Source organism: Bacillus rossius, chromosome 1 (assembly GCF_032445375.1).
Source record: "Bacillus rossius redtenbacheri isolate Brsri chromosome 1, Brsri_v3, whole genome shotgun sequence".
NCBI lineage: Eukaryota > Metazoa > Arthropoda > Insecta > Phasmatodea > Bacillidae > Bacillus > Bacillus rossius.
The window spans coordinates 345954617-346434161 of NC_086330.1; the positions used below are offsets into that span (position 1 = coordinate 345954617).

Consider the following 479545-nt stretch of genomic DNA (forward strand, 5'->3'; position numbering starts at 1 on the left):
CATCCAAAATACTATTCCTTTGACCATTTCCCCCATGTTGAAATAATGGAGATTGGCGAATATACCCTGTGACAAAAGGTTATTTCGAGTGCAAATATTAAGGTACCTATAGTGGACTTCAGTTAGTATTTATTTCAGTTTAGTATCTCTTCAGAGGCAAATCTAAAGGACTGGAATTCCATATTTTGATCACAACTTCCTCTGAATGAAATTACATTTTCTGAATAAAAAAAAAAACAAATCTTAACACTCCGTGAGCTTATGGATCTGTCACTGCGTCTCGTCGAGAGATCGAGGTCAATGCTGTAGACGGACGAAAGTTATCACTTCAGTGATGTCGGATGAGGAATTGGCCATCGTGGTCTTCACATGTGTTCAAAACTGTAGTCACAATGCCACGACTAACACGACAATACAAATCCAGTACGACAGAGTTTAATGGCGTATGGTCACAATACCGCAACACATTAACAGGACCAACTCTAATTATGGCTGTCGGCAAGTCTTTCCAAACCAAATGCGTGCATAAAATGTAGTATTAAATGCGTTAAAAACCGCGAAGGCCCCTTTATTTCCTGTTTACAGATGAAGTGCATAAAAATATAACATTAAGTTGTCTATTACACACAGTGAGATTAAGTTTGTTTTTGGATGCAAGGAAGCAAGCTAAAGATATGTTGGAGAAAAGAAACTAATTCCACTGTTAGCTGTGCTCAAAATAAAAAAAATAAAATGAACAGTTAAAGGCACACTACAAATGTGTGTACACAATGTATAACAAAAAAAAATCAGCACAAAGATTGACCAAGTGGTAAATATTTTTGAAGTTTTAGTTCTGTAAGGTGTTCGTCGTGCGGCACGACACGGCGAAATTAGAAATAGAATATACTTTTTGCGGGCCGTCGGGGCGCGTATTTTGTCGGGTCGACGTCACCGTGACCCTTGTCTTTGATTGGTTAATGAGCATGTCGGGCCTGTTGCGTCGTGTTCGCCGTGGCATTGCGACTCCAGCTATACACACCATCCCATCATTTGCCTGGAGCAAATTTTGGGGAACCATGGTAAAAAGAATTCAAGATGACTAGACCTTGGATCTGAAACCTGGAATCCTTCATTGTGTTAACCACTGCATCACTTCAATTGGTTCTAGTAGGTTAGCAAGACTCAATGAATGGCGTGACATCGCTGTTTCTTAATCCTCTGCAACCACAGTGTGTTCGCTGATGAAGTAACACTGTTAAACAGCTTTGTATGTGTTTCAAGAGTACTTCAAGAGAATATCTTTCACGCCTGATATGCTGACAAACTCGTTTAACTGTCAGTGCTCAGGAGAACAATGCGGTGGCTGACGGAAATCTTCACTGGTGCGACGGGTGATTGGAAACAATAACAGATACTAGGAAAATCCGCTCGTCAGGGGCGGTGGGTGCGAACAATTCATGCTCGAACGGTTTTTAATGAACAAATCGTGGTGGGGGGTGGGGGGTAGAAGGATTAATGTTCCGCGAAAATTCCTATCCGCTGAAGGTTCGTTCAGCGAGCTACATAAGTGCAAGTGGCTAAGTCCCTCACTCACGAGTCAAGCCCGGGAGTGGGAGGTCAGGCGAAGGCTGCTGAAAATGAAGCTCTCGGCGCTGCTGGTGCTTATCTGCACACTCCAGGCAAGGTCGTCAGTGGTTTAAATAGTGATAGCTTCGCTTCAGCCCAGCTCCGTCACTGGTTGTAAATATTCCAGGCCTATAGTTGACTGCCAGGCTCTTCTTCTCGTGTGGTTGGTCTACAGATATTTGGCTGTAGATGAAGTTGAACTCTCAGTGATCCGTTGCGTCCTTCCGTCAACACGCCGAGCGAACCATTATGATTCGCATGTCCGTCATTACATTTTCCTTCTTGGATGCTGGTATATAACAATCAAGGCTACATGTTTGAGGAAATTTAGGTATCTTGTATAGGTTTCCCAGTCCGACTATCATGTGTCTCAGGCATAGGCGTGCGCACGGTAGGTGCCACAGGTGCCTTGGCACCACCATTAGGGTTACCGTTATTTTGTTTTTTAGAAGCAGAAATAATACATACTTACAAAAATCCGTATTATTTCCAAAAAAAAAAAATATGTTTTCCAATCGTGTCGAGTTACAGATATGTGCTCATAACACTATCAATTATCAATCGAACCAACTATACACACGGAAACAAGCCAGATGCAATTACTTGTGTTGTACACGCGGGCCGCGGCTACGAAACTTCTGAAATGTAAATACTTCTCCTAGTTCTCCTCGAATTACATAGAATGTGCGCTCGGTGTCCACTGTTCACTCCACTCGGCAGGCGCACGGAATATGTAATAGCCGCCGTCCGCCAGGGTTTATTTAAAAAAAGAGAGAGAGTTTAGTTAGTTAAAAGGATAGGCTTACTCGATGACTTATATGCAGTCGCCGACAAAACATTTTTGTTGCATTCCAAAAGTTAAAACTTTTGGTCACTCTCATTTGTGTATTTTATTATTTTAATATTTTACATATTTAAGGTATATTACAAAAACTCCCTTGATTTGTTTATTTTAAAACTTAACATTTGAGAATGTTTTTTCTAGCATTTATTTGGCGTCTTCAGAAAACATGTAAGTACGGTTTTTCAAAGCCACCAGCATGAATTCCGTGCAAACAATTTGTGCAATTTACTTATGGCTCAAAAAAGCTTAAAACTGTAAATAGTTTAGTAGTTTTCCTGGTGATTATAACGTTCAAAGCCATAATTTGTCATAAAAAATGTTAAAAATTTTACATCTGTGTATTTAATGTTTTTGTTCGGAAAAACCTTAAATAGCACCATTTTGCGCTTTCAAATCCAAATTTTTCCGGGGGAGGACCCCCGGACCCCCCGCTTTAGGCTCGGGGTCCGTGAATGACAGGGCTGTTATGTAATCTGGCACCACCACTACTGAAGTCCTGCGCACGCTTATGGTCTCAGGTAACTTTGGTTTCAAATGTCAAACTTAAAACGTGTTTATTGGCAGGTTAAAAAAAACTATACGGAAGCATGTAAACAAATAAAATAAAATAAAAACTTTTAAAATGAAGGTAATGACTTTCAGACATTGTTGAGGTTATTATTTCACCCGTCCGTCGAAAGTTTTAGCAAGGTTTTGACGGACGAATGGATGAAATTTTCCCGGCCATCAGATTGGCTGCAGGTTACGTGATCGACGGACGGATGAGTCGGATGATTAAGATTCCAGCTTAACATGCAAAGCTCTATAAGACATATGGGAACGGAAGAATTCCGTGTGACACAAGTCTTGGAGAAAAACTGTTAAAATTTAATTGCATTATTACATGTCTACGATTTGTTATGTAATAATAACTCTTAGATATTAAAATATAGTTAACTACCATGACAAAGGGTATATCCAGTTAAAAATGGTAAGGGGACATTTTACCGGAATTCATTGTCGATAATGGATAATGAGGGTCTGTGATGCCATACGCATAAAAAAAAAAAGAAAACAACTTACTAAAAAAAAATTGTTTAGTAATTTGTTGCGATTAGTTACAAACTACACAGATCCTTCAGAAATGTGAAGTAGCTTGGCTTCTGGGTTGTAGCCGTGTCCACTGCTATAACCCAGAAGCCAAGCTACTTCAGACAATGGCCGTAAAAGCCTGCGCACATTCTTCAGGACTGTGTTTCTTACAAAGTGATCGAATATCAAGAACAAACCTGTTAATCTTTGTTTCCGAATTTTTGTATTGTTTCTGTGTTGTTTCTTTTTTGACGTGATATCGTCTTATAAATCGATGAACGCCGGCTGCACGCACGAAAAAGCATGACTCATTTGTCACGTTCCGCCTGAGCCGAGCGTGCAAGCGAGAGCGCGGAACAAGCGATAGAGAGGCACGATCGGCCTAAGCGTTCGGCTTGTGACGCATCTCTCTCTCTTCCACTCCATCGGCCGATGCGTCCGAGTAGAAGAGAGAGAGCGGCAGCACACAACCTACACGTGAACTTTTTTGTCAACTGTTTATAAAGTGAAGTGTGGTTTCCATTGTTTATTACAACAACAATTGTGGCAAAAAGGTAATTCTTGCCTTTTAAGAATTTGATTAGCGATATAATCTCATATATTTGTTCTTTGATTATTAAAAAAAAGTAGCATCGGTTGGCGAGTGCAGTAATCATAGGTTATGTTACAATTTTGACTAAAAAACTATTATCTCATATAAGCGTTCGTATAAGAAATCAATTTAGTATTCAATGAAAAAAATGGTTATTTTCAATCCACTCCTTTGTATTATACAAAATAATGATAATTCAGTGATAATAATTCAATTCAATTCATAAAAGTATGCAATTTTTCATCAATGTTTTCTTATGACGTTACCACGTAGGCTTAAAATTATCGTCTGTAAACCGACTTTACAGACAACCCCCTTTTTACTTTGGAAAAGTATGCGGCAAAGGGTGAGAGACGTCGGGAAAAAATACAACCTCTATCATAACCGCTAATGTTACAAAATAATACCATTTACGATATGTTCACCATTTGATATTTGGTAAAGTAATGTAATGTAAAAAAAAATTTTTGTCTGTAAAGTCGGTTTACGGACGATAGTTTAACGTGACAACGTCTAATAAATCGATGAACGCCGGCTACACGCAAGAAAAAGTGTCCCGTTACGCACATTGTCCCGTTTCACTGTGTCCCGTTACGCTCATTTTATATTGCTAACCTGAACCTCCTAGCATTGCGACCGAGTCCGTGGCGTGATTCTGCTTTCATGCATTTCAATGTAACATTTTCATTACACTTAGCTAACCCGTTCCTCCTAGCGTTGCTGCAGAGTCCGTGGCGCAAATATATTATTTTTGACTGCATCTTGGTGTTGGGTAAGCCATTTTCCTTCACATCATCCTTGAAACACTCCCATTCGTTTCCTACTTTTCCTATCATCGTCCTATCCTTAACAGAATGACACAGATTGGAAGAAATTAAATAGCAAACACGTATAAAAGTTATAGTTAAAATTATCTCTTCGTTAAAGTAATATACATATTTGAATTAGTGAGTGCAAATAAAAGTAAATTTATAAATTAAATTGTAGATTTCATTTCACTCCTTTGTCTCCATACAAAATAGTGATAATTCAATAAAAATGATTTAATTTTATTCATAAAAGTATGCAATCATTTCCTCAATGTTTTGTTATGACGACACGTTAAACTATCGTCCGTAAACCGACTTTACAGACAACCAATTTTTTCGTGCGTGCAGCCGGCGTTCATCGATTTATTAGACGTCACGTCAAAAAAAAAAAAAACTAAGCCTGTCGGGTAATAAGGCCTACGATCGATAAAAATGTAGTAGGAATGTCTGAATGCCTGCTCGCTCCTGGCATACACTCATTAGGCGCAGACAAGTTGTTACCTGCACCTGGGCCCTCGTGACCCCGCTCCCAGTCACCAGTGGCGCGCCAGTTTGTGCGGAAGAAGGTTGTGCAGCTAGTGTAACAAATATCCGTCAGAAACAATCGTAAGTAATTTTGGTACAGTAACATTAAAATATGTAAATGTATGCTCTATATTTTCTTCAGTTCATGCTCTTTACGAACCAAGTTGTTTGAATAAGGTTTTGATGCTGTTAGGATTTGTAAACGGTCTGTTTTTAAATAAGGAGGTAGGCGGGTATTAAGGCCTATCAAAATAATCGATAGGCCTTATTACCCTCCGGATAGGCTTTGTCCTCTGTTTGCATTTACGATGATGTTGATATTCTTTTGTCAATATACTATGGCATTACACTAGCATCTGCAATATCAATGTAACCTAATGACTATAGTAAAAGTACTCCATGGCTAGAGATCATGGGTTCAAGTCGAGTAGGGGCAAACAAATTTTTAACTTATTTACTTTTGTTTCTCAGTTGTGATGAGAACTTCTATTTAAAATAAAATGTACTAAAATGACTCTTTATCTATGATTTGATTAGGATTAGCATTTCTTAAAACAATATTTTTTCTTAAAATAATATTTATTCCAATGAATGGTTACTTTATACGTTTTCACATTTTTTGCCCTTCAACATACTGTACTGTCCTACTGAATGTTAACTGAATAATTTTCATTGCTTTTGTTATTATATAAGGATGTTAATTAAACATTACTATTTGGTGATCAAATTTTAAAGTGCAATGGAGCATGCTTAAATTGTCACGTAATAAACAATAAAACCTAATTATATGTGAAACTTTTTGAGAAGCAAGAAAGGCCGTTAAAAAGTTATGTTTTATTTATAATAAATGGTAGTAACACATGCTAACAATATAAATGCACTCTAAAACCTTTTTAAAATCTTTTTAATCATTGTGTATTTACAACATTTGGGAGGCAGCATTATGCTGTGCTTATTTAAAAGGGGACATGTGTGCAATTATTGGAATTTGCTTTATGCGCAGAGACATCGACCACGATGCCGCCCAAAAGAGCAGTATGGTCAGAAGACAATCTTGCGGCTGCAGTTCGTGCCCTGCAAAGGAGATCTCTAAGTACGTATGCGGTCGCAGGGAAGTACAAGATCCCTAGAAGAACGATTAGAAATCATCTCAAGAGTGGAAGTATGAAGAAATCTCTGGGACGAAAATCTATCTTGACCGAAAATCAAGAAGCTGATCTGGTAAGTATAATTATCAGATATGCAGACATAGGCCTGCCTGTGACACCACCGACCCTGCGTCATCTGGTCTACAGATAGATATATTGATCTTTTGAACACCACTGGGATGCCGCTGTCATTACAAGTGGCTTCAAGGCAGCTGGCCTGTTTCCTTTGGATTCTGCAGCAATCCCGGAAACAGCTTTTGCTCTATCCATCTTGATAGAAGATCCTGTGCGACTGGCACTGGATGCCACCGACAACGAACCGATGCTGCCTTCCAACTCACAGAGATCGTTAACATCAGGAACAGACCAGAAGACTTCAGATACCCATAACACAATACCACGTAGAAGATGTTTCCTTTCATCAGCATCTACCTCTGCAGCACAAGTTCAGCTCAATGAAACATCAGTCAAGCTGACTGGAAGATTATCGCACCGCGTGATGGTTCTGATACTGATGATGATGAAGATGATGACGATGTACCCCTCTCACAACTGCAAGAACAAAATAATAGTTTTAATGAACTCATGCCAACACCTATCAAGACAATGGAGAAAACACAGGTAATACGGAAAAAATCCATAAATTACAGAGGAACACCAGTCACAAAAGAGCTTTTTGAGAGAAATAATACAAAAGACAAATCTGTAAAATCGGACACTAGCAAGAATGATGTTTCTTTAATGAAAACAGGATGGTATTGTCATCAATGTGGGAATGATAGGGTGGCTGATATGCGCCCGTGCCTCAGTTGCGGCAAGTGGTATCATGAAGAGTGCGTAGGATTAACAGCAGAAGATTATGATGCCTTCGAGTGTGCAAATTGCTGTTAGGTGGGACAAAATTATCGTGTTTATGTTGAATTTCGTTTTGAATTACTATAGGACTCATTTTTGACATATTTGCACCAAATAAAGTTACTGCTGTGTATGTATTTACATGGTATAGCTGTAGGCTTTATTACCCTACCATAGTATAATAAGGCCTATTTGCATTGTGTTTGCAAATGTGCTAATTTTATTTCGTTTCATGGAGAATTCACAATGTTACAGTTTACATTTCTTACTAAAATAATGTAGAGCTTATTGCCACTTAAACATACTGATTATCTGCTACATGTTTTATTTTATAGTTATTCCCCCTTAGGTAGGCCTTATTACCCGCAAGTACCTTATTTGTCCAACAGAAACTGTGTCCAACAAATTTGCAGCCAGTATCTCTCGAGTAAGGGTAGGACGAGCCTGGTGGTTATACCGAGAAAATGACCGAGTCTCTAGTTATGACTCAAAACCTTTGGGTATGAGCTATCACATACAGCTACGGCACATCGCTCAAAAGACAAGAACCCTGGTCGCTGAAACCAGAGTCAATATGGAGGTTAAATAATTTTCAAGCACGCTTAAACCAAATTATAATAGAATTAGTTATATATTACCTACTCGAACAGCTCAGGCTCAGGAAGAAATGTGATGATTTAGATAGAAACATTTTAAATGTTATAATTACAAGAACATGCTAAAAGCACAAATGCCACATTTATAAAGTTAAACTAGTTTATAGAGTGATCTGACATGTTCAATATAGTGCCACACTGTCAAATTGCTGAATCTTAATTACGAACTATTTAAAATTTACCATCTTTAGATGTGCATTTAATGTAAAATATGTGTAGATGGTTTATTGGATCTAATATTTGTTTTAACACGTGTATACTTATGCATACCTACTTATATTTTTCAGATTGTGTTTGCTACTGAAGACAAGATCTCTCCCGGTAAGTTTAACTAAAAGTAACTGATACGTGACTATGCATTTCTGAAACTTTATTATATTAATGCCAGGCTACCATAGTTATATAACTGAATACAAGCTTGCAAAAGCGTGATTGTGGAATGGGTTTGATAAACGTAAACGTCAAAATTTTCTGTACATTTAAAATTTTTTCTGTTTGTCGTATCCATACAGGCCAAAATATGGGCAGTGTAAAACATACAAGCACCCCATCCAGAGATGACTTGTGACGGATAAAACCAGCGTGCAAAACTCTTGGGCCGCGCGGAGCCCCTCTGAGAATCCTACAGATTTACGCCCCTGTCAAAAGAAGTTCTATACATGTTGGAATAGTTGACTTTAAGAGCTAAGTCATAAAAAAAATCGAAGTGATGTTAACACAATTGTCTAAGGACTCATCAATAATCCACCACAAACGTAATGTAAAAAGCGCAACATTGTTTCCATTGAAACCTACGACATTTGTGTCACCATTTCTAACAGTTTTTCTAAGCAACGTATGAACACATGTTACGACGTGAAAATGATACACTTTAGGTTTTAAAAAAAAAATTAAGGAGGGATTAACTCTTAATGTACCATGTACCATGTATTGTCCAAATGACGTTAATTTCTGTGGAACAGCGGGAAAAACTCAAGTTCCAGGGAACCATGATTTGAAAGCCCGCTTGCAACCACGTGGCATTTTTTTTCCACTAAAAGTCCAAAAACATATTACTAACTTCCACATTCAACTAGCAGCTCCAGGAAGGGCAGTAAAACGTAACATCAAGTCTCCCTGCACACTGGCCACTAGCGTGCCAGTAGAAACGCGCCACACTGCGGGTGACATGAAACCAAACACAACCACTCACTCTGAGTGGCGAAGTGACGCCAGCAGTGACGGGGGTCGCGCACATTTTCAACCAAGCCACTTCCCGCAGTTACCTGTTTCTTCGAGTGACGGCGGGATCAAATTTCCACCCCGAAATGTTTACTTCAGAAGCGCAAGAGGGAACCGCAATCTGGGACGTACCTGCACAGGAATATTCAAGAGACTTAAAAAAAAGTTTTCGTTAGAAATCCTTATGTTATTGTCCAACAAAGGATCGGATAAATCCGATATCTTCTGTTTTTACGGAATTTATTTCATTGTAACAACAACACAAACTAGCCAGATGCTTTCTCCAAAACTTTTTTTTTTTTACTGGCGATTGGGAATGTGCGTTCACAGTGGCTCGAGACAATTCTTGCGCGTTTTCCCAAGGTGCCACGCGCCCTCACTGTGGCGTGTTCTGAGTGGTCCAGGAGCCGAAATTAGACAGATAGCTTGGAATTTTTAGAAATGTATGGTCTCAAATACTTTTATTTGATAGTTCCAAACAAATCTTTATGAAAAGAAAGTTAAACATGTGAATGAGGTTGACATATATACTCTACAAAATAACATTAAAAAATATATATTTTTGTCTCGGGAGGATCTATCTCCCCCTGCGCCACACACTGTAGCCGCGCTTGCAGTAACAACCAGACGTTGGTTATAAAATTTTGAGAGTTGGAAGGAATAGGTATTTGTTATTTAGAGATTTTGTACGTGTGTCGGAGTTGCAGATCGGGACAGGAAGACACCATCAGCAGCGGTGAAGAGAGAGGTGTCGGCAGGAGGGGTGGACGCGAATACGTCCACCGGCATGGAAAACCCAAGGGATGCCCGAGAGACCAAGCGGCACGACGTCGTGGCTAGGAATATGCGCGAGTCCCGGCAGGCGCATTATGACGATTACGAAGACGATTACGAAGATGATTACGAAGAAGATTACGAAGACGATTACGAAGAATGGAGACGACAGCAGCCTGTTATGCGACCAAAGGAAGAGGAAGAAAGCAGCGATGACGACCACGTGATGAGGCGGCGGCCCGGTATGCGACCAAAGGAAGAGGAAGAAGGCAGCGATGACGACCACGTGATGAGGCGGCGGCCCGGTATGCGACCAAAGGAAGAGGAAGAAGGCAGCGATGACGACCACGTGATGAGGCGGCGGCCCGGTATGCGACCAAAGGAAGAGGAAGAAGGCAGCGATGACGACCACGTGATGAGGCGGCGGCCCGGTATGCGACCAAAGAAAGAGGAAGAAGGCAGCGATGACGACCACGTGATGAGGCGGCGGCCCGGTATGCGACCAAAGAAAGAGGAAGAAGGCAGCGATGACGACCACGTGATGAGGCGGCGGCCCGGTATGCGACCAAAGGAAGAGGAAGAAGGCAGCGATGACGACCACGTGATGAGGCGGCGGCCCGGTATGGGACCAAAGAAAGAGGAAGAAGGCAGCGATGACGACCACGTGATGAGGCGGCGGCCCGGTATGGGACCAAAGAAAGAGGAAGAAGGCAGCGATGACGACCACGTGATGAGGCGGCGGCCCGGTATGGGACCAAAGAAAGAGGAAGAAGGCAGCGATGACGACCACGTGATGAGGCGGCGGCCCGGTATGCGACCAAAGAAAGAGGAAGAAGGCAGCGATGACGACCACGTGATGAGGCGGCGGCCCGGTATGGGACCAAAGGAAGAGGAAGAAGGCAGCGATGACGACCACGTGATGAGGCGGCGGCCCGGTATGGGACCAAAGAAAGAGGAAGAAGGCAGCGATGACGACCACGTGATGAGGCGGCGGCCCGGTATGGGACCAAAGAAAGAGGAAGAAGGCAGCGATGACGACCACGTGATGAGGCGGCGGCCCGGTATGGGACCAAAGAAAGAGGAAGAAGGCAGCGATGATGACCACGTGATGAGGCGGCGGCCCGGTATGGGACCAAAGGAAGAGGAAGAAGGCAGCGATGACGACCACGTGATGAGGCGGCGGCCCGGTATGGGACCAAAGAAAGAGGAAGAAGGCAGCGATGACGACCACGTGATGAGGCGGCGGCCCGGTATGGGACCAAAGAAAGAGGAAGAAGGCAGCGATGACGACCACGTGATGAGGCGGCGGCCCGGTATGGGACCAAAGAAAGAGGAAGAAGGCAGCGATGACGACCACGTGATGAGGCGGCGGCCCGGTATGCGACCAAAGAAAGAGGAAGAAGGCAGCGATGACGACCACGTGATGAGGCGGCGGCCCGGTATGGGACCAAAGAAAGAGGAAGAAGGCAGCGATGACGACCACGTGATGAGGCGGCGGCCCGGTATGGGACCAAAGAAAGAGGAAGAAGGCAGCGATGACGACCACGTGATGAGGCGGCGGCCCGGTATGGGACCAAAGGAAGAGGAAGAAGGCAGCGATGACGACCACGTGATGAGGCGGCGGCCCGGTATGCGACGAGAATAAGAGGAGGATGAATACAGCAACGAGTACGAGGCGATGCGACGGCAACTGCGGCGACAGCCCTGGTTGCTCGAGCGGCTGGCGCGGCTGATGCAGTCGCGGAGACTGCGGTTCTGGCTGGGGCTGACAGCCTGCCACGACTAGGGCTGCCAGTCCGCTGAGGACACCAGGCTGTCCTGAGAGCCCCTAGTCCGTGGACCCACAGGGCGCAATGATGGCTTCCACCAGCTACCGCGGCCAATGAAGGCAGGGCCGGATTTAGGGGAGGGCAACCGGGGTGAAAACCCCGGGGCCTCCACAAACGGAGGGCCCCCACAATAGAGATTTCGGAAAAAAAATCTTTCAAATTTCGACAAGTAAACACTAGTAAACATATTTTCCTTTGATATTCTTTTTTCGCTGTTTTACCTTTACCTACAGTACTTTGTACATACATTATTATATTATTGTTAAATATTAACAGAAATATTCATTAACACTAACATTTAATTTCATATAATTCTTGTCTCCGATTATATTTATGCATGTTTTTTTAAATACTAAGAGAATCTACTTGATTTCACAATAAATTATTTATTGGAAAACTCGATTGAAAAAAATTGTTCATTTTATTTGGAAAATAAATTGGGGCCAGGGGGCCTCCGCTCCTCTGTTGCCCCGAGGCCTCCAGACCTCTAAATCCAGCCCTGAATGAAGGAAAGCTTATGGTAAGGGGTAAACCTATTATCTCTAAGAAAACTGACTCTTAACATACTTGTATACTTTTGTTAGTATAATAATTTAGTATATCCAAACTCATTTATATATATATATATATATATATATATATATATATATATTCATGTAGAGAATGAACTGGTGGCCATCATGTATTACATCATGGCGGACATTTGTAATGGCAGTATGGCCTGATATTTTGATGAACTTGACTTCTGACATTTATCTCTGTTCTTTAAATGTTTACAATTATGTGACTATAACGTTTCTGACCATTTAGTGTGTATATATATATACATATTTAATATAAATTTTTTAATTTTTGTTAAATTGTATGATTAATTGAATGTAATATGTCTTAAAAAGAGTGGTTTATAAATCATTTGGAATTTAAAATAACCGATTTCAATAAGGTGGTCTCAAAAAATTTATATAATTCAATATGGCATATCAATATGTCAGCCGTGATTTTATCATCTATGATGGTGGTCGTCTCTTATTCTCTTGCCATAGCTCGTTTCCGAACCTACTAAAATTTACTACTCATGCATTAGCATGAAAAAAAGTAACTTCTTACAGTGTTCCTGATTATTTAATGGTTATTAATCTATAATTTTATGGGCAAGCGGAATTTAAATATTATTCTTAATAATTGCTAGGTAAGAGTAACCATAGACTCATTGAAAATATCTTAACCCATGTCTAGATAAGTAACTTACAATAATATTTTAAATCAAAACACATTATTTTAACCTGAATGTAACTTTTCTGATTCACACCAAATAATTTTTTTTTTCCCAAAAAATAAATGAATAAATATAATAAATTTATTTATGTAAAGCAGAAAGTGAATTTTAAGTATTTTGTATGTTTTGTGTGTGTTAATTTTTTTTACTGTGTTAATTTTTATACGATTAGTTTTGGATCGTGACGAACATATTATCTCCTTTGATCTTTCAATTCCTGTATATTGAAAAAATTACTGTCTCAATTAAAATTTAAAAAAACAACACAAAATCACTGAAAGTTTGGAATTATAATATATTTATTATTTTTTTTTTGCAGCATCGAAATTACCCATTCATATTTTGGCAAGTATCTGAAAGAAATTTCTTCGCTGTATTATCGACTTCATCATAAATTGTGTCATAATTTTTTGTATCTGATATAGCTCAAATCTAAAAGACTGCATCTAAATATTGAATAATTATTTAAAAAAACAGGCTTGAAGGTTTACTAAGGAGGTTTATTCTATTTTGTCATTAAAAAAATAGAATACTTATGTTCATAAATTCACACAATAATTTATAACATTAATTGCACATAGTCTAAAAAAATAAATTAAAATAAATTTTTACTTCATTCCACAAGGATCAACAATCGCTCATCTGCTCATAGGTTATCATGAACCCAGATTCTTTGCCAACTGCTGAATCGTCTGCATGGAACCAGACAAAGAATGGTCCAGGAACTCTACCTGGAAAAAAAAATAAAACGGACTCTATAAAGACATACTGAACATATGCATTTCCAGAAGCAGTATGATGTGAGCACATTCTCTATTTGTGTTTAAAGTTTTTATAAACTGACATTCATTAAACTTCAGCCTTCCCGTCCGTTAGGGCCTAACGGACGGCGGCTATTATTCCGTGCGCCTGCCGAGTGGAGTGAACAGTGGCCACCGAGCGCGCATTCTATGTAATTCGAGGAGAACTAGGAGAGAAGTATTTACATTTCAGAAGTTTCGTAGCCGCGGCCCGCGTGTACAACACAAGTAATTGCACCTGGCTTGTTTCCGTGTGTATAGTTGGTTCGATTGATAATTGATATACTGATAGTGTTATGAGCACATATCTGTAACTCGACACGATTGGAAAACATATTTTTTTTTGGAAATAATACGGATTTTTGTAAGTATGTATTATTTCTGTTTGTAAAAATCAAAATAACGTTAACCCTAATGGTGGTGCCAAGGCACCTGTGGCACCTACCGTGCGCACGCCTATGCCTTCATATATTCAGATATAGCGTATTCGTAGTGTCTATCACGCTTCCACGAAGCACGACCAAAGTTCTATACTTGGGATCATTATTTGGTATTCTTGTGCCGCTTGTGAACACTGCCCTGTGATTTCTGCATGGCAACTGTCGAATGTCGACGTTATTTCGTTTACGCATAATCGATTGCGTGCCAGTGCTGAACTCTACAGGAAGGCTGCCGCATGTGATACAAATCATTATTTTTTAAATTTTATATCCAGTCAAAATGACACACTTTTGGAGAAATTAGTACTATGGAACATTTAAGTATCATATCTATACTTCTATACTAATATTATAAAGCTGAAGAGTTTGTTTGTTTGTTTGAACGCGCTAATATCAGGAACCACTGGTCCGATTTGAAAAATTCTTTCAGTGTTGGATAGTGCATTTATCGAGGAAGGCTATATGCTATATTATATTATCAATAACATTGGGGGTCCTTACTAAAAGTCCAATTTAGAATCAAATACGTTTGAGGGGGTTAGATACAACATGCAGTACACGTACGAAGTGTGTGTTAATGCCGCAGGCGCTATTGCCTATTAACATCGTTGCCGCGCACTAGATGCCTTATCATTCTTAATTTTCCCATACAAGTAAAAAACACCCCTGTGATATTAACAACGAAGCAATCAGTACCCTCATAAGAGTTCAATTAGTATTTAAATACTTTTTATCACTTTAAATCGCAAACCTAAACTATTGTTTTTTTTTCCTCTCTCTGTGTTTAATTTGTCTCCATGGCAACGGGCATCGCGCGGCAGTGGCGTACCCACAAGGAGGGGCATGTATAATGAGCTGCGCAAGAGTGATCCGCCTGTAGACTGCTGTAGCGAAGTACGGGTACATCAGTTGTACGTTGCGTGCACGAGTCGGGAAACCATCGGTGCTATTCATTTTCTCTCCGGTACATTATACAGCATTGTAAATGGGAGATGTGGCTTAATTTTTTTTCCATTAGTATAGCCGTACGAAGCCGGGTCGGGCAGCTAGTTTGTTTAATAATGTGCTATATTTTTGTAATGAACAGACTTCATAACGAAACAGTATCACCGAAATGTCCTGTTTTAAAATATAAATTTTCCTGAAAATAAAACCATAAAATCTTGTCTAGTTGTTCTAGACCAGTGACGGCAGACCGGCGGCAGTGGTATGGACAGCGACATCTCTCCCTAAGACCCGCTTGAAGAATCTCACAGTATGTCACTGTCATTAACTGCAGCTTACTGTCGAGTACAAGTCGTCTTTGTTTGCATGCATATTTAACAAGTTGTTATCAGTCACTGTCTGAAGCTTAAAATATTCTCACATAAATACTTTAAAAAATAACACTATTTATATTTTTATAATCTGTTATATACATTTTTTTTCATGGAATTATTATATTTGAAAGTTTCGTTTATTCACTACATGACACATACTGCATTTTATGGTTTTCCTACAGAATAATTTGACATTAAAGACTCTGTTGTATGAAATTTTATATCAATTCATATCTGTCGAGAACTCGGATAAGCTGAGTGATTTAGAAAGGATTTAAAATACAAAATTTAACACAGATTAACATAACGTTTTCAATTCTATTTATTATGAGAAAATAAAAAGCAAGCACCTAATACATAGATATTTTTGTAATTTTTATAAACTTAGATTATAAAATTTGCAGGAAAGGTAGAATTAATTAATACTTACAAATTTGATAAACTCTGATTCTCTAACTAATATTATTTGTTTTATTATTATATCTGTAGATTGACAGCTGAAGATAGATATCAATAATTGTAAACACGTGAGAATAAAATCAAAAATAATACAAAAAAAGCGAGGTTACGTAGTACATTGATCAACGAAAATGTGCACAACATGGAGTAAAATAAAATTTGAATTGAAACGTAGCGTTGTCAGACAGTAAAACAGTTGTCTGTAAAAAACTGATTTAAGGCGCCATCTGTTTGAGACTTATGAAACTTACGATTAATAACACTAATCAACATTGATAATCAGTTTATTATTAATTATAAATTATTAAGACCATTAATCGAAATAAAAACTATCCTATCTCTCAAGTTGGAAAAAATTACACATAAATGCCAATTTTCATCGAAATCGGTTAACTTAGTGACTGGAAACAAACATCAGGACACTGGATTTATATATATATATATATATATATATATATATATATATATATATATATATATATATATATATATATATATATATATATATATATATATATATATATATAAAAAAGAGTGAGTAATCGAAAAGAGTGACCGTACTCGACCATCAACGTCCCTGAATGCCGATCCTGCTTCGCCAGCGAGAGACCTTCACAATACCTTGGCCCTCCGAGGTGTCTCAGGACAACTAAACATGATCACACAATCTGAGAAAAATTATAGTATGCACTTAATTAAAAGAAAAAAAAGACCGCTTACTTATATAACAATAATCATGTGCAATGTGGGGATTGTTTTACCGTTTTTTTTATTTATTTTACTCGGATTTGACGTCTCGCCAACGAGATCATAGACTCGGCCCTAGAGCAAGGAACCAACCCAACCTAAATCAAGATGGCCGGGGCGTGATACGAACACGGGTTTCATTGTTGCAATCCTGTTATCTTACCACTGCGCCACCCTCTCCGTGGGGGAGACGGATGGCAACGGAAGTTGCAGGAAGTACAACCCAACAAACCGGAAGAGGAAGGGGGGTACCTGAAAGAAAGACTGCGCTCAGACTGGATGCCCAGTGAGCCAGTAAATCCGCCGGATGTGCTGGGAAAACACACTGTCTCAATAGCAGACCGGATGCTTATCTGTGCTCTCAACAAACGGGCCCTGACTGTCATCGACCCCTCCCCCCAACCCCCTCACCCACCGGATGTGATTATTAGTTACATTTAAATGTCTTTGATCCCGCAAGTATTGGTTTGGCATATTATTTAATTCGGTACCGAGCAAGTCGCTTGCGTTCAGATTTTTTTTTCTGGTTGATTTCGGCCTTTGTGCTTAGCCGCCATGTCGCATTACTTAACTGCCAGCGCCTTTTAGTTCGCTCAGGGTTTATTGTTACCTTCATTTTTCATTTCAGTACAGATGATTCCAAATATTAACATGCTTGTTCTTATCGCCACCCTGATTTGAACCCTACTGGGTATGCTAGAGTTGTAGATGTACATTTATTAAATTATCCATACATTCCTCAATATTCCAGTTTCAACTATCTACCTGATTTACATCAAGGCCTTCATAACTCTGGCTTTATGCAAGAATATACCCTTTCGCGCTAGTTCTTAAGTACTAATTAAACTAAATTTTTCAGTTTATCTTCATTCAGTAGGGTTTTATTCCCTCGGTTAAATTTGCTTCTCCCTACATACTCTTAAATTTTTTTACCTGAAATTAACGAAGAATGCTAATAAAACAAATTATCGAGGTATCTTCGTAAATTTACGGGGACCAAGTAACTTATTGTCATCATGAATCTACAAAAAATAATCTCGGTATTCATATAAATATTCGAAACTTGCTAATACTACTGCAGTAGTCCAAACGAGATTTGAACACGTGTTTATTATGCTGTTTGTACTGGAAAAAAAAAAAAAAGAACTCTACATAAGAAATACGGCGCAGTTTTGACTAAGATTCAACTGTCTGAAATAACAAAGAACTCTCGATTTATTTAGGATGATTTCTTCATTGAAAAGTCCGGAAATTTACTGTAATTTCTAACAGAGCACTCGCGTCATTTCAGTACAGTTGAGTTTTTGGTTTCCTGGTGGGTTACGCTTCACGGTTGATATTCCTCTTTATAAGTATAATGCAAAAAAAAAATTAGATAATCCGGAATGGCCTGTTCCCAAATATATCGTTTTAAAAACCTTTCACTGTGTTAGTGTTTGTGGGTGTTGTGGCCCGCTGAGATTCACGCGGAGGGCGAAGGGAACGTCACTCACTCGTGACGACGTGGTTGGCCAGGAAGTCGCCGCACATCTTGCTGACGCGGTCGGCGCTCCCCTCCACGCGGCCGTCGGGCACGAACAGGAAGTCGTGCGACTCTCCGGGCGACTGCTGCCTGCGCTCCCTGCCGCCGGGGGCGGCGTCTGGACCTGCTAGAACTGTCAGGAGCTGGCATGTTGTGGCGTGGGCGCGGGACGCCTGCGATTCACGCCGAGTATTCGACATGCCCGAACATTGCCGAATACCTTCTGCCTTCGGGTGACTCCGGAATTCTTTTGTTTAGCCATGTAGCTAACCTATCCTAACCAATCATCCTAATTTTAAAGAATATCAAATGGACCTAACCTGTCATAACCCACTGTCCACACAACCAAACCCAACTGACCATTTTCATTCTCTATATCACAGATTTGTAATACATAAACCCAGTGGCGTAGCGTGCCATCTCGGCGCCTGGGGCGGGAGACCCATTTTGCCGCCCCCATTCTATAGGTGCTTAATTAAAATTAAATTTCACATGCAATGAGGTACCTTTTATTGAAGTTAAAATAGGATGAGAGGTTTTACAAGCGGATTCTACGGGCCTTATGAGCAGCGAAGTCAGAAATAATTTTGTCAAAATCAATATTAGCAGCCAATTCTTGTTCAATCGACAATATAGCCAAGTTTGATAGTCTAGCGGAGCTCATAGTAGATCTGAGGTAATTTTTTATTAGCTTCAACTTCGAAAAACTTCTCTCACAACTTGCAACACTAATCGCCAAAGTCAAATATATACGAATCAAGATGACTATATTTGGAACCGAAATTCCGAAATTCAGTTTTTGAATGAACTGGAGGAGCTCCAGTGGTCCTTTACCACTTATATCTTCCTCTGATTCAGAACAGGCAACAACAACAAACTGCTGAAGACGCTTCCGCTCCATCTGAAACTCGTCCTTGTCGATGTCTTCTAATACATGGGAAAGATCACACTCGAACTTGCTGTCCAAAAGTTTCGCTGGCATCAAAAATCCGAACTTGTCCGATATTTCTTGAATTTGCTGGAATCGAGTCGTCATTTCTTGAATGATCTTGTCGAATGATGCGATAATCTCTCGACGGATTTCCTGTTCGTGAGACAAAGCTGCATCTTCAGAAGATTCATCGCCATGCAAGCGTTTTTTCCTGCGAATTCTCCTCGTTTTGAGTTCGATTCCGAGTTTTTCGCAGAGAGTCTTAGCAAAGTCAATTGCTTCTTGCACGAAACGGTCTCTACTTTCCACTAAGAGGGTTTTAAAAGCGCAGAGTTTCTGAGCACACTCATCCACACTTAGTCCTCGTTGCTGCAGGTAAATCTGTGCGTCATCTACTTCAGGTAGCACTGCAGCCCAAAAGCCAAGAAAAGTTAGGAAGTTAAATGACTGCATGGCTGTGAGGAGAAGACTGGCTCCCGATCTTGTTTCGGAAGTTTGAGATGAATCTGTTAATTGTTCCAGTACATCAAGAACTACCTCAAACTTATTTTTAAGCATCTTGACAGCTACATGTCTAGCGCTCCAGCGCGTTTCAGTGACTCGTTTTACTGCTTGACCTGTGACGGCAACCAAAGCGTGCCATCGAACAGTTGATGCGGAAAAGAAGGCAAACAGCTTCTCCAGAGTTCCAAAAAACGTCACGGAATCCACTGATTCAGAAGCAGCGTGTACCCCAGCCAAGTTTAGGGAGTGGTTTGTGCATGCAACGAATATAGCTTTCGGATTCAGTGCTTTAATCCGGGCTTGAACTCCATTGTGGATCCCTGACATTGTGGCAGCATTGTCATAAGCCTGTCCTCTCAGATTCTGTATGTACAGTCCGTATGATGTTATCTTCGCGATTATATCGTTTCTGAGATCTTCTGCATTTTTTCCTTTTGGTTCGAAGAAGTCAATGAAAGATTCTACCACGGCGACTTTTTCTCCTTCGATATGTACGTTTCGCAGAACTTGGCTCATTTGGTCATTGTGGGAGATGTCTGGTGTACTGTCGAAGATTACGCAATAAAATTTAGCTTCTTGAATACGACGGATGATGGTGGATCGAACTGGCTGTCCCAGTAAGTTTATAAATTCATTCTGGGTTTCTGGGTATAGATACGGAACTGAGACTCTTGCTCCCAGCTTTATCTTTGTCAGGTGTTCCATTAGAAGAGGGTCGTATTTAGCTACGAGGTGCACTAACTCCAGAAAGTTCCCGCGATTGCCACTATCATCTCCTCGAATGTCTTCTCGATGTCCTCTGAAGGCCAGATTCTGTTTGGCTAAGAACTGGATAATATTCAGCAACCTATACAGTACATCCCTCCACTTCTTCTCCTCACTTTCGAAAACTTCTTGTTGTTTCTGATCGATGGTTGCTTTACAGTTCAGGCGAACTTCCAACTCCTTCCATTTCAAGAAGCTCTGTTCATGGCCCAGGCTATTTTCATGGTCTCCTATTCTTGAATTTAGCTTCCACCATTTGTTGAATCCTTCTTCAGATGCGAAGTTAGAGCCGGAATTGCCAAACAGCTTGCAAGAAAAACAATGCAAGGATTGCTTCAAAGGCGAGTACACCATCCATGTTCGGAGAATCTTTTCGCCGTTAGATAATGGTTTGTAGAACCACTCTTTGGTTAGTTTTCGGGTACCGCCTTTCGTTGAAGTCCCTGAGCGAACAAAATCGGCAAATTTGGAATCGATGTGCTGTACTGAGTCAGATCCGCGACGTACTAGAAGTGTTCTTACTTCATCGGTCATAGGAGAAGGCCAGCAACCTACATCGTCGAGATTCACATCTTTGATTTCGGCAGGAGCAGAAGGCACGATTTCAATTATGTCTTCTTTGGCAACATTCACTTTTTCTGCAGGCTTATGACTAGATGCTTGAGGTACTTTTGATGAGTCGACTTCGTCTTGACCCTGCTCTGTGGTGGGACCAGAACTACTTCCAACTGCGACGGCAGGTACGTCTTCTTCTTGTACCTGTAAAATAAGTTATGTATTCCCATGAATATTGGCCGGAGGACACGTTCGAATTTCAAATAAGTATTTTATCTATCACAAAACAAAAGTGGTTTTGGTGACGGCGCGGTTTGCCGGGTTTATAGGAAAATTTACAAACAAAATTGATTTTGTATGGCAGCTACCTTTTTTAGAGTTTCCTGGTAAAAACTGACTGAGTAAGCCATGTTATAGATGTTATTAAAAGATAAAATGACGAGAAATTTGAGAAAAATCGTTGGCGCCATTTTTGAGCTAAATGAAAAATTATGTTTTCTTTGTATGACAGGTACCACAAATAATCAAGTTATCCAAAAACAAAAAAAAAATATTCCTAGACTACTACTAGATTTACAAAACATCCCCTATTGAAGTTTTAAATTCAAGTAGCAGGACAAAATTCAGTCGTAAACTTAAAAAGATGTACCTTAACTCAATGTAATTTATGTTAATATACTCCATACTTTTTAAACAATAATCAATGTTCAAACAGCTATTAGAGCAATTTTAAGTGTATTATAAAATAAGATTGAATGAACGAGTGTGACTCCGTACTCGCAGACAAACCTAGGTGAATAGGTTTTGCGAGACTAATGTAAGAAATATTGTAACTTTTGTAAACAATAAATAATAATAATAAATAACTGGAGTAATTCTAGGTCATGCATGATTCTAGATGGAGGAATCATATACCTACTTACACTGGAATCACTTCCGCTGCTGCAGGATGCCACCGAAGACGTTAACGTGGCTTTCGAACCAGAACTGGAACTAAAATATTTCAGTAATGCACCTTGAGACTTCTTCGCATCTGCTTCTTTCTTAGCCTTTTTTTTAAGGAATTCCGCACCGCTTTCTTTGACTCTTTTCATTTTCAAAAACTAGTTCAAAGATTGGGTAAAGTTCTAAATGTTTAGTTTTAGAAGATTCAACAGTATTTAAAAGATCGAAAGACAATCAAAACGACTTTCGTTCCGTATCCGAAACACTCGCGAAACAAACATACGAGTAAAGCGTGATTGCGTAACGGTACTTCACGATGCACTAAAACAAACAAAGATCAGTACTGTAGCATGTGTGCTACAGCTGCTACCTTTGATAATGTTTATGTTGGCAGAAATGGTTAACGTATTTTATTAATCTTTCAGATGCCCTGGTAATACGAGTTATTTTGGATTTAAGTTTGTTATATGTTGTTTTAAAAAAGAAATTTGTAATTCTTGTTTAGTCTTATTATTTTTAAGTTTAAGATTTTAAGTTATTAAATTGGTCTGGAAAGTTCGAGGACACTACCGAATATGTTGGTAATCGCTGCGCTAGACGGCGCGCGAGCAGAACAGCTGATTGTGTGACGTCAGGTGAGACGGGCGAGCGGAGTCGCCTGGTAGGCCCAGGCGGGCGCGCACGTGAAGTAAAACGCGGGTTGGCCATGGTGATGGTTCCACATCGAAGTAACTGTATACGAGTGTTCCTTTTTGAATATGAACGGGGTTCATTTATATAATTTAGAATGCTTTGATACGATGAACGCGAGTGGTTGGTGAGGCGTGTGTGAATATCGCGACGATTTTCCAAGGATGAATTATGTGCGCCGAAATAAACTCCAAGACGGTATGGCGAAGGATTCGTCATATCCGTACAATTACCTGCAGCTACGGTAACGTATAATGGCAAGGGTTTGCCATTAAAAACACTCGTGAGCAAACGAGTGTAATTGGTGACCGGACATCACGACGTCAAAAAGCAAGTAAGTGCCAGCCGTGCCACTGCCCCGTTGACCCCTTTGACCCCTGGTGCGAAACTATAATTTGTGGATTTTGGAGATTTAAATTAACGGACTAATAAAACTGAAACTGGGATTTTACGTTCAGCGTGTTTCACCCAATCCCTGCCAGACCTAGAAGAAAAAAGGCGTCGACCGTTAGAAAATGACAACTGAGAAGGGCTTGTAAACCCATAATTTGTAATTTGCTAAATTTTTGGTATATTTATTTGCATGTTAAGGTGTGTCAATTTTTTGCTAGATTTCGCCTATGTTAATTGGTATTTACAGCGGTGATACGCCCGGTGCGTATCTATATTTGTATTTGTATTTGTATTAATATATTGTTATATATTTTTAATGCCTTTTTGGTAATTATATTTAATTTTCGGAGCTCCGAAGTATATGATCAAATTATAATTTTTTGGGGGAATGTTAAAGTTTTTTTAGTATTATTATATAGCTATTTTTTATAAGTAGTAATAGGGTATGTATTTTATGACGGATGCGCCGATTTGTGATGAAACGATTTTATGATATATATATTTATTAAATGTTGTCATATAAATTTTGCGTTTTTTTAACTTGCTGCCTCCTCTCACTGTTCGAACCTTATTAGTATTTTTTAAGCCTGCTATTAGTTTGGGTTTTAATATTTTTTTGGGTTTACCTGCGCTCGCGGTACGGGGAAATATAGGAGTTTTACTGTGTCCCGGTTTGCGGAAGTTGTTTGGTTTGCCCTGTGTTAAGGTCAAACTTTACAGTACAATGCGTAGTACTAAATTCAATGAGTGCGAAAGAGAGGCATCGACACGGGCCGACGCGTGAAACAAAAGATTTTGTATGAGTAATTAACATAATAAGGAGTACCGCTCAACTCGGCTCGCGCGCGCCGGGCGGCGCGGCGTGATGCGGTGTTGCCGTTCGTATGTAAACAAACAAACGTTATAAAGAGCTCTGTCAGTGATTTCGCAGTTTTTCTTTTAAATAAATATTAAAAAATAGTTGGTGCGCAAAATTTTAGATAATAATGGGACATTATAGTGTGTCTGACACATGTAATGAATGAATCATAGATCAGATCTCAACCCGCTTCACCGGCGACCCGCCCCCGCGGGCTGCCGCCCGGGGCGGGCCGCCCCCTCCGCCCCACCCACGCTACGCCACTGCATAAACCTAACCTAATCATTTGTTAAAATGGTGAATTATTAGATTACAATGTCAGAAAAACCTTGTCAAAAAGCAGTTATTATTATTATTATTATTATTATTATTATTATTATTATTATCATCTTCCCTTTTATAAAAATTACTCACCTTAATAATTACAAATTTATTATTTCAGAACAAACATAAATGGTGTTTTATTTATTTTTTCATTCATACATAACTTTCCAGTATATGTAACACTCACATTGTCTAGATTTTCTAATTTTTAGCATTGGAGAAGTTAGCATTGACATTAAAACAGACGTTTTTTCACCTAAAAAAAAAAAAAAAGAATTCCGAAGACACCCGAAGGCAAGTATTCGATAATGTTCGGGCATGTCGAATACTCGGCGTGAATAGTAGGCTTCCCGCGTGGGTGCGGCCACTTCCTACCCGACCATCCAACGTGGCGCATCTAAGATGACGCCCGTGATTCTACCATACACGAAGGTGGCCGGCTCTTGCTGCTATTGCCGTAGCCTGTTTCCGAACCGACTCAATATTACTACTCGTGCATCAGCATGACATAAAAATTCAAAACTTCCTCAATTATGTTATGATCATTACACTATATTTTTTATGGGAAAGTGTACTTTTAATTTAAACCTTAATAACTGTAAAAAGTTACAGCAGATTAATTGAAAATACCTATATCCGTATGTAGATAATTATTAACTTCGAATACAATAAATTGTAGAACATTGCCACACTCTTTTAATGTGCATGTAATGTTTATTATTCCAACCAAATAAGTGTTTTTTTTTTCTTTTTACAGAAATGCATTTCAAAATAGTTCATGATGAAGAAACATCATAAATTTATCTCTGTAAAGCAGAAAGTGAATACAAAGTATTTTGCTCGTAAAATGTGCTTAAATTTTTTACTGTGTTAAATTTTATAATATAAATTTTGGAGCGTGACGTACATATTATATCCTTTTCCCTTTCAGTTCCTGTGTATTCGAATAATTATGTGTAAAACAAATTCACTGAAATTTTATAATTATAATATGCTTAGTTTTTTGTGCAGCATTGAAATTAACCATTGGCGAAATGATACTTGACAACTCATGGTGATTTAGAATTTACCGTCTTTAAACAGTATTTCGCTGGTTATACTGACAAATAAACAGCTATAAGGACAAGAAAACAATTCCTTATAGTAGGTTTTTAAGGTATCATTTACTAAGCTTCACGACCACCATACACATACAGAAAGTTCTAAACTGTTTTTTTTATAACCGCCCTGTGTGTTGTAGGAAGAGTTGTATGGTACCAACAACCCACAAATTATCTACAGTCATGGTTTTTTTTCTTCTCAATAAACTTGCAGAATAACTGTTAGATACAAGTGTCTTAGAATTCGCAGTTGTTAAGGTTATTAAATATCTTATGACGTTGCAGGCCTACATATTAGTTTCAAACATGTGATGGCTTCAAATTTCGTAACTAGTTACATGCATTGCGTCAAAAATATTACACCTTTAAATTCAATAATTTAAAAAAAAAAAGCGGGCGTTTGTTGGACTGCAAATTGTAAAGAAACGCTCGTGTCTGTTTGCAACCGCTGGCGTTTGAACAGCTCTGATGGCAACTCGTAAAGTTAATGCTGGACCCGTGCGCAGTAGACAGTAACCTGTCCACACCATCATTAGTCTATGTAAGGAGCAGACGTGTCGGTACCTGAGGCCTCTGCCGTCGTAGAAGCGCCGGAGTCTGTGGTGGTTGGCGGGTCGGTGGTTGCTGGAGTCGTGCTGCTCGGCGCGGCTGTGCTCTCAGCGACTGTGGAGTCGGTGCTGGCCGCAGCCGCCGGCGCGACTGTGCCGCCTGCAGTTGCAGCGCTGGTCGCCGTGCCACCTTCGTTGTCCTCAGGAACTGCTGTTGTTACTGCTGGTGCCGATGTCGGCGTTGTTGTAGGTGCCGATGTCGGCGTTGTTGTAGGTTCTGATGTTGGTGTAGATGTCGGTGTAGATGTCGGTGTAGATGTCGGTGTAGATGTTGGTTTTGTAGTCGGCGCTGATGTCGGTGTAGATGTCGGTGTAGATGTCGGTGTAGATGTCGGTGTAGATGTCGGTGTAGATGTCGTTGTAGATGTCGGTGTTGTTGTCGGTGTTGTTGTCGGTGTTCTTGTCGGTGTAGATGATGGTGTAGATGCTGGTGTAGATGTTGGTGTAGATGTTGGTGTAGATGCTGGTGTAGATGTTGGTGTTGTAGCCGGCGCTGATGTCGGTGTTGTTGTCGGTTCTGATGTTGGTGTTGTAGTCGGTGCTGATGGCGTTGTTGTTATTGGTTCTGATGTCGGTGGTGTTGTCGATGTTGTGGTTGTGGTGGTTGCGTCTGTGTTGGTTTGCCCTGAAATGGAAAACATAAGAAAGTGTTATACATTCAGATGTACTTCTAAATACGTTATAAGAAAACGACAGGCTAAACAATGTCAATTGAATGTGGATGCGAAACGAGTTGAGGGTACTGCGCCAATCGCCAAGACATAAGTCACTACGAGTGTAGTTGTGTAGACAAAACAATTGGTGAAATCCAAGCCAAAGTATGCGAAATTAATGATATTCTTAGGTAAGTAATTTTTTTATTAAATTTACATGTTTTGTGGTGACAGAGCCTGAAAAAAGGGTAATTTTTAAAACTTATAAAATATTATTTCAAATAAATAACAAAAATTTAATGTATTCAAATGTGGAATTATAAAGAGCATTTAGATTTTATAACCTCAACAACGTACCAGCAGCGTCCGGCATGACACACTTTTCAGACTCCAATGGTAGCCTCAAAAATGTTCCACTGCGCAGGTTGGGCACTCGGTCTATATCCATACTTAGTCTACGGTGTATATCTCATGCTCGTGTTGGTTATTTCATTTTCTTGTCATTACTGTTATTGCAGGGCTATTCTTGCAAAATTAACACGATAGCGCTCTTGTACCTATATTGTGTTTCGACTTAAATTTTTTCCACGCCTATTTACTACAATTATCTAATAACAGAATAAAAAACCATGCAGACGTATCACAATTAAAATCATTTGCTCAGTGGCGTACGCGGAGGAGTCGGGAAAAGAGGGTTATATACCCCTCCCCCGAAATCCTAAAAAATTAAAACAAATATCATTCCCACACACAAACACAACAATTAGAAAGCAAACAGTAGGCAAAGTGATTCTGTCTAACCCGTAAATGAAATTCGTAGTACGTTCTTGCACTTGCTTGAACTTTGACAGCCAAGTCATAACTAGGGACCGGGGAAATCCGCGATTTTGATGACCTCTAGGATAGACTCCACAGTCTCGGATAAATACCTTCTCTCATTTGCTGTGATATGTCAACAAGAACGTTTGTGATTTGATTCTTCTTTTGTTAAAGGTTCTTCACTGCCTAAAGAGTTCTCCAGATTAAAATGTGGCCAAGTCACTGAAGCAGCATGAAGGTAGACGTATCGCGAAATGAGTCCGCGAATATTTCCGGTGTCCAGTAATAACCTTCACTAAATATCTGACGGGCAAATTTGTGAGCCAACAACACAAGCAAGGAAGATAAAGAGTGGCAACTCAGTGCTATAACTAACGCTATTATTTTCCTTTGGAAAACCGAGAACTGTGAGGCTAACAACCTAACAACTTGACAACCTGAAAGTAATTTCGAAAGTAATTGTTGCAAACCTTGACTTTTTTTTTTTTTTTTTTTTTTTTGGTCGTTCGTCGCTGGGAACATTTAACCATATTACATGTAATACGGAACAGCCAAAATCACTATGTTAAAAATGCTTTATATTTTGTTTCAAATATTTAAAAAAAAAAAAAAACGCAATACCGCAAAGTTTGAGTGCTGAAATACATAACCTCTGATTCTATCGCAAAAAATAATAATAATAATAATAATAACGAGCACAGCAAAGTTAATACCACACAAGATTTCGTTTTGGAGCCATGCTTGTGTCATTGCTACCAAAATAACTTAACCATTCTGAAGTGTAATATTTTGCAATACATTCTAAAGTAAGAATGTTCGTAAACATTCTTTTTGCATCCATGTTACTATGTCCATATTTCTTTATATTGTTGTCGGGGCCGACGGACGTGCCTGTGCGCGGGTCGCAGCCCTGGTCGCCGTAGGGCCGCGCCGGGTCGGCCGCGCGCAGCTGGAAGGCGCCCGGCGCGGAGTAGCGCACCCCGCAAGCCCGCGGCGCGCGGCGCACGCAGGTTGCGTAGCTGAGGCCGCCCGCCCGCCCGCCGCGCCCCAGGCTCTCGAAGGCGCCCCGCTCGCCCTGGTGGTACTGCAGGCAGCCCGGCGGCGCTGCGGGCACGCGCGGGCTGCGGTAACCCTCGAGTCCTCAAGTCCTCGAATACCAGCAAGTACCCAGTCTTACAAGGACCCGCTACTCCACGAGTAAATACTACAGGGAACCTCAAGTCCTCGAATACCAGCAAGTACCCAGTCTTACAAGGACCCGCTACTCCACGAGTAAATACTACAGGGAACCTCAAGTCCTCGAATACCAGCAAGTACCCAGTCTTACAAGGGCCCGCTACTCCACGAGTAAATAAATACTAGAGGGAACCTCAAGTCCTCGAATACCAGCAAGTACCCAGTCTTACAAGGGCCCGCTACTCCACGAGTAAATAAATACTAGAGGGAACCTCAAGTCCTCGAATACCAGCAAGTACCCAGTCTTACAAGGATCCAGGTATTACACGATTAAATATAAGAGGGAACAAAGCAGAGCTTTTTCATTAAAAATATTACAAGTGTTTAATTTATACTATTTACAACTAATAAAACATCTAATTAAAGGTAAACTAACCTAGTTTTTTCTTACAAATGTTCTATGTGTGCGCCTTTAGTTATTCGGCACACCTCCAACCCAGGGGCGCAACAACAAGGGGGGAAGGGTATTTTACTCCCCCCCCCCCCTTCTGAAACCTTGAATTGGGGGCAAACGGGGGCAAAGAAAGTGCTGTGTAATCAATTTTTAGATAATAAAACTGCTTAAATAGCACCATTTTCCACCTTGAAATACAAATTTTCCCGGGGGAGGACCCCCGGACCCCCCGCTTCAATAGGGGGGATCTATGATTCTTTATAAAAAGGTATATTGCCCCCCCCCCCCCTTTGGAAATTTAGTTGTTGCACCCCTGCTCAAACCTAAAGTACTATTCAACACAGTTCTGTCTCTCGGCTCTGACAAGTCATCAGAGAGCGGCGGAACGTAAACACGCTCTTTTATAAAACCTTCAAAGAAAAAAAATATGAATCGCATGGCGTTATGTCGGGTTAACGTGGAGGCCGGCGGAAAAAGAGATCGTTGTCATCGCGACCATCGGCGGATGTTTTTGCCACATGGAGGGGGATCACAATTAATTTTTTTTTTTTAACGAAACGCACGTTGAACTTGAATTATGTAGAGATACATTCTTGGCAAATTGCAGAACACAAAATGCTTTACGCACGGGAGTCGCAATTTTGAGTAGGTGGTGCTGCAAGCGAGGAAACAACAAAGCAGTACTCGCGCATGCGTTTGTCTAAAACATTTTCAGTTACTCTTTAATTGTGACCATGAACCAAAACTCTACAACGCTTACAGTTGATATTATTTAAATTTATAACTGGAATCTAATTTAGCATGAAAAAAATTATGGTTCAGTTATTGAATATTTGATACCATGGTAAAAAAAATTATGCATGAATTAAATATAAAAGTATGCGTCAATTTTGATAAGAAATACTCAGTATTACCTCGAAAAAAAAAGTATATAATATATGAAAAATAGCAATAGCTTTGTGTTGTAAAAAGTTGCAATATAGTTCTTGTAGTATACCAACTATTTTTGACAACTGGTGTCCAAAGGAATATTTTGTGAAAGTACAGAATTTTTTTTTTTCCCTGTGTATAACATAAATGAGAACGTACGTCGAAGTTAGACAGCCTCGAACATTATTATCCTGCAATATTCATACTTGTATCCTTGATTGTTGTTATTGTTACGCGTGACGCGTGACTTGGCGAGTTGTTGCACGTCTCTCATCTCACCCACGGCCTGAGGATCTCTGCTGCAGTCGATGTGAGTAACTCGTATGTTCCACCGGTAGGCGGCAGCACCAGACGTCGACATCACCAGCTGGACGGATTGCGCTCCGAGACTGGTATCCACTGGTATGTACACTGAAATTTATTGAGAAAAAAAAAAGCACAGTAGACTGAGTGGCGTCAACGGTTTTTACGTTTTTTTTAAATCTTAAACAATTTAACAGTCATGTTTAACATTCGATCATGGGGGTTATGAATGGTCAAGAGGTATCATGCTGTGACGTCATTGAAGTCACTTTTTAACCTTGCCATAGCCATACTGTATACGCCCAAAACATTGTGTAAATAGTGCTTGATAATGTATGATGATGGTTAGTAAGTATGAATTGTAATATCCATCGTTAATAACAGTAATTTTCATTTAAAAAACAAAACTTTTTTAAAACTGTTTCCACTCTAGCCAATGTGTTGGGTTTCTAACCAATATGACGCAATAGTGAGCTAAAGGCAAAAAAAAAATGCTTTACACAGTTACCATGTAATCATGCAGACGTAGCTACCTCCTACATTCAACTGTGTTACAATTATTTTCCATAGAAATCATCTGCGTTCATTCCCAAACTATGATCCAAATTTAATTATTTCCTGGACGCGAATATCGCACAGGTTTTCCCAACGCTCTCTCCGTCTGTCGGTATTCCCGTGACCTTCACTCTGTCTCTTCTCCAGCTTCTTCTTCATCTTCTTTCTATTCTTCTTCATCTTTAGTGTGTGTCTACGGCCACAATTGCAGCCGCGGCTTCAGACAACCCCGCGAACAGCCACGACGCACGCGACATTTTTACAGTAATAAAACCGACTAAGGACGCTGTGAGACGCAAACTATGCTCCAACCACTCTTCGTTATTAACGGGAACACAAATAACTGAGAAACACACAACTTAGAACAGTTATAATTTATAATTAGCGTTAAAATCCACAAAACTTAGAACTACCATAAGTTAGAACGATCATAATTTAGAAACATAACGCCGAAAGAAACTACTTAGAACTGTCATAACCTAGAAAAACATAACTTAGAAACACACACCGCCGAATAACGCAACTTAGAAACATCATAACTTAGAACTATCATAACTTAGAAACAACACAACTGTCATAACTTACAAACACGTTAATTATAAACGTATGACGACGAACCACAAAGCTTAAAATCGTCATGACCTAGAAACACGCAACAGTTTAGAACAGGCATAACTTAGAAAATTTTATATTGCGTGTTTGTAAATCGTGTTTTTTTAAAGTTATGACGGCAAAACCCGCCGCTGAAATTCGCTGTCTCGGAGCAGCAATGTTGACTCTTATTGCATCAATTGATTAGCAGACCGAAATTTTAAACTGTATAATTGTAACGGCTCAGGGAAAAAAAAACACTTGAAATATTTTATTGAAATACTGGCCATCTTGTTAAAACTGTGAAGTTTTCCTTTGGCTCTGTAAAATCTGGTTGTTGGCATCCGCCACAGACGGCAGCACCGTGGTTGCTCCCAAGGGCAGGTCCGGACGTGCGCTCCGGAGGCGGGCAGTGCTAGCACTCACCGTGCTGCCCCGTGTTGTTGCCGCACAGGGCCGTGAAGCCGAGGCGGCCGGCCGGGTTGGGCCGCACGCCGAAGCTGCCGTCCTCGCAGCCGGAGCCGGGGCGACCGGGCAGCAACAACTCGTCCAGGTCTATCCTGCAACAGCGCACGGCGCGGCTCCACTTGCGTCACTTGCGTCACTTGCGTCACTTGCGTCACTTGCGTCACTTGCGTCACGACGAGCGGCGGCCATCGCGTTCTGCGGGGTCGTCCTTTCACGGCACGTCCGCGACAGAACGTCCTCCCATTTGCAGAGTTTTGGTCCAAGGTCACAATCAAATCGCAACTCAAAAAAAAGTTTTAAGATAAGAGCAGGTGCGAGTGCCGCTTGGTCGTTTCATCGCTTGCAACGCCACACCTTCGCAAAACGGACGACTCCTGAGCGTAAAGCGTTCTGTTTTCTGCAATTTGCTAAGTTTGAATCTGTAAATCTTCAGTTCTACGTGCGTTTCGTTCGAAGTTTAACTGTCTTTAAGTCTCTGACCGCTGGCCTCCCACGTTCACCTGACATAGCGCCATGCGATTATTTTTTTTTTGCTTCGAGTCTTTATAAAAGATCGTGTCTACGTTCCGCCGTTACTTAATGATTTTCCGGAGTTGAGAGACAGATCCATCACTCCGTACGTGTATTAAAGGCGACTTTGGGTTTGACTTTAGGTTGGATGTGTGCCGTATAACTAAAGGTGCACATATTAAACATTTGTAAGAAAAACTAGGTTAGTTTAATTTAGACTATTTACATCAACTTGAAGGTAAACTATTATAATATACCATTGAAACTGGGACATTCTTTTATGGACATCCTTTACTTTGGAGAAAGAACCTTACCGGAGGGCCTCGGGGTTGGAATAGCCCCCGGAGAAAAGGCTGAGCTTACCGGGACCACACAGTACATTTGAAAACTAATTTCTTTGAAATAATGTTTTTAATCCAACCAAAAACTAAAATTTGGATGATGGCTTTAATAATTTATCTTAAGAAATATTTATAATTTCCTGTAAAATTATATTCATGTTATGTTCTCTCCAATTCCGTTCAAATTGCATTGTAAGGAGCAATGAAATCTTTGATTTTTTTTTAAAATACAAAATCAAAATCGCCAGCACATTGAAATACGAGTCAATAATTTTTTTTAATTTATCATTTTCCATTTATGTACAATTTTTTTTTACAGAAAACAAGGAAAATGAAAAGGCCTGGCGAGGAAACCTCTAAAGCCGCTCCGGCTGTCACAACATGAATTAAAGTGTTCAGGTGGTGAGCAATCATGTATGGATCCAAATTAAACTTTTAGACCATCCATCGTTCGTGTTAATATCTGGCTCCAGGTTGGACCTCCACAAAAGTGTTTGCATACAACAAGTCAACGGCATTATGTTGATTCGCTGCTGATACGTTCCACCTTCCCTCCGTGTGGCACATGATCTTGCGTGACAGCAACGCCAACAAACTAAATAACCAGGGCTGGTGCAAGGTAAATTGGCGCCCTAGGCGAAAAACCTTAATACCCCCCCGTCACCGGACACCCCAAAAAAAATTTTCCTTGCCTGAAAATACATCACGTAAGCCTAAGATTTTGTCAACAATCAAATGTAAGCAGGCTTTTTTTTTTCTTTTTTTACTTTTTTACTTATTACAAATCATAAACAGGTCACCGTGGACTTTAAATAATTACTTATATCAATATAAACATTCCAAACTGTTACAAAAATCCATTTTCATCTAGTTTAAATAATCGTTAAACATATTATATCAGCTGTTATGTGTCGTGCTGCGCCGCCTGCAGCTACTTGGCGCCCTAGGCGGTTGCTTAGTTCGCCTATATGGACGCGCCGGCCCTGTAAATAACGTCATCCACCATGGTGGCGGTTACACGAGAGGTCAAGGTCAAATTGTTTACCCCTGTCTCCTGTGTCCCCGGCGGTACCAAATCTAATTAGCTGCTCACAGCTTTGGGCAACTTGCAGGCTAGCAGTGCAATGAATGAGAAACTGGGACAGCAGACATTGAGGAACTGCGTGGTGGTTCTCCCATGATGGCACGTGTTACGAACCCACCAGAGCACCGGACAGAAACTCGGGAGAGCCGAACACTCGGGAGGACGTCTCGACACGAGCTTTCATTGCTCACCTCAGCTGGCACGTGCTTCTCTTCTGCACGTGCGCCGTGAACACGCACGTGGAAGGCGCCGTGTCTTCCCTCGGGTGCGCCGGGTTCACGAAGTTCGCCGTCTGCGCCGACGAGCTTTCATTGCAGGTCCTCCTCGCTGGGGAACAAGACACCATCCACTACCGCCTCGACCTGCTATAGCCTTCAGATATTGTAAACATTGACGTGCGCATTTGTTTACAAATGATAGTTCAACGTTTAGTCAAAGATATTAAATTAAAAGTGTTAATTTTACCCAGAGCATATTAAAATACATTAGTATCAAACGTTAACTACACTAACAAAGGGAAAATGTATTTTAAAACCGTAAAAACTCACTCTTTCAGCGCAGTCATCGTAAAATGATAATATCCCTTCATTTGTAGTTCTCGGTATAAAATCAAGACATAGTTGGGATAAACTTGTCCGAGGGAACTCGTCCTTCCTTCACCCTGCCGGCATGCAAGTGTAAAAGACGTTGCCGTTCACCTGTGGGTTTTCCCAGGTCACTCCTGAAAATTCAGCGTATTAAATTCGCGATATGCAACTTTGGTTACTGGTTACCACACATTACGTCTAGGGTTCCACTATAAGTACAGCTAAATGTCTTAAATCCGGAATTATATATATATATATATATATATATATATATATATATATATTCGGCACCAGGGGCGCAAATCTGTCGGATTCACTGGGAGACATAAGGGCAGCCAGCGGAAATTAGATTGTTGTGGGGGGGGGGGGGGGAGGCGCGCGTGAGTTTTGCGCGTGGGTTTTAACCGAAACAAGGTCATCTCTGTATGTTATACACTGCCCATGTTTGCGGCTATATGTATTCATGCAACAAACAGTAAACTTTAAAATGTACAGAAAGTATTCCATAACCTTGTTTTGACATTTACGTTTAAACCGCGTTTCGTAGTCACAATTTTGCAACAGCAAGCGGACCCCCACAGTGAGAGACTTGATCTCTCCCCCCCCCCCCCCCCCCATGGACTCAGTATATTCTGTTATTCGACTCGCTCTCAGAAATTTTCGGGTGTATTCCAGCTGCCGAACTTGGCCAACTGGTCGCGGTACTGCGCTACCGGCGTTTTTCAGTTCACTCAGCGTTTATGGTTGTATAGTCCGTTACTCCGTTTTCATTTCAGGAAGTTTTTCCTGATCCTCAGGGAGTTACATCTCACATTTCATAGGTAAATTTCCGACACGATTTCTCGAAGACCAACGCTCATCTGCGCTCTTTTCTTTCTATAAAATATTTTAATACTACTATTTTAATACTATTGAATAGTGTATATATAGATTAAGAAAGCGAACATCGCGTCCAAGTGGCCAACCCATTTCAGGGTAGACTGTATTTTTTTCTACTCTGACCAACTCTTCATCAGCCCATCCCGTCTCCTGCACTCTCCTACATTTAAGGGGGATTATACCTGCCATCTTGAATTTTTCAATCTATTGACTATAATTTTGAACTATTTAGCTTAATTTTTGTCTTCTATATCTTGTTGCAACCAAATGTTTAAGTGCCGTGAGGAAATAAATTGTTATTTCACGCGGCTGACTAAAATTGTCATAATGATTACACCAGTTCACAAGTGTTGACTTCAACAAGTAGCCAAAGATAAGTCCTATTCCATATCAAAGGAAAAAATATAGCATGGAAGCTTTAGTGCAAGCGGTATCAAAATATTAGAAATTGCAAAATGGAGAGGCCTGCATGCAAATTTGCACCCCAGAATGACTGTGCCCAGGGTTTTCCCTGTGTTTGTGCAGGATTTACCTGGACCCAACTTAACTAGTTATAGTCTAAAGTTAAGAATGAGGGTAGTTAGCCAAGGCATCAATCGCTACCATGTCTAGCACACAATGCACGCCATCCTTCCCGGCATGACTAGGCGCAATTAGTTACCTCCCTAACTTGGACCCCTTTCAAATAAACTTAGTTTTAGTTAGGCAAGGAAAAAATACATATAGTTAAATTTAAATAGACGTTTCATGATCCGGCAAGATTGGTTAACGCTGTAATCACAATGCCACGACACGACAGGCGCGATTCGCTCAGCAGCCAATGAAATACAAGGTCACAGTGACGTCAACACTACGAAATACGCGCCCCGATGGCCCGAAAAGGTCGTGCCGCACGACAAAAAGCAAAACGGAAACCTTACGCAACTAAACTTAAAAAAAAAATTCACTTGCTTGGAAAATCATTATGCTTACAAACGAAGCTTCGTTTTACCTGTGTGTGTGTGTGTGTGTGTGTGCACTTTCATATTTGTAGTATGGGTCCAACTGTCTATCGTGTTTATGGCCAACATTCAGTCAAGCACAGATAAAAGCAGACTTTTTTTTGTCCCTTATTAACATATCTGTGGCTTGATTCCTTCTGTCTGAAATAAACTTAAGCTAAGGTTGTGTCAGAGACGACTAAATGTTATAACTGTCAAATAGAAATATAAAAAAAAAATTCTACAGGACCTACACTTTTTTTAAAGCATTTTAGGGACGCATTCCATTTATGCCGACAGCAATATTCAAGTTGGTTGTCGTAATGTTGTCGTGGTACTGTGACCCCGCGCTAATAGCTATTAGCTGTGCGGTGCTGCAGCGATGCACGACGTCCACGTGGAGTCGCGGCGTTGTGGCTCGAGCTCGGCAGGGCACGCAGCAGACTCACCGACGCAGCAGACGCTGAGGCTGTTGGGGCAGAGCCCCCCGGGGCGGCCCCCCAGCCGCAGGCAGTTGGCGAGCGGGTAGCAGGAGCCGGACAGACCGCCGCGCGCAGAGCAGGGCCCGCTCTCGTACTGCAGCAGCAGGATCAGCCGCGGGTCTGAGACACACCCGCCCAGCAGCCAATCAGCTGCGAGGTCGTCGTCACTCCGACAACGACAAACCACGCGCCCCGACGGCCCGCAAAGGAATATACACTATTTCTAGTTTCGTCGTGTCGTGCCGCACGACAAAAATTAAACCGGAAACCTTACAGAACTAAACTTAAAAAAAAAATACTAACTTCCTTGGTGAATCTTTATGCTTAAAAACGAAACTTCGGTTTAAGTGCAAAGTTACACTTTCATATTTGTGGTATGCGTTCAACTGTTTATCGTGTTTATGGTCAACGTTCATTCAGTCAAGCGCAGCTAACAGCAGAATTATTTTTTTCTGGTACCTTATTAACATACATGTCGCTTGATTCCTTGTGTCTGAACGCGAAGACGGGTCTCCAGGAACATTGCACTATCGCGTCTGCTGCTCCCACAATGCACCGAAACGTAATGAACGTTAACCAATGAGATTGCGTTTCAAGCTTACGAAATATTATTTAATTTTAAAAATAATTATGCTTCGAAACTTTAGCACGGGCAAAATATACGTAAATAATAAAAAAGCAATCTACTTGAAACAATTTTTAAGGTATTTAGAACGTACAAATACATGCAGCCAATTACTCGGCTTATGCTGGATGCACGGAGCAACGTAAACGGAAGAGCTCAGCATTGCCGAGCTGATCCGTACGGGTCCGTCTCCGTCTGCGTGCCATTGTAGAGACTCTGTTCAGTGAGATCAGTCTCCGTTTACTTGAACCGTCTCCGTTTAGGTGAACCGTCTCCGTTTCCGTGTCATTGTAGAACGGGCCTTAGCGCTGTCCTTGTTTCGGATTCAACTGTTGTCACATGCACGCCGCATAGCGCGAAAGTTTGTTTGATGTATAGTGAAAATTGTATTTTTTTAGGGTAAAATTTGGAATGAGCTTTGTGGAAATGTATTTTCCTGATTTATTTCATCAAGAGCATCAACTGATAATTTTAATTGTTTTTTATTTCTAAGGAAATGTAATTGAAAGACGCCATCTCGGTTTCAACAGTTTTTGTTAACGTTTTTTTTATAATTTAATTTCCAGCATTGCACAGATTTTCATTGAATGCCTTGTTATTAACAGTGACTGTTACAAATAGTTTCTTCTGTAAAATAATAATTGATTTTAAGCATTCAATTAGTTTTTTTGGTCAGAATGACTGCACCTGTAATTTTATACTGTCTGTGGACGCAATTTTATGGTCAAAGAAAAATCAAGAATTAGTATCATTTAAAAATATATTAATATTGATTATTATTAACGATGGTATACTAAATAAGACTTTTAATTTTACCAAGCTGGGTAGTATCAATTTGGCAACAGTGTTCGCCATTTACTATATACTGCAATCTAAGCGTGAAACAGACTATACACACTGCATAGACACACACTTTACAGTAAATCAACGGACATTTTAACGAAGATTTCACCTCAAAAAAACAAACAGTTTTTCGTAATTTCAGATAGCTGTATCTTTGTATAAACTAAGCCGTATTTCAACTTTCGAGCTCTGTTTTTTCGGTATAAACAGGGTAAACACGCACGTAGAAGAAATGAGTGTGTTTTTGCAGTCGTCTTCACCGAAGTTTTTTAATGTTCTGGTTATTTACTAACATTATTCTTACGGATTTATGTTCGAAGTAAATGAACTTAATACGCGTGAATATACAGAGATCCCTGGATAATTTGTAACCAGCATTATTCGTAAATTTAAGTTGAACATTCCTGTCACTGAAGTTGCACATTATTCGTGCACACCAACACAGACAAACATACACACAAATAAACAGTCTTCGCAGAAAGTTCTATCACTAATACCAACAGGTGTTACCGCCTCTCACAAGGCTTACTTATTCTTAACATCATTTCGAACAAGACTTGTAATTCAGGTAAGTGTAGGACCGATTACCAATATTTCAAGAGTAATATTAGAAACATTAGAAACATGATGAATACAGTAAAAACATGTTTATGAAGTTAATCCAATTATGTACAGAATGTCCGCAAAATAATGTACCAGTCATTAATTTTAATAGTATCAACTGTAAGCGTTGTAGAGTTACACAAGGTTACAATTAAAGAGATTGGTCGTAATGGTCGAGACGACAGATATTTTTTTTCGCTGGCCTTCATTTTCACCTGACTTAACACCATGCAATTTTTTTTCCTTTAGGGCTTTATAAAAGATCGTGTCTACGTTCCGCCGCTACCTAATGACTTGCCAGAGTTGAGACACAGAATTGAAGAGGCTTTTTAACCCAAGTGTGGGAAAAATTGGACTTTGGGTTGGATGTGTGACTGTATAACCAAGGGGAACATATTGAACATTTGTAAGAAAAACTAGGTTTTTTTTACCTTCAATGTTTTTTTATTATTTGTTGTAAATAGTCTAAATTAAACTGTTATAATATACCATTTATAATGAGACATTCTTTTATGGACAAACTATATATCAGACGGTATTGCTTACAGTTAACCATCTATAACGTGTACCAAGCTAAAAAAAAAAAAAAAAAAAGTTCAGAAATGTTTCCGTCCACTTCCAATCACTTTGCCACATGTTTATGGGCCACACGAGTAGCTTTACGGGGCTGCAACGGCTGTCAGAGGTACTGTAGGCTAGTGTGTTTTTGCGTACTTTAGTAATCTATGTATGACCTTCATCCGTCCCCATGTTCAGTAACCTGTACATTGCAAGGCATTTACAACTTGTTGAGTTGCTCCCTCAATATTGGAAATGCAGCCCACTTTTACAGGAAATATTTCTCTCCAAATTATTTAAACAATAAGCCCTGTGCGCGGCGGTCACTCTTTGTGAATTACTCTGTATCATATGTTCTATGAAGTTTAATTGCGATGGGAACGATTGTTTAAAATTATTTCTATGGGCATACGCCACTACTGGTCGTTTCTTGTGGTTTCTCTATGAAATACAGTGAAAACCAGCAATGGTGTATGTCCATAAAATGTTTTCAATAATCCTGTATTATAATGTTATTTTTTACAGTGACAAAAGCTTCGTAACAACGCGTGTTGGACCTGTCATATCACCCTACACTGATAAAAATAATCACCGTATATTTACGAATAATACAGGTTACAAATTATCCAGGGATCTTTGTAGATGTTTTTATATCTTCGCTAATTTACAAATACTTAGTTTACTTACTTTGAATATGAATACAAGAGTAACCTTGGTAAATTAATCGAACATTCAATAACTGGTTTAGTCTACAGCAAAAAAAAAAATCTTTCTTATTCCACGAAACTGAAGAATGAATCCAGTTTCTATGAAGAATAGGTAATTTGAAATTACGAAGTACTCTTCGTTTGTTGGAGGTGTAGGTATTCTTCGTAGAAAAGTCCTTAAGTTTACTGTAATTTAGAAAAGTGTACGTGGGGGGAGGGGACTTCAGGAAACTAAAGAGCCTCCACAACCTGTTCCCCTACCCCCAAAGTCCAGTTTCATATATTCTATTACTTGTCAGGCTACCAAAAAGTCAATACTTTACATGTTTTTCTTTAATTTGCAAAGAAATATATATTTTTTGCTACTAAACGAGTGTTTGCTCGCTTCAACTACAATAATTCTGGTCGCAAAACACACAAAGTCCACACCCGCGTCTAAAATTTCGCTGCCGGAGCAGCTACGTCGACTATCGAATCATTCCTTGTACATACCGAAATTTTATACTATACAATGAAACGGCTCCTATAAAAGCAACAAAGACTTGTAAAAATACTACTCTGGCTTTGGACCTGATTTAAAAAAAAATGAATTTAAAAAAATTCAGTCCATCTTGTTAAAAAAATTCACTAAACAGTTAGTACTATAAAGTTTTGTGAACTCTGGTTCGCGCCATACGTCGTAGATTAAAGAACAGTGATTGCACATTTCCGTTCTATGTGACTTCCGTTCCACTCACGAAATTACCGTGTACCGATATTTAAGATGTTAACGCATCAAATTATTTTATTTTTGCAATAAAAATTAGTTCGAAGCCCAGATAAACATTTAATTTTTCACTTCCGCGCAAGATTACCCAGTTGCACGATCGACCGCTTGTAGATGCACGCAGTGGCGTAGCCAGGATTTGTGTATGGGGGGTGTTAAGAAGCATGCCCCCTCCCCCCCCCCCTATTAAAGCGGGTGGTCCGGTGGTCCTCCCCCGGGAAAATTTGGATTTTAAGGTGTAAAATAGTGCTATTTTAGCAGTTTCCGGTACTTAAATTTAAATATTGTAATGGTAAACATTTTATTCATTTTTAATATGAAATTTGTTTAAGTGATGAATAAGAAAACTAATTAAAGATTTGGCGCTAAGGGGGGGGGGGTTAAAACCCCTAACCCCCCCCCCCCCCCCCCCTGGCTACGCCCCTGGATGCACGGCGCTGCACTCACCGAGCGCCTGCGGGAACAGCTGGTTGTATTCGGTCGCTCCGCGCACGCTCGCCACAGCCAGGACTGCCGTCACCAGGCACTGCAGCGCGCAGCCCATCGCCGCCTCTGCGGCGGACACAGACAACCCGGTCAAACGAGCCTCAGTGGCGGTCCAACCGCACCCCCGCATAGAACTTAAAAAAAAAAAAAATAACTCGAGACATAGCAACAAAAAAAAAATTGGTTGTCTGTAAAGTCGGTTTACGGACGATAGTTTAACGTGACAACGTCATAACAAAACATTGATGAAATGATTGCATTCTTTTATGAATGAAATTGAATCATTTTAATTGAATTATCACTATTTTGTATGGATACAAAGAAGGAGTGAAATTAAATCTACAATTTAATTGATAAATTCACTTTTGTTTGCACTCATTAATTCAAATATGTTTATTACTTTAACGAAGATATTATTTTAACTATAACTTTTATACATGTTTGCTATTTAACTTCTTCCAATCTGTGTTATTCTGTTAAGGATAGGACGATGATAGGAAAAGTAGGAGACGAATGGGAGTGTTTCAAGTTTAATGTGCCTCGAAAAAGTCAAATCGATAGTTGTTCCAATCGAGTGGAAGAGAGATAGATGCGGCGCAAGCTTACAATGAGCGTAACGGGACACAGCGTAACGGGACACAGCGTAACGGGACAATGTGCGTTACGGGACAATTTTTCGTGCGTGCATCCGGTGTTCATCGATTTATTAGACGTTGTCACGTCTAAACTATTACCAAATGTTGTAATGGCTACAATATGGGAAACTGGTAAGAAAGACGGAAGAACAAGTGATGTCAGAGAACCGGGCGGTGTGGAGTGCACCTACGTTTGTAAGTACGTGAAACTATATGCAGTAGTGTCATCTAGCGATGTGGAGTGTAAAATAGCTTGAAAGCATTGCAATTATATGTAGCGCTCTTCGCCAATACTGATAGGCCAGTGTTTTACCAATTGTCCTGTTACGATATTTGTAACTAAGCTACTTTTGTAAATGTGGGTGTTGATTTAGTTTTGTAATAATGGATTATTTTATATTTTTTAAGTACTGCAGCCTTACTGTCTAGTTTTTAAATTCTAGTACTCTAAAAAATCAGATATTAACAATAAGATTTGATAATGATTTATCAAGGCGTCAGAAATGATTTAAAATAGCCTTTTAATGCCTATGATTATTATTATTAATTTCGACGGCCAATTTGACCGAGGTATTCCATGCCCCCAAAACGTTTCTGTCACCCCATCTCCTTCAAATAAAAATCTAAGCTGTGTCCGCTACTGCGCTAGTATTCATAAACGTGATAGTCTAAGTAATATTATGTTCTCACTACAATATATGTGACAAATACTTAGCGCGGTATACCCATCCTTGGCTGATTATTATAGGCAAAGTGTGTTCTATTAACAAACGCGGTATAATGTACGTGCTAGCTAGATAAATATGGATGATTTTAAAGTTTTTCTACTTCTATGGATTCCATTTTTTTTTTTTCATTTTTTCAGTACGCTGTGAAAAGTCGTAAAAATATTGTTATTTTAATAATAAATTGCGTCAAGATGTCACAAAGTGTCATTTTGTCCTGCGTTTCCACAGCTAAGAAATGGCCAAGAGGCCAGGGTATCTCCCCCCCTCCCCCGGACAACCATTCACCTTCCACCTCGAAATATTTGATTATATCTAAATATAACTGTTAAGACATGATTTTTTTTGTACCGCTTCAGACTACGTCTAATTTTACAATGTGAACAAATATATTATACACTGGATAAAATCGACTTAAAAATTTTGGGGCTTTCAGAACTCTTTGAGCCAGTCTACGCGAATCAACTTTCCTGTGTGTAAGCAAAAACATTAAGTATGGCCCAGCGAAAAAAAAAAAAAAAAATATATATATATATATTGCAGATTCGCAGACAGTCTATTACAGTATATAGTAAGCGTACCTACGGATTGTTCGTGACAACAAAATAAATCATTTTCACTGAAAATTGAAGTTACCACGCCTTAAGGAGATTTTGTCTATTCTATGAAAGAGGTACTCTTGATAAATTGATGCGAGGCATTAAGCTGTCATTCCACACAAACTATTTCATTAAATAAAACGAAGTGCTTTGCTTTCCAAAGAACTATGGCTAGCCAACCTTTACCGGCATTTTTCAGATAAATGATGGAATAATATTCAACTGTCAAGACAAAAACAGTTGATAATGTTGTTAATGGTAATTTTAATGTCAAAAATTTAAATTAATAGTTACAAAATAAAAAATGATAAAACATAGAAAAATACCAGATGACAAATATTAAGCTCAATATCTCCCACGATGCAGGGACAAGAGATTGTCTATACGTTTTTTTGTATATATAACACAAATATTCATGTAAATTTACATATATTTATAAACTTGTACATTTACATGAAAACAACTGTATCACTACAAAATAGGTTTCGCAGTAGTAGTGGAGTTCGGATCTTTACCCGGGTATTTTTCTTTGCCTTGCCCCAGTACCTCCAATAGATTATTTGTGAACCGTTCCCTAATAGATTTCCAGTATTAACAGTAACAAAGTCCAATAGTTGAATATTTGATTATCTTTTCGAAGGTTTAAAAAATGCAATCATGAATGAATTATTAGTTGAAATATAAAATTATGCGCCAATTTCCGTTAGAAATACCCAGTATTATCTCGAAAAAAATGTATTTCCTATATATATATATATATATATATATATATATATATATATGATCAAAATTAACCGTAGCCATGTGTTGCACGAAGTTAAAATATATTTATTGTAGCGCATGACAAACTATTTCTTGGCAACTGGCTCCCAAAGGGATGTTTTGCCAAAGTACAGAGAGTTGTTTGCCGTGTGCCCGGACCGTGCGATGCCAAACCAGACATTACACAAGGACATACTTCAGATTAAAAATTCAACATCGATAACCTCTTAAGTTTACTAGGTCAATTTTTTTTACCTTCGTACCTATCCTGTCTCAATTCCCGAAGATAGTGTACTTTTTAACATGGCATTGTGAAACTAAAATTGCAATATGTAGGCCTATTGATTATGGAAACTTAAGTTTCTGTGACAAACACTTAAAGAGTGTAATGTTCGAACACATCAGTAAAGACAGGCGATCAGCTCTGTGCGCCGGTGTCCTGGCCGCCTAGGACCATCCGCTCGGCTGCAGTGGACTGTCTTTAGTCCGGCCCGTTCGGTCTTAGAGCCCGTCTACAATAGTCCGAACCTGTGCGTGGTCCGTGTCCTTATCCGAATGTGAGTGACGTCACATTGTCTCACCGAAAACTGCCCTGTCCACAATTGCGATGTCCGATGTCCGAATGTATTGATTTCTAAAGTTGCTACCAGAGTGCAGTAAATGTGCCAAACCAAATGTTTGTGTTTATGTTTTGATGCTTTGTAGTTTGAGATCGAACTTTTGAAAGTTGTGGGAGTTCAATTTTATATATTTACTCAGTAAGGCAAAGTGGCAAATGTAAATGCTAAAAAATGAACTCATATCACAGCAATCGAACAGCACTAATTTAAATGTCGTCTTGCTCTTCTTGAATTACAACACCTTCCATTTCCTTCAATAACAAAAACAAACACCACGTTTTCAAACGGGTACCGGAAATTCAAATATCGTGTGTGTTCTGTTCCTTTTCTGTGTCCGAAGTACACAGGTTGGGACAAAAAGTTCTAAATTTACGAATGTCTTCGGACCAGGTAGGTTCGGACCTTCACCCACTTGACGCATGACGTCAGAGGGTCACGTGGACCAATCAGCGACGAGTGTCCTTCGGACACAGTTTAGGACATTTCTATTGTAGACGGGCCTTTACGGGGTCACTGCATTTCCCAGATCGCCGAGCGTCAGTGCAGTTCTAACGAAAACGCCGCGCGTACAAAACGTGTAATGTAACTCGCTGGAGATCAGGGAGTGAAAAAACCGACAGTAACGATAAACTCTCGAGCTAACTTGAAAGTGAACGTGTAAACACTTAACCTCGGTAACGATCAATTGCGCGTGTTCTCATGTTGCAAATGCACTTACAACACGAAACTTGAACACGTAATTTAACGTATAATTCTTTTAAGTAATGCCGAGTGTGATAGATATATTGAAACAAGTTGTGTTTTCAACTATATTTCCGGACGCGAATCACACGAAGTCTCATCTGATCAGCAGATAATGAAACGGCTCCAATAAAAGCGAAACAAGAAAAACACAAAAAAAAATTAACTAAACGCCGACTTTGTTCCTGATTTTTCGACAAGAATAGTTGTTATAATACTACTCATCTGGTTAAAATTCATTAAACAGTTAATACTTTAAAATGTCCTTTGGCTTTGTTAACTTCGGGTTCGCGCCATCTGCCGTAGGTGGCAGCACCGTGGTTACACATTTCCGTCCCATCCACGAGATGACTCCCACCGAGCACACGAGGGAAACCCCGGCGACCTGTCACTGTACCTGGTCTGGTGTCGGGCGGCAGCGGCGAGGCAATCCCGGGAGACGGACGCTGCTGCGACGCCCCCGGTATATAAGCGCGCCCGCCCCCAGCGGGCGAGGCTGGAGTTACGGTACCCCCGCGGCAGGGAGAGGGTGGCGAGCAGCAGCAAACACTCCGCCTGGAGAAGGGTGGGGGGAGAGGAAGCATTGTGAGAGGGAGCCGGCAGCTTCCGGCCCGGCGCTCCACCATTCACGGCGCATCGCCCCCCGCGCCGCACAAAAGGGCGGGTGGAGGGGATGTCCATTCAGGCGGCACCCGGAGGTCAGCAGCCCAGCGGGTTTACCGGCACCCGGGGCCCGCGTAACGTCTGCTGGGTTGAGCTGCCGCCAGTCCTCGCAGACACTTGTGGGATTCCCAGGGGGGACCAGCGAGATGACGTTCATCATTCCCATTGCCCTTCAGAGAGGCCATTTTTTAATCCCCCCCTCTTATATACGCCCATGCTCGCACGGTGCCTGTCCTGCACCGGGGGGAACAGGGAGAGCCTGGATTCGTCAGGAAATTTTGAATTTATGATAGAAAAAAAAATCCGGGCAATATGTTACGTCAGGGAATTTTAATGCAATTATTATATAAATGGCTATCCTGTATCGCTAAACTACTAGGTAACTGTTACATTTTTGTTCCAATGTAGAATTTGTATTTTTTTTTTGGGGGGGGGGGGGGGGGGGGGGACAATGAGGCTGAATTCCTTCTGGAGTGGTGCCTTTGAGTGTTGTGCAAGAAACATCAATTCGCGCATAGGTTCTTGGATATTTGTTTCCGAGTTAAAAGTTCTTGTCACGACATTGGAGAATCCGTGCTAAGTGGTGAGTTGTTACCATGGGAGCGTTTGGAAGTGGAGAAAAAAAACACTGGTTGTTAATGGGGAAAATTTTCTAATTTTTGACAGTGAAAAATTATGAAAGAGCAAGAAACAAAGTTAGGTTATTCAGTTTGTCTTGCATCGGAAAAAACAGGTATAACCTGGTATCGTCAGGGAATTTTGAATTTCTCTAAATCAAATCTGGGAATGATAATGTCAGGAATTTTCAATGTAATGGTTATACAAATGATAATCCTGTATCGCTAAACTAGTTACTATTCAGTCTTTGTCCCAATGCTGGTGAAGAAAGTATTGTATTTTTGTTTGCAAACCATAAGACAACTCCTGTGGAGTCGCGATGGCTGAGGCGTGCTGCCCTAGCGACGAGGCTGGTGGCACGACATTCGGAGTAAAAAAAAATATATATATTATACCATCAAGTGAGTGTATAGGCACAACACGTGCGGAGTTGCGATGATGCGTCAATACGCACCGATGTGAAGCACGCTATCTCGCAGCGCTGACCGGTAGACATCACCACAGAGCACACGCGACTTTGCGACGCAACACGCACGTCAGTTATAGGCTCCCTCAGTCATCAAACGATTTTAAGAATCATCTTTTATGGCAGATCCAGAAGCTCATGAACATTATGGGAATTGGGAAAGTTTTATTTTTAATTTTTTAATTTTTTTTTGCTTCATATTCACAAATCTTTCCCACTCTTTTCGATCCGTCTCTGGTATAGTCTTTGTTATGTAAATCGTCTCAAATTTGACAGTCGTCAAAAGTAGAACCAGTGTTGCCCATTTCCCACAAGTAGCTTTCAGAACATTGCAATATGTTTTGTTTACCAACGCTGGAATCCGCGCGAAGTTGTCAACAAAAAATAATTGTTGACAGAACAACAGAGGTAGGAGACGTAGATCATCGATACTACAGTTGAGAACTGTCGAATTTGAAAGGAGTTATACCCAAACAAGGTCTTGGTTTATACCCAATTGGTTTGTGGTCCGCAATAATCTTGGAGGTCTCTAGCCCGTCATGTTGGTTTCGGGTTTCTGCCAACCCCAGATTTTCTTGAAGAAATATTTCGGAAATAAGACTGTAGAATTAAAGTGGTATGCAACGCTCGTATACATGAACAAAGAAAATTTATTTATAGTGAGTTGACTTGAAGCAATACGTAAGTAAAAAAAAAATTGTTTGATATCTCACTGTGTCAGTAAGTCCATTCAAATATTATTCAGGTCTTCAGCACCTGAATTCATGTCATCGTTTTACCTCACGTCAAATCCTATTAGATATTTAACATCGTAAAACAATATAATTTTCAGCTTAAGGCGATTGGTGCATGGACAAAACTAATTTAACTGTACATATTTATTTTTGATGCTTCTTTTTAAGACATAATATACCTAGGATATTTTAATAAACTTTTTTTTACTGAGTTATGTCATTTTAAATGCATTTATTTTTATTCCAAGCCAGAATTATTTAGAAAACATATAATTATGTTAAACTTAAGTATAGTTCAAGAAACGAGTGTACGAATAGGTTTCTGCACATATAAAAGTAAGAAGAAAAAATTTTCATCGTCAAAATTACAGTTTAATATTGACAATTTCCATTGATCACTGCTGGACTACTTCAGGAGCGATTTAAAGAATAAATTTAAATGAAAATGAAAACATAATTGGCAGAACACTATTGAGTTATGTATATATATTCATATCCTTTTGTTTTTGATACGATCCGACTCAAAACATGCCCTCTGGAGTGACAGTTCTAGTGCTGCGTGTAAAACTCTCGCCGCCGGGAAGAATGTCCCCGCGACGTGGCGCTGAGGGCGGCGCTTGTCGCAACCAGGTAGTCCGGCGGAGCTCCAGCCGGCGGGCCGCAGCCTGCGGGTGGGGAGGGGGAAGAATGGGGTGTAGAGGGATGACGAGAGAGGAGACCGAAGAAACGAAGGGTCTGTCAAGGTCGCGCTCATGGAGCTAATATACAGTAATACATCTGGAGAGGACAAGGGAAGACCAGCAGAGGATGCGAGGTGAAGCCGGGTATCGGCTTCCTACGCTGGAAGAAAATGAAAAAGAGCCAAACTCGCCTCGCGCGGCCGAAGAATCCTCCAAACTAAACTCGCAACAGCTCCGAAACTATCAAAACAATCAAACTGAAAATTTTACTGGAGTATCTATAAACATTTTTCCCCACATCGCTTTAATATTTTTTTCGAAACATGAATGCTTTTATTTTTAAAAATTAAATACTTATTTACTGCCAAACATTTTGTGATTACGCAGAGTAAATTACAACATCGAGGAAAAATTTTTGTTTGCAATTGTAAGTGGGGAACACTAGCGTATGAAATAAGGAAGAAGCCTCAAATTTTATTTACATACCCCTTTTGACGCATTCAACCCCATACTTTTATTTTTACAGAGAGTTGAAGTGGGAATAATGTTTCAGTGGGTAACACTACTGACATATGTCTTCGGAACGCACTTCTTTTTGTTATTATACATCTCAAAATTTATAATTTCATACACAACGTTTATAAAAACGAATTCTTACTTACCTCATTTAATCTATTACAAACCTCTTGTAATATACGTGTATTAGTAGAAGAACCAACGTAACATGCAAACCTTAGGTAAACACTGGTAGAAAATTGTTTGGAATAACTGTAATGCTATGTATATACTGACAATGTAAGAAACTTCCAATTTTATTAATTGTTTGCATAAGAATTAATAATTTTAAAAAAATCATAGAATAGGCCTTTATAGACTGAAAACCTTTCACGTAGTTTCAAGTCGCGTACATAAAAGTTTTTTTATATATGTAATTACCAAATATTGTTGAATATATTTAACATTTTTATACATGTTACAACACACATATAATAACAAACCTATATAGTATATAAAAAGACAAACGCCAAATTTTAGCATTTTGTATTTCTTTTCTCTGTGTGAATAAAATAACAGTTCTTAACGTAGTTGCTAATACTGTACTATATTTCTAAAAAAATATTACGAAAACCCCTGACATCGTCACCATAACAATGATAAATTTGCAAAATAATTAAGGCACATCTTTTAATGCTACGAAGCACACTCTTAAGAGAAATGTTTTAAACTTATGTTGGGATGTAACTAATATCTTAAAAGCATTGTGAAACCGTTACTTTGAGGGAAACCTTAATATACCGAACACCATACCATCCTTTAATCGAGTACGATTTTCGCTTCTTAAGACCCATTTGTCTTCAAAATGCACTGTACTGTGTAAGTAATAAATCAGTCTTAAAATCAGTTAATTATTTTATCTTCCTATTTCGTATTCTAATTGAGATAAATATCAGATAAGCATGTGTTACTTGTATCACGACATCAAGGTATTATTTATCAGTAATTAATATTTAATTTAATTTTTTTGTTAACTAATGTGCATAGGGCAGTGCACTAGACATCACTACCTGTGTGTAGTGTTGCGTTACACTTTTTAACGCATTAGAGTTTACATAAAATGATAAATTCAAACTTTCGTTTAAAAGTATAAATATCAGCGATCAATTTAATTAATGTCCAGTATAACTCTGTCAGTAAAACATTCGGAAATATGTATAGGACCTGTTAACCTAAATATTTGTTAACAGTTAAACTGAACTAAGATGTGTTATAGTGGTTTTTTCTCTGTCCGTATATTAGAGGTATGGAACATCAATAAATATAGTTTAAAAAACTAAAGAAACATGCTTTTAAAGATTATCAAACTAAAAAGTTAAAAATAATTTTAAAATTTAATTTATGACAATCTTATATAAGCAATACTAGTATAAATGAGAAAAAAAGCTTGAGGCGCTTTGTGCCATATTTTTTGTATATTAAGCGCCCCATGCTTTTTTCTCATTTATACTAGTATTGCTTATATACTATTGTCATAAATTAAATTTTAAAATTATTTTTAACTTTTTAGTTTGATAATCTTTAAAAGCATGTTTCTTTAATTTTTTAAACTATATTTATTTTTAACTTTTTAGTTTGATATTCTTTAAAAGCATGTTTTTTTAGTTTTTTAAACTCTATTTATGTATAATTATCATAGGGAAATGAGTTACCGACACTACCTATTACCATCTGAGATAACTATTTGGAGTTGCAACATCACAAAGAAATGGTAAAGTCTCTCCGAATCATTTACAGTTAGATGTATGGATATAATCTTAGAATTTACCAGGAAAAAAAACTTTTTTTTCCGGCGTGGCCGGGAGTAGAACCCACGATCGCTGAATCCGAAAGCTGACTTCTCAGAAGTCGCGCGCCTTAGACCGCTCGGCTAACGAACGTGAAGAAATTGGTGGGACATTTTACAGTGATGAGCCACTCACTCTTAGTCGAAAGAGTTACAGACGGACAGACAAACAAACATACAGGTGAAGCTAATATAAAGCATGTAATAAAATACGCATCTGTCGCCCATTTACTTTAAATACAGAATTATAAACTACATATTGTGAAAACACTCTGCAGCAGTTTTTGCTGAACGGAAAAACACGAATGAGAAGACAGACGAAATGTGTTTGGTAAGTGATTTTTCGTCAAATGAAATGGAACAGGACAGTGCTTATCAGAATGAAATTACAGAACTACTTTTGTGCAAGGAAATGTATTTTACAAATACATTTCAAGAGAAATCACCTTTAAATGAAATAGATCTTGCTGACATGGAAGAAATAGACTTAGATTTAGAGGCCAGGCCCCTTTCAAGTGACGAAATTTCTCTTGAAGGGCTGAAATATGTTTCTGGCTATATAGCTCACCGTTTCAGAAATAAATATCCTGACCTTAGCACTACGGATTTCAATTCGGAGGACGATAGCTGGATACATGTACAATCAAAGGGTAACTTAAAATGTCCCACTAATGAATTTTTGGAATTAATAAAGATCGCTGAAATGTGTTTTGATAATATTCATGGCAACAATTTGTGCAAAAAAGAGCGGATTTTTGAATCACTGACTAAAATTATTTGCGGAACTACTGAAAATAAATATCCAGAAGAAGTTATATACTGTTTTGTCAGGACAAGAACGTATATGCGTATCAAGTATTTGAACATGAAATATTTTAACGAACAAGACCAAAAACGCAAAGAAAGAAATAAGATGAGGAAAACTACCCTCTAAGATTTTTCAGTGTGATAGTGTCCACTTTCCTTCACCATAATATGTATGTTCATAATTTATTTACGATGTTTTTAATTACTATATTTAAGAAAAGCATTTATTGTGAATATCGCAGCAATTATGTAGGGCTTAAGGTATTTATTGTATTCCAAATATTGAGTATGTCATTTTTATTGCCTTTATTAAAAATAATATATATTAACAATGTAACAAAATTGCGATATTTTTGTATTGCTATTGCAATTCCGTTTCTTGTAAACATTATTGTAGACTTTTTCATATTGAAATTTAATTTGCTATAGGGTTGTTTGTATTTTAATTTTACAGTTATAAGATTTTTTATATGTTGTTTACTGTTTACAAACATTTGAAAAATATTTCCTTAACCATATTTCCATTTCCATGGCAATAGTCTTGTTAGCTTTTCGGGTAACTCTTCTACATGGATGATAAGATGGTGCGACATCTAAAACATATCACACCACCTTTACATAACTATAAAACTAAGAGATGTTTTCTTTACATAATATTAAAGCACAATGTTTCCTTGTGGCATAGGTGATTTAGAATTTCCATTTATCTAGAAAAATGGGCTTTCAGAATGTTTTTTAACACACAGTGTTTGGGAAGGTTTTTGAAGAAAAAAATTGACTACGCGTTTTATTTTTTTGCAGCTGAATTCGGGCACTTGCATGAAATATAATTAATCCGTAGGAAGCGCAATGGTTTAAAGTATTGATGTTGAAGATTTGAAAAGATTTATTGAAATAGTGTGAGAGAATGAGCGAGTTGAGTGAGAAGAGTGCGGGAGTGGCCACATGATGTCTGCGCAGTTGCGGACAAAAAATAATCCATTCCGCCTCCCCATGGCGAAGGATGAGTGAAAGAGAAACCTGATAAACCTTCCCCTCCTCCGGGCACGATAGAACCTTATCGGCTGTGTGTTAGAGGGAGAGCGAGATACAACCTTCGAGGTTTTGTTAGTTCCCGCTAGATGGCAGGCCGCAGAGCGACCACCAGCGACACCCTTCCCGTATAAAGGCCATCTCGCCACTGACGAGCTGGAACTAAGCTCCTGACCTCCCTACATAGTAACGGTCACCCACATAGGCATCTAGACTCTTTAGTGGTCATATGATACAAAATTAATTGTTTTCGGGCCTGTGACCGTTTTTTACCGTGCACCAATCGCCTTAATTCCGATATTGCTAGGTCCTGCTCAGGGGCGCAACCACAGGGGGAGGGGCAAGGGTATTTTGCCCCCCCCCCCCCTCTGAAACCTTGAAGTGGGGGCAAACGGGGGCAAAGAAAGTGCTGTGTAATCAATTTTTAGATAATAAAACTGATTAAATAGTGCCATTTTCCACCTTGAAATACAAATTTTCCCGGGGGAGGACCCCCGGACCCCCCGCTTTAATAGGAGGGATCGATGATGCTTTATAAATAGGTATATTGCCCCCCCTTTGGAAATTTAGTTGTTGCGCCCCTGGTCCTGCTTGTATGGAAATACACGCGTGTTGATACTATTGCTTAATAAACGGGATCTTTGATAATGTGGGTTGCCACCCTATTTTCCCGGCGATCGTGTAGATCCAAACTACAGTTTTATAAACGACATGTGAGTGTTCTCTGATGGGACGCCATTAGAGAGTTATCATCTTCAAGACTGCTGTGCATGAAGTTAAGGTTGGATGGTACGTCATCACGTCAACGCATGAGAAGCTTGTTTAGCTGTGATGTATATTGCATAACGCTACGCTGTGTTGTTGCAAAATAGTTGTCGTTTACAGCGTAGCGATGCGGCTGCTGGAAGTTCTGACTGCCTGTAGGCAACTACACGTCAACCACTTTAACATTTTTTAAATATATTTGTAATGGTGGGTTTATGAGTGTTACATGAAAGAATATAATTTTTTATTCTGTGAACTGGTGATGAAAAATATTTCCTTAGAGTACCGTGTATTCTTTCCGGACGACATACCTGCCACGCGAATAGACTCGTAAACTCTAATTTCCAATGACACTAAGCATGTATCTCCATGTAGACAAGCAATGTTCCATTCGTAATAATTTAAAGATTGTGTTTTACTTGCTCGTTGGCATTAATAAATTTCATTTTTATTTTTATTTTGGACAACTTTATACGGGTATTTTACTATACAAGCATTGCATAATACTATTTTATTTTTATTTTTGTGCTATACAATTTTACAAATGATCAGCTTATCGTAACGAGTCAAGAAAATAATCATTATTTCAAACTTTGAGCCTGACTTTAGCGAGGTGGTCACTAGTAGAATTAATCGATCCAGTAAATAGTTTTTAAAATACCTAGGTTAAAATAACTTAATAAAAAACTAATTTATTATCAGCATTTATATTTATGTCAATAATTTTACTTCTGCATTATTATTAAAATTTGATATTGCTTGGATTCTTGAATCTCCTTGAGGCTAAATTAGTTTTTATAAACTCTTAATAAAATGAACTGAAATTAATCAAACTTGATTATATCAAAATTATTGCTCCATATATGCAGTCAACAACCGACCAGAAATATGCGCGAAATTTATCATACAGAACGCTGATACATACACAATATTTCTGACGTGTCAAAGTTTATCTGTTTCCGTAATAAATAAATAAATAGTTATCCGTTATTCCTTGCTGGACGTCTAAGTCAGTAACAATTACTGAAAATACACAATACTTGACAGATATGCCTATATAGTACCATTTTCGAAATACGAGGGCCATTCTAGAAAAAAAGAACGTTTCAATCTGAGGAGCAGCGCAGTTTTCTCATTTCGTCTCCCCTCCTGTTACGTCATGGGCCTGCTTATTCCTTCGCGCTAGTCGGACGCTTACAGCGAGCTGTAACGGTCGTGTACTGTTTGTAGTGTGACTTTGAAATGCGTGACAAAATTTAATATCCCGCGAAGTGTGAGGTTCGTAGTGCGTTAAGCTTTTTGAAAGAGAAAATAAAGTCAGCCTAATCGGAATTTACAGACAATAGTAGATATGTAATGTGATGAATGAAGCTTCAGTTCGAAAATGGCGCATTTTGTTTAATGGTGGGTAGGCGAACGAATATTCATGATGAAGAACGTTCGGGCCGACCTCATTAACTGTTGGAGGTACTGGGACAACACAAAGCATGAATGCCCTGGTAAGAATCCGAACCCAGTATTATTGCGAACACTATTTTGCAGAGATGCAGTTATTTTCATGCATATGTACAAATTCACAAACATCAGTAAATTTACGTGAATATTTCTGTCCCATTTACAAAAAAAAATCATAATTTACTGTGCACCATGACCATGGCGCTGGGAGTAAGTGGTCCATACCGCAAAGACCCCAGGCGTACCAGCAATGACGATCACAGACCAGGTATTTCTTGTTCCTCTTGTTATTACTGGTGGGTGTGGAAATACGCCCAACAGGTCGCGTGTCCAGCGCAAGAAAATGGACGAGAAATAAATCAGAAGACGGACAAATCAGTGGTACCAGATACTTTACGAATGCAGTTGCCATCGACACTCGCAAAGGACGATCGGGTACTTCCCGAGCAAAAAAACTATATAAAACTATAGGGTAGGCCAGGTGTGGAAATCTGGAGGATTCACAAGGAGGGGGGAGGGCCATTAAGAGTTTTGCGCGTGGGTTTTAACAGAAACAAGTCATCTCTTGTTAGGGTGCTTGTATGTTGTGTACTGCCCTAATTTAGACCAATATTTTTTCAAGCACAAGCGGGCCGGTGGGCCCTCACAAAGAGAGGGGCTTTTTAATTCCAGGGGGCTAGGTTCCCCTGCCACCCCCCCCCCCCCCTTCGGATCAACGCCTGTGAGGTAGGTTGTGTCGGGACACAGCTGCAAGTTTTCAACGCGATAACATCGTGAAACGGAAAGTTCAAAAACTACAGGCCATGTGTGACGTCAGCATTATTAATTCCCCCCCCCCCCCCCCCCCCGGCAAAGTCCGGCACCGCTGAGGAGCACTTTTCTTTGCAACGTCGCAAGCGGCTCTTTCTTATAATCGTCGTTTCTTGAAAACCGACTGCATAAATTCGCCATATGCCTCAACGCAGAAATATGATAGCACTGTTCTTCGTAATTTCGTCTCATAGTAGTTATATCGTAACTCTTTAAAACTTTCTGAAACGTGGTTTAAAGATTTCACTATTTTCTGCACAAAATTAATCTTATTTGATTAAAACTGGTTAACGCGCGTGTCCAGTGCCCGCACTCAAAGTGGATGATTCACCAAGAATAGAACGTTTGAGAAACTTGCCCATCACTCGTAGGGACTTGTAAATTTACAAAAAAAAAAAAAAAAAAAAAAAACTGTTTATAATGGGCTCTCAGTGTTCGTCATTTCGTGAATAGAACGGAAGTAAAGGAATTGAAATGTCCAACCACGGTGGTGCCATCTGTGGCGGATGGCGCGAACCATGGTTCACAAAGCCAAATGGGAACTTCATAGTGTTAACTGTTTAATTAATTTTAACAATATGGACAGTAATTTAATAAAATTTCCTGTCGAAAATCAGGTACAAAGCCGGTGTTTAGTATTCTTTGAAGTGTTTTTCGTTTTCATTGGAGCTATTTCATTATATAGTTTAAAATTTCGGTCTGTTGATCAAATGATTCAACAGTCGACGTAACTGCTCCGACAGCGAATTCTAGCGGCGGGTGCGGAAACTACGCGTGATTAGCGTCAAGAAATGTGGTGAAAAAACACAATTTGAGTTAGATTTCGTGTCCGATATTCGTGTTATAAGTGTATTTTGCAACACGAGAACACATGAATTTGCTCGATACCGAGGTTACATGTTACACGAGTAATGAAAGACTCGCTCACTTGTTTTATTTAAAAATGTATGTTCGGTCTTTAAGGTGCAGACGCCCGGGAAAAAAAATAAAAGGAGATCACTATTTCGCTGAAAGCACCGCGTGTTTGTCTCGGTGAGAAGTCGAGGTCGAGGTCGAGGTCGCGCGACGCGAACATCGCCTTCGGTCGTCGACCCGGGAGCCGCTGGAGTCGCGACGGAGCGACAGACGCGATACCAAGGACGCGTTGCGACAGAAAAAATAACCTGCGTTGTTGTGAACGGGCGGTTAGTTAACCACGTGACACTCATACCTACACAAACAACTATTCAGGGAAAAAATTTCCTTTCTTAATTTTTTTTTTTTTTTAAATAGTTGCCAAGAAATAATTTGTAACACTGCAAGAAAGATATTATAACTTTGTACAACACATAGTTATTTTTGGATATGTGAGATACTAAATACTAAATACTAAGTATTTATTACGAAAATAGACAATTGATGTTTTCATTCAAATATCATTTTTAAACGATGGAAAATACAATTCAATATTCAATAATTGGACTTCATTTTGTTGTATCATGTGCGCAGTTAATAATAATTATTAAAGCTATTCAGGGAACGATTTAAAATTTACAAATAACTTTAACTATTGAAGTTACTGGGACAACACAAAGTAATAATGATCGGTAAGAATACGAACACATTATTACTGCAAACAGGGCAGGAACTAGAGTCTCTGGCACCCGGGGCATGAATGGATTCATGCGCCCCCCCCCCCCCCTCTTTTTTGTATATACCACACCAATAAAGCGGGGGGTCCGAGGGCCCTCCTACGGAAAAATGGTGCTATTTAAGCAATTTCGGTACCTACATGTAACAGTTTCTGTGCTACTGTAACTTCCATGCATGAACCCACTAGTAGGAATTACAATGCAAGCGATTTCGGCGCCCCCATAGCTTTGCGCCCGGGGCGTATGCCCCGCTTGCCCCCCCCCCCCCCCCCCTAGTTGCGGCCCTGACTGCAAACACTAAATTTGTTGTTTTCATGTAATGTACAAATGTACAAATATCTGTAAATTTACATTTACAAGAAAATACTGCGTATATATAAATTTTTACTTGCAATTACTTCTACATTACAATACAGCATGTCCCAGAACACTACGTCAAAACGGGAAATGTTAATAGGCTTATTAAATAAAGTTCTGAATAAAATATATTATGTATGTTTTGAGTTTATAAGTTTAACCGTGTGAAACGTAAAAATTAAATAGTGATCTGGAATGAGACATAAACCTTTAAGGCCCTGTACGCCAACAAATATTTGTCTCCAATATATTGGAGAATATAGTTGGAGGGGTAGTATTGGACGGAAAATAGCTTCCAATTTTCTCCATCAAATAAATTTGGATGGATAACCTCAAATATGTTTTAAATCATGTCACACTATCAAAGTTAATTTTTTTTTGTTTGAGCTATCTCAAACTTTTCAATTGTAATCTAAACTTAAAATAATATAATGCATCAGAGTGCTGTATGGAATGCTTGAACTTGTTATGCTATTTGTGCATTTTCAAAATTTTTCGAAATAATAATCGTTACATAATGAAATAAATGATGAAAGATTTTTTTAAGTTATAGTAACATAATTCCAGTTTCATATATAACATGTTTTTGCACTCGGCATTCATATACCTAGACATTAATTAAGTTATATCAGTTTTATAACTTCTTCAATAGCCCATGTGGCCATGTGTTCTTCACCATTTCAAAGAACCGTTGTGACGGAAACGGATATAATTTCAATATTCTATCGGCACGATTCTGATTGGCTGATCGCATCCAGCATCCAACGTATTCTAGGACCCATCCTATAGGTAAAATATTTGAAGGAAACTCAAGTCATCCAACTTGTCAAACAAACATGGCTGCGCAAGTCATGTTTTCGGAGACGTCATAACCCATCCAACTTCATTTATACGGCATATTGGAAGGTGTTGGAGGCGAAAATTTGACGGTGTGACAGGGCATTGGGAGGAATATTTAATTTGCGTTGCGCCCGATGCGGTAAAGATATCCCATATTATCTTTGAAAGATTTGTGCAATGGGAGTGCATGACTTTATGTAAGCTCTTGGACATACGCCATTGCTAAGCAAAGTATGGCCTATGTCCAAAAGCTTACGTCAAGTCAAAGATGTCCCAGCCCCACGCCCGGTCCTGGCGTCCTGCGCTTGGGAGCCGATGTGTTGGAAAGACTCAATGGCAGTTGAATTTACTCGCTTCAGTTTTTTGATAGTTTCTAAACAAAACTTTCTTTAACCGAGAAATCCCAGTCTCGTTCCTTCGTTAGGGAAAATTAAAGTAGGCACCTGCGCTCGTACTTTTGAAGTTGATTTCGAAGTAAAATTACCTATTGTAGTCATTACCATTGTGCATCTTCCGAAATTTTATTTACATAGTTTTAAGTTTTATCGTATAAAGTCCCAAATATTTGTCCTGTAAAAAAGTTTATGTAAATATAACTTTTTTATGGACACGACAACTCCCGTAATTTTACATAAATCACTTCCAATCTGATACGTAAAATATAGAAATGGAAAATCTAGGTCAAGGTCATTGATATGCACAAGTACCAAAAAGTATAAATGGGGAAAGTAAGTTTTTTTAAACTCCCTTAATTTGACAAATACCGCATCCGTTTGAAGTTATCGTATCTTGTTAGAGTAATACCAAAACCATTTTTCTAAAACAATTTTTATACGACTAACCATAACTGCAAGGTTTTTTTTGTACGACAAATTATTACTGCAGGGGGTGAAATATAGGTTTTGAAACTCAAAAATAATCCATAACTTCATTCTAACTTCGTTCTAAGTTAATTTAAAACTTGTTATCACAGTATTATACAACAATGTCATCAAAAACTATTTCTGATACAATGAATTTTTAATGCAATGGATGGAAAAGGGGGGGGGGGGGGGTAAAGAACAAAATATTCATAACTCCTGTTAACAAAATATTTTGGCTGAAACTCTTTCTGATAATTGTAAGACTTATCGCAAGAGGCGGATAAATTTTATTTAATTCATAGACTATGAAAAAACTTTGGTATGTTACCTACATCAGAGTTTTCACTAGCAGCACAGTACAGAAACTAACCCGAGCTAGGCCAAATTCAAGTTCATGGTCTTGGCAATCTTAACTAGAAAGTATACAAACATTCTGTATGTATAGAACAGAAAATATTCGAAACTTTTTTCGTGCATGATATATCAGCAAATATTTTATAAATAAATTTGGAATTAGGAAAACAGGTAGAAATTATTTTAAGTTTTCGAATTTTCCAGATGTTTGTATAATGCTCCATAAATTTTCATTAAGTTCTAAAAGAAATATATAATTTACGTTTCCTACCTTTTAAAAAACGTCGGTAGTACAATAAAATTAGCTACGAAAAGTAATAGGTACGTTTTCATGGAATGTGTTAATAAAAACAACTTAACACTGCCACAAGCGATCGCTTTCATTTAAGTTATTCCATAAGTGCTTGTGATGGGTCGAATCCCAATTTTCTCGAATACAAATCTAGAATTCGAATAACAACCTACAATTTGAATCGAGGATTGAATGGTCAAAAGTATAAACAATCCATACATATAGTAACTTTATTTGCATGATTGCCTTCTAGAAGTACCATAGGTGAACGATAATATGACTCCGGGTTGTCAGTTTTGAAATATTAAATTTACTACATTTTCTCCGATACATTTCGTCGAATCTTATTTCCTCGAATATCAAATGGTAGGTCAATGCGCAGTTACTGTGGGGAATTTGTTTTCCCCCAACCCGTAGGTTAGTTCCAGATGCTCAGAGTTAGGGAAGCCTAAGGCCCGGTGCACACGTGCGGACATTGTCCGCGCGGTGCCGCTGCGGCGCCGGAGATGCGTTCTCGGAAGGCTTCACTGATAGGAAGTAATGCACACACAGCTGCGGCGCCGCAGCGGCACCGCACGTCCATTGCACGTCCACTGTGCTTACATTTTTGTCCGTAGATCCCACAGGACCGCTGCGGCGCCGCACGTCCAACTACGTTCCTTAGTACATTGGTGTCAATCGAGCAGTGCACACGTGCGGTATGTTGCCGCAAAGTGAGATGGCAGCATCACGTGAATTTGAAGACATATTAGATGTTGAACTCTTCATCGCAGAAGTTAAAAGTTATCCAGAGATATGGAACGTAGCCGTTGAAGAATTACCAAGACCGTAATAAAAAAATAAAGAAGTGCGTGGATCAACATGTGCCGTAAATTTTGCGAATCGTTTGACGAAAAGTATGACAAGAAAAAAAAACTTGTTGCAAATCTGCCTCTCCGGAGTCTTGAGTCGGTGAACGGATGCACCCAATGTTTCCTAGTTGTATCCAATAAACATTTGTATACTAGGTACACAAAGAATATCCGTTTACGTTTGTACACATTCATCTCGTTAGTCGGCATCGTTCAGACTGTGCGGTATTTGTCCGTACAGTGTGAATGTGTTTCTGCGGCAACGTTGCGGCGCCGCAGCGGCGCCGCGCGGACAATGTCCGCACGTGTGCACCGGACCTAAGATGTCCAAGTTCTGTCCCTGCCCGATTACACCCGAACAATTCACCTTCGGCCAACCTCGGGTTTATTTATATATATTTATATTTCTCAGTTTATTTTAATGTAGCTATACTAACCTAACTAACCGTCCATAGTGTTTTAAAGTGTTTTAATGTAGCTAACCTAACCGACCACTTTTAATATTTGAATTCATTTTTCCTGCGCAAAACTAAAACAAATCCCGAAGTTGGCCGAAGGTGAATTGTTCGGGTGTAAGGGGGAATGGCAGAACTTGATGTGCATCTTAGGTCTCCCTTCAGAGTTAGGCCCGTTCTACAACGACACGCATACGGAGACGGGCCCGTAACGGATCAGCTCGGCAATGCTGATGAGCTCTTCCGATTACGTTGTTCCGTGCGACCAACAGAAGCCGAGTGTTTGGTTGCGGTGGTAGCCGTGTTTTTTTTAATGTTATAAATACGTTAAAAATTGTTTCAAGTTCAGTAATATCTTGTGTTCTATTATTACTTTGTTGATTACTTTTCTTATATACTAGCTGCAGTACCCGGCGTAGCTCGGGCTGAACACAGGGTGATATGTTGTCTGCGTGTTGAAGCAAAATGGATAGCGCAATAAGACAGTGTAGTGGACATAGAAAAATGACACACAATTGCTGTTTGTATATCTATGAACTATGATTTTCTGTTTACCCATGGCGATCGGATGAACGGTTAGAAGTTGATACGCTGCAGCACCATCTAGCGGCGAAGTTACAAAAAATGGATTCTCCATTAAAATTTCTTTTAGATGTAGCAACTTTAATGGCGATCGGTTAAACGGTGTCGTCATACACACCATGTGTGTGTGTGTGTAAATTCTGCCCGTGCTATAGTCTCGAAGCACTTATTATATATATATACATACATATATATATAAATTAATATCTCGTAACCTTGAGTTGCATTCTCATTGGTGCAATTTGTTACGTTTCCCTGCACTGTGTAAGCAGCAGACGCGATAGTGAAATGTATGTTCCGGGAGATCCGTTTCCGTTTCCGAGCCATTGATCTTCCGCTCGGGTAGCTGTCATCCCGGGCTGTCCGTCGCCGGACAGACTTCGGTCGTGATGACGCGGTTGGGTGGAGGGGGTGTTTGAGAGAGGGGGGGGGAGAGCGTTCTTGACCGTGGCGGTTATTCCATTCAAGTTGAGTGACTCCTGGAGAAGAGGCATGGGTCCCCCCGCTCCGCACACACACAGAACGCACACGCACACACAGTTTGTTTGGGCCAACGACCCTCTCGGACGATTGTCTCGCGACTACGAGCCAGGTGCTTGGACGGAGCAAACACTCGAGCCGAGGGCGAGTCCGTACAGTCCCTGGCCCGAGCTTGTAGACCTGGAGCAGTACCGGTCGGTATCGTAAACCTTATAGAATGTGTGTGCTCAACCTTCGCCACGTTAAAATAACTGAAGTCAAAATGAGAACGACCTCACACCTAAATTTCCCGTCTGGATACAAAAAAAAAAAAACACTGAAATCGAATGGAACGGAAATGTGTAACCACGGTGCTGCCATCTGTGGCGTATGTCGCGAACAAAATTTCACAAAGTTAAAACGAAACTTTATATTATTAACTATTTAATGAATTTTAACAAGATGGACGTTATTTAAATTAAATTCCTTTTAAAAAAAATCAGGTCCAAAGCTGGGGTTTAGTTGTTTTTTTTCAAGTCTTTTTTGCTTTTATCGGAGCCGTTTCATTATACAGTATAACATTTCGCTCTGAAAATTGAATAATTCTATAGTTGTCGAAGCTTCTCCGGCAACGAATTCTAGCGGCGGGGGCGGAAACTACGTTAGATTCGCGTCCAGAAATGAAGTTGAAAACACAATTTGCGTACATTTATTACTATGCACATGTTCTTTTTAAGGTTACTTTCACGCTATCAAACAAACTTCTAGCACAACCCTTTATGCAACTGAGGAGTTTGCTTTGCTAACCAGTTACTGACCAGAGTGGCCTCAACTTTAGAACAGACACCCACTCCATGGACTAGAACCTATCACCGAGAAAGGTTGCGCAATTGTAAAACTACTGTCTTATATCTCTAAATTTCCTCGCATTGTGTCAATTGTAAGAGTCCGTTTATTGACGATGTCAGGGTTTCACGGTGTTGGAGTTGTGCCGACCACCGTAGCGCAGTCTGATGCCCCATTCCATTTTCATCATCTGTCATCAGAGCCACGATTATTTCCCGGAATCATTAGGTAGCGTTACGTTGGCGATTGGACTACAGTTTCTTTTGAATCGTCTTTGACGACCCTCAGCCAGTTACAAACAAGGAAATGAAGTGGTTACGCTATATACCCAAGAGCATTCTAAAAAGGCTATTATATATATATATATATATATATATATATATATATATATATATATGCACACACACATGCAGGGACGCACATCTGAATGATTCGCATGGTGGGGGGGGGGAAACTGCGTAAATTCGCAAGGCGGGGGGGGGGGGGGGGGGGGACTGCGGATAGTCGCTAGGGAGCCGTGAGGTCCGAGAGTTGTGTGGGTTATAATAACTGGATACGGCTCGCCGCGGCGCTTTTATGTTGTATACTGCCCAAATGTTGGTCTGTATGCATGCAATGAGCAGGAATCTTTAAATATACAGACATTTTCATCAAAACATAGTTTTAACGTGTACGTTTATCAGGATTTTGCAAGCTCAAATGGGCCCCCTCAGTGAGGGGCTGCTTAATTCCTTTGGGGAGGGGGGGGGGGTTGCAGCCCGCCCTATGTCCATGTCAGGTTGAGTCCAGTCTAAATTGAAATGAATCCATGAAATTTTTGTAGCTTTACTTGTCATCTCCAATGAACCCGGTGTATAAGAAGCGTAAAGCCCTAATATTATTATTTTTAAATATTTGTTTCCCGAATTTTTTCAGCAAAATCATTGTATCAGAATAACTATATGATTATGCTGCTTCTTTATCTCCGGTATTGCACCACACAGAAAAATTCAACTGTTTAACAAAGCTCAAACGAAATACTAAATACGTAAAGTTAAAAAAAAAAGTAAATACGTCATCTCTTTCCACTAGCACTATCTGCTGAAGCGCGCTGCACAACAGTGCCTTAGAATTTCCAATTAGAGTTTCTGCCTCTCTCCCCTCCCCCAACCCACAAATTCCTATTGTACCGGAAAACTGATATTTGTATCGTTTGTTATTTGGCTGATGGATCGCACATTAACGGGTCGCACGTTCATTCCAAGTTTGTTATTGGCTTAAAATCCTCCAGGGCGTGTCAAATAACCCGTCAACCAATGATAGAGATCCTTTAAATGTTTGTGAACATCGAGCCCCCAAATCCTGAGTTACAATTTTCTATATTTTGTAAGACGCCTTCTTCTGCTAGAGGCCACCATCATGGATTACATAATTCCACCAATTTTTTTCTTCTGGATGTCGCCATTTTGGATGACGTAATTTTCGCCATCTTTGTTTCTGTTGTTTGTTCTTCGCTCTGTTTCATATACGTGAAGTCGATGTTCCATTACCTACCAGTTTGTATGACACTTACAGACATATTAAATTTAATTTTTTATGCAAAATACATTGGAAGCGAGGTGATTTAAGTCGTGACAGGTCGGCCCTTGGGCATGGAAAACATACGCCTTTGAATACACATCCATTGAGACATATAAATACCAGACGAATAATTAAATAAGTTACTTGTAATTTTTTTAACATGAAGGAATAATAGCCTCCGTCTGTTTTCATTGCTTGCCACAAGGAGCGCTAGTGTTTCGTATTGCACACAAATTCTGCTAGTGTGTGCTGCCGTAATTTATTATTTAATTTACACTCGCTAAAGTGCAATAGTTTTAATCACCATGCCGTCGTACCATCCGCAGTCTTGTCGTGCAATTTCGTCGCTATATTGAAAATATGTAATTAACATAGAAATACTGGAAAAATACCCCCCCCCCCCCAAATAAAAATCACCTATTAATATAATGATAGATTGGTTGATGAGAAAAAAATAATTTTAACCAAAAAAATACTTATTTAATGTCCTTGAAGCAACTTACATTCTCCATCTACCAGCCGTCATAAGTCGTTGATGCCATATTGACCATCATAAATTGAAAATACGTAATCAAAAAATCAAAAAATCGGAGAAAATTCTAAAAATCATTAAAAAATTCATTTTTATTGTAATGATTAATTTAATTTATTACAGTCCTAGGTTAGATCCTTTTCAGTACTTAAAGTAATTAAGCATAAAAATAATAATTTCCATTTTTTCCCCCATTACCTTTCGTATTGTTACGAAGACCAGATCGCGATGCCGGGCTCGGAGCTGGCGTCGCGCGCCGGGTCACGTGCAGTCCACTGACGTAAGGCATGCCACGCGCGCCTGGCCGGATTACATGAGTATTAGCTATCCCCCTACCCCCTCCGCAACCCACGCATCGTCCTTCCTCGGCGCTGAGTGGTCTTGGGAATCCCGCGGGCCGCTGCGTGGAGTGGCGTGAATGAGCGACGCCTTTCTCGATGTTTCAAGCGTCGGTCGGGTCGGCCCAGGATGACGTGACTCGTCACTGCCGCTCTCGTCGGTTCGAGAAGGGCGCCTCAAATATTTGACAAGCGACGCCGGTCTTCGCGGCCAGTTTCACGACGAGTGCCGCCTGAGTGCCGAGCGAGTCCCGCGACTGTTCCGGAGTGCGACATCGGCGAAGAGAGTGAGAGACAAACACCCTTCCCCCTCCAGAGTGGCGTGACGCGGAATTCGACTGGATCGGTAAGTGCGGTGACTGAGTGGCGCGAGACTGTGTGTGTGTGGACAGGCGCGTGGTAAGGGGCGAACCACTGGTGAGCCTAGCGCCAGCGAGGAGTGCGAACTATTTAACTTGGCAGACATTGAGTGACTTGAGAATAAACATTTTTAAGTGCCAGTGATTTGTGATCGGACATTTTAAAGTAAAATTATTAATTAATGTAAATATTATTGATCATTGAAATTGTAGTAAAACTAAATTGGGCTATCCTTTACGAACCCAGTTATCCCCACACTAGTTCGCAACAGTATGATTAATTCATTTTCATCACTATGAACGAACATGGGCTCTATACAAGACAACCGATGTTACTCGATATCAGTATGCCTAAAATGGAGGCCATATTCAACGCAAATTATGATAACTAGACTGTCAAGTATAAGTATATAGGCTAAACGTCTACGAACCACGAGGCCTTCTTTTTCGATACATGACATAACTTTCAATCAGGTTATGTACAATGTCAGGCGCATAGGCCAAGCATACCCTAACCCCGAAGCCTTACTTGTCATACCTTTCAAACAAGCCAGACCTATTCCAAGTAAACAAGACAATTCTAAAGATCTGATGTTCAAGGAAAAAGATTCAAAAGAAAAATACTGTAGGGAATGTAAAAAAATAAAAAAAAAATCAATACTGACAGCACTGAAGTGGTAATACCGTTCGCAAATATATATTTAATGCTTTTAGTGTGTAATAAAGTAAATAAAATACATAATGCTTTTAATTGTTAAATAAGCATTTAAAAGGTTTAATATCTTCGAAATTATTTAATGTTTGACCCTTCAGGTTTGGATTCGGATTTAAAGGAGTGGATTCGAGGTAGGCCTACGTTTCGTGATTCGAGGAATGTTTTTTTGGTATTTGACCCGTCACGCACTACACAGACGACATTCCAGCAGAGAAGAAGAAGGGGCGCCTGTTTTCGCCCGAGCCAACAGAGCTGCGGTGGGCCTTGCAAACACACGGCGGCGGTGCGCGGGCAGCGAGGCGGATCCCCGAGTGCGCAGGCGGGCCGGGGCTTATTTAAGTGGCCGCTCCGGCGGCGGCTGCCCCCAGCCCGAGCCTGCGCGCGTCCGGGGACAACTTGCAGCCGGCTCTCAAGGAGGTACGTGCGAGTCGCCTGCGCTCGCCAGTCAACACACTTCACGGCCATTGCCTGAAGTAACCTGGCTTCTGGGTTGCAGCCGTGTCCTTGGCGAATAACTCACCGACGTTTCGGTCGACATTGCAGTCGCCATCATCAGGTAGCAGTTACCTACTCAAATACCTACTCAGTAGGTAACTGCTCCCTGATGATGGCGACTGTAATGTCGACAGAAACGTTACCTACTGATAACTGCTCCCTGATGATGGCGACTGCAATGACGACCGAAACGTCTGCGAATTATTCGCCAAGGACACGGCTACAACCCAGAAGCCAAGCTACTTCATTTCATACTTCGACACTGTCACTTCTTTTTTTTTCTTTCTTTTAATGGAACTTACAGATACCTGTACATTTACATAACTGGGTTCGGATTCTTACCCAGGCATTCATGCTTTGTGTTGTCCCAGTACCTCTAATTAGTTGAAGCATGTCCTGAATGGCTTTCTAGTATTAACTCACGCACATTAATAGGTACAATAAAAAATCAAATAAAGTCATACTGTTGAAAATTCGATTGTCTTGACCATTGAAAAATAAATGCTTGAATGAAACATAAACTAAAAATATAAAACTATGCGCCAATTGTCGTAAGAAATTCTGAGTACTATCCCGAAAAAAAAAAAAAAGTATTTCGTGTAAGCAAAAATAACCATAGCCATGTGTTGTACAAAGTCACAATGCATTTCTTTAAGTGTTATACAAACTACTTCTTGGCAACTGGTTTCCAAAGGAATTTTTTTATTCTTTGTAGACAATAATTAAGATACTTTAAGACATGTTATTAAGAAAAAAGTTAATTGGAGCGTCTGTAAGTGATTTTATAATTATTACATACTATTTTTTCTTTGTGAAAATACGATACATAAAATATGAAGTAAAATAAGTTCTGTCTTAGCAGAATGATTTAAATAAATAAACTGATGCTATTAACCTGAAATTTAAACAAGTTTTAGATAGTAACCACAATATTAATTTCGTCTCTGTTGTATTGTGATATCTCAAACAGTATCAAGTATATTTTAATAATATCTATAGAAAATTGCTTTTAGTTAAACTTTTCAACGTAGAATTATAACTTCAGAACAGCACTCCTTTAGACGCCAAAGTCTCCTTTAGACGCACACAATAGTCACGGGTGGCAATCGCTTCACTTCTGCAAACTAAAATAAATGAAAGTACTAAGTTAAATATTGGTAATATTTTACCGTACTACAAAATTTTATGACGTATTAATTCTGCTCTGAATACATTCCATTGTATTCATTTAAACTACTTTTAATGAGAAAATTTTATTGAGAAGATTCAATTAATTCAATCCTTTTAAAAAATATTATTTTATTATTTTAGATAGTAATAAATGACAAAAAATAATTATTATATAATAGCTAATTCCCGGCATGCGTTGTAATGTCTATTTGTAATTATTTTTGTAATGTTTTTAAGTTAATACAAACATACAGAGTATCTCTCTCTAGCTATCTCTCTCTTTATGTCTCTGTAACTCTATATATATATATATATATATATATATATATATATATATATAAACATATCTCTCTTTATATTCATATCTCCATATCTCTCAATCTCCCTATATATATTTCTATATCTCACTATAGCCTTTTATTGGTATTATCTAAATCTCACCTGAACAGTGGCCTTCGTCGTGTTTTAAACATGGAGGTAAGAAGATAGGGAGTTACTGTATACAATCTTTGTCATTTTAACACTTGAAGTCGAAATGAGAACGACCTCTAACACCATTTTTCCTTATATTCCTCATAATGACGTTTAACCCTAATTTCTTGCTGATGTTTTGGTATTATGTTTCTTTAGCAATATTAACTACCTTTTGGAATTATTTCTTTTTCAAGCTATTAAACAAATTTATAGCATATTATTAGCATTTAACAGCTACGATTTGTTTTGCTACCCAATAATGCTAACCAGTTGACTTCAACTTCAGAACAGACAAACACTCCATAGACTCAAAGGTCAAGCGTGCAAAATTTCATAGAGATCGGATGAACGATGAGTTATCGATGCAATGGCGAAATTGTATCAAGAAGAATTAAATTCTGCTTTAAGGATTGGTTTTATCAGAATCTCATCTAGACAGTACGGTAATTACCGTTACAACGATTTCCGGTCCAATACGGTCAAATGTTGCGTTCCCGCCAATAATAAGATATGCGTTATTTTATTTTGTTTCCAGTGCAAGATGTTGCCCCTGAAATTCTTTTCCCGTATAAACTATAATGTATTTTAAAAGTTGAAAACTATTATTTATTTGGGTATTACCGGTTACTTATTTAATTAACAGAAATACGAAGTTGGCGATGTGTAAAGTTTATTTCAAAGACGTTTTCAATCTTACAGTCTTTATCTGCAGCGCATTAATATTTGGTTAAGTTGATTACTGCATAGAGTGCGCTCGCATAGTTCAATATCGATATCGATAGCTGCCGATTGCATGCAACGCGCACGCTCTGCCTTCTGCCGAGTGAACTACATTTAATAGCCCGCATTCTTTCGTGGTTAGTCTGTACTAAGACAATGGAACTGCGAAATTTCACCAACAATAATTAAATATGCTTTAAGGTTTTTTTATCTCAATTTCGCCTAGACAGCAACCGTCCCCTTGTTTCGAAGGTCAAATGTGCAAAGTTTCAACTCAATCGGATGAACGATGCGTGAGCGAATATAAGACGAACACACAAATATTATTTTTTTATATATACTACTTTTAATCAAGTACACAATTTTTTTTCTTAACTAGGCTGTTGATACTATCTTGTATAATTAACATGCCAAAATATTTAAATCCGTAGTCAGTTAATTATCCTTGTATACTATCTCAATAAATAGAGAATTTATTGAAATATACTTTCTTTCGCCATTTTTTAATCATTACCAGAAATTAAAATTCTTATCTTCATAAACTTAAAACCAATTATTGCCATACTCTTTAATGCAATGATTTTGGAATGTATTTCAACTGGTTATTTTATGTTTTTTTTATAAGAATAACACTTGTCATCTCTGAAACGGAGATATTTTAAAACTTTGAGACAATATTCTATTTATTTTTATATTGTGTAAGACGTCCATTTTATTAACACTTTTATTTGCCACTTATTTATTGAACCAGCTAAATGTCCCTTCATTTCATAATTCTGAAACTATGTAGAAAGATTATAAAGTGGTGGTGTTTCAAATTTTTGACTGTAAAAATATACATAAACAAAAATTAATATTATATTAAACCGAATCTAACAGAAACGTCTCTGAATAACTAATCGTTTAAAGTGGCACAATTTGTTTATGTAATGTCTCTTGTATATAACACAGATTTGTTGAAAGGAAGTAAGTTCAGCGACGTTGAATAAAAAGTCCAAATTGATTCATCACGATGCATGGTAGCAAATGTGTTTCTTCCCTCGTGTTTTTTTCTCTCAATACAACCAACCACTATTAACGTGTTTTTTTTCCCACAGATGGGTAACTTGCGGCTTATCCTGGCCTTAAACATCGCAATTTGTCAGCAAATGAGTCTAGCTGAGAGTGATTTGGAGGATGAAGAAGTTGTACAAAGTGCTCCCAGTCCAAGAGGTGAGTTTGAAACGTCTGTTATTTAGTTCTCCATTTTGCAGTTATTAAATGCGTCTTTTTTTTTAAACTTCTTAAGAGTAGGCCTGCTTATGTTAGAAAAAAATATTCCAGTAATAAATATTGTACATTTATTTTAAATCAACTCAGTGGTTGCCTTAAAATAATTTACGTCATCACACACCAATAAAATCTGAACACATTTTTTAGTGAGACATTTTCTACTAAAGTTCTGCATCTCGTTTGGCGCTCTAGACGCGAGATCTGAGTAGGCACCAGTTCAATAGGAATTTTTTTGTAAAATAGTTTTGACAACGGAATATTTTGCCTGACTCTCTACATCTTGTCACAAATCTCGACGAATGAAAATAAACAAATTGTTAGGATTAAGACTGCAACCGTGAAACTCAGCTATTACCGTGTTCACCAGCATACAAATATTTGATTGCAACGATTCTGAGGTCTTGAGAGCCAAACGGAATTTTATTAACATTATTATACTCAATTATCTATATACAAAATGAGTCGGAGTTCGATCACCTTACTTAAGTTGCAGGTTTTTCAAGAAAAATTTTAATTATATAAACACCTACATACACAAATTATGGTCTGAAATTATTCTCAGGGCTGTTAAACTGCTTTGGAAATGGAATCATGATATGTGTGTGTTAAATAAGGCAGAGAAAAATAATTCCGCTTTAGCTTTGCGAAGAATTAAAAAGAAACGTAATCAACAGTTGAAGTCACTCTACAAATGTGGAAGTGTATACAAACGTTAACGAAATTTAGTTTTTCAGCATAAAGTTTTACCATGTAGGTAAATAGTTATAAAGTTTAGATTTGTAAGTTTTCCATTTTGTTTTTAAGTCGTGTGGCACGACACGACGAAATTAGAAATATAAACTATTTCTTGCGGGCCTTCGGGGCGCGTATTCCGTCGTGTTGACGTCACGGCGACCTTGAACCTCATTGGCTGCTGAGCGTGTCGGGCCTGTCGTGGCCATCGAACCAAATTAATGCCATGAAAAATGTAATAACCCATAGTACATGGAGTGTGTCGCTGGGCCAGGGACGAACTAAGGAAAAGAAAAGGGGGGGGGGGGGGTATACGGGGCTTGTGCTGGAGCGTCGCATTTCGGGAATGGGTTGGGGGGGGGGGGGGGTGCGCTAAACTTTAGTGCTAGAACACAAAAAAAAAAAAATTTTGAGGGCAGATGAACTGATTATTTGTACTGAAAGGTACGCACATGTATAAAGTCAAATATTTAAAAACCGGTATTATTTTTCGCGTACCATCCAACTTGCGATGCATTTAAAATGTAAATGACTGCAAATAAATGCATTCATTTACCATCCGAGTAAGATCATAAATATTTGTGATAGTGGGTTTAACACGTGGTGGCGGAATGGGGAGTGGTCAGGGGAAAGGTTTTGGTATTTGGTGGTGCCACGATGAGTTCCCGGGCCTTGCCCGGGAGGGAGGGAGGGAGGTAAATAGTCCAGTTACGTCCCTGCGCCGGGCCTAATCTTCCTGAGGGTCGTCAACACCGGAGCACGCCCCGCCGTCGCCAGAGCTCACACAACAAAGCTGGGTGGCCGCGCCCTCATTCCTGGCACGTAGCAGTCGTTCCCGTTGCGTGTAAACACTCACGCCGCACCGCGTAAAGACTTGCGTCCTCACCCAGATACTCGTAGCCCGTATAACTCGAGGCTGGGCCCACAGGAGTGCATGACAGGCCACGCGCACGATTGCTCACACGAACTTCATGCAGCACACTTTACGTGACCAACCAAGAAAGCGCGTGACTCGGAAGTCGCACTGTTGAAAAATTTTCCCACCTTAAATTGACGAAGAACACCGGTTACAAATCATCCATATATAGATCTTTCGTAAATTTTGCTGTACCTGATTGATTTCACTTACTTTGATCGTGGAATCCACAATCAATATCTCGGGTACACTAACAAAACATGCAACAAAAAAAAAAAACACTCTTCTTTCTTTCACGCGCGTGTTCACCTTGTTTAAAAACGACACACACGCGCAACTCTGAAGTCAGAGTACCGGTGAGTTTGTGCGAAGGCCGCCCAGTCATCTGAAATCACGAAGAACTCTTTTGCGTATTTCAGTTGAAGTTGAAACGTCGGTGAACCGACGGTGATGTCTAGCGGTGGTGGTGGTGTTGGTGTTGCAGCAGTGGCAGCCCTGTCGCGGTACTACCACACGAGGTGCGCGGGCTCCGCGGCGGACTCGCGGGCCACGGAGGGCGTGTGCCTGGGACTGCTGGAGTGCCGCGCCGAGGGCGGCGCCAGCATCGGCAGCTGCGGTCTGCTCGGCGTCTGCTGCGCAGGTCCGCTCTCGCACCGGGACACTTCACAGCTGCTCTTAGGATAGTCGCGGTGTAGCGAAGGTGTCCAGAAAGACTTTTCTGGAAAAAGGGGGGGGGGGGTACTATCGAACAATTTAAGAATGCAGTTGCAAGATATGTCATTAAATGAGTTGGAGATTAGCCTTGGTATTTTTAGAAATTTGAGCTCCCAAATAAGTACACGATTTTAACAGTTTGTACAACTTTTGACAAAATAAAAGTTTAACACATATGTTCAAGTAACATCAAAATATATTCCAAAATAAAATATATATATATATTTTTTTTTTTGCTCAGGAGGAGCTATAGTCCTTAACACCATCCTCCATTTTCTGGAGTGGCGTTTGGAATGTAGGCTATGTTTCTCTGCATCATACAGGACGTTGTATGGCCCCACAGCTTCTCTAGGTTCCTGTGGCGTACTGGGCACACAGAAACATGCACCTGAAGCTCTCAAATCTATCCACTCGGAATGCACACACGCTGCACACTCCCGGCCTTCAAGCGGCAGAGTGCGCGCAGGGAACTGTGCACAGCGGCTGCGTCTGCGGCGCGCAGACCACTCCAGGCACGAGCCCGCGCTGTGCCTCGACGTGCGACTCGCCACCTTGTCTTCTGCGCCTCCGACACGCCTAACCACGCAACACGTCCCGCTGTGCCGCTCGCCTCAGGCCTGTTATACAGTGGCACGGAAACTGTGACGGATCTCCAGGAACATCCCACTATCGCGTCTGCTGCTTCCACAGTGCACGGAAACGTAACAAATGGCAAACTATGAGATTGCATTGTAAGGTAACGAAATATTAATTTATTTAATGTATAGTTATATATGCTTCGAAACCACAGCACGTGCAGGATTTACGTAAAGTATAAAAAATAAAAAGTAATAATATAATGCTAGATTTTCTTGTACTTGAAATAAACATGGTTTCCACCGCAGCCAAGTATTCGGCTTCTATTAATCTCATGGAGCAACGTAAACGGAAGAGCTTAGTATTTCGGAGATAATCCGTGTGGGTGGGTTCTTCTCTGTCTGCGTGCTGTTGTAGAAACCCGCTTCGTGAGATGCGTCTCTATTTTACTTGATCCGTTTCCGTTTCCATGTCATTGTAGAACTGGCCCTAGAGAACGGCTGAACTTCTCAGTAACATTGCAGACACAGTGCTTGATCGTGGCTGACGATGGGTGATGAGTATGAATTAGAATTTCCATCGTTAAACATAGTCACGTCAATTAAATTCTGTCCTTTAAAACCGTTCCCATTATGCAAATACTGCTTCGAACCCAATAAAATTCTGCTTTACGCAGTATCCATCCTGCATGGCCATTCCCTACTACCCCCCCCCCCCCCCCCCCTTCCAGGAATACGGCTCACAACCCAGTAGCACATGAAAACGGTTTGCTGTTTGTTACAGTCGAACGGAGCTGTTTCTCTTCCTCAGCCTTGAAGGTTTCGTATTTTGTCGGACCTTCTGACACGATGACAACGTCTTGCAGTTTCAACGTTCAAGTAAAAAACCCAGCAGTCTGTCAAGTAAGGTAATTACAAGATGCAGTGCAATGGTGAGCGGTGAAACAGCGGATCAAGTGTATATCCATAAAATAATGTCCCAGTTATAAATTTTTATAGTATCAACTGTAAGCGGTGTAATGTGTTGGTTCAAAGTCACAATTAAAGAGTAACTGAAACAGTTTTAGATAACCGTATGAGCGAGTACTGCTTTGTTGTTTTCTCGCTTGCAGCGCCACCTACGCAAAATGGCGACTCCTGAGCGTAAAGCGTTTTGTATTCTGCAATTTTCTTAGAATGTATATGTAATTTCAGTTCAACGTGCGTTAATTTTATTATTTGTGATTCCCCGTGTTTTAAAAACATCCGCCGATGGTATAGGCGATTCGAGACGACAGTTTTATGTCGCTAAACTTCACGTTCACCTGACATAAAGCCAAGCCTTTTTTTTTGCCTTTGGGGCTTTATAAACGATCGTGTCTACGTTCCGCCACTACCTAATTAATGATTTGCCAGAGTTGAGAAACAGAATTAAAGATGCTATTGCTCCATCACTCCGGACGTGTTAACCAAAGTGTGGTAAGGATTTGACTTTAGGTTGTAATTGTGCCGTATAATTAAAGGTGCACATATTGCACATTTGTAAGAAAAACTGCGTTAGTGTACCTTCAACTTGATGTATGATTTGTTGTAAATAGTTTAATTTAAACTGTTATAATATACCATTGAAACTGTGACGGATGTGACCGTGTATGGTCACGAGACGTTAATTTACGATCCTACACACAAACATTTAAGGACATGAAGAAGCTTACCTTTCATGTTGACGTGTAGGAATAAACTGACATCTTGTGACGCCACGACTCAATAGATTGTTACGGCTGTGTGCGGCAAAAGACAGTGAACTTTTAAAAAAAATATAGAAAAAGTGGAGATTTCATTCCTACACAACATCGAATATCAGGAGCATGGTTGTGAATAGTAGCATAACCGTATCCCATGTCCTCGGGGGTCGAGATCGCTGGCACGTCTCGCTCATTAGCTGTGGCTCGTTGGTTCGGACCCAACGACCCGTCTGACTCCGGCTCATGCGCCGAGTGGCACGGAACCCACGCAAGTCTCTCTGCTCAAATAACGTGCCTCAACAAGGCAAGCGAGTCTTTCAGCACTTGCCAGTGGTGCGTAAACATTTTACCTCGGGAACGAGCAAATTCGTGTGTTCTCGTGTTGTTCACGTTGAAAATAAAGACTTTTACTACGACACTCGGACACGAAATTTGAAGTAGAATTCTTTAAAAATAATACCGAGCGCGATAAATGTACTGCTCAATAAACTATTCGCTCTTCAAATACATACCAAAATTTCTGGAAGCAAATCACACACATACATACACACACACTTACTTTCTGCACCCGCCGCTATAATTCGCTGCCTGAATCGTAAACGTTGCTTGCCACAATCACCCGCAGATGGGAAACACGAAACAACCGGAAATTATAAACTACTGGAAACTGTTCCGATGAAAACTATAGAGACTTGAAAATAATCCTAAACCACGGCTTTGGACCTGATATTCGACAAGGAAGTATGTATATTAAAATACTGCCCATCGTGTTCAAAATTCACCAAACAGTCAATACTATAACATTTCCACACACGTTAGAAGTTATATTTCTATGGCATTACTAAAATATTAACCTGAAACATTTTAAAACACATAATATAACTGATTCAATATCTATTATTATATTAAAAATTTTTTAAAAATTCCAGTGACGAAATTTGAACCACGCCACTTACTGTTACCAACCGCGCGCGCTACAGATGTGCTAAAAAGCTTTTTGGGAACTGCGCTGGTTGCCTATCCATCAGGGATGCTGCTAGTTCGCCACCAGGAGTCTCCAGACTGGCTACGGGTGTGGAGCTGCTGGTCACTATGGACCGCACAATGACGACAGCACAGACAAACACATTCAAACTTTAATTATCAGATTGCACAAGAATTCCGAAGAAGGAATTTAGTCCTGAAAAATTAACAGCACAGACGAACGAAGTGGACTAAGAACGATGAGACAGTTTCAAGAAGAACGAGGTAAATAATGCAGACAGACAATAAACCTGGGCAACTCAGCAAACATATGAATACTACGTTTAAAATAAACAACGACGACAACACCGACGAACAAAGTTCCCCAGTGCATGAATCATCTGAGGTGGATTAGACCCTGCCATCTTGGATTTTTTTTCCATATTTTTGCTATAATGATCATTTTTTAACTATTTATTCTAATTTTCGGCATTTAAAGGCATAGATCATGTATCCCAGACTTTCTGCATCTTGTTGCAAACACATGTCTACTAACAGGTTCTAGTCTGTAAGCTCCTCGAGGAAGTAACTTATTATTTCACGTGGGTGACTACAACTATCGTGATAGTCACACCAGTTCACAATTAGTGTTGACTTCAACAAGTAGCCAAAGCTCAAGTCCTATGCCATGTCAGGCCGAAGCATTGAGCACGGAAGCTCTACTGCAAGCCGCGTCATCGTGTTTGAAACTGCAAGATGGCGAGGTGCAGTCTAGAGGTGGGTTGTTACAGCAATTTTCGGTATCTGTTCCAACCTGATACTGATACAGCATTGTACCATGTTACAAGTCTCTGATACTTCTGTATCAGACGGTCCCAGGAGGCAACAAAGCTCCGCGTACGCAGACCGTGCGACCGGAAGGAGAATCTGATACATTATTTATCACGCCTGATAATTCTCTATCTCTGATACTCTCATGCCCGCCTGATACAACCAGTATCAATCAGTTCAACATTCACTGCAGTTCGTCCTGGCCGTGTATCACCATGTTGCGGGCTGTCATGCTTTGTAGTTAGTATCTTTATAGTGAAATAAGGAATGGATAAGTGCACGAAAAAGACTTCATTTGTGTGGAATTTTTTCACGGAAAATAATGAGTTTGCTAATTGTAATTTGTGTAAACAAAAACTGAGTTATAAATCATCGACTAATCTGAAGAAACATTTGAAACGTAAACATTGATATAGTATGCTCACTAATGTACCTATCTGTTTTTTTATTTTTTATTTTTGATAAAATCGTGAATTTTTAATGTATAAAAACACTAGTTACTAATTGTTTTCGAAAAAAGAAAGTCCATATGTTGATTACATCTGTTATTAGTGTCAACTGAGAATTTATTTGCATTTTCATAGCTGTTAGGTGCACAAATACAAATATTATATCTTGTATTAATGTACTTTTTAATATTAAAATTTCATTAGTTTTATTATTGAACGAGACGGTGCACGCACTGCGCACTGAGCATACTTTGAAGTAGGAGAATAAACAAAACGACTTGTAACCAGGGCTGCCACTCTGATATTCATGAAAAACCTAGATAACCTACAAAAAAACCCAGACACATGGGTAAAAAACCCAGATGCGTCTAAAATGCTATCGTTGAAAATGTTTGCGTACTAATTCAAAAATATAAACATAACTGGTTTTAATATAAAACAATTAATTACCTTACAAGACTGAAAACGGTTAAATACAACCAATACAAGAAAATTACACTGCAGCAAAATGGCTGTATAAGTAATTCTTGGACCAGCACATATAAAAAAACCTACAAATATATACATGACAAAACAAACACCATCACTGCATTCTTTAAACCGGTAATTGTTTTTATAAAACTGCATCATGTACGTTAGTCTTTATTCAGAGTCTGATTCTACAAGATTGGTTTGAAGGTTAATTGTTGCATTGGTTTTGTGTTCTGCAAGCCTCTTTGAAGAATGTGTCTAATTTAATATTCGACTTAGCTTCTTGAAAACTAGTTTTGTGTTTATATGTATTTTTGTGTGTGAAACACATAGACTTGTTTGCATTTATCAAACAGATATTGCAACAGATACAGTAGCTAGCTACTACCTTTATTATTGTTTTAGGTATAAAAATAATTAAAATTATAAAAAACCTAGAATTGTTGGAATTCATTATTTAAAAACCCAGAAACCCAAACACCATTGGAAAAACCCAGATCTGGGTGGAAAAATCCATGAGTGGCAGCCCTGCTTGTAACAATATCGCTTTGCGCCTCTCCTTCAAGGCTTCAACACCTTCCCCTGCGCTTCCTCCCCTACATTCTTTCCCTTCTTTATCCCTTATTCGTCGTTCCTGCTCCCTCCCCTTTCACAAGCTCCGCCCAAGTGACCGTCATCTGCGATCGGGTACTGAGCTCATTGGCCGTGGTGTTGTTCCAGGTGAATTCTGAACTGATACTTTTCAAGTGTACTCGTTTGCCGTTCCTGATACAGGCGCGTATCAGTGACAAAGTATCAGGTTGATACTTTTCGACCCACCTCTAGTGCAGTCCCCCTGTAAAGAACCATGTTCCGCCCGAGTGTAACGTCGGTCTTCCTCCCGGGCAGGCTGGACTTCGAGAACTTCAACCTGGCCCAGCCCACGGGCGCCTCCACGGACGGCCAGCAGTACTGGTTCGGCTGCGACACGGACCGCTTCTCCGTCGCGAGCCCCTACTCCGGCAACCTGGGCTTCAAGCACCTGTGCGGGCGGAACCACGGCCAACACAGTGAGCTCCTACACCTCACAGCTCACATCTCGCACACGTGTTTAGTTCTTAAGCAGTGATGGGGTCGAATACACAATTCTCTCGGATACGAATCTCAAATTCGAATCCAAAATATACCCTTCGAATCCGAATCTAGGTGTCAAGGGTCAAAAATAAAATAATATACAAAAAAAATTGGTTGTCTGTAAAGTCGGTTTACGGACGATAGTTTAACGTGACAACGTCATAACAAAACATTGGTGAATTGATTTCATACTTTTATGAATAAAATTGAATCATTTTTATTGTATTATCACTATTTTGTATGGATAAAAAGAAGGAGTGAAATGAAATCTACAATTTAATTGATAAATTTACTTTTATTTGCACTCATTAATTCAAATATGTTTATTACTTTAACGAACAGATTATTTTAACTATAACGGGAGTGTTTCAAGTTTAATGTGCCTCGAAAAAGTCAAATCGATGGTTGTTCCAATCGAGTGGAAGAGAGATAGATGCGCCGCAAGCGTACAACTAGCGTAGCGGGACACAGCGTAACAGGAAAATGTGCGTTACGGAACACTTTTTCGTGCGTGCAGCCGGCGTTCATCGATTTATTAGACGTTGTCACGTCAGAAAATTTAAAATACTAATTATGGTGCGAAAACTTTTAACCCTCTAAATGTTTGTTTCACAAACTTAGTTTCCAGACACATTATGTAATTTTATTTACATATTATATTGCATGTTAAAAGTACCATATCTTGGAGAATAACGACTTTAGGATAACGACCAAAGGAGCAAGTCAGACAAATGTTAATTTATTATTTTGTGTTACTGTCCAAGCGAACACGTAATTGGGTTTTATCGTTCAAGTCAATTATTGAAGTGTGAAGTTTCACTTCTGAAGCACGTGGTGGCCATGTACATATATATATTTTTTTCACTCGCTAATAATTTGTTAATATAGTTCATTTCGCACTGAAGTATTTTGAAGGAGTTTTAATATTTTTGTTAGTGGTTTTTATCTATGTTAGCTCGAATGAATATTGATTGCTTTAATATTTATCTATACTTCATTAACCTTTGTGTGGTTAGGTGAATGAAGAGATGGTTGTGTGCCTTAACTTCCCCAAATAAAAGTAAATTCAAGTAAATAAATATATAATCATGTGGGGACCATAAAAAGCCGGATTATAGAAGGACTAAGAAGGGATGGAAACATAGCATAATGCTCCCTATAGAATTACAACAACTATTTTCATATTGATATTCACGAGGAAAGAACGTGTGAATATTAATGACTGGCATTTGTCCGATCTTTTTCTGTCAACGGTCCGGTTTGTTTGACCCATTTCCTAAATCAAAGTCTTGAAAAGTAGTTTAGCTTACGCAGGTAATGTAATTTTTGATTTCTTTTTCCAGAAAAGTAAGGTTTTGCACGTCTAGGCGATTGCAACTAAAAATAAAAGTTGGCTAGGTTAGGTCAGCTACATAAATAATACGAAAAAAAAAAAGTTTCAAACAATTCAAATTCTTGCAATTAGTTCTTTTATTTTTTTTTGAGGGAGTGAGTTTTTGCTTATCTACGTGAAGAGACCTAAAACGAAAGGTCGGTAACACAAGGTTAGCGACATTTAAAAGAATCCGAAATCATGAAAGTGCATGAAATCTCACAAAATGTTTTTTTTTTTTTTAAATTTTTATAATAAAACCGCAAAGTTGCACGAGCAAGCGGCGAAATCTGGATGATTCCCGGGACCGATCGGAAGGTCTTCGAAAGTCGTAGTTGCAGCACTGCTGCTTAGTAATAACAATGATACCTGTGCCATCGCAGTGCCCCTGCCGTGTCACGACTGCAAGACAGCTTGACGCGCGTGCTGGGTGTGTTGCCTACCACCCAGGCTCTCAAACACCGCCTTCATGTTCGCAAGCAGTTTTTGACGTGAGACCGTCTTTTAAAACCAGACAGAAAACGATCGGATTCCGTGACGGACATTTGTACCGCAAATAAAACGGACGTGTCAGCTTGGCTTAACAATATCTTAACTTAAGCCTCGGAGACGCGATTGCGGCGTTGTCTGAGCATGTACAGTCAGCTCGCTAACATTGGCGCACTCGGGTCTTTCCGGCCAGTGTAACTCATGATGCAGACGTGTCAGTGCGGTGACAATAAATGTTTTTTGTAATAAACTTGAAGTGAGCAAAACACTTAAGTATAAATCAGTATGTTAGCATCAGCCCCCACAAGAGCCAGCCGAAAATATAAATTACGCATTTAGTTGGGAAGAGGAGGTTCCGAACAACAAAAAACAACAACAAACAAAGGTACTAAAATATCTAGCGCTGAGCGAGCGAGACATTTTTGGGAACGTTGCAATGTTGAAGGCGCCCGGCGCCTCTAACACGCTGTGCCCGAATCAATGACATTGCGAGCGAAGCCGATGAATACCAACCAACACAACTTGAATCGATACGGTGCAGGACCATTGGCCGCTCAGTGTCTGTCATACGTTAAACTAAAATTAGGTATGCAGTCGATGTTCCGCTTTCATTTTAATTCAATACGCCAGCAGTGACGCTCTGCCGTAGATGTTTCACGTACAGCGCCCAGGATACAACCACAGTGTTGATCAATAAACTCGTGCTCTGGGTGTTTTCAGCGACGAAGATTTAATGTGATTAAACCGTTTTCAAGAAGATTGATGGAGACAAAACTTTCCACTTAAATAGTAATAGAAACCCCGTTTTTTAATCAATAATTTTCAGCTGACTTACACACGTTTGAAACAAATGGTAAATTCGGAATGCTACACTTGCATTGATGTGTACTCTCTCAATCTCACACTCCCATCCATTATTCCTCTATCTGCATTTAACAACTTTTTCCAGGATCTATGCTCGGCCACAGTGCGTGTGAATACTTTCCGTATTCATTTTTCTTAAGGGAATAACTAACAAGGTTTGTCCATCGCATTAACACTATTGATTTTTATGACGTGCATGGAAGCATTCGTATTTTTCTTTGGATAGCATAAAGTCTTTCACGCCTTTCATCAACTGACACAGACACAGTTTTTGAATTTTTCTTGCATATTCACCACAAAAACGCTTTCTTTAGACAACAAACTGTTTGTACCGGCAAATATGTATTTTCTAATTTGAATCACTACAAAGTTATGTTGCTACGAATTTTTTTTTGTGTTTAAAAATCAAATTTAAGGTAATAGGAAATATCAGAACAAATTTTATGTTTCAACCCAATAATGTTATCGTAAAATTGTTAACTGGCAATAATTTTAAAATACTATTATTATTTTTCAATAAATTTCTTTCTTTCTTGTAAAGAAGGTGTTATTGAAGTGTGCTCCGTTATGTTGTAACATTTTTAAGGCTCGGGTCTCACACGCAGAACTGTTATTTAATGTTATTGTCATTGCTATTAATGAAGGGATTTTACTGTGAATTTATTTAGATTGCTGTTTTGCATTAGTTGCCGAGTGACTAACTTTATCAACAGGTACTTACTGAACGTCACACAGTTGACCATACTTGCAATGCTGACTTTATACCACATTTAGGGAGAGCTGTGTTGATAGTGGCCAGGGAAAGGGAACAGAGGAACAGGGAAAGGGAACAGAGGGGTCGCTGCGCAGTGTACGTGCCCGCCAACAGCACGCCGGCCATGGACTACCTGGTGCTGCGCGTGCAGCTGGGCAGCGAGCGGTCGCGCGTGTCGTGGCGCATCAAGGTGACGCAGCTGGAGTGCGAGCAGCCCGCCCCTCCCCCGTGGGCGCTGCCCTCGCCCGTGCTCTCCGCGCTCAACCGGCAGCTGCAGAGCCTGCGCTCCGAGACCAGGGCCGACCTGGACGTGCTCGGTGAGTCCTTCACTGTAGCATTCCGAGCACTTGCATTGCTACAGAGTCGGTCACCACGGCATTCCGAGCACTCGCATCGCTACAGAGTCGGTCACCACGGCATTCCGAGCACTCGCATTGCTACAGAGTCGGTCACCACGGCGTTCCGAGCACTTGCATTGCTACAGAGTCGGTCACCACGGCGTTCCGAGCACTCGCATCGCTACAGAGACGGTCACCACGGCATTCCGAGCACTCGCATTGCTACAGAGTCGGTCACCACGGCATTCCGAGCACTCGCATCGCTACAGAGTCGGTCACCACGGCATTCCGAGCACTTGCATCGCTACAGAGTCGGTCACCACGGCATTCCGAGCACTCGCATTGCTACAGAGTCGGTCACCACGGCGTTCCGAGCACTCGCATCGCTACAGAGTCGGTCACCACGGCATTCCGAGCACTTGCATCGCTACAGAGACGGTCACCACGGCATTCCGAGCACTTGCATTGCTACAGAGTCGGTCACCACGACATTCCGAGCACTCGCATTGCTACAGAGTCGGTCACCACGGCATTCCGAGCACTTGCATTGCTACAGAGTCGGTCACCACGACATTCCGAGCACTCGCATTGCTACAGAGTCGGTCACCACGGCATTCCGAGCACTCGCATTGCTACAGAGTCGGTCACCACGGCATTCCGAGCACTCGCATTGCTACAGAGTCGGTCACCACGACATTCCGAGCACTCGCATTGCTACAGAGTCGGTCACCACGGCATTCCGAGCACTCGGATTGCTACAGAGTCGGTCACCACGGCATTCCGAGCACTTGCATTGCTACAGAGTCGGTCACCACGGCATTCCGAGCACTTGCATTGCTACAGAGTCGGTCACCACGACATTCCGAGCACTCGCATTGCTACAGAGTCGGTCACCACGGCATTCCGAGCACTCGCATTGCTACAGAGTCGGTCACCACGGCATTCCGAGCACTTGCATTGCTACAGAGTCGGTCACCACGGCATTCCGAGCACTTGCATTGCTACAGAGTCGGTCACCACGACATTCCGAGCACTCGCATTGCTACAGAGTCGGTCATCACGGCATTCCGAGCACTCGCATTGCTACAGAGTCGGTCACCACGGCATTCCGAGCACTTGCATTGCTACAGAGTCGGTCACCACGGCATTCCGAGCACTTGCATTGCTACAGAGTCGGTCACCACGACATTCCGAGCACTCGCATTGCTACAGAGTCGGTCACCACGGCATTCCGAGCACTTGCATTGCTACAGAGTCGGTCACCACGGCATTCCGAGCACTCGCATTGCTACAGAGTCGGTCACCACGGCATTCCGAGCACTCGCATTGCTACAGAGTCGGTCACCACGGCATTCCGAGCACTCGCATTGCTACAGAGTCGGTCACCACGGCATTCCGAGCACTTGCATTGCTACAGAGTCGGTCACCACGACATTCCGAGCACTCGCATTGCTACAGAGTCGGTCACCACGGCATTCCGAGCACTCGCATTGCTACAGAGTCGGTCACCATGGCATTCCGAGCACTCGCATTGCACCTGAGTCGGTCACTGTAGCATTCCGAGCACTCACGTTTCTAAAGAGTCTGTCACTACAGCTTTTCTAGCACTTACGTTTCTAAACAGTCTGTCACTATAGCATTCCGAGCACTTTCATAGCTCCAAAGTCGGTAACAGTAGCTTTTCGAGCACTCGCATTGCTACAGAGTCGGCAGTAATAGCTTTCCGATCACTTACATTGTCCCATAGTCGGTAACCAATAGCATTCCGAGTACACACATTGCTACACAGTCGGTAGTCATGACATTCCATGCACTCAACTCACTTCATAGTCAGTATTAATAGCATTCGGAGAACTCTCAATGTTCCAGAAGCGATCATCAGGGGATTCCGAGCACTCACGTTTACTTTAGAGTCGGTCATCGTAATTCTCCGACCACCACAATGCTCGAAAAACTTTAATCATTATGATCTGACACTTCTCAAAATTTCGAAAGTCGGTCGTTATAACGCTGACGGCTCACAATGTTCTACAGTAGGTCTTCATAATTCCCTTGCCGCTCACAATGCTATAATGTCAGTCATTATATTGATCTGAACGCTTTCTAAGCTTGATCATCATACTTCTGTCACTGACACTTCACTTCCTCTTTAATCAACCATTTACGGTTTCATATGTTTTCACCAAAAAAATTAGTGTATCCGTGTTTTACCTTGTGGATGTTGAACAATTTTGTCTCAGTCACTCATCACATAACATTTGTTTACGTGTTTTTTTATTCCCTTGTTCTGAATTTCCCGATATGGCTCTAACTCTCCCCAGCAAGGGAATGTTTTCTCCGTTCAACAATGTTTTGCCACCTCTTTCCACTAACTGTTTTGGACTCCAAATCTTGTGAATGTCAGCAAGGATTTATAAGTCATCACAAATATATTCTGATATGCGGTGCTATGTAAGGTGGCTCATAGTAGGCATGGCCACAGAGTATGATAATGTTTAAACAAAATATATTATTGTTACACATCGTAAGATTATAACATATTAGTCTGGTGAAAGACTATATTTTGTTTAGTTTGTTGACATATCAATGGACCCTATGCCAGTCGCACGAGTAAAATGTTGGTTAAGAGACCCTATTCGTGATAGAAACTGACCATGAATTGTGCGTGTTTCTAGCGCCACCAGGGTGTCTCCAGTATTACACAAACAGTACTGGAACATTTGAAAGTTTTAACTATGATGGGACTGCTGGAAGATATCTGCCAGAACTGAACTACGCCATCTGTTTCAAGAGATATCCAGACACTTGTCAGATAAGGTTAAATTTTATTTTATTATTTTACTCGTAATATTCTTCATGATGCCTAGCAACAAAATGTGATTGGAAGTTATAATTACTTTTAAATACAATTTTTTTATTTGCAGATAATACGATGAAATAAAATGCTTGAATAGAATATTTGCTTAATTTAAAAGTTGTATATCAGTGTAGTAAAGCTTTGATCAATGTTGAATAAGAACTCACTTATTTTTTTTAAACCATTATGTAGTTACTTTTACCTTGTTTAAAAGTGTAAAAGTTTTGTGTACAAAATTAATGCACCTATTTGCATAATACTAATAAAAAAAATTGCGTGAATGATCAATCAAGTAAAACCTGGAAAATCTGGAAAACTTGCTGACTGGTTACTACCTTATAATAGTCTCCAAGTAAGTAGCAAGAGGTCAAATCACTTCCCTCCACCAAGACGATACAGCGATAGATTTTCCACAAGTGGGGAATGTGGTGTATGCTGCCGTGAACCAATTGTTTTTTCGGAACTTCTGCTTCCCCCACCTATAAATTTTGTCATTACTCTATTCTGATCTCATAGCCTCTCGTGGTCTCTAATGACACCGATGTCGAAAAATTAAGCATTTAATAATTTATTCCAAATTAGTACCCAAAAGGCTTTCACTGCCATTTTCCGAGGTTCCTCGGCTTGTTGGTTTTTGCCGCTTTAAAAAACAAGTTTCGGTCGACGCTGCAGTCGCCTTCATCAGGGTCAGCTGGGTATTGTTACCCCGATGATGGCGACTGCAATGCTGACATGTCTAAAATCCCATAATCTAAGAAACCTTTGTTTATCTTTAATTAATAATTGGATTTTATTGCACAATGAACGGTGGAAAAAACCTTATGCATAATATGCTATTTCTGGTTGATTATTTTAAAACAGAACTGTTATTTTTTTGTATGTTTATTCATTAATATGTTTGAAATATTCTAGTGTTTAATTATTGAAGATTAAATGGAAAAAAAATTATTTAAGCTACTTAGTGTCAGTTACGTTCAACAAATTATTTTTATCCAGAAAATAATATACCAAATTTCAAAACCTAAACTACATACATACATACATATCTATATCAACCATTATCGTTGAAGACTTATTTGAACCACATGGATAATAATAAATAGTATCTAATAAATATCGGTAGGATGACAAACATAAATGTATAATTTTAATTTCAGACAAAAAGTGGTTTTAACTGTAAATTGTATTAGACTGGAAAGTTGTAAAATATTCAACGTCTGCTTTTTGCAGTTACTCGTTTGAAGACTTCCAAGTGGGCGCAGTCACCGGCAACGCCAACTACACCAACCAAGACTGTGAGGACGCAACCACTTACAAGGATTACTTATACATACCTTCGGTTTCTGATTCGGACCAAGGCATCAAGTTCTGTGGGAACCAGACGAGTCTGCCAATCCAAGTCTGTAAGTGTCGACTTAAATAAAGTAACTGAAATGTCAGATCTCACTGAACAAAAATAATTGTATAATATAACAGGTTTTCAGTGTTATTCCATATGATGTACAGGCTTTACTTTGTTTTAATTATACGAAGAACTGAAATAGGAATTTTAATGAAAATCCAAAAATTATACATAAAATAAGTTACTTTTACAACTTTACTACATATTTTTAGAACGAGATTTATTATATAATCATTAAGTCCATAAACGTATACATTTGTGTAGTATGAATGCTTAGAAAAATACCATTTCGTTAATATCGCTTCCACTTATATTATTTATTTTAGTCTTACTATATAAGTATTTAAATCGACTACACTTAAAGAAAAGTAGTGAATATTTTCAGGGTATTTTTGAAGTGTTTAAGTAATTTTCTTTCACTTAGAAATGCTGGGTTGGGAATTGGTAAACTAAATTTTTCATTAGTAAACAAGTTTATTCAATGAAAGATGATTGAAAATAAGTATTGTCAAAATAACATTGTTTTTTTTTCTTTTTTCTTAATTTTTTCCAGCCAAGTCCCCTGGACCACTTCAGGTGCATTTCCACAGTAACGTGTGGAGACTCAAGATATTTCAACAATATGGTTTCAAGATCCATTACACCACCCAGAGTTGTTGACTGCCTTCTACTGCGAAAAACTATATTTTTCAAGTGACCTTAGAAAAATTTAATGAACAACTACGAGTCCATAAGAATGTTTACAGCAAGCGCTAATGTGTTTCCCTACAAACTGTATACATATTTTACATTAAGAACTTATTTCAGTGCAGTTAGTGGAATAAATATTGGAGTTTGTAGTAATTAATATGATATTTCGTGTAAATATTTACAAACTTAATTTTATTTTGTGTGTTTTAAAAAGATAATTAATTTACAAAAATGCATATACTTATATAAGTTTATGTATCCTTTGTGTAGTACTACACAGATATACACAAGCAAATAAGTGCACACGAACAGTTAAAACTTACAACAACAGACGCTGCCGTAAATATTTCCTTGCTAGGCTTGGTTCACAATTAATAAAAAAAAAGCAAGTGCACAGACGCCTGTGCGTACAACTATGCGCAAAACCTGTACGAAATTGGATAAAAATTTAATTCTTATGGATTAATTTTAGCCAATGAAACATTTATATGTATCTGACATCTGTTGTAGTGTTATTTAATAAATATTTTAACTATTTGGTACATAGTTAGTTCTATATCAGTAGGTAATAGCCTCACAGCAACCAGCAAACACTGTTTTTTTATGTATGACTTTGTTTGAATAATATAAGGTTTTAAGTTATACTTTTTCAGTAAATAGTATACATTTCGAAACATTTGAAATGCCCATTTTTAAAACAGTGATTGAAAGAGCACTGTACTATATCTTGGTGAATATTTACCATTGTGATAAATTTACATAAACAGATCCCAACTCCCACAAAATTTAATGCAGTTTTTTGGACATACGCCATTGCAGTTTTGCACTGTTCTTCATAGAAAAATATAAAATATAAATAAAAAATAAAAAATAGGAATTTTTCTATGACAAACAGTGCAAAACTGCAATGGTGTATGTCCGAAAACCTGCATTAAATCAATATTCCCCATTGCATGAATGATTAAAGAACGTCCCACAAGATTTTATCCCGCTCTTCTTTAATTGGCCTTTGCACCCGTCTACAATAGTGCGAACCCTTGGGCTGTCTGTGTCCTGATCCGAATGTGAATGACGTCACGCTGTCGCAAAGAAAACTGTCCTGTCTACAATCCCGATGTCCGATGTCCGAATCTACTACAGATTTATTTATTTTTAACTGTAACCCGACTACGGGAAAAACACCAAAAGGTAAGAAACAAGTTAGGTGTTGATTTCTATTATAGTCTTATTAAGCCAGATCAATCTTTCATAATTAAAATCTTCTATGAGTTTGATATAATAACATTATAATTTAATTTACCATTCTTGTATAACAAACTAAAATGCTTGCTTGTGTATCAAATTAAAATGCTTGCTTTTTGTAGTTGACAACGCACGAATACGGCGTTATTAATGTGGAAGTGACAGGATTTTAATAGAAATAAATAAATAGGAATATCTAACATATCAAATTACTTGTTTTACTCAATAAGACGATGATATCAAACAGCACCTATCTTGTTTTTTACCTTTTAGTGTTTTTTTCCGTAGTCGGGTTACAGTTGTTTAAACTTTTTTTCATTGTTTACTGTATTAATGCATTGTAAATGAGTACGCTGCTACGTTTCAAATTTCTGTTAACTTGTGAACGTTCTGGGAGTTTAATAATATTTATTTATCCTGTAAGTCAAAGGTAAATGCTAATAAATGAAATACCAAGCACACAGGAAATTTTAATTCGTGTTTAGGCCTTTGAAAAACTGCTTGTAGTAAACGTGCAGCACTGATAAATACTGTCTCGGTTTTCTTGACTTCCTACCACACCGTCCGTTATTTTCTGTATACTTCTTCTATGCTGCCAAAGGACACAAACTGGTACAAAATGTTCAAGTATTTGGACCTGGGATATCCGGACCATCGCCCACGCTACCCATGACGTCAGAGGGTCACGTGTCAGTCGGATATGTACAAGTTGACGCATTGCAATTATAGACGGGCCTTCTCGTATTTGTTGCAACTGGACTGTAAATGAGAGTTTGAGGCATGTCACTGAGCTTATATCCTGGAGGGACATTCGGTGAAAATTCGTGTATTGTGCTGTTTGGTTTTCCAATAAGGAAGCTGTGGCCAATGATGTTCGCCGTTATTCTAATCACATTTACCGACATCACGTTTACGGGCTGTGTCGACTCGTGAACTTCATTCGACTCGTAGGTTTTCGGTTCAAAACCAAGCATCGGGGCCAGGGAGTGGTCGCCACTGAAGTCGATTTGTGCATTGCTTTGCAAAACACACTGTAGGGGTGTTTGGATTACCTTTCAACGAAAACTATACGTTTGAAGGTAAGTGTTGTTTAATATACATTTCAATGTCTAAGACTTCGTAAGAACCTAAAGGCAAAATAATCTGTCACGTCTTCTCTTCATTCTTCAAAATGTATCTGAATATTTGGTTGATTGCATCCACGTTCGGGATCGAATTGTATGCGGTAAAATCTACGAGAGCAAGCTGCCATAACCCATCGCTTACGTCGATTGGATGAAAGTGTGTTGACCACAGTTCCGATGTGTTTCCACTTAGTATTAGCGTGATAGAGATATGCAGGCAGGCAGGCAGGCAGGCAGACAGACAGACATGCAGCCAGCCAGCCAGCTAGATGATCGAAATGGGTGCCGACAAAATCTCAATTCTGATCATAGTTTCACAGCATTTAGATAGTTACTCGTTCATGTTTGCTGTGTGTGGCGTCTTGCTGCCTGAAGCAAAGCTGAAAACTGTTCAGTAAGTCAGGCAACAGAGCGTCTCCAGAATATGTAAAATACAGGTTTTTCGCGAACAACGGGGCATAAATTTACTTGGTGGCGGGGAATGACAAAGCAAGCAAATTTTTTATGTGTAACATTTTAGCTCTCAGTATGTGGCATTTGGTAGGAGTGATATCGTGAATGGAACGGATTTCGCATGGAACGGAAATGCGAAACCAAAATACAGCCATCTGTGGGTGATGGCGCGAACCAAAGGTCACAAAACCAAAGGTAAACGTTATAATATTAACTGTTCAATTTATTTTAACAAGATGAGCAGTATTTTAATACAATTCGTTGTCAAAACTCAGGTCGAAAGTCGAGGTGTAGTACTTTTTCAAGTCTTCTTTCACTTATATTGGAGCCGTTTCATTGAATAGTTTAAAATTTCACTATGCAAATAGAATTATACAATAGTCTACGTAGCTGCTCCGGCAGCGAGTTCTAGCGGCGGGTGCGGAAACTAAGTGTGATTCAGGTCTATAAATGTAGTTGAAAACACAATTTGCTTATATTTATCACGCTCAGTATTATTTTAAGGAATTTGCGGTAAATTTCGTGTCCGACTTTCGTATTTAAAGTGTATTTGTAACATGAGAACACATGAATTTTCTCGTTATCGAGGTTAGATGTTGCACATTTATGGTGAGTACTGGAAAACTTGCTCGATTTTGTTTAGGGCCAAATGTCCGGAAAAGAAACACTGCAAAGTTACAGGCGTGAACAGTAGAGCGCAATTTTGAATTTACCGCCCATAATGCGCCACTCCATTGGCTAATAGGACGCGTGATCGCTCCGGGCCGAAGCAGGCGGCGAGGGGAGCACAGACATTCAGAGTTAAAAATGCGCACCAGCAACCAACAGCACAGAGGATGGTTGGTTTTGGTACGTTTACATGTTTGGCTTTGGGCGATTAGCGCAGTGTTAGTGGTTCGGCATAACCGATTTAACCTTCGCAGAGGTGTCCGATGTGCGCATGGTGTACCAGGAGGCGAGAGACGTTGCAGCAAATTACCAGTGCCTGTGTATATGAAACCACCGGATTGTGTACAGTGCAGTGACGATAAAGTTCTTAAGTTGAACAAAGCCTTATATGGGCTTAGGCAAAGTCCTAAAGCATGGAATGACTATGTTAATAGTTAATTGATCAACCTGGGTTTTATGCGATCAAAAATTGATCCTTGTTTGTACCATAGGGGTACTTTTAATATCTTAGTGTGGGTTGATGATTTTCTGTTAGTATCAAATTCTGGTGCAGATCTCGAAGACACTAAGTTTGCTCTTAAGTCTAAGATGAGAATGAGAGATTTGAGTTCGAATGAAAAGTTGCATTTTTTGGGCATGGACATCCTCAAAGGTGAGGATGGAAGCTTAATTCTCAGTCAAAGTGATTTGATTAGGAGAGTTCTTGAAAAATTTAATATGATAGAATGTAAACCTAGTAAAGTTCCAATTCAGCCAAAACTTAACTTGTCATGTGATGGAGAGTGTAAGATTAAGGTGCCTTATAAATAGCTGTTAGGCAGCCTAATAAGTATGTATCTTACAGTCTGCACAAGGCCTGATTTATGTTTCAGTGTATCATACTTTGGTAGATTCCAAAAATGTTACTCTTACAACCATTGGAGACATCTGAAACATGTTTTGAAGTATCTTAAATATACAGTTAACATAGGTTTGAAGTTAGCAAAGTCATATTGTAACACATTAACTATATCCTCATATGTTGATGCTGATAGGAAAAGTATTTCAGGTTTTGTAACAAAACTGAATAACAATGTTATCTGCTGGGGTTCAAAAAAACAAGGTGTGGTAGCACTTAGTAGCAGTGAGTCAGAGTACTATGCCATTGGTAGATGTTTAACAGAAGACATTTTTGTACACAACTTACTGAAAGAAGTAGTAGATGTGGCTGATGTAATTAATGTTCATGAGGATAATCAATCAACCATTAAGATTGCTAAGTCATTAGAGACCAAAAGGTCTAAGCACTTTGATGTACAGTATCATTTTGTCAAAGATCTGGTAGGGCAAGGAAAGGTGAAATTAATCTATGTAGAGGCTGCTGAACAGATAGCAGATATCATGACCAAGGGACTGCCTGCTTGTAAATTTGAATATTTTGTTGAGAAGTTAAATCTTGTTAGAATGTTATGTGGAATTGGGAGGGAGTGTTGATGACAATTCCGATTTAATTATTTATATGTATCGTTGTCCTTCTAGTATAGGTACGTAATATAAGTGATTCTGGTTTTGGTATTATTCTGTTAGTGGAAGAGGATGTTATGTGTTAATGTTGGCAGCATTGTTTTTTTTTTTTTTTTTTTTTAGCGACTTCCGTTGTTGTTGTGTAGGCGGCTGACACACTTCATTTTATAATAAAATGTAGACTGTGAAGTCAATCCAATAAAATCATATATATAGTAACAGAAGTGAACGCGTATTACTGTGTTAACTCTAATAAAATATCCATCAAATTTTCATTTCCACATGCAAAATATTAGCTTGGTAGTTCATGTGGAGTGCAGTGGTGCAATTCTGACAACCTGATGTGCAGACCAGGAGGACAATAATTTTTAAACTGAATACATCTCAATCATGTTTTGTATCCCTACCATAATTAATTTTGAAGAAAGAAAGCAAGCCAATATGAAATGTAATAATAGAAATAAAACTATTTTATTTTCCTTTATTTGTAATTTGGGTGAAAATTCATACATATGATATTTTGCTAAAAAAAAAAAAAAAAAAAATAGAGTTAATTGCAACAATAAATTATAAAATATTACATGGTTGAGATTCGACTCTGGGATTTCGAAGCTGGCTGGTGATTTTCTCTACCCACCAGCCACCATTCTCCTTCCCCCCCCCCCCCCCCCCTCCGCCGTCCTTTTGATTTCCTTGTTATTTTATTCAGACACCCCAACCACCATAAGCCGGCATTCATCCAACTGCGCTACACAGGTTGACTCATTCACCGACATACACTTGACATAAATATTAGGTAGTAAAGATTTGGTTACTAATGCTGAAAGAACCGAAAACAATTTTAGTTTATTGATTTGTTTTCGTGACTGTTAAAATTTATAAATTGTATTTTAGCAGAAATGTTTTGCTGAAACAAAGATGATTTGGTGGCACACTGATATTTTTGGTACATCCTCCAATGTTCGCGAAGCAACTATATAAAAACAGAAAAGTAAAAATTGAAACTTAATATTGTAAGTCATATAGGTGACATCGTACGGCCGAAGGCCACCCCAAAGCCTGACCTGCACCCGCCAGTACTCGGCTCCGCTAATGGAAAGCACCCCTAGCCATGGCCCACCTGAGTCAAGTGAGCGGACCGCAGCCCAAGGTAGAAAATAGCGAACCATTTTAATTACACATGCAACGCACTCCCCGTGCCTACGAAATTCCCCACACAATAATAAATTAATCAGAAACAAACAAAAGCCCCTAACTAATAGAGTGCGACGTAGGAGTGCCCGGGTCACTCACGTGTAGCTTTCTACTAAAACAGCTGTGAGTGCAACCCTTGCGGCCTTCAGCCTAAATTCAGTAGTGAAATGTGTGACGTAACGCAAACCGTCCCAAATTAGCATTATCATTCGCCACTGGAGTAGTTATCAAGAAACAGGCAGTCTCCAGCTTGACTCTAATATTCAAACTTATTTTAGACAAACTTATTAAATGTCAATTCTAAAACACAAAGCGGCAGTAGAGTTTTACTCACGGGCCGGGGCGGACGCGTGATCCTGCGGGGAGACTTCAACTTTTGTGCTACTGATTTCTTCATACTGGTAAATATTATAATTCATTAAAACCTCTTTTTCCTCTCCCCGCGTGCTCCTGTGCCCTTTTCCAGTGCAGGGCTTAACCCGGCCGCGTTAATTTTTGCTCGTCGCGCAACAACGGTTCGCGACGCAGTCACCTTACGGTCCGGGCCGACTCCCGCGAACAGAACTTTATATAATTCGTCGAACAGACGCCTGCCGACTACAAACTTAAAGACTTGTCTCTTAATATTACCTTCGTGGGCCCGCGACTCACACAGGTGAGCCCGGGCACGAAGCTAGTTCCAGATTATCACGGGAGTGGCCGTTAACCCACTCAAACTCTTCGACGACCCCCAAGCCCATGTAGGGATCTTATTTGCAAGTGCCGCAACGTAACACGTAATTAATTATTCAGTGCGAGTGTGTGTAGTGTCAGCATATTTGTCAAGTGTAATTGTATAACTTGTGCCCATCCACACTTTGTGAGATGCGGGATTAAAAACCAGCACCTAAATAACGTCTTCTTTATTTCATAGACACCCCCTGAACAGTTAGGAAACAGTCCTCTACACTGTTTAGGGCCAGTGCATATTAAAAGCAGGGACTCCCTTCCACCATCAACAGCCGCCGATCCTAGTGGAACACGCAGGGGCAAAAACCCACGACCACCTCGGTTAATACTCAAATTAACCTGGCGCCCGCCGGAGATTTCATTAAGAGCCACTAAAACCACTAGGACCGCCCCGAGTCTCGATCACGAGACCGCGGGTGACGGCAAAATTATGTACCTATATTGGTAACATATACTAACAAGATTTTTACTACAGCTTAGAAACTATATAGGTAATTAGTGCATATTAGAATGATATATTTTGCTGGTTCTTGTAGCAAAAAATAAAAAAAACTGCCACCTTAAGAACATTGTAAGTATAGGTACTGCATATCTCACAAACTTTAAATTTTATATAATTGACGCCGACCGCCAATGCTCCTCTGTCGCATAGACCGCTATGCCTCATCAACGTCTCGCAAAAGCGTGTGCACCGAACGCGCCCGTGCGCGCAGCAAAGTGTATTTCTTGCGACGAGGCGAACGCCATGCAACGAGTGCTATGCCGGCGGAAGGATCCGGCCGGGTGTGGCATATCCTTCCGCCGCACTACAACAAATTATTTTAATTATGTTTTCCACAGGTTTTTATTAAACATTATTTTACATAATTTAATAATTCAGTCTTTGCAAAATCATGTTTCACTGTGCGATTTGTCCCGAACCTGGCCGGTTCAGTTTCCCGTGAAATTCACACGTTTCCGCGGGAGGGCTGGCGGGGGAGGGGGGTCGCGCGCGGTGACACCGTCAGTGTCCTTCGAGAGCTCACCCAGGCCGGCAGCCTGCGCGCAACGCGGAACCTTCAACCTTTGCATTCACCGACATGTAGTTTTTCAATAGTGTAATTTCTTTTCAACCTTTTACGTACAGTTCCGCGGTCGGCCTAAATTTACCATGAGGTACTTAACTTAATTCAATCAGTGCTCCAAGATGAGTGTTCTACGTCATACGTAAGTACTGTGGGGAGATTATGTGGATTTACGTCGGCGCTTCACGCCCAACCTAGCCTACCGGCTACTTAGTTTTGGCCCGCACGGGGCAGCCAGCAGGCGACGCGTGCCACCAAACATAATAACGATTCAGTCCCTGGGACACATCTAGACACCACGTAGAGTCGCCGGAGACACGGGCCTACGTGTCGCTAGCCCAGTTTATTAAGTGTAATGTATTAGTGAAACAGTTGTCCACTCAAGTGTTATCTGTCATGTCAGGGCTTATGTATCACCGTCGTACGGCATTGCGCCGCCAAACATAATAACGATTCAGTCCCTGGGACACATCTAGACACCACGTAGAGTCGCTGGAGACACGGGCCTGCGTGCTGCTAGCCCAGTTTATTTAGAGTTAGGTAATAGTGTAGTGTATTGTGCGTCAAGATATCGTGTGCCATATCAGAGTGTATTTTTTGTAACTTTAGCATCACATGTACGAGTCCGCCCCTCACGCGCATAAAAATCGTGAGCCGCCACTGAGGAAGTGAGCTGCGCGTGTGACTAGTCGCGTCGGGCAAACAGTTACGGCCAGAACGGGCAGCACCATGTATTGGGCTGTGCTGTATTAAATTCACCAACTATCTTCAGAAGCTTTGTGTTATTATTCAGGCGTCCCGAGTGGCCATAACAGCTCGGGGGCATAGGCGTGCGCACGGTAGGTGCCACAGGTGCCTTGGCACCACCATTAGGGTTAACGTTATTTTGTTTTTTACAAGCAGAAATAATACATACTTACAAAAATCCGAATTCTTTCCAAAAAAAATATGTTTTCCAATCGTGTCGAGTTAGCTCATAACGCTATCAGTATATCAATTATCAATCGAACCAACTATACACACGGAAACAAGCCAGTTGCAATTACTTGTGTTGTACACGCGGGCCGCGGCTACGAAACTTCTGAAATGTAAATACTTCTCATAGTTCTCCTCGAATTACATAGAATGCGCGCTCGGTGTCCACTGTTCACTCCACTCGGCAGGCGCACGGAATAATAGCCGCCGTCCGCCAGGGTTTATTTAAAAAAAGAGTGAGAGTTTAGTTAGTTAAAAGGATAGGCTTTACTCGATGACTTATATGCAGTCGCCGACAAAACATTTTTGTTGTATTCCAAAAGTTAAAACTTTTGCCCACTCTTATTTGTGTATTTTTATTATTTTAATATTTTACATATTTAAGGTATGTTACAAAAACTCCCTTGATTTGTTGATTTTAAAACTTAACATTTGAAAATGTTTTTTTCTAGCATTTATTTGGCGTCTTCAGAAAACATGTAAGTACGGTTTTTCAAAGCCACCAGCATGAATTCCGTGCAAACAATTTGTGCAATTTACTTTATGGCTCAACAAAGCTTAAAACTGTAAATAGTTTAGTAGTTTTCCTGATGATTATAACGTTCAAAGCCATAATTTGTCATAAAAAATGTTAAAATTTTTACATCTGTGTATTTATTTAATGTTTTTGTTCGGAAACACCTTAAATAGCACCATTTTGCGCTTTCAAATCCAAATTTTCCGGACCCCCCGCTTTAGGCTCGGGGTCCGTGAATGACAGGGCTGTTGTGTAATCTGGCACCACCAATACTGAAGTTCTGCGCACGCCTATGCTCGGGGGGCCCTACTGCGTTGACCCCTACCTCTAGCCACAAGGCCGAACCTTCCCTGAGATCACGAACCTGAACCAAAATCACGTCTAAATAGTCAGAGGTAGCGGGGACGGCGTCATAATATAATATTTTTGTATTTAAAGTGATTCTTCCTTAGGTACAAATTAATTTGTTAACAATATTAGGCTATAATTAGTACCTACCAGAATTATATTTACGCTGGTTCTTGTAGCAAAAGAATAACCAACAACTTTCAAACCATTTATAAATTCATTATATTTGTCCTCTCCTTCAATAAAACCAGAAATAGTACTCCCATCTCCATTTTTTCTACAATTTTGCAGGTTTCTTTCAAGAAATTGATCAAATTTGTACAAGCGTGACTCCATATTTCTTTAAATATTTACTTATACAGTTCCCACTGAAACATTTATTTATAAATTCTCGCTATATTTATTCTTGTTATCACTACGCCTTCGGAAAATCTCGGATACGATCGGAGAAAATCGTCAACAAATACATGCAATACCAGGGGCGCTTGCGTCCCTGGTCACTAAATCCAGTACTGAACAACTGGAAAAGCGGACCACGAGTCCAAGTGCCCAACCCCCGCATGGTAGACTCTTTTCTACTCTGTCCAACACTTCATCCAGACCATCCTCTGTCTCCTGTAAATTCCTACACGTAATGCATGCCAATTTGCATCCCGCATGAATGTGCCCAGGGTTTTCCCTGTGTGTATGCAGGTTTTACCTGGGCCCAACCTATCTCTAGTTATAGTCTAGATTTAAGAGTGAGGGGAGTTAGTCATGGCGCCAATCGCTGCCATGGCTGGCCAATCCCCTCCTAGCACATGATGCATGCGACCCTCTCCTTGCATGGCTAATCCCAGCATGACTAGGCGTATAGGCTTCGGCCTGAGACTCACCTAGGTCCCTCCCTAACCCAGACCCCTCCAAAATACACTTAGTTTTAGTTAGGTTAGGAAAAAAAATAAATAATTAACAGCTTAAATAGCATCTTGGAGCGTGACGTCACATCTGGGTGCACGATGTTTGTAAATAGTAGGTTACCCATCGCAGCCATACTTGTTTCATAGCTACCAAAATCATTCAACGTTGCAAGAATTATTCCAAATTATGCTTTGCCATTTTACTCAATGTGCCACTCCGTTAACACATTTTATAAATTATGAACTACGAATGTCAGTATATTTTTTTATATACGTTTAAGAAATGTAGTTTTCTTATAATTAAAACTTAAATTTTGAAGTTGGCATCTTTTAACCACACATTTTTTTCGGTGGTCGTACTCCTCCAATTAAGTTGCGCCCGCCCGTATCTAAGCGCTCGCCCGTATCATTGAATATGTATTCAATGCCCGTATCTAAGCGCTCGCATTTCAACAAAAGGCACTGCCTCTCGATAGAGTGAGACAGAATTACCCGCACGACCTTGAAAAAAGCGACCCTACAGCGCTCTGGCGTGGAAGATGGTAACGACGAGTACCTACCCTCTTTGGAAAGAAGAGCTGTCTAGCGGCGGAGCTAACAACTACCACAGTTTTGGATCCGAAAATTGGAATAATAAATCCTATGCCCTCGCGACTTCTATAAGTTATAGACTTCTATATAGTATGGCCCACTACCTTAACATCATGATTTCAGAATGGACAAAATTATCAACATCTCGCTCTACCTAATATTATGAATTACATGGCACCTCATTTAATGTCATATCCCGCAACTCCCATTCATCACATCGCAATCGGGCTGTACTCTCTTTTCGTCTTCGCACAGACCATAATAGTTCACCAGCTCATCTTTACAAACTGGGGATTAATGACACAGCTGAATGTGCTTGTGGAGAACCTTATGGTGACAAAAAACATATACTACTCGAATGTTCTCTGTATGTAGGCAGACAACAGATGTTACAAGAATTGATGAAATTAGGATTGTCGTTCCCTTTGTCGTACCCTTCGATGTTTTACGAACATACACAAGAAGTATGCAAGATATTAGTAGATTTCATTATACATAATAATATTCTAATACAACCCATGTTTAGTGAATATTCCGTGGTGGCCGGTTACTAATCCCATCCTAATACTCCTCTCGTCCATGGCCTTCAAATCCTGTGGTGAATAGGCATACATACCGTTATCCTTCATAGATACCTTTTTAATATAGTAGTAACGCGGCTTTGAATCATGGCTGCTGGGAAACGTCGTAGGCCAACAAAGAAGAGAGAAAAAATTGAACAACTCTGTTGTTTATTTTTCGAATACAGAATAACAGAATACAGTTAGGTTATAACCGTAGTTGGGTTATAAATACAGTTGAAAAGTGTGATAGAGATTGGTGTTACATGAAAATATGTAATGCTGGGACTTTTCAGAGAGAAGAAAATTATTATTATTTTTTATATTTTTTAGTTAAATGGTGTTGGTCTAAGGTACCAACTACCAATAGTACCTGCATTTTTATAAATGTCAATGCATTTTAAAGCCGGGTTCCAGATATTCAGTAGGCCTGGAATTGATAATCTTTTTGCAAAACATAAGCATGATTTATACAGATCCATTTCAACTAAAACCAAAAGTGGTGCAGTCATTAAAAAATTAAATAAACAGAACAAAAGCTTATTTGGCGAGCTTCTTGAAACTAGATCAGAGAGAAGAAAAAGGATTACGAGAAGTGCAACTGATGTTGGTGGCAATATAAAATTAAGCAATCATGATAGGTCATCTGAAATACATTGGCTTGATAGACTCAACTCACATACGAGTAGAAATCAGTCAGATTTTAAATCAAAACTTTCATTAAATCCTGAGAATAAAATTTTTAAACAAGAAATTTCAGCAGATGTAGCCACTAATAATGGTGATAAATATTTGGGTGGCAAGATTCCTGGTGAGACAAATACTGAAATTTTAGGCAACGCAGAAGATTCTCTTGTTAGTGAACAAAATATTTGTAGGCCTCAAGAACTTATTTTTCAGCTTCCTGAAATAATTGTTCGTAACATACCTTTTTTTCCTCTTCAAAATGATAAGAAACAGGTACAAGAACCATCAGAAAAACAGCTTTTCGGTGATATTTTAACTGTATCGCATAGTGAAGTAGATAAAGAAAGCCTTGTGTATCCTTCTGTAAGCAAGGTTTTAAATGCTACTATGTCAGAAAGCTCTAGAATTGCTCTTATGCGATGGAGACAAAAAATGATTGCAGAGCTAGGGCAAGATGAATTTTTGAAATACTATAGAGGTAGGCATGATGTATACTAATTTGTATATAAACATGAGTAGTTGCATATTTCTGATAGGTAGCTAGTTGTTAACTTTATGGGCTTCTATGAAAATAAGAATATATAATTTTATAAAATGTTTGTTTTGAGTGATGCTGATTTTAGTTAACTAGTTATCCAGCGAAATTGCATTTCATTAATTAAACTACTTTTTTCCCCTTGCCCCTTTCTGATTTGATTGGCATCTGTGTAAATTTACTTACAGTAGCATGAACATGACAATCCAGGAAGAGCCCACCCGTCTACCTGCAGCACATGGTGTTTTGTTAATTATTTAGAATATGTGATAAAACCCTGCCGGTAATTATACGTCACGGCTTTTTAGGACGTCTAGAAAAATAGGAAAACATGGTTTTCTTACACTACACACATCCCTAAATTTATCTTGAAGGGATGGTTTCTTAATTCGTACTAGTTTGTGAAAAATAATAGTTTATAGCTTCCTTTATTATACCAGCATCGGACGTCGCGGCTTTGTGAAACGAAAAGTAAATAAAAACTGAAAATATGTTTTCAAGTACTAGAGACGTCCCTAAATTTACCCTGAAACAATGGTCTCTTATTCTTACTGGTTCGCGAAAAATAACAGTTTAAAACTAATATTACAATACCTGTGTTTTTTACTGCTACCGCCAGTCATAGTTTATGCGTGATTGTGTATCTCTTTGTTTAGCACAACTGTAGCCAACTTTGGAGAATTAATCATTTGCTAATACTTCCGTTTCATATATTGAAGTTTATCCCTGGATCCTGAAAGCTTGTTCCTGTTGGCTTGATCCTGTGGTTCCCTGGAAAGACTGCAAAATTCAATTTGTCATATAGGTATTTTAGTGTACAGCACGTATTCCTTGCAGAAATGTAAGCTGTAAACTGTTATCTTTTAACAAACCAGTTGGAATTCAGAAACCTTCTTTTCAGGGTTAATTCAGGAACATCTCTAGTATATGGAAAACATATATTCTTATTTATGGTGGGTAAACAATGTATGGCGGCAGCAGCATCCCGTCTGAGTACATTTAGGGACGTGTTTAGTGTGTAAAAATCATGTTATACATTTTTTTTTTATTCCTTCTAAAAAGCCACCATTCTGCCAGTGTATGTGCTTGCTCTGCTAGCTCTGCTCATGCTTCAGGAAGCAGAGTGACTTAGATTTACTGGTACCTATAACAGGAATTTCAAAATATAATTTTGCGAGATAATCAAGAATCACCAGTTTCTGATATTTTCATTTTAAGCCTTGTAGCTCCACTTTTACCTCTTGATGTCCTGAGGGCCTTCCTTTTTAAAAAAAAAAAAAAAAAAAATGTTAGGCTCTAACACCTTATCAAGGTCAGAGTAACACAAATCATTATGAGGTTATTTTATTAACATTAGGACCCATTAATAAAAACTTGTTGTTTTCTGATTGTTTCAAGACAGTTTGAACAAACTTGTGGGTATTAAGTATAGGTTTGTGGTAAACAATGACTTTGTTCGTGTGGACTGTACCTTTTGTAAAGTTTGCTTTCAAAGGTGCAGTGGATGTAGTTAGAAAGAGAAAATTTTGTGGGTGTAGAAAGTACTAAATTTAAATATTATCACCCAAACACTTGAGTGTCAATAAAAGGAATAATTTTAATATAACTCTGTGAAGTTACTTAATTTTTAATTTACGTAATCTGAATTGTTTTTTCTTTTATTACATACAATGTTTTTAATGTTTAACGTTTGTTTTTAAATTGACAATAAATAAAAAATAATTTTTTTTTTCTTTAGTTTGTAACATTTTCCACTTTGTTTTACAAATTTTTATTTTTCGGCCTATTTAAGTAATAATTATCTTTTAGTATCATAAATATAACATAATTATTACTGAAGTACATATTTTTTGTATGCTGTATTATGAAGATCTCATATTTAAATTCCTAATTCCCGCCCACCTAAAACCTTTTGGATCCTCCCCTCGAATAATTATATAAGGTGCAGCACCCACATGCAGAAATTGTAGTTACACCCACCAGTAGAGCAATTCAGTTGCAGTAACTTGAGAAATACTACCAGTAACAAGAACATAAAGTTACTGTTTGGATCCAGAAGTTTTAGGGGGTACAGCTCGCTTGAACAAAGTCCATGTGTTATGAGGAACAACTTTTATTTATATTTACTTGTAGACATGCTGTGTTACATTGGTAGATATGATATTGAGTAATGCTGAGGGAATTTATATAACGGCTGCCTCCTGCTTACCTCTTTGAAGGAATTAGTAATGAGTGTAGAGTTAAATGGCTTTAAGAACATGTTTTCCAATAATCACTAGATTCTGAGAAAATTAGTAGTGGGAAGAGCTGTGAAGGCCAGGGAAATTGTTGGGTAAAAACTTGCACATGCACTCTTCATACAGTTCAGATAATGAAATTAATCTGAAAATCTGAAGAAAAAAGGGGGTTGTCTGTAAAGTCGGTTTACGGACAATAATTTTACGTGATAACGTCATAAGAAAACATTGATGAAAAATTGCATACTTTTTAATTTTCAAAAATTATTTAGTTTTTGCAAATTTAATTTAAATAATTTGTTTAAATATTATCACGAACAATTAGTTATATAAATAAACTTAAATCAAATCAATGTCAATAAATTGTTAATTTGAAATGACGAAATTGGACAAATAAATCAAATTTTTTAAATTGCTGCTTTTAAAAAGCCCGCCTTAACCTGTTTGATATTAATTATAGAAGATTTTCGCACGGTGGTTGGCCGGTTCTTGCACGCTCGGCTCAGGCGGAACGTGACAATGAGTCATGCTTTTTCGTGCGTGCAGCCGGCGTTCATTGACTTATAAGACGTTATCACGTCAAAAATAAATAAATAAATAAATACAGAAACAAAGTGTATACTAGCTGTGGGGCTTTGGCAGATCCATGCTACTTGCTGCAGTTTATCAATTTTGTTTAGTAACAAGTAGAACAAACGGGACAAACAAGAAATTAAGTAGATGATGATACTAAGGAAATCTGTTTCTCCCCTTGGAAGAGTGAGCAGTGGCAGCGTCTCACGCGTTGTGTGTGTGTGTGTGTGTGTGTGTAAGCAGACCTGCTCGCGAAGGGCAGTCTCTTCCATGCGACCGTCCAGAGGTTCCTGGCCCGGCCGCCCGAAGAGGAGCTCCGGCCAGACCCAGACGTCGAAGGCTGCTGGCACAGCCTGGCCGGTGTGATGCCGAACATCAGCAGGGTTTACGCGCTGGAGAGCCACGTGGTGCACTCTCGGCTCAAGTACCGCGGCGTCATCGACTGTGTGGCCAAGTACCAGTTAGTGCACACATCTCAGTTTGTGTAGTTCCCAGGCTTCTGCTGCCCCTTTTCGGTAGGCTGTGATAGTCTGGGCTTAATTCGCCTCTGGATGTAGCTCAATCCCGACCTTTCAACATGCATTACTGTCACCATCTTCAGGTAGCTTGCAGTAAACTGTTGCCAAGGCTCAGTCGAGTGACATACAGACGTGACCAAGGTCCAGAGGATTACAGCCTACAGTTAAGTTAATATTATTGCTTTCCTATATATTTTTTATGTGAACAAGTTTGCACAAAGATATTGGACAAGTCATGTTGTACAAAATTACAATGATGAAATGACTTTAAACTAAACAAATAGCCTATATATTCTTGCAGTCTATTTTCTGAAACTACCACCAGATTCCTTTTCAAAACCATCGGATTATAAATCCTTTGGAATAAATGGGATTGGTCTATAAATAATGAGAATCAATCCAACACAACATATTTATTTGTGTAAAATTTCTGCAATTGACTAGGTTTGCAATGCTTGGAAAATAGATAACTTATTTTATCATCTCATGTAGATTAAATGTCAGAATGTATTATGCCTTATTTTAGGATATATGGAGTTAATATTTGGAAAACTTTCTGTTGCACTATGTTGTGGAGATACAACCACTAATTTTTAGACTGTAAAACTCTGCAACAGATGTTCACTCTCATTGTAGGGACAAGCCTGTCCTGATTGAGTGGAAGAAGTCGGACACGCAAAAGGCTGAAATCAGGAAGACGTATGATGCACCGATGCAGTTAGTGGCCTACCTGGGTGCCATGAACTATGATGAGCGGTACACTTTTAAGGTACGTGGTCACATTCATCCAGATTGTGTCATCATATAATTATTAAAATCAGTATTGAAAGTATTATCTTTGATTCTCCAAAAGTAATTTAAGTGTAATTAAATTTATTGAGCAATTTCAATACATAGTGAGTGGCTTGAAGAATTTAGTGATATATAGGATATAAAGTGTTCAGAATTAAAAAATAATAATAATAATAATAAAACATTTATGTAGAAAAGAAATTCAAAATTCCAGCCAAAATTTTTAATCATCAGCTGTGCAGTGCCGTGTATTTAAATATATGTGTGTCACTTCAAAATGCTTCATAACATTTGCAGCTATTTCTGTTGGTAGACCACAATTTTTTTTTTTTTTTTTTTTTTTAAATCTCAAAGCTGATTTTATTAGATGAAAGTAACTGCGGATGAATAGCATACCTTTTAGGTGGTGTTTGTTATTTATGACAAAAAAAAAATTAAATATTAAAATTTTTGGAAATTATTAATTTTTGTAAAATTTCCATTATATCAAATCCTGTTGCAAATTCAAAACAAAAGAATTTTTAAAACTTTTTTTCCATCAATAAAAAAAATTATTCCCAAAATTTAAATACACACAGTTTAGGATACTTCACACATTAGCACAGACAATTGGCTCATCGCTCGGCACCAGAAATATTTCTTGGGGTGACAGCCGAGGCTGGTGGTAGTGGTCAAGAAATTTCAAAATATTTCAACGAAAACACATTATTTGGTTGCTTGGCTCGGACCATGGATGTTAAATTGTCTCTTAATGCATTCTGAAAAATATTTTGTGAAGGACCACAGAACGATGACTTGACGAGATAAGGCAACTCCTTATGGCCATGCAGGGAAGAGGGAGCCACATGTCCTCACCGACCAATCACAAAACACCTCCACGAAAGCAACCACTGTCTCTAGTAAAGTGATAAACACTGCAGGTTCAGCTTTACCATCACAAGTATATAAATAGAAAGCACCAGAACATCTCTGTAACTGATAACTGTTATTCTGCTGGCACCAGAGCATCACACATCTGTCCTTCCTTTACCAAAATACTGCCTAATGTTCTAGAAATGTTACAAACACTATGAAATACACATGTAAAAAATATAGTTATAAAAATATTTAAAGTACATACATAAAATACTGAAAACCACATTTACAAAAAGTAACGTAGTCAAACTATTGAACCAATAAAACATAGTTAAATGGCTTTTCTGAATAAAAACAATAAAATATCAGGAACTATCATAAAAAATATTTACTTCAATAAGATACATATACACAACTAGGTCACCATGACCTTGAAAACTATATAATCAGCTACTATACTGCATAACTGGAAAACATATCACAAGAATGCGTTGCAAAGCTGGGGCGGGCAGGGATATGCAATGCTGCAACTTGAAAAATATTCCATTGTATGTAAAGTTCTATCTATGATCATTAATTTTCTCGAAACTGTTAAAGATTGTATTTAAATAAGAGAGTTTGAAATTAATTTTGGTAATTTATTCTTATCCTGTGAAAATATGTTCTACGATGTACAAGAAATAATTAAAAAAAAGAATCGTTTTGTGCCTTAGTGAAAGAATATTCTAGTGATCCATTATCTCCCAAGTACTGAAATATAGAACGATGACCCGGTGGATCATATGGCTACCCCAGGCCCATGCAACACATCAGGGGCCTAAATTTCTAGTTGAAAACATCAGGAAATTGAAGGAAAAAAAGTTGAAATAATTAAATGTTGCACGGCCCCCACCCCACCAGAGGTAACATTGTCTGCCTCTATTCGCTCATAAACTTTTCTTGGAGAGTAGCCACCACAGCACATCCTATTGGTGCAGTACTTGAACGATGACTTGTCACTGTGATGCAACTGCCTATAGCCATGCAGTGAAGAGGCAGTTTCTTGACCTCTTTGACCAATCATAGCACAGTTCTTACGTACAAGGACACAATACCATATACTCTCACAACTGAGCGTTTCTGTAAAAAACAAATATACAGATAACAAAGTTTTTTTTTATTGGTGGCACCATAACCTGATAAATTTACAGCTTCCCATGGGAGCTAACACCTGCCTTTTTTTTCCATTGTAAGGATGTATACAGAAAGCACCAGAACATTTCGTTAACTGATTAATTGTCTGGAAAATTTGCACTGCCGTGTCGCGCACCAGTCTTTCACTACAAATAATTGTCCGTGTTTATAAACGTAATCAATCGCTAAATAAACATAAAAATTACTATATTATCACATTATTTATACAAAATAGATGAGAACCACTTTTAAGCACAATACAACATATGAGTCATTCCATATCAAATCAACCAATGAAAAATTAATTTAGAAACTTCATGTTTCAGATTTATATGATTTTTTGTATTTTGATAATAAGAACTTAATACATTATAAATCCATTTTTTTTAAATTTATATCTTGAGTAGTTTTTTTGTATTAAATTTTTGAAAAATGCCAAACTAGCCAATTTTAGCAATGTTTTGGATCACTCAAATACTTGTAGGTTTCCAACCAATGGTGCTAGAAGGCTGTTAGACAGCTCATTTTAAATGTAATTGAATGGGCTTCGATTTGATATGTAACTTTACCAACTTCAGAAAAAAAAATATTTTTAATTGTTTTCAAAAATAGATGTTTAAGTGTGTGTATTAAGTTTATAAAAAGGACAGTTTATTTCTTAGAAAATCAACTTTATTTACTCTGTTATAATGCTTAGATCTATGAAGTGCTTTGTTCTCAAATGTGTTTTTAAAAAACTTTGTACTAACCTTTACTGATTTTTATAATATCAGAGCACAGTGAGCATTTTGCAGAGTTGTCTTTGTCCATTATTGTAAAATAATGCCGCACATTTTTCTCATTGTCCTCACCCCTGTTTTTCTCAGTTTGACTTGATTTTGAAAGTGACATTTTTTAGAACTTGACTAGTATTTGCAATTAAATACAAATAAACGTAATTACAATACGTCAGTCACTCACAAAGAAAAAAATTCACATCATAAAAAAAATTAAATAAGGATTGTTAATTAATTTCTAAATATAATTACTTAAATTATTCTAGTAATCATAAATGCAACCTTAATATAATTAATCTATCAATTGGACTATAACAACTATTATTTACTCTCCGTGCATTTATTTAACGAATAAAAAACATGAATCATAATCGTCACTCAGCTTAATTATTTACTTTAATCATTCTCGTACTCGTAAATACAACATAACCATACTTCATCTTATCAATTGACCAATAAAGTAGAGATGGACGAGTTGAGGTTTTTTGGCGTAGAGTCGAGTTTAGCAATTCATATTTCGAGTCGAGTCGAGTTCGAGTCACAAAATTTTTGAAGAGGTCGAGTCAGTTCGAGTTTCATAATTTTATAATTTTTTGCGTCGAATATGATAAATAAAATATTACAACACCCATTGATATAAAAATTGTGTATCCAAGATGCATCTGCATTATTTAAATATTTTAAATGATTAATTAGCAAATCATTATGTTATTTAAATATTTTAAATGATTAATTCAAATCATTATGTTATTTAAATATAAAAAACTAAGCTTTATTTCAACATGATTTCACAGTATCTTTAATGTAGCTATCCTAACCATATCAACCGTCCACAATGTTTTAAAGTATTTATAATGTAGCTAACCTAACCTAATTTACCATAGTTATCATATGTTGTCCAAAATAAACATTCACGGACACACTGCAAACGAAAAATATGGCGGCGTACAAATAAATACCGTTGCCTTGTTTATGGTATTTCCTTTTATCAACACCGCCATATTTATTTACAATAAACAAAAAAAAAAACGAAGATGTACGATCGGGAGTTTGGCTCTTTCGTCTGTGGAAAGAAGGCTTCCCGAGTTACGTAACTTTTTTTTTTCCGATCCACCGGCAGATCCCCACATGAACAAACAGCTCAATGGATATAGGCCTTGTCACATTGTCACATTCTCAATGTAAATACACTTTCCGCGGCAAGATTATTCGCCCGGAACTTGTTACAACTACAAGAATATCAATATGTTTTTAAATAAATATTTCATGCATTTGATTTGGTGATCAGTAACTGATTGCCAAATAAAATGCATGAGCATTGTTATTATTATATTTTATTCAAACAAAAAGAAAGTATTTTATCCTAAACGTTATTGTAACGCAGCGCTGCGTAGCAGAGCACAGCTAAATTTAGTTCCAAATTGCAAGTCTGGCTGGCCTAACACGCAGCCATTTTCATGCATCACGGTTTGGTGTTATTGACTAAATATTACAATATAATAATTATTTTATGTTTTTATTTTTAGGTTACGGAAATCTCTTGTTTATACGAGTTATTATAAACGGGGCACGATAAACGTGATGATTATTAATATATGTGCGTTTTGCAACAAATTTTTCTTCAGTGAAAATCCATTGACGTATTTTGTAAACAAATGCGGTACCGTATTTGAAGTAAACGCAGGATGAAAAACAAAATGAAAACAGTGCACGCTGTTTTCCAAGCATTTTTTTTAATATAAAATGGTCATGTGACATAATTTTGTCCCATAAACTGTCGCCACTATCGACAAAATCACGTTACGACGTCACGTTCATAAATGAAGGTAGTGGTAGGCCTAGGTTTGGTTGCACTTGTACCTATTATAGCGCCGTAGCACGGTAGCGGGCAAGGTTAGGTTTGCACGGGATTTGTTTTGTTTAAAGGTCATTATCATTTCTTGCTGTATTAATGACTTGGCGAAAACGTCAAGACAACCTATAATAAAGTGCTGTAATGTCACGATGCTGGTACTTAACTCGAAACGTGTTTCGAGTCTTGAACTTGATAAAATATTTGACTCGGTTTTCGAGTCGAGTCAATCTGACCCAACTCGGCTCGGCTCGACTCGATAAACCAAGACTCGACCCATCTCTAATAAAGAGGTCTATTTACTTACATTCATTCAATGAAGCAGCAACAAAATACACTATGTTGACCCAAGTGACTCACTCGGAGTCAAATGACATCTGACGGCCGCCAAACATAGTTCGCATGGCACATGCGCGAGGGTATGGGGTGAAATGGAGTGGGGCAGGCCGTAGGTGGGTATTTTTTTACCGGATCCGGTTTTCCGAATTGCAATCGCCACTCATAACTTAAAAATTTTATTTCAATTTTAGGTTTGATTCCTAAAGTAAAATGGTTCATGCAAGAAATATTTTACAATACACAGATAAGAATGTGCTTATCTTGCTTAATGAAAACTAAACCTAAGAAGTTGAGGAATGGGGCAAGTTTATTTTCTCTCCTCACTTTTTATATCTTTATTTATTTCTTTATTTTTTCTATTTTTCTCCCTCTTTTTGCTAGCCAGTACCATGACTGGTAGGGAGGCCAATGTGACGGGCACAGTCGCCCTGTTGCAGGTGAAAGGAGGGCTGGTGGTGGTGGCTTACAGCGACGGCTCGCCGGCCCACGTGTTCCCGCTGAGCGCCGTGGACTGCAGCATGTACTGGCGGCTGTGGCTCGCCCGGGTCCAGCAGTATTGGCAGCTGCCCGTCGAAACTCGCTCCAGCTCGACCCAGATCTGACTGCTTCCGTGCACACTGTGTGTACTTTGTTTTAATGATGGCGGTGTTGAATAATGTTGTATGTTTTAATACACGGTGAAAACAAAACAATTAGTTAAATATATATTTTACAAGTTATGTTTCTATTCTTATTAGTTTTACCCATTTTTATTTTGGGCCTTTTTGGACAAGTATTTACTGAGCTGTAACCACCCACCTTACTGTACATTACAAATTACGTTGTGTATGGTACTGGCACATTTTTTTGCAGGAAATTCACATGAAATATACATTTCCCCTCCTTTTCAAATCCAAAACTGTAATTATTGTTTTTTTTAATGTAGTTTTCGTATTTTAATTCTTTATCTTTTTCAGAAAGGCTGTTATTACACCTGGCCACACCTTTATATGGCAGATCATTTTGTAATTTCCTAGAGTAGGTACTCTTATGAAAAAAAATTCAGAAAAGGTTATATTTGAGTACTTACTACTTGTCCTGAAAAACCCCATTAATTGTTTTTAAAGTTGCTAACCTAACTTACCTGATCATTTAAATTAATTAACAGTATCTTAATGTAGAAAACCAATTTAATCAACTGTTTAAATGATTTTATAATATTTTTAATGTAGTTAACCAAAATATAACTAACCCTTCACACAATTTAGCAGTATTATAAATGTAGGAAACCAGTTTTTTAAACAATTTAACAGTATTTTTAATTTAGCGTACCGTCAGTTGGGGTAACATTGGCCCTTTGAGGGTAACTTTGGCCCAAGACAAAAAAAATGTTAAACCATGTTACAACTCTTCAAAATATTTATTAGATGTGATGATACATATGTATATGTATCATCACATCTAATAAATATTTTGAAGAGTTGTAACATGGTTTAACATTATTTTTGTCTTGGGCCAAAGTTACCCTCAAAGGGCCAATGTTACCCCAACTGACGGTACCTAGTCCGACCAACTGCTCAAAATGGTAAACTACTTGAAATATTGTAAATAACACTGTTTTAACAGACTCAGAAAATAGTACGAGAGGAGCTTAAGTACAATGAAACTCTCTTTGAAAATCCCACTAATGAAGTAGGTAAATCCCACCTCCCCCCTCTTAATAAGTTAAAATTTTTAAGTACCTTGAGAAACTTCTTAACAGGATTTACTGTACCATTTTCAGATATATATATATCTTTTTTTTAGAAAATTACCATTCATTTGGTTAAAATTGTGTGTATTGTGACTGATGGATGTTTGTGTATTGGACATAAAGAGGATTGTGCCACAGGATGATGCCTCTGAAGACTAACCTTTACGAGACAGGCTCAGTGGTGATCTGCAGCACAAGTGATTGGTCTTTGATGCAGATGCAATTTAGAGATGAGTTGCAGTAGTTGGTGTGAGTACAACAAAGGCATTTGTGCCAGCACATCAAGGTGTGTGAATACACTTAAACCTCAATAATATAAACATGAAGGGAACATAATTTTGTCACTTTGCAGTAGTAAGATTTGTGTTAACCAAACTATTACAAAGTCCCAGTTTCAATGGTGTATTTATTTATAACAGTTTACAACAAATAGTACATCAAATTGAAAGTAAACTAACCTAGTTTTTCATACAAGTGCACCTTTAGTATTGTACGGCACACATCGAACCTAATGTTCAATTCTTCCAACATTTTGGTTAACAAGTCTGGAGTAATGGAAGCAATAGTCTCTTCAGTTCTGTGTCTCAACTCTGGCTAATCATTAGGTAGCAGTGGAACATAGTCACAATCTTTTATAAAGCCCCAAAGGAAAAAAATCAAATGTCATTATGTCAGGTGAACATGGAGGGCAGCGATAAAGAACTCTGTCGTTTCAACCACAACGACCAATCCAACAGTCAAGGACCTCAACATTCTACAACTGTTGTAAAAATAGATTCCAAAGGGTAGGGGCTCCAGTCTGTTTCCAAATAAACTTTACATGTTTACTCTCTACTAATTGGGGAAAGAGCCATTCTTTCATGTTGCAAGCGAGGAAAAAGCAAAGCAGTAGTCATGCATGCACTTATCTAAAACTGTTTGAGTTTCTCTTTAATTGTGACCTTGAACCAAAAGAATACAATACTTACAGTAACTTTTATTAAATTTTATAACTGGGACATTATGTTATGGTAAAACTGTATAATCACAATGTTTATACTATTTCTAACTCTAGTTCAAATAAAGTTAAAATTTGCACCAAATGTTATTTTATTATTTAAAATTGAACTATCATTAAATAACTTTATGCTAAAACAATACATTTATTTTAATTGCTAATACACATTTTCTAAACACAGTATGCTTATTAACTAGAACTAATGCTAAACTTCTGTGAATACAATTTATATTTAAAGTAATCAGTTGTTAATACACATTTTAATTTAAGGTTTTGACCTCTATGTAGTCTAAATTTTGAATAAAATTCCATAATAATCTACCATGCTGGAAATTTGGAAAAAAAATATTCTCATGGTAAAGTAGATTAGTTTATCCTCCATAAATTTTAAGAATTTATAAATTATAAAAATCAATAATTTTTACTTTTATATTTATTTATATATTTTCGAGTTTACTTTTTGAGATAAATTATGCTTCTGTGTTTTGGTCAATTTTTTAAATATGTAAACTGTTAAAAAAATTATGAAAAATTAAAATTCTTTACAGATGAAGGCAATGCCTTTCAAACCTTTTGTAGGTTATGATTTCATTCGTCCGTCGAAAGTTGAAGGTTGGCAGGTTTTGACGGATGGATAAGTTATGAGGATCTCTCCTTATTGATAACCCAGTCTTCATATCCTATAAGGATTTCCAGGCTGGGGCCCCCATGGGCACGGATACGGATACGCCGTATACGCATAATTGAAAGGAGTTAGAGATGCGGCTATGCCCAGAGATTGAGGCTACCCATCCCAGCATAGGCACCACCACAGTCCCCCTACCTCACTCAGCTAACCAGACAAGTGGCTGCACCCCTAAGCTCAAAAGGTGCAGCATTGCTGGTGCCTACCCAATTCTCCCACATCACACTGGGACTCCTCAATCACCCAGTGAACCCGTGGTCCGGTGGAGGTCTACCCAACCTCTCCCAACTTTCCAGGCTGGTACCGGAGCTGTGTCGTCGCTCACCACGTCGACTCCGCATCGGGCTTGAGGGGCCCTTGGAGCCTGCTCCAAGCGATAGGAACCACCACTACCAAGTACGAGTCCTTCCCAGCAAGAATCCTGGGCCTTAGAGGAAACCTCAGCGGGGAACCATTCAAACATGGTGGATTATCCCCGTAATACTACCAACTTTTGGTCTACTCGGCAGACTGTTCGCCGGTAGCTAGACCAGACCGTCACGCTTCAGAGTGCAGCCACGGGGTGTCCTCGTCGCCTTGGAGTACCCTCCGACCCGCCGTACCTTGGCCCGACGGGTTTACAGCCGATTAAGGCCCGGATGCGACCACACTCGTCCGGCGACGACCGCCGTCTGCCCCAGCTATAAAATGGCAACTACAGTGCCCAGGCTGGAGGGACCTGGGTGTTGCCTTATACCTCCACCGACTGCTGGGCCAAGGGGGCACCTTGTCAAGCAGTTCACAGCCCTTTTTTAGGCCCGGTCGCCCGACACCATAACCACCATCCCCAGTCCTTCCTTTACCATGGGGCCTGATACATTCACTATGGGGCCCTTTGGGGACCGATGCACCGAGGTTCGGCAGTCGAACCCCCCAGAACGGATGGACAGATGGAATTTTTCAGAGCTATCTGTTTTGGTACAGGTCACGTAGTTAAGTACGTACACAGGGAGGGGGTGATGAGATGATATCCCCCCAACCTAAAAATGAAATGTTATTACCATCAAAAAATGGAAAGAATTAGAAAGCAAACAGCAGGATGAGTGGTTATATCCCCTAACCCTCTCCCAAATTAAATTCTGCATATGCTCTTGCACGTGATTGACGGACGGATGGGAGACGGACGCGATGGATCATTGTCAGGGACAGGGGGCTGTCACTAGATAGGGCCTACGATGTTTTTATTGTACACTAAGGATACTGTTTATACCAACATCAGAATGTCATTCACATTCAGAGTTGACATAAATAATTTTTAGTAATGTGACTTGTGAACGATCTGTGATTTTACTTTCGAAATATAATTATTTTTGACTCAAAAAAAAATTACTGTCGAGGAAACATTTAAATTTTTTTTTAAATAAAGGTGCGAATCAACACAACAAGAGGTTCTTTTTCTTTTTAAATCACGCTTGTTAAAAAAAAAGTGTTTTGCATATGCCTATCTAATACGTATATTAAAAATATTAAATAGGATTCATAACTATTAAATAACGTGTAGCACCTAAATGTCAATGAATCGGGAGACCTCGGTAAATGTTTATTATATTATATACCAACTTTTATGTTAATTTTTGTGTAACCATGTGTGTGTGAATGTATAAATTGATAATTCAAGGCACTAGTTAATGGTCCATTCCTGTTTGCGTATTTGTGTTGATTGTGGCTACAACTTCAAATTTCAATTTGTGCGTATTGCATTAAATGGGTATTTATGTGAATTAATATTAGGATTTTACAAGCTAATGATGGTTATGTATTGTGAAACAACTAGGTTAACCTAACATTGTTTTATACCACCAACACCACCTTCCGTGTCTAATAAAATCTTATAACAATCCTAAATTTTTATGGCATTGAATATCAAGACACTAAAATACAAATTAGACAATATTTTATTAAAATTTTAAATGTATTAAGAAGCCCTAGATCCTGATATAGTTCGGGACAAAAATAAATTTCTTTGGTTTTTATGCTGTGTGGTTGGAAGTGTGAGAATCATTAGCAACCGTTTTCAGAGAATAAAAATAAGGAATTATGTTTAACCTGGGAGTGAAATCTCTGTTAACTTCTATACTCCTTGGTCAGGGACGTAAATAAATTATTATCCACCCGAAGCAAGAAATCATCTTGCACCCCCACCCCCCCCCCATCACCCTAAACAAACTCTTTTTTTTTTTTTTCAAATCAACCAAGCGGTAACCTTCCCTGACAACACATTGTAACGTCACCACGTATTAAAACCACTTAACCAACTAAAACTATTCCTTATTCAACTGATGGAAAATAAATAGATTTATTTCATCACAAGGTGGATAGTAGCGACACAAAAAAATATATACCTTTCTTTTATATTTGATGATATAAATATATATCTAAATACAAATGATTAAGTTCATCTGCCCTATATATATATATATATATATATATATATATATATATATATATATATATATATATATATATATATATATATATATATATATATATATATAACTTGTTCAAATGGAAAATCGAAACTTCTATGTAGACTATTAAAAAAAAAATATGAAAAAATAAAATTCTTTAAAGATAACCATTTGTAGCTTATGATTCCATGATTTGTTCAAACAGAGGCGTAGCCGGGGGGGGGGGGGGAGGTTAGGGGTTCAAACCCCCCCCCCCCCCCACCCTTAGCACCAAATATTTAATTAATTTCTTATTCATCACTCAAACAAATTTCATATTAAAATTAATAAAATTTTTACCATTACAATATTTAAATTTAAGTACCGAAAACTGTTAAAATAGCACTATTTTACACCTTAAAATCAAAATTTTCCGGACCCCCCGCTTTAATACGGGGGGGGGGGGGGGGCGCATGCTTCTTAACACCCCCCCATACACAAATCCTGGCTACTCCACTGTGTTCAAACACTAAGGATATTCAAGTACACATCCATAGTAAAAACGACTGGCAGTTGAGCGTCCTCCGGAAATGCGACACCCGGGGCGACCCTCCCTGACCGTTGACCGCTGACCACCGAGTCACGTGCACGACGTGCACGAGACGCCCAGGTGCGTGTCGCGACCCCGCCTGCCGCGCGCCGCACGCGGGCCGCCGCTGGCCCTTGTACCTCCCCGGGCGAGGGAGGGGGGGGGGGGGCACGCCGATCACGTCCGCCGGACGCCCAAGGACACCGGCAGAGACCGAGACGTCACTTACACGTCGGCGGACAGTTCCCCCTCCCTTCCCTGGAGTTACGAAAAAACATGCGAGATCTCGGTGAAGGCAATGTGTTATCTCGGGTGAGGCAAGGTGAATTGCTAAACAACCATAGAGCATCGGTGTCGAACACTTGACATTAATTTATATATCAGTTTTCTGTAATAGTGATTCTTAAAGCAAAGTTTGCAATGTTAAAAAAAAAAAAAAAAAACTATCAACCCTTTCGAAACCAGGTATCGTAGCTCGTAAATTATATTCCTACACGCTGAAAATAATTATTTTTAAGCTGTGCAGGGTCGTATTTGGTTATTTTTTTTCTAGCTTCGTTCTTTTGTCCTCGTTTGTTCCTCGTTTCGGGAAGGCATTTGTTTATAACTCGCATCCAGCATTCAATTTTATGTTTTCGAAAATGGCTGTATTAAAATATTCAAGTAATATAGCTGCAAAAAACCGCATAAAGTATTCAAGTGCGCAATATTATAATTATCTGCCCATAAATATATATTTACACACACATTGTGTAACAGTGAGACCATTTTTTATATTTTTATGCTTGTTCATAACAAATGTGATAATTTTATACTCTTAAACTTAATATCTATGTTTCTTTTGCGTATTTAGGAATAAAAAAAACGTTATTTGGGTAGTATGAAAACAATTAGGTATGTACTCTCTCTAAGACGAAGAATGTCTTTAAATCAAATGGTTTGATACATTCTTTCGAAGTTTAAGTCGTCATTAACTCTGACTTTCGCTTAATGAAAATGCTATTTTAAGCAGATGTAATTTTTTTTTTTTCCCTGCATCCCAGCTTAGTTGTATGATGCGCCTCCCAATGTCCAACAATTTTGCTCAGAGATTAGAACTTCCGGCTAATGAGTCAAAGTTTCAGAGTCTCGGTGTTGTCTTGCCAGTTTCAGGACTGCAGGAAGAAACGGTCCTGTGCAGAATCGCCCTGCAATCACAGCGGCGTTCCCTGAGGTAGCGTGCTTTGGACACGGGTATGAAAAGAATCGGTGGCGGATGCAGGAATTTATTTTCTGTGGGATTTGGATAAAAAAAAATAATAATTTTCTTATTCAGAAAAATTTAGCTTACGACAAAAAGGGATTTGGACAGTTACATTATCCTTCTGAACAAGCATCACTGCCTTTGTGCAGGGCCCGTGCAAGGTAAATTGGCGCCCTAGGCGAAAAACCGTAATGCCTGCCCCCTCCCCCCCCCCCCCCCCCCCGGGCCGGACACCCGAAAAAAAAATTTCCTTGCCTCAAAATACATCACGTAAGCCTAAGATTTTGTCAACAATCAAATGTAAGCAGGCTTGTGTTTTTTTTTTTTTTACTTTTTTACTTATTACAAATCATAAATAGGTCACCGTGGACTTTAAATAATTACTTATATCAATATAAACATTCCGAACTGTTACAAAAATCAATTTTCATCTAGTTTCAATAATCGTTAAACATATTATATCAGCTGTGATGTGTCGTGCGGCGCCGCCCCCAGCTACTTGGTGCCCTAGGCGGTTGCCTAGTTCGCCTATATGGACTCGCCGGCCCTGCCTTTGTGATTTGTGCTTCCAGGTGTAACAGCTCACCTTGCATCACCGGAAATAACAACCTGCCTTCTCCGATATCTCGCATATTTTTCTACAACTTCTGGAGGGCATATATCCCACCTTTCTCCTTCTCTTGTGTTCGCCACTGAAAGAATCGTTATCATTTTCCGCAATAACAAAAAGGACAATATGGTGACAGTATATTGTACGGAGAGTCTCTTTCCTCTCAACGCTTTTTTTATGTGTAAAATCTTAGCTCTCTGAATACGGACGGACGCGAAGAATCATTGTCAGGGTCGTAACTAGACTAGTTTCCGCGTGTTTGGTGGGAGTAATCTCGTGAATGGAGCGGAAATGTGTAACCTCGGTGCTGTTATCTGTGGCGGATGGCGGGAACCAAAGTTTATAAAGCCACTGGGAAAATTTAGAGTATTGACTGTTTAGTGAATTCTAATAAGATGGGCAATATTTTAATAAAATTTCTTGTAGAAATCGGGTCCAACCCTGGGGTTCAATATTTTTTCAAGTTTTTTTCGCTCTTATCGGAGCCGTTTCATTATATGGTTTGAAATTCCGGTACATATTAAATTGGAACGATTATTTAGTCGACGTAGTTGCTCCGGCAGCGAATTCTGACGGTAGGTGCGGAATCTACGCGTGATTCGCGTCCAGAAATGTAGTTGAAAATGCAATTTGCGTCTATTTATCATGTTCGGCATTATTTAAAGAATTATACGTTAAATTTCGTGCGTCCGAGTTTCGTATCATAAGTGCATTTGAAGCTTGAATTGTCTCGTTACCTAGGTTAGATGTTACACATCTGTGGCGAGTACTGAAAGACTCGCTCACATTTGTTTGCACCCTGCATTTCTGAAAACGTTCTGAAGTTCCTGTTCGCCAGCATCTTAGTCGTCTGTGCCCACGGCAGAGAACGTTTGCCTGTTGAAGCGAAACTGTCTCCCTTGTTGCAAGCTCCAGGCGCCCGCGCGCTACGAACAGACATCTCACCTAGATTGTCTATACTTGTCGATTACAAGGCATAATTGTCACATTAAGGATCGTTCTACAGTGACAAGGAAACTGAGACGGATCTCCCGGAACACTCCACTATCACGTCTGCTGCTTCCGCAGTGCACGAAAACATAACTAATTGCAACCAATGAGATTGAATTTCAAAGGTTACGAAATGCTAATTTCATTTTTTAAAAATTAAGCTTCAAGATTGTAATACGATTAGGATTTACATTCTTAATAAAAAAATTAATCACGAAGTATTTTTATGGTATTATATATTCTTGTACTTGAAACCATTTCTAACGTTTTTAGAAAATAAAACAGGGCTACCACCGCAGCCAATTATTCTGCTTCTACTGGACGCACGAAGCAATCGTAAACGTACGAGCTCAGCATTGCTGAGATAACTCGTACGGGTCCGTATCCGCATGCGTGCCATTGTAAACATTCCGTTTCGTGAGATCCGTCCCCCGCATGAATTATGAACATGATAATATTTCATCACATCTTCCCAAAGCGTGTTCTACGCCAGGTGTACCTACCTTCGACGCGTAGCCTAATAACAAATTATAGGCAATGATTAATAACGAATATATGGATTATGTATAAATACATCTTTATCAAACGCTATTATCAGTGGGCCTATAAATTATGAGTTTAATTTTGGTGGCAAATTTATCAAATGGAACTAACATTCTGAAACATATAAAACCGTTGTTCGCTCGGTGAGTATAGAGTTCACTAAAGACGGTATCTAGGTTGGTTACTAAAAATGTTACTCGCTTATCAAACTATAATGACATAATGAAACGTTACTTCTGCTATTATCCCCAAGAAAAAAATGACTTTTTTAACTGACTTTGCTAACTCCACACTAAGCACCTTGAAACGTGTGCAAATGTATCGTGATCTTGGCTCTTGAGTGAATCACGCCGTCGTCGCCGAGTGGCACTGCGGAGAAAGGTTGTCGCTCGCCCCAAGAGTTGATCCTGCCGGCAGCCCTCTCTGGTCGCTCCGCCACCGTCGACTCCGGGCCTGCTGGTCTCCTTGGACTCCTACGTCCTCCACAGCGTGGGACTACCAGTCTCAGCTCGGACTCCCTCCTCCTTCACCCCTGATGCTGGGCGCCAACCCGGTCTGGTGCTCGTCTTGGTCCTCTCGTTCCTGATGCCGACTCGCTTGTCTCACGTGATTACTCACAATCATCCGTCACCCGTCTGCCATAAGTCCGTCCGTCAACAAGCCGAACTATTCACAACCATCCTCACGTCCGTCATAACGTTTTTTTTTTTTTATATTTGGATGCTGCCAACTTAAGGCTAAGATCCATAGTTTCGCAGCCACCAGGGAAATTTATTTCTCCCATGAATATCATTGTAGGTAAACAAACGTAACGGACATAGTTTTGTAAATGAAGTATTCTGTACAATTATATGTCACGTAAATGTTTACGTAACGTACAGAATTTAAATAATTGGAGTTTAAAACTTGTTATTTAACCGACGCGTGTAGCTTGTGAAATGACCGAATGTTGAGTGAGTTCAGCATTGCGCTGGCTAAATATCAGACATAGTTTTCCGCGATGAGTTTAGAGTTGGCCGCTAGACGTCCCAACTATCGCAGAGGAGTTCTGGAGGGAATAACATAGCTTTGAAACGGTCAATTACAAATCTGGTGTCGGTGATAGTCGTTGTATTTTGAAGATGGAAAGAAGCTAATCGACGAAAAATCTTCCATTTCCTTGGAACTATATTGAACACTGAAACATTTATTTCCTAATATTTCAGAGATATTATTTGACGGAACTCTGTAGATCTTTAATTAACATTTTTTTTTTAGAAAATGTCTTGTCAAGGTTTGCCAGTTTGCGTAGTAGCTAAGTATGCTAACCACTTATAAATGATCAAACAAACTCTAAAATATTTATTTAAATATAATTTCGAATTAACGTGTGTACTTTTTGTCTAAGTCAATTTTTGTTTTGTTTCGAATATCAAGCTTAAAACGTGCGCACAAGCAGTTAAAAACATAACGTCGAAGCAGCTAAACAAATAAACAAACTAAAAAAAACTTTTAAAATATAGACAATCCCTTTCAGACTTGAGGTTATAATTTCACCCGTCCGTCGAAATTTAAAGCTTGGCGAGGTTTTGACGGACGGACGAATGGATGGAATTTTTCGAGCCATCTGATTGGCTGCAGGCAACGTGTGTATGAGACGTTAGAATCATTCCATTTGCAGAAAGAAAATTTTAACTTTTAATGAAATGGTTCCGATAAAAGCGAAAATGACTTGAAAAAATATTAAACCCGTTATTTTGGACCTGATTTTCGAAAAGGATTTTTGTTAAACTAACGTCAATCTTGTTAAAATTCGTTAATCAGTTAATACTATGATAAAAATTCTCTTGGGCTTTATGAACTTTGGTTCGCACCACGGATGGCAGCACCGTGGTTACTCATTTCCGTTCCACTCCCGAAATTGCTCCTGCCAAACGCCATATACCGGGGGCTAAGATGTTACATGTTACACGTCAAAATCTCAAAACTCAACCCCCGGGAATTTTGCCGCACCCCCTCCCGCTTCCGATAATCCGGCCCAGGGCCGCAACTAGAGTCTCTGGCACCCGGGGCATGAATGGATTCATGCCCCCCCCCCCCTCTTTTTTTGCACATACCACACCAATAAAGCGGGGGTCCGGGGGCCCTCCCACGGAAAAAATTGTGCTATTTAAGCATTTTCCATACCTACATGTAACAGTTTCTGTGCTACTGTAACTTCCATGCATGAATCCACTAAGTATGTCCATAAAGTAGTCCGTATAATCACTAGACTTGTTCATTAAATTGTCGTCATAAATGTATTTTAAAGATTCAAATTCAACTTGCAAGACCTTTTTGCTGCAAAGATTTTGATGATATCATCATAGCAAATAGAGGATGCTCTCTTGTGTTCTATGGAAATAATGCTCAAATTCGACAGCCTGTCTTGCCTCATACTATTTATTAAATATTTTTTTTTTACAATTTTCAATTTGCTGAAACTTCTTTCGCCTGAAGAAACTGTTACACGAAGAGTAAGAAATATCTTAAGGGCTGTGGTCAGGTTTGGATATCCTTCTTCAATTCTGTATTCGTGAATGAGCTTCAAGAGGGTCGCTGCATATGCTGTTTTCATAGTGTCATCAACTGCCAAGGCGTGATGTTTAAAACTTTCCATTTCTTGAACTATTTCTTCTCCATTGATGTCATCTTTGTATGTTTCAGACGACCAATTGGCTGCAGTCTTCAAATCTTTGTCTTCCATTTTGTATATGTTATTCCCATTTAAAAAGCTTAACTTGTCATTAATTGCTCGAAGAGCCTGAAACGATTAGACATTCCTGGCGTGCAAGTTAAAAAAAAAACTTTTTACCAGTTACCAGTTGTAGTAGGAATTACAATGCAAGCGATTTCGGCGCCCCCACAGCTTTGCGCCCGGGGCGCATGCCCCGCTTGCCCCCCCCCTCCCCCCCACCTAGTTGCGGCCCTGATCCGGCCACCTTCCTTTTCCTGTTACCGTTCTGAACTGGTCACGTGGGGGGTGGTGCTACGTGGCTCCCCTCGCTGGAGGCCGGAGCGGGCGGCAGCAGGCGGAGGCGCGACGGTCGTGCGTCGGGCCTGGTTGTCAGCCGGGCCGCCAGGTGGCAGTGTCGTGCCCCCGGGAGGGTGGAGAGGGGGGACCCGAGGAGTTGGCAGCCCTAACGCCGGGGCGACGAGCCGCAGTGTTCCGTGTCGCGCCGCGCCGCGCAGGGAGGGCTCAGGCGGAGGGGAACAGCTCGTGGGTTCGGAGACGGTGCCGTGTGCTGTAGTGGTGTGCGTGCGTCTGTGTACCTGGGTTATTTTTTTAAATTATTTCCCCCCTTCAGCGAGATGGGCGCGCTTCCGAGGAACCCCTGATACCAGGTGTATTGGGAGGACTGGACTGGACTGGTGAGTATTGGTGTTTTTTTTTTATTAAGGCGGGATTACAATAGCCCGTCGCCTCCGTTCGCCAACACCGCGCACCTAGCCAAATGATTCAAATGATTTATACCATCCTTGTTTTCTCTCGGAAATTTATATAGATGACTAGCTATTTCCCTGCATGCGTTGCAATGTCTCAATCAATTTTTCTTTGTAATTTGTTTGAAGTAGGTACACATATACAAAGCGAATCTAGCTCTAATTATCAATCTCTTTATGTATATTACTGTATATACATATGTACCTATATCTATATCTACCTCTATATTTTTCTATATCCTCTATACACATATATATATATGTTACTATAGCAATGATAATATTAAAAATCTATGTTTTGCCTACCTATATTTTTATCTATCTTTTTACCTGCCACAGGTATAACGTAGGTTTATAAAAAAAACGCGCGTATTCAAATGCACGTTGTGACTTGATGTAAGCTTTTGGATATTCGCCATTGCTAAGCACATGTATGTCTGTAGAAGAAAAATACAAAAAACACAAATGTCAAAAACACAAATTAAGCAAAAAAATTGCTGTTGTCAAAATGTGTTGTGTTGTGTTAAATTTCCAATTCAATAGGTGAAGAACTTTCATAAATTTAAGATTTTGAACGAACTAGTATTTACATTTTTATTCATATAGAAGTTTCCGATTTATTATGTGTTTTTTTTACGTATTGCATTAGCATTTCCTCGTAAAAATTCAGAGTAGTAATTAAATTGTTTGGACATGATTTTTAAGAACCGAAATGTTATTATACAAAACATCTGAATGACCTATACAAACACCGCATGCCTGTATTATGGTAACAATTGTTTTTTTGCCGCGGTAAAAATCATAGATATTATCAATCCGTACGTCCTTCAAAGGTTAGAGCTTGCCAAGCTTTTGACAGACGGACGGATATAATTTTTTGAACCATCCGATTGGCTGCAGGTCACGTGATCGACGGACGAAGACAGCGGACTATTGCAATCCCGCCTTGACATGTTTACATTGTGTCTTTAGCTTGTAAAACTCGCTGTAGGCTCGTACCAAGAACCAGAGCAACTTTTTTTTGTGACATGAACGTGATTTATTTATCTGTCACCCTTCATAAATTATTATAATAATTAAAATAAAGTTCCCCTCAAAAGTTTTGAAATAATTACATGTCAGAAAAATGCCCTCATTCATGAATCACAGTCCATTACACAGCCACGTAATAGTTTCCATTCTTTTAGGGGAAAATTGCGAAAGAAGCAACGCTTTTTGTCAGGTATTTAAATCGTTTAGTGTTAAGAAATTAACGATATTCGATTAAGGTGGGGTCATAATCTTTGTTTAAAGTTTAATATAGAAAAACTAATTATATATATCTTCAGTTTGACAATAAAAGAAAAGAAAAAATGCAATTGCACAGGTTTATTATTTTAACTGCTGGTAAGAAGTGCTCAGTTAAGCTAGGTACTGAAACACCCGGATTCCTTCCACGAACTATTCAGATGAGTATAAGGATTTATTTTTTGTTCCAGCGACAGTTGTTCCGTTTGAATTTATATTAAAAAATACCAACTGATGATTGTGCGTTCCAATTTGCCGTTAGGTATCGCGCGCTTTTTTTTTCTAATCTCAGATGACGTACGTAACATTGAAACGCCAAGATGAGAATGAATGATAACACATCGCATTGAACTAGCAGAGAAGAAGAGCTGCATTCTTGGGCCGTGGCGGAAAATAAACTGTGAGGGGGGGGGGGGGAGAAACTAAACCGGTATTTGGCAATTCAAATCCACCATCAAGAGATAAGTAACTTACGTTATTTAAGTGTTTTTTTTTTTATTCCGCCTTTACCAATGGCTCCTAGCGAGGTTTTTATAAATATTAGGGGGGGGGGGGGGGACGGATTTCAGGAGCCAATTAATGATGTTGCAGAGTTGTAGACGGTCGGTCTACCGTGAACTTGGGACGATTCGCAGAAGGCGAAGCGACCATCCGCTGGCATAAATCTGTCTCGCGAAACACACCGGTCCTTTAGAACAAGTTCTGAGTTGGAACACATTGCGTAGTAGGGTGCCCGTACCCAGGAAGGGAAAAAGAAAAAAAAAAAAGAGCGTGGACAGGGGAATGCGACCCCCTTTCCGCCCCCTCTCCTTCCTTCCCACTCTTTTTTTTTTTTTCACACCCGCCCAATTTACATTCTTAGCATCGACGGCGTAAAGCTGTTGGATTTGTGTGCGGTAGCCGAGCAAAGTTTTTATCACCCGTGTGAGTTTTCCGCGAACGGCCTTCCTTCCCCCCTCCCTCCTCCCTCCTCCCCGGCGCCTTTTACTTCTCTCTCCCCTAGTGCCTGCACCGAGTCTCTTCCGCCCCTCCCTCCTCGACTTCCTTTTGTGAGCGGTGAGACCGCTTCGAGGTACGCCGTGCAGAATTTTCAATCGGCGGCGCATCCAGAATGCCGGAGGGTAAGGGGACCGATCTGCAGCTGCCACTTGAACAAAAAAATGGGTGCGTGTACTTAGGTACGCGCGTGAGAAGTTATACTTCTTTGGCATCATTAAAAAATAGTTTTTAATTGCATGCAAAAATAGTGCGTGGAGTCCCTCCGCGCGGAAGAAGTGAAACTTCGTAATGTGGAAGTGAAAATAGGAAGGGGTAGAAATTTATTTTTAGTGAAATCATATTGTATCAAATCAAACTAAAAATAAAGGAAATAAATTTGTAACGATTCATAGATTGATTTTCAGAGAGAGAGAGAGAGAGAGAGAGAGAGAGATAGAGAGAGAGAGAGAGAGAGAGACCTATTGAATGTCTATAAAACTAACTTTTTTATGAGAGCATATTTTCGTGAAATAAATCATGAAATCATTCAACGATAAAAGCTGTTTATTTAATTAAGCGGACGGGTTCGCCCCAAGGAGAAAATTGACGCGGCGAGACCTCGTGGACATAGAGAAATGACACACACTCACTATTTATGTGTCTATGAAACATTATTTTTTTTTCTGCAATTTAAATTGTAATATACAAAAAGGGCATTGAAAATTGAAACAAATATGGCGACACTGCAAACTGTCAGGATCATTATTTTTTTCTTACTCTCTACTTACTTCCTTACAATAGCATTCACTCTCGCTCTCTCTCTCTTTCTAATCCCCCTCCCCAGGAGCGTTAAACGTTTAACGCAACCTTGTTGGAAGTCGCATTAGAAGTATAACTTCAATAAACAAATGTGAGCTAGTCTTTCAGTACTCGCCAGAGATGTGTGAACATCTAACCTCGGTAACGAAAATATTCGTGTGTTCTCACGTTGCAGATGCACTTATAAATTACGAAACTCGGGACACGAAATTTAACGTAGAATTCCTTTAAAATAATGCCGATCGTGATAGGTACACGCTAATTGTGTTTTCAAACTAAAATTCCGACGCGAAGCGCACGCTTTAATTCGCTGCCGGAGCAGCTACGTCGACTACGACAAGCAGCTACGTCGAATCATTTCATTTGCAGACCGAAATTTTAAACTATGTACTGAAACGGCTCCAATAAAAGGGGAAGAAAAAAAACCTTGAAAAAAAATTGACCCCCGGCTTTAGAACTGATTTTCGACAAACTATTTTTATTAAAATACTGTCCATCTTGTTAAAATTCATCACACAGTTAAAACTTTAAAGTTTCTTTTTGGTTTTGTGAACTTTGGATCGCGCCATCCACCACATATGGCAATACATTTCCGTCCCATGCGACTTCCGTTCCATGCGACTTCCGTTCCATTCACGAAATGACTCCTATCAGATACCGTATACCGAGAGCTAAGATGTTACACGTGGAAAAATAACAGGGGAAGTGTTACCTACATTTACACTTAACTGCCCCGCCTGGTCAGGAGTGTAATTGTGTTAGTGAGGCGGTGTAAGTACGAAGCTCGCTGGTGCTTCTAACGCGTATTCACCTCTAAGCGCAAGGTTGTGTTTTAGTGCGCATTCTTATCGTCGTACATACATACATACATACGACAATTATTATATCTGAGTGTTAACCATAACATTGTGTGGTGGTGAAAAAGGTTTGTGGAGATAAAGGTGCAATTCAAGTCCCTTTAAGTGCTTTCAAGAATCTGTACCGGGTACTTCATGCCAAAAAAAAAATTATTCTGAAAACAGGTCTTGTAGCCAGTTTCACTCTCTTAAAAAATTCGTTTAAAAACTAAATACGGAAACAGAATAACTCATTCGCCCTCAGCGTATCCTTAAACGCTTTTCGTAAAGAGACACAGCTCGAATATCTTGAGCAGTTTTAAAATCGCGTGTTTTCTTCTGAAGCTCAAAGCACCGTATGTCCGCCTAGGTAGGCGGGACCCCCAATGTGGTGATGATGCTGATGAATGGAGACCTACGAATTCTTCGTGATTATTTCGCAACAGACTAGGACTGTACATGATCATACATTTTAATCAACTTTGCAAATGGTTCGAGGCCTCAACGACTTCGATCAAGATCGTATCCAACAAAAAAAAAAAGTTTAACAAAATTTGATGGGGGGGGGGGGGGGGGGGGGGCTTTTTCGAAATTAAATTTCTTTCATGGGAGAGGAGGATGTATGGTGTCATACAATTATAAAGAAAAACATTAATTATTAAAAAATATATAATGAACAACAGTTTGAAAGATTAGTTACGTACAAATGTTCTAACTAAAGTTCCTTACTACTTTTCTTTTTTTCACTTCGGAAACCCTTGACTTCAGGACAGTATCAAACCAAGGAGCGTACGCAAAATTTCATTTGTGGTTGCGGAGGGTGGTATAGAATCACTTTCCCCTCGATTTTCTTTCAAATTTTTTGCTTGTGTTGGTGATAATATATATTTTTGAATTTCTGGGTGGGGGGGGGGGGAGAGAGGATATTTTACCCCAATCCCCTTCCCCGGCATACTCCCATGAACAAAATTATAAAAATAAAACGTGTAACCTAGTCAAAAAAGATGCGGCACCAGCCAATCTATAATTGACACCGTACGCACAATGTTCCTACTGGAACGTGTAATCACTAAATATAAACATCTGAGCAAAAATAATAACATCAATATTAAATTAAAGCTAAAATATTCCTTAATTTTGGTTACTTACACACAAAAAACTTGGCAACATACAATACTACAGCAAAATGTAATTAAAAGTGCAGTTAATTCACAAAATTAAAAACAAATTTATAATTCTCAAAAAAAAAAAAAGGCCTTTAATTTTTTATTGTTGTAATCCACTGGGTTTGAAATAAGGAATTGGTGTGTGCACTCCCAACAACTCATCTCACCCTTCTCCCCTCCCCTCCCCCCGCAAAATAAAATAAAATTGAAACATTTACAAGTACAAAAATAAAAAAAGTAAATTAAATGAATATAACAAAAACAGTGCGGGCCTCCAATAATGAATTTAAGGTTAACGTCACGTTGGCATGGAGATAAGTAGAGACGGATGATAATAGCGAAACGATTATATTGAGCGGTGACAGAATTTACTGGTGGAGGAAACAGGAGTAGGCCTTGAAAAAAAAATCACCAGTTCTACGGGGCGTCCACCACTTTTCCCACTTGCGAAAAATCTAGGTATTGTGACCCTAATTTGTACAGCATAAAAGATTTTCACCTTAAATTTACGTAAAAAGTTGGTTACAAATTATCCCGGGATCTTCGTAAATTTACCTTTCGTCATGCAACTACAGAGTTGTTAAACTGTACGTTTCCTGTTTATGCTGTTTACAAATTAAAAAAAAAAAAAATCATTATGTGCATCTATATACCTTGTGTGAAAGAATTACAACCAGCTTCTCTTCAGTGGTATGTCCAAACGTTAGTGAAAAATTAGTAGGTTTAATAATTGTTTTCAAGTATTTTTCGCTTTTTTTTTTAACCATTTGATTATTTAGTTAAAATTTTCAGTCTGCAAATGGAATGATTCGATTGTCGACGTAGCTGCTGCAGCAGCGAATTCTAGCGGCAGGTGCGCAAACTACGTGTGATTATCGTTTAAAAATGTAGTTAAAAAAAATTCAGTATACTTATCACGCTCAGCATTTTAAATTTTCGTATTATAAGTGTACTTGCAACACAAGAACTCATATATTTGCTCGTTACCAGTGATATCACTGGCTGGGAAAGCAGGTTATGATGTAGTACGAAAGGAGTATGGAAATTCTGAATCACTAGCTTCATGTTAAGAAATGATAAAACACTTAGAAGAACATTGCACAAAACATAAAAAAACTTTGGAATATTTATATTATATAGTTTTAAGATTTCTGAACTTCTGATGAGTTTCTGCGTAATTTTTGATACTAAACGACTATATAAATATGTATTTAAAAAATTTTCATGAATATTTTTTAAAGCCATTTTATAGTTGCTTGGAATATATATTTTTGCATTACATAAACTAGTATTTATATATTAAATTTAAATATCTTCGATTCTGATTTGTGTGCGAATTCTAGGTGACAAGCTGAAATGTTGCAATTTCTAGGTTTAATCATAGCCATGTGTCTGGTATTTCAAGTAGGTGCATAACCAATATCACCACGTATAAAATTTTACGTTGAACAAATTAACAGTCGGAAACGATTCCATACCGATATGGACTTCCAAAAATGCAGACAATACCTACGAATACAAATATTAAATTTAAATAACATGGCTGATTTATAGCCCGTTTTTATTGGCTGTAATAAACGACCACTAATCCAAACATTAACTGGATATTACTTAACAATGTGCTCGTCGGCGTAAAGGTCAAAGTTTTTTAATCGTAAACCCGCCTTAACTTGCCGTTGCGAATCCAGAAGTCGTATCCAAGGAGCTTGTATACAGTTAAGGAAAGAAGTGTGTTTATTTCCAACCTCCTTGGTCGCAGCACACTACTTGTCCGCGGCGCTCCAGAAGTTACTGTTCCTCGGCCGGCAGTTCCGCTTCAGCTCACACCGGTTTGTTTTACTGCTGCTATTCTTGCCCGCCTTCTTTCCCCGCTATCGTGATCACTGAAGCTGGTATCACACGATACCTGTTGCTGTGCGGATTCTGCTGTGGACTTCCTCTCCGATTGCCGCTTTCCATGGCTCAAAATAATGTAAAACAAATTCCTGGAATTACGCCATTGTAGTTTTGCACTGTTTGTCATCGGAAAAATATCATAAACGCAAAATGAGAAATAAAAATGAGAACAATTGTAAATCAGTTGAAGTCAAAGAATTTTTTTTTTAAGCCGATTGTGTTTTTGCTGTTATAAACTTGTTCACGACTACATATATTGCGCTGTCTGATATTTAAGTTTGAATATGTTCGTCTGTGCTGTCGTCTTTGTGTTGTCCGTAACACCTCTTTAGATTCATTGTTGGGTTTATCTGTTTCAATTGATTGTCTAGATATATGCGTTATCTTACACAGAAAACTCGATTTTGGAAGGCGGCATGATTATTTGTCCTTACGAACACCATCTACTTAAGTAATAAAACAAATGGTTATGTGGCCACCACGCGTGAGTAAAGTAAAACTTCACAGATACAGAGATGGATCATACGTAAGCATACACAAATATTTGAAACGCGTGTTCAAGTGCGCAAGTATACAAGCGTACATTCCATTGTATAAAATGTGTGCTTGTGTTGGAATGCGGAAGTATGTGAGTGAGCAAGTATGCGATCTCGCAATTACTCCGTTCCTGGGGAAAAAAACACACACACACGTAAAGCCTATTCCTAAAACTCGGAAACCTGCCTCTAAATCTGACTACCGTCCCATGTATATACTCCCTGCCCTCTCTAAGGCACCTGGAAACATAGTTATAGGCCAGTTAAGACACTATCTAGTATCTAGATGTAAATAAACTCCGTAAGGGCTCCGTCTTCCCGGGCACACATTCAGTGCTCAGAGCTTCAGGAAAAACAACGCGATTCCAAAACTACTTACGATATCCGAGTCGGGAATGTTTACGAAAAAAAAAAAAAACATTTAAGAATTCGCTGAGAGACCAAAAAACTTTTGATTTTGGTTTTTATGCTGTATTTTTAGAAGAGTTAAAAATGGCTAAAAGGCGTGTTTTCAGAATAATGTTTAGGCATAAAACAACCGGTATAGATTCTTGAAAGCACTTAAGGGACTTGCATTACACATTTACCTTCATTTCTATGCCATATCATGTTACGGTCCGCGCTCAAATTTCACAGTTGTCCTATGGACGACGAGAAGACTGCGCGCCAGTTCAGAGCCTTGCTCTTAGAGGCGATTGCGCGTTCGAAGCACCAGAGAACGTCGCGCTTATCATTCCAGCGTCACTAACGCACATACACCCAGATTAGACGGACCCCTTAATGTAACCAGTCGGGTCACACAACAGGCACTGCGCTTGTAAGTATAAATTATGATATTAGATTTGCTGCTGATGCAAAAAAGTTACTGTTCTTACACTTTTAGATTTTACTAAAGCTTTTGACAATATATGTACCACGCTGTTATGTTGGCTAAACTCGGTTGGAATTTTTAGTTTGCAAAGAATGCTGTTAATTGATTTAAGTCGTACCTAGCTTCCCGAAGTCAAAGTGTAATCGCTGGTAACTCAGTATCACGATCTCGTGATTCCAAGTACCGATAGCGTTCGCCAGTCACCGGTAAAATGGCGTCAGTGATTACATCGTCGACTGTGGAGGAGCAACGACCACCCTCCGACTTCCATCTGAAGAAGTTCCTCCCGTGAAGCAGTTCCTCGGCGGTGAGAAGTGAGAGTCTGAAGACGAACTCAAACGGGCCGCGCGAATCTGCTAGGAGACCGGGGTTTATACAAACTGATCCATCGTTGGGACAAATGCCTCAACACGCATGGAAGCTACTTATGCGGGAGAGTAATAAACGGGTAATAATTTCATTTCTGTTTCACATTTTGATCAATTAGTTTGTTTTATTTATTTTTTTTTAACTTGATGTGCGTTACTTAGTGACACGCCGGCAAATTAAAATTATATTTCTTGTAGTCTTCCAATTTCGTGGACCGCCGCCGTGTCCACGAAACCTGGGACCAGTGTGAGTGAGCGGGAAGGATAATTCGCGAAGAATGGCCGACATCTGTCTCGGTCCAGGGTCGGTTCGGTGACCTGGCGAGCACGCGCCGCGTGGTCGGGGAATATATTAAATATTCTAAAAAAGAAAAAAAAGAAAAAAGAGGAACGACCAAGGGAGGAGGAGGAGGGGGGAAGGACGCGGACGACGCGGGAGTGTGTGCAGGATGCCTTTTATCGTCAAAACACTTCGGATCGGACCCGACAAGGTCACCGCCGGGACGCTCTCGGGAGGGGACCGGTTCCCGTCGAGACACCCCTTCCCCTCCTTTTCCCCTTCGCAAGATATCCCCCCCCCCAACACCACCACCACCACCACCCGGGACGCTCTTGCAATTCCTCTTTCCAACAACGTCGCGCCGGTCGTTGTTTATCGCGGACTCCGTGGAAGGCTCGTGTACCTCGATTTATCTCCTACCAGATTCGCGCGAGATCCCCTCTCCCCCCCTCCCCCTCCCTGCTCCACAACCCTCGCACTTCTCCGACCAAACGCTCTCTTATTTATGGGGCGAGGCCAGCGCGTGGTTTCGCGGGACCCAGCACGCGCCGCGGTGACCGTTAGCGAGTAAGTCGTCGCGCCCCGACCTCTTCATCTCCTCCCTCCCATTTCCCCCCCTCATTATACCTCGCCGACAGCCTCTTTCGATCCTAAATCCTCCCACTCCCGAACGCCTCCGTCGCTGCGATGCGAGATACCAAATGTTGTTGTTTTTTTTTTTTTTTTTTTTTTTTTTTTTTTTTTTTTTTTTTTACGGTTTAATATCTTAGCTCTCGGTATGCGGTATCTGGCAGATGTGCGGGAACGGAAACGCGTAACCGCGGCGCTGCCATCTGTGGCGGATGGTGCGAACCAAAGTCCACTATGCAGAAAATAGAACGTTATAATTTACTGTAGTTAGTTAGTATTTTACTGTTCAGTGAATTTTAACAAGATAAGCAATATTTTAATAAAATTTCCTTGTCAAAAATTCGGGTCCGAAAACAGGGGTTTACTGTTTCTTTCGTGTCTTTTCCGTTGTTATTGGAGCTGTTCCATTATACAGTTTAAATTTTTTGCCTGTTAATCAAATGATTGAATTAGTCGACGTAGCTGCGATTGCTAGTGGCGGATGCGATTCGCGTCAAGAAATTCAGTTGAAAATACAATTTTCGTATATTTATCACGTTTGGCTTTATTTTAATGAAATTTGCATTAAATTTTGTGTGTGTGTTCGTATCTATAAGTGTATTTGCAACGTGAGAACACATAATTTGCTCGTTACCGATGTTACAAGTTACACATCACTGGCGAGTTCTTAATGACTCGCTCACATTTTTTTTTGATTATGAAATGTATCTGCGCAGGGTGTATGTACGCTGATGGAGAGGGGCCTTCCCCCTCCTTTTGAAATGTGAAGAAAAACATAACGTAACTAAATACATAAACCAATTTCTGAATAATTTATTGACAATAAGCAGTCAAAGCAAGATGATTGGCGATGACGGTTAAGATTATCAGTTCAATGATACTTAAAGTTTTGTTTAGTCAAAGTAAGATTTAAAAAAAAATACTTCAAAGGATTTCAAACATTGGGTCATGACTTTCTAAACTTACTTCAACGTTTTCATATTTAGATAGGCCTATGCCATTGAAAAATCCATTTAAGAAAGAACTGTATTTTTTTTAATGTTAAGTGTTGTAGGCCAATGTGTTTTTTAATCTAGTAAATTACAAAAATTCCACAATTTGAACTCTTAATTTTTTTAAATTTTTAACTGATTGGACAGTTTTTTTTTTAACTGACTTGAAAACTTTAAAACCGTAAATTTAACGCTCTTTCAAATGGTTTATTTATATTTATTGTAGCCTCAGTATGTACTAATTATAAGCATTTGTATGCGGTAAGATATGACGAATGGCAGGAAAAAACACCAAATGCGAGATATCTCCTGAATGAAGACTATTTTTGAAAAATAGTTTACAAGGAAAAATTTTTGTTGCCTTTGAACTGCACAGTTTATTCTTGATTTAAAATCGTTATCGTCGAGAGGTTTAAGTCGGAAATGACACCGTTTCGTTTCGCAAACGAGACAGCCGACAACCGTCCTAATTAAGAAACGCGATCGCTCTTGTAGCTGCTGTCGGGCCGAGTTACAGCTGCCGTCTCGGTGTTCTCCCCTCGTTGACGACCTGCTCCCGGCCGCCTTAATTAATTCCTCTTAATTAACTCGTCGCTCCCGACTAGTTGGTCGCCACTCGCGGCAGGTGGAACCTGCTGAAGAACGAGCCGTGAAATGACTTCTCTGGCGGAGTGAAGGCTGCTTACCTTCAGCTCGTTGCTTTGCTCCGCCGAAGTACAGAGTGTCCATAAAATAACGTCACAGTTTCAATGACACATTATAACAGTTTCATTTGACTATTTGCAACAAATCACTGGGGACCGGAAAAATTCGCGGATTCAATGACCTGCAGGATGAACTCCACAGTTCTACGTACACTCTATCAAATGTCACCCACTCATTGGCTGCTGTCTTGTGAGACTTCCCAACGCAGCAGCTTGTGATTTGATACAGCTTTGTTTGGGTGTTTCTCATTGGCCCAGAGTTATCCAAGTGAGTTGTGAGCCAATAGCAGAGGCAGCACTGAGGTATAACTATTTGTATTTTAGCCTATCGTGAAATGAATTCGCGAATTTTTCCGGTCTCTACAAATCACACATTAAATAAAAGGTAAACTAACTTAGTTTTTTCTTACAAATGCTGAATCTGTGAAACTCTAGTTATACGCAACACATCCAACCTAAAGTTCAATTTTCCCACACTTTAGTTAACAAGTCCGGAGTAATGGAAGCGATAGCCTCTTCAATACTGTGTCTCATTTCTGGCAAATCATTAGGTAGTGGTTGAAAGTAGACACTATCTTTTATAAAGCCACAAAGGAAAGAAATCGCATAGTGTTACGCCAGGTGAACGAGGAGGCCAGAGAAAAAAAGAGCTCTGTCGTCTCGAGCATTACGACCAATCCAACGGTCAGGGACTTCGACGTTCACCCACTCTGGTTCAAAGAGATTCAATAGAGAGGGACTTTATACTATTACCGAAAAATGTAAGAAATCCCGAGATGAGATTTGAATTACGTTCCTTGGGGTTAACAAGCGCGCGCTCTACCACTGTGCTACCGAGCCCGTTGACACGTAGAAAGGAGAATATGTGTTATAATCATCGTAATGCCCGTTTTCGTAGGTATTTTAAGCCTTGAGATTACTTTTGTTAATTTTTTTTTTTAGTTTACCAAATATATTCCAGGGTATTTTTAATATCAAAGTTTCATTTCACACACAAAATACGTTTGGTATGAACCCTGATGTTTACGAAAAAGTGACTAGGGTTTATTTTGCTACACGTGGATCCGCCATCTTTGTGTCACATTTGCGTTCATCGACTTCCGTTCCATTTTTACGAAATCACTCCTACCGAAACCCGTATACCAAGAGATAAGATGTGACATAATAATAATAATAATAATAATAATAATAATAATAATAATAATAATAATAATAATATGTGCGTGACCGCCATTCGCGTTAGAAGTGAAAATTCACACATCTCTCATCCACTTAAGCGATAAAACTAAACAGTAAAGTACGAAATTTAAGGTTCACGCTGTATGTCCTCGATTGTTACAAACACGAAGACAAAAAAAAATCTTAAAACTATTAAAGTTGTTTGACTTTATAATTTATTCCTTATTCTCTCGCCCTCTTTCCACTATTGAGCGTCCCAATCCCGAGCGTTGCACTTTTTTTCCGCTCTGATGAGTCATAGCCTGGGCTTATACAAGAAGTTTCAATTAAGAATACTATTTGCATCACATTTTTTGGCACCGTTAGCTGTCAAATGCCTATTTTTCAGGTAGTCATTGATACTACAGCTACTTCGTGACATAAGCTAATTATTTATTAGTTCAGATAAATAATATAAATGTTATTTACGTGTCCTGATTTCATGACTTTATAGGCGTGTCTTGTGTAAGACGTGATGTTACCACATACAAACACACTGCAGGTACGCACGTTCATAATTTCCGACTGGGTAATCGTTTAAAAATGTGTTTTATTTCATCTGAAAACAGACTGCGAAGCACGCTGTGTTAACTGCCCGCATGTCCGCTCGACGCGATGAAGCAAGCTTACCTCTCCAAACTTTTTTTTTTTTTTTTGTAAATTGAACAGAAATATTTATATAAAATTACAGATATTTGTAAATTTGTATATTTGCACGAAAACAACTGTATCACTTCAAAATAGTGTTCGCAGTAATAGTGGGGTTCGGATTCTTGCCAGGGAATTTATGCTTTTTGTTGTCCAAGTTAACTACGATAGTTAAAGTTACTTGTAAACCGTTCCCTGAATAGCTTTTCAGTATTAACTCCGCACATTAATAAGCATTATGAAAAAACAAAATAAAGGCAATTTAATTGAGTATTCTATTAATTCTTCCATGGGTTAAAATATTATGCGTCTATGAAACATCAGTTAAAATATAAAATACCCAGTATTATCTCGAAAAAACGTATTTCATATATGCAAAAATAACCATAGTCATTCACTGTATAAAGTTACAAGATCTGAACTTGTATTATTACAAAGAATTTCTTGGAAACTAGTTTCCAGAAGAATATTTTTCCTAAAATAAGAGAATATATATATATATATATATATATATATATATATATATTTCTGTGTGGACGCAGAAGTCTTGCCGTGACACGTTTTAAAAGAGCCATGCCCACTATACACCACTCCGGGCTCTCTTATCACCACCGTTGAGTGCTCTAGCTCCGGCGCAGCCATTAACCGTGCATTAAGCAGTCCGCACTTCGTGAGCACGGGTGAATCGAGAGCTCGCGAAACACGATAAAGTCTTTGGAATGCGTTTTTTTCCTTTTCGCAAACCTCGCCCACCCAAGCGCCTGGCGCCACCCTTAGCGACTCCGATATAAACGTGCCATTAACGTTGGCTATGGTTTTTACTGATAAATCGTAATATAAAATTACATCCCGGCTCTCTGACAATGATCACACTCCACTTTTTCATCTGTAAACATCTCAGCTCTCGGTATACGGCATTTGGTAGGAGTAAGTTCGTGAATGAAACGGAAGTCGCATGGATCGGAAATGTGTAACCACGGTGCTGCCATCTGTGACGGATGGCGCGAACCAAAGTTCACACAAACAAACGAAAACGTCAAAGTATTAACTGTTTAGTGAATTTTAACAAGTTGGGCAGTATTTTAATAAATTTCCTTGACGAAAATCAGGTCCAAAGCCGGGGTTTAGTTTTTTATCAAGACTTTTTATCTTTCATCGGAGTCGTTTCATTATATAGTTTAAAATTTCACTCTGCAAATATAATGATTCAATAGCAATAGATAGCGGTGGGTGCGGGAATCTACATGTGATATCACGTCCAAAAATGTAGATGAAAACACAATTTGCTTGTATTTATCACGCTCAGCATTATTTTTAATAATTCTACGTTAAATTTCGAGTCCGAGTTACGTGTGCGTGGCGTAAACGGGTTCCTAAGGCTAGCCCAATTAATTTTTATGCTGTTTTATTTGCTACTAATATTGACATTACTAATTAAATCACCACACTTAATGTCTGTTCATTAATCGCTAAGTATCTGCCCAGTTCATAGTTCGCACTCCTCACTGGAGCTAGGCTCGACAGTGGTTCGCGCCTGTACACACACACAGTCTCTAGCGCCACTCAGTCACACCCGCACGGTCCCGCCCATCCGCGTCTCGCTGTTCGCCGAACACGCACTTCACTCCACTCGCCTTTTGGAACTCCCGCGGAAGCCGGCGTCGCCGCTTTTATACACTTTGGCTGTCTTTCTGGAATTGACTAGTGGTTGTGAAGTGTGGCGTCATCGCCGCCCGACCCGACGCTCGAAGCATCCAGAACATCGGCGCTTATTTACGCCACTCCACGCGACGGCCTCTGTAAGCCCGCGGTATTCCCAGGCCGCTAAGGGATAGATGTCAGCTCCGAGGAAGGGGTTGGTGAGACGGGGCCTTTTGTATTACTCACAAGGTATACTTCCAAGACTTTAGCTGTATCACTAACAAAGTGTCTGTTGACATCTTCCGCGCTCTACAGGCGAATTAATTCACTACCACGGAATCTGTTTTCTCGGTACAAAACAATTTGTTGCAGCCAGATGCGGAGTAAAGGTGACGAGATGGTGGAATAGTGGTGGCCTTAAGAAAAATGGGGGTAAGGGGAAATTGGATAGAAAATTTCTTTTATTTCGGTGCATTGTAATTTCTTTTAACGGAACCGAAATATTCATGTAGAATTACAGATATTTGTGAATTTGTACATTTACATGAAAACAACTGTATTACTATAAAAGAGATGCTCGCAGTAATACTGGGTTCGGGTTCTCCCAGGCATTTATGCTTTGTGTTGTCCCAGTACCTCCAACAGTTAAAGTATTTGTAAACCGTTCCCTGAATATCGTTCCAGTATTAACTGAGCACATAATAAGCATAATAAAATAAAATAGACAAATGCTTGAATATCCGATTATCTTTTCCATGTTTTAAAAAATTATGCTGTAATGAAACATTAATTAAAATATAAAATTATGTGCCAGTTTTTGTAAGAAATACTTAGTATTATTTCGGAAAAAAAGTATTTCAGATGTGTTGTACAATTCTCGCCAATTGATTTTCAAAGGAATCTTTTGTAAAAGTACTTTTTTTTAATTTTCTATGTGAATGCGGGATGTTATTTTTGGTAATGGACTCAACTGCCATTGTGGTTCGCTGTCTCGGATCCGGCAAATATTGCGGCAGCGGTGGCAAGAACAATTTTTTTCTTGGACATAACCACACAGAACGAAATTTTATGGGGTTAAGTCTGACACTTGCACGACCCAGCCATCTCCCAATGAGATGTGTGTTCAGGTGTTCCCTTACAGCCAAGTGGAAGTGGAAGATGGAGTCGTTTGAATCTTCTCCCAGTTGAGGAAAAAGCCGCAAGGTAAGCATGTCGAGGTAGGAATGACTTGTGACAAGTTTTTTTTTTTCAACGTAAAAGCAGGGCTCGTAAATCTTCTCCGTCGACATGGCACAGAATACGTTCACTTTTGGGGAATCTCTCTCATGCTCGATGGTAACATGGGGTTTTTCCGTTTCCAAAAAAAAAAAAACGCCATTCACTTTGTCATTCATGTGGAATGTGGCCCCGTCACTGAAAATTAAACTAATGGGTAGGTTTTTGTCGTTCTCGATCCTCACTAGCACCTCGTAGCAGATTGTCTGGAGTCTGTACGGTTTCATGCGCCAACGTTTGCTCAAGATTTGTGATACCGTTGTTTGGGGCATCTGCAGTTCACGACTCGCTCGCCTAGTTGATTTCCGTGGGCTACAGAAAAAAACAAAAAAAAAAAAAGGATGGACGAAGACAGTCCACATCTTCATCGGGCACAAGAGGGCATTCACAAATGCATCCTTTCTCTTGAAACGTGTTGTACCAGGCGTAAATGGATGACCGGCTTGGTAGTTTCGCGTTAAAATATCTGTGAAATTCACATTGCACAACAGTTACTGACTGAAGCACGCATTAACACTTCTGCTGTGCGGTAGGAGCCATTATAAGCAATAGTTGCTTATAGCGGATGCAAACTCAACAAATTAATCCCCAACAATAAAAAAAATTACAACTTTTAAGTACATGTTGTCTATTGGCTGAAAGAAGTTTCAGGTAAATCATCCACACCGTTTATTTTTTTTATTTTTTTTTAATGGGTACCGATCATTTGTGCTCGTCCTATATGATGTAATTAGCCCAACAAATTAAAATGATGTAGGTAACACATCTCCAAGTTATAAGAAAGTTATTAGTAATAAAGTAACTTTCAACTTTTAAAGTTGTATACCACATATTTAGATAAATGGAAAAATTAAGACTTTGATCAGTCAATAAAACAAAATAGAGATGTCATTACATTTATCAAATCAGGAATATTTACTTGTTAAGTTCAGTTAATAAGTACCTGACAAAGAAGACAAATTGAGTTTAAAATCGTTATTTTGTATAATTATTACGTGTTTGTAATATACGTTGACATTGTACTTTACAAGATACCTTTGACTAATACTACAACACACGTACACTGAATAATTATACATAATTATCATTGGTTACTATTGATGTTAGGATTTAACAATATTGATAAGTTTACGTCTTTGTTTCAGGTTTGAAATAGAATCAGTATTAAATTAAAACTTACACGTTATTATTCTTCATATTCATAAGTGTATCCGTAGAATATGCTGATCTGTTATAATTACCTCAGCTAAATACTCAGTGGCTTTGCAAAGCTAATATTTCAATAAAATTATTATCAGTTTACTTTGGTATCTAAACCATTCAACAGAATGAATTTCGTGGACGAAATTAACATTAAATAATAGGCCTTAAAATTCTGTCAAGTCTATCAGTTTGATTAGGCACATATAAGTAAAGATGGTACTGTCTGAATTCCGTGGTGCATGGCCCACCTTAGTCCGTAGTTTACCGATAAATATGATAATGGTAGTCTTCTAGTGCCAGGACTCATTTCGCGATGAGGTATTCACAGCTTCCGGCATGGGTGATGAACTTTTTTCTAGTCGTGTCGTTTCGAAATGCGTGCTGCAGGAACGAGGGTTCGACCTGATCATGCTGTCCCGAAGTCGGTTCTGCTGACATCTCCGTTGGTAGAATCATATCCTTCCTTTGTGGATGATACTGACGTGGATTCTTCTCGGTAAATCTCGTGGAGTAACTTCGTGGAATGGCTAAGCACTGCTGTTTGTGTAGTTAATATATTTCGTTTTATATCTCGGAAATTGGTTGCTACCTCTTCATATATCTATGCAGAAACTTCGACGATTTGTTAATATAAGTAATCTTCCAGTCTTTTACATATATTGATTAATCTTCCGACGAGAATGAAGTACGTAATTAAATATTATTTATTTCAGATTATGAATGCTTCATTATTAATGTAATCACAATAAACTTATATTTTTAATGACAGAAAACAAATTTAAACTTCATTATAGTTTTTAACGTCAAAAAATATTCTTTTTCTCTTTCTGTTTTTGTTTAAAACAAAACTCCGTGCTTAGAGCAAGTAATGTCAGCAAAGCAACTATTGAAAAATTTGGTTGTCTGTAAAGTCGGTTTACGGACGATAGTTTAACGTGTCGTCATAACAAAACATTGATGAAATGATAGCATACTTTTATGAATAAAATTGAATCATTTTTATTGAATTATCACTATTTTGTATGGATACAAAGGAGGAGTGAAATGAAATCTACAATTTAATTGATAAATTTACTTTTATTTGCACTCATTAATTCAAATATGTTTATTACTTTAACGAAGAGATTATTTTAACTATAACTTTTATACATGTTTGCTATTTAACTTCTTCCAATCTGTGTTATTCTGTTAAGGATAGGACGATGATAGGAAAAGTAGGAAACGAATGGGAGTGTTTCAAGTTTAATGTGCCTCAAAAAAGTCAAATCGATGGCTGTTCCAATCGAGTGGAAGAGAGAGAGATGCAGCGCAAGCGTACAATGAGCGTAACGGGACAATGTGCGTTACGGGACACTTTTTCGTGCGTGCAGCCGGCGTTTATCGATTTATTAGACGTTGTCACGTCAATAATAAAATTGCATAGAGAACAAAAGTCTAAATTGACATGTGACTTAGTCAAATTAAGACAGTAAATTTAACATGCAAGTTGAAATATAATAATTCTATGAGTCTGCAGTATGTACCTCTATAATTAAGAACTCCAAAAGTTTTGCCATGTGATAAGAAGCAGACAGAAATGAGCAGGTTTATTATGCACACATGTATGCAAACACATGTAGAAGTGTTCGTGACGTTTTCAAGGAAAATTATTAGGTAAACGTTAGATTCTAACGCACGTGAGCTATTAAGTGGAAGCAGAGCAAAATTTAGAGTGTAGGTGGTAGTAGTAGCGGTAGTTACGCCAACACAATCACAACAAATTTAAAAGAAGGTTCTTTTCAAGAAGAAAAAGATAAAGGTCCTTAAGCCTTGATATCAAACTTGGACAAGGCATGCTTCATCGGATGTTTGGAATACGATATGGTCCAAACTCCAAAACTATATATGCGAATCACGAACCTCAGAATATAATAAAAAACATAGGTAAGACACCATCGGACGTAAAATGTTGAAATATAAAAATTTAAATAAAAATGGATACAGTTGCTTTTGTTTAATACGAGATAACTTAGAACACAAAAAGATATATATATATATGTTTGAGTGTTCTCAGTGTTCTGTTTCATGTAAAACGAAGAATTTAAGGAGTACCGTAGTTATTTTGCTCCAGTCTTGTTTTCTGTAAAATTTTTATCTTCATTTTTTTTCTGATTTTTTCCATGACAAACAGTACAAAACTGCAATGGCGTATGTCCAAAAAAAAACTGCATTAAATCAAAATTCCCCATTGCATGAATTAATTCGTCGTTAGACTGACGAAGTGGCGTAAGCGCCAAATGTGCAAAAATTGAGATATTAAGCCTGGGTGTCTGCTATGTGTTGATCTATGACCTGACGAAGTGGCGTATCTCCATCTCCTTTCTATTACTGTGGGGGGCATTCTGGTTTTTAGCGTAAGCGCCATATTTCCACGATTCTTGGACACACCAAGGGGCGTAAGTGCCAGCAACTGTATTTACGCCTCTTTGTCAGTCCTCATTTGTCACTATTCTTGGACACACCAAGTGGCGTAAGTTTTTATGGAACTAATTGTTTACAGTTGCAAAGAGAATATATTGCTAGGTACGTTTAGAAAGGTAAAGTTAAGAGAAAAAGGACACTCAACAGAGAATCACGAAGGTCTGCCACACTACACTACACTCTTCCAAAAGGCAATGACTCAGTTAATGTGTGTAAAACAATGTTTTTGAATACATTGGGTATTTCAGAACGGACAGTGAGGACTTGTTTGGAGAAGATAAATGCCCAAGGCATGGTAATGTCTGAAAAACGCGGTGAACGACAAGAATCATTAAAAATAAGGGATGACATTTTGAGGACCTCTGTTAAACACCACATTGAGAAGTTCCCAAGGGTTGATCACACTATTGCAGACAGTCGTCTACCCGCGAGTACCTACATCCAGATCCCACCTTACAGAAAATGTATTACTTATACTGCAAGGAAATACCTCATGACCAACCCAAAGCTAGTCTGAAAACATACACACGAGTTTTCGGATCTATGAATTTGTCATTCCATCACCCTAAAAAGACCAATGTAGCATGTGTTCTTCATACAGACAAGCAGATGAAGAAAGAAAGAGAGCACTGAAAGAAACATTCGATAAACACATTGCACAAAAAGAAGCGGTCCGTCAGAAGAAAACCACAGCCAAGGAACTAGCGAAACAACATCCAAATAAAGTAGCTGCAGCAGTCTTTTATCTGCAACAGGTAATCTATTTACCTATTTCCAAGGAGAGTGCCATTTTTTACAAGCGTCGTCTTTCAAACTACAACTTTACCATTTATAACATTGGAAATTAGCACTGCCTCTGCTTCCTGTGGCACGAGGAGATCAGCAGAAGGGGGTACTGCGAAATAGCCACATGTCTTGCTATATTCCTTCAAATTCTTGATCGAGAAGGAAAAGAGGAAGTTCATCTCTTCTCCGATGGAGCTGCTGGGCAGAACAAAAACAGTATAGTCATTACAATGCTCCTGTATGTCTTAAGGCACTCCACTAGCTTGCATTCGATCACCCTCAACTTCTTCGAGGTATACCATGGACAGAGCGAAGGAGATTCTGCGAACAGTGCAATTTCAACTGCTCTGTCTCACTCCGGTGATGTTTTCATGCCTTGCCAGCCACCACCAATAATAACTCTTGCACGCCGAGCTTCTCCATATGAAGTTCGAGAAATGCAATCTAACGAGTTTTTTAGATTATAAAAAATTCTCTGAAGTCATTAGAATCAAGACTATAAAGTTCTTTGACTCTTAATAACCAGTCAAATGGAAAGAAATCCGTGAAGTGTTTGTGACAAAAGATGATGTGAACTGCATATACATCAAAAATGTCACACTGATGCTACCTACGAGAGGCTGTCTCTCAAACGTCAAGCTTTGGACTGCATGAAACATGGTGTTTCCAAACTCAATTCTAGTCCTCCACCTTTGGCCTACGAAAAATACAAGGACTTGGTCACACTTTGTGTTGGCCCCAACCCAGTGATTCGTAATCCTGTTTGTCAGCAGTTCTACAAAGCATTATCACACCTTGGACAGCACCCAAATATTGCAAAAAAAAAAAAAAAAAAAAATATTTTTTTTTTTTTCCAGTTCGGTGCTGCAAAAGTGGTGACAAAAACTAGTGCTACAATTATGTGTTAATATTACATTTCACATATAGTGTACACATTGCTAAACTATGTTGATTTGTATTCTTCTGCATAAAAATCGTTAATTCAAAGAAAATACATATTGAAGTAACTGCCAATATGGATACAATACCTTAACCTTCAGGACCGTCGAACTGGTGTATCTCAATTTAGGCCAATTTACAAAAAAAATGGTGGCAGCCATAAAACTTTTAATCATATTTTCGGAAGGAGCACCAATTATACTATTTTAATGAGTCATTACTTTGCGCACAGCTCTATAAAATATTGCTCCAGTTCAGTGAGTTTGGTGCCAATTTTATTTAAAGTGCTCTCCTGAAAAATTGTCCTTACGGCGCTTACGTCACTACGTCAGTCCAACGACGAATTTACAAACGTATTTTTGGTCGTGTTATTCAGAAAAACACAGTTTGTGTATTTTTTCACGTTCCTTGTATAAAATTACCTCTGCATCGTGTATTTTACACCAAATGTAAGTGAATATTCTTAAATCTCAAAACCTGTCTAAAATTACACAATTGCCATGTAAATCTTCAATTTTTCTAGTAGTTTTCCACCAACAACATCCTTGTAAAAGTACACCAACATGAAGTAAAATAAATTTTGTATTGTGATAATATTTCAGCAATGTAATGTGTGTAATTTTACATGATTTGTGTGCATTTTTAAACACTACTAGATGTGTAAATTTACTCACTTGTATCCCTGTGTGCCTATAATGCAATATTCTTTGTGTGAAATTCCCACTGTGTCGTTAAATTTTCCACCAAATGTAGGTGGGTATTCTAATAATTCGACAATGGACTGTAACGCCTATACGCGCAAAACTCTGGACTAACGCGCAGTCTTCTTGTCGTGCATAAGACACGTGAGAATCTGAGTGGTTGACAGTAAGCAAATATTGTAATTGGAGCATAAATAATTGGTATTTAAGTGCAAATGTTTGTAAAGTTACAAAAATATATACTGTATCTGTTGAATTTTAAAGTCTACATAGTTTATGTTCAGATTCTTGACTTCCTCTGTCATTGAAACTCTGTTTTTTTTTTTCAAATTGTTCCCGGAAATTTTAATGAAGATATTTTCTTTTTATAAACCTGTTTTATACTGTATCATGTAAATAGTTTAAGCATGAAAAAACTGGGATTGTTGGGGCGTGCCATTTTCTGTGTTGTTGTATGTTCATTATAACCATGTAACCAGTGAAGATAATAAATAATGTACCTACTTACTTAATACGTGTTAAAATATAAATTTTGAACACTGACAGTGTTGGTGTAAGTTTACATATACGGTGTATTAAAACGCAAAAACGGAAGCTAATTTTACACAGAAAATGTGTCAATATATGTCTAGTTTTATATTAATATGCTGAAAAATCAACGACGTAAATCTAATCTTACAAACAGGGTGGTGTAAATTTACAATACGTCAGTGTTATATTACACTGAGTGTCAAAATACACAGACGCATGTTATTCAACATTTGAGAAGATTCGTGCTGCCACTAATAATCGTGAAAAATTCCACACTTTTTTTACAGTGCACTTCCTTTCTTAGTTTATAACTGACTAGCGGTCGTCAAGGTCATGTCAAGAGCTCTGTAGCTCTGTTATTTGGAGAGTAATGGAGTGTGTCGTTCCTCTTGGTCTGCTTCAAGTTTACTTTGCTACCAAATAAAGCCGCGAAGAAATCGTAGCTAAGCAATTATTTATTGGTTCTTCTTGGAAATTGGCCCTAGTTAAGGGGCCCGCCTACCTGGTCACACAGACGGTGTGCAGAGCTTCAGGAAAAACAACGCGATTTCAAAACTACTCAAGATATCCGAGTGGGGTATGTCTACGAAAAGCATTTAAGAGTTCGCTGAGGCCCGAAAAGTACTTTTAATTTTGGATCATGTTTTTAAACCGTATTTCTAGAAGAGTTAAAATGGCTAAAACGCATGTTTTGAGAGTAATTTTTAGGCGTAAAACAACCAGTATAGATTATTAAAAGCACTTAAGGGACTTGCATTGCACCTTTATCTTCATTTATCGGCCATATAATGTTGCGGTCACCGTTCAAATTTCACAGTTATCCTGTGACGACGAGAAGACTGCGCGCCAGTTCAGAGACTTGCGCTTAGAGCCGATACCGCGCTAGAAATACCATCGAGCGTCGCACTTATCATCCCGCCTCACTAACACACATACACCCCTGACAAGGCGGGCCCCTTAAGGTAGATATTTAAAAATGTACATTGATACTATCATTTATGTTGTATAGTCATCCCCAAAAATTAATTAAATAATCTAAGCCAATTAATTCACTGGATTAATTATTTGTAGCAGCCAGTCACTTTTATATTCGGGTGTTACACTAAATTATATACAATGCCAAATTTTGGATATCAAAGTTTAGAAAGTTGCTATAGTTAAAAAAAAATGTAAGCTAGTATTTTAGTATTCGACAGATAGGCTATGTGTACCATCTAACCTTGGTTACGAAATTACGAGCAATTTAACGTGTCTCATGTTGCAAATACACTTATGATACTCGCACACGAGATTTATTGACGTAGAATTCTTTGGAGAAAAAAAAAGGCCGAGATAAGTAGCTACACGGAAATTGTGTTTTCATCTACATCTCTTGACGCGAATTACACGTGGTTTCCGCACCCGCCGCTAGAATTCGTTGCCAGAGCAGCTACGTCGACTATTGAATCATTTGATTACCAGACCGAAATTTTAAACTATTTAATAAAACCGCTCCGATAAAAGCGAAACTGTTTTTACATAAAAACAACAACTAAACCCTAGCTTTGGACCCAATTTTCGACAAAGAATTTTATTAAAATACTGCCCACCTAGTTAAAAAAAAAATCGTTAAACAATTCAAACTATAAAGTTTCGCCTTGTCTTTGTGAACTTTGGTACGCGCCATCCGTCACAGGTGGCAGCACCGTGGTGCTGTCTCTCCTTGACTGTCGTCGCAATCACGAAATGACTCCTACCAAATGCCGTACATGTTTTTTCGGAGGCCCGAAGGCCAACGCACCCTCCTTCCGCCCCTCCCAAATGTGCGCCCTTTAAGGGTAGATTGGGAGTCTGCTTGCAGATCTGTATAGTCCAGGGCCCCTTCCTACTGAAGCTACCAGATCCAGAAAACATGTCCCCTCCACCACTACAGCACCCGCTGGGCTAGAAGAGTGGCTTCACAGGAACCTGGAGGCTGAAATCCCCAGGTGGAGCTACATCCGGGTAAGGGTTCAAGTCAGCTGCTTGCACAGCCCAGTATATCTAATTGCCATGCGATATATATATATATTTTTTTGCCGTACACGGAGAGTTGAGATGTTCCACACCAAACATGATGGAAAGCAAGATGGTGGGGTTTTATTCGGGCGCCCGTCTCATCCGCGATACCCGCCACCTGAGCTCCTCGAATGCACTTCGTCACGCTGTTTGATCGGCCGCCCCGGATGCTGGGTGGAGCAGAGCCGTGGGAAAGAGACGTTCTCCTTGGTTGGAACCGCTCGGTCCAGCGAGATGGCTGATTCACGGACGTCTTTGAAGTTTTGGAGGGGCGGAGTGGAGAGTTTCCAGTGCGCCAATTCCGGCCTGAGACGCACTTGGTGTGTTCCCTAACCCAGACCCCTCCCAAAAAGCTTTTGTCTGCTCCGTTTTGGTATCTCAGATTGGCTTAAGAATTCCATATTATTATAGACCAAATGACACTTTCAATATGATAAGTAAACAGAATAGCGTATTAAATGTGTTAAAAAGCTATAATACTTACTGTCACAAAGTAGAGCCTTCCACTGTAAAAAAATTAAACAAAAATATATATGTATTTAATTTGTTTTCGTCGTTATAATTTAAACATATTTGTATACTCGTCATAATTTTGAGAAAACAGTAAAAACTTAAACATAAAGATTTTTTATAATTGTTATAAATATTTTAGTTTGTTTTTTATAATAACATTTTATTAATAATTTGTATTCTTGTCATAATGTCGATTTAGTTGTAAAAAGTAAAAAAAAAATGCTATGTACTTTTTTCACATTTATGTGTTTGTCCGTGTGTTTTGTCACGTGTATTATCACTGTATGTTGATTTTTAATTATGTTTGTTTTAACAGTATTTGTTTGTGTAATTGTGTGTTTTGTATGTTGCTGTATATTTTATATGTTTGATATTTGTGTCGTATGTATTGCATAAACAGTTTTATGGTGCCAACAACCCATCGGATAACTGTCCCTATATTAACATTACGTGGATTGTATGTACCGAAATTTGGTTTCTACGATCATTTCGGTTTCAGTGTAGGCTGAACTACTGTGCGATTACAGATATCTGAGGTTTAGAGCATGGGAGGGAATACCTTTGCGTGAACATTGCTTGTTAAAATTTAATTTTAATGCAAAAATCGTATTTAACTGGGAGACATTGTATTAATCAGCGAAATACCGAGTTTTTATTTATTTTATTTTTTTTTTTTTTAACGGTAAGACGATCTGCAGTTTGCAATGTGAATTCACCAATTCCTAATCTTCTAAAATATTTTCGTCAATTTTGAATAAGAATACATTCGCCATTTTCAGCTCATACAAATAATAAAAAAAAAATTACTGAAGAAAATAATAATAATTGTACCTGAATCTGTCAATTATTCCCACATTATAAAAAAAAGAGACAAAAAAGGTTTGTGAATGTATTATTTTTAGGCATTGTCATGCTAAAGATTTGAATAAATATGTTTAAATATTGCAAATAATACTGATACATACAAGACGGCGTATACCTCGTTTATCGCTCATTCAGCTTTAACTTTAGTCCTGCAATACTTTTATCGCTGGAAAGATGTATACTATTCGTGGACTGTTTTATGTACACCCAAACAACTGTTTTATTTTTTTTTCCTTCCCCACCCCGCATGTTGAAGCTGAGCTGTGGCTTCCACACTTGTATGGAACACTATTTTTTATTTTCTTTCATCCCGCCGTAAATCCACGTGCTGAAGGTCCCGCGAACAAGCGACGTAGGCTATAAGCCGCCGAATACTCCCGGAGTACAAGACGCCTGCGATTGGGATTTGCATCCGAATGGCCGTGTGTGGGAAGGGTGTTGAGGTACGGCGACACGGAGCCCCCCCCCCCCCCCCCCCCACTCTCCCTCTACCCGCCACCAACAATTGGCCCGGAGTATGCGCTTGTCGTGACGGGAAACGAACGGCCTCCACGCGCGCTGGGTTTTGTATTTGTGTTAGTAGTGAGGAGATATGATAAGTGCGACGCTTGCTGTAGCTTCTATAGCGTGTCTCATCCTTAAGTGCATTTTGCTCTTTCTCTTCTTTCTTTCCAATGCACGATTTCCACCATTATTAGCCCTTTTCTTGTTTCGGTGCACACTGTTGCCAGAACTACACCATTGCACATTATAGAAACTTTTTTTTTTAATACGTCTGAAAAATTATATTTTGTAAAGTTTAATTCGGAATGACAATTTTCTTAAATACAGTTTCCTGTTGTGTTTAGTCAATATCGTCGCCTTATAAAATTCATTATATATTCATTATTTATCTTTAAGTTATGGTAATTGTTTTGAATTGTTTTTTTTTCAAAAATATATTTGTTATATATTTTTAAATCAAAAGTGTTCGCTCTTTTGAGCATAGCACATAATTTCATGGAATGCATCCTTATTAATTGTGACTGACAGCTACAGAAAGTTTCTTCTGTAAAAATATAATTGGTGTTTATCATTGAAATATTTTTTTGTCAGATTGGATTACAACACTATTAACAACGTTAATTCATAGTCTTAAAAACAGTAAAATTAAAAAATATATATATTTAATATTATTATTAAATTTAGTACACAAAATAAAATTTTTAATATTTACAAGCCGGGTTATATAAATCTGGCAACAGTGGTCGTCATTTATTGAGCGCGCAGACGGAGACGGACCCGTACGGATCAGCTCCGCAATGCTGAGCTCTTCCGTTTACGTTACTCCGTGCGAACAATAGAAGCCGAGTAATTGGCTAGGTGGTAGCCATGTTTGTTTATGTTACAAAAATTGTTTCAAAAACAAGCATATCTAGTGTTAGGTGTTGACATTGTGGTTTATTCTCATTATAAATGTAAATTCTGCCCGGTTATGATCCCTTAGCATAATATACTTTTCAATTAATTAATATTTCGTAATCTTGAAATGCAATCTCATTGGTTGCCAGTTTTAAGTTTTCGTGCATTGTGGAAGCAGCAGAGACGCGATAGTGAAATTTTTCGTAAATCCGTCTCCGTTTCCGGGCCATTGTAGAACGGGCCTTAAGAACGATTCTCTGAACTGGCGTGCGGTCTTATCGTCGTGCAAATGACAACTACTAGTCTGAAAGTGACCATTACATTTTATGGCATATAAATGAAGACAGTGGCGTAATGCAAGTCCCTAATCTGTACAAGGAGTTTCCTACCAAAAACGTATTCTGAACACAACAGTTTGTAGGCTTTTTTCACCCTTCAAAATACACTATTTTGAAACGAAATATGGCCGCAGAACTATCATTTCAACCTCAACCAATTCTTAAATGCTTTTCGTGAACAGACTCTACTCAGATATCGTGAGCAGTTTTCAAATAGCCTTGTGTTTTCTGAAGCTCTACACACCGTTCGTGTTCTCTGGGTAGGCATGGTCTCTTGGCCTTGATACGATATTGAAAACTTGAGACAAGATACAGTGCGTTTAGTTACATGATTAATAAGATAGAGAACATTAGAAAACTTACGGATCAACAGAGTCATTAAAGTTTAACATACAACGGTAAATTTGAAGCAGAGATAATGCAACCAGACATGGGCGTCGATTAGGTACTCAACTTTCTTACGCCATCATTGTTGTAAGCAGACTAAGCGTCGAATACTCAACTTTCTTACGCTATCATTGTTGTGGGTTCTCTAAATGATTCATGCAATGGGGAATTTTTATTTGATACAATTTCTTAAACATACGCCATTGCAATTTTGCACTGTTTGTCATGGGGATTTTTTTTTTTCATAAATGCAATCTAAGAAATACAAACCAAAACATAAACCCACAGAAAAAAAAGCATAAAACAGCTGATGTCAAACAGATAAACCCAACTATGTACCTAAACAGGTATTATGGATAAAAAAAGATTACAGCACAAACATATTAAAACCTAAATATCCGATAGCAGAAGAATTCCGTGGAATGAAATTATTCAAGAAGAAAATAATAACAGCACAAACGAACACAGTGGGCTAACAACGACGAGACAATTTCAACAATAACAATAATTGCAGACAGGCAACAAAAACTTGACAACGCCGCAAATATACGCAGCAAATATACGAACACAACGATGAAGATAAACAGATATTTTAGACAACACAACAACAACACTGACGAACACAGTACGTGTCCAATGACAAAACAGTTGCGACGTTTCGGGAACTGGCATTTGTTCCCGTCATCAGGCATTTTTTCCAGTTTCCTAATTGAATTATGTATACCGGGTTCATACCGGGCATCGATAATTTCTTTAATTTATTCATCCATTGCATAATTCAATTATGATTATAAATGAACTGGGCAGTTATGCCGGTTAGCGCACGTAATCACTCTCTTCCGTTTAGGAATACATTTTCCCGGGCTCTGCTGAGAATTGTATATGTAAACAAGATGATGACAAGAGTTTTGGATTCGTGGAATTATTTATTTTCAGGAGTGTAGGTACTGAACTATATTTAATTATTTTAAAAGAAACCATTCACAAATAACTAATATCTTGAAAATAAGAGAAGTAATACAAAGGCTATATACGAACGGTATGATTTGAATTATTGAAATTATAAATAGGTCGTTTATCTTCTCAAAACTACGAATCACCATCTAATAATTTTTAACCATTCTTATGTTAAATATTTAGTCAATATTATAAAAAAATGTGAGCTAGTCTTTAAATACTCGCAAGATCAAACCACGGTAATGAGCAAATTCATATGTTCTCATGTTGCAAATACGCTTATAATACGAAACTTGGACATGAAATTAAACACATTATTCTTTAAAATAATTTGTAGCATGATAAATATACACGCAAATTGTGTTTTCAGCTGTATTTCTGGACGCGAACCACACGTAGTTTCCGCACCCGCCGCTGGAATTCGCTGTCGGAGCAGCTACGTTGACTATCGAATCATTCGACTTGCTGGCAGAAATTTTAAATTATTTAATGAAACGGCACCGTAATAAGCGGAAAAAATTTGAAAAAAAAAAAAAAACTAAATCCCGGATGTTGAAATAATTTTAGACAAGGTATTTTATTGAAATTAGTTAAACCGTTAATAATATAAAGTTTTCTTTGTGAACTTTGGTTCGCGCCATCCGCCACAGATGGCAGCGCCTTGGTTCTTACACATTTCCGTTCCACGCGACTTCGGTCGCATTCATGACAAATACTCCTACCAAATATCGTATACCGAGAGATAAGTTGTTACGCATCAAAAATAAAAATATTAAAAAAAATTATCACAACTTACATGTTTATATTTGCGTGAATGAAAGAGAAATGAGAATGGATGCGAAGCAACTTAAAAATCGTGATTGTGAATGTGTGAGTGTGTTTTAATGTCTCTTGAATACATTCAGATACCGTATTGCATAATCGTGGGCCACAGCCTCAGACACCTTGGACTAGGGATCGTATCTTCCGCCGTGGTTTGAGTTACGTCGGTTGCCGACTCTGGTGCGTGCCCTGGACGGCAGGCGGCGCTGGTCAACTCCTTTCTTTCGGCCACAGAGCCGAAACTGCCTGGTGCTAATTGCTGCTCCTCCTGTGCGCTGTTTTCTCTTCGTCGCGCACAACAAAGGAGTTTCTGTGTGCAGCCATGGAGGTACTAGCCTACGGAGTGGGTGTCTGTTCTAAAGTTGAAGTCACTCTTGTCAACAATTGGTTACCAAAGCTTACCCTAGCTGCATAAAGGTTAACTCGCTAGGAAGATTTGTAAAAAAAAGATTTCATCATGAATGAACATTATTAAACAATATTTTAATTATACCACAGCGAGGAATTATCGTTCTGGTAACAAAAAATATAGTTCTGCTTTCCAGATGGAAAAGGGAAGTGGGCTTCAGCTATTAACACGGCAAAAACTGCACACATCCACTCCCCTAACTCCTTGCCCCATGCGTGAAGCAGACTTGTAAACAGGTTTACCTGTTTCTGGCTGTTCTTCAAACAGGTTCAGGAAGCTTCATGGTAAATGAGTCCCGAAAACATCCTTGCAAATGTGACGCCGATTTCGTTACGTGCGAAACGAGAGTTTTTTTGGACTGGGAAATTGATGTGTAGTGCTGCAGGGGATCTCCCGGTTAGTGTATATGTAAGGGCAGGCATTTTATTCGCGAAAAAAATCTGAACGCCTATTAGACTGGAACAAGGTAAACCCGCGTCAGCGGTTTCGTCTTTCATATAAACTTGAAATGTGTGCTTCATGTGTTAAAATACATTTATATATACATGACTTGTTTATAACGAAATAAAACAACTGACTTAAGTGCAAAGTATTAAAAATAAATAATGAAAAACCAAAATATAAAATGTTCATTTTTCTTTTCTCAAGCAATATGTGTAAACGTTGGAGTTGTATGAGTCTACTATTCCTAGAGATTTAAGTGTGACATTCAGTTTTCTTTAAATTGAATTACAAAGAAAACTTAACTCAAAAAATTATTTAATGGATGTACTGGTTAAAATTCAACTGGGAGAGATTGTAAAAAAAAGTGAACTCGCATTAGAGAGGACCTACGTTCGAATCCCATCTTCGGCCAAGCCATCCTGATCAATGTTTTCGTAGTTTCCCTAATTTACTCCAGGAAAAATCTTGGATGGTAGTTCCCCATCATAGGCCGTGGCCCATTCCTTCCTCAATTTTCCGTGCGTTGTGTTAGACCCCTTTCCAGGCGAGGCGACTAGTCGATTCCACCAGATGGACGGACGGGTGTGGAGGAGTGTGGTGATGCATCGAATGATTGTGACTCCACAAGCAGACAACTCGTCCGCTCTGGCGGGGTGGCCGATAGTAGGAGGCGCCTGTGCCGATCATGTTTCATCCCCTTCAGTAGACTCGGCCCATGATACACTACTTGGCAATTCGTCCTTCACACCTCACTGTTATAAATTACAGTAAATTTACGAAATTTTTTTCGAAGAATTTAACTTAAATAGACGAAGATTTCTTCGTAATTTCAAATATCTGAATTTTTAGCAGAAACCACGGCGTATCAAGACTTCCGAATTGTACGTTAAGTTATAAATACCTAAAGATGGACAAAATAAGAGTTTTATTAGTGTAGACTTAACCAGTTTTGGAATGTTTTGTTATTATACCAAGAATATTTTTTTTTATTCACGTCGAAAGTAATTATACTCAGCGTCCGTAAATTAACATGGATAATTTTCAACCAGTGTTCTTCGTAAATTGAAGATGAAAATTTTAACAGTACAGTCGTCCAGTTGAATCCACCGAGGTCATAACGGAGAGAGTTCCACCTATCGGTTTCAATGTGCAGCATCTTCGAAGGATGATCGTGACATTGGGAAATAATTTATGAATTTATCCTCGTGGCTAAGTAGCTGTGGTGGACATAGTAGTGAGAAAGTGTCCGCTTCCCGATTCGGCATCAATGGATGAGTCCATAGTTATCGTATAATGGTTTCCTCCTTTTTGCTTCTCTTCTCGCAGGAGAGCAAGCACAAGACGTACTCCTGCTTCCTCGGGTTATAACATCGCACTTGCCTCCCGTTGTAAAGAGAAGTTGATTCCACAAAATGCCTGGTGTGAAACCAGCCCAAAAAGAGTCTTCACATGGCAGTCAACTAGTTGCGAGTCTATCAGGAAACTTAGTTGAATCAATCAAACCACCTCGTCTGAAAGGGGCCTTAGTCGCATATGTCCATCCATCTCCGATGACCTCGCAGTCGATGAGATGAAAGTCCCGAATAAGGTATTCAAGGCCATTTGGTACTTTAACCATGTTGGCGAAAACTGCCCTTAGAGATCCAAAGTATTTAAGGATATTTTCCATTCCTTCTTAATATACCTGGCCAAGTTATAGCCCTCGAACGAGTGCATTTTTGACAGATTTGCATGATGAATTAATCGGTCATTCCACACAACTCATTCATTAACATAAAGTACTTTGTTTTCTAATTAGTTGGGCTAGACAACTATTCAAAATTGTGTTTTTTTTTTTCTTTGAGCAATGATGAAAGGATAATCAACTGCAAAACAAACAAAAATAACTTTGTTAAAGTTACCAGTTAGACGTTGTTTGGGGCAGTCACCTCTTGTCTCGAGTGAGAGAGAGTGGGACGGAGGTGGCGTAGCCAGACGTGTCACAAGGAAGCAAGCAAAAGCACTCTGAGACAGCTGCTCTGTTACAACATTTCCTACTCCTTGCGAAATCTCCCGTGTAACTTTTCCGACAGACGCAGGAATACCGCAACTCTTAACGTGACCCCTATCTCGTACGGGCGACTTCTTGTGATTGTTTTTTTTTTTTTTTTTTGGCTCTAGAACTCCATTCGGCGCGTTCAAAAACGTATGTGAGAAACTAACAGGGGGTTAAGAAAGAACATAGTGCAAATATATCCTCCCCCTAAATTCACCGTCACCCAAGAAAAATCTGCTGTTTCCTAAATTATTTTTGATGTGTAAACATCTTATCTCTCGGTATACGGCATTTGTAGGAATTATTTCGTGACTGGAACGGAAGTCGCAAGGAACGGAAATATATAACCATGGTGCTGCCATCTGTGGCGGATGGCGCGAACCAAAGTTCACAAAACCAAAGGGAAACTATATAGTATTATGTTACAAATGAATTAAAAAATATGAAGAGTATTTTAATAAAATTCCTTGTCTAAAATCAGGTCCAAAGCTGGGGTTTAGTATTTTTTCAAATCTGTTTCGCTTTTATCGGTGCCATTTAGTTACATAGTTTAAAATTTCGGTTTGCAAATCGAATGATTCGATAGTCAACGTGGCTGCTCCAGCAGCGAATTCTAGTGGCGGATGCGAAAACTATGTAATAAATATTTTCACGAATCCAAACCCTTGTCTTCATCTGGTTTGCATATAATTCTCAGCGGCGCCCGGGAAAATGTATTCCTAAACGTAAGAGAGAGATTACTCGCACTAACCGGCATAACTGCCCGGTTCAGATATAATCTCTCTTTGCATTTAAATATCGAGTCGAAGTACGTGCTGAAACTCCCATGTTTAATCAGAATAAATAACCGACGTTTTGAGATTAAATCCTTTAAACTCCGTCGTAGAAACCGGCTTTAACTATTGGAATTCGACCGTTATTAGTTCACTGATTGTTTATAAGATTAAGACATAAATATTCGTGAAAAAATTAGACCCACCACACGGGAACAGTTTTTTTAATTGGTATTGTGGCTTCCCCCTTCCCCTTTGGTAAATATGAATTTACATCTACCCGTATGAAATTTTGTGTGAGTTTTGCTCGGACTGTGAAGTAGTTGTATTTTTGTATAATCTGGAGAACCAAATACAGAGATTTATAAATATATATATGACATCAGCAATAAACATGCATTTATGCAAAAAAAAATCCGTTACTCTGCAGCCAATATTTTTTTTTAACCTTAAGAGAGAGAGAGAGAGAGAGAGGTTGGAAAAAAAATGATTATCGCCAAACTGAACTGGATCCATCGAGTTTTCTGTAAAAGCAATAAAGATGGAAATTTTCAGCCCACTGAGGCGGGTTGTTTACGCGCGGAGGAAAAAAAAAACTGGCTAAGAAAATGTTGTTGGAGGGGGGGGGGAGGAAATGGCCCGATGGCGAACCTCGTCGTGTCTCCGTCGCCGAGTGCAGGTCGTCCTCCCCCCCCCCCCCTACACCCCGCCGCCTGGGCACGAAGCATCGCCCGCCGTCGCTCCCACAAGCAGTGGCCCTGAGCCAATTTACTTTTGCGGGCGTCCCAGATATTTTGGAGAGAGATGGCCTTATCGGGAGACTTGGGGAAGGCATGGGGATAACCTTCCCCTGGAAGTAGCTTGGCTTCTGGGTTGTAGGTAACTAACTGCTCCCTGATGATGGCGACTCCAATGTCGACCGAAACGTCGGTGAATTATTCGCCAAAGGACGCGGCTACAACCCAGAAGCCAAGCTTCTTCATACAATGGCCGTGAAAGCCGGCGGGCATTATTAACTTACCCTGGAAAACAATATTTGAAGTATATACCATTTAAAACAACATTTTTTTTAAAACCCAAATCAAACTCAAATGAATTGGATTTTTTATCGTAATGGATTTATAGATGTTCCTGTAAATAAGGGGTAATCACTGAATGAATCATGAAAAAAAGAAAATTAGTATATAGAATGCTTAACAGCTAATATTCAGAACTGAAACATAATTTTTAACTTTTATAAATGTTTAACTTATTTGTATTAAGAAATTATGATATTCTTTCCTAGCTGGTTTTATAATTGCTAATGATCGAATTCCGGTGAAGTCGCGTTATTACACGAAAGAGAGTAAAAAATTTTCAAAATTCTATACAGTAATAAATCATTTGAAATACAAAAAAAATATATTGACCAGGACTTGAATTGCATTCTAATAATAATAATAATAATAATAATAATATAATATTCAGTTTTTTTCTAATTATGTCCGTATTTACCACAGAAAACCAGACACACGAATAAAAATGAAAATGAAAAAGGGCCAGCTAGTCGCGGTGCCATGGGCTATCGCCCGCCTCAACCGGCGCTGAAGCCACCCCAGCCTGCAAGTCGATGGATGTGCACACCTGGTACCACGCCATTGTCCCGGCGACGTCGAAGACGGTTTCGAAAAACACCCACAATAAACTATCTTGGGTTCCCTAGGGTTAGCCTCGTCCAAGTTACGAGATCGTACAGACGTTTCGCCCTGCGTTGCAGCAGGCACCGTCAAGGTTGAGAAGTAAAACGAGAGCTAGAAACAAATATTGCTGAAGACAACGTAGGAAACTCAGACCCTTCAAACATGTGCGAAGCACCAGACGCTCTACTGCAGCGCTCCTAGCGACGTGAGCCGTTAAGCATGAGCGCGAAATTCAAATTTGTGTATGTTTTAATGGGTGGCTTAGGCCATGGAGGTGAGTAGTAATAGTATCTACATGACTTAGACGCGGATTTTCTCTAAATCCTGATAAATAAAACTGTTCTTGTACTGAAACTAATGTTATTATGATTTAAAAATGTATTCATGCTTCAATTTTTTTAAATAAATAGCAGTTAAAGTAAAATAAAATATAAAAATCTCGTACTAACGATATTGTTTACAACGCTAGGTACAGCTCACGCCGCTAGGATCGCTGAATATCACTTGTCTCGCGGATTTTCGACGACTTTCCTGTATTAACCTACTCCAATATTCGTTAGAAGGTGACGTTTCTTTTTTTTTCCTAACCGAACTAATAACTAAGTGTATTTGGGAGGGGTCTGGGTAGGGAAGACTCTATGTGCGTCTCAGGCCGAAGCCTATACGCTCTAAGAATGCAGGTTATGAACCATGCAGGAGAGGAAGCATGCATCATGTGCTAGGAGGGGATTGGCCAGCCATGGCAACGTTTTAGCCATGACTAACTCCCCTCACTGACTAGTCTAGGTTAAAAACTAGATAAGTTGGGCCCAGGTAAAACCTGCATAGACACAGGGAAAACCCTGGGCACTTACATGCGGGATGCAAAATTTCATGCATTAATTACATGCGGGTTGGCTACGGGTATAGAAGGATGGCTCAGGAAGAAGAGTTGGAAGAGTAGAAATATCTACTAAGCAAGGGCGGGCACTTGGACATTTTTGTCCGCATTGGGGTTTTTGGGCATAACTGGTTGTTAGGGAGCGACTATATACTGCCAGGGGTCTTCAGGCCACTTCCTATTGCCTCAGGTGTCAGCCAATCAGGGATGAGTTTTCCTGCCATTGGCTTCTGTATCGGCCAATCATGATGGGCCTCTACTCATTGTCTTTGTTGAAGAAGACGCCCATCATTATTGATTGATACAGAATCCAAAGACAGAAAAAATTATCCAGACTGCCCTCTGTCTCTTGTATTCTCCTACACTTAAATGCATGCAAATTTGCTCCCCGCATGTCTGTGTCCAGAGTTCTTCTCTGTGCCTCTGTAGGTTTTACCTGGACCCAACTTAGCATGGCGTTAATCTAGTTTTAAGAGAGAAGAGTTAGTCATGTCAATAATCACTGTCATGGCTGGCCAATCCCCGCACATAGCACACGATGCATGCGACCTTCTCCCAGCATGGCCAATCCCAGCATGACTAGGCGTATAACCTGCCTTCGGCCTGAGACGCACCTAGGTCCCTCCCTAGCTTGGACACTTAGTTTTTATTTAGTTAGGAATAAAATGTCTAGTTCTTAATTGATTTCTCAAACCTGATGATGTCTGCTGCGTGCAGTCCGAATCGTGGGAGTACAATATACAGCTTAGATGCGGGTCGACCTCGAAAACCAATATACGAGGTCGTATCAATAAGAAACGCACATGTAATTTTTTTAAATAGGAAAATAATTACTAAAAAACTAAAAAGGTATCCATAGAGTGCTACTGACTGGACGCAATGCAATATCTCGTGATTCCAAGTACCGATAGCGTTCGCCAGTCATCGGTAAAATGTCGTCAGTGATTACATCGTCGACTGTGGAAGAAAATGCACGACCACCCTCCGACTTCCATCTGAAGAAGTTCCTCCCGTGAAGCAGTTCCTCGGCGGTGAGAAGTGAGAGTCTGAGGACGAGCTCAAACGGGCCGCCCGAATGTGGTTCTTCTCGAGCTGACAGAGTGCTAGGAGACCGGGGTTTCCAAACTGATCCATCGTTGGGACACATGCCTCAACGTGTACGGAAGTTATGTGGAAAAGTAATAAATGGGTAATCCTTTCATTTCTGTTTCATATTGTTAATTTTTTTTTACTTTTTTACATTATGTGCGTTACTTATTGATACGCCCTCATATAGTTTATTAGACAATGGCTGAGAAAGCCAGTAATCTTCTTGAAGGTTCGCAAGATGTTTTCGACGATACCAAAGGTCACGACGATTCAGAACATAATTTTGACGGTACCAGGATCGATATTGACGATACACCAAAGAGTGCTACAACGATACCAGATATAATCTTAACGATGCCAAAAATGGTTCCAACGGTGTCTCATCCGATCTCGACGATTTCAAAGCGGGTGTGACCGCGCATTCACTATTGCATGTATATACTGCTGAAGCAGCTGATGATCAGAACATTGTGCGCAGAACACCCGAAACACTGGGTAAGATGTAGGGTATGTGGAAACAGTTTTAAAGAATTGTATTTTGTGGAATTGGCTGTGTTTAAGGGTGATTAAACCTAGCAATCTTTGAATTTTCCACATTTTTTGACTTTACAACGTCTAATAAATCGATGAACGCCGGCTGCACGCACGGAAAAGTGTCCCGTAACGCACATTGTCCCACTACGATGTGTCCCGTTACGCTCATTGTACGCTTGCGCCGCATCTATCTCTCTTCCACTCGATTGTAACAACCATCGATTTGACTTTTTCGAGGCACATTAAACTTGAAACACTCCCATTCGTTTCCTACTTTTCCTATCATCGTCCTATCCTTAACAGAATAACACAGATTGGAAGAAGTTAAATAGCAAACATGTATAAAATTTATAGTTAAAATAATCTCTTCGTTAAAGTAATAAACATATTTGAATTAATGAGTGCAAATAAAAGTAAATTTATCAATCAAATTGTAGATTTCATTTCACTCCTTCTTTGTATCCATAAAAAATTGTGGATAATTAAATAAAAATTATTCAATTTTATTCATAAAAGTACCTATGCAATAATTTCATCAATGTTTTGTTATGACGTTGTCACGTTAAACTATCGTCCGTAAACCGACTTTACAGACAACCAATTTTTTTTTTTCTCTTTCGGACTTTAAATTGTACTCGAAGAAAACTCAAAAGTTTCAATATTGGAAATGCAGAGGGAGGCCACGCGCGTATCTCCGCGTATTTCGCTGCCCGTGCGGATGTCACTCCTTTGACGACGAGGTTCAGATCGTGCCCAAGAGCAACGCCTTACCAGTTCCTCGAGCGGGGCTTCTGCGCGGGGAGAGGTTGCGACCGCATCGGGGGCTGACGTCAGACGGCGCGGCTGCCAGGAAGCGCCGGCATCTGAACATTTGGTCCGTAATTAAAGCAGGCCCGCGAACTTCTTGGCAGGGTTTCAGGAGCCAGTCGTGCGTCGCATCACCCAGTTCGTCGACTTAACCTCCGACTGGACTCGTTGGTCGAGCCAGACGGAGGGGACATATATATCAGGGGTGCCCACAAGGGGGGGGTAACGACGCAGACTGCGTCATTAAAATTTCAGGGGGGGGGGGTGGTTAAAAGACGAGAAAAATGTATAAGTATATTATTTACATAATTATAGCTTATAATGTGAAAATACGTTTCTGGTGCTTTGATAATTGAAAGGGATCTTGTAAATCAAATTGACAACATCGCACTTTCCTCAACAAAAGCAGTTTGGCATCTGTCGGTTCAGGATGGAAATATTACCTGATATGACCAAAATTATTATTAGAAAATCAGTTTTAATTAACGCAAAATGTGATAAAATATAATACTAAAAAAGTATAATATTATAAAATAATTGAGTAAATCATTGAGAAAATGGCATAAAAAATTTCGGCAAGGGGGGGGGGGTCTATCATTAGGTTAAGGGGGGGGGGGGTGAGTCATTGGGTTTGAGGGGGGGTGGGCACCTCTGTATATATACACACACACGCACACACACACGCACACAGTGGGAGGTGTTTGATTCCGGCATGTTGTGGACCACGGTCATTCTGCTGGATTGGTGAAATTTTCCCGGATCATCGAACGTCATTATCGTTTCAGTGGGGAGTACCAGGTGTGAAATCATGAAAATGTGAAACGTAACCCGCTTGAAAACAGGAAACGTTGCGCTGAAATGAAAACAGATGGTAGCCATAAACGACGAGCGAATATATTTAAAAAAAAAAAAAAAAAACCGGCAGCGTAGCAAATCGACCCGGCTGCCAACATCAACAGCCAGAAAAAAATTTTTTGTGAGTCTTTCAGTAGGCTACTCGCCAGAGATGTGTAACATGTAACCTCGGTAACGAGCAAATTCGTGTGTTCTCGTGTTGCAAATGCACTTATAATACGAAACATGGACACGATATTTAACTTATAATTCTTTTATATAATGCCGAGCCTGATAAATACAATCAAATTTTTGTTTTCAACTACATTTCTGAACGCGAATAACACGTAGTTTCCGCACCCACCGCTATAATTCGCTGCCGGGGCAGCTACGTTAACTATTGAATCATTATATTTGCAGAGCAAAATATTAAACAATATAATGAAACGGCTCTGATAAAAGAGAAAAATAATTTTAAAAAAATACTGAACCACAGTTTTAGTTCCTATTTCCGACAAGGAATTTTATTTAAAAACTGTCCATCTCATTAAAATTCATTAAACAGCCCATACTATAGTTTCCCTTTTTCTTTGTGAAATTTGGTTCGCGCCATCCGCCATTGATAGCAGCACCGTCTTTCACATTTCCGTTCCATGCCTTCCGTCGAATTCACGAAATTCCCACCAAATGCCACATACCGAGAGCTAAGATGATAATGGAATGTCTTAAGTGAACGAGTGTCGCCTGCAGAGAAGCTAAGGCATTTGCCAAGGATACTGGCCAACTGACTCATCAAGCACAATATCTTCTGCACTGGCGAATGCTTACTTTTTACTGATACCTTCGGCTAGAATCGCTCGGGTCGAACGAACTACAGATGCTGCGTGAACTCAGCACCTATAATTATTACACAGAGCATCTGTGATTGTTACACATTTCGCCTGTAACTACGACTCATTGGTCCTGTAATCATTACGCAAGCATCTGTGATTATTACACATTGCACATGTAATCATTACACAAAGCACATATGATTATTACACATAGCATCTGTGATTATTACACATTGCACATGTAATCATCACACATAGCACCTGCAATTATTACACATTGCACCTGTAAAAATTACACAACACCTGTAATTACTACACATTGCACCTGTAGATACACATAGCACTTGTAATTATTACACATAACACCTGTAATTACTACACATAGCACCTGCAATTATTACAGACAAGTTAGTGGCAGAACCTTTACAACAATTTATAAGTTTCAGCTTACAGTGGATGCGCTATGCCTGAAGCAGGGGCACTGGAGCTACCTGGCCATCGCTTAGCACGGACTTACAGAGGCACGATAAGAGTTAATAGCGTCTGGATGTTACAACTGGTTTCTCCTGTGAAGTAATTGGCGTTTAATATTAAAATAATTTTGGGGGATGACTTCAACTGTAAATAATAATGACATTAAATCTCTTAATGTGGTAGACAATATATTAGCATCGTCGACTTTAAAGAGTAATTGCCTACGTGCGATACACTACAGAAGTCAAACAAGCAAAGCACACGTAGGGAAGTAAATGAGCACAGGAACACGAACGCAGGAGAACAGAGAGCACCACAAAGCCCATATCCTATAAGTCTTAAGTTATCCTTGACGGAACTGGTATCGTAATGGTTTCCGAGATTTGGCCTTAACGAAGGCAATGTCTTGCAATATTACATGATTAATTAACTAAGTGTTGTGACTTAAAAAAAATATATATATACATGTTGAAACCAAGTAGGCTTCCTTTGCACTCCCATCTCTCCCTTTAACAATTCGATGATTTGATTTGATTCTCCTCGTTAGAGAGGGAACGCTTGAAACGCGGTCTGCTCGCTTGAGCGGCTCCGGAGGACCTGGGGGGGGGGGGGGAGAAGGGGGGTGTGGAATGGCGGGGAGAGTCCAGTGCTAAGTGCCCTGCTTCCAGACCGTGAAACCGCCGCCGCCTCTGCCCCCGAAGGACGAGGCGGGCGCGCTGTAGCGTGTCCGAGCTCTTGTTCGCTCGCCGCTGACTCCTCGTGGCTTCTGAGTCGACTGGTTTCCGACCGCCCACCTGGGCCCACCTATCTGGATTAAGTCCAGAGTCGAGGTGGCCGCCTGGCTTGTGTCCTCGAACGTCGTGCAGAGCTCCAGGTGTCCCAACACGCCGTTAACGAACCGCTCGAGATTTATTAGAAGTGTCTGATTGCGAACAGCAATTAAGAGCCACTCATTGCACTTGTCAATACAAGTTTTTTGTTCCGTGGTTTAACCTATAACTTGTGATAGTGAAAAGGGCTAAAACGAGTGTTTTCACGAACGTTTTGAGGCATGTAAATTTTAAGTACTGTAAGTGATACATGGAAGTGTATATTCCACAGTTAAATTATGTCACCGCTTAAAGTCCCATAAAGGCGTTAAAGCCCTGAAGACTGCACGCCAGTTCTGTGCTTGGCGTGTAGAGGCGAAGAGGCGTGTAATACGTGAGCCAGTGTCGCCCTTAACGCTGGCCAATCCGCATACGGAAGCACACGTATTCTGCATGGTTGATACAACGGAGTTAGGAATTGTTAGGAGTCGGCATGTTGTGATTCAGTTGAAGTAACTTGGTTTACCTCACCATCGACACATTGCAACACACGTGACATTGCGGGAATAGTGCTTGACCACGCCTTAGGGGTCATCCATTAATCACGTGATGTTTTTTTTTAGCAAATTTTTAACCCCCCCCCCCCTCCCCCTAGTGATTTGTGGTGAGGTTTCAGACTAAACCCCCCCCCCCCCCCCATAAATCACGTGTATTTTTTTGGAAGAAAATATTTTTAAAAATTTCAGAATATTATCTTTGGATATAGGTATAATCTAATTTAATTCTGGAAAATTAAGCACAGTGATAACAATGTCCAGACACACATTAAGGTTGCAGGTTTATTCTCACTGGCATAAAAATAATAAAGGAAAGGCTTATATGTGATTTACGCATGTATTCGGCGCCAAAATCACAGTCTTACTGGCGACTGGCAAGCCGAGCCGGGTGGTTCATGTTGCGGCGGGCGGGGATATTGTTGCCTGGCTACGGCGAGTCAAGGTCACGCGTAGCTTTTCGGTTTAGTAGAAATCGGGCGAAAAAATAAATACACGTGATACCTCTCTACACCCCCCCTCCCCCCTGTGATATTTCGTGATTTATCCCGACACCCCCCCCCCCCCCCCCCTTTTCGAGCCTCACGTGATTAATGGACGATCCCTTATGTAGTGTTTACTGTACAGAATTGGCCTGAGTACGACCGACCAACTACAAATGCAGGTTCAGCTCGACAAAATAAGTTGAAAACATATATACGACTTATGGTCTTAAGTGCTCTGCAATACTGGCATACGTCTTTGAAGGTGGAGTTGAGAAATATGTATATTTTTATTGTAAACAGTTTTAAAGGACTTTACTTCGTGGAAGTGACTGTGATTCGTGACTGCACACGTTTGCAGCCAGGAACCAGTTTCCACCGCGGCGTCGGGTGATAGTAGCGTAGACTTATGAACACCAGTCATGTATGTCCCACAATTTTAGAACTCGCAGTACGTTTACAGACTTTTCAACGAAGAATTCATCTTAAATAAATAAAGGATCCGAAAGGATAGCATAATCAATTAACTCGAATTTGATTTATTAACGAATATTTACATATTTTTCTAAATAACAAAAATTTTAATGACTGTCCAGAAATTGGAAGTCCACTATGTACTCTCCCCAGTGAAGCTCGGCTCGACAGTAGCTCTCTCTACTGCTCGTCTCTACCACGAACCTCTGTCCCAGCACACTGTCTCGCACCACTCACTCGTCCGCAGCGCAGCTATACCGTCCACGAATTATCTATCTTCGCACAGGAAGCCCGTCACTCGTCGTACGCTATCGCACGCCAAGGGGTCACTCACCCCCTTCACTTCACTCTGCAGCTCGAAGAGCGGTCTCCTTCTTTATACCTCTCAAGCCCCGCCCTTGGTAAGTCGACTTACAACTCGAAGCTGCGAGAGCTAAAGCGTCCTAGTTACGCCACTCCACGCGAAGGAGGTCTTGGTAAATGCCTAACTCTAGAAACAGAGATGCGCCTGGACTCTAGGGCAAGGAACTGATGAAGAGAGGAGGTTGTCAGAAGGCGGCCACTAATGGAAGGTCCTTGTAGTTACTTGTAAGGTGAGGTACGAGTGCGACCTGCGCCGCACCCGCTCAAGGAAGGGGGAGGGGAGGAGGGGGTCTCTCCCAGGAATTCAATGACTGACCGGATCTCATCTCGAGCGTATAGCCTACAGTTCGCAGGGATGAATGCCACGATTACAACCCGAATAGTTCCGAAATTTACCGAAGCAAAACTTTAAGTTAGGTAAGCTTCGGTCAGTGTAATAAATAATAGTTCTTTATTTATTTTCCGGGAGTGTAGGTTAGGTTAGGTTATCTTAACTAAAATGAAAGGTAGGTTAGGTTAGCGTCATTTAAAATACTCTATGACCGTAAAATATATCAATTCTTGCTATATGGTGTTTTTTTCCACAAGCAATTGGCAAACTTCGGGGAACTTCGGAGAACTTCGAAATTGTTCGGGCATGGCTCTTAAAGCGCCACACATACGTATTTAGCGACGTAACAAAGCTATTTAAGACATTAAATAAAAGAGAAAATTATTGGTTTGAAAATTTCAGCAAGTATCTTTTGTTACGTAACTTGATACCGGTCGCCACGCGAACGGTTCTGATGTTTAGGTCAATGTCATTATTCGGGGAACCTGTTCGATAGCACAGAGGTGGCTCGTGCAGGTGGCGTCCGGGTTACTGCATTGGCGAACCTTAAAATGGTTAATTACACGTGAAGTCAAGCGAAAGTTAATTATTCGGGCGTGTATTTGTGAATCGTTATTTCTCTCAGTGACCCTCTGGTTTTAGTTTATTGCTTGTGTTGTTGGAGATAAATCAATATTGGATTGTTTGACTACTGGTGATGTAAACTCACTGTAAACTAGTTTGTGCATTTATATTTATGTGACAAAAACAAATTACTCATATTTCATTCCAGTGAGTTCTTTCTTGCTGTGAATGATAGACTTGATCCACCTATCCGGCCATTAAATAGAAACCCGTGGCATTTGTCGAACCAATCACGCTGAAATAGCGCGACAGACTTCACGCGACAGTAAATAGTCGCAATGCCAGGGCGAACACGACACGACAGGCCCGACACGCTCAGCAGCCAATGAAATGCAAGGTCACCGTGAAGTCAACACTACGAAATACGCGCCCCGTAAGCCCGCAAGAAGTAGTTTCTATTTCTAATTTCGTGTGACTCGCCGCACGACGGAAATCAAAAACTCAACTTCAAAAATGTTTCCTACTTTTACGTTTCAGCACACTTTCACTTTTTTTTAGAGTGACTTCAACTGTTTATTTCGGTTCTATTTAATTATTCGCATAGCTAACAATTATTTTTCTGTACCTTACTAACAAATCTCTATATTGCTTCCTGATGGTATCTAAAATAAACTTAATCTCACTTAGTTCCTGAGACGGTTAAATGTTATATTGTTATGCACTCCAACTAACATGAAATAACAGATTTCTATAGGGCTGTTTTTAGCGCATTCTATACCTACTGTATTTTATGGACGCATTTGGCATGAGAAGATTTTTTGACAGCCTAATTAGAGTTCGTCGTGTTAATGTTGTCGTGTTGTTGTGATCCTACGCTCTTAACGCTGTCGTGCTGGAACAATGTACGACCTAAAATAGGATTTGTCGTATCGTATTCGTCGAGCCATTGACTCCAAATTGACTGTGTACATTCTTTTTTAACCGCGTGACAAATAATAACTTACAACAAGCTATACAATTTCCATTACATCGCAAACCTGACGTGTTTGAAAAAAAAATAGTATTGAAATGTTATATATTGTTACGAATGATTAAAACATAAATAATTCGTCGTGGGAAAACTACTGGGTTCGTAAATGAATAGCCCAATTAAAAATTTTACTACACAGTTTTATTGATTGCCAATATCTACATCACTAACAAATAATCTTCTAAAATTGCCTAATAATCAATTACACTTAAAAATGTGTTATTCCCTAGTCACTCAGTTTTTACACACTGCACACCTCGCTGGGCCGCACCCTGGCGCAACTCTCGCCGCAGCACCCCTCGTGGACCTCCGTCGCGGGACTTCGTCGCCGCACTCCGCCGCCGTCGCTCTTCCTTTCGCCGAGGTTCCGCTCGACGCCTCGCTCGGAACTTTGCTCGGGACTCTCGCCGCACCCGCGGCACTATCGCCTCGAAACTCCGCCACACCTGCGGCACTATCGCCCGGATCAACTCCCAATTGAACTCTGAGGCCGGCGTCCTGGTCTTATATAGGCCCAGGCGCCACTTCTAGAAGTCGCGACCGCGGCTGGGGCCAGTCGCGTCATTCCGCGCCGACCCGACGCCAGAAATCTCGAGACACGCGTCGGAGGCTCTCGTGGCGACACGCGTAAATCCCCAGCTGCAAGGTGTCAGATAAAATGTCAAAGGCACAGCGTCGCTAGGGGAGTGGGGGGAAGGAAGGGGGAAGCGACGACCCTTGCAATCTACCAGGCGCGCGCGGCACGTCTCACGTTGCGGTGGCCACGTGACATCAGTGGCCGTGCGGGGCCGCCAGCCAGATCCGAACCTGCACGCGCCGCGGCCCTGCTCACGTTCGTAACAGTATATTCCGAGAAGTAATTTTACATGACCGTGTTTAAAAGATATCCACAATGAATTTAGTAAATGAACACCTTAAAAATACACGAATGATATTTTTACTACCACGAAATCAGTTTTAAAAACATTTGAAATTTAAATTCTCACTCTCATCTTCAGTAAAATCGCGTTCGCAACATGATGGAAATAAAATAACTTTCTAATCGGGAAGTCTGTTGCCTTTGCCAGTTTTGTTGCGCTGATGTCACACATGTGTCGATAAACAGTAAACAGTAAAAAGCACAGGGCTGTAAATATCATTTGAAGTATTATTATTTGATTATGGTTACAGTCAAATCATTTATTGGTCAAATAAATATATCATTCGCGTAGAGAACATTGCGTCGCGCTATTGTGATATTCGATCACGGAACCCAGGCGGCGAGAATACGTAGCGAAGACCGGAGTGTAGAGTTCGCGACACACAGCGATTCAGGTGTAGCGTAATTTAAGGCCCTGTCATTCATTTGTAATTGTAACCCTTAATTAAGAGCGCGCTCTGGACTGTAATATTTTTACAGACTTTATATTTCACTGCCCAATGCCTTGGTGAAGTATTTTTTGGATCTAGTGATTTAGGTTTGCAAAGTTACGTTTCGAACAGCCAACTGTAATTGTATTACGAAATGGTGACGTGTACCCTAAAGTCTTTGTGTATACTGGAAAATTCTAAGAATTTAAAATAACCCTTGTAAACTTTTAAATTAAGTAAAAGTGTTTAATACGTCAGAGTTACGCAATGCATACGAAACGTAGATGCACACACGTAAAATATTATTTCACTGAAATAATTGGGGGTGGTAACATGCCAAAAAAATGTGGAAATTGCAGGTGTTTAGCGCCAATTATTTCAATGACATTTTGCTACAGCTACAAAATTCGCGGGCCTTGTAGAACTTCGTTAGATTAAAAATTATCTGGACGCTCAGTGTTCTGTCTTAAATACTTTATCCATTAGAAAAAATAACAATATTTTTCACCTCCAACTTCAAAGATGTATGTATACCAGCCTTGGAAATCATTTAGACAATTAGTCGTATAAATGTTTTCAACTTATTTTGTCGTGATACATCAGCAGCCGAAATTTTTCGATCGAATTCAGACTCATTCTGTATAGTAAAAAAAAAAAAAAAAATCTTTCGATTGTTAACACAAGTCGGAAAACAACAAAAAAATTGAAATTTGACCGGTGTTTTCGTTACGTTTTTTGTGTCTTGTGTAGTTTACAAACGGGTATGTGAAGGGGAGGGGGGGGGGAAAGCTGTTGTTGGACGTTTCGCGTATTGCGTTCCTTCTTGCATTATTGCGTTTCCTGCGTAGTTTCTGAACCCCGGCCTAAATAGACTAACCCAACGTTAGACGCGGACCGGTTGCTGGAAGCTTCTGGCGGGAAGGCGTTAGGGAGCGGGGGGGGGGGGGGGGAGGGGAAACCGGATACCTGCGAAGCCTGTCCTTGAGCAGGGGGAGGGATGGTCGCGCACTTCCTGTGCGCAACTGCCGCTACACAACGAGAACACCCGAGCGAACCACGGCGAGGACAGCGTGGTTCCTCTGCCGTAACGGGCTCCACGGGGCTCGACCACTGACCCGCGCCTGGGGGGGACACTGCACAGAGGGGAAGCCTAAGATGCACATGAAGTTCTGCCATTCCCGATCACACCCGAACAATTCACCTTCGGCCAACCTCGGGTTTATTTACATACATATTTATATTTCTCTGTTTATTTTGATGTAGCTATACTAACCTAACTAACCGTCCATAGTGTTTCAAAGTGTTTTGATGTAGCTAACCTAACCGACCACTTTTAAAATTTGAATTCAATTTTCCTGCGCAAAAATAAAACAAATCCCGAAGTTGGCCGAAGGTGAATTATTCGGGTGTAATCGGGAGTGGCAGAACTTTATGTGCATCTTAGGTCTCCCTGCGCAGAGTGTTTCCCTTGAGAGAACTCCGGTAGTCCAGTATGATACTTGTGTCCGAGCACGGTGAACCCGAGTTCTGACTGTATTTAACTAGTCTATAATAATACATACCTACATGTAATTATCTATATTATAATAATATATTAATTTATGAATCATCTCCCTTTTTCTTATGGTATCTATATATTAATACTACTATTATACTCGCCCACCAAATTATTCAAAATTTAAATCACAGCCTACAAAATAAATTAAAATTCACAACAATTTTCAAATCAATTTTTTTTTATTAATTACATAACAGCAAAAATAAGAATAAATTTTTTTTATTCAAAAACTAGCTAGTAGATAAATTGATCAGTAATCAATATCCAGTGCCAGTGATTAATTAAAATTAGTAGGTATACAAATTGATTTTTATTGCCAATTTGGATAACTTAAAAAATTTTTACAGAGTGAACAATTGGAGTAAGGTTGGTCAGTAAGCATAATCGACTCACAACCAGCCCTGTGTCACTCGCCGTGAAGGAAGCCACCGCGCCTCTGGAGTTCTCGTCGTCTTCCCGCGATACGCTTCAGAGGGAACATCTACTAACGGGCGCAAAAAATAACGCGCAAGGGTTTGCGATAACTGTTGTTACTTGCGCGACTTTTAACAGTACAGTAAAACCTCGTTTATCCGGCACCTCGTTTATACGGATCAGAATTGTAGACATCGTATTTAATGTTAACATAAAAATGACAATTGTATTCTACATCCACGCAAACAAAGATGGTTAGCACGCGATAACGTACCTGACCGTTCTTCGTTCAAACGCCATACATGTTTGAAACTGAAGAAAATGGACGTATTGTTTCTTGAGAAATTATGTTTTTTTTTTTTTTTTTTAATATTTTGAATATAGTGGATTTATATTATGTAATTTTGTTACAAAACAGAGTGCACTAAAAATTCAATTTTGGCAGATAAATATGCAAACGGTATACACTACAATTTTTTTTTTTCATTTTGTCGAAGTTCAGCCACCCATAAAGTCTACAATTTAACCGTGTTAAAAGTAAAAAAAAAAATAGAATTATGATTTGTAACGGCTTATACACCCTTAATACTAGTTGTAAGAAAAAAGGGGGTTGTCTGTAAAGTCGGTTTACGGACGATAATTTTACGTGATAACGTCATAAGAAAACATTTGATTAAAAATTGCATACTTTTTAATTTTCAAATAGTTTTTACAGTTTTTGCAAATTTAATTTAATTAATATGTTTAAATATAATCACGAACAATTAGTTAAAAAGCCCGGCTTAACCTGTTTTATATTATAGAAGATTTTCTCGCACGGTGGTTGGCCGGTTCTTGCACACTCGGCTCAGGCGGAACGTGACAATGAGTCATGCTTTTTCGTGCGTGCAGCCGGCGTTCATCGATTTATAAGACGTTATCACGTCAAAAAAAAAACGATTTGGTATTATAATGAGAAACGGTGATGAGGTGTCGTTTTGGATCGGAAAACATTGAACACGCCCACTCTGTAACTTCTTACCTCCGTGCGCTCGAAGGCTTTAATTCTGCTGAGTTGGATCGTGTTTCGTGTGAAATGCGTTGAGCAGTTTAGTTCGAGGTCTGCTCGCGGCGCGCGCTGCTGGCGTGATCGGTGAAGCGTGAACAAGGAGAGGCAGGGGAATATAAAAAAGGACAAGGTGGAAGGATGGGGGTAGGTGAGGAGGTTCGCTTCCATAAACCTGATCTCCGACGTGAGATAACAGCTTCCTGTGGGCTCTAGGAAGGTTGCTCAAACATCCGACCGGAATAATCAGTGTTGAGCGGTGCTTAGCTCACGGTCAGTTCATTCATGCTCGCTCTAGAGCGACTGCACACTGCAGTACGCCCTGCTAAATAACTTTAGATCTAGTATGCTGAAATCGCAATAGCGCAACGGACGTGACGCGACAGTAATATATCACGTAATTGTGAACATGCTGTATTTTTTTTCCCCCGAGCGACAAACAAAAATAAAAGATCACATAATTTTTTTTTTCTGGTTGTTACATACACACCATATATATGTCAGTCACCAGTGTTTACAATTTATTTTTAATCGATATGTTTGAGAGAAATATGTTTGATCCAATTTAACGTTCATTAAAAAAAACACAGTTACGTTTGGTTGTATAGAGTAAGAGATGTGTCTATAGAGTTCCAATAAATAAATTATAATATTTTTTATATAAAATAATACTAGGAATTTACTACCGTATTTTAGTTATTTTTATTACATTTTATATACTGAAATATTACGCTTGAGGACATGCCGTGGAAAAAAAAACTATAGAAATCTTTAATGAACAATGTCAGTGATGGTGTACGACAGTTTGTATGAAGTATATATTTAAGTAGTCCTGCTCAGTGCTACATTCTTTAAAATCGCTTCACGGGAACCTAGACGACCGGGTTATTTTGAGAAGATGGGGGGGGGGGTAACAAGGTGAGGGGGGGCAGGTATTTGCAGCAGGTGGTCACGTGAGTCGTCAGCGGGCCGGAATAGCTGCTGCACATCCGCTTCCTGCCTCCCTTGCAGCTGTGTAACCTTCACCCCCCCCACCCCTACCCCTCCCCCGTGGTAACGTTCCCCCACCCCTCTTTTTAAACTGTTTCACTTTTCCCACGCCTCGAGCGCCGCGCCGTTCTAATCGATTCACGGTCCATTACGCATTCCTGAATTCAATCATCGGGGAAAGAAGATACTCCCTGCCCGACGTAACCGAGCGTAATTTTGCCCCGAACACAAGCACGCAACACGGCAATTAGGCCCCGCCATCTTGGATTTTCGAATATTAAGCCGCAGCTTGAAGTGCAGCATTGAAGCATTGCATTTTATCGTATTGACTAGCTAAATGCTTGGCATACGTTGACATGCCTCAAACAATTTTTTTTTTAATTTGTTTGAAGTATGTACACATTATCTCTTCCTCTAATTCTCTATCTCTGTCTATCTCTCCATGTATATCTCTATACCTCTCTATCTATATATCTATATCTCCCTCTATATATCTCTCCTCTACATATCTTATACCTCTATATGTCGCTCTATAGCAATGAATACCTATATTTTAAAAAACAACATCTATTTTTCTATCTGTATTTTTATCTATCCTTTTACCTGTCAAAGGTGCGAAAAAGGTATATAAAAACACGCGCGTATTCGAATGCAACGTTGTGTCAAAATTTCCAAGCGATCGGTGAAACATTCTGAGATTGAGGAATTTGAACGAACATTTACAATTTTATTTATTTATATATATATATATATATATACACATATATATATATATATATATATATACACATATATATATGAGTCGAGTCCAAATTTAGATCTCAAGAGTCAGGAAAAAATAATGTAAGGGAATAAAAACATAGATATTATAGTATCTAAGAAACATTTAAAACACTAGGTTATTGTTTTTAAAATAAATATGTATATTATATGTGTAGGATATAAATAATTTCTGATTGTGTCAAAAATTTTCTCTGAAGTGATACACCACTATACCCAGAGCATTGTAGCTGGTGGTAAATACAAATATTATCATTGATAGGAAAGGCGCTAGTGTCAGAATTTCTGCATTTCCCTTCCTCAAATATTTTTCTTAGATTCATTTTTTGTTTCCTCGGCCATCTTATCTTTCGAATAATAAAATTTTTGATGGTATGTGAGTAGTTGAGATTTGATTGGCTAATCCATGATTTAATGGCTCGACCTAGTTTAGGACACTTACTGATGCCAACATCGTAAACTGGAGTAATGATTATGGCAGTTACGGCCAGAGGTCTATCACTATAGGGCCTACGGTGCGCTTATTGTACATAAACGATTCCGTATCTACCAACATCAGAGTATCATTCAGATTCATAGCCACAAGTGTCATTATTTGTTAATAATTTAACATGTAAACAAACTATACAGTGTTACACACTACATGTAATTTATTTCACTCCTACGACGTTTTAGTGTCAAGGAAACAGTTATATAATTTTTGTTTTAGAATAATTTGAAAACCAACAAATGTTACACCATTAGATTGGTGTACTTGTTTATTTAAATCACGTTCGTTAGAGATAGATGGGTTCTGCATGTATCTGTTTGATACCTTTAAAATTATAACTAGATTTCATAATGATTAAATAATGTGTAGCGCCTCAAATTTGAAGGTATCCGGGAGACCTCGGTAACAGTTTGTGTTCAAATACAAATATTTATGTTTGAATTTTGTGTGCTCATGAGTTTGAATGTAACAGTTGATTCTTTAAAGACTGTACATACGTAGTTGAAGTATTTATAGCCACCACTTTAAAATAAGCCAAATATCTGTGTGGTCTAGATGGGCTCTTATGTAAATAAATATCGCGTTTTTGGAGCCAGAGTAGTATTGCGAAACAAATAGGTTGGCCAGACATTCTTATTTTATAACACTAGCTAATAACCCAAGGCTTCGCTCGCAAAATTTCTGAGTATTGCTAAAAATCTCACCATTTCAACAAGTTATGTGATGAATTCCAAACACTTTTACTAAGTAAATAGACGAAAAAAATTGTCATATGCATAAAATATTTATTCCATAACATAACTCTTTAAGAATGACATTTTTGGAGTCGTTATGCGTAAGCCCTTTTTTTAGTATATATTAAATATTTGATTTTAAAACTTCGCAAAATATTAAATTGTGTTAGGTAGTTTTTGAATGCTAATTATCGGTACCCTTATCTTTTCTTAAGCTCGATTAGTTTCAGAGATATCATTAATTATCATAAAACCATATTTACCCCTTTTTCATCCCCTTAGGAGTGGAATTCTGTATTCAGACATAGCCTAGTTTCTAAGTTAGCCAAAGAGCTTTCCATTTAAAAAAAAAAAAAAAAAGCTATTCTGTGGTAGTAGTTTTCGATTGATGCTCGAACAAACAGACAAACAGACAAAAATTAAATTTAAAAAAACCGAGTATTTGGACTCATCGTGTGTGAAGCCCTTTAATACCGTGTTACGAGCTGCTTTGGGACTTGAAGTGGTGAATCTATTATTATTATTATTATACATTCGGGAAAAAAAAGTATGATTTATAATCTTAACATTATTTATGTTGTAACATTCCTAAAGTCTACAACAGTTCTTCATACAGTATATTTACACTAACTAGTTTAATTTTTTGCAGCAAGTATAACACATTAGCCATGTGAAAGGCGAAGGGTTCACTGAAGTTTCGGTCCACTTTGCAGTCGCCATCTTCAGGGTAAAATAGTCTCCAACGAAGGTTCTCGGAAGCTATTTGGCCTTTAAGTACGCTCGCAAGACTGTTTCAAACTGATGTTGACGTCTGCAAAGTCGACCGTGCCTTCGACGCTAATCCACCTCAGAATATGGCCGTGAAATCCGGCGATCCTTATCAGTGTTACGAAACGTAAGCAGGGCCGCGGCGCGCGCGAGTTCGGAGCTGGCTGGCGGCCCCGCACGGCCACTGACGTCACGTGGCCGCCGCTCACGTGACATGTGATACGCGCGCCTGGTGGATTACAAGGGTCGCCGCTTCCCCTCCCTCCTCCTCCCCCACCCACCGCTTCCCACGCGACGCTCTGCTTCGGCGCCGTTAACCTGACACCTGGCAGCTGGGGGAATTCCGCCTGGCCCCAGCCGCGCTCGTGAATTCTAGAAGTGGTGCCTGGGCCTATATAAGCCAGGATGCCGGCCTCGTAGTTCAGTTGGGAGTTGGTCCGGGCGATAGTGCCGCGGGTGCGGCGGAGTTCCTGGGCAAGAGAGTTTCTCGGCGATATCTGGGTGGCGAGAGTGCCGCGGGTGCGGTGAGAGTCCCGAGCGAAGTCCCGAGCGAAGCGTCGAGCAGATCCGAGCGAAGCGTCGAGCAGATCCTCGGCGAAGGGAAGTGCGACGGCGGCGGCGGCGGAGTGCGGCGACGGAGTCCCGCGACGGAGGTGTACGAGGGGTGCTGCGGCGAGAGTTGCGCCAGAGGTGCGGCCCAGCGAGGTGTGCGGTGTGTAAAAACCGAGTGACTGGGGAGTAAACATTTTTAAGTGTAACTGATTATTAGGCATTTTTAGAAGATTATTTGTTAGTGATGTAAATAGTGGCAATCAATAAAACTGTAGTTAAATCTTTAAGTGGGCTATCCATTTACGAACCCAGTAGTTTTCTCACGACGATTATTGTTTTAATAATCGTAATATTAGTATAAACAGTAATCAGAACTGGTGGACACCGCAGCCCATTCACAGTTAAAAAAAATAGCGACAGTTGAAGGATAAATTAACTATGCCAACCGTCTTCAAAAAAAATTGTTAATGCGAACACAGATACCTGAATATTTTAAAACATCTATATTGCGCGAGCTGTTCTATTTCCACCACGTCCGGCGCTCAGTGTTTAATGTATTGCAAGAACTGCTCTTGTACAGCCCAGTGTTATGGAACTTACGAAACATCATGTATAATATAAATAATAGTTCACATAAGAACCATTTGAAAAACGTCCATGTTAGCCATTTTAACACTCACAAAAATACACTTAATACTGGAGTAAAGAATCTAAAACTCATATTCGTGTGTGATAAGTCATGCTGATATACTAACCTCGGTAACGAGCAAATTCATGCGCTCTCATGTTGCAAACACACTTATATTACGAAACTCGGATGCTTAATTTGACGTATAATTCTTAAAAATAATGCCGAGCGTGATAAATATACGCAAATTGTGTTTTCAACTACATTTCTGGACGCGAATCACACGTCGTTTCTGCACGCGCTGCTTAAAAAATATTTTTAAATATAATGTAATAGTTAATCAGAAATGAAAATTATTAATAATGATGTATTTATCAATAATTAATAAACTTTATATGGCGTGTTCTTGACCGGGACTACCTGTTGACAAATGATGTTCTAACCGCGCGCTCTCCGCCCTCTATCTCGAAAACTATTCAACGTATAAAAAAAAATGTTCGAAACAAAAGTGGTAGGGAATTTAATCTTCTACAATATTGATAGTAAATAAAAATTGCGAAAAACCCATAGAAAACGAGATATTTGCAAACAATGTGACCTTTGACCTTAGATGTTAATAGTCGCATACACCCTACCATATGTAGGTTTTGAAACAATTTTTGGGAACTTAAAATACAAGTTTATAGCTGGGTATCTCAAATTCTATACTAAGATGACTGGACTAAATGGGTTCATGAAGTAAATTCAAAAAGAAAATAATCTGGAGAATTTCATCATTTGATTAGGCAGGCGCGTGAGGTCGAAGAGAAAAATCTAAATTACAGGGAAAGCATTTTATCATAAGAACGATTGACTATTTTCTTCAGGTCAGTAAACAATGATTTCATGACAGTATAATTATCTAACGATTAATCGTCAAAGAAATAAAAATAAATTTAAGAATTATGGGAATTAATACAAATAATTATTATTTCCTTAATAAACTCCTATGAAATCCAACCCAGGCATTAACTCGCATATCTTTCTTTCTACGAGGTGTGTCCGGAAAGTATGGGTCATCGTTGTCTGTAAAGTCGGTTTGCGGACGATAATTTTACGTGATAACGTCATAAGAAAACATTGATGAAAAATTGCATACTTTGTAATTTTATAATTTTAAAATATTATTTACATTTTTTGCAAATTTAATTTAAATAATTTGTTTAAATATAATCCCGAACAATTAGTTAAAAAGCCCGCCTTAACCTGTTTGATATTGTAGAAGAATTTCTCGCACTGTGGTTGGCCGGTTCTTGCACGCTCTGCTCAGGCGGAACGTGACAATGAGTCATGCTTTTTCGTGCGTGCTGCCTGCGTTCATCGATTTATAAGACGTTATCACGTCAAAATAAACTCATGAAAAAAAAGTTTTATTATTGAAAGTTTTAGTTTACTACATATCTACATCACATTTTCACATAGTCGCCATTCAATTCCAAGCACTTTTCGCAACGCTCTATCAGTTTCTCTGCATAGAAGTTCGCCTCCTGGGAACGGAACGGACTCCTCGGCCATATGCAACATGGACTTAGAATACGCAATGCGTGTAACCTTAAGTACAGGCGCTTAGTAAACATCTCCGGAAAATGTTTAAGCTATCTCCGTACTCGAGTCGAAAAATAATGGCTACCATTTTTTTTGGAAGGGGGGGGGGGAAGACGAAAAGGGCTTCATTTTGATTGAGTTAGTAAAACTTGAGCCAACAATATCAGCAAAATGTACAAAATTACGATTGTCAACTGGTTTGATTTCCAGGCGGCAAACGTCTATGCATAGGGGTTAAATAAACTGATAGGGAGTTGCGAAAAGTGCTTGGAACTGAATGGCGACTATGTGAAAATGTGATGTAGGTTTGTAGTAAACTAAAACTGCTAATAAAACCTTTTTTTTTTCATGAGTTTTTTTTAAAATGACCAAACGGATACACCTCGTATATTCTTCTATTGATTTATTCCATAAACATGGATATTTTCGTACTTGTTAAATGAACTTTTTCATCGACATAATATTAATTTAAAGCAAACACAGAAGTACAGTACAATTCCGCGCGAAAGCTGATGTTTTTTTGTTTACCTGTGCATGCGCGAGGTCAGCGACGTTTCATAAAAACCGGCCGAGAACCAAACTGGCGACGTCGCCAACATAGCGAACATAGCGAACATAGCGAACATAGCGAACACAGCTTTGTGCGGCCAGTGACACCTGAGATGCAGCTGGCTGTATTTTACTCGCGTAGCGAACATCGCGAACATAGCGAGCACAGCTTTGTGCGGCCAGTGACACCTGAGATGCAGCTGGCTGTATTTTACTCGCGTAGCGAACATCGCGAACATAGCGAGCACAGCTTTGTGCGGCCAGTGACACCTGAGATGCAGCTGGCTGTATTTTACTCGCGTAGCGAACATCGCGAACATAGCGAACACAGCTTTGTGCGGCCAGTGACACCTGAGATGCAGCTGGCTGTATTTTACTCGCGTAGCGAACATCGCGAACATAGCGAGCACAGCTTTGTGCGGCCAGTGACACCTGAGATGCAGCTGGCTGTATTTTACTCGCGTAGCGAACATCGCGAACATAGCGAGCACAGCTTTGTGCGGCCAGTGACACCTGAGATGCAGCTGGCTGTATTTTACTCGCGTAGCGAACATCGCGAACATAGCGAGCACAGCTTTGTGCGGCCAGTGACACCTGAGATGCAGCTGGCTGTATTTTACTCGCGTAGCGAACATCGCGAACATAGCGAACACAGCTTTGTGCGGCCAGTGACACCTGAGATGCAGCTGGCTGTATTTTACTCGCGTAGCGAACATCGCGAACATAGCGAACACAGCTTTGTGCGGCCAGTGACACCTGAGATGCAGCTGGCTGTATTTTACTCGCGTAGCGAACATCGCGAACATAGCGAGCACAGCTTTGTGCGGCCAGTGACACCTGAGATGCAGCTGGCTGTATTTTACTCGCGTAGCGAACATCGCGAACATAGCGAGCACAGCTTTGTGCGGCCAGTGACACCTGAGATGCAGCTGGCTGTATTTTACTCGCGTAGCGAACATCGCGAACATAGCGAACACAGCTTTGTGCGGCCAGTGACACCTGAGATGCAGCTGGCTGTATTTTACTCGCGTAGCGAACATCGCGAACATAGCGAACACAGCTTTGTGCGGCCAGTGACACCTGAGATGCAGCTGGCTGTATTTTACTCGCGTAGCGAACATCGCAAACATAGCGAGCACAGCTTTGTGCGGCCAGTGACACCTGAGATGCAGCTGGCTGTATTTTACTCGCGTAGCGAACATCGCGAACATAGCGAGCACAGCTTTGTGCGGCCAGTGACACCTGAGATGCAGCTGGCTGTATTTTACTCGCGTAGCGAACATCGCGAACATAGCGAACACAGCTTTGTGCGGCCAGTGACACCTGAGATGCAGCTGGCTGTATTTTACTCGCGTAGCGAACATCGCGAACATAGCGAGCACAGCTTTGTGCGGCCAGTGACACCTGAGATGCAGCTGGCTGTATTTTACTCGCGTAGCGAACATCGCGAACATAGCGAGCACAGCTTTGTGCGGCCAGTGACACCTGAGATGCAGCTGGCTGTATTTTACTCGCGTAGCGAACATCGCGAACATAGCGAACACAGCTTTGTGCGGCCAGTGACACCTGAGATGCAGCTGGCTGTATTTTACTCGCGTAGCGAACATCGCGAACATAGCGAACACAGCTTTGTGCGGCCAGTGACACCTGAGATGCAGCTGGCTGTATTTTACTCGCGTAGCGAACATCGCGAACATAGCGAGCACAGCTTTGTGCGGCCAGTGACACCTGAGATGCAGCTGGCTGTATTTTACTCGCGTAGCGAACATCGCGAACATAGCGAGCACAGCTTTGTGCGGCCAGTGACACCTGAGATGCAGCTGGCTGTATTTTACTCGCGTAGCGAACATCGCGAACATAGCGAGCACAGCTTTGTGCGGCCAGTGACACCTGAGATGCAGCTGGCTGTATTTTACTCGCGTAGCGAACATCGCGAACATAGCGAGCACAGCTTTGTGCGGCCAGTGACACCTGAGATGCAGCTGGCTGTATTTTACTCGCGTAGCGAACATCGCGAACATAGCGAGCATAGTTCCATGTGTGGCCGTAACTTTAAGAGTTTTATAAAGTAGAGGATAAAAATGTATCCTCATCCGGCCCCATTCTGTTTACACCCTTGCTCAGTATTCGTAAATTTACAAAGAGCGCTGGATAATTTGTTACCGGTCCTTTTTACAGACTAACGGTGAACAATTTTTTTTTTTTTTAGTAGTGTAAGATGTATACTGATCGACCATGAATATTTCCGAGGGGCGAAGGAGTTTTAACAGCCTGCTCCGCGGCAAAACCAGTCCGCACTCGTCCGGATGGGCGACAAAAACACACCAGCGTTTTATGTGCGGCTGTGCCAAGCTTTACGTTCTTTTTTATGGTTTCCTTGAACTGAATGGATTCCTTAAAGTTTGCGACATTGTATACGTGTGTCAGGAAACGTGGCGTCTTCAAAACCGCGACAGCCAAGATCTTACGCTGATATCTGAGGGTTTTTATGATCGTACAGTTTTAGCGCCGTCATTTACGGCGCATGGTAATTGGCGATGGCTATATAAACGTAACATGTGTGTGAGGATTGCTCGGGAAAATTCCAGTCGTCATTGATCGCCCAGCCTCGTACTTCATTTGTTTCGAAGATTTCATACGCGAAGCTTTCAGTTTCTTGTTTGAAAGAAACTTTTCAATCTATCATTTTTATATCGAATCATTTCAAATCAATAAAATCGAAGCGCCTGTCTGTGATTTTCAAATCATAACACTCTAAATATTTTTTTTGTATAAAATCGTTACCGAAACCAAAGTTAACGTTAAAAATAATTTTCTCTGTCCATTCGAAATTATTTAATTCATTAATTGCTGATAACCTTGCCTTGAAATTTCAACAACTTTTATATTGTAACCTAATGATTAATCCAGTGTTTATTTTATTGTGATACCTAAAATTTTTCTGAAGATATGGTGATAATTATATACTAAGATTAATATTGATATATAAGTTTGATAGATAAGTCTCATGTAATAACTTGATTTTATGTGGATTTTCTTAAGTTGTTTTTAAAATTAGTTAATTTGTCGCTAACTCGGGATTCATTTGGTGAATGATGAGATGTGCATAGCAAGTTTTGGATTTAGTGATTCCAGTTAATTATTGTGTGCGCTTACTCTGAACGTAAACCGAAAATATACTTAATAGGGAAGCTGTAGTGTAACTTTAACTTTAATATGCATATTACTAAACAATAACTGTTCGCATGCCTGTCTAAATAACGTGTGTGAATTATTCTGCCCAGAGAATGAATTCGCAGGACAGCTAGTTAAAAATAAATTATTTTAATTTTGAATAATTTCAATTAGTATATATATATATATATATATATATATATATATATATATATATATATATCTTACCCTCTCATTGTTTTTTTTTAAGTTGCGTTTAATTTTTGCTGAACTATCACGTCTGATTAAATTAACCTGCATAAAGTCCACAAAAATTCCGAACATGTCTGCTCACGCAGTATCGATCCAAGATCATTGTCCCCGAGTGTCGGTTCATATCGCAGTTCCCAATAATTCCTTCAGCTTTCAAAACACAATGGTGCAACAGAAAAATGTGGTCGAACCACGATCAAACCGGTTTCTGACCGTAGATCACGCTCGAACTCTAATGGTGCAACCGGCCATTAGCTGCGATAAAAAAAAAATGGAGTCCATGTCACAGCACTTCGCGGGACGGTGCGCTCAGAGCCTGCCGAACCCTCCAGACATACATCAAGGCGCCCGGACTCCGCAGGTTAGAGAGAAGCCCGCCAATTGGAGGGGGGAGGGTGTCCATGTAGTGATAGTGGTAGGGGGAGGGACGGGTGCTACCTGTGTCGCGCCCACTCCAGGAGGTGTTGGGGTCAGGCTGGCGCTCCTGGCCGGCCGGCCGGCCTCATTCCTAGCAGCCTCGTAACAGTATCAATTCCAGAATTACCATCCAGTAACTCAAAACACAATAATACTAGGTACGTGTTCCGCGTAATTTATCTCACAGTGAAATACTTTGGCAACTCAAGCAGAATTTTGAAATTATAATAAAGTGAAATAAATGTACATATCCAAGAGAAATTATGATTGCAGTATGTCATAAAGTATAGCCAGAAACATTGACTATCAATGTTTTCAATTTGTTTATATATTTTTGACAGGCGCATGAAATTATAAATATGTAGAATATATATATTTTTTTTTTGTTTCACGGAAATTGTCATTTAGTAACTACTTTTTATAAAAAAAAGGTAGCTGATAAATGAGTTCAGGGTAAAAAGAAGACACTTTCGAGCACGACTTCAACTCTGGCGAACAGGCGGCAAGACGGAAACTGCTTCGACAGTTCCGATTCTCATTCATTTCAATTTAGCCTGGTTCCCGATGGTTCACAGTGACATATTTGCCAGCCCCGCAGAACTAAACTCATTTTCTTTCACCGCGATAAAAAAAAAACTTGACTTCTTCGCGCCGCACGTTGCGGGCTACGTGGTTCGCTGCTCGCATCTGGCAGTCGCACCACTAGGCCCGCGACTGTGCGGCCAGTGGCAAGGCCACATTAACGTGTCGGTGATTTTTTTACGTAACATATTCTCCACATTTTAAATTAATTTTGTATTTTTATTGCAAACTTTAAATTTTTTAAGGTAGTTAAAACCCTAGGTAGGTTACTTTACAGTTTATTGTAAATTGCAGCATTTATAATTTAGTTTAGGATGTTATTTTTACTAAATTTAAGTTTTAAGCCTGTTATTAAATAAATTAGTGTTAAAAGTTTACGTAATTATATTTTAATGATTGAGGCGCGTGAAGCTGGACTTGGTTAATCACAAGGCAGATCGCATCACCAGTTTGTGACGTCATAAAAAAATACTGTTAGGCCGTGGAGTGCGAAGTGTGTCTTTTGGCACACTGATAAAAATTCTGTCCTTAAATTTACGGAGAACCCTTGTTACAAATTATCCAGGGATCTTCGTTAATTTACGGCTATCTTCGTTAACTAACGGTTTCTATGTTTTCTTACTTCGAACATGAATTCACAAGAATAATCTTGTTATAATAGCAAAAGTTAAAAAAAAACTTGTTTAGATTCCTACGAAAAAAATTTCTTGTTTCTTCGATGTGAAACTCGCAAGTCGAAATATGGGGAAGTTTTTTTTTTTTTTTTTTTTGCGAATATCCAGTTCTGAAATTATGAAGAACTTTTCGTTTATTTGAGGCGAATTCTTCTTTTAAAAGTCCGTAAATCTACTGTGATTTCTAAGATCACGAGAGGTGCGTTGCAATCCGACAGGCGCGACGCTGTTTTTCGCAGTGTTCTGGCGGTGGACATATTGCGGCGACGTTGGACCGTGCTAAAAATTTTACTGGTCGTTTGCGTAAGAGAACTGGCTGATCTTAAATCTGGAAGTGCCTTGTACTTAAGTCATTATGCTTGTTGGCTTGTACAATATTGCCTATAACGACTCTTTACGCTCTATAAGTTAAACTGCTCCTTTTTTTTATTGGTATGTTGATGGCGTCGTTATGGAAGGAGTTGGGAAGTGGACATCGTGTCTGCTTGGTGCAGTAAAATTGGCGTGCGGGCCTGAATATTTTGAACTCTTCCGCCGCACCTTCTCGGCATTTTAAAACTGAAGTTCAAACGGTATAACTGTGAAACTGCGTGGAGGTAGTGTAGACACGCAATCTATAATGGGCGTGCAAAGCAAAGTTCGTTTATCGAAATGCGTGTTTTAGACTTGATATTTTGAGCCGGCCAGTTTACAACACACACACAAAATATTACATCTGGTAGCTCAAAATAAACTTTTTGTGCATTATTACTTCGCATTGTATGATCGCTGTGATGGACTGAATTTAAAGATGATGGCATTGAGAGTTAAAGAACCGGAATTTTAATTTTAATATTTATTTGCATTTGTGAGACATCTTTCAAAATGTTATGTATTGAATCTTTATCGGGTGCCTGTTAAGTAGTTGTTCACACTTAGCTATTTGTCAGATTTCGGCTGACATAATTTTTAAATATTTTGTAATGTAGTGGTGTTTCGAGGTAACGCCATTTAAAAATAATATTTTGGTATATTTTCTAGTCGTTCCTGCTTGTGTTATAATTCCGTCCGTCCGTCCGTCGAAAGTTAAGGCTTGGAAAGGTTTCGACGGACGGGCCGTCTGATTGGCTGCAGGTCACGTGATTGACTGACTGGCTGGCGGATGGGAGTGCAGTGTAAGAGCTCCAGGACCGCTCGCGTGCGTGATGTTCCCGCGGGCGGCGGTTGTCTGAGCGGGGGCCTTCAAGCCGGCGCAGCGCTGTCGCGTGCAAGCCCGAACCTCCCGAGCATCCGGTGCGTCACTTCCGCCCCCGCGAGCCGGCGCGCAGAGACGAGGCGGGCTCTTTGTCCTCTGTGCCTGCGCCGGACCGCGCGTCCGCCCAACTCCGCCACGCGACAAGTCGTTCCGTGTCGTGCCGGCACACTGCACGTCTGTCTCACGTGCCGTTATAAATTTGGCCACAAAAACAGTCTGTGAAACCGTCAAAAACCAACCGTCAAGCTGTCAATAACATGCTGATAAAAAAAAAGGGGGGGGGAATGGTTTGGTGCGCGGGTGATGAAGATTACCAACTGACCAAAAAAAATTATATATTCGGATTTAATTTTCAGTCGCCTAACGGTTCGTGGCGCCGTGTCAAGCCCGCTGGCTCGCTCGTTAGTTAGTTGAACGGCGCCTGGGTTCGCTTCCCCGCCGGACCAGGCCATTTTCATAACCTGATCCCCGTGCGGGTTAGGTCAGTTGTGGTCAGTGACGTATCCTGTGGTCAACGCCGGGAGGGGAGCAACTGGCCAGCCCTCCTCTTCTCAAGATGCGATGGAAATGTGCTCATGTAGAACTTGCTTTATGATTTAGGTCATTTTTTTTTTATTGATTTGTTGATTTTCCGGCTTTTAAAATTCTTAAGTTAGCAAGTAAATGGATTTAGACACATGTTAAATCGCTCTCATTCTTTCTCTCTCTCTCTCTCCCTTCGTGCTATTTATGAATTTGGGCCAAATCCACCCATGAATGTATTAAGCCAGCATGCAAATCTTTGAAAAACAAATTTCCGGGATGGAAGCAGAAGACTTAAATTTATCTTTTAAACTAAAAAAAAAAAAAGAGGGTCATCCAGAAAATAAAGACCGTTTGGCTATACAAAATTAAAAACACAATACTTAATTGTGAAGAAAAAATTATTTTACAATCCGGAAGCTTCCTTAAGTTCTTTACATAATCACCTCCTACTTTTAAACAGTTTTCGTATATGTCCACGAGCTTCACAATTCCCACGTTAAACTCTTTTGCCGCGAGTTTATTCAGCCAGGTGGTCACTGCATCCTCCAACTCTTCATCACTTCCAAAACTTTTACCGCCCAGAAACTCTTTCAGCTTAAGGGAAAAGGTGGTAATCGCTAGGAGCAAGGTTGCGGGCTGTAGGGTGGATGATCAAAATTTTCTCAAGCGAGTTGATCCAGCAGTTCTTGAGTGCGGGTGGTCGTTTGTACATCTTCAATCACTCAGCTGAGAAGTTATGGCAAGTAGTAGATTATTCCAAGATCGCGGGGTACATCTCTCTATGTATAGCTCTATATCTCCGTATCTATATATATACATATCTCTAGCTCTCTTTATATCTCTATATATCACTCTATGTATCTCTATCTCTCCTATATATTCATATATATTCCTCTCTATATGTCGCTCTATAGCAATGAATTTTTTAAAACCCTATTTTTACCTATGTCTATTTTTATCTATCTTTTTTCCTGTCACAGTTGTGACACGGGTATATAAAAAATGGGTGCGTGTAGGGCCTACTTATGTACGCGCGTGAGAAGTTATACTTCTTTGGCATCATTAAAAAATAATTTTTAATTGCATGCAAATAATTAATTACAATAAAATAATAAAAGGGCTGGAAAAAGATAGTCAACACAGTCATTAAAGTTCAGTTTAAATTTGAAAAATTAAATTAAATAAAATTTTTTAGAGAATAATAAATATAGGTAGGTATATGACATAATTTGTACAAAATATTATAAGATTCATAATTTTAAATATTTTTTATTGATTAATTAATATTTTAAAAATAATAAATAAATTTAATAATAAATTTATACATTCAATTTAAGTTTATTAATTTTTTTAAATTTATTATTTTCTTAATTTAATGTTCACTTTTCACTTTTATTAAAAAGTTGTCATTAAATTTGTTCATTTAACTTTTGTAAATATTTATTATTTATTCAATTTAATAATAAATATTAAAAATTAATTTTTTAATTTGATGTTTGATTTTAATTTTTATCACATTTTTTTTATTAAATGTTTTATTAAAATTATTTCTTTATTTTGTAAATATTAAATAACCAATAATAAATATTTAACATTAAAAATTTAATAATATTTAGAATTAATTATATTAAATAATAATATTTTAATTTATATCAATAAATAATACATACGGATAGTTAACCTCAATTATATTGGAGCACTTGAAAACGTTTATAAGCACAATTTTATTTTACCAATATTTACTAATAGGATTAAATAATATTAATCAAAATATTTAATTTAAATCACTACTGAATATAATTTATTAGCACATATATAATTCGCACTTGTATGAAACTAAAACACGTGTTGTGAATGTAGAGACTAGAAACATGTGGATAAATATTATAAACATGAAAACAGTGATCAGAGGCGACGAGCGTGCCAACATGCGCGACTAATAAAGGTTCTATTTCTATTTTGTTGGTAGATTTTTTTCGAGACTTAATGAGTGGTTTAGCGGGCAGCTTCAATCTGTTAATTTTGTGTTACAGTGATGCGCGGGCATCTTAAAATTTCACTCTCATCATTTTTTCAGAACGCGCCTAAAGAAGTATAACTTCAAAAACGCGAATATTCGAGTGCAACGTTGGGTCATAATTTCAAAGCAATCGGTGAAGAACTTTCTGAGATTTTAAGATTTTGAACGAACGAACATTACATCTTTATTAATATATAAGATTGTACCCCACTTTTTTTAAACTCTGTTTTTATTCAAAATCTCCAGATTTATATTGAATCTGCTTCCTTTTTGCATTCCTTAACGCATAGGTTGGATATATATTGAAAAATAATTTTTACAGTGAATTTGATTTATTTTTATTTTTCATTTATTTGAAGCTTCTAGTGGTACCGGCCAGTTGTTAAGCTCGTGGATAGGTAAGAGCCCACAACTAAGCAATCCGAATCAAGGCTTTAGGGTTGTCATCGCATCAAACGGGAACAAGTATTTGAAATAACAACTATTAATCTTTTAATGATTCTTGCGATGGGAAAAAATTAATGAAATTTGTTTGACAAATGTCATTCATTTATAGTTTGCACTGTATGTAATAGAGGGAAACTCTAAAAACGAAAATAAAAGGAAGATGAATACACAGACACACAGAAAACAAACAAAAAAAGTCAGCCAATGTCATCATAGAATTCCGTGGAAGGAATTGGAATAATGTCATAGAACAGACTAACACAGTGGGCTGACAACGTTAAGACAGTTGCTTATTTTTACTTGTTATATGTGTGTTTGTGTATTCATATTTCGGGTTTTCTCTATAAAATACAGTGCAAATTCACAGTTGAGTATGTCCAAAATATTGATTTAAAAATAATATCAGTCCAGATTCACAAGCAAATTAATTTGAATTTCTTCGACTACAGCTTGGGCTGTTTTTTTCTCTTCTTATTTTCTTTTAAAGTCAACCGCCCCGGTTTTGTTTGACACGAAAAATGATGGTCAGAGCTAAGTTGTTGAGGATTCGATCCCAAAGCCCTAGCTAGCATTACAAATTCATGAGCACCGAGTTGATGTCCAAGGGATTAAGTGCCCACTATAAACTTGGATGTCACACCACCCTTACTCAATTTGGACTCACAATGATCTGGCTTATGTGTCCATCCGTCAATAACGTGACCTGCAGCCAATCAGGTGGCCCGGAAAATTCCATCCGTCCGTCCGTCGGAAAACGTGAAATAACCTCCAAAATATTAGCAAAATGCCTGTTACCGGCAACCTTTAATATATTAAAAGGTTTTTAGGTTTGTTGTTTGTTGTTTGTTGTTTGTTGTTTTTCTGCTTACCTTCTTCCATTGAAGGTTTTTTAACACTTGTTTTATGTTTGATGTTTGATATAAAAATTTTACAGACACAAAAGTGCAAGGAATTACGTATGTAAATCTGAAAATATGTTATTAAATTCAAAATCAAAAAAATAATAATTTTAATGATTTCAAAAAGCTTAACCTTAATGATTTTTTAACCTAAACGTGGTTAATTAATTTAAATTTAAGCCTTCTGTTCGTTTGGCAGAGCACCAAAGTGGAAATGTGGTTTGACGGACTTGCGGATCGTGGTGAATAGTTCGGCTTGCTGACGGACGGACGCGTGACTATACGAAGTAAGATTCTGCTGAGTTTTACCTTTGAATATATATACTGTATAGAAGTCGCCAGCCAAGGTTAAAATTTCTAATACGGTTTTGAGGTAGTTGGTTAATTCACCGCCGCAATCGCCACCATCTCTAGGGCATCGACTTGTGGTGGTCCCTGGCGGACAAGTGTCGAACTCTTCAAACACCCCTTCCCCCTCCCGTCGAACGACCTTGAGCTGCAGTGAATGATAGATGAAGGGTGCGGGGAATGACAGCGGGCGATAGTGCTGCGCTCTAACGTGTAAATAACAACTAAGACGATACAGGGCGTTACGGCAGCGCACTGCAGCGGTGAAGTTCCCAAGCTGCTCATCATACGCTTCTGAAAAACGTAGAGTAAATCCTATCCACTCGCGACTTCTATACAGTATATATATTCAAAGGTTTTACCTTCACTGCTTGGAAGGCGTACGCCCGGATCACCTCCACCCACACGGCTCTGCTGCGTGAGTGACAGCCTGTGACGTAGGCGTTCGTCGAAGGGCCACTCAGCCGTGCGTTGTTTTGAAATCTAAAATATAAACTTACCGCCAGTATGGGAATATACCTGAAACATGTCAGTTTACAGCAAAAACAAACTATTGAAAGTCTATCATTACCTGCCCGTAGTCAATTACTACGCGTAACTTTATGAGCAAACAACCATGTTGATCATATCATCACCAGCGCCATATAAAAAAAGGGTAAAAAGGGTTTGACGCCCTATGTGTGGTAAATTGTAAAGTTACGAAATATCTCTTTTTTTTTTGCAAGTACTCGTGATGCATGTTTCACAGGCAGCAAAGGAGCTAATCTTTAGGCGGACGAAGTTGCGTACAGAGCTAGTACACAATGAATTCAGCCAAAGCACGGCCGATTTTAATTAATGTGTACTACGAACTACGCTTCTAACATTTTTTTTTTTTTTAATTAGACCTAAAATATACAAACCAAAAATATAAATATGTTATTAGTTTGTAATTTTCAAGTTTTTTTAGTTTTCTTTGTTACGAAATACGTCAAAAAATAAAATCTTTTTAAATCTTACAGGAATATATATTTTTTTACTCTAAACGATCCGGCTTACCTGGACTATCTAAAAGTTTTTTTTCTGGACAAAAGCTAATAAGTACATAAGGTCGACACAGGTGCTCGCATCAAGCGTACGAGTAAGGCAGTGAGCGCGTATGCATCGTGTTCGTCCTGTTGCGTGTACTTATAGGTCTTTAGCGGTTTCCCTAAAACTATAAGGGAATATTTAATATAAAAGTTATCTTCAGGTACCAAACTTAACTTTCATGACGGTACGCCGAATTTTTCTTAACTACAAACGTTTGTAAAAATTATTTGTTTTAGACTTTTCACTGATAAATTTTTTTTTTTAAAAGAAACCATGGAACGGAGCCACCGTAGGAAAGAGCAACGGCTCTTTTTAGAAGACTGCGCGCCAGTTCAGAGCCTTGCGCTTAGAAGCGACACCAGACTAGAAGTACCAGCGAACTTCGCACTAGTTATCAAGTTTCACTAACACAAATACACTCCTGGCTGGGCCGCTGAACAGTGTGAAGAGCTCTGGGGGCCCGCCTCGTCAGGGGTGTATGTGTGTTTGAGGCGGGATGATAAGAGCGACGCTCTGTGGTATTTCTAGCGCGGTATAGCCTCCAAGCGCCAGGCTCTGAACTGGCGGGCAGTCTTCTCGTCGTCAATGGATAACTGTGAAATTTGAGCGGTAACCGTAACATTATATTGCGGGGAAATTAAGATAAAGGTGTAATGCAAGTCCCTTAAGTGCTTTCAAGAATCTGTACCGGTTCTTTTACACCTAAAAATTACTCTGAAAACATGCGTTTTAGCCATTTTACCTCTTCTAAAAATACAGTTTAAAAACTTAATCCGAAATCAAAAGTACTTTTCGGCCCTCAGCGAACTCATAAATGCTTTTCGTAAGCAGACTCCGCTCGGATATCTTGAGTAGTTTCGAAATAGCGTTGTTTTTCCTGAAGCTCTGCGCACCGTGTGTGTGCCCGGGTAGGCGGGGCCCTCTATGCTCCATTCACGAACCGTTCATGAAATATTAAATGTGTCTGATTACGAATAACATTTAAGAAGTATTAGGTCTCACCAACTCAGATTTTTTCATCTTTTTGTTGTCATTCTATTAATGAACTATTTATTCAAACTTTTGGCCTGTCAAGACATAAATCGTATCTCCCAAACCTTCTATACCTTGTTGCAACCGCATATTTACTAACAGACTGTAACTTATTATTTCACGCGCGACTACACTATCATGGTAATCACACCAGTTCGCAAGTGTTGACTTAAAAAAAAAACAGCCAGAGTTAAGTCCTATGCCTTGTTAAGCCAAAATATTTAGCACGGAACTTTATTGCAAGCAGTATCAAAATGTTTGACATTGCAAGATGTCTCCCATGACATGTTGTTTATTTATTTAATAATTTTTTCAAGATGCAAATAATTTTCCTTGTATTGAAAGGTATTATGTTTATAGATGTCCTGATCTCGACAAGGAACTTAAATTGGAGGATGCTGACGGTTTAAGGAAGACTGAAACCAATGGAATAATCCTCACCGTGAAAAGTGAGAATACATTCAAGCCCATATCAAGTAGTCCTCCATACTTAGGAAGTTTTTAGATGATGAAGTATCTTCGACTTCATTGATTTCTAATTCTTTCAGTAATCCTGGTGAAGACACTGACATCTACGATGATGGCGATAGTGACTTTGAGGCTGATGACAAGATTAAACACTATGATGAAGAACCTAAAGCTGGCAAGATCGAAGACACTGATGAAGCCCTGAGACCAAAACGATGGAAACATAGTGATAAGATAAATTATTCTGATAAATCTGACGATGATCACTGGGTCGATAGTGATTTAAAAAATAATTATAATAAACGTGCCAGGAAGATGTCAGCTGCAGAAGAGATCGATTACATATAATGGGAAGATCCTAACATATTGTCGATCGTCTGAGACTACTAATGGCTTCGCTTAGAACAGGAAACTAATCGTACCCCAACGAAGTAGCCACCATACTCAAAGAACTGAGGGAAGCTGGCTACATACAATAATTACTTGTTTTACCTGCATTTGCATAAAATTAAAAAATAAATAATATTTTGGATTTTAAAAGTGATTTTTTTTTTTTTCACGAAATCTGATTACTAAGACAATTATTGCGACTGCGTGTCAATTGTGTGCCCAGTGTGTACAATGCATGTCCTGTGTATACATTGCATGTTAGGTGTGTACATTGCGTGTTTATTACGTGTACATTGCGTGTTGGTTTGTGCATTGCGTGTTAATCGTGTGTATTGCATGTTCATTGTGTGTCAAGCGTGTGCATTGCCTGTTAATTGCATGTTCATTGCATGTATTGTGTGTTCTTATTTCTTTTGTCGAATGTATGTCGTTTCTTTAAATGTGTGTAGTCAAGACTGCAGTCAGATCATGATTGGCCTCGTGGTTCGGAGATGCCTGGTTTTTTACGCCTGATATTCAACATGAACTTTTTAAAATGTTCATGAGTATCGACGGAAAAAATTCCTCTTGGTTTGGAGACGCTTGATCTGTACGGAGATATGTTGTTTCTTATTATTCGTGTCGATATCTTTTTTGTGGCATATGGCCTGGGTTCCACTCTGTTAAAAACAATACAAAAATTTTTCGAGGCGCAAATGTTTCTTCTGATGGGCTCGTTTGATACTCTCGTTCCGATTTGTTGTACTTTGAGGCGATTCCAACGAGTACTTTTCGTGTACCGGGTTATTATGTCAGCAGAGTTTGATACGTGTTAGCGGCCCGGCCGGGAACCGAGGTCTGTACACCGCGTGTTGAGGCCAGGTGGTTGGTTACCTGACTCTTCTGTCAGCTCGCGAGTTTCTCCCCGCACGCCGACAGACGATTCTCGTCCGTGCGACCTCTGTCTCGTGAGAAATTTTTTTGAAAACTATGTGTTTAACGTCCTTGAATTTAGGTTGTTTGACTAGTCGTTCGTGGATACTTTTATCTTCGCATGTATTTGAATTTATTGATCTACATAAGGCAAGAAAAATATAAAGAGAGTTGACAGATAGGTAACGAACACGTGGTCCTTACTACATGAGCGGTTGGCACTTGGCGTGTATGCTAACTCCTTTGTCCTGTTGTTTCATGTAATATCGATGATTTTTTTTTTGTTATTGTATCCCGGACCTTAGACTGTTGAATATATAATAAATCAATTTAATTAACTCTGTACTGCTTGGTATCGAACCATGGACATTACTTGATCGAATCAATTAGAACATTAACAAGTGATTTTTTTTTTATGAATTTTGGATTTTTTTTCCCGAATTCCTATCATAATAATTAAAGAATTTCAAGATGGCACCCAAATTTCAAGATGGCGAGTCGTCCCGGCAATAAATGAATACTGCGCTCTAGCGTGTGAAAATTAAATTAAATGTGACGGCGGCGCCATCTAGCAGACGAAAACAAGACGTCATGACGTCATACTGGCTGACGTAATAACTGCTTTGGAATGAGTGGTGGGAGGTAAGTCTGCCGGTGGCTTCCGTGGAGGAAAGATCCATAGCCATTTTTAATCGAATGACCTATTCTACTGACTTCCGTTCCAATATCCACGAAATTACTCCTAATAAATGCCGCATACCGAGAGATGAGATGTTTACACATCAGTAAACAAACCTGAGGCTTCGCTGCGGTCGAGCTAAGACAGCGCAGGCAGGGTGTCCACAAGGAAAAAATATTTTGTACCAACTTAGGCGAGAAACAAGTACTAGATTTAAAAAAAAGTACTAAATTATAATTTTTTATGGTTTTAACAATTTAGGAAGTCATTATGGCATTGCAATGCTTGAACTTAAATATCACACCACACAAACATAAATTCCATAGTTTTTTTAAATAATTACGCTTAATAATAAAACATTTTGGAGTTACTGTAATATTATTATATTAAAGAAAATAGTGCTAGATCTGAGCGTAAATGAACTAGACCACTAAACAACTTATAAAAGTACTAGATCTAGAACGAAAGTAGGTACTAACTGTGGACACCCTGAACGCAGGGCCCAGGGTACGCTGACCCGCCGACGCGAAGCGACCGTGAAACAACGCGCCGCGGTCGGGGAAATCCCGAGAGTCAGGACGCGCCCCCCCCCCCCCCCTCCTCACAACACCCGCACGTGCCGTGTGCGCGCGGTGATTTGTCAGCCACCCCTTCCCTCCCCCCCTGCCACCGAGCCCGCCAAACAGCCTGGTGCGGGGAGCGTCGGAACGCATTCCCGCTTCCTATTTGCAGTGCGGCCAACCAACCGGCGATGGAATCCGTCTTAAGGGCGCCGTCTGGTCGGGGGGTTTATGTGTGTTAGTGAAGCGGGATGATAAGCGCGACGCTCGCTGGTATTTATAGCATGGTATCGCCTCTAAGCGCAAGGCTCTGAACTGGCGCGCAGTCTTCTCGTAGTCACAGGAAAACTGTGAGATTTGAGCGGTGACCGTAACATTATATGACCAGAGAAATAAAGATAAAGGTGTAATGCAAGCACCTTAAGGCTCGGTCTCATAGCAGATATACAATGGGAAAAAGTGTTCATTTTGCTGCACTCTTAGCACAGATTAGAAACATCTTAAAGCATCAAATTAATTATCTACAGCAAGTAGACATTGTTGACATTGGCTGCATAGTAAAAGTTAGCGGCTTAACTGTTTTTAATAATTTTTAAAAAAATGTTATATTTGTTCATTTTTTAATCATCAAAAAATGGTTTTATTTTACAATACAGCTATTGGAAATATTACGACGATATTGAATATATATACATTTGTGTACATTCGATAGATGGTTTGCTTATAAACAGTATTTCAAATATATATATTTAGTTCCGGCGTTTGCCTCAAGAACGCGCGACCCTGAGTCCTGTTCCCCCACCACCGGCAATATCCTTCCCCTCCGCGCTCCGGCAGAGCGAGAGCTTGGACTTTCGCAAGGGAGGTTTAGGGGGTGGGGTACCACCCGCTGTGGCCACAACTTACCTGCGACCCTCTTTTTTTTTTTTTTGCTTCCGACAATACACGAAGATGCACAAAGTGGTCGGTCGGGTGGATTATGTCTTTCCCGCGTTCCATTAGTTTTATTGTTTTAACTTCGTCGTCGCGGGAGCGGGCCCTGTTTAGCTCGAGACGACAAAGCACCACCGAGTTTCATTCTATACAAAGTACCAGTTTGACCCATTATCCTGATCAGGATCTTCAGGATTAGCGATTTTTTATACCCGGAGACACGGTAGTGTCTTGCACCATGTACTCGTATGAAATAAAGTTTCCAGAGGGCGCTTAATAAATTATCGTTTAAAATTAAAAACCACACATTAATGATAAATTGATCTAAAATGTAAAAATAAATAATATTTTGAAAACTAAAAAAAACACGCTTTAATAGAAAACCAAACTAAAAAGTAAACAATAAATAATAGTTTAAAAACTAAAAAACACGCTTTGATAGAAAACCAAACTAAAAATTAAAAATATAAATAAAAAACACGCATTAGTAGAAAACCAAACCATAAAGTAGAAAATAATTTTCAATAAATTTAAATTAAGAATAGTATGATAAACAAAAATAAATTATTGTAAAAAAGTGGGGTGCTTGATGTCAATTGTTGTAATATTTTATTGACAGATATTGGTAAAAGTAGAGTCATTATGAAAATATCTTAAAAATCACCCCACACATTTTTAAAATTAAATAATGGTTTTTGATAGTCACACTATTCTTAATTTAAATTTATTAAAAATTATGTTATACTCTTTATTTTAGTTTGGTTTTCTATTAAAGCGTGTATTGGTAGTTTTTTAAACTATTTATTTTTACTTTTTAGTCTGTTTTTCTATCAAAGCATGTTTTTTAATTTCTTAAACTATTATTATTTTTTTTAACAGAAGTACAATAATACAAACTAAGGTAATTACTTTAATTAGATAATTTACACTTATCTATGGCGGTATGAGCTACTTCAAAAATGTATAAAATTACACATACAGAATTTTGCGATTTTAAAAATAAATTATAGCTAAACATTTAAAAAAAAATATTTTCACTCGACAATTCGACAAGATATATGATGCTGGTAGACCACACACAAATTACTTGTAAAATGTATATTGTAAATAATGTGTATTGTCACCATAAAATTCTTGCCAGCTAGTTTCGAATTTTTTTTAAAAAAGTATAAAACATGTTTTACTGTATGTATTGTTTTACCGTGTAGGCTGTTCACGGTAAGATTAGGTCTTTTGAAATCAACATTTGAAAATTGTCCCTAACTCTACCTGACTGTATGTCCCTGAAACTAAACGTACTCGCCGACAGTTATAAACTGCGTTGTGTTAGTATTGACGAGGGGAAACTATTTGCATATAACTATTTACAAACAAATTGTACCATTGTACTGTTTATATTTTTTTTTTTTAGGTATTTAATAGCAACCATATAAATAAACTGTTTTCTATTGCACTTCGCAGTACGCATTTATCATTGTCCGTATATGGTGACCTTTGTTTTTTTCCAGAAACATCAATGATGTTGATACGAGTACACAGAAATGTGCATATTCCTTTAAAGGTAGAAGTATTGTTGATATCGGTTTCCTTTTCCAACTGTTAAAAACCTTAGATGATCACATTCCCTTTCAATGTTCATTGAAAAATATGATTCCCATTTCTGAGAAAAGAGAAGGCCTGAATTCGGGAAGAGTACTGAAATGCCAATTGGGCGATTTGAAATCCACCGTTTGGACGAATATAAAACGGAGCTCTAAATCCATGGATGTAAACACTGCTGCTGTGTCAGCATCAATAAGTACTGGCGGAGGACAGTCTCAGCTAGAATAAATTATGTCTAAAATGGATATCCCATGAATGTCACCTAACACATTTAAAAAATATGACAATTTGGAGGAACATTGGGCGAAGGCTGCGCAAACTGAAATGAAAACAGCTGTGAAGGAAGAAATTGAAGAGGCCAAGAAACGTCACAAAGAACATGATGGCAATCCATTACTCACAGTTGTAGCTGTTACTGCCGGGGGAAGAGATCTTACAGAAACAACTATAGTTCACTTTCTGGTGTAGTAAGTACCAAATCTGTACGATTTTATTTCTTTATATATATATATAATCGAATTTGTACTCCCACTTTACTCCATGAAATGCAGAACATTTTCACGCTCCCTTGTTTACAGCATGACATTTAAGCGGATAAGTTTAGAATATGGTTCTTTGACATTTTACATGTAATCGGACAACTTTTTTCATTTGGAGACTAACTTGCGTTGATGTTTACATTCTTTTATTGTAAATTACTGCGTCTTAAAACTAATTATACAGAAAACTGAAAACGTTCCCATACATCTATTCAAGAGGACTTGGCAGTGGCGTAGCGTGCCATCTCGGCGCCTGGGGCGGGAGACCCATTTTGCCGCCCCCATTCTATAGGTGTTTAGTTAAAATTAAATTTCACATGCAATGAGGTACCTTTTATTGAAGTTAAAATAGGATGAGTGGTTTTACAAGCGGATTCTACGGGCCTTATGAGCAGCGAAGTCAGAAATAACTTTGTCAAAATCAATATTAGCAGCCAATTTTTGTTCAATCGACAATATAGCCAAGTTTATAGTCTAGCGGAGCTCATAGTAGATCTGAGGTAATTGTGCCACTGCCCCGTTGACCCTTTAGACCCCTGGTGCGAAACTATAATTTGTGGATTTTTGGGATTTAAATTAACGGACTAATAAAACTGAAACTGGGATTTTACGTTCAGCGTGTTTCACCCAATCCCTGCCAGACCTAGAAGAAAAAATATAGTTTAAAAAACTAAAGAAACATGCTTTTAAAGATTATCAAACTAAAAAGTAAAAAATAATTTTAAAATTTAATTTATGACAATAGTATATAAGCAATACTAGTATAAATGAGAAAAAAGCTTGAGGCGCTTTGTGCCATATTTTTTGTATATTAAGCGCCCCATGCTTTTTTCTCATTTATACTAGTATTGCTTATATACTATTGTCATAAATTAAATTTTAAAATTATTTTTTACTTTTTAGTTTGATAATCTTTAAAAGCATGTTTCTTTAGTTTTTTAAACTATATTTATTTTTAACTTTTTAGTTTGATATTCTTTAAAAGCATGTTTTTTTTTAGTTTTTTAAACTATATTTATGTATAATTATCATAGGGAAATGAGTTACCGACACTAACTATTACCATCTGAGATAACTATTTGGAGTTGCAACGTCACAAAGAAATGGTAAAGTCTCTCCGAATCATTTACAGTTAGATGTATGGATATAATCTTAGAATTTACCGGAAAAAAAAAAACATGTTTTTTTTCCCGGCGTGGATGGGAGTAGAACCCACGATCGCTGAATCCGAAAGCTAACGTTACAGAAGTCGCGCGCCTTTAACCGCTCGGCTAACGAACGTAATGAAATTGGTGGGACATTTTACAGTGATGAGCCACTCACTCTTAGTCGAAAGAGTTACAGACGGACAGACAAACATACAGGTGAAGCTAATATAAAGCATGTAAAAAGGCGTCGACCGTTAGAAAATGATTAAACTGAGACGGGCTTGTAAACCCATAATTTGTAATTTGCTAAATTTTTGGTATATTTATTTGCATGTTAAGGTGTGTCAATTTTTTGCTACATTTCGCCTATGTTAATTAGTATTTACAGCGGTGATACGCCCGGTGCGTATCTATATTTGTATTTGTATTTGTATTAATATGTTCTTATATATTTTTAATGCCTTTTTGGTAATTATATTTAATTTTTGGAGCTCCGAAGTATATGATCAAATTATAATTTTTTTCGGGGAATTGTTAAAGTATTTTTTTAGTATTATTATATAGCTATTTTTATAAGTAGTAATAGGGTAGGTATTTTATGATGGATGCGCCGATTTGTGATGAAACGATTTTAAGATATATATATATATATATATATATATATATTTATTAAATGTTGTCATATAAATTTTGCGTCTTTTTAACTTGCTGCCTCCTCTCACTGTTCGCAACCTTATTAGTATTTTTTAAGCCTGCTATTAGTTTGGGTTTTAATATTTTTTTGGGTTTACCTGCGCTCGCGGTACGGGGCAATATAGGAGTTTTACTGTGTCCCGGTTCGCGGAAGTTGTTTGGTTTGCCCTGGGTTAAGGTCAAACTTTACAGTACAATGCGTAGTACTAAATTCAATGAGTGCGAAAGAGAGGCATCGACACGGGCCGACGCGTGAAACAAAAGATTTTGTATGAGTAATTAACTTAATAAGGAGTGCCGCTCAACTCGGCTCGCGCGCGCCGGGCGGCGCGGCGTGATGCGATGTTGCCGTTCGTATGTAAACAAACAAACGTTATAAAGAGCTCTGTCAGTGATTTCGCAGTTTTTCTTTTAAATAAATATTAAAAAATAGTTGGTGCGCAAAATGTTAGATAAAAATGGAACATTATAGTGTGTCTGACACATGTAATGAATGAATCATAGATCAGATCTCAACCCGCTTCACCGGCGACCCGCCCCCGCGGGCTGCCGCCCGGGGCGGGCCGCCCCCTCCGCCCCACCCACGCTACGCCACTGGGACTTGGGACGTAGTTTTTTTTTAGTGAGACTCAGCTTGTATGCGTATGTGCGTATCTCAGGAAGTAAACGGTGTGGGATTATGTTTTTTTTTTTTTCAAATAAAATTTAAACATTTATTATCTATGGATGATCCTTTAGATTTTATCCTATTTAGTATATGAAAAGAAAACAAAATTGTGAAAATAGTCAAAAAGCGCATATTTAAATCTTGCCTGCGTAGTTTCCTTTAAGTATTTTTAATGGCCGAATTTGACGTGTTATGAAAATTATATGACAACGGTACAGTGTTTTCAAGAAATGCAATGTGTTTATGTGTCGATTTGCTGTTTGGCATTGGTAAAAGTAAACCTCGCACTTACAGATTGTAATGTCTGGAGTAGGAATGCAACGCAAGGCTAGCCAAACAAGATCTTATAAACACCATAATTACTGAAAATAAGATAAATTTCTATCTTTTTTAATTTTTTATTATTTTTTTCCCAATATGTTATTGGAAAACTATTTATACTGATACACTTATCCATAGCGCTGAGATATAAAAACAAACCAGTTATAAAACCAGGGCAAAATCATGTGTTACTAGGTCTATACAAACTATATCAAAACAGAACAGAATGACACGCAGACGACACCTTCTGACTGCCGTGGTGGGTTACCAATAGTAGCCGTGACAAATCACACGTCTGAAATGCGAGGCTACTGAGCCTTGGCCAGACGAAAGGATTTTCCCTCCCGGTAGCCTGTGAGATAACAACTTACAAGAAGGAAGAGGGGGAGGGGTGCAGTCCGTAAATACCGGTTCCATGCGTTGACGAGGGGTGAAGGGTAACCAAGGGGCGAAGGAAAACCTACCTCCCTCGCTGGTCTAGAGAGGGGGTAAGGCATTGTGTTGTGAATTCTGCTCATCTTTCCACCCCTCAACGGCCAGAGTGCCGCAAGGACAATTTCTCATGACTGAGACCGAGCCTTAAGTGCTTTCAAGAATATGTACTGGTTGTTTAATGCCTAAAGGTTACTCTGAAAACACGCGTTTTAGCCATTTCGACCCTCAGCAAACTTTTAAATTGCCTTTCTTGAACAGACCCCACTCGGATATCCTGAGTAGTTTTGAAATCGCGTTGTTTTTCTTGAAGCTCTGCACACCGTGTGTGTGCCCGGGTAGGCGGGGGCTTACCACCTCATATTCATCTCGCCCTACAGCGTATATCTCGTCCTTGGTGTTCACTTCAATGGGAATTTGCTCTTATCTTTCTAGTTCACTATTCCTTCCTTGAGCGTTCTCCTTGTTTTGACATGCTGTGTTGCCAGCTGTGCGCCGCGGAGCACAGGAGATTCAGGCACAAGTGTGTGTGTTGTTGCAGGCGGCGGCCGCCCCGCGCCATGCAGACCAAGAACGTGAACCTGGACAACAGCCAGCAGCAGGGCGCAGGCTCGCCCGCCGCCCATGACGTGAGTACTAGGGTGTTCGGAACAGTAACAGATTTTCAGAACAGGTACTTTCGGTACTAGTTTTTCTTTTTGAAGTGACAACGTCTAATAACGCGATGAATTCCGGCTGCACACACGAAAAAGTGTCCCGTTACGCACATTGTCCCGTTACGCTCATTGTACGCTTGCGCCGCATCTATCTCTCTTCCACTCTATTGGAACAACCATCGATTTGACTTTTTCGAGGCACATTAAACTTGAAACACTCCCATTCGTTTCCTACTTTTCCTATCATCGTCCTATATAACACAGATTGGAAGAAGTTAAATAGCAAACATGTATAAAAATTATAGTTAAAATAATCTCTGCGTTAAAGTATTAAACATATTTGAATTAATCAGTGCAAATAAAAGTAAATTTATCAATTAAATTGTAGATTTCATTTCACTCCTTCTTTGCATCCATTCAAAATAGTGATAATTCAATAAAAATGATTCAATTTTATTCATAAAAGTATGCAATCATTTCATCAATGTTTTGTTATGACTTTGTCACGTTAAACTATCGTCCGTAAACCGACTTTACAGACAACCAATTTTTTTTCCATGTGAAACTTTTTGGGCGCGATGGGGGTAAAATTTGAAGGCCGAATTTTAATGCAACGTTTTCGTGAATCATTGTTGTGAAATGTTTTTATTTCCTAACCAAACTAATAACTAACTGTATTTGGAAGGGGTCCGGGTAGGGAAGACTTTAAGTGCGTCTCAGGCTGAAGCCTATACGCTCTAATCATGCAGGTTATGAACCATGCATAGGAGAGGTAGCATGCAACATGTGCTAGGAGGGGGATTGGCCAGCCATGGCAACGTTTTAGCCATGACTAACTCCCCTCACTGACTATTCTAGACTAAAAACTAGGTAGGGTTGGGCCCAGGTACCTAAAACCTGCATAGACACAGGGAAAACCCTGGGCACTGAAATGCGGTATGCAAAAGTTCATGCATTAATAACAAGCAGGTTGGTTTCTGGGAACAGAAGGATGGTTCCGGAAGAAGAGTTGGACAGAGTAGAAAGACTACTATGCAAATGGGTGGGAGCTTGGACATTGTTGTCCGCATGTGTTTCGGTGGCACTGGTTGTTTCGGGGGCGAATTTTGTCGTTTCTCCGCAGGCCGCCAGCCAGCTTAAACTAAATTAAGAAGGGGAAATTTAGTGTACGTCTGTGAATTTATATATATATAAACATTAATATAAACAATTATATAGCTATGTTTAATCCGGTAGCTTTTATTAATTTGTTGCTTTTTTCGCGAGCTGGTGCATCGAGCCTGCACTCAGGAGTGGACATAGCCTCAGGTTGACCGAAGTCGGTTAGAGAAAGAGGTGAAATGTTTTTTTTCTTCTTTCTAACCTAACTAAAACTAAGTGTATTTGGGAGGAGTCCAGGTTAGGGGAGGGACCTAAGTGCGTCTCAGGCCGAAGCCTGTAGGCCTAGTCATGCTGGGATTAACCATGCAGGAAGAGGGTCGCATGCATCGTGTGCTAGGAGGGGATTGGCCAGCCATGGCAGCAATTGATGCCATGACTACCTCCCCTCACTCATAAATCTAGACTATAACTAGAGATAGGTTGGGCCCAGGTAAAACCTGCATAGACACAGGGAAAACCCTGGGCACTGTCATGCGGGGTGCAAATTTGCATGCATTAATTGTAGGAGAATACAGAAGACAGACGATGGATTTGGAAGTGTTGGACAGAGTATAAAAGAGTCTACCATGCGGGGGGTTGGGCACTTGGACTCGTGGTCCGCTTTGCTTTTTGTCCAGTACTGGATTTAGTGACCAGTGACGCAAGCGCCCCTGGTGGTGAGTGGCTACACTGACCACTCACTCCGCTCTGACACTAAAAGGGCGGAGAAATAGGTTGCGGACGGTGCAGAGAACTCGTTCCCTTGTGCGGGCTCCACGTAGTGGCGTGAGTCTCAAGCTGGGCCCTGTCGTGCTGCAGGGATAGGCGGGTCGCGGCGGTAGGGACCCGCCTGCGCCTGACGCCACACCGACTTGCTGGCTTCTAGTAAGGGAGTACTTGGGAAGAGGGCAACAATACAAAGGGGTTTTAGCTTATTGTGCACCGTGCCACAAACTATGTCCTCGAGAAAACTGTGTTCTTTGAAGTACGTATTATTTTAATGACATGCTAATCAGTATTGCTAAACAGCGGTATATGAGCATTGTTAAAGCTGTGTAACTAAATATTTTTGATATCCTGAGCAGTTATTTTGAAGTAAGTAATGATTTTGTTAATACATGTTTGTTTAGAACTTGTCTTCTTTCTCTCTCTCTCCCTCTCTCTCTCTCTCTCTCTCTCTCTCTCTCGGCCGTTTTACCCCTTACGATTCACCTACGAGTCGAGGTTTGCATTGCCAAAGAAGTTTCCCTTCCATCACGTGTACTGAGTTACACGTGCTTTTTTTTTAATTAATGGTGCAGCAGTAGGCGATTGAAGCAGTAATAGTTAGTTTGAACGATTAAAAAAATTTTAGTGACCAAAAGTTAAAAAATAATAAACATTTGTGTTACAATTTTTTTATCGCTAAAAGTATCTACTAACGTTAACAAATCACTTTATTCTCAGGAAAAGTACCAAAAAAAATTCCGTAAGTAATTTCGAGAGGCGCAGTGGTAAGTATCCGGGATCGCGTTCCGGAGGTCCTGACTTCGAGTCCCGGTCTGTTATTCCTGATTCCAGACCACATTGGTTTCCCGCCATGCCTCCAGGCAGATGCTGGAGCGGTTCCTTGCTACAGGCCAAGCACTGTGATGTTTTTGTGTTGTAAATGGAACAGAAATATTTATGTAAAATTACAAACATTCGTATATTTCTACACTTACATGAAAACAAATAATGTATCACTTAAAAAATAAAAAAATTCGTTAGTAATACTGGGTTCGGATTCTTACCCGGGCATTATTTATGCTTTGTGTTGTCACAGTACCTTCAATGGTTAAAGTTATTTGTAAGCCGTTCCCTGAATAGCTTTTCCCGTTTTAACTGCGCTCATTAATAAGCATGATAAAAACAAAATTAAGTCCAATCGCCCACAGTGACCTCGCTGTCAACGAGAACGTAATGACCAAATTTAAAAAAAAGAAAAAAGAATACTTGCTAAGTAAACCGTCGAAATGAAATCACCCCCTGTAAATTGGGTTTGTTGCTGATACATCATATACGCTCGCTAATGGTATAAATACCTTAAAACTAACACGTATTATAAGTCTGAGCCACAGAGCTTCCTGTTAAGTTTAACTCGCATAGGGAGAGTGATTTGTGTAGACTCACAAGAAAAGAAATAAAAAAACGGTTATAAATGCAAATTGAGCAAATACTCGAAGAAACAGTGGCATTAAGACTCATGAATTTGATTTGATGTAATTATAAAACATGACACGCGCAGCCGTGTAAAATAATTCAGTGTGAACAAGTTATTTGATGCAGTTTATATTTGAATGTATCACACATGAACAATCATAAACTTTATAAAGCACAATGCGCTACGATACTCAACTTGACAACACATATTCTTTGATAGTTCTGTTGTCAAAAACCATTCATTCAGTGTTAATCCAGGCCCGTTTGTAAATTACCTACGCAAGTCGCAAAAACGCAACGCATGCATTAACTTTTTTTTCGATTTGGCTTGTGATTTCGCCTTCTGTATTTAAACTAAAGTGTTCAGAAAACTTTTGAAAGGAGCAGAAGTTGTGTGTTTAAAAGACTAGATTTTTTTATATCGCATGCATCGCGTTTCTACATTTTAAACTATAACACACAGAAAAAAATTACGTTTTTAAATCAACTTATTATGAATATCGGACATTTTCTTTATGAAAGTACTAGCTGCAGTACCGGGCATTGCACGGACTGCACACAGGGTGAAGGGGACCTTTTTCACAATCAGATGTAGTTAGTAATTGTCTTCTTAATTTGAATGTCAAGTGTGCAAAATAATTTAGATCACTTTCAGATCCCGAAAGACGTTGTTCTGCCAGTTTATAGTTATTTACCTGTATATATCTTTAAAAAATTGGTGGTCTATATGTAATCTAGACTCTATAAATAACTATACAAAAAAGCTGAAAAATAACAGATTACTAATATTGAAAATATTTCATTATCTAGCTACTGCTCGGCATGCATTTCAATGCCTCATTCAGTTGTTTTTGTAGTGTGTTTGAAGTAGTTACACATATACAAATCATCTATCCATCTCTCTAAATATATATTTATCTTAATCTACATCTATATATATATATATATCTTTAATCTATTTATCTCTTTATATCTACATATATACATAAATCCCCCCTATCTCTATATCTTCTATATATAAATCTCTATATAGCTCTATACATGTATATATCACTTTATCTAACCCATTTCATTCTTTATACCTCGCTCTAACTCAACTTATCTCAACTTATCTGTCTCTTTTTCATATCTAAATAAATAAATTGTGTCATGTGTGCGCACTTACACAACAAAAACAGACAAAGTGCCGCTCTATAATATGTAATAAACACATTTTTTGAAACTATTCGTGCTCCAACTATTAAAAAATCGTTATACCGTCTCAGAAACCTTCACGGGCATGCGCATAACAACTCACCAAAATTTCATCGCAATCGGATGAATGGTATAGGAACGCCTACGGCACAAACAAACGAAAATTAAAGACATGACAAACGCATCAAACGATGGTGCTGCATCGGAAATTGGGAATTTCGACACCCTTTTAAATTTTTACTATAATTTTAAATTAATTTTGGAAATTTTATTTTTCTAATTTTATTTTGTTACAAGGGGGCGATTTACTTTTTGTTAGGCCGGTGTACGCCTCGTGTTTAAACTTTGTGCCAGTAGTCTGAAGCACCTTTCCCAGAGACGTATCTGATATTTTGCAGATCTAATACTTGGCCGGCAATCAGCTTAAAATTTATCTCGCCTGCAGTCACGTCCCGAGTTTGTAATATTATTTCTCTTCATGGCCAAAACTGCATAGAGCAGCTTCTGGGCTGCAAGCTGCGACTTCTCAGAGACCTGCTGAGAGTAGTAAGTCTTGTCACGAACGGGTATCCCATGGACGGTTGCTCCCAGCTCGTGGTCCTGCACCTCCACTGCGGGTCACGTTAGAAGAGATGTTTCCGCGAACCGACGTTATCTTTTGAAGACCCGGGTGGTGATGTAAAATCAAAATCCCCCCCTTTCTAGCTACGAACTACATTAATCGAATGAATAGCCTACCAGCGAACAGTGCTTTCCTCAAGAACATGTAGAATGAATAAAACTAATTATCAATGTAATCATTGGACGAATCAAATTTTGGTGTGATACTTATAAATTTTGTTTATGTAATTGTTTGTTGTTAAAGTTGAGTATGTGTTGTTATAATAATATCGGGCCGGCCCATTCTCAGAAAAACTTAAATATATTGTTAATATCATTAAATGGGAAACTTACAAATGCCAAATCAAATGGAAAACAGAATTCATTATTTACATTTTTAAATAAAACAGGGAACCTATAGACCAAGCTACTTGTGTAGTGTTAATTTATTTATGATATACCTTCTTCCCTTAAACGATCCACCAGCTCCCAAGTTGCTTGTGTCAGGGAGTTCCAAATTGTCTTGTTCTCCACCTCGTGCCACCTCTGGTCAATAACTTTATTTTTCTTATTATTCTTACCCAGAAAGTTTCCAAGGCTCTTTTTAATTAATTTAAAATAATTTAATTTTTAGGCACGAGGGGCGTTACAGTGCGTTTAAATTTCAAGGCAACTCTAACTATTGACGAAGTTAAGAACAAAACTGTTATTAGCGCCTTTATTTTGCTAGCCGCTGGGAGCTCCACTAAGCGGGTTGGCCTCACCCAGGAGAAAAATATGAATTTGCCAGACCTTGCTATGTGTATGATCGTGTGGCAGACGTAGATAAATGACACACTCATTATTTGTATGTCTATTACCTATAATTTTTTCTGTTATAAAATGAAATTATCACTTTTTCACTCCTTCAGGAATGGAATTTCATATTAATATGTGGTCTTTGTGTTAATCCATAGGTTATGAGCTCGCTGTAGGCCAAATTTCATCCAGATCCGTTCAGCCGTTCTGGCGTGATTGAGTAACAAACATCCATCCATCTAAACTTTCACATTTATAATATTAGTGGGAAGCACGAATAATAAAAAATAGTTTTACATTTAATTAAATTTCAAATTGTAGGATTTGTGATTTCTTGTGACTTGCGTGTTTGATATTCTACAGTAGTTTTATTGCGTTTCATGTGTGTTGCGTTCTTGCTTTTATTGCGAAATTTATAATCCCAGCCGCAGGGCAACGAATTGGGCACGGTGTAGCTTAGGTCCATAACGTTACTGAAGTTATACCTCTTTAGGCGCGTTATGAAAAATTGGTGAGCGTGAATTTTTACGATGCGCGCGCACCATGCAACGAAATTGTCACAAATTTGAAAGAAAAAAAAAAAGCTACATACAAATAAAAATATGTATGTGCTTTTATATCTTATTCTTTAGTGATTGTTATTGAATGCTGGTCAATATATACTGAAAATATTTATTTATTGTGAATATTAGGGATATAAAATGTGTTAATAAACTTTTTCAAATGTATTTATGTAAGTGAGGTTATGTTCCAGAGTGTATAATTTATTTGCATAATAAACTAAAATTATTACATTATTAAATAAAAAATTAATAAATTAGAATATACATTCAGCATACTTGTTTATTTTCATTATTAATTAAAATTAAGCTCGATTATTTTACTAAATTAAATAAATAATTTTATACATGTGTTTATATTAATATCGAATACTGAGTATTTATTTAAATTTTTTAGTTTTATATTTTTATATAATTTATACTGAACAAACCTTATTTAAAAATATATTCCAGTCCTTTTATTATTATATTTTGTATTAATTAATTGCGTGAAAAATTTAATTTAATTTTTATTACTCCAAGTAAATATAACTTCTAACGCGCTTACATAAGTACTTGCACATGTTTTTTATTTATTTATAGGTTCTTCAAATTGTAACATTCACCCCCCACCCCTTCTTACTTCCGCCCGCTTTTCTCAAAAACCACCGAAAAAAGATGATGAATCAGAAATTTACATCTCTTCGTCATCGTGTACCAAAAAATATTTTTTTTTTGTCAACATTAATTTTTTACACCTGGTAGTGTAATGGTGTGAATGATGACTTTAATTAGTTTATTTGGCTATAAAACAAGTCGCGTTGAGTAAGTACTTCGACATAAATATGCAATAAAAGAAATGCGCTTCAACTTGTCGTGGCTACTAATATTTAACACAAGTTTGTTCTATTATTCGGGTTCCCCCTGGACTCGAGCGTGGTTTTGCCGTAACGGTCCCGACGAGTGACGCCGCGGCCGTGACCTTCCTCAACTGCGCCTTCGGTAGCAGGTTGTTCAACAAGCGATCTCAGCTGACTGCATAATGTGGTGTTGTTTTCGCCATAGCCGGCGGACAAACGCGCCGCTCCGACAGGTAATCTGATTCAACGAGCCGGAAGACCTTGGCAGAAGTGGCCTTATACAGTATCCACGACCATTCTTCTTCTCCGTGGATTATCATTCGTTTTATTTTACTTTTGGCTCCTCACAAACTGCAAAATAATGTACAGGTTGAGTCTGAATTTCACCGGCAAGCTTCGTCCGCTGGTTCAACACGGAAAAAATAAATTGAAAACATGGTACGAGCTTATGTTCTAAAATGTTTCCCGAGGCCGATATACGAATTTGAATTAGGACTTGAGCAACTGGTCTATTGCAAATAATAAAAAAATTACTAATTCATATTAATCACTAAGTGTCTGAATGATGTTTAATTGAACAGAGTTCTACAAACAACGCGAAACATGTCGCTGTCGTAAAATTATTTCGTTGAAATAATTTGGGGTAGCACCTCATTTCCAACACATTTTTCTGATGTGAACAGAGTTCTACAATAAAATCAAAACTTGTCGCTATCGTAAAATTATTTCATTGAAATATTTGGGGAGGGTGTTTTTCAACATATTTTTCTGATGTGAACAGAGTTCTACAATCAACGCAAAAATTAACGCTGTTCGGAAATTATTTCATTGAAATAATTCGGGTAAACAACACTAATCATTTTGCGGCAGAGACAAGTTGTTTTGTAGAACTATGTTCAATTACTAGGGACCGGAAAAATTCGCGGGTTAAATGACCTCTAGGATGAACTTTTTAGTTCTACGTTCACTCGGTCAAATGTCACCCTCTCATTGGCTGCTGTCTTGTGGAGGTGTTCCAACGTAGCAGCCTGTGATTCGATACAGCTTCGGTTGAGTGTTTCTCACTGGCCCAGAGTCGTCCAGGTGAGTTGTAAGCCAATAGCAGAGGCAGCACTGAGGTATAACTATTTGAATTTCAGGCTGTCGTGAAATGAATCCGCGAATTTTTCCGGTCTCTATCAATTACACATTATCCAGACGCTTAGTTTTCCATATTAAAAAATAATTTCTCTATTACTTGCAACAAACCAGTTGTCCAGTTCCATCTTCAAAGCCGTATAGCAACCTCGAGAAGCACATTAGACCATTGGTCGCATGCGTGTTTTCAGCTTATTTTTTCGTGATGAATCTGCAGCTGAAGTTCTTCGTTTGAATTCTAACTCACCATGATATAAATCATTTGCCTTTAAATATACTAGGTATATTATATTTCATTGCACTGTAAATTTTTCGTAAATGGAACTGAATGTAAAATTACATATATATTTATACATTTGTACATTTACATGAAAGCAACTGTATCGCCCCAAAAAATGTTTGCAATAATACTGGGTTCGGAATTTTGCCCGGACCTTTATGTTTGTACTGTTCCAGTTCCTACATTAGATAAAATTATTTGTAAACCGTTACCTGAATAGCTTTATGACGCATTAATAAGGATAATAAAATAAAAAAATTTAATATTTGTTTAACATTCCCATTAGTAAAGATCGCAGGCATTCGCGGCCATTGTCTGGAGTTGCTTATCTTCTGGGTTGTAGCCGCGTCCAAGGCGAAGATATCAACAACGTTTCGGTCGACGTTGCAGTCGCCATCATCAGGCATCAGTTACCTACTAGACAACTCTCTAGTTTTTCCATTGTTTAAAAAATGTATCATACTCATTATTCAAGAACGCAAGTCGTTCGAAATTCGAACTCGTCCCAGGTAAATGTAAAAAAAATGGGCTAGATTGTATTAAAGCTCTGTAGAAGCTCCCCTACAATTAGGGGGGGGGGGGCAAACCCCAAAGGTGAAAATTGGACTTGGAATAATTTTCGCAGTCTGTATATATATAAAAAAACAATGTATAAGGATTTGGGATATTTTAGGTTTTTGGACACTGTCCGATCTCTCCAGGGGGGGGGGGGGGGCAATCCCTCATTTTTTTCAAAATGCTGGTTCAACAACTACATCCTGAAAACCCTGCACGCGGTGTACCGTAGGCCCTTCGCCTGGCGCTGGTATAAAACATAAATTAAAATTTGAAAGTAAGTGCTAATTTTCGTAAGCGCGAGAAGAAAAATTAAGTACATAGCGTTTCCAAAAATAACCATAGCAATGTGTTGTACAAATAGAAATATATTTCTTCAGGTGTCACGAACTATTTTTTGGCAACCGGTTTTCCAAAATAATCTTTTGTAAATTTACAATAAAAAATTGTTTGTGTATTAAAAAGTGCTTCCCGTGAATTATAATTTCTGTAAGTTGTGTACTTTCATGTCTGATGACTTTGATGTAGACCAGACGTAAAAAAACAAATAATAATGAGTGTAAAATTGAATTAATATTCTTGAACCCGAAGCTGGAATAAGTGTGTGGAGTTTGACGAAAAGGGCTCGCCATCTTTAGGTCTTCGGGAAAGTTTGCATCAGTTAATACGACCTCAATTAACCGTTTTCTACTGATCAGTGACTACAGACCTGCTGGTTGCGGGTAGCTTGTGTGATACTGAAATCACACTAGTGACAAAGACGCGATGCCAAAACACAATATCGCGTTAGTGAACATGCGACTTTTACCTGCGCGATAAAAAAAAAACATTGTTTATAACGTGTTTCTAGCCGCAGCAAACGGAGCAAACGTACGACAGCCATAAATGTTTTCATGCTATTCTTTATTCGACATGTTTTAGGAAAAATGTCTTTAATTCAAAATTGACGTTCATTCGAGATAAAAAAAACACACGCTGTTTTTAGGGATTTCGCAGATAAATTTAGTAAGCAAATCCTTAAAAAATACACTAACAATAACAATATTTCCAATGCACCGTTCTGACCATCTTTGGAAATCAACATTCTGACTTTATTTGAGTGATCCTGGGATCACAATAGCGACGGCGGCGACGCAAATATTTATAACCATTTGCTTTCGACACATCTATGACGTCTGCGCGAAAAAAAATGGTGGACGCGACAGAATTTCCGATTATAAATATTTCCTATTGCCATCGCCTCGCGGGCGCAGCGTTACTGAAAGCGCAGGTCAGAATTCTGTTTTCGAAAAAGGTTTTGTTTACTAAATTTATGTGCGAAATTTCTGAAAGGTTATTACACACAGTGATTTGAATTAAACAAACTACTCTCTCAGACATAGCTATTGAAAATCCTGCTAGCATTGATAGATGTCGTATGTTTGGTGCGTTGAAGGAAGACAAATTTCATATACAATCTTTATTTTTTTTCGCGCAGGAAAAAACAATATGCTCGCAATAACGCGAAATTTTGCTGCCGCATGCCTATCTTCGCTTCGCGCCGTCACGTTATCGTGATTTCCAGCATGACGTCACACGCGCGACACGATGGAAATTTAAATGTATAATCTTTCTCTAGTAGGAAGGTCTTCCCCGGAATCCTTCTCGTATACTGAACTAACGTCGCAGATGTGTGTGGAACGCGATTGATTAGAATATTAGTTCATTCGCGTCGCTTTCTTCACGGCATGCATTAATCTGCTTCCGGAATCAGAGAAAAAATTAATGTGAACGAGTCTTTAAGTTCTCGCCAGTCACGTGAAAACATCTACTCTCGGTAACGAGAAAAATTCATGTGTTCTTGTTTTCAACAAGGAGTTTTATTAAAATACTGTCTACATGTTAAAATTCACTAAACCGTTAATATTTTAAAGTTTTCGTATATACTTTAGAAGTTATACTTATATGGCATTACTAAAATATTAACCTGAAACATTTTAAAACATGTTATAACTGTAAGTATATGTGTGTATATTTACTTTTGCTTAAACGACTGAATCAGTCTGTAAATCCCTACTAATATTATAAATGTGAATGTAAGTTTGTTTGTTACGTTTTTATGCGAAAACTACTTAACCGATCATCATGAAATTTTGTACACGTTTTCTTGGAGGTATTAGAAGTAACATAGGATACTTTTTATTGAAAAAAAAAAACAATATTTTTTTCCGAAGGAAAAAAAAATTGATATTTGTATGTATGATCGTCTGACTGCGAGTTTGAGTAATTTGAATGACATTTAACGCCATCTGGTGTTTCAATAAGTAAATTAAATAATTCGCTAATTTAATAATATAATACTGGCGGTCAATTTACTATTCAATTTTATTTTTCTGTCACCGCCAAGCAATACTTAAACTTTTTAAATTTTCGGTGATTGTTGTTTGGACATTGATACTGAAGGTTATATTTTACTTTCAAGAGAATTTTATAATTTAGTGAAAATGATGTGGATCTAATTACTCAAGTTTTCCCGGTCTTGCAGCAAATTTGAACAGTGATCGGTGGTTGTACGCAAGAGCAATATTGGCGCCAAAAAATTTATATCGTTAATAAAATCTGCACTTATTTTTTAAAAGAGGTGCAAGGGGAAATAGAGTATTTGTCAATAGATACAATCATGGATACAGAACAAAGCACTTCATATCCTTCGGAGTTTTTAAATTCACTTGAACTTTCGGGTGTACCCTCACATAAACATCAAATGAAACTAAATGTAGGCCTACAAGTTACGCTTATACGAAATCTAGATGCTCCTCGACTATGTAATGGAACGAGGCTTCGGATCACACAATTGGGGCAGAATAGTAATTAATTTTTTTTTCTACGTTAATACTTTGAACTTTTTAAAATGTTAGGATTAAAAATCATTTTTTTTGTAATAGTGAAACATATTTCAATAAAGCATGTTTTCAGTTTTTTAAGCTAAATCGTATGTTAGAATTTTTAAATACTGATGATTCCAGTCACGCAATAAAAAAACAATTACCATATTATTTTATTTTCTTTGCAATGATCTTTGATACTTAAGGACATAACGCGAGCTAAGCCGCGGGTAAAAGCTAGTAGTTACTATAAATAACCCTTCACCTTATTGAGCTGATTCAATATGATCATATATTATATTATAATGTTATTAAAAAGGTAAAAAAACATTTCAGTGACGAGATTCGAACCATGTCCCTTGAGGGTAACAAGCGCACGCTCTACCGCTGTTCTACAGAGCCAGTTCACGTATTATAAGAAGTATATGTACTATAATTATTGTAATACCAGGTTTCTTAGGTATTTTAAAAATTGTGATAATTTTTTATGGTGATTATTTTGGTTTACCAAATATATCCCGGGGTAGTTTCACTATATAAACTTTCATTTGGCACTCCAATACGTTTGGTATGTACCCTATTGTTTACGAAAGTGACTATATACGGGCTTACGTTGCTACACGTGGGTACGCCATGTTTGTGTCTCATTTCCGTTCATCGACTTCCGTTCAATTTTTCACGAAATTACTCCTACCAAATGTCGTATGCCGAGAGCTAAGATGTTTACACATAAAAAAAAAAATGTAAATTCGCGTTTATAGTGTGCCAGAAAAGCGATGCGCCTATGTTCAAGTTAATACTTGCCGTTTTTTGAAATCACGGAAGTGAGTAATGTTAGATATGGTTTACCGTGCATGTCACCCAACCTCCCGGAATTCGCATTGTTTGCCCCGCACTGTTAGAAATTACAGTAAATTTAAGGACTTTTCAACGAAGAATTCGCGTCAAATAAACGAAGAGATCTTCGTAATTCCAGATAACTGGATCTCCATTGTAAAAACTTTATATTTCAACCACTATTTTTTTTTCAGTATAAACAGGGTAAACGCTCGAGTAGATGAAATGTGTGTTTTGACATGAATATTAACAAGTTTTAATTTTTTTTTAATGATACACGAATAAGAATTAGTCTTGGGTGCTCATGTTCGAAGTGAACGTTTTAATTTTTTAATTTCAGATTTAAGAAGATAATGAAATATTTACAATATCCCAGGATAATTTGTAACCTGTATCTTTCGTAAATTGAAGGTGAAATTTTTTTATCAGTGCATCGGACAAGGGCTGGCTGATTAAAACATTTACAGCTCATTCTTAATTATTAATTTTATAAGTGTTCGTTTTTGAAAAGTCATATGGTATCACATGGTATTATTCTAATATCACAAAAATTAATTACGCGTAGCAAAAAAAAAAAGCTTGCATGAAAGGAATAATAAAACCAAATTACAATAAAAAGTAGGCACATTTAATATATACGTACAGTCTATGCCGGAAGAGGTGAGAAGGGTCGCCTTACCCCTCATAAGGATTGGCAAAGGGGGAGGGGTCAGGCAGCAATGTGAAGTCTCCGAATACTAGGCTATGATACTGTATCAATGATTTGAATGACGGAATGACAGTGACTGAAAACTATGCTAACGATTTGTTATCAACAGTCAAAAGGTTTTAGTAAAAAATATATATATGTTTTTAAAGTACTGGGGTAGAAAATGTGTAAAAGCCACTGATGAATCAGTGAACGTGCGAAAGTGTGAATGAATCATTATAAGATTTACTAGTATTTTTAAAAATTGTTTATGTCTCAGTTTTTTATTTAAAAATTTCTGTAATAAAATATGTTATAACCGTTAAAACTGTAAATATTATTTGATAGATAAAAAAATATCAATATTTAATATCTTATATTATAGGTAAATAGTGTTTATCTTATGTGCTAATTCCTTTTATTTGTTATTATTTCATATTTTCTAGTGATATTGCTAATTTAGTTTTTATTTTATTCTATTTGTGGGTACTTTTCGTTTGTTTTTTTGCCTATAGTTTTTATTAAGCTTATATTGCATGTGCTCACTTAGTAAAGATGTACGTGGTTAAGTGTAGGACAAGGCTTGCGCCTTAACTTCGCCACTTAAAAAAAGACAGTAAAATTAATAAAATAAAAACGATAGTCATTTAAAAAATCTGTATTAATTCAATCATTCTAGAGGGACGTTCTTAAATTTATAGAACTGATTCGGACAGGTTTCAACCATTTAGAATTTAAATTGTACCTATTTATTTCTCTAGCTGTATCTAAAAAAATACGTGTGCACAATCTTCATCCGTGCACGCTAATCATTAAACTGCGTAATCTCAGCAAAACCAGTGGAACTTTACTCAACAAGAAAAAAAGTTTAAACCGCTTCACAAAAACTGATTCACAGTCTAGTTTTCTGATTTTTAGTTGTTACAACGATTTCATGTATAATGAACAGCTTTTACTAAACGCTGGTCAAAATCAGAATTTTTCGATCAATCTTTCAGTCGGTTATAAAATATGCGTCCAAAATTTCATGTGGCTGTGTAATTTGTAGCCACTTCTATCACACAGTTTACTGTTATGTATGTATTCCACAAGAACCCGTGTAAAAACATCACGTTGCCTCGGAAATTAAAAAAAAAAATTTCAAGCTTTATCCTGCTTAACACAGTATTCTGTGTTAAGATACATTGACCGCATTAAACGTAAATTTTGCGATAATTTATTCAACAAGGATCCCTAGGTTGGCAGCATGATTTATCCTCCTCGATCTTAATTTAATTTAATTTTTTTGTACTTTGTCAGTTCGTTTTTTTTTTCTCTTCTTCTCCCACCACGTGGTCAGGACCCGGAGCGTGCCTCGGACCCGTTGGCGCGTAGCCGGCGCTCACTATGAATATCACATGACGCAGTGAACTCTGGGCCGATCGTAATCGTGTTTACGTGTCGCCCCGCTCCGAACCACCGCGAATAAGCAGCAGGCTAATTACCCACGCGGGCTTCGCGGCTTCGCTTCTCTCGCCGGCGCCATAAATTAGGATAATGTGACGTCTTCCCGGATGAGATCTCGAGCAACCAGTTACATTTTTCACCGACGATGTGCCCCTGGTCTCGCTACAGAGTTGAGTGACGGAAAGTTCTTCGTGGAAACAGGATGAGCCGAAAGTCTGGGAACATCGAGACGTTATATATATATATATATATATATATATATATATATATATATATATATATATTAACATTTGGTACTTGGAAGCACAGACTGTGGTGCATTTGTTTGCACATGGGGAGAAAATATACATACAAAGTTGATTCAAACAAATAATTTGTAGTAGGGAAGATTTGGTTGACCCAACAAAGGAATTTTGCCAACTTAAATGTTTTTATTTATTTTTTTATTTTGTAGTTGTGCATGAAATCCGTTTTTCCACTCGTAAAATTTGGTTAAAGCCAACAAGACATATGTTTCGCCATACACAAAAATTATTTCTTTCTGTCGAATAAAACGTTTTCTCTGAGTGCGTTCTTAATGGTGGGGGAGAGGGTGGGAGCTTGTTTAAGGTGCCAACACTATATCTAGTATTGAAAGATCCTGGTTATTAGTAAAACTTTATCATTATTTTAGTGACAGACCTAATACCATATATAATATCTCGAAGAAAACCGAATATATTTATATTTTGATTTATGGATGCTGATATTAAAATTTTTGTGGTACGATGAAAAATAGCTGGATGATATATAATATTCATCGTAAATAGGAACTGGGAAAATTAGTTGTTTCCATGACGTTTAGGATAGACTCCACACTCCTCTGCGTACTTGAGCAAACGATACCTGCTAATTGGCTAGTGACTCTGAAGAACTGTCTAAAACGGGATGCTTGTGATTCGAGACAAATTTTTGTTGTTGTTATTGTGGGTTTAACATTGGCACAGAGTCTCTCGGATGAACTGTGGTACAAAGGTAATAGTGTTTTTGGATTCTAGCCTATAGTGAAATAAACTCGCGAATTGTTTTCGGTCACCACGATGAACTACACTGCTTTTTGGCTGGGGACCTACACAGGAAAAATAATTTTCTGTTCTATTTCGAAAAATTCCTTTGGAAACCATTTGCCAAGAAATAGTCTGTAATACTCCAAGAAAGATACTGTAACGTTGCACAACATATCACTGTGGTTATTTTCATATGTGAAGTACTGTTGCGATTTACCGCGGGTTCGTAAAGGATAGCCCAATTAAAGATTTTATTACACTACACAGTTTTATTGATGGTCACTACTTATGTCACTTACAATCAGTGGCTTAGCCAGGATTTGTGTATGGGAGGGGTTAAAAAGCAGGCACCCCCCCCCCCTATTAAAACTGGGGAGTGGGGGGGGGGGTCCACCCCCGGAATTTTTTTTTTATTTTAAGGTGTAAAATAGTGCTATTTTAGCAGTTTTCTGTACTTAACTTTAAATATTGAAATGGTAAAAATATTACCTATTAATTTTTTAATAAAAAAATTGTTTGAGTGATGAAGTAAGAAATTAATTAAAGATATTTTTATCAATCCAAGTGCATTGTTTACGTCCACTCAAAATCACAAATCACGCTCGAAGCTCGACAATACAAAAAAAAAAAAAGAAATAAAAAGGGTTGGGTTTCGGCAGAACTGATCTATTCCTGGAAAAAATTAGCTTTAGCTTGAAGAGTTACATGACACCATGTTGTTGTCAAAATTCTATACACACACAGCGATCCTTACACTTTTGGAAGCCCAGTCAACACCTGCTTATAGTTACCGCGCTGGTTAAATACAGTAGGTGTAAGATATTTGAAAGTTTGGGACCCGTCACGGCGTCACAACCTTATAGCTTCTGCTCGCGACAGGGGTAGGGGAAGGGAAGGAGAATCGGTAGGGCTCGCTTACTCTTCCCCTCCAGTGCAGTGGCCGGTGATAGCAGTAAGACACCCAGGCTTTTAGCTAACCTGCTTTCAGATAAGAGAAAATAATTGGTGCTAAGGGGGGGGGGTTAGAACCCCTAACCTCCCCCCCCCGGTACGCCCCTGCTTACAATTAATCTAATAACATTTCCAAATAATCAATTGCACTTAAAGAAATGTCTCTTCCCCAGTCACTTGTTTTCACGCACCGCACACCTCGCTGGGCCACACCTCGGGCGCAACTCTTGTCGCAGCACCCCTCGTGGATCTCCGCCGCGGGACTCCGTCGCCGCACTCCGCCGCCGCCGACGCACTTGCCTTCGCCGAGGATCCGCCCGACGCCTCGCTCGGAACTTCGCTCGGGACTCCGCCACGCCCGCGACACTATTGCCCGGAAACTCCGCCGCGGGAAAACTCCCGACTCCACTGAACTCACTCACTCCCTGCCCTGGAACCTTCGTCCAAGGACTTCGCCACTCTGCCGCACCCGCAGCACTATCGCCCCGGAAACTCCGTCGCGGGAAGGCTCCCGCCTGAACTCTCTCTCTCTCTCTCTTTCTCTCTCTCTCTCTCTCTCTCTCTCGAGGCCGCCGTCCTCGTTTTATATATCAGCTGCAATTTCCAGAACTCGCGAACGCGGCCGGGGCCAGTCGCGTCATTCCGCGCCGACCCGACGGCAGAAATCTCTCGAAACACGTGTCGGCGGCTCGCGTAACTCCGTAGCTGTCCGGTGTCAGTTACGTGTCAAAGGCAGGGCGCCGCGCGGGGAGTGGTGGGAAGGAGGGGGGAAAACGAGAATCCTTGTAATCTTCCAGGCGCGCGGCGCATATCATGTTGCGGCAGTCGCCAGCCAGCTCTGCACCTGCACGTGTCCCGGCCAATGTCACGTTCGTAACAATACGTTTTTTTCGAGATAACACCGAGTATTTATTACGAAAATTTCTGCATAATTTTGTATTATAAAAGTTTTTTTTCAAACAAGCATAATATTTTTAAATCACGAGGGGAAAAAAGATAATCGAATATTCAAGGGAACGGTTTACAAATAAATTTTAACCATTGGAGGTACTGGGATAGCACAAAGCATGGATGCCCGGGATAGAACCCGAACCCAGTGTCACTGGAACGCTATTTCGTAGTGAAACAGTTGTTTTCACGTAACTGTACAAATATGTACAAATATTTGTAATTTTACGTGAGTGTTTCTGTTACTTTTTTTTAAAGTCACGGCACAGCAAAGCTGCCACTCGGGCCCGGCGGTCTGACCCCGAGGTCCTCTAGTGCCGTAGCGACGGCGCTGGTCAAGATGGCCGCCTGTTATTCGTTGAAAAACAATCTCGTTACTGAATAGCATTTACGAGCGGCCCCCGCCCATCCAGGGGCGTATCAGTGCTGGTGGGGCACGGGACCGTTCGCTGGTGCTTCCGGCGCGGTGTCGCAACTGCGTGGGGCAACCGTTACATCACGGCGTAAAAATGAAGATAAAGTTGTACTGCAATCTGTACCAGGAGTTTCAAGCCTATATATATATATATATGTATGTGTGTGTGTGTATGTGTGTGTGTGTGTGTGTGTGTGTAAACACGCGTTTTCATTCTTCTGAAAATGCGGCTTAAAAATTAAATACGGGAACAGAACTACTCATCCGCCCTCAGCGTATTCTTAAAAAAAGACATCACTTGGATATCCTGAGCAGTTTACAAATCGCGATTTTTTTTTCTCCTGTGGCTCTGCTCACCGCATGTGTATCCAAGTACGCAAGGGCCTTAAGAGTCATTGCACTTGCGTGTACACGTATAATTCAAGGTTTCGTCTGTAACATGTTTTTTTTTTTTTTTTTTTACTGTGAGGAATGTAAAACGGGTGTTTTCACGGACTTTTTAGGTGTGAACAATTCTGAAAACAGTGTTGTAAGTGGTACAGGGACGCGCAGGGAGCCTTTATCTTTAATATTTCATCATAAATTGATAAGGTCGCCGCTACAAGTCCCGCAGAGGCGTGTTACCGACGGCGAAGACTACACGCCGGTTGTGTGCGTGGCGCGTAGAGGCGAAGAGGCGTGCGATGCGCGAACCAGAGTAGCCCTTAAGCCTGCCCCACACGACACCCATTTCCTTAGCAGTTTTCATGTAATTTTTATGCTAGCGCGCCTGCTCCCGTGTGGGTAACATTTCAGCACCCTTCCAAGGGGTCTGGCTCTGGGTATAAAAGTTTTCATAACAGAAGTCTTAGCCAAAACCGTAATAGAACGTGTTCTATTTTTCTGCTATACCCACGAGCTGGAGCCGTCAAGATGGCGGACCCACGTGTTGCAATATAACCCCGTATATAGTCTGTATTGTCAACATTAAGGGACGTAACAAATGTAATGGTATGCCAAATGAAACTTTATAATAGTAAAACTACTATGATATATTTGTTAAGCTGAAATTGCCACAGAAAGAAGTAATCGGAAATTTTAAAACACGTTATGAAAATACGTTGCATTCTATATTACCAATATCTCCTATCACATTCGTAGAAGTTGCGGTAGCGTAGTGGCGAAGGGCACGATGGTAACGGAAGAAGGGTGATTTTTGAGTGTGGTTCGAATCCTCATCAGTCCAATTTTTTTTGGTTTTTTTTAAATAACAGATAATTAAATTGTACATACTGTGCTTTCTGCAAATATAATTTATTATAATTAATTTATGATATAATATTATTAACTACATTTAGGTGTCTCAGTCCATTGATTTTATTCATAGTACTACGTACCTAGATTTATTTTTACTTTTAAAAAAGTAAAGTAAAATCACATGTTCACAAATAATTTAAACCAAAAGTTAATTTTATAATTAAAACGCCAACGTTTATTAAGAAACGAGTGTCCATAAATTAATAATGAATAAACTGATACTTCATAGCGACACATGCAAAATGTTTTTCTTCACCTAAGATTTAAATTTATTACGCGGTATGTGCGTGTTTATTTGTCTCACTGGGTTACAAAAAATATTAGTTACAATTCCTCTAATTATGTAGTTAAATATATAAGTAATCAATAAATCTTATATATAACATATATGAATCGGTAGCATTTTTTTTACTATTACAATGAAATTAGCTTGATTAACTGTATAATTAAATTAATATTAGAATTTAAACCGTACATAAACTACATTTAGTAAACCCAATGTCCCTTGTATCATTTAAATTTATATATTTTTAGATTTTGAAATTACCCTACAACTTAAAAATATATTTGTAATTCCAAAATTGCTCTTAATTTGTTTTTAAATACTAAACAGATTTTGTTATTTATTTGCAAATGAAAAATATAAGATAAAATATCAAATAATATTTCCGCAAGTTACATAATTTTTAACACAAACAGGTGTAACTTTCACTTTTTTTTCAGTATTTTGATAAGTTGACTACGACAGGTTTATCCTCCCCTGATATGTTTGCTTTGGTCGGCAACTGCGTTGGCTGGTTTTCTGTTAGCATTCTAGGTATCGTGTGTATGGAGTTAAGAAATCTTTCTGCGCTTCTGCTATACAAATTTTTATGAAAATTTTTATACCCATGGGTATAACAGAATTTATAGCAGAAAATGGGCATCGTGTGGGGTGGGCTTAACGAATCCTTTCGTGTACACCCCTAAATACTCGCCTTCGCCGAACTTCGGTTTTTTTTTTTATTTTTAACTTCTTGTGTAACCAATCGTTTTACCGTTCGCCTGCGCAGTAGCGCCTGCGCCGTAGCGCGCCTGCGCAGTAGCGCCTGCGCCGCCATGCGCAAGGCCGTGCTGTGCTTGCAAGCAGCTCGCCTCGGAGGTGACAGGCACCTGTCGCGTAGCAAAGAAACCTGCTACAACTTACAAATAAATATGTTTTCTCGTTTTTAATGGTTTTTGTAACTTCACTTGATGACTACATGTCGCGTTTTTAATCCACGCGTTTATTTAACTTTTTTAAAAAAAAATATCCCGTTATTGCAAGTTTTTGGACGTATACGAAATGATTGGTGAATCATAGGCTTCCGGATCGAGCTAGCCGGTGTTTGTAGTATTGTTGAGTCGCGTGTTAATAATAAATATCGCACTGTGGCAATATGGGAAACTCTTGCGAAGCGCGAGACACTTTACTGCATTGTTTTTCAGCAATTTTCCACACCACTCCACCAGGTGCCACTACTGTATCTAGTCCCACGCGCTTTAAACACACATTGTACAAAATCTTAGGTGCAATCCACGCCGCCAGGTTCCATGACATCACGTACTTAGCGTATCGCTTACCAGTTTCCCCACGTTGCCCCCATTGCAGTGCTTGGTGTTGATGTGTTGCAGAATAGCCTTCGGCAGGCGGACGACAGATCGCAGCAGCAGCAGCCGCGCGGGGTGGCCGGGGGTGACCAGGCGCCCCCCCTGCCCCCCAGAGGTCCGCCCCTCACCCCCGTCCACGCCAGGCTGCTGCAAGGTACGTTCCAGAACACGTGTGTTCCGAACTGCAGCGCGCCCAGACCCTTCTGCTGCCGACCGTCAGAAGTAGTGATGGGTCGAATCACAATTTTCTCGAATTCGAATCCCGAAGAGTACATACCTCGAATAGGGGTGCTGTCACAACTTAGAATCACGCAACTTAGAAACACATAACTTATAAATACACAAGATAGAATCTTCTAAGTTATGCCTGTGTGTTTCTAAGTTACGTGTTTCTAAGTATGATCGTTCTAACTTATGACAGTTATAAGTTACGTGGTTTTTTTTCTTTCGAGGTTTCTAAGGTATGAACTGTTCTGAGTTTTGTGTTTCTAAGTTATGTGTGGTTCCCCCTCGTATATACCCCTCAATTTCGAATCTAGGTCTCAAGGGTCAAATATAAAATATTGTACTATAAATTAAAAATATTAACTACGGTGTTGAAACGTTCAACTCTTTTTTTAAATGTTTGTTTCACAATCTATGTTTCTAGAATCAGTACATATTGTAACTTGTTGTATGTAATACATGTTAAAAGTACAATATTTTGGGGAATGATAACAGGATAGGCATTAAGAAAAAATGGAATTAGTAATCTTCAGAGGTTATCAGTGTTTATTTATTTTTAGTTTACTTTATTTCCTCTGATACTTTTCATTGAATCCTTTTCCAGAAATATCAAGTTCATCGATTGTTAAGGATTTCATGGTATTTGAGAATTTTATTTGCCCATTCCTAGTTAAAAGTTAAAAACGCCACATGGTTGCATAGCCGCCGCGTGCATTAGTAGTGAATTAGTTATAATAAGGTGTGCAAGTGTAAAAGAGTTCAAGTATGCAAGAACAGAAATATCAAATGTTCTTTAATGCAAATATTCCATCGAACTCTCCACTCCTTATCGCTGCACTTGACGTTGCCCGCTGAGCGTTACACTTTCGTCGCCACCTCGATTTACTCCACCGGCTCCAAAGAAACTTCACTTCAAAAATCACTGCGTGTAAAACTTGTTGGTTTAGTGGCAAGAGTTTTCTTGGTGGTGAGTCAAATGTATCAGGTTTCGATTTTCGAATGGGTTGGGGGTTTGAGGTAGATATCGAAGAAAGACTACGTATTGCAGTCGTTACAATGCTGTGACTTTTCAAATCTTTATTTGCTTGTAGTATTGTTTTGCCGGATATTGTGATAATTAATAAACTTAACACACAACGCAGAAAGATTGTTTTCCATAAATGTATTTTTCTTCTAATTCTTTAGCTACAAACAACTCTCATCATTCTAAACAAACATACAGGATATATATCGAACGTTGTATCAAATTTGTGACTTTTTCTTTTTAATTTCCATCTCTGGTGGCACCCCCATGAATTAATTCCGTAACATATGTGCGTGTATCTCACTTTTGCATAAATTACTTCCAGTGTGGTAAAAAAAATCTAATGTGGTAAAAAAAATCTAGGTCGAATTCGCTAATGGGAAAAATCAGGCGAAAGGGGTAAAAAAATGGACTAATATTTTTAAAACTGAAAAATACTATTTCTCCCTTATTGCACTCGTGGGAAATTTACTTCCCTTGTTCAGGACTGTGTGTTGCGTTGTCCCTTCACCCCCGATCTGCGGAAAGCAATCACCACCCACCGCTTAGTCTACCCTGGCCACACTGTTAGGTTTTAGCAATAAATTACGGACTTTCCAACGAAGAATTTACCTGAAATTAACGATTAGTACTTAGTAATTATATATAACTTGATATATGTATTCGTAGAAACTACGCCGTATTTAAAATTCCGATTTTTTTTTAATTTTATTTATTTATTTATTTATTTTTCGTTATAGCAGGGCAACAAGGCACACTTGAAGAAATGTGCTTCTTGCATGGAGTTTAAACCTTATTATTATTTAATTTTTACTTATTTACCAAAATTATTCTTGTAGGTTCATATTCGTATCAAGGAAAATTTTTACCCGTAAATTTACGAAAATTATGACTAAATTATGAAGACCCTTGGATTATTTCTAACCTGCGTTCTTCGTGAGTTTAAAGTGAAAAATTTTAATAGTGCACGTCGCAGCTATGGCTGAGAATCCAAGCTAGGCTCTGTTCACCTGTTCACCTGTTCACCTGCTCACCTGTTATGTTCACCTCTCCGTCAAGAACTGGGAGTAGATGGACGTATCCATAGCCTTGAGCACACTCGGTTAGCTGGGCCTCTCGAAAATAATGTTCGCGAAATATATATTTTGCCATTTATTTCTTTTCTCACTGAAGACTGATTGTTAATGTTTGTAAATGTATTGGTTTTGAACAACAATTGCCTGAAAATCTGCACGATGAGAAATGTCTTTTTTTTATCATGGAATATTATAGCAAACTTGTGGCCATAAAATTTCCTTGTAAAGTCACACAATAAATATTGTGCGTTTTAGATTACAGTGGTTTCTTCTTTAGAATAAATATTCTAAATATATAAATATATTGAATAATTAAGCCATTTAATAAGTCAAAAAATATAATTAAAATTAATTACGGTGATAATCACTTCAAAACTATTTTTATCTCTGATCATGTTTTCCACCGATAGTTATCAGTACCTCTCTCTATTCCAGATGCATAAAATCATTTTGGTTGCTATGCCAACCGCATTAGAGCATTCTGCTCTTCCATTGTACCATCTCGAGCACCACCGCCATTTTAAAATTGAATGTTTCATGCGTGTGAATGCTACGTAGTCAATATTAAATTAATACAATAAAACTGGATGATACTGTCATCTATTAATATTCTTGAAAAGAACTTGCTACTAATTTAAGATGTATCATATCATTTTGTGTCTTAATAACTTTCATTTGTATATTTAAGCAAATATCTACTGTCTTTCAGAGTAGTAAGTTTTTAATAATACAAAAATTCCTTGGGTTAATTTATTATCACTCATTGCTTTGTGTACATAGTAAGTTTTTTTTTGTAAATGGAACAGTAATATTCATGTAAGATTAGAGATATTTGAAAAATCTGTACATTTACATGAAAACAACTGTATTACTACAAAATAGTGTTCGCAGTAATATTGGGTTCGGACTATTACCTGAGGTTTGTGTATTGTGTGATTCCAGTACCTCCAATAGTTGAAGTTATTTGTAAACCGTTCCCTGAATAGGCTTCCAGTATCAACTGCGCTTATTAATAAACATAATTAAACAAAAAAGTAAAATTATTGAACATTCGATTATCTTTTCCATGGTTTAGAAATTATGCTTGAATGAAAAATCAATTAAAATATAAAATCATGCGCCAATTTTCGAAAGATATTCTTCGTATTGTCACGAAAAACTTATTTCGTGTGTGCAAAAAAACAATAGCCATGCGTTGTGCAAAAATACAATATCTTCCTTGCAGTATTACAACCTATTTCTTGGCAACTTGTTTACAAAGGAATCTTTTGTAAAAGTACAGAAATGTCTTTTTTTTTCTGTGCAGCTTATCGACATATTTTCCTTCAATTGTCTCGCAACGGCTATAAAGAATGGTTTGATGTAAAATTAGTATAGCATGGAACTTCTCGATAATGATGCGTTGTAAGCGAGCGTCAGAAAGTGTTACCAACTTTCTGATGCGTGGTTTCCACGCTCTGTTTTCTGTTCGAGCTAAGTGAATGCCTTTGAAGAAGAGAAATTTTCAGAGAGCACTATCGCTTTGTGATGGGCGCTACATTGTCATGCTAACTACGACCAGTATTTTATCACGTGCATTTTAATTTTAAAAATGCATTGGATCTACTAGATTTTAAAAAAAAAATTAGTGAATAATAAAAACGCATTCTGTCTTCAATCTTATCAAGCTCGGTATGTCTCTAAATCGCAGCAAAAATTTCAAAAATAAAATCGAGTGTTTTGGCAACTGATTCACTTTTCATTTTTTATTTTTTCGTGAGTTTACGGCAAGTATTGATTAAAACTTATTTGGAAAACCTTATTCGCTTCATTAAAGCATAAAATATTTTTATAAAAATATTATGATTATGTTAAAGTATTTGACTAGCATTCGTAGAAATGTTAGTTTTGTCAAATCAGATTTTAACAAGATGATTCATTTTATAGTTAAACATTTTTGACGCCTTTGTTTGAATTTTGGAATCATTTCTTCCTACTTGATATGCTGTTGAATTTAAATTCATTAATTCATATTTTTATATGTACACAGCATGTTAAATATTATCTGTATAAGTTCACACAAAATATTCAACAGTATTGAGTAAAATATTGCTTTACTTATTAAACGGGTTAAGTAATCTCAAGATAATTATTAAAAAAATAGATCGTAGTTGAAAGTTGGAAATTTGTTATTGTAATATCTGATTTTTTTCCTATTTGTCACCACGTGTGGGCTGGCCATATCTACGTGTTATATTGTTCACTTTTCTGAAAATCAGGTAGCTACAAAACGATTTATCAGCGAAGAGTAATAATCTATAACAAGGATAGTTAACCTTTCAAACAGCGTACGCCAGTTCCAACACCTTAAAATTTACCTGAACATTTTGTACATTGTATGGTCTCTTTGTCTTAATCTACAAACAAACCTCTCCATTTTCCCCTGCTTTTACTCCACTCCGTTTGTAATGTAGATAAAGCGACGATTATTTCACAGATTCACTTCACAAGGCTTGACTCAAATTATATGCATACATACAACATATATAATCAAGCCTCTTTAGAATGCTCATTGGTTGATAACAAGTTCACAATATTAAGCGGGTTACACTGCTCCTTGCTTATAACTGGCCCAGAGTCGTTACGGGCTTGTCAAAAAACACTGCAGTCCAATCACCAACGTGAAGCAGATATATACATGCTTCAAGTCTTCTTTGCTACACAGTGAATTAACGGAGTGATCGTGGAAGTAGTGATGTACGAGGGCGTATCAATAAGTAACGCACGTGTCAAATTTTAAGCAGGATAATTATTAGTAAAATGAAATTACTTCCTAAAAAAGGGAACTAGAGGGCGCTACTGACTGACGATCTCGTGATTCCACGTACCGACAGCGGTCGCCAGTCACCGGTAAAATGGCGTCAGTGATTACATCGTCGACTGTGGAGGAGCAACGACCACCCTCCGACTTCCATCTGAAGAAGTTCCTCCCGTGAAGCAGTTCCTCGGCGGTGAGAAGTGAGAGTCTGAAGACGAGCTCAAACGGGCCGCCCGAATGTGGTTCTTCTCGAGCTGACAGAGTTCTAGGAGACCGGGGTTTCCAAACTGATCCATCGTTGGGACACATGCCTCAACGTGTACGGAAGTTATGTGGAAAAGTAATAAATGGGTAATATTTTCATTTCTGTTCCAAAGTTATGTTATCTCTCCTGTAGCAGCTCTTCAAGAGATGTCAAAGGAGAAATGGGTTAGGTTTACTTGCGATCAAACTTAAACAGTTCGGTGTAATACACTTTTTTATTAGAACAAGATTTACAGATGACACAAATGCAAACTTGGCACTTTAGGTAGCCGTGAACGTCCGTTGCGAAGTATCGCTTAACAGGATACGGCTTGCAGGACTCTGTAAACAGAATGAGTACCTATTTATAAATACTAAACAAAATATAAATACAAAAACCCTCTTCCTGATTATATTCTGAAGACTGATCTATAATTAATAAACACCTATCCTTACTCAAAACACACAACATAAACACGCAGTTTAAATGAATTTAAATTGGGCTTTTTACGTGTTTGCATTATGTCCGTTACATATTGATACGCGCTAGTAATATGCGTACAATCAGCTCAGCAATAAATGAATATAATCACATAACAAATTTTAAAAGTTTTATTTACAAATGGAAATTTTACTGGTATTTGCAGTCTTTTTTTTTTTTGTTGTTGTTGTGCTGTCGTGCAGTCATTTCCTCGGCGGTCCACAGCGGCCACTGACCTGGCAGAACCAGACCAGGCGGGAAACTCGCCCTAGCAGTGACTTGTTGACAACCCGTCGGACAGTCGTGCCGTGCGGGTTGACTAGGCATCTGCACAGGAAATAGCTGTCTTCCCAACATCATGTTTTACCTCGTGTTTGCCCCACATCGCTTCCGTTTATATCTACGACGCCGTCGGCCGGTTTTTTTTACTGCAGAAATCATTCGTATTTTCATCACAGTGAAGCCCCACCGACCTCAGATATTTCCCCGGAATCCCCCCCCCACCCCCCAAGTTCGCTGCTCGCTCGTGCAACTTTGCGGTCGGAATAAATTACAACGTATTTGAAAACAATTGAAGAATATCACGTCTGTTTTTTTTTATTTTATGTTTAACATCTTAGATCTCGGTGCACGGCATTTGGTGGGGGTAATTTCGTGAATGGAACGGAAGTCGCAGGGAACGGAAATGTGTAACCACGGTGCTGCCATCCGTGGTGGATGGCGCAAACCAAAGTTCATAAAGACAAAGGGAAAATTTATAGTATTAACTGGCGTATTTTAACAAGATTTTTAGTTTTAACAAGAGGGGAAGTTTTTAATAAAGCTCCTTGTAGAAAATCATCTCCAAATCAGGGGCTTAGTATTGTTTCAAGTCTTTATCGCTTTTATCGGAGCCGTTTCATTATATGGTTTAAAATTTCGGTCTGCTAATCAAATGATTCAATAGTTTACGTAGCTGCTCCGGTAGCGAATTATAGAGGTGGGTGTGGAAACTATGTGTGATATGCGTTAAGAAATGTATTTGAAGACACAATTTTCATATATTTCTCACGCTCGGAATTATTTTCAAGAATAATGTGTTTAATTTCGTGTCTGAGTTTCGTATTATATGTGTATTTTAAACATGATAATACATATACTGGCTTGTTACCGAGATTAGATGTTACAAAACTCCTGCGAGTACTGAAAAACTCGCTCTAGATATTTTTTTGCATAAATGTTACTTAAGTCTTTGAAATCAAATTCGTATATTAATTTTATTTGGGTGAACGGCTCGTCAACAGTAATGTCATTAAAGATGGGCCCACTTGACATCAAAGTTCAGGGAAACTGACGGTAGGTATCGGAACCATTCCAGTATTTGCTTGGAAGTAGTCGAAAAACCATCGACGTACGAAGCGGGTCTCGAACCCAGGCCCTCTGGAATACGAGTCCACTGGCCAAACACTAATCCACCACGCTTTTACTAAGAAGTGTATTTCAAGATTTAAATTGCATATTAATTTTTATTTTAATAATAAATATACCTTAGTTAATATTTAAATTTATTTTCAGACATTTGTATTGAGATGAAGAAAAAAACTCTTTGAGAGAGTCTTTTAATACTTGCCAGAGTTTTGAAACTTCTAACATCAGTACCGAGCAAATGCTTGTGTTATCATGTTGCAAATACACTTATATTACGAATCTCTGACACGAAATTTAACGTAGAATTCTTTAAAATAATGCCGAGCTTGATAAATATATACGCAAATTGTATTTTTCAACTAAATTTGTGGACGCGAATCACACGTAGTTTTCACACCCACCGCTAGAATTCGCTGCTGCAGCAGCTACGTCGACTATTGAATCATTTGATAAGCAGATCGAAATTTTAAACTATATAGCAAAACTGCTCTGATAAAATCGTAAAAGACTGGGGAAAAAAAAACTAAACATCGGCTTTGTACCTGATTTTAAACAAGGAATTTTATTAAAATACTGGCAACATTGTTAAAATCCATTAAGCAGTTAACACTTTAAAAGTTTTCCTGTGTCTTTGTGAACTTTGTCTTTCCCACAGATGTTAGGACCATGTTTACACATTTCCGTTTCACTCCTACCGAATGTTGTATCCGAGAGCTAAGATGTTACACATCAAAAAGTAAGATGAAAAAAAATGTCTCCCGATAACTTCTGATCCATACGAGTTCAACCATGTGCATTCATTCCTAGTAGTACAAACAATAACTCTGATTGATTTCGTGCGAAATCCGTTGACAATAATAAATAACTGTGTGAATGTTTCGAAAAAGACCACAAAGAGGGGGACTTCGATAAGTTTATACGTGTTACGGGAGGCACGTCTCTCTCTTACTCCTTTTTTTATACGCGTGCTCAATATTCATCAGACTGGCTGTAAGTTCATGAATAATTCTACCCAACTGAAATCAAATTAGCGTCCTACTCTAGCACGCAGTTCCGTATAGTGCAGAGGTCGGTAGACTTTCGAGTGAGATGAGTCAAATATTAAATAAACTGTTTATCCTATTTTTTTAGAGAGCCTCAACATGTATTTTCTCTGTATCTACTTGGAATCTTAAGACGATTAAAAATATAGATAAAATCAAAATATTTTATTCACAATTTTCAACGCAAAATCTTACAAATAAAGGCTAATTAGGAATAAAAACACGTAAATGTAAAACATATGGCAGGCTCTTCTGGTAAAACAAGAAAACCTTAATAATTTAAATTAATTATTAAAATAAAAAAGCACTTAGGCTATGTAAAAATGTATTATTTAGTTGGAACGGTGACCTTGCATAGCTTTCAAAAGCTTAGCTATGTCTGGCAAAAAAACTTATTTTCAATTTTAGGCATGATCTTAAGATGTCGTCGATTAATTTAATTCTTAATTAATTTTAGGTAGTTTTCAAAGAAGTACTACCTATTGTAGCCGTTATCATGGTGCGATTTTCGGTAAATTTTTATATAGTATTTCGTCAAAACAATCGTCAATTCAAAGGTGTGTGTGTATATATATATATATATATATATATATATATATATATATTCACAATTTTTAAGACACGATTACTGTCGTAATTTTTCTTAAATAACTTTCCTACTGTTACATAAAATCTAGTAGTGGAAAATCTCGGTCGAATTATTTAATGGGCAGTATCCGACCAAAAGAGTAGAAATGGGGGAAGGTTTTTTAAAAACAGAAAAGCCGCTGTAACTCCCATAATATGGAAAATATCACATCCGTTTGATCGTATTATAACTCGTATGAGTAGTACCAAAATATTTTGTCTGAATACGTTTCTGATACGACCAACCCTAACTGCAAGGAGTTGAATAAACAAGGGTTGGAGGACAAAAAAATCATAACTCCCTTTGTAGGCACAACATCGCATTCGTTCAAATTTTATCTAAAACAATTTTTGATTAGACGAACCATTACTGCAAAGGGTAGAAATAATCAGGGGTAGAATTTAAAAAAAAATCATAACTCCCTTAGTAGGTAAACTATAAAATCCGTTTCGAAATCTTATAATTTTTACCTAAAATTTTTGTCTGAAACATTGTTGCAGGGGTTTGAAAAAATAAAGGGGTATAATTAAAAAAAATCATAATTGACATACCACGTATACTGTTAAGTCCGTTGTTTTATTGTAAAACCTTAAATTATTAACTAAAACTTTCGTCAGAAATCTTTTTTTTACGACCAACCACTATTGCAAGGGGTAGAATAAACAACGGTTATAAAACAAAAATTCGTATCTCCTTCGTAGGAAATGCATCGAATTCGTTCGGATATTTGTAAATCTTATAATTTTTATCTAAAACTTTTGTCTGAAACAATTTTGGATTAAACGAACAATTGCTGCAAGGGGTAGAAATAATCAAGGGTAAAATTAAAAGAAAAATAACTTCCTTAGTAGGCACATTATAAAATCCGTTCAAATTGTTTGTAAATCTTAAAATTGTTATCTAATAATTTTGTCTGAAATATTTTTTGATAATACATATAATTATTGAAAGGGTTTTAAAATACTTGGGGTTGAAATGACGAAATACATAAATAAAAGTTCTCTACCCGGTACACTATCGAATTCATTCTTATTATTCTTTTACTTGTCTAAAATTGGATTAAACCTACTGTTAAAATAAATATTTGTTTACACAGACGTCATTGCAAGCGGTGGAAATTACAAGGTTTGATTGTAAAAAATGAATATTACTTTTCTTTAATAAATATACTACCATATCCGTTTTAATTTACTGTATGAATACTAAACTTTATCTAAAACTTTGGCTAAAACAATTTTTGATTAAACGAATTACTATCGTTAAAACATGGGTTGAAATTTGAAAAAAAAAAAAAAAAAATCAAATTTTTCTTGGTATAAAATTGTTTGAAAATATTTTTAACCAACGTAATATTATATTAAACCTTGGTGCAATGCAACTTTTTATACGACCAAATTATTAGTGTAAGGGGAAAAAAATAGTGGAGGAAGGTAAAAAAATAATAATTACCTTATTTAGAATATAATATGAAATTCATTCTAAGCTATTCAACTGCGTTCTAAATTATTCAATGCTGGATACATAGAGTTAAAAATTATCGTTATATTTTCGCTGCACGGAAAATGAGCAAATATTGAATTGATCATTTTGTAATATTGGAGAACATGAATATGTTATGTACATTAAGTTATTTAAATGTTCCAGAAGTTTATAGAAGTTTCCAAAATATTTCCAAAGTAATTCGAAATCTACCTACGCCTGTAGGCTGTACCGAAAGGGATTTTTTTTTTTAATTTGATTCATTGAAGAGAATGTTTGTTCACATAAATAGGCAGTCAAAGATTTTTAGAATAGCAAATGCTTGTTTTATGCTGTGTCATAGGTTTCAGGAAGACTATTCCACTTACCAAATATGATATGCTCTATTTTAGGCATGTTTTGCAGCGCAGTGAGTTGTAGCCGCAAAAGCCTATGAAGAGCCGCATGCGGCTAATGAGCCGCGGTCTGCCAATCCCTGGTATAGTGTAACAGCAGGAAGGGGTCAGAGAAGCAAATGGACAGGGAAAAATAGTTTTGCAGCTATAGTGTTATTAGTATTTTGTTATTATTCACCGACACCTAGTCGGACGCTGAATTATCTGTACCGTTAGAAATAACAGTAAATTTACGGACTTTTCAACGAAGAATACACCTGAAATAAACGAATTAGTTCCTCTTAATTTCAGATAACTCAGTATCCGTAGAAAAAAATTACCGTATTTCGACTTCCGAGTTTTGTTTTTCGATGTAAACAGGGCAAACACACACGTAGAGGATATAATTGTGTTTTTTTTTGTGGTCTTAATCAACTGTAGAGTGTTTTGCTTGTACACCAATAATAATCTTATTTATTCATTTTCAAATATAAATAAATTAATACCCGTAAATCTACGAAGATAACAATAGATTTACGAATATCACGGGATAATTTGTATCTAGAATTATTCGTAAATTTCAGGTGAAAATGTTTAACCGTGTGCGTACATGAATATTCAGTTGTTTTCTTTTTTGGGTTGAATTCAGACGATACAGTTGTTTTTTTTTTCGCTCGTGTTTTCCACGGTACTCGAACCCAGGACCGTTAGCACAAGGAAGCCAACGTGTGTCCAAAATGCGCTCGGTTCGCAGCAGAAAGCGTCAGCTTCGCAAAAGCACCCGTGTTTAGACCCGAAATTTCACATTCCCCCTCTCGGCAGTTGGCCCTGTTTTCTAGGATTAGGGGGTCGGTATCCCTCCTCTCCCCCACCCCTCGTATGGGCCAACCACTGGCCAGACCACAGTCTCGGCGCTGGGAAGCAGCGCGATTAGCGACTAGAGAGCGCGTGGCCTAGATAGACGCAAGTCTCAGACCACGCCACCCAGCGCTAGTAGGCCGCGATGAAAGTTTCAGATTGTGGAGGAAAATAAGGCGCCTGACCCCGCCTAGAATTCATTGGGAACCTTAAAAGTTATGCGATACGCACAGACTGCATTTACAGTTATGACCGCGGTACGTTTTGCAGTCTTTGATTTTTTGATGTGTAGCACCTTAGCTCTCGGTGGGAGTGATTTCGTGAATGGAACGAAAGTCGCGTGGAACGGAAATGTGTAACCACGGTGCTGCCGTCTGTGGCGGATGGCGCGAACCAAAGGCCAAAAAGCCAAAGGGAAACTTCAAAGTATTAACTGTTTAGTGAATTTTAACAAGATGAGCATTATTAAAAATCAAATTCCTTATCGAAAATTATGTCCAAAACTGTTTTTTTTGTCAAGTATTTTTCGCTTTAATCGTAACCGCTCTGCAAATAGAATGATTCAATAATCGACGTAGCTGCTCCAGCAACGAATTCTGGCGGCGATTGTGGAAACTGCGTGTCATTTGCGTCCAGAAGTGTAGTGGAAAACACAATTTGCGAATATATCTATCATGCTCAGCATTATTTTTAAAGAATCCTACGTTAAATTTCGTATGCTAGTTTAGTATTATAAGTGTATTTGCAATAGGATAACACATGAATTTGTTCGTTACCGAGGTAAGATGTTGCTCACATGAAAAGTTGTACATCGAGAAATGGGGAGGGGCCTCGACAAAATTATTTGCCCCCGGGCCCTTAGTTTCTCTCGGCGACCCTGATTGCAGTCTCATCGTTAGTCACAGAAGGATCAAAGTGGAACGAACAAGGAAGGGCTAATAGCATTGGATTATTTGAATTTATGTAGGGCACAAACGGGACACTTTACAAAAGTTTGTCCTTGGCGTTCAAAAATACTGTGGTGAAAAAATATTTAAATATGTCACCATCAATTACATCTTCCTAAAATTTTTTCTCTTGGCTGTATTCTCAGTTGTTACATAAGCTTTAAAACAGACCACTGGTTTGCGAAGTTGTGATGATTAAGTTCACTGAATTATTTAAACTGTCTAAAATTTCAAATGTATAAAAAGTTATGTTTTCACTTTAATAGTCTTTAATATTCGAAATAAAAAAGTTTTTATAGCTAGGGGTTTCCAAACATAGCTGTAATTCACTTTGCGTTGGTAGAAAGTGTAGGCTACTCAACACTGCATTAAACAGTCTGTAAAGTCGGTTTACGGACGATAGTTTAACGTGACGTCATAACACACATTGATGAAATGATTGCATACTTTTATGAATAAAATTGAATAACTTTTATTGAATTATCACTATTTTGTATGGATACAAAGAAGGAGTGAAATGAAATCTACAATTTAATTGATAAATTTACTTTTATTTGCACTCATTAATTCAAATATGTTTATTACTTTAACGAAGAGATTATTTTAACTATAACTTTTATACATGTTTGCTATTTAACTTCTTCCAATCTGTGTTATTCTGTTAAGGATAGGACGATGATAGTAAAAGTAGGAAACGAATTGGAGTGTTTCAAGTTTAATGTGCCTCGAAAAAGTCAAATATATGGTTTTTCCAATCGAGTGGAAGAGAGATAGATGCGGTGCAATCGTACAATGAGCGTAACGGGACAATGTGCGGTACGGGACAGTTTTCCGTGCGTGCAGCCGGCGTTCATCGATTTATTAGACGTTGTCACGTCAAAAAATTGGTTTCCCGCGTGGTTAGGCGGCGGCGATGCTGAAGACCGCCAGCAGGTATGAGGAGGAACGGAGCGGACGGGTCGAGAAAGAGGCAGTCGCATCTGTGGGGTTGGCAGCCCTGCCCGCCGAGCGCGTCTGTCTCTCTCCCCTCCCTCCAGTCGCTCCCTTCCTCAGCGACCAGCCCGCGCGAGGCTGCCAGGCAAGCTGACAGGCTGGCAAGAAGCAGAGAGCGGTTACGAGTGCGTGGGGCGGATGTCTTTGGGAAGCAGAGGCACAGCGGCAGAAGCGTGTTTCGAGTTTCCCGTCGTGTGCCGCGGACGTCATGTCGCCGTGACGCAGCGGCCGCGTGTTCGGTTCTCTGTGCTCGCACCTCGTCGAGGCTGTTGTTCCTCCGTGTCGTCCCTGATCCAAGCCCAACGAGCTCAGGACTGCATTTTGAGTGCGAAAGTGAACTGAAAACTGGATTCTTGGAGGTTGCCTCCGTCTGGTGAGTTTTCTTCTCAACCATTACAGCAACTTTTTTTCTTTCAATTTATTAATCCAATCGACTGTAAAAAAAAGGGGGGGGGGGGTGATAAAATAATACAATATTACTACACAAAATTAATTTGCACAATACACTTATATATATACGTACCACAGTAAAAAGAAATGGTTCTTCAAATAAGGATTTCTGTAATTGCGCCTACCGATAAGCACAACGGAACTACAGTATTAGTATCAAACAGTTTAACTAGTGCTATTTAATTACAGTCAAAAGCTTTGAATGAGTTAAATTATGTATCTTTCGTGCTTGTAAACGTTTTATTTTCAACAGGAAAGTATATTTATTTGAAAATATAATATCAGTAACATAAATTGTATACTGAAAATCGCTATAAAAACCTTGGTAAGGTAATGCCAGTTTTATTGATTAATGTATGTGATTTTTATCGTAATTGTGTATGTGTAACGTTTATGACAATATTGTAGCCCAGCGCTGATAAAACATGCCACGTCCGCCATGTTGGCTGCACTGATAATTTCCGTGAAAGTATTACGCAGCATTCCGTTACTTTCGTGAAGCGGACGGTATTCATTACAAGCGAGTTTAGCGCGGAAAATTTCGGCCGCTAGGTGCGCTATTGTTCGCTCTGTGTGACATGTTTGATGTACGTAAATGATTGAATCATTAATCGTAATAAATTACCTCTCCAGGAAGAATGTGTTTTAATTTTTTTCATGTATCTAAAAGTGTGCTAACGACTAGTTTTAGGCGTGTTGCGGTCTCTGTCTTTAAATATCTAACTTACATGCTCGGAATTGCCAATTTACTCTCAGAATCGATTAATTGCGTGGTAAAGTTAAGGCCATAAATCGTTCTGAGATTCGAATATGAATTTATTGAGTTCACGTGCAGCTCATGAGTGCACGAATTTACATTCCGTAACATACAAAACCTAAATCCCTAATTTGGCACCGTTTCGAACATGTCCCTAAATGTTAACGTATGGTTACAAATTTATGTGAGGAGAAAATGCAGCGGGAAAGAATTGATTATTGCAGTTGATAATGTAAAGCAAAGGTATTAAAATCACATATTTTTAGCCACTACTGTTATATTTCACATCAGTTTCGAAGTAGAAGTTATATCGTTCACGCACGTGAGTTGAAGTCTCTTGCAAATTGTTACGAAAAATTTATTTTATTTTATCTCTAGCACTGGTAGGCAATTAAAATTCAGTTCTCACATTTGTTGTTCATTGTATATTTAAATATATATTGTTCATTTATATTAGACTGCTTTTAGTAGCTAATTTTAATTACGTAAATGACCCTTTACGTTTTTAACTTTTCATCAGAGATTTATCATGAACTACTTTTATTGATATAAAAAGAAAAGTACCAGCAATAATTTTATCTGTTATAATCGTAAAATAGCTGTAGACTATGATCATCACACGTTTAGTTTGTACTCTTTGGATGTATCCTAATGAATGCACTAAATGTTCCATGTCACTGCTAAAATTTAAACCAATAAACATTTTGTTTCATTATATTTATTGTAAATATTTACTGAGATATTAAATACGCTGCTTTAATGAATTAAGGATGAACAAAATTTAATACCTGCATGCTCAGAAATTGTTTTGCATAATAGTTTAAAGTTTCAATAAAAATATCGTTTGCGTTATTGTATAGTTAGAATTTTATTATCATGTTATATCTTTAACATTTTACTCAGTGTAATCTTGCAGAAATCAGTCAATGTTGTCGTTTTTCACTTTTTTTTGGTTACAAATAATGACATACCTATCTTATGGAACCATTCATTAAAAATAAATAAACTGAAATAATCTTATGTCCATATGGTATAATTAATCTTTATTACATTGAATGAAACTTTTAAAAGGTCAAGTAGTGTTCGAGTTCGCTTATTACAAAAAAACTCTAACTCTCTCTTTATAATAATAGAAAAAGCACAGGCGGTTTAGTATTGATAACAAAAGTAAAGAAAATTAGGTAGGTAATACAGGATAATTCTTGTAATTGTCAGGGAATTTATAATTCATGGAAAAATCAGGGAATATTTGGAAGTATATTTTAGGCCATAATGAATGAAATTAAATGGTTGTCAAAGACTCATCCTGTCTTTGTGTCGTGGCAGACATCTTTGTTTGTTCACTCTGGTTGCTGTCCTTTTTCCCCCTCTTTTTAGAACTAAAAGTGCAACTGCAATCGCAACATCTAAGGGCGCGGTTACACGGGACCCTGAACTACTTCAGGTGAACATGTTTAAGTAAACACGTTTACAAACGCGAAAGTGTACGGTTACACTGTAGTTGCTGAAAAGTGTGTTTAGCTCTAATACCGATTGTCTACTATCAACGAATGACTGTGTTGTTGATCTCTATTTTGTAATTGTATCCAGAAAACGCGGGATTTTCTCACTTGTTTATACAGCATTATCAGCAGAAATGGAATGTGTTTACATATTGCTGAATATTTTTTTACATATCGGGAATTCAAACAACATGCACAGTAAAATATTTTAACTTATTTTTTATTATTTTTTGAGCGAGAGTACCTATCTCAGTTTTAAGAAAATTAAGTTCAGGATCAATTAAAAAATATATATATAATTATCTGTTGATTTTTTTTGTTGCATTCGGTAAAATATTACTCGAACTTGTGCCAGAAACACTTTCCATCTTGAATTTCTGCAAAAGACTATTTATATTCTAAACAGCCAATCAGAGGCTAATGTAGAAGATATGTCGATCTGAACTACTTTGCCAACCTGTTTAAGTTAAATGGGAAATGGCCTCGAACGAAACATGTTCAGACTGTGTGTAACCGCACTCAACAGCTGAACAAGTTCACCTTAAGTAGTTCAGACTCCCGTGTAACCGCGCCCTAAGTTGCTTCCAGTGGCGTAGCAAGCGGGTGGCAGGGATGGCCCCCACCGGGGGCGTCGGAGTTTGGAGGGGGGGGGGGGGCGCCTCGACTGTTTCTCGTTACTGAACCCTCCCCCCACTCTCTTTTAATCCAAGAGGGGGCGCCATTTTCAGTTCTGACCAGGGGCGCCAGTCACCTTAGCTACGCCACTGGTTGCTTCCATATTCAAGGTGAAACGATACATCCAACAGCAACAGCATTTGCAAGACTGATCTTGTGTGGGGAAGGCTTCAGTCCAGTCCAAACTGTCAGTTCGGACTGTTCGGTAGGATCTGAGCACTAGGACATGAGCGACGTAGAAGTAAATATTAATCTATTGCAGGCATTGGCAATTGCTTTTTTGTGTACCTTGTTGCCTCAGTAGCGGTAAAACGTTCTGACTTAGTTCTCGCCATATCTCTGGAGTACATAATTCGATTGAAACTATGAAAGTTGATCGGATATTCCAACAGATCGCGAGTTGGGACGTATGCCCCAGGTTGCGCACAAGGTAAGTTGAGTTGTGAACCTTTCTAATTGTCATTTAGATCGCGCCAGATATACGTTAAAATATCATCTTGACTCGAAGAAGTCATCTCGTCAACGGATGAAACTACACAGTGTTTCACGGGTGTTTGGACACGTGTCTGAGTCATGGATCAAGACAAGCTCTTCCGTGTCTTGTCCTTGACTTGAAACATTTGGTGTGCGGCCTGCCTTAGAGCGGAATGTCAGAAACATTGCTTTGTGCATAGTTTCAGGAATTTTCGTTACTGTGCGAAAAGCTTTGTCAAGATATGAAAGAATCCGTAAGTACACTGATAAAACTTTTAACCTTCAATTTACGAAGAAAGCTGGTTACAAATCATCCAGGTATCATCGTAAATTTACTTCTATCTCCGTAAATTTACGGACACTGAGTTAATTTACTTTATACATGAATCCAATAGAATATGCTTGGTATATTAGCAAAACATTCAAAAACTGGTTACGTCTACAATAAGAAAACTTTTCTTTTGTTCGCCTTTCTTTAGAACGAAGCATACAACATCGAATGTCGAAATACGGCGTAGTTTTTATGAAGATTCAGTAATTTGAAATTATTACGAGGAAGGCTTCGTTTAAGTATTTGAGTTAAATTCTTCGTTGAAAAATCCGTAAAATTTACTTTATTTTCTAACATTGTAGACCTACGTTGTCTCTCTGGCAGTGAGTGTTAGGCAATAGCGCAAAAAATGATATTGGTTGTTTTCTATGGAAATGTTCTTTTTTTTTTTTACCTGTGGAAGTTTATAAAAAGACCCAGAGATTACTTGTGCGGACGCCCCGAAGAGGCTTTCGGTCGACTGGTTTCTCGTGCGCGCATTCTCACTGATGTGTTTCAGAAACCGCTCGGCCAGGTTTTGTTTGTCGCTGTGTGTTCCTCTCTGTGTCGGGATGTTTCTTGGCCGGAGCAGACGCCCGCCTGCAATTTGCCGCGCCTCGGCCGAGCGAAAGGTCGTAAAGAAGTTTCACCGGGACACTTTATGTAATCGTCGTCCGGCGCATGATTTTACGACGAGCATGTTTCCGAGAGTGGAACATCCTTCACTACCGCACCGCCAACCCATGAGTGCAAAAAAAATTGTGAGTGAATCTTTCTGTACTCGCCGGAGATGTGTAATATCTAACCTCGATAACGATTAAATTAATGTGTTCTCGCGTTGAAAATTCACTTATAATACGCAACTCGGACACGAAACCTATCGTAGAGCCTGATTAACATACGCAAATTGTGTTTTAAACTACATTTCTGTACGCAAATCACACTTAGTTTTTGCACTCACCGCTAGAATTCGCTGCCGGAGCAGCTACGTGACCATGGAATCATTCGATTTGCAGAGCGAAATTTCAAACTAAATAATGAAGCGGCTCCGATAAAAGCGAAAAAGTCTTGAAGAAGCACTTAACCCCGGCTTTGGACCTGATTTTTGACAAGGAATTTGTTTACACTACTGCCCATCTTGTCAAAATTCACTAAACAGTTAATACCATAAAGTTTCCCTTGTTCTTTGCGAACTTTTTTTCCCCGTGCTATCCGCCACAAATGGCAGCACCGTGGTTGTTACACATTTCTGTTCTTTGACTTCCGTCGCATTCACGAAATTACTCCCGCCAAATGCCGTATGCCGAGAGCTAAGATGTTACACTTCAGAAATGACGGTACCTGACGGGTGGTAGAGGCGAAGAAACATGTGATGCGCGAGCCGGTTACGCCCTTAGCGTCCCCTGCCCTTTCAAAAATTGTTCGCGCAGCCAGGCCATGTTACTGGAAAATTTACTTTAGAAACTAATTCTGCTTCTATGGAACAACGACCACTTGATTGGCCTTTTACACCTCAGCGATGCTTAATAAGCTGGAATAAAACATCTATGGGTGCAAGTAGAGGAGTTGAGCTCTGGCCGTGAGCGCAAGACCAAAATTAAGGCAATTAAGTGTCCATCGGCCATTTGAAGCATTCCGCGAAGATAATAAGCAAACGATTATGGTCCATCATTACACTTTACTCATTTCGTAGTTGGAAAAGCAGACATGACCTTGAGTTGAAACCGGATTAGCCGGCTCAATTTAAAGTCACCCGGTCAGGTAAATCCTCACGTCATAATTACTCAAATGTGTCTTGCATTTACGGGTAATTTTTTTTTACAATTTTTTTACAACAGTTTTGAATCTGATCCAAGAGCTATACTCTTTTTATTTAATATTAAATTACTCTCGATATTTTTTTATGTCGTGTTACTGTATCTTTTAACCACTAAATACAATATAAGACATGTGATAAAACTAAAACTAATTCTCTTTAAATTATGTACTCTGTAATTTTTTTTTTGTAAATGGAACGGAAATATTCATGTTAAATCACAGATATTTGTAAATTTTTACATTTACGTGTAAACAACTATATTAGAACAAAATAGTGTTGGCAGTAATACTGAGTTCGGATTCTTACCCGGGCATTTATGCTTTGTGTTGTCCCAATACCTCCAATAGTTAAAGTTAATTTATTGTAAACCGTTCCACAGAGTGGTGCTAGTTTTCAACCTATACAACAGCTTGGGAAATTTACTACATAAATATGGTAGGTACTTTTCCGACGTATTTTAAACTACACAGAAAAAAAAATTGTACTTTTACAAAAGATTCCTTTGGAAACCAGTTACCAAGAAATATTGGTAATACTACAAGAAATATATTGTAAACTTTGTACAACACTTTATACACAATAAACACGAAACATCAAAATTAAGTCAAATTATTGAATATTCGATTGCCTTTTCCATGTTTTAAAATAATTGTGCTTAAAATATAAAATTATCCGCCAATTTTCGTAGGAAATACCTACTCAAGAATTATCTCGAAAAACGTATTTCATATATGCAAAAAAAAAAACATAGCAATGTATTGTACAAAATTACAATATTTTTCTTGTAGTATTACATACGATTTTTTTGGCAACAGGTTTCCAAAGGAATGTTTTGTAGAAGTACAGAAATTTTTTTTTTCTGTGTTGTTTAATATATGTCGGGAAAGTACCACACTTGTTTGGTAGATTTCCCATGCAGTTGTTCGGGTATGTTTACCAGTGCAGCCAACCCACGCCCACGCGCCCGGGATTTCTCTGTCTCTCTCGCTTTCTCTGCGCGGCCGTCACGGGCCGTCGGTTTGACGGCCGCGGTGATTTACGGCCGCGATCACCATCCCGGGGCCGTAATTGAGGCTGGAGCCGGAGCCTGGAATCCCACTGCGTCCGTTGCCTCCCCCTTCCCACCCTCCCCTCCTCCCCACTTCGACACGCACGCCGGCTCGGTGGACGCACGCGTCCAGAGCGCATCTCGCCCGTGGGTCGGGTTTATTAACTACGCTAGAAAAAATCTTATTTTTAAACCTATCCAAACGCCGGTATTCCAAGACACAAAAATAAAGGGTTTAGGTGTTGAATATGCTACACCTGTACCCTAACCTTATTCCTAGTGCACTATAGGACACTAGGAAATCCCTTGTATATAGGGAACGGGTTTTGGTGTCCTATAAGTTGCCTGAATTCCGCGCATGCGCAGAGCTCAATTTTTCGTTGATTTCGTCCAGATGGCGGACCCGCGTCTGGCGCCGTTAACTCGTATATAGTCACTGTCGTGATCATCGGGGGACGTACCAAGCGTGTTGGTGCGCCAAACGAAAATTTTATGATAGCAAAACTATCCTGGAATACATTTTGTGCACTCTAATGATTATAACAAGAAATAATCGGTGCTATCTCTAGTATTTTTGCAGTAACAATTAATTGTATTGTGTTGCGCAACGTCAGCTAGAATGCGTTGAAACCAGTTTCTAGCCTCGCGCAGGGCACAGTTTATTAAAACTGTTGCCGATATGTTTCCTTACTGCAGTGCTTATTTACGTCTTTACCCGAACGTCCTGGAACATCGCCCTAAAACTAAGTGTATTTTGTAAGAGGGTCCGGGTTAGGGAGGGACTTAGCTGCGTCTCAGACGGAAGCCTGTACGCTAGTCGTGCTATGATTAGCCATGCAGGGAAGGGTCGCATGCATCGTAAGCTTTGTTCGGGGATTGGCCAGCCGTGGCAGTGATTAAAGCCATGAATAGCTAGCTCCCTTACCTTAAAAATCCCTTTCGGAATAGCCTACAGGCGTTGGTAGATTACGATGTACCTATTTCTAGAAAATGTTCTGGAAACTTCTTTAAACATCTGGGACTTTTAAGAACTTAATGTACATGACATCCTATATGTTCTCCAATATTCTAAACTTTTCGTTACATTTTCGATGTAGCGAAAATGTTTCGAGTGGTTTTAATTCAATACATACAGCAGTGAATAGCTTACTACGAATTTCATATTATGCCTACTAAGGTAGTTATAAATTTTTTTGACCTTCAAACACTATTTTTCATTCCTTGTACTAATACTTGGTCGCATGGGCGCAAATCTGTAGGATTTCCAGAGGGGGCCCGTGAATTCTGTGGTTTAAGAATTTTGCGCTAGAGGTCAACCGAAACAAGTCTTCTCTGGATAATAAGCTCGTATGTTATACACTTTATTTTTACGTAAGTGATATTAACAATAAAGCAGAGCAACATATGTTTTAGTAATTATTAATTAATGACTATAAAAAGTGATCTCTCAAACATGTTTGAATAATTTGATAACCTAAAACATAAAATATCCATGAAAAAATCTATAAAAATAATATACGTGAAAGTAATGCAAATAATAGATAACACCCCACCCATACATTACTATTTTCCAAAAGTGTTTATTCTAATTTCAATTTAAAAATAAATGATTAAATTAAAATAAAACAAATATTTAAGGGGGGCTCCCATACAGCATACGTGAAAACAGAATAAAATTTCACAAATGATTTATTTCTGTTGCCGCTGTAACAAGAAATACTAAAACAGAATAAAATAAATATTTAAGTGGGGCTCCCATACAACAGACATTATTATTTTTTTGCCGTTTTTATAGATAATGGTACGGAACCCTTTGTGCGCGAGTTTGACTCGCACTTTTTCGGTTTTTTTTTAAAATGCCAAATCACATAATTACTGCGATTCAAATGCTGTTCGTGAAATTCTTTGTTCACAGTTTTTGATGCGCCCCAAAAACCCAAAGCGCCGAAGCTAATAAACGGATCAACATCAAATGAACGATCGAATCATATTAAAACCCTTAAAGACTATTTTATTTAGTAAATGCATCAACCAGGTAAAAAAGAAAAAAAATTTAATGACATAAATGAAAAATCTCGGAAATAGAACTATGAAATTTATCCTACAGCTAATTGAACCACATACATTTCTCGGCTTATATTTAGTAGCCTATAATCAGTATTTTGGCAGTGAATTATTTAGTTAGAATATTCCGCTTGATTAGTTATTAAAGAGACGCGTTTGCTTCCTTATTAACTTAAATACGGATGTGTAACGTTTAAATACTTCTTTCTCACTCTTACTTACTTACTTACTTACTTACTTACCTGTTTACTCGTGCAGTGTTGTAGTTATCAAATAACAAATGTTATAAAGTGATTATCGGCCATGAATTGTGAAAATTATCGTTTGATAATAAAAGGGGAGTGATTTTAAATTCCATATTGACGAGGAAAAAAAAAATATTCCCTGTATATTCACATGTAACGTACAGAGCAGCTAGCCTTACAGAATGGAGATGAGCTAAAAAATTCCAGAAAATGGTATATAAGTTCAGTTCGTAAATAAACTAAATTCTGCTATAATTACTGTTAAAGTATTAAGTTGTTTATTTGCTGGAAAAAATAACGTTACATAATCACTTAAATAAAATGTATTACCTAAATAATAGTCACTACTTATAAAACAATCAAGCTTACCAGGTGAGAATCAGATTCTGTTTTCCGTTTCTTCCGCGTCACGAAATTATCCATGTTGATGTTTGCCAAGAAAGCAGAAGACTGCCGCACACGAGAGCAAAACCACTTTAAAAACAGACTACCTGAAACCTATAATACTGTCGTTTCAGATGACAAGGTAGTGTGAGTAACAATGGGGAGGAAATGCTAACGGAACCCTACCCTAGCTTCGTCCTTTGGAATGAACGGTTTCTAGGAATTAAGGGTTTCAAAGTTCTCACTGGAAAACTCCATACCATGCCTTACGCAGAAGGGGTAAGGGGAAAATAACTACGGAACTCGAAGGTAGGAATGTAAAGCATGTCAAAGTGTCTGTCGTCGTTGTAAATAATAATCTGATATATATATATATATGTATATATATATATATATGTATATATATATATATATATATGTTGTGTACACCATTAACTTTAAAATCACGAAGTGGGGCCCCCCCAAGGAGGGCCCATTAATTCCAGGGGGGCCCGGGCCCCCCTGGCCCCCCCGGGATCTACGCCCATGCTTGGTCGTATAAAAATTTGCTTTGGACCAAGGCTTACGATAATATTAACCCGTTTTAAAATAATTCGAACAAATTTGATAGTAAGGAAGTTTAAATATTTTTTAATTACATCTCCCCCTGTTTCTACTGTAATAGTTCGTCTCATAAAAAATTCTATCAGCCAATAGTTAAAGATAATGTTTAGGATTTTTACAATAAATTATAATGGATTTGATTTTATTCCTATTAAAAAGGTTATGATTGTTTTTCAACTCTTGTTATTTCCACTCCTTGCAGTAATGGTTGGTTACATAAAAATTTACTTCAAACAAAAGTGTTAGACCAAATTTAGGAAGTTAAAAAAATAAAATAGGATTCAATAGTGTACATGGTACGGAAGTATTATTTATATTTTTGTTCCAGCCCCTGTTTTTTTTTTCAGTCCCTTGAAATAATGGTTCGTCTCTTCAAAAATTGTTTCAAACCAAAGTTTTAGATAATTTTTAGAAGTTTTACAATCAATTGTTATATATTCTATAGTTTAGTAATAAGGAAGTTATTAATTTTCTTGTCCTTTAACCGCAGTTATTTTCCACCTCTTTCAGTAATGGTTGTTTGTATGTAAAGTTATTTCGGGCAAAAGTTGTAGATAATATTTTAAGGATTCACAATAAATAATATTGGATTTAATAGCGTACATGGTACGGAAATTATGTTTTTTTAAAATTGTACCCTTGATTTTTCTTCCCCTTAAAGCAAAAATTGTTCCAAAAAAAAGTTTTAGAAAAAAATTATAAGATTTACAAACAAACTGAACAGTTTCGATGGTATGCCTACTAAGGGAGTTATGAATTTTTCTGTCCTCGTATCCTTTTTTTTCAAACGTTTTATTTTATACGATTATCATACAATTCTAAATTTTCGCCTTCGAAGTTAATATGCTTTTTAGCCTTGTTTTCATTGTGAACGTGGTTACGAGTTAAACTATGAGTTCTCGCAATACGTCGTACTCGCCCAACACACAACTCGTTGAAAATGAATGTTACTCACGTTACTCTACCTTTTTACCACGCTACCACGATACCGTGCTCGTAGTTTAACTGCTTCTTCACCGTGACAGTGACTGATTGGATCTCCGTTAACTACAAGTGTGGCTGCTCGCTAGACGCTTAGAATGAAATGTCTCTGCTATATGAGAAACACCATTCATCCACTGGGCGTGCCACATATTTTCGCCTCTCCCACCACTCTGGGTCTATGTTTTTTCGCTTTGTTTTTTTTTTTTTTTTTCCAAATCCCTGCGGATTTTCACTACAATAAACACAGTGCTAACCAATTGTTATGAATTTTCACTAATTATTACTTATTTAAACGTCCAGTTTACGGAATTAACTGATTTATTTTTATGAATCACAGTAACATAAAAGCTTAATGCCATGTTGGCTGCATAGGTATGGCAAAAAATTTTAAATTAAATCCCATTGGGTTTGATCTAATTCATATTATTAGGTGCTGCTACAATAACAAATTTACGTCCAAGGAGATTCAAGAATTCACGCGTGCAAAGGTTGCGGTATCAAAAATATGTATCCTAGTACTTTTTTTTAATACTTAGTAATTTAATTGATTTTAGACATGAATAGTGTTTAAACTATGTAATGCATGGTTCAGCTCATTACTGTATTAAGCTTTTAGATTATTTGTAAAGTCTAGTATTAAGTATAACCTTTATCGCTTTTGCTTTACGCGTGTTTTTTTTTGCATGCATAAATGTAATTACTGATGTGCTTTCTTGACGGTTGGAAGCACTGCAAACATTGCGTATTACTAGGGCCATGTATTTCTCACGAAAATATTTCCAGACCAGCTGTCTGGTAAAACTTCGTAGCATCATTTATGTTTTGTGGTTTGTTGGGCTTCTTTTAGGTACACGTGTATTTTCAGCACAGCAACCATACAACTTTAAGAATTTTCAGCTTAAGTTTACGTAGAACGCTGGTCACAAATTATCCAGGGATCTTCGTAAAGTTATCGTTGTCTTCGTAAATTTACGGGTGCAAAATATATCTTCGACTATAAAAAAAATAAGAAACTGGCTAATATTCATGCAAAAACACACCTATTTCTTTCACGTGTGTGTTCACCCTGTTTGTACCGAAAAAAAAAACAGAATATGGAAGCCTAAATATGGCGTAAATTCTACGAAGAATCAGTTATCTGAAATTACGAAGGACTCTTCGTTTATTCGAGGTGAATTCTTCTTTGTTAAGTCCGTAAATTTACTCTAATTTGTGACAGTGTAGCCGTCTAGTACGGAAACAAACGCGTCCTGAATGGCCCGACCAAACAGGGCATTGACTTCTCTTTGCAGAAGGTCGCCAATTACTAGGGAACAATAGCCTGCGCAAGCATACATTACTGCTGTCTAATGAACGATCAAATTTTTTTTCTTCTTCGGAATTACATGCCCCTACACATTACGTTTTGTTGTTAATTTAGGTGCCAGATACATTCCTCGTGTTACCTGTACAAAAGAAAAATCAACGAATAAAAGTTTTTACATGATTAATTGCTAGAGGCAGAAATAATTCGCTGTTTCATTTTGCGATAGGTCGACTTTTGGCTCGTTCTGCAATTGGTCAAAAACTTAAGCGGAGGACTCTGAGCCAATGAAAAACGCCCAATCAAAGAAAAATCAAATTACAAACAACCCAATTAGGACACCTTTAAAGTGAGTAGCCAATGAACAGGTGGAATTTACCTGAATACAAAGAAAGGACTGTAGAGTCTATCCTAGAGATAATTGAAATCGCGATGTTTTTCAGCACAGGTCACTATATAAGTTCATTTTGTGTGTTATTACAGTTACTGCCATGCAGCGCATACAAATTTTCTTCTTTAGTCCCACTTCCAAAATATTTCTTAAGTGGGTGCCTCCCATTTAAAGTCATATTTTCAGTAATCGCAGATCAACTTGTATACTTTTCAAATGGTTTAACTTTTAAGAAGTGAAAAATAAGTAAATTGCATATTTTTTGTGTGATTAGCTGCCATACTAAAAATTTTAATGTTCTTGAGCCGTACAAATAAGATGAATTTAATGGATTATAAAACTGAAACTTTTTAGGTTTTAACTGCAATCCTACTGGCTACTTCTTAATTTGGGTTGGCTATCAAAATCTTCACAAATTTGAGACCAGGTAAAAGTAAATAATATTATCTCAAATACTTTCTAACTTTTTCTCGAAGTAACCAGTAGCATTGCAGTTAAACCTAAAAAGGTTTTAGTCCTGTTTTCCAGTTGAGTCTTTATTGTACGGCCCAAAAACGTTTTAAAAAAGTTAGTTTGGCGGATAATTATGCGAAAAGTATGCGATGTTTATGCTTTCCATTTCATGATAGTTTAACCATTTAAAAAATCTACATGTTTATCAGGGTTAAAAAAAATTAGCTGATCTGAATGCGAGGCGCATAGATCGGGAATGATTAGAGACCATCACAATAAGTGTTATTTTCTGACTCCATGTTAGACTGTACAAACGTGCGCATAATCAATTGGCTATGGTTATATTTGCATTTATTAAAAATGTTTTTTCGAGTTAATACTGAGTATTTATTACGAAAACTGGTGCACAATTTTATATTTTAACAAATTTTATATCCAATTCAAATTTTTTTTGAACCACGGAAAAGATAATCGAATATTCAACAATTGGACATGTTTGTTTTATTATGATTATTATTGTGCGCGATTACTACCTATTGGAAAGATTTTCAGGGAACGGTTTACAAATAATTTTAACTGGTACAACACACAGCATAAATTCCCGGGTAAGAACACGAACTCAGTATTACTGCGAACACTACTTTTGTAGTGATTAAGTTGTTTTTTTTTTCATGTAAATGTACAAATTTACAAATAGTTTTAATCTCACACGAATATTGGCAGTGTAATCAGCAGTGGTGTGTGTTCAAAACTGCATCTTAAGTCACGATCTTCTCCGTCGCAAGAATCTTTCAAAACATGTTTATCCACAGTTGAGAAGTCTGCGGCACAAGGCCCAGCACCTTTCTTTTCAGGCGCTCCGCGGGTCGGGCGACCTCCGTCTACTTTCTTATGTGTGTGCGTGTGTGTTTGAGAGTGTGTGTGCGTGCGTGTGTTGTGTGCGTGCCTGCGTGTGTTGTGTGCGTGTGTTGTGGTTGTGAGTGTTGTGGTTGTGAGTGTTGTGTTTGTGTGTTATGTTTGTGTTGTGTGTGTTGTGTTTGTGTGTTATGTTTGTGTTGTGTTTTTGTGTTATGTTTGTGTTATGTGTGTTGTGGTTGTGTGTGTTGTGTGTGTTTTTTTCTCGGTCCCAGTTCCCCAAACTGGACGGGAGCAGGTCGCCTGATCGTGGTCGTGCTGTCCGGTTCTCACGTGAGCGCCCGCCGACCCGTTTACGTTCTACCAAGCATGCCCCGAAGCGCCAAATTAAAAATAAAACAACTAGTCTCGAATTTCTACCGTGGAAAAGTGCCAAAATTATAACTCTGAACGGCAACGACTCCTACGCGTAATCATCCCCGAAAGGTAGCTATTTCTTAACGATCGCAGACTTCCGTTTTCTGTGCGACGTAGTCATGGTTCATTCACTCACGTAAAACTGCAGACATTTGTACGTTTGTACATTTACATGAAGACAACTGTATCAATATAAAATAGTTTTCGCATAAATGCTGATGCTTTTGTGTTGTTACAGTACCTCTAATAGTTAAAGTTACTTGTAAACTGTTTCCTGAATAGCTTTCCAGTATTAACTAAGCACATAATAAGGTTGATTCAACAAATTCGAGTGAGATTGTTGAATATTCGAATATCTTTTCCATGGTTTAAAATAATTATGCTTGAATGAAACATCATTCAAAGTACAAAATTATGCGCCAATTTTCTTAAGAAATACTCAGTAGTAATGCGAAAAACTTAATATATGACAAAAATAACCTTAGCCATGTGTTGTACAAAGTTACAATATCTTTCTTGTGTTATTACGAACTATTCCTTGGCAAGTGGTTTCCAAAGAGATCTTTTGTAAAAGTAGGTACAGAAATTTTTTTTTTCTATGCATCGAGTTTGCCCGCACTGGACCACGACTGAACTCTCACACAAACAGTAATGACGGACGTAGACCTGTTCCCGTCTGCTGATGCGGACGGTTACAACAGCGACTCAACTACGATTTGCAGTCGCACGCCACTGTCTGATCATCCCTCCAACACTGACACACGCTTTTGTGCAAATTATTTAATGTAAATTTTCTGTTAGACACGCACTACATTGACCTCTAGGATGAACTCCACAACCTTCTGCGTACTCGGGAAGATGCCACCTGCCCATTGGCTACTGACTTGTGAGACCTGGTGTCTGGGTCTCACGTTGAGGGTGTTTCATTGGCTCAGAGTCCGTCTAGCCAACTGTGGTCCAATAACAGAAGCGGGACACAGGTAAAAGTGTTTGGCTTCTAGCCTGTTGCGAAATGAATTCGCGAATTTTTTTTTCCGGTCTCTACTTAGCCAATATATTGTTAGAAATTTTCAACAGTACATTTACGGAGTAACTATGGTTTCAAATTATTCAGAGATATTCGTGAATATAAAGAAAATATATGAAGCTACTTGGAAAATGTATTCCCAAGAATCATCTAGGATTATTATTTAAATTTAAAAAAAAAACTTGTTAAGTTTATATGGACAGAACACTGTTATTCCCTCCAAGTGGCTGTTCACCCTGTTCACAACGGGACTGAGAACTGGAAGTCGGAATAAGGCGAAGTTTCTACGAAGATAAAGTTATTTTGAACTAAGAAGAAAAATTTCGTATACTTGAGCAGCATTCTTCCCTTGAAAAGTCATGTTAAGGTTGTATGTCCCGTTCCAGGCCATTATTTTATATTTACGTTCCACACGGTTAAACCCACAGACTTTTTGAGTGGCTTAACTTTCACAGGACGAAAAATAAAATATGTATCGCATACTTTGTGCATAATTAGCTGTCGAAGTTGCATTTTTAGCATTTTTGTGCAGTATGGATAAGGATATCAAATGGAATATAAAACTGGAACTTTTTAGGTTTAAAGTCAATTTTACTGGCTAGTATGTGATATGTTTGAATTTATTATAGAAATAATATTTAATTATACATGGCTTTTTAAATTTCTCGTAATTTATATGATTTTAAAAGGCTAAATAAAATTAAATAAATTTTCTCTTAAATAAATTTAAATCATACCACGCAGCAGCCACCGCCATTGTCTTTAAACACAAAAAAATTCGCCAGATATTTATTACTTTTGATTCTCCTTGTTCAAACTTTACAAAAAAAATGTTAAATATTCAGCTTTGTCAGCTGATTATGCAAAAAGTATGCATCGTATAATTAGTTTCATTTGCTTGAAGTTCGGCCACACAAAAAGTGTTAAACGTAAATATAAAATAATGTCATGGACCGGGACATACCCCCTTAATTCACTGTGATTTCCAACAGGGAAGAGACTCACTATTTTCGCGGCATATTCGACTACGAGGATAGACGCCATCGTCTTATTTGTAGCCGACGGAAAGCAAAATGTTCATTGGCTGCCGCAAGCACACGGAATATGTGCATGAGAGAGCTATATGTGTATCATGGGTTCGGATCATTTCTTTCTTGGCGTACAAAAATTAATTATAAAAATTCTTTTAAATGTGCTGTCTCACACGCCTTGTTGATTATTATTATTTAATTTTCTCGTCATTTCTATTAGTTAAGTGTTACCTATTTCTGAAAATTTAACACTATACCCCTCTTTATTTTCAAAGTAATAATAATCACAAAATTTGCATGGATTTTTACATTCATTATATTATACTTAGTAAGTATCTGTTGAAAATCTTTGCCACACAACAAGAAATTCAAGAGAGGTGTAGTATTTTATTTATAGAAATAGCCCGTAACTATTAGTAATGACGAGAACATTAAAAAAAATTGACATTGTATGTGAGACTGCAACTTTTAAGTCTACAAAAAAAAAAAAAGAAGTCGCTGTTTGAAGAGCTGTGTGTCGGTCGTAAAAAGCAGGCGAAATGGCACTTACGGACGAGAAGCCGTCCAAAAGTGTTCACGAGATTTTATAACATCGACAAAAGTGCCAGATGAGTCTTCAGTAACGCGCAATTTGGATGGTTATTCACACATGCGACCGACCTGTTTAGTGATGTAGAGGCCCCCATGTGCACTGTACAAAAATATTAAGATTACTCTTTGTAAGCTTTTTTTTTTGTATTGGCCCATACATATTCATGTTAACTTACATATATTTGTAAATTTTGTACATTTACTTGAAAACAAACTGTATCACTACAAAATAGTGTTCGTATAGCAATACTGTTCTTATCCGGGAATTTATGCTTTGCGTGGTCCCAGTACCTACAGTGGTTGAAGTTATTTGTAAACCGTTTCCTGAATAGCTTTCCAGTAATAATTGCGCAGATTAATAAGCATGGTACAACAAAATAAAATAAAATTTTTGAATATTCGATTATCATTTCCATGGTATAAAAGATTACGCTTGATTGAAACATCAATTAAAAAATAAAATTATGTGCCAAATTTTGTAAGAAATATTCAGTATTATCTTGAATTACGTATTTCATATACGATATGTAAAATAACCATAACAGTGTGTTTTACAAAGATACAATATCTTGTAGTATTACGAACTATTTATTGCCAACTGGTTTCCAAATAAATCTCCTGTAAAAGTATAAAAATTATTTTCTGTGATTATACAAATATTTAGTAATTTTAAATTTTAGTTATATATAGATGAAATTACCTTTAGATCAAGCGTTTAATTAATCACTATCCTGAATTTTTTGTCACCACAATGCACTTGTAGGTACACACATACGTCATTGAGAAAGTGTAAAATGTCAGAAGTAATTTACTTTCACCAAGGAACTGCAAAAAATATAACGTATTTTGCAGTTTATAGTGACAGAACCCCTTTATTTACATTATGTTACGTAAGAGCTATTTTCATTAATTCAGAATATTTGAGTGTGCACGGTCAAGTGGTGAAGAAGTGGTTAAGCGGTTATATAGATTAGAGCCCGTATGAAAACTTGGAAATATATTATTTGAACCCTGTGTATTACAGACATAAGGCTGTTCGCAAATCAGGGGTCCAGCATTAGGGAAACCTGGAATTCTCAAGGATTTTTGTGCTCCTAGAAAAAAATCAGGCAATAGTCAAGGATGTATGTGTGTGTGTGTTTTCTCAAGGAAATTAAATTGAATGTAAGTCAATCGATCATCCTGTATCGCCAATGTCATATCGTGTCATGCATATTGTATTTTTGGGTTCAGTATTTCTTTGTTGTAATGTTGGTGTGCCGTATATTTTTGAGCTGAGAATTTTTGTTTTTTTGCGGAACTCGACGTGCCTCGGAGTGCGATGCAAGAACATAACTTTGTGCCTAGTTTCCAAGATTTTTTTTTTGTTACTGAGTAAATATTTTTGTCGTTAAGTATGCATGCTTGTGTGTTAGCAGGTTACTTTTTTTTTTTTTTTTACAAAGGAAGTATTAAATGTACGAGGGGGACCCAAAAATAACAGGAATCTTAATGTTGCGCATCATGTACTTGTAATGCCAGTTTTCGCCGCTATGGAGCGGTTGTAGAACCTCTCCTGAGTCAGTATTCCTAGTGGCGTCACTCGAAAACGATGAGTGTGGTTTCTCTGTCAGTTCTGTATGTGTGTCTTTAGTGATCTCGTAACACGAATAAATGGCAGATTCTCACGATTATTTATTTATTTACTCGGCAAGAACGCCACTAAAACTTCTCAGCCACACGTTGTTCGTGACATATTTAAGATTTATGTAAATCGTTTGAATTGAAATTACATAAAATGCCAACAGACTTTCTTATAAGGAAGTGACCATACTTTAAGTTGCAAATAAACAAAACAAATGTATTTGAAATCAATGTTTTAGGTAACATTCGGGACTGAAACACTTAAAATCATTGCCACCTTTTATAAAATATAAATTTAGCAATTGCACCCTATTTTAGGACGTCTATGTGCGTGCTATACCGCGCATTTTTTTAATGATGGAAAAGATAGTAGAATATTTAATAACTGGTCTTAATTTTGTTAATTTTGTTAATTTTGTTTTATTGTGCCTAGGAATGTGCGAAAATAATACTGGCATGCTATTCAGGTAAAGGTTTACAAACAACTTTAACTATTGGAGGTACTGGGAGAACACAAATCATAAATGCCCAGGTAAGAATCCGAACAGTATTATTGCGAACACTGTTTTGTAGTGACACAGTTGTTTTCATGTAAATGCACAAATTTGCAAGTATCTGTAAATTTACATGAATATTTCCGTTACATTTTCAAAAGAAATTTACAGTGCAGAAAACGAACTTTTTTAAGACATGATTTGCAATTGAAACAATAATTCACCGAATTTGGACTTAGGTTCGTTTGGCTCTGAGGTACAGAAATTGTCGCTCTAAATAAATATTGTGGCCACGGTAGTATTGATATTGGCAAACACTTGTATTCAGCAAGAACAGAAGCACGTCGACGGGCCAGTATCAAGGGAAGCCTACAACTCACGTAGTTTCGGTTCCCTGCAAGAATTTCCGAAGATTTCCGAAGTTTTGCGTTTTGGTATTAACGCCATTTCAGCCACTAAATCAGAAGTTTCCAATGAAAACAGGCATGTTGTGACTGACCTAACCTAACCTAACCCTTCCATTTTTTTAAATTTCAATTTTTGAGAGAAATCCGAAGTTGCACGAACGTGGTAGGGAACCGAAACTACGTGAGTTGTAGGCTACCGCAGGATCAGCGATGAAAGGCTCCGTCAGCCCCCACTTGGCGCACCGCCACTTTCTCCTGAGGTCATCCTCTTGCTGTCTGCTGACCCGCGCCACACCGTGTTCCCCCCCCCCCCCCCCTTTTTTTCTTTCTTCCCTGTACCTTTCGTGTGCGAGCAAACGAACCGTTATCGCGTTTTTCAGTACCCCTACAGAGACGTGTAACATCCAACCTCGGTAACGAACAAAATCATGGTTTCGCATTTTGCAAATACACTTATAACACGAAACTCGAATACGAAATTTAATGTGGAATCCTTTAAGTTAATGCAGAGCGTGAAAACTATGTACGCCAATTGTGTTTTCAATTACATTTCTTGACGCGAATCACACGTAAGTTCCCGCACCCGCAGTAATTTTTGAACATGTTTATAACTAAGTTTCAAAAAAATGCATGCACATATGTACCGATCATAACTACGAAACAAAAACAGATTCATAAAGTAAATGGCCGAAAATCCGTGTACATATTACCTATATGCATTAAGTCATGTAATTTTAGCGAAGATATCTGGACAGTCTGCATTAAGGTATGTCCGCGCCAGTGATTTCTTCCTTGTGATTGGTGGCCGTCTGCGAAATAAACTGTTGTCCTAATTGAGCGGGCCGCAAAAATAGCTGTGATTCTTGGCGCCGATAGTGGGCGTGTGCCTAAACGACACACAACCAATAACGAAACACAGGCAAAACTACTTTGTTTTAACGTAGCTAGTCTCAAAATCTATTCGCTAAAAGCACATGGCCCTACGTATTGCACATGGTACGCAATCCTCGGTAACAGTACAAGAACCACTATAATAGTATGCGTTGCCACCGTGATGTGAACCTCCTCGGCGGAGACTCGCACAAAGCAGGGCGGGCTCCGGCAACCGGAGACGCGGGCACCCCCTTCTCGCCCGCGGGCGAGGCCCGCAACCAGACCCTAGCTTCCCGTAAATTGATCCGGATCATGTAACGCATCCCCTGCGGGCCGTTGGCGTGCGTGCAGGAGAGTGCCTTGCCGGTGGTGCTGCCCCGCGTGACAACCCTGCTAGGTAGTGCTATAGCCCGCCCGTCAACCCTGCTGTACAGTGCTAGTCCACGCGACAACTCTGCTAGGCAGTGCTAGCCCGCGCGTCAACCCTGCTGTATAGTGCTAGTCCACGTGACAACCCTGCTAGGTAGTGCTAGCCCGCGCGACAACCCTGCTATACAGTGCTAGTCCACGCGACAACTTTGCTAGGCAGTGCTAGCCCGCGCGACAACCCTGCTATACAGTGCTAGTCCACGTGACAACTTTGCTAGGCAGTGCTAGGCCGCGCGACAACCAGGATAGACAGTGTATTCCGCGCCACAACCCTACTGGACACTGATAGTTCAAGCGACTGTTATGCTAGGTAGTGGCATTCCATGTGACGACTTGTCTGGCCACTGCTAGCCCATGCGAAATCTCCAACAGTAGTACTAGCCCGCGTGACAAGCCTGCTAGGCAGTGGTATTCCGTGCTACGAACCTAATGGGTGTCCTAATGTCCGACAACCCTGATAGGTAGTGCTAGCCCGCGTGACAACTGTACTGGACAATGCTAGTCCACGCGACAACCCTGCTGGGCAATAATTGTCCAAGCGATGATTTTGCTTGGCAGTGCTGTTAAGCGCAATGACCCTACTAGGTAGTTCTTGTCGCGGAGATCCTATTGGTCAGTACATACTAGCATGTGTCGGAGGAAACTCAGCTGGGTAGTGCTAGTGCGTGCGAGTTCATCCTCGGCGTTGTCAGCAGGTGGTTTTTTGGATGGAATTATGCGCTAAATGCGTCACGTGCAGTTGTAAAGCCTATAGTGATGGTCCGCGTGTAATCTCACGTATTGTCCGCGATCTACGAGCAGAGTGTCAGTATCAATCTTTATCGAATGAAAAAAAAAATTGAAATTTAAACAAACATTGTGGCTCGGGTTTCACTTATAAAAAATAACTGGTTATAAAAAATTATAGATATTCTGATGTGATCAGGTTGATCAATGAAAAAAAGGGGGGGGGATGCATTAGTTTCACATTCTTGCCACCTCATGAAGGCGTATCTTCTTAAATGAACTGTAAGTTTCTTGGACTCAAGTCTGAAAGGAGCAGGCGGACATTCGGACCACTCTGTATGCAAGAAGCGAGCAGGGTGGAGATCAGGGATAAACGTGTTCTGTGCGTCGCGTTATTTTTCCTCGACCGGGCGCACGCAAACCCAGTTCTGTAAGGTCGTCAACAAATGCCAGGCGGTCTCACGGCATCGGAGAAGGAAATTACCTCCGCCAGCTTGAAGTCGCGAGGAGACGTCCAGCGACTGGGAATGGACCGAGTGGAGCGGGGCACTTTTTTCCTTGGAGCGGCAACTGTAACGTGTCATTTACTGCTCCGTTACGGAACGTGACCCAGCACAAGTTGCGCGGGTGTTTGTCGGGGAGAGAGAGAGAGAGAGAGAGAGAGAGAGAGAGAGAGAGATAGAGAGAGAGAGAGAGAAAAGAGTGAGACAGGAAATGAGGGGAGAGTTAGAGAAGGAAGGTAGGGAAATGTTGCTCTCCCCTTCCCCCCTTCCACCCCTTTCCCCCCGTTGTTGTGCCCCTTAGCTCGCGTTGTGGGCTTTTCGTGTCTCAAAAACTCTTTATTTTTCATATCATGTCACTTCATGATATTTTATATGTGGGTTTGAAAATCAGTATTCGTAAAGGCTCTTAACAAATAGATGATAATTTGTTGAAAAAAAAGTTTAATGATAAGTATACGTGTACCTTAAAAATATATATTTTCGATGTGGTTTTTGAGAAACAAGTTAAACCGAGGTGTCTAAAGATAGTAAAAAATTTGTTGTCTGTAAAGTCGGTTTACGGACGATAGTTTAACGTGACAACGTCATAACAAAACATTGATGAAATGATTGCATACTTTTTGAATAAAAGTGAATAATTTTTATTGAATTATCACTATTTTGTATGGATACAGAGTAAAATGAAATCTACAATTTAATTGATAAGTTTACTTTTATTTACACTCATTAATTCAAATATGTTTATTACTTTAACGAACAGATTATTTTAACTATAACTTTTATACATGTTTGCTATTTAACTCCTTCCAATCTGTGTTATTCTGTTAAGGATAGGACGAGGATAGGAAAAGTAGGAAACGAATAGGAATGTTTCAAGTTTAATGTGCCTCAAAAAAGTCAAATCGATGGTTGTTCCAATCGAGGGGAATAGAGATAGATGCGGCGCAAGCGTATAATGAGCGTAACGGGACAAAGCGTAACGGAACAATGTGCGTAACGGGAAAATGAATCATCCTTTTTCGTGCGTGCAGCCAGCGTTTATCGATTTATTAGACGTTTTCACGTCAAAAAAAATCTTGATAAGAATGCTTTACAGTTGTCAATCAAATTTAAAGATAGTTTAATAGTTGTTTTATTTTTTATTATTTAATCAAATACGATATGGAATAGCAATTCCTAATCCTTTCTGAACACGGCAGCGTAACCATAAATGACTGATTTCATTGACACATTACATAGCGTATCGCAGTTTTTTATATTGGTAATTTTTGTATTTGTTCTTGAGAGTTTTTAAACATTTAAAAAACATAAAGTGTAATACCCCAAGTGTCTTAAAGAATAATTAAGTAATTAGATAAAAGATTTGGAAACTCTGAATACTGGGGCCCTCAATTGATAACTATAAAAGTCAACAACAGAGGCGACACTAGGAGTAAACAAAGAAAATTTAGAGACTCCCTACGAACACTTGGGAGAAAAAGGATCGTTATTATATATTAAATAAATAAAAACAACTGTTACGTCTATAGACTTCCTTATTTTATTAATCATTGTTCTTTCTTTTTTATAGATTAAATTTTCCTTAATAACATCTGTTTTTCATTGATAAGTGATCTTATTAAAATCCCTCACAATTACACTTATTTACTAATTGAATTTTTTTTTATCGGGCCGGCCCTGAAAGTTTAACAAAAATAACAATACTTAAAAACATGAATGAAATCAACATTGGTAACTTTAAAGGTTGTACATATAGTTCTTGCAAAACATTAAATAACTTTCTCCTCCTCGAACTGCTTTTACTGTCCGCTGTCTTAACTGGGTTACACTATTTTTTTTTGTTGAGTTCGTGAATAGAATAATAGAATAATGCGGGTATCACCCGGGGCTGTAGGTAGACGGTGAGCGAGGTAGTAGGCCTAAAGATGGTGGATTCTGCTCAGGAACCGACTCCAGAGGTTCTGGCAGAGGATTTTGGCTGCCCCAAACTTGGAACCCTGTCTGAAACAAGTCCAAATTCCAAAGAATTAGACCTGTTTCCAGACAGTATGCTTAAATGGCGCAAGAGGCCAATAGAGGGAAAATTAAAGGGGGGGATGACGTCAAGACTTACCAAAACAGGGTGTTGGTCCTGGCGCTCAGGAGAGGGCGCCTCGTCTCCGAAAACTCGAACCACGATTCGCGGTAGCCACGGAAGTCATCATGATTAATTTTTAAAAAAATATAAAAAAATACTAAATTTCTCTAGGTACTTTCAACTAAACTACTGACTGGTTAATAATAATTTTAGATAGGGACTCCATCCCTCTAGTCTGAGCAGACTACATAATATACAGTGCGATGTCGATGATTCGCCGAAGATCGCAATTACAAACGGTACCAGTCAGTCAGGAGGCGCGCACCGAAGTCAGTTCAGAGCGGGATATCACCAGGATATCATAAGCGCGGGGTCTCTAGAGAATGGGAGGGGGGGGGGGGGGGTAGGCTCTGAGCCGAAAATGACCGAGTCCACCCGAAGGTGTCCGGCATAAAAAAAATAGATCTTACTGGAGTGACTGCGCGACTGAGGCGCTATCTTTTGGTGGCGAGAGGAAGTACTAATAAATCGACTTGTGACCGACGAGAGTGTCAAGCTAGGGGGTAATGGAGTAACCAGTGGTGCCACCTAGCGGCCTGAGACATAAGTAGGGGAGAGAGGTTGTCGTTACCTCCGCGCGAGCGCGGTAGTGTCGGCGCCGCCGACGCCCACGAGTGGCATTTGTTACCACAGCCGTCGCTAGGTGTCGTTAAGGTGCAGAATCGTAACTGCGGCTGTCAAGCCTGAGATGGCCTTGACTTCGGTTAACGTCCCCGTGCGGTCGTCGCTCCTAGCCACACTTCTGAGAAGAAAGTGTTGGGTGAGCAGGAGGGGGATGGCTTCAAAAAACGCATGGTCTGTGGGACGCAAGGCCCACGGGATCCTCCTGTCGTGTCTTGCTGCTAGTGAACCTTATACCGATTCGTGACAGAGTTAGCAGGGCTCAGCACTGCTTCACAAACTGCTCTAGGCAAAAGGTAGTCACGCGAAGAAATAAAGTTACCGGCCCCCACGTGCCTGGAGGCGGGAGAAATATTAGCCAGAATGCTAGCCTAGCATGAGGCTGGGAAAGAAAATCAGCTCGCCTCTGAGAACAGAGGCTGAGGGCCTGGACGTAAAGTAAATAAGATGAGAAAAAAAAATAATATTTCCAAAAATATTTAAGATTACAAAATTTTTAAATAAAACGTGCCTAAATCCCTAATACACGGCACAAAAGAAATATTAAGTCTTTTTTTTTTCGAATACCATCCGAACGTATAACTTTATTATTTTGAATTTGTAAGGTATGTATGCTTAATATGGCCCTCTGGCCATCACTTTGATAGAAACACTCGAATATGCATGAAACCTCTACATAATAGTTTTAGGTGTACACATCAATCATACATAGATGTGTTAGTCATCTCAGTTGAATAAAATTTCAAATCTTACGTGGGCCCTTTTTTTCGGCACAGGAACATTACTGGTTTTTACGTACGATTATATTTATATATGCTGAGCCAGGATTCGTCCGACAAACTTCAGCTGTAGGCTTTTCTTGAAAAAAATAAGCTAAAATGATAAATAATATTTTTATTGCAATGAATGTAACCACTGCAAAACTTGTCGCTGTCGTCGTATGATTACTATGAATTAATTTTAGGATTAAACCATGCATTTTTTCCCCCATATATATTTCTTCTTCGTACACTGTAATTTTTCTTTGTAAATGAAACAGAAATGTTCATGTAATATTACAGACATTCGGGTTCTCTCCCAGGCATTTATACTTTGTGTTGTCCAGTATGTACATCCAATAGTTATTTGTAAACCGTTCCCTGAAAAGCTTCCCAGTATTAACCGCGCACATTAATAAGCATGATACTACAAAAAAAAAGTCAAATGTCAAAATTTTGAATATTCAATTATCGTTACCATGGTCTAAAAAAAATATATGCTTGAATGAAACATAAATTAAAATACAAAAATTATGCAAAAAACGCGATAGCCATATGTTTTATAGGCTACAAAATATTTCTTATTTATTGCCACGATTCTTGTTTAAGTTACCCAGAACCACTTGGTTGTCTTCGTTTCTTTGCGGTTAATTTCTTTGTTGGAAAGAAAGTCCGTGAACTATGTGTTTGTCTCTAACGGCGTGCTTGCTCCGTGCCTGCCAGGGACGAGAAGCCTTCTTTTCACAGACGAGAGAGCCAAACGCCCGATCGTGCATCTTCGGGTTATTTTTTTTTTGTTCATTGTAACTCATGATAACTAATGATCAATTAGGTTAGGTTAGCTACATTGTAAATACTTAAAACATTGTGGATGGTTGATTTGGTTAGGATAGCTACATTAAAGATACTGTGAAATCATGTAAACGGTTTCCTAGCCCTGGATAGCTACACATTAAAAGGTTATTTGCTAAGCAACCATAAAATGATTTACAGTATTTTTAATGTAGCCATACTTACCTAATATAACCAACCATCCAAAATGTTTTAAAGTATTTATAATGTAGCTAACCTATACTAATCGACCGCAAAATTAATTCCACACCGGTTTATACACGTTATGAGGATCTCTCCTCCTTATTGATAACCCAGCCTTCATATCCTAAAAGGATTTCCAGGCTGGGGCCCCCATGGGCACGGATACGGATACGCCGTATACGCATAATTGAAAGGAGTTAGAGATGCGGCTATGCCCAGAGATTGAGGCTACCCATCCCAGCATAGGCACCACCACAGTCCCCCTACCTCACTCAGCTAACCAGACAAGTGGCTGCACCCCTAAGCTCAAATGTGCAGCATTGCTGGCGCCTACCCAGTTCTCCCACATCACACTGGGACTCCTCAATCACCGGTTTATACAATGTGATAGGACGGGGGGGGGGGGGGGGGGGGGAAGGAAGCGAGCATGAACTTCGGGGAACTTCGGGTGTGGCTCTCTCGTCTGTGAAATGAAGGCTTGCCGCCAGGGACGTCTGGGCATGCGCCTGCGCGGAATGAAACGGCCGGAAACACGGACGGTTCCGTGAACACACGCTGGAGTAATGGGTGCTTCTTCGCAGCAACCCCCGGGGCGCGGCGGGGCCAGTTCACGTACGCGAGCACTCTCGTTCCCCCCCCCCCCCGAGCTGTCGGGGCCCCGCGCTCCTGAAACTAGCTGCCCACCTGTTCCAAACTTGAAATGTTAATTGCACCGCGGCGGTGGTTCAGGTTCTGCTCAGTGTTACAAGGACATTCATTGCACACGTTGCCAGGCGACTTACTTAATGCTGATCAGGGATTACCTTTCTGTATCGTGTCACTGTCAAGCATTAGTGTAGGTACTATAATTACTGGTGTATAATTACTCAGTGTCACAAGGACATTCATTGCACACGTTTGCCAGGCGACTTACTTACTGCTGATCAGGGATTACCTTTCTGTATTGTGTCACTGTCAAGCATTAGTGTAGGTACTATAATTGCTGGTGTGTATAATTACTCAGTGTCACAAGGACATTCATTGCACACGTTGCCAGGCGACTTACTTACTGCTGATCAAGGATTACCTTTCTGTATCGTGTCACTGTCAAGCATTCGTGTGTACTATAATTACTGGTGTGTATAATTACTCAGTGTCACAAGGACATTCATTGCACACGTTGCCAGGCGACTTACTTACTGCTGATCAGGGATTACCTTTCTGTATCGTGTCACTGTCAAGCATTAGTGTACTATAATTACTGGTGTGTATAATTACTCAGTGTCACAAGGACATTCATTGCACACGTTGCCAGGCAACTTACTTACTGCTGATCAGGGATTACCTTTCTGTATCGTGTCACTGTCAAGCATTCGTGTGTACTGTAATTACTGGTGTGTATAATTACTCAGTGTCACAAGGACATTCATTGCACACGTTGCCAGGCGACTTACTTACTGCTGATCAGGGATTACCTTTCTGTATTGTATCACTGTCAAGCATTAGTGTACTATAATTACTGGTGTGCAAAATTACTCAGTGTTACAAGGACATTCATTGCACACGTTGCCAGGCGACTTACTTACTGCTGATCAGGGATTACCTTTCTGTATTGTGTCACTGTCAAGCATTAGTGTATTATAATTACTGGTGTGCAAATTTACTCAGTGTTACAAGGACATTCATTGCACACGTTGCCAGGCGACTTACTTACTGCTGATCAGGGATTACCTTTCTGTATCGTGTCACTGTCAAGCATTAGTGTGTACTATAATTACTGGTGTGTATAATTACTCAGTGTCACAAGGACATTCATTGCACACGTTGCCAGGCGACTTACTTACTGCTGATCAGGGATTACCTTTCTGTATCGTGTCACTGTCAAGCATTCGTGTGTACTATAATTACTGGTGTGTATAATTACTCAGTGTCACAAGGACATTCATTGCACACGTTGCCAGGCGACTTACTTACTGCTGATCAGGGATTACCTTTCTGTATCGTGTCACTGTCAAGCATTCGTGTGTACTATAATTACTGGTGTGTATAATTACTCAGTGTCCCAAGGACATTCATTGCACACGTTGCCAGGCGACTTACTTACTGCTGATCAGGGATTACCTTTCTGTATCGTGTCACTGTCAAGCATTAGTGTACTATAATTACTGGTGTGTATAATTACTCAGTGTCACAAGGACATTCATTGCACACGTTGCCAGGCGACTTACTTACTTACTGTTGATCAGGGATTACCTTTCTGTATCGTGTCACTGTCAAGCATTCGTGTGTACTATAATTACTGGTGTGTATAATTACTCAGTGTCACAAGGACATTCATTGCACACGTTGCCAGGCGACTTACTTACTGCTGATCAGGAATTACCTTTCTGTATCGTGTCACTGTCAAGCATTAGTGTACTATAATTACTGGTGTGTATAATTACTCAGTGTCACAAGGACATTCATTGCACACGTTGCCAGGCGACTTACTTACTGCTGATCAGGGATTACCTTTCTGTATCGTGTCACTGTCAAGCATTAGTGTACTATAATTACTGGTGTGCAAAATTACTCAGTGTTACAAGGACATTCATTGCACACGTTGGCCAGGCGACTTACTTACTGCTGATCAGGGATTACCTTTCTGTATTGTGTCACTGTCAAGCATTAGTGTACTATAATTACTGGTGTGCAAAATTACTCAGTGTTACAAGGACATTCATTGCACACGTTGCCAGGCGACTTACTTACTGCTGATCAGGGATTACCTTTCTGTATCGTGTCACTGTCAAGCATTAGTGTAGGTACTATAATTGCTGGTGTGTATAATTACTCAGTGTCACAAGGACATTCATTGCACACGTTGCCAGGCGACTTACTTACTGCTGATCATGGATTACCTTTCTGTATCGTGTCACTGTCAAGCATTCGTGTGTACTATAATTACTGGTGTGTATAATTACTCAGTGTCACAAGGACATTCATTGCACACGTTGCCAGGCGACTTACTTACTGCTGATCAGGGATTACCTTTCTGTATCGTGTCACTGTCAAGCATTAGTGTACTATAATTACTGGTGTGTATAATTACTCAGTGTCACAAGGACATTCATTGCACACGTTGCCAGGCGACTTACTTACTGTTGATCAGGGATTACCTTTCTGTATCGTGTCACTGTCAAGCATTCGTGTGTACTATAATTACTGGTGTGTATAATTACTCAGTGTCACAAGGACATTCATTGCACACGTTGCCAGGCGACTTACTTACTGCTGATCAGGAATTACCTTTCTGTATCGTGTCACTGTCAAGCATTAGTGTACTACAATTACTGGTGTTTATAATTACTCAGTGTCACAAGGACATTCATTGCACACATTGCCAGGCAACTTACTTACTGCTGATCAGGGATTACCTTTCTGTATCGTGTCACTGTCAAGCATTCGTGTGTACTGTAATTACTGGTGTGTATAATTACTCAGTGTCACAAGGACATTCATTGCACACGTTGCCAGGCGACTTAATTACTGCTGATCAGGGATTACCTTTCTGTATCGTGTCACTGTCAAGCATTAGTGTACTATAATTACTGGTGTGTATAATTACTCAGTGTCACAAGGACATTCATTGCACACGTTGCCAGGCGACTTACTTACTGCTGATCAGGGATTACCTTTCTGTATCGTGTCACTGTCAAGCATTAGTGTACTATAATTACTGGTGTGCAAAATTACTCAGTGTTACAAGGACATTCATTGCACACGTTGGCCAGGCGACTTACTTACTGCTGATCAGGGATTACCTTTCTGTATTGTGTCACTGTCAAGCATTAGTGTACTATAATTACTGGTGTGCAAAATTACTCAGTGTTACAAGGACATTCATTGCACACGTTGCCAGGCGACTTACTTACTGCTGATCAGGGATTACCTTTCTGTATCGTGTCACTGTCAAGCATTAGTGTACTATAATTACTGGTGTGTATAATTACTCAGTGTTACAAGGACATTCATTGCACACGTTGCCAGGCGACTTACTTACTGCTGATCAGGGATTACCTTTCTGTATCGTGTCACTGTCAAGCATTAGTGTACTATAATTACTGTTGTGTATAAGTACTCAGTGTCACAAGGACATTAATTGCACACGTTGCCAGGCGACTTACTTACTGCTGATCAGGGATTACCTTTCTGTATCGTGTCACTGTCAAGCATTCGTGTGTACTATAATTACTGGTGTGTATAATTACTCAGTGTCACAAGGACATTCATTGCACACGTTGCCAGGCGACTTACTTACTGCTGATCAGGGATTACCTTTCTGTATCGTGTCACTGTCAAGCATTAGTGTACTATAATTACTGGTGTATAATTACTCAGTGTCACAAGGTCATTCATTGCACACGTTGCCAGGCGACTTACTTACTGTTGAGCAGGGATTACCTTTCTGTATTGTGTCACTGTCAAGCATTAGTGTACTATAATTACTGGTGTGCAAAATTACTCAGTGTTACAAGGACATTCATTGCACACGTTGCCAGGCGACTTACTTACTGCTGATCAGGGATTACCTTTCTGTATCGTGTCACTGTCAAGCATTAGTGTACTATAATTACTGGTGTGTATAATTACTCAGTGTTACAAGGACATTCATTGCACACGTTGCCAGGCGACTTACTTACTGCTGATCAGGGATTACCTTTCTGTATCGTGTCACTGTCAAGCATTAGTGTACTATAATTACTGGTGTATAATTACTCAGTGTCACAAGGTCATTCATTGCACACGTTGCCAGGCGACTTACTTACTGTTGAGCAGGGATTACCTTTCTGTATTGTGTCACTGTCAAGCATTAGTGTACTATAATTACTGGTGTGCAAAATTACTCAGTGTTACAAGGACATTCATTGCACACGTTGCCAGGCGACTTACTTACTGCTGATCAGGGATTACCTTTCTGTATCGTGTCACTGTCAAGCATTAGTGTACTATAATTACTGGTGTGTATAATTACTCAGTGTTACAAGGACATTCATTGCACACGTTGCCAGGCGACTTACTTACTGCTGATCAGGGATTATCTTTCTGTATCGTGTCACTGTCAAGCATTAGTGTACTATAATTACTGTTGTGTATAAGTACTCAGTATCACAAGGACATTAATTGCACACGTTGCCAGGCAACTTACTTACTGCTTATCAGGGATTACCTTTTTGTATCGTGTCACTGTCAAGCATTAGTATACTATAATTACTGTTTTGCTTTAAGTCCAATTCTCATGGACAAATTTGGCTGCTTTAATCGCTATGTTAAGATTCAAATGTTCCTATCTTACAGAAAAATATACAGTTAGTGTTTCTTAAACTCCTGATCAAGTAAACGGTTGACAATTTTTTTTTCTTCACTTGTTGTGGTCACTTCATTTCATTGAAATGACGTTGTATGTCTGTTAAAAGCTGTCCTTCACATCTCAAATGACTAGAACACCAGCAAACTTCGTTGCGCTTGAGGATCTGTGTTAGAATCCTGCAAGGTTAGATTTTTCCTCCTTGATTGCTTTCAAAAATATCTACCGTATGTGTTATGCCTAAAAATTATCCTAAAAACCCGCGTTTTAATAATGTTCACTCCTCTAAATGTACAATTAAAAAAAAATAACATGGAAACACAACTGCTCATTAACCCTCAGCGTATTCTTAAATGATTTTCGGAAACAGACATAACTCGGATATGTTGAACAGTTTTCATATCGCATTCCTTCGGAAGCTTTGCTCACCGTGTGTGTGCCCATGTAGGCGAAGACGTCCGGGTAATGTAGCGAATAAGCACTGCCTTGATGGGACACAACCGTAACTTAACTCGCGGGCCGTATTCCAGAACGTATCCAAACCGAATCCCAGTAAGGAAGCAGATCGCAACCGTTTTAATAAACGGTTCCCTGCGCGAGGCTAGAATCTGGTTTCATTACGTTCTAAGTGGACGTTTCGCAACCATCGATACAATTGTCACGGCAAAAATACTAAAGATAGCAGCCCCATCGCACAAAAATATAACAGCTTTATAATTTTCTCAAGTATTTTTGAAGTGCGATTATTTATTGTTATGACCATTTAAAGTGTTCTAAATGTATTCCCGGATATTTTCGCTATCATAAAGTTTCATTTGGCGCACCAACACGCTTGGTACGTTCCCCGATGATCGCAAAAATGACTAGGCTATATACGTGTTAATGGCGCCAGACGCGGGTCCACCATCTGGACGAAATCAAACGAAAAGGTGAACTCTGCGCATGCGCGGAATTGGGGCAACAAATCGGCAGAGGATAGGACACTAAAATCCGTTCCCTTAAAATAAGGGACTGGCCTATCGTGCACTAGGATCGCGGTTAGGGTATATGTGCAGCATTTTCAACACCAAAACCCTTACTTTTGTGTAGGGGCATGCAGATTTCGCGAAAAGATTTCGAGACTAGATGAAAGTATGACTGTGTTTCGTGATTGGGTGAGTTGCTCCCAGGTACATAACGATTGTTACGAACACCAATCACAGTGATTCCTTGCGGGAGTAAATTCAGTCCTGAGTGGCTCGGTCAAACAAGGCAACGACTTCTCTCGCAGACGGCCGCCAATCACGAGAGCCCAGTAAGTGTTCAGATCTTTTCGCGAAATCTGCATGCCCCTACTTTTGTGTCTTCAAATACCGAATGTAATCCCTGTTTCCCCCCCTTCCCCTCAGTGTCCTTCCCATGGCTCCTTGCAAGGTCTCGACGTCCGATAAGGCCCGTCAACAACAATCCGAACCTGCGGGCGGGGCGGTTCGTGTCATCCTAAAGTGAAGGACGTCACATTTTCACACAGAAAACTGCATCGTCTACAAATATGATGTCCGATGTCCTAATGTCCTCAATTCTAAAGTAGTCATTAGAGCGCAGTAAATGTTTATCGATTATTTTTTGTTTTATTTCTTCATGCATGTTTTTTCAAGCGGGAATCGGAAACTCAAAAATACCTTGAGTGTTCTGTTGTTTTTCTATGCTACCATAGGGCACAGATTGGGACAAAAAGTTCAAGTTGACCAATGTAAGGCCTCTCCACATTTGCAAAGTCCTAAGCCGTGCCTGGCAGACACTGATCACTGATTAGCCCAGCACGTGACCCTCTGACGTCATGCGTGGCGTGGGCGATTGTCCAAATACATTGGTCAACTTGAACTTTTGACGTGACAACGTCTAATAAATCGATGAACGCCGGCTGCACGCACGGAAAAGGATGACTCATTGTACCCGTTACGCACGTTATCCCGTTACGTTTTGTCCCGTTACGCTCATTGTACGTTTGCGCCGCATCTATCTCTCTTCCAATCGATTGGAACAACCATCGATTTGACTTTTTAGAGACATTAATCTTGAAACACTCCCATTCGTTTCCTACTTTTCCTATCATCGTCCTATCCTTATCAGAATAACACAGATTGGAAGAAGTTAAATAGCAAACATGTATAAAAGTTATAGTTAAAATAATCTGTTCGTTAAAGTAATAAACATATTTGAATTAATGAGTGCAATTAAAAGTAAATTTATCAATTAAATTGTAGATTTCATTTCACTCCTTCTTTGTATCCAAAATAGTGATAATTCAATAAAAGTGATTCAATTTTATTCATAAAAGTATGCAATAATTTCACCAATGTTTTGTTATGACGTTGTCACGTTAAACTATCGTCCGTAAACCGACTTTACAGACAACCAATTTTTTTTGTCCCAGTCTATGAACTTTAGTAGCATAGAATAATGGACAATCGTGATGATTGCTGTTTCCCGTTCCCGTTTCGAAAGGTAAACAAATTAACGGACATATATTAGCATTTATTTTTGGCTTACAGAATAAATATAAATAAATATGATTGAACTCCCACAAATTTCGCAAGTTCACTAAATATTCAAAACTTAGCTGCGTACACGTTTACAAAGCATGAAAATCGAAAAACAATTATTTTTGGTTTTCTATATTTACTGCGCTTTTGTGACTACTTTATGAATCATTAGATTTGGACGTTGGACATTGCAATTATATGCAGACTGGGCTGTATTCCGTTCGACAATGTGACGTCATCTACATTAGGATTAAGGACACGGACAGCCCACAGGGCCGGACATTTGCAGACGGACCATCGTCCACGCCCCGGGTGACGTCAGATGGTCACGCGGACCAATCAGCGATCAGTGTCCATCGACCACAGTTCAGGACGTCGCAGTTGTAGACAGGGCTGTTTTCCGTGCAGCAGTGTGACGTCATCTACATTAGGATAAAGACACTGATGACCGTCCACGGGTCCGGACCACCGTCCACGCCCCGGGTGACGTCAGAGGGTCGCGCGGACCAATCAGCGATCAGGACGCTGGAATTGCAGACGGGCCTGTGCTCGCGCGGAGCTGCCTCCGAGCCAGAAACCTTCCACGCGGTTGAGAACCGGTCGGCGCAGTAACTCATGCACGACTGACTGCACTTCGATAAGTACACAGCGAAACAATTAAATGGTGGCCGTGCGCAATTAAGAAACCGCGAGGCTGGCATTAGGTATCAGCTAATTTGGTTTTTAAATTCCCTCTGGCGACGGTGGCTCCGTGAACGGCGTGGGTAGGAGGTGGGGAATGAAGAGCGATTTGTGAGAGTTTACTGCATGGTGGGGGGGGGGGGTGGAAGAGCAGTAATTAGCCACGCCCACCCCGGTTCTCTCCGTCGGGCGAGAGTACAGCATGGAGAAGCTATGCCGTAGGACGCCTTTAGATGGCAATCCATTCCTGAAACAAACTTCAAAGGAAAATCATTACGTGTTACTGCAAACAAATAAACTGGTTTTTATAACGTGACGCATACCTTGTTCGGATCTCGGCGAGATAAGAAAACCATTTGTGTAATATTATTTTTGATTGGTCTTCGTCTTTCAGACAGCGAGCTACCTGATTCCAGACGACGAATGTAATGCCATAAGCCACGGCATGTGCGGAGAAAATTTTTTTCTGTACCTTTAAAAAGATTCCTTTGGAAACAGTTGCCAAGGGATAGTTTGTATGACTACGATAAATATATTGCCAATTAGAACACGTGGCAATGGTTATTCTTGCACATATGAAGTCGATTTTTGAGATAATACTGAGTAATTCTTACGAAATTTTGCGTATAATTTTATATTTTAAATTATGTTTCATGCAAGCATTATTTTTAAGCAAAAAATAATTTTATATCGTTCAACTTTCAATATTTGGTTTCGTTAAAGCATAGCATATTAATTAATGGAATGCCTGAAGTTAGTGGTGATGACGCTACAAATAGTTTCCCTTGTGTAGAGCGATTGGCGTATAGGCCTACCTAATATTTGATTAATTTTCGAGATTGACTACAGCTGTGTTAATGATAAAAGACACTATTTAATTTTATTTTTAAATCTCTTAATGTGTAATCTCTGCTTTAAAGGAGGCAAATTTCCAATATTAATTGTTTAAAAATTTTTATGGCATAAAAACTGTTGAAACCAATAAAGAGTTTTTCGGCGAGTTTTTTTATGCTTCCGGCAGCACTGCATGAGAATGTTTTTTTATGAGCAGAAAATAAAGTCTAGAATAAACGTCGTCAGATAAAGGAAGTTACGTTAACCGTACCTTACTCTAAAGCGATTGCCTGAAACAGGATTCGAAACCAGTCTTGATTATATCGGTATTCGGGTTGTGCGAACAACTAATATCTTTACTTTTTAATTTCGTTTCTGAGAAAGCTTAACCGCCTTTATCATGGTTTCAGCCAATAAACGACCTAACTAATTTATCATGCGATTCGATAAATTTTTTGTTAGGATTTCATAGGGTTTTAGTTTATGAACGGATTGAGCTAGAAAGTTGTAATTTCCACAGAATCCATTTTCTTTGGTCCAACACTGAAAATAGTATTGAAAATAATTTTTCAAAAATTTATTTTTTGCTATGTACATTTTTTTATAGTAAAATTGTTTAGAAAATAAATTCTTGTACATTGGTATATGGAATATAAAGAGCTTTTTAAATAGAACATGGTTATATTTGTAGCATTTTATATTTTATTTTAACGATGTGAGAGGCATTCCTAAGTTGTCTATTTTAGTTCGATTTAGTTTTTGCTTTAGTTTCTAAACGGCAATGTAGCATGCTAATGGCTTAAAACCGGCGTGTGTTTAAATAATCAATATGTGTGTTGATAATTCGTAACACTAAACATTAATTTAACGTACAGCTGAGTATTGGTTTGTAACACAGTCATATAAATATTTATAGACTTTGGCATAATCACGTTATGTATTGTTTCGAAAGTATGATCAAATTGTTAGTTTTCTTTTTGAGACTGGAAGTGTCTGTTACGCACTGCTGGTGGAAATGATGACAGTTGAAACTGTATATTGATGTGCAAAAAAACATATTATAGTTAATTCATCATGTTATGTATGTTTGTTTAATGTGTTTTGTAGTAGTATGTGTTATGTGCACTGTATTTTTTTTTTAACGGAACAAAAATATAGATGTTAAATTACAGATATTTGTACCTTTACTTGAAAATAACTGTATCAGTACCAAATATTGTTCGTAGAAATACTGGGTTCGAATTCATACCCGGGAATTCATGATTTATTTTGCCCCAGTACCTCGAACATTTAAATTTATTTGTAAAAGGTCCCCCGAATAGTTTTCCAGTATCAAACTGCGCACATAATAAGCGTGATACAACAAAATATAGCCAAATTGTTGAATATTAGATATATTTTCAATAGTTTAAGAAATTATGCGTGAATAAAACATCAATTAAAATATAAAATTATGCGCCAATTTTCGTAAGATAATAACCATAGACATTTGTTGTATAAAGTTACAATATGTTTATTGTAGTTTTACTATTTTTTGTCAACTGGTTTCTAAAGGAATATTTTGGTAATATTTTTCTGTGTGTGTGTGTGTGTTATCTTGGCAAATGAGTCAACGAGACAAGAAAAAAAAAATTAGGTGAGAGAAGAAATTCGGCTAAAGCAATTGTTTTACCGCCACACACTGGCTTAAAATAAATGTTCGTGGGAATATCACATCATCTCGAGCGATGGCAACGAATTATCGACCGTGGATGAAGAATAAAATACAACCAATCAATTAGTTGAACATTTACTGTGTCTTGTTTCGTGACGCTAAAGCATTTACAAGAAGCGTTCCGCCCGACCTTAATGATGGGCCCCGCCCCATTTCTCCAGGGGAATATTTACACCAAGACACGCCACCGGCCGTGTTCGGCCCGAGCCTCCAAGTCGAGTAGACACGCAGACCCAAGAGCTGTCTGCGGGGACGCACCGCAACGCCGAAATGCCAAATTGATCACAACGCCAACAGCTAGAAAACTGCTGTGTACCACAACGCCGAAATATACTAACGCCGAAAAATGTCATTGCAGGACTGCCACAAAGGTTAGGTTAGACTAGGTTAGGTTAGACTAGATTAGGTTAGACTAGGTTAGATTAGACTAGGTTAGGCTAGGCTAGGTTAGGTTAGGATAGGCTAGGTTAAGTTAGGTTAGGTTATATTACGCTAGGTTAGGTAAGGTTAGGTTTGATTGTGGTATTTCGGCGTTAAGGTACATTTAAGAAACACACACAAATTCATTCAGTTGTTATTTCGGCGTTGTGGTACACAGCAGTTTTCTAGCTGTCGGCGTTGTGGTCAATTTTGACATTCGGCGTTATGGTATTTCGGCGTTGTGGTAACGACCCACTGTCTGCAGGCCCGAGCATTTAACAAGAACAATGCCACCGTGTTGCTAATCATACCAGCTATCTCGTCTTTGTACCAGGACCATTACGTTTCCTTACTGGTATCCAAAAGTACTATAATTTTGTATTTAATATTTTTTTTTTAGTAAACGTAACCGATATATGAAAGTTATCGCTAAAATAGTGATTTTTGTTCTATGCAAACTAATTACAATGAAATTGTATGTAGGTATGCATCTACTGGACATTTATTCTGTCAGAATTTATGCTATTATTTGGTCAATCATATATAAGCTGTAATTATTTTTTTTGTTAACTATAAACAGTATATAATAGTTAAATTCAAATAAAGTCCAGAGTCAGTACAGAAAACGAACAAAAACTTGCTTTATAGCATCGTACCTGTATTTTGTGTACAATACCTGGATTTTTAAAGGGTCCAGTACCAGAATTCCGTCACAACTATCTAGCAACACAGTTTACTACTATTAGTTGTGTATCTGAATTGTATAACCTATATAAACACTGTGAAAAACCCTACATTTAAACTATTTTTACTGTAAAAGAAAAAGAGCGTTAAACAATAAATAAACTGTTAAGACTTGCAGAGTGTAAAAAGTTAAGAGCAAAAAAAATATTTTAAACAGCTTTAAAACAGTGTGGCATCCCGGTCAATGATGTCGTTGGTTTTAATTTGTATTTCAGGACCTTGTAACGAGAACGCATGTCTCTCAGACATGAATTTCTTTCTTAATAAATCTTTACAGAAGAAGTAATTGGTGACGGGTGTGCAGTGCATATTTCCGTGGTGTTCACAATTTAAAAAAAAAAATATTTTTAAAATTTTTACTTTTCGTTTGCACACATGCGTCAAGACGGTGCCTAAATTTTTTACAGGTTATATACAGTAGTGGCAACAAATATTTTTCTTTGCGTGTGTGTGTGTGTGTGTGTATATATATATATATATATATATATATATAACTTATAACTACATTAGCAGAGTATTCTAATCGTCATATCACATATGTCACTAAGACACCTTTTTTAAATTGACTAAATTTTAGCATTTAAAAAGTGACTGATTTTACAGGTTATATGCTCTATATTAACAGAAAATATTGTTCCTCACCTTGCACAGTCGAGCAGCACCAGAAAAGTAGTCTAATCGTCATAACACAGATATCGCTAGGGCAGTTCTTTGTATTAAATTGGCTTCAATTAAGCTAGTTTCTTCAGTAATATAGTGACCAAGTAAAGTAACTTTAATATTTTTATTATGATGGAAATATATATATATTCTTTAACATAAATTGGTTATTCATTATTTTTTCTTGTGTTTTTTTTTCTGGCTGTGCCTCACGCCGACATCGCAGTTATCAGAGATGGAGGCGTGCGACAATAAATGTGATATGGGAAGAACCCAACCATCCAGTCCCAGCAGCATGTTGCTGGAGTGATTCTGGAAACCACCTAAAACCCGAAATCAGGATAGCCGGTACAGGAATTCGAACCCGGGTTCTGCCTTATGCGAGTTCGGTTTAGCGAAAATGCTAAGAAAGTTTTGTGAAGAAAAGAAAAAAAAAAAGGGGGGGGGGCATGGAAACCGAAAGACTTAATTTTCCTCTAAAAGATTTTTAGGTCATGACAATTTTCTCTCGTCTAATAGTCTAAAACTGGCTTCGTTAAAGCATTGTATATGTTTTAATAGAATGCTTTAAGTTATATTTGTGACGGGCTGCTAAAAATAGTTAACCCTTTGGAGTCATTGGGGTTTAGGAATGACTACAACACTGTAGTAATACACACTATGTGATACTATTTGAAAATCTAGTGACCTGTGATCTCTGCCTTCAGTATTGAATTTTTTTTTCAATACTAAAGGATAAAAAAGAACTGTTTCTGTATAGAAACTGTTGAAACCAGTAGTGTATTCATAGGTTTTTATATAATTTTCCAATTATTACGGATTTTCCGTAGTTATTACTGATAAGACATTCAGTTACGGAACCTCGCTGTGATATTTATTTATTACGGAAACAGAGAAACATAAAAACACTTTTTAAATTATCCGACGATAAATATCGGTACTCGTGACGCTTATTTAATGAGAAGTTAAACCATTTGTAAAACAGCTTTTTAAATATTAATTTGTATGCAAACTTGTGTAATTTTATGAACTATCTCATTTTTTTTCTTTTCAGTTTTTTCTGTATAGGAGCGAGTGTTAATTATTTTGTAGAGTCTAGTATTGGGCGTAAATTTTGTTGAATATGTTTTCAGAGTGTTTTTTGTGCATAGATGTATTTACTGATGAGTATGTCTGTAAGTTGGAAGGCACTGCCGTCTCTTCTTCTTAATATGATTACACAAAAGCAGGCAGTTACAGTGTTTTTGGGCTTCTTTTACTCGCTTGTTTTGTTTAGCGCACTATTGCAACCTGCCAACAGTTTAACAATCAACCTACTGTGGTATGACTGCCGTGAACAGAACTTAATAGCCTGGTATAATGTACAAGTAATCTTACTTTACGAGCGAGGTTAGCGCGGGAGAAAGATATATGAGAGCCATTACACATGGTACATAAATAATCCTCAGTAGATGTATTTGGTTCATTCTGGGGCAGGGGCTGGGGGCTGGGGATCGGGGATCCGATCATGCCACCTTACGGCTTCGCTTCATCACCCATGTTGGATTACGTCACTTCCTTCGACCATACACGCACGAAAAAGTGTCCCGTTACGTTCATCAGGCATGTACGCACGAAAAAATGTCCCGTTACGTAACGAACGAACGGAGGAGGACGGACAGACCAGCTCGCCAGGACGTCTCGCTATGAAAAGTATTAGGCGGTAATAAACAGCCAGGAGGTAACGAATATAAGCCTACTTCTACACGTGTTATGAACGCCGGATACATACGGCCAGGCAACCGTGTGTTTTGGCGCGCTCTACTTCCACGACGCGCAACGGCACCGGCAAGTTTTTATTACTACCTCCTCTCAAGTTCTGATCTCCTAATACTTCACAGCAGAGAAGCGCTGTTGGTCGGAGCCCGTAGGTACTTCCTTCGCACGCCTAACCTAACCTAACCTAAACTACCCTCACCTAACCTAATCCATATGCTAATCTATGCTAACCTAACCTAACCTAAACTAAACTAAACTAAACTAAAATAAACTAACCACACCTAACCTAATACATATGCTAATCTATGCTAACCTAACCTAACCTAACCTAATCCATATGCTAATCTATGCAAACCTAACCTAACCTAACCTAAACTAAACTAAACTAACCTTAACCTAATCCATATGCTAATCTATGCTAACCTAACCTAAACTAAACTAAACTAAACCAAACCAAACCTAACCTAACCTAACCTACCCTAACCTAAACTAAACTAAACTAAACTAACCTAACCTAATCCATATGCTAATCTATGCTAACCTAACCTAACCTAACCTAAACTAAACTAAACTAACCACACCTAACCTAATACATATGCTAATCTATGCTAACCTAACCTAACCTAACCTAATCCATATGCTAATCTATGCAAACCTAACCTAACCTAACCTAAACTAAACTAAACTAAACTAACCTTAACCTAATCCATATGCTAATCTATGCTAACCTAACCTAAACTAAACTAAACCAAACCAAACCTAACCTAACCTAACCTAACCTAACCTACCCTAACCTAAACTAAACTAAACTAAACTAACCTAACCTAATCCATATGCTAATCTATGCTAACCTAACCTAACCTAACCTAACCTAAACTAAACTAAACTAAACCTAACCTAACCTAACCTAACCTAACCTACCCAAACCTAACCTAACCTAACCTAACCTAATCCATATGCTAATCTATGCTAACCTAACCTAACCTAACCTAATCCATATGCTAATCTATGCTAACCTAACCTAATCCATGCCAATCTATGCTAATCCATATGCTAATCTATGCTAACCTAACCTAACCTAATCCATATGCTAATCTATGCTAACCTAACCTAAACTAAACTAAACTAAACCTAACCTAACCTAACCTAACCTAACCTAACCTACCCAAACCTAACCTAACCTAACCTAATCCATATGCTAATCTATGCTAACCTAACCTAACCTAACCTAATCCATATGCTAATCTATGCTAACCTAACCTAATCCATGCCAATCTATGCTAATCCATATGCTAATCTATGCTAACCTAACCTAACCTAACCTAATCCATATGCTAATCTATGCTAACCTAACCTAATCCATGCCAATCTATGCTAATCCATGTCAATCTATGCCAATCCGTATGCCAATCTATGCTAATTCGTATACCAATCTATGCTAACCTGTATGCCAATCTATGCTAATCCGTATGCCAATCTATGCTAATCCATATGTTAATCCATGCTAATCCATTTGCCATTTTGTATTTCTAGTAATTTCCACCAACTTCGAATCGTGACGTCACCGTTGCAATTTTCGTTACGGTCGCCATCTTGAAAATCCGCAATTTTTTATGTTAGAAAATCGGGAAAAATTTTAAAAATCATTAAAAAAATTAAATAATCGAATTAAATAAAAATCTTAAAAACCACTGTTGCAGTTATTGTTACGGTCGACATCTTGGATTATATAAATGTTGCATATTTCGTTACACCCGCCATCTTGGTTGAGTACCATATCATTCTTACACTTTTCGTTAAGACCGCCATATTGGGTCCTATTAATGTTACAATTATCGTTATGGTCGCCATCTTTAAATTTAGACGCCATCTTGTAAATCTTTATTTATTATCCGATTTTAATGAAAAAAAAGTTCAAAATTCATCAAAAAATTAACTTAATAGAATTCTGTTTATATCGATTCCCGTCCTTGATTCGAAACCGGCGAGGGCAAAAAATATAAAATCAACAGATCCTTCCTCCACAGAAGCCACCTTCAGACTGACCTACCTCCACCAATAACAAGGTATTTACCATCAGCTGGTATGACGTCACCACACCTTTGACCTTGACCTTGACCTTTGACCTTAACCTTGAAATTTGACCTTGACCTTGAAATTTAACCTTAACCTTGAAATTTGACCTCGACATTGATCTTTGACTTTGACCTTGATGTCCATCACGGATCCGTCATTTTATGTTCAGTACATGCTAGTGGTCATTGCCACCATCATGTTTTCGTCTGCTGGAGGTCACCATATTGTGTGTACTTGTCTTACCATCATGCAAATTCTATTCTAACATGCTACAGTGCAGTAATAATTTATTATTGCTGAGGTGCCCACCATCTTGAAATTTGACCGCCATGTTGAAATCATGTAATTATTTAGTTAGAAATGCGGGAAAAATTCCAATAGTCTCCGAAAAAATCAATTATTAATTTACAAATTGAATCGATGGATCCATGTCCACGGTTCGATTCTTGACCAGTGACAGTTGTAACTAATTATTAAATAAATTTTAAATTCTTTTTTCCGTTACCTTTCGCGGAGTTTATTAATCATAAGTCAATATACCTAACCAAAGAATTAATACAGTGACGATAAGCCTATCATGAAAGTCTAATTTTTGAATAATCTGAATAACCTATAAGCCGTTCATGTACAAAACCGCACATAAAGAACAATTGTCTTCAGTCCATGAGACCGAGTCATGTCATTATCAGACGTATAGGCTAGTCATTTCAGGACCACATGACCTTCGTCGTTAGCTAATTATATTCAATTAATCCATCGTGACATTTTTATACATTCTAAAGGAGCAAGTAACCTTGAAAAATATTTTAGTAACACCAAGAGGTGATAAACTAGTAAATATTCAATCACTACATTTTGTACTACGCGCAATCAACAAAAAGGAAGCACCATCAACGAAAAGACAGCACCACCAACGAAAAGGCAGCTCCGCCAACGAAAAGGCAGCACATTTGGAAGCAACGACAACGAAAAGGCAGCACAGCCAACGAAAATACAGCACATTTGGAAGCACCGACAACGAAAAGACAGAACATTTGGAAGCACCGACAACGAAAAGGCACCACATTTTGGAAGCACCGACCACGAAAAGTCAGCACCGCCAACGAAAAGGCAGCTCATTTGGAAGCACCGCTTTCGAAAAGACAGCACATTTGGAAGCACCGTCAACGAAAAGGCACGGACCGCAAGACCGGGCCATGAACAATGTCAGTCATATAGTCCATGAACACAGTACACACAGAAAAACGAAATGTACACCCAGTACACACAGGAAAACGTAATTTACACACAGGAAAACAGAATATACACACAGTACACACAGGAAAACGGAATGAACACACAGTACACACAGGAAAACGGAATGTACACACAGTAAAACAAGAAAACGGAATGTACACACAGTAAACACAAGAAAACGGAATGTACACACAGTACACACAGAAAACGGAACGTACACACAGTACACACAGGAAACGGTACGTACACACAGTACACACAAGAAACGGAACGTACACACAGTACACACAGGAAACGGAACGTATACACACAGTACACACAGGAAACGGAACGTACACACAGTACACACAGGAAACGGAACGTACACACAGTACACACAGGAAACGGAACGTATACACACAGTACACACAGGAAACGGAACGTACACACAGTACACACAGGAAACGGAACGTACACACAGTACACACAGGAAACTAAACGTACACACAGTACACACAGGAAACGGAACGTATACACACAGTACACACAGAAAACGGAACGTACACACAGTACACACAGGAAACGGAACGTACACACAGTACACACAGGAAACTAAACGTACACACAGTACACACAGGAAACGAAACGTATACACAGTACACACAGGAAACGGAACGTACACACAGTACACACAGGAAACGAAACGTATACACAGTACACACAGGAAAAGGAACGTACACACAGTACACACAGGAAACAGAACGTACACACAGTACACACAGGAAACGAAACGTACACACAGTACACACTGGAAACGTATACACACAGTACACACAGGAAACGGAATGATCACACATACAGTAGCGGAAACACACAGGCTTAGTTGGAAATCAGAATACAAGAAATAAAAACATTAAATTTTTACTTTCAATATTTAATTACTTCTCAACATTACACAAATACAAGTAAAAGAAGCCATTATTGTATGTAGCCTGCTTTCCTCAGTTCTTTGAGTATGAAGGATATTTCTTTGATGCACGAATAGTTTCCTTCACAAAGCGAGCCATGTAGAAGTCTTAGCCGGTCAACCATTATGTTTGGATCTTTCCATGATGTGTAATCAATCTCTTCTACCACCATCTTACTTGCTTGTTTATTATAAATACTGTCAATATCACAATCATCCCAGTGATCATAATAAGCATTATCAGATTTATTTATTATAACACGACGTTTCCAACGTTTCGGTCTCAGGACATCGCCACATTCTTCGATCTTGTCAGCTCTAGGTGCTTCATCACAGTCTATACCTTTGTCAACAGCCTCAGAGTCACTGTAACAATCACTGTAGAAGACATCCTCTTCACCCAGATTACCGTATGAATTCGCTATCGATGATGTCGAAGTGTCTTCATCGTCTTCATGCTTCCTTTTTAGGAGTCCATCATTTTTACAAAGAATGGAGGATCTACTGAATATAGGCTTGAATGTATTCTCACTTTTCACGGTGTTGATACTGCCATTAGTTTCAGTCTTCCCGAAGCCATTAGCATCCTTCAATTTATGTTCTTTCTCACGATCGGGTGAGCTAATACCATCACGCTCAGGACAAGGAAAATTATTGTCGTAATGCAGATCACTCTTCTTTAGTCTAGTGGATCCATCAGTGTCCTCTATGCCGTAAGTAGTCTTGACTTTACATGTTCTACCATGTCTTTTTAAGCTGTCAATTCGTGTTAACAACCTGCTACAACGATTACAGCTTAACATGTTGCGTAGTGGGTTTCTAGCACAATCATTCTTCCCATGACGTCTAGCATTCCTTCTCATGGCAAAATCCTTGCCACAGTAACTACAGCGGCTTCCTTCCGATTCAGCTGCAGATAACAAACCACGATCCATGGTAGCTTCTGTGACTAATGCCAGATGCAAACTAAGAGTTTTAAATTAGATCCAATACTTAAATAGAAATTTTTTCATATTTCATCAGCGAGAGTTAATTTATCTCATACAAAAGTACTTGCTGCAACTAGTTCTGCTTTTCAACAACTGATGACGTCACGTATTGCTTGCAGGTAAATAATATTTAGTTCTTTAATGCAGGATGCGGGATGCTCACTAACGATCGCAAAAGAAAGATGGCTTCGCTAGACTCCAAGGAAAAGGAAGTTCGTCTTGCATGTTGGTGCTCCACAGATGTCTCATGGAGTAATATTAATTTGACTGAGTAATGATATTTTTTAATTCCACCTGATAAAAATATTGCAAGTTTTGATTTAGTAGCAGAAATTATCGAATTAAATGTAACTCCAAATAAAATGACATGTCTCATTAAGAGTAAAACTCCTTCATGGAGAGATCGGTTTCTCAGAATAGTCAGATACACTTGAAGAAACCACAGGAATGATTGCAAGAACACGGGAAAAACCATCAAAATATTGATAAGAATAATCAGGAGCACACGGAGAAAAACCATCATAATATTGACAAGAATTATCGGGAGCACACGGAGAAAAACCATCATAATATTGACAAGAATTATCGGGAGCACACGGAGAAAACCGACATAATATTGACAAAAATTATCGGGAGCACACGGAGAAAACCACCACACATTTTCTTGGATATCATTAAATTTAAAAAAAAAATTAAAAAAAAAAATAAATTAATAAAAAATTTAAAACAAAAAAAAATCAACAAAAAAAATACACAAAATTCTGGCTTGTACTAAAACTCTATCATTGATGAGCAAAGATAGAGTTTTAGTACAAGCCAGAATTTTGTGTATTTTTTTTGTTGATTTTTTTTTGTTTTAAATTTTTTATTAATTAATTTTTTTTTTAAATTTTTTTTTAAAATTTAATGATATCCAAGAAAATGTGTGGTGGTTTTCTCCGTGTGCTCCCGATAATTTTTGTCAATATTATGTCGGTTTTCTCCGTGTGCTCCCGATAATTCTTGTCAATATTATGATGGTTTTTCTCCGTGTGCTCCTGATTATTCTTATCAATATTTTGATGGTTTTTCCCGTGTTCTTGCAATCATTCCTGTGGTTTCTTCAAGTGTATCTGACTATTCTGAGAAACCGATCTCTCCATGAAGGAGTTTTACTCTTAATGAGACATGTCATTTTATTTGGAGTTACATTTAATTCGATAATTTCTGCTACTAAATCAAAACTTGCAATATTTTTATCAGGTGGAATTAAAAAATATCATTACTCAGTCAAATTAATATTACTCCATGAGACATCTGTGGAGCACCAACATGCAAGACGAACTTCCTTTTCCTTGGAGTCTAGCGAAGCCATCTTTCTTTTGCGATCGTTAGTGAGCATCCCGCATCCTGCATTAAAGAACTAAATATTATTTACCTGCAAGCAATACGTGACGTCATCAGTTGTTGAAAAGCAGAACTAGTTGCAGCAAGTACTTTTGTATGAGATAAATTAACTCTCGCTGATGAAATATGAAAAAATTTCTATTTAAGTATTGGATCTAATTTAAAACTCTTAGTTTGCATCTGGCATTAGTCACAGAAGCTACCATGGATCGTGGTTTGTTATCTGCAGCTGAATCGGAAGGAAGCCGCTGTAGTTACTGTGGCAAGGATTTTGCCATGAGAAGGAATGCTAGACGTCATGGGAAGAATGATTGTGCTAGAAACCCACTACGCAACATGTTAAGCTGTAATCGTTGTAGCAGGTTGTTAACACGAATTGACAGCTTAAAAAGACATGGTAGAACATGTAAAGTCAAGACTACTTACGGCATAGAGGACACTGATGGATCCACTAGACTAAAGAAGAGTGATCTGCATTACGACAATAATTTTCCTTGTCCTGAGCGTGATGGTATTAGCTCACCCGATCGTGAGAAAGAACATAAATTGAAGGATGCTAATGGCTTCGGGAAGACTGAAACTAATGGCAGTATCAACACCGTGAAAAGTGAGAATACATTCAAGCCTATATTCAGTAGATCCTCCATTCTTTGTAAAAATGATGGACTCCTAAAAAGGAAGCATGAAGACGATGAAGACACTTCGACATCATCGATAGCGAATTCATACGGTAATCTGGGTGAAGAGGATGTCTTCTACAGTGATTGTTACAGTGACTCTGAGGCTGTTGACAAAGGTATAGACTGTGATGAAGCACCTAGAGCTGACAAGATCGAAGAATGTGGCGATGTCCTGAGACCGAAACGTTGGAAACGTCGTGTTATAATAAATAAATCTGATAATGCTTATTATGATCACTGGGATGATTGTGATATTGACAGTATTTATAATAAACAAGCAAGTAAGATGGTGGTAGAAGAGATTGATTACACATCATGGAAAGATCCAAACATAATGGTTGACCGGCTAAGACTTCTACATGGCTCGCTTTGTGAAGGAAACTATTCGTGCATCAAAGAAATATCCTTCATACTCAAAGAACTGAGGAAAGCAGGCTACATACAATAATGGCTTCTTTTACTTGTATTTGTGTAATGTTGAGAAGTAATTAAATATTGAAAGTAAAAATTTAATGTTTTTATTTCTTGTATTCTGATTTCCAACTAAGCCTGTGTGTTTCCGCTACTGTATGTGTGATCATTCCGTTTCCTGTGTGTACTGTGTGTATACGTTTCCAGTGTGTACTGTGTGTACGTTTCGTTTCCTGTGTGTACTGTGTGTACGTTCTGTTTCCTGTGTGTACTGTGTGTACGTTCCTTTTCCTGTGTGTACTGTGTATACGTTTCGTTTCCTGTGTGTACTGTGTGTACGTTCCGTTTCCTGTGTGTACTGTGTATACGTTTCGTTTCCTGTGTGTACTGTGTGTACGTTTAGTTTCCTGTGTGTACTGTGTGTACGTTCCGTTTCCTGTGTGTACTGTGTGTACGTTCCGTTTTCTGTGTGTACTGTGTGTATACGTTCCGTTTCCTGTGTGTACTGTGTGTACGTTTAGTTTCCTGTGTGTACTGTGTGTACGTTCCGTTTCCTGTGTGTACTGTGTGTACGTTCCGTTTCCTGTGTGTACTGTGTGTATACGTTCCGTTTCCTGTGTGTACTGTGTGTACGTTCCGTTTCCTGTGTGTACTGTGTGTACGTTCCGTTTCCTGTGTGTACTGTGTGTATACGTTCCGTTTCCTGTGTGTACTGTGTGTACGTTCCGTTTCTTGTGTGTACTGTGTGTACGTACCGTTTCCTGTGTGTACTGTGTGTACGTTCCGTTTTCTGTGTGTACTGTGTGTACATTCCGTTTTCTTGTGTTTACTGTGTGTACATTCCGTTTTCTTGTTTTACTGTGTGTACATTCCGTTTTCCTGTGTGTACTGTGTGTTCATTCCGTTTTCCTGTGTGTACTGTGTGTATATTCTGTTTTCCTGTGTGTAAATTACGTTTTCCTGTGTGTACTGGGTGTACATTTCGTTTTTCTGTGTGTACTGTGTTCATGGACTATATGACTGACATTGTTCATGGCCCGGTCTTGCGGTCCGTGCCTTTTCGTTGACGGTGCTTCCAAATGTGCTGTCTTTTCGAAAGCGGTGCTTCCAAATGAGCTGCCTTTTCGTTGGCGGTGCTGACTTTTCGTGGTCGGTGCTTCCAAAATGTGGTGCCTTTTCGTTGTCGGTGCTTCCAAATGTTCTGTCTTTTCGTTGTCGGTGCTTCCAAATGTGCTGTATTTTCGTTGGCTGTGCTGCCTTTTCGTTGTCGTTGCTTCCAAATGTGCTGCCTTTTCGTTGGCGGAGCTGCCTTTTCGTTGGTGGTGCTGTCTTTTCGTTGATGGTGCTTCCTTTTTGTTGATTGCGCGTAGTACAAAATGTAGTGATTGAATATTTACTAGTTTATCACCTCTTGGTGTTACTAAAATATTTTTCAAGGTTACTTGCTCCTTTAGAATGTATAAAAATGTCACGATGGATTAATTGAATATAATTAGCTAACGACGAAGGTCATGTGGTCCTGAAATGACTAGCCTATACGTCTGATAATGACATGACTCGGTCTCATGGACTGAAGACAATTGTTCTTTATGTGCGGTTTTGTACATGAACGGCTTATAGGTTATTCAGATTATTCAAAAATTAGACTTTCATGATAGGCTTATCGTCACTGTATTAATTCTTTGGTTAGGTATATTGACTTATGATTAATAAACTCCGCGAAAGGTAACGGAAAAAAGAATTTAAAATTTATTTAATAATTAGTTACAACTGTCACTGGTCAAGAATCGAACCGTGGACATGGATCCATCGATTCAATTTGTAAATTAATAATTGATTTTTTCGGAGACTATTGGAATTTTTCCCGCATTTCTAACTAAATAATTACATGATTTCAACATGGCGGTCAAATTTCAAGATGGTGGGCACCTCAGCAATAATAAATTATTACTGCACTGTAGCATGTTAGAATAGAATTTGCATGATGGTAAGACAAGTACACACAATATGGTGACCTCCAGCAGACGAAAACATGATGGTGGCAATGACCACTAGCATGTACTGAACATAAAATGACGGATCCGTGATGGACATCAAGGTCAAAGTCAAAGATCAATGTCGAGGTCAAATTTCAAGGTTAAGGTTAAATTTCAAGGTCAAGGTCAAATTTCAAGGTTAAGGTCAAAGGTCAAGGTCAAGGTCAAAGGTGTGGTGACGTCATACCAGCTGATGGTAAATACCTTGTTATTGGTGGAGGTAGGTCAGTCTGAAGGTGGCTTCTGTGGAGGAAGGATCTGTTGATTTTATATTTTTTGCCCTCGCCGGTTTCGAATCAAGGACGGGAATCGATATAAACAGAATTCTATTAAGTTAATTTTTTGATGAATTTTGAACTTTTTTTTCATTAAAATCGGATAATAAATAAAGATTTACAAGATGGCGTCTAAATTTAAAGATGGCGACCATAACGATAATTGTAACATTAATAGGACCCAATATGGCGGTCTTAACGAAAAGTGTAAGAATGATATGGTACTCAACCAAGATGGCGGGTGTAACGAAATATGCAACATTTATATAATCCAAGATGTCGACCGTAACAATAACTGCAACAGTGGTTTTTAAGATTTTTATTTAATTCGATTATTTAATTTTTTTAATGATTTTTAAAATTTTTCCCGATTTTCTAACATAAAAAATTGCGGATTTTCAAGATGGCGACCGTAACGAAAATTGCAACGGTGACGTCACGATTCGAAGTTGGTGGAAATTACTAGAAATACAAAATGGCAAATGGATTAGCATGGATTAACATATGGATTAGCATAGATTGGCATACGGATTAGCATAGATTGGCATACAGGTTAGCATAGATTGGTATACGAATTAGCATAGATTGGCATACGGATTGGCATAGATTGACATGGATTAGCATAGATTGGCATGGATTAGGTTAGGTTAGCATAGATTAGCATATGGATTAGGTTAGGTTAGGTTAGGTTAGCATAGATTAGCATATGGATTAGCATAGATTGGCATGGATTAGGTTAGGTTAGCATAGATTAGCATATGGATTAGGTTAGGTTAGGTTAGGTTAGCATAGATTAGCATATGGATTAGGTTAGGTTAGGTTAGGTTTGGGTAGGTTAGGTTAGGTTAGGTTAGGTTAGGTTAGGTTTAGTTTAGTTTAGTTTAGGTTAGGTTAGGTTAGCATAGATTAGCATATGGATTAGGTTAGGTTAGGTTAGCATAGATTAGCATATGGATTAGCATAGATTGGCATGGATTAGGTTAGGTTAGCATAGATTAGCATATGGATTAGGTTAGGTTAGGTTAGGTTAGCATAGATTAGCATATGGATTAGGTTAGGTTAGGTTAGGTTAGGTTTGGGTAGGTTAGGTTAGGTTAGGTTAGGTTTAGTTTAGTTTAGTTTAGGTTAGGTTAGGTTAGGTTAGGTTAGCATAGATTAGCATATGGATTAGGTTAGGTTAGTTTAGTTTAGTTTAGTTTAGGTTAGGGTAGGTTAGGTTAGGTTAGGTTAGGTTTGGTTTGGTTTAGTTTAGTTTAGTTTAGTTTAGGTTAGGTTAGCATAGATTAGCATATGGATTAGGTTAAGGTTAGTTTAGTTTAGTTTAGTTTAGGTTAGGTTAGGTTAGGTTTGCATAGATTAGCATATGGATTAGGTTAGGTTAGGTTAGGTTAGCATAGATTAGCATATGTATTAGGTTAGGTGTGGTTAGTTTAGTTTAGTTTAGGTTAGGTTAGGTTAGGTTAGCATAGATTAGCATATGGATTAGGTTAGGTTAGTTTAGTTTAGTTTAGTTTAGGTTAGGGTAGGTTAGGTTAGGTTAGGTTTGGTTTGGTTTAGTTTAGTTTAGTTTAGTTTAGGTTAGGTTAGCATAGATTAGCATATGGATTAGGTTAAGGTTAGTTTAGTTTAGTTTAGGTTAGGTTAGGTTAGGTTTGCATAGATTAGCATATGGATTAGGTTAGGTTAGGTTAGGTTAGCATAGATTAGCATATGTATTAGGTTAGGTGTGGTTAGTTTATTTTAGTTTAGTTTAGTTTAGTTTAGGTTAGGTTAGGTTAGCATAGATTAGCATATGGATTAGGTTAGGTGAGGGTAGTTTAGGTTAGGTTAGGTTAGGCGTGCGAAGGAAGTACCTACGGGCTCCGACCAACAGCGCTTCTCTGCTGTGAAGTATTAGGAGATCAGAACTTGAGAGGAGGTAGTAATAAAAACTTGCCGGTGCCGTTGCGCGTCGTGGAAGTAGAGCGCGCCAAAACACACGGTTGCCTGGCCGTATGTATCCGGCGTTCATAACACGTGTAGAAGTAGGCTTATATTCGTTACCTCCTGGCTGTTTATTACCGCCTAATACTTTTCATAGCGAGACGTCCTGGCGAGCTGGTCTGTCCGTCCTCCTCCGTTCGTTCGTTACGTAACGGGACATTTTTTCGTGCGTACATGCCTGATGAACGTAACGGGACACTTTTTCGTGCGTGTATAGTCGAAGGAAGTGACGTAATCCAACATGGGTGATGAAGCGAAGCCGTAAGGTGGCATGATCGGATCCCCGATCCCCAGCCCCCAGCCCCTGCCCCAGAATGAACCAAATACATCTACTATCCTCGCATAAAATACGGCAAGGCAATGATTTGTAACTCCCAAACAAAGTTACTCATATAAGAAAGGTCTTCCCGTCAAATGAGTTCAAGAAAGTTTTATCTTTGTACTTCCCATTAATTTATAGCGCGTTCACCGTTTGTGTTGTTATTTTTGGAACGTCAGAACGCCATCAGAACTTTAAATTAAATTTAAGTACTATATCATCAAAACCATTATCAGAATATACGATACTCTTAACATCTAAGATCATCTGCAAAGAAGAACAGATGCGGACAGAATGATATTGCAGTGGTTTGATTATCACAGAAAATAATATTTAGAGGACAATACAGTTAGTTCCGTAACGTGGAAAGTAAAATGTTACACACGTTGAAAATTCTCAAGCAGATCAGGAAATGTAAATAACATTTGGTCTTCTTGATTAAAAGGTATGGCGTGTAAAACAACTGTTTTGTAATTAAAGTTTATATTTGTGTGGTATGTCAAAAAAATCTGTATATTACGTCATATGAATGCCTGTCTTAACTTGATATTTGAAGTAAGTTTAAAGACAAGTTGTGCTTTCTTAAAACAAAACCCGCCAAAGCATGTGACCTTTCCCCAATTAGTAATGGGTGAACCTGGAAACTTTATTTGGCAACAGGATGGAGCCTCTTCCCAATTGAATCTCTTTGTACGAGAGTAATTATTTGAACTTTGAAGTCCCTGGCCATTGGATTGGTCGTAATGGCCGAGACGACAGAGCTCTTTTTCGCTGGCCTCCACGTTTATCTGACATAACGTCATGCGATTATTTCCTTTAGAGCTTCATAAAATATCGTGTCTATGTTCCGCCGCTACCTAATGATTTTCCGGAGTTCAGACACAGAATTGAAAGAGGCTATTGCTTCCATTACTCCGGACTTGTGGGAAGAATTGGACTTTATGTTGGATGTGTGCCGTTTAACCAAAGGTGCACAAATTGAACATTTGTAAGAACAACTAGGTTAGTTTACCTTCGATTTGATGTATGATTTGTTGTAAATAGTCTAAATTAACCTGTTGTAATATACCATTATAACCGGGGCATTCTTTTACGGACACACTGCACATAGGCAAGTTGAATCTGGCCTGGAGTGTAGTGAATCGTGATCTTATATAATCGTGATTCTATTTATAAGGCCTGTATTTAAACAGCAAGAATAATCATCTCATGTGCTCAGCGAAAAAAAAATCAGCGGACAAATGAATGAGCTTGATTAGCAACTCCCGTGTTAAGGAAAATAATTTGTCGCTGGAAGGGGAAAAAAAACAGCATTACAACTCGCGACGGCGGGAGCCCATTCATTGTGGCGGAGGGTCGCGCGGCTGACAGAGTACAAGCATTACCGACGGCAGCTGCGGCGGCGAATCCGCGCGACGGACGAGACCTCGCCGGCGGATGGGCGGCGGCGATTAATCGATCCTGCTTGGAAGCGGTTCGACCCGTTCAGTTTGGTGACAGGAGACGTCAGTGGGAACGACTCGGTGCCAGTGAAACGAACCAACGTTCAGAGGGGCAACCTGAATAATTTGAACCTTAGATTAATGTTGACGACTCAATTACAAGTCTCAGGCTGGTATTCCGAGGCACGATAGTAATAAGGGTCTAGATGTTGAATGTGCTACACCTGTACCCTAACAGTATTCCTAGTGCACGATAGGACACGGCCAGTCACTTATTTTTTAGAGAACTGATTTTGGTGTCTTATCCTTTGCCCTGTCTGTTTCCCAAATTCCGCGCATGCGCGGAGCTCGCTTTTTCGTTGATTTCGTCCAGATGGTGAACTCACGTCTGGCGCCATTAACGCGTATAACAATCTTTTATATGATCATCGCATCCTGGAATACATGCCGTACAATGTAATGGCCATAACAGTAAATAATCTAAACTTCAAAAAAAGTACTTGAGAAAATTAAAAATGCTGTCATAATTTTTTATTCGATTTTGCTGCTTTCTCTGGGATTTTTTAACCGTAAAAATTGTATCGATGGTTGCGAAAAGTCCACAAGAATGAGTTGAAACCAGTTTCTATCATCGCACAGGAAACAGTTTATTAAAACGGTTGCCGATTTGTTTTCTTACTGGGATCCGGTTTGGACACGTTCTAAAATACAGCCCGCGAGTTAGGGTACGGTAGTATCCCAAGGCAGTGCTTATTTTCTGCCTTACCTGAACGTCTTGGAATACCGCCGATATTCTAAGACGTTCGGGTAAGGTAGCGAATAAGCACTGCCTTGTTGGGATACGACCGTAACCTAACTCGCGGGCTGTATTCCAGAACTTTCTAAACCGAATCCCAAGTAAGGGAACTGAAAAGCAACCGTTTTAATAGACGGCGCCCTGCGCGAGACTAGAAACTGGTTCCAACGCATTCTAGCGGACGTTTCGCTACCCTTTGATAGAATTGTTGCGGTTAAAATACTAGAGATAGCAGCACCATCGCAAAAAAAATTGAAAACACTTTCTAATTTTCTTAAGCACTTTTTAAGTGTTGATTATATCTTGCTATGGTAATTAAAATGTACAGAAGTTATTCCAGGATAGTTTCGCTATCGTAAAGTTTCATTTGGGACACCCACACGCTTGGTACGTCTCTTGATATGCACGAAATTTAATAAATACGAGTTAATGGCGCCAGACGCGGGTCCACCATCTGGACGAAATCAACGAAAAAGTTAATTTTGTGCATGCGCTGAAGTTTGGGTAACAGATAGTTCACGTTAAGGTCACCAAAATCCTTTCCCTAAAAATAATTGTCAGGCCGTGCCCTATCGTGCACTAGGAATGCGGTTAGGGCACAAGTGTGGCATATTCAACACCTAAACCCTTATTTTTGTTTTGGAATACTGACTTTGGTCACTCTGGTGATGCTGAGTAAAAGTATAATTTTACACAATGTTATTTTTAAACCATTATACATTTTTTTTGTAAATCTACTGTAATACTACGGTATTATCAGACTAACTGAAACTGTTGGTTATTGTTTTACGTTCGAGGTTAATACCGCTTCCCAATACTTTCGGCAGTGTTTTGTTTTGTTTCACGCATGGCGGCGCGCGCAGCTCGTGCTGCGTCGTCATGACAACTGCTAAAATAAATAATCGCGCGGCGTTTGGAACAGCTTTAACGAGCCTATGCTTGATTGATATTGACATTTCATTGGCTTCATTAAAAAGGACGCTAACGTGTCGCGGCCGTGATTGGCCCTTTTCAATTAACAATTTAATTTCGGCAAGAGAGAAGAAAAAGAGTGGAAAATGACGCCATTTAGTGCGTGTGGTAGTGTATTCCCTCTGGGAATATTTTATTCGTGGCGATGCTAATTTCAGCGTTATTGGTCTGGAAATTACGTCAAAATACTGGGCAATATTAATTGACGCCCTGTAATTGAATGCAGAAGAATCGCATTCAATTCACGTGAGTGACGAAGTATTTTACGAACGACCTTAATCATCCAGAGTTAAGGTATGGTCTGCATCATCGCTATATAATAAAATTGACGTAAATTTTACCGTCAACGTATGCGAACTGTAATTGTATAAACTTTGGATTATCATAAAATTAGTTGAACATTGACTTTCGGCGATTAACGGCAAATTTACTCACATTAGCACAAACTATATGTACACAAGTCCAGAAGTCTTTAGGTTAGGCGTTTCATGCTCGAGCAAGCCGGAGCAAAACCCCAAAACATTTACTCAGTGAACAATTTCCGGAACTTTATTTATTTTGTATTATTTTATTCAAGAGTCAGGTTATCTACGACATCCCATAGACTTTATTTAACATTTGTTTGTTTGGTTATTATTTCCATGACTCGAGGTTTCTCATTATGGTTAAAACAATAAAATAAGTCTTATTGTGTTATTTTGTTGTTAATTCTTGATTACCTCTGGCGCCCTATTATTAATTCCTGGAATAATGTTCCGAGTAATTTAAAAATGGAAAATCTTAGTTTCATCAAGTACACGTTTGTGTACACTACAAATAAAACAAAGTATAATATTCCAATACTTTCAATACCTACTATTGTTTTATATTAAGGGAGGAGGTGTAAACCGAAAGACGCTATATTGTTTTCAAAAGTTTTTATGTCATAACAATTGTTTTTTAATTTTTATATTCGGAATGTTCTGACGTTAAAAACGATATAACACTTCGAGAGATTTACAAAAATGATAACATAGTGTATATTATCAGTAATCACACTTCGCGGGGTATACTATGTGTAGCAGATGTCATTATCTTCAGACATTCCACTAAATTAATAGGGGAGACCGGGGCAAGTTGACGATGTTAAGCTTTGAAATGGCCTTTAACAGATAAATAAGCATATATAATATCTAATTTGGTACCAATACGAAGTGCATACTAATTTCTACCTAAATATGTAAAAATGTTGTATTACTTTGCGTAGTTCCGAAGTTATTGACAAGAAACCAATTAGTTAGCACATTCGTCATCTTGCCCCAGGAGTGGGGTAAGTTGACGAACCTATTGGGGTAAGATGACGAAACCAAAATATATATATTTATGGCCAAAGTAAACAATAGTTTTATAGATATCCTACACTAAACAACGTGCAGGATGTAAAGAAGATATATTGTAACATATTTGAACGACTTTGATATAATTCCTTGACTTCATAATTGGAAACATGTGGAACACTGAATCCAGTTTTCATTTGGAGGTTCCACGTAAACTTCTTCACATGCAGGGCAAGAAACGCTATTTAGGCTTTATGGTTTTGCTACAGAATGATCAGAGCTTTGTTTTTCAGTTTTCTTAGTTTTTCTTTCATTTTTCTTCTCTTCATTCTGCTTCTTCTATCCATCTCTTCGTCACTCCAACGCCTCCTTTCCGTTTTCCGCTTATAATATGCCTAGGCTTCTACAAAAAAATCAAACAAAATTGTTACGACTATTAACACAGGAACTATTTATAATATTTTATAATTTCATTATTATTTTTATTTTACTTAAATGTTCGTCATATCTGTACATCATTGGTTTAAATAACATATATAATACAAAATAATGCTCACACTGTCATTACCTATGGCAAGTTGACGATTTCAGGGGCAAGATGACGAATTCGTCATCTTGCCCGTCAACTTGCCCCAGCAGCCGTTTTTTGCTTTACCAAAATCACGATCAACATTAACAAATTTTCTTCAACAATCTATACACTAAAATACTCCCAAAAGTCAGCATTTCATTTTACATATATAAACATTTAAAACAAATGGACTCTTTTCTCGTAATAGCTTAACATACGTACCTTCAATATTACAACAATGGCTCACGAAACAGACTGCCTCTCAAAACTGCCACATTCAAACTGACTGGAAAATTCCGCTGCACCTGCCTAGTAGGTGCAGATGGTGACACACAAGGTCACAGGTGCGCCAACCGTCTATCTGTGTTTCTGGATTAGTTACATACGATTCGTCATCTTACCCCGTTCGCCAACTTACCCCGGTCTCCCCTACATACTATTTTTAACTAAGAAAATTTTTTAAAATAGAACCATGGACCAAATAATAAAGTTATGATGGCGTCTTTCTATTCCTATCTCTCCCCACTTAACAAGCAGTTGTAGTATCTAAATTATTAGTATAAACACGGAGTAACCAAATATATTTGTTTTAATGTTACACGGCATGGTGTTAGAAAATGGGCAGTTTTTTTCCTTGTAGCATTAAATAAAAATTGTTTTGTTTACAGTTTACTAAGAATTTCTTTGTGAAAAATACACACTATAATTTTTTTTATAAATGGAACAAAAATATTAATGTAAAATTACATATATTTGTAAAATTGTACATCTACATGAAAACAGCTGTATCACTACAAAATAAATAGTGTTCGCAGATATACTGGGTTCGGATTCTTACCCTGACATTTTTTCTTTGTGTCGTCCACGTACCTCCAATAGTTAAAGATTAACCTTGAATGAAACATTAATTAGTACAAAGTTTGCTATATCTTTCTTTTATTATTACAAACTATTTCTTTGGCAACTGGTTTCCAAAGGAATCTGTTGTAAATGCACAGAACTTTTTTTTTCCTGTGCAGAATGTTTTTTACTTTGTGCAACGAAACTTCGCTTAAGGTCATTTTCACGGGACTGCTAGTACCTACATTGCAATACTAAAATATTTCAGTAATATTGAATTATACTTATTTCGTGCACTTTAGTGACTCTTTTGTATACTCGACTCTTGCTGGCCCGGCGTAGACTGGCTTTCTCGACTTGGCGGTCTCGCGGTAGCTCCGCTTTCTCCTCTAATTAGACAGTTTGGGTCATTAACTAAGGCGTTGACTGCCACCTCGTTTGAACCACGGCAATGAGGAGCGAGAATGAGAACGGAAACAAACCATCCACCAGACGGGACGATGGGGCGTCGAGAGTGTATTTAATTTACTTACACTGAAAAGGAAGATTTTTTTCCCCCTAACCTAACTAAAAACCAAGTGTATTTGTAGGAGTTCTGGTCGGGGGGGGGGGGGGGGCTAGGTGCAGCTCAGGCCGAAGCCTGTACACCTGATCGTGCTGGGATTAGCCATGCAGGGAGAGGGTCGCATGCATCGTGTGCTTTGTTCGGGGATTGGCCAGCCAATGGCAATAATTGGCGCCATGACTGTGTTAATTTGGGCCCATGTAACACCTGCATGGACACAGGGAAGACCCTGGGCACAGACATGCGGCATGCAAGGGCATGCATCAATAGAGTTTGAGTGCACAGGATACAGAGGATGGTATAGTATAGATGATGAGTTGGACAGAGTAGAAAAGAGTCTACCATGCGGGGTGGTTGGGAACTTGCACGCGTAGTCCGCTTTCATGTTTTGTATCCATCGCTGGGTTTTATGACCAAGGGCTCTCGCACCCCTGGTGGTGAGTGGCTGCACTGACTACTATTCTCCACCGCCACTTTGTCTTTGTGAACTTCGGTTCGCGCCATCCGCCTCAGATGGCAGCACCGTTCCACGCGACGTCCGGTCCATTCACGGAATTACTGCCCACCAATTGCCGTACACCGATAGCTAGAGACCGGAAAAATTCGCGGATTCATTTCACGATATGATAGAATCCAAAACAACTGTACCTTTATATTGCTTCTCTGATTGGTTCACAGTTTATTGGAAGGACTTTGAGCCAATGGAAAACCTTCAACCAAAAAAAGCATCGAATCACAAGCGTCCCAGTTGACAGGTGTCACGAGTCAGTAGCCAATGGGCAGGTGGCATTTGACCGAGTGTGTAGGGGATTGTGGAGTCTATCCTAGAGGTCATCCAAAGCGCGAATTTTTCCAGTCTCTACCGATAGGCGATAGCTAAGATGTTTTACACGTAATAAAAAAAACAGCAAGTGCTGCAGTGAAGCAGAGAGAGAGCACCGAGTGAGTGACCGGAGGTCGATTAATCGAAGGAAGGGTGATGCAGGAGCGGGATTGGAGCAGTTACAGGAGCGATAGTCGATAGGTGGAGGGGCGTGGCCTTGCGGTCGCGGGCACTCCGGCGAGCGAGCCACGTGCTGCGGTCACCAGGTGTCGGCCAACCGCAGGCCGCTGACCACGCGGGCGTCCGGCCCGCACACGTGTTGGTCACACAGTTACGTTCTTTTATAAAAGATTCCTTTGGAAACCACCATCTTTGTACAACACACGGCGTATATGAATACTTTTTTTTGACGTGACAACGTCTAATAAATCGATGAACGCCGGCTGCACGCACAAAAAGTGTCCCGTTACACACATTGTCCCGTTACGCTTTGTCCCGTTACGCTCATTGTACGCTTGCGCCGCATCTATCCCTCTCTTCCACTCGATTGGAACAACCATCGATTTGATTTTTTCGAGGCACATTAAACTTGAAACACTCCCATTCCATTCGTTTCCTACTTTTCCTATCATCGTCCTATCTTTAACAGAATAACACAGATTGGAAGAAGTTAAATAGCAAACATGTATAAAATTTATAGTTAAATCTAATCTGTTCGTTAAAGTAATAAAGGTATTTGAATTAATGAGTGCAAATAAAAGTAAATGTATCAATTAAATTGTAGATTTCATTTAACTCCTTCTTTTTATCCATACAAAATAGTGATAATTCAATAAAAATGATTCAATTTTATTCATAAAAGTATGCAATCATTTCATCAATGTTTTGTTATGACGTTGTCACGTTAAACTATCGTCCGTAAACCGACTTTACAGACAACCACTTTTTTTTTCATGATAATACGAAAATTGGCGCATCATTTTATATTTTAATTGGTATTTCATTCAAGCATAGCTAATGGAGAAAATAATGGAATATTCAACAATGTGACTTTATTTTGTTGTATCGTGCTTATTTAAGTGCGCAGTTAATATTGGATAGCTATTCAGGGAACGGTTTACAAATAACTATTAAAAGGTACTGGGACAACACAAAGCATAAAGGCCCTTGTAAGAATCCGAACCCAGTATTACTCTGCGAACACTATTTTGTACCGTTGCTTTCGTGTTAATGTACAGATTTTCAAATATCTGTAATTTTAAATTAATATTTCTGTTCCATTTACAAAAAAAAAAAAATTACACTGAATGACGCCGCTAACACGGCTGGTATGGTAATTCGACACACTTATCAATCGGGTGAAAACAAAAATATGTTTTTTTTTTTTTTTTTTTTTAAATTACTGGTTAGTGTCTGTTCAAGTGGACGTTCGGGAAAGATAGGCTGTAGCCAGCGGTCTGTCGCGCGCAGCGGGCTTCCTGGTCTCGTGATGGTTCTCGGTAGCCGTGAATGCTGAGGCCCCCACGCCCCAACGTGGGCAAGATTCAGGCGGTTCGACACCAAGCCACGGAACGGCCCAGTTTGTAAGCTCCAGTTCGTTCAATCCTGACTATCCCATTGACATACATCTTGGTGCTCACGCCGTTAAAAATTTTCGCCGTAAACGTCGTACCTCATGTCCAGACGAGCCTGGATCCCAACTTCGCGGTTATTGTTTTCTTGTAGGTTATAATTTTAAGGGCCCCGCCTACCTGGGCAGGAATAACAGAAGAAACCACGCAATTCTAAAACTGCTCAAGATATCTGAGTGGTTTCTTATTACGAAAAACATTTAAGCATTATGTCAATTGCTTGAATGTTTAATCATGGTAGAATAAATTATTATATATAAATAATTTTTTTTCCTATTTAATTTGATGTTAAACTTATTTACGCTGAGGGTGGACAAGTAATTATTATTTCGTGTTTCGTTTTTAAAGGGTGAAAATGGTGAAACCGCGTGTTTTAAGAATATTCTCCCTTTGCGTTTGTTCTGCCACAAATATTAACAGATCTTCACTTACAAGGGGTGGGCACGGTTTGGGAAATTCACTTCGGGATGATACTCGGTGTGCTAGTAGTATACCTTTAGGGTGCACTGGCCAGCCAATTCCGAGAAAAAAGACTTTGAATGTTTAAGCACATTTTATATTCTTGTTAAGTTTCACTCTAGCCAACAGCGCGGCGTCCTATGTGGTAATAATGTACTTGCTTGCCGCCAAGACGCTCATTTTTATTTAGTAATTAAGTGTTTTAAATAAAATTACTGTTTAAAAATATTTATAATTAAGAAATTGATAGTATTATTTTATTTATTATTTTTATTAAATACTCGATATTAAAATTACTTAATAATTAATGCTTTAAAATACGTATAAAATAATAATGACTATAATAAGTTACAAATTAAAATTATAATGGCTCTTATTATTTAATTTTTACTGTAATTTAAATATCAAGTTGTAACACTCCAGAATTCCGGTTAGCTCAAAATTGGTCCAATGCACATTCATAACACACAGAAATTCGTTTGGCGCGGAAAATATACATTTTAAGTTCGAAAAGGATGTTACTGTCGATGATCGATTGCTGAAATAAAGTCTCGCGGACACAAACATTTTCATTGGTTTTTTTTTCCTTCTATGTATCCACCACGAAAATTCACAAGTCACCATGGTCGCCATCTTCCGACCACGAAAACGAATACACGTCGTAACTCCAAACTGGTTGTAAAACAACATCTGCACTGACTCGTACAAACACACAAGTTTCTTGTTCGAGGTAGTTCCGAAGGTTGGAAAGCAGTTTTCAGGTAAATCCCGTGGTTGCTTACAACTCTACGGTGCAAGCTGAAGGACTCCGTCCTCGGAACAAATACGAATCTACTCACTCATTGTGTTGGGCCGTTACCGTGGAAAGTGGGCGAAAGAATTCTAATTAAAATGTCCCAGAAAGGTTTTAAGTTCGGTGTACTCGAACGGGTCGTTACCACAACGCAGAAATACCATAACGCCGAATGTCAAAATTTACCACAACGCTGACAGCTAGAAAACTGCTGTGTACCACAACGCCGAAATAACAACTGAATGAATTTGTGTGTGTTTCTTAAATGTACCTTAACGCCGAAATACCACAATCAAACCTAACCTTACCTAACCTAACCTAACCTAACCTAGCGTAATATAACCTAACCTAACTTAACCTAGCCTATCCTAGCATAGCCTAACCTAACCTATCTAACCTAACCTAACATTTGTGGCAGTCCTGCAATGACATTTTTCGGCGTTCGTGTATTTCGGCGTTGTGGTTATTCGGCGTTGTGGTACACAGCAGTTTTCTAGCTGTCGGCGTTGTGGTCAATTTGGCATTTCGGCGTTGTGGAATTTCGGCGTTGTGGTGCGTCCCCTACTCGAACCACAGCTAATAAATTTTCTACCTCTACATATATATATATACATACATGTATATATACATACATGTATATATACATACATGTATCCACCCAGGGGCGCAACAACTAAATTTCCAAAGGGGGGGCAATATATATTTTTATAAAGAATCATCGACCCCCCCCCCCCCCTATTGAAGCGTGACCCCGGGAAAATTTGTATTTCAAGGTGGAAAATGGTGCTATTTAAGCAGTTTTATTATCTAAAAATTGATTACACAGCACTTTCTTTGCCCCCGTTTGCCCCCACTTCAAGGTTTCAGAGGTGGGGCAAAATACCCTTGCCCCCCCCCCCCCTTGTTGTTGCGCCCCTGTATCCACCGTTCGACACACTACCTCTCGGTACCTCCTACAAACGCTGACTGACTCAATGACCGCCCTTCTCTTCCGAGAAAGACAAGGGCGCTCACGTGACGTACTTTTCAATTAATGACAAAATTTCACATCGAAATACCAACCAGCCAATACTGGCACATGACAACAGTATTTCAGTTCAATAATACAAATCACGAGTCTTTCCCACACACAAGTCCCTCTGCCTCTCCGATGCTTACGTAACTGGCAAACTCTTGCACCAGCCAGTTTTCGTATAAAAGAAACATTGCAAAAAATAAAAATACGAAAAGAAAAAAAATTGTAAGAGCGCAAAAATTTAAAATTTATAAGCAAAAATTAGTAAACGTAACTTTTAAGCGAAAATTTTCACAATAAATTAAACAAGCTGACATAGAAAAAACCTAAATTAAAGTAAAGAACATACAGAAAACCGTTCTTAACAAACAAATTCTGCTCATTAGCATAAACAGCTGTAATTTACACAATGATAGAAAACCTTAACACGTATTATATATGATCAAACAACATAATAAAACGTCAATAAAATTGTTTAACAAGTTTGGTGGTGGGGGAGGGGAACCTGTATTTGAGTTGTTACAAAGTAATATCTGATTTTTTATAAATAAAATTAAAATATTTATATTTTAATTAATATTTGTAAAAGTATATGTATTATTTTTTGTAATTATTAAAAAATAAACAGAAATAAGTGGGTCAGCGAGAAAAGAAAACCGAGCGTCTAGGCAGTAAGCAACTACATTACCACCTAGGTCCCTGCGTCAGTAGTAAAAGTTAAACTTAACTAGCATATAAACTGTGCTTAAATGTTAAAAATCCTTTTCCTCGGAATTGGCTGGCCAGTGCGTTTTAAAGATGCACCACTAATGCGCCGAGTCTCATACCGAACTAAATTTTCCGAGACGTGTTCTCCCCTTGTTAGAGTAATATCATGTGTGTAAAAAGGTGCGCAAGCCTGCGACATTTTACGTCCATGATAATGCACTATATACGTGTATCAACTGCGAAAATTTTTGGAAAAAAAAAAATGCAAGGAGGTATTGAGTTAAATTTTTTTTTAAATACCCGTAAATAAAAGGACGGGTATCTGGGACCATTCACACAGATGTTCCATTATACGAACATTGCCCTTTGTTTTCTGTATACAACGTTGTTTCATTCATGATTAACGCATACTAAATTGCTTCTACATAAATAGTCTAATGTTCGATACATTTCTTTATGACAATCTGCAGTGAGCAAAAAATAAAAAGTTAATTTGGAAGGTGAAGCCGAACCTTAAAGGCTCGGTCATGCGCAATATTTATTTTTTCGTTTTTTTTTGTAATTGAAACTATTTACTGTCACTGTAGAGAGTGACAGAGAGAGAGAGAGAGAGAGAGAGAGAGAGTGTGTGTGTGTGTGTGTGTGTCTGACAGTTTATTAGTGTCATTACGAAAAAAAAATTATTTTCGTTTGGAAGACAAGTGTTTTTAGTTTCCAACATTTCCGTCACATTTCCCCCTACGAGTAAACGTCCCGACGCTCCTGCGACTGTACCACGTGACCGGCCCGCGCCAATTGGGAAAATGAGGGGTAAGTGGTGGGGGGCCTTGGGTGGGGAAGAGGGGTGGTGGAAGGGGGTGGAAGCAGGCGTGGAGCCTCGTGGTTCGTGACTCCCTGCGGCCACGTCTCTGTCTGGAATGCTATCCCTTCCTAACGCCCTCCGCCCACTCTCGTGTTCCGGCGGGGCGGTCTCCCCCTCCCCCCCTTCCCCCCTTCCCCCACTAAAATTTTTTTTTTATTCGTGTAGTTACAGGCGATGTTGCCAACCGCGCCGTAAACAATATCCCGCCATCCGAAGCATTGACCAAATATGTGATACAGTTTCTTGTCTTTCGTGCACGAGGATGCTAACGTTGGCTTACGATTTTGTCATAAAGAACTGTCAACGCTATCTGTAGTTAACCTTGACACGTGGGTTTGTTTGGAAATAATACGATTTATTATTTATTCACATTAATTAACATAAAGTAAAAAAAAAATGGGTGCGTAGCCACCACATGCGTTTACATTTAAACTTCCTGATTATTTACAAATGTATGATTTACACCATATCTGGTACAACTATAGAACAAAAAATATAATGAGAAAAGCTTGGATAAAAGCAAATTGTGTAGGACTTACAATAAAACAATACCTACTGTTTTTCTCCCTGTTTGTTACTGGCTCATGGTCGTCCAGGCGTGCCGAGAGAAGCGAATATCAATCACCACACAGAAAAAAATAGTTATGTACTTTTAAAAAAGTTTGCTTTAGAAATCAGTAGTCAAGAAGTAGTTTTTAATACCACTCTGAAATACAGTGTAACTTGTATAACACATGGATATGGTTATTATTGCACATATGAAATACATTTTTTCGCGATAAAACTAAGTATTTCGTACGAAATTCGGCGTATAATTTTATATTTTGATTCCTATTTCATTCAAGCATAAATTTTATTCAGCGGTAAATATAATAGGATGGTCAAAAATTGGACTTTGTTTTGTTTTATCAAGCATATTAATGTACGCAGTTGATACTGGTAAACTATTGAGGGAACGTTTACAAATAACGTTAACTATTGGAGGTACACAAAGCATAAATGCCCGGGTAAGAATTCGAACCCAGCATAATTGCTAGGGACCGGAAAAATTTGCGGGTTCAATGACCTGTAGGATGAACTCCATAGTTCTACGTACACTCGGTAAAATGTTACCCACTCATTGGCTGCTGTCTTGTGAGACGTCCCAACGTTGCAGTCTGTGATTCGTATAAAGCTTTGGTCGGGCGTTTCTCATTGGCCCAGAGTCATCCAGGTGAGTTGTGGGCCAATAGCAGAGGCATCACTGAGGTATAACTATTTATATTTTAGCCTATCGCGAAATGAATTCGCGAATTTTTCCGGTCTCTAATTATTGCAACAAAATTTTGTAATCATGGTAAGGCCTAATCCCCCTTAATGTAAACATTGTTCGTTAAACTAAACATTGTAACTAACATGGTGACGAAAAGTCTGCAAAGAGTCTTTCAGTTGTCCGACTCTTCTGTGTTCGTTATTCCCCGTTCCCTTCTCACTATCCTCCAGAGAGCAGGTATTGTTTGCGAAAGTACGTGCTCCTTGGGAAATGTATTTTTCACGAATAAACTTTAACGCTCATTGGACTGCAATCAGATATACGCGCTCCAACGGTTTCTTTCTGTATCCGCAGTAGTCATCTCCAAGAGAAGCCATTGCCTTGTTTTGGCCGGCCCCTTGAGGAAGCATTTGCATTTTGTTTTTGTAAATCAAACATATATATTCATGTAAAATTACATATATTTGTAAATTTGTACTTTCACACGAAAACAACTGTATGACTACAAAATAATGCTCGCAGTAATACTGCGCTTTGATTCTTACCCGGGAATTTATGTTTTGTGTTATCTCAGTACCTCCAATAGTTACAGTTATTTAAAACCGATCCCTGAATAGTTCCGCAGTATTAAATGTGTACATAAGCATTGATAAAAAAAAGTAAAATGATTGAATATTCGAGTATCTATGTCATGGTTTGGGAAAAAAAAAAATCAGCTTCAATGAAACAAATATAAAATTATGCGACATTTTTCGTAATAAATACTCAATATTATCTTGAGAAACACATTTGTTATAGCTATGCAACATTAACCATAGCCATATGTTGTGCAAAGCTACAGTATCTTTCTTGCAGTATTACAAACTATTTCTTGGCAGCTGATTTCCGAATGAATCTTATGTAAATTTACAGAATTTTTGGCGTGACAACGTCTAATAAAACGATGAACGCCGGCTGCACGCACGAAAAAGTGTCCCGTTGCGCACATTGTTCCGTTACGCTGTGTCCCGTTACGCTCATTGTACGCTTGCGCCGCATCTATCTCTCTTCCACTCGACTGTTTATAAAGTGAAGTGAAAAGTGAATGCGGTTTTCATTGCTTATTACAACAACAATTTCGGCAATAAAGGTTAATTATTCTTGCATTTTAAAAAACTGATTACTAGTATAATTTCAAGTATTTATTCTTTTATTATTAAAATAAAAATGATTCAATTTTATTCATAAAGTATGCAATCATTTCATCAATGTTTTGTTATGACGTTGCCACGTCATACTATCGTCCGTAAACCGACTTCACAGACAACCAATTTTTTTTCGTTATAAATGGGTTCTTTTTTTCTTCTTCTGTGTGGATATTGACAGAAGCTGTGTCAAAATAAAAATAAAAAGTTTGATCGCAGCGACAAGAGGCTTGTCTTCACGTTGTCCTCGCGTTTCCCTCGCGTTGTCCCGGTCAGTTATTTATATCGCGCGGTCCGCTACGCCCGGCATGCGGCAATCACGCGGGATGCAGATTACGTTCGGCTGGTGTTTTTTTTTCTCATCCCCCCCTCCCTCCCTCCCTCCCTCCCTCCCCCTGACCCGCACCAGTTGCTCGTGCTGTTTTATGCGGAGCGATGTATCGCCGACACGGCGTCGGTCGCATGCGCCGTGACGTCGCCAGGAGGGCTGGCGGCGGTCGTCGACCTCGGGTCGGTCGGCGCGGCGCGCGAGACTGCAAGCCCTCCCCCCCTCCCCCCCCCAAGCTCCCATTCACGTTCTTCCCCTCGATCAGCAAACACTTCTCCTCGCGCTGCCGGGCATCTCAGCTCGTTATTAGTAGAGAGATACAGACATTTCGCGTACACTGATGAAAAAAAATTGTACTTTTTTCCAGGGAAAATCGTTGCCAACTGTATCACGTTGCACCAAATTACAAATTATACTCTCGTATTTTAATGTTATTCTGTCGGCTGGCGGCGGCCATCTTGGATTTGCGTCGTCTCTTGTCGGCCGCCGCCATCTTGTTGTAGATGTAGGTATTTAATAAACCCGTTTGAAAATAAAAATTGATAAAGTAATCTTCGGTTTAGTTTTGAACCGAGGGAAGCAATTTCACAAGTTGGCGCTTTGAAGCAGAGACCTTATGAGAAGAAAGGATAACAATAGGCATGCTGTGTCTGGGAAGTTGTATTGCGGAAACCAAATTTGTCACGTCTGTGCTTTAGCCCGAGATGCTACTGCTGCCACCTGTTGCGAACTGCCGGTAACTAAGCGTTTATTTTGTGGCCTTACAAGCAGTGATGTGATTTTTACAAACAGATGATATTACAAGACACACTGTTGTACATTTCGGAGGGCTAGTGAAAGTACAAACAAATTTATTGTAAAGTTTGCATTTTTTAAAGAGTGTATTCATCAAATCGCAAGTTAGAATGCAAAACATCACACTCTCTCACTTTGTTCATGATTGGACCGCAGTTATTTGGACACGCCCCTCTACGACCGTGAGCCAATGATGCCCAGCTAGGAGAGAAGGGAGGGAATCAGGTAATGCCAATTAACGAAGATATAAATGTTTCATTAATAAATCAACCAATGGGATAGCAAACATGAGTTGAGCACACCTATGACTTTGAATTGTATCCTGAGGCCAGACGAATCCGCGAAATTTCTGGGTCTCTAATTGTTAAGGACTGGGTATATTCGCGGGTTCAATGACCTCCAGGATAGACTGCATGATCCTCTGCACACGCGGGGAAAATGCCACCCGTTCATCGGCTGCTGGCTTGTCTCGACTGGGTAACTTGTGATCGATACTTCTTTGATTGAATATCTTAATTGGTTAGAGTCCTCCAGATTAACCATCAACTGATATCAGAGGCAGCACAAGGCTGTAATCATTTGAGCTATAGCAGATCACGAAATGAATTCGCGATTTTTTTCTGTTCACTTCTAATTAATTGGGGCATGTATTTTTCACGCAAAATTTTCGAGATTAGATGAGAGTCGGAAACATTGTAGCATAGCTTCGTGATTGGTCAATTTTTCTTTCATGTACGGTACATGTCAATGTCAGCACGCCAATACAATAATTCTGTGCAGAAGCAAACACGTCAAATAAGGCAATGGCTTATTTCAGACGGCCGTCAATCACAAGGAAGAAACCGCTGGCCCTGACATACTATACCACAGACTAATAAGAGTTCGGAATTTTTTTTATTGCGAAAAATGCCTGCCCATGTTAATGGTGCATTAATATTCAGAACCACGATTGTTTCGCGGATTTTATTTCTCTCCAGGGTAGACTCAGCTTGCCTATGTACAATAAGCTCCCCCCCCCCCTTTTTTTTAGAGTGTTCATCGATCGAAAACTAAATCAATTTGACCACGACCGTGAATTTAAAGATTAGAAAAAACATTAAAGTTAGGTACTTTCTTTTGAAGGGTTGGTTTCACCCTCACAATGTGTTACCTCATTTTCATGACATATTTTATTGTTTTTTAACATCTTAGCTCTCCGTTTACGGCATTTGGTAGGAGTAATTTAATGAATGGAACGGAAGTCGCATGGAACGAAAATGTGTAACCACGGTGCTGCCACCTATGGCGGATTGCGCAAACTGAAGTTCATAAAGCCAAAGGGAAACTTTATAGTATTAACTGTTTAATGAATATTTACAAGATCGGCAGTATTTTAATAAAATTCGTTGTCGAATATCATGTCCAAGGCCGGGGTTTAGTATTTTATCAAGTCCGTCGCTTTAATCGGAGTATTTTCATTATATAGTCTAATGATTCGACAGTCGACGTAGCTGCCCCTGTAAAGAATTCTAGCGGCGGGTGCGGAAACTACGTGTGTTTCGCGTCCAGAAATGTAGTTGAAAACACAATTTGCGTATATTTATCACGCTCGGCATTATTTTAAAGAATTCTACGTTTATTTTCGTATCCGAGTTTCGTATTATAAGTGTATATACGACATGAGGACTCGAGTATTTGCTCGTTACCGAGGTTAGATGTTAACACATCTCTGGCAAGTACTAAAATACTCACTCTTTTTTTTATGTGGGACAATTTTTTTCATATGCTCCATTATATATTATATTATTAGTTTTCTGTGTCGAATTTCATCACCATATATTAATATATGCTACTTTTTATCTGCCGTTGGTAAAACGCCAAGCAAATATTTATAATTATTTTTGTTTTAACTAATTGCATCGCGATCGTTTACGAGATGTTTCTTTCCTTGGTATCCATAGTTGGTTAACACGTACTAAAATGCTTCTGTTGAATAGTTACTTTTTTTTTCCCTTTTCATTGAAGGGCTATTTGTAAATTTATGTCACATTACCTCCCTTGCATTTTTTTCTCACAAAAAAAAGGTTTTCAGTGTAATATCTGTTGTTAATATGTGTGACAGAAAAAAAAATGCCAGGGAGGTATCGAGTTAAAATTAAAGAACTAGCCCTAGAATAAAATGAATGACTAAAAAAAACTAAAAAAAAAAATCTGCATGAGTTTCAACTGGCCGTCGACGCGGAAGCAAGCCGTGGCTACCCCTGGCGCAAGAGAAACACACCCCTCCCCCCTCCCCGTGCACGGCGGGACGCGTGAACAGTTAGGGCAGCTCGCCGGCACACTTCGCGCCTGTTCCCGTCGACTGCGGTGCGAGGTAGGCCGGCTGGACGGTCCGGTTTTTATTTTAATGCCGGCGCCTCCAAAAATAACGCAAACAGCCGTCTGGCGGCGGTACCGCTCCTTCTGGACCTTCTCCGTCCGTCCCTGGCTTGACCTGCTTGCTCGAGGCTCGCGATCACACGACGTACGCTCTTTAAATGAAGCATGCGATGGGGAAAATATTGATTTAATAAAAAAAAATTTACATCCGCCTTGGAATTTTTTCACTGTTTGTCACGGAAATATTTTTTGGTGTCCGATATCACGTAGGGACTGGAAAAATTCGCGGTTTGAATGACCTCTAGGATGGACTCCACGATCCTCTATGTACGCGGGAATATTACACCAGCTCATTGGCTACTGACTTGTGACACCTGCTAACTGGGATGCTTATGATTCGATACTTCTTACGTTGAGGGTCATTCATTGGCTCACAGTCCTCAGGCAAACTGTGTTCCAATCACTGAAGCGGCAATAAGTTACACGCACTTGGATTCTAGCCTATCGCGAAATGAACCCGCGAATTTTTCCTGTCTCTAGATATCAGCCTGTTGTGCCTCATGACGTGAACAGATGCCAGTTCGCGAAACGTCGCAACTGTTTCGTGACAGGAAACCTTCTGTGTCTGTTGGTGCTGTCGTCATTTGTGCTGTCCATAACACCTGTTTGTTTTCATCGTTGTGTTCGTATGTTTGCTGCGTTGAGGTTTTGTTGCCTGTCTCCATTTACTGTTCTTGTCGATACTGTCTCCTCGTTGTTAGCCCACTGTGTTCTGTTAATTTTTCGTGACTAAATTCCTTCCACGGAATTTCTTGTGCTGTCTGATATCCAAAGTTTGAATTGTGTTCGTCTGTGCTGTCGTCATTGTGTTGTACATAATGCCTGTTTAGGTTCATCGTTGGGTTCTCATCTGTTCGACATCAGCTGATTTAGGCTATCTCTGTGGGGTTTATATTCTAATTTTTTTTTTAATTTTGCATCCTTATTATTTTCCTATGACAAACAATGCAAAACTGCAATGGAGTATGTCAAATAATGGGATGTGGCTGTGTCATGGGCACGACCTTGTGTTGTACGTGAATACGTGTACGTAACAGGTAATATTTTGTAGGTATACAAAATATAAAATACGCTATTTTTATTTTATTTTAACAACATATATATTCACTGTAACTATTTTACACTAATGTTTTATACATGCAATCGATAGACGAGAGCTGACTATTGAAACTCAAACGAACGTCGTATCTTCTCCGAGTCAAAAGTTAATACTAAATGGAAATCTCGAAACGCAGCAAAATGGCCTCAAAAATGGCGGCGCTATCCTCCCTCCACCCTGAGCGCTAAGCGTCACAGTCCTCACTTAGCGTAACGAATTCTTTGATCCTTTAGCTATCCAGTGGTGTAATTAAATTTTGGATGGAGATGATAGATGTGTAGCTGCAACACCAAACTGTATCCCCCCGATTTTCGTTATCATTCCGTTTTTTTTTTTTTTTTTTTTTTAATTGTCTCCCGCTATGGAAGCAATTATTTTAAAGACGTGTTCACGTCAAAAATTAAACTCGCAGGTCGCTCGCGCTTGTGGCCGCAGCGCTGGTCCGAGGCCGGGTGCGCCTTGATTGGCCGGTGGTTGGAAATGGGGGGGGGGGGGGGGGGGTCCGTCGTGGGCGGACAGTCCCCCACGTGACCTCGCTCTCCCACGCCGTCCGGCCACGCCCGTTGGCCGACCCTCGCTCTACACTGGACTATTTTTTTTGACGTGAATACGTCTTTAAAATTGCTTCCATTGCGGGAGGCAATAAAAAAAACGAATGATAACAAAAATCGGGGGATACAGTTTGGTGTTGAAGCTACACATCTATCATCTCCATCCAAAATTTAATTACACCGCTGGATAGCTAAAGGATCAAAGAATTCATTACGCTAAGTGAGGACTGTGACGCTTAGCGCGCGCCGTGAAGGGGGAAGCACCGCCATTTTTGAGGTCATTTTGCTGCGTTTCGAGATTTCTATTTAGTATAACGTTTGACTCGGAGAAGCTAAGACTATCTTTTGAGTTTCAATAGTCAGTTCTCGTCAAAATCTATCTATTACCTATATATATATAGCACTAGCTGCCCTACCCGGCTTCGCACGGCTATACTAATGGAAAAAAATTAAGCCACATCTCCCATTTACAGTAATGGTAAATAAAAAAATATTCAGTGATAATTTATTACAATGCTGTATAATGTACCGGAGAGAAAATGAATAGCACCGATGGTTTCCCGACTCGTGCACGCAACGTACAACTGATGTACCCGTACTTCGCTACGGCAGTCTACAGGCAGATCACTCTTGCGCCGCTCATTATACATGCCCCTCCTTGTGGGTACGCCACTGCCGCGCGATGCCCGTTGCCATGGAGACGCAGAAGGCATGAACAATGCAAAATCCTGTTCTCATGCAGACAAAGTACCCACTGTTGCCTGGTTTTAACCACCCATGGGATCTAATTTTCGGAAAATGTCAAAATAGTTACAGTAAATACATATGGTGTTAAAAAAAATAAAAAATAGCGTATTTTATATTTTGTATAGAAAATATTACCTATTACGTACACGTATTCACGTACAACACACAGCCGTGTCCATGACACAGCCACACCCCCTTTTTTGTTAATGGAACGGAAATATTCGTTTGAAATTACAGATATTTTTACCTTCGTACATTCACTGTATCGGCACAAAATAGTATTCCAAGTAATACTGGGTTCGGGTTCTTAACCTGGCATTAACTGCGGTCATTAATGAACATAATGAAAAAAATTAAAATTCTAATTTTTTTGAATATTTGATTATCATTTCCATGGTTTTTAAAACATACGCTTGCATTAAACATTAATTATACAACTGTGCGCCTGTTTGTTTGTTAAGTAATATTCATAATTTCATATATGCAAAAATAAGCATGGCCATGTTTATCTGTCTTGCAGTTTTACAGACTATTTCATGGCATCACGTTCCCCAAATGATCCTTTGTAAAAGTACAGAGATTTTGTTTTTCCCGTGCAGGGTCGTCGAGAGACGGGGTAAGGGGCGAAGTCCCCGAAGCACGGACCACCAGGTTGCTTTTCGAGATATCTTTTAATGCTTGGGTTCAGCCTGATTGGACGAAACATTCAAATATATTGCCTACCTGAGCATACCTACTGTGTGTAGAGCTTAAAAATAAAAATAAAAAAATAATAGAAAACTGCATAAGATTTCATACTGGTGTCTGTTTACTACAAGAATTTAAGAATGTGCTGAGGACGGATATACGTATTTCGATTTTAATTTGTATTTTCAGAAGTTTGGAAATGGCTAAATCGCGTGTGTTCGGAAGAATATTTAGGCTTTTAACACCCGGTACAGAGGGACTTGCGTTACAACTTTATTTTCATTTCTTCATAGCCCTTAGATAAGATGAAAAAAGAAACATGGCTTGTAATATGGGCCTTAAGCCTCTACACACGGTATTAGTCAACTCAACAACCTACGAAAATACTAATAAATAGAAGTTTATCATGCAATGCCTCATATATATTTTTTTTTTACAGTTTTGTCATGTTTTTAAAATTGGGTGAACGAATTTTAAGTCAAAAAATGAGTGTTATAAATAGATAGTTTTTTTTTCCAAATGCTTGCCTTTAATGAAGGCATACGATTAATAGTGTCATCAAACCTTTAGGAGATAACTAGGGATTTTTTGTTATGTGGAGTAGCAGCCCTGCAGTTTATTTCTAGGACTTTTAACATTAAAATTTTGCTGATATAACGATGGGAGACTGAAGAAAAAGTCATATAGGCTACTACATGTTTTTTGAACATCTGTTTTGTGGTATTTTTCTCGTATTTAAAAGTAATAACGATGTGACAGTTCAATGAGGTTAAAGATGGAATATTTAAATGTAAAAATACAAGTATACAGTCGCTTCCAGATTGTTATTTAACGTATGTTGTAGAAACTGGAATAATAAAAAAAAACTGGCTCGCCGCTTCGCTGTGGTCGGGGTCGTGCAAGTGTAGGCTATTGCGTGCGGGGAATAAAACACCTGTCAGCGACTTCTTCCGCAGGAAGCGGCTCGCTTCAGCAGGTGGTTGGCGGAAGTGGGACAGTCTACCCTCTCGTCCCTGCTTCCGGCGCGTACAATAACCGCCTCTGTCCATTCCCTCCCTCCCCCCCCCCCCCTATTTATCTCCCCTCCTTTGCCAGGAAACAGAGGCCACATTCATTCCCTTCACGCAAGCTGGTAACCTCCATAGCTGAAATTGAAGCAAAACGAACCGGCGTAATGTCTCGTCAATGACGAGATCATTAGAGGCAATGATGAACTCTAAATATATATATTTTTTTTATTGGAACGTATATTAATTTAAAATTACAGATATTTGTAAATTTGTACATTTACATGAAAACTACTGTATCGTTTCTAATATTGGGTTCCCATTTTTACCCGCTCATTTATGCTTTGTGTTGTCCATGTACCTCCAATAGTTAAAGTTATTTGTAAACCGTTCACTGAATAGCTTTCCAGTGTTAACTGTGCTCGTTAATGAGCATAATAAAAAAAATAAAGTCGAATTGTTTAATATTCGATTTTTTCCATGGCTTAAAAAATTATGCTTGAATGTAACATCAATTAAAATATGAAATTATGGGCCAATTTTCCTAAGAAATACTAAGTATTATCTCGAGAAACGTATTTCATACATTGAAAAAATAACGATAACCATGTGTTGTACAAAGTTACAATGTATTTTTTTTATGTAGTACTAACTACTTCTTGGAACTGGTTTCCAAAGGAATCCTTTTACACTATTAAATTCATTCCTTTGTATTGTAAAACCTAAAAATATTATCTACAACTTTCGTCCGAAATTATTTTTTATATGACCAACCATTACTGCAAGGGGTGGAAAATAACAGGGGTTGAAAGAAAAAAAAATCACAACTCCCTTAATATACACACTATTATTTCCGTTCGAATTGTTTGTAAACTGTATAAATATATCTAAAAGAAAATTCGGAAATAATTATTGGTACAACCAACCATAACTGCAAGGGATAGAAAAAAACAGGGGTTGGAAGACAAAAAAAAAATCATATATCCCTTAGTAAGGACACAATCGAATCCGTTCAAATTGTTTGTAAATCTTATAATTTGTATCTAAAACTTTTGTGTGAAACCATTTTTGATAAGATGAGCCATTGCTGCAGGAGGTTGTAAAAAACAAGGGTAGAATTTTATAAAACTTATAATTTCCGTAACATGTACTCTATAAAATTCGTTCTTATTTGTTGTTAATCCTTGAATTATTATCTACAATTTTGTCTGAAATAATTTTTATACGACCTAACATGACTGCAAGGTGTGGAATAAACAGGGGTTAAATGACAAAATATCCAATAACTCCCTTAGTAGGCACACTATAAGATCCGTTTGAATTGTTTGTAAATATTATAATTATTATCTAAAACTTATGTCAAACAACTTTGTAATAGAAACCATTATTGCAAGGGGTTGAAAAAACATGGGAATGGCATGAGAAAATAAATAAGACTCCCCTACCTGGTGCATTATCGATTCCATTCTTATTTTTGTTTAACTGTCTACATATTGCCTAAAACTATTGTTAAAATAATTTTTTATTCACCCAACCATTAATGCCAGGGGTGGAAATAAAACTTGAAAATAAAAATAATAATAATTAATTTTTTTAATAGATATACTATCCGTTATAAATTATTGTATGACTACTAAACTTTATCTAAAACTTTGGCTAAAACAATTTTTGATGAAACGAATTATTACCTTAAAAACACGGGTTGAAATAAAAAAAAATAAAAACATTCTTAGCATCAAGTTCGTTCGAAATTATTTTAAACCATCGTAATATCTTAACTGTGGTACAAAGTATTTGTGCAAAGTATTAGTGCAAGGGATAAAAAATAGTGTTTGAAGGTAAAGAAAACTTAGTTGGCATATAATATTAAATTCGTTCTAAGCTATTTAATGCTGCGTTCTAAACTGTTCAATGCTGGATACATTGAGTTAAAACATTTCGTAATATTTTCGTGGCAAGGAAAATAATCATATGTTTAATCAATCAGTTTGTAATATTAGAGAACATAAATATGTTATGTACATTAAGTTAATAAAATGTTCCAGATGCTTATAGCGTTGAGTGGACAGCTGTATGTAGCCCTTTCCCGTGAAAATTTTAAACACAATTTGATTGTGTTATCATGAGAAAAAAACTGTCAATATTGTGTACAAAGAAATTCTTTAGTTATGGATGTACGTGTTAGGAATATAAATTTTGAAAACATGGGATACTTACGAGAACTTGATACATAAGTACCTACTTTTTAAAATCTAAATGATGCCTCATTAGTATATCGTATCCGTGCTAAACCAGGGGGGGGTGTTTATTTTCTAATATATTTATAATTATTTTACGCCGATTAACGTGTGTTCTGAATTGACGTATGTCTCCCTTCATTGGCTGAGTTAAATCAATAACGAGCTTCCTTAGTTGAGAAGAGATAGTAAGAAAAGAGTATTTGAAATTATATACATAACGTGTATTGAATCTTATCAGATTTTCCCGCTATGTATATAAAAAACGAGTTTATAAACTACGCAAAGGACGCTACGTCGCAACAACGCAACACGCAACCAAAGCAAAAAAAAAAAAATCACGGTCGTTTATAATACATTCAAGTCACCAGACTTCACAACACTACAACTTGAAATTTGAAGGGGAAAAAAACCCGTGCTTCTTTTGTCGATTAATATTTATCATAAAAACAATATACATAGTTAATAATTTGATTTAAAAGTGATAGAAAATTTAACAAGAGTTTACGTGATGTAGATAATAAAAAGAACATCGTTCGTTACCTTCTATGTGCGTAAGGTCTGGATCTTGCATAATTAAAAATTTTCGTGACACTTCTCTTCAATATGGCCGCCGGAAACGCAAGTCGAAACGCTTTTTGGCGTCTTGCGTAGTGTATAACCGGAGTTTTGAAAACGTGGTTGATTACAATTTTTGCTTGGTGCATGTCTTGCGTAGTTTATAAACCCGGTCTTAAAATGTATTGTTTGGTGAGGTGGTGATGTGGAGGGGTGCATTGCAGGAATCGGGGGGGGGGGGGGGGGGGATGGGGAGAAGGGGGGGATGGTTAACCTAAAGCAGCGACATCGCTACGTTAAGCAGTGTACTTTTACGCAAAGTGACTACAAAGTATTCTATCAGCGGGATGGATCAGCCTGCATTTCAACCCCGACACCGGCCATTGTTCGCCATGATTCAGCAGGAACTACACAGTGCTTGAAACCGCTTGTTATATATCTGCCATTGTCTTTTTTTTTTCTGCAAGGATTCGTTCCCACCCTTTCTTGTTTCTCATTGCGAGACGGTTGCAGGGAATTAATTTTTTTGCTTGGCAACCATTTGCAAATTGCATTTGTTCATTCTGTTTTAAGGATCGGTAATTGAGGGGGGAAAGAAACGACGCATAGAATCCTTCAAGACTCTTAATATTGGGACTGTTTCTTTAACACACAGAACTGTTATAACTTAGAGATAGAGACCGGAAAAAAATTCTCACATTCATTTCGTGACAGGCTAAAATTAAAATACTCGTACTTTTGGGCTAGTTATGCTATTGGCTTACAGTTTATCCAGATGACTTTAGGCCAATGAGAGACCATTAACCAAAGAGGCATCGAATCACCAGGCTTCACAGTCGAGACGCCTCACAAGTCAGCAGCCAATGAATAGGTGGCATTTGCCCGAGTAAGCAGAGGAGAGTGGAAGCTATCCTGGAGGTCACTGTACCAGTCCCTAATCTGTGTGTTTATATATAAGGATGTTGATATGTATGTATGACGTCGATAAACTCCGACACCGTTTGACCGATCGCCATGAAAGTTGGCATATTGAAGTGTTTTTTCATGGATGTTTTTATGATATCCATTTTTTGTAACTCGCCGCTAGATGGTGCTGTAGCGCAGCAACTTATACACCGTTCAACCTATCGCCATGGGAAATTGACATTCAAATTAAGAAGACAATTACTGTCTACATCTGATTACGAAAAAAAAGTTCCCTTCACTCTGTTCAACTTGGGCATGGTATTGCAGATAGTTATATATAATTATATTGCTGCACTCAGGTTTAATAACTGAGCCTTGAAAACTATTATATCGCTATATATTAATATACACTGCAAAACGATTTTGGTACTTTTACAAGGATAGTTCTTGGAATCACAGTTGCCAACGATATCACTTGTAAAACTACAAGGCAGAGTTTTGAACCATTTGCAATTTTACAAAGCTCTGCCCTGCAGTTTTACAAGTAATTTTGTTGGCAACTGGGTTTCCAAGGGTTTTTTTTCCTTGTAAAAAGTACTAAAGTATTTTACAGTGTATTGCTATTACTACGTCATTATTATTCCAACGGGATCATTTCATTCAAGGTTGGACTCAACTTGCCGTTATACAACCAAGCCGTTTTTTAAAGTGGTCATTCTGCCTATAACAAGGTCAAATCCTTCTTTTCCTTGTTTATAAATAGGAGCCGGAAAAATTCGTGGATTCATTTCGCGAAAAGATAAAAGTCAAACATAAATACCTATTAGCTGCTTCCGCATTGACACCCAGTATATATGGGTTACTCTTGGCCAATGAGAAACGTCTCACCATTAGGCTGCCAATGAACTGTCGGCATTTGCGCCAGTATGCATAGGACTGTGGAGTCAATCCTGGAGGTCATTGAAAACGCGAATTTTTCCGGTCCCTATTTATAACTGGCTCAGGGCGTGTCAAGAGCACTGCAGTCCAATCATCAACGTGAAACACTCTTATATGGCGTATCCGCACCCAGGTTTTACGCTAGCAGCGTGGCGGACGTTTCCGTCAGAGGGTGGCTTTATCAGGGCAGACTACGTATGCTGCTTCTCTGTAGTTGTGTGTTATCCCGGCTTTAAGAGTGTTCGGTACTTTGTTGGTCGGTACCTTGTTGATTTAGTTTTTGTTTTGTTTTTACATTACATTTTATAAGCTTTTAAAAATACATTACTGTTATGGGTCTAACTTTTGATATCAGATTTAACTGGGCCATTCTTCGTCACCTGACACCGCCAGTGTTTCCACTGGAAGTAAAGGGATATGGTAGGATTTGGGCTTTGGTAAGGGGCGGGGTTCGGGATTGGAATCGGGCTGTGAGTTCGTGTTTCTCGCACTTGACCGTTAAGTAACGTTGTTTATTCGCTTAGCACTGTTCTGCCCGGTGCATGGACGGGTCGCTGGGTGCTGCTGCTCCAGCAGAGACCCCGAACACAGGACCTCGGTCGCGAGTACCTGATGCCGTCCTGCGCGTGGCTAGGTGAGGCTCGTGGCCTGCCGGACTCCACTCCCGCTGGTCTCTGCGTCGCTACTAATCACTGGCCTAACATCGAGCCGAGAACAACCATCCCTGGAGCCTGCTGACCACACACTGTGAACTCTACACGAACCCGCGGCAACTGAACAACTCGTCAGCTCCACGCTCGCTCGTGGAGAGAGACAATCCAAATGCAAGGCGGTGGTTCTTTGTGACGCAATGAGTATAGGGACTGGAAAAATTCGCGGTTTCAACGACCACTAGGATAGACTCTTACGATTCGCTATGTACTCGGGCAACTATCACCTGGTCATTGGCTACCGACTCGGGACACCTGTATACTGCGATTCTCATGATTCGATACTACTTTTGTTGAATGTTTGCTATTGGCTCAGAGTCCTTCAGGTAAATTGCGGTCCAATCACTGACGCAGCATTAAACTAAACGAGTTTGGATTCCAGCCTGTCTCGAAAGGAATCCGCGAATTTTTCCGGTCTCTAGCAATGAGGAGGGGGAAAGCGATCTGAATGCTTATTGTGAAATAAATCCTCTTATCTTAAGTTCTCGTACATTACCTATTTTTAGAGAATGGAAAAATTCGCGGGTTCATTTCGCGATAGGCTAAAATTCAAATACATATATCTTTAAGCCGCTTTCGCTATTGACTCACTGTTCGTATGGACGACTCTGGCCCATTGAGAAACCCTCAACCAAAGAAGTATCGAATCACAGGCGAACTAGTTGAGGCGACTCACTAGTCAACAGCCAATGAACTGGGGTTATTTACCCGAGTATACAGAAGGCTGTTTAGGTTATCCAAGTTATCGAAACAGCTAAATTTTCCAGTTCCTACATAATTTTTTTCTGAATAACTGTCAAAGCCATAATTTTTTTAACGTCTTTTGGAAACTACAAATTAGATGAACCTAGTGGATTGTAGAACTGACACTTTTTTTGCTTTAAAATTCTGTATTGTTACTGAAGGCTACTTCACGTTTTAGAAAACGTTATATTTGAATGCTTTGAATCAGCCAGTAACATGCTATTTTAACTTATGATCCAGTCAGGTGCTTTTGAAAGCTAATTACGACCAATGCATGCAGGTTTTATTGTCTGCTTTACTGAAAATAACCATTTGAAGCCCTAAGAGCGTATATAGATATAACATAATCCTCAGAAAGGTATAACACGTCATTGGCGAAACGCAGGGGGCTAGGGGATATGTGGGATACATACATACATACATACATACATACATACATTTGAGGTTGAATATATTATATATTGATTTCATAAGAACCTTGATAATTGTACCGACAGATATATTCCGACCTTGCGTTCCCCTCCCAATATGCGCCCTTGAAGGGTAGTGTGGGAGTAACTTCCAGTTCAGTTTAAAATCATTCCAGAGCTTTTATAGTACAGAACTGTTAGGGATCACTCCCTATTGTTGATTGGGAGGGTGTTAGAGCTTTTGGAGACGACCATGGCTGGGGTCCCAAACCAGCATAGACGCCCCCTCAAACCCCTCTACCACACTCAGCTGACCAGACAGTTAAGACTTTATCACCACTGCTGGCGCCTTCCCCAATTGTACCGACCGAGGGGTCGATAGTTTCACACCGGACAGTAGGCCTGGTGTGTGGATGTTTGCACGGCGCGTAGTAGCGGAAGGAAGCGCGCTCCGCCGACTCGCCGGGCCGGACCGGAACTATCCCCGCTGCCAACAAAGGGAAGACTGCCTCCGGATGCGAGCGCCGCGCTCATCAGGAGTCCTCCAGTCGAAACGTTCGTCGGCACAGCGCTGCCTGCTACAACCACAGACTTGGCTGGCTTCACCGTTTGAATTTTATTTGTAAATGGAACTGAAATATGCATGTAAAATTACAGATATTTATAGATTTGGACAATCACGTGAAAAAAAAAACTTTGCCACTACAAAATAGTGTTCGCAGTGATACTGGGTCCGGATTCTTACCCGGGCATTTATGATTTGTGTTGTCCCAGTATTTTCAATGGTTAAAGTGATTTGTAAACCGTCCCCACAGATTTCCAGTATTAACAGCGCACATTAATAAGCATAATAAAACAAGATAAATTTTCAATTATCCAGTATCTAATGATATTTTCCATTGAAAAAAAATTCAATGCTTCAATGAAACACGAATTGAAGTATAAAATATGCGCCAATTTTCGTAAAACTTTCTCAGCATTATCTCGAAAAAGTATTCCATTTTCATATAAAAAAAAAAAACATAACAATATGTTGTAGAAAGTTACTATATATTTCTTGTAGTATTTCAAACTATTTCTTGATAACTGGTTTCCAAAGTAATCTTTTGTAAAAGAGCAGATATATATATATATTTTTTTTTTTCGTGTTGTTCCTCAGGGCGTGTCAAATATCTCGCGGTCGAATGACAGGGGCCATTTAAGAGTGAACCAAAGGAAAACGCAAATTGAATCTGTGGTCAGAGATTCTGATTGCCGCGGGAAATTTTCATTGCAATTTGTTAATAATTAAGATGGCGAATGCAAAGTCGACCAAAACGTCGGCGATATCTTCGCCTTCGACGCGGCTAGAACACACACGCCAAACAACTTCAGTCTTAACAATAGTTGTGCTCTCTGCGTTTATTTGTTATTCTTCCCTCCCGTGACCGATCGAACACCCTGCTAAAGCGCTGCACTTTTTCGTTACGCTCTGATGAGTCATCGCTAGAGACCGGAAAAATTCGCGGATTCATTTCACGACAGCCTGAAATTCAAATAGTTATACCTTGGTGCTGCCTCTGCTATTGGCTCACAACTCACCTGGATGACTCCGGGCCAGTGAGAAACACTCAACCGTAGCTGTATCGAATCACAGGCCGCTACGTTGGGACACCTTCACAAGACAGCAGCCAATGAGAGGGTGGCATTTGACCTAGTGTACGTAGAACTATAAAGTTCATCCTAGAGGTCATGGAACCCGCGAATTTTTCAGGTCCCTAGTCATCGCCGACTGTAAAAAGAAGTCTCACCCCCAAACACGATCGGTTCGAAACTGACAGTTCGGATTTTTCATTTGGAACTTACCAGTCGGAAACTGCCGTGTGTGAGCGAGGAGTGTGGACTGATCAGTCGGAACTTATGGACTGACGAACCGATGGTCTTCCCGTCAAATCGGACTGCGGGCTCGAGAACCCTCAGTCGGAACTGTCGTGTGTGGAAACTGCATCTCACCAGTATAAATAATCATGTCGTGGCAGACATTTTTGTTTATACCTTTTGGGATGATTTGTTAAATTTTATTTATTTTTTGTTCTGACTAAAAGTGCAATTGCAATATCTAAAGTTTTTTTTTTTTTTTTCATTTTTAACGTTGAAACGATTAATCCAACCGCAAACAGTAACCACAAGACTGACCGTGTGCGGGGAAGCCTTCAGTTCATTCCGAACTGTCAGTTGTTTGGATTGAGCAGGCCTGAACTGGGAGCGGGACTTAGGCTGGGTTCACTATTAAAAAAATTAAGCGAGTGCATAGCAGGCCATGCATATGATCTGTGCACACGACCTGTGCGAACTGCGAAATCGGTTCACAATTGAATTCGTACTGTTAATTTCAGCCAATGAAATTTCGCGAATTATGCGACATCTGTTAACAGTGTTAGTAAATAAACATATTAACTTTCAAAATAACGATAATACTATTATTATCTCGACATTTTCTTACCACAATATGGTTAATAAATATAAACATATTTCTAGTCCCGCCAAAAAAGCACCCTGCTCTTCTCTCATTGGCTGTTGTGCCATGAGTACGCGATCGAAATAAAATATATTCATTTCACTCCTATGCGCACGACCTCGCTCCCATGCACACGACCAACTTTCTGCTATTGTGAATCGTTAGGTTAGGAAACATGGCGTTCATATCCTATGCACACGACATACTGTTACTGTTACTGTTATTTTTTCAATTGTGAACCCAGCCTTATCGTGTGTGCACAGACAGGGCCTCAAAAAATCCAGTCCAAACTGTCGGTTCGGGCGGCCGAGCGGTCCGAAATGGGAGCTGGACCTTTGAATATATATACTGTATAGAAGTCGCGAGTGGATAGGATTTACTCTACGTTTTTCATAAGCGTATAATGAGCAGCTTGGGAACTTCACCGCTGCAGTGCGCTGCCGTAGCGCCCTGTATCGTCTTAGTTGTTATTTACCCGTTAGGGCGCAGCACTGTCGCCCGCTGTCATTCCCCGCACCCCTCATCCATCATTCACTGCAGCTCAACGTCGTTCAACGGGAGGGGGAAGGGGTGTTTGAAGAGTTCGTGACTTGTCCGCTAGGGACCACCACAAGTCGATGCCCTAGAGATGGTGGCGATTGCGGCGGTGAATTAACCAACTACCTCAAAACCGTATTATAATTTTTAACCTGGGCTGGCGACTTCTATACAGTATATATATTCAATGGCTGGACTGATCGCGAGTGGGAGGGGGCTTCGCTACGGAAAAAAGTGGACTGACAGCGAGTGTGGTCGCCCCGAGGGGCAAGTGGCCGAGTCATGATTCAGCCGGCGAGGAAGTTGGTATATGTGTGTATATATATATTTATATATATTTTGGTGGGGGGGGGGGGGTAGGAGATGGATATGCAGGGAGGGTGGGAGGAGGTTCGGGTGTAGTCCTTGTACACGTCGCAGGCGTGACGTGAATCATGCCCAGGAAGAGAGAGAGAGAGAGAGAGAGAGAGAGAGAGAGAGAGAGAGAGAGAGAGAGAGGCTGGCGCCGAGATGCAGCGGCGCCCAAGGTCGAGCGGTGACCTTGGTCACGAACCAGCCCTGCCAGAGGTCACGGAGGTCACGCGGTTCACCTGGGCCGGGGGGGGGGGGGGGAGGCTGCAGCGCCGGAGGGTCCAGCGGACTAATTACGAACCTCATGTACTCGAAAACATGTCTCAATAACATGCTAATTTAGCATAGTATCTTCTTTATCTGTTTTCATTGTAAATAGTCAAAGGTACACGATTAAAAAAATATTTCAGCCCAAGTCGTTCAAATATTTCCTTCCCCTCTTCCCCCAAATAAAATGAAAAAGTAATACTCGGTTAAATTTTGAATTGTTAGTAGGGACAGGAAAAAATTTCGTAGTTTCTATCTTCAGACCTTCAAGTTAGACTACACAGTCAACTGTATACTCGTGCAAATAACGCCAGAGCTAAAGCAGCTTAGAGGTATATGTGTTTGAAATTTTGACTATCGCGAAATGAATCCGCGAAATTTATCGGTGCCTACTAATATGTCATATAAATCTGGTCCCCACTTGTAATACCGACGGAGTTGGTAGAAACATTAGCATAAATGACGAATACAATAGTGACTAGGGGCATGGATTTTTTTGCGAAGGTGTACCTGCGCTAGCGATTGTTCCCTTGTGATTGGCGGCCTTCTGCAAGAGAAGACATTGCCCTGTTCGGCTGGGCCATTCAGGACGCGTTTGCTTCGGCCCTGGATGGCTGTGATTGGTGTGCTGATAGTAGATATGCCCCTGGAAGAAAGCCCAGCCAACCACGAAACACTGGCATTGTTTCAAAGTTTTTACACACAGCTGGTATGAAATACTTTCTGCAAAAAATACACGGCCCTAATAATAATAACCTAGTCAGACCCTATCGTTTAAATTTAAGCATCGAAATTGCGCTTAACAAGGCTAATAAAGATATTCAAAAACGTTTCCTCACTTACGTGACATATTTGACATTAAATTATGCAAGGAGCAAGCCATATGAGTGGCGGTATCTCTTTGTGAATCATTCTGTATAATGAAGCTATGATGTCTTTATTTTTGTCTGTCATGTTCTTGGTAGGCAATAAGTGGAGCCAAGTTTATTTCTCGGATTTATTTCACTCCTAACTAGCCTCAACATGCCTATACATAATCAAGATTTTTTTTTTTTTTTTTTTTTTTTTTTTTTTTTTTAAGGATGGGGTGCTCATTGATCGATATCAAGTTCACGTCCTGTTGGCGGGTTACACGTGATTGGCTAACCACTTCTTCTCCCGGTTCATAACTGACTCAGTGTCGTCAGGATACATCAACGTCAAGAAGAGGCATGCGTGTTTTAAGTCTACATGGCCATCCAATGAATCCGCGGGATAAGTGTGGCTCTGGCAATAAGTAGAGACTGGAAAAAAAAATCTCTGGTTCAATGACCTCTATGAAGGACTCTACAGTTATACCTATACTCGGACAAATTCCACCCACTCATTGGCAAGACGTCTCAACGTAGTAAGTAAACTTTTGATCGGATAAATCTTTGGGTGAGTATTCCTCATTGGCTCAGAGTCCTCCACGTGAGTTGTGAGCCAACGAAAAAAAAAAAAAAAAAGCAGCACTAAGGAATAACTGTTTTTATCTTAGCATGTCGTGAAATGAATGTGCGAAATTTTCCGCGAGCGAGCGGCTATCTGATTTAAGCCCCGCTGCGAAGCAATATCCTGTTGATATTCACGGAGGAGGCTGGACATGTTTTTGATGCAGCTGGGGGGGAACCGCAGCGGAACGTTAATCCACGTCCCACGCAGTTTTTTTATATATCGAGTCCTTGTCTCGGTGGGAACGCGCTCAGCGAGAGATAGAGAGAGAGAGAGAGAGAGAGAGAAGGCGCGAGGAGATCTACTTTCGCTCGTGCATCAAACGCGACGTCGTCGTCGTCGTCTAATGGCTCTGCTCGTAACTCACCCGCTGCGCGCCGCGCTCAGGGAAACAAGAACCTCGGCGACCCCGCCCCTTCTGCGCGGATGTCCTTGCACAAGGTCATCGCCGGTCACTTATCCTCTCTCGCCGAGAAACACCACAGGCCCTGTCATTCTCAAATATTTGTCTCCGCCTGTATTTGACGATAGAGTTGGAGGGGTAGTATTGGATGGAAGCCAGGTTTAAAAAAAAAAAATCTGTCCGCCTACCTGGGCACACATACGGTGCGCAGAGCTTCAGGAAAAGCAACGCGATTTCCAAACTACTGAAAATATCCAAGTGGAGTCTGCTTACGAAAAGCATTTAAGAGTTCGCTGAGGCCCGAAAAGTACTTTTGATTATGGATTAATATTTTAAACTGTATTTTTAGAAGAGTTAAAATGGCTACGATGTAAGTTTCAAGAATATTTTTTAGGTGTAAAACAACCAGTACAGATTCTTGAAAGCACTTCAGGGACTTGCATTGCACCTTTGTCTTCATTTCTCCGCAATATAATGTTATGGTCACCGCTCAAATTTCACAGTTGTCCCGTGCACGACGAGAAGACTGCGCCCAGTTCAGAGGCGACACCGCGCTAGAAGCACCAGCGAGCGTCGCGCTTATCATCCCGCCTCGCTGACACACACCCCTGACGAGGCGGGCTGCATTCCTCGCCTGACACATCAGCCCCTCTTGTTCGCCACGCGGTGGACTCTGTACAGATGTAACGATGTACCGCCACAAAAATAAAACATTAAATATAATCATAAAACTGTATGTACATTTGCACTGAACTTTACTTCAATTTTCCAGCCATATAATTGTGTGTGTGTTCTTTTTAGGGGGATTGGGTTAGGGGGTGGTTTATACTACTATGGTAAGGTGTAAAAAAGACGTTAAAAGCTTTAACTTCGCCATTAAGTCAATAAGCAAGTGAATAAATATCTGCCTCTTTTAAGTTTCACAGTAGCACGCAGCAGGAACTTTGCGCTTCAGTACCTTACGCTTAAAGGCTACGCAGTTTCTGATACGCGTGCTGGTGTAGTAAGTAGTATTTATCATTTAAAATACATCAGAGAGAACATTTGTCAGCACTAGTCATAACGTTTCACTAACATGATCAGTCGTTAATGTTAGATTATATTTAAAAAAATATTATTTTCCGCGATAAAGGTAATTTATTACCGTGTATAGTTTTTTTTTTCAGGGGTTTCCATAACGCGCACTGAAAGCGGCCATTCAGGTTCATTGTAATTTTGGTCCGCCACTTCAGCAAGGTGTGTTATGAGTAGAGACCTGCAAAATTCGCGGTTTAGATGGCCTTCAGGATAGACTGCACATACCCCTGTACACTCGGGCAAATAACGCAAGTTCATTGGCTGCCGACTTGTAAGTCGTCTCAGCTGGTTTGTCTGTGATTCGATCCTTCTTTGGTTGAGGGTTTATAACTGGCTGAGATTCGTCCAGATGAACAGTAAGCCAATAGCAAAATTATCCAAGAGGTATATGTGTTTGAATTCTAGCCTATCACCGAATGAATCCGCGAATTTTGCAGGTCTCTAGTTATGAGTATAGACGTGCGAAATTCGTTGTTATTTTCTGACTCCAGGCTAGAATAAACTAACGTGTGCTTAATCAAGACGGTGCCACGTGTTCATTGGATGCTGCCACACTTCACCGTCTCTCACGGACGCACATGTATTTTTTTTTCATTGGCACCAAGGCCTTCAGGGCGTGTCAAATAACACGTGACCAGATGACTGGAAAATTTCGCAGATTCACTGAGCTCCAGGATAGACTCCGCGATCCTCTGCATACTCGGGTAAACGTCACACGCTCATTGGCTGCTGACTCGTGAGGGATCTCAACTGGGTGACGTGTGATTCGATACTTACAGTCCTCATGATTAGAGACCGGAAAAATTTGCGAATTCATTTCGCGATAGGCTAAAATACAAATAGTTATACCTCAGTGCTGCCTCTGCTATTGGCTCACAACTCACCTGGATGACTCTGGGCCAATGAGAAACACCCAACCAAAGCTTTATCTAATCACAGGCTGCTACGTTGGGACGTCTCACAAGACAGCAGCCAATGAGTGGGTGACATTTGATCGAGTGTACGTAGAACTATGGAGTTTATCCTGCAGGTCATTGAACTCGCGAATTTTTCCGGTCCCTACTCATGATTAACAGTGAACCAAATAGCAATACGCATCTTAAAGGTATAAATATTCGATTTTCAGCATATCACGAAATGTATCACTAGAAGCATGCATTTTTTTTCTTCAAAAGAAATAATTTGATCGCTCATTAGACTGCAATGAGGTATGCCCGCGCTAGAGATTGTTTCCTTGCAACTGACGGGCGTCTGCAAAGAGAAGCCAGTGCCATATTTAACGAGTTTGCTCCCGTACCGGATGGCTGATTTTGGTGTGTCGACAGCAGACACGTACCTGAGATAACCCAGCTGGCTAACCATTGCTGGAAAGGTTCTATAACACACCGCTGGTTCTGGAAATCTTTTTCCGTCAAAAGAAACGCACGGCCATGGCTATCGCTAGAGACCGGAAAAATTCGCGGATTCATTTCACGATATGATCGAATCCAAACAACTGTACCTCTATGTTGCTTTCTGTGATTGGCTTTACAGTTTATCGGGAAGGACTTTGAGCCAATGGAAAACCTTCAACCAAAAAAAAAAAAAAAGTATCGAATCGCAAGCGTCCCAGTTGACAGGTGTCACGAGTCAGTAGCCAGTGGGCAGGTGGCATTCGCCCGAGTGTGTAGGGGATTGTGGAGTCTTATCCTGGAGGTCATCGAGAGCGCGAATTTATCCAGTCTCTTGCTATCGCGCTCCGACCCCTGGGCTGGAAGTGACGGGCGCGATTAAGAGGCCACTCCAGTGTTTCAGGGGCACTACGCAACCCGCGTTAACATCATAATATTCAATGCTATTTTCATTTTGCTTATAACTAATTAACTAATATAGATTTCGAAATGATGCTTGCTTGATGTGTAAGCCAACGATGCTATTATCAAAGCCCCTTTCTTCAAAAACGTGCATAAATTATGGTTTTATACTAATCTTCACTAGTATGAATAAGTGTATTGTCTAGGTTTTAACCATAATTTATGCACGTTTATGAAGAAAGGGGCTTTGATAAGAGCATCGTTGGCTTACATATCAAGCAAGCATAATTTCGAAATCTATATTATTAGTTAATTAGTTATAAGCAAAATGAAAATAGCATTGAATGTTATGAGGTTAACGCGGGTTGCGTAGTGCCCCTGAAACACTGGAGTGGCCTCTTAATGACTCGCGTCACGGTGGGCAGCTCGCCCCCCCCCCTCCCCAAGTGAATTATTAGCTCTCCCCGGCCGCGGACCTATTTGCCCGGGCGTGTATGCCTCCGCGGGGCGCGGTGTAATCGCGGCCGAGAGCACTTAGCCCGAGCGGGACGGCTCCGTGATCGCTTGCGGGGGTCCGGTTATGCTAAGGAGCCCCCCCCCCCTCCCCCCGCCAACGGGGCGTCCTGCAGTCCTGTTCGCGCGCCGTCTCGCGGACGATCCTTCTTGCTCTGTGCATTCTTTCTGTTTTCTCGTCAATGGAACACAAATATTCATTACTAGAGACCTGCAAAATTCGCGGATTCATTCGGCGATAGGCTAGAATTCAAACACATATACCTCTTAGATAATTTTGCTGTTGGCTTACTGTTCATCTGGACGAATCTCAACCAGTTATAAACCCTCAACCAAAGAAGGATCGAATCACAGACAAAACCAGCTGAGACGACTTACAAGTCGGAAGCCAATGAACTTGCGTTATTTGCCCGAGTGAACAGAGGCATGTGCAGTCTATCCTGAAGGCCATCGAAACCGCGAATTTTGCAGGTCTCTATTCATTACTAGGGCCATTCATATTTAGCGAAAATATTCCGAGACTAGCTGAAAGTCAAAACACCGTTAGCATCGTCAGTGTTCCGTGATTTGGGTGGGTTCCTGTCAGGTACATGTATAGACAGTCACAGAACCAATCACAGTAATTCAGTATGGAATCCAAGGCGTCTCCTGAGTGGCTCGGTCAAAGAGAGCAACGGCTTCTCTCGCAGACGGCCGCCAATCACAAGGAAGAAACCGCTTGTGCAGGTATACCTTGTTTCAGTCTAATCGGCGTTCACATGTTTTCGCGAAAAATGCCTGCCCCTATTCATCACAGATATTTGTACATTTACATGAAAACTACTACTGTATCACTACAGAATAGTGTTCGCAGTGATGCAGGGTCCGGATTCTTACCCGGGCATTAATGCTTTGCGTTGTCGCAGTTCCTCCATTAGTTTAAAGTTATATGTAAACCGTTCCCACAGCTTTCCAGTATTAACAGCGCACGTTAATAAGCATAATAAAACAAATAATGTTTAATTATCTAGTTCCCTATGAGTAGGGACCGGAAAAATTCGCGGATTCAATTACCTCTAGGATAGCCTCCATTATCCTCTTCACTTCTCAAGTAAACACGCGTGTTCATTGGTTACTAAATTGTGAGTCGTCTCGACTGGGTAGCTTGTGATTCGACGCTTCTTTGGTCGATAGTCTTTCATTGGCCCAGAGAGCTCCAGTTAAACCGCGAGCCAATAGCAGAACCAGCAGAATTTTTATACATATGTTTGAATTTCAGCCTATCACGAAATTAATGCTCGAATGATACACGAATTAAACTATAAAATTATGCGCCAATTTTTGTAAGAACTACTCAGCATTATCTCGAAAAAGTATTTCATATATGCATAAAAAACATATCCATGTGTTGTACAAAGTTGCAATATCTTTATTGTAGTATTACAAACTATTTCTTGGCAATTGTTTCCAAAGGGATCTTTTGTTTAGATAAAGTATAGAAAACTCTTTATCTGTGTAAATTTACTTAGTCTTTGTTAGCTATATATATATCCCCAGAAATAATTTAAGAATCTATTTTTATACACTCGATAATGATGTTGGCTCATATAAATCAATAAAATACATATAGTTAATCAATAATGTAACTATAATTGATAGTAAATAAATAGTGTTATCAATTCAGTATGTGTTTAATGGTTTTAAGTATCTTAAGGGTCTTTTTTTTCATTCCTGGCCTGAATTGACAGCATTAAAAACGCGCATTTTATAGTTTTGATACGTTATTTCAATGATTCTTGAATGGACAAGATTCATTTTTTTTTTATATATATTCCATTGATGGTTACACTATATGTCATATAGCTGCGGTTGCTATTGGCTCACTGTTCATCTGGATGACTGGTCTAGGGACTGGAGAAATTTGCGATTTCAAAGACCTCTCGGATAGACTCAACAGTTCTCTGCATAAACAGGCAAATGTCACCCGTTTATTGGTTGCCGAATTGTGTGACGTCTCAAGTGGTTAGCCTGTGATTCAAGAGTTTCTCATTGGCCCAGAGAACTCCATATACTGTGAGCCAATATCATAATCAGCACAGAGGTTTGTGTATAACACTTTTGGCCTATTACGTGATGAATTCACGAATTTTTCTAATCCCCACTCTGGGCCAAAGAAGTATCGAATCACAGGTAATCCGGTTCAGACTACTCACAAGTCAGCAGCCAATGAACTGGCGTCATTTGTCAGAGTACACAGAGGACAGTGTAGTCCATCCTGAAGGTCATCTGAACCGCGAATTTTTCTAGTCCTTATTTAAGTCCGTGTGTAGTACGACTGTTGAGGGGGAAAGGAAGTTGTATTATCCCACATTCCCACATGGCTTGTAAACAGAGTATAAGATAATTTTTTTTGTTCAGAATGTGAATACAAACCCAAACATTCGTAAGCAGATAATATAATATATATTTTTTGTTTTGCGAAAAGTTATCTTACGTGAATAAAGTCAAATCATAATACGTCTAGGTTATAAGCCCTTCACCATAGCAAATACGGGGCATGTTGACACCGCTATAGCTTTAAACCTTCCAAATGGATATACTACGAAACTACACAAGAGATGCACTGAATTTTTTTCTACAAGTATATTTCAATGATGAAGTCAAAAGGTCGCTGTTTAAAGCCCCACAATTGCTCGCAGCTTGACGAAAGCGCACTGCCTTGCGCTTAGGAGCGACTGGACACTTGATGCGAGTGTCTGTGTCGCCCTTATCGCCTTCTTGTGGCCTCGCCCGCCAAGTTTAATCACTGCATTTCCACGTTCATGTGTTTCGGTTTTTTACTTGTCATGCGGTTGTTTGCTATATCGGAATTGCAGATTGTGTTTGCTTCCGTATTTGTAGATATGGATTTTATACTCTATTTGTAGTTTGTAAAACAATGTAGTAAAGTATACGCAGTATATGTATATATTTATATATATAATATAATACTTTTGTCGATTGCGTCGTGGTCATGAAGTTAATTTTCGGTTTGCCTATAGCTGGATTGGATTTTTTGACTCCTGATTTTTATGAAAAAAATATTTACATACCTATGCATTGCTGTGGAAATAATAATTATAACAATAATAACAAACTTATACGTAGTGAGTGGCCATGGCGCAGTTAATCAAACAATACCTGAGTTTGAAATGCGAATATTTGCCTGTTCTTTTTTCAAATAGTAAATTGTTTGTGGTTCATGAATGGCAACAGATTTAGAAAAAAATAATTGCTTGTACTGTGGAAAATCTGCAGAAATGTCTCTATATCATAAAATAATATCATGGAAATGCAACGATAACTTAACGTGGCGGGATTTAACATCCATTTAAGTACTTATACTTATAAAGTTTCTAGTACTATCATTCTTATAAAAGCAAGATAGCGCTAAGGCCAGGTTTATAATCTACGCAAGAAGAAAAAATTATGAAGTTTTCAAGTATCCGATTGTATATTATCTAAGACTCAAAAAACCTAACTCAAACTTTGTAAAATGCCAAACGGTACAAATCACTGCCTTACTATTTTTCAAGTGGTATCGTTGGAAACTGAGTGCCCAAGAATTACCCTTGTAAAAGCACAAAAAAAAATACAGTGTATTAACTTCTTGTATTTACGTTTGAGTTTCCGCCTTCTGTGTTTGATGTCAAGTTCTCCGAAAACTTTTAAAGATGCACATGTATTGTGTATGGAAAGCTACAATTTAATTTTTTTTCATATGCATCGCATTTTCACTTATTAAAAAATCGCACTGTGAAAAAAAATGACGCTTTTAATTCAAAGTGTTAAGAACTTAACATGCTTTCGTGTGTGGGGAGGGGGGGGCGGAAGCTATGAAAAGGAGTCCGATGAAGAATTTTTTTCTAAATGTTTGCAGTTTCAAGTTGTAGGTGATGTCTTGCTGCTTGCGTGATTTATAAACCTTTGTAGCTTTCTTGCGTTAGTAGTGTTTTGCGTGTTTGAGCTCTTGCGTTTCTTGCGAAGTTTGAGGGCAACACCGACACAAGTGCCCCAGTACCATTTTCGAACTTTTCCTTCATGAAAAACTAGGATTGCATCAACAGAAATAATCGGACGGGAAAGGACGGGAAAAGTCGCGGGATCAGTGACCTCCACATTAGACTCTCCCGATCCTCTCTGCAATCTCGGGCGACGAACGTCACCAGTTTATCGGCGGCGGTAACTCGTGATTCGATACTTCTACGATCGAGGGTCCCTAATTGGCCAAACAGACCTCCACATTGACAGTGAACCAATAGCAGCAGCAGCAGCACAGACGAAATGAATCCGCGGAGAGCCACACCCGAAGTTCCCCGAAGTTCATGCTCTTTTTTTTTTCCGTACCACAACAGGTGTATTTATTTGGGATGTAGCTTACTCATACGTCATACGCCGTTCTATCTCATTGTATAAACCGGTGTTGCATTAGATTTTGCGGTCGATTAGGATAGGTTAGCTACATTATAAATACTTTAAAACATTGTGGATGGTTGGTTATATTAGGTAAGTATAACTAAATAAAAAATACTGTAAAATTATTTTATGGTTGCTTAGCAAATAACTTTTTAATATGTAGCTATCCAGCGATAGCAAACCGTTTACATGATTTCACAGTATCTTTAATGTAGCTATCCTAACCAAATCAACCGTCCACAATGTTTTAAAGTATTTATAATGTAGCTAACCTAAACTAATTGACCATTAGTTATCATGAGTTGTCCAAAATAAACATTCACGGACACACGGCAAACGAAAAATATGGCGGCGTACAGATAAATACCGTTGCCTTGTTTATGGTCTTTCCTTTTATCAACACCGTCATATTTATTTACAACGAACAAAAAAAAAACCGAAGATGGACGATCGGTTGTTTGGCTCTCTCGTCTGTGAAAAGAAGGCTTCCCGGTGACAACTGGCGACCGCGCGCGGGGAAGGGACGGGTGCGGAAGGGGAGAGGCGGAACCACCGTTACTCGCGGCCAGCTGTGGGAGGAGCGGGCTGCCGCGTCCCGTGTCCCGTGGGAGACGCGGCGTCCCAGTTCCCGGACCGAGACAATGGCCTCCCACCAGTAGCCCGGCCGTCGTGCCTCATGCAAATACGCTACACTTTTCCTACTGTAAATAGAACATTAATACTCATGTGAAATTACAGATTTTTTGACGTGACAACGTCTAATAAATCGATGAACGCCGGCTGCACGCACGAAAAAGTGTCCCGTTACGCTGTGTCCCGTTACGTTCATTGTACGCTTGCGCCGCATCTATCTCTCTTCCACTCGATTGGAACAAACATCGATTTGACTTTTTCGAGGCACATTAAACTTGAAACACTCCCATTCGTTTCCTACTTTTCCTACCATCGTCCTATCCTTAACAGAATAACACAGATTGGAAGAAGTTAAATAGCAAACATGTATAAAAGTTATGGTTAAAATAATCTCTTCGTTAAAGTAATAAACATATTTGAATTAATGAGTGCAAATAAAAGTAAATTTATCAATTAATTGTAGATTTAATTTCACTCCTTCTTTGTATCCATACAAAATAGTGATAATTCAATAAAAATGATTCAATTTTATTCATAAAAGTATGCAATCATTTCATCAATGTTTTGTTATGACGTTTTCACGTTAAACTATCGTCCGTAAACCGACTTTACAGACAACCAATTTTTTTTTTTCAAATTGTACATTAACGGTAAAGTAACTGTATCACTACAAAATACTGTTTGCAGTAATACTGGGTTCGGATTCTTTGCGCGGGCATGTATTATTTGTGTGGTTGCAGTATCTCCAATAGTTAAAAGTTATTTGCAAGCCGTTCCCTTTCCAGTATTGAATGCGCACATAATAGGCATGATAAAACAAAATAAAGTCAATCGTTGAAAATTCGATTATATTATCCATGGTTTACAATAAATGCTTCAATGAAACATGATTTAAAATATAAAATGATGCGCCAATTTCCGTAAGAAATAATTCAGTATTAGGCTATCTCGAGAAACGTACTTCATATATACAGTAATAACCATAGTCATGTGTTGTACAAAGTTACAGTATCTTTCTTGTAATATTACAAACTTTTTCATGGCAACTGGTTTCCAAAGGAATCTTTTGTAATAGTACAGAAGCGTGTTCTGTGAAGGACTGGTCACGAAAGATCACCTAAAGTAGTCCCAAAATTTCCATACTTGCATTTTTTTTTTACGCTTCACTTCTATATGTAGATTGTCGCACAGAAAATACATATAAATAGTTGGAGACTGTGCACTTAAATTATGTGGAAATTATCTCTGAATAGGCTTAAGATTTACAACATAATAATTGGCACATTACAGTGAAAATAATATGAATTTCGTATTATGTTTGGTTTTTATTATGTATGTAAATGAATCTGTAATGAAACGGCCCTGAAAAGAATTCTGAAATTGGTTCACCAGATATTTGTAGATACCCTGATTATAATAAATTGGTTTTTGAACCAGATTTCTTATTTACACGTCAGCCAAACGTCTTTACTTCCGTATATAACATACCGGCGGTCGTGGAAGTTTGCTAGGGAACTACCGTCGTTGCTTACTCGTTTTATTTAGCTCAGCGCGATCGATTCAAATTTCAGTTCCAAGGGAATCTGCGGTGGTTGTGTCGTCACAGCTTGGAGTTACGGCACGAGCCACCAGCTAGTTGGCGAGGAGGGGGATTGGTAGGGGGAAGGGCACGCGTGCGGCCTCAGAGGATGAACGACACAAGCGCCACTGCGCGCGCATGTCCTTCACGGAACAACTCACAAGTCCTCTACGCTCCACGGCCTTCTGAAGTGGCCGGAGAGGGTGGATGATTGAAGTTAAAAAGGGAGTTAAAGATAGCGGTTTGCACCACACAGCTACAACTCAATTTAGAAGTGTTTAAATTTAATTTAATTTTTTTTAAAAAAATCTTAAGATACAAATAACATAGGGGCGTGTATTTTTAGCGAAATAATTTCAAGACTAGCCGAGACTGAAAAAAACACTGTAGCATCATCTTTGTTTCGTAATTGGTTGAGTTTCTTTCAGGTACATGTTGACTGTTGGTACACGAATTCCAACCATCCAGTTGTGCCATTCAGTGTGGAAGCAATTGCGTCGTGCATTGCTATGTAACAACAGGGCAATTGCTTTTCTTGCAGACGATCACCAATCACAAGGAAGAAACCACTGGCTCGGGCAGACCTTATTGCAATCTAATGAGCATTCAGATTTTTTTTCGCGAAAAATGCGTGTGTCTGCAAATTCGCCTCCTTTGACTTTTTTGTGCATAAATATGTTTTTTTTTACATACATAACTCAACTCGCCTGGAGAAGGGCTGAAAATGAAGTTTAGTTTGAAAATTAATTTATAATATTGTCTTCTATAGCACGTTATGGCTTGGTCTTACACGCCATGTTGATTTTGTAAAAAAAAAATGTTTTTTCACGACTTTTATAAATTTAACACAATAGCATTTGTTGTTGGGTCACAAATTAAAGACTGCGTGAACGCGTTTGATTCGTAAGTCTTTCCAATGATTGGTATCGAACCACCGACTCTTCACTTAGCAGGCTGAGCCTCCAGTAGCGCGGAACTGTGATGTGTTGTGTTTCGTGAGGTGTTTTTTTTTTTTTGTAAACGCCGCGGTAAATAGCCTTGGGGCTTTGTTGACAGCGTGCTGTTGCGACGGGCAGCGCTGCCAAAACATTCCTTGGGGTCACGTGCTCTTTGCCGAGTCTCTTTCGCACCACTTCGCGGATCTCCCCGTGTCTCTCTCTCTCTCTCTCTCTCTCTCTCTCTCCCCCCCCCCCCCCCCGCCCGCCTTACGGACTGGGGCGTGTGTCCTGAAGGCCGAGAGATCACTTTCCACAAAGCAGCCAGCCTTGCAGCCGGTGTGAGCCTGCCACTGGATCGCGGCCAGCGAGTATTCAGATCGTAAAAGTATCCAAAGCCAGCACGAGACCATGTCCCGTGTTACACGTTTTTTTTTTTTTTTTTTTTTTTTTTTTTAAGAATCAGAAATATCCGTGTAAATTTAGACGAAACTGCGTCATAGTGTACGCATTAATACTGGGTTAGGATTCTTAGCCCGGGCATTCATGCTTTGTGTTGTCCCAGTACCTCCAATAGTTAAAAGTTATTTTCTAACCGTTCCCTGAATAGATGTACAGTGTTCACTGCGCTCATCAATAAGCATAATAAAACAAAATAAAGTCTAGTTATTGAATATTCTAGTATATTTTACATTATTTAAAAAATATATATTCTTGAATTAAATATAAATTAAAATATAAAATTATCCACCAATATTCGTCAGAAATGTTCAGTATTATCTCGAGAGAGAAAAACGCATTTCATAGATGTTATTTTTGGAAATACGCCAGTGCTGGATACACTGTTTTTTATGGGAAACCTTCAAGAACGACAAAAAGTAAAGACGAATATACGAACACCCAGAATACAATCCAGTTTCAGTCGGTGCCGAAATAAATAAATGAATCTATAGACAGAACAGAATTAAATCAATGGGATTAATTAGTACAAAAATTATATATTACAGCACAGACGCACAAATTGGGCTAAAACATGAACAATAAATAAAGGCAAAAAACGAGTTTGGACAATACAGCGTCAAACAGACGAACCCAACGAAGACACTAAAAATATAACGTGGACACCACAACCTCGAAAGCACACACGAACACAGGAGTCTTCATAAGAAAACAGTTGCGACCTTTCCCATCCTCGCTCACAAACAGACTGATGACATCGGGCTGATTTTGGCTTGCCGACTACTTGACCCGCTGAACTTTCACGATACAATACTCACGTGTACCTATACCTACACAAAACTATACATATCGAACTTTTTGCATAATTAGCCGGCAAAGTTGCATTTAAACGTTTTTTGTGCAGAATGGTTAAGGAGAATGCAATGGAATATAAAACTGGATCTTTTTATGTTTTTTTTTTCAAAGTCAATTCTATTGACTTCTATGTGATCTGGTTTAATTTCTTTATAATAATCAGAATTTTTATTATTTTAAAAGGCAAAATAAAATAATTAATTTTTCTGAAAGAATTTCAAACCACACCACGCACTATTACACCATATTTTTTGCCTTTGAACGCAAACATTTAGAGTTTTTTTTAATATTTGGTTCTCCTTATCGATACCATACGGCACAAAAAATGTTAAACAATTCAAATTTGCGTGCTGATTATGGAAAAAGTGTGCACTCTGAGTATGTGTATATATTAAGTTTAGACCATTAAAAAATGGGAACAAGTTTAAACGTGTTAAACGTAAAATTTAGAACGATGACCTGGAACGGGAAACACACCCTCCCCTAAACGCGCAGTTCGTAGACCTGTCAGACCACTGCAGTTTGTGGACACCGGCATCGGCCCGTGAGATCGGCGAGTCGTTCACTGGGTTCGTGCCGGTGCCCGCCAGTGCCTGCACGGGAAGCCTTCTTTTCACAGACGAGAGAGCCAAACGCCCGATCATGCATCTTCGGTTGTTTTTTTTGATAACTAATGATCAATTAGTAGATACCTGCAAAATTCGCGTATTCATTCGGTGATAGGCTAGAATTCAAACACATATACCTCTTCGATAATTTTGCTATTGGCTTACTGTTCATCTGGACGAATCTCAACCAGTTATAAACCCTCAACCAAAGAAGGATCGAATCACAGACAAACCAGCTGAGACGACTTACAAGTCGGCAGCCAATGAACTTGCGTTATTCGCCCGAGTGTACAGGGCTATGTGCAGTCCATCCTGAAGGCCATCTAAACCGCGAATTTTGCAGGTCTCTATCAATTAGGTTAGGTTTGCTACATTATAAATACTTAAAAACATTCTGGACGGTTGATTTGGTTAGGATAGCTACATTAAAGATACTGTGAAATCATGTAAACTGATTCCTAGCCCTGGATAGCTACATATTAAAAAGTTATTTGCTAAGCAACCATAAAATGATTTTACAGTATTTTTTAATGCAGCTATACTTACCTAATATAACCAACGATCCACAATGTTTTAAAATATTTATAATGTAGCTAACCTTTCCTAATCGACCACAAAATTTAATGCCACACCGGTTTATACAATGAGATAGAACGGAAAAAAAAGCTAGCATTAACTTCGGGGAACTTCGGGTGTGGGTCTCTCGTCTGTGAAATGAAGGCTTTCCGTGCCTGCACACTCGACTTGCTGTCGGCTCGGAGACAAGCAGACCTGACCCGCGCCCGGCAGCACTGACTGCCGCTCAGTGACTGGACGTCTATAGCGCGACAACGTCCGGCAACGCAGATTGCTTGGGGCACGTATTTCTCGCGAAAAGAATTCGAGACTAGATAAAAGTTAAAACACTGTAGCATCGTCTGTGTTTTCGTGATTGGTCGAGTTTCTTTCAGGCGCATGTCTGCTGTGAGCACACAAATCACAATAATTCAGTGCGGAAGCAAAAGCGTCCTGAATGGTCAGGTCAAAATAAGGCAATGGCTTCTCTTGCAGACGATTGCCAATCACAAGGAAGAAACCACTGACTCGGGCATACCTTATTGCAGTATAATGAGCTTTCAGTTTTGTTTTTTTTCGCGAAAAATACATGACCATACCTATTGCTTCTGATCGCGTTCGAGATGTCATTGAATCGGTACATGCTAAAAAAAATTAGCAAAGTGAGTTAGTTAAGCATGAAAATCGGCATGTTATAGGATAGCTTCAACTATCTATGCTAAAAGGGATTGAGTCAATCGTTAAGGTTAGCTAATATTAGCTAGGAAAATTCTTAACAAACGCTAAAAAGGGTTGCTTAGAGACAGATTTATTCGTTTTTTCTCAAAACTACGTTGCTTGGACTGAGGGCCTTTTAGCATGTGCCGATTAAACTATACAGGAGGAGTCTGAATTCTCAATCGATAAACTTCGGCTGTAGGTTCATCATGGCAAAATAAGATGGAATCATATACATTAAAAAAAAAAAAACGGAATTGCATCAGTCTGTCGCGTCCGTCCGTTCTCCGCCGAGCCTGAAATATTTCCCCTTGTACATGCTGCCAGCTGTTAAAAATACTTCATTTTTCTCTTGTAAAATTGTATTAATTCGACAGTAATGTAAGCTATGCACTCATAATTCATTAAACTCTATAATTTTCACTCTGGTAAGTATTTTAACATATTCAGCGTTACCGTGCGTAGTTAATTACACTTCTGTGAATCGGACGATTTTTTTTTGTTTCTAAACACAACATTTGAATTGTAGCCTAACATAATTTTAAAATCGTTACGAAGCACCTAAGTAATTAAACAAACTTAGAAACTTATAATTTAGTAAAAAAAAAAAAAAACGCAAACCCCGTGCAGACATTTTGAGGATATAATTTCATCCGTCCATCCATCGAACGTGAGATGTTACCGAAATTTTGACGGACAGACGTATGGCATTTTTCGGACTGTATGATTGGCTGCAGGTCGCGTGATCGAAGGACGGATGACGGACGGAGGCGACGGACTATTGTAATTCCGGCTCTATGGTGTAAAGTACTTCTCAAGCGTGGTGTATGTACGTCTTTGAAGTTGTATCCGAACAACATTTTTATTGTAAATAATAGATAAAGCATTTTAGATGGAACACCGAACGATTGGATAATGTTGAATTCATCAGAGTTCTACAACCACAGCAAAACTTGTCGATGTCGTGAAATGATTGCATTGGACTAATTGGGGGTAACACCTTTATTTTCCACAATGTTTTTTTGTGATGCGTTACTACGTTAATAATTTCTTAGAATCATTTTTCCACAGCGACGAAATTCGCGGAGGTTGTAGAACTTAGTTTAATTAAACATAATCCAGATTGTAGCCTAATGGGGGCGGAAAAAATTGTTAAAATATTAAATATATATATAGGCTATATATTAAAAGTTTAGAAAACTTCGTCATATCAGTTGGTTATATACTCGCAGGTTCCCCAAAAGTTATTATTGCTAAGTAAAAAAAAAAAACTTTACAGTAAATACAATATTTACATTTGACATCAATACCGGAGCCCATTTACTGAACAAAAAAAAAGTATAAGTACTCTTTAATTCTTATAACAATAATCCGGCGTCCTAGGGTAACGACATACGTTGTAATTAAATACTAAACTTATCATCAACGCAGTTAAGCATAAATTAACCATTTATCAAAACGTTATACAAATTATTATACAAAATTATTAAAGGTAGTTCCCGAGTCCATCTGATTTATGCTCTAGAACCTTTCTCCACAGAGATTGAACTATTCTAGTCTTGCTGGGTCTCTCAAACACAGAGCCGAATAAACCACCAGTCCGCAGTATCTGCCTCGCTGTGGTTTCTGTTCCGACTCGCGGGTCACAGTGTAGGTGCGTTGGCGATGACGTCAGTCCTCGAGCAGTTTCCTGCGATGCCAATATTTCGCTCGCCGCCAACCGTAAAGAAAGAAAGAAAAAACGACGGAATATTATTCCGTCCATAAACTACAGCACCTAGTCGCAAGGTACTTATTGTTCTATCTTTAACGGCGGGGAAAGGAAAGTCGGCGGAGGCGGGGCTGGTGTTTGGGCGGTTGTTGCACCGAGCCGCGAGCGACCGACCCCCGGGTTTTTGTTACGCTACCAGAACTTCATAACAATGCGTCCTCAAACATTTCTCCCCTTCTCTTCCTCCTCCTCGCGGGTGGAAGTGGTGAAGAGGGGGGAAGAAGAAACAAGGCGTCGCGCCGCGGGGGCAGTGGCGTACCTGCCGCCGGCCGCTTCGCTTCCGGGACCGTCCGCCGCGAGCGCTGGCGTCGACGAATTGTTTGTGGCCAGTGTTGTCGAAGGAAACCATAGTATATCGAAGCCTATCGAACGGACGAAAATTTTTTCCGCGATATATAGAAAGTCCGTGATAAACCTGACCGGGGTAAAAAAAAAAGAAAAGAAATGTTTGTGATGAGTCGTGACGGCTGTTGACGGGGTGTGACGGTTCCGGAACCACGTGTGCCGCTGCCGAGGGACGCGAGTCGCGCGTTGGAGCGGGGGAGGGCGGGGAGGGCGCGCGGACGGTGGCCTGCCGCGGGACTCGAACCCGGGGCCCCTCCGGCACCGTGCGCAGGGTCAAGCTCGAGTCTCGGCTGAGGCGGGCCTCGGGACTCCATGCGGGTGAGTCGGTTGCCAACATGTACAGTACCGGTCAAAAGTTCGAGACCACTGTGTAAGCACATAGAACCTAAAGTTTTGCCGAGAAATATATTAATTTTTTTTTAAAAATATTCTTTTACATATAAGTAAAGAATACCTACAGCTGCGACGATAGGCTATGTTTGGTTTAGGTGTTATTAATTTTTAAAGATTTTCGTGTAACTACAAAATTACTATCGTCGCAGCTATAGGTATTCTTTACTTATATGTAAAAGAATATTTAAAAAAAAATTTAATATATTTATCGGCAAAATTTTAGGTTCTATGTGCTATTTTATTATTTTACACGGTGGTCTTAAACTTTTGACTGGTACTGTACTTTCTCGCAATATTACAACTTGGCTGTGGTTATTTTTGCATGTATGAGATAATACCGAGTATTTCTTACGAAAATTGGCGCTTTTTTAAAAATATATATTTTAAGTCATGTTTCATTCAAGCATAATATTTCTAAACAAAGGAAAATATAAACGAATCTTCAACATTTTGACTTTATTTTGTTTGACCGTGCGTATTAATATGCGCAGATAATACTGGAAAGCTATTCAGAGAACGGTTTAGTAATATGCTACCTTTAACTATTGGAGGTACCTACTGGGGAAACACGGTAAAGAATCCGAACCAAGAATTATTGCTAACACTATTTTTCAGTGATACAGTTTCTTTTCATGTAAATATACAAATTCAAAAATATACGTATTTTTAAATGAATACTTCTGTTCCATTTTCAAAAAAAAAAAAAAAAAAAAAATACAGTGAGAAGATGCTTTTAATATTCCCAGTTTTTCACATGATATTAAATTATTTTGTATTTTAACCACATTGAATTGTTTATGAAAGGCTTTTTTTTTATCAAACAAGTGCTAATTTAATGATTTTTATCAACGTAAGGGCAAATTTTTATGTTAGTCCTACTTACAAAAGCATTAAATCATGTAGTATACAGCTTTGGGTTAACCGTTCGTATAAAGTTGAGGCTTCAAATACATTTTTATTATAGCATTCATATAATAATAAATTAGGTTTTTCCAAAAATCCTAAAAAAAAAATAGTTCAGGTTTCCGTGGTTTCGAAAAATTCATTTAATAAATAATGTTCTAAAGATAAAGAGTTATAAATGATTTCGTGTATTCAATACTTGCTAGGACTGACATAAAAAGTTGTGTTAATGTTCATAAAATAATGTTTAAAAATACGAAATAATAGACGCTATATAATTAAGAACAGTATCCCCTTAACCTCCTCACGTTGCGTTTCGTAAAACAGAATGCCTGTGGTTACGATGCGCAGCGTTGGAGCGCTTCCCAGCATCACCGTGATGTGCGGTACTTCTGCCGTGCGCACGCAGGGTTGCCAAGGTCACAGTGGCTGTCGCAGTTTTTCTTGGCGTCGACATGTGACCGTGGAGCAAGTCGGTGCAAAATGAGCGACTTTGGTTTTGTAACTTTGTATTGGCGAGATGAAGTCGAGGCCGTGTATTTTTGGAATGCGGCCTCTGCAGATTATAAAAACATTGAACTTTGAGGTTGAGTCGCACACGCCATGTTAATTTTTTTTTTTTAATTTTCTCGTCTTTACTGCTGGTTAAGGGCTATTTCTGTTAACTTAACAGTATACCTGGTTTTGCATTTGTTGTTCTGTTACAAATATTTTTCACAGATAGTTCCTAAATCTTTTTACACCCATTATTTTATATCTGTGGTAAATATTTGTAACAGAACAACAAATTTAAATTAGGTATAGTGTTCAAAATACAGGATTAGAATTTTAAGTAGTACAATTGGCGAAAAAAAAAAAAAAAGTGTACCTATACGTGGAGTCCACGCGCGACAAAAGTGAAACTTCCTGCTCAGTATATTATTTAGTATAGGAAATATAATTCTCTTTGGCTGAGGTCGCAGATATATACACAGAGAGAGAGAGAAAAGAGAGAGAGATATGCGAGCGCTAAATTTTGCTATTACGTAAGTATGAAAGTGTGTAAATGTGCAAGTATGCAAGTGTGCAAGTATAGAAGTGTAAAGTGTGCAAGTATGCAAGTGTGTGAATATGTTGCGTCAATTCTACCTCTCCCCTGCGGTCTCCTTCTGTACCGGTTCCGCCACCACGCATCTAAATATCCTCCTCATGCGATCGGAATTTTCCTAATAACGCTCGAAAATCGTAGCCCCTTCGGCAGTCGTTCTACCCGTCACTGGGTGTCGCGAGCATGTGAAACGTCGCGGTGACGAACGGCCGCTACGTCCCTGTGCTTGTCGAGGCAGGATGATTCTGCGGTGGTTTTCCATTGCCTTCCGCAGGATGAAGCTAAAAGGGGACATCGCAAACACCCGGTCCGATCCCAGGGATAAGGTTTGAAAATTCCCCGGCCGGGAATCGAACCAGGGCCCCTCGGCCCACCAGCCAGCCCTGCTAGCCACTGGACCTCAAGTAGGCGGACAGTGGTCATTTAAACAGTGACATTTTCCTGTCCTTAGATATTAAAGGTGTGTGGCCCTTCTGAAATTTATAAAAGATCTTCGTAAGTGAAGGAAAAGTGAGGAGGTTCTTTCTGTGAGTTTTGCTTGGCATTCCTGGCTGCATCCGAAACACTAGTCTAACGAATACCTTTGCCAAGGGATCCACTAAAAGAGCGTTTTTAGTGGACGCGGCCATCTTTGCGTTTGTTCCGAATTCTCACGATGGATGCCGATGCATCCACCAAAATCGAGATTTCTAGGGATGCGACACTCGCATCCACTGATGCGTCCCGACGTCCATTAACTTCGAAATCGTGTTTTATTTTGTTTGAATATTACATTACTTAAGATTTTCGGCATAAGATTTGTTTAAAATGTACTAAGCGTAAGTGATAACTCAAAAAGTGATAAATAAAAACCTAAATAAAAATTACCGGAAGTTGAAGGACTTAAACTTATAGGGGTATTAAATGCTCATTATACTTTTTAATATTTTGGGATTCATAACAAAAAATTTAATTTGATCGCTAACATTTATAACATCCACGCTACAGTCAAAATTTCTAAGTGTCGTTCTTTACGTGTAGCTGAATATTCGTAGATATTGCGACTCAAAATGGTTACGAGCACATTATTACGACTAACTGTCAACAGGTGGTGCTTACGGTAAAGGTATTTGGATACCGAGGTGTCGCGAACAGAACAGAGACATCGCTGTGAGGAAGCCTCAAAGAACCATGGCGGAGAAACTCTTATTGCCGAGACTAAGACATATTACCTTGAAGTAGTTCCAAGTCCACCCGCTGGAGTGTAGCTTTCACAATATACTACTAACATAGCTTAACTGTTTGTGAGAAGTAATGCATGAGGTATTATCAGGCAAACAAACCAGCAGTGAAACTTAATTCACTATATTTTGTTAACCACATATTTTGTGGTATAGCTAGGGACCTGAAAAATTCGCGGGTTCAATGACCTCCAGGATGAACACCATAGTTCTACGTACACTCGGTCAAATGTCACCCACTCACTGGCTGCTGTCTTGTGAGACGTCCCAACGTAGCATCCTGTGATTCGATAAAGCTTTGGTTGGGCGTTTCTCATTGGCCCAGAGTCATCCAGGTGAGTTGTGACCCAATAGCAGAGGCAGCACTGAGGTATAACTATTTGTATTTTAGCCTATCGCGAAATGAATTCGCGAATTTTTTCGGTCTCTAGGTATAGCACATCAGAAAATTTTCATCTCCTACTAATTTGTATAGAACATGTTTTTTTTTATTACAAATCAACATTAAGTATTTCTCGCACAATTTAAATCTCCGTTATCAAGCAATTAGTCGTCAAGTAGTTAAATTAATATTATATACCTAATAAGTGGGTTTAACCCGTCCGTACGTTTTTTTTTTGCGAGTAGTTATGGGCGCACCCAACAGATGTCACGCAAAACATGGTTTCAGTTTCCACTGTAAGAGTCACCCTCCATGTTCTATGCAAAGAACCTACGATACTCTCGCGGTAATTGTCCACGCGCCGCGGGAGAAACCTTATGCGAGCGCCCTGGCAGGTAGCTTCCCTAACGACGTGCGATTATGCGAGGATGGCTGTCACGTAGGGGAACCACTATTCAACAGCGCGCCGGGTTTCCAACTGCGTGTGTAATTACGTTCTCGCAGGGGAAGCGTGTCTGTCCGGTGGAAAAAGGAGGGGGTAAAAAAAAAACTGGTTCCCCCGTTAGCTTTCTAAATTCTTTTTTTTTTTTTTTTCCCACGTGGAAGAATGGACACGTATACCGTGTCGTAATAAAAACGTACATTATTTATGCCAGGGTTTCTTGCACGCAATGGCTGGAAATGAAATATGCGTACCAGCCTCTTTCCGAATTATAACGCCAATTTAGCAAGTGTGTAGTCCTTTGGTGATTCTTGTGAGTTCATGATCACGTAGAGACTGGAAAAATTCGCGCATTCGGTGACCTCCCGGATAGACTACACAATCCCCTACACACTCGGGCAAATGCCACCTGCTCATTGGCTACTGACTCGTGACACCTGTCAACTGGGACGCTTGCGATTCGATACTTTTTTTGGTTGAAGGTTTTCCATGGGCTCAAAAATTCTTCCGATAAACTGTAAGCCAATCACAGAAGCAATATAAAGGTACAGTGGTTTGTATTCGATCATATCGTGAAATGAATCCGCGAATTTTTCCGTTCTCTAATGGTTAGTGTAAGCGAACTGTCAGTAGGTAGGGTAAAGTAAGGTAATTTCGTGACACAGGTAATTTCGTGACATTTTTTATGACGTTTGTAACGAAAATACCAGCGGTTTTTTGGAGCTGCATTTTGGTCTGGTAGTTTCAGCGTTCTCCGCTAAATAGTGTGGTATGTATCGTTCGTGTCTTGGAATGCGTCAACGTCACAAAACAAAAGTTTTCGTAAAAGTGAGCAAAGTTTCGTTAAATGTGAGTACTCTTTTGCAGGTTTAACTTCGAATATTCATAAAAGGGTCCATGTACATGGTATGTTAGCATTTAATACACAGTTTTGTAGAGAATATAAACCTCTTACAGTGTGAATAATTTTATGATTTTGTACTTCTGCATACAGCTGTTATTGCTTATGTTGTTCATGGCGTTTCTTAGCATTTTTGTCCTTGCTAACGATAAATTTTCAAAGCCTTTAATATGAATTGATCTTGTAAGTTTTCTAAGCTTGTTAGAACAAAATTATTATGAGAGTTTGTGTTGTAAATTAAGTTTACAATAACTTAGTTTCACTTAGAAAGCTAATTATAGTGTGTCACGAAATTACCTATATCACGAAATTACCTATATGCTATCACAAAAATACATTGGCTCTTTTTTTATTTTTAAGTTGAATGATGAATAAAGAAAGAAAAAATACAGCAAATATGACTCCAGACAGTTAATTGCAGCTGCTGAATTAGTTAAACAACAAAAGTGTTCACTTTACAAAGCCTCCAAGGAAATGGGTGTGCCATGGAGTACACTAAGAGACTATTTAAAAAATATCCCATGTGAAAACAGAAATGAACCTCTGCCAAAACTAGGAAGACCATTCGCTCTCACTTCAAACCTAGAAATTAGTCTGTATAATTACATCATAGAGATGCAAGAGTTAGGATTTGGTTTAACTGTTTCTACAGTAAGGAAAGTAGCACATGAACTCGCAAAAAGTGCCGACTGTGAAAGTGCTAGCAAATGGTGGTGGACAAATTTCAAGAGTAGGTACAACCTCTCATTAAGAGCTCCAGAAAACCTTGCAGCATACAAGGCTTCTATGGCAAATGAAGAAATCATTTGGGATTTTTATATTAAATTAGAGGAATTACTGGACCGATTGGATATCAAAGAAGCACCTGATAGGCTATGGAACTGTGACGAAACAGGTCTTTCGTATGTCGTGAAAGCAAACAAAGTTGTAACAGCAGTGGGAAAGCGATATGTTTATAAGAGAGTTTATGCAGACAGGGGAGAATCACATACACTTTTGGGATGTGTGTGCGCAAATGGGACATAGATTCCGCCTATGATTATTTTCAAAGGTGTCAGGTGGAACGATAACCTAAAGAGAGATTGTTTGCCTAATGCAATAGTGAAGTTCTCTCCAAAAGGGTGGATTAACAGTGATCTGTTCTTTGAATGGTTCCAGTTCTTTGTAGCCTCCATTCCTCCTGCTCGACCAGTCATCCTCTTCATGGATTCACACGCATCACATATTAACCCTGAAGTTATTTAGTTTGCGAAAGAAAATCAGATTTTCTTATTTACTTTCCCAGCCCATACAACTCATTTTTTGCAACCGTTAGATGTAGGAGTTTACAAATCCTTAAAATCACATTGGGTCAACGTCTTAACTCCTACATGAAGGAAAATCCAATGGAAAAACCAAATAGAACAAAATTTCATACGATTATGAATACTGCCTTTATTGAGAGCTTCTGCACTAAGAACATTACAAATTCTTTCAAGAAAACGGGAATTTATCCATTCAACAAGTGTGCTATTCGTAAGGAAGCTTTTGAACCCTCCAAACTAACGAACAAGCCTCTACCTCAAGAACAGCCGGAAAAGGATCAGATATTGGTAGCTGACAAGATCTTGGTCCTGCCATCAATGTGAAGAAACACCCTCATTAACAAAGGAAAGAGAAAGCGAGACTCAAGTGCAAGATGCCTTACTCCAGTAGGATAAATTACCATCTTGGGGTCAATAATATACGCATCATTGAGACCTGCCACTTCAACTTTAGATGCTGCCCTACCAACATCGAATCCTGTAATGTCATCATCGAAGGATATCTTATCAACCACAAAGGCTACCCCATCAACGTCCAAGGCTACCCCATCAACTTCCAAGGCTACACCATCAACTTCCAAGGCTGACCCATCAACTTCCAAGATTGTCCCATCAACTTCCAAGGCTGTTCCATCAAATTCCAAGATCGTCCCATCAACTTCCAAGATCGTCCCATCAACTTCCAAGATTGTCCCATCAACTTCCAAGGCTGTTCCATCAACTTCCAAGAATGTTCCATCAACTTCCAAGAATATCCCATCAACTTCCAAGGCTGTCCCATCAACTTCCAAGATTGTCCCATCAACTTCCAAGGCTGTTCCACCAACTTCCAAGATTGTCCCATCAACTTCAAAAGCTTCGACACCAACATTAGAACCGTCCATATCTGGTCCAGAACTTCGCAAATGCAAGACAAAATCAAAGGAAGTCCAAATTCTTGATGAAGATTGGATCTGTGGTATGTGCGGAAACAGTTATTTCAGAGACGTTCAAATAAGAAATGGCGCTAAATGGCTACAATGCTGTTATTGCTTGATGCCTTATCACGAAGAGTGCCAACCTGCTGATTCTGGGGAACTAGTTTTCATGTGTGATAATTGTGCTAATGCTGAAAGTGAGTTGAGCGATGTAAGCATCTAAATAAACTAGACTAAACCTAATTTTTCGAAGGTTATTTGAAAAAATTTTTATGATGAAATGAAGAAAAAAGCAATTAGAATGCATGTTACAAGTTAAAATTATATTATTTGTTATTATAGTTGGTATTTGTTTGAAAATATTTGTATTGTTATTGTATCACGAAATTGCCTAACCCCTATCACGAAATTAGATACCCATATCACGAAATTACCTGTCAAACCATTTAAAATTTGAAATTAAATTTTGTGTTGAAAAGATGTATATAATGGTAAGTATATTACTTATAATGTTAGTATTACACAAATGTTAAACAATTTTGCCCAAATACGACAGTAATTGTTGAATAAAACAATATTTATTAGCGAAAAGTTAATTTTATCACGAAATTACCTTACTTTACCCTATACCAGAAAACTCTACGAAGATCCCTGATCAGTAGAGACCGGAAAAATTCGCGAAATTTATTTCGCGATGGGCTAAAATACAAATAGTTGTACCTCATTGCTGCCTCTGCTATTGACTCACAACTCACCTGGATGACTCTGGGCCAATGAGAAACGCCCAACCAAAGCTTTATCGAATCACAGGCTGCTACGTTGGGACGTCTCACAAGACAGCAGCCAATGAGTGGGTGACATTTGACCGAGTGTACTTAGAACTATGGTGTTCATCCTGGAGGTCATTGAACCCGCGAATTTTTCAGATCCCTACTGATCAGTAGAGACCCGGAAATTTCGCGGATTCATTTAGTCGCAAGCTAGAATGCAAACCTTCACACTCTTGCACTGTGTTCATGATTGTCACGCAGTTGTTTGGACACGCCCCTCTACGACCGTGAGCCAACGATGCCCAGCTAGGAGAGAAGTAAGCGAATCAGGTAGTGCCAAATAACAAGGATAAAAATGTTCTCGCTTAGAAATCAACCAATGGGAAAGTAAACATGGGTAAAGCACACCTATAACTTTGAATTCTATCCTGAGGCCAGAAGAATCCGCGAAATTTCCGGGTCTCTACTGATCAGTAGGGACCGGAAAAATTCGCGCGTTCAATGACCTGCAGGATGAACTCCATAGTTCTACGTACACTCGGTCAAATGTCACCCACTCATTGGCTGCTGTCTTGTGGAGGTGTCCCAACGTAGCAGCCTGTAATTCGATAAAGCTTTGGTTGGGTGTTTCTCATTGGCCCAGAGTCATCCAGGTAAGTTGTGAGCCAATAGCAGTAGCAGCACTGAGGTATAACTTTTTGTATTTTAGCCTATCGCGAAATGAATTCGCGAATTTTTCCGGTCTCTACTGATCAGTTTTTAACCAATTTCCTTCGTGAATTTTAAAGTGTAGCCATAACGCATTGCGATCTCTGCGGCACGACACTTGGGTTTGCATGTTTGTCCTGTCGGCAGCCGCGAGCTGGTGTAAGTGCTAACAAGAAAGCAATCACTGCGAGGGGAGTGTGCGCGCTGAGAGTGCAGTTGGCAAATAGAGGGGCGATGCTGGCAGGGGTCTTCAACCCGCGACGTAGAGGCCGCGTGGAGGCGCTGCTTCGCTCCTCGTGCGCAGGCACCGGGAAGATTCGCGTTTCCAGTGACTTACAGGATAGACTCCACAGTCCTCTGCATGCCCGGGCCATTGTTAGCTGTTCGTTGCCTGGCGACTGGCGAGACGTCTCAACTGGGTAGCCTGTGATCCGGTTATTACTTAGTTGGTCAAGAGTATTTACCTATGTATAGGGGCAGGCATTTTTCGCGAATAAATGTTAACGTCTATTAGACTGCAACAAGATATATCCGCGCCAGAGGTTTCTTTCTTTTGATTGGAAGCCGTCTGAGAGAGAAGTCGTTGCCTTGTTTGACCGAGCCACTCAGGATGCATTTGCTTCGCCACTAAGGACGCATTTGCTTCGCCACTGAATTACTGCGATTGGTATTGTAACAATCGACATGCGCCTGGAAGAAATTCACCTAATCACGTTACACAGACGATGCCACAGTGTTTTAACTTATAACTAATCTCGAAATCTTTTCGCGAAATATGCATGGCCTTACATGTACTGTGTGAGAATAGCGGAACCAGCTAAGGTGTATACATATTTGAATTTTATCCTATCACGAAATTAATCCGCGAATTTTTCGGTCCCTACTCATTCGGCGTGGTATTCGGTTGCCATGGATAACTATTTCGCTGCAGAGTTTAGGTTTATTTATTTATAAAGGAATGTTGTATTTTTCTTTTCTTTTCGCAAAATGATTTCGAGACTAGCTGCATGTTATAACTCGGTAGTATAGGTTGTATAAACTGTGATCTGTGATTTGTTAAGTTTCTGACAATAACTTCCGGTACTACGTGCGAATCACAGCTGTTTCACGCGGACGTAAACGCGTTCTGAATGGCGCGGCCGAAATAAGGCGACACGTTCTCTTGCAGACGGCTGCCAATTACAAGGGAACAATCGCACAAGGGTATGACTTATCAGTCTTTATCAGTCTTTAGTTAAACTTTATTTTGAGTTTTATTGTTTTAATTTATAAACTTATTTTGATAAACTAAAAAATAATAATTTAAACGAACAAAATCGTTACACTTCTCTTCAACTTTTACGACATTACTTTAACATTATTTTCACCTTTATTGCTACAGATAATTAAAGTATTTTAAAATACTCGCATTCGCATTTGCGTATGGCCAGAACTTGACATTCGGCCCATCAGTAGGGCCCTACGTGGTGAGCTGTCGCAACACGTGCTGGCGTGACGGTCGCCGGAACGTAGTTCTGCGTCCGACCGCGCCGCTTGCTTTTTATTGGTCGTTGTGTGTTGTTTATCCTCCGCCTGTCCTGGTGCGTGCTGCATGAGTGCACAGTCGCGAATAGGGTGTTGCGATGTGTACACAGCGGTCACGACACGATGTACTTAGACGGTATTCCAAGACACAAAAATAAGGGTTTAGTGATGGCAGTGCACTATAGGACACGGCCATTTTCTTATTTTTTGGGAACGGATTTTGGTTTCCTAGCCGTTGCTGATCTATTGTCAAAATTCTGCGCATGCGCAGCTTATTTTTTCGTTGATTTCGTCAAGATGGCGGACCCGCGTCTGGCGCCATTAACTCGTATATATTTAATTTCGTTATCAGCGGGGAACGTACCAAGCTTATTGGTGTGCCAAATGAAACTTTAATGGTTGTAAGAAGAGATAATCGCAACTTAAAAATAACTTGGGGAAAATTAGAAAGGTTGTTCCATTTTTGTGCGATGGTGCTGCAATCTCTAGTATTTTTACCGTAACAACATGCAAAACGTCCGCCATAATTTTTGGAAACCAGTTTCTAGCCTCGCGCAGGGCACCGTTTATTAAAACGACTGCGGATTTGTTTACTTACTGAGTTTCGGTTTGGACACGTTCTGGAATACGCCCGCGAGCTGGGTTACGGTTGTAACGCATCAAGGCATTGTTTATTCACTACCTTACCCGAACGTCTGGGAATACCGCCCTGCTTAATGTAGGCTATCGCTAAAGACTTGCAAACTTCGAGTGGTACTAGTGTGAATTCTACACTCGGTACAAAAATCTTTTGGCTTCTATTGTCCATTGGCTGCTGCATGATTTTGCTTTCCGACCAAAATGAATGTTATTTGGTGCTTTAAAAATTTTGTCCTTTATGGTGTGTCAAAATTACCTTAGGTCCAATGAGAATGCAGTTCAAGTGTGACTGCAAGTAATAACAAGAATTTCGCATGTCTCTAGGTTTTTAAAATGTGGCGTAATACAATAACTAGAACGATGTATGGCATAAAATATAAGTATGCTTGTTGGCTACTCTCTATAGTTACAGTTTCTGAAGTCTGCAAGAAAATGTGCTTCTGTACGCGACTTTTGGCGAAGTCAGTACTTACAACGTCGTCTTTTTTTTTTGTTGCGGTGTAATGTAATACTATGCCGATTAAAAGTTGACGATATTTGCGATGTCATAAACCCTCGAATTTTTTTTTTTTTGAACGGCGATGCACAGCGACGATAATGCAAGAAGATCTCACGCCGCCGCACCGCCGTGATCTGACAGTGACTGTGATCGAGCTTGTCTGCGAGGCGGCCTGCAGTCACCAGGTGTCGGCAGACCTCGTCAGTCCGAGGTCACGCCGGGCCGCGGTCCCGAGATCAGCAGTATTTGTTTACGCCCTGTGTCTTGCCGAGGATCGACTGGTTCAGAGAGGCTGTACATCCTGCTCAAGCTATAGTTGGTAGCATGGGCGTCGCAACCGGGAGGGACGGGGGGGACACGTCCCCCCCCCCCAATAATAAAAGTGTTCAATTTCGTCCCCTCCAATAATATATTTAGCTTCGTAGTTATATTAAAAATATGATTTCTGTGATATAACCCATATGTTGCGCATGGTGCATTTAGTCCTATCGTGGTAATGTGAGCACTGTGTTTTTACAAATTTGTTCTCTGAAAATATTTTTTATAAAAAATAAATTATATATTGCAACCAACTATAATTAGAATATTTACGAAAGAAAAATGCCTAAAAACCACCTTTTTGCACCTCCAAACCCCAAATTTTCCCGGGGATATTCCTCAACAACTAAATCAATTGCAGTCCCCCCCCCCCCCCCCCAAAAATATCCTTGTGACGCCCATGGTTGGTAGCCCGGGAAAATTGTAAACTATTGTCTTCAAACCACTTTTTTTTGGTAACCTACAAGGAAATCGCTTGTGTAAACTTTTGGAAACTTTTTTATTACAAGTTTGCGAGCGTGTTAGTGCGAAACACTGGTAACTGTTAATATTCGCAACCTTGTAAAATTGAACTTTTGTGGGTCGTTACCACAACGCCGAAATACCATAACGCCGAATGTCAAAATTGACCACAACGCCGACAGCTAGAAAACTGCTGTGTACCACAACGCCGAAATAACAACTGAATGAATTTGTGTGTGTTTCTTAAATGTATCTCAACTCCGAAATACCACAATCAAACCTAACCTTACCTAACCTAACCTAACCTAGCGTAATATAACCTAACCTAACTTAACCTAGCCTATCCTAACCTAGCCTAACCTAACCTAGCTTAACCTAACCTAGCTTAACCTAACCTAGTCTAACATAACCTAGTCTAACCTAACCTAACCTTTGTGGCAGTCCTGCAATGACATTTTTCGGCGCTAGTGTATTTCGGCGTTGTGGTAATTCGGCGTTGTGGTACACAGCAGTTTTCTAGCTGTCGGCGTTGTGGTCAATTTAGCATTTCGGCGTTGTGGTGCGTCCCCGTTAAAATTATATTAGTGATGGGTAGAATCAGTGTCAGTTGGTAATCGGCGTTCCCGAATGGCTTGTCCGATGACCCCTCGCTCTGTCGGCGGGGAAAGGCAGGTGCAGACCGCGCGGTCCTCAGCCTCGGACGCTGTCCACTGCTGGAGCTAGTGTTAGGCCGGGGGTTTGTGAACGACTCCACAGCGCAACGCGCAAGACGTCACCATCCCTGGAGGGAAAGGGGCTGACACTCATATGGGCCGGTGCCTTGCCCGAGGGACAGACATGTCTATCCGGCCAGCCTGAAGAATGTGTGATGTGGGAAGTCGGATCACCCAAAGGCCACGGCAACATCCGCCACATCTCCCACTTGTGTAAAACACGGGTTTGACTCCGCCGGGATTCGAACCCCGGTCGCCTTGGTAGGAGGCGAGTGTTGTAACCACTTTTTTTAAATTTTTTTTTTAAAGATGGGTGGCACACAGGCAAGTCTTGACAGTCACCAGTGTGCCAATCATCTCCCCCCCTTAACGTTGTATTGTTATGTCACCCCGAGTCATTGTGAAATTGTAGTTGTGATTGTTGGTGTATTAAGACAACACAAATTACATCCATGTCTTACCCGGGATTCGAACCCAGAGCCCCTCGCACCGTAGCCCGGTGCGTTATCGACTGCGCCACGGAGGCCGACTCTACTCGTTCACCGCACCTCATGAAATTGTGAAACAGAAGAAAACAAATTTCATCATATTTAACAGGAAAACGAAAGTAAATTGTTTATGGTTTGGTTTCACTGTGTGAAAGTTTAACAAAACTTAAACGGGATTAATATAATATAAATGATATCGTGGGCTTCTGAAGCACATAATGTCCGCGTCAAGTATGGCCGCCGAAAACGCAAGCCAAAACGCAAGAAAGTTGGCAGTTGAAAAATACTGGCGTTGCGTTACTGCGCCTCGCGTAGTTTATAAACAAGTACTCTATACTACGGTTGCTGCACATTTTGCGTCTTGTGTTCTTGCGTTATTACGTAGTTTTAAAAACCCAGGCTTAGGAGCCGGATTAGCGATTTAGCCGTTTTTTTATTTTTTATTTATTTATTTATTTATTTGGTTGCCTCCTGTTTTCTCCAGTACATACTAGAAGGGAGTTGTCAATATACAAAATACAAACAAAAAATTAAAACATATAGACAAACACAAATCTTAAATACAAAACATAACCACACTCCTGGATACTACAATCTTTGTCTTGGCAATATTATTTAGGTTGCTGATACATCCTAACCACCATACTTGCTGAAATACAAAAACCAACATATTAATATGCTTATACCCTAAGGTATTCTTCAACTGAATAAAAGGATTTTTTTACCAAATATTACTTTAGTTCTTGTTTAAACCTATTTAAATGGACAATTTCCTTAATTTCAATTGGTAATTTATTAATTAGTTTGATACTACTGTAGTAGAGTCCTTGTGAAAATAGTTTTGTTCTATGTGTGATTAAATGTAAATGACATCTATTTCTAGTTTGATAACTGTGTATATTACTATTTGATATTTCTGTGGAGTTACGCATTGTGTAAAGTATAGTATGAAAAATGTACAGGCAAGGAAAAGTCATAATATTTAATTGTTTAAACAATGGTTTGCAGTGAGTTCTTTGTGTCTTACCATTTATTATTCTATCTTTTTTTGAATTTTAAACACTTTTTTGAACAGTGATGCGTTTCCCCAAAAAATAATTCCATATGTTAATATAGACTGTACATTTGCAAAGTATAATGCCATTACAACTTCTAAAGAGCAGATTTTTTTGATAGTATGTATAACATAGCACATTGAACACAATTTTTTGTATATGGCATTTATATGTATATGCCAATTTAAATTTTTATCTATCTGTAGCCCTAAAAAATTAATATGGTCAGTCATGTTAATTTGTTTACCATTTACAGTAGCAAAATCATGTTTACTGGCTAGACTATTTACTCTTGTAAATTGTAATATAGTGGATTTTGATAAATTTAGTACTAGTTTATTTTTTATAAACCAATTATTTGCTTCCTCTAGTATAGAATTTACTTTAGTTATTAGTTCTTTTTTATTTTCTGCTATTGCTAATATATTTGTGTCATCTGCAAACATGATAGCGTCTCCATTTATTACTGATGTAGGAAGATAATTTATAAAAATTATAAATAATATGGGACCTAAGATCGAGCCTTGCGGTACTCCTATTGAAATAGTCATAGGTTTTGATATAGCATTTGTATATGTACTTTTATCATCACATTGACGTATTAATGTTACTTGTTTCCGATCTTGTAGATATGATTTAAATAATTTTAAATGTTTATCTTTTATGCCATAACTCTCAAGTTTTTTAATAGTAAATAGTGGTCCACACAGTCAAATGCTTTGGAAAGATCTGCGAATATGCCCATAATATGGTTTTTCTTATCAATAGCTTTTAAAATATTTCCTATGAATTTGTAAACTGCTTGTTCTGTAGATTTCCCTTTTTGGAACCCAAATTGACTCTGAGATATAATGTTATTTTTATCTAGATATAATATAAGTTGTTTTGAGATTATTTTTTCAAATATTTTTGAAAAAGATGATAGAAGTGCTATTGGTCTGTAATTGTTCATATCAGTTATTGCAATCGAACGTCAGTATAGTTTTTAAGAAGAATATCAAATGTGTGATGTAACCCGCTATAAAAGAGGAAACACTGCACTGAAATGCAAACCGCCAGTAACGATAAACTTTGAATGAACCAATAATCCCGGCAGCTTTGTGAACTATGGTTCGCATCGTCCACCACAGGTGGCAGCACCGTGGTTACACATTTCCGTTCCATACGACTTCCTTCCATTCGCGACATCACTCCTACCAAATGCCCTATACTTAAGAGACCGGAAAAATTCGCGAATTCATTTAGCGATAGGCTAAAATACAAATAGTTATACCTCAGTGCTGCCTCTGCTATTGGCTCACAACTCACCTGGAAGACTCTGGGCCAATGAGAAACGCCCAACCAAAGCTATATCGAATCACAGGCTGCTACGTTGGCACGTCTCACGAGACAGCAGCCAATGAGTGGGTGACATTTGACCGTGTGTACGTAGAACTATGGAGTTCATCCTGGAGGTCATTTAACCCGCGAATTTTTTATGTCCCTGACTATACATAATAAAACAGTTTTGAATCCCTGCGAGAAACATCCAAAGAACGTGCAGTTGTTGGCACCAACGTGTAGCCTGTGGGTCGAGGACCTCGAGCTTGTGGTTGACGAGCCGCAGGTCCCGGCTCGCGGTGTGGAAAGTCTCGACGCCGCGGAAGACAACGGCGGGGTTGACAGCGGTCGGCGTGTCGGTTGTTGCAGCAGCCCAGGTGGACGGGCAGGGGCCGTACAAGCCCGTGCCGCCGCCCAAGCCCTTGGCCGGGGGCCACTCGCCGCCCCCGTATAGGATGCCCCCCTACCCCTTGTACGGCGAGACTGCTATACCTGGGGCGGCGGCCGCCGTCGGAGCCAATCCTGCCAGCACCCTCCACACGCACTCCAGCAAGTTCCCGGTGAGTACGTCACCGCCTATCATTGCTGGTGTGGTATTACGTCAAGTCACTGGTACGTACATTACCACTTTCCATCGCCCGTCTTGCACTCCAGCAAGGTAAATACGTCACTTTTAATCATTGCTAGAATGGTATTCCATCAAGTTACTGGTAAGTACATTACCACTTTACATTGCTCGCCTTGCACTCCAGGTGAGTACGTCACCGCCTATCATTGCTAGTAATGGTATTCCATCAAGTCACTGGTAAGTATATTACCACTTTCCATCGCCCGTCTTGCACTCCATCAAGGTAAATACGTCACTTTTAATCATTGCTAGAATGGTATTTCATCAAGTTACTGATAAGTATATTACCTTTTTCCACTGCCCGTCTTTACTTTCAGCAAGGTTAGTACGTCACTACTAATCATTGCTAGAATGGTATTCCATCAAGTTACTAGTAAGTACATTACCAATTTACATTACTCGCCTTGCACTCCAGGTGAGTACGTCATGATAGTATGGTATTCTAAGTACATTACCTCTTTCCACTGCTGGTATTCACTCCAGCAAGGTGAGTACGTCACTACTAATAATTGCTAGAATGGTATTCCATCACGTTATTTGTAAGTACATTACCACTTTCTATTGCTCGTCTTGCACTCCAGGTGAATACGTCACTACTAATCATTGTTATTATGGTATTCTAAGTACATTACCACTTTCCACTGCCCTTCTTCACTCCAGCTAGTTGCTGGCGGTCATTGCTAATCTTATATTTCGTGAAGTAACTGATTTTAGTATTGTCACAAATTATTTTTTGATTGACCTAAGACTATGTATACACAATAATAAATAGCACCTCCTATAAATGAATTTGTCATGGCACTTTTCCATTTAGCTTTACTGTGTTAGATTAATCATGCTGCTGCATACTCGAAGTATATACCACTGCCCTAATGGCGTACAATAACGGTTTCGCTAATTGCCAGGCTTCTTACTGTGGTTCCGTAAGATACAGAATAATTTCTTAGCTAAGCAATGGCGTATGTCCAAAAGCCTACATCAAGTCATGCACTCCCATTGCACAAATCTTTCAAAGATAATAGAATAATTTCTAATTAAAACCGGAGGAATACAACCATATTGTGTGAATTCTTGGTTTAAACCGTTAAAAAAAACTTGTGCTGGACTGTGTTGCAAACATGCTTTTGGTATAACATCTTTTATAAATTTATAGTCTTCTATATATCTCGCTAGTGAACTTAATTTTCGGATCATAATCCAGTTTTTCTGCAATTATTTTGTCTTCATATCTACATAGTATTGCTTAAATAAATTTGAACTTGAAGGCTAGAAAAGATAATATTTTTTTTTTGGAACTAAACAGACGTAAAAATTTATGTACTTTTACAAAAGATTTCTTTGGAAACCATATGCCAAGAAATAGTTTGTAACACTACAAGAAAGATATTGTAACTTTTTACAACACATGGCTAAGGTTATTTTTGCATGTATAAAATATGTTTTTAGAGATAATACCTACTGCTTATTTATTACGAAAATGCATATAATTTTATATTTTAATTGATGTTTCATTCAAGCATAATTTATTAAACCATACAAAAATCGAATATTCAAACAATTGACTTTATTCTGTTGTATAATCATTATTAATTGTGCGCTCTTAATACTGGTAACTATTCAGGGAACGGTTTACAAATAACTTTAACTGTTGGAGGTACTTGGGTAACACAAAGCAATAATTCCCGGGTAAGAATTCGAAACCGAGAATTACTGCTAACACTATTTTGTACCGATACAGTTGTTTTCATGTAAATGTACAAATAGCAGTGTTGACAACAATTTGAATTTTTCCATTTTTATATTCATTTTTATAAGAAAACTTGCTCTCTTAAGAATTTTTACCTACCCTTGCGAAACCAGGTAACTACAGCTATTGTGTTGACGTGTCAGACGGTACACACTCCATGATAGAAAGGTTTCGCAACTAAGCCGACCGTAAAATTTGTAACACCTTAAATATACCGAAACACCTTTAGTAATCAATGACCTTATTTATTACTGATGAAGTTTTTTTTATGTGTAACGTTTAATCTCTAGGTATACGGCATTTGAACGGAAGTTGCAGAAACGGAAATGTATTATCACGGTGCTGCCATCTTTGGTGGATGGTGTAAACCAAAGTTCTTTAAGTCGATGGGAATCTTCATTGTTTAAACTGTTTAATGAATTTTAACATATGGGCAGTATTTTATTAAAATTCCTTGTTGAAAATTATGTCCAAAGCTGGAGTTTAGTTTTTTTTTTTTAAGTTTTTTTTCTGAACCGTTTCATTATATAGTTGAACATTTCGGTCTGCTAATAAAATTACTCAATAGTCAACGTAGCTGATACGGCAACGAATCCTAGCGACGGTTGTGTAAAATACGTGTGATTCTCTTCCATGAATGTATTCACAATTTTCCTATAGCCTATTTGCCACGTTCAACGTAAGTTTAAAGAATTCTACGTTAAATTTGGTGTCCGAGTTTCGTATTATAGGTGTATTTGCAACAGAGAACACATGAATATTCTCGTTAATCCGGTTATAAGTCTAATTTTAGTCTGTGTGTCATGTGACTTGACTCAAATTTGACATTCCCGACTGTCACATTCAAAGCATCGTGATGTTTGTTTGCCAACACTGACAGGGGCATGAAGTTGTTTAACAGCTAAGGTTATCAGAATGGCATAGCCACTGAAATCACTTTTGAGACCTGAAAATTTTTGAGACAAGTAACATGATGCTGACTGTATTCTGTGGTTATGCTGCATCTGTGGCTATGTCGGCACGAAATGTTTCTCAAGTGTGAGTCGCTGTTGGTATTGTCTGTTGTTGGAGTAGGCTGTCGTTGCGTCACTGGTTCTCTGCATTGTTTATAAACAACAGCGCATGTCTCTTGCTTCTTATCTCTGAATCTGGTGGTCTCCGGGACAATGCGTTGTGTCTGTAGCAGCCTATTGTGGTTGGCGCAGACTCCTCAGTACTGTCTATTTATAAGGTTCTGTGATTCCAATCCACAAAGAACGTCATCCCGTTGAGTACACGAAATGTAAGAATTCAAGGACGTCTTTGCGAGAAAAAGAACCTATTCATTGTTCGTGGCACACATTTGTCTCTTGAGCGAAGGTCTCTTACAACTGCCCGTAAGTCCAGCGACTATCTTACGATTCCCTACATCTACATTAGCGAGATTTTTGATACCAAATCAAAATTACATCTGGAAAAAAAAACAGTTATGTGCGTTAATGTTGCCAGCAGCTTTTTTTAAACTTGTTAAGTTTCCAACCATTTAGTTTTATCTAGTGTTTGGACTCTAAAATATGAAAGAAAAAAAATTCGCGATGGATGTGTTAAGATATTTTATTTTTATTTCATGAAAATTACATTACTTTAAAAAATCTAGAATTTAGTTGAAGAGTTTATCACGTTAATATTTAAAAAAAAAAACTTAAAATGTGCACAGCAGTCGCTACTCTTATGAGTATGAGCTGGAAAATTTCGCGAGTTCAGTGACTAGGATTATTGACTCCATGATCCTCTGCGAACCCGGGCAAGCGTCGCCCGTTCATTGGCCGCTGACTTGGGAGGTGACACAAATGGGTGACTCGTGATTCGATATTGATTTGATTGAGGGTCTCTCAACTGGCCCACAATCGTCCAGATTAACAGTGAACCAATAGCAGAAGCAGCGCAAAGTAATAGTTTAAAATTTAGCGAATCACGTAATGAATCCGCTAATTTTGCCTCTCTCTACTTACGAGGCTTTCCAATTTCTCAGGCTCTCTCTCTCTCTCTCTCTCTCTCTCTCTCTCTCTCTCTCTCTCTCTCTCTCTCACGCAAACGTTTGACCACCCGCCACCTTCGCACCCTCCTCGTATGTCGCTGCACCGAGGGAAATGGAGGCACTGGTAAAACAGCGGACTCGCATTCCGGAGGACTGGGTGTGAATCCTGTCCCCAGTTCTTCCAACTTGGTTTTTAGCTGTCCAAGATTTATCTGACTTACTTCAGGCAATTGGTTCCTTTACCAAAGGCCATGGCTTATTCCGCCCATAATTAGCCAACCCTGAATTGTGTTGTACCCAACAGTCTTTGATGATGTCGTTGCCTGTGAAGACGTGCCCTTTTTTTTTATTATGTGTAAACATCTTAGCTTGGCTCTCAGTATACGGCATTTGGTAGGAGTGATTTTGTAATTGGATCGTAAGTGGCTTCGAAATACGGTGAAGCCATCTGTGGCGGATGACACATAAATGATGGCGGACCCGTGTGATTTATCCGTACATATTGCCTTCGTAAATATCTCAGAATTTACTTCGCGCATAGGGATTACAAAATAAAACTTTATAATAGTACAATCATCCCTTAATACATTATGTTATTATGCTTAGTTATAAAAATAAATAAAGACAACTTAAAAAATATGCTAGAATTCGGCATTGCAATTTGAACAACCCCTTAGTTATCATTGAAATGTAGAGAAAGCTTAGAGACCCAACTAATTGTTATTTTACATATATTCGATGCCATGAAAAATAAAATGATTTTTCGATGAAATGTTTACTGTTAAATCTTAAATGTTGAATCAGCTCGATAAGGTTAAGGATTGTTTGTAGTAAGTATTTATAGAATGATTTAAATCGTTTAAGCAAAAACAAATATACACATTCACTTAGGGCGGAATTCATAGTGGTGATATAAGCAATACTTGAAAAAAGTACTGCTTATATGCATGCTTAAGTATGGCATTAAATTCATAGCGAACAAAAAGAGCACTGCGTATTAGGACTACTTCAAGTAATACTTCACGAAGCTCTGCGTCAAATAAGTACTGCTCAATACGAATTCACAGCCATGAAATAAGTTTGCCTTGTTTCGCAAGTATTCATAATCAAATAAGCCGTGCTTATTCATTGATATAAGTAATACTTCATGAAGTCGTCTATCTAGGTGACTCAAGTACCGGTACGCCGTCAAGATGGCGGACCCACGTGTTGCAATATAACCCCGTATATAGTCTGTATTGTCAACATTAAGGGACGTAACAAATGTAATGGTATGCCAAATGAAACTTTATAATAGTAAAACTGCTATGGAATATATTTGTTAAGCTGAAATTGCCACAGAAAGAAGTAATCGGAAATTTTAAAATACGTTATGAAAATACGTTGCTAGTATATTACTCATTATCTCCTATCACATGAGTAGAAGTTGCGGTAGCGTAGTGGCGAAGGGCACGAAGGCAGCGGTAGAAGGGTGATTTTGAATGTGGTTCGAATCCTCATCAGTCCAATTTTTTTTTAGTTTTTTTTAAATAACAGATAATTAAATTGTACATACTGTGCTTTCTGCAAATATAAATTATTATAATTAATTTATGATATAATATTATTAACTACATTTAGGTGTCTCAGTCCATTGATTTTATTCATAGTACTACGTACCTAGATTTATTTTTACTTTTAAAAAAGTAAAGTAAAATCACATGTTCACAAATAATTTAAACTAAAAGTTAATTTTATAATTAAAACGCCAACGTTTATTAAGAAACGAGTGTCCATAAATTAATAATGAATAAACTGATACTTCGTAGCGACGCACCTGTGAGGGTAAAAAAAAACATGCAAAATGTTTTTCTTCACCTAAGATTTAAATTTATTACGCGGTATGTGCGTGTATATTTGTCTCACTGGGTTACAAAAAATATTAGTTACAATTCCTCTAATTATGTAGTTAAATATATAAGTAATCAATAAATCTTATATATAACATATATGAATCGGTAGCATTTTTTTACTATTACAATGAAATTAGCTTGATTAACTGTATAATTAAATTAATATTAGAATTTAAACCGTACATAAACTACATTTAGTAAACCTAATGTCCCTTGTATCATTTAAATTTATATATTTTTAGATTTTGAAATTAACCTACAACTTAAAAATATATTTGTAATTCCAAAATTTCTCTTAATTTGTTTTTAAATACTAAACCAATTTTGTTATTTATTTGCAAATGAAAAATATAAGATAAAATATCAAATAATATTTCCGCAAATTACATAATTTTTAACACAAACAAGTGTAACTTTCACTTTTTTTTTTTCAGTATTTTGATAAGTTGACTTCGACAGGTTTATCCTCCCCTGATATGTTTGCTTTGGTCGGCAACTGCGTTGGCTGGTTTTCTGTTAGCATTCTAGGTATCGTGTGTATGGAGTTAAGAAATCTTTCTGCGGTTCTGCTATACAAATTTTTATGAAAATTTTTATACCCATGGGTATAACAGAAGTTATAGCAGAAAATGGGCATCGTGTGGGGTGTTGTAAGGAATAGGTTATGTAAGTTATTAATTCCCGTTAATTTTTCCATATATTTAATTAAAATTGAGAGAGTATACAAATTCAATTTGGGGAAAGAAACGAAACAAATCGTTGCCGCTTAGTTTTGTAAACAATACAGGCTACATACATAACCTCTTCTGCATCTAGCGTGATGGATTTTTGTGATTGGGACGATTTTGAACAATTTGCGGATGAAGTTTACGAGGACCATGTCAATGTACGGACACCAAAGCGCTACGTACAAGATGCATTAAACCCTTTCGAATGGTATAGTGATTCTGAGTTCAAGCGACGTTTCAGGTTCAGCAAGAACACAGTCATCCAAATTATCATGCCGTTAATTGAACCTGCACTGAGGAAAGAAACTACTGCTTTGTATTTTAAGACCAACTGCTTAAACAAAATTCTTTCCGAATCAGTATAATGTTTTCCTCTCTTTTCTTTCCCACTAGCCATCACGAATCATGAAAGTTGTTTCGCTACCACGTGGTTAACTTCACCTGCTTATAGATCACAAACACAATATGGCCAACATAATTTAACAACACAAAGATTCAAAACATATTTATGTAGTTGTAAGTTCGTTTTTAATACATGTTCATATTTATGTTATTCAAGTTCACTATCAAATAAAGTATAAATATCATCTTACGTATTAATTTCATTATTTTAAACGCATATATGGTTTGAAACTTGGGCATTTTTATTTTCAAACAGGTAAACTATGTATTTACAGCGGTATATTTGCTTGCGTTACTTTGACACCAAATTCGTCCTTTACTTTTTGAGGTACTTCATCAAGTACAGCATGGCCAATATAAGTAGTGCTTGTTCAAGTATTACTTCGTCAAGTATAGGTTTATGAATTCATTGCTGGAATAAGTACTACTTGAAGAATAAGCACTACTTTATAAAGTATTACTTATTCGCCAAACAAGCCTTCGACTATGAATCCCGCCCTTAGTGTTATAATATGTGTTTAAAATGGTTTTAAAAGGTTTCTGGTTAATATTTTAGTTATGCCATAAAAGTATAACGTCTAACGTGTATAACTTAGTACACACTCCTTTTTTTTTTTTTTGTAGCTTTGATTCACAGCACATGAGGGCTTCAGGAAATAGTTGTGCAGTTAAAATAATTTTCATACCAAATAATAATTCAAAAGTTTCAGAGGTGAAATATGAAGCCAACTAAAAGCTACAAAATGTATATTCCGGACCATCTCATATATTTAGTGGTAGGTCAGATTTATGAATCATTTGTGTGCTTTAATTTACTGCGATGCAAAAGGGTAAATGCCTTTCTTTGAAGAATGAACCACCATTTGCCTCATATCCTCAAATACTATCAAATCCTTAATACCTATACGAAGAATTCGATATTCGAGTAAAAAGATTCGAAATATGTATATATTATAGTGAATTAAAAAGTTTACTAGGTCAGTTTTTTTTTTCATGCCAATCAAGTTACCATTCCCCTAAATATTGTATTTTGTAATTTTAACGTGTAATCATATAAATATTTTAAATTATATATTAGTAGTTGGTTATTAGATTGGGCCTTTGTAGTCTGTATGGTTTCATTCTAAAACAACATCAAGTTACACCCCCTGTTCTACAAGGGATTCCCTCGCAAGGTAAGCCAGTGTATCCACGTCACCGTGGTAGGGTACCATAGAAGGCTTTCATGGCCTAGCTGCGGGCTTCAAGAATCGCAAAACGAAACGGCGATTAACTATTACTAGGGACCGGAAAAATTCGCGTGTTCAATGACCTGCAGGATAAACTCCATAGTTCTACGTGCACTCGATCAAATGTCACACACTCATTGGCTGCTGTCTTCTGAGACGTCCCAACGTAGCAGCCTGTAATTCGATAAAGCTTTGGTTGGGTGTTTCTCATTGGCCCAGAGTCATCCAGGTGAGTTTTGAGCCAATAGCAGAGGCAGCACTGAGGTACAACTATTTGTATTTTAGCCGATCGCGAAATGAATTCGCGAATTTTTCCGGTCCCTAACTATGACTAGGGGCGTGTATTTTTTTTCGCGAAATAATCTGATCGCTCAGTAGACCGAAATAAGGCATGCCCGCACTGGAGATTGTTCCTTTGTGATCGTCGGCCGTCTGCGAGATAAGCCAGTGCCCTGCTAGTCAGGACGCGTGTTCTGACGTGCCCAGTAGACACGTGCCTGAAAAAAAAAATCCCAGCCAACCACGAAACACAAGACACCTGGTCTGGAAATCTTTCCGCGAAAAGTACGCAGCCCTAAAGCTGGGTTTACGATTGATTTCCTTAAGAATTATAACTTAACATCGAGCACACGATTAAGTCAAAACTACATTTTCCAGTTTATGATTGACATAGAAGTCGTTAATTCTAACCAATCACAGCACAAAACACATGGTCGGCCATTGTTCGAAACGGAGAAGCAGGTTTGAAATAGGTTATTGACAAATGGTATATATATTTTTCGAAATGGATGATGATTAAAAATGACAAATATACGAATTCTAACCCAAAATACTGCTTTGCTCGGTCCAATAATAAGACATAAACTTCCGGTTGAAAGGTTCCGGTTTGTTGTGATTGGTCGCTTCCCTTAAGTGTTAACGAAAAATATAAAATATAACCATTTCTGTTAAGTCTTAAGTCATCATATGGTTCGCACACGACCCGTCAAAATTCACACACGACAATCATAAACCATTCCACTAGTTTACATAGAGTCATATGGTAAGTACACGACTAAGTCTTAAGTCTTAATTCTTAATTTTCAATCGTAAACCCACCTTAACTAACCATGGGTATTTTTTTTGAGACCCGTGGAATTTGAGATAAGTTACGTGAGACAGACTATACAGTGAGAGTGTGTGGAGCCTGTCAGTTGGAGGAAGGGGTTTCCCGGCTCGTTCATGTAATCGCTGCACGTACGTCCTTGCGCCAGAGGCCTGTCTCAGCAACAACTCTCTGTTTAGCATTTGCCTCCCGTTTTTATTCTCTCTCTCTCTTTCCAGCAGCGGTCCCGGGGCCTGATCAACTGCCCTTCGCTTCGACAGCTGACATTTCGGTATTTTCTTTCCGTCTACGACCAAACTGTTTGGACTCTCTGGTCAGTGGTGTAGCAAGGTCAGGTGGTACCCGGTGCAGAAAATTTCTTGTCGCAACCCCTCTTCCCCCTCGTTCTACACCCTTTTCATTCCTTCTTTTTTTTTCTTTATTTTAAATTCACACGTTGTCTAGGGACCGTAAAAATTCGCGAATTCACCTCGTGATAGGTTGTCGGTCAAATACATATATACCTTTGTGCTGCTTATGCTGTTGGCTTATAGTTCGTACGGAATTCTCAGGGCCAATGAGAATCTTTCAAGCGAAAGAAGTGTCCAGTTGTGACATCACACAATTTGGAAAACAATGAACGGGTGACATTTGCCTGAATATGTATCGGATTGTCTTTGAAACCGCGAATATTTTCAGTCCCTAACGATGGCTAAGCCAGAGAATCGAGTTGTCATAGTGAACCCAAGAAAAATGATATTTATTATTGGAAAAACCTCTCACGTGATGCTACTGAAACACATGACGTTAATAAGAATCTAGGATAAAGTCAAATTTGGTACAGAATCAGAAAGTTTATATTTCATTTTAAAAAAAATCTTAAGGAAGAACATTCTTTAGTTAAGTTTCAAAGTTATTTATTGAAAAGTTAAAAATAATATCTAGAGATACGGAAATTTAGCGCATTCATTAAGTTTCAAGTAAGATTGCAAACCTTCAAACTCTCGCCCTGTGCTCATGATTGGACTGTAGTTGTTTATACCTGCCCCTCTACGAGCCAACGATGCCCAGCTAGGAGAGAAGCAAGTGAATCAAGCAGTGTCAATTAAAAGGATAAAAAATGTTCTCGCTAAGAAATAAACCAGTGGGAAAGAAAATTTGTGTTGAACACACCCATGACTTTGAATTCTACCCTAAGGCCAGACGTATCCGCGAAATATCCGAGTCTCTAATAATACAATTTGAAACATAAAAAAAAATGTTGTTAAGCCCAATCAGGGGTGCAAATCTGTAAGTTTCGCAACAGGGGCCGGCAGTTATTTCCTGGGGTGGGGGGGGGGGCAGACAGTTTTGCACGTGGACTTAACAAGCAGTATTTTGGCCTATGCATGCAATAAGCAGAAACATTTAAAAATACGCAGAAAGTTTACCATAATAAATAGTTTTGACATCAAACCCGTTTCACAGCCACGCTTATGAGGAGCTTCTTAATTCCAGGGGTGACCCTCTCCCCCCGCCCCTGCGCCTCTGCCTTTGGCTCCTGGCAGGCGAGTGCGAGTGAAAGATCCCGAGTTAGTTTCCCGGCAAGGTCGACTACTTTTCACTCGAGGGGAGATTTCCTTTCCTGCTCCAGTACTGTATGTTGTGCTGTCCTTCACGTCGTGCTGCTGAAGGCAATGGCGATCCATTGCAGAATCTCCTCACCTAGTTTACCCACTCCATGGCTGGTGTGCAATCCTGTCTGCAGGCTGAACGAGCCGTCAAATCATCATCATCATCATCATCACGTTCTTTGAATGATTCTTGCAGTGGAGGAGAGTGATCTCAAACGTTCTCATGGACATAACGCCATTGCCAGTATTCACTGTATTCACTCTACTATGACGTAGAGAAACCACAAGGATGGACAATAAAGATGAGTACACAAACACAGAGAAAAACCAGCCAAAATAAGCCGGTGTCAGATAGACAGCGGGGTTCGTCTGTGGTTTCTCTGTGTTGTCGGTGTGTTCAACCAGATTATCTGTTTTGTATCATCGTTGGGTTCGTCTTTTTTTTTTTTTTGTCGCTGCGTTGTCAAAGGTTGCTGATGGTTTTTTTTTCTGTCCTTGCTACATCTGCCTCGTCGTTGTCAGGCCACAGTGTTTTCTTCTGTGTCGAGACATTTTTTCTGTGTCGCAACATACTGCGGAATTATCTGTGCTGTATATTCATTAAACATTTAACATCGGCTGATTTGGGCTTTTTTCCTGGGTGTGCATTCACGCGTCCAAGGTGCAGGCACCAACATTAAGTTAGTAAATAAAATCTTTGTTATCGTTATACTTCAAGTTTCCTAACAGACATACAATTTTTTGACACAATATGGGAATAAAGTAAATATTTAACTATTAACTTAAAAAAAAAAAATGGGCGCGTGGCTACCACGTGCGTTTGAAATGAAACTTCTCAGATAAGAGGGATATAAAACTTTTAGGTTGCTCTAATATTTAAATACGCGTAATCATGCTGTGAAAATAGACCTATATTTACTAGTGTCTGTCCAAGTTTTTAATGTAATATGAGAATTAATTAATGGGTTTATGATAGCTCAAATATGATACATAAACCTTTTGGAAATGTCTATACAAATTGTTGCAATATAGGTCATGCTAAGAGTTTTCTTGAGAGTTTAGAGTTACGAATTACGAGTAGCAAAAGTATGCAAAGGTATGCAGAAGTTTGAGAAAATATGTAAAAGTTTATAAAAGTGACGGAAAGTTTACGAAATTATGATCTGCTGCTGCCATTTGCAACCGAGACAGTAAAAATGTTTTCAATTCAAAACAACCAATATTCGTTGCATTCGTTACACACGTGAACTCCGTTACCTATTCACTTCCGTTACCCGGTGATTCTGATGTTACCCTACCGGCTGTAAACAGGTTTCACTTCAACAATTGGAATAAGACTCCATGCCACAAGGTTATTTGTCGCGAGCTCACCTGCGGGGATAGCATAGAGATGTCGGGTGTTGGTTTTAGTGTTCTACCTCTCTGGTGCGTTACTTCTATTACCATTTGTTTGTGTATTGGGGGGGGGGGGGGGGGGGGCAAGTGTGACGTTGACTCTTGGAGACACCTAGGATTCATTGACCGCGAGTCAGACGCCCGAACAAACCTCGTTCGTGCATCTATGAATATTTCTTTGACGTGATAACGTCTAATAAATCGATGAACGCCGGCTGCACGCACGAAAAAGTGTCCCACTACGGATGTCCCACTACGGATGTGTCCTATTCGCTCATTGTACGCATGCGTGGCATATCTCTTCATGCTCATTGTAGGGCCTACGCATGCGTGGCATCTCTCTTCCACTCGATTGGAACAACCATCGATTTGACTTTTCAATCATATTTTCGTCGTTTGAATTTGAATTATTAATATTATGTAATTTAACGATAGTCCACCGATTTTCAGCACAATCGGTACAGTTATTTAAAAGTAATGTTGAATATTCAAATACGTTTTGAACCAACAATGGTGTTTTACAGTTACACATAATAATTAAAATTACAACCGGGATCTTTTGCACAATGTTTTTAAAAAATATTGTAACACATTATAAATAAGTTTGGTGTATTTGGGATTCGTATTTGTTATAAAATCGAGTTATAAAAACGAAATAAAATTATTCCCCTACCGTGAACAAAATTTTTATAAACTGTATATATAACATCTGAAACTATTAATGTCGAATATTGCCTCGTGGGTGAGCGATCAGCGGCGCTAGTTTCAAAATGTAAGGTTGTCGGTTCAAAATACCGGCAGGTGTGAAATATTTTTTTGTACTTGTAAAAATAAATGCGGCGCACGTAATATTTCAAAAGTAATAAATATATTTGAATAATGAATGCAAATAAAAGTAAATTTATTAATTTAATTGTACATTTCATTTCACTCATTTTTATCCATACAAAATAGTGATAATTCAATAAAAATGATTCAATTTTATTCATAAAAGTATGCAGATGTAGATTTTATAATAAAAAAGATAGAAAAATTAAAAAAAAATTCTTCCTCAAAGAATATAATATTTTTAATGCCTAAATGGTTTGGTTGCAAAAACCTATTACGGCTCAGTCTCAGGCCGAATATATTTCCTTTTCTTCTGGATCAATCATTTCATCAATGTTTTGTTATGACGTCACGTTAAACTATCGTCCGTAAACCGACTTTACAGAGAACCAATTTTTTTTTGTAAACGTGAAAGGTAAGTTATGTTAGGTGTGTTACATAAATACAATTCTCGCAAACTTATAATATATACATAAACATACACACACACCTATATATATAAATACACACACACACACACACACACACATATATATATATATATATATATATATATATATATAGACACACATTAGAGGGCCTAGGTTTTTCGTACGTCTACGTGATATTAACTAAAATGAAAGTTAGGTTGGGTCGGATTAGTGACATTGGAAATACTGTAAGGCCGGTGTTGGAATACGCTATACACCTGTACCCTAACCATATTCCAAGTGCACGATAGGACACGAAAAGCCCCTCAATTTAGGGAACGGATTTTGGGTCCTATCTGCTGCCTAAATTCCGCGCATGCGCAGAGTCAAATTTTTCGTTGATTTCGTCCAGGTGGCGGACCCGCGTCTGGCGCCATTAACTCTTATATAGTCATTTTTGTGATCATCGGGCGACTTAACAAGCGTGTTAGTGTGCCGAATGAAACTTTATGATAGCCAAACTATCCTGGATAATAGTTTGTACATTTTAATTATCATAAAGAAAAAAAAAATATTTTTAAAAATAATATTTGAGATAAGATGGTGCTGTTATCTAAGGTTTTTTTTTTTGCAGTACAGTAGTATCAATGGTTGCGAAACGTCCGCTATAATGCGTTGTAACTAGTTTCTAGCCTCACGCCGGCCAAAGTTTATTAAACAGGTTGCCGATTTGTTTCCCTACTGGGATTTGGTTTGGACACGTTTCTGTAATACGGCCCGCGAGTGAGGTTACTGTTTTATTCCTACGAGGCAGTGCGTATTCGCTACCTTACCCTTAAGTTTTGGAATACCGCCCTAATTTTTTTAAATATGTGTGTATGTTCTGCCCGCGCAAGTTGTACGAGTTGTGTTTAGAACTGACCGGAGCTCAGTGAAACGTAGTCTTTTTCTCGGCATTCCCCCTTCTGCATTCCTTCCAGGGACTCGAGTTGCGAACAGTAGTGGCCGGGCACTTATATGGCTGCTGGCATTTATCTGTAAACATCGTGTTCTCGTACTTTAGTACCCGGCTCACCTTTACCTCGCCTCCTTCCAACTGTCGACGCGTTTAAAAATTTTTCTCCAGCCTTTTGAAGCTGGACGGGTTTCATAAATATCCGCTCACCGCGTCACGCGTTCGAATTGTAACGGCAGGGCGTAACGTTCGTGCGGCACGGGGGCTGGGTCTTTGATGGCTTGCGTCCGAATACTTCTCTCGCGATTCGTTACTGTCGAATCGGTTATCGAGCGGTTGGGAACTTGCGCTGTAAGGAATTTTTGGCGATGTTCCTAAACATCGCATTCAAAGTTATTGTATTGACCTCTAAAGTCGAATGGCCTTTTTTACACTGTTAAAAAAAATTTCACCTTTAAATTTACGAAGAATGCTGGTTGCAAATCATCCAGGGATCGTCGTTTATTTACGGTTTTTCTTTGTAAATGTACGGGTAATGATTTCACTTGCATTGAGCACGAATTCACGAGAATAATCTTGGTGTATCACAAAAAACATTCAAATACTTGCTAAGTCAACAGCCTGTTTACCCTATTTACCCTGTTTACCCTGTTTACGAAACTATGAAGTCGTAATACGGCAAACATTTTACGAAGATTAAGCTATCTGAAATTACGAACAATTCTTAGTTTATTTCATGTAATTTCTTCGTTTAAAAAATCCGTAAATTGATTGTATTTCCTAACCACGTACCCAGGGTTTCCACAGATAAGAAAAAACTTAGGGAAATTAACTGTAACTTAGGTACAAGACATTATTGGTAATTTTCATGCTGTGCAGTTGGTTTTTTAATGTATTAAAACAGGAATGAATTACGGAAACCTTAATGTACAGAAATAGGCAATACAGTGTATAGTTAAAAAACATTATAAACTTTTTTCATAAAATAAAGGCAAAAAACCAAATAATAAACGAATATGAAAACAAATTGGCTGTAAAAATATTAAAACTGCATAATAAAAATCTTTCTGATAACCAAATCGTTGAACGAAATATATTTCAATGATGTTATTTTACAATAGTATAAAAGAATGTTTAAATGTCAGAATTAGCTAAAAATTGTAATATATTTTGGTTTCCACAAGGGGGGGGGGGGATGGACGATGGGGAATGTATTCCACACCCATCCACGAAGTTGAGAAAAAAATTCAAACATATTAGTGAAAATAAGTTGCAAGACCTGCAGTTTCAACTGTGTGAGAGAAGTCACGTCGTGTCGTTTATGGCTACTTTTGTATGCCCGTAAATGCCAGTGTGTTAGTATCAATAGTAATGTAAGATTTTTTTCAATACGCATGTTCAAATTATTAATTTTTGACGTGACGTCTAATAAATCGATAAACGCCGGCTGCACGCACGAAAAAGTGTCCCGTTACGCACATTGTTCCGTTACGTGTCCCGTTACGCACATTGTTCCGTTACACTGTGTCCCGTTACGCTCATTGTACGATTGCGCCGCATCTATCTCTCTTCCACTCGACTGTTTATAAAATGAAGTGAAAAGTTAATGTGGTTTTCATTGCTTATTACAACAACAATTTCGGCAATAAAGGTTAATTATTCTTGCATTTTAAAAATCCGATTACTAGTATAATTTCAATTATTTATTCTTTTATTATTAAAATAAAAATGATTAAATTTTCTTCATAAAAGTATGCAATCATTTCTTCAATGTTTTGTTATGACGTTGTCACGTGAAACTATCGTCCGTAAACCGACTTTACAGACAACCAATTTTTTGTTACAGTCGTTGAACAACTTGCTTGCTGGGAATCATGTCCACGCGCATGCATGTTTTAACTTGTACTACCCCGTGGTTGCGAAGAGACCACGCACTACTTGGGCGTGAATTCCGTCATCAAGCATTCGCCTTTTAGAACGCGATCCATCATCGACTATTTTCGTCGCTTCTCTGCGAACGAACGTGATTCTAAAATACTGGTTTCTAACGAGGATGGAGGAGAAAAAAACGTGCATAACGACAGTTACAGAGTCTGTGAGCAAAGCGACTGACGAGTAAATAGCACGTGTTTGATGAGTAGATAATTTTCATCTACCTCATAACTGTCCTTCGTTTTCGTCGAAGCATGCTCGGGTCAGTTACAAAAACTGCTTTCAGGCAAGACTACTTGGAACTTTTTTTTTTTTTTTAAATCGGTTTGAGGTAACACACATTTTGTGGCTTTCTTACGAATTCCCCGCTTATGTTAACAAAAGATTCACGATACCTAAACTTTCATGCATACTTAAACATTACTATTTCTTACAGCCAATATTTATTTCCTGTTATGATACAAAATTGTATGTTTAATACTTATAGACTATCATAGCCATATATATTTATATATTTTTCTAACTATTTTACGATATTAGAATAGTCACATTCATCATACACACCAGTACAATAAATATATAATTCACGCCCGAGGACATTCTACGTATATATACGCGTATGTTTGTTGCTAATGAGAACACTTCAAGATATTTATCCAGTGAAAACATTTTTTTTTTTAACATTTTCACTAGCGTCTATTTTCTCTTCTGTTACAAAACTGAACACTGAACATCGGGCTACATGCGAGCCAAGTCTTCAGCAATTAACTTATTATATAATTAAATACCAGAATAAATAACTTGATATAAATGCATCCTGTGCACCGTACCATCATTTAATTACCTTTATAATATAGTTACGTAACTATTAACCCCCCCACAGTACATGGCTACGAGAGAGGATATGGAAATATGTATTTTCAACTGCTCAAAATAAGTGTAATTATTAGGTGTGTACATAATGTGCATTTACAAACTGTGTGTGGGATCCATTAACTTTTTTAAAAATATTTTATTCTCTTTTACATTTTGACAAAGATTCATTCACATTTAAAAAAGGAAATGTAGCACTCACAAAATCAAGCTTGTGTGTGAGTGCATCTAGTCACTTTAATCTACGTGCGGTACTTGACTTTTTGCAAGGATATTGTAGTGCAACTTAATTGCCCATAGTTAGAGACCTGAAAAATTCGCGGATTCATTTCGTGATAAGCTTCAATTCAAATAATTATACCTTAGTGCTGCTTCTACCACTAGTTCACTGTTAATCTGGAGTAATGAGGGCCAATCAGAGACTCTCACTCATAGAATTGTCGAATCACAGACACTCAGTCGAGACGACTCACTAGTCAGCAGCCAATGAACAACAGGTGGCATTTGTCCGAGTGTGTAGAGTGTAGCGGAGTCTATCCTGGAGGTCATTGAAACCGCGAATTTTTCCGCTCTCTACCCATAGTCCTTTATGGTGGTGCTGTAAACAAAACATTTTGCATTTTCGTACGCATTTCTGAGGGACTAAAAAAATAAGTATAAGTGTAAAAGTAAAATAGTTTACCATAAATGGGGGATATTACATAACTTTCATGTTCAGAGAAGCCCCGCGGAAATGTCGCCCTACTGCTTGCTGTGAATAAGAACTAGCCCGCATGGACGCCAGTCTGTGTACTTGGAAGGTTGCGCGCCCCAGACACATACACGGTATGCAGAGCTTCAGAAAAACAACGCGATTTTAAAACTACTCAACATATTCTAGTGGAGTCTGCTCACGAAAAGCATTTAAGAGTTCGCTGAGGGCCGAAAAGTACTTTTAATTTCGGATTAAATTTTTAAACTGTATTTTTACAAGAGTTAAAATGGCTAAAAAGCATGTTTTCAGAGTTATTTTTAGGCGTAAAACAACGACTATAGATTCTTGAAAGCACTTAAGGGACTTGCATTACACCTTTATCTTCATTTCTCGTCCATATAATGTTACGGTCACCGCTCAAATTTCATAGTTATCCTGTGACGACGAGAACACTGCGCGCCATTTCAGAGTCTTGCGCTTAGAGGCTATACCGCGCTGGAAGCACCAGCGAGCGTCGCTCTTATCATCCCGCCTCACTTACACACATACACCTCTGACGAGGTGGGGCCCCTTAAGGACGCGCGGGAGAGGGGAGGGGTCGGGCCACGTGACAGGACAGCAAAGGCGCGGGGTCGGACTCGAACTCAAGATTTCTGGACCAAGAATGATGTGCACGGACATTGTTTCCTACACAGTAATTTTTTTTTGTAAATGTAACAGAAATATTCATGTAAAATTACAGATTATATGAATTTGTACGTTCACACTAAAACAACTGTATCACTTCAAAATAGTGCTCGCAGTAATACTGGAATCGGATTCTCACCTGGGAATTTTAGTTTTGTGTTGTACCAATACCTCCAATAGTTAAAGTTTTTTTTTTGTTAATCGTTCCCTGAATAGGTTTCAAATATTGACCGCGTACATTAATAAGCATAATAAAACAAAATAAAAACATATGGTTTCCAAAGGAATCTTTTGTAAAAGTACAGAACATTTTTTCTGTGTAGTGCCCAAGGATCGGCGTAAATTTAGTGTACAATCCACATTGTTATATATATATTTTTTTAGATTTTAGCCGATAAGTTTTGGCAACTATTTTCTAAGAATTTCTTTTCTTTTTTTTCAATATTTAACTGTGTATTGTCACAGATCACTACAGAGCGAGTTGAATGATTCCATATGGCAGTTGCGCTGCCTCGGGAGCACCCATTTAAAGAAAACTTAGTATGTCATCTGTTGCTTGTCGTCATATTTCGCACTGGGAGCGAGGGAGTCTCCCACGCCTGTACGGCGGTACGTCGGGAGAAAGACGATGACAATGACCTGTACCTACTCCGCGACTCGTAGCGCATCCGTGCGTGTGCGGTTGACGAGTTTCGCCGAGCTGCCGTTTCAAGTGTTTCCTCCTGATTACGTTATATTGTATCCAATCAGCTGTCCGGCCAGCCTTGCACGACGCCGCCACCCGCATCTGGCTTCCCAACAACCTCCCGCCTTCGATTTCCCCCGGGCGTTCCATTCTATAGCGTGTCCCAGAACTCAGCGTCAAGCCGAGAGCAGTTGATGACACGATCAAAGAAGGTTCTGAATAAAAACAAAAAAAAATGTTTTGTAGTTTTCGAGTTAAAAACATATAATTTTAAAATCACGATTCTGTCCCTCACCTAACTAAAAAAATAAGTGTATTGGAGAGGGGTCCGGGTTAGGTAGGGGCCTAGGTGCGTCTCAGGCCGATGCCTATACGTCTGGTGATGCTGGGATTAGCCATGCCAGGGGAGAAGGTCGCATGCATCGTGCGCTTTGTGCGATCATTGGCCAGCCATGGCAGCGTTCGATGCCATGACTAACTCCCCTTAATCTTAACTCTAGACTATAACTATAGATAGGTTGGGTCCGAGTAAAACTTGAATCCAGGTCAAACCTGTATAGGCACATGGAAAACTCTGTACAGAGTCATGCGGGGTGCAAATTTGCATGCATTAGGTGTAGGAGAATACAGGAGACAGAGGATGGTCTGGACGAAGAGTTGGACAGAGTAGAAAAGAGTCTACCATGCGGGGGGGTTGGGCACTTGGACTCTTGGTCCGCTTTGTAGTTTATCCAGTACTGGATTTACGTCCAGGGATGCAAGAGCGCCTGGTGGTGAGTGGCTGCACTGGCCACTCATTCCGCTGCCAATCAGCACCTACAAAAAAAAAAAAACTAAAAACAGGAAAAGGAATTAGTAACTTACAAAAAAAATCCCCATCCTACGCCTAATTATTAGATACTGTGACAAAATATTTCCATACTGAAGTAGCTTGGCTTCTGGGTTGTAGCCGCGTCCTTGGCGAATAATTCACCGAAGTTTCGGTCGACATTGCAGTCGCCATCATCAGGGAGCAGTTATCTACTGAGGTTCTTACAAGTTATCCTGCCTTTATGTACTCTCGCCTGAGGCACGACAACTTGTAAGAACCTCAGTAGGTAACTGCTACCTGATGATGGCGACTGCAATGTCGACCGAAACGTCGGTGAATTATTCGCCAAGAACGCGGCTACAACCCAGGAGCCAAGCCACTTCAGACAATGTCCGTGAAAGCCGGTGAACATTATATTATCATATTGTACAGTTTGTGAGGGAACTTGGAATTACTTAAAGGTATGTAGTGGCGCGCGGGACAGTGTGCCCGCCTCGTCAGCTGAAAGTTGGCCGCCCTGGTCTATCGCCGCTGAGAGGCGTGTGTGCAGTCCAGCAGCGACTAGCCATCGGACAGGAGTCGCTGTCTTGCGGCGTGGTCCAGCGGCGAGAGGTCACTCACTGCAGCCTGTCTGTGCCTGATGACGGGAACAGATCCCACCCAGTTCCCGAAACGTCGCAACTGTTTCGTCATATGCGAGATCGGTTCGGTCGTCCATCGTTGTGTTCGTATGTGTGCTGCGTTGGCCGCTTTTGTTGTCTGTCTGTATTTCTTGCTCTTTCTTGTTGAAACTGTTGCTATCCCACTGTGTTGGTCTGTGCTGTTAATTATTTCATGACTTAATTCCTTCCACGGAATTATTGTGCTGTCTGATATTTAAAGTTTGAATATGATCGTCTGTGCTGTCATCGTTGTGTTTTCCATATTACCTGTTTAGTTTCATCGTTGGGTCCATCTGTTCGGACATCAGATGATTTAGGCTTGTTCTCCGTGTGTTTATGTTTTCTTTTTTTTTCTTTTTTTTTTCATAATTTTGCATTCTTGAATTTTTGCCACAGTACACAGTGCAGAACTTCAATGGCGTATGTCCAAAAAAAAAACTGCTTCAAACTATCTTTCTGACCGTAAAGACTAGCAGTTGGACGTGTGCAGATAGAGAGAGAGTCGTGTTTTAACGAGAGCTGGAGTAATGATAGTTGTGCCGAGAAGCACGTAAGATCGACTTGTTTAGTATAATGATAGTAATCACCGAGTATAGCGGGTTGCCTACCCTCAGGAGGCACTGCACTCTCGGAGTCGCGCACTATGGAGGAAAGTGGAAGCATATAGCGACCGGGGAAAAAAAAGAAGTAGTTTACGTGTAGAATACACCTTGCGCAAAAAAAAAAAAACCTCAAAAGAAGGTAATTTTTGATGCTCGTGTAATGAAACCTCTACTTTTAATAAAACTCTAACACTGACAGACAGACTGACAATTCACATCTTAAGCCGGTGGGTCTAGAAACATAAAATTTTGCATAGGAGTTTTTTTATATAACTTAGGTGAGCACTATGAAATGATTTTTGTAAATTCATCTCCTAAGGGGGATAAATAGGGGATGGAAGTTTCTATGGAAGTTTGTCATTTTTGAATTTATGAAATATGGAAATTGGTTGTTAGGCTTCTGTTTATAAATAAAAGTTTTTGTAATTCACCAAAAATGTCAAATATTTTCCCATCAGGCGCACGGCTATACATAATAATTGTAGTAAGTTAATATTGATAACGTAAAAATACAAAAAATCCAGAGCTGTAAGTGTCCCAACCCCAACAATCACTCCTCCCTCGACCCCATTTCTATCTTGTCTGGTTATAGCTATCTATTTTTTTTAATAATGCTTTTGCTTCCATGTATTGCTCGTTTAGCCACTGCCCGTGTTTCTGTTGTCTCCTTCACTACGGGGAACACAGCATTCACTTATATTAATAGTCACACATCAGCTTGCATTTGGATTTCATTTCGCATATGTTCCTATGCTATACGCATGTGTTCCTTTGTTTTGTTTTTTTCCGGCAGGGTAAGTCGAGGTTATGACGTCATTAGAGCATAACAAAATACTCTAACTCTCAGAGCGTTACGATCAGGAAGAGACTGGTCGTAACTGCATTGTAGTCCATTGAAAAGTTACATTTGGGGTTGCGTTTTTTAGAGGACGCAATTTTATTTTTTTGATGTGTAGGGGGGGGGGTGGTCAGTGTAAAGCTAAAACCAAGTTTGTGGGGTCGCCACCCTTGTCCCACGGCCGCCATCTTGAAAATAGGGGTTGAAATGGTTTTTACGATATATCTCTTAAACAATTTATTTGATAAAATAAATTTTTAATTATTTTTTGTTGCAAATTAAATTCTCTACAACTTTGGTCCAGTAACTTCTTGTCGTAGAACTATAAATAAAAAAATATATATGCGAAAATCTTCATAAATTCGAGAAAAAAAAATTATATTTTTCGATATAACTTTTTTTTATCATTTTACGAAAAAATGATATCTGACCATTTTTGTAGATCGTTTTTTGAGGAACAACTTTTATTGGCATCATTTTTTCATTAAGTCAATAGCTAAGGTTTTACAGCGCTCCGAAGTGAGTACAATTTTCAGTACTCTTAACTATACCTATATTATACGTGTGTACTAATAATATGTCATCAGTTATTGTTTTTTTTATTTTGTTATTATAACTTTTTTAATTACAAATTTTGCAATATTATTAATCATTAATTATTGACTCTTTTCCCCACCACCCACGAGGTAGAGTCTAGAGGCGCGTTTTTTTTTTACGTGGTATCCCCAATAGGCATAATCCACGGTGATTTTCTAAATTAGAACTACTCCGTCCTCAGTCGTTTCGATGGACCAGGCTGCGGCTCAGCATCTGATCGGCTTTCTGAATTAAATACCAGTGGGAGAACTGGAGAAGGAAGGGGTGTTAATGTCGGTGGTTCATCATCAAAGTCATTTTCATTTATTAATTCTGAGAGTTCCATTAAGTTGCTGCAAGTCTCTCCAGAACAATGGAAGCACACTGCAGAACATTTCAGCCCTGCTTTTCGACATCCACACATCGCTCCACAGTTTCCTTTGCATTTGCAAAAGATCAATTTTAGAAGCTCAGGGGGTGCTGGAGGTTTAAAGTTCTGCACTGGCATCAATAATTTTCCACATTTTTTCCAGCCCCAGTCTTCAGGATCATTATAATTACCAAGCCACGACTGGACCTGGTGGTAGACTCAGAAAGTATGAAAGCGAGCTGTGTCTTGTGTTGGAATGTGAAGATAAGTTAAATGTACTTTTTGTCACTGCCTTGGCGAATTGTTTGTATCTTAGCCTGTCAAGAGAATTATCATCTTTATTACCACCGTATAAAGAGATAAAAAAAAACGTTCACCAATTACAGTGAGCAAAGCAGGGTCAACTCTCTTGTTGAGAAACAAAGCCGTTCCACTTGCAAACTCTAAATGTTTTTCCAGGTTTTTCACAAATTTCATTTTACCGATATTGTAAGGAGCTGAAGTTGTGTCACATCCGGAAAAAGCATGAAGAAACAGCAAGTTATCCGCAATGACATTTCCGTACATAGAACCTGACGCACAATATAATTGTTCTGCTGTTCGTCCTTTTGATGGTTTAAAAAAAAAAAATACATTTGCTTGTTCTCTGCCAAGTGCTGTGAGCAATATCAGTATGTCAATATCTTCAGCTACAATAGTAACGGTATTAAATAATGGAGATGCAGCAAGAGCAGTGCGAACGATAAGAGCGTCTGCGTCTGATTCTGCTTGGTCAACAGTGAAATCCATTTCCGAGAGTACAGTTTTAAGAAGTATAATAAAGTTAGATTTGTTCTTCTCATTACCAAGAAATTTCTCTTGTGATAATGTCGGTATGGTGTTCTTGTCAAATTTTACTTCTGTCGACTGGTGTTTTTTCGTGCGGCGCAAACGTTCCCAAGACTTTGTTCCTGCGACATCAGGGTCGTCTGAGTAACCGTCAAACACAATGCTTGCAGAGAGCCCGAAGTGTTCTTGTACATATTTGACGTATTTTGTAGTTATATCCTTGAACGATGAATTTCGATCCCAAATTACTTTATGTAAAATAAAACCACCGTCAATAACAAAATGACTCCTGGCGCTGATGTTAGAGGATCGTTCCACCGGTGTAAAAGCATTAAACAAAGATGACTTAGTACCTTTTCTCATGCCATCCTCCGCGAATAATGACAATGGGAAAGGTGCTAATTCATTCTTTGACATCACCGACTGTTTCTCTTGAAATGCACATTCGTTGAAATAAGAGTAATGGATTAATGACGACACGAGTTTTATCAACTTCAATAGTACATACTTGTCATAGCGCTGAAAGGAAGAACCTTATTTTTACGCTGAAATGATAGCCGTTGAAAATCAGATCCTATGATAGTAGTTATTAAATCTTCTCCTATCTCAAAGGTACGTTGACAATTAATATCCTCTGAAGCAACTATACCGTTAGCGATGCAAATTAATTCAGAGCAATATTGGGTAAATACATGAGTTGCGAACAAATTATCTATTTTTTCAAAATCTTCGTTGTCACGTTTTATGCGTGAATCTCGGTAATCAATATGTTGTTCTGAAGTATCCATTGAAAGGTTGCAGTATTCTGTTACCTTCAACACAATATTATTAGCTATTCTTACAATAAAAGAGGTTAGGAATAATAATAAAAATAGCAGGCAGTTGTTCTTTTGTTCCCTCATGGTCACTTGGGTATTTTCTACCTGAACAGTATTCTCGGTAACGGCCATCAGATTTAAAATTATTTTAAAAATCAACAATTGTTAAATCCTGTTATGGAGTGAAAAAGAGTCAATAATTAATTATTAATAATATTGCAAAATTTGTAATTGAAAAAGTTATAATAACAAAATAAAAAAACAATAACTGATGACATATTATTAATACACACGTATAATATAGGTATAGTTAAGAGTACTGAAAAATAGTACTCACTTCGGAGCGCTGTAAAACCTTAGCTATTGACTTAATGAAAAATGATGCGAATAAAAGTTGTTCCTCAAAAAACGATCTACAAAAATGGTCAGATATCATTTTTTCGTAAAATGATAAAAAAAAAAGTTATATCGAAAAATATAATTTTTTTTCTCATATTTCTGACGATTTTCGCTTATAACTTTTTTATTTATAGTTCTACGACAAACAGTTACTAGACCAAAGTTGTAGAGAGTTTAATTTGCAACAAAAAATGTCAACAAATATTTTTTATCAAATAAATAGTTTAAGAGATATATTGTAAAAACCATTTCAACCCCTATTTTCAAGATGGCGGCCGTGGGACAAGGGTGGCGACCCCAAAAACTTGGTTTTAGCGTTACACTGACCCCCCCCCCTTACACATCAAATAAATAAAATTGCGTCCTCTAAAAAACGCAAGGTAAGGCCTAAAAAATGTAACATTTCAATGGACTATTGCTATTTGGCGTCATGTTGGTTCAACTTGCACTTTCATGGCGACAACGAGCAATTGGGTGTGGCGAGGCGTTTTGGTTGCTGATACGTCCATTGTACACTACATAACCTCTAAACACAACAAAAAACTGAATTTTCAAGTTCAAAATTATTTTCAAACACACCCACGAAAAAGTGTCCCGTTACGCTGTGTCCCGTTACACTCATTGTACTCTTGCGCCGCATCTATCTCTGTTCCACTCGATTGGAACAACCGTCGATTTGACTTTTTCGAGGCACATTAAAATTGAAACACTCCCATTCGTTTTCTACTTTTCCTATCATCGTTCTTTCCTTAACAGAATAACACAGATTGGAAGAAGTTAAATAGCAAACATGTATACAATTTATAGTTAAAATAATCTCTTCGTTAAAGTACTAATAAACATATTTGAATTAATGAGTGCAAATAAAAGTAAATTTATCAATTAAATTGTATATTTCATTTCACTCCTTCTTTGTATCCATACAAAATAGTGATAATTCAATAAAAATGATTCAATTTTATTCATAAAAGTATGCAATCATTTCATCAATGTTTTGTTATGACGTTGTCACGTTAAACTATCGTCCGTAAACCGACTTTACAGACAACCAATTTTTTTTGCGTTCCCAATAAATTGTATCATATATTTTCTCCATTTGATGAGCCCGCAAAGTTTTTGCTTGTATTTGACTTAACCTGACTCATGTTTTAGCTGCCAAATTACTTGTCGTAAACACAGATGCAGAAGCAGCGATGCCTGCAGCGCAGTCATTGAGCTGACGTAAAACAGCAACCAGTCTCTGAAGTTCCACTTTATACTCGTACGGAGGTTAATCTTCTGCCTCTAGCAAGCCCGTCACTTAAGGAATTCACCTACATTCCTCACTATAACCCAAAATAGATCGGTTCACCCACAGGTTGTTCTGCATCCTCTTTATAAAACAAATTCTGCACTTTTACAAAAGATTCCTTTGGAAACCAGTTGTCAAGAAGTAGTTTGTAATACTACAAGAAATATACTGTAACTCTGTACAACACATGGCTATGGTTATTTTTACATATTTATATGAAATAATCCCGAGATAATACTGGGTATTTCTTACGAAAATTAGTGCATAATTTTATATTTTAATTGATTTTCATTGAAGCATAATTTTTTAAAGCATGAAAAAGATAATAGAATATTCCATAATTGGACTTTATTTGGTTTTATTGTGCTTATTAATGTGTTTATTTATACCGTAGAGCCATTCAGGGAACGGTTTACTAATAACTTTGACTATTAGAGGTACTGGGACATTAAAAAAAAGCATAAATGCCCGGGTAAGAATCCTAGCCCAGTATAACTGTGAACACTATGTTGTAGTTATCCAGTAGTTTTCATGTAAATGTACAAATGTACAAATATCTGTAAATTTACACGAATATTTCCGTTCAATTTACAAAAAAAAATTATCGTGTTTAATCAAAATTATAAGATTGACAGTCTTCCGAAGGACAAAAAAAGTACTGTTTCACTGTATTCAGCAACCATTTCCAAGTCACCCATTGAGCTGAGATGCATCCAAGCAGGTAGCCCGCATGCATCATATTTTAAGGTATGTGATATATTAAAACAATAATTCTCTGTCGTGTAGTTTCATCAGTAAAATGATATATCTGGACGTTTAAAACACCCACAGAGTTGAACAAAAAAAATACTGGAGTGATAACAAATAATCTACTCACAACACGACTAACATTTGAAGTAGGTTACTTTTTTTTTGTGAAAATGTAATGCTCTAAATTTGCCCGTGTTTTTTGGTTAGTTTATTTTGTGTTGACTTACAAAGGTCCATAACTGGAAGGTATTCCAGATCACCTAAGACTGAGTTCACAATTTAAAAAAAAAATACATAAGCAGGTCAAGCGCACGACCTGTCAAAATGATATTCACAATTGAAATTATACTGTTAATGTTATTGGTAATGCTAATAAATAACTATATGAACTACCGAATTTTTATTCCGCGAAATCTGACCAGAAATTTGTGGACACAGTTTTTCAAAATATAACTTAATTTGTGTTATGTCAAATTTTTAGTTAATCGTTGTAACCATTCAACATTTTTTATTATTTTTTCTTTAAATAATTAGCTAGTAGTTAATTTTTTTAAGTAATAGCATTAATTAATTTTTAAAGCGAGCATTGTAATATCTCAACAATTTCTTGCCACAGTATTATGACTGATAAATATTAACAGTTCTCTAGTCCCGCCAAAATGGCTTCCTAATCTACTCAGTGGCTATTGTGCCATGGGTCCGTAACAGAAATAAAATATATTAATCTCACTCCTATGCGTACGTCCTGTCTCCCATGCACACGACCGTCCTATGCGCTATTGTGAATCAGTTAGGTTCGAAAACACGTCGGTCAAATCTTGTGCTCACGACACAACTGTAACTGTTTTTTTTTTTTTGACGTGACAACGTCTAATGAATCGATGAACGCCGACTGCACGCACAAAAAAGTGTCTCGTTGCGCACATTGTTCCGTTACGCTGTGTCCCGTTACGCTCATAATACGCTTGCGCCGCATCTATCTCTCTTCCACTCGACTGTTTATAAAGTGAAGTGAAAAGTTAATGTGTTTTTCATTGCTTATTACAACAACAATTTCGGCAAAAAGGTTAATTAATCTTGCATTTTAAAAATCTGATTACAAGTATAATTTCAAGTATTTATTCTTTTATTATTAAAATAAAAATGATTAAATTTTATTCATAAAAGTATGCAATCATTTCATTAATGTTTTGTTATGACGTTGTCACGTTAAACTATCGTCCGTAAACCGACTTTGCAGACAACCAATTTTTTTTTTTTTTTCCCCAACTGTGCACCTAGTCTAACGGCTACCGTCATCCGCCCCTCCCAGAACTCGAAGCTGGGGTCCGCCACTGGCAGAAGCTACCTCGAGAGCACGCGCCGCAGGTGTGTTATGGTTCTCGCCGTCACGCGTGCAGTGTGTTTTGTCCTCTCTACGTGGCGAGGGCCACGCGGCAAGTGCAAGTGCTCCTCGGTGTTTTGAGAAGTGGTGGGGGGAGGGGTGAGTAGGGGGAAAGGTCGTGTAAGTCATCCCGCGGGGAGAGGGGCGAGCAGACCAGTTTCCAGCGCCGCGGTGTTGGTTCTCCCTCTCTCTCTCTCTCTCTCTGGAGGGCGCGGGCGGTAATCATGAGAACGTTCCCACCCATTGTTGCGGCGGCGACGACGGCCCGGGCGCTCGCATACGTCCTCCTGCTTCCCTGCGGCACTGCTCGGCGCGGCGGTTATCCAGGAACATCCCGGCTGTGCCCTCGCCGGCCGACAGCCCACCATCGCAGCAACAAGGTGAAAGCTACATACAGGCTTCCGTGGTCGCCGTCCGAGGTTTCGTGGCTCGTGTGGCTTCTAGCCGCGCCCAAAACGCGTATCCCGCGTTGATAGCGCCTAGTACGATCGTGTGCATGGGAGACAGGACGTACGTGCGCATAGGAAGTAGATCAATATTATTTTATTTCTGTTACGGACCCATGGCGCAATAGCCAACGAGCAGATTAGGAACCCATTTTGTGCGGGACTAGAGATTTAAAAAAAAAAATTTTAAATACCTCCGCCGATTAGGAATCCGGCCAACTGTGAAATACGCGCTGTGATTCGTATTCTTAGTGATAAAGAGCTTCAAATGAGTGTATCCCGTTATAGGTCATCATTTTATATTTACGTACCACACGGTTAAACGTGCCGACATTTATAACTTTTAACATAATGAAAATATATACATCGCATGCTGTATGCATAATTAGCTGACAAAGTGGCTTCCCCGCCCCCCTTTTTTTTTACGTTTTTGTGTAGCTTGGGTAAGTAGGATGCAACGTAACATAAAACTGGAACTTTTTTAGACTTAAAGTCCATTTTAATGGCTGCTATGTGGTTTAGATTAATTTAACCTGGACTTTTGAAATCATTACTTTTTTTTATGATTTTAAAAGGCTTAATAAAACTAAATAGAGTTTCTGAAGGCATTTAAAACCATGCTACGCCGTAGTCACCAGCATTGCCTTTAAACTCAAAAAGGTTTCAGTTATTTATTCAATTTGGTTTTCCTTATCAATACTGCAAAAAAAATGTTAAAATTTCAACTTTGCCAGCTAATAATGCAAAAAAGCATATAGGTATATTCATTTTGTTGAAATTCGGCTGCTTAAAATGTCCGCCCGCAATAAAGTATGCCCGCGCTAGTGATTGCCCCCTTGTAATCGTCAGCCAACCGCAAGAGAAGAAATTCCTCTATTTGGTTGGGCCATTCAGGACGTGTTGTTCTACGCACTTCATGGCTGTGACTCGTCTTCCGACATTAGACATGTAGCTGAAAGAACGTCAACTAGTCAGAATACACAGACGATGCTGCAGCGGGGTTTTTTTTTTTTTTTTTCGCTAAAAAAAAAAACTAGGCATGTTTTTTTTTTAAGTAAGTACGGTTTTGAAACTTGACCGCTGCAGTGGCACGTTCCGTGCATGCGGGCTGTGTACCTACATCTGATGGCCAGCCACAGACGCCATTACGGAAACATTCGACCGTTTTTACGTTTGTTTGTGAGTATTTAAAATGCCTCCGCCGATTGGGAATCCGACCGACTGTGAAATACGCGCTGTGAATCGTATTCTTAGTGATAAAGGCGTGACAGCGGCTGGAATTCGTCGTCAGATCAGTGAAGTTTATGGAGGAAAACATTCAGATAATGAAGAAATAGTAATACGTGTGTTCTCTTTAACTTATTCGTCAAATTTCTGCACCAAATCTTCAGAAATGAAAGAGGTCTCCCACTTCGTTCCTCATCATGAACATTCGTGCGGCCACCTTTAAAGGCTCTAAACAATTTCCTTATCATTACATTGGTCATTCTGTTTTCTCCGTGGTTTATTTCATCCGCTTGGAAGATTCATGTTTTACCAGAAAAACATTTTTTTTAAATTTGAAAGTAAAAAGTAAATTGCGAAGTGAAATTTTGTAAAAGGTTACTTACTGCAATTTATAACAGTGTATTTTACTAGACTATGTTGACGGTGTAGCTAAGAGACCATCACTATAAACTGGGGATTTTTATTTCTTAATCAGAATTTGCTTTGGTGCTTTTTCAAGATCTTTTCCGGTCTGTAGGCGTTTGCCTCAAGTTTCTAGAAACGGGAATTCTTGATTGCGTAATCGTGACTCCGGGAATGTTTTGGGAGCTGGTAACTTAAATTTACAACGGTAGGCCCCGAGACGTTCGAACTCACGTTAGCATCGGAAGTGCTGTTCGAAGTTGGCTTCACGGCAGCTATGCCCGACGCAAACACGGAGTTTACCAAGCGTGATGGCTCAATTCACACCAGACTGGTATGAGACCCGCGTAACCAGACATACAGACAGGGTTCGTATACGCCTCCTTAATATCCCTATCCTTAAAAAGTCCTTCGTTTGCCTTGAAATGAATATGGCTTCTTAAAAGTTCTTAAATTATCAGTAAAATATTGATAGCGTGAAAGTAATTGGTATTTTAATGGGTTTTTTCCACTTGGCAGCAAAAAACGCTTCGCGTATGCGCAGTTCAATTGGTGAATTACGAGCCACGGGATTATATTTTATAAATAAAAAAACTTTTGAATTAGTTTTTTTGTATCGTTTATTCCAACTGAAAAGTGTTTTTTTTTTTAATCTCTCTTATATTGAACTTATAAAGTAATTGTCATTGGTGATCAAATTAAATGTCCCACATACTGTTGTTCTTATTATAAGAGATGGAGCCTGCTTATTTCAGGCCTTATCTTTTTTTATTAATGCAACCTAGGAAATGCATAGTGATGTGCGTGGGCAGATTGTTAGGTATATTGTAGATAACTGGATAGAATTTTATTTTATGTCATTTGACGAAAATGAAGATAAACTCTGCCACATCGTCCGATTATAACAACGATATGATGATAACATCAACGTTCGGTAGTATAATTACGTATCTACCCGTTTGTTTTGGAAGTTATTGTGAAAAGAGCAACCGAGGGTCGACCTGTTAAGCTGCTTAGGTGTACAGCAAGTTTTTTTCAAATAGGCATTTCGATGCATATGCTTCACAAGAAAATTCTGTTTCGCAAGGTTTGGACACAGGTATTCTAATTACTGATAAAAATATAAAACGCGAAGACTAGAAATGCCCGTAACCATCCATCGCCTTATGTGTCAGTCCAGTTTCATCTTCGTCGTACCAAACCTTTGAACAGATTGCTCCAAGTCTAACACACAAGTTAAACAAAAAAATCCATCCGGCAGACGGCTAGTCAGATAAATAAAACGTTACAACGCCCTGTATATAAATTGCAGGAATGCTACTTACACGCTAACGAAAAAAAAAAAAAAAATGCACAGTTTCCTCACACCGATTTTATACATATTTTGACTATTTATTGTATACACTGGCGTAGCCAGGATTTGTGTATGAGGGGTGTTAAGAAGCATGCCCCCCCCCCCCGTATAAAAGCGGGGGGGGGGGGGGTAGAGGGGTCCTCCCCCGGGAAAATTTGGATTTTAAGGTGTAAAATAGTGCTATTTTAACAGTTTTCGGTTCTTAAATTTAAATATTGTAATGGTAAAAATTTTATTAATTTTAATATGAAATTTGTTTGAGTGATGAATAAGAAATTAATTAAAGATTTTGTGCTGGGGGGGGGGGGGGGTTGAACCCCTAAACCCCCGCCCCTGGCTACGCCCCTTATTGTATACCCACATAGAAGCATAAAATTAACACTTATAGTTTATGAATAACACAAATCTTATATTGACTTGCGTGTCGTTGATTGTAAATTTAAAAACCCGGGAAATAGCATTCGTGTTTGTCAATTTTGCGCTCTCGTAGCACAATTATGAAGGGGTAAAAACGCAAATAATGCCCACTCCGTTCTAGTAGGTACTTTATTTACTCTGTGCTCGACTCTTCAGCTAAGAGAGTTAGCCCCTGGCGTCGAGCCTAGTGATGAATTTGTTGAAGGGTTGGGGGGGGGGGGGGTTTGTGTGTTTATGACTCGACCTCGTAAATTACGACGACGACGTCGGCCGGGAAGGCGACAGCGTTCTCCGAGTGTCGCGAACCCGTTACTGCGGCGGCGGCGGCGGCGGGTGGGGGTGGGGGAGGAACTGGTCGGGACTCGGCTGCTGGCCCGCGGAGAACCCGGCCGCCGCAGAAACGGAATCGTTCGGAACACGTTCCTAAACGGAGCGCGCTGATTCCCTCACTTTTATCGTCCGTATCTTCTCTGTGAGAAAAAAAAATAATGTGAGCGAGTCTTTCAAGTGCTCACCAGAGATGTGTAACAAAGTGTTTGCAAATACACCAAACAATACGAATCTCGGACGCAAGCTTTAACGTAACATTTTTTTTTTTTTTAATAATACCGAGCGTGATAAATATACACGCAAATTGTATTTTTATACTAAGTTTCTGGACGCGAAGCGCGCGTAGTTTCCGCACCCGCCGCTGGAATTCGCTGTCGGAGCAGCTACGTCGACTATGGGATCATTCGATTTCCAGAGCGAAACTAGTATGTTATGAAACTTCGATAAAAACGAAAAAAAAAAAAAAAAAAAGACTTGAAAAAATAACTAAACCCTGGCTTTGGACCTGACATTGAATTTCATTAAAATACTGCCCATCTTGTTAAAATCCATTAAACAGTTAGTAGGCCTACCATCAAGTTTCCCTTTGTCTGTGTGAACTTTGATTCGCGCCATCCGCCACAAATGGCAGCACCGTGGTTTCACATTTCCGTTCCATGCGATTTATGTTCCATTCACGAAATAATTCCTATTCCTACCGAGCGTTAATATGTTATTACATCAAACATTGTTGTGCCCTGCAAACTGTTTGAAACCAATTTTGCGTAATTCGCTCCTTATCTCCCCGTCTCAAATGGCATCCCAAAGGAGAAGGCCCGTCTACTACAGTCCAAACTTTTTGGCGGTCCGTGTCCTTATCCCTATGTGAATGACAGCACATTATCACACGTAAAATTGCCCCGTCCACAAATGTGATGACCGATGTCCAAATGTCCTGAATTCTAGACACTAGAGCGCCAAAGTAATTTGTTTATTGTTTTTGTTTTCATTCATTGTAATTGAGCATGCAGCTTAGTTATAAATATGAATATAACTTGTTAAGTTGTAAGAGTTCAATGATGTGTATTTAGTTATTTGGCAAGGCAATAAATAAATGCCAATAAATGAATCCGTGTGTTCTACCTTTGAAAAGCGCCGGTCGCAAACGGACAGCTCTTATCAATATTTTCTCTGTTCTTCTTGGCTTCTTACCACGCCGTCGTGGACACCGTCCGTTATTTTCTGTTTTATCTCTTTGAAACGGGAACCGTAAACAACTAATACCACGAGTGTTCTTCTTCCACACTGTAAAAAAAAAAATGGTTTGTAAGTTTACAAGGATAGTCCTTTGAAACTCATTTGCCAACGATATCACTCGCGAAACTGCAAGGCAGAGCTACGTTAAATTGCAATGGTACAATGCTCTGCCTGGGCAGTTTTACAAGTCATGTATTTGGCAACTGACTAACGAGGACTTGCTTTGTAAAAAGTACCAAAATAAAATAAAAACGCTACCAGAGAACACGGATTGGGACAAAAAAAAGTTTTGGTTGACTAATGTACTCGGACCATCACCGTCCAAGAGGTGTCACGTGTCCGGGGACAGAGGGGACTGCGGACTGGCGGGCTTTGACGCGCTCGTCTTCTCTGTCGCTGCAGATCGAGCGGGAGGTGATCCTCAGCAGCGCCGACAAGAACTCCAAGATCCCGATCCTGCACGAGTACAAGAAGCGGCCCAAGTCGACGCTGACGGCCATCGCGCCGGACGGCCCCGCCAAGCAGATAGCGTGGACAGAGGACAGGAAGGCGGTAAGTAAGGCAGGCCGTCGAGGAACGCACGCTTGGTTGGACTACCGTGCAAGAACATCCATGTCTCTGTGCACTGTACACATTTTTTTTTTTTTACGTGACAACGACTAATAAATCGATGAACGCCGGCTGCACGCACGAAAAAGTGTCCCGTTACTATGTGTCCCGTTACGCTCATCTATCTCTCCTCCACTCGATTGGAACAACCATCGATTTTACTTCTTCGAGGCACATTAAACTTGAAACACTCCCATTCGTTTCTTACTTTTCCTATCATCGTCCTATCCTTAACAGAATAACACAGATTGGAAGAAGTTAAATAGCAAACATGTGTAAAAGTTATAGTTAAAATAATCTCTTCGTTAAAGTAATAAACATATTTGATTTAATGAGTGCAAATGAAAGTAAATTTATCAATTAATTGTAGATTTCATTTCACTCCTTTGTATCCATACAAAATAGTGATAATTCAATAAAAAGGATTCAATTTTATTCATAAAAGTATGCAATCATTTCATAAATGTTTTGTTATGACTTTGCCACGTTAAACTACCATCGTAAACCGACTTTACAGACAACCAACTTTTTTTAATGGAACAGGAATATTCATGTAAAATTACAGACATTTGTGAATTTTTCACATTTACACGAAAACAACTGTATCACTACAAAATAGTGTCCGCAGTGATACTGGTTTCAGATTCTTACGCGAGCATTTATGCTTTGTGTTGTCCCAGTATCTCCATTAATAAGCATAATAAAACAAAATAAAGTCCATTTATTGAATATTCAATTATCTTTTCCATGAAACATGATTTAAAATATAAAATTGTGTGCAATTTTCGTAAGTAATACTCAGCATTATCTTGAATAATGTATTTCATATTTGCAAAAATATCCATAGCCATGTGTTTTTCAGAGTTACAATATCTTTCTTGTAGTATTACAAACTATTTCTTGTCAACTGGTTTCTAAAGAAATCATTTGCAAAACTACAGAATTTTTTTTTCTATTCTGTTCAGTAAACTTGTGGAGACAAAGTATATCTCTCACCCCCTCCTCTTCCACTATTCCCCACATTTACCTTTTGATTAAAATAAATAAAACATCCCATCAAAAAACAACCTTTCCCATTAAGAAAAAACATTGCACAATACTTTTTTTTTTTTTTAATAGAAAAATAATTTTTTTATAATCTGTTAAAGTTTTAGATTATTTTGCTGTAGGGAATTCAATAATATAAAATTACAATCTCACCTTGTTATAAGATATATTCATTATTCAAAAGGCCCGGGTTTGGTGGTGGGGGGCGGGGGGGGGGGGGGGTAGTTTGTGGAGAAACTCTCCCTCCCTTCCTTATGATCACAACCTACATTGAATAAAATAGTGTTTCTTTGGGGGGCGGGGTGATAGCATTGACTTCTGGTACTGCCACACCTTGGAATCATGTCATTGTTTCCTTTTAATATTTATAATTCATCTTTTATCATGCTGTCTGTGAGACATTATGGACAGTAAAGTAATTTACAGTTTTTTGTGTTTTTTTTTTTAATGTTACTTGTGTACAATTCTCCCCAAAGTTTAAATGACATATTTCCTCTTTTATATTGTAATGATTATCAAATGATTCTATTTAATTTAACATAAACAGCTCTTCTTTTTTTTCAGCTCTGGGTGAACTTAAGGCTCAATCTTACATTCTACTTTAATTTTTTCTTCTTTTTTCATAATTGAATCGGTCATTGTAAAAACGCACTAAGTCCATATTTTACCAAAAATGTTTTTTAATGGTAATGAAGATTTTAGGGTACGCCGGATTGATTGATGTTGAAAGGAACTTAGTCCCTACTTTCCATACATATAAAACGGGCATATGCGTTATTGCGGGCTCTGTTAAAAAGAACTAAGTCCATGGACTTAGTTCCTTTTAATGCTGATTATTGATTTGTGGAGTTAGTTCCTTTTATTGATGACAGGCTTGTATATTGCAGCACATTTCAATCTTGCAGTGCTATATGACGCATTAGTTACATTTTCTCTGTTAGATGGCTCTGCCTGTCTAGTTGATATTTCAAGTTTTATTGAACATCAAAAGATATTATATCTTCCACCTTCTTTGTCTATGGATGTATTGTTTATGTTTGGTATTGTTATGATGTTGAATGTTTGATTATGGAGAAAAAAGGAAAGAAGAGGAGTATTAATACTACAGATTATAATAGAGATGAAGTTAAAAGTGCTCGTATAAGCGGAGAAGAATACGTCAGTCATGGAAAAAAGGTTGTTGAAGCAAAGAAAACTGGAAATGATTGCAGGTATGTTTATTGATGTGACATGCAAATTTATTCGAAAATGTTTTCATTAAAAATGTTTCTAAATAGTTTTTTGGTTAAACACTTGACTAATAATAACTATTGATAAGCTAACATATATTAGTAAAAACTAATTCTTAATAGATTATTTTATAGGTTATAAGCCATATAAAATCAAACTTAAGAGTTATATGATGATGCTTATGAATACGTAGAGTAGCTGAAAGCACACATAGTTGAAGGGATGTGTTTTCTGTTTTATCAGCTGCAGGCTCCAATGCTTCCAGAAAATAAAAGAAGAAAATCGTATCACTATCCTTTCATCATTCTTGGATCTTGAAAACAAAAACCACCAAGATCTTCATCTACAGCGACTTATAGAGTCAAAACCTATTCAGCGTCGGAGACCAAGGATTGTAAGTGATGAAGGAGGGACGAGGAAGCAAATAAATGGGAGTTTTAAGTTTCATGTCATGAATGGAGATACAAGAGTAATGGTATGTAGAAAGGCTTTCTTAAGTTTGCATGCTGTGTCTCAGAAGAGAGTATTTAGGTTAGCAGCACTGCTGCTGAAAGGAGAGACTCCTAAAGATAAGCGTGGTTTGAATCCCAATCCCAAAAAAATGTCAGACACAGTAAGAAATAACATCCAGCAACATATTGAGTCATTCCCAGTGAAAACTACTCATTACTCAGGCAAAGAGGTGAAGTATCTTGATGGTAAGTTAGATGTAAAGCAAATGCACACCCTTTCCGAAGATAAATACCAAAACACAAATGTGTCTTACAAATATTACCTAAAATATTATAATGAGAATTTTCGGTATCGCTTTGGAAGACCACAAATCGATGTGTGCAGCACGTGCGAAGAACTGACAACAAAACTGAAAAGTACTCATCTTGCGGGAATCGTAAAACGTGCCACTGAATCGGAGTTAGTTGTTCATAAACGCAGAAGCCAAAAATTTTACAAGTCTTTAAAACAAACTGAACAGCTATGCAAGGAAAATCCCCATGTGGCAGGAATAGTTTTTGACTTCATGCAGAATCCACCCTTACCCCACATACCAGTCCAAGAAATATTTTACCTACGTCAGTTATGGGTAAACTGCTTTTGTGTACACAATTTAAAATCCCACCATTCGTGTTTGTATGTATATCATGAGGGCGTTGCCAAGAAAGGTGCCAATGAAGTATGTTCATTTTTATTGGACTACATAACTCACTGTGTGTCTAAAGATGTTACAGACCTATACTTGTACTCTGATGGCTGTGTTGGCCAAAACAAAAATCATTCAATGATCCGCATGTGCTTAGGACTGGTGCAAAATAAAATGTTACAAAATATTGTACATTGTTATCCTGTAAGGGGACATTCATTCCTTCCCTGCGATAGGGATTTTGGGTTATTCAAAAAGAACATTAAGAAATGTGATAGAATCTACACTCCAAAAGAATATGTTAGTCTGTTAGTACACAGTAAGTCAAACGTCACAGTAAAGATGGTGGAGACTGAAGACATTTTGGACTTCAATATATGGTGGCCTCGTTTCTTCAAGAAAAACTGTGTGGCTATAGAATGTGTGGGAAGAGATACTCCTCGTGATTGTAAAGTGAATTTTACTCCTTCCTCTTTCAAGGAGTTCAGATATTCAGCAGCAAGGCCAGGAGTAGTTGAGGCATGTCCTTTTATTGGTGGACTTGTTACATACACCTTTCCTTTGGCTCAGCCCAACATTAATAATCATTTCTCCATGACTATTCCAAAAGCATACCCTGCAGGAAAGGTGCCAATTAATCGTCTAAAGCTGCAGGACATCCAGAAAGTTGTAAAATACGTCGTGGGTGACACGGAAACGCTATCATTTTATGAAGACATTTTATCATGGCCAACAACTGTAGAAGTGGAGGACGAATGACTGTAATACTTTCCAAAAATGGTTGTTTTATATTATTTAATTTAATAACAATCAATGACTGTCTTATTATATTTAAATATCCGTGTTTTTTTTGTAATATGCAATCATTTACATAATATTTTCAGCATTCACTGTTAAAAGGAACTAACTCCAAATACTTTAGGCTTTATATATTATAAGCTAAGTGTAATCTGAGACATGACATGAGTTTAATACGTTTGTTAATGATAGAAATTGATATATAAAAAAAATTAACAACATAACAGTAGAACATTTTGTTTAAAACCGTTTTAATTAATATCCCACAATTGTGATTTGTGGACTAAGTGCGTTTTTACAATGACCGATTCAATTACTTTTTTTCTAAAACCTATTCCTAAAAATTTAACTCAGTATATCCCTTGCATTTATTGTTCTGCTACAAGTATTTCAAACAGATATTCACTTAGTATGGTATCATGGGTGTAAAAAGTTGCACAATAGATAATTGACAAAGACTTGTGCACCTTTTTATGCCCATTATGTTGTGCTATATGAATATATGTTTAAAATATTTCCGGCATAACAATTATGCAAGGGAATTATCAAGTTAAAATTACAGAAAAAAACCTTTAAATAAAAGTAATGATAAAAAAAACATGGTGTATCAGACCGAGCCGTAAGTCATATCATATATGTGCTTGCGATATATCACATGTATTATATCGATACTGATAAAATATTGGCTTGAAAATATCAATTTTTTTAATATAATAATTGATAATAACATTAAAAAAAACATGCTGCTTTACTTAGTGAAAAATTATTATTTAAATATATTTTACATTGAGTTCTTGATACATCCACGCTAATATTAAGAGATTACCTAGTAAAATGTTTTGCTCTTTCTAGCAAAAGTTAATAAATAATAATTAATTTTTATTTATTTTTAGTAATTAATTATTCCTTCATAACGTCACTTTTAGGAGCCAGGCCTGTCAGAGCATTGCAATGCTTCAACTTACAAAGCTATGAAATTCCATACTATGAACACCAATACTTCCATTTTTCACCTCATTTTAAATAAGATTTTTTTTTTTTAACTTTAAAAATGTAATTTTACTCAATTTCGATACCATCTGAATAACAAATTGATATAAAATGATATTGACAACAAATTATTGATATTTTGAACCTAAAATATTGATATTGCCAATATATTGATAAGTGGTTGCCATCTCTCCCTGCATCAGTGAAGGGCCTTAGAGGGCACAGGTTCTGACGTGCAAGTTATCTTCAAGGTGTGCCTAAACTTTAGCTCTACACACCATGGATGGCTTTGTTATCGTAACACTTCCGTTCGAAAACCTGACTCATGGCATCCAAGCCATCAGCTCCCGAGAAGTTTTAAGTGTTCTTTTTTATATGACATGCATTTCTTATACAAACCTGTTTCAGAGGCGTTGAGAAACATCGATACACTTGGGGTTGAGCCCAGGGAATGAACATTCTCTGACCGGGGGGGGAGTGTAGCAGCTTTATGTATGACCTTGTAAACCACATCACCTTTGGGCATAAACTATGTATATATACATATATATATAACTTTATTGATGTAAGTATCCTAAAATAAAATCATTGTTCTCATGTGTTAGGTAAGTATTCTGCAAAAATTTTATATCAATCGTTACACTGTTCTTCAGAGCTGCCCAAAGCTACTGTAGACTTATTTGATGGCATTATGACTAGACATACTGTAATGTATTTCTTTTCTAAATAAGAATGTTGATTTAAGAAAATTTAAATCACTAGCTAGTAAATAGCATTAAAAGTAATCAATGAAGGCTTAAAGCACAGGAAATACTAGCAGACATCAGTTTCATTAATACAAAAAAATAAACAGATTTAAAAAAATAATCTTATTGGTTTTATGTATGGGACCATTATTTAATGGATGTGAAAATTACGCTGGTTTAGCAACGATACACTTTTTTTGACACCTATAATGCTGACTGTCTACTGCAGCATTCGTAATTCGCCCTTGACCACTTAAGGAACAATGCAATGTTTAGCATTCACAAGGTTGCAGTAGTACGCTTTCTCTTAACACACACATTCTGTTATTTTTAAGTGTTCCCCGCAATTGTATCACAAGAACTTTGCCACGCGTGCAACGCGTTGCAAATTCTTGTTAGAGTAGCAAATCAAGGTTTAGCATATTTTGGGCGACGAACATTCATAAGCATTATTTATGATGTAGAGGTAGAGGAAAGCAGATATCCAAAGATCAAATTGGAATTCAGGACTCCTGAAACAGGAAAAAAGAAACCACCAGTGAAGAATAGGTATAGATGAAGCCATATTTACATGTCATACGTGGGCTGCGAAACATATTACTTACAATATTCAAGTTTTTTTTCTCTTCCTTTCACCATAAAGTCAGTAAATAATCACTAAATTTTACTTTTAATAACATTTTTCCATTACAAAATAGATGTAATAGTAAAGGCTTATTCAGATTTTTTCAGGAATTCCGACTGTTGGTTGACGTTGGCTGTCACGTAGCATTACTACACTGCCTGCGTTTCTAGTTAGCTCAGTACACGGCTTTTGGCAGGAGTAATTTCGTGAAAATGGAACAGAAATCAATGAACGGAAATGTTTCACAAAGATGGTGGACCCACGTTTAGCAACATAAACCTGTATGTAGTCACTTTCGTAAACATTAGGGGACATGCCAAACTTTATTGGTGGGCCAAATGATACTTTATGATAGTGAAAATACCCTGGAATATCTTTGGTAAACCAATAGTCGTACTAAAAAGTAATGACAACTTTTAAAATACCTAAGAGAACTGGCATTACAATGATTATATTACATATTTTCCATCAAAATTCCCACAGCAGTGGAGTGTGTGCATGGTAATCTGAAGGGGCGTGGTACAGATATTGTTAATAGATTTTTTAAATAACATTATAATATTATAATAATGTTGAATCAGCTCAATAAGGTTAAGATTTGTTTGTAGGACGTATTACAGACTGCTTTCAGTCGTTTGAGCAAAAACAAAAATACAAACATATAGTTAGTTTTATAATATGTATTTGAAAAGGTTTCAGGTTAATATTTTAGTAATTCCACATAAGTATAAATTCTAAAATATATACCTAGTACTGAATTTGTATGGTATTAACTTTTTAGTGAATTTTAACAAGAGGGGCAGTTTTTTAATAATATTCCTTGTTATAATATTATATTATATCAGATACAGAGCCGGGGTTTTATCAGATCTGTTTCTAAAAGTTTTAAATTTCCAGTTGTTTTGTGCTGCTAATTGCTATCTGTGTTTGATGGTGGCAACAACGTTTATGATTCAGGGAGCTAATTATAGCGGCGAGCACAGAAAGCATGTGTGTGATTCACATCCAGAAATTTTGGTTATTGGTAAGCGATCATTTTATTTATCTGTTCATTTATTACGCTTGACATCATTTAAAAATTTCTGATTGATATTTTGTGTTCGATTTTCGTATTATAAGTTTATTTGCAACATGAACAACATGAGAACACATTAGTTTTCTCGTTACAGAGGTTAAATGCTTGTATGTCACCAGCAAGTACTAAAAGCCTTGCTCGCTCTTTTTTATTATTATTATTTATTTCAGTACACTGTTTCCTATTTTGTAGTGGGTTATATTTCACATTTTTATATTTGGAATTCCTGTTAAAAATATATGCCTTTCCATAATCTGGCAAAATTGCTACCAAGGCTTCTCCGTGTGCTTATACATGCTGGATTAAATACCTTTCACTGCAAACTTTCATTATAAACACTTTTTTTTATCTAGTAGAAAAGAAGATAGAATCAATATGCAAAAGCTATGGAATTTTGCTTAGTTGTGGTCTAGGTGTATACAAATTTGTTTATTTATTCAACGTTGTTTGATTATGTGTTAAATATATTATGTCTTATTACCTCTGTTGTAAGTGTCCTGAATTTTTGATTAGGGTTGGTTCTGTCATTTGTTACCGAGAATAAATAAATAATTCTTTGACAATACATACTGGTATTTTTCATAACTACATGATTATTTCACTTTAATTTCTTTATTATTACATTATTATTACTGTATATTTATTTTAAAAACCATAGACATTACTCTACGTGAAATATTAAGATTCAGTAGAAAATTTTTAGTGTAAACTTAATAAATAAGTTAATTCTATATGAAAATCTTACCATTTTATATTTGTATGTTTTCATTTTAATCATATCCAGTTTTTATTGCTGTTTATGAATAATATTTTTACTTATGTGTAAGTCATATAACAATTGTTGTGTTTCAGTTGGTAGTTATGGTAACTTTTATGTTTTGACCATAACAATGCTGGTACATAGGTTTCCCAATCTAAAATGTATCTTTTTACTAAGAATGCACTTTTCTCTTGTCAATTGTTATTATTTTTATCATTTCACCTAATGAAGTGTGTTACATGACTGTCTTTTACAGTAAGTTTTAATTCAATTTACATGAACACTTCCTCATAATTACCGTAAACAGTAAGTACACAGTCTTGCCATACGACTGTATGCCTGGATGAAGCTGGCTTTGGCAGATGGTAACAGGTAGGTAAGATGTTGGGATACTATATTTAAAAAAGAATGATCCAAACATTTGCTTGCAGTCCATAAAACAGCATAAAACTGGAATAAAAGTATCCAAGTTTCTGAACCCAAGTTCCCCGCCTCCCCTTCCAATTTCTCGGAGCTTCTGAATCCACCACCGTCTGCCTGGTGTGCAATTGAAGAACCTTAAGGGGAAAAAAATAATTATCTTTACTGATAGTGTCCGAGATCAAACCATGGCCTGAAAGCAAGTTGCATGCCATGTTAAAAGTGTATCCAGAGAGTCAGTAGTAGCCTTGGACTTTAGTTTTTTGGAGGCCCTCCCCCGGGTGATAGGAAAAAAATAATTTTTTTTAACCCAACCTGGAATTTTTTGATGATGGTTTTGCTCATTTATGTTAGGATATTTTGATATTCTTTCATAATAAATTATCCTTGGGTGAGTTTTATAAATCCTTAGGATCAAATTTCCAGTATATAATCACATCATTTTCTTATACGAAATTATGTATTGAAATAGGTATTGACCAGCACATTAAGTTACCATAAATGTCCATATTTTTAACAGAACACTAGACACTAGACAAACGATAATAAATAAAAATGAAAATCCCTGGCACGAGGCCCGATAGTCGCTTTGCCCTGGTTGCTTCCCTGACTTTCCCTGCCCTAGAGCCGTAGTGGGGCAGGGGTTGTGGGCAGCTGACTCCCCTCACCCCGTTTTCTGAAAAATTTATCAACTGGTTGGTTGTGGGTATTTGAACACTTAGAAACAAACTAATTACAAAATAGAGACAACACCTTCATCTGTGAGAAGTCATTCACCCTTCTCCCCTATGAAAGAGGCTGAATTCCAAAATATCCCCCCACTCTTCCAAACCTGTTCCATTTTGAGCTAGATATGCCCTTGTACGTGGTCACATAATCAAACATACTTTAGCAACTGGTCGAATTTGAGTGGATCCCGCCGTCATATCAGTGTATATTAAACCTCATATCAGGATTAACTGGGACGAAAGCCAATCCGGGCAAACAAAAATCTGGATAATCCAGCTGATATGGGTACTAAGCAAAATAAAATTTTTAAAGATGCTGACTTAGGATTTACTACTATAAAAAAATCATGTTTTGTTACCAAAATTATGTAGTAATATTTTTCAAGTGATTAAAATAATAAAAAAATTTATTTTTCACATCATTTCTTAGCAAAGATTTTTATAACTTTCTTCTATTCAAAAATATATGACATTTAAATGAAGCACAATCAGGTACATTATTGTGTGCAAACCATTTTTGTTTTCATAGATGGAGAATACAATTGTGATTTTTATGTGAACATTAAATAAATTTTCTACAAATCTGATCCGGATTATCTGGAGATCCGGCTCAATGAGGGCTGGATAAACGAGGTTTTACTGTACTTAGCACCTCTGGCTCTTTCTGTGAATCATGGTTGTGGTGGTGGTGGCATTTGAAGGAAGGAGCCAAATATTCTCATCACATTCACAGGTTACTTTGTATTCTAGGGGCCTGCTCGCCTGGAAGACTTTGTGTGGTGTGTCCTTCTGTACGTGTCATGGTTACTAAACATTTTCTGTTTGTGTGGTTTCTGTGATATCATGGAATTTTAGGATCCTGCTCAATGTTCAATAAAAATGTGTCAAATCTTAATGGCAATAGGCTTATGTGAATCAAGTTTTGTATTGAATATTAAATTATCTCTGAATATCAAAAATGTGTCTAATCAAATTTTAACATACTGTAAAAAATTTTTTCACTCTTCACATGAGCTCAAAAAATTGATTCAAAATACAGTAAAACAAGAAAGAATAAGATATGTATGGAACCATAATAGAGAGGTGCCAAATAAAGAAAATTTAAAAAAAAAAACTGGCAATGTAGTATCTTAAATTAATAAAATTTTACATATTTTTTATTTATCCAAATGATTAATTACAAAAAATAGAGAATTTTTAGAAATTTTAAATTTTAATCACAGATTATTTGTTACATGTAAAAACAATATATGTATGATGTTGCAGAAAAAATCTAAATTTATTAATAAATCATCTTAGCTTCACACATGTTACATTTTATTCAATAAGTTTTTTGTGAATAAGTCCCACTTTGTGTTTCTATTGGTAATTAATAATTAATAAAATTATTCTATTTGAAACATTGAATTGAATATAAATTTTTTTATGAATATAGAATATCAGATTATTCACGAAGATTGGATATTTTTTGATTATCACGGACCCCTAAATGTCTTTATAAAATTCTGTACAGTTGGAGTATATATAAAAAAATGATTGCTGTTTTTAGAAATTTTCTAATACTTTTCATAATGATGGTTGCAGCTTTACTGAGTAAATGCTGAAAATCTGAAGTAACAAATTTATTTATTACTATTTAATGTAATTTCAGTGATAATAGTTGACTATTATTACTATGATTATTACACTATACCTACTAAATAAAACTTATAAAGCTATTTAAAATAATTCTATTAAAAACCACAGATATAAAAATGGATTTCTGATATGGAAGCAGTAACATCTTACCATTTAACATATCTTAGTAGAATGTTCAGTTTTTCAAGTATGTATTTTATTTCTTGTGTATTTTTTACAATAAAGTTTCAGTTAACTTACTTAAAATATTAAAACTTTCTTAGTATGTAAACTACTAAATTTGCAACATAATTATACTGTGTACTGATTATAAGAATTTATATTTGAATTTAACCTCTCGGGGTAATAATTTCAAAACTTACTATGAACAGTTCACTATAGTTTACTTTAAAGAAACAGAGAGACTAGTTAAAAACCAAACTGAAGTAAAGGTAATGAATTGGCGTATATACATCTAAGTTGACTTTTTTTCCCCCCAAAACTATACTGACTCAGAAAAACTGTTAAAATACTCAAATTATATCTACATTTACTAGCAAAATCTCTTTCTTCAAATCATCTTCACATAAATGAATACATACATACTTGTTTACCAACTGTGCAGTGTTCAAAACTGTACCTAGAGTACCTGCACAGTGCACCATTTCACAACTTGTAAATGGATCAGGTACATAACTAGACTAGTTTCTCCCACAGGGCAAAAAACTCATCTTGGCAACTCCTCCCTTTTTTTTCTTCCAAACCAACCAAACCAAAACCTTTCCCTATAACACCTCTTATCGCCACCACATACTGTTTCCACTATTCCAAATATTTTTATTCAACTTGAAAAATAAATATATTTATTTTTATTCAACTCGGAAAATAAATATATTTATTTTCAGTTATTTCATTGTTGATACACCGCAAGTTGTATAGTATGTGAAAAATACCAGTTTTTAAATATTTGATGATATACATGTATGCATTTTTTCAATACATCTGACTTTTGACATTTATAGCACTAAGATATTCAAGTGAATATCTATAGTATACATCACTCTGCCGGTTTAGCCCCCCCCCCCCCTTCCCCTTTTTTCCCCCCTCCACCCCAAATGTGGTGACAAGACCCATCTGCTTCCCTCTAGTCACATCCCTGTCATGGATGGTCAAAAATACGTAAATGGAACCCCGTCAAAACCCAAACGTTTCTTTGAGACTTAAGTGTAGTGAAGGCAGGGGTGCGCACACAGCAGAAAGAATCGTGTTGACCTTTGCACCTCGTGTGCTTGCGTGCTTGCGCGCTTGCTCCTTGGGCTGGCCGGAGAGCCATCAGGATGCGCAGCGCGGGGCCAGAACGTCTTGGCTCGCTGCCGGGCTGTCCGTGCGTCGCAGGGGCGTCGAGCTGTGCCACTCCCTCCCTCGCTCAGTGACGCTCAGAGTGGCCGCACCACAGCAGCAGCAGCTCTTCGATGAGGCTTCAGCACGTTGTGCTTCGTGAAGCAGAGAGTTGACCACACTTAGTTTGCGAACGTCTTTCCTCGGTTGTCCGTGACTGACTTGAGTGTGTAGGGGTCATTGAACCTACTTAATTAAATTATAAAAAAAAATAGTGCTACAGAAGTGCAAAGCATCAACAATTGGTGTGATTGAAGGCCGTTTTGACTCTTGGTGAATTACTTGATGTAAGTTTTTGGACATACGCCATTGCTAAGAACTTTTTCTGTTGAAAGAAAACTAAAAAATAAAAAAATAAAGAAATAAAGAAATAAAACCCAAAAACAGAAAAAGTTCTTAGCAATGGCGTATGTCCAAAAACTTACATCAAGTCATGCACTCCCATTGCACAAATCTTTCAAAGACTTAATTTTGAAAATATTATTATTTCAGGCTAAATCAAGTGATTGTGCTGAGAATTTTGTTGGTTTGTGGCTGACGAAGATGCCATGTTGACTGTGGTGCACTTTGCAACACGTTGTGCCGACTGTGCTTGTGGGTGTTGGATGAAGCGGGCGTGCGGGTTGCAGGTTGAAGGTGCGAACGGCGCTGAAGACCCGGTGGTGCTGACGAGGATACAGCACGGTCTTTACGGGGACCTGAGGCACACCAGCATGGGGATGGAGGAACTAAGTCACCACGTTTACAAGGTGTCGTACACTTCTCTTCGAGACAGAATTACTCTTATGAATAGAAAGCCTAAGTGCCAGCATGACTAATAAACATCATTAAGAAAACCTAAAAGCAAACAACTTTTGCTGGCAATTTTTTTAACATTTTAAAAACATGTATTATGTTATGTAGAAAGGATAAAGTCTGTTTTTTTTTTAATCTCCTAATAATCCCTAAACAATGCTACAAATATAAATTCATTTTGGCAGAGATTGTTAACTGTATGGTAGGCCTAATATTATTTCTTTTGCTGCTGGAATTTTTTAGAGGAATAGGTATTTACTATTTACTGTCAATATCGCTGGTTATTTTTAAAACACCCCAATAATTTTTAGGTGAAATTGTTACTCATTTTGAAACTCAAAAACGTGAAAAGTTGTTATACGTGATAAAATGCAATTATTGAATATCCATCCTTATGAGAAATTTTAATTATTTTTTTGCAACAAAATTATGTTTGTACAAAGGCCTGAGGTCGTGTCTGGGAATTTTAAAATTTTATCAACCCAGGCAAAATGTAGTAGAATGTGTTTTCTAGAATTCATTAATATGTCTCCAAATAGTTTGGATAGCCCATTGATTTTGTCTTTAAAACAATTTCCATTCAATTGACTACAGTAACGAGTCATTTCAGGGTTTTTATAAATTGTTTTCCAGAAGTTGAAAAGGAATAAAATGTGTTTTTGGTAAATATTTAATTACCAGTTATTCCAAATGGTTTATTTATTCCTTTTCTTTTTACTTAAACATGCTACAAACAAATGGCTAAAAATTAATTTAAGAATTTTTTTTTAATCTATTCTCTAAAGGCTAAAAAAATAATTGTATTAATAATCTTAGGAATCTCATAAATCACATACCTTAAAAACAAAGTTCTGATTAACTTTTCAATATACAGCTCTAATTGATAAACCTAAAATATGATATTTTTCAAATATAATTCCTAAATGTTTGTTCTACAAAATAGTTTTAAAAAATCTGCCCACTAATAAGATAAAACACAGATTTTTTGCTATTGGAGCCTAAATACAAAAAAAAAATATGAAAATAAAAACAAAACATTTCACAACAAAAGTGTTTCATAACTTGTCATTAGTGTGTTGGACATTATTTATTGTATTGTACTGCATAAATATGGCTTTTGTAAGAAAGCTTTGCCTTTTTTTATGATTTATCATGATTTTTAATTGATAAATCAAATTGTTCAAGGAACTTTTTTTTTCTCAATTTGTGACTTCAGTCAGTAGGTAGCCTTCGTAATAATTGTTTTGTTTATCTCCAGGCACACCCACTGCAGTTGCATGATGGCAGCAGGATATCCAAACAACAGCTTAATCAAGGGATGTCTAGTGACTACAGGGTCCAGTACAGGTCTGCCAACACCATAGCAGATAGTTCTCCCTACTTGTACAATGGGTAAGACACCGAGTATTTGTGTGTTCACATCAGCTGCAGAGTTGTCAAGATGCTTTCAAGACACTTTACTGTGCTTATATGTTTATCTTCTGAACACCAGGTTTACTTCCCCATAAATTATTAACATGGGATAATGATTAGTTAATAAAATACTAAAGTCCAATGTGAAATGCCTACTGATCTTGTAAATTAAACCAAGGAATAGACTGAATACCTACATATAATCTAAATTTCCCCAATTTATTAAAATTTTTATCTGCATAACCTTAAAATATCCAATGACATTAACCTCTGTCTTAAATCTGCTTTCAATATCACTCTGCCAGATGGCAAAATCAACATTTTCATGGACCCTAGTGACTTGTAAGCATGCAACAATCACTTTCATGTGGAACTATCAACTTGTCACATTTATGAATACACATATTACTTTTAAACAAAATCGTACTGTAATGTTCTTGAAATGAATAGAAACATATTTCATTGGCCAGCCATTTTCAACTTTAAATAAGATATATAGTCAAGAAACTAAATTTCTTGATTTTCTGCCATCTCAACAGGGTGCGAACCAGGCTATGTGTGCTTTAGATCATAAATGCAGATACGCGGCAGTGACTTGTTTCAATGGTTGGTTTCAAAAAATATTCAGTATAGCCTGAATGGAGTGTATTTGTAGGTGTTAATTGTTTGCACAGGTGAGACGGCAGTGAGAGTGTGGACTGGGGACTTGAGTGCGCGAGGACTGTTGCAGCGGCGGAGGAGGCGCGTCTACCGGAGCAGTTCCGAGGACGTGGACGGTTGGGGCAAGGGGAGAAGACACCAGGAGTCCTCAGCCTCCCCCGGTCACGAGCCGGCCGCCGCCGCTGCTGCCTCACAGCCCCAGGCGAGACCACTCGGCCGAGAGAAGGGTCGACGACAAGAACACAGGGGACGAGGAGAGGAGCAACGCCCAGAACGCAGAGATGATCGCAGAGTCGTCCGGCAAGGACGGGGCTGCCAAAGACGCCGAGAAGAACAAGGCATTTTCCTCCAGGACGTTACACACCATCAAAGACATGATCTCGAGTAGGTTTGGCGGGACCAAGGGGACAAAGGAGAGCGGCGGAGAGTGCGTCGGGGAAGAGGACAAGCCCGTGGAGAGCACTCTGGCTGCCTCGACGTCTCTGAACAACAATCAGACTGGTGGTGGTGGTGGTGGGGACAAGGGTCAGGTCGGGAGTCCGAGGAAGGCCGGGGGCAACTGTGCCCAGCGAGAAGACGGCCAAGGAGAGGAGAGAGACCAGAACCACAGGCAGCACGTCCTGGGCGGGGGCCCGCAGGTGATAGGTCCGTCCAGGAACTACGGCGACATCCACCACGGCATGGGGGTTGGGACCGGGTATCAAGGCCGGAGGGGGGCGGTGGAGGGTGCCGAGAGCCTGGATAGGGCCCGGGTGGCGGAGGCGGAGGACGCTCTGCGGAGGAGCGGCCGCGGGAGAGGTGGGCCCCTGGACCACGGCGTGTACGCGACAGCCAGGAACGCGCAGCAGGCGCACTACAGCAGGAGCGTCGGCGACTTCAGCCGGGAGCTGGCCACCCAGGGGCAGGAGCCCGTGTACGGCTGCCACGCCGGTTCCAGGCAACACCAGGCTGGAGCCAAGGTCCTGGGCGGCTCCAGGGCGGCCAACTTCGGCAGCCAGCCCGGCCTACTGGACCAGAACGGCATATACATGGTGATGAGGCAGCCAGGGAGCGCGAGCCAGCAGGTGTACGGTCACTACCACCAGGAGACGGAGCAGCATCACGACGTCAGGAGGTGCGTCGTGGACAACCGAGCGGGACCGGGGCAGGACAGGGTCGCTGCGCGGGCCCAGGGCGACGAGAGCAACCCCTCGAGGGACCCGGGCCGGAGGGGCTCGCAGACGCACCTGGACGACGAGGATGACGATGACGGGGGGTTCCTCGTGGAAGCCGGCAAGTCGAGGAAGAACCCGGGCGAGGGCGCGGGGCAAGGCGGCCAGCACCAGTCGTCGGGCCAGAGCTCCGACTACGAGAAGGCGACCCAGCGGAGTACGGGCCAGTCCTCGTCCAACGCCGACTCTGGCCGGGGCAGCACCATCTACAGCAGCGGCCACAAGATGGTGGGGGCCAAGAGGGGAGAGGTGTGCGAGAGGCTCGACACCAGCACGGAGTCGTCCGAGTCACCCCAGGCCCTTGAAAGAAGGGACAACATGTATGGTGAGCAACTTGCAGTATTTAACTTGATATAATGAAATAACCAGGACAAATGTTTACATGGGGTCCTCACAAAATTTATTATGCAATGAAATTTCCTGACTTTTCCCTAAATGTCATGACCAAAATTTCAAATTTCTCTCGGACTTTATATATATATATACATAATTTTGCGATTATCCTAAAAAAATAACGAAAATAAAGCCTCCTCCATTCCCATAGCTGGCCTAGAATTATATGACAAAAATTAAAATTCAAACAGAACCTTCCATACAGAATTTTATAGTGTTAATGACAATGCGCTAAAACAAACACCATCAAAAAAATTCTCTCATGGTCTGGGAGATGGCAGACTGGAGCATGATATTTGTCTCTTGTATTACTACCATTGGTAAATTTCCATGACTATTCCAAGATTCAAAGTAAATGCCCTAACTTCCCTAACCAAATCCAACTTCCTGACTTTTCCCTGACTTTCCAGAATGTGGACATCCTTTTTTATTTTTAGCATTTAAAACACTTTCTCACATTCTTTGTGCTTTTTTCGAATCCATACAGTAGTACAGTACAATCTTCAGGTAAACGTATTATTAAAGTATTCTTGTCATTTATCTTGATAATTTTTGCGAATCATTTCAAATCAGTTCAGACAATACGCTTTTCTGAGTGGTATGATACTGCTGTTTTTATTCTCAACTCGTATTTTAGCTGACCTTACATTTCATTGAAGATTTAAATATATACTTTCAAGAAATAAAGGAGAAACATGTTAAAATATACTAAATAACAATGATAATAAAGGTTAAATGCAGTAGATATGTCTATGATAAAATTCTTTAGAGTCGTACGAATAGTGAAAAAGAATTTAGATGTGGCTTCTATTACAGATTCTTAATGCTTTCTCTAAACAAGCTTGGAATGCAAAACACTTTTAATTAAAACATTCTGGTTCACCTCACTAGGTGTCCCGGCTTTCGCTTGCAAATTCATGACTGAAACGGAGTTGATAAACGTAAATATCAAAACTATGTTTTATGGAAAAATTGTCAGTGTATGTTTTAAAGTTTACCGCTTGTTGTGCGCAGTATGCAACATACATGCACCTTTACCAGAGATGGCTTGTCTCGTACGCCCCCACAGCACTGCGCCCCTGTTTGCCAGGCAACGACTCGGAGTGGGTGGACATGGTGGAGTCGGAGCTGCGGCAGATCCTGGACCCGAAGCTGCACGGGCTGGGGCACCAGCCCCCTCCCCCGGCCGGCGCCAACTCCACGCTCAGCGAGAGCATCTCGTCGCTCACCCCCCCCGCTGCCCCCGCTGTCCCCGGGAGGGGGCTCCAGCCCCGCCCTGTCCCCCAGGAGCTCCGGCCGCTACAAGCTGAGTGCCAGGTGGGCACAATCAGTGGTGGATCCAGGATTTTGGTTTGGGAGGGGCTTGACCCAGCTGAGGTTAGGCTTTATCAAGGCAAACGCTAAAACAATAGTGGACCCAGATGCTTTTGGAGGGGGCTTGAGCCCCTTAGCCCCCCTCTGGATCCGCTACTGGGTACAATCATACTACCCGCAGGAACCGTCGCAGCTCCAGTGCGGCCAACTTGTTCCAGGAACACCCGTCAGTTATCACACGCAATAAATCACACCTAAAACAAGGACGATAATAGAGTATACGCTAAAATACCAGATTCTACCAAATAATTATACTACTCTTTCGAATACAGTAACAAAATAATCCATCCATTAAATAATTTAAAAAAAAATACATCGATTAACAAACCAATAACTATAAAAATTATGTAGAGAATTTATATTTATTTATAGTATCTTGATTAACTTCTGATTACGTGAGCCACATGAGCGAGATAAATCTTACAAAAAAAACACACACACACACACACACAATTTCAGACACGTCGATAAGTGTCTCTATGTCTGTTGTAAAAAAAATAACAATATTAATTTCATAATTGAAACGTAAAACTCTTAATACTTGGCTGCACTGCCATTTCAATGAAAAATATGGTAATACAAAATGTACGGATAAAGAAAGAGTGATTTTTTTTTTTACTCGAATGTAAAGACCAAAGAATAATGTCACACAATACAGTAAGACGTTGCATTGAAAATTATTTAAAAAAACAAAAACTAATTTTTCTATGGTATTCCATAATGTTTGGTCTGTTTCCTTTAAACTCACTGCTACATATATGCTTTTCTCTTCATTTTTTTTTAAATTGTTCACATAAATTGGACCAAAAATCTCCAGTTGAAACACATTTGTTTTTTTTTTCTGTAACTAACTCTGTGAAAAGAGGACAGTATTGGAACAGAACATTCATTAAATTCAGTATATTAAGAATTACATTTTGGTAATCTGAGTTGAGTTTGATTAAATATGCTAATTATTTTATTTTATTTTTTTTTTTTTTTGCATTTCGGTGCTTTATGGTGTATTGACAATGCTTTTCAATGTTATTTCGGTTTTATCACAACTCACCATATAATCTTGTCCTTAACTATGAGTCATATCCTAAACTACTTTTTATCTTCTGGTTTGAGGCCACATTCCCACTCACAAGGACATGGTATCGACCTAGAAGCCAAGAAATAGTTTGTGACTCTGGGTGTGAAAGCCTTCGATCCAGAATTTTGAGTCTTATCGTTCTCAATTCAAGCCATGCGGAAAGAGGATACACATTGTTCTTACTGGCTTTTACTGTTTCGATATTCAAACCGACCTGTCGTTCAGTGTTTTGTAAAACTCAGTGCTGTTGTGTGCGTGTTTCTTGGCATCTGCAGTAAGAGTTTTTGATATTGTTCTAGGTCACCAGTTTAAGTGTGAAACATACATCGTCATGTCTCAGTTGGGCAAAATCTCATGCTAAACTTACCAATAATTAAGTGAACAAAATTCAGTGTTTAGACCAAAGTCAATTTTGAAATGTTTTTGTTTAGAAAACTATGGCAATATTAGCCATATATAGTATTCTGAAGTAGTTATTTACAGTTATGTAAAAATAATGAGTATAAATACACACTGTCATCATTTTAAAAAAAATTTAGCCTCACTATACTAAAAAAAAAAAATTCAATAGCTTAAATAATACTTATTTTTTTGTCCAAAAATAAATTTTATGACAAAATATAATATGGTGTTCATATGATTGTATTAAAAAGACTATAGTTTTTTTTTCTCACTTGAGAGTATTTATCTTAAAATAGAAAGAAAAAAAAAAGGGGGGGGACATTTTTGGAATGCAACCTCTTTCATGGGGAGATGATCTTATGACTTTTCATAGACAATGCATCATCTAAATTTAACAATTAATTTCTTTCAAAGTTTTTAAACCCAACAATTATGAAAATCTTTAAGGAATTTGTTGTTTAATTTTTGCTTCTATTCTTCTTACCCACTTCATAAAATGAGCGATGAGTGAAGGGGGGGTACCGGTCTCCTTTTGTTTCTCCGTCCCTTTTCGATGCATCCTTGGGTGTTACTATAAAACCCTAAATATTTTGATTTTGATTTAAAAAATTCATTTTATTTTTGTTTGAAATATTGTTTACAATAACACACACCTACACAGAAAGGGATATATGGAAAGACATTGGTCATGGCCTATTATAGGGTGCCAACCCAGCATTTACCTGTAGTTCTTTCAGGAAACCATGCTAAACTGAGATCCGTATGGCCAGTAGACCTCTGCAATTACTAGTCTTTTGATGCTAAGCCAATATCAAATAGTGTGTTAAAAATATTCACGAAGTTGAAACAAATTGCAAATATTGTTCTTGGCTAAGCTGTATTACAATTATTTTATAAAATACAGGATTGAAGTAAAAAAAAATAGATAATTGTTTAACATTTGTAATGTTTGAACTGATTAAGTGATTAACCAATTGGGCCCTATGTATAATTAATATCATTCAATAAAAATTATAAATAACCATGCATAATATTAAAATTGAGCAATCATAAAAGCAAACGAAATGCCACCTTTTGATGTTTTTGAGAAACCAATTTTATTCAAGCATAAACATATATGCAACCAAAAAAAAAAAACACTAAATATTTTCATGAGCTGATCTTTTAGACTTTCAATGTTTTAAAGCTTTTCATCAAGTGCGAAGCTTCACGTCAGACGCGATGATTGGCAACACAACCAAAGCCTCAAATAAATTGAAAAGCAAATTTCCTGGCGCAGTCAAATTGAATGTTCATAAGAGCTTCGATTGATTCTCTCAGTCGAGGCTTCGCACAGGCCTAATGGCCGGACCGGGATCGTAACTCGGGTCCTCTGGTTCTCTGCCCCCACCTCCCTCCATAACGTTCCCACGGAGCCTGCAGTGCGTGGGGCTGACTCGCGGCGTGGCGAATGTTGCAGCTTGCCGTACGGCAGCAAGTTGGAGTACTGCGAAGGTCCCAAGCACGGGGATGGCAGGAAGGGGGGCCAAGGGACCGCCGTCAACAAGACGCACCGCAGCGCCGGGGGCAACACCCCCGGGAGCCGGGGCGGCTGGGGGGGTCGCAGCGGGGGCAAGAACCAGCTGCCACCCGACAAGTCGCACCGGGGGCTGATGGGCGGCAAGAAGACGGACCACTTGCTTTCCGCGGGCAAGTCCGGGAAGATGCCTCTGAGTGAGTAGGACACTGTAACTAAAACTGTTACTATAACTTTAGCCCCAGGGCTCTTTGTACCTTTCCGACTCATTAGTTTTATTTTAGAATGAATTACTGTTTCATTAAAATAATGTTACAAAGATTTGTTCCAGTATTTTCCATAAGATTTGCCATGTTACTTCTGTAGTATGTGTAATGATGTAATGGTAAAGAAAAGTTTATTTTCTTTAATTCACTTAGTTATTTCCTATCACAAACCAAATAAAACTGAATGTGTGGGAGGAATTCTGGTTGTTGATACTAAGATGACTATGTTGGTACAAATTGGCCAGCTAGATTTTTAAGCTTTGGTATTTGAGTCTAACTACCTAGAGAGGTTGGCCAGGAGTGGCCTATATCATAACCTTGATCACTGCAAGGAAAATGCTAGTAGCTGAAGTGTAGTATGTTTCGGAATTTATTTTTTTTTGTAATTTTGTACTGGCAAGTCCATAAAGATGCTTTAACTAAATAAGGTTGAGTCAGGATGCTGTAACTGAAAGACTGAAACGATAACTTTAAATCTGGATTGTTCCCATTTAAGTGTATGTGTAAGGAGAGATGAGTAGAGACCTGCAAAATTCGCGGTTTCGATGGCCTTCAGGATGGACTGCACATAACCCTTGTACACTCGGGCAAATAGCGCAAGTTCATATGGCTGCCGACTTGTAAGTCGTCTCACCTGGTTTGTCTGTGATTCGATCCTTCTTTGGTTGAGGGTTTATAACTGGTTGAGATTCGTCCAGATGAACAGTAAGCCAATAGCAAAATTATCTAAGAGATATACGTGTTTGAATTCTAGTCTATCACCTAATGAATCCGCGAATTTTGCAGGTCTCTAGAGATGAGCCATTGCCATTAGGGCTAATGAACCCACGGAATATCGTCCAAATTATCGTATTAATACAGTAACTTCGGTTCACATGCCTTGTTTAAATTATCTTAGAGCCATTATTTTCTTATCGTCTCATAGGACCAACTTTTAGTGTGTAAGTGTCGCAGTGCCTGTTCGCGCTGTGACGTGACCTTGCACGCGGCAGGTGCGTCGGTGTTCGGGCTGGACTCCACCGACCTGACGTCGACCACCACGGGCCTGGACTCCATGCTGGACGGCAACACAGAGAACAACTCCAGCGACGACGACCTCAGCACCACCATCGACGCCACCGACGCCCACGCCATCCGCAAGCAGCTCGAGGGGCTGGAGAACATGTATTCCGAGGTATCTGCACGGTCTGCGCTTGCACCGAGCGCCGAGTCTGACAAGTCTGCGGTGCCGTACTTGTCAGTAAAAAGAATTAACATTAACGTGTGTTTATATTATGGACTGACTTACAGTGCTGGTTCACTGCTTCAGATCTTCATAACGATCCGGCGGAGTCCCGCTAATCCGAACCGATTTGAGGCCGCTGAGACTTGCTCGGACTACCGTAGTTTTTGTATTATATGTGAATAATTGCAGTAATGCAACAATGCGTAGTAAAATACATCTCTATAACCATTATGTTTTCGCAGCCCTATAACAGTTTTACAAGTATGAAAAAAAATGAAACATGTTGGTAATTCGTTCAAGACATTAAAAAAAAAAATTCTTTATTTTAACCAGGGAAACTTAACTGAGAACTTTTTAAAAGCATTTCACTTCAAAATAAGTGGTTTCTTCTACGGTGAGTTTCTTATTTTAAACATGTGGTTCTTTTTTTTACAGCATAATTTCTAAATCCAGTAATTAAGATTTTTAATACTAACAAATGTTTTTTTTTCTTCCAAAGATACATCTTTTTTTTGAATACTGATGTTTATAAAAGCTGATAAACTAAAAAAAATTTTTGATTTAAGTTTTCCTCAACCATGTTAGTGTCTTTAAAAATGTTAAGGTACGTACACAGGCTTAACTGTTTACAGACTTAAAATATGTCCCAATTGTTTTGTTCAGTCTCTGCATTTGTAAAACATGAATATATAATGTGTTTGATTGCTATAAATGTGAACTGATTATTTATATTTAACTATGAGCCTTATTTTAGAAGCCTACTTATATTGTTTATAGTTTCACTTATTTGTCTACCTTTTACTGCTTCTGAAATTAAGCTTTATTTGGTAAAAGCTATTTTAAATCTCACGAGAGGAAGAATTTGGGTAGTTTTTTTCTTGATAAATAACTGATTGAAATTTATTGTCTATTTTAAAGGAATGTGACTAGTTATACTGTAATAATACAAATAAATAAAAATAATTTTTTTTTAAGGCTAAGCAAACTCAATAATGCAATCAAATTTATGTGAATTAGTCACAGTGTCTAACACAGAGTTTTTTTTGTTTTTTTTTTGTTTTTGCATTGCGGAAAGGTGTTGAAGTTGCTCGGTGTCAAGAAGTACGGCGGTCGCTACCAGCCCTCTGATCCTCGTATCAACAAGCGGCGTCTGTACGGTAGCATGTCCTCCCTGCCGAGCTCCGTCAGCAGCCGGCCAGTCAGGGACAAGCGTCGCCAGGACGACCGCAAGAAAGTAAAAGACATGAAGGTGAGCGTCGCGTGACTCTGCCAAACTCTACTGCTACCTGGCTGAAACTATTGAGCCAATGCGAATATCAATTTTTTTTTATTTAGTTTGAATGAAATTAAAATATCGAAATATATTTTTAATATCAGTATCTAATTCAAGTAAGCACCTGTGGGAAATTTTTTTAAACATTGTTTATGATAGTTAAGTAATCATATTTGAACAAATGTGCTTTTGTTTAGCTATAATTGATAATTCACATGAATGGTTATAAATTCCAAAACACAACTATAAATTAAGTAACATTTCAAATTTTTGGGGAATTTTTTGCAGTGGTAGAAAAAACTGTTTATTGTTCACTTGTTTTCAACTTATCAAAAAATTTTCATATTTCAGATTGTCTTACCATATGAATTTAAGCCAACCTATGGTTTACTGTTCACATTTAGACATAGTGTGGCTTATTAATATATTTAATTTGGGGATGTACTCATTTACATATTGTATAAAATTGTCTCTTAAAGTTAATGTTGATAGTCTCAAAAGGTGATATGCAATAGCTTCACTACACATAGAATACAATCAAATATTTGTTAGAGTAGGTATTTTTAATTGAATAGAATACAAATAATAATTTAATGGTTTTGGTGTTTGAAATTTTGAATATTTCTACAGGCCTAAAAACTATGCCTTTGGTAAATGATAACACATCCAGTATTGAATTTACTTATTATTATTATTATTATTATTATTATTATTATTATTATTATTGAAAATATACCGTTGCTCCTTTTAAAACTATCTGATTCACAAGTATGCAGCTTTGTGATGCTTATACTAGTGATACAATTTCAAGCCCCTTGAAAATTTATTGTCAAACACTACAAAATGTTTTAGTTTAGCTTCCTGATACAGCTGGTTTTCACTTAAATTAACATTTTAGGAGCCCTGTGTAAGATATACTTTAAGTTTCCGTCCACCGCAAGCCTAAATAGCATTTTCATGAAACTAGTGAGCAAGACAATGTTGTGGGCAATATAAAAACGTCATCAAGCTAAAACAACATATTGTAATGTCCAAAATATTAAAACAAAATTTAGCAACCAATGGTTTAAAACTTTAAAAAAAATTATTAGATGTTAATATTGGAGGAACTGCTTTTCTTGAAATTCTGCCAACATAATTGGCTTTATGCCAGGGAGTGAAAAAAGTTGTTTCACTGCCCTTTTGCAAGCAGTGATTTTTTTTTTTCATTCCCAACTGTTGATTTTAAAAGTGGACCGTGATATCGCTGCTGACGCGTGGATGACTCGAGTTCTGGTCTGGCAGGGCATCAACAAGAGATTCCAGAGGCTGGAGTCGCACGTGGTGACGCTCGCCCGTAGCGTGGCCCACCTGTCGTCGGAGATGAGGACCCAGCACCTCATGATACAGGTGAGCTCCGCCGCCCTGGTCCCGTCCAGCGCGCTTGCGAATTTGCGGGCCGGCGTGCGTCACCGCAGTGGAAAAACTCGCTAAGCCATCCCCTTTCGAGTTGAATTTCAGAATGACTCAGATTGATTAAAGGACAAAATTTAACAAATTTATCATAAAAATAAAGAATTCTTGACATAGTCATGAACACTTGGTACATTCATGACAGTATAAAATTGCAGTTTATGCGAGAATTACATTTAATACACCATATAAGATAACAACGAAAAGCAAGTTAATATACCATAAAGCACCGAAATGCAACTAGAATCATGAAATTTTTCCAGCATTCATAACCAAAAATGAACTAAAATAAACAAAAAACCTAATATTCAGTTCAGTAAATTCAATAAATGTAATTTATTTTGCAGAAAATTTGTTAGCACCAATTATTACTTCATAGGAGAAACAATTTGTAGCAATCGGTCACTATTCAATAAAATTTTATGCTATATTTAAAAGACCAAAAAATTTTAAAATTTAATGATATGAAAAATTTGTCGACAAAAGCAGTCTTTCAATTACGACTCCTCAGAAATAAAAATTGAATATTATCAGCTCATTCTCTTGATGAAATATAACAGGAAAATGTATTTCCAAAACTCTCATTCTAAAATTTACTTTACAAAATGCAATGTTTCAGATACATTTTCAAAAATTTTCATTACACTACAAAGATGTGTCTAAAACTTTTGAGCTCCGTGGTGTGTATCTCCCAGCAGACTAGCAGAGCCTCTGAAACATGGACAGTGCTAATGGCAAATTTGTGCATTGGAAAGAGAAAGTATGTACCGTATTGGTCCGAAAATAGGCCGACCTCGAAAATAGGCCGACCCCTTCTACAGCACACTCAAAATCAGGGAAAAATAAATTTTAACTAACTAAAATGATTATCAGCAGCATATTACCATAGTAACACTTCAACTAAGTTAGTATTTATTGAACTGACAAAATGTGTTATTCTTACTTACGAAAATATATAAATATAAAATATTAATACCTACGCGTGTTTCCGTTTATCTTCACATTCTTTTGTAGTGGTGCCAAGATTTTGTATGGCAATGGCTACATTTTCTAAGTTCATAGAAAGTGTGACGTAAAAAAATTTACCGGTACATTTAATTTTGACGTAAAAAACCCAAATAGTTTCATGTAAAACGTGTATGAATCAACCATAAAACAGCCAATATTGCAAATAGGTTTTATTGTTCTTGTTACTGTTGGTATGTACCGGTATTTGTTTATTTGTGTTGCAACTACAAGTTGCCAATACTGGTGCCATTATTTTGATTTTCCTGTGGTAGAAGAGTAAATAAAGCATACTACGTTAAATAACCTTATGGCAAATTTGCTGTTTTTCTAATTGTTTACTGTTAATACCACATTTTACAAGAAAATAAAATTACCGCAGCCTGTTAAATACAGTTCAAAAATAACCAGACCGAGCTTTTAAAAGCTATGTGCTACAAGTGACCACATCTGTGTACTTAAAATATTATACGTTATTGGGGTTAAGTGTGTTTACCAAATTTCTAAGTTGGAAAAATTACTAATTCCACGTAAGTACGGCGTAATTTTAGGTCAATGAATTGTATATCTGATAACATTTTTATGCCATAAGTGATTCTCCTTGAAATGTATGTGTTTAATTATAATATTTTGGCTAGTGCCCCATTATAGGCCGACTCTAGATTTCAAGGTTGACAAAACTGGCAAAAAAGGTTGACCTATATTCGGACCAATACGGTGAATGTCCATTAAAATGCACCCTGCAAACTGAGGACGAGACACGAACGGCAGCGAAGGACCGATGTGGTGACCACCTGGCCTCAGGAGATGGAGAACATACGAGGGGAGATCTCCGCGCTGCGGGCCCAGACGCTCGCGGTGAGGTCACACTCCATGCCACGGGGCCTGAACGCTCTCCTGCCGGGGGAGAGGGGGGACGCTGCCCTCACCAACCCCCAGCGAGTCAAGAAGCTCACCAAGTTCTTCGGCGACGAGCCCCCGCTCCTCCGGTTGTTCCTCAAGAAGCTGGGATACGAGGTAATTTTGACACTCGGAAACATGCCGTGTTTCTGGTGTACAAAAGATGATTCAAAGGGAAAAAAATATATATATTTACATTAAACCATAGGCATGGATAGTGTTGTGGTAATGGGTGGACCTATGTCAACACAATGATTTATTAAATAAAATTTAAAAAATGTTAGCGAGTCTTTCAGTACTTGTGTCAGTTACAAGCAAATTTGTGTTCTCAAGTTGCAAATACCCTTATAATATGAAACTCGGACACAAAATTTAATGCAGAATTATTTAAATAATGTTGAACGTGATAAATATAGGCAAATGTGTTTTCAACCACAGTTTTTAATTCGAATCACACATAAGTCGGCACTCTTTGTTAGAATTCATTGCCAGAGCAGCAACATCGACTATTGCAGACCAAAATTTTAAACTATATAATGAAACAGTTCCCATAAAAGCAAAATACTAGCCCCCCGGTTTTGGACCAGATTTTAAACAAGAAATTTTGTTTAAATACTGCCCAACTCATTAAAATTCACTAAACAGTTACTATAAAGTTTCTCTTTGACTTTGTGGACTTTGGTTCTTGCCATCCGCCACAGATGGCAGCAGCGTGGTTGTTAACACATTTTCGTTCCTTGAGTTCCGTCCCATTTACGAAATAACTTGCCACCAAATGGCGTATACCAAGAGCTAAGATGTTATACATAAAAAAATAAAAAATTAAATTTTCCATTGTTTCCTGTTTTGACATGAATCCTTGGTATCGATTAGTCAACAACTGTGTCACCTGTTTGTAAGCATGGCAAATTTTGGCCATGAGAATGCATTACTGCACATTCTTGCCAGTGCTCTACTTCTATGTATTCACCGTATGGGGGTTGTAAACCATAAGAAAGAGAGCAATATCATTTGTCAGATCTAACATGTGGTTTTGTCAGTATTAGATCAACCCCGGGTTCATGCTTATGTTGCAAAAAAGTATACTGTACTTTTATTGGTAGGGACAAGATTACACTGTGAATTATGATAAAACTGAAATAACACTGAAAAGCATGACAAAACACTGCATAACACCAAAATGCAAGTTATATCATGGATAGAGACATGCAAAATTCGCGGATTCATTTCGCGATAGGCTAGCATCAAAACAACTATACCTTCGTACCGCTTCTGCGATTGGCCCACATTTTATCCAGTGAACTGTGAGCCAATGGGAAACACTAAACCAAGTAAGTGCCGAATTACAGACAGCCTAGTTGAGTCGTCTCACGAGTCAGTAGCCAATGAACAGGTGTCATTTCCGCGAGTATTTAAAGGACTGTGGAGTCTATCCTAGAGGTCAATGAATCCGCGAATTTTGCAGGTCTCTAATCATGGAATTAACTAGCATTTAAACAAAATTAATTCAAATCATAAAAAAAGTAATCTTAATGTTTGAAATTCTAGGAATGTCATTACCAGACAAAAAAGTGTACTAAAGTGCATGGATCAGAAAATTTAATTTAATTTGTTTTGCTGTGCATCTTTTATTAAATAATTTTTAAACTACAAATACTTGGTACCTAACTTACATACATATTTTTTAATTGTTCTGAATTTATTTTCAAGCCAATTTATTACAAATTATTTTATCATAAAAATGCTGCATATTAATTTTATCACTATTTTGCTGTAATATGTATTACAAAACAGCTTTTATAAAAAATAAAAATAATAACACCAAAATCCTCTGTTTTAATTTTTTTTTTAACATAAAATCTTGTCACTACTGATGTATGTTCCTAGAGATTGGCAGCAATGCATATAGAATATATCTGAGACAATTTACAACAAAATCAGGGTGTCTAAAAGTCATGAAAGTCTCAGAATCACAAAAAAGGAACCAAACTGAAGTACTGGTCTTGAAAATTCATGAAACATTCTCTAAATAAAGATAAATGATGCTAGAAGTCACAAAATGTTAATTTCCAGCAGCCTTTTGGTAGCCAATATATATATATTTTGACACTTTACTATTTTATAGTTAAACATTAAATATAAATAGTTGTAGACTGTCCGTTTAAGTTGTGTATAAATTATCTCTTAACCCCTTAACATATATATTATGGCTAGATATATGTGTCTAAAAAAACCATTTTTTAAAATTGGTTTTTTTGCAGTAATCTATTGTTTTTAATATGCAAATAAACGTACCACATGTAAAACATACGTTTTTACATTTTTTACAAAATTATGTAATTTTTAATGCACACTGTTTTACTAACCCGAGTATACTCGTCATTGCTGAAATATATGTAAATACATTATAAATATTTATGGAATATAATTAAATAGATAAATATTTAGATAAAAACATTTAACACAAATTGGAAGTTATTATAACAACATTAGTAATGTTCAGCATGGTTAGAATTATTTCTCAAAAGTAGTTATCTGAAAATCACATTTGTGCAGCAATATATTTTACCTATTCAATATGCAAATGGACATACCACACAAAATACATTAAAATTTCACATTTATCACACCATCATGTCATTTTGAATGGACACTGGTTTCCTAACCCGTGTATACTCGTCAGTGCTAATATTCACTAAGATTACTAAAAATATTTATAACATTAGCCAGATATAGTATAAGCTTACATAGATACCAATGAAATAACTTTTGCAACATACCATATTTCTTTTACAAAATTACATCTACTTTTATAAAATTGCCTGAATAACATGAAAAACAAAATATGTACATATGATATGTAAATGTTGTCAGTCTGAATAGATCTTCGTATAAAAATTTACCTCACAAGGTTTGTACAGTATACACTAATTGCAATAGCTGAACATTCACAAATACAAAAAAAAATCATTGTAATGTCAAGGATGTCATTCTTTACAAAAAACAAAGTTTTTATGTGAGACATTCAGTTTTTTTCACAGCACAATAAATAGAAGAATTTTTATTTGAATACAGTAGCTGAATAATGTCACGAGTCTGTATTGACATTTGTGAAGTTATTCTTGAATGCATTTCACTCTGACTGTAAGCCTAACTAATTTCTGCCTAAATGTCTGCTGTTGTATGATAAACTCTGAAGCACGGCACTACACACAGTGGCACACCACAGTCTTCACACATGTACCGTGTTTCACGCCGTATTTTTTTCCCCCGTGCATCTGTCACCCTGCTGCACATTGCACACTGGCGTGTAGGATTGCTTTTTTTGTCAGTTGGCGGGATCGTAGCTGGAAAGTGACGTTCAGTCATTCTCAGTGGATTCGTTGATTTTCCAGGCCTACCTCGTCCTGGCGACATTGTTGGCTTGTGAAACTGTTCAATCAAATTTTTGACAACAGCCTCTCTGTACTCCAAATGTGACTGCTTCCCTCCCAACTTTGAATATAACAAAAATGAATTCCATATTGCTAGGTCCACTAAATGGAAAAAAATCTTCTTATAGTATTTTTTCCCCCTCTTCCTGGGTACTGCATAGTCTGTTGTGCGCTGGTCAACAATGTCCACACCTCCCATTGTACTGTTGTAATCTAACACAACTTGTGGTTTTATGTGCTGTTGTCCATAGATTGTAACACTTTTCATTTCAGAATTGTGGATTGTAGACAACATTGTGACTGGTTTTTTGTCCATCCACTTCAATGCCAATAGTTTACCTCTTTGGAAAGCAATGACACTGCCTTTCGGCAATTTTTGTTTCCGCAATTCTGGTGGCATTTCTTTTCTTGTCGTTTTCACAGTCCCATAAGAATCGGTTCGATGTGATAGCAACATATCTGATAGCTGTGGTGAGGTATAAAAATTGTCAGTAATGACACAATAACCTTTCCCAAGAAGAGGTTTCACTAATGACATAACTACTTGTGACGACATTGGCAAGCCTTTGTATTCATCATCAAAATTGGTTCCTCGTCCGGTGTAAATTACGAAGGAATATACATATCCACTTGACGATTCACATAACATGAATGACTTTATTCCGAACCGCGCCCTTTTGAGAGGTAAGTACTGTTTCCAACCTAGACGCCCTTTATATAACATAAGGCTTTCATCTACTGTGACATCTTTTTCTGGAGTGTAAAGTTCAGAAAATTTATTTTGCAAATGAATATATATAGGCCATATTTTGTTCAGTTTAGGGTTTGGATGGGTGGCTGCATCATATGACTCATTATCCACAAAATGAAGAAACTGTTTCAGCTGAACAAATCTGCGAAATGGCATGGTTTTCCTAAAAAATGGTGTGTCAAATATTGGGTTCTTAGCCCAGTACATTTGATATGTAGGTTTTTTGACTATGCTTTGAGCCACAACTAGTGCAAGAAAAACATAGATTTCCTCTTTGTTTGTTGGTTTCCATTTTGTTTGAGGATGTGTTTGAATGTACTGTGATGCAAAACGGTTCGTTTCTGTAGCTATGAGTTCAGCCAAATCATTATCAAAAAATAAGAGAAAATAACGAAGAAAATTATCATCAACATTTACATTTACATTGACGCCTGGTTTACCTGTAAATGGGTATCTTGGAGGAGAGATAGTTGGCAAACTACAGTTTATCTCACACCACATTCTGCCAGATATCTCTTCACTACCTGATTCTTCTGAGCTTGAAATGTCATTATAATTGTCGCTACTATCAGATCCCAATTTATCAAGATCACTCACGTCGCTTCCTTCACTGTCGGAATCACTCATTTTGAACAATTTCTATTATTCACATTACAGTAATGTTGACACCTCAGCTAAAATATATAAACATTGGCGGGAACATCATAAATTCATAATAGTACTATTAGAGACATCTAATGTACAATTTTTCAAACACAAACGGCGAACGCGTGTAAGTAGGGTACCGTGATGGATCGAATCTGCCCTGACATCTAGTGGGTAACATAAAACTACTGGAAGTCTGTTTCAAAGGCTGAAAATACCTACCACGACATCTAGCGAGAGCTCATGTAACTCATTCGAGAAAACTCGAAATAATATAATCAGACGCACGTTTTTGTTAGTCGAACGAGTAAACTCGGGTTAATAATTACGTGCCAAATGTAAAAAAACGAATATACTCGGGTTAATATGTTAAGGGGTTAAAAGGTTTTAGCTTTCTAACTTAAAAATCGGTACATTCTTGCAAATTTTAGAGAAATTTGTATTACATTTGCTCGTGTTTCATTTTGATTATATATTGTCTATATTTGAAAATATCAATACGGTATTTCATAAAAAAAACTTACAGAAATTGTTATTAAAATTTCAAGAAAAAGTGCTCAAATTGGTCCACCAGGTATTTGTAAGCACCTCTGAAAATGTAATTTGCAGTGCTTGGAGAAAGATAGTGAAACATCTCAAGGAATTACAATGAAACAGAAATATTGATGTGAAAATTCAATGACCCAACATTTAGGTTGAAACAGAGCCTCGAGACGTTTCCTGTTGCAACATTTTCCTTCTTAGCAAGCATCGGCAATTTCCAAATTATTTGTGATTAGTAGAGACAAGATTTCGTGGTTTTTGTTATAGGCCAATTTTGTTCTTAAAACAGGAGTATTCACTGTTATTGTTTTTATATTTTATGAATTTGGTTTATTTGTAAAGATTAAGTACTATTAAACAAATCTGTCACTTATGTTTCATTAAACTTATTTTGCAATAATTTCAATATAATGATTTGTAATAATCTTGTCTAACTACTCTGAACAATAAAAATAAACCAGAAAGTATTTGTGTGTTTGGAAAATGTATCAACATCATAATGTAAAAGTGATTTATTAATCACAGTTGCAAGGTAAAAATGAAGAATAAATTTTTTTTTTTAAATATATTTAGTGCATGCATATTGAACAAACTTCATGTATGAATTTAATATAATATAAGATTATGGTTTTGTGAATTGAGTTAATGTTTTAATTAAGAATGATGATTTAGTTAATGAATTTACATACTAGTAGTTGCATTTAGGTGCTTTATGATGTATTAAGTTGCATTTCAGTGTTATAAGGTGTCTGTTATTTGTTTTATCACAATTCACCATAAATTATTTTCCAAGTACTGTAATTAGATAGTACATATATTGTTGGGGTGATTTCATAATTTCTTAACCGGTTGCAGTGAAAGATCTTTAATCCAGCTTGTTAGGCTCCATGGCCATGCCAGAATATAAAACAACAATACGTATTGTTTTAATGAGAATACCAAAAGAAATTTAGTTAAATACAATGGTATTTAAAACAAGTTGTAATAAGATGCTCATTACACAAGAGTCTCTGATACCACGTTGCATCCGTGATTCAGATCTCGTCTTCAAAATATCGTTATGGAAATGTAACTGCTATAAAAAAAGAAGCAGTGTACACAAATGAAAACAAACAGTAACGATGGACTCTGAGCCAACTTAAAATGCTGGCGGTGCAGTAATGTGACCTGGTGGCTTAAGTCAAAAGGCACAATGCATCCAAAAAAAAAATCTGAATGCAAGTGGCTTGGTTCATGTCGGATTACATGCTGTGCCAAATCATAGAATGCTGGATGAAAGACGTTTCGCTGAATTATTTTTTTCTTTTAGTTTATAAACGCAGTAGCAGTTCTGTAGCTTGATGCTGTAATTTGGAAAGTCCTCTTGCAGAAGTACGCAAACGCGTTCGAGAACGAGCGAGTCGGGATGGTGGAGCTGCCTTACATGACGGAGGAGCGCCTGCAGAAGATGGGCGTCCCACTGGGGCCGCGGCTCAGAATACTGCAGGAGGCTCAGGTGTCGCTGTGTCGAGACAAGGTGTACGTCGTGTGAGGGGCCGGCCCGTCGGCCCATCGGCAACACGTACGTGCAAGTGCTTCCTTGCGCGTCGACGTGGAGGGTGAACGATTTCCTCGGTGGTGGCTCATGTGGAAACGTTCGTTAAAGACTGCTTCAGAAACTTGTCTAGTGTGCCTGTGAAAATAAGTATGTACCTGTTTTAAAAAATTTATTGTTTTTGATACATTTTGCACTTGTTTAATTATAGATACTGTTGACAAATCTGTTACTTTGACCTTTAGAGCTGCAAACTGTAAGGCTGCATTCCCTTCTAAGCTGCTGACAGCTGAAGGTCACGGATGACGCTCCTTTATTTCCCAATGGCGCTGAAAGGCTGCAGATGAGGGATGCTTGTGATGTTTCAAATGCTGAAGCTTCTGAAATGCGAGAGGTCAGACTGTTTTAGAATTTGCAGTCAGTTACATGTAATGGCAAAGTAGAAAGGGGTCCATTTGTTTCGAGGATGAAAAATTGCTTTTAAAACTACTCTGTAGTTAAAGCTTGGAAAATGCAGCAAGCATTAAATTGCAGTTAAAAATAATTTTAAGTAAACTATGGATATTGGCAAAAGAAATACAAATCCATAACAGTGTAAACAACATTAGTTAATCAGGCAGAGCATACACCTTCTTCCCACTGCCGGCACTGATTAATTCTGTCATGACAAGAGAGTTGGTGTTGGTAAATGTTTTGCTTGGCAGTGCTCCTTCAAGGCCCTGCACCGATACTTTTCACTTTAATTTTCTTTGTTTGTCTAGTTTTCTGTAAAAAAAAATATTTAAGCATTAATAGGCCGAGACAACTGAATTGCTATTAGCATCTAAAATGAATTTTGTTTTCAATTAAGTTTTAACAATTTAAAGTTTTTAAAAAATTACTTTGATGATTTTATTGCCTCGTATAATTACACCAGAATTTGATTTTTGTATCTATAAAACTAACATTAGTATACATAATATATGATGAAAGAATATCAAAATTAATTGAGATACAACAGTCAAACCATTTTCGAAAAATTAAGTTCCAGGTTGGCTTAAAATGTTGTTTCAAAGAATTTATTTGTTAGTAAATTGTCTGAGGTAGGGGTCCCCAAACCCCATTTTACTCTGGGGGCTATTCCATATCACCCAGGCATCCTGGTAAAGCCCTTTCTACAAAGTAATATTGCCCTGAAAAGTCTTAAAGTGGCCACTGCATCTTGGCACTATGGCTAGAATGAGTAAGTGGCTTTAAAAAGTCCTCAAATGAATCTGTGTATTAGTTTTGGATTATGTTTACATAATTTCTGAAATTAAACTGTGATACTTTCTACTTGTAATTACATGAATTTTGTTTAGGTTCAAAACAAAGATAAGTGATATTCTAATTTAATGACTGAAGAGCAGCTACAATAAATTTTTTTTACAAATCTGTAGCTCCAACAAATAGAGGTTATCTTGAATTCACTGTCATAAATTCATAATAGTTCATTGTAAATGAAAATAAAAAGAAATTACTAGTGATGGTGGGTACAATAACACAAATCTCTTTAAAAACTAAAGGAGAGTGAGTGAATGTGTTTCAGACAAAGTGCTATATGTCTTGAATGTGAAATAAAAATAAAACAAGTTACATTCAATTTGTAAATAAATTATAAATACTGTAATTAAAAAAATGAAGATCTCAAACTAAAAAAATTTTACCTTACATTTTACCAGATTAATAACCAATAAATAATTGTTGAGAAATTACATTGTAAGCCTGGAAAGTGTAATCTTATTTAGTGAGTTGTGTTTGCAGTGTTGTCATCTTGCTTTCAGATGGATATGGTATTTCTGTCTACAGATTTCCTTTATCTTTGAATCTAGTTGAATTAAAAATATTTTGGTGTATTGTTACAAAAATATATAGGAACTAGTTTATAATGAATGACTGTGAATGATACGCATTGACCTCTTAAAGGTGTGATCAATCAATTCACAATTTTAATTTTCTTATTAATTATTCATAAGAGTTAAAAAATAAGAGTTTAATCAGTCTGTGTCTACAGTACAATACTATTTTAGGGACCAAGAAATTACATCTTATGCTCAAAGTACTAAATAAAAAATGCTAATAGAACAGATTTTATGTATACAATATTTAGAACTTTGTAATATTTTTATGATGTAAAACAGGTTACAAAATACACTGTAAACATTTGGTGTGATTTGAAACAAATCTACACGAATATTTGAATGAGAAGTGGAATGTAAAATGGAGTTATACTATACAACTTACTCACAGCATGTACATAGATGATTGTAATTGAAATTTTGAATGTGTAACGAAGGTCATAGAATAAGCTATTTCATCACAACTTCAGAAAACTCTGAAATTAGTGAATGGAAATTTTGTTCACTTGTTGGCACCATCATTGTTAGCCAAAAAGGTTCCGCCTAGGACATCTTAAGAGGTGACTTACATTATTTCTGAGGCAGCAGTGTTGCCAAGCATGCATTCAGTGCCTTTATAACTGTTACAGATATGAACATACCCACTGTGCCTTAACGTACTGCCACCCGACCAGTATTTCAGATTCTGGAATCCAGAGAATCCTCTTTCTTTCTACCTCATATACAGACTTGCCAGAAGATATCAGATTGTTTAAAGAAGTGGATATTTTTAAGTACACTGCCACCATGTTCAAATATAAATGACCTTGTAAATATATTGTTATTTATCTCTGTTAAATATTCAATCTTGTTTCACTTATGCATTACATATTAGCAGTTAAAGGCACTGTGCAGAGAAACTACAAAACTTCCAGCTGGTTGTTCTTGATTTTGATTTTGATGCTTTTATTTTTACTGATATACTTGTATGTATAAAGTGTTTGAAACTAGTGTATGTACTATTAGTAAAAGATAGTTGTGTTTGACCAAAGATATGTGATATCACCACAAAAAAAAACTCTTTGTGTAAAATAATAATTACCAGTATTCATAGATTGTAGGCTGTTGTATTTATTGGTTCGTAAATGAAATCAAAATATAGTTCTGATATGCTATATTGTACTTTTATACCCACGGAAATTTTTTGTTTGTGGAATATTGTACATTTTTTTTCCAAATAAATGGGTTGTGTTTGAATTTCTAATAAAGCTCACATTTTCAATTTTATTTTCAATTTTTTCAGTCTTATTTGTGTGGTAGTTTTATAGAAAAAAAACTGTATAGATTTGGAAACTATTACAGTAAATGCTCTTTAGTTCGGCATTCCTTGGTTTCGGCACAATCTGTAATTCAGTACTAATCAAGCCACTTGCGTTCTGATTTTTCAAGGGGTTTGGGGCATTCGTAATCCCAAAAAAAAATGAAAGTAATAGCATATTTTTACTGGCTAACAATGATTGATTGTAAGGGTGTATTATCTCTAGGGATGTGCGAGTACCCGATATTTTCAGGTACGGTTCGAATTCACAATTACCCGAACTCGGAATTGTTGTACTTGCATGGATTCGAACAGTATTACGAATACAGTGAAACCTCGTTAGTAAAATACCGGTTATTTCAAAGTTCGCGTTTATTCTAACACTTTTAATGCCCCTTCAGACTGAGATAGCATATTTAATGTCAATCAATGCGGTTAATACGAAATATTCGTTATTATGTATTTACGAAGTAACCTCACGTCCGCTCACGTAGTGTACTATTGTTTTATTGTCGGATAAACCGAGTGAAATTTTAGAACAAGAATCGCACACTTTAATCACGTGCACGCAGCTTCACTATAATTCTGTTAACGGCAAATAATTTGTACGGTAATGGTCTACTTCGAACAGCAAACATTTTACGACCACGTCTTGTTTTGTTAACAACCATATTTTTCATAGACAACGGAAAATAGTGCAGTGTTACAAACTGTAGAAAACGCACTAGAATGAATGCGGCTATTTAAAGGAAATTGCTTTTATTGAAATTAATACCTTGATTAGAAAAATATTTATTTGAAAGATAAATTTCCCATTTAAAGAATTTTACGCATTTTAAAAACAGAATACAAACAAGTAGAAGCCCACAATAACCTGAGAGTTACAATACAAAACCGTAACCACACGCCGCATGGCTCCCTTTACACCAATGAACTGCTCGCGTTAGCTGCTGCTGTTCCAACTGAATACCGCGTCCCCCGAGGTGAACATGCTGTCATACGGGACTCATGGTGCATGATGTTGGGTTGGTCACTCTGACACTTTTTTTTATCTGTTTACTTTTGTTGAACTAACCAGCGTGCTGTAAAATGGCGAAGCGTAAACGGAACGAGTTATCTTTGTCAGCAAAAATGGAAATTTTAGGTAGCATCAACAATAGCAGTAAGTCTAAAACGGAAATCGCGAAAGCCTTCAACATACCGTTGTCGACTCTCTCGACGATAGTGAGCAAGAGAGAAAAATTAGAAGCAGCGTGCGCGAGTGGTAGTTGTACAAAGGGAAAAAAACGTATGCGTGGTCCTCAACACAAGGAACTGGAAGATAAGCTACTGGAGTGGTTTCATCAGATGCGGGATGGTAACATACCCATGTCCGGGCCAATGATGCAACAAAAGGCAGATTATTTTGCACTGACACTGAAAATTGATGACTTTAAGTGCAGTAATGGATGGTTGCAGTGATTCAAGGAGCGAAATAATTTGGTTTATAAAGCTGTTTGTGGAGAGAGTGCAGCTGTGGACAAAGATGCTGCACTTGATTGGCTAGGTTCTGTGCAGCCAGTTTTGAATAAATATGCGCCATGCGACATATTTAACATGGACGAAACCGGAATTTTTTATAACTTGCTTCCAAACAAGACACGGGCCTTCAGAGGAGAATCTTGTCATGGTGGCAAACATAGCAAGGCACGAATCACTGTTTTGTTGTGCTGCAACCAGGATGGTAGCACAAAGCTGAAACCTTTAGTAATTTCAAAGTCAATGAAACCTAGATGTTTCAAGGGTATTGATACTGCTCGACTGCCCTGTGATTATGAAGCAAATGAAAATGCATGGGTAACGAGTAAATTGTTCCAGTCGTGGCTTATCCAGTTTGACAGGAAGATGGCAACTCTGAACAGAAATGTTCTTCTATTGTTAGATTGTTGTGCAGCACATACAGCTCATGGGATACAGCTGAATAATGTCACACTGATGTTCCTGCCAGCAAATACAACCAGCTTCATGCAACCACTGGACCAGGGCATCATTGCCACAGTCAAGAGGTTCTACAGGACACGTCTAGTGAAGTACCTCATTAGGCAGCTTGAGCTACAGAAGTCTTCTCAGCCAAGGTGGAATGTGTTGGATGCAATGAGGAACATTTCAATGGCTTGGGACAGTGTATCAACAGCAACAATCCAAAACTGTTTTGCCAAAAGTGGGTTTGGAAAAACAGATAAAAGTCCCGAAGATGAAAGTTCAGTCCTAGTGGAAGGCTGGGAAGAACTTCCAGCAACATGGTGCTTCTGGCAACTTCAAAGATTATGTTCATGTTGTTGATAATGTGTATACAAAAGCTGCACCACTGAATGAATGTGAAAGTGAGCTGGACAAAGTTGTTTCAGTTGTATGTGAAGATGGAGAAGAAGAAGAGAGTGATGATGTGGATGACGACGTTCACGAACTTCCAAGCAGAAATGAAGCTTCTTCAGCATTAATTGTCTTGGAAAATGTTCTGGCTGCTAGTGATGTAGACACTGATGTCTTGTCTTCCTTCGACAAACTTTGTAGTGCAGTAAAGGACATTTATGCAACTAAAAAAGTGCAGAAAAAAATCAATGAATTTTTCAAGCCTCTTTAATTCTCTATTTGACTAATTTTTGAGTAAAAAATCAATACTTGATTTTGTCGATTATTATTAATGTGAGCATATGCACCTGTTAATACAAACCTCGTTAATACAAACTGCAAAATTTTAGGTCCCTTCAGGTTTGTATTAAAGAGGTTTCACTGTATTCACAAAAGTTATAAATTAATTTAATATGGCTCAAAAATACTAGCAGAGAAAAATAAAATTAGGCTACTATTACGTAAGTATTTATAATATGATCTATCAAAGAAAGATATGTAAATTAAATAATTAACACAGTGACATTAAAAGAATTTCGAGATTTTGAGAGCTTAAACTATAATTACGAATTTCGTCGTACAGCAAACTATAAACTAAAAACAATTACATACCTACAAGAAAAAAACGTCTTGACTATTTATTGGAGAAAATTTGGTTTCGTTTGCTGAAACGTTTATAAAACTGAGATTTCCCTGTGGCGTGCAGTTTATTACGATTGAGTTGGAGAATCGAATATGTTTTGGTTTTCATATTTTAAAGTGTTAATATTAATTAAGTTTACATAATTATAAACATTTCAATCTCATTGTAATAAATAATTGTCAGTAGTTACAGTTATAAAAAAGAGAACACACATTATTTTGAAAATAATCAGTTATTTTTAATTATTCTGCGCTTAATATTCGGAATCGGATTCATATCTCAAATATGGCCAGGGATTCAAATCGGATTCGAACCGAACTGAAAATCAAGGATTCGCACATCCCTAATTATCTCAACCCCTAATTTGATTTGGAAACCTTAATCACTTCAAAAACTGCATTTGCGGTGGTTTAGAATAACTCTGGTAACACTGCTTGTGCTGCCACCTACAAAAAAGGAAAGTGAGTGCAGCACAATGCGCTTCTTTGTTCTACATAAACCACTTTCTTCCCTTGCAAGTACTGTCCGGACCAAACGTTGTGATAGCTGTTAGCGCGGGGGTGAAGGGGCAAGGCGGCGGAGGGGCAGGCGATGCGCGCGCAGGTCGGTACGTGTAGCGTTCAGCATGAAAACATTGCTACGTGACCAACTCGCAGCGCGTGTTATGAGACGTACGGAAATGGACGGACGTGGACGCTGCCGACGGCTCATAAAGTTATTCATAGTCGAGAAAGAGACATTATTGCTGAAGTAGTGAGCAATGACTTCAATGCCTCAAGGGGGAGGTTATCAATACATTGTTTATTTATACCTTTATATTTTTGTTTGGAAATTGTAATTATTCTGTAGACATTGATACTTACGATTTTGCTATTGTGAATGATATTGTATCTTTCATAATTTTGTATAGTGGCATTTTATAGTCTAATTTTGCATTTTACAGAATTATGCATTGAACCAACACCGGCGACCAGGTCAGTTTGATTTTTAAATTAAAGAGTTAATTACCCGTACAGGGTGATTTTATTTAATTTTCTTTCTACAGTATGTGGCACTTTTACCAAGAGAGTATTATATTTTCATGTAATTGATTTTTTTAAAGTTATACTGGTGACGAGGTATATTAAAAATACGTTTTTTTCCCCTGCAGAAAAAACTTCATTTGCTAAACTTATTTGCGCGTAACATATTTATTTCATTACACATTCCTTGATACCGACTCAGATCTATATTTAACCTTGTTTTTCAGCTAACAACATTTGGAGACAGATGATTATTGGATAAAATATCTGCCGAGGTGAAATTCAGACTACTGGTAACGTGTGCATTGCATTCATATGGGTTGATTACATTGCCGTTTTTGGGTTGCTAATATCAGTCACACCATCGGTTTTACATTTCTCGTTATATAGTAAACAAATTATATGGGCCTAAGGTGTCATGATAATGACAAGTGAAACTCAAAGCGTTGTGGCCTGGGGAGCGATGAGAAAGCGATACACGCATATGTTTTTGTAACAGAGACAACACGTCCGAGCCGTGCCGGGCCGTGCCGAATGTGCGCCGCGTGTGACCGGGCCGTGCCGACATTACGCGCCTACAGCACTAGGGAGTCCAGCTATCACAACGTTTGGTCCGGACAGTAGATGTGACTTGACTGTCGACAGTCTCACTGGTGTATCTAACATATCTCTCCATTCCCACATTTCAAGTTGCAGATAACCACTCGAGACATGCTCAAAAAATATTACACGTGTAAAATATTGGGCACAGCTTGGTTTATGCTTATTTTTTTACACCTGAGGAGGTCTTTTTTTTTTTTTTTTTTTTTGCAATGTGATATTATTCCTAAGGTGTATCCAGGGGCGCAACAACTAAATTTCCAAAGGGGGGGCAATATACCTTTTTATAAAGAATCATCTATCCCCCCTATTGAAGTGGGGGTCCGGGGGTCCTCCCCCGGGAAAATTTGTATTTCAAGGTGGAAAATGGTGCTATTTAAGCAGTTTTATTATCTAAAAATTGATTACACAGCACTTTCTTTGCCCCCGTTTGCCCCCACTTCAAGGTTTCAGAGGGGGGGCAAAATACCCTTGCCCCCCCCCCCCCCCCCTGTTGTTGCGCCCCTGGGTGTATCTACCAATACTAATGTATGTCTCCACAAAATATCCTTTTACTTTATTGTAAGAAGCTATGGAAAATAAACTTTGTGCTGACATTGCTAAAACTTAAGCTTTACTCTGTGATGAAAATGAGACAAAATATGCCCATCATTGATAAAAAAAAAAATCTGGACAAAATTTTCTGATAAAATTATTGTATTTTCATTACTAAAACATTTTATTTTATAGCAACAAGCCTCTCAAAATGGACTTTCGAGCTGGCCACTTGCTAATAGCTAGGCACAATTTGTAACTTAACTTTTTCTTTTAGTCAGAATTTAATGTTGTATTTGCCAATGTGCTGTTTTTTATTCAGAAGACAATTACCTACACATCTAAATATTTATTTTAATAAGAATTAGACTAACATTTTGATTACATACCTTCCAGAAATTATTTTGTGCATACATTTAGCTAAAGCTATCATCATTTTGTACTCGTACTTAGTCTTTTTTTGTGATAAAAATATTTTGAATATGTGTACCCTTCTATGGTATCTTTTGACATGTAGCTAATAAAATAAATTAAAGTTTTAACAATAAAATCACCTATTTTCTTACACTAGGCTACTGGAAATGGTCTTGGTACAAGTTGCTCATTAAAAGTTAGGAGTGACTATGTTTAAGCAATTTTTTGTGATGAGAGATGTATAGGGGTGGTTGAAACAGTGGGTGAGAGATAAGTGTTGGGAAGACCAATATGATCCTTAACTAATCTGTTACAGCAGTCAGATTCCCACAGTTACGTCCCCAGCATTAATATGATAATATATGATAATCAAAATATATTTGTGTATAAACAATATCAGCTAGGTACCCAAAAAGAAGTTTGAGTTAATCTTAATTTTAAACATTCTTAAATAAAAACTTTTGTGTGTTCTGATATTTGCTGGTGTTATTTTGAATTAAAAATTAAAATCTAAGTAACACACATAAAAATTAACTAAGGCTTGATGTCTTGTGCACATTGAGGTCATTAGAGTTGATGAGAGTTAATGAAATGAGAATGGAGCGATGATGGGATGAGCGGGTGGGGGGAATGGGAGTACTCCGAGAAAACCCATTGCCTTGGTGGGAAGTGGGTGATCTGACAACAAAGCTACAGGGGCACCCAATACTGTGATGTGCCTTTGGCTTGCCACCTTTATTTTTGTTGCGTTGGCCGGGGGTGTGCCAGTTGTCGTTAGCATGTAAAGTTGGTAGTGATTGTGGTCGCAGCTGGTAGGAGCGCGCGTGTCGTGTGCTCGGTTAGCGACTGGTAGCAGAGCGTGGTTAAACTCCACGGACCTCTGGGTTACGGGCCCAGCACGCTTCCGCCATGCCACTCTACTGTCAGTTCTCTCAACTACAGCACTACACCAGAGATGCAAAGTCACACTACCAGAATGTGCTGTATCGCGCCGACTATTGCTGCCACCCAAACAATACTGTGGCGAGCCAAAGGCACGTCTTAGTACTTCAAAGATTTTGTTTGTCTAGCTGATTTTTCTCTTGCGTGTGGAATTTTGTCAGTGTAAATTCCATATTTCTTAAGAAAATCTTGTCCGTATTATTACTGTTACTTGAAGGATATTATTATTACATGAACATCATCTCAACTTCCTCAGGTGCTTAGTGGGTCACGGTGATCCACTGTCAAGCCGGAGATCAGTGGACATCATTTTTAATATCTCCTGCAAAGGGGAACCATAAATTCAAACATTAAACCTTAAACTTAACTGTGAAAACTATGAATTTTCTGCAATTTTCACCTTTGTGTGCATTTGCACAAGTGTTGTAAGGTCGTAACCCATCTATATTAAGGAGTGCCACTAGTTTTCCCTCCACCTCATCTGTGCTCAGTCTCTGCCAATCACCCACCTAGCCATACAACTGTGCCAGCCTATGCGCAAAATTCGAAAACCATGAATTTTATCTTCATGCTTGTAACTTTGCAGAGCCGTAAATGAATACCTCATTTTATGTCAGTGTTACTCAAAGGCCATTTACGTTTGGCCGAACAGTCCCCAAACACATTGTTTCTATTGCGCATCCCCCCCCCCCCTTGTCTTCATTAACAAATGTAGCCATGAAGTTTTTTAGTAGTCTTATTACATGCCTCCTACTAAACTTACAAATTTATCCTATGGGTAGAGACAAGATTTTACTGTATTTCTGTTTCAATTTCGTTTTTAAAACAGAAGATTTCAGTATTCCTGTTTTTATTTTTATGAAAACTGTTTTGTAATACTTGTGCCACCTAAATAATAGGTACTCGTAACATTTATATGCTGCATTTTTACAATAAAATAATTTGCAATAAATTTGTTTAAAATATATACTTACACTAGCTGACTCGGCGAACTTCGTACCGCCTTAGCGTAGCAATGATGCACTACTTTATTTTGTATAGCTGACCTATCTTAGGTATGAGTACCTATTCAATTTGAACTGGAATCTATAATATCCTCCATATAAAAATGAATACATAATTCCCTGGTATCACTATAACTGAAAAGGACCTTACTAATTTAATTAAATAAAAAACAAAATATATATTGTCAAAATAGTGTTTATTCCATAGGATTCAATAATTCCACTAATGTTTTTACAAATTGCTATTGAACAACTTGGCATTTTTAAGTAAACAATGAGCTCAATACCACGCGCGCTCTATAAATCAACTAATAGTCTCTGTACCTCTCACTGCTTCTCTCTACTCTAATGCTTTTTGATAAACTATATATTTAGTTTTATGTTCTGGCGCGTAAATAAATAATGTTGATGGTTTTCCGACACGGGAACAGGCGACATATAATTGGCCATGTGAAAAACATGGATTTTCTAGGTTGATGCCACATACACTTAGCGACTGCCCTTGCGATTTATTTATTGACATTGCAAATGCAAGCCGCACTGGAAACTGTAAACGCTTAAAGCTGAATGTCATAAGGTTACTTTAAAAATATTTATATTGTACAAAGTGTTGGGTTAGTTTGGAAATAATTTTATATATGGTGGTTCAGTATTCTTAAATTTTCTAATTTTCTAATTTTTTCTTTCATAAGAACCTTCTCGTGACAATAACAAACACAACAAAAAAAGAATTAGTGAAATCGGTTCAGTCATTTACGCGTGATGGCGTGACCAAGGGAAATAGGAATTCATTATTCTTAAATTTTCTAATTTTCCGCACAATTTTCTTAATTTTTTCTTTCATAAGAACCTTCTCCTGACCATAGCAAACACAACAAAAAAAAAATTAGTGAAATCGGTCCAGCCGTTCACGCGTGATGCCGTGACCAAGGAAAACGGGTTTCATTTTTATATATATATAGATTTAGAACAATAAAAAAAAATTAGCGAGCATTTTGTGGTTTAAAAGTGATTCAATAAGAGATGCACAACAAAATAATTTAAACTAATTTTTCTAATCTACACACTTAAGTACAATTTTTGTTTTTTTCTGGAAATGACATACCTTGAATTTCAAACATTAAGATTATTTTTTTATGATTTGAATTAAGTTTTGGTTAAATGCTATGTAATTCCATGCTATAACTTGCATTTTGGTGCTATATTGTGTATTAACTTGCATTGAGGCATTTTGACAAGCTTTTCTGTGTTATTTCGGTTTTATTGCAATTCACCATATAACCTTGTGCCTACCTACAGGGTAGGTAGCTCATGGAAAGAGACAACTCATGTTCGAACCCCAGTTCGGCATCTGATTTTGTTTTTTCCTGTTTTGTCGAAATCATTCCTGGAAACAAAATACTTTAATGGTACTTGATTTCAGGACATGACGTATTACTTCTCCAATATTCCTGATTTGTGATGTGTTACCTTCTCTAATGACCTTGTATTCAAGATGTTAAGCCCAAAAAATAAAATAATAAAGGTCACAATTAAAACATCACATGCCTACATCCATGCCCTGCTAGAGATTCAAACTCAAAACTACTTGCATATATGTCAGCATGTCAACCACCTACACTACTTATTTTTATTACCAAAAAAACTAACTTCACTGTTTTTTAATGACTTATTTTTGATAAATTTTGCATACAATTAACATTTTACCATGTTTTGTTACTCTGTGAAACAATTGTGACTAATTAATAAAACTAATCAGTTACACTCTTGGTTTACCCAGTCCCTGTAAATCAACAGTATTATTGATGTATTCATTCCCAAAAAAAAATAATCACCAGCGATATCACAGGGAAAGTTTTTATAATCAACAGTTACTTTTTATTTTATTTCAGGCAGCTAATTCAATTTTTACTATGCTTTAAGTTTAAAGAATTTAAAATAAAAAATTAAGATAAAATATTTTTATGGCCTAAAATATCTTGAAACCAAGATTGTAACTTTCTGTTTTTATTTTTCTCCCCCTTATTTTGATACAATATTTCAGACAAGCCTTGAGTGTGACTTCAACCCAGCCAGAATGCCTCCAAGAGCGCTACGGAGAACTTTTTTTTCTGAGAGTGTAAACTATTGGCAGTGGTGACCCTGAACTTTGCGGGGCCCTGACCTTTATTCTTTCATGGAGGCCCCTTACCAGGAAAATTTGAAAAAAATAACTCTTTCAAACAAGATTTACGCCAACTTCAAACTTAAACTTTGATGATGGTTTTACTAATCTTAAGATATTTTTAATATTCTTTCCTAATAATTTATCCTTGGGTCAGTTTTATAAATGCCTTCAATTAAATTCCTGTGGAATCACATTCCTAATTGAATTGAATAAAAAAATTAAAATTGATATTGACCGGTACTTTAATTTACATGCTAATAAAATTTTAAATTTCCTTTCGTCCCTTTAAAGTTCACATTTTTAACAGAGCACTAGACGAACACGTAAATAAAAATGAAAAACACCTCGAGAACAATTGATTGAAAAAAAAAGTCTTTTCTCAGGGCAAATCTTTACCTACATATATTTCTATATGTAAATGGTGGCGTTCTAAAAGTCCATTATTCCCTGAAATTTCTATGTAACCATTCATTTTATTTTGAATAAATTATAAAGAAAACTTAACTCAAAATATTATAAAATAATTATTCTATACCTTTTCCGTTACAATATCCTGGCTACAAACTTGCCGCCCTGGAGCCGCCTCTAGCTGTCGACTGTCGTCAGGGAGGCACAACTGTACAGGTGTAATATAGCAACTAAAATAACTGCGGTAGAGAAATGCCACATGAGTAAAATACAGAAATTTCTTAAACCAAATAACTCAAATAATAAACCATATTTACGAACAATCTTAGTTCAGAATTTATGGAATGGTGTATTAACAGAGTAGGATATTTATTATAATGGAATAATAATATTATTTGGAATATTTTTTGTCATAGTTAAAATTATTTTGGTAGCAATGAAATTAACAAAAAAAACATGGTGGGAATCCTTCTTTTCACAGACGAGAGAGCCAAACGCCCGATCGTGCATCTTCGGGGGTTTCTTTTTGTTCATTGTAAATAAATGTGGCGGTGTTGATAAAAGGATACTAATGGTCAATTAGGTTAGGTTAGCTACATTATAAATACTTTAAAACATTGTGGACGGTTGATTTGGTTAGGATAGCTACATAAAAGATACTGGAAAAAATCATGAACTTCGGGTTTTGGCTCTCTCGTCTGTAAAAAGAAGGCTTCCCTAACGAGGTTTGCCTTGCTTGCGCTCGTGTGTAGTTTTGACAATAGAAACTGAAGTTATGTTTTTAAGCACTCTACCTTGGCAGCTATGCAGTTTTTAATGCTTGACCTAAAAGATAAAGCATTTTGACATAGTGCTTTGGTTGTTCCATATTAAAAAAAAAAAAAGGAGGTAGTCTGTAAAGTTTGTTTACAGGCGATAATTTTACGTGATAACGTCATAAGAAAACATTGATGGAAAATTGCATACATTAACCTGTTTGATATTATAGATTTTCTTGCACGCCCGGCTCAGGCGGAACGTGACAATGAGTCATGCTTTTTCGTGCGTGCAGCCGGCGTTCATCGATTTATAAAACCTTATGACGTCAAAAAAAATAATTTTATATTTATACGAAATACTTTAATATCCCCAACAAGGAACGACCAAAAAAAATCATGTTTGCCAACATTTACGTTCGAAAAGTTAACGACTTTCAGGTTGTAGGTTGCCTCTAAAACCCGCATAACACCGTTACTCAAAGAAAAAATATCGGTAGTTATAGCATTGAGGTGCCACTCTTTATCTTCCTTGCTTTGTGATCGTCGTCTGTCGATAGCACGCGAGGCCGCGAAAGTCGCAGGTGGCGTGCACATGCGCGGAGCGGGCGAGAACGCAGTCGACGGCGCGACGCCCCGCACGTATGGTGACGATATGTTCTGTTCGACCAAGTGTTCGATCTAACTCGTGCTGTCAACACGTGTCGCGGCAGAAGGCGGAACACGTCACGTGAACTCCCATGCCAAGACCGTAGCCAGGATTTTGTGGAGGAGGAGGTCCATTATAACCATTATATAATGACAAAGTTTTCTTTACAATTGTATCTTAAAATAAAATTAATTATTATATTAAAATCTCAGGAAATAGTAGACTTTTAGAACTGCGACGTAAAAACACAGAAAATTAAGTAATGATTTTGCTTTAGAATGATAACCTAAACATTTTATATTTAGGTTTTTATTTAATGGTTTTTAATATATTGTTCATAAGTCAATTGATTAATTTGTTAACACAAGTCATTGGTACATATTTAATAATGACATTAAATAGCTACGTGTAACACACATGACAATATGTTTATGTAACACGCATACAAATGGACATTAAATAGAGACTACTTAGAAACACAATTCCTGCTGCTTCTAAGTATGAGGCATGTCGGGCTGTAAAGCGAAGGAAATACATTATTGTAGCCCACTACAGGGCCGCAACTAGAGTCTCTGGCACCCGGGGCATGAATAGATTCATGCGCCCCCCCCCCCCCCTCCACGTTTTTTGCACATACCACACCAATAAAACGGGTGGTCCGGGGGCCCTCCCACGGAAAAATGGTGCTATTTAAGCATTTTCCATACCTACATGTAACAGTTTCTGTGCTACTGTACTTTCCATGCATGAACCCACTATGTCCATAAAGTAGTCCGTATAATCACTAGACTTGTTCGTTAAATATGTTGAGACATTATATTGTAAATCAGATTAGACATTCCTGGCATGCAAGTTAAAAACATTTTTTACCAGTTACCAGTTGTAGTAGGAATTACAATGCAAGCGATTTCGGTGCCCCCACAGCTTTGCGCCCGGGGCGTATGCCCCGCTTGCCCCCCCCCCCCCTCCCTAGTTGCGGCCCTGGCCCACTAAGGTTACAATAATTCCTATGTAAACTTATGCAGTTAAGTTGTTAGTTCCTGTGTCTGTCTTCCTTGTTTTTATTTGTTATTCCTTTAAATCCTGGAAGGGCTAACGTGTGCCTAGAGAGAGACACTGGTATCAAAGGACGGGACCGTTGGCCAACATGCAGGGCAAGTGGCTGACGCAAGTTTCTTCTTCTTTTTTTTTGGGGGGGGGGGGGCAATGGCGGACCAAACTTCGAATTTTGGAGACGGCGAATGACCGAAGAGTTATAGCTGGTGTGGAATAAAACATTCTATTTAAATAGAGGAGTGCGAAATTTAAAAAATAATAATAGTTCTTTGACAAGCTATTTTACGCATTTTTTATGTATTGAAAATGCGTTATCAAAACATTGTTTTATATTATTTTTTTTACAGTACTAGAGTTTTAAAAACTAACATGCAGTAAAGTAGCAATAAAAAAAGTAACGATACATTTTTCCTCGACAAAAATTAACCTACTTTAAAGGTTATGTGAGGACTGGAATAAATTACTTTTAGTTATCTCTGCAGTGCATAGTACACTTAGAGGGTTTTGGGGGGGGGGGGGGGAGGGGGGGGGGGGAAAGTAAGTGGCCTTAATCACACATTTTGGCCCGGAGAAAAAGGATAGCCTAGAGCCATCCCTGCACATGTCTTTGATATGGAAAGCGTAAATGGCGTCGGAATCATTGAGGTAACACACATGGAGATACAGAGTTAGAATGCGTTAAAATTGTGATTTTTTGGATCAAACAGGATCTGCTTATAATCTCATAATTTATATGACTTAATTTTTTTATATCGATTAACTATTTCTCTGAGTTATTGGAGTTTGATGGGCGATTCATTTTCAATGATAGTTAAGAGTCAGTAATAATTCGTGTTTCATCAAGCCACTGTGGCCTGATGCAAACAAGGTCCATTGTATTTTTTTTTTTAATTTGGCTGAGTTTCAAATGCATCCAAGTCGCCGAGCCGAGTTCCGGATGGCAACTATTAGACGCAGACGGGGCTAGAGGTCTGAGATATGCCTCAAAGATTTGTTATTTTTATTTTTTGTTCCTGCTGAGCTGGCAACCAGCGCCACGAGTCACGGGTCAGAACGGATTCCAAAGGCGCTGGCCGTGCACAGTCGGGCCGCCACAGCCACTGACCAGGGTTTCCACAAGGAAAAAATATTTCGTACCAACTTAGGCGAGAAAAAAGTACTACATTTGAAAAAAAAGTACTAAATTATAATTTGTTATGGTTTTTAACAATTTAGGAAGTTATTATGACATTGCAATGCTCGAACTTAAATATCACACCACACACACATACATTCCGTAGTTTTTAAAAATAATTACGCTTAATAATAAAACATATTGGATTTACTATAATATTATTATATTAAAGAAAAAAAGTACTAGATCTGTACTAGACCACTAAAAAAGTTATAAAAGTACTAGATCTAGTACGAAAGTACTAACTGTGGACACCCTGCCACTGACATGAAGTGAGAGTAGTGTCGGCTTGCACAGTCGTGACTTGAGGCGAAGGAAAGCGTACCTCCGTTTGATTAACCTGCTCAGGTCTTACTTTCCTGACTCTGCAAGCGGTGCCCTCAAGGGAGATTAGACATCACCATCTTGCAATTTCAACATTTTTTCATATAACTTGCAAAGCAACTTCCGTGATAACTATTTTTTTTAAGTCGACAAGCTTTGGCTACTTGTTGAAGTCAAGTTGTATTCGTTCGCGTGAAATAATTATTTTCTCGCGGCACTTACAGACTAGAGCTTGTTAGTAAATATGCGGTCGCAACCAGGTCTAGAAGGTTTGGGAGATATGATGTATGCCTTGACTCATAAAACATTGGGATAAATAGTTCAAAATTAGAATTATAGCAAAAATATGGAGAAATCCAAAATAAGGCTTAATCCCCCTTAAAGGTCCTCCATACTTGGGCACACATACGGTGTGTGAAGCTTCAGACGAAACCATGTGATTTAAAAATTGCGCAAGATACTCGAGTGATGTCTAACTACCACGGTGCTGCCATTTGTGGCGGGTGGCGCGAACAAAATATCGCAAAGCCGAAGGGAAACTTTATAGTATTAACTGTTTGATTATTTTAACAAAATGAGCAGTATCTTAATATAATTCCTAGTCTGAAATCAGGTCCAAAGCTGGGGTTTAGTATTTTTCAAGTCTTTTTCGCTTTTATCGGAACCGTCGTTATAGTTTAACTTTTCGCTCTGCAAATAGAATGAAAAATCCGAGCTAGTCTTTCAGTACTCGCCAGAGATGTGTAACATGTAACCTGGGTAATGAGTGAATTCATGTGTCTCATGTTACAAATTCACTTATAATACGAAACTAGGACATGAAATTTAAAGTAGAATTTTCTAAAATATTTCTGAGCATGATAAATATACGCAGTGTTTTTAGCTACATTTATGAATGCGAATCACACTTATTTACCGCCAGTGGCGTAGCCAGGATTTGTGTATGGGGAGTGTTAAGAAGTATGCTCCCCCCCCCCCCCCCGGATCAAAGCGAGGGGACCCCGGGAAAATTTAGATTTTAAGGTGTAAAATAGTGCTATTTTAGCAGTTTTCAGTGCTTAAATTTAAATATTGCAATGGTAAAAATTTTATTAATTTTAATATGAAATTTGTTTGAGTGATGAATAAGAAATTAATTAAAGATTTGGTGCTAGGGGGGGGGGGGGCGGTTGAATCCCTAACCCCCCTCCCCACTGGCTACGCCCCTGGTTTCCGCACCCGCTGCTGAAAATTCGTTGCCGGAGCAGCTACGTCGACTATCGAATCACTCAATATGCAACCCGAAATTTTAAACTATATAATGAAACGGCTTCGATAAAAGCGAAAGAAAAAAACTTGATAAAACACAATTAATTTCATTCAAATACTGCTCATCGTGTTAAAATTCATTAAAAAATTAATACTATTAAGTTTCCCTTAGTCTTTGTGAACTTTGGTTCGCGCCATCCGCCACATATGGCAGCACCGTGGTTACTCATTTCCGTTCCATGCGACCTCCGTTCCATTCACGAAATTACTCCCGCCAAATGCATGCAGTATACCGAGAGATAAGATATTACAAGTTTAAAAAAAAAATGAAGTTGCACGAAGACGGATTATTCGGGAATCTGTGTCGAGCTTAGTGAATCTTGGCGTATGTTCGCTCTTCGTGCGCTGTCATGTTCGACGAGGGAATGCGTCGTCGTTCCAGCGTGTGTAATTGCTGCCCCAGTTGTAACGCGCCGGCGGGTTGCGCAAGCCCCCCACTGTTTCCTGCGAGCGGCGCATGCGACACGGCGACGAGCGATTCCTCACAGATCGAGATTACTGAACCGAAACTTGCGCGTCTCCCATTCCAGGAACTACGACACTGTCTTCATTACGAAATCTTACGTTTATCGCGGTCTCTGTTTTCGTTAAGAGCACGATGAGAAGACTAACTGAAAACAATTTCATAGACGTACTTCATTGTTACTCTTTACACTGCTTGTCACACGAAGTTACGTAAAAAAATTCAGGGAGGTTACCCTTGCTATTGGTTTGTTTACCCAGCGCTCTTAGCCATTAGGCTTTACCGCCACCCCCCCCCCCCCCCCTCAAATGTGCGCTGAAAAAAAATACGCCGTTTACGCAATCGGGAAAGTCTTTAGAGCCCCAGCTATATTGAGAGCCTGAGGCTACCCATTCCAGCATCATCACCACCTCGAACTCCTTAGTTCACTCAGCTAACCAGACAGCTGGCTGTGTCCTTAGCCCTTAGACCTTATCAGTGCTGCTTGCGCCTACCCCGCGATCTCCCACATCACGCTGGGACTCCTCAGTCACTCAGGGTGGAGGCCTATCCAGCCTCTCCTAGCTGTCCAGGCTAGTAACAGGAGCTGTGTCACCGCTCGCTGCGTCAGATCTTCACCCTCCAAGCTGGCTCCACACGATACAAGCACCACCATCAAGTGCCAGACCTACCAAAACTGATCTTGGGCCGGTAGAGGAAACCTCAGCGGAGATCTGTTCACGAGAAGAATCATCCCGCACTACTACGGTGTCTAGGCTAACCGTAAGTGCCGTTGCCAAACGCGCGCTGGGGGACCTCGAAGTTGTCCCGGTCTCTCCCCCGGCCATCCCATGCCGGAGCCCAGGGAACAATTTAGGCCCGGGTGCCTCTGACCCCGCCAACGGCGCGCTAGTCTCCATTCCATCGGCCTCGGGCTCTTCACCGAGAGACCGGCCTTTGGGGTTCACCACCAGGGCTCGGTAGTCAAGGTTTCAGTCGCATCTGCTGTTGCCCGCAGATTCAGCCAATTCACCATTTCTGGTTCCCATCCAGGCAGAGTCCTCTTTAGCGTCACCCACTGGTGTCACGAGGAGGCAGAGGTTTCCCATGGGTGCGGAGAGGCTATGTATTCGCACCCTTCCCCCAGGTACGTTGGATCGTGTCTCGGATAACTAGAGCTGGCAACAGTTCCGACACCTCAAGCGACAGGAGTCAGGCCTACTCCTGACTCTGCTTGTCACAGGAAAAAAAAAACAGCTTAAGAATGACTGTCAAAGATGAATATCTAAATAAACACACGAAAAACATGACGGTATCAGCAGATTGACCATTGTCTGAAGTTGCTTGGCTTGCGGATTCTATAGCTGCGTCGAAGGAGAAGATTTCACCGTGACGTTTCGGTCTCCATGTGCAGGGTAGCAGTTACCTTCTCAGGTACCTGAGAAGGTAACTGCTACCCTGGAGATGGCGACTGCAATGTCAACCGAAACGTCGGCGAAATCTTTGCCTTCGACGTGACTATAACACACAAGCCAAGCAAATTCAATATGCTTAGGCAGTAAAAGATAGTTCCGTGGAAGGAATTTAGGACGAACACAGTTGGCTGACAAGGACGAGACAGTTGCAACACGAACAGTAAACACAGAAGAATAAAAAACAGCAGCCCTAGTAAACAAAGCTACTCGCCCAAGATATAAATCAAACAGATAATCTGGACAAGTATGGATGTACAAAGTAGGCTTTCTGTGACGATACAGTTTCGACGTTTCGGGAGCTGGCGGATACTCCCGTCGTCAGGCACGTACAGACTAATAACGTGCACTGGAAAACAGGGGGTTTATATTTCGACCCCTCAGTCAAGGGGTATAGTCTGTGTCATTGGTGTAGATATTGGGAGAGGGGGGAAGGGGGGCTATGTCCCTCCCTGGAACTAAGAAGCCCCTCACGTAAACGTCAAAATAGTGTTTTATAGAAAATGTATGTATATTATAAAGTTTCCTGCTGGGTTTATAAACTTCTAAGAAACGCAAGAGCGGAAGGACTCAACATGCATCAAACACAAGAAAACTGCGGTAGTCTATAAAACATACATACTTAAGTAACAAAACTTCACCAACGCTACAACTTGAAACTACCAAATGTTTTTGAGGAAAGTTTACACGACTCTTAAATATTTTATTTACTGTGCGTTATTTTAATAAGTGAACAATAGTACGTTTTAAAAAAAATGCTTAGCTTTATATATATTACGTCTGCATCTTTGAAAGTTCGAATGTACGTAAGCCGAAACGCAAAACGTGGGGAATTTGGCTAATGCTTACATTGCGTTTTTTGCGTCTTGTGTAAATTTATAAACAGGTTTTTATAAAAAGTCGTTATTTAACATTTTTCTTGTAGCGCTTCTTGCGTATTTTATAATTCCGGATTTAAGGCTGCTGTTTTTATCATAGCTAAATTACCTTTCCCCTCTCTCCTACATCCCCAATTTATTTTACAGCCTATTTCACGCATTTGTCGAACGCAACTGGATGAAAGTAGTTTGGAGCCCGAAGCCTGTAGGATGCAGACATAACAGTGTGACGTTAAACTCCGCCCCCCTCCCCCCAGGAACTAATAATCCCCCAACTGAGGGGGCCCGCTTGCACTTGCAAAATCGTGACTGACACGGGGTTGATAAACGAAGACGTCAACACTATGTTGTATGGAAAACTTTCTGTGTATTTTAAAGTTTTCTGCTTATTGTACTCATATCATATACTCCAAAATATGGACAGTATACATCAGACAAGCACAGTATCCAAAGACGACTTGTCAGCAGGGGCGTAGCCGGGGGGGGGGGGGGGGGTTAGGTGTTCAACCCCCCTCCTTAGCACCAAATCTTTAATTAATTTCTTATTCATCACTCAAACAAATTTCATATTAAAATTAATAAAATTTTTACCATTACAATATTTAAATTTAAGTACCGAAAACTGTTAAAATAGCACTATTTTACACCTTAAAATCCATATTTTCCCGTGGGAGGACCCCCGGACCCCCCGCTTTAATACGAGGGGGGGGGGCCTTCTTAACACCCCCCCATACACAAATCCTAGCTACGCCACTGCTTGTCAGTCAAAATCCACGCGCAAAACTTTCAGGTCGACGCCCCCCCCCCCCCCCCCCTTCTTAACGAATTTCCGTGGCCCCTCTTACGAACCCTGCAGATATGCGCCCTTGGTTTTAACCAACAAAGAATATATACTTTTGTACGATTACGAGGAAATAGTGCTGGAGCTTGTTTCCAAAATATTTTATCGTCGTAATACAAGTGAAATAATTTATATTTTCTAGCACACTGATACATTGATGCAGGACGTACAGAATGGGTGCTGCAAATTCATGTTTTTATCATAATTTGGGGAGCAAAAAAAATTGATTTTTCTGGTTAACTTTTAAATGTACGCATTGCAAGGGAAAGTGTTGTATAATTTACACTGTTTCAGTGTGAAGATTTACAAGAAAATATTTTCGGCAACTAGTTTTGAAATAATTTCTTTGCATAGTTACAAACATACAAACATCTTCACGATCCGCGGATCACCGCTGCCTCTGCGGATGACGTCGAGTCTCGCAGCAATCGAGGCATCGTGACGTCACATCAGTCCGCGCTATATAGGTCGCGCCTCGGTCCCGGCTTCGTCTCATTGTTGCGTTAGCTTCGTCCGCTTCTAGTCGCTGTCTGGGTTAGGTCAGGCTGCAGACGTCCGCGCGCAGTTCTGCAGCTGCGGCGAGAAGACGACATGATGTTGAAACGCGTGCTTGTAGTTCCGGCATTCTTCCTTTTAATCCATTTCTGTGCGGCTGAAGAGGTACGCTCCAGGACGTGCCCACCCATTTGTAAGTACGGCCGCGAACTAAAACGTATACAGCTGCGCCAAAGAAACTGCTCTACCTTTCGTTGATAAGACGTTTTGAAAAAACGTCTTTAAAAAAAATCTAGAACTTGTTTTCTTAATTTGGAGTTTATGTTCAGTGCATAATTTTGTAAACTAAAATTTGAGGTTATAGGGCGTGTTTTGACACGAAAATATCATTTAGTGATAATTTAATACGAATTATATTTACTTATTTAATGCGTGAATGCATGTAATTTTTTATGCTCAGAAATTTTATTTTGAAATAAAACAAAATAATTTGAACCTAAAGTAGGCTCTACGTTATATTTATACACTAATATTTATCATTAGTTTATAATAACAATATATTTAAAATTTTGTCTCTGCATGTAACTTGAAAGCCAAATATGTTTTAGTGGCGTAATATTTGTATTATTTTCTCATGCTTAGCTAAATAGTTTTTCTATTGAAATAAAAATGGTAATTATCAGTTTGATTACAATACATAGCTGCATTTTTTTAGTAATAACTAAAATTAATTGGAAACTGATATTTATGTAATACGTTGGATTAAAAGCAATGAAGTGAACGTTAAACCTTCGAACGTGAATGTTTTGCAAGAGTTATAATTATATGAAAACCTAATATTTTGTCTAAGCTTCGTGGATGGGACACAAATTTCTTAATTTAATTATAAAATCTCAGGTGTGTAAAATTGTGGTGAGCTTTCTTCGCGATTATTCTCAGGGGTTCCTGTTTCTGAAATTCTCACGTTCATGCATTTTTTATTCGAGAAAAGAAGTTGCAGAGCTATATTCTACTTCTATAACAACACAAGTGATTCTACTTATTTCATTTTAGTTGGGTGTAGACAGCGGCGAGGACATTACTTTTTTACTGAGGTGGATTAGAAAAAAATTATAAGAATTTTTGTATTAAAAAAAACATCAAAAACAAGTTCCATTATCATCCACAACTTGTATCACTGTATTTATAGTTTGTGGTCCCAGGTGTTGTAACAGCCATATTGCATAAACCAAAATGATGTATTCCCTTTACAGAGACCTCGTTTTTGTTAATTAATTTTTTTTATATAAATTAATGGAGATACCCTCTCCTTGGCGCCAACACTAGGCACAGAAGCCATAAGCTGTTTCCACAGCAATCAATATTGAAATTCAAGTTGATGTATCTGGACGCTCTGCTGAGAATCCTTCGTGATAATTCTAATCTTGGGTCTTCAGTGTCAGAGTGCAAGCTCGTATCTGTGCTGGGTCAACGTCCGGAGTCAGTCAAGATACTCTCTGGTCTGAGCAAACTGCTGGCGTGATATGATTTCCTGTGTGTTTATTTACTTTTAAAGACTGTACCATAGGGTTCAAGGATCAAGGTGGTTTGAACGCGAAACGCACAAAATAACTCCTCCGATCCGCGGGGTCAGTTTCGGACGCAGGAGCGTAGGGGGGCTATATCCCCCCTAATTTATGGAAAAATTTGCTAAATATCAGTGAGACAGTATGTTACTGTTGAGAAGCCACACAGCCCTACAGCTACTACTGTAGGTCTATATGTCTGTGTGTTAGTGCCAATAACACTTTAAGATTTTCTTTTGAATACTCATGTTCTAATTTTACATTTTATATATTTTTTAATTCCCCCTCCTCCTCCCCCCCCCCCCTCCCCCGAAAAAAAAACTCCTGTATTCGCCATTGCGCGGAGTCTCGCCCGAAACTCACCGCTAGTTATCTGTCAGTTGAACAATGTCAATGTCGTGCCCATTTCCGTTTATGTTTTGGTCTTTCTTGGGAAACTATTATTGCCTGATCTACCATGGGTTTATTTTCAAATTGTTGGTTCCCAGTTAACTGAGAATGATGCGCGAAGATGGGTGTTTTTCTGACTTCTTTTCGAAAATATTTGTGTTCACTTCAGTTTAAAAAAAGTTAAAATAATACTATTTTTACTTGGGCGGAAACAAAATTCACGTCGCCATATATACATAAGTATAAATAAAGTATTCAAGTGATTTTATAGAAAAAAAAAGTTTTATTACTAGAGATGCGACTATAGATGCTGTTTGACGTTACGTTTCGTTGACAACGAAGTTATTAGGGAGTGTAAAACGTAATAAACTCAAGACGAAAAAAATTAAATAGGGGCTTCAAATACTCGTTTGTATATTACGCAAGTCTCAATCATGGGTTTTAAAGTTGTAGGTTTGGTAAAGTCTTGAGACTTGCTTTATCAACGACCGTGGTATCATTGCTAGCGGGGTCCACAAACCCGGCCTATCTCAACACAAGGCTTGTAGCGAAGAACCATTCCAGCATTAGCCTGGAGTGATTGCGAGAAGTCACTCGACGCCGGGAGATCAGGTTGGCAGTACCGGGATACGAGCTGGGGTCCCGTGTAACGTGAGCCCAGTGTTACCACACTGCGCCACCTTGCTTGGTCTTTCTGCAGTTCACAAGTTTGCTCATTAAATGCTCAATTTTACCAGTTTATGCGTCATTTGCGTGAAAATTGAGATTTGTTGAAAAAACAAACATGTATAGGTAACTATTTCTCGAATTATTTTTACAGTTTGAGTCGAACAAATCAAAAGCAATTATTTCATCGGCCTCGTTGGAGTTTTAAACAATGGATACATATATGCTATGAGGAACCAATTTTTTTTTTTACATTTGGGATCTTGGTTTTAAACAACAATTAAAACATGTCAAGTACTTAGAAAATGAATCAACATAAATAAATGATGACAAATAATGCTGCTGTAGAGTAAGTGTAGACATTTATTTTCAAGGCTCTGTAAAAATTACTGTATGCAAAAGAAACATGGTTTTTGTAGTTTACTCCTCACTGCCAGCTGTAGCCTGTATTTTTCTCAGTCAACTACCAGATGAACTAATTATAATAATTGATTCGCAACTATTTAATACGGAAATGCTTGTTAACTTCAGGGGTGACTATCGTGCACTTACCACATAATCCTTACGGGACCCGCCTAGTCAGAGGTGTATCTGTGTTTAGTGAGTCGCGATGATAAGTGCGACGCTCGCTGGTGCTTTTAGCGCAGTGTCGCCTCTAACCGCAAGGTTAGGGGCTGGCGCACAGTCTTCTCATCGTGTACTGGAAAACTATAGTATGATATTTGTGTGGAAAACCATAACATTGCGTGGTGGAGAAGTGAAGAGGGAAATGCAAGGCCCTTGGATGCTTTCAAGAATCTTTACCGGGCGTTTAATGTCAATTTTTTTTGAAAACACGTGTTTTATCCCTTTTCATTCTAAAAATACAGCTTTAAAACGAAATACGGAAGCATAAATACCCATCCGTCCTCAGCGAATTATTAAATGGTTTTCGTAAACAGACACCATTCGGACATCTTGATCAGATTTAAAATCGCGTGGTTTTTCCTGAAGCTCTGCAAACACCGCCCGTGTGCCCTGGTGGGCAGGGGCCTTAATAATAACCCTCCCTAACACTGATTGCTCCAGTCTTGACCATTGCACTTTTCGCTGCTACTTTTCGTTACGGCTTGATGACGCCATCGCCTCGACTTACCCTACCGCATGTAAACAAGTTTCACTTTAAAAAAACGTAATGTGTTTAAAAATAATATTAGACACACGGGCTAAACGGTTACGAACACGTTGCAAAAAGTGCACCTCGATGCAAACTTCATTACGTAAAACTAAAAATTATATGGCACACTCAACTATTTTTACGGTGACCGCCAAAAAAAAAAAAGCATTCGTGTTGGCAAGATTCTCGCTGACATGCAGTTTTGGTTCCATTGTTCCATTTCACAACAGTACGATTGCGAAGTCAATTTTTAACACGTGCACGTAACAAGCAGCGGTTTCTTTGATGGATTGTCTGCGTTTTTTTGCAAGCCCCGCATTGGAACATTCTGAATCGCCAATGTTAGGTTTTTTTATAGTTGTTATTTTAATGAGATATATGTTATTTGTAAAACAAACCTCCGTAAAAAAATTTTCAGAATTAATATTTGTTGATTAAAAATATATTAATGTGTCAAAAAACAGGTTGGTTCCCATTTTCGTAATTCATCACTGCGCTAAATTACTTACACAACTAATACCAGTTAGTCTTTGTAATACTTTTATTCGTATTAAAATGTGCTTGACAGAATATTTCTCGTTTTTGATGGCATTATGAAACACGTGTCTCTCTCTCTTAATCTCTCTCGTAGTCTCTCTTTGAGTCTCTCTCTTAGTCTCTCTCGTAGTCTCTTTTAGTCTCTCCCTTAGTCTCTCTTAGCCTCTTTAGTCTCTTAGTCTCTTTCTTCGTCTATTTTCTCTTTGTCTTTCTCTTCGTCTCTCTCTTATTCTTGTTGAAGTAAAATAGTGTGTTGTACGCGGACAGTGTTGTGTTTGTTGCGATATGTTTGTTCTGATGAATACATATGAACCGCACCCGTAGACATGAAAATATTGCGTACTTATGCGGAAAAATATGATTTTATTTTTTTAAACTATTTCCTACTAATATTATAAACGCGAAAGTTTGTAAGTATGGATGGATGGATGTTTGTTACTCTTTCACGTAAAAACTACTGAATGGATTTGAATGAAATTTGGCCTACAGCTAGCTTATAACCTGGATTGACACATAGACCCCATATTAATATGAAATTCCATCCCTAAGGGAGTGAAAAAGTGATAATTTAATTTTATAACAGAAAAAATCATAGGTTATAGACATACAAATAGTGAGTGAGTGAGTGAGTGTCATTTCTCTATGTCTGACACACGATCATACACATAGCAAGGTCTGGCAAATTAATATTTTTCTCCTTGGTGAGACCAGTCCGCTTTGTGGAGCTCGCAGCGGCTAGCAAAATAAAGGCGCTAATAACAGTTTTGTTCTTAACTTCGTCAATAGACAGAGTTGCCTTGAATTTTAAACGCACCATCGTTTGATGCGTTTTTCATGTTTTTAATTTTCGTTTGTTTGTGCCGTATGCGTTCCTATACCATTCATCAAATGTAATAGTGTGATGAAAATTACCTTTGTCCAGCTCCATCGAAAAAGTAATGACGTGTCTATGTATGATGGCACTCGCCATGAAACGTTCTTGTTCATACCAAATTTGTAGCTATTTTATAGTAAACAGTTCTGCTAGTGTGAGAGGGCCTTAAGGCTTAGTTTATAAACCTCGCAAGAGTGCGAGGATGCAATGCAACTCGTTACAAACGAAATTGTCTTTATCTGGCTTCTTTTCGTAATTAATGGTTTTTCACCTTAACGTGTGATATCTTCATTTTTAAATTAAATATTAACTGCATTTCAATGTGCGTTGTTTAGCAATTGAAAATGAGAATCGTTTTTGATAGAAAGAAAAAACAAAGACTGCATTTTTAAAAGTTTCTGGAACACTTGACTTCAAAAATAGATTGCGGAAACGGAAGCCAAAACGTCAGAAGTTGAAAGTTAGCCGAGCTTTGCGTTGCGTAATTTGTAAATCTGTATTTTAAGACGTCTTTGTTTGACTTGGCGCAGCTGTTGTGTTTCGTGCGTAGTTTACAAACCCAGCCTGAAGAGCAGCCTCGCCCTGTCGCTCCCGCGTGGGAGGAAGATGATTGGCCGGGGGCCGGCCCATCACGCGACCGGAAGCGGCCAGTTGGCGTCGTGGCACTCGGCAGGGGCAGGCCGTGTTGAGACGGCACCGACGGTGACGCGGGATCGGACACACACGCATAGGCGTGCCTACAAGGGGGGGGGGGGGGCAGGGGGGCCATGCCCTCCCCCCCTAATGTAATCACTCAGATCGGCATTTTCTCTAATGCGTTCGTTAATATTCGTATATTCCTGGCACTGTGACACTCAAACCGTTTTTCAGTGTTGCAGCGTGCTAATTAACAATATTTTTAAACATTTTATCGTTCTGGAAATACAGCCGCCTTAGTTTATTTAAAACACGAGGTCATGGCCAAGCAAAAAAAAATATTTTAAGAGGTTTGTTAAAGTTATGTTGTCTGAATTGCTGTGTTTGCATTCACTAAAAAGAAGTTAATTTCAAGGTAGATCTGGACCAAGCTATTGGAAAATTCGAGGGGGGAAAATGTGAAAGTACCCTTTAAACATTGTCTATGGAAAAAAAAAAACATATTTTCAAGATTGTTAAAACTATACGGATATAAATACATATTAACTAGTAGATAACCATATCTCGTTGATACTGCACAAAAATATAAACACGGCAATGAGTGAATGTATTTAGGCTATTTAACATTCTAAATTCAGCTTATGATTTAAAAATTTAGCAGGGCCCCCCCTAATGGAAATGTCTGGGCACGCCTATGCACACACGTGCATCTCACTGGCCGGTGGTTCCACTGACGTCGGATGTGGTTCTACAAACACTGATCAGTGATCACTGATTGGCCCACGTGACCCTCTGCCGTCATGCGTGGTGCGGGTGATGCTCCGAATACATTGGTCAACTTGAAATTTTTTTCCCCCAATCTGTGTCCTTTGGTAGCACCGTGTTTACACATTTCCGTTCCATTCACGAAATCAACCCCTACCAAATGCCGTATACAGAGAGCTAAGATATTACATGTCAAAAAATGTTTTAACGCGAGCAGCTTGATTGGTTCTGAATTATATAACTTTCCGAACCATAGAATGCCGGATTAAAGACCCTTCACTGCACTTCTTGGCTTCTGGGCTGTGAGACACTCGCCACCATAGACTACAATCTAGACCAGTGATGACCAACAGGCGACCGTCAGGATCGCTTCTGACGGCCCACCTAATTAATCTTTCAACAAAGAAGTATCAGGTATACCATCGTGATTATGTTACGGGCAATGCTATAAGAAGTAAACCTAGGTCTACCCGGATTAACTTAGCATTATCCAAGTTTGTTGGGTGAAGTCCGAAATATATATATATATATATATATATATATATATATATATATATATAAATAAGTTTGAATTCGGCGTTTACCCGTGCACATCAAGATAACGCTGACTGGGTAATATTAGGTTTTGCGTCATTTTATGAGCACGTGATACAAAATGCATTTACGCCGACATCCCCCCCCCCCCCACCCCCCACGTCGCTCAGTGACAGAATGGTGGCCGAGCAGAGTGCACGCACGGTGTTCCGTGAGCGCTCAAATAAAAAGGTTCAAGAGTTATTATCTATGAATTATTTGTAATTAATAATTAATATTAACGAACTTGGAACGATCGAGGGAAAGTTCTCAAGAAACCAGCTAATATTGAAAATGTATCCTCAAAAAAAAATTATAATAAAGCTTACGACAACTTACAAATGAACAATCGCTTTCTGGTGGTCAAGGCTATAAAAAGTGTAATTATAAAACAAAATGTGCTACAAAGAAATGTAAATGCAAGGATGCAGGAAATTTTTACAATTAGAATTTTTACGGCAATTTTTCTTAATAAAAAAAAATTATTTGTTATTAATAACCACTATTTTGTGAAAGTGCCATTTTGGGAACTATTGTCATAATTCCAATTTTAATTGAATTATTTTACGAATTTTCTGATTCAAAATACTTGACATAGGTATATTTAGTAAGTAGAAAGTATATCAATGTTTTATCGTCGTTAAATTCTTTAACTTAAACTAAAGGTATCAATTATTTTGTTTTTATAATATTACGCAGTCAGCGTTGGGTAGAACTAGGTGTACACAAGTAAACACCGAATTAATTAATTTTTTAGTGACTATTCGGACTTTACCCAACAAACTTGCATAATGCTAAGTTAACTAGGGTAAACCTAGGATTACTTCTTATTCTAGCATTACCCTTAACATTTACATATATAGAGGGTAGAAAAGGTCTCAAAGTACATGAATGATAGGAATATAAAAATAATAATAGAAACTGAACGACTTGACAGAATTCAATGGGGTATTACAGAGACCTGAATGTATAGAAATAGTCGGTACAGTGTATAGGTTTTTTTTTTTTTCAATTGCAAACAGTTCTTCATAAACGACTTAAAACCCAAAAATAAAAAAAAAATAAAAAAAATTGCTGTAAAATTATTCAAATTACATAATATAAACCTCTATGATAACCAAAGCAGAGAACGAAAAATGTATTTAAATTATAAGCTAAATTTAACTTATAAAACATTATGTTACGCAACTGTGAGAGGAAACGAATGAAATATATCTCGTGTTAGTTTTTGGTTATGACCAGATACCTGAAAAACTCGCGGGTTCATTTCGTGTTATGATAAAATTTTAATAATTATACCTTTGTGCTGCTTCTGTCATTGGTTCACAGTTAATCTGGAGGACTGAGGGCCAATTAGAGACCCTCACTCATAGAAGTGTCGAATCACAGGCCACCCAGTCGAGACGACTCACAAGTCAGCAGCCAATGAGCAGTTGGCATTTGCCAGAGTGTGTAGGTAGAGGATATTGGAGTCTATCCTGGAGGTCATTGAACCCGCGATTTTTTCCGGTCTGTAGTTATGACGGAGGTCGGAGCAGAGTGTAGTTGGCTGCACTGAGCACTGGTCGCAACTGGCGCGTGGTTGCAGCGGAGGAGTACAGCGTGACGCGCAACTGCACCGTGGATCGCGTGCACATCGAGCCGTGTCCCCAGGCGGCCAGCAACCAGCCCTGCCAGATCCACCGGCGCCATCAGGCCACCATCTCCTTCCACTACACGCCAGGTGGGCGCCGGCTGCTTCCTGCCTCCCTTCTCCTATCCCCTTGACCTCCGCCGAGCCTCGCCGGCGGGGACGCACCACATCGCCGACAACTAGAAAACTGCTGTGTACCGCAACGCCGAAATACACTAACGGCGAAAAAGGTCATTGCAGGACTGCCACAAAGGTTAGGTTAGGTTAAACTAGGTTAGGTTAGACTAGGTTAGGTTAGACTAGGTTAGGTTAGACTAGGTTAGGTTAGACTAGGTTAGGTTAGACTAGGTTAGGTTAGACTAGGTTAGGTTAGGCTAGTTTAGGTTAGACTATGTTAGGTTAGACTAGGTTAGACTATGTTATGTTAGACTATGTTAGGTTAGACTATGTTAGGTTAGGCTAGGTTAGGTTAGGCTAGGTTAGACTAGGTTAGGTTAGACTATGTTAGGTTAGACTAGGTTATGTTGGACTAGGTTATATTACGCTAGGTTAGGTTAGGTAAGGTAAGGTTAGGTTTGATTGTGGTATTTCGGTATTAAGGTAAATTTAAGAAACACACACAAATTCATTCAGTTGTTATTCCGGCGTTGTGGTACACAGCAGTTTTCTAGCTGTCGGCGTTGTGGTAAATTTTGACATTCGGCGTTATGGTATTTCGGCGTTGTGGTAACGACCCCTCGCCGGTGGTGCGGGGGGGGGGGACCACACATAACTTAGAAACGCACAACGCCGAACCACATAACTTAGAAACACTTAACTTAGAACAGGCATAATTTAGAATATTCTATCTTGTGTGTTTCTAAGTTGGTGACAGCACCCCTGTGTCTGGGGAGGGGGGGCGCATGCATGACGGAAGGGGAAGTACGGCACGGTCAAGTGACAATTTTTTTTCTTCAAGTACTATACTGAACGAGACTGAGTTCAACCGACCAACTTCGCCTGCAGGATCATCACGACACAATAAATAAGTTGGAAACATCTATCTTTAAGACTTTTGGAATTTTCAGTGACAATCACGTGAATGAAGTCACTGGAGGAAGATAGTTTGATAAAAATAAAATCATTTCATTCTCAGTCTAAAACAACCCCCCATTTTCTACAGTAATTGTTCATGCGTAGAAACTTAATCTGATACATTAAAAATTGAAAAAAAACTGTTACCTATATTGATGTCGAATAGGTTTTTGTGTTTTAAATACAAATATTCCTCCCCCCCCCCCCCCCTCGGTAGGCGTCATTTGCCTAGTGATCCAAATATATTATAGTTAAGTATTTAAAAGTAAATGGATGCAACTTAATTAAAATTTATACTGAGGATTTATGTTTTAAAGGCTAAAAATTTGCAATTAAAGTCTTGAAACACAGCTACTTAGTTCTTACAGAGCTTTACTTTCGCTGTTCGTGAGTTGCAAGGAACCGTGACAAAAATTACCCAGTCAAAAGTAAATTCTAACTCCCTTCGTTTGAAAATGAACGAATTTAGACACACTCTCGTCTGCAAACAAAAACGCAATGTGGCATTTAGTTATTCTGTATTAACTCTTTAAATTCCCGCCAAATATTAGTTTTTATAATGCGAACCCGGCTGCATTATCTCGTTCAATGTGCCTTCATGTTGACCACTCCACACCTTGAAGTGCTGTTTTTGAAACAATAGGGCCCGTTCCACAGCGACACGGGAATCGGAGACGGATATCACGGAACAGAGTTTCTACAATGGCACGCGGACGGAGACGGACCCGTACGGATTAGCTCGACGTTGCCGAGTTCTTCAATTTACGTTGCTCCAAGCGGCCAATAGAAATAGAAGCAGAGTATTTGGTTGCAGGGGCGCAAAAACAGGGGGGGGGGGCAAGGGTATTTTGCCCCCCCCCCCCTCTGAAACCTTGAAGTGGGGGCAAACGGGGTCAAAGAAAGTGCTGTGTAATCAATTTTTATGTAGTAAAACTGCTTAAATAGCACCATTTTCCACCTTGAAATACAAATTTTCCCGGGGGAGGACCCCCGGACCCCCCGCTTCAATAGGGGGGATCGATGATTCTTTATAAAAAGGTATATTGACCCCCCTTTGGAAATTTAGTTGTTGCGCCCCTGCTTGGTTGCGTTGGTACTTTGTGGTTTATTGTTATTATATATGTAAATTCTGCTCGTGGTATGATCTCGAATCATGATATAGTTCTTGGTTAATTTAATATTTCGTAATCTTGAAATGCAACCTCATTGGTTGTCGTTTGTTACGTTTCCGTGCACTGTGGCATGTTCCGGGAAATCCGTCTCCGTTTCCGCGCCACTGTGGAACGGGCCTGACAGCTCTACCACCAGGGAGCAGCTGCGGTTGAACGCCGGGACTCGGCCCGCTGTGCGCAGGAAAGTCGCCAGTGTCGCTGCAGAGCCAGGCGTACTGGGCCAGCGGCATGGACCTGCCGTTCGCCGGCATGGACACCAACGCCTGCTCCTACACGAGCTGCGACGGCGCGGCGGGCCAGGAGCACACCTACAGCTACAGCCTGACGATCCCCAACAAGGCTCGCCCGGTTAGTGTGCCGTCCCGCCCCCCTGCGGCGCACACTTACGTGACGTCGCATGACCCGTAGAGACACGTAAAATTCGCGGGTTCATTTCGTGTTATGCTAAAATTCAAATAATTATACCTTAGTGCTGCTTCTGTCATTGGTTCACTGTCAACCTGGAGGACTGAGGGCCAATCAGAGAGACCCTCGCTCATAGAAATGTCGAATCACAGGTTACCCAGTCGAGACGACTCACAAGTCAGCAGCCAATGAACAGTTGGCATTTTCCCGAGTGTGTGGAGGAAATTGGAGTTTATCCTGGAGGTCATCGAACCCGCGAATTTGTCGGGTCTCTACGGCATGAGTCTTGCAATGGGGAATATTTGTTTGAATCTCTAGCTGCGTGCCCGATCGGAAAGTAAGTTGATCCTCATTTCTGGTGAACTACCAAAAAATTCTTATACAACTGACTTTTATTTATAAACAGACGCCTAAACACCAATTTCCATATTTATTACTTTAAAAATGTCAACTTCCGCACAAACTTTCGTCCCCTATTTAAACCCCTTAGTGGATGAATTTTCAAAAATCCTTTCTTAGTGCTAACCTACATTATATAAGGAACTACTACGCAAAATTTCGTGCTTCTAGATACACCGGTTTAAGCTGTGTGTTGCCTGTCAGTCAGTTTTAGTTTGATTAAGTATGTTATTTTAGACACACTATGCTAGTTTGCACTGTATGTCGAGTAAAGACCCGAATAACAGACGAAGAAAGATGAATACACAAATACACAGAAAAACAAGCCAAAATAAGCCGATGTCAAATGTTAGATATAAAGTCAGCACAGGGAATTTCGTGGAAGGAATTAAAACAATTTCACAGCACAGCAGTGGGCTGACATCGATGACACATCTGCAGCAAAAACAGTAAATACATGCAAACAACAACTTTGGACAGAGGAACCTACCGATGATACTAAACGGATGATGTGCACAACACACCGAATATAGCAAAGTACATGTAATCCAGCGATGAAATTAAACAGGTATTCTGACAACAGACGAACGGATTAGACAGGTCAATTAATATGTGTCTATAAAGCATAGTTACATTTCTGAAGTGTATCTGAAATTTTCTGGTTACTTGCTCTTTTTTTTTTTTCCCACCATTTACCCTATCTGCTAGTGATACAGCCAGAAGTATTTTAAAAGAGAAGTAATGCAGAATGTGTATAAGTTGTGAGAGTGATCACAACATTCTGTCCTTATTTATAAGGTAAAAACCCAGTGGCTGCTGGTGAAGTTTTGCCACCTGTGCTCTGCATACTCGCGACAGTACATTCTTGCAGCACACACCAGGAAGAAAGAATCATGGAGTACTGAACTTGTAAATTACAGATTAAGATCAATTCAATCCATGATCGAATCCCGGCAGTGTCAAACTTTTGGTTTCACAATGGTGGACCATTTCATAAGTAGGTGGACATTTCCGATGTACTCCCGTTTTCCGCGCCAATTCATCTCGCCACTGCTCCATCTTATTGTTATCCCACATTAGCCTCTTTCTGATGACATATTTCGAGAAATTATGTTAAACCCAAATTCATTGTACTTTCATTCATTCATTCATTCATTCATTCATTTGAGCATTCATTAACATAAGCAAGCATTTGAACATGGGAGGATCCAACTCTCCAAGAAGACTTTCCGGGAGGGGCTATCGTAAGAAAAGAGGATGCAGTTGCAAAATTAATTAAGAGAGATCAGAGATTGACCTTGGACTATTTACAAATTCATTGTCTCAAGTACTGAAATTTAATAATTTCAGCCAACATTTTATGACAAAAAAATTAACACATGTATTTATGTATTTAAGAAAACATAAATTTACCCTCATCCAAAACAAATTGGGCTTAGGAGGAGCTATTGCCACTACTGCCCTCCTTTTGGAGCCAAGGAAATTTGCAAGACGGGAAAAATATATTTTTTTTTTAAATGTAAGGTAATGTTTATGATTTGAAAAAATTACATGTCAAAGGGAAATTTTAGTTTATACTATTTCATTACACTTAAAAAATATAAGGCCTTTAACCAAATATATATACACATATACATATATAAATGTTAATTTACTTGTAAAACTGTAGGTAGACATACATGTTACAACTAATAACTAATCTGTGAATAACAATGTATTTTTGTTTACAGAGGCAGTACGATGTGAAGTGGAAACTGTGGAATGATGAGATGGAGTGTTGCTTTATTGTCACCTTCGTTGTCCCTTCAAAGAGGAACTGAACTGAACAATAACACAAGTAAAAAAAAAAATGTAAATGGACTGGTTGTCTTTCTGCTAGTTTTATTAAATATAGTGCAAATGTAATGCTAACATATATTGTTTAAATTATTTACTATTATTTTATATGTGAATCGAATCTTTAATAAAAAAAGTTTAAAAAACTGTAACCCGACTACGGAATAAAAAAAAATTGTAACCCGACTACGGATAAAAACACTAAAAGGTAAGAAACAAGGTAGGTGCTGTTTGATAACATCGTCTTATTGAGTAAAACAAGTAATTTGATATGTGATATATTCATATTTATTTAGTTCTGTTGAAATCCTCTGTCACTTCCACATTAATATCATTATAATTCAATTCAAATGCCGTAGTCATGCGTTGTCAACTACAAAAAGCAAGCATTTTAAATTGATACACAAGCAAAAATTTAAGTTGATATACAAGAATGGTAAATTAAATTATAATGTTACTATATCAAACTGAGAAAATATTTTAATTATAAAAGTTTGAACTTAATTAATATGACTATAATAGTAATCAACACATAATTTTTTCTTACCTTTTGGTTTTTTCCCGTAGTCGGTTTACAGTTTTGAAAACTTTTATTTTATACAAAAAGCAAGCATTTTAATTTGATACACAAAGAAGCATTATAATATATCATATCAAACGGAAAGACGATAGTAATTATAAAATATTGATCTTGCTTAATAAGACTATAACAGTAATCAACACCTAATTTGTTTCTTACTTTTTGGTGTTTTTCCCGTAGTCGGGTTACAGTTTTGAAAAAAAAAAAATTCTGTAGTTCACAACGCACAACTACGGCATTTGAATTGAATTATACTGTTATTAATGTGGAAGTGACAGAGGATTTCAATAGAACTAAATAAATATGAATATCTAACATATCAAATGACTTGTTTTACTTAATAAGACGTTGATATCAAACAGCACCTACCTTGTTTCTTATCATTTAGTGTTTTTCCGTAGTCGGGTAAACTTTATTATATTTTAATATATTCCGTTTTAACATGTGATGCGACAACAAAAAGACAAGTGATATAAAAGCGTGAGTCATACATACTTAATAATTAAACATTATAAACCAGGACATTCATGATAAAACATTTGCTCAGTATACGGAATAGGATAAAGTAAACCGCCTTCTTTATCCGCGCGTACCGGCAACGCTGCGAGATACAGCACAGGCGTAGTTAATGAGTCTGTGTGAAATGTAAGCTTAGTAGTGAAAAAAATTGAATAAATTAAAATAAATAAATAAAGGTAAAAGTTTGTAAGAAAATGCGAGAATGAGAGGGAGGTGTGTGAGTGTGTGTAGTATAGATAAGATGTATGTAATCTAGCTGTACATAATTTAAAAAAAAAATTATTATACTCTACACTATATGAACAGATGAATATACATTACAAAAAGAGATACAAGAAGATAACTGGGCTAAACAACTCCATCAAAGACTCTGAATCATGAGGGTTACGTAAAAGTTTCCGCGGGTTCAGATCGCTAATAAATAAACCCTCCAATCTTCTTGCCCTACGTTAACTTGGCCCTTTGCAAAAATACGTTTTCCAACGTCAAAAAAAAAGGGGGGGGGGGGTTGTTTGTCTGTAAAGTCGGTTTACGGACGATAATTTTACGTGATAACGTCATAAGAAAACATTGATGAAAAATCGCACACTTTTTAATTTTCAAATATTATTTGCAGTATTTGCAAATTTAATTTAAATAATTTGTTTAAATATAATCACGAACAATTAGTTATAGAAATAAACTGAAATCAAATCAATGTCAATAAATTGTTAATTTGAAATGACGAAATTGGACAAAGAAATAAATCTTTTGAAATTGCTGCTTTTAAAAAACCCGCCTTAACCTGTTTGATATTATAGAATATTTTCTCGCACGGTGGGTGGCCGGTTCTTGCACGCTCGGCTCAGGCGGAACGTGACAATGAGTCATGCTTTTTCGTGCGTGCAGCCGGCGTTCATCGATTTATAAGACGTTATCACGTCAAAAAAAAGAAAGGCATGAAATCGGTTAAAATCGGGGTTTACAAGGTAAAATCGACTCCTATTGTGGAAGTCGTTTAAAATGTAGCCTATGTTACCCGGGTAATAATAACGAATCGGATGAATAGTTTAGTCGCTACGGAGGAACATACGTAAATACAAACATACATACATACATACATATTTAGACTGCTAAAATCATAACCCTTCCTTTTGGCTTCGCCGTAGTCGGGTAAAAAGTAATTTCGATTGTTTTGAATGCATCTAATGGTCGAAACGTAAATGTATGATTTCAATGTCAGTACTCGATTGGAATCTTTTTATTGCAAGTTGATTTCTAAAAAAATAAATTGTTCGTGATCACATTCTTTACTAGATTAATTTAATAAATAATACATAACAAAACTTATATACATTGTTACTAAGTTCAATTATTTTTTTGATGTTAATAAATTTACGTGCCTAGTAATAATAAAACTTATCCAGGCCTTATTTGAGAGGGCATTGTGTTAGATTATGAATCATCATCAATGTTATTCTCTAAGGTTTGCTAGTTTGAACTTAATATATACAAATCTGGTGTTTTCTTCGAGCCACGCAAGGGCCGCGCGCTGTCCTAAATACAGGTTCGGCAGAAGAACGGAGGATTTTGAAAGTGCTTTAAAATGAAACGTAATCACAGTTTCCTAAATTTATTTCCACCACCATAAAGTACATAAAAAAATCATTTGCGAAACGTTTGCATTGATTATAAGTCGATAAGATGACGTCCGTCAAACCGCACACATTCTTCTAGCCGGGCGCTGAAGTGCCCCATTACATTTCGCAGCAATGCACGTGTGAAGCGAGCCACTTCATGACAGATGCGAGCTGTTAACTCTTCAACACTCCTTGGTCGGTTATCTGGATACACCTTCCTTTTCAAATAACCCCGCAGGAAGAAGTCACAGGCTGTGAGGTACAGTGAACGTGGGGGCCATGTAATATTCCCATTTCAGGAATGCTGTTTTATGTACTTTAAGATGTGGCAATACATTTTGGAATTAATGATGTCTAATATTTACAGCCCTTTCGAAATCGCCCGTGTTTCCGCCACACCTATTATAATAAAAAAATTGGTTCAGAATGAATTATTAACTATTGCACATTAATAATTTTAACAAAATATGATGTCCCAAGTTTGACGCAGATCAAGACCAGTGTGGATACAAGAATTTTTTGTATGAAAAAAAAAAACACTTCAACAAGAATTTTAGACAGTTACAGTATGAATATGACCATGCATCACTGCCTTTGAAGTTTGTGATTTCAGTTGTATAGTTTAATTTGCATGCAAGGTAAACTGTACAACAAATGTAGCATTTTTGATTGACTACTAACATAGCCAATTTTGGTTACATTGTCGGTGGTCGTCTCTCGGGGCGTGCGCATCTCTCTCGCGGGCTGTTGGCTGGGAGTTCCCTGCGCCCTATTGGGTAACCGAAGGCTGGCAGTGCGTGTTGGTTTTGTGTGCGTGCTGGGGGCGGCCTAGCAGCGCCAGCTGCTACCGACCGCGTCCCGCGGGTGGCGGATACGGGAGCCCAGCTCGAGAGTTGCAATCTCGCTGGGGTGGCTGTGAATAACCAATAGCAGTCCGCGGACCAATGGCCGGCCTGTGGAGTCGTTATTACGGCTGTCGGGGTGAAAGGTAGCCTGAATGTAGCTCGGCGCGTGGCAGGAAGCAGCTTCGTCGGCGAAGGCACCGCAGGGGAGCTCGATGTGCCATAGTAGCGAAGTGTAGACGAACTGCGGGCTGGAACTTGCGGAGCTGTGAACTGTTGCGCGCGCAACGGAATTGAAATGCATCGGAACTCTGAAGGAAGACATCAGGAACCTTCAGCTGGGGCTGCTGTAGGTGTGGCAGCAGTAGCCTCGAGCGGCGCGACCTTAAACCGTCTCGGGGATTTTGGGTGGCGAGGTTGGTTCCCTCCCCCCACCCTGGCTTGAAAAGTACTGCTGTTGACCTGAAGAAGGAAGATGAAGATGGCGCAACGTCAGGCTGCCTTTCGCTCCGTGCGCCCGCAGTTCGAGCCGGTTTACTGGCTCGTCTGCCCACTTCTGTTTTAACTGTGGCTGCCTGGGCAGCTGTGGCTGGGCCGACAAGTGAAGTCCCTGGGGGCGCATGCGCCCCTGGTTAATAATAACCCAGGAGTTCCCAACCTTTAAATGCGGGCCGCAAGGCCCAAGCACCCAACTCCAGCATGGTTGATTTTTCAGCCCCTCCAACTCTTCTTCCTCTTCTTCCTCTTGTCCAGTAGTTACCTGCTTGCTTAATGCATGTTATTTGATCCCCGCATGAACCGGCCCAGGGTTTTCCCTGTGTCTATGCAGGTTTTACCTGGGTCACATTAGCTAGCTTTAAGCTAGGCGACCAAAGGGGCGTCAGTCATGGCGCCAATTGCAGCCATTGCTGGCCAGTAAACCCCAATAAGCACATGATGCACGCGCCCTTGTCCTGCATGGTTAAAAACCCGCATGGTAGAGTGTATAGGCTTCGGCCTGAGACACACTTAGGTCCTCTCCTAACCTGGACCCTCCCCTACACACTTAGAATTAACTTAGGCTAGGAAAAAAAAATTTGGTTACATTTGTTGCCAGGCCACATTTTTAGCCTGGCTACATGGCTACATTTGTAGCCAGATGGAGCACTATTGGATTATGACTGGCCAATATTCTTTACTTAAAAGATAGCTTAATGCATTCCAGATAAAAGATAATTTATATACACTTTGAATCACCATGTAGCGAATTCTGTTGAGAGAAGTTGAACTACTTAACCATGTTCTATTTCAAATAGAGTAATAACTCTCGCTGATGGTTTAATTCTATTTAAGGTTTTTGTTTCATTATGAACTGCTAATTAGCATCTGACATTAGTCACAGAAGCTAATATGGATTCCATATCGTTGTCTGCATCGGTATGTATCAAAAAGTCACCGTAAATGGCTATATCTGTGGTTAGGGTACAAACGGGTTGAGGCATGCAGGGCATGTTGCAATTCAGATCATGTGACCAAAGCAAGCACGAGGCATGCCAGGCATGTGGTTAAAGCCGAACACCAGGTAAAACGGGCATGGGACAGCTGAGCACGAAGTTAGCTGGAAAAGAGGCAAGCAGGATATACCTAATGTTAGCTGTGCATGAAGGAAACAAGATTTTTGGTCTACATGTTAAAAATTCACACAGCATAGTAATAGTAAAGCATGCCAGCATATGCCTGTGCTTTCAGTCTGACAGTTTGACATATTTCCATGTAATTGGTCTTTGCGAAGGCCTAAAGCATGTTGAGTAACTCCACACAACAGAATATTCTGGTTCAGAGACTCTCGAACTGTAGGCTGATAATTTTTTTTTACTTAGGAATATTGAATACTAAGTATATACAAAGAAAGTTAGGAGATGTATGCTATAAAAGCATTAATTTTTTTATTAGGTACAGCAGATGGATCTACATTATACATATAAGGATTTGTATTATTGTAACCTCGTAATTGCCCTTGTAATATGCATAGTGCATGCATATTTCTGTCTAGTATGCCCAAAATATATTGAGTATTGAATCGGAATACCAGTGAATACCATAATTACAAAATTTCGTTGTATCTTTTTATAATTTTCTAAACAGGAAATGCTTCGTAATTAAGTTGATAAGGATGTACTACATAGTCTTCTCCTATTAGTAATCTGGTCTAGACTTAGCCAGGATTTTAATAATTATTTTGGCTCATTTTGCAACTAATTATTTTATACCGTAGAATGGGGATACTTGCAACAGAGAATGAATTCAACAATATGTTACACTATTTACACTATACCAGACTCATGTTAATGGGATAAATATAGACATGGTACATAATATATGCATGTAGAATACAATGATATGCACAACATTTTTTTACCCAAAATAGTTTTCACGTATAACGACAAAATATAGCTGTTGCAAGTAACCCCATCAGTGTGGTAACTTGCAACACTTACTAAATCAATTAGGAATTGCAAGTTAAAACTTATGTGGGGTTACTTGCAACAGTTGGAATATTTTGACGTCGTCCGACCGAAGGCCACCCTAAAGCCCGACCTGCAACCGCCAGTATTCACCCCGCTAACGGAACGCGCCCCTAGCCATGACCCACCCGAGTCAGGCGAGCCACCAACAACTAAGGTAGAACCCGGCCTCCCCCAAATAAACAGACCGTCACTTCAATCAACCACGTATAAAAACAAACACTAATTATTAAACTATATTACGTAGTAATTTAAAGTCGGTTGACAGAAGTGCGACGTAGGAGTGCCCGGGCACTCACGTGTGCAACTACATAAATACGCGTGTGAGTGTTCCCCTGGCGGCCTTCTGCCTGAATCAATTAATCAGACCTTATGACATAATTATTCAAACCTTGTGTTGCGTCATTAACCACACCAAAACAATCTGACAAGAAACGAACAGTCGCTGGTGTGACGTAAAAATTCAAACACAATAATTCTTAAATATAATAACTTTCAATTCATAGAAGGGGCAAATGACCTTAATTCATTCAGCCTTTATAATTTATATAAGAATTTAACATCATTAAATTCTCTTATTAACTTATCAGATCAGAAATTAACGTAATGAGGTCAACCCTGGCGCGAGGGCCACCGAGCCTCGGCCGGACGCCATGACATGACGCCAGTACAGCGCGACTCGTGGACCGGGGCGGACGCACGTCCCACGGAGAGACATCATCCTTTGTCCACACCGAGTTCACTTCTGGTAACTATAGTCATTCTTCAAAACCTTTTTAATAATCTCTCCGTGTGTACCCGGTCCAGCTTTTTCGGTCCAGGACCTAATCCGGCCGCATAAATATCACACCCCCCCCCCTGCACCACACATGGTCCGCGGGGTAGGTGCACTATCCGGTACGGGCCGACTCCCGAGGACAGAACTTTTGTTAATCTCAGTCGCTCCGGCGCTGACACTCCCCGTAAGGGAACTCTTGAGCGAATTTAGCTGCGGTCCGCGCTCCACTGCCGTGGACGCGAGCACCGCCTCAATACGCAGATTTACGGGATTGGCCGCCTCCAATCACCCTCACCCCTCGTTGAGCAGTCAGGCTCAGAAACGCCTAGGGACACGATAATACGGAACAACTACTGACGTTGTAACATTCTTTTATAAACTTGTGCAACGCAACCTCGTGTAACATTTCTTTTGTAAACTTGTGCAACGCAACCTCGTGTAACATTTCTTTGTAAACTTGTGCAACGCACCCTCGTGTAACATTCTTTTGTAAACTTGTGCGACGCACCTCTCCACGTAACATTCGTGAACTTATATAACGCAACCTCGTGTAACATTCCTTTTGTAAACTTGTGCTACGGTAATTCAGTAACTCTCAGACTCAGTTGAGTGTAATTGTGTAATTTGTATCTTGTAACGTCACCTATTGTACGACGTGGCGTGTAACCGACAACGTTACACCAGAGCCACTGTCGACTGAATAAATGACACACGTCATTTATTAACTCACTCCAGCGTACGCTTCTTTAAACCTGCTATCCCCAACCACCGCCGAGTAGGGAATCTCTCAGACCCACGTAACACCGCCGACGGTCCTAGTGGGCCACGCAGGGCAATCGACCCCACGACCCAACTACCGACTAGCACCAGAACTAGTCTGGCGCCCACCCGGACTCATTACATTCGCAACAGCCACTCCCGCTAGGAACCGCACCAGGACTCGAGCCCGAGACCCCGGACGACGGCATTTTAAATACTATATTTAAGTAAAAATTGACATCGTACGGCCGAAGGCCACCCCAAAGCCCGACCTGCACCCGCCAGTACTCGGCTCCGCTAACGGAAAGCACCCCTAGCCATGGCCCACCTGAGTCAAGTGAGCGGACCGCAGCCCAAGGTAGAGAATAGCGAACCATTTTAATTACGCATGCAACGCACTCCCCGTGCCTACAAAATTCCCCACACAATAATAAAGTAATCAAAAACAAACAAAAGCCCCTAATTAATAGAGTGCGACGTAGGAGTGCCCGGGTCACTCACGTGTAGCTTTCTACTAAAACAGCTGTGAGTGCAACCCTTGCGGCCTTCAGCCTAAATTCGGTAGTGAAACGTGTGACGTAACGCAAACCGCCCCAAATTATCATTATCATTCGCCACTGGAGTAGTTACCAAGAAACAGACAGTCTCCAGCTTGACTCTAATATGCAAACTTATTTTAGACAAACTTATTAAATGTCAATTCTAAAACATATATAGATATTAAACTAATCATTATGTTTTATTATGTGAATTTAGAGCCACTTAAATTTAGTTTATTATATAGATTTTTATGAATAACGGAACTTTAGAAACTCTGGTGCGACAGGGAGCTCACCCCTCCCCTCGCGCCAGGGCCAGACGCCAGTACAGTGCGACTCGCGGACCGGGACGGACGCACGTCCCACGGGGAGCCAGCATCTCTTTGTTTCACCGAACGTCCATCTGGTAATTATAGTCACAACCAAAACCTTTTTTTAAATACTCCCCGTGTGCGCCCGGTCCTTTTCCGGTGTAGGGCCTAACCCAGCCGCGTCAATTTAACACGCCCCACACAAAGCATTACGTGGGGCCGTGCAGTATACGGTACGGGCCGTCTCCCGCCACCCCAGAACTTTAGTTAATCGCCCAGTGCACAGGCACAGGCTACATCCAAGCTTAAACATGTTTTTAATTTAGTAGCGAGCCGCGGTCCACACAGGTGGGCCCGCGCGTCGCAATTTACCGATTACGAGATTAGCCGATGCTAATCGAACGCTCTCCCTCAACTGCGACTGGCGTGAGGACTTAATAAGTAAACACACGTAGAGACATGCAGGTGTCCCTCTCAGATAACGTGTGCAGTGTAATCGTGTATGTAAAAGCACCACAGAATGCCGTTTTCTCAAGTGTAATTGTAATAATAGAGTAATCAAAACTTCTACGTGTTCCGACGCCTCATTGGCAGTCATGTACTGCCGAGTAGACCTCGCGCCCAATGTAATGAACCAGTGTAAATCGTGAACAATAAAACGTCCACCCCGCACCTCCCGTGCGCGACGTGCGACCCATAGAACAACCAGAACAGTGTATGTAAATTAACCTAAACAACCCAACCTAATCAGAAAACAAATTCCATCACCGCCGACGGTTCTAGCGGGCCACGCTGGGGCAACGAACCCACGACCATCACACGGTTAGACACCGAGCTAGCCTGGCGCCCTCCCGGAACAGAAATCTCTAAGAAAGCCAGCCACCCCGCTAGGACCTGCGCCCGACCTCGAACACGAGACCGCGGCGGACGGCAAAATGCAATAAAATAGAAACCAAATGTCACAAGAAACTGATCAGTAAACCCATAAAAAAAACCAAATTTAACAATGCATGTTATGAATCAGGTGAGTTCTTTGAATTTGTTAAGTAAAATACTCTGTAAATATTTATGTCGTCCTCGTACTACTCTTGGTTCTCTCAATATGTTCACAATGTTTTCTTTCATCACATTAAAGTTATCTTCCACTGATGGGAAGAGAAATACTTTTTCGGCCTTAGCACTTTTACGGAGAAAAGAACAATAAACAACAGATTCATTCTTTTCTAAGACTAGCAACAAAGAACCTTTGAACTGCCTTATTTGATCTGCTATCATACATTAACTTCACCAATAAAAAGTCACCGGTTTTGATAAGACAGAAGTTCGCAGTCTCATGTTCATTTTCTGCATTCTGATACACATCTGTCATTTCAAAATCCACAGATTCTGATGAAAACTTGGACCATGTTCTAGCCTTAGCATATGGAGTTGAAGTTGTAGGAGCTGAAGTTGAAGAAGCTAAAGTTGAAGAAGCTAAAGTTGAAGAAGCTGTAGTTGAAGGAGCTGAAGTTGAAGAAGGGTCCTGGTCAATGCTGGTATCTTCTAAACTTCCATTTACACTTAGACCAGGATCAACATTAACAACCCTTCTCTTGCGAACGCGAGGGGCTGATGACTGGCCAAATCGGGCTTCTCGCAGAACCCCAATGAATGCTTCAGACCAAGAGCCATCTGCAGTTGAGTTGGCAGAGGAAACTTCATTCTCAGCTGGAAGTTTATTTAAAACTTGTTGCGGATTGAACGGATACAAGCCAGTTGCTCTGAACCCCGAGCATAAATTTTGCGAAGCATTTTCCAGTTTTCCCAGTGTTGCATTCAAATATCTGGGAAATAAATTTTTTGGTATTGTCCCCTTGTACTTTGCTTTGAACTCTGCAAGAGTTTGTCGCCACTTAATTTTCAGAGGACGAAAAAAGGCTACATCGAGCAGCTGACAAATATGTGTGCTGTTTGGTGGCAGCAAAACAAATCTAATTTTATGTTTCCTGCATTCTTCAATGTCTGGCATGGACAGATGGCTAGCAAGATTGTCCCCAATCAAGACTTTTGGAGAATTTCCATCTCCTTTATCGCAAGATCGGAAATAGGGCAATGCTATATTGCAAAACCATTTCTGAAATAGGTGACCATCAAACCACCCACTTTTGGAGCACCCGTATATTGTACCCTTTGGTCCGTTCTCCATCCATGTATCATACAGGTGCTCAGACTTGTAAACAATCATGGGTGGTAATACTGACGCCACTCCCGCTGCCTGTTTAAGTTTTTAAAGCACTTATTAATCTGAAAAGTGATCTCAGGGGCAATAATGGCAAGGGGGGGGGGGGGGGTTGGGGTTTCGGCCTCGTGGCTGCAGGCAGGAGCGCATCACGGTTCGAAATCTACCTGGGCTGTTCAGGCCACCCAGGACGCCTTATAAATAAATGGTAAACTGGTTGACACGACACTGCACTTTATTAAGAACCATTACACACATTGGTCCAAGTACTGGCCGCGTCTGTTGTCTGACTGTCGCGGCACGCGAGTCTCTATACGTAGATGATGCGCGCGACCAGGATAGATGGCAAAACGGTATGTGCGGACTAATACAGTGGCCGTTATCGACGTGAAGGATGCGGCGGATAGTCGCGGAGCTACTATGCTGCAACAGCTTATGCGGACATTGATGTTAACATGTAAAACAGCACATACAAATGAATGTTCTAAAGTTATTTGCAATATATCCTGTTACAAAACATTAAAGTCCCGAAATGTACGTAGGTCCGGTTAGATGAAAACATAAAAGTCACAGTCACTTATTACAGCTTGAAACAGTTATTACGTGGTTAGATTGCACATTGGATAGTATACATTTAAATAAGATGAAAATTAAATACGTAGATTAACGAGTTAGAACTCAACACACGAGGCTGGCTAGGAGCCTTTGACGATAATAATTACTTGGCTTCGAAGCCTGAAAACTGCATAAGACTCATTTACGCTGTTCTTAAACTCTGGACATGAAAATTACGTAATAAGTAGAAAATCTCCCCGTTGGGATTAATGATTAAGTAACGAGTCGCACGAAATGACGTGCGACTGAGTTTTTACATATCCTCTGGTTCGCACAGGCCGTTATGTCACAACAACACTTACTCTTAAGTGCATCGAACACGCCCGGGGGTGATGTCCGCCGAGTGACTGTAAGTGCACCGCGACGAACACCAAGTCGATTACAGCGCCCGGCCGGGTGTGGTAATGCGCTGAACTAAATCATTAATTATTCTTTCAAATAAAAACCAACCAATTTAATAACAATTTAAAAGATAATTAATTCAAGGAAATTATGTACAATTGTCCAAAAACCATATATTGTGAAATATGTCTTTTAAGTCCAAAACTGGTCGGAGCTGTTTTCCCACGCTTCACGTGCCTTGGCGCCTCCGCGCTCAGTTACCGTCGGGAGCTCGCAGGGGTCGGTCGCTCCGCGAACGCAGAGCCTTCAACTTTCGCGCTACATCCAAGTCTCAGCAATAGTGTAAGTTCTTCAAATCCTTTTACCAGCTCTGCGCCGACCCCACTCAGTCGCACGTTATTTCGTGCGACTCGTTAATTAATCATTTTATCCCAACAGAGAGTTTTGCATTTATTACGTATTTCCATGTCCAGAGTTTAAGGACAGCGTTGTCGGGGTCTGGTCGACTAGTTCCTGACAATGCTGCTGTACTGCCGGCTACTCAGGGTTCGGTAGAGAGGGGGTTCAGGCCGCGTGGCCGAGGAACTTAGTCTCCAGAGATTAAATGAGAACAACTCTAATAAACTTTGATGGTCCTTTATTCTCAAGACTCCGAACACTTTACATGGGACTGCCACGTTTCCGCCTGTGACTATTTTTAGGTGGGCCGAAACCCGGTTCCGCGCACTGTTCTGGTTAAGAAAATTACGGGACGTCCCGCCCGTGATGACTATCACTCCCACGGTAAGGAATATAATTCTTATGACCGCGCGTGATAGGATGTCTGTCTGACTGTACTCCGCACTGGCCAGGAAGAAATGAAAGAACACAGAACCTATGACTGCGAATGACCAGTTTGAAAAAATGAATCGCGACTCACCCGAATTGAAAGCAGAACACGCGTGTGCGAATAATAAAAGGAAAACTCGCGACCGTAACTGCAAATCAACAAGCTCGACTGCAAAGTTGAGAAAACGTCTCCGCACGGCAAAAGTCTAGAACCTGTGCTAATACCGCGCCTGCTTGTCTCACCGTCCCGGAGCGGCGTCACCAAGACGTCCGTCGCCTTTCGTGCCGGGTTCACGACTGCGTCCCACTAGCGCGGAGCGATGACACTCGCGTGACCGCTGTCTGCCGAGTCCTGGCGACGACTGCCACCCACTCCCCTGCCGCGCCTCAGCGCCCGCATCTTCCCCCCTTCTCCGCGAGCCCGCGGAACACGCTGATTGGTCACAGGCGGAAGCCGCGGCCTTGGCGCCCGGTGAACAATTAAAACTTATAAAATACAATCCTTCAATACAAAATTAATTATAATAAAAATATACAAAAAACGTAAAGAAAAAAATATATTTATAATAAAATAATAAGTCATATCCTGTAAAGAAACACAAGGTCACACGTCACCGTCACTTGCGTCGCACAACACGCTCAAGAGATGGCGCTGGCGAGGCATAACGGCCTGAAGGAGCCGGGGAGACACTTGGGTCGACGTCAGCGTAATTGAGGTATGCAGTTTTCCGGCTTCCACAGCCAAGTAATCGTTATCGTCGAAGGCTCTCAGCCAGCCACGTGTGTTGAGTTCTGACTCGTTAATTTACGTATCTAACTTTCATCGTATTTAAATGTGTAACTTGTAATGTGCATTCTAACCACGTCATAACTGTTTAATTAGTGACTGTAACTTGTATGTCTTATCTAACCGAACCTACATACTATTCGGGACTTTTATTATTTGCAACAGGCTAGATTGCAACTAACTATAGAACATTCATTCGTACGTGCTGTCGTACATAATAACGTCAATCTCTGCATAAGCTGCGGCAGCATTGCAACTCTGCGACTATACGCCGCGTCTTTCACGTTGATAATCGGCCACTGTAGAAGTCCGCACATACCACTTTGAAACCTATTCTGGCCGCGCGTATCATCTACGAATAGAGACTCGCGTGCCGCGACGGTCAGACACAGACGCGGCCAGTACTTGGACCGGTGTGTGCAACGGTTCTCAATAAAGTGCAGTGTCGTGTCAACCAGTTTATTATTTATTCATTAGGCGTCCTGGGTGGTTGAACAGCCCGGGTAGGTTTCGAACTACGACGCTCTCCTGCCTGCAGCCACGAGGCCGAACCCCCGTTAAAATCCCTGAGATCACTTTTCAAATTAATAACTACTTAAAAAACTTCGACAGGCAGCGGGAGTGGCGTCAATCTTCTATTG

General features: G+C 38.8%; 8 protein-coding genes across 8 annotated transcripts; 7 read left to right on the forward strand and 1 right to left on the reverse strand.

Annotated features, from left to right (window-relative positions):
* The first annotated feature begins 8400 nt into the window (after positions 1–8400).
* LOC134528172 (uncharacterized) lies at positions 8401–12121 on the forward strand. Its single transcript, XM_063361549.1, has 2 exons — positions 8401–8429; positions 10037–12121. Exon 2 carries the CDS (start codon positions 10117–10119, stop codon positions 11746–11748), a length of 1632 nt encoding a protein of 543 aa, XP_063217619.1. The 5' UTR covers positions 8401–8429; positions 10037–10116; the 3' UTR covers positions 11749–12121.
* Positions 12122–13693: 1572 nt separating this feature from the next.
* LOC134528275 (mucin-5AC-like) lies at positions 13694–34399 on the reverse strand. The gene is made up of 7 exons (XM_063361761.1): positions 34245–34399; positions 32077–32210; positions 30481–30612; positions 28533–28745; positions 26126–26794; positions 18467–18628; positions 13694–13939 (listed from the first exon to the last, which is right to left on the reverse strand). The coding sequence occupies exons 1-7, from the start codon at positions 34397–34399 to the stop codon at positions 13836–13838; spliced, it is 1569 nt and encodes a 522-aa protein (XP_063217831.1). The 3' UTR covers positions 13694–13835.
* Positions 34400–65872: 31473 nt separating this feature from the next.
* Positions 65873–88983, forward strand: LOC134528280 (uncharacterized). Its single transcript, XM_063361775.1, has 10 exons — positions 65873–65909; positions 67397–67473; positions 71013–71127; positions 73320–73475; positions 74909–75032; positions 79451–79611; positions 83250–83471; positions 86168–86309; positions 87580–87752; positions 88305–88983. The coding sequence occupies exons 1-10, from the start codon at positions 65873–65875 to the stop codon at positions 88409–88411; spliced, it is 1314 nt and encodes a 437-aa protein (XP_063217845.1). The 3' UTR covers positions 88412–88983.
* An 11465-nt stretch (positions 88984–100448) lies between these two features.
* Positions 100449–111365, forward strand: LOC134528173 (mitochondrial genome maintenance exonuclease 1-like). Its single transcript, XM_063361550.1, has 4 exons — positions 100449–101474; positions 104585–104801; positions 105496–105628; positions 111084–111365. Exons 1-4 carry the CDS (start codon positions 100697–100699, stop codon positions 111246–111248), a joined length of 1293 nt encoding a protein of 430 aa, XP_063217620.1. The 5' UTR covers positions 100449–100696; the 3' UTR covers positions 111249–111365.
* A 12316-nt stretch (positions 111366–123681) lies between these two features.
* LOC134528174 (hornerin-like) lies at positions 123682–418996 on the forward strand. Its single transcript, XM_063361551.1, has 12 exons — positions 123682–123851; positions 203408–203495; positions 224951–225080; positions 360071–360261; positions 394644–394793; positions 408052–408171; positions 409476–409609; positions 410361–411826; positions 412985–413211; positions 416205–416458; positions 417520–417701; positions 418828–418996. Exons 2-12 carry the CDS (start codon positions 203427–203429, stop codon positions 418878–418880), a joined length of 2976 nt encoding a protein of 991 aa, XP_063217621.1. The 5' UTR covers positions 123682–123851; positions 203408–203426; the 3' UTR covers positions 418881–418996.
* On the forward strand, positions 396544–404235 carry LOC134528175 (uncharacterized). Its single transcript, XM_063361552.1, has 2 exons — positions 396544–397108; positions 397371–404235. Exons 1-2 carry the CDS (start codon positions 396966–396968, stop codon positions 399022–399024), a joined length of 1797 nt encoding a protein of 598 aa, XP_063217622.1. The 5' UTR covers positions 396544–396965; the 3' UTR covers positions 399025–404235.
* Positions 418915–429286, forward strand: LOC134528288 (uncharacterized). The gene is made up of 4 exons (XM_063361786.1): positions 418915–419001; positions 420310–420414; positions 422254–422499; positions 429125–429286. The coding sequence occupies exons 1-4, from the start codon at positions 418915–418917 to the stop codon at positions 429284–429286; spliced, it is 600 nt and encodes a 199-aa protein (XP_063217856.1).
* Positions 429287–451976: 22690 nt separating this feature from the next.
* On the forward strand, positions 451977–465740 carry LOC134528176 (MD-2-related lipid-recognition protein-like). The gene is made up of 4 exons (XM_063361553.1): positions 451977–452175; positions 460733–460867; positions 463205–463371; positions 465558–465740. The coding sequence occupies exons 1-4, from the start codon at positions 452079–452081 to the stop codon at positions 465645–465647; spliced, it is 489 nt and encodes a 162-aa protein (XP_063217623.1). The 5' UTR covers positions 451977–452078; the 3' UTR covers positions 465648–465740.
* Positions 465741–479545: the final 13805 nt, after the last annotated feature.

Bases quoted from the DNA above. Each gene is read 5' to 3' on its own strand.
- LOC134528176 (XM_063361553.1), top strand. From the start codon at position 452,079: ATGATGTTGAAACGCGTGCTTGTAGTTCCGGCATTCTTCCTTTTAATC. The intron at 452,176-460,732 runs GTAAGTACGGCC...GCGTGGTTGCAG, and splicing joins CAGGACGTGCCCACCCATTT to CGGAGGAGTACAGCGTGACG. The intron at 460,868-463,204 runs GTGGGCGCCGGC...CGCTGTGCGCAG, and splicing joins CTCCTTCCACTACACGCCAG to GAAAGTCGCCAGTGTCGCTG.
- LOC134528275 (XM_063361761.1), bottom strand. From the start codon at position 34,399: ATGGTGTCTTGTTCCCCAGCGAGGAGGACCTGCAATGAAAGCTCGTCG. The intron at 28,746-30,480 runs GTGAGATGAGAG...GCGTGCCCGCAG, and splicing joins CAGAGATCCTCAGGCCGTGG to CGCCGCCGGGCTGCCTGCAG. The intron at 26,795-28,532 runs GCACGTCCGTCG...TTTCCATTTCAG, and splicing joins GGGCTGCGACCCGCGCACAG to GGCAAACCAACACAGACGCA.
- LOC134528172 (XM_063361549.1), top strand. From the start codon at position 10,117: ATGGAAAACCCAAGGGATGCCCGAGAGACCAAGCGGCACGACGTCGTG.
- LOC134528173 (XM_063361550.1), top strand. From the start codon at position 100,697: ATGTCAATGCATTTTAAAGCCGGGTTCCAGATATTCAGTAGGCCTGGA. The intron at 101,475-104,584 runs GTAGGCATGATG...GTGTGTAAGCAG, and splicing joins ATTTTTGAAATACTATAGAG to ACCTGCTCGCGAAGGGCAGT. The intron at 105,629-111,083 runs GTACGTGGTCAC...GCCCTGTTGCAG, and splicing joins ATGAGCGGTACACTTTTAAG to GTGAAAGGAGGGCTGGTGGT.
- LOC134528175 (XM_063361552.1), top strand. From the start codon at position 396,966: ATGGAGAAAAAAGGAAAGAAGAGGAGTATTAATACTACAGATTATAAT. The intron at 397,109-397,370 runs GTATGTTTATTG...CTGTTTTATCAG, and splicing joins AAAACTGGAAATGATTGCAG to CTGCAGGCTCCAATGCTTCC.
- LOC134528288 (XM_063361786.1), top strand. From the start codon at position 418,915: ATGTCCTCCCTGCCGAGCTCCGTCAGCAGCCGGCCAGTCAGGGACAAG. The intron at 419,002-420,309 runs GTGAGCGTCGCG...CTGGTCTGGCAG, and splicing joins AGAAAGTAAAAGACATGAAG to GGCATCAACAAGAGATTCCA. The intron at 420,415-422,253 runs GTGAGCTCCGCC...CACGAACGGCAG, and splicing joins CCCAGCACCTCATGATACAG to CGAAGGACCGATGTGGTGAC.
- LOC134528174 (XM_063361551.1), top strand. From the start codon at position 203,427: ATGCAGACCAAGAACGTGAACCTGGACAACAGCCAGCAGCAGGGCGCA. The intron at 394,794-408,051 runs GTAAGTAAGGCA...TGCGGGTTGCAG, and splicing joins GGACAGAGGACAGGAAGGCG to GTTGAAGGTGCGAACGGCGC. The intron at 409,610-410,360 runs GTAAGACACCGA...GGACTGTTGCAG, and splicing joins TCTCCCTACTTGTACAATGG to CGGCGGAGGAGGCGCGTCTA.
- LOC134528280 (XM_063361775.1), top strand. From the start codon at position 65,873: ATGCCGGGCTCGGAGCTGGCGTCGCGCGCCGGGTCAC. The intron at 71,128-73,319 runs GTGAGTTTGAAA...TTGGTGTTGCAG, and splicing joins AAGTGCTCCCAGTCCAAGAG to CAGTGGCAGCCCTGTCGCGG. The intron at 83,472-86,167 runs GTGAGTCCTTCA...GCGTGTTTCTAG, and splicing joins GGCCGACCTGGACGTGCTCG to CGCCACCAGGGTGTCTCCAG.